The following is a 474952-nucleotide window of genomic DNA, read 5'->3' on the forward strand; positions in this document are numbered from 1 at the left end:
GATATTTCGTCTGTCAAATAGTTAATTTCGCTGTATATTTCACCTCATGTGACCTCGCGGTTATGGTTTTCTGAACGTGGTTACTTGGATCATTTCAAGTACATTAAACATAAATAGCAATCGACGACAAAAATCCTAGCAACGAACAGAAAAAGGGAAGAGTGCAATCTAGTGCGCGCATTTGAGAGAGATGGTAAGAATAATTCTCGTAAAACACGACCATTACATTTCCATCGCCAAAAGTAAGCGACTTCAATAAAAAAATGTGTAAACACGTGTAATAAAAATAATTATAACTAACAGTTTGTCCTTACTTTTTATAGTTTATTTTAACAAAGAAATAAAATGAACAAAAATTGATAAACAAATTTAGACAAATGAAAGCAGCCACAAACGCAACTCGTTAGCCATGCTTTGCGCGACCACTTGCGTAACATCACACGAAGTACTAGGCGTCTCCATATTGCTTCATCGGAGAAAAAAAAACAACAAATGGACATATTTGAACTTAATTATCACTTACGAGTTTGTGCTGGAATCCCTCCTGACTTTATTTTTCAACAACACTGTGGCGTGTGGTCATATAGCGATATCTAGTATCTATCTATTCGGCACATGCTCAAACTACAGCATACGATCAAACGCCACATTGAAATCGGGCATCATCTTCATCGACGCTTATACAACGACGTGTATCCATATATTTGCGAAAGGACAAATTTAATTGCCGTCATGTGTGAAATCCCTTCGGGATGGGATCGCATACCATTGCACTGGGTGTAAACTTTTCTAATCAACACCGCCATTCGCACGACGGAGCGTTTGCTTTCCCCTTTGAGTGGTGTTTTATGTGTATACTCGGAAGATTTGCCTTTGAATCGTTCGTTTGCATCATAGCGTAGTGCAACCGTACAGGGATTGCGTAGTCAATCAACAAGAAACCTTTCTTGCGTGAATGTGGTTGAATTAATTGCTTGCGTACCCGCACATAGTGTAAGAGTTGTAACCCCAAAAGCAACAAATACGGTGCCAGTTCTGTAATTTTAGCTTTTGTAGTACAGCAAAATGATGAAATTGCATTCAAAATTAAGGTAAGCGAACAGACAACTTAGAGTACAAAAAATTCTAGCAGAGCACAGGAAAAGAAACTATTTACAATGACTTTATTGATCCTATCCATCAGTGGCGGTTGGTGCAACTTCAACGCCAAGGTCAGCAAACAACTGAAGAACTGAACTAAGGAGAAAATCCTTTAAACCGACGCTCTACCAAGTCAAGTGCGTTCCTTTCTTGCATATTAAACGTTTCCTAAGAGCCATTCATCCAATGACCAAACTGTGAAGAGTTAGCAAGAATCATAAAAAAAGGATCAGCAGTTCATTGTTTGATAGTGATAGTGATAGGAGACAACATTTAAAATTGTACAGCAGATGAAACAAATGATTGAAATTTTAAAACAAAAGTTAGTTTCAATGGGTATCGCACTACTTTATGATATAATTGTACTGACTGTTGAACGTTAAGGAGCGTTAGGGATCTTGCATACGATAAAAATTAGTACGACATTACTACTTTTGATAGTGACGAATAAAAGATTATAATAAACTAGAACTAATAAAAAAAAATTTTCGACATAAACTTGTTTGACATCCGAAAGTAGTTGAGCAATTTAAATAGTCATCTTTGCAAAACTGTTTTTGAAAATATTTGAATTCTCAATGATTAAAAAATTACCTTTTTTATTCATGAAGGAATCGAATTATCGTTGCGAAATGCCATGATCAGTGTTGTAACGTGGACCTTTTTAGCAAGTATTTATTTGAGTTTTAACCGGGTTTATATCTTTTTCATTTTTACCCGGGTAAATATTGGGTATTTATGTTTGAATGTAATAATTATTGTATTTTTGCCACTTATATTAAAACAATCTTTCTCGAAAGTTTATATAAACAAACTGGCTGCATATACCTACACGCAGTTAAGGCAAATACATGGTGGCTCTACCCAAACATTTAATAAAATTTATTATATTTCTAACAATACTATGATTCAACAACCATGTTTTCTCTTTGACGGAGTCGTACAACCAGTGCTTGGTTTTAAAACTTTTATTTGGCGTTACGTCCTACACGGACATTCCAGCCTATATAGGCTTTCAAGACTTTATGCAATACCACGTAGCCGGACAGTCAGTCCTTACTACGGGGGGACGGTCCATTTCTCACTGAACCATTGATCTAAATTGATCGAACGAGTTTATAAATGATACGGCCGTCAAAAAAGAGAATTAACAACTGTAAAAAGATCTTCAAGAAAGATTGACTGGATGCAAAACAAAACGCGTAACAGAACACTGATTGGGGTCGAAAATTGACGTGTGTGTCGTAAAATTATGATTGAAGCAAAGATGCATATATATTCGAGTATCCAAACTACAACCCATAATGGCTTTGTAAAGGTTAAAATAAATAGTTTATCGTAAAAAAATATTTAAAAAAATCTTTAAAGTTTTACCTTTTACCTAAATTTGTAAAAATGGTATAAATTCAGTTAGTATTTTCTTATAAAAACTTGATCTAACGTTCACACATGAGCTACAGGTAACGAAAAAAATGGCCCGAAACAACGTTAAGATTGGAGACCCCTATTATACAGGGGCGAGATAGATGAAACCAGTAAATGTATTGTATTGTAAATTGTATAAAACAGCAATACGGCCTTTTTGGACCGTTACTCCTGAATAATAAAAAAAAATTGTACAAAACTATACTATTTCACATCTTTTAATATTTTTTGAACATTTTAAAACCATTATTACATGACTTATTACAAACAAAAACGAAATTATAGTCGTACCTTAACTATAAAAACTCTTCGAAAAATAGGTTTTTTGTACTAACTAATGCATTTAAAAATCGTTCAAAAATACAAATAACATGTTTTAGGAAGGTTTCACAGAAATACTCACTGAAATTTAACGACTTTGCAAAAAAGTGTTATTATAATTTTTTTTAAGGTTTTATAAGATTTATAAGGTTCATTATCAAAATATATTTTTTTTATGACGGCAAATACTTTAAAAATAAGTTTTATGCAAGAATGATTGTTTTGAAAATACAAGCTAAAGTAAGTAAAGTAAGCTAAAGTAGGTAAAAAGATTTTCAAAAAATAACTTTTATTTGCCATAAGAGCCTTCTCAATTTATTGAATAACGGTTCAAAACTGATCCGATCAAACAAAAGCGACACAAAAACCTCAACAACGATTTTTTAGCAAAACCCAAATGTTTGCTGTTGTTACACACATAGTTGAGGAATGTAATACTAGCCTGATATTTTTCTCCTCCCACTACCCATTTCACCATCGCTGTTCTCTTAGACCGCTACAAAGTTGCCCGTAGTCGCTTGCTTGTAAAGTTGCTTCTGCTGTAATGTCTGCTTGTACGGCCATACATTTTTTCGTATTAATTCGTGTAAAAATGTTTTTAAAAATTTGAAGAAAAATGTATAAAAAACAGGGAAATATTCTGCACAACTCATACACTCACTGTCACACTCACTCACACTCGATCGCTTACGGATTTCAGTCACTATAGTCACTATGGCCGTATTGCTGCAACCTTTTCGATCTGAGGGCCACAGTTTTAACAAAATCCTCTTGGCACGAACATGTTTCTCGACACGATGTAATGCCTAACGTTCAGCATATGATTTATACAAATATGCTGACGCTATCCACGAATGGGCATACAAGTGCTTACACGCTTGTTCTGTTAGACGCTCTTTAAAAGCACTGATGTTTTGAATGTTCTACATTTCAGAAATGTTTTACTGGGATCACATAAACGTCGTGTATTCGTGCTTGTTTCACGTGTCCACTCTCACTTCAAATATCCTTTGGATACCGTTTCGTCGTAGCCATGTCATATGTATCAATTACATCCAACCGGCAAAATCCGATATTAGACGTTGTGCTATTGGAAAAAAAACCCAATTTACCCATGAAGACCCCGTTTTTACCGAGAGTACATGCCCGTTGGGTTTTTCCTGAATTTGAAAATATCCGATTCAGTACATCCCTCGTCATCCAACACCAAGCTTGAGGACATCTAATAGTCTGCAAATAATAGCAAACTCTTACATTAATGACAACATTCGCATATTTTACCTAAACAAATATCAAATACATGAGTTTTCACTACATTTCTCTAAAACCTTAGGCAAAATTTGCAAAAAAAAAGGTACTTATTTGTGTATAAAAAACCACATTTGGGTCTATTATCCGTGTTATCCAAATATCCAGTCAGTTATATCCTTAAACAAAAAAACATACAGCTAAACTCACATCTTTATTAGGTTAATTTATTATTTATTAGGCCAAAAGGAGGATTAAGAGCAAGCATGCATCAGCTTGCTCTTCCCAAATCTAGACGGGGATTAAATCTACTGATACCAAAATTAAAGCTACCATCATTGATAACAAAAAGATACTTAAAAGAACAACACTGTATGCCCTTCACATCCAGAATTAAACCCAAAATATAAAATTCCCCTGATATACAATTAGTCCCCAAAAACTATCCATGTCTGGAAATCCATCTATATAATGTGCATATCTAACAGAACGCATGATAGAGAACCCTACAGCAAGTGAAATACAAAAAAACAATGATAAACTTTATTCCTCCTCCTTCAATTACACAAAATTCATACCCAGCAATAAAATGAAACAAAATATGGCGAAACATCAATTCAAATAAACTCAGCTCAAAACATAGAACCTTATACTATTTACTAGTTAATGAAAAAAAATAATACCCAGGATCAAAAATTCAAATTACAAATCGGTAATCAGTCCAAATTGCTCTTTTTGCGGAATTAGTGAAACACTAGAACACAAAATTAAAAACTGCAGGGAAATTGGTGATTACTGGAAAATGTTTAAAATATATATATATGTTGAATCGTACCATAGAAAACCTCTTGCATTCAACGAATTATCTAAACCAGAACTAAAAGGCATAAATAAGCAAAAAAAATCTTGACTATTTACATAAATTACATAGAAATGATAGAAAATAATGAAATAAAAAAAACTAATAAAAACATGTTGAAGGTCATGATAAGTAAGGGAATAGTTTTTAAGCAAATATACGGATTTGTATTGTTTTAATAAAAAAAATAATAAAATAGGATTAGCAAGCGAGCTTAAAGATTCAATTAAAAGCTATATAATCCCTTTCAGCAATAAACATAATCAAATACAAATAAATTAAAGAGTAAAAGCATATTAGGCTGTGAGACAGAGTGTGTAAACGTTTCAATAATACAGCGGGTAATGTAAAGTAATACAACTCTCTCAGAGAATGGATTGAAGATGGCTATTAGCCTTTGGTTGCAAGACCATCGATCACCATCGGTTTTCGTTTCGTGTAGATGCGTAAAGACAAATGATTTACCATTTGTCACTGGTTGACCAGAGCAACACATCATAGGTACATCTCAAATGTAAAGAATTATAGCAACCACAGCCCAGTCAACAAAGGTCACGTGATGTATGTATGCGATATCTTGAATGACATCAATAATCATCGAAATCATCATGCCCTCTGCTCTGGTCGGTTAAAGCTCGATTTTGCCCATTTCATTGTAAATGCGTATTAGATAAAGGGGGGCGTTTATGGATGTGTGCTTTTCAACTGGATCATGAAATTAAATACAAATGCTTTTAGAAGGGTGAAGTTTTCAGTTACCCTCCCTTTCCCATTGAATTTTGGAAATGTCTATTCATTTAATAACTATGGTTTGTTCGGGATACAGTGTAATCCAATGCCTATCCCTAACTAAATCCCATCAATTCAGTGTCGAAACCACAAACAACTGGAAACAATGAACACAATAGAAACATCATTGGACATAGACAGCGATAAAATGTTATTTGGCTATTATTTGCATTATCTTGTTAAGGGTAAGTTGTTTTTATGAATATGCGTTGAAAAGGTGTACGTTTTAATTTCAAAGAATATCAATAATCTCCAAAAGCAAAGCTTTGTGTATAGACCTTTTTACCGGCCAATCGACAACAAATCAAACATTGCGTGCCTATGGGCATTGTCGTTCTGTACCGAATGTAATTAAATACTGCCCTTCCAGTATTTTATTACGTCCGTAGTTGTTTCTTTTTCGTTTTTAATTAATGTAGGAAGGAAATGCCATTTCCGTTACCGCACACCTGCCTCACCGGCGTCATGTGGAAGGCCCAATGGATCCCAATGCCCTGAGGACAAGCAGCAAACCAACCTTTTTTTCTTCTTCTTCTTCTTCTTCTTCTTCTTCTTCTTCTTCTTCTAGGAGCTATAGAACTAGTATTGAAATAATCAACCAAGAAAAACTACCAATTTCTGATGGTAGATTCAGTTTTCGATTTGTATTCTATGGTTTAAAAGATAACTGTTTAACTTTAATTTCTGTAATCACATACTCGAGTATGTTTTGCTCATTAATTATAGAGCAACTTTTTTAAAGGATAATTGAGTCAAACCAAAATTTTCAAAATCTCTACAAAAACATGTTTTCAAACAGTGGTTCAAATTTATTGAATGTACTTTTTTAAATATCTATAACTATCTATAAGTAATCTATTGGCGATCTATTAACATCAGTTGAACTTTTTATTGTGTTAATAGTGATTTATTGTATTGTTTATTGTTATTTGTGATTTATTGTATTAAAAAGAAGTATTGTTATTATACAAACGTAGAATGAGTTACAAAAAAGTAAGGGTTTCATCAATAAAAATGCAAATTCCCGTATGAAATGTATGACCTACCCGTGCAGATGGTAATAGAAGTAAAGGTGTAGTTTTGGTTATAGATACGAAAGTTAAAAGTGTACACATTTTACTACGATTCCTCAAGCGTTATAGCGTTGGTAACGAGTTATCATTTGTTTCATTTTTACACGTTTTCTATTGATATATTTATTTACTCAAAATTTGATTGCTGTCCTCTTTTTCTCAAATTTTAAACAAAAATTCTTCTTCTTTTTCTTCTTCTTCTTCTTCTTCTTTTTCTTCTTCTTCTTCTTCTTCTTCTTCTTCTTCTTCTTCTTCTTCTTTTTCTTCTTCTTCTTCTTCTTCTTCTTCTTTTTCTTCTTCTTCTTCTTCTTCTTTTTCTTTTTCACAGCAACCGTTGCCGGTCAAGGCCTGCGCCTGCATCACTAATATGCTTGGCTTTCAGTGCGTTTTATTGATTACCGATTTATTGATTGCTTGATAGTCACAGTCCTAAGTATGGGGACACGGTCCATTCGGAGCTTGAACCCATGGCGGCCTGTTGTTAAGTCGTGCGAGTTAATGACTGTATGGCGAGAACGGCCAAACTGTTATACATACTTGAATGACAGTGTACGGGGTCCCTAAACCGACGGGTCCGCTCACCATTAGAATCGCCAGTGCACGGTCTAATGTCTAAAGTCAACTTATTTTTAAAGTGCATCTGAACACGTGTTTTAATTTTCCTTTTCTATACATTTTTTTCAATTGTAATACACAAAACAATGAGCATGGACAATGTTTAACACGTGTCCCTATTCATCAGTGAAATTGAAAGTTTTCCTCTTAATTCCTCTTGTTCGCTTCTCTCAATTCCTATTACAAAAAAATCTTTGGAGATCATAGTTGATACAAGTTTTATCGTATATGGCATAAAATTAAGCAAAACATACGCTTGACAAATAATCATACAACCCAAACTCGAATTGACGATCGTTTACTAACAGGAACAGTTTATATGGGAATTGGCTTTGTAGTAGCTTAGTAGCTTTATTATATTTTAATGAAGCTCTTATATACACTTACCTACTCAATATTCATAGCTAACACATGTAGCTGTAAAACATAAATCATTATGTTGTTCGACGCACATCAAACGGGACGTACAATGTGGATTATAAATCAGTTCAATTTTTTTGTAAGCATCAAATATAACTATAAGTTTATTGGGATTGGGAAGGAGTATGTATGAAACGATAGAAAATAGGGTAAGTAAAAATATACGCCACTAGCAGGTTTTTCCATCTCGCACCAAACGGTACCACTCGTGACCATTAACAAGATACAAGGAACTAGAAACAGGAAAGTAGAAAGCTAGTAAAAGTAATGGTTCAAGCATGCAGTAAACTAACGCTAAGATTGCACGGATACTCGAGTCGACGGTGTGGAAGGAAAGTTGATTGTGATGAATGACCCATTAAAATATGTTACGCTTGGCTGGAAGAAATTCGCACATTGCTCCAACGGAATCATAGCCACACACACACGCGCGCACGTACTCACACACACACATACACATACATTTAATATGCAGTACAGATCGGGAAGGACATCACAAGTGATTTAAGAGATTTAAGGGTCGACCACACACACACACACACACACACACACACACACACACACACTGGTTGCCAGTGGTGTAGTGTTGCCGCTAGTGATGCACGACGCAGAGCATGCGAGCATGAATTATGTTGTAAACATCAAACATCAATTATGTGCATTACTATGGGGGTGCTCTTCCAGCAAACCAGCGATGATGAAAGTTGAGTAGAGCATCATTTATCTGCTTTTCCGAGCATTCTTTCTACTCTCTTACGTTTTGGATTCCAGTATGCAACGGAAATGCGCGCATGTTTTAATTAATTCTATGATAAATAAATACAGTGGTAAATAGTTTTTAATACAGTAATGCAGGTAAATACAATTTTCTTTTCGAAATGCAGTGTAGTTTATTAAAAAGTACAGTCAGAATTAATTAGTTGAACGCTTTTTAGTTCGCATGCTTTTTAGTTGAACGCTCGAAAGTTGGTTAACAGTTCAATTAAAAAGCATGCGTTTGTATGGAACATCCGGTTTTTGAAAAATTCACAAAAATCTCATGGCATGCCGAGAATTTTTTTGTATGGAGAACGTGCCAACTAGAAAGCACATACAGTGAAATCCAAAGATGCCAGGTTTTTTCGGTGGTTTCATGGAAACTGTATAGCAACAATTTCATTACTTTTCCTCAACATGAATATCTCTCTAACTTGACGGTTTCTTGAAGATTCGGCTCAGAGAGATTTTATTGTATGTAGTTTAAAAATACTACCACCATATCAGTATTCGCTAACTGGGATATTTTTACTTTCCAGTTAAGGAACGATGTTCGTTAACTGAAATGAAAATTATAACCATCAAAGCAAACCAACAAAAACCATTCCCATGGCTTTTCTTTTTCCATTCGCATGGAGGTAGGATGCTGGATGTTGTACGTTTTACGTTAAAGTGAATTTTAACTGGGATCTATCCCTTCTTCTTCTTCTTCTTCTTCTTCTTCTTCTTCTTCTTCTTCTTCTTCTTCTTCTTCTTCTTCTTCTTCTTCTTCTTCTTCTTCTTCTTCTTCTTCTTCTTCTTCTTCTTCTTCTTCTTCTTCTTCTTCTTCTTCTTCTTCTTCTTCTTCTTCTTCTTCTTCTTCTTCTTCTTCTTCTTCTTCTTCTTCTTCTTCTTCTTCTTCTTCTTCTTCTTCTTCTTCTTCTTCTTCTTCTTCTTCTTCTTCTTCTTCTTCTTCTTCTTCTTCTTCTTCTTCTTCTTCTTCTTCTTCTTCTTCTTCTTCTATAGGCACCGTTGTCAGTCATAGGCCTGCCTATACCACTACTTGTGGGCTTGGCTTTCAGTGACTTACAGGGTTTCCCACGATTGGTCAGTTCCCATGATTTTTTGGTGCGTTTCCACGATTTTTTGATCGTATCCCATAGATTTTTGGTTCGTTCCCATAATTTATTGGTATTTTCCGATTGGATATACAATTGGACCAAAAAATTCTGGGAAACGGCCAAAAAATCGTGGGAATGCACCAAAAATTGCTGGGAACCAACCAATAAATCGTGGGAAACCCTGTATTGATTGCCCCCATAGAATGATAGTCAGTCAGTCATACGTAAGACGTAAAACTAAGGTGTAGTGTGAGTGTGAATTTGAAGATTATAGACGAAATTTAGAGGCTGTCCAGAATTTGAATCAAAACGTCCGTAATTTGAAACATGAGCTCGAAACTGCCCGGAATATGATACAAAGTATCGTTGTAATTTTATGATGTTTTGCAATGTTTCTTGTAAAATTATTCAGATTTTTTTCTCCATCTATCTAGATGGTTTGCTTTAGTAAAGGGAGTTATACAGAGGTTCGACCGATTAAAATTGAATTAGTAAGAAAATGTTAAATGCCAAAAATGCCTTAAGTATCCGTAATTCGAAGCAATATATCCAGAATATCAACCACCTTACCATACACAGCGTTTCTCAATAGAAGCATATTTTTATTTTTTATGATATGATGTTAAACTTTAAACAAAACTAGCAGTGCATGACACCAAATTTAGGCAAATGAAACACTAAACAATTCAGGATTTAATCATCAGGCAGCCAGTTAAAAGGCTTTGCTATACATAATAAATTAACACAAAATGGTAACATTTGTAGTGTTGTTTACTGCTATTTTTGTACTCGTTATGATAAGTTATGAAAACATGCAAACGCACACGCATAACGTCCATCAAGCTGAAATGGAAAGCCGTAAAAAGTGTCACACATTACTTATCTTTGGTTAAAATTATGTTGTTACTTCAGTCACATCTTGTAACACTAATCTTCGGACATGTTCTGCAATCCCAAACTTAAAGCCAATTAGTAGGTAACAAGGATTAATTATCCTGTTTGTGTAGCTTGGCATGAGCTTGTTAGTCGTTGTGACATCGTGGGGTGTTGCAGTCGTCACTGTCGTACTGTTGCAGTCGTCAAATCAGTTTAACTTCCAGAACCAGTTTAAGGGACTTTTAGAACAAGCCCTTTAAAATCCACTGTGATGTGGCTTTTTCGTTGCTTTCTTCTCTAACCTTTGGGAAATAACGTTTCCAATTCTTACTACTGGCCGTTTAGTCATTTTATACAAAAAACACCGAATTTTCACCATATAACGCCGTACGAAATGTACCTTCTGTTTTCGCCAAATATTAGAGCAAATGAATCTAAAACAAATTGAACGCCATCATCACCCAATAAAACATGGTCATTTGCACGCACAAACTAAATCTTGAAGCCTTCTACACGGTTTGACGCACACAAATCCACTAATCAAAACTCGTACGACGTAACAATATGCCAACAATATTAAAAACGAGTTTTTTTTTCAATTTTACCCGGAAATCCGGCATATTGGAGCATCATTTCTATTACATGGTTCTAGATGAAATACTAAACAGAGCAAAACTAAAATCCTTTTCTATGTTTTTTTCCCTCCCGATCCGAAGCGACTGCCATGTCCGGTAAAACTAGTCTATGGACACTGTCAAACACTTAATCAACCACAGCTTATTACATTCATTCGCTTGGAACAGGCTTTGCATGGTTGCTGCTAGCAAAAAACAGGCAGCAAATTAGCCTTACCATGGCCCACTCGGATCGCCCTAGCATCGCCACCTCCCTTGAACAGTTCAGGAGGCAAAGTTGTTGGGCAGCGTTTAACCTTGTCCCTGCCATGGAACCATCAATCATGCCTTCGAGGAGCAATGAAGAAGAGGCCCGTTTACTTTACAAACCGGAACACCGGGCCAGCTGCTCGGTCGCTTGGGCAATTTCATTTAGCTCGCAAGCTTCCCGATGCGGCTGTCCGACTGAAGCGATTTCCGGCGAACCGATCCGAACGAACGTATCGTTTTTCTTGTCCCCATCGGAAACGGTTTGTTTGTATTTGTGGCAAACAGATTTCCGAACAGATTCGACGTTTGTGCTGTAAAAAAACGACGCATTGCTACCCTAAAGCATCATTAAAGAACAAACATACAAAAGAAAAACGAGCTAAACACACTCTTTTCGGTAGTTAGCTACGTTTGTTTCCTTGGAAACTGCTTTCGGAGAAAGAAAAAAAAAAACATACAGTGACCGGCATAATAAAGTGCTCAATGCATTCTACATTTGTTCCAATTTTGTTTGACTAAAGAACTTTTTTCGTACTGCTTCTTTAGTAACATCTTTTGTTATATGCTTATGAATGTGCAGTGGTAGTTAAATTATGGCAAAAAAAAAATGTTTGTTTTAAGAAAAATAGATCCTAAATTGAACAAAATCGCTAGGAAAAAAATATGTGCTCAATATTCAAAAGAAAAATAAATACATAAAAATAACACCAACTTAACAATATGTCTATCTTTACACCTTTCTAGACGTGTTGGCGTATTTTTCCCTAATTTGAAATGATTTATCAAGTTATGCATCCAGTTCTTTAAAAGAGTTATCCAAGGACTTCAACATAATTTTAAATGTTTGTTTCTCCAGTTGCTTCCACTCTTGTATTAACAATCAGTCACAATTTCTCGATGGGGCTAAGGTTAAAACATTGAGAAGGCCATTCAAAAGGGTTCCATACAATACGAATGAAAATAAAAAAAACCTTGATTGTGTGTGTATGGACGTTCGCCTGTGTACGGAAAAGAAATGGAACAAATATAAAATTGTATTCAGCGTGCAGTTTATTATGCCGGTCACTGTAATACAATGTTTAAGCTCCAAGCGACACGTGAAGCATTTTTGTAATTTTGTTGTCGAACTTGAGCTTTTTTGTTTGTTGTTGGTTTATTCGCTTCGAGCCTGTACCTAGAGAATGCAGTGTTATTCATTTTTGGAACTGAAAATTCAAACCAAAACTGGTGTCCAACAAAGATGGATGGCGTGTTCGATGTGTATCAGCTGTAAACCAATGGGAAATCAATCCAACTATCAATCTTTCACCATTTTTTATCACCCGCGTATGATTACGCCATCAAACCCATTTTCCAAGTTACTAGTTCTACTACGATACCATTTCAGCGTGAAGATTTGCATTTTATTTTATTGAATTTATACCAATATCAACTATGAAAACATCTTGCATGGTTTAACCGGATATATAAAATGTTCTGCTTGCTTGTTCATCGGAAAACGACCTGCAAATCAAAACAGATCATTATCCCTCGTCAAAGAAGGGAGTCTCCCATGTGAGCACGGAAAAAGGGGTTCTGTTGCGTTGAAAGTGATTCCGGGAAATGTGTCCCTTTCTGGCCCAGCACACTGGCACTACTAGGGGTACCCCTTTTGTTCCTTTTATTCTACGCATTGTGATAAAAAGGTGCATTTACCCAAGGGGTTGAGGTTACAACACACAACACAATCATTTTCAACACCATCAATCAAACCGTTTTGGGGTTTCAATGGCTCGATGACAACTTTCCGCCGACCAGGACAGTCTGTTAACTGTTTCGGGCTTTTTGTGATTATTTCTACACTTTGACACATTTCCTGGACTGGTGTTCAAGGAGAAGAAGAATGGACACGTGTCAATCATCGGACAGATATTGCTTGAATTGGCATGCGAAAAGTTACATAGCGTATTAACTGATAGGACAAACATACGCATATGGTTTATGAAGAATATGTAATGTATATTAAATTGGAGCGTTATATGCAGTGTTTAATAAAACAAAATTACTTTACATTTAACATACAAAAATATTGTTGAATTTCAGTTCCCACAGGATAATGGACCAATATATCATAGCAACTGTTGATACAATTTCCTTGATTGGACTTTCACCACTCACTTCACTCTTAAGTTGACTATCAACAAATGAACATTACTATTAGAACTTACAAAGTGTTGTTATAGTCCAATAGTATCCGGATGTATCACATATCAACGCATATACGTAAAAATATGCGTAAATACAAAGAACTCTCGCCAAATTCAAGTGCATTCTAATTACGAACATTTGACTATTTTTGTGATTTTTTCCATAGCATGCCGAATGAAAATCAGAACATAGAAACCAATAAAAAAAGTCAGCATAAGTGGATTAAATTTTAAAGAGTTTGCTAATCACACAACAACAGTTGCTTTACGCCCTACAAAGCCCTCATGAAATGCAGATGATGCTTAATACCTTGCTGGCAGCTAGCCAACGATCTCCAGACGGTAAAGGTAAGGCCTTCTTTGCAATGTCTGCTTTAGTGTAACAGTTTTGATTTCGGCTAATCCTACTTTTCCGAAAGAGCCTTCTTTGATTGCCACTGATTGAAAAAGGACCTTCTATGAAGGAATTACCCTTACTTGTGTTCAAGTTGCCAGCGAAAGTGTATTCCTTCTCCAAACGTTGCTTTTAGTTAGCTTGTTTTATTGTTAATCTGGTATATAAACATTCTTACGCACAAAGGAGCTTTGCGCTTTAGCAGTTACACCGTGGAAAAATTAAGCATTTGCATAGAAATACGCTTGGCAACGAGAACTCACATTCTTTTTTTGCGCTGTTATTATTATTCTATTGTTTTGATCGGAGTCAACGAGTTTTCTCAAAATTCCTCATAATTTGGTGTGAGAAAAAATACGTTTTCACGAATGAATACTGTTGAGTTTGTATCCTTAAATTAAAACTAATTGAATCTAATAGATATTATTTTCAATTTAACACATTCTTTTCAATTTCACTCAATTTAACAGATTCATTTCGGTCGTTCGGTTGATTTTGGGCTGGTCACGTGGTAAAACTTAACAATATGATGGTCATGGGTTCAAGCCCCCGTATGCATCGGGTGTCTCAAACGTAAGAATAACTATGAGCACACGAATCATAAACAGAGCGCTAAGGCTTTTAACAACTAAGGTAAACTGAAACCAACAACGCTGTTGTGTCAAATGAGAAGAAATCGTGATTTTCGGTCGGAGATCAGGAGAGAGAACTAATCGTCTGATAACGTGGGATAAGGCGGGGGCTATCTATTGAACCAGCATTCTAAAACTTGATTTTATATTACTAAATTTAAACTTGGAGCAAACATTTATCACATTATTCGTGCAAAACTCCAGGTATGATCCACTACGAGCTGCTATCTTTCAAAAAGCTTGCATTAATTATTGAAACTATTTCCCTGTCCTTTAAACATAGCTCAATCTTTGATAGCTTTGTACACGCCTGACAATGAGTAAGTCTCCGAAGATCTGCTGCATTCTATTTCTATTTTAGTATGTCTACTTCTACGTTAAAGGAGAAATTGCATCTACGTCATATTTAATGTTGCTTATAACTATATATGTGCTCATTAACTTAATTATAAGGTTGCCGATAAGACACGATGGTCCGTCGGTTATAAATGATATAAATAAATAAATAAATAAATAAATAAATAGCCCTGTAACCGGGCCAATATAACTAGTCTAATTTAAACGCACAATTTGCATAACAAACATAAATGTTGAATTTTGTCATAGCTTCATTATTTGCAGCTAACTGAGCCTTGGTGGTAACAATTTTGGTAGTAAATATGCGTAAGATAAACCATCGTCCATCGTTCGATTGCAAATTGAATTGACCAATTGATTTTCGTTTGCATTTCTTTTCCCCCATCGGTGTTGCTTACAGTATTTTACAGTGGCTCTTCGTCGCAAAACAAACAAGTTTGGATCAATTCAAACCAGTTATTTTCAAAGTGCAAATCTGAACCACAAAAGTAAAGCGGCGTTTATCAGTCCGTAAATAATAGTTTTGAACCTGAAGTTTTGTCCATCTTCAGTCGGATTCTTCCTAGAATAGTGCAATCGAACGTGATATAGCTTCGATGTTGGATTTAATTCTTCTGGGCTGAAGTCAAATAAAGCTTGATCCACGCCTTAACTGCCAACCATTCTTCTTTAGTGCAATGAAATTTGCAATTTATAAGTAAGCAGTATGATTAAGCAATGCGGTTTGACCGTTCTTTGTGATTAAACACAAGTAAAAATCAATAAACTTCAAAAGTACTAGAATGTCAAATGCTTTAATTGTTGTATAACAAACAGAGTTGAAATGATTTATATGTTACATCTTGTCCACTAGTTGATTTTGTCCTCAAATTGTCCGCACATGGAATGTATATATGAATGGTCGACATTGAACAATTATGGAACTTTTACATGCCCCAGACTTTTATCATTATTCATATACAACCTAAGTAGGCTTTTCAAAACAATATTGCACACCTCAAGTGTGAGAAAGTAGAGGTACCATCGATTGTTTGTTTTGCAATAATATGACATGGTTCGACATTTTGATCACAACATTTGCCAATTTTTGTAATCTATTTGAATAGTCTTCAAGGTGTTACCACTCCCGAATCATTGTGCGAAGTTGGTAGTTAGTTGGTTTGATCACTTGTGGCCTGAAAGGAAACACAATGAGCTTAGTAAACACTGCGTGTCATAATGATAGTCTCACCTAGTTTTTGTCGATTTAAGGCAATCAATAAGTTTTTTAAAGCTGATGATGATTACGATAAATCATCTGGAAATCCGTTTTGGCTTACTTTCCGTAAGTTTTAACAAATACTGAACAGGTAAGGTTCACCATGCATTTCTAATCGCTACTTCCAGACGCTGTACGGTCTCGTACTGTTTCCCATCTTCATATACTTTTCAAAACTAACATGCCCCGAACGTTCGCGATGGGATATAGATCGTTTAGGAGAAACGGCTGGCCAAGTCATAGTATTTAGTTCCCTTATTTATAGGTAATCCTTTGTTTCCTTGCTGGCATGTACGAAAGCGTTTTCTCGTTGGAATATTAGCTATTTGTTGATGTAGCAAATTCTAATATGGTGGTTTGGTTATCCAGTTTAAGACTGGCGACTTTCTTCATTTTTTCTCTTGCAATTTCAGGAAATTGTTCAAGTGTGCACCACACTCCTGTTTTGCTTACATTTATTTCTAATTCGCGTTTGGTTTGAAAACATCATTTTGTTAAATTTGATGTTCCCCTAATTATTCCACGTTTATCTCCATTCTACGACCCATCCTTACTTTACGGTGACTACGCGATCATTTGAGGATCGACAAGGAGCGCCCGTACTGCAGCTAGCGTCCGCTAGAGGTCTCGAACTGGACGAACAGTTAAACGTTCGGATTGAACGAAAGGGATCGACCGAGCGTTAGACGGATAGCCGGTGACCGTATCGACTGTGGAATCAAGCTTACTATTTGATTTGATGGACCTGCGTGGAAGCGGACGAATTTTCTCTTTCGTTTTCATTACTTTGTGTCGCTTTAGACTTAATAAAAGAAACTTTGAATTTAAAAAAGTCGTTTTTAGTTAAATTATTAATTTGCAGACCGGGCGCACCAATATCAGTTGCCATTTTTTTCAATAGAACTTGGCCACGTGGTTCAGAAATGCAATATTTCTACCAGAGATTAATTGGAACAAGTTTTGTAGGATGAGTGGGTCAAAATACGCCCTATTTGAGGCTCAATTGAGTTATGGCGTTGGTCAATAATAGTCATAAATGCAATAAAAAACAAGATCAAGACATTTTTTGTTTCCATAGCCTTTGTTTTTTTTAATGCATATTACGAGAAAGGTCTGATAGACGAATGCTTTTTGCGCGCCAATCAAATGACTTTTTTTAAATTTTTTAAATAATTTAGTTGTTATTGCACTACTTTAAAGCCATTTTTTAGCAATGCGTGTGTATTAATGGTCCCTTTATCAAACCTCATCATGACTTTTACTACCCCATGCCTATTGCGGCCATATTTAGTTTTTTTGTGCAAACTATTCAGCTAGACGAATACTTATTGGACTGACTGTATATGCTATTGGTTTAACGCCAGACAGTTCTATTATAAAAGGTGATGCTATCATTTTGAAAGGCCCCCATTTCCAGTTTTTTCAAAAACGTGTAATTATTTTCAAAATTTTCCAATCATTTTTGACTACCCTAAATCGGCAAAAGCTAGGTAAAACTATTATTGTGAAACGCAGTGTAGTATAACCTCATTGATTGGTTCTGTTTTGTTTTGCTTATCTGCCGACGAACGAGGCATGAAGTAATGGTTGTCATGGAAGCATAAATCATAGCTTTTGTGATTTGTTTGAGCTCTGCTCGCAAATGATTCTTGGAAAATGTTTTCTGCATTATTTTTGTTCATCATAGCTAACATATCTGTGAAGCAACCCAACTATTGAGTGCGAATTAACTACAGTCCGAACTCACTGGTTGAACTTCGATTCCCTGCCAACTGTCAGCCAACTATTGAGCGTTCAACTAAAAAGCGTTCAACTATTGAATTATGACTGTAGCTGGTACGTTTTGATATCCCAAACAGTGAGATCGCTCTGAAGGTATTTTAATTTTAATTGTTATCTTCCCAACAAGTTTCGTACAAGTTCTTCTTCTTTGGCACAACAACCTCTGTCGGTCAAGGCCTGCTTGTACCCACTAGTGAAGTGAGCTTTGGCTTTCAGTAACTTATTGTTACCATAGCAGGATAGTCAGTCCTACGTATGGGGGCACGGTCTATTCGGGGCTTGAACCCATGACGGGCATGTTGTTACGTCGTACGAGTTGACGACTGTACCACCAGACCGGCCCAAAGTACAAGCGATTAAATATTTTTACCACTTACAGAAGATTATTCGCATCTTTAGAAATCATTGCAACTATAATCAGTTCTTTAATTTTTTCACAACATTACATTGCGCTGTGTACAAAATATACATTTTTCCCTTTTAATATGCAGCACCAATACATGGTTAGTTGTTGTCCAACGGTCGATTCCATGCTACTTCACGATTCTGTGACTCTACCACAGTACTTCCCACACTACGTATTAATTAACATGGCGAGGAAGCGGGTGGAGCGGCTTGCGGATCATTTTACCGACAACGTGTTGATTGAGCTTGTTTGGCTGGATGGACACCGTGCATTGTAAGTGGGCAAACGAGCATGAATAATAATTGGAAATTATGTTTATCGGATAGTTACGGGTAACGAAACAACAAGCCGCTATGTACATAGTCGTCGATGTGGGATGAAATTTCGGTTGCGCCCAGGGAAGTGTTAACGGGTGAACATTCACTTGAAGGGTGTGAGTGGCCGGCTTTGTCCCAGTTCTTGAAGGCCAATGTCAAACGTCAATTAAGCTTTGGCGCGAGTACAAAGAGAGACGCCAAATGGGATGTGGTTTACGGGGTAAATTTCCCAGGTAAAAGCCTACAACAACAGGCGGTGTTACTTTTTCGTGCTTAACCACAATAGCCGTAGCTGTATTAACTGTACCATTTACCTTTATTATGACAAATTTACTAATGCTAATTTATGGCTCTCCCCAACAGATCCACTGCAATTCTTATCAAATTAGAAATCAGTAGGTAACTATTCATTATTCTGAAAAACGTATTATTTTGATAGTTTATAAATGGTTCGTTTATGTGAAATGTGTTGGCTCTTTAATTGATTATCCCTTAACTAATCTCATGGCATAAAGCTGTTATCTCATATAATTTTAAAATATATTGTATATTAAGTTTTTTATGGTATATAATTGTAATTTAATAATAAGTTTTTTTTTTATTAGGCCGGTAATGCTGAACTCCGAGTTAATTTTATTCGCAATCGAGCGATCGAGAACAAAAGGATCACAAGTGTTTGCTTAGTAAGGATTTTGTCTGCAGTTAATACAATTTTACCAGCGATTTAAAAGCGGATTTGGAGGCCTATTCATTTATTTTATTTTTTCATATCCAACGCTCACAAGCCATACCCAGTGCAGCCACCAATGTGGTCAGCCGATGCATTATTGTAATCCGTTTAAACATACTTTTACCGTTCCATCCCGCTTCCTATCGTCAGCAATCATCCACTGTTCATTTATCGTTTACGCCTCGCATCGGTTGGATTTCTTTCCATTGTACTATAACGCACCGTTCTATAAATCGGATTTCATGAATAATCCTCACCCACGGCTATTATTGCTCTTTTCAGGTATTTTATTGTTGTTTAATGTGCTGTTCGAAACGCGTCATCATTATTCGTAGCATAAAGTCAAACACACGCACCAGTAGCAATCGGGTTGGCAATGTTGTGCTTAGTGTGTTTATGTTGGTGCACTTTTTATGAAGTTGTTTAAATTATTATAATTATTGTTTTTATTTGGCGGTTGGAACGGCAGGTTGTTTAAATTGATCAATTCCTCTGTTTAATGACACCGCGAAGAGCCGTATCGTGAATGAAGGAGCTGATAATAGAGAGAGATGAACCGTAATTTCGCAATGCAACACACGACTGTTGAATAGCTCTTATTAAATATTGCTTTACAGAAATGGCCATTTACACATTCACTTGTGATAAAGAGCGTGCCCGACAAGAGGTCCAAAAAACTATGAAAGAACACAAATTGTTACCACTACTGAAACAGAACAAATACCGTTTGCTGTCCCAAGCGACTCAAATCTCTATTAATCAGCTTTACTTTACCCCTTTAAAGTGCCAATCAAAGCAGAACAAACAAAATAAAAAAACAGGCAACCTCAAACCAGCTACATACTAGCATTCGTTCATGCTTAGCAACGTAAAACAATGCATAGCAACACGGAACAAATGACGACTTTATCCTTTTATAATCTTTGTATCCTTTTTTATGATATTTTGTAGTGTATTGTGGATGCCGGGGTAATATGCACCACATAAAGAATTTGTTAATTTCAATTGTTAGTTTCATAACTTAATTTTGTTTTTTAAGGTGCATTACAGGGTTTCCCACGATTTATTGGTTGGTTCTCATCAATTTTTCGTTGGTTCCGTTTCCCATTTTTTTTTTATTTTATTTGTATTGATATCCAATTGGACGATATAAATAATTTATAGGCACGAATCAAAATTGGCTTGTGGGATTGGCTTTCAGTGTCTTATTGATTACCCCCCCCCCCCCCCCCCCCCCCATAGCAGGATAGTAAGTCCTACGTATGACGGGATGTGGTTAGTTGAGTCTTTTTTGAGTTGGGTTGTACATTAGTTGTTACTTCAATAGATGGGTTATCATCCAGCCAACGAGGTAGCTTTGCCAGAAATAAACACCAGCATGGTTGTCCTTGGAGCTCGATTCACAAAGGTGTACGAAGAAAACAAAATCTTTCTTATTAAAAAAATCATTTAACGATCGAGTGCACATCCACTAGTTGGCACGCAATTTAAACCACTGCGACCAGTGAGATCATGCTGTATAAAAAAGCTCATTTTAGTTTGTTTTCTAGCTGGTACATTTGGCCCCGATCTAATGAGTTTGCATTTTGCCCAAGTTCAGAAATGTCTCTGAAGTTTGAATTTCTGATAGTATAAAGTATAAAAATAATCAATTTTTGTACTTTTTATTGCTTCACCCAATTTATTTGTAACCAAAATTACATCAGAACGTGTCCGAACCGTTGAGGTTCTTGTTTTGTCAATATTTTGGCTTTATGTGCATATACTGTATAACTCACAGAATGACAGAACGAACTAAACTGTTGACTTTATTTTTTTGCAACCAAAACACGTGTTTCATAGGAAGTGTGGTGCATATTGCCATACATGTCATAGGTGGTGCGTTTTGTCCCAAATGTGAATATTGCACCAGCACCCCTTATGCGCCATAATATCTGCCATTTGCGAGAGAATAAAAAACTTCAAAGTACGAAATCAGAAACATTCTTCAAGTGATATTATTTCTTTGCATTCACAATGATTCTATTTAATTGAAAAAAAAGATATTTAACTCAAATTTCTATATCCATTGTTGTTTTATTCAATTTGAAAACTTTGATTTGCTCATACTTTACCCTCCAAAAATCATATACCACTGAGATAGGTGCAAGCACACCCATCTACCCTGACACACACACACATACACAAACGATGTAACTGGCAGATCACATTAAAGGGCCGTGTCACCTGGGAATATTACGTTTCACTGCGTAGTTCGCCGTACTCCATCAATCCAACGTGAGTTCATGCTTCGTCTTGGAAAATTAACTTCCAGCCTACTGGGAAATGATAAGTTGACGATCACAAAATCACGCACCATGGCGTTAATGTTTCGCTGGTTTGACAACCATGCATCACGCGCCGTATTCTGCCTATTAATCTTTAACTTCTTTTTCACCCAAAAAAAACTTATCAAACATACCCACCGAACCCAAATATGCCTCAAAGTCCAAATCGATACAGTACGACGTAGGGGGAGGGGGTGGGGGGAGGGATAGTAAAGATCGATCATTGCTATCTACTGTCGTTTTGGTTGCATGCGGCAGCGTGTTTTGCACAATCGATCGAACTTTTACTTTGCTCTGCACGAAACGGAGATAAACAAACGAGATAGAGTATTCAACACTTGTTGATGATACACAAGTGAAATCAACCGCAACGACGATGGACAATCACTCGCTGTGTGTCACTCTTCATTTCCCCAAAGAGTTAGCGAAGAATGCTGCGCCTCTGTGCTACCGTGTTCGTTTCGACCAAAATGAATCGATGAATGAATGGGTGCTTTCTCCTACCGTTAGGATACATGAAATGAACCGATGGATGAACCATGAACAGGGAAAGTGTTCAACGTGGTACATTCATCCCCCTTTAAAGCAGCCACCCCTGCGAATGAACATCTTCGAAAATTAGGGGAAAGCACTTGAAAGCGGGGTTTAACAAATATGGGGAAATGTACAAACATGGGGTTGATGAACCATGCTGTGGTGTTCATTCATTATCCTGCCATCGGAATCGCATACAAATGAACCAACCCCCTGAACTGAAGTGAACCCATTTTTCTCCTTACGATAAATGAACAGCCTGGGGAATAGAATCGAAAGGAGAAAACTACACGAACAAACGCTGCAACAGGGATGGTTTACATTGATAACCAGATACGCTACCATCAGTCGCGCCACAGCATCACAGCGGCATTATACAGAGCATTTTCACGATGATTTTCTGTTTGAAAGAAGCAGCACACGCAAGCACAAAGATCAAATGGAAACAGTTCACAATATATTGGTTATGCATGTTTGTGATGAAAACACCCACACGCGCGCGCTGTTATAAAGACAAACATAAAGTAAAGGCGAATATTTATAAAAAAAGTATTCATAAATTAGAAGAAAAAACGGGAAATTAATAAATGTTCCACCTTGTACGCGCACAACAACTGTCAGCTGTTTTACGAGAATTAGACCCAATTAGGAAACAAACACAGTTTTGGCTGATTATTTCGGCATGCACTCGTTGAAAAAGTAAATGTTATTCCCACCGGACAGAGGTAGTATGCAAACACGCTTAGTTTTACGTTTTATTTTCGAATCACTTTGTAAAATGCTACAGTACAATACAACGATTCCTCCTCATTCGAATAGCAGTGGCAACGAAAGCGCGAGCTCGCGCCTAAATTTGTCTCACTCTTTTGTTCTTTTTTTCTAACTGTTTCGCTGATGGGCTTTTGGTTCTGGTTTTATTTAGTGTCCTGTTCATGCTACAATGATTTCATTGATTAGTACTTTATCGTTTGCCTGGCTCGCAAGCTGCGTCACAAGGCATTAGGCCGCCAATTGTCACCATCCATAAATAATACTAAAACACAGACAGCCGCACTCACAGCAATCCTCCCGCTGATGGATGGATGGATGGATGAATGGATAAATTATTAAAATGGAATTCGGAGCGTTCGCCAAGCAGCGGACTTTATGCAAAAAAAAAATGACCACACCGCTTCACTTCAACATTATTATCACACAATACCGTCCCTGCTACGCTGCTTCTCGCAAACGGTTTTTTTTGGTGTTCCGTGTGACACGTTTCCAGTGAAACGGTTCGTTTCGAATACATTTGACTTTTCCAGTTCGGGTTTGATCCTCACTTAAAATCACATTACACGGGCGAATGGATATCGGTGCTGGGGTCTCGCAATTCGCGTTAAATTCGTCGTAAAAATCGCACCAGCAGACAAAGCGGGCTAAATCAATTGGTTTTCTTTGCTGTTGTACCAGTGCCTTGAAAGATGGCTTCAGACAAAAAAAAAACAACGGAAAATGACGGAAAATGACGGAAGATAACGACACAGCAGGACGGAAAGAGGACACGGATTATGGTGGATAATCAAACCGGTTCGGTTCCTGAGTGTCACGCCAAAATGGAATCAAATTTGCATGCAAAAGCCTTCATCGTCGTGTAAGCCCGGCCCCGGTCCGGTGTGTTCCAGGCGGATCGACCCAAACCGAGAGCCGGCATTTCAACAGCAACAAGCGACCATCCACATGCATTGTAATACCAGCTCCCTAGCGTCGTTTGCCCTGTTAGTTTGCCTACAGTGTCGTAATGATGTCAACGGTGTCTTTGAACGGATTGGTCGGTGCCAATACAGGCGGCGGCGGTGGTGGTAGATTGCTGCTGCCCTGTGCAGTGGAACCGGATAACGAGCCCGCTGCGTTGCCCGGTGCTCCTGAATGGCCATTTCCGGTTCCGCCGTTCCCTGGACCGGTGCTGGGGCCCGTACCAATTACTGCTGGAATTGTCGTCATCGTTGTAACGGTCGAGGAGCTGGAACTTGTGTTAGCTTTCATGCTGATTTCCATGTTGGATAGCGCTGACGACACGTGCAGCAGGTTCTCCATGAGAATTTGATAGATTTCACTCAGCTCGAGCTCCGAACGTGAAACAATGAACACATCTATGATAAGGGGAATAGAATAAAAAGCGAATATAAGGCGGATATACCGGTTTGAAGGACCAGATTATAATCAGTGGAGTATTTTTGTTTGTATTACAGGGTTTACCAGTGTATTACCAGTTTACCAATAGACAACTGTCCATTAGTGATGGAACATTTTCAACAACAAAAAACATGAATGGAACGAAATTAAGTGTTTTTCAACCGTTCCGACCCAATCTACGTTTCCAACTTAACCTACCGTTTCGACCGAACCAACCGTTTGAACCTACCATTCTGACTGAATCTACTGTTCCGACCGAACCTACCGTTCTGGCCGAACCTACCGTTCAGACCGAACCTACCGTTCGTATTGCACCTATCGTTCTGACTGAGCCTACCGTTCCAACTGAACCTACCATTCCGACTGAACCTGCCGTTCTGACTGAACCTACTGTTCTGACTGAACCTGCCGTTCCAGCGAACCTACCGTGCCAGCGAACCTACCGTGCCAGCGAACCTACCGTGCCAGCGAACCTACCAGGTTCACAATTTAACTCATGTTCCGATTTAAATAACGAAACGAACCTACGCGTATCACTACTGTCCACATGTTGCCTAGACAACACAGCCCCATGGTGTGCTTAGTAAGCTATGATGGATATTCAAAGATACAATTGTTTTAAACAAGTAGGCAGTTGTTTATTAACCTTACAATCCCTATACTGAGCTTCCCCGCATACTTAGTACAGTCGTCAAGTAGTAGGACTTAACAGCATGTCCGTTAAGGGTTCAAAACTCGTATGGCTCGAGCTCCCCCTAAAGAGGCATTTTCAAGGAAAAATTGCAATATTATTTTTTTCTAAGGGAAAAAATAGCACAACCTCCAGACACTCAGCACTCAGAATATCTTCGACTACATTTATCTTACTCACAACAACATTGCATTCTGCGGCCTGCGACGGTGAAGCGAAAGTAGGACCAGGACCGTCCTCGTTAAATTTGCCATGCTCTGTGCACTGTTTGCAATTGCAACGGACTGACACATGATTGTGCATGATTTAAGGGCCTGTTGATAGGTTGAAGTCTCTAACCAATTGGTTGCTGTGCTGAGTGCTTTATCAGCGCAACCAACCATGTAAATGAAGCAATAAATTACACCATAAAGCTTCGAAGTAATACATTTATGAAGGAAGGCAAACACTTCAATCGGCTCGGTTAATGTTGAAAAATAAATGTTTTGCTGCTGATTTTAAAATAGGTTCAGTTTATGCAAAAAGTAACATTTGCCATCGTGTTTCAACGCTCTATACACAAATGTTTATAAGTTAATCAGCTTTAAAGATACTTAAAGATTTTTTTTTCTAAACATTGTGTAACGCTATCGTACTTCAGCGCAAAAGCAAACTTCTGTAAACGTATCACACACACACACTTTGTCCCAAAAGAACGCTTTTGGCTTTTATGGATGTTTTTGCAACGGTCAGCAACTATAAGGGTAGGTTTTTATTTTATTTTTACTGTGGTCGTAGCCCCGAACACGACACCATCAATAATATCGTTACGGGTTGTCCTACTGCTGGCAATCACAAATCTATTGCTTTACGTTCTTGGTCCAAATCAAACGGGTGCATTTTATTGGATTTCAACTATGTCCAGAAAGGTAATAGTGTTTAATAATGTTTCAAAATGTGTGCGCGATTCAGAAGAGAACAATTTTCACACAGTAAGAGAAAATCGTTTAAAAAATGAGAAAAATAGTTGTCGCTGATACTGCTGCAAAAGCAAACAGTCATTATATGGTTATTGGGGTAACATATTTAATCTTAAAAATCCTCCAAATATTAAAAAAAAAAACAGAAACAAAAACCAACAAAAACAAATAATTTTGATTCCCATGATCATTTGATCCCTTTAATGCTTACCATTTCTATCCTTCGTCAGCCGGTGAGCGTAAACGTTCAATATGATCGATAAATCATCGACGGGTTTAAATTCCGTGCCAAGGTTGGCGAACAGACCATCGCCAACGCCGCCGCCACCAGTAATGCTGCAGTTACCGCCACCCGAGGCGAACATCATGCCACCAACACCACTGCCACCGCCACTACTACCGCTGGCACCCCCAGAAAGGTTGTAATTCGATGCAGAATGATTCGACATTTGTTTGTGCTGTTTTACGTGATTTATCGCCGCTGACCACCTATGCGAATGGGGAAAAGCAACAGAAATCACCCACACGGGGGTGTATGAAAATATCATCAATAAATATTACCATTTTACCATCGTAAGCAACTAATAATATCGAATATCACGCAACACGCCAGTGTGGCACGCGTCCGGTAATATTATTACGATATTCTCTACATACCAAGATAAGACTAGCAAAATCAACCTTAATTACAGCAATTATTACTTACCGCTGATTGTCGATCAGCTCGACCAAAATGTTTTCAAACTCGCTGTTATTCATTGGCAAACCCGGGGAAGGGGTGGGTGTGTTTTCTCCCTCGGTCGAGGTCGATGTATCCAGCGATTCCATCTCAGCGTCGTCTATGCAGCGCAGCAGCGCACCCCGTACGGACAGGTACAGGTTGGACAGATCTTGCATCTGTTCATTTTGTCGCAGATTTTGCACTACACTGATTGCGATCTTATGGTCCGATTCGATCAACAGCAGCAACTGGAACATTAGCTTGTACAGCCCGCGTCCCAGATCGAGCAGCAGCTCCGCCGTGGCCGGGTCGGTAGAGGTGGACAGCGAAACAACTGCGCTGGAGCCTCCGGTTCCTTCATTGGCCGAGTCAATGTCGGACGTGAACAGTGCCAATTTGCAGGACGTTTTCACCTCGTCCAAACTGTCCAGCACTGTCTCTTTGCGGTCGAAGAACGTTTCCAGGTGCTCCTGCACCTCCAGCACACCGTAGCGGAGATTCTCGAACAGGCGGGGCGTGGTCGCCAGGCTCTGATGATACCAGATCTTCGGTGGATCACCGCGTGTGGCCAGCAGGTCCGATAGTACCGAAATGCGATGACCCAGCTGCACGCCGCACCCGGTAAAGTATCGCATACACTCCTTGGAAATTGCAATCGAGCGCACCGTCAGCTCTTTGATTAGGCGGAACATTTGGTTGAGCAGATCGGGCGCATGGGATGAGGGTTGGTTCACGAGCAGCCCCACCAGATTGCGTCGCCACACGTCCACACTTTCATCCCTTATCGGACCAGTGCGGAATGGGTGCATACCCGGCAGGTGAGGTGACGCATTGCACGGCGTAATGTCACCGAGATCGCCAGCGCTCGAACCACTCGTATCGCTGCGCGACACCGAATCCCGCCGATGGCGCCGCTCCCGCAGACTCAGGCTCGTTGGAGGGCCGCTCAGGTAGGCTGCCTTCGTAAAGATTGGGCGCGGCTCTTCGTCCAGCGGCGATTCCGATTCAACCTCCTCGTCCGAAGAATCGTCAGCATTGGGCCGCTTCCTGCGATTGAACACGGGCGTCTTCTCGCTCAGGCTTTCGTCGATATTGGTGTGAGATGCGCGTACACCGGCGGCCGACAGGGAGTGAGGCTCATTTTCACCCTCAGAGAGCGGGCGACGGCGCACGCCCCAGTTGAAGTTGTCCGTCGATTCGCCCTCTATGCTTTCGCTCTCGTACTCGAGGAAGTCAAAGTCCTTGAACACTCCAAAGTCGGGCGCACCGTCGTCGCGTTTCGAACCACCGCTCAGATCCTGCTGAGCACCGGAGGTTTCGTCCGTACTGGAAGCGGCGGACGATTGGCGTTCCAGCAGATCGGATGATTGGCTGAAGATGACCTGTGGAACAAGGCATGGAAACAGTTAATGTACGCAACTAACCGGACCATATTACGCATATAGACACAATTACAGTACAGTGTACAGTCGTGAGTCAGTGGTCAAGTCTAATACATCCATCAAGTGTCTAATAGGTATTACACCAACGATTGGTGTAATGCGCTTGTGCGGATGTGCGGTATAATTACTACAAAAATAGCGTAATAACATGTACTGGCATTTTAACACCTGTAGCAGCTGTTCGTACTACGTGGCATAAGCTGTTTCGTGAGCGCTCTAACAGATTTATGTTCACTTTAATCTCCCATCTTACATCTTGAAACCCTGAAAACTTTTATACCTAAATATCAGCTAGCAGGTGTTGGGTTTTGTGATCTATAAAATCTACTATATTTTATAAAATATTTTAAATTAATTGTTTAGTGCGACAGAATTGTAGCTGAACTGATTATCGATCCAGAACGGAGGAGCACGATTAGAAAACGAGGTTCATCAAATTGATATTGTGGGCGTGATCCGAATTCAATTCAGTGTTTTGTGATTGGAATCTCGGCATCATCTACTCTATATACAACACAGGAGACAGGTTGGACTGCAACAACTACAGAGATACTACGGTGCTGAATACCGCCTTTAAAAATTCTCCCTGATCCGTCTGGATCGTCTTGTCCCTCGCGTTGAAAAAACACTAATGATATTGTTGTGGACAGACCGCTGCCTCATCCTGAGGGCCTACTGTTGACAGCAAGGCTGTCATCCTGTGACGTCCTCAGTGAAGATCGCGGCGCGAGAGAGATCAGTCGTCCTCTACCCGCATTGCGTGCGTTTATTGTATTACACATACCAAAGATTAGTTGTTAAAATACATATTCTGTTTGTGCCGTACACACCGTGTTTACGTTTCATTTGTGCGGACACAACAGTGGCGACGAGGATGGGATCCTCCTCGCGTAGGGGGGGATCCTACAAAGGACCGACGCAGTACGGAGGTCACCATCGCGGTTCCACCATCGCGCAGGATGGGCACGCTTGGGTTTGCGCGAAGCCCCGAAGGGATCCTCACTCCGCTGCAGCACTATACCGGACAAGGCGAGGGGATATTCCGCTTTGTATCGTCGTCACACGGCATCACCGCCGCCCGCTGCAGCGTCATCGGACACACACTGGTGCAGTATTGTCGTGCGCGGCATCACGGCCGCCCTTGCTGCACCAGCATCATCGTCGAGCCCGGTGAGCAGGCACAGTGCTGAGGCATATCGGCTGCCCCCTGTCCATGTTCATCGTCGGCGCTCCAGCTGCACAGGTACATCTCGACGGCGACACCACTGTCGCTCCTGTGCAGCAACGTCGTATGTGTCCCGGGTCACAGTCGTCGTGCGCGGCATCACGGTCGCCCCCTGTGTACCCTCATCATCATCGTCAACGTCATCATCATCCTGCGCGCCCTGCACAGCAGTTCACCGGCAGCGACATCACGGTCGCCCCTGTGCAGTGGTACCGGCTGAGCGGTCCAAGCGCGCGCGGCACCACGGCCGCCCCCTGCTCAGCCGCACATCGACGCCCCAACGGCAGCAGCATCCGGAGAGCTGCCTCAGAAGCATCATCGGCGTCTGGTGCAACGGCCTACAACAACAGCATCATGCTGCAGTTGCACCGACAATAACAACAACAACAATAACACCACAACGGCTGCAACGGAACGAGCGAGCGCAGCACATCGGCTGCCCCCTGTTGCAGCCCGCAACGCTCATCCCGTCGAGCGTTAGACACGGAGGCCGTGCAGTCCAAGGGGTACGAAAGTGACAGCTCTACAGTATAACCGAACATGTCAACGCCTACTTCCGAACAATTCTATATCTCGCTGAAAGAGTCTATTATATGCCTGAACGAATCTACAACTCACTGAAAATGTCTATATAATCCTTGAAAACCCTGTATTTTCGCCAGGATCTGTCACGAAGTTTTTAAGATATTCCTTTGAGAACTTTATATTTGACTAAGGACAGTGACAGGAGCAGTTGATGATTGATATTTTGTGCAATAAGCCACATGCGTAACGCGTTACACAAACGTAACGCAGGGGACTGTTTACCCGCTTATCACACTCTACCGAAGAGTTCGATGCTAGTGGTGGGACATACGATTCATTTCACGACCCAACCTGGAGTCGGGTGCGAGCCAGTCGGAATCGATTCCGACCCGTGGGTGCAGCGGGTGCACTAGGTTGGAGTCGGAATCAAATCCGACTTGCGGATGCAAGAAGTTCGAGTCAACCCGAACGATGAGTAGGTGCGACTCCTACCCGTGTTCGAGGGTATTTAACCTACTTTGACCCGATCCGATTCGAACTCGCATCACCAACGGGTCGAAGTCGCTTATGCTTTCTCGCTACTACTCATCATTTGGGTCGACCTTAACTCCCTGCAACCACGGGTCGGACTTACCCGACCCGACCCGAACTCGTTGCACCAACGGGTCGGAGTCGCTTATGTTTTCTGGCACCTACCGGAGTCGTTCCACGTACTGAAACTACTTGTACCATTCGGGTCGACTCGAACGACTCCGGGTTGCGTACGGATGACTCCAACCCGATAGGTTCGGGTCGACCCGCCCATCACTATTCGATACAGTCCTAAGTAAGCGCGTTCGCGGAAAGTTCAATTTATTCGAAAGCTCTTTGTTTGACCGATTCATCAATATCACCCAACAGCTAAAGCCGTGTTTGCTTGTGCTGCTGGTTTTATTTTCATTTGAAAAATGATTTTTACCGCTAGCTTTTTCCAGCCCTCAGTTACTGAAAGCGTGGCTGTGATGCCATATTCGTCTGAGGAAAAATATTGTCTTATTATCCTCGTTCCGAAACTTTTTCATACGTCATAAAGCAAAAATCCGTTCTGTCCGTTGTAACCGTTGTTGACAGCGTCATAAATTTTGGCGAATCTTAAAAACTTTTCGGATGTGATAATTTTTAGCCATATCTATCTCGTTCCGTTTTCTTTTGCCTTACATAGCCGCAGCCGCGTCAAACAGGCCGTGCCAAAAAAAAAACAAGCTTCCTCCCCAATCAAATCTAAAGGGGCAATAAACAAACAAGCAAAAAAGTAATACCTAATCCTCACTCTTTTCTATTCGCACATTTCCACAACATTAGCGAAAATTTTGCAAGTTGTCAAGTTGTCCTGTAAAGCAAAAAAAAGCACAAAACTTGTCACACTCAAAACCAGACCTCAAAGAGAAAGAGAAAGAGAGAGACAAAGGCATAGGCACATTCAAAAAGCATCAGCCATTTAGACTCATCTTTCGCCGTATACGTACACTCCCATTGTACTTTTGCTGGGGTTCCACACGGTTTTCTTTCAACCCAGTGAACCGTAACTGTGGCAATATCTTTTCCATACCGTCCCAATGACTGTTTGTGGCCTGGTACCGGAGCCCAGCAGGAGGGGTAAAGCAATGGAGAGGACGAATAATTTAAGAACTTTGGCCTGTCAAAGCTTGCAACTTTAGCGACTAAACTGAGGGGAACTTAGGGGAACAATGCAGGAATCTTAAAGACGTAAATGAAATTCTGCCCCAAATATATCTGTCAGCTTTCGCAAGCAAAACTACCGATTTGCTACGTTCAATTTGTCCCGGAAGGAGGATTCAAACTTTCTCTAACCATTTCACACACGATCCAAGGTAGGGTGGTTTTGTGGTACGGAAAGATGTACTTTTTCGACCGTACAACAACCGTATGCGCCGCCCCGTCAACGGGGTGCAGCAGCATGCAGCAGTCCTTGTGTCGATGTGAGAGTTTAGCTCCCATAAATCTCCAGTTATAGGACAGTGTGCCGCCATTCGGTTGAACAGTTCCAATCCGAATGTCGAATCAATCTTTTGCAGCCATCGTAAAAAAAAAAAAAACGAAAGATACATTTTCACCGACCGACCGACCGACTCTTTCCAACTAGCCGCCACTAGTGTGACTTTCGAACTGGGGTAGCAGAAACGCTCTTTCACCCCATCAGCCATTTATTATCCTTGTTTCAATCAGGCCCAAACCGAACAACCGTTCCGTACCTCGGCCACTCAATTAACGTCGAATGAGTGCTTTTTCAAGCAGAAGCGAGTGCTGTAAGCTGTCTAACGTGCCACCAAACCAACCAACCAGCCAGCCAGCCAACGCAAATGATTCACACTTAGCTGGGCAGCTTAGAACTGTGCGCGGATGGCTGCGGTTTGCGGCACATTGCTCATGTTGATGCCCCGACGGACCGATGGCGGTGGTTGCTTTGTTACGCAAAATTTGATTGCTTTCAAATCACACCATTTGTCAAAATGACGTACTCTGCCGCGAGAAAGCGCTTTTGGTGCGTTATTCTTGCGTAAAAATTCATTCAGCAGCAGCTGGCGCAAAGCAGCTTTAGCGAAGAACGTGGCCAGCCGATATTGTTGCCTGTTTACAGTCCAATGAGCGATCGGAGAACCATTTCGCTCATACTTTCTTCTACCACAATTGCTTCAACGGTTGCAATTTATTTCAATTAATCTTTGGAAATTATAAATATATGAACGCCTATACGCTTATGCTACACCTCCTAGCGCGGACATGAAGGTGCTTGACACGTGTGTTGTTCCTTCAAAGGGGATTCTGTGCATCACACTCCCACAACACACATTGTCAAACAATCGATACTGCCGCCACACGAACAAAGGAACTCTTACAATGACTTGAAACCCTTTTGTCACCTTCCCGATCTCAAACAATAGCGGGTCGGAAAGGTATTTGCGAAAATATTTCGCAAACGGGATGCGTTAGCCAAAAGAAGAGCTACCTAAACACCGTTTTGACATATTCATTGCTAAAAAAATCGACAGTTATTTATAGCGAGATCCTATTTCAATCTTTGCACCATAGTAAATGTTCCTTCCTTTTTTGTTTTTCCACTCCATTATGCGCTTTGTTTGAATGTACTTGTACATTTACAATATTTTTATAACAATTTTCAGTTGTATTTTTTGTGCTCGTTTCGAATGCATTCTTGTGTACAAGATAAGAGCTCATGACTTCAGTAACGGGTTTACCGGTAAGGTAGTGATAAGGGGTCACCATATTACAGGATTTTTTAGGGGTTCACATAATTTTACCCCTTGCTTGACTCTTTCTAAAGTGAACTGGACTCTTCGGCACCCTTTTTGGACAGGCTAATTTGAAATCCAATAGAAATTTCCAACGTGTCTTGTCCAACTGGGATGCCGTAGGGTTCCCTTCCCATCACGTAAAGTACACTTTCCATAGGAAAGAATCAAGAAATTTTATATTAAATCTAATTTAAAGAAGAACAATGTGATCCTCAGCTCTTTCTTTATACTCAAATTACACACAATACGTATTATAATTACCATTAATTTCGCTCTGTGATAATTTGTGTGCAAGATGAAATTTGAATATTAACGAGGGGAAAGGCCAAAAATATGCAAAAAAACAGCAAATTTTGTGATAAAAAATTACATTGCAATTAGTTGGGGAATTTAGTATCCTTTCATTTTGTATCTTTTATCATCATCAAATCGTAATCTTTCACTTTCACTCAAATGTTGAAATGAAAATGTTTCAAAGTTATTCGAGCAAAATAGTCTCCAGACTTACTGTATAAATTGTCCAATGCATTTTTCATTAACTATTTTTTCGTATCATTTGCATAAATCATTTGTATTCCTTTAAGCAACTGTGATTATGTGTTTCTTGCTTTCTTTACTTCTTCTTTCTCAAACGCCTGTTAAAACAGCGGACAGCTAGCGGACATTTTAATCACCGTTATACGTACACATTTAAGCTCAAACGCACTCCGGTACCTTTCAATGCTGCTATTTGAAACTCGCGTAGACCCAAATTAGCCATATATATCACAACATTCAGCCCAGTCCGTCAATGCTGCCATACCAAGCTTTTGGTTGATTGCACAAATAAATTTTACACACTGCCACCGTACACGATCCATTATGCATGGCGACTTCATCACTCATCCCACCATAAGTCCCCATTGCTCTTTCAACGCCGTTCTATTCCCAACGTTTCGCGGAACTTTTGCCAAAGATGGTCAATTTTTTGTTTTTTGTTTGTTTGCAGCTTATTCTAATATCTCGATCAAACATTTTTCAACGAATCAACGACAAAATTTGCTTCAAAGCCAGTCGGTTAGGGCCATGGATGGCATGGTTGTCGTTTTGGGCGATGACGTATGACGAGAATGGGATGTTTGGAGTTTGATTGAGTTATATAGATTTTTGGCCAAGTGCTCTGAAAAACATCGTCTACACCAAACAGGCAAAACACCTACACAACGAAAGTTTTTTTTTCTTTTTCTTTTCGCCCCCATATCTTCAATAGGACAGGAACTCATAACACTGGAAAATCCGATTGTGTCAAGCATTCGAGCTCAGTTTTCCAACACACAACTTTTCTCCGAATGGCCGGAACGAAACGAAACTAAGACATTACTAACCTCAAAGGCAGCATTTTTGAGCGGCTCAATGTTACAAAAGAGACAAATGAACACACCAGCAATAATGTTTCATTGTTGCTTGAAGCATCCATTTTTGGCGCACGGTGGATACACACCACTGCTAGTAGTAGTACTCGGAACGAGGCATTACGGCATGGCGTTCGTCATAGTGAAGAGATGGTTTCGCAATGAAATAGGTGAAATCATTTTCACCAACACCCGGCGCCACCGGGTGTGTATGCGAGTGTACACGTGGTGCTCTTTTACAAGCACGGTTTACATATTTCTTCCTTTTTTGTTTGACAAATGTGCCTTTTCATGATGCTCGAGCTCCGTGTATAATACATTTCATTTGAAGCTATTTATCGGCAATCTGGAATCTAGGGGGCGAGGTGTGGTGGTGGTGTTGGAAGAGGCACCAGTTCACAGCAGCACATTTTTCCAGTATTAGTACAGGTATTACAGATCTTTTTGGCGTAACTACCTAAGCACGCGTGTCGCTCAATACAGGTTCTTGCGAGACGTATTAGAATTACGTAGTAGAGATGGGTAAATACCATTTTTTCCGGTCCGACTCCGGTACCCATCGGAGTCGGACTCAAAGTTAATATGGACTATTTTTTTTTTTGGGGGAGGGGAGGGGGAGGTGAGAACTCCGAACTTATCGACTACGATAACGCATCAGTCCGGATAAGTCCAGATTAGTCCAGATCAGTACGGAAGGGTCTGGAATAGGCATGGGACAATTAAGCGAGACCTATGCCGCGCACTCAGTTCACTAAAGTGTGCGGTTGATCGCCGGACGCGAAAAACTGAACGGGTCAGTGTTTAACTTTTGGTTCTGGTCGCTAGTGATTTCCATATTTCATATGGAGTTTGCTGCATTAAATCATTTATCAAAATGGTTTTATGACGTTTTGGTCAGTATTATGAGAAAATCTGTGATTTTCGGTCAGATAAATGAAAAATCGTTAGTTTTAGGGTGATCATCTGTGAATCGGTAGGCATATCAAAAAATCGGTATGAATACAGTTAAATCGGTAATCCTGGTCACTCTGCGCACCGTTCCCTCAAACTATCCATACAAAAAGAAACGGTACGGTACGCTAGCCCAAAACATGTAGAGGCCCAATAAGACTCGTCCATACCCATCCGGACTGATCCGCACTGATCTGAAATCGAATCCGGTTATGATCCGGAGCCGGATTCATGTTTTGCGCACCGGAGTCGGGGAGTTAATCCATGAGACTCTGCTCCGAATTACCCATCACTACTACGCAATCGGACGTCACAGTCAAGTCGTCCTTGCTACGGGAGAATTGTACGGTGGAATTGGGAGTCGATTATGTCCGGCCTTGTAAAAACTGATGCATTCATCAAATATTCCATCGAACCGACCCGCTATTTCAGAGATAGTGCGCTTTTTAAACAACGCAAAGATTCTAAAAATTCGAATCAATTCTCAAAACAACGCGTGTGTGTTTGTTTGTTTGTGTGCTTCCTATAACTCTAATTTTTGTGGTATATACGTGTAAATACGAATGAAATGCTCGTGGTATTCTTGAACGGACAATAATGAAAACATAGATGAAAGTAAGGAAAACTAATAACAAATTATGCAAATCCGCATAACCAATACATTAAACAGTAAGTAAATGTATGCGGCACACAGATATTGTTGTACGACAAAACATAATGATACCACAAAATGAATACAATAGCATGTGTACAATAATATGAGCTTTTCAAATGTAATCGGCTGAAGCGAATTGCACACGCATGAAGCACTTACGTTGGATGATTAAAGGAAATTAAATGTTTCTTTACCTTGGAATACAATGAACTTATGATATCATCCTTTATGATATCATTTTGTTAACAGGGAATTTACAGAATGTTACATAAATAGAAAAGAAAAAATCAAATAAGTTACACTACTCGATGACCACATGACGTATTATTCAATTTAAAAAAAGAGAAAACAAAACCTTCCTCATACTTGCAATGAGTGTAGCACTCATTTTCCCTTGATTTGTAAGATTATAGATAAAATAAATTTTGCAACATATAATCACACTTCCCGAAACTCGGACCAGTTTGGTAAACAAAGTTACTAAACTTGTAAAAAAAACTAACAACACTTACCGATGGACTCTTCGGTAGTCCAACACGCTGTCCGCAGGTTGTTAGAAGATTTACCAAACACTCCCGAACTCGTCCCTACACAAATGAAAACACAAAACGATACTGTTTAGCTGCTTGTAATGAGATTCAGTCTTATCCTATTTTAAGTCGTACGTGAATTATGTCGTGAAACAACAAAACAACAATATACTAAGACACATACATACATGGAGTATAGAACATTACCTGTGACATCCATGGTCGTTTCCATCCACTTAATGGAGCCGTATCGGCAGGCGAAAGACTGGCACTTCGGCGTGGTGAGTTCGGTGTACCAGCATGCCCACCGTAATGTGCTCCTGATCCCGTAACATTACTCGAGCCGTTAAATCCTTTACCACCCATTTGGGTTCCACCACCGACGCCAGACGGTGCGCTTGTATCGTGGTCGGATTTTAGCAGCAATTTTCGCCCTATTAGCGGTGTTTGCGACACGTCGAATGAAAATTCCATCGTCCGTCCTGCCAGCTCCTTCTTGCAGAATACCTCCGAATCGCTGAAGCTTCCGTGCAGGTTAGCGAACGACGAACCGCCACCACCACCACCACCTCCATCGGATGATTGGGGAACTACTTGAAGGCTGGAGCTTCGTGTCACCACAAACTTTAAGATCTTTAGCGCTTCTTTCCAGTTGGGGCTCTGCGTTTGGGGATGGAAGGATGGGGAATATAATACAATCAATCGTTAGTGAGGAGCGGATTTACGCAACATTCAATCAACGTCACGAGCGAACGTTCCGTAACGAACAGTTAGATGGGATCGCTAACAAAGTCGATATTATTATTAAACGTAGCGACCTTTTTGAAAACGTAATGTTCGCATTGCGTTATCAACTTTGGTTGCAATGCACCATCATTCAAGCATACGATATTATTACAAGCAGCAACAGCATATACTCACATCTAAATATTTGGAAATTATCCTCAGCATATCACCAGCGATCGGCTGTATGGCTACGGCGGACAGATCGACGTAATGCAACATGCAGTGTATCACGCTCAGGACCTGCAGCTGCACCTGCACCCAACCCTTCTCAAGCACCTCTGTCAAGAACGCCAACATATGCAGACCCATGTGTGCGTATGTATCGTACAGATACTTGACCACACACTTGGTCCACTGGAATGATTCCTTGCTGAACGTTTTCCTGCTGTAAAGCGTCATGACCGTGCCGAGATTCTCCAGCTTCAGACCCATCTCTGACGCAACTTGCGCGATGTTCTCCGCGCTCCGGATGCAGATCTCATTAGCGTCCTCGTAATGCAATAACATGTAGGGTAGCAGTGCAATGACGTTCATGGGAAAAGCGCAGCTTTGCGTTGGATCACACACTGGCAAGTTAAGCAGGGGTGTTAGCTGCGACAGCAGCGCAATCGATGCCTCGTACGTTCCAGAATGTGTGCAGCCCTTCAGGAGCAGTGCGTGCACCCCCGGGTACGTAGACCACTTGAGCTGCTGCTGCAGCTTCTCCACCTTGTCCCGTGCATCGGGTCGATCAAGCGGTAGTCGATGCAGTACGCGCGTAAGCAATCTTAACGCTAGCAGAAATTCGTGCTCATAATCACTTTCCAGCAGAGAAACTGCCAACCAAAACAGCTGTGCCAGTATTGTCATCTTATCGTCCTGCGTAGCTGTGTCTCCCAGCAACTTCAGGCTCTGTGCACTGCGCGAGCGGGACAGCGACGTCTGACCAGCGCCAAACTTTGCTGCATTGCGCTCAATTTCCAGCGCTGCATTTCGATTGCGCAGCTCGATCTGCTTGTCAATTGGCGAGTTGGCCGCCTTGCGCGAACAGTAGGAAATGGAGTAGCTGGTACTACGCGTATGACCGCCACTCGTGGCATTGTGTAAGCTTTGTCCAGGCGATCCTCCCGTAATACCACCGTCGCCGGAACGCTTGCTGCCGCTGTACATGCTCGACACCACGCCTTCCTTGTTGTTCAGGTTCGGTGTGCTTTTGAAGATGTCCTTCATTACATCCAGTGGTCGGAAATCCGAGTCGAGGCTATCGACAGCAGCCTCCAACGTGAGCAGCAACTCCGTTACGTAGCCCTGCATGTCTTCACCCTGCTCGGCTACGGTTTCAATCAGCCGCGACAGAATATCAGACAGCATGCGCGAATTGATTGGTACATTAAGCGAGCGGAACACTTGCAAACTGCGCCCGGCATAGTGGCGCGACGAGCAGCTAAGCCCCAGCTGCAGTGCAGTCTGAGCCCAACGCTCCGGTATTCGCGCGTGGGGATAGCTGTCCGTGAACGCCTTCACAATATGTCGTAGGAAGCACTGCAACTGATCCGCCGACTTTATGCTCCAAACTTTCGCCGTTATATCCTCATAGTTCCACAGCGGATGCTGTTGGCTGCTCTCATTGGACAGGAATTTTATCAAACTCTTTATGACGTGTGCGGTCGGCATTGTGGGACCGGGCTGGGGCGGTGCGTTTTCCTCCGTCACAATCATCGGGACAGCCGGCGTTTCCTCGTTGGGCTGGTTCGAGGCAGGCGACAGAACCGACTGCTGTGTGGAAGTGCTATTTAACCCAAACAGATAGCTGTCGAACTCCTGGTCGGGCTCGGTAAAATTGTGATCGATTACCGGCAGTGATGGCACAACGATACCCAATCTCAATTTAGATGTGTCACTGTTTAGCAATATTTTTGCTACCGTCAAATGATCGTTATGCTCTGCCAACACAATCTGCACCGCGCATCGAACAAGATAAACGAAGGTAAGTATAGTCCAATAAATTCCAGCCAGCATATTTATATCCATTGTATTGCCTTTCAATAGATTACAATCAAGAAAGACTACTTACCAATAAATTCAGCAACAGTTTCTTACAATGATCACGCACGATCCTGCGAGTGTGGTCCAGTCCGAGGAATAGAATGTGCAGCATCAGCGGAACATGTAGCGTCCAGTCCAACCCAGGAATGCCGTCGACTACGATGTCCGTTAGCAGCATTACAGCTACATTGCATCGGTGAAACCCGCTGATTGGAATGTTCGTGTCCGGCAAAAACTCCGTCAGCGGTGCAAAGTAGCCGCCGTACTCGGGCATCGGCAAAGGATGGGGTGCGGTCGGTTGCTCGGTGCGTATTTGCACAAAATTATCCTCTTGGTTCATTTCCGGTTCGTTCATCATCATCATTACGTCCTCATGCCGGGGCAGAACGCACGGACCGGACGCGGTGCGTATCTTATCGCTACCACGGGGCGGACGGTAGGCATTTGCAAACGTTCGAAGTGCACTGTCCGATTTGCACGTCCTGCAGAGCGTACCATCAAGAGCCCACGCACAGATGGCCATACATAAAAAAGGTACAGGAATAAGTGAACAATACGTAAAGTTAATTGAGATTCCTTTCTACTTTTGCTTCGCTGGCCATCAAACGCAGTAGTTTCATCGATTCAGTAGAATGGTTCAAACTGAATGGATTGTAATTAGCTGGTTTCATTTCATCCCTTCATAGTTATCCTGCATCCAATATCTCGTTACAATCTTTTTTTTATTATTATTATAAACATCAATATTAAATCGTGCAATGCCTACGGCTGTAGAAGGATATGTTCTTTGTTTTAAATTCATTAACCATTCTGAGTACAACCATTTGTGTTGTGCAATTTTTTTGTATAAGTAACATAACCATCCGAAACAGGCATTAACTAATTACAATTTCAATTCATGAATAATTGTGTGGTGTCTATTCACCTATTCAAAGAGAAATATAGGATTTGAGAAAATTCAGAAACGAGTCTCCCGTATGTACGCCATAGCCCAATGAAACAAAAGCTTAACAAGCTATAAACATATTCGTAATCGATCAATTGATTGTACTCATGAGTATTTTTAGTTGGGAGGAAATTCTACATATGCATCATTTCAATTCTATGCACAAACCAAAACTATTTTTGTCTGTGTAATATTTTCATAAAACTTCCTTACAAAATACATTTCACTGAAAAGGCAACCAATAACTTACCCAGACTTTATAGGGTCCTCCCCACTGTGACGCTTCGTGTGAATGGTCCCCTTTTCTACATCTACATCCTGTAACTTCGGATCGTTGTTGCCGGATGCCGGACCTATGGACAATAGGTGGTAATGGAAAAGTCGTTCACCTTTTTGCGTTACAGAATTCATTTATAAAAAAATAAATAAATAAGAAAATCAACGACCATCCTTGAATGGTTCGTAAACGCTCTCGATGGTACGGAACAGGCAAAACGTCGAATGACTAACTGACCGTCAATCACATCGACGGGTACAGCAATGCAGAGAGTTCTTCTAATTAAGCACCGGTTGTACCATGGACTTACCATCGGAGTGGCTGGACGCTTTTCTCATGCTCGTTAAGCGATAAAACGGAGGCGTTTCCGTGCGCTCAATTAAACAGTTCAAAGTTTCCACCGTCTGCAGTTCGCTCATCAGCTCGTCCAGTAATCTGTTGGTGCATGAACGCGCCAAATACAATGCGACCCGTTTTGCCTGAGGAAATATAATGAAGAAAAAAAAATAGCTTAAACAAAATAGCCCAAACAGATGCCTTGATTAATCTTTGCAAACTATCACATTTCCGTATATTGCCAGCATAAATCAAGTGGAATGAAGTATTCAAACCAGCACACGATATACTTACATTGGCTAATAGCTCATTTGGAGCCATCCCAGAAATAATGAGCAAGTAGCGCAAGATAACTTTAAGGTTGTTAGGCCAAAATTGGCATAAAGTGCCCCAAAGTTCCTCAATGTAAGGATGTGAATCTGCAAACTGTAAAAAAAAAACGATAAATAGCACGTCGATTACACAGCAAGCAGAAAAGGTAGCAGCATAAAGTACAGGTGGCGTGAAAAAAAGCCACAGTTCATGTTAAAATAATCACATTAGTTTACCTTTGCAGTGATGTAGAAAAGATTGTTCAGAATCATTTCAGTGGCCTCAGTTGAGCCAGATCCTTCGCGACGTCCTCTTGTACCAGAATCAGGATAATACTGTTAAAAGACAGTTTAGTTTAAAAATAATAATAATAACGGTAGTACAGATCGATCAAAATGTGTCATTTGCAGACAATTCGCTTCATTCAATCCAAACTAATTAAAATTAAATATGTATGTTCTAGTTATGAGAATTTCATTTCAAAAATTACCATTATGTAAGAGAGTGGTGTTGCCGGTGGCACGCTCGAAGCCACAAGTTCAACGTTTTCCAGCCACGGCAACAAGCACTGTAACAATAATGCTCGCGCCTCAGCCCGTGCCGTTTGAAACCGATATGTTATCTCTGAAAAGGATGCACGAAAGCATGAAAACGTATTTAGAAACATTTAATCATAGTCACGGGCCAAAACAAAAGACGCTAATCGCTTTAGCTTTATGAAAAGCATAAGTCACTTACCAGAAAACATTGACATGGTTAGTTCCGGCCTCAGGCGCGCTATCTGGCGGGAAAGATACATTTGGGATCGACAGTACGCGCCACTTAGTACAGCATCTAATGTACCTATTTTATCTGGCTCTGCAATGAGACGAACCAAACAAGAACATATTTTTAAGATAACGTTCACAGTACGTACATCATAGTCAAATACACTGTTCAAATTAACAATAAAGTTGAAAAAGTTGAATAAATAAATAAAGTAAATTATATATTATTCATACGTCCATACGTGTTACCGACATCGACACGTAAAACCTTGGAATCGGTGTACGCAGTTGCGCTTTACATTATTAAAATAATCTGCCGTATTTATGTTCAGTTTCTTTTTAATAGAATGTAACCAACTGAAAATGTTGTAATTCGATGTTTTTCGCGAAATTATTGTTAAAAGCATCTGAGAAAACGGGAAAATGGGAAAGCTATTAGAATAAATTTGCTACTGCGCTGTTGTTTGAAGAGAGTAATTGTGAAGTACAGGTATTCCCCGATATACGCCTTATTCGATATACGCGATTTCTTTATACGCGATATTCATAATTTGACAGTTCTTTGAGCGAATTGTACTGATTTGACACATCAATTGACAAATCCAAAATAAATTCCCTTTTAGTTGAATTTTAAAAACCATTTTAAAAGGTACACAATTGTAATTGTCAGTTGAAATCAGATCAAATGACTTATTTAGTGGCTAGAATAAGCACATCAAGCAAAATTACACGAATATTAGCAATAATTTGACTGAAAATCTCGAAATTCTACACACGCTAATATTCGAGATACGCGATTGCTTCCAGCTCGCATTAATAGCGTATATCGGGGAAAACCTCTACTTTACATTACTTATAATTTCCAAAGTCCAAAATAGTTAAATGAAATAAGTTGCTATAAAATAAATATCTCGGAAAATGTCGTTTGATATTTGCTCCCAATCTTATTAATCCTTTCTTAAATTGCTCCACAAGTGAGTGATCTGCCTCAACGACTCTACCGAATTTCCACATTAAAGGGAACGAATCAGTAGTGCCAAAACAAAGTACTAATAAGCAATACATATTTATGATGCGTACCTAGACAAAACTAGAAGAAAAATAACGTAACTACATTTGGGATTTGAATCTCAAACGATACGAAATAGGATGGTTTCTTCCCATCCTTCTTGCTAATAAACCCTACCGTCTCCGTTCGTGTAGGTCACGCGCAGCAAAAATACGCTCGTAAAAAATACGAGCAACAGATAGGTTTACGATTTCCGAATGGTTTGCCTAGAAACTGTCTCCGAATGGTTTAGCAATGAACATCCCACCCATCCACTACGGGGAAACCGGGCAAAGCAAAAGATGGGACGGTCCTATGTGTGTCTGCGTGTGCAAGCCCTTCCACAGCTCACGAACGGTCCACTTTATGGGGAACTACGGCGTGGGGTTTAAAGAAATTCATTTCCTCTATTTCGCACGAATCGAAAATAAAACCAAACGACTAATACATACGATACGTCGCCCGGTATCTATTCACCCAAACATAAAACCACTGTGAGAAATTTGCACACAGTTGGGGAAACCTACTCAAACGCTTTCGGTGAGTGATGATGGAGCTGGATGGTGCGGTGCGGTAGTGCAGTTCTTTGCAAACTGGCTTTTAACAACTACGATTCGATACACCCAGAAAGACGCATTCGTCTAACGCCCTTCAGATAATATCAACATGCACCCGCGGCGAGTGTTAGTTTGTGTGGCCTTCTTTGCACTACTCGTGCACTACTCGGGAGCGTCAAAACACCATTCGCGTTACGACTACTGTGACAATAACTATTGCCCTCCGAGAAAAGAGAATATTGGTTGTGGATGCAAATTCAACGAGTCATATGGTCCCGCTTGCACCGGCAAAAGCCCTAAGCTGCACAAGTTCACCAAAAAGGATCTGCAGTTCATACTGCATACACACAACCACCTGAGACATCTGTTTGCTTGCGGTTCGATACATCACTATCGCCCGGCAGTCCGGATGGTTCAATTGGTGAGGCATCTTCTCAACCTTCAACGAATTCACAAAGAAAAATGAAAAGCACTCGGTGATATAATGTTCAAGTATTCTCTTTAGGAAATCTGTTTAATGCATCCAAATTTTACTTCCATTTGCTGCACTCTGTGACGACCTGAACACTAGAATAACGAGTATTGCATCAAGTTGAACAAAGCAAAAAGAATGCGGCCTTTGGTACTATTGCATTAGTTTCGCCAATTCGCATATGCCACTATTCAAATTAATTTCAAGCAACATTACAGCTGTTTTGTTAGTTGAGGATGAGCGCATCCTTTTACCATTCATAAGGATTTTCGCATACATTTCGCGCATATTTCATCATTCCCAGCAAATTAATCAGTCAGCTCATTATCATTCCACTTCCGTAGCGTGTGGACGAAGACCTTCAAACGCTGGCTGAATGTAACGTGAAAAGGTGTATTTATGAGCATGATGATTGCCGCAGCACAGAACGATACCGCTACGCTGGACAAAACATCGCCAGACGCACCGTATGCGGACGAACGCTCAAACTAACCGAGATAGTGAACAGTTCGCTTAACGCTTGGTTTGATGAGTACTGGGACACAAGCATCGACATGTTAACCAAATACCCTAACCACCCTGTCAAGTAAGTAAGCCCAACGTATGAGAGGGGGCAAAAAAGATGGTTCCTTCGTGCACCATCGACGATATTACGTTATTTTAACCATGTTGTGGTTCTCACACGCGTAGGAAACCAATCGGCCACTTCACTCTGCTGGTGAATGATAATGTGTACTTTATTGGCTGTGCGCTGATTTCGTATGCCGCCCGTATTGAGGCATATTTTACCGCAACTGGCGAAGATTGTCGAGAGTATTATTTTGTCTGTAATTATTCCTTCATCAATTTGATAAATCGGGCAACGTACACGGTCGGAGACAATCCTGCATCCATGTGCCAGTCGCACCGTAGTAAACAGTACCATTGCTTGTGCAGCGATCGCGAGCCGTACGCAACGGTCTTGGATTGGAGAGATCAGGTAATGTAATTTGTTTTGTTTTGCACCTGTAGCACTATACACAGTTTGTATAACAATAGCAAAGGTTTTTGCACGCTTATTTCAAGGCTGTAAAATAAACTGTTTCAAATATTGCTAAAAAAAACTTCTTGAACTTGAAAGAACACTGTAGGTGATACACAAGGTAATACAGCCATTCCTCCAATTGTTTGAACCAACAATTTGGTGTTGTACAAGGGTGGGTGTTAAGGGTAAGACGTATCATTAACACATTCCAAACACAATGCAATGGAAAGTCATAATAAACGTAGTTAAACGCAACAAAAAAACACAACAAGACATTTTCACAATTCAGCCTTTTTTCACCTTGCGTTTAAACATACTACCAAGTAGTATAGTAATTTTGGCGGTGCAGTGAAACGTGAATCCAAAATCGATTACATGTCATGATATTCGATGAAAAGTCCACACATAAACAATCTATTTCCTCGCGAGTATGTTCACACAATGTGTGGGCGCGTGAAGAATTTGGCATTTCATCGAGTTTCATCATGCCATATAGGATGACATTTCGATAAAAAAAACACATGAAAAAATCTTTATAATTGAAGATCCTGGTAAATAATGTTAAGTTCCTGGTAAACAAAGTATGATCCAATGACCCCAACAAATATATAAATAATACTTCGCTGGGAAATCATTGGCAGGTGAAGGCACAAAACACGCGCTTTCATAACCAATGTAATAATAAACTCAAAACATTTGTAAAATGAATAAAAATGAAAATGAATAAATACAAAATTATAATAATAACTAAATAAATAAATAAATAAATAAAGAGATAAAAAAGATAAATAAATAAATTATTTTCTATATCAATATATAATTTAATAAATGAATCAATTAATTAAGAATTAATTAATAAAATAATTAAATAATTAAATAAATAATAAATAGATAAATAGATAAATAAATAAGTAAATAAAAATAAATAAATATATAAAAAATAAATAAATAAATGAATATATTTAAAAAAAAATCCAACAATCAAGGCTCATAATTGGCTCAGCCGGGAAGAGTTAGAATGGTACAGTTACTACATACAGCACAATAACTGTCCAATGTCCAGCCTAAAGGCAATAATTCAACAAACATTCAAATACTTTCAAGACCTTTACCAGCTGCTTACTGTTAAAGAGTAGATAAGACGATATATAGGTGGTGCAAAATCTCATGAGTTGCATCAAAGAATAATACCGCGGTGACCGCTAACTGAGAGATAAACAAGCTCCAGTTAACGAACAATGTTCACTAACTGGAGTGACGTTTCTATGGATTGATTGTTTTGATCGGTGTTGACTGGAATAAACATACCAAACTTTTTTTTCATTTATATTGATATAAAGTATAGTAATTCGTGTAATAACATAAACTAATAGCAAACGTAGGCAAGAGACCCTAAATTTGTTTGAAAAATGCACATTTGCGACAAATTTCTCTTCATGAGATTCCGGATGTTTCATGTTTTGACGTTTAAGTGTTCGTTAACTGAGAATCACTCCAGTAAGCGGTCACTTACTGTATATAAACGCATTTGTAGGAATTGTGACAGGAACTAACTATAACGGGGAAAATAAATTATTAACTAACTTTATCTGAAAGGAAAGATAAACTTAATCTCTGCAGATACTTTTTGAAGAAAAATATGGTGGTCCTTAAGGGCTCTGTAATATGTGGATTGTTTTATTCAGACATTTATGACAATTCATTATATTTATATTAGTTAGTTAACATCAGCTATAAGAAATTGTTTTTCTAGCGGAAGATTTCAACAAATAATCGCTCCTCGATTAATCAAGCACGCAGACACGCCACCAAATAGCATCACGCCGTGAATCGTGATAAGAAGTCTATGAAAGCATGACAGTTGGGTACATACATTTCGACGTGAAATGTTTCAGCTATGATTTTGGCTACTTTTTCAAGCCTTCACTGCGGTCACCTATTAAAACTTTGGCTAGTCGCGTGATGCTTTCCCGTACGTGATAACACAAATTGATCAATTTATACCAACATTTGCGCTGCAATAATTTGCGTTATTCTTGTCTAATTATCAGACATACTAAACAAAAATGTAGGGCCGGTCTGGTGGTACAGTTGTCAACTCGAACCACTCCAAAAAATGCCCGTCATGGGTGCAAGCCCCGAATGGACGGTGCCCCCATACGTAGGACTGACTATATCCTGCTATGGTGTAATCAATAAGTCACTGAAAGCCAAGCCCAATAGGGCACAGACAAGGCAGGCAGGCCTTAACCGACAACTGTTGTGTTGTACCAAAGAAGAAAAAGAAACTAAAATTTACAAAAATGTATCCAAAGTGAACCAACCAAAAGTTAAAGCTTGCAGAGAAAAAAAAATAGTAATACCTATATATTATTTAATTGTGCTCATAATTTATATCAATCAATTGTTTTACTCACCTCGATCATTTTCTGTCTGCAGCGGTCCAACGTTGCCAAAGAAACGCTTGTCCAATATTTGCAACAACTGCAGAGCTGTCGAATGCACTTCCACACGGGGACAGCCAGTCATCAGTAACGTAACATTGATCACGGATGTATAATGGTCACACGGATATTCTCTGTAATGATTATTTTGGGAAATAAATATAACGAAAAATAAAATTTATTAGTATCGAACAAAATGGACCAACAATGTTTCTTATTACATATAAAACCAAACCAAGGATGTATAAACTAAAGGCGACCATAAACTCAATGTGTTTAGTAACACTGAGCACGATAGTGTAACATAAACAATGAATATATCTACAATTTAACATAAATCGTAAAACAAACATATGAACATACAACTCTTTATAGGAAGGTAAAAATAATAATGTGGCTTACAATAGATCATTAGGTGGTACATGGAAATAGCAGCATTGTCATAAACTTTAGTCACGTTTCAGTTATCACCATCTAGATGTAACGTTTTTCCAATATTCTGATTGCGCGGATGCATTTATGCGGATGCTCAAAACGTGTTATATTACCTTCCATAGGATACCTTTTGGGAAAAATGTGAGCGCTCAAGTTGTCCCTATTGACAAAGAGTTCTGTCGAACCGGGCCGCATACACACCACCAATCTGCCGCTAGATTTCCTGCCCAATTCAATTCTATCCACAGACCTCACTCGTTTCCACCAACCCACCAAGCCGAAGGAAATGCTTGATGGATCGTAAAGCGTTATAGGTTAGCCTACCCATCTGCACGAATTTTGCAAACTCACGACGGTCGTAAAACCGGAAATTGATAAGGAACTTGAGAGCACATAAAATGCTCCGAGGGTCGCGTCGACGCAAGCTGTTATGTAGCAACTTATTCCACACTGCTGTGTTGTTGCTCAATATACTGCCAATATTGTAGACCCTCTCTCGCTCTCTGTTTTGGGGTGGTAGCATTTACAAATGGTGCATCATCCCGACTTTGCTGAAGCTTTCGGAACAAAGCGCTATTTTTTTATTCATAGCCACTCTCCCGTAAACAAGGTAATTTTGTGATGCAATCATTTCAATATGAGACAAATCAAAATCAATTAAAAGACACAATATAAATCCATTTTGGAACATTAATATATTTTCTGCTGTGATTATTTGTGGTTAGTTATATTTGCGTAAGTATAGTAGACGTACAATTACATCTGACTCTTGATACAAAAGTCGAATTGTACGACTCAGCAACACTTCCGTCATGTGTTCAAGCCCCGTACAGATCAAGCCATTCCATGTGCGTATAGGGCTTGACTATTCTAACGAAAAGTTTGAAGGTCCTTAGTCTACAGTGATGCAATAATTAAAGTGCATATTCAAGAATAAAGCACCTAGTATTCTAGTATTACTTGTTGATCCATACACATTTGACAGTAAACCTGACCTAATTGAAATTGAGAATCAAGTGACATCAAGATCAAATGGAGTATCCCACAAAAAACGCTCAACGCGATGTGCCGGACAACAGAGCAACAGCTTTACGACGACAATCGTAAACATTAAAGCGCAGTAACGTTTTATTCCATCCTGTGCTGCCACTGGTAATAAGGCCAATGATAGCGCATTCGCGGTACTAGCACTAAATGAAGGTATGCTGAGACTGCAGAAATAAAGCACTCTATAGCAAACTCATTAGCAAACAATTTCTTCGTGCTAGGGAGCATTTGTGAAAGCTCGTCTGTCTTTGGAGCGTCAATATCGATGGAAATCCGAAGAAAGCTTTTAAAATAATTGAAAAACAAGACATAACTGTGAAAATTATCCTTTGTTAGAAAATTATCTGTTAGCATAAAATCCTGAAAAAAACATGATTCAATTTAAAATTTTGCACATGTACATTGTTCACACACATTTTTAAGATCATAAATGTTGCATTAGTTAAGAAAAAAAAATAATTAAAAATGATAAATGTTTATAACTTGGTAATGTATAATTAAATAGTTTTTACACCCTCCAACACAAAGATAACAATAATAATTTTACCTTGCACTAAATATAACCGCCAATGCCAAGAAGCAAGCATCTGCTTCACGAGGAGAAGCTGTATAGCAACGATCGATGACCCATTCAAGCAGCTGACCTATATCGGGATTGGATTCAAGTAGTAGTACCACCGTTTCCTTGGCTAACTCATAAATCTGGGGAAAATAATATAGTAAGTAAAGGAGATAAAATATATTACTAGGTCATATTTTAAGGAGATAATGTTTCATACGGAGTAATGAATTCGACAATAAACCTCCATAATTTGTCTTGTACATAAAAGTGATGTTCTAAAAATTGCCCGTAATAAAATACACCGCACATCATTGCGTATTAATGGAATGTTGTTATTGGATAATTTAGATAATATTTTTGGCCTGTTTGGTGGTACAGTTATCCCTCGCACAACTTAACAACACACCCATCATGGGTTCGAGCCTCGATTGGACCATGCCCCCATACGTAGGACTGACAATCATACTATGTGTAATTAGTTAGCTACTGAAAGCCAAGCCCACTAGTCAAGCCAAGCCTTGACCGACAACGGTTGTTATGTCAAAAAAGAAGGAGAAAATGCAAAGAATGATTCAGGTGGGATACAAAATCTTATCTTTAATCCTTCCAATACGGTCAACAGTAGATCAAATCTCTTCCTAATGATATCAAAACATTTTACATTGTAGTATAAATGAAATTCTTCGTTTTTTAAATTACAAAAAAACGCTTCCAGACAAAACTGGAAGAAATCAAGGAAAATGATCCATATCCTGAATATTCACTTCAAAGTTCATAATAAACTATCCCTAAACAAGAGCGGTAAGAGTTGGTGAATGACAGTAAGTCGTTTTACCACAAGCCAACCCTACACTATTACCTTTGATTTGCGTACTTACCTTCTCGTCTTTGGAAGTCATTAGCATGTCCAGCCAACTATAAATTGCACCATCTTCCGCCAAATGACCGGGATCAAAACATGGCCCACAGCACAAAACCGCCGACATAGCCTGCAACGGAAAAGGAACGTTCGAGATGAAGATTCAAAACCAAACCAACATATGCTTATACTGAACACGAATCGACGAAATGGTATAAGAGGAATTTAATATGCATGTTTTAAATCTCGGTAGATTGTTTAACTATTTTTTCGTTTCTTCGTTCAATCATTTCCAAAAAAAATTATGTTACATCACAGCAATTTAAGTGCCAGACTATGTTCATGATAATCTATCCATACAATTTAATGCATACATTGAAACATCATCATTGACTGTTTAGTTCGATTCAATTTGGAGCAACATTTACATCCTCTCAATAAAACTCTATTACAATATGATACCAATTATAGGAAAATCACCCAGCATTTCTACCACGTCATACACATACATGGATTCTTCATATTTGATTGATATCGTGATTCTGTGTAAGTTTATCAAGCTTCCTTTTACCTACCTGTAATGCGCTAAATTGTAATTTTTCCTCTTCCGCTGCGATGGTACCAACGGAAGTGTTGGCCCCCGAGCTGATGCCCGCGGTTGTGCTCGAGCTTCCCCATACACTCGCTCCGATGGTTCCACCACCAATGCCGCTAACTCCACTGCCGATTCCACTAATGCTACCACCGCCACTGCCACCAGCACCGACCCCATGATGACTGCCATGATGGGACGATCCGTGGTGGCCGTGTGCAAATGGTAGAGCATATGCTGTACCGCTCCATCCGACGAACAGATTGACCAGGTTCCGTTTCAGCTCACGTGACAATAGCGTGCCGCACGATTCGAGCGAAAAGTTTTTTATCATCTTGCGAATAAAGTCGCAAAAATGCGTCTTCACCTCACGCATACTACTGCTGTCCTTGCCGTCGGTTTCTGTTTCCAGATAGAGGCGTGCACCATCAATGTACTCAACGAAGGTAGGATGCAGCGACATCGTTTCCCGCTCCAGCACGAACTGGCTGATACCGAACGTGCCGTTCTCGGCAATCTTCTCCAGCACACGCACCAGTTGCAACCGCAGTGCATCACGACGCCGGCGGCGTCTCATATTCTCTTGCTTGCGATCAATGGCCTCACGTATATATACTACTAGCTCTTCCATCAGGTCCCTAATGTGGTATAGGATGAAAATAAAATATGAAATAAAAAGTGTCATGAGAATACGAATGAGATGTATAATTAACCTAGCCTAGCCTTCTATATCCGTTACTTTTAAATCGTGTTAAAAATAAGGAGCGTGTTAAAATATAATAGTATGTTTATTATAATATTATTACTAACATTCTCAAATTTAATGTAACATAATCACTTCTGCGTAATAAACTTTGATTGTAACATATTTTATGTGTTATTTAGTGTTACTATGTTATACGTTGTACAATATGTTGAACTAAAATCAATCAACATTAAAAAAATGCCTAATTTTGACTAAAATAATTTAAAATATTATTTAAAAAAAACTAATACAAAATCTCGTTCACTTTTTCACATTTTGTTATTATTCATCTCCACATCACTAAAAAACCCCGAGTTAATCAGAATATATTTTAGTTCTGAAATTGCATATATTTACGATTCGATTGATGCACTACAGATACTATTTCTCGCGAATAGGAATGGAAAAACAAACAAGATCAAAATCTAAGATCAAAGGTAAATGGAACCCTGTTTCGATGAACGAATATAAAACAGATGTACTTTTTAAATTGATGTTTTGATCATACACTTCCTCTTCATGCAAGGTCTGTTCTGGCCACAGAATATGTAACACGTTAGCCAAAATATGTTATTCCAATTTTCTCCTTCTTGGGGCAAATGCACGGTCATTCTGGCATAGCACAAGCTTACTGAATGACTTATTAATACCACGTAATTGGATAGACAGATCTTGCTAGGAGAATCAACTTGAGTTTGGCATTTACTTTTAAATTATTTCAAATAGGGCAAGAATCCTCCCTCTATTGCTATTTATGGTTAATAGGAAAGTAAAGTTGCAAACACTTTTCAAAAAATAAGACCGAAAACGATACCCTTTTTCGTAATAACTGTACTAGCTAGCAATACTTGATACGATACGATTATATTACCAATCGACCATTGATTTTGAAACAAAAAACTTAAATAGATGATTTTATGTAGTTTGCTCAACTAAACATATTGCGTATAATATTTTTTTTTAGAAAAATTCAAATTATTTTCTTTCTCATCTAAAACATAAAAATAGTGCAAATAATCAACTGTAAAAAAAAAGCATGCACAGTATTCCTAGGACTGTTGCTATTTAAAGCAGGGGCCTCCAAACTACGGCACGAAGGGCACGTGCCGCGAAGGTCATTTTAAATACAGTGGTTTCAATCTTTTGCTCTTTGCAAATAACAATGTTATTTGTGAAACAATGCGGCCCGTGAAGTGAATAGTTAGGGAAGGCATAGTTTGGAATAAAAACAAGTTTTAAGTTTAATTTTTAAATAGGATAGGAGTTAGGATAGGAGTTAGGATAGGATAATTCATGGGACTATAATTTAGATTATTTATCTATTTGTTAGTGGATAAGATACGTTTAAGAGAACTTAAAAATAGTTAACGATTATTTGATTTTTTCTAACACTCAAACTGTTTGTGTTTGTTTGTTTTTTTATACCTAAATCACTAAACCTAAACTAGTAGCAATGTAAAAAAAATCAAACGAAAACGAACAACTTTGTACATAAATCCCTACTCACTTTAGCGCGTCATGGTTTATCATTCCCAGTGCATTAACGGCCGCATCTCGTATATCGACGACTTCACAGCGTAGCAACGGTATCACCAGCTTGTAAAGTGCTACCGGCGAAGCGCTCGTCCCACTGGATTTGTCGCTTCGATCCGCTGACAAGGAGTCCGGAGAAGAGCTGCAATGAAACCCAATTTAACGGGATATTTCAAAAGAGAGAGAGAGAAAGAGAAACAGGGAGCGAGAGAACGAGAGAAAGAGAGAGAGAGATAAAGAGAGAGAGAGAAAAAGAAATAAACAATGAAACAACTTTACAACATATATCAGCACCATAAACCATTACCATGCTACAAGCGGCTAAGACAAAAATTGAACAAAGTAAAACGCTATATATAGTAAAAGTAGTAACAATGGTAAAAGTGATGGAATGATGACAAATGAGCTGCAATACTGCATTATAGACTCAGGCCAACCTCGTTTCGATCGACTGAGCAGCATCAATACAGTCTAGAAGTAATATGCAATTGCCTGATTCAATTGACACATAATAATAATAATAATAATGATAATAATCATACTGAGCATAGTATTACTAACAATAGCAAAAATGAGCAAGTAAATGTTCCTCATCATTTTACTACATCCAAATGTGGACAAGAGGAACTATTTTAAAAATTGAGTCGTTTTGTTACCAATCTTTTTTCACAATACGTTCACAATACTTTGATAATACGTATACGCTATGCCGTTGAAGAGTAATTGTGGAGCTAGTATTGTTGTTATATCGTATAACAATATCGCTATATACTATTATATATTGTTATTCATGTATATAAAAATACATTAACTCATAATTGTTGATGATTTTGACTTATTTTTATTTAAAAAAAACAATTCATTGCTTCAAAACACTACATTTTATATTTAAAAAAAATGCAAAAGACCTTATTTGCAAAAATTACTCTGAAGTACGCTTAAAAATGGTTAGAGGTTTTTAAAAATATAACAAAACGTCTGTTGCAGGAAAATAATGCTTAAAAGCATACGAGTACATCTACTGCCAAATATCGTTTTACTTGATTAACTTGTACCTCAAATAGTGTAACAAATATTGTTGATGCTACCAATCAGCTACCATTTTAGGGTTAGTTAAACTGTAATGTGTAATGAATGTCTGTCGGAAAGATCAAGCAACACTAAATTTTCTGACTACTGATCAACGCAAAGTAAATACTAACACCAACAACAGAGAACGAATATTCATGTGTCTCTTAGTTTCAACGTAACTGAAACAAACTTTAAATGAATGAAATCAGAATGAACGTCAAATGAATGTGCCACAATCTGCCACAACAACAAACAAAAAAGAAACAAGAACGGAACAATGGGCACATCCAAAACCAATAATTATGATCGCGAGTGAAACATAAATGATAACGAAGAAGAAATGAATGAACACAAAATAATAAATGAAACAAATAAAAAAACAAACGGAAAGTAATCATTTGTAAAACTATGCCGGAAAAAATTAAAATAAACGTTACCCTTGTCTCTTATGTCTGGCATCTTTGCGACCATAGGATAGAGGTAGGGTGAAGCGTGTCACGATTCCTTCTGGTCCAAACACGGATGACGGTATATTGTCCAACGAGTCAGACAACGAGCGGGAATCCGACTGATCATGCAGACTGATAGTGTCGTGTAGTAATGTGTTTGAATGCGAATGGTGAACATTGTTACCGATTATAAGCACCATTTACGGAGGATGGAGTAGAGGTAGGACGGAATGATCAATCCAATTTGGAATTTACATTTAATCGATCATATATAGCATTTTTACATGTATAATCGTCCACAAATTAACAGTTATGAGATAGGGTACGATACAGCATACGAAACAAATTTATAAAACATATTTCGTTATGTTTCATGTTTGCAATTTTTATAATACGATTATTATGCGATCATTGTGTTGTGTCGCATTAATGTTCATATAAATATACCGATGATAATGGAGTATATTGAAAGTGGCAAATGAATGTGTTTATTTATTTTTGTTATATATTTGTTTTAAGATGAAGTCGGAGCAGTGATTGTAAAGTAGAAGAATGGCGTATAGTTGAGTTGAGTAGAAGTCGATAAACGGTGGAATTTGTTGTTCGATTATCAGGATATGACGCGGTTGGCATAGAGAGAAGAAACATGAAAGAAAAATACATACTTTAAGTGTTACATTCAATCAATGTCACTACTGTTCAAAAGTTTATTGTGCGTGTACACACAACAACAATTCGCGACCTCCTGAAAAGTGGTAAAGAGCAACTGTTTGTTTTCCAAAACCCTTTCCATACTAGTGCAATATTAGCCGGACGCACACGCTATACAAACCATCAAAGCAATTTTAAACTAAAAGTGATTGGTGTAAAAACGAACATATTGTGCCTTTAACAAGAGAAATGTGAGTTAGCTGAGCTTCATGGCTTAGGATCAACACTCTCCCTCGAAAACCCTAACATTATCACACAAACACTACAGTACGCGATGAGCTATGAAACCGAAACCGGTGCTATATTTTCGTATGTTATGACGTTTAAAATGGATTGCTAACTCCCGATCACACTATCCTAACCGTAAAACGTATGAAATGAAGTGACGAGAACACGACGATTTAATTCACAGTTTACAATCACATGGCTTCGTAAGTATGTAAGAATCATATGTCCATCTGCATATGGAAAATTATGTGCACTTGTGTTTAAGTAGTGACAGGATGAGTAACACATCAAAACAGAGGATAAAAAAAAAATACAATATCAGTTAACTCACTTTCAATAACGACAATCGAGTTAGCTGTTTTAAGACAAACCATTCCTAACACAAAACAAAACGGCACGAACATATATCAATGTATTAACTAAATTAATCATGAATACATTCTAAACGAAACTTAACGAATAAACTGTACCCAAATTGTGCTCATCTAAATCGATTATCATCACAAACTTCAGCCCATTCTCTGATTTTGTAACCTGATTGAATTTATATATTAGATGCACTTTTCACACTTCCTTTAATTTTGCAATGATTATGCACATAAATGTAATGCCACCACCACTAAATACGTCGTAATATCTGATTTTACAAAAAAGATACATACATATGTTTAAATTGCAATGATCTAGAATAGTGCTCACTACTGCTGATCATTATTATTAATTAGAAGTATTTCTACACACACACACACACACACAAACACAGACATATATACACATACAGACGCTAAACGATTAAAATAGAGAACGAATATAGTAACCTACCAAGAGGTTTCAACTAACAAAATGACCATGTGAACAACAGTTTATCGTAAATACTGTTGCTAGTGACAGGTATCATATGCGTCAAACTATATTTTACAACACCATTATATTTAACATATAACGGAGAACAGCAAGACACGTATTGCAGAACATATCTTTATGTAGATAAATTTCCATCGACGAACATAAGGCAACAAGTTCCCTATTCCTTGTCCAATTGGTATTTCAGAAATAATATCACTTCTACCATGTACACATAGCCCTTGCCGTACACTTACCTTAAGCTGAGATCAGGCGAAGCACAACGTACAGCAACACTCGGCATTTGTGGGATAAGACGCATAGCAAGGGCCACCTGGTTTTTCCACAGATGTGCCAGTGAGTCACGTTGTGCCTCGGACGGGGGTTTTTTCGTTGGTGCCGAGCTACGAAGCAACGACGCGCGGTTGTCACTTACAGGGCTGCAAATGAGTTGAATACAAAACGGGAAAAACAATCATAAAAATGTCGAAACATGAATAGTATTTTCCATTAAGTTTCGATTTCTCGATTGAGGATGAACGCCTTCTACATACGTTGGGTCTATAACGTTGAACAAACTCGTCACTCGTTGATAGCAAATCGGCCATGCTTGCGCTACGACCGATGGACAGTGCTGTAAAACACGCGTGCGCTCCATGAATCCAAACAGACACACACTCCAGGGATCGTAAGCCTGGCCTAAGGCGGATTGGGACAGACAGAGCGTCAAAGTGGATGCTTTGGTTGATTCCTCGACGTGACCTGTCGTCCATATGCCACTGTTACGGTCCACGATCCATTGAAGGTCGATGATATTTGCATTAAGCATGGCCGTTCGATCCGTTTGAGGTAGCATATGCAAACATTTCTCCAGGACCTGTGGATGGACGGTAACAACATTTGAACAACAATTAAACGCCGCTTTTTCAAAGCGAATAAAAAGCCATCGGTTTTCATTTACCTGTGGGCAGCACTTATCAATGACGTCTATCAAGGCCGGTTCTGTTTCGGGAATGCCCAAAAGTTTTTTCAGTATTTTTACCTGCAAAAATGAGTTTCATTTAGTTGTACCAGATCGTGTATAATATTTCGAGAAAATGTTACGCATTAAATAAAGGAATTTTATTATGTTACCTCTTTCAGTATGCTAACAGCAAATTTGCGCGGTGGTGATCGACAGTTACAGAGCATAACCAGCGCTAAACCCTCCACCATGTGCATGGTCGTCGCTAACGGTAGCTCATGCCCTTTCTTCCCACCGGCGGTAGTGCTGCCAGCCGCTGTCGTGTTGGTAGTACCATCTCCAGTACCCCCAATGCCACTGCTACTGGTCGTACCCGCCCCACCGCCAATGGCTCCCGCCGTAATGGTGGTTGTTTGTGTGATGGAAGATATGCCTGAGCTTCCACTGGAGTTGGAATTTATCGTAGCCGCGTTCAATGACGCGTTTACGTTTGATTGTGTGAGGTTTGGTTTGATCATTCCCAAATCTTGCTGATTTGTTGCACGCCCAATGACAGGCTGACCCGCAGAAGCTAACGGTACACCGCCACCGCCCGTTCCTGCTGGTCCTCCTCCCTTAGTGTTAAGCGTATTGCTATTACTGTTATTGTTACTACCAGCACCGAGCAAATTTCGCCAAACCGTCAGAAATGCATACAGCATGCGTAGCCCATTGTCTAGCAGCTGGGGGAAGGTATCCACTACATCACGAGCCAGGAACTGACTGAACCCTTGAATCACATCCTGACGCCACTCGGGAAAATCGCAAACTAAAGTTTGCAACGATTGGTGCGCCAATCCGCGCAACTCTTCGTCCATGTGTATTGTTAGCCGCGATAACATATCCACCAACTCGTGGCCTGTCATATTGTCCGGTGTGAGGCGTGGCACCGCTGCGATGCACGTGCGGAACAGATCAATGCGCGGCTTACGTTCCCCGGTAAGCATTTCGTCCAATTCTTTGTTTTGATTCTGTATCACCGTCATCATCAACGGTCGGCCACAGTGAATGTCCAGTGCACGTAGGATGTCAACGAACACGCGCCTCACATGTGGAAAATAGTTTGACATTCCGATACTACGCGCCGTATCTTCGGTAAGCATTTTGTTGAGATAGGTCTTTTTCACTCTCAACGTATTGCCGGACGGAAGGACGCCAACTGTTCGAGGCATCGGCGGCTCTCCATCTTTCTGCTGTAAGGAGTCCGCCACCACCATGAATGCGCGTAATCCGATGCTCATGCGCTCCGGCGTCATAATAATCTTGATCGGACGACCTACACACAATAGCTCAAACACGATCTCCCGCATGGCAAAGTCGAGCCGTTCCTGCGCGATGAATTGTATAATTTTTACGAATATGTTCAGCGGGGTGTCGCGTGGTACCACTGCTTTTGAACCGCGCGGAAACAGCGAATTGACGATGCTCTGAAGCCTTGAATGAGTTGCCGAGTTGGATTCACATTTAATGCGTATTATGTAGACCCACAGCAAGCGATACAACGATTCCAACGCAACGCGACTCATTTTGGGATCCTTGTTCTTCAGATTACTAAGGCACATTGCCAAAAAGCAATGCCAGTTGCTGAGAAAGAACGATTTCTGAGAAACACACAACAGACATGTCACCAGTGGAAATAGGGCCAGCTTGTGTTTGGACTTGGTGCACGCATCGAGCGTTTGAGAGTACAGCAAATCGATAAAGTTTTTCACACACGGTACGTTCACTTCATTCTTCACCGTTGCTGCTACCGGTACTAGAATTTCCACAAACAGGCCGGCCATCGCATGCTTTATGTCCTTATCCTTTACCTCCAAAAAGTACTGTGCACATTCATGCATGAACTGAAACGATGCCTCAAACTCTTCGATAGGGGCCATCTTCACGCGGAAGAATTTCATGCCCATCAGAAGGCTGATAATACTGTGCGTCGTGAACGGGCTTGGCTCCTTGCTGCGCAGCTCCTTCAGCTCCGTCATGAACCTTTTGCGCACGGAAGAGAATCGACTCTGGGCAAGTACGCCCACCACTTCGGCGTACAGATCCGCAATGCGATAGTTATCGTTTGCATTCGGTGCCGTCTGTGCACCTTCTTTGTACTTAAACTGGCGAAAGGCAAGATTTTCAATCTGCTTTGTTATATCATCATGTCCTGGATGGAACGGAAACTGGCGCAGTATTTCAATAAGCGCGAGGCAAAAGATAAACTCTACCGCCGCCTCTCGGCGCAACAGTTGATAATCCAGATCCAAGCCCGATTTATTTGCCGGATGGTGTGCGGTGGAGCTAGCACCGGTTTGCAGGTCTCGCTTTATGTTTTTATCGCAGATCTGATGTTTGTGCCAGGCAAGTAGTGCTTTTAGCAAGGACGGCAAGCAATGTTCCGCCACCGAGCCGAGCGCTTGCAGCAGCTGGTCAAACTGATAGTCTTCGCCCCGCTGGAGAAGCTTTGGCAAATTCCTGTCCGAACCATCCAGCATTACACATTCTATTTTTTTCTCCGCCTGCACCGTAAAGTCCGTGAACAGTGTGCGCATTACAATCTCCCCGGGACGAAGTGTTCCGTCCGATGCAGCCATCATGTCGATGGTAGTCACCATACCGCTGCCACTGTTTCCCGAAAGGATCGCTGACCGGTTGTGGCTATTCCACGGCAACAAGCTAAGCCGCACGGAAGTAGTGTTCACGACGCCTAGAGGTGATTTTGATGGTTCCGAAGTTTCAATATGAACCGGACGTTCGATCACGGTAATGGTATCGCCTTCATCTACAACTGTACTGTTTGCTCCAGAAAGACCACAAGCAGACAGGCCACCACTTCCGGAGCCTGGTGCCAATTGAGACAGTTGCATTTGAGATCCATTCTTCGAGGTACGATCGTTGCTAAGTTTCGGCGTGCTGCGTACACTGTCAGACTGACCGGCAACTACTCCGACGCCTGCAGATCCGGTCGTATCATGATGAATGGAGATATTCTGCTGTTGATTTACTGCTACATTTGAGGCCTCACTATTGTGTTGAGATTCTACGAAACAAACGAGGAGAAAGTAACAGGTTAGTAAATACTTCAAAAGGTATTTTTGGTAGTGGTAAACATGTTTTCAATGCCCAACTAACCAGACAAGCACTATATTTAGTATAATATGCCCGAACAAAACATGCAGACGATGGCTGGGGATAAACTGCATTTCATTAAGTAAACGCAAATATTTTTAAGTAATCAAATATCCCATTGTCCCGCTTCGTAGATTCGTGGAAGCATTTAATTTATGCATTCGCTACATTTACATCTTTTCGATTATTACATGAACCACGACAATCAACCCCCGTTTTAATTTCTCCAGCTATTTCCACGAAACCGCACAGGAAAATGAGTATGAAAACCTCGTCACATATATTCGTTCGAACAATATAATGAAACCGTTCAACTACACTTTTTTTACATGAAATGATGTGAAATCCTTCCGAACTTATTGAGCATATCCGATGATATGTCAAGCGGCGCTAGGATAATGATTATCTGCATTTTTTGCGTTACATTTTCATTTACACAATACTACACGTTACTAAACAACTGAAGGTGGTTTTCCCTTTTTGAAAAATTTGACCGATTGTACCAATATTCCGCTTCTGTTATTCTATAGTACACTTTTGTACTTATCTTCGAACAGGAATTTTCCACAACCTTTCTTAACGGAAGTTACGTTACAACTGAAATAGACACTGCCAATCGACTAGAGATCGATAATGGCAAACGAAAGCTTCCCTTTCGACAGCGATGGCAACAAACAAACGGTAAACGGAAGTAACAGAATCGCGCCATTTTGCCACGTGACTCTTGCTAATTCCAAAATCCTCAGAACAGAAGCACATAAAACAGCTGGCGTATATGTACGTAACGCGCGCAGCAGTGTACCGGCGGTGCACAATCAATAAACGACACTATTACAAACTACAGTCTTACCGAGACCAAAGTTTAGATATCAATTACAATGTACTGTTTTACCTACTATGCAACAATTGATATTGATCATCTATAAAAATACGTTACCAAAAATAGTTCGCTCAGTTCCAACAGATACAGCAAATATAAACCATACCATCAGTAAACATTATACACCAAAATTGAAATATCGGGGAAATGAAATAACAACGTCGGGGAAAATGAAGCAACGGTCTTTGATCTTTTTAGCATGGTTAGAACAGCAAAACAGCTGAAAACCCCGAAATGGAACAAAAAAAGAGGTTTTTTTATTCTTTCACACAACACCACACCGGTCACAAATTGCAAAAAATAAACATTCATTACCAAAACATGTACAGCACGTGCGGTATTTCAAAAATAACCATCCATCTCTACAGCGTGCATTTACGTAGGATACGATTTGCGGCCCGTCTAGCTTCAGACGCTAATGGGTTTTCCCTCTCCCTCTCTCTCTCTCTCTCTTTTACGCCATAGTTGTGGTTATTATTTTCCACAGATATCACCAATATAAACGATGTAATAATTGTTTTATCCTGTTAGACTCGTTCGAATATACTCACGTGCAGGGGACAGTAGCGGAAGTGCGTGCCCAAAGCGGGCCACTATTCTAAGCAATTTTCCATGCAAACTGTTGCGTTCGAACATAAACAGGTTGTTTGATTCTCACTTTGATTGACACACTGCTCTAAAAATGATGGCCTGGAAGCGAATCGTTGATTCCGTGCCACCTGCGTTTAATATACGCTCAGTACGCAACAAACACATCTCCCTACAAACCACCACCGCCAGCCACTATTAACAGAACATTGAAAACGAGAAGCCAAAGAAACAGCCACTACACCCTACCCTTTTTTTGTCTTCCTTTTTCTATCAACCCGGCCCGTCAGACCAGCGGACAAGAAGATGGAAGGAAGCACAGTGGCTAGTTATGTCCCGTGTAAGGTGCCATTTTTAGCATCAAACCGCGCAGAACGGTGATCGACTGTGGGATGATTTTTTGCTTTTTTTTTGGTAAAAAAAACACAAACACATAGACGTAACTAGTTCACTTTCGGCAGCAAGAATAATTCATATCCTATCCCGGCGGGATACACTTTCTTCCGTCACTATAGAAACGTCTCGTTTGAATAGCACCGATTACCTATTCACTGATCTTCCTCCAACAAGATCATGCATTTGATCAACGATCACACATGTGTCAACAAACATGTGAGCAGAAAAATCGCACATTATATTCAACAATATCCGTGAATATCGATATAGTATTAGCGGATCGACTCGCTCACACTGTTTGGTGCCAACTTCGTGCAAACGTTTTCTAACCAAATAACCATTACACGTAGAATCACATAACGTTGAATAACGCTTAAAATAATGAATCAGAATCACATAGCGTTGAATAAGCTAAAAGAATAAAACTAAACTTAAACGTATCACAACCGTGATCTTACTTATTGATAACCTAATCTCATACTTGAAGACTTGCTTTTCGCTGCTTCTACTATCTCTGTCCACCTTAAGCTGGCTCGTTAGCAATCGTTAAGTCACACGATTTATCCATTTCGCAGAGCAACGAAGGTCTGTACAGTTCAAATTTGAACTTAGCAACCACTCATTGTAAACGCAATTAGTTGATAACTACACTAGCCCGTTTGTGTTTATGCTTCATTTGTTAGGTAAAGAATTTTGGACGATGAAAAAAACACTAACGAAAGCTCACTGATCTGTATAATATATTCCAATCCACTGTACCACACCCAACCTTAGTTATGATTTAATTTCGTTTTTATATCAAACAACTTCACTGCATTTCGAACCCGAATGCTTCCGAACGGAGTAGTACATTACACACAAATCGCGCTCAATGGTTCAATTATTTTCGTCAATATATCACACGCTTCTGTTAGTGTCAACACACTGACCGGAATAAAAAAATAATCTCATCCCACCATCCCTCCCGCCCGGCGTGCGCATCAAAAACAGACGGACAGACATCGTCGTCTCAGCCACATGACTTTGAATCTCACTGCGTACCAAACAACATTGAAGTGCGCGTCACAGTAACGTGTTGTTATCTATCATTTTTCGACCCAAGCATGAACGAACAGTGTAAAAAAAGCAGTGGCAGCAGCAGTAACAACAGCACAGAGATGGCCACAAACAACACACCGTGCGCACTGGGGCAAATGTTTGCTAATGACAAATGGTAGCTGCTTTGTTTATGTATTTGATACATGCAAGGATTCAAGGAAGCAAAACACAAGGATTAAGATATGAAGGATGCATATTAGACTCTTGCTTAAGAATGGTGACATAAAAATCAAACAAAGCCATTTTATTTGGAGATGCACACTTTTTATTATTTATGTAACATGGTAAAATCCAGAGGGCGGTCCCGTGGTACAGTCGTCAACTCGAAGGACTCAAAATAACATGCCCGTCATGGGTTCAAGCCTAGAATGGACCGTCCCCCGTAGCAAGGATTGAATATCCGGCTGCATGGTAATGAATAAAGTCTCGAAAGCCTGTATGGGCGGGCATGTCCGCGTAGGACGTTACGCGAAATAGAAGAACATGGTAAAATTGACAAAATTGGGAAGATATAAGGAAAAGCGGGGCAAAATGAGCATATGGGGCAAAATGGGCACCTTCTGTTTAAGCATTGTTTGACTACAAAGATACTTTCCAATGCTCAAAATATAATCATTAGAGTGTTCTATGAACACTATGTAAGTTTCATAACCCTTACATAACAAATAACCAAGAAAACTGCAAAATAAGGTTTAGTAGCATATTGATGTAATTTTTCGTCACTTCGAAAATAAGCTTAAACCAGTGTCACAGGGATTAGAGATGGGTTCCGCGGATCGCACCCACGGTTCCGCTCCGGTTCCGGTAAGTATGATACCGATTCCGATTCCAGAGAGAAGGAATCGCTAGTTCCACCGGAATCGTCCGGAATCGTCCGGAATCGTCGGAATCGTCCGGAATCGTCGGAATCGTCGGAATCGTCCGGAATCGTCCGGAATCGTCTGAAATCGTCTGGAATCGTGCGGAATCGTCGTAATCGTCCGGTATCGTCGGAACAGTCGGAATTGACTGGAATTGGCTGGAATCGCCCGGAATCGACCGGAATCGTCCGGAATCGTCCGGACTCCGGAATCGTCGAACAATAGAACGAAAATACATTTCACCAAACGTGCGCAAAAGCATAGACCATTACCTAAGTGCAGTTGTTGTGGCCCATATTGCCCCAGTGTTTTGACGTTTCACAGTTTGTTTACAATGGCCATTTTGCCCCAGGTCTATACCCATTTTACCGCGCGTGTCAAAATTGCTTCTCGTAAAACATAAACTTTTATTTTACACTGTTTTCATGGTTTTAAGTTGTTTTCATTCTATGTGGCAATTTTAATCCATAGATAAAGGGTGGAGGCATACAATAATGAAAGAACAATTGTGTTTTGTGGCACATTCAAAGGAATGTTCAGTAAACTGCTTAACATGCCCATTTTGCCCCGCTTTCCCCTACTATAGAGCCTGGGCGCGATGGGCGGGTCGACCCGAACCTATCGGGTCGGAGCCATCCGTAAGCGTCCCGGAGTCATTCGGATCAACCCGGTACAAGTAGGTTCAGGAGGTGCAACAACTCCGGTAGGTGCAAGAAAGCATAAGCGACGCCGACCCGTTGGTAAAATATCATTTAAATTTAAAAAAAAAACTTTATTTGAAACATATAAGTGCCGATTATCTGATTCAAACGGAAAAATATCGGTTAGCTTGTTAGAGACTTTACTCGAGACATTGCTGCCAAATTTGTCTGTAATCGCTTTGTTTGTCAAAGCAAGTAGAATGTGAAGCGCAGGAAGTATCGGACAATTTTATAATTATTCCCACGTGTGGTGTATTGTTCTTCTTTAAATGTTTTTGGCGATGTTATAAATCTATTTATTGATTTGTGTCTATGAAGAGTATGGTGTTGATATCCATATCTAAGTTGATATGTTGATAACAATATAAGTTGTAAGACATTTAGGCTGTTAGTATTTTTGTTAATATAAAACATTTTTTTATTATATAATATTAGATATAAATATTAAACTATTCTTTGTAGGGATCAACGGGGCAAAATAGGCAGGGGGGGCAAAATGGGCACCATTTATTTAAGCATTATTTCACAGCAAAGATGAATTATAAGGCTCAAAATCTATTTACAGGGTTTTCGAGGATTATATAGACATGTTCAGCGAGTTGTAGATTCGTTCAGGCATATAATAGACTCTTTCAGCGAGATATAGAATTGTTCGGAAGTAGGTATAGACATGTTCGGTTGTACTGTAGAGCTGTCACTTTCGTACCCCTTGGACTGCAAGTTGCATCATTCTCATCAGAAGGTAAACAAACGGTTTTGGAAAAAATATGCTTTTTTTTTAACTAATTTATGTATTAAACAGCTTGGAGAATGATTATTAGCTACTTTTAGGACTTTTAAGAATGAAAAATTGAACCCTGCGGCACAGTGTGTAAACAAAACAAATGACAGCTCTACAGAATCGCTGAACATGTCTACAGCTACATCCGAACAATTCTATATCTCGCTGAAAGAGTCTATTATATGCCTGAACGAATCTACAACTCGCTGAACATGTCTATATAATGCTCGAAAACCCTGTATTTGAGTGTTTTATGAACATCATGTAAGTTGTTGCGGTTCATTTTGCCTTTCGTGTCAAAATAGCATAACGTGAAACATCAACTTTTACTTTACAGTTTTTTCATATGTTTACATTATTTCGAGGCTTTGTGGTAATTTTCATCCATAGATAAATAGTACAGGTATATTTTAATTAAACAATAATGCTAATTTGTGAGTAATTCGAATAAATATTCATTAAACTACTTAACATTTCCATTTTGTCCCGCTTTCCTCTATCGAAACTCACATTTACCTGAGCGATAATCGAAACTCATTAGCGATAAAATACTCATTGTTAACATTTGCGAACTTGCTTACACATAAGCAATATACCCATTATTTGTTTGTTTTAATATTGATCGTTGTGCGAGATTTTACTCGTTAAGCGAGTATTTGTGGAAGATTTAGATTTGCTCGTTATGCGAAAAACTCGCAATAAGGGCTACTCATTATGAGGGGTTTCACTATAGTTTGAAATGTAAAAGGATAACGCAAACGTATACAAGAATATACTGTCTTAAGTCGAGCTGGATTTTGTTTCAAAAAATAGAAAAAAAAGCTGTTGATTTTCAGTTAATAAAATGTGACTAACATTTGTTACATAGAAAATCTAAAAAACTACAAAACAAACAGACAATTGATACTATGATAAATGCCGGTTACGGGTTAAAAAGCTCTTTTTGCGAAGCAACACAACAACAACATAAAATCATAGAATTCAAAAATGATGTATTACTGAGAAATTTTTCTTCATAGTTATGTATTTTTTTAATTTTTATATTCTTTAGAAGTTGCGCTTTGAAAATATTTGCAACTCATACAATATGGAATTCTGGATATCAGACCTTAATTTTTGTTTCGAATACAGTTCACGCTCGATAATTCGCACTAGATAGAGTGCAGATTATCGAATGTCGTTTTAATGTGTTTTTTAAACATCTTACTGTCTCTGCAAAACTCTCTTTTACTGTAAAGCTTATTTTTGTCTCGGTTCATGGGATAATTATTACGTTACGTATATTTTCATGTTTTACAAAGAAAGTTTATTGCGGATTAAAAGGTGCAGATTGGCGACCGTGAACTGTAGTTGTTTATATTAAATGTTAACCTTTTTGCGCAAATGAAACGAACGATTGTACGATTTGTGGTCTCCAACCTGTGTTCCGTAGCGTAAACATGCGTGATACGCGAAAGATTTTTTTTACAAAATAGATATCCTTTATACCACACCGATAAAGATCCTGGAACATATCTGAACCATATCCAATGCCCATCCTGAAACAGATCCCGAACCTATATTTGACATGGTAATGTTTCTGAATCAATAACATAATTATTGTATTGCGTAATTAGTAATTATGCAGAACTCATACCGATCTTGGAGCTGTTCTCCAATCCATACCATTTCTGGAACTGCTCCCTACTACTCCCACCGATACTAGAAGAAGATAGATCTAGTATCCCAGTAATGGAATGAATCGTGACCCTGTACTACTACAGGAACCGATACAGTATCTGTGTCCGCTACTGGAGAAGGAACCATTCCCGGCAGAAGTTATTTGAAACAATCAGCGTAGAAAATTAGCCATTCAACTCAAAATGCAATCCATAAGGGGTATAGTTAGTATACTTACAAGAGAGTTGACTTCACTACTTCACAACACATGCATAAAAACGTTCGTAAAAAGTTTGATAATTGGTACTACTCTTCACATATTGAAGTGAAATTATGAGACGTCAGACAGAAGGGCGCCGCCGCTGTATGCTCAAACAGGCTAATATGAAAGTCGGACCTAGACTGGGCTCGGTGAAGTGTAATAAGTTTAGTAGGCACAAGCAATGCATGGACCCTAACATGTTGCCTTAACATACACCGCATCATAGACACCCAACATATAGAGATGTTTACACGATTAAACCAGTTTTAAACATCAATGGTGTGAGCTTGAATGACATTAATCTTCTGTGCGATAAATTATATTATTTGGAGCACTATTCAAGAATATTCATAGACAAGTCAGCCGATGGAGCTGTACCATCAATTGGGAAGGCCTCCGTATGTGATTAAGTAGTCGTCTCCTCCTATCAAACATAACGCCCATTGATGCGTTGATGTTCAGCTATCTAGAATGTTGTTTCATATAGAATTGAAACAGCTAGGCAGCTTCATGTATCACAAACAATTCCAAACCGTACTGGGAAAGCCTTTGGAACTTCGTATTTAGAACTTCGTAACATTAGCGTACTGTCATCAAACGGAACGCCATACATCAGCAAAACAAAGCGAAGCGTATGTAAACATTGGTGGTATGATGATTTCTGTGCTGCATTTAACGTCATGGAAGTTCTTTGGAGTTTTGCATACATAGTCACATTGGAAGCCATCCAGTATCCCCATGCTTTGTCCAGTTACGTAAATTTCACTTACAGAACATGTTTGTTTTTTTTCATCCTGCTGGATACATCTGATATAAGCTTCATGTTACTGCAATGTCAAGACCTCTAGTAAGCACATCCGCAACGCAGTGGCACACAACATTGATGCTATGCCATCAGAGGGGGTGAAAAGGGGAGGGATTTAATGGGATGAAGGTAATTTAGAGCAGCTTTCGATCAGGAGAACCTTGGACTTTGGGCAATATGTTTGCACTAAATTAATCCACATTATTTGACCATTTACCTGCACTGGTGGATGCTAAGTTTGTGCTGCTTGTGGACGGATTATCTTCGCCATTGTCGACCATCTCGGTCCCATCGTCAGCAACTTCGCGCTGCATTGTGCGAGTGAGTGTGGGCTAAACGACGACCGTCGAACGGGTAGTCGATTTACAGCCCAATCCCAGCCGTTTACTACAAACAAAAACAACTTCTGTAAACACTATTCCACGCTTTTCACTTTTCACTATTGATCGAACAGTTTTGCTATGTTGTGTTAATAATGCAACTTTTCCTCTTTCTGATGCTCTTCTTTTTTGTTGCTTTTATTCAGCTGTCAAACGGTTCACAGTGACGGCAAAAAACACCACTTCTCCGATGACGGATCGAACAGGGCGCACAGCTTGCAACAACATATTCATCAGCTGATTACTGTTTATCGCTCGGGCATCTCTTTAACTATCTAACGTGTTGCGGATTCAATCCAAGTGGTAAGATTATAAATACGTTCATTTAAAGTTGAATCATTCACTACTCGGTTCCTCTTTCTGTCCTCAGTGAAACAGCTCACGGTCGCACCCGGCTTTGTTGTCAATCAGCTGTTTACGTAAACAATGTAAGCTCGCGATACCCGACAAACCAATTTGGGTGCATTTCCTTCAGACAGTAAATTAATCTGTCATCAAATATGGCGTGTTAATTGACGTCCATTAGTGGTTGTTAAGTGGAATATAAACATATTTATACCAACGTTTCTTCCAGAAACTGCAAGCACGGAATGTACTCGGGATAAACTATTTTAATTCACAATCAGTGATATTTTTTATTTGATTTTTCATTTGATTTGTAATCGAAAACTAGCCGAGGTTACAATAAAAATGGTTAGTAGAATATAATTATAAGACACTTTATTATTTATTGTTTAATCTTCAACGGGCCGTATGGCCTTATGAAGATAAGTAACAGTACACACAAAAGTACATAGCAAAAACAAGAATTGTATCGCAATTCACCGCGGAAACGGCAGAAGTCGGAGACGTTCCTTGAAGCACTGAGTTGAGATGTTGAAGTGGAAGCATCCCGAAACAGTGTTGAAAACAGCCAACATGCGGAACATAGAGTCAGACCGACCAGCGCTGGAACGAACTTTGCTATAGCACACCTTTCGTCGCGTAACTACCGTATATAGCCCATTAGTGTATTAAAGTTTTCAATTGTGCGTAGAGCATCGATTGTGTTTGCTTTTTCTTTTTATGTAAGAGAGAGATAGAAAGAGACGTGGATAAAATCAAAAAAAAAACAACGTAGAAAACAGAAGAAAAATAAATTATGAGTGATATCAGTGGAGTTAAATCAATACAGTAGAACGTCGATTATCCGGGGACGGATTAACCGGCGGACGACTTAACCGTGCGCATAAATCTGACAGCTGTTCATACCTACGGTGATAGTTTGCAGCGATAATCAATTGGGTAACCAGTTTCTTGTGCAGCTTGGTAGTGTCTAGGGGTATCTTCGAAATTCATTTTTGTTCATGAACAGTTGTTAAACCTACAGTTATTGATTAAAATAATATCCCAAGCGCCACAGAATAAGCTTAAACGACTGGAAAATTGAATATCCATAGAAAAAAAAATGAAAGCTCCACAGTTTCATTGGTTTGATCAATAGATGGCGTATTACAACTCATCATTATATTGCTATCCTTTTCTTGCAATGTGTTTCGGCAAGTTTCATCTAATCATGACCTATATAGCCTTCTAACTTTCCGAGCAAAAATCTATATGAATGGTCGTGTGGTCAGATACGTGGGTATCAACACCAACGACCATTACTTAAATCTCACTTGCTTCAGTGCTGGTGGTTTCCATTGGAGTTTAGTATTTAAACAATAGCATCGCCGTTCTAGTTCTAGCGATGCATAACTTCAATGCGAAACCATACAACAGTACAGAGGAAATGAGAAAGCTCTCCTCCAAGCGATGAAGCTCAACTGGTTGAGGTATCCCACCAACAGAGAGCGCCACCAGCTTTTTTTGCTATTTTTAGAATGCATGAGTCGTTTGCCGTCTGCTAAACGAAGTCTTTCTATATTCCGTTTAGGTAGAGTGCTTGAGTCGTTTAGAAGCCGTTTAGTGGTCGTTTAGTGGATTTGTGGCACCTGGGATTCTACTAACGATTAATTGATTGATTCTAGGTGAATTAATAATAAAACTAGTGAATTTCATATGTTTTATATGCGTTTGACATTTCTTGGACCATTATCCGTGCAAATCGATTAACCGGCAACCGTCCGGTCCTGAGCTGCCCGGATAATCGACGCTTTACTGTACATCAATTATGTGTTTCTTTTTTCTGAAAACATATGTGGATTAACTAACTTTGAGGTGAAATTTGCATTTCCGCGCTCTATGAAAACAAAATGCAATGGAGCACAATGCTACAACATAAATAAACAAGAAGAGAAAGTAAACGAAGTGTCAAGTATACGTGACGGGACGTTCCCAACTAACAGCTTTCTCGTTTTACCCAATAGACCGGTAACCCTGAGAGAGCGAGAAAGTATGTTCCTTTTGTTGCTTGGGTTGTAGCCTAGCGATCCGGCTCCAACTGTCAATCGTGCAAATCCATCGCAAGTGTCCACCAGCTCTACTGAACAATATCGCCTCGGCTATGAAGATTGATATCCACCCGCTAACGCACGATCCTACATCGGCATGGAAGGAATTATCATAGTCCCAGCGCGTTATAAAAATCAACACAAAACCCCCGGCCGTGGACGTTCCATCGAACAAGGTGCGCGTCGTTTGCATGTCCGATACCCACTCGTTGACGCATCACATCAAATTCGACATTCCGGACGGCGATATCTTTATCCACGCCGGAGACTTTACACGCTGCGGCAAGCTGGATGAGGTGGTCGATTTCAACGAGTGGTTAAGTAAGTTTATTTTACCATCCATTCCCTCCAGCAGACCAAGCCCTCCTACCTAACCTATTTGTTTTTCTCTCTCGCGTCCACAGAAAAACTGCCGCACAAACACAAGCTGGTGATTGCAGGGAACCATGAGCTTAGTTTCGATCACACCTTCACCCATCCGTTTCAAAATGCAAGTGCCTGTTGTAAGAAGACGGGCTCCACACTGTTGGATGAAATACCGACGCTCGGCAACTCGAAGGAAAGCCTCGCGGAGGCCGTGAAAACCGAAAACATTCGACAATATTTGAGCAGCTGTACCTACCTCCAGGATGAATGTGTCGAGCTGTACGGATTAAAGATCTACGGCACACCCTGGCAGCCCGAGTTTTGCAAATGGGCATTTAACGTGAAGCGCGGCCAGGCGTGTCTCGAGAAATGGGAACAAATACCGGAGAACGTGGATATACTCGTGACGCACACGCCGCCCGTTGGGCATGGGGATCTTTGCTGTTCCGGAGTGCGAGCAGGTTGTGTGGAGTTGCTTGCAACGGTGCAGCAGCGAGTTAAGCCAAAGTACCACGTTTTCGGACATGTGCACGAAGGCTACGGAATCACTTCGGATGGTCGAATTATCTTTGTGAATGCATCCACCTGCGACATCAACTACCTGCCCAATAATCAACCGATTGTTTTCGATGTGACACTGCCCAAGGGTCGAACCAAAGACGACTAGGGCTACTACTAGTCACCTCACTTATAAGCTTAGCGGCCTACTGTGCCATACCATGACATGTACTTAGCAACGTAAAGAAACATCAACACACTACTTGTAGCAGTACATGACGCACTGACAAATCGATAAGGCTCATCAGATCCTTCTCCCTCTCGTACAGCACAATGTCTAGAACGAACCGACGTTTAGAACATTTAGGCGAAAACCAAAGGTATATTCAGCGGCAACAAAGTATTAATGTAAATGCTCATGTTTCGTTCCATCACATTTTCCCCCATCGAACGCGCAAACGAAAGTGACGAATGAAATGGCTCATTTCAATTATCAAACCCCCCGATCCTTATCTAAACCAAACACTCCCCCCCCCCCCCTATTGGAGTTATCAATATGCGGCACAAAGCAACAACAAAAAACAACACACATTAGGGCCACGGAATAAGATTAGATGTAAAGCCTGCAGTTAGGGAAAAGGTAGAAAGCAATTGCTCAATAATTTAGACGTTCTTAGGTTCTACTCAAGATGAAACGGCCAGGCCGTGTTGCTTTTTTTGTGTTAGTAGAATGGATATTACATTACTGCTAGTCTTTGTACTAGTTGAAGCTTGGCTTAAAAACACTCTTTCCGTAGCAAAAGAACGATTGTGATGATACAAAGAACCGGATGCAAGATTCGAGAAATTAATTATATTTATTGCTTTTGACCTCCCCTCCACCCACGTGTAGAATGTTGTCAATAAATTTTGCTGTTCTGTTTTAGTGGCACTTGTATTTGCTTTGCTGCGTGACATAGCGTCCAGAGGCATAATTTGGTTTGTGTGCACAGCTGAATATGTGCGTTATACGTTTCTTTCTATTCAAAATAAAGCTGCCTCACAATGGCTGAATGCTCAAATTGTGCTATTTATTACAAAATTACTCTCCAATCAGCATTTCTTTCTGTCGGTTCTGTAACACTCATAACAGGACGACGCTATTTTGGTAGCTAATATCAGCACTAGCTAATGTGGTTTTATATCAAATAATAGTAAACTAAACATAGATTGTACCATAAAATAAAACATATGTCTGTCTGTGTGTTTGTCTGTTACATTCGTATAGAAACACGTCGCAATGGATCTATGGGACCAAAAAGAGGAGGTGAGTCGCCGTCACAACACGGTTTGCGAGGACAAAGCCAAATAACAAAACAAACTATATGTTGTGTGAAATATTGCCAGAAAAGAAGTTTTGTTGCACGGTAGCGCTATTGCATCCAATTACAGGAGTATCCCCCTATCATTCACTGCCCTGACTCTCAATCTTATCTAATGTACAAACGCGCGGTGTATGCCACATGGACCAGATTCTCGATATTTGATACCTTACTATAAAAGGATGTGTTCCGTTTGCCTTCAAATAACACACAATTGTTGTTTACATGGTTACTGCCTAGTCCTTACAGAAATTAGCCAGACTCTAGCACCTAGAATGCACATGTTCTTTTACACCTTTTCGGTTGTTATACAGAAAGAAAAGAAAACAAAAAACAAAACATAACAAACGTTTATGCTCCACTATTTGCAAACCAAACACGAATCATTTGATTCTTTCAGTATTTGTAGTACTCGACCGCAACTCGGATCCAGGGGTACTGCTAACAAATTTACAAAAAAAAAAAAAAAATGCAAATCGAAACTTGTCTTTTTATAGCACTTTCGGACTGCGTCTAAAACAAATCGAACAACTGTTATGTGGAACTGTTTCATTTCACAGAGTGCATATGAAACGTATGAAACACGTAAACGCTCATTTGAAGGAACACATCCAAAACTGACCTTATTTATGCAAGCATAACGACTGTTTTGCCTTGACCCTGTTCTCAGTTCTTACTTCCCAACGTTTTTCTTATGCTGCACAAATAAATGGCTGCTGGCAAATGTATTTTTAACGTTCTTTCCTCACATCCTGATCTACCTTTTGCACGTACTTATTCTCTTTTTTTTTTGTTTATGACTACCCCCTCATGTTGTACACTGGATCATGATGATGAATACATATTTTAGATTTTCTATTTTAGAACGCGTGGGTATGCAAAATTTACGTATAACCGATAAGAAACAATGAAATCTGTTGTTGTTGTTGTGTTTAATTTCCGCTTTCCGACTTCCGGGCCAAGAATTCCAATCGTATTGGAGACAATGACTATGGTGTAAGGTGTAGAGCTATGTGTGTTTGTGTATCTGTGTCATAGCTTAGAAGAGCAGAGGTATACACACTCTGGTATTTAGAAAACGCGGTGTTGGTGTGGTGTTTTAGTAAGGAACGTTAGAAAACAGATACGACACGCTTTCTCCGTTGTGCGTCCGACGGACCGCCTCGGCGAACATCATCGAAACGTCGATGCACTGTAAAAAGGGCGAAAGCACAAGACAATAATTACACATTCATCATACTGACACAAAGCATTCATTTCGATCGTACCTGAATCTTGGGACAATCCTTCATATGGCCATCCTGCGGGATCGTATTTGTCACTACTACTGCCTCAAAGCAAGCATTGTTTATCCTTGAGATGGCCGGCCCGCTGAAGATGCCGTGCGTCAGTATGGCGTAAACTTTCGTTGCACCAGCCTCTACCAGCTTGTCCGCCGCGTGGCAAATGGTGCCACACGTGTCGGCCATATCGTCTACCAGGATCGCCACACGATCCTTCACATCGCCAACCAGCACCATCGAGGCGACCTCGTTTGCCTTCTTACGCTCCTTGTGGATCAAAGCGAACTCCACGTTTAACCGATCCGCGATGGAGGTAACACGTTTCGCACCGCCCGCATCCGGCGACACAATGATGGAGTTCCGCCACTCGGCAATGTTTTCCCTGATCCATTTCAGTACTGCCGGTTCGGCGTACAAATTGTCGACCGGTATATCGAAGAAACCCTGCAATAGAAAATCATTACAATCTGATCTCGGATTGTTCTTCCTTAGCAACACCAGTGCCCACTTGATCGACTAGCTTACCTGAATCTGTGAAGCGTGCAAATCCATTGTAATGATATGATCGGCACCCGCAACGGAAAGCATATTTGCTACCAATTTGGCAGAAATCGGCGCACGGCTCTGTATAGGATGGAAAAAAGCGCAGAAAACAAGCAATTACAGAAAAAGAGGTACAAGTTTGTTACCGTTTCTCGATCAACCATAAACCTAACAACAATCCCAAACCAAAAGAAATTAAGAAAAAAAACACATTTGCAACACATTTAATGATATTGTACTTATTGTTGTTAATTTTTCCCTTAGATTAGTCGAGATCATTGCGCACAAGTGTACCATACAACAACGCACTGCTGTTACGGACATGCATCCCAGTATCGGTGTTAGGATGAGTATAAAAGCGAGTCGGATTAATATTTCGGTTCTGTTTTTTCCACAAATTGCCCAATGTTTTATTGAATGATCGTATCAACTATGCATCTCACATACAAACCACATCAGTGCAAAGGGGATAAAGGGAGCAAGAAAAGGCCATGACCACGAAAATTTGAAATGTACACTGAAACAATGTAACAGTGTTCCACAGGGTAAAACAAACGCATGGAAATGAAGCAATCGAATGATATTTTTGATAAAGAATAGTTTGGTTGAAACATAAATATCTAAATTCGGTGTAAAACAAATTACATTGGATTATTATCCAATGTTCTTTACTTAAAACATTCGGGAGAGCGACGTATTAGAGAAAGAGAGAGAGAGAGCAGGGAATAAAAGTGGTGCTAAGCTGAACAATAATTCGTGTGTAAAAAATTGAAAACACAAACTCTCTGGTCAGGTGCATTTTGCCACAAAACCCGCTATATGTACAAGGCCATTTCTAGACATACTCGAAACACACACATTGGCTTTAGAATGTTTGCAATAACAACAGAGATTCGATCCGCTTTATGCCGTGAATTTTTCTACACAATTTTAATAAAGCATCTGCCTAAAAGGAAGGGACACTCGCATATTCTTTTGCTACCTGAACTTCCATGATTTTTTTTTTCACTACTCACTAGATAGGCCTCTGGTATGTAATCCTAAGATGGGTGAGAAATGGTTAAACACAATGATACAGAACGGAAACATGAGGAAAAAAAGAGAAAGAGAAAACGTAAGATAATGTTTCAGGCATGATTACAGTGAAGCTACCGGTTGTACAGGATATTACATCGAACCATTCGAAACTGCACACATCTTCACGTTGTCTTTTAACAATCATCAGGCTATTTAACGCAAATGAGTAGGAGCTTTTAAAGCCTTTTTTTAGGCAATGCTTCGTATTTATGAAAAAAAGGGAATTAAACGTGAGCAGCATGTTTTGTGCAAAAACAAAAAGACGCATATTGATAGAAAACCACGAAGAGCACCTGTAAACCCGAGAGATGTAAAGAAAAGATGAACAAATCAACAGCTTAGTGTCTCTCCCTTATGGCGCTTCGTAAATTAACTCCACAATACATACAAAACAAACATAAATCAATCATTAACTACTCGCGTCTACCGTATTACATTCCACTGCTTTTGGCGATTGATTGTTTTTACATTTACAAAAAAAAAAAAAAACAAAATACAAAACCCGATTTACAAAACACAAAACACGAAAGACGATGAAAGACATACAATGAATAGTACAGAACAGCAAAAATGTCAATTATTGTTCAAAAAAAAATCGTAAATGATAAACATAAATAAATCTTAAATTATACAAAACGCTTCACTAATGTGTTTTGGTTTGTTTTACGCCAATTTCTTGATTGCCAATGTGGAAATAATTTGTGTTGCATTAACATTCTGATGTGCTTATCATCGCGTCACGATTTGCAATAACAAAACGCAAGAGAAGGAAAATGCAGCGATGAAAATGATTCTTCGTACCAAGTGTGGCAGAGTGTTATTAGTGGACAGAACAATAGTTGAAACGTGGTAACATCCTAGGCTAACGGATTAATATAAATTGCACCCGAGATTTGCACGCAAAGAAAAAAAAAACATATTTGTAAGTAAATAACGCCTCTTTTTCTTTACCATAAAATTAGTCTTATTTTAACGTTTGATTCCAAGTGTAAAACATACACGAATCGAATGATTAAACAGGTTCAACCACAATACTCCACAGACCATAGGCACAAAATAGTTACAGGTTTTTTGCGCATTTCAAAACGATGTCCCTATCTCTGTGTATGGAATGAGATGTACCATCAACACACAATATGCTAGGACTCAAACAAATGACAAAAATACATATTCTTAATACGATGAAGTATAAAAAAAACAGCCAAGAAAAAACCGTTCTTTGGCCCTACCCGGAACTTCCACTCATTGGTTTTCATGAGCTCTGCCAGCTTATCGTCGCCTGTCTGTGTGATGTGATGTGTAGTGGGTAGGTTGAGGACAAGGCCATAACGTGGACCAAACCAATACATCAATTATGTATACATATATGTATCAAAAAAGGAAAGAAAAATATATTAGTTTAAACAGGTTTTTGTTGTTGTTACTCATTGTATAACGCGTACTTTATATTAATACTGGTCAATAATTCCGTCTGCTCCACAGAAAGTATTGTATCGTTGCCATTTACACAAGACCATGTATATATGCATATATATGTATATATGTATACGTATTTGTTATGAAAACAAGTCCCTAGAATAGAGGGCTTGCCCTAGAAAGCACATTCCCCCAGAGCTGGGCTGATCGTCGACGACGAATGATTGACTTTCTGCCGATAAGCGGGTGTTTGTAAACATTCGCCAGACTCGTGCTACCCCTCGCAACATGTACTACATTCTTGACGCATTTATAATAATCACGATGTACTCCATCTTACAGTGCTTTCGTCATCGTTCACAGCATCTGACACAGCAACTCGTTAGAAAGCGAGTTGATTGACGAAATCATTTTAAACCGTTTCGTCTTTTCTGCCACCACCACTGATAACCTTTCGAAAGAAACTGGGAAAACAGATCAGCTGCTCTGGCGATCGATCCCGCAGCCTGCTCTATCCTTCGGCTATTTTGAATAATATTATTCACTATCGCTCATCGAAACGGAAGCGCGTTCCCGCCGCGGTTGCCTCTTTCCCACCACCATCGTAGAAGTGGAACATGATCGATCGGCATCAACATCATCATCAACATCATCATCATCAGTGCTTTCCTTTTACTGTTTGGAAGATTAATGCCTAGAAACAATTTCGTGTGAAAACCAACCCTCCACCAGGACATTGAATCGCAGCATCGTTTGTTATCGCAGCATCGTTTGTGGCCGATGATGTTAACATTACAAGCACTGTCAACTGTTACTAAAAGCAACCGATATTTCCACATTATCATCCGAAACCTAAAGCTTTGGGAGGGGGGGTTGGGGTTTGTACATGTTCTTAGACTAATCTTACATTTTACTGTGTACGATCGTTGGGGCAAGCAACAAAATTCAATTCACATGTGATCATTCGCAAGCTATTGTTTACAAAAATCAAAATCACTTTACACATCCTGCCCATTTAACCGGTTCTCGCATAGAGACTTAAGCACAACTAACCACTCTTTCATTCACCAAGAGCGAGAACATTGTATCGTAACAAAGGTGCAGCGTTGGCTTTGCGCACAGGAACGCAAAGCATTAAAAAAGGATGGGGTGTTCGCGCCGCATTGCCATCACCTCGAGTCTATAACAACGTACCTTATCTTTCTTATCCTGCCGTGCGTAAGGGAAGCATGGTATGACTGCAGTCACACGAGAAGCCGATGCAATCTTGCACGCGTTGATCATAATCAGCAGCTCCATCAAGTTATCATTGATTTCACCGGAACCTGACTGCACGATGTACACATCTTCGCCGCGAACTGATTCACCAATTTCCACACTAAAAAGATTATACAATATTAGTAATTATATTATCAATAACTTATGTTTATCATTACAAAGCATCATACATCTAGCTGCTACTTTACGATGAAGCGTTTCTTATCCAAAAAAATGTCACCTTTTCCACTCCATCTATCCTCCCTCCCACCATCCCTTTTCTCTCTTCATCCGCATACAATCCCAGGCCGTATGTGAAACCATATTTAAACGTATGTCTACCAATCGTGTGTATCATCATTTTAACATTATAATATTATTAACGACCCGTCAAAGTAGATCATTGTGATTACAGGGTAAAAAACGATCCACCTCATACAATGTTGCAGACTCTGTTGCCAACACGTGCTTCCTAATGGACGGCGTATACCACCTCTCCCCTTGCATACGCGTCGGCTCCTATACTATTTCTCTACGCAAAACGCATGGGTTCCTTCTACTACCATCAAAGCAGATTGCAAAGCCTACCTACACTTGCCGGCAAACCAAACAACGTGCTTGCTTACGCTTTGGCAGCGTAGATGTAGTAGTAAGTAAAGACGCGATGCGTTAGAATGACACAAACATTTCTGTTCAATGTGTGCGTGAGCTGGAGATAAGCTTCTGCTGGCCTAATAATGGAGGTGGTTTGGCAGATATCTCGATGATCGGATCATACTCTTTTTTCCCTATTCCCTGAAGGGGAATGCTTGTAATTATCTAAATTAACACAATTAACAAGCGAAAACATAGAATGTCCCGTTTCCACACTGTTTGAGTACGAGCTGTTGCTGCAAAATGCGTTAAATGTATTTCATTCCCAAGTTACGCAAAACAAAAAAACACGCACCAATCAACACTGATAACGATCAGCTGTTTACTGCCACAGAAAAGCTGTGAAACACATTTAACTCAAAATACTGTAAACAGGACAAAGGTCCTTTCAGAGTATACAACGTTTCATTTCTCTCTCTCTCTCCCTCTCTCTCTCTAAACCATGTTCACCCCGTTGCCAAGAAGAAAAAAAGCAAGCTGCTTGATCGATTGCATGACTGCCCGAAAGGGGAATCATGGTAAAGGCATGACAACCATCATCTAGCGAACGAAAGCCGTCGTTCGTTGAGAAGCCGCAAAACAAACGGTGGAGTTCACATAAATTGAGCTCAATCAATCCCCATCATCAAACACCTTGAGGGACGCCTTTTGCATGACCTTGTAGACACGTTAAACATGTCGAAGAAAATGCAAAGCAAAAAGAGCAAAGAAACCAATTCCATCCCTTTTTCGGAACACGCATTTCTCGTTTGTTTATGAAGGTGTGTGAGTGTTGTGTATGCATAGAGCATTAAGCCGGTTCCTCCGTCGCGCTGGTAAAGTGGCTACACGTGGTGGTTCACCTTTCTTTTCTTACGGCGAGCAAATGGAACCCCCCAAAATCAGCAGAAGTAATACATACATCACCGACATTACATCACGGGCACTTGGTACCAGATATGCACAAAACGATGATGCTTTTTTCATTCATAAAAAGAAAGAAAGCAACTGGTAATTGATTAAATTCTATCCGATGTAAAGGTTTGGGAAACCGGTTCCGCAACGAATTTTTCAACACATTCTCACACCAACATTACCAAGCGAAGCTAGAGCAATGATTGTATAATAATAATAATAAAAAAGAAGAAATCCATAACTTTGGCGTAAACCATGCGGGAATTGTTTCAAAGATGTTGTAGTTTAAATAGAAAAATATCCCTCATAGCCTGCTACAACTCACTGTGTACTGGGTGCACTCATTGCTCGTCAAGGTTACAAAAACAGCCTGCCGCCAGTGGGCAGCGGACGCGAATCGGACGGACGGCGGGATAGCATCAATTTATTTTTAACTAATTCCTTTCGATGCCTTGTTTGCCATTAGCCCAATTCTAGCGCTGCACTTCTCTATATACAATATGCGACGGGATGCTGCTATCAGAGATCATGTTAAGAGGGTGCAGAACTTTTATCCTTTGCTGCCATTTTATTGTAACATCTTTCTGCCTTATTTGCGAGATCATCTAATCTCCATGCCATCCACTTCTATCGCCTGTTCAGAAATAAGCTGCTACATATTCCGCTTTTTTCAATTTGCACCTGCACATATACACTCCCGTACTGGGTTAGGGAGTTTCATACACCGTTTCATTCATATACACACACACAGACACACACATACGCGCGCACGTACACTTACCAAGTCTCCAAGTTGCTGAACTTTTTCGTCACCACCTTGCCGAGATCGATACCCAGCCGGTCGACGATGCGGGACGCAAGATCCGGATGGGACGAACCAGAAAACACTTTGATGTTAGGCATCCTCGACTGTAGCAATTGGTGAGGATCGACACTTGGAGTAGAAATGCTGTCGGTCGGATGCTTGCTATCGCTGCCGCTGTCGCTAATGCTACTGCCACCGGTGCTGGGTGTCGCCGATGACAAACTATGCACGAGATTGCTGCCGCAGGCCGGGGTGCCGCCGCTGCTGCTGTTGCTGGTATTGCTGATAACAGATGCCTTCTCCAAGTTGCTGCGGATGAGCGTTCTGGCGCGAATCGGGTGAGATGATCGGACTGGCATCACGTTGTGGAATTAAATACCAATCAAGTGAAAAGAATATCCGTCATTCGAATTCCCAACAAAACCCACAGTGCACGATGGCTATCGATTGAACATCGTCTAATGACACTTGATGCAACAGATTAGTTATTTTTTCAATTCACGAGCATGATACTGGACTAGCAACACTACGAAGGCATATTTTTGTACAATATTTGTTTATCCAAATACATAAATTATGTTAAGCAATGAGAAACGCGTTATACAATTAAAGCAATTTATCGTACTTTTTTGTGCATAATGTAAGAAAATAAGTAAGAAAACTTATTGATGAATTTTCTGTGAGATACACTATTTCCCTTTCTATTTTGTATTTTTTATAACAATAAAGTTTTCCTTAATATAAAGTCCTCCATGCGACTTTCAGCGTGCAGGCATTTCGAAACGTCATGATTCACACCGTTCAAATCCTGTCATTTCTCTTGTCACACACCATACACACACACAAACATTGCCACACGCACACAAGCAAGGGAATAAAGCACCCAAAAAGAAACCAGCAGCCCGCATCCCGGATGATAATGTTGTTGGATCAATTTCACATCTTCTGTTGGTAATACATTGAGACGAAAGTAAACTGCACTATCATCATCAGCAACTACCCAGAGTCATACTTGCCGCCAGGTACGTATAGAAACGATCCTGCCAGTGAAACCGTCACAGAGATAATTATAAATAATGTACCGACTAGTCAACTGACGTCACGATATGGCAAGAATGATATTGCAAACATGTTGGATCCACCATCAGCAGCCACAATTAATGGAGTTGCGGATAACATTATTTACTTTCAATTTGCTTCTATGCCATATGAAATTAGTAGATAACTGAACAACAAATACTTTTTTCTAACAATAAAAACACAAAACGTCTGATGAGTATGATGGTGCTTGGTATATTTATCAGCAATTGTGTTTAGCCTGGCATTGTTTCCTTCGGTTACAAGAGTAACATATTAACAAAAAATAAATTTAAACCTCCGTTTTTCTTCTTTTCTAGCGTTATCATCTACCCTCGCTACTCGCCAGAAAAATACGGCCACACAGCTTCCGAGATTTACTGCATAACCATCATCTAGCAGAGGAACACCGTACTGTGTAACTATGGCGAATATGGCAGTATCCCGCATCAAAAGAGAGTTTAAGGAGGTTCTTAAAAGTGAAGAGGTAATTGCAACAATACACAATTGTTCTTCCAGTGTTAGTGGGTGTGTGATATGAATTCGTCGCGAAAAAAAAAACATCTGTTCGCTGATAATTGCATAACACACTGTGTTGTACGTAAACAAACTACGGATCTGGTGGATTGGATAGCACCAGCAACGAGCGCGGAATCTCTATGCATACAATACACACACTTTTCTGTTGTTTTACCTTCTTGACTGTCCGGAGGCAGTTTTGTCTGTTTGCTGCCCTTTCTGCCCATTGTGCACGGTTTGGTAAAGAATGTTGCGTTTTCACAATCACGCCACTACGATAAAAGTTCACTTTAAACGTTACTTAGTTGGAATATTTACGATAGAACTTGCTGTACGTGATAGAACTTTCAACTGTCGTCGGTGTATAGAATGATTGGTACAATCGCGCAGCAACACCAACACCGGCTTGTCGTTCAATCAGTGCCCATATCTGCTTTACCTTGAACTTAGTGACTTATTTTTGAAATCATATTGAATCACAACCTATTCCTCTGCATCTGATTATTGCTGATACTGAGAGAGCAAACAACAAACGACCGGCGGTACCGATCGTTTTACTATTTGCCATACAAAAATGAGCGTATAATACTTAAAATTTTAAAATGTGTTTTAGTCAAGTTACCGAAACCTCAATTTTATAAAATTACTTATTGCCAACAACACACGTGTATTCGCTATTTTTACGTATGGCTTAAGTATGACGAAAGGGTTACCGTCATCGCTTCTAATGCAAAAGATTTGATATTTTCCCGTTATCTCCCATACCTTCCGTTAACTGATTAAAATTGAAAATTGAATTAATTTGTTTAGTTTGCCCCATACTTACCCATAGTGATTACCCATACTGTCCATGTGTGTTATCATAAACAATACATTCGATAGGGTCCACGGTGCAAGCACGTTTCCTCAAAATAAAAAAAAGCTGCTAATGTCCAAATACCTTCCAATCTTTCTCTGTTTTGTTTCCACAGATCACACAATGCTCTATTAAGTTGGAAATGGTAAATGACAACTTTACGGAACTGAGGGGCGAGATTGCTGGACCACCCGACACGCCATACGAAGGAGGAAAGTTTGTGTTAGAAATAAAGGTCCCAGAAACGTACCCTTTCAATCCTCCCAAGGTAACAAGAACACCGGCATCGGCGATGATAATAAACGCGTAGAGAGTGAGAGAGAGTAGGAGACAAACAGAGAGTAAAAATGTGCTTAATTTTCTAGGTGAAATTTGTGACAAAAATATGGCATCCTAACATCTCGTCTGTGACTGGTGCGATTTGTCTCGACATACTAAAAGACAATTGGGCTGCTGCGATGACCCTGCGGACGGTATTGCTATCATTGCAAGCACTGCTGGCAGCTGCTGAGCCGGACGATCCACAGGATGCGGTCGTTGCTACGCAGTACAAAGACAACCACGAAATGTTCATCCTGACGGCAAAGCATTGGACCAACGTGTATGCAGGTGGTCCGTTTGCAAATGCCGATTTTGATCAGAAGGTTCAACGATTGCGTGATATGGGTATCCCGGCGTACGATGCCCGAGCCGCCCTTTCACGCCACAACTGGCATCTGGAACGTGCGTCTGAACAGCTATTCAGTTAGTCTCTTTGTGGGTAATGTTCGACCGCCTCCCGCCCCCATACTCGATGTTTTTATTTGTGTTTTCCTTTGCAAATGACGTGTTTTTTTTCTCGTAGCCAGGGTATTCCTTTTTAAATACAGAAAAGTGCGTTTTCGTGAAGTTTTAAATTAAACCGTTCTCTTAATGATCCAAAGTACCGTTGGAAACGTTAGCAACTGATACAAATGTTACATGTTTTGTGATATCATCAATCAGTAACCTTCGGTAAGTTTTTGTTTTCTGCTGGAATACACAAATACAGAACCACCGTCATTTCGCAACCGAGGATTGTTTTTTCCATAATGTATGTATACTATACTATCATAAAAGAATGGATCGAAACCAAGCAAATGAGCAATACATGGCTTACAACGTGAAAAGACAGCTTAAATTATATTGCGTTGGTGCAAAGATAACTATTAGTGGTTGTTAGTATGAGGAAACGTATGGAAAGGAGCACAGTAAAGAGAACTGTGAATGAAAATCGATAAAGCTAAAAACACTTTTTCATTGCCGTAATCCTTCCTGGGGTTGTACAGAAACCTAGTGCACACGTTTGGTAGAAAAAGAAATAAACCAATCCAACAACACACAAAGCTCGACTCTTTTGAAAACAAGTTAGCAGCAACTGAGTTATTCGCTCATTCCATTCCGTTCGTAAAGAAAATACTTGGCAAAGAGCAATTATTACGGCTGCAAATAAAGTAAAACAAAAAAGATCGTTTCAAATGTACCTCTTTTCTACCGTGCCAGAGTTAAGTTAGTACGATTTTTCTAAGGATTTATCACGTAAATCTATTAATAGCAATCATTTCGTTCCGTTCGATTTTACCTTAAGACTAGCAAGGTTTTTTTGCTTTATCGACTCTCGCCAATCGGTTTCGAGCTTAATGTACGTTCCACCTTGCTGGTAAGTCTGGTATTGTGAATTTTGCTCACCGCCTGTCCGCTTACCAACCATCGAAATGATCTGTTTCATGGCGCGTTCCTCAAATTCTCGCTGGTTGTCCTGATTGCTGCGCGCGGACATGTCTCCCGCCCAGTGCCTGCCGTACGATAGTTTCAACTTTCGCTTGGCATCCTTTGGCTGCTGTGGGTGTTGGTGTGCTTGCTGTTGCTGCTGCTGCTGATGTTGAAACGATGGAGGACTGCTGTACTCCGATTCCTCACCGTCGGAGCTGCTGCTAGTGCTGCGGCTCTGATTAGTGCCGGATTTGTCGTACTCATCCGAGTCCGATTCACTTTCCGTATCCATTACCGACTGGGACATCTGGCGATTGGAGCGATGGTGGTGATGGTGATTGACCATTGCATCGCCGTCCACGTGGAACGTGGGCAGTAGTCCTTGGCGGGAGCGATGCGGAAGTATGCCAATTCCGCTCCACCAGGGATCGGCGGACGTGTTTGGCGGCTTAAAGGGTGGCTGTTCGTAAAGGCAGCCACCTTCGGAGGCGTGCAGGGCAAGCTGCAAAACTGCGCGATCACGGTCGGTGTCTACCTGTACGGTATGCTCACGAAACTGGCAACCCTAGTTGGTACGTTAAATTGACAGAGGAAGCGTTAAACTCTACTTTTAGAGTATCACATTTATTTGTTTAGTTTATTTTTCACACTCATTTCACTTACCGAAGGTCCTGGCAATGCTTCGTACCGGTAGGCTTGCTTTCCACAACATGGATAACGTCCAGCAGGGCCCGCCACACGGCCCTCTGCCGCTGGGCCAAGGAATTGCGGTTGCTCGGGATGATACTGGCACCACATCATCTGGCTCACCGGGAAGTGGGTGTCACATATCGAGCAGTACAGGAAATGGCAATGTCCCCAGAGACGCCAATAAACCTTCCGCCAGGAGCGCAACTCTTTATGCAAGCTGGACACATAGTTGGTAATGTTCCAAGAGGGATCCTTCACATGTGCACTGATCAGCTGGCCCCAACGATTCAATCGAAAGTTCTGCGGCAGACAGTGAATGTATGTGCTGACCGTTTGCGTAAGAAACTTACCGCACTTTAAACACCGGAACATGCCGACCAGCGTCGCGTAGTGACCACGCAGCGCCTGTGGTTCAATGTCGCACAGACTTTGGATCAGTTTGGTCCAGAGACGCGGTGCAATGCGATCTTTCTTATCCTTTACTACCTCCAACTCGAGATTAGTAAACATGGCCGCTAGCCGCGTGATGATACTGTCGTTCAGGCAGGCCAGATTTGCGGAAGCCTTCACGACTTCGTTAAGTCGAGCGTGACAGAACGAAAGGCAATCGAGCAGCAACGGTTCCATCTGCAGGAAGCTAGCCGATACCAGTATTGGAATTACGTTGGTAGGATCTAAAGCTGGCCATTCATCCGTGGCCATCGATTCTTTTTTAACCCACTTCATGAGCCATTCGAAAATTTGCAGATCGCAATGCACCGAAATGTCCATATCCTCAAGTCGCTGACCGGCAGTCACGTCCGCAAAGTAGCCCATCTTGGTAATGAGCAATTTCTGGGGACAGGAAAAATCCCTGGACGATCCTTTCACCTCGTCACAAACGTGAATAACGACTTCCGGTCTTGAAAGGATAGTTTAAAAGAGTTTTATATGGAATGGCCGTTGAAATACATCACGCATACTTACTCTGCACGGCTGTCTGGAATGGCTATCTGTGCGATCGATGATTTTCTCCGTACGCCTGTTTTGGTGGAGCTGCTAGCGATGAGAAAGTTTTGTGAAACATCTCCCACAGCGGAAAGCGTAGACTTTTTACTGCTACTGCCACTTTGCGTGTCAGGCGAGGAGGCACCACTTGCAGCCGATTTCCCACCACTGGAACAACCAACCCCGATCGAAGCGGACGCATTCATCGATTGCACTCCCAGAGGGTTGTTGCCATTTAATTTCTGTCCTGTCCCATTCTTATGATGATATCCGGATCCATTCGACGGACAAATGAAGGGCAATACCGAATCTAGTATGCCTTCGTTAAGGACTTCGTCTAATTTTTCGTTCAAAATAGCTTCCAGACGATTTTTCGGTACCTCCACCGTTTCGGGCTTACTTTTTTGAGATTTTTGTGAAATGGTGCGTTTTTTAGACGGTAATTTCTTTTCCGCTGGCGATCGTGTGCTCAGCGAGGAGGAGGTATCATCCAGCTTGGTGTCCTTTTTGCCACCTGTCGTTCCAGTGATGGATTTGGCGGGGGAAATTGTTGATGAATGTTCGATCGGTTTTCCTCCGCCGGTCGTACGGGAGTTTTGCTGTATACTGTTGACCAGCTCATTACGTGCCAGTTGGTTGTAGTCGAAGGTGGGAGGATTTTTCTTGCTACTGTTGAACGAGTCGTTCACTTGGCACGTTACATTCAGAAACTCCAGAAAATCATGCATGGAAATTGATTCGGTTGACTCTGGTGCGTTGGATTCCGACATGCTGGCAGGCTTTATCGTACTTTTCCTTTTTTGAAACGTTTTAATCACTTTTTTCAACTTTTCGAATACAAAATTTTGAAGTTACAGAGAGGGTATTTTGGGTTATTACGTCTATTGGTATGAAACAAAACTAACTGCGATCAAAAATCTTTCAACTTTGGAGAATGAAAATTCTATTTATTGTGGGTTGCTATTGACAACGGCGGACCATTCTTCGCCATAGGTGGGGAAATGCTGCTCTGGGAGTGGTAAACATGCGATATATGTTCAATAATAAATAGTAAATAAATATGCGCATGCTTTTAATGAGTAGAAAATGTTAAAATCATCATATTGAATTGTAAATTATTTTTTGCAACAATATCTACTGAATACAAATAATTTTCTTAAACGGCTGTAGGCGGGTGTGTGCAAACCTTGAAACAAAATAGGAAAATAGGAGGACAAAACCCATCGCTCAACGTATGAAGAGGCAGTTACTTAAATTTATTTCATGAGTTTACGACTCCACGATGCGTATAACGAGATAAAATGGTTTTAAAACATCCGAGGAATCCACTCTTCGACCGTTCCCGCTTCGTACGAGTTTGGGAAGGTGGCTGTGTATATTTTGAAGTACATCTCCACGAACGACCAGCTCACTGGGCACCTTAATGGGATTTCATGCTGCAATGTTGGCAACACGAAATTTTGATGGTTGTCAAAGTTAGCATCGGAAGGACGTGACGTCACACGGGCCTTTTCCACACGTTTTCGTAGCGAAAGACAGCCGTGAATCTTAGCACAGAATGGTAAATATGCGAAAATATGTGTAATAAATGCTTCGAGTTTGCTTTTAGTGCGCCGGAAAACAATCACAATCATCGATACTAGTGCAGTGCGAAGTAAAACAATGGATTTAGCGCTAAATATCCGCAAAAGACCAAGATACGATTTCGTCGAACGCGAAGTAACGCTACCCATACCACCGTCACCGATTACCATGTTTGACAGCTGAACCGGAATGGGTGTTCCTTCATAAACCGCACAGCCATGCACGGCCAGAAATAATGTGAAAGGTTATGTTGCCCGGCTTATGTCCCGGTGAACTAGCTTGAATGATTGTGAATGGGTTTCGGCGTAGCAGCTACACTCGACTAATGCACTGCGAGTTCAAAAATCGAAACCTAAATATGTAATGTTTACTGTATTGTGTTGCAGGGTCGTGTACGTACCAAGACGATCAAGAAGGCCTCGAAGGTCATCATCGAGAAGTACTACACTCGATTGACCATGGATTTCGACACTAACAAGCGTATTGTCGAAGAAGTGGCCATCATTCCGACGAAACCACTGCGTAACAAGATCGCTGGGTGAGTAGTGGCAGCGAAGCCGGAGGGGAGGGCAGCTGTTCAGCATGTGCTGGTAGATCCGTGCAAGGATTGTGTTACTGATTGGACCATACCGTTATGCTTTTGTTTCAGTTTTGTAACCCATCTGATGAAGCGCCTGCGTCACTCGCAAGTGCGTGGTATTTCCATCAAGCTCCAGGAAGAAGAGCGTGAGCGTCGCGATAACTATGTGCCGGATGTTTCAGCACTGGAGCAGGATATCATTGAGGTGGATCCAGAGACGAAGGAGATGTTGAAGCATCTTGACTTCAACAACATCGTTGTCCAGTTGACCAACCCGACCGCTCCAGGATACAGCAATCGACGCAACTAAGACCATGCGAATGTGTCTTGGGCTGTATCGTTTAAGATTACTGCACTGGATTGGTCTTCTCCTGTAATACTGTGTGTGTGTGTGTGGGTGCAAACTAACCAGAATATAGGAAAAACCAATGTAAACCACCAAGCAGTGCGTTCGTAAAGGAAATTTTCCTCTGGTGTTCCTGGTTCCTGCTGTGTTTAATGATGACAACTATCGTGAAGTGGTCAGCAGCGATTATGTTTCATCAAAACTGGTGTCGATTGCTTAAGAAATGGGATATTTAATTCGTGCCGTCCAAAGCTCTTACAAAATGTGATCTGCTGTGTATTTTGAATCCGCTGAAAAGCAGCTCATTTTCAAGGTACAGTTTTGTGTCTGGTAAAGTGAATCAAAATCCTATTTTTGAAGGATGTCATTGCAATTCTATTAACCAAACAAAAGTAATTGTTTTTCTTGTAACGCCAGTTTAAATCTGAATTGAAAATTATGAAAAGAAATATTTGTCTGACTTTCGTGAACGGTTGCTACTGTGGAATGTATTTCAATCAATAATGCTCTTATGCTAGCTTCAATTACAATGATGCCGGGCTCAGGCGTTATTACGTTTTCGATGAATTATGAGCTTTCGATTACTTGCGACATTATACCATTTATACATTTATACCACGTATATGAAAGTAGCTCAGTTCACCAAGTCAACCTACTTCTGTTTTGTGTGATAACGTGTAAAATTATATTTTAAAGAGTTCAAATTTATTTTTTTGAATTTGGCAGTAACTTAGCCCGTTCGACTGTTTCAGATGAAGCGGAAACATCGCGCGGGACAAGTAGCTCTGTTTGAAAAAATTGAGCTACTTTTTTGTCGAGCGAGAGCGAAATTTTCCTCTTCTATTTGAACGATAAGTAATTTTAACCTTATTTAGGAGTCGTTGAGAGCATTTATGGCGCTTGAGTTACGAATGCGATTGTCGCTATGGCCGCTGTCGACACACCGAAAATTCACCGGATCGAAGAAAAAAGACAGCTGAAATATAACGCATTGTAATGGTTCTTTTTTCTTTCCACTAAATTGCTGTTAGTTTGATTCTGCACTGCAAACTAACAGTTTAATACAAATATCACCTAAGTTTTCCAATTATTCTCATCAAATTTCAGTGAAACAGAAATCGGTTGATTTTCGTTTACAATAACGAGCGTTATTTCTCGGTTCCCGGCAAACAATGCGAGGGTTGGTGAGGTACCTCTCGCTCTAATTTCTCTAGTCTAGTCTAGTTGCCTCGCTTCCTCCTATAGCGATTCTGTCGAGCTGAGCTTTCACGTCCCTCACCACATCTCTCCTTCCTACCCCTCGCCTAAGATCGTCTGACGTCTTGCCTGACACCTTTCGTTGTGTTGGTGCTCTGCGGCTGCTGTCACTGTAGAAGTCAGGTTGTGTGTGTAAAAAAAAACGTAAACAGTGTTGTTGGCTGATCAATTTTGGTAAGTTTTTTAAATAATTATGTTCTTAATTTTACGTAAGTAAGTGCCATTTTAGCTAAATTAAGTGGTAGAAATCCTGCCCAATGCGTGCTGGCTCCGTCGGAAGCGGTACGTGCATGTACCGGCGTAGGAAAGTGGTGTGATGAACAACACAGCATAAGACAACGGGTAAGTGTTATCCAGCGATTATCATGATAAAGAAACATTATTTTAATAGACTATGGCCTGTTTTAACTTGCAGATATAATGCAGAAACGATATGGGCCTGCGGCAGGTGTTTGCCACTGTACGTTGCATTGTATATGTGATGCGGTATGTTCGGTATGTAAGCGGACCACGAAAGAAGAAGAAGATTGTTTGGCGAAGCTAGGGATTAGGATGCTAATCATGGTGTTTTTTCCTTTTTTTGCAGCCAATTTTCCTCTATCCTGGAACGTGGGCTTACGATGAACCATTAAAGAACATCCTCCGGGAGCTGTACGGCGACGAATCGGGCTCTACCAGCACAACACGCTAGAGACCCAGCTGGCACCGGGTGCCCCGATTGCGCCGTCAGACGGTGTCGAGCGCTCGTTCACAACGTTCGGGGCAGGAATTCAACCCTTCGGAACCTCATTATCCTCTGCCCCACAATAGCTGCAGCAGCAACAGGACCGACCGCACTACTGATTGCGGTCAAATACTGATTGCGGTCCTGACAGGAGAAAAACCCCACGAGTGAGTTCCTTCTAGATGCACTATCGCTACATCTAAATCTGTTGTCTCTAAACCAAATGTTTTATCTTTCCTCAGGTGTATCGAACAGGCTGCTGACGAACCCCGAAAAGGTGACAAACATTCATCCCCAGCGGCCTACGATGTTCTTAATGTTCTGTGGTGTGCGCGACCGTCGAAGTGTTAACATTAAAATTTTGAATTAACAAGATAAGACTATTATGTAGATGTGCGCAAGTGGGTTAAGATTAGACTGAAGTACGCTTTAAGGCATAAATCGATATGCCTAATTTTCTGTTAAGTGTTTTGACAAGCGCGTGTGTGTCAAGGGGCGGAATAAGCGCTAAGCAAATTAAGCGGCCGCGTCGGGCCCCGTGGTCTTGAGGGGCCCCAAAAAAGGAACCCCCCCCCCCCTCCCCCCCTCGCTCGCAAGATAAATTGCTACTCAATCCTTCTCTAATCTAGAACATTTCCCTGCTTAGACGCTTAAACCAAGCCTACATTTGTGTGACTGCTTAGGGCCTCCACTCGTATGTGCGGCTTTTACACTACATTTAAGATAAATAAATCTAGATGATATTCTCATAAATCACTACGCATTTTTAAAGGGGGAATAAACATGATGACATATATTTAGTTTGTTAGAAGGTTCCTATGTACGTTCACTAGTTGATTTTGTCTGGATGTTTGCGGACTGCATTTCGATTGCGCATGTCGCTTTGCCTCGTCTTGTGTTTTACAAACCCCAACAGCAAGGATACGGCTAGTCTATCATTGGATTAACTAGGTGGATCTGGTAGCTTGTAGCGCACCATACTCGCCAGTCCGCGATGGGTAGGCCATGTCATGGTAGTGAACGATCCAGCCCATAGTCGTTCGCAAGGACAGACAAAAGGAAGCTGTTTGGCTTGTCAAAGAATGTGTAACAGATGGTAGAAGATGGGTACCTGCGGATGAGAGATTCCGTTTCTAACGTTTTATTATCAGTTGGTCACACGTTCAAACTGATGTGCACGGATCACGGCCCGATCCTGAGGGCTCACCGTTGAAAGAGGCGCTGTCCGCATGTGATGTCCTCAGAGAGGATCTTGACACGGAACCGAGAGTGGCCGTTCTCTCCCCCTCCCCCCCGCGTTTGTTTTTGTATGTGGCTTTCTTTTTCTTCTTCCTTATGTATGTCGCTTTATAATCATGTTTTAAAAGAAATAAACCAAAGAGCTGTTGAACGACGTTTATGTCTCGTTTTGTCGCACATTTTGTATTACTGTTGTGCGGACACGGAAGGAAAGATATCTGGATCCATTTTAGATTTAAGGGTTGTAAATAAAGGATAAACAAAGGATGATAATATCATGCCCGTCATAGGTTCAAGCCGCATGTAGACCGTCCCCTGGTAGTAAGGACTGGCCAGCCGGGTGCGTAGTACTAAAAAGACGCTAAAGCTTGCATTGGCTGGCATGACCAGGTATACGACAAATAAAAGAAGAAGAAACAGGAAAATGGAAAGCAGCAGTCTGTAGAAGCTTCGGTTGAGACCTTTGCTGTTAAAGAAGAGGGATATGTCGTTGCATGTGGATGGAATGATGAGATTGTGGGTGGTTCGGGTGATGAATGGTTGGGAGCGGAGATGAATGAATTGGCGAAGCCTGTTTACCTCTTTCCATGCGTTGTATGAGGAATCAATGAAAATAGTCAAATCGTATTGAATTATGGGTCAATTTTCGGGAATATCAGGAAAGAAAAAAATCCGACATTTTTTACACATGAGTACATTATCTCATATGGCCGTTAAAACCAGCTTACATCGGGTTGAGATCAACATTGGAGTATCACACTTGATAAAAAATCAAATTTCCGGTACGGAATTATTCCTTCACTTTCGCTCGTTTGAAATTGGCTTCATAACCGTTGATCCTCATGGCGATCAAATGGCCACATCAGAAACGGCACGGAACGGCAACCACCAGCATAGCACAAATATTGCTTCAAAACCAGAATTGATCGGCTCTCGCATCGTCAAGGTCACAGGTAAAACCAAATACACTACATATATATGTACCAATCGCCAATTCAAGATACAACTACAATCCTACCATATACCAGTACCAGCTGATGAGCTATCGCACACAAGCGAGCGGCGCGCGCAAATAAGAGGAAGGGGCGTGAAGGAAGAGAGGACAGGGGAAGGCACCGGGAGAGAGAGTGTGTGTGGTCAAAATTTTTGGCCATTTAAATTTTGTCCACCAACACCGTTGCATTTCGGAGCTTTTTTCTTGCCAGAAAGAGATAGCCATACACTTGACATACAGCTGTCTCGCTCATATGACACTTCCAAGGCTCGCAAGCTCTTTAATGCGAGGGCTCTGGAGCAGTGAACTTGTATGGCGTGCGAGCCCTCGCGCGCCCTCGCAAATCGCTGTCACTTGCACTGCGGGTTGTCAAAATTATCCTTTAAGGTGTTTTCTTCAGCACGCCAAGGTGCCTAGATAGACTACAGATGGGTCCTTAGCTCTGATTATGGTAGCCAAAGTGGGTATAGGGACTAGGTGGGCTTATAGGTTTGGCGGGAAGGCCATATTGGACGAACGAATGACAGGAGGGGATTCGATTGTGATACGTAGTTTTTCACCCACACTACGACACATCATCCAAAATAGCCATTGGAATTCACACGCATACATCAACAAATGATCGAATCCCCTCCTGTCATTTCGTTCTCATTTTTCTACAGTACGGCTCTCAATTTGTTCGGGATAAGCCCACCTGTATAATAAACCCACTTTGATGGTAGCGATGATGGATGGAGATTTCGGCAAAAGGAATCTTAAAACTCAGGCTGGACGCAAGTATTAAAATTGCATGCAAAAGTGCTGAAAATCACGCCCCGATCGGGATATAGAGAACGATAAAATGAAATAGGTTTAAAATTTTAATGATTTTACATTATAAAATATGTTTAACGTAATCCGTGCTCCCATCCTGACGATTTTTTTCCTCATTTTGCCTACAGTTTTAAGACTTGCGTGCAACCTGCCACGGGCCAAGCGTTATTTTCCGGTTGTCAATATTTTTCATAACGGTGCTTTTTTCGGTGCGTCTGGCAGCGGCCTTACTTCGGGCCAAAGTTGATGTTTCGGTTCTGCTAGTGTAAAAGCACCCTCAACAACAGCGAACTGTCAAATGCGCTGCGTGTGACAGAAAGTGACGAAGACGGTTTTCAAAAACCAATTGTTTCTTGTTTCGTACGGGTTACAGTCGCTCAGCAAGCCTTGCCGTGGAATCCGGTCGTTTTTGCACAGTAATCGAGCTAGTTAGCCGAGTGAAGGAGTATTGAACTGCGTTTCAAGTTGCCGGTAGAAAATACTTTGTTGGGTTTGTTTGATTTTTTACTTCTATATTATCCCTTAATACACAGACTGCGGCGGAATGTATAAAATTACTTGTACATTTGGCATGTAGACATGCGGCTCTGCTAAGCTTTAGTTGAATATAGCGCTTTCCTCAACACATTCCGAAGCTTACGCCCGTACATACTTTTGTATTTTTAATATGAAGGAAATATCGCATTTTGCTAATTTGCATAAAAAATCAAATGTTACTAGCTGTAGGTCGCTCCATATCCGCGATATATGGTCGTGAATATGTGTGCGTGTGTGTGTGCGCGTGTGTGTGCGTGTTAGTTGAAGTAAAAGCTGTACGCCGTCCGTTTTTTGTGCATCTTTCCAGCTTCAGTTTTGGCCATTGTCAGGGCGCTCGTAGGTGCGTGTGAGTAAACGCCACGCGTATATGAAAAGAGCGGATCGTGTGTACGTTGTGTGTGTTTGTGAGTAATTGGTGTGAAAAGGGAATCAAAAGAAAGCACGGCAGAGACGAGAACAGCAAAAAGGTACCTTCTGCGCCGGAAAAGAGGAATCTTAAAGTTGAGTTGTGAAAAGTGTGGTATAGACGAGAACGGGTTGCAGTTTTCTACGAACGAACACTATCGTTCCTTGATTCCCTATCGAGCGTTTTTGTACATCCGGCTGCGGGTAGGGTTTGTTCTTTCTTGGTAGTGTTTCGAAGAACATTTCGCCTTGTGTGTTGCGTGTATAGAACAGAATTGACAAAATTTGTCGATTGAAAAAATCAGCGCAAAGAGAAAGAATAACGCACTGCCTGCCTTGCTATAATTGTGGTGACGGAATATTCACTGCTATTTGCGTACGTAAGACATTCTCTGGTTCCGGAACTGCACCTTTTTCCCCGTTGTCCCCGTAAAGACGATAGTGTTAGTAGAGATAGACAAAAAAACACCAGGTGAAAGTTTCAATGCGATATCTACTTTCTATCGATTCAAAGCAGGTTACAATATTTTCTGTGCGTGATGTTTTCAGACAGATTAGCTAAAATTTCAGCAGTGTAGACGGCATTCGAAATTTTTCGTGTAGTGCAAATCGGTAATCGAGAAACATGTGGTTTACATACGTAGACGTGAATATGGAAGCTTCTTCTTGCATTTCTAGATGGTTCGTTTTATCGAAATGACACAGCTAACTCTGTCATCGAAATGGCAAAGGAATAATAATTGTAAAAAGTTTCTACCGAATGCCGAAGAGATTGAGTTTGGTGCGCTTTCCCCGCCCGGGATTGATTGCATGAGCCTTCTGCTACGTATGATTCATCATCGGCATTTTGTCGGGTTTGGGGCGTAAGATGGCAACACACAACCATAGCAAGCGTTGATGCATGTTCCGCATCCATGTGTGGATGTGTTGGTGCTGCTGTAGAAGCATGTTGCGTGCGCTAAGATGTGTTTGTGTAGACCGCAGCCAGTCCTCGTATATTTATGTATTTTTCCTAACCATGTATGCTTCCACGAGACAATCGTATGCTCTGGTGTATAATGTTGGTTTCTGCATATTATTTGAACGTTGGAAGCAACTTGTGCTTTGTTTTAGATTGTTTAAAGCTTAAATTATAAATTGAATCATTTATAATATGCTATATATTTTGTTGTATGCATTGTACATAACATTTTATATTGTTCTATTTTTTGTATTCTTTGTTGTTGTATTTTTTTTTCAAAGTTTTTGTTCTTTGCTCTTAAAGATGCATTAAAAAATATTCTAAATTTTATTTTTTTAAACTAGACTCCGTTCATATATTTATTTATTATTTTTATGATTATGCAGAGCTACGACACTTCAAACATTAAAAAAATAATAATTTATGTACTATTTCAATAGTTTCATATTATGTGTTACCTTCCTCACAGACTAACAATAGCCATTTCGAACTTTTTAAATTACGCCTATTCCAGTAAAATAAAAAACGCAATCAAAAATTTTGATGGACATTCTTGTTTAAAAAAAAAAATGTTCCAAGGTTACGAATCAATTTTAATTGAAAATAAATCAAATTTCGGCACATTTGAATGGTAAAAAAGAGCAGAAGAAATCTACACATGTACATGCTGTTCTATCTGTATTAGAATGGACATGCTGAAATTGAAACTGATGGAGGAATGTTGTAAAAAAGCGTATCGAAAACATTCGCGGTTGGGTTTGCAGACTGAAGGGAAAGAAACGCAATTTGAATTGAAGGATAGGCGGCTGATTTCAGTAGAATGAGAATGTAAGATAGTATAGACTAGTACAGACTGAATCAGAAATCAAATTGTGATCAAATTCAAGCCCATAATTGCTATGGATTGTTTCAACAGATTAAATTGTAGTTGTTCCGTTTTTTTAAACTTACGCCATTATTTTATTTACAGGATCTAAATACTAAATGCATACCTTATTTACCATCACCTTATTTCATAAAATATTTGTTAAATTGTCTACTTGTGTTTCATCATGACGATATGAAACACATCGCAATGCTATTGTTTTGTATTATATTATAATTCGTTCCACTTTTTTTCAATTGTTGATAGCAACTCATTTAAATTCCACTGAAATCGTAACGGAAACATTGACCGGAATTGACACCCATATCAGGGATAGTCGCCGGATACGAAGAGAAAAAGTTTGGGTAGGGCACACTTAGAGCCTTTACCTTTACCATGTTTGCCAATTCCCAGTACAAAATCAATGTGCGCCATATTCCGTCGTAACGTGTACTTTTATGTTGTATTCGTTTATAAATTTACTTTAAAGTATAGCAACTAATTTGCTGTACGTTGAAAAAAAATTCTCTCTCTCTTTCTCTCTCAAACTCACTCACTTGCATCATTATAGTTTCAAGTGCGCTTCAACGCGATTGGTATGGGTACCACCTCACATGTGTTCCTTAATTATCCAAATAGAACGGGATATCTGCTTCTCCAGATCGGGCAATGGGAAAGCATTGGTGAGAGATTTTGTGGTGAGCAGTAATGATTCGGTTTAATTTTAGATCAGAAAAACTAGAAGCCCAAACACTTCGTTACATCCAAATATCTCTCTGGCCGGGTTTTTGTTATCCACCTATCCCCACGTACGGTGGTATACCGGCTCTCATGCTAGTTGCCGCATTTGGTTTCGGTGCGGATGATAGACAATATGGGTATACCTACCCTGCCACCGTTAGGGCAGTGCAGTGTGAGCAAAAGAACGGTATGCGAATGTGCCGCTATTTTGAAAATCGATGTTGGTGGAAGGTTGGGGGGGACGCATTCGCGACCGACCGGCAGTCTTCTTCGCGTAATGTCTTGGGGCTGGTAACCATGCATTCTAGTGGATTTTGCGCTTCTTCAATGTTTTTTTGTTCTCTATCTGGTCATAGGTATTGTGCAGTTCCCTACTACAATCACATTTGTCAGCAAAGGCTGAATAATGGTTGAATCTAATATTTTTTTTAAATTAAACTAAACTTCCCGAACAACACAATTTTATTAGGCTTTATGGTGCTAATGTTCGAGTTACGTTGATGTTGTCGGAATGCATTTGAGGAATTTGCCCTTTATCAGATGAATCATGAAATTTAACGAACAAAATGATAAGGATGTTGATACCGTGTGGTATTGTAAAAGTGTTGCGCAAATGGAAAGTTTAATTTCAAAAAACGAACGCATAAATAAGCCACACGAGTAGAAATCGCATAAAATTTTGCAAGTAAAGCAAAGCACTGCGAAGCAAACAGCACCCGTTGAGTTTTAATTATCTTTGTCAGCGTAAAAGGCATCCTACGTACTGTGTTATAAAAGTGAAATCAATCACTTTCGCGCCAGTCAGAGTATATATATTATTGGAATGAAAGTTTTTGTTTTTAATGAAAGCCTTTTAATTGAAAATTTAATCCAATTTTTTGTATTGGTTAACCGTTAATTTTGATTCCACTTTGTATTTAATCCATTTGTATTAAACTAAATGGAGTAAGTTTTAGCTTATATTCCTGAGTTTTTAATTGCTATATCTATCATATATGCTCTTTTCTGTTGTTCTGTTTCCATAATCTGAGTGAAGCTTAGATTAATGCAAGTATGATTTTTTTGTGATGTGTGCTTAGCAGTTAATTCATGTTAATGTAGAGCGGGTCAAGCAAAACAGTAGAGCAAACCAGTGCAGGTGGTTATGGTGCATCATCAGACAGGCGTTGTAAATTGAAGAGGCGTCAAAGCATTCTTTACTCTGTAAGCGATTGCTTCGTTTGCTCTCACTTGCGATGGAGGCAACCATTTTCAACTGCTCATAATTGCATAATTACACACTATATGGGCTTAATAATTTCATCGTACAATTAACATCTTGCGACTATTTTTTTAAGTGTGCGGTAATGTGCGGTAAAAATATATAATTGATGCATGTTTAACGCTGTCAATTTCTAACAAGAAATGCGTATGTTTTATTGGGAGTTAAAAAGTGACATAGACTACACATATGGCAGCGATTGTGTAGGTAGCGTATTGGGCGGATGCATCAACCATTCAAAATCATATGACTCAATATTGTAGCCGACACAGATTGGTTTCCTGTTGGGCTTGGCTTAATGCACCATCACGCTCCATAGATTCGAGCAAGGGATGAAAGTGGAGGAGGTATACATATGTGTTGCAACGTACAGCCCTGCCTTACCGTTGCATACATTTATATGAAGAATAACAGCTTATTTGTATAGCTTTGTATATAAGTAAAATTTGTTGATTCTATTTAATTGTTTTTAGCAAGGACCGTTTGCAAACACACGTGCTATAAATTTTTAGTCTTTGTACCAAGGCCAACGCGTGTAGTTAACAAACGATTCAAAAGGGGAGCGGTCTACCTACATTCTAAAGCAGACGTAGGAGTGTTTGCCATTTACGTCCTGATATGAGCGCATCTATGTCATGGGACATTTGTTTGATTGCATTTCCCATACCCTGTTCAAATGGATGGTAAATTTAGGTGGAAAATAATTTGCTCTTTTTGGTTCGGTCTATTGTCTGCCTCGCTAATAAAATGTTAATCATCAATTGTGTGCTTAAAATCGTTGTCATATGTACATTACCAAAACATTCAAAGATTCCTCAAAACGTGTGAAAGATTCTGTTCATGAACTCTGATTGTTTGGCCATTTATTTCATGTGTTATGCACGATGTTGATTGTTTCGTTAGGAGATGTGGAGGGGGTTTAAAAATCATGTTTAACTAGCTGACAACGATCTTAGGAATGTAGAAAGTGAACAGCAGCAAAGCAATGGTGAAGTATTTATTCCAATAGGAAGTGTTCGGTACACTCATGAACAAGGTTGTAAACTTGAAAGGATTGACGTAAGGCGAAAGGAGTGTCTACTGTTGGTGGGGATGAAAGTCAATTGAATATGGTTTAATCATCGGAAGCTAAAACCTGTCACATAGAGATATGCAATTGTTGATATGTATTGACTCAGTGTAGAATCGGTTTTAACTGTTTTGTTTTATAGTTAATGCACCTTTTAGAAAAGGACGGCGGTCCCGTGGTGCAGTCGTCAATTTTTACGGCTCAATAACATGCCCTTCCATGAGTTCAAATCTAGAAAGGACCGTTCCTCCGTAGCAAGGATTGACTGACTATTCGGCTGTGTGTGACACTGATTAAGCCTCTAATGATACAGGCCGCCATTTCCGCATTGCACGTTACGCCAAATAGAAGATAAATTTTAGAAATTTGATAGTATAGCAAAAAGCGAAAAAAAACGGCAATAAATTTGCAATGTTCTAACATGTAAGAGAAAGCAAAGTTTTCACGTATCGATGACAATTGACCACATAACAAAAGAAAAATGCTCAAAGAAGAGAGATTTGAAAAGTAAAGTTTGGAACCCAAACGATGCTGTCTTGGTTGGTTGGCTGTATGTGGCGGCAGTCAACCTCCGCAGTCGTCGTGAATATTTATCCCAAATATTTTATTCGGATTCACACTCCACCTGCACTACGCGTCACGCGGACGGGTGTTAAGTATCTTTGTTTTTTTTTCCTTTCTCGAAGACTATCGCTTCTCCAAAGAAAACCGGATTACTGTCTTGTTAAAAAAAACGCCCCATGCTCCTTTAGAGAGAATCGTGAAGGTGGATGTGTTCATTTGAATGAATATTGTTTTTTTGTGACGGCCGATTGATTGAATTTGCGCTTATGGAAGGCCCACATCCGCTTTGACCTGTTGCTGCTCACAACAAAACTATGTTTTATATTAACCAATCTGTTGTATACTAATATTTGCATAATACGTGTAAAATATTTTACCCTTCTCAGTTGGATAAGGCAAACTGAAAATTGTATGCATATTATGATTTTATTTTTTTTAAAGAAAATCATGCTGGTATTATTAAACTATGATTTAAGTACCACTTACATTAATTAAACAGTAAAGTGTTTTGAATGGTTGGTAAAAACGCAATGCTAAATGAAGCTAAATAATTTGGTTGCAACGAGACTTCACGTTGATTGGTGAAATACGTTCTAAATTCGAGATTCGATACGGTTGGATGGACGTCACGAGCATGAGACGCATTCCTTTAGTTTTAGCTTTGCATTGCACTAAAAATGTCAAGAGCAAAAGTAGAATGTTCTATCAAACGTTTTGCGCTGTGCAATTCATGCGAGACATGCAACTGTTTTGGGTTCATTGCTCGCTATAGATGATTACTTTCGTACTACCTTACGGCCCACGTGTAACAGTGCGCGTCTGTGCCATGCCATGTTGCGCACAAAGATATGCGGAACGGTGATCTTATTTAATGGCACAACAACAAAAAACACAAAAACGATACCACTGGTTCGATCAGTATTAGATTTTTCCAATCAAGCAACAATCGAAAGATAGGAAAACTTAATTCCAGACTGTTCATTATTATAAGATTCAAATAGAATAATATTTTAGCGACGTAACTATGTGTTCACACAAAAGAGTGTTTCATATGACCTAATTTATTCCATTTTTTAATTTCAGAATCGTACAACATAGTCGGTGTTAAACATGGCCGTTAACGTTTATTCGACGAACGTGACGACAGACAATCTCTCGAGGCATGATATGCTTTCGTGGGTAAACGATTGTCTGCGATCGCAATTCACCAAGATCGAGGAACTATGCACCGGAGCTGCGTATTGCCAATACATGGACATGCTATTCCCGGGTTCCGTACCAATGAAGCGTGTAAAGTTTCGCACTAACCTCGAGCACGAGTACATCCAGAACTTCAAAATCCTGCAGGCTGCTTTCAAGAAGATGAACGTCGATAAGGTATGATCGGAGGAAGCATTGTGATCCATATATACTTCTAAATTCCGTAATTATGCGGATAAAACTTTGGTTTTATCGGTTTCTAGTTTGTTAGCCGATTGTTTCACAGCTCAGCACATCGTACTGCCAATATTAGGAATGAGTTATAGTTATGAGTATGGGTTTTAGCATACCATGCGCGAGAAGTTCGAATTTCGCCTTGATCGACTTGCCGTCGACTACGTTATACACGCTGATGTGTAATAGCACGTAACAAATGCAGAACAGAACATAGAAATCATTATTAAGTTTTGTGAAAACTTGGGAAACGATTGTTCTGGGGGGGGGCAAATTTTTAAAATCGCGAAGCGAATATCGAAGACAATCGAACAACAATTATGTGACAGAACGAATCTTTAGGCATCTCTATCTTTCTCTCATCTTTTCCATCCTTTCCTCATTTCCCTTCCTTTGTTGCAAACTAGGTCATCCCGGTGGACAAGCTGATCAAGGGTCGTTTTCAGGATAATTTCGAGTTTTTACAGTGGTTTAAAAAATTCTTCGACGCAAACTACGACGGCCGAGAATACGATGCGCTGGAAGCCCGCAGTGGCATTATGCTCGGCCAGGGAGCGATACAGAACGAGTTGGGTGTAGGTGAACTACCGACAACCCGAATTCACAGCCGACCAGCAGCTTCCGCCACCCGCGGGTCGATCGGTACAGTAGATAGAATACGAGCAAAACCATGTTTTTGGTTCATGAAAATCCTCTCAGTGAACAAAAATTGTCCCAAACACAATAGTCTTTTGACTACCAGTTGCTCCTTTCTTGTTCCTTCTTTTCCCATAAATTAAAACTTCTCTGCTCCAAATGTTGTTCATTCGTTTTCGATCATTAGTTCTGGTCGGTTATTTTGTTGTGTTTCTGACTTAGTTGCATTCCTTACTGTCTGTTTGTATCTGTGAAGAAGCAGGACTCAACAGTGCAAACAACTAGTGATTGCACTGCACCTATTTTTTAAATCATGCCTAAAATTGAACGAATATACATTTTTTATAACGACATATACATGTATATACATACAATGTGTGTAAATCCAAAATACTCTAGACAAATTGTATTCGTTTACGTTTCGGAATTGATTCATCGACACACCATAAATGAGAGAGAAAGAGAAAATGAGAATTAGTTGTAAAACGCTTTTACTAAGTGTACATTGCAAACATGTTACAAAGGCAAAGATTTAAATTACATTATTATGAGTGGTTTATAAATCTGTTTACTAAGTACGATTTTTCGAAATGTGTAAGACGTTGGTACATAATCTGACATTTAAAAAAAAATGTCAGTAGTGCTGTGGGCGCCTGTGTCTGTACATGCTAAGCTGGGGATTGTCAACGCAAAGTGTAAAGATGGGATAAAGATTAATGGGTTATGAGTTCCTGTCGAATTTTCGCTTCTGCTTATATTTTCGCTTCAATTTACAACTCGTTTTTGTCATGGTGACAGGTTAATAATTTATGATAATTTCTCACCCTACTTAATTTAATTTCTTTTCTTTCTTCATTTTTAGATAATTCCAATCGATAAACTAATTAAGGGTCGCTTCCAAGATAACTTTGAATTTTTACAATGGTTCAAAAAGTTCTTCGACGCAAACTATGATGGTAGAGAGTATGATGCTTTATTAGCGCGCGATAACCTACCGATGGGAATGGGTTCGGGTGCGGGTGCACCGAAAGGTAACGGTGTATCAGCCGTAGCTCCACCCCGTAAAATGGCAATCGGCACCACCGCACCACGTGATAGAATCAAACCGAGTATGTTGCCTTTCCATTACTTATATCCATTAATGCATATGATTAAAAGAATAATGTCCTAGCATCGCCCTCAATTCCAATAATTTACTCCCATTTTTCTTTTGGACCTTAGGATACAAATACTAATATAAATATCTGTATCTGTTGACGCTAATGCAAACTTCACTCGTCTTTAACAACTTCTTCACTTGAACTCACGTTCTATCACTATTACATTAATCCAAACTACGATGGCTATTCTTGTTGTATGATGAGCATCGTCCTTCAATGTCCTAACATGCCTCGTTGGGCTTATCTGCTTTTTTGCTTTTCAATAATTCAATGCAATCTTAATGGATATTTTTGGTCAATGATGAAGTAGAGTAATGCAACTGAACGAACTACCATTACTGCTATCGCCTTATGTGCAGCAAACTTGACAATATTTTATTTTTATCTAATTCATAATATTCCTGGCATTAAGAAGCACATTAACATATGTTGAAAATTAAACGTATGTAGAAAACTTTACGATAATTGTTACTATTAGACCTATGGTGATATCAGCTGACAATCTGTTACGTCTTTGGCGATACGTGTTCTATATGACCATGGGGTCCTCATTCAGGTGTACTGAATTTGAGCAACGGGAAACGCAATATTATATCACCGGATTGACTGCTGTAGATGTATCATCAGAATGTAGAAAAAAACGGCTTTCTGTTGTTTCATTAATCGTCTCGTTGTTATATTTTTTGTTTAACAGAATCTTCATTTATATATGTGTTTTTGTACAGTAATTAAACTACAGGTAGTCCCCAAGAAACGCATATTTTGAGACACGCGGATTAGAAAATATCACAATTTAGAGCAAATTTCATTGATTGTACTATTGTCTAATTGTCAAATGCAAAGGCACCCGTTATGTTGAATATTTAAAAAATCGTGCATAAAACTAAGTAATGTTGTTAGGTTCATTCAGAATCATATCAAATAATATATCAGTGATTAAAACTACCAACATGAAGCAAACTTACACGAAAATAAGATGCTAACTTAGATTTTTCGCGGTCCGCTTTAATAGCGTCTCTAGGGGATATCCAGTATTCACAATCTTAAATAGAACTTTTGTATATACAATTTTATGACCGTAGTGGATTTTTTTGAACATAACCACGGGTGGGTTTTCCATACATAAGATACATCTATTTAATAGTTAATTGTGTTTTTAGGCATTTCCAATCTTTCGTCGATGATAGTTAACGTAACAAAGGAACACTAACAATTATGAACCAGCATAGTCGCATATATGCAGTCATTTTCTGCAAATTGGCAGTCTTTTTAATTTATCTGATTTCCTGGTTTTCTATTTCAAACTCTATTTTTACTAATGAAAAATGAAAATATGTTTGTTGCTTGTCTTTACTCTGTAGCATACACAATGTAATTATGAATTCATTACATTGCTTTGTACAAACATTGGAGAAGTGGATTCGTATCATAGCATAGTTAGGTGAAAAATAAACTGATTTGGAGTGACATGTATAAAGTGCTAATTGATAACTAATAGCGAAGCAATATGTGTGAATAGCTTTGTATCTTTGGTTAATTCTATGCTATATACCATAACTGTACTACACATTTCAATCCTCTAAGCTCTATTACAATAGTCCTACAAGTAAAATTAATTACCCCTCTCTCTCATGTGGTAACATATTCTCTAGCAGAGCATGTGAAAATGCTAGCTGAAACAACTGAATCAAAAACAGCAATGATCTGGATTTTTCGTTACAATACGAAAACGTTTTAGTTAGTTTGTTGTTTCACATTGCATATTGGAGTAGAGTAGTTTTGTGGGAAATGAAAAAAAAAACCTTTAAACTTTTTTTTTGTATTGTAGCGCAATTATTGACCGTATTTTTTCTTCTCTTTCTATTTTATTTCTGCTTCTTATCTTATATCTTATCATTTTCCTGATCCAATGCACTAACGACGCATTGGCACATGACACGTAACAAACATCCTGTGTTGTCCTTTCTGAACCCAATGCGTAACGTTCCCTTTCCGTGGTTGCGTATGTATCCCTAATAATGTGGTTTCAAATTAACGTTATATCCTGCATGTGTACCAAAAAAACGCACCTTTGACACACCACTATCCTGCAAACGTAAATCTGGCCCACCCACATCATGCTAACCATTATCCCACCTCTGCAAATACACGCAAACATATCTAACGTTATCCAGTGTCCAAAGTTGCACCCACCCGACAGATGGTGCAGAGTCCGCCTAGCCGTATTGGAGGTGGCGTTAACGTAAATACGAGCAAATCGTCCTCCCAGAATAGCGTGACGAATCAGCAGATCGAGGAACTGAACTCACAAATCAGTGATATGCGATTAAACTTCGAAGGACTGGAAAAAGAACGTGATTTCTATTTCAGTAAACTGAGGGATATTGAAATTCTGTAAGTTTCCACTACAGTTGATAATTTAAACATTGTGCTATTTGCCATCATTACCGATTAATTTTCATGTTTTTGTTGTTCTTCTTTTAGCTGCCAAGATGATGAACAAAGCCAGAGTCCTTTCGTTCAAAAGATTCTAGAGATTCTTTATGCCACTGAGGTATGTTTTGAATGAACAGGAACAGTACCATTAGCGGGGAGTGTATTGCAGAGGGTCATGAATTTTGATTTTATTAATTACAGGACGGTTTCGCGCCACCAGATGAAATACCGCCAGAAGAAGAGGAATATTAAGGTGCGTCGTAAAGTGTTGCTGATGCTGATCGAATCGTACTGCTCCTGCTGGGCGAGATAAAGATGATCGATTTGGATGTGTACATCATCTGCTCCAAGTAACCATACTAATGAAACGAAATGTAGAGATGAAATCAGAGCATAAACAAAAATAAGAAGGAAGAAATGAAAGTAACCCAATAGAAGAACAGTGCAGTGTATGCCGTACTGTGCATCCCAAAGGTATTCCAAGGATGGCAAAGAAATACGCTACATAAGTGAGGGTTTGCGTTACAACCACAGGATTTCTACAAGCTTCATGAAGAAAAAAAAAAAGAAAAGAAAAAAGAACGTAATGATGGTAAATTATTAAATCTATCCACTTACCCTGCTTTGCAAATAATGAGTCGGTTGCTGGAGGCAACAAATATTTAAATATCGCGCTAAGAGCGTAAGTATGATTTGAGAGATCGAATAATTAACGGATTGAACTGCGTAAAAAAGTCTATCTGCGTTTCGTACATGATGCTTTTCTCTCGTCAAACTTTGGTTTGGCCGGATTGCGCCGGTTTATGCCTGTATTTTGTACTGTATCTTTAAATCCTTTACACGCGTTGGCACTATTCGAGAAGGTATTTTTTATGTCGCGTTTCTATTTGACTAACTCAATTTGACATGAATGAAGCTCTATGTACAATTAATTTCATGGAAACGTGAAAATATATAACATTTATTTCTTTTCGGAACCATTGGAAAATAACCGTAATTCATTTAATTTGTCCGCACCATGGTGCGGTTTGATCCCGTACTCTTTTCGTATTGTAGCCTGGTAAATTTATACAAAGATATTGCAATTCACTAATACATCAGGAAGTATCCAGGGAAGGTAGTGGTAACAGCATTATGAAGGACGGTGAAAATTGCACCAAAAAGGAAACTGATTCGAATATATTTATGCAAAAGCACAACAGCCTGATGTAGCTTCTTTCTCAGAAGTAATTCAATCAAGTTGTTGGTCGCTTAATTGACTCTGCAAATAATCCTTGCGGTTTTACTATTTACTATAGTGTGGTATAGGTGCTTTTTTCTATGTACGACTTTTCTGTGGCAAAACTTGATTCATGCTGGTGTATTGATGTGAAAAAAAACATGAATCTAAATAATTTTTCCCCATGTATCAACTTTTGCAAACTAATTTGATTGAACAAATCTTAAGAGTATAATGAATGAACGATCCTTACCAGACGCTTGTTTGGAAACCTTGTAAACGGTAAATGAAGAATGGAGTGGGGAATGATAATAGAACATGATTACTATTTGATAGGTATAATAGCTCAAAAGTTCTTGTTACAATTGCTAACAAAGAAACGCAACGAAACGTAAGGCAAAAAAAATCAACCAGCAGGTCAGGTCGCTGGGATGCGCATCTTATAAGCACGGCAAAGTTGTACTACTACTGCATGTTGTACTACATTCGTTTCGTGTAATTGTGCAGTGTCAGGTGTTACGACGGGCGAGCTGCGAAACGCAACATAACGATTATTTTTGTCTAGATCCGAGTGCCGAGTAATATGCGAAAATAATAATTTATTACTTTGTACGCAAAGGTTTAAGGTTCGAATTGCAAGTGTGTTCTCATGTGACATGTTAACATGGACGTGATCAATCATCATGGTCGAAAGCACATAACAGAAGCAGAACGCATTTAAACACCTGTAAAAATGTATTACAATGAACACTTTTATGTAATGTGCGCCGCATTTCACATAATAAGGCCGTTAGAAACGAGTTTGCTTTTTGTTACTCAGTCGTGTAATGTGTTTTCATTCTTTTTTCCTTCCTTTTCCTCTACAACTCTCTAAATCCGTTTGATTTTGAAATATCGCGATACTGTTTGCCTCAAGTAATGTAACATTTGATAATATGCTCTCAAAAGAAAATTGTTTTTTCTCTTTTTTTGTTTTATTTGAAAATAGAAAAATGCTAAACAAACAAGTAAGGATGAAGATGGTGTTTAGTTTGTGTGTTGGTCGGTAAAAAAAATGATGACAAATCAGCACATAATGACGAAAAAAAAAATCGCAGGATGATATCGAGAATATTTTGTTGTATTGTACACAGCTATGTTTTATTCTGTTTGCTAAACTACGATACAGAATGCCAGCAATAATGTAGAGTAACAAGAACTGTTGTTCGTTGGTTCTAGCTTGATATGGTGAAACTATTTTCCAGCGGTTTTCTGAACCTCTTCACATTTGTGTGTTCCATCACAGAATGGTCGATTTTTCGTCTGCTTGCAATTGCACAGCCAATATGTGCCGGATTTTTCCACCTGAAACCGAATGGGGCTGAAATAGTGTAAAGTAGCGATGAGTATTATACGAGCACATGGTGATGATACCATGATCATCATCATCCCGCTGCACAGTGAACAACGTACCGCTGCGTGATTTTATATTGCACTAGCTTATGCGTTCCATCGCATAGCGGTTGACCTTTGGAGCGCCCACATAGGCACCAGGAATAACGCTTTCCTTTTATATGATAAGAAAAAGTAACAAAAAATTAAAAATTTCCCTTGCAACGAGACGAGGTTAGGTAATAGACGTCACTTATGGACCAGTTCCGTTACCCTCTTCCAGCTCCATCCGGAACGGTTTCTTGTCGTATACAACTCCATTCGTTTGCTGCTCTTGGGCTGTGTTCAGATGCTCGATCACATTTTTTGGAATCTTGGGGTCATTGCCGGCAGTGCCGTAGAAACGGCCCACACATAGCTGAGAAGTCCTCTGAAAGGTGAGAGGTGCAAACTTTACCACCAGTGTCCATCGCGTACATCTCGATCGTACTTACCACTGTATAGCAAGGTACTTGGCCAAGGAATACGTTGACGACTTTGTTCATCGCAAACAGTGGTGTGTTTCACAAAAACGCGAGACAGAAATGCGGTAGAAAGTTAACGACGGAGCGTGAGTGTGATATTTGCAAAAATAAGATACCGATCCACTGGCATCAAAACATTGGACCCCCGGTGCGGAAGAAACGCAACTGACAGTCGATGCCGACAGTGGTGTCACCAATACCAATGCAAAACTGCCACACCATCTGTCAACCGTGTGCGGTACAGTAACTGTTGGAGTTGTGTTGGTGTACTGTGTTCGGAGGAGGTAATCACGTAGCGCAAGGTGTAGTTTCGTTTGGCAAAATTTCCATCTTTTCGACAATTGCGTGCCGCCAAGATTGGTCTCGCTTGCAACAATACAATTCTTACTAAACAGATTAAGTGTACAAAGTGAAACAAACCGCGATTGAAAGTAATTGACACGGGAACGCGCCCTTAAAACCCATCCATCCATTGAGTCAGCAGTGTCAGCAGAGCAGAGAAATGGCTGGAACAATTTCGGACATAAAAAAGCTAGACTACGATATTTACAAATACTCGAGCTATTCGTCGTCGTATTTGCCGGAGTAAGTACGGTAGCAGTAATTTAAAGATAGTACAATCGCTCGTGTATGCTTGATCAAGAACGCTACTACCACATGGCAGGGAATGGCGCCGGTAGCTCTCCCTGCTGCAAAAGCAGACGGGGCCTACGCGACAGCATCGCAAGGTGGAAGAAGTAGAAGAAAACAATCATTCTTGGGTTATCGCAAATTTTGGTACTCGTTGGCATGGTGCAGTTCTTTACGCTACGCGCAAAATAATCGCACGCTTGGATTGCCTGTGCTTTCGGGCGATGGCGCATCATTTTTTGATGGCGATTAAGCGCTGGGAGCGCTTGGGTGTATTGGTGAGGGTAGGAGTTTGTTGTGCTTGAAAAGTGTTATGCGCCAGGTGCAGCGGGAGAGGAGGGGCAGCTTGAAGGTGAACCGCAGTGCATTTGCATTGAAACGAACAGGTTCATTGGCGAAGGGTGTAAAAATAGCGCGAATAGAAGCTGTCGTTGCCATCGCCGTTGACCGCCCGTTTGGCCAATTTCGTAATGGTTTGCTCATTGTTATGCATATTTATTTATTTATCAATCGGGGTCCCTCGTGCCGGGCGTCGTACGCTAGCAAAACCTGCGTCATCGCCGGAGTTGAATATTTTGGGTAGTTTGATGATAAACAATTGTTTCACTTTCGGTGATTTGGAGAGGAAGGTGGTATCTAGAACCTCTTCAATACTAGTCCTGAAAGAACTCGTACAACGTCATGTGGGTAGAAGCTGGGCATGGAACAAACAAACGGCTATCGTAAAAGTATGTGTTGTTAAACATTTCTATCCCAAATTTACTATTGTAGAAACATTCGAGAGGACAACCCATCGAACCAAACGTCACGCTGGTCATCGAACACCAACACACCGCCCCAATATTTGGTCTTGAAGCTGGAACGGCCAGCGATCGTGACGAAGATTAAGTTTGGAAAGTACGAGAAAACGCATGTCTGCAATCTGCGCAAATTCAAAATCCTTGGTGGACTGGAAGAGGAGCGAATGGTGTTGCTATTCGAAGGGTAAATCAAAGATCAGCAGTGGGGGAAATGATTTAAGAAATGTACTCATCCCTTTGCAATGTTTGGTCCCCTTTACATTATTCGTCCTATCTCAGCGGTTTAAGAAACGATTCAGTGCCGGAAACGTTCAACTTAAAGCATCGCACAAATTCCGGCGAGCTGTTGCCGATCAAGTTCATTCAGATCGTTCCGCTACTGTCATGGGGTCCAAGCTTCAACTTTTGCATCTGGTACGTCGAGCTGCTGGGCATCGAGGATTCTATGTTCATTTTGTCAAACTTGCGAAAGTACAACATGCTGCGAGAGGTGGAGATCGTTCGACTCTTTTTGAAGCACTGTCGGCAGCAGGGATATGTAAACTCGTTCAGCGCACTGCAAGAGGAGACGGGCGTTAAGCTGGAGGACGAAAAGATGACGGAGCTGCACGAAACGCTTGTAAATAGAGGGGATTTTAAGAAGACTGAAGAGATGCTGGTTGGTTTTATTGAAAGTAAGTCGTTCTGGGTCGAAGTTGTAAGTTGTCCCGGAAGCAATCGCACGCTTATCAGATAATTATCTTTTCTCGTTTTTTCCCTACTTTCCTTTTCCGGCCCTCCACCACCCCAGACGGCCTAATGGATAACTACCTCGAGAGACAGGAGTACAAGCCCCAGTGGAGTTTGCAGCTGACGCCGGAGAACGAACCTCGGCCAGGGCGTCGGGGTGGCCATCAGCTGATCATCGATCCAATGACTAGCACAATATATCTTTACGGTGGATGGGATGGGAACGAGGATCTGAGCGATCTCTGGTCGTACGATGTGAAGACTAACCGGTGGACGCTGATCCACGAGCGCTCCGAGCTATTGGACGGACCGACGCCCCGAGCGTGCCACAAGATGGTGTACGATACACGGAATTCGCAAATTTTCATGCTAGGCCGCTACCTGGACAGTGCATCACGTACGGAAGAGAACATTAACAGCGATTTCTACCTGTACAACACCATCACCAAAACGTGGTTCCTGATCTGTAACGACACCAGCCAGGTCGGCGGCCCGCAGCTTGTGTTCGATCATCAGATGTGCATCGATGTGGACAAGCAGACGATCTACGTATTTGGGGGCCGCATCCTCGAGCCGAAGTATGTTTGTATTGACTGCTCTATTTGATTGCTTTATTTAAATGTAGTTTACATACCATTTGCACGCAACAAACACGCTACTTCTTCATACCGCATGGCGCTATTTGTTATCGCGGAACTTATTGTTTGTATCCATCGTAGTTAAATTGTGTTTTATTTTATTTTCGTTTTTGCTTGCATTATTTCCGTTGCATGTACATTTACGTACAAGTTACAGAGTTTCTTTGTCGTTTAGAAACGAGGAGGAAACGACTGGTCAGTATCGGTATTCGGGGCTGTTTTCTTACCACATTAGTACCAACACCTGGGCGCACATACTCGTCGACTGTGAACACCCGACCGCGTCCAGCCCCTACGTCCAGAGCATTCGGTCTAGAGTAACTCATTCAATGCTGTTCCATCATGTAAGTATAAGAGCAGGTTTTGGGCTTAAACTGGTAAACGTGTCCTAGAGTTGTTGCTTTTCAAAAGAATAAAAAAAACACAGATTTAGCATATTTTAGATCGGAAACAACGGGAAACCTATCCCTGGTTTCTGTGCCAAATAATTCAAGCATATCGGTAGAATATCGCAATGGACCGGTTTCTAAAAATATGTTTGGCCGCTGATCAAAATCTATCGAAAGAGGTAGAGGATAAATAACGATAAACCATATTGAAGTGTTTTGCTTTGCATCTTTTTAATAGAAACATCGTAAGCTGTACATCTTCGGTGGTCAGCGAGGCAAGGACTACATGACGGACTTTCTGATCTACGACGTGAACACGAACGAGCTCTCGAACATGACCCCGGAGAACAATAATACCGACACGAAAAATGTTCCGCAATCGGGATTCACGCAACGAGCAACGATTGATTGTGAAAAGGACGAGATATACGTTTTAACGGTAAATTTAAATGCCATCTAATATTTGTTGGTGAATATGATTAGCTTATCGGAGCGTTTCTTTTGTGTGTATCCTTTCCACTTGTAGAGTCTAAGCAAGGAGAAGGAGCGGCGTGATTTGAACATCAATTCCTTCTGGTTGTTCTCGCTGTCCAAGAAAGAATGGTGCTGCGTGTATAAGAGTGAGCATTCGAATGGGGAAAATTGTTACCAGAAGAGTCAAAACACCTGCCATGAGCCATGCCCGCGGTATGCGCACCAGATCGTGTACGACACCACCAACCAAGTGCATTTCCTGTTCGGTGGCAATCCTGGAACGAACTCGAACGTTCGGTTGGACGATTTTTGGGTGCTGCGGCTCGAGAAACCGAACCGGGGCAACATACTGCGCTACTGTAAATACCTGCTAAGGAAGCAAGAGTACGAAGAGATCACTAAAAACGATCCCCTGTCGGCAATACTGTACCTGCAAACGAAGCTGTACGACATCATCGATCACAGTGATCCCGTTCAGTTGAAAGAATTTCACAAGCTGGCCTCGTTGCTGTTCAAGTCCGATACGGTGGACGGCGAAACCGAACCGACGAGCCTGCTGACCTGTCCGCTCGCTTCAACCGCTTCTGCAAGTGCTCCCGTTGGCGGTAACAAGCATAAACAACAACGGGCCGATGATGACGGTCACAAGGAGGAGGAAAACTTGGCCAAAGTGATGCGCGTTGAATCACCGAAAAGTGTCGAAGAAGCCGACACATCCAGCATTAGCTCGATGAGCAGTAGCGATTGCTCGCAAAATCAACCGCAGCAAGGTGCTGCAGCACAACAGCCGCCCGAGAAGCTAGAGGGAAATAGTTCGGCAGCGAACTCAACCGTTCCCCAAAAGCCGAATGCCGCAAAGGATGGCGACGGTGGGCGGGCTGCGATAGAAGCCAATGCACCCACACCCTCGACATCCCGTTCGAGCGGTGGAATGGCGCGCAATCGAGCTATCGATCAACAGTTCGAGATGAAGATACGCCGATGTTTGTTGTTTAACAAACTGGTTGACCTGATGCCAGAGGCACTGTGCCAGCCGAAGAAAAACATTAGCGATTTTGTGCTACTGTAGTAAAACACCCTGCAGTATTTTAGCATCGGATGGCCGCGCATGTTTTCTATTGAGCAGGATGCGCAGGTAACTTAGTAAGCGATGATGATGGCGGCAGCAGAAAAAAACACACACACACACACAACACGGAGCAGATTTTATGATATTTCGGGAGGACACTGCCAGTATGTCTGCGTGCTCCATTCTTCCCTCTTGAAACGTTCTATTGTCGATCATAATGTGATACAATTGCAGTCCTGCGGGTAAATGGAAAAAAAACAAACACGACGAACAAAAAGCATAGCTTCATGTGTGAGGTGTGAAATTTGACACTCAGTACAGTGCTTTCACGATTTGATTTACATCCTTAGTAATAGAGACCGATCAGCAAATTGAGCGTTTTGACGGAAAAGGATCGTTGTAGAGGTCTTCGAAGCATTCAGCTCTCGCACGCCATTAACTTTATTTGCAACTTTGCGCGCTTACATACTATTTTGGGTTACACTGAACAAGTTTTCCAGCTCTTCGCTCAGTTCTCGAAAGTGAATAGATGTGGTATGTTCGTGTTTTGTGCGGTATTGTTCCATATTTTATTGAGTTTGTCTCGAAATTAAAGTTTAATATTGTGACGCACTTGTGAAATGTTATGTTTCTTTTTGTAAACCATCCAATTTCTGATTTTGTATAATAAAATTGACTCGAAGTACCAAAGAATGTAATTCGTCGTGAATATGTTTCGCTTTGTTCTTATGCTCCGTCCATTATTGCAGCGAACAAGGTAAAAAAAAAGAAGAAATATAACTTATATGTTTACTTACAGCGACCTAGCTCATTTGCTAACAGTTTTGATCCTGAGCAGCAAAATTTAAAGAAACAGGAACATTGTTGAGATGTAGCAACATAAATTTGTGAATAAAAAGATGCACTATTTTAGCAAGAAATAGCAGAAAAAATAGTTTTTTTTTGTATATCGCTCCATATGAATTCCACACACACATGAGCGATCTTTTAACCTTCATTTCTATAACCACCTACCCGGGTTTGCTGTTTTGCTTATTCTTTTTACGATAACTTTTTATTGGATTATTGAATCGATCCAAAAAATAGAATGCCTAGAGAAACATGTTTTAAAAAAGTGGTAAAAAATTCAGATTTTCGAGGAGTTCGGTTTTTCGAGGAGGTGTACGAGGAGAGCAGCCAGCGCCGCGAGCGCTTCGTGGCCAACATAGCCGAGCTGAGGCAGGAGGCGCTGGATTTGCAGCGCCTGCTGGGCGAGCAGCAGCAGGGTTTGCCGGCAGGGATCGAATCCCGCCCGCTGTTCGACCAGCGTTCCGCACTGGACGCGAACCTCGAACAGATGCAGCAAAAGCTAAGCCAGCGGTACGAAATCATTGACGAGTATCTGCTCGAGATGGAAACGCTGTGTGAAGGAAACGTTAGAGGAGGGCCGGTTAGCTTGCAAATGGAATTAAATGGAAATGAAGAATGGTTCCACTTACGGCACAGGACGCCCACTTCCTGGTCGCTGCCGTGGTGCAAAGGTGTACCTTTGGCGTCAGTATTTTCAGCTTGTACTCGGGCGAACCGTACTTGCGCTTGAGGCGCTTCTCGACCGTGCGGCGATGCATCGGCACCGCCCACAGCATGCCATCGCCGAGCAGGTCGCGCAGCGAGAATAGTGCTGCCCGTGGTGCGGCTGGCTGTGGTGAGCCGTCGTGAACGTGCGCTAGTGCTAGGGCGCCTGCAAACGGGAAGAAAACAACCCGGCGGTTGGGGTTAATTAAAGGACGGGCGTGTGAAACGGGGTGATGCGCAACCTGGCGGAAATCCAATGCCACCGTAAAGGTAGCTTTCGAGCGTCCGTAGCGTGTTTGCCAGTTTATTAGCCGAGACATGGTGCCGCCGAACCGGGGAGCCGGGTGGAGTTGTGGCGCGTTCCGAAAGGATTCTGCTTCTAAACCATGCACAACCGTGCCGACCGCACTGTTTAGAATACGAGCCCGATTTGTTTGGCTTTTTTCGTTGTCCCGTTGACAGCTGCACAGTCGCTCAGCCCTTTACGTTACGTTAGCGTTACGAGTAACGCCTGTTTATCTCAACCCAAGCAGCATTTTTGTTGAAGCCTGATTTAATCGTCGTGGATGGGCAAATTGTTCAATCAAGCAAATTGTATACAGGCGTCCCCCGAGTTACGACCCCCTCGAGCTACGACGATTCGCAGATACGACGATTTTGATTTTGACAGTTAAAAGTTGTCATTGACAAGAAATTGATGTTTTTTTTTTTAATTTCTAGGCTAATAACCGTTATACACACATTTCCAAAGATTCCACAACTACAGGCGGTCCCCGAGATACACGGTACCTTTTATACGCGGATTTGGAGATACGCGGTTTTCTAATTTTGACAGTTCTTTGAGCAAATTGTACTGATTTGACACATCAATTTTGAATTGCCAAATAATTTCCGTTTTGATCGAATGTTCAAAACTATTCCAAAAGCTTTGAAACTGTTATAATATGTCAGAATCATATCAAATAATTCATAAAGTAACTAAAACCACCCCCTACTTGCGAAATTACACGAAAATCAGTGATATTTTAGCTGGAAATCACGAGATTCGACTTACGCGGAAATTCGAGATACGCGGTATTTTGCGGCCGTTTTCGGTCCCCATTAACCGTGTATCTCGGGGACCGCCTGTACTCTATCTTGAATATCTATATTGTGTACGTCTTTTAAAATATAATTATTACCTTATCGAACATTATTTTAAATAAAATACACGATATCATAGATTCCAACTCTTCAACTTCGATTATAAACTTTATATTCATAGATATTCGACATACGACTTTTTCGACTTACGCCTTGCTTTGCGACATTTTTTCGGTCCCAAATACAGTCGTATCTCGGGGGACACCTGTACACATATAACTCTTGTGTACAACAGTGTTATGGAAACGCCAAACTATTAATTTAATGTTTTTTTTTATGAAAAAAAATTAAATATGTTGTGGGCAGCCGTGCGTGCCGACCCCTGGACTTGCCGTGGCAGTTGCGCTGCCACCGGTCAACGTCCAGGGGGACAACAGTGTGTACACGCACACTGTCGCACACACTAAGCGTGCAAGGCTTAGTGTGTGCCGAGCGCCTAGGCAGAGTGTGCACGAAGGCCGATCGAGCAGGAGCTCTCGGCAGGGGCGCTCGGTGCGGCTGGTGCGCGGCCCATACAGTATACGTTTAAAGTGTTTGTTCATTATGTATTTTATTTATATCGTATGTTTAATAAGTGTTTAAATAAAGCAAAAGTGTTTAAACATAACAGTGGCGACGAGGATGGGATCCTCCTGCGTAAGGGGGATCCCAGTACGAACCCGCGGACGCCATCGCGATTGTGCATGTCTTTCGCTGCATCATCGCAGCAGCCATCGCGATGGCAAAGGTCCGGGAAGGATTGGGCCGCCGCCCCCGCCAAGACCGAGGCCCCGGATGCCGTCCCATCAAGGGGACAGCATGGGCAGCGCTGCACACTCTCGGCGACGTGTGAAGGTCGCCAGGCTGCAGTCCAAGCAACGCCGGCAGCGTCATCGGCGAGGAAGCTTTCCGCCTTGCTGCTGGGCTATAGGCGAGAGCGTCATCCGCCAGGCTGCAGCCCCAACTTCAGCGGGCGAGGGTCAATGCCGCCCAGCAGTTACAACAGCAGTCGTGCCACTGTGTCCTAAGAGGGCGAGGGATCTATGCCGCCCTGGATGCAGTGTGGAAAAGGGACGAGGACCCATGCCGTCCCGGGTGCTGCCCTGTACTATGGGGGCGAGGGTGTCATGCCGCCCCGGGGGCAGCCACAGTGTCCAAAGAGGGCGAAGGTGTCATGCCGCCCTGGATACAGCACTACGAGCAACAGCAACGCGCAGAGGAAGGGCGAAGGGTCATGCCGCCCTGGCTGCATCGTGACCAAGAGGGCAAGGGTGTCATACCGCCCTGGTACAGCATCATCAGCATCAGCCCCAGCTTCAGCGGGCAGCAGGAACGTGTAAAGGAAGGGCGAGGGTCTATGCCGCCTAGCATCAGCATCAGCAGCAGAGCGCAGCAGCAACAACAGCAGGAACATGTGAAGGAAGGGCGAGGGTCCATGCCGCCCAGCATCAACAACAGCAGCAACAGTGTCCAAAGAGGGCGAGGCCGCCCTGGATGCAACAAAGCATCCGCCGCCGCAGCAGGGTTGTCGTCGTCGGCTCGGCTCAAGCACGACAAAGGGCGATAGCAGGGTGGAAAAAGGCGACGAAGGCGTACGCAGCATCGCCACCGCGGCAAGTGATCGTCACCGTCGTGGAACAAACGCGAGAAAAGGGTGAGAGCGAAGCCGATAAGGGTTTCGGTATCCGTGGTATACCGAAAGCGCTCGCGCCACAGCATCCCCAGTATTCATCAGCATCGGCCGGAGGGTGTCACCACACCGGTATTCCCTCAGTGGAATATTCCGTGTCGGTTCGACCCCTCCGGATAAATAAAGGGGGAGATGTTGTGGGCAGCCGTGCGTGCCGACCCCTGGACTTGCCGTGGCAGTTGCGCTGCCACCGGTCAACGTCCAGGGGGACAACAGTGTGTACACGCACACTGTCGCACACACTAAGCGTGCAAGGCTTAGTGTGTGCCGAGCGCCTAGGCAGAGTGTGCACGAAGGCCGATCGAGCAGGAGCTCTCGGCAGGGGCGCTCGGTGCGGCTGGTGCGCGGCCCATACAGTATACGTTTAAAGTGTTTGTTCATTATGTATTTTATTTATATCGTATGTTTAATAAGTGTTTAAATAAAGCAAAAGTGTTTAAACATAACAAAATAGTTGAAAGGTGTTCGTGCTCCACTGCGCCTTATGCCGAACTAGGGATCGCTGTCGAACTCGATGGCTGGTTCAGGTGAAGAGAGACCTCCAAAGTGAAACAAATCCACTAAACGACCAATAAACGGGCGCTAAACGACTCAAGCTCTCTACCTAAACGGTACAGTCGACTTACACGGTACCACGACGATCTCGGTTCGTCTATTTCCAGCCTTACAAGAAAAGGACAGCAATGTAATGGTGAGTTATAATATGCCATCTATTGAGCAAACCAGTGAAGCTATGGAGCTTTTATTTTTTTCTATGGATATTTGTTTTTTCAGTCGTTTAAGCTTAATCTGTGGCGCTTGGGCTGTCAGAGTTCGGGTGTCTACATGGATGGGAGGCTTAATTTCAAATCGCTGATGCGGGCGTGCATGCGTTTTCTGAAAATAGGAATATGACCTATATGGAATTTGATATCCGCAGCGGGTGACAGTTTGATACCGCATGTGTCAGAATCAAACAATTTTGATTTTTCCGCACGCACGCCCAAACGCCCGCAGTAGCGATAGGTGGTCATAAGGATGAGGGTATATTTTTGGTCATAGAAACGAAGGTTAATTGAGTCTTTTGCATTTCACTAGCTTGTGTGCACGGCGCCATATACTGCATCTTAGCTCTATTTACCTTGGCCGAGAAATAGCTGTCAAAATAAATGGAAATGTCAAATCGGTACGATTCGTCTACGCATCTGCTCGCAAATCGGTTTCTGTGTACGTGTTTTTCGCCCCGATGTTTTGCGACGGGTGCTAGCGAACTTCCGAGGGGTATATTCAGCAAGAAAAGTAAATAATACCATTTTTCACACCCCTGTACGTGTGTCACTTTTTTCGTGAAACGGAAAAAAGTACAGTTAAGGAGCTAGCGGTATTCGTGACTATCAATTAGATTAGTATTGCCGGAATCCAAATCGCTCCCATCGCCGAATCGGACGGATGCGATGTGTCAGTGAGCTGCATTCCCCGTTGCGCTAGGCCTACTGATGCTACCAAAACAAAACTTTCCGTCGTGGATGTTCCGGCACATTCGGCAATAGCTAGCTTATGCGGTAGATCACAATCTGGTCAGATAGTTGGATGTGGTGTGAGCCGTTCGGTAGTAAAATAGATCGCACGAACAGTGCCAAGATGAGGTCGTCCTATTCAACGTTGGGGAGGTGGTGGTGCGTCGTGGCGGTTACCGTCTCGCTGATTGTCACCAATGTCGGAGCAGATGAGCACAATCATATGGTAAGGATGGGACTAATTATCATGATTATGTTCTCCCTTCGATCCGCTTCGCTGTGGTTTTTTTCACGGAAAGCTTATCATTTAACACTGATCGCCTGTGTGCTTTTATTTTAGTATGAAGACCATGAGGAGGTTGTACTATGGATGAACACCGTCGGACCGTACCATAATCGGCAGGAGACGTACGCGTACTTTTCGCTACCATTCTGTGTCGGTGCCAAACAATCGATCAATCATTACCACGAAACTATGAGTGAGGCTCTCCAGGGAGTTGAGTTGGAATTCAGTGGCTATGACATCGATTTCAAAGGTAGGTGCACATTCTCATTGGTCCACATACTTCTCCATCTAATATTCATTCAGCTTAAGGCGTCCCGGTTTTTATCCCATGTAGAATGCCCTCGCAGCTTAAAAACGCGCATTCAATAGGATAGACGAGTAGAATCGCGGTTTGGTTATTTTTGGGGATTTGTTTTTCATCATTTTCTCAATCAATTACCATTTACATTCTGGAATTGTCTTCTACAAAACTATATTTTTTGTAGTATAATTTAGTGTCATGTACTGGACTGTTGCAACAGCTTTTTATAAGCTATCGCTGGCAACACGAAAAATATAAATCAGTATTTCCAGGCGTCCCATACTGTTAGAACCTGTGAGATGTTGTCACTCGGTCATTTAGGTACATCAAAATCGAGTTTATTCAATTATTTTGATGTACTGCCATAGTTTTAGTGGCTCACGTTTCAACCAATTAAACGTTAAACGATTCAAGCATTTGGCAAGTTAAATTAAAAACATAGATACCATTCAATACACAATCTTTCTGGGGCTCGATAAAGCTTTGTAAGTGGAATAATAGCGTAACTTTACCTGACATATTTTTGTAAAAGCTAAAAACAGCACTATGAGATTTTGACTCAAAACACATCGAATGTATGTGACTTTTTGATTCAAGTTGATGGTTTTTGAGCAGAAAATTAAATATTTAATTGCATTCTAACATAAAGTCAACAAGGTATTTCGCGTTTTACAATTTATGTGCTATATCAGTGCCATGTTTCGAAAGATAAAAAAACTGCTTATTAACGAATTCTCGTATAATAGGTACCGTGTTTTATTTCATTTAATTTTGTTATTATTTCATTATTTCATTTAATGCATGTTACGGCTGCTAAACTCTTGGATTGGAATGGATTTTGTTTTTAAATTGCTGTCAAAACACAATTTTCTCAAAAAGAATGGCACGAGTAAATAACAGGACATGATATAAATCATATCACTTCACTACTGAGCCACTGTGTATACAGCAGTGATAGGCAAAACGGCTCCGAAGTCGGAGCCGGCTCCGACCGGCTTCAGACAATTTGGGATAATTTCGTCAACAAGATTTTCAACACGACTCAAGCTGGATTGAGGTTGACAGTTCCTTGTTATGTGTTGAAAATCATGTGTTGAAACCGAAACTTCATTTTGAAGCAAATATACCATTTGAAAGCTGTTACCGAAAAAGTGTGCCGCAGTCTTGTGGTACAAATCCGCTGATCCTGGCAGCGTCAACATTTTCACGTATCTTTCCGCAGTCCTACGATTGACTCCCGCAGATTCATCAAAGTGTCCCGCGGTCTTGAGTTCTATCGGAATCCTGCATCGTCAAATCGGACACTTAACAACATGCCTGTCCTGGATTCAATCCTCGTATGGACCTTCGGCTCAATAAGTCTCGAAAGGCTGTATAGGCTGGCATGACCCATTTCCCCTAAGAGAAGATTATTTGTTGCAATAATGATGATATTGAAATGTTGTCACAACATTTTCATATATTCTGGACTTACAGTGGCGGTCACCTATATTCTGACTTTGAGGCGTTCTGGGCAGATTCTTGGACCACTTTTTAGAAAACTTACCTCAAACGTCGTAGATGACATTCTTTAGCTAGGTTTCCGCTAAATTTTCTCTCTCTCTCTCTCTCTCTCTCTCTCTCTCTCTCTCTTGTTGGCCTGCTCACGATAGAGCATATCGGTGTGACATGGTTCGGTCAACAATAATCAACATATCATATTTTAAGAATAAATTATAATTGCTCACATAATGCAATTTGTGGAACAAATATCACATATGACCAGAATGAGTGTACGATGTTCTACAATTTAATATGGTAGCCTGGTTTATTCTTAAGAGCACTAAGGAACTCTTATCAGCCAATACATACATTATTAATTATATATATGTAGACTGGCTAGGTCAGACCTCATTGATAATGAAAATTGAGTTATTACCTCGGGTGTAGTATATTCAATCCAAACTATACAAAGGAATGCCATTAATTGATTGATCATATTGTCATTACATATTGTCCATAGGTTTCATTCATTCGATCAAAACGATCTGCTAATGTATTTGTAAAGAAGCAGAAATTAATTTGTTTTATCAAATTTATTTATCATTATTTCTTTGTTTTTTTTAAGATTTTTTTTTTGATAAAAATAATGTATAAGGAAATTAATTGATCTGTACAAAATAATAAAACCTTTCAGTTTTGCAATTTATTATAAATTATATTCCATCTTTACATGCTACTATTCGGTGCATTATTATCCGTTATACGGTCGTTAGTATAAAGTACAATGCGTGTAAAACTGACTCTGCGTCTGCGAACGGTGTGGATTGATCGATACTTACCTTTATAAACTGTTATACAGTCATTATCCGATATACACTATCGTACGGTACCGAGCACAATCGCGTATCTCTATCAGTGCTGCAAAATGTCAATGTCATAACAATCTGACTGAAACAAAATCCATGTCAGCGTCACGTACTTAATTGTGATAATCAGAGGTGATACTCAAAGCGATTGGTGTGACCAATGCATGCTTCGTGACAATTTTGCGACCAATGCTTGGTCATTCACAATGTCATGACTTTTTTTACTGTGATCAGTGCTGCAAAAAGTTACTGAAATAGTTATGATAAATTCCGACTGAAACAAAACCATAACACCGTGACGAACTCTACTGTGATGATAAGATGTGAAACTCAAACAGTTGTTGCGACCATCACCAGCTTGGTGACATTGTACGCAACCAACTCTTGGTCAGTCACTTGGTCGCGACATTTTCAATCGGTGATCATCGCGATAGTCATGGGAGATATGCGGTGCGTGCGAGTGGTTCCAAGAAACAAAATGAGTATGGTTTCTTGCACGGTTTGACTTGACAGACCATCAAAGCAGACATAGCGGGAAAGCATGCTCATTTTGTTGATTGGGAACACACGCCATGTATATTCCAAGAAACTAAGGCTGGTATTATTGAATCCGTTCGTAGCGGGAACGTACGACGCTCACATGAAATTCTAGGGATGGCAACGCATTTCTTGAGCCCGCTCCTACAACGCCACGGTGAATAACTGTAGCAACCATCTAGTACGTTAGGAAAATGAGTGTCGGGACGTACGCCGCCGCTACGAACGGATTCAATAATACCAGCCTAAACGAAATGTGCTAAACAAAATGTTACCAAACATGTGATTGATCCACCAACTGTTTGAGGCTGGTATTATTGAATCCGTTCGTAGCAGGAACGTACGGCGCTCACATGAAATTCTAGGGATGGCAACACAGTTCTTGCGCCCGGTCCTACAACGCCGCGGTGAATAACTGTAGCAACGATCTAGTATGTTAGGAAAATGAGTGTTGGGACGTACGCTGCCGCTACGAACGGATTCAATAATACCAGCCTGAGTCTCACATCTGATCATCTCAGTTGTGTACGTGAGCTGATTTGAGCTTCGGTGTCAGTCATGAGTGTTGGTGACTGAAACAGAAAAAATCATGATTATGCTTGCGCCGGCCTTAAGCCCTGCTTATCAGACAGAGTATGGCGTTCGACACAAGCATTCGAATGTCGTGTTCAGCATGTCATGACGCGCGTTCATTGAGTATCAGCAATGAGCATCAAGCAACCTCGGATATGTTCATTGTTTTCGTTGGTGCACATCTCGTGATGCTCAGGACATTTTGCAGCACTGATCTCGAGTTTTCACGTATTCCTTTCGGGGATTCCTATGGAAAAATAGTTTATACTTCTGGTTCAAGGGTCGAACAATATCGAAACAGAGTTTTGAATTACTTACTTACTTATCCGGCGCTACAACCACTTTGCGGTCTTGGCCTGCCTCAGAGTTTTGAATTACATATTTTTATTGTAAAACAGGCATCTTCACAAAGTCGATGCAACACGGGTTTTGAAGATGATTGATATTCAAAAAGAACATACAATATTTCAAATTATTAAAATATTTTCAAAACACACATCGTGCTGTCAAATTTAGAGGAATCGCGTACTGCAAATTCGTGTTTATCGAGTATCGCGTACTGCGGATAATTGCTGTAATGCAATCCCTCTAAGATAGATGATGGTCACTAGTTTACCCTTGTTTGCTATTTATATGTTTATTAAAATTATCGTGCTGCTAGAAGAAGAACCACGGCGCTCAGACAGCCTAAACTGGAGAGGTTTCGCCACGTTAATACATTTGCTCCACTAGAAGATGGTTTTTTCGTAGTAGTTGTTGTTGTGAGCTCGGGTGCTACCGTAGGAAGGTGTTGCTCACAGTTGTCCGACGTGCACGTTGAGCAGCTGGTAAGGTTTAGGGTGCTGGTCCAACCGTTGCAAAAGTTTACGTGCAGAAAAGTACATCCCCGAGCGTATCCGCGCAATCCGCTGTCAGTGTTGTTTTGGTGCAACCGAGCGACTTGCAATTGGTAGCATTTAAATTCAGTCCAATTGCCTTGTGGCAATGTCGGATTATCTGGCAGGAAGGCTTGGTGGTTTTGATTGACAATCGTGGAATTACATACGACTACTTCTCCCATCTTTTCACACTCTGCGAAGCTTTTTGAGCTTAGACAGTTGCGACATTGCAATGCCATGGCTAGGTGTCAAAAAACGTAAACAGTGAAGTAAGTAAAACGCTTTGAAAGAATGAACAATTTTAATTACACGTACCGTCATGCAACACCGATACGAAAATAAACGCAAACACTGCGTACAATGTAGATGATCTTGAGCACAGCATTTTTAATATCTTTGAAAGTAAAAACGTTCCCTACAAATGCTTTTCAATTCAAATATCACTCGCACAAAACGCACTGAACGATGCTACTTTGTAAATGCAACTGCAACCATCGGTCTGCCGCAGTAGCAGTATTTATATCTTTGCCATCTAGGCAAACGTGAACGCTTATCATTCGCGCTTATGCACCACACTTCCCACTACACTGTCCACATGGCACTGTGTTTGAATCTGTTCTTCTTCGCTCTCGGAGACTGTTAGTTAAATTTGCCTCGTGACTCATAAACAGTACCTAGCACACATTTGCTGCAATAGTAGTGTGTGTCGAGAGTGTAGAACCATCCCGCTAAAACTCTGTATATTTCTTTCATGGGTTCATGCACTGATTATATTTGTTTGTTTATTATTCAGAACAAATCGGCCGGGGAGGGAACGTCCGACATACAAATGTAAGCACTTGATCGGTGGTCGGCGTGGTGTTTGGATACTTTGGCAAGTACAGCTGATTGCTGGATTTTGCAGTGTGCTAAAATGTGCTGAAATGAAGCAACGTTTTAAAGATAATCGATGACGAACATGAAAGCGCACCTGTAGAGCCTACATTGTACATACGGAGTTTGTTAGCACACGTGTAGTTTGCAACAATTTCAAGTGCTTGATAAGGTGGAGATACATGTTTCCACCATTGCACATCGGTGTTTTATTCTGCAAGCTAAATGATTGAGGATAAGGTCGTTCTTTCGGTTGTCATTATACACACCCTTAAGTTTAATTATAGTTTTAGCCAATTATTTATCAAAGCTGATGTTTCAAACGCTATTCTCGTTAATTGAAACGCAATATTGCGAAAATTACTATAATTGTTTAGTTAAGTTAGTTTAGTTTTAAACATTTTACGTTCTGCAACCTCTATTAGATGCGATCACTAATTAAAAATGGAACTGTACCGACTGCTGACTATAGCCATGCCAATGATCCAGTAAAAACGACTAATCTCTGCAGCAGTGCTGCTATTTGAAGCTGTGCAATTTTTCTTGCTCGCTTTGATCGCCACGTGACTAATATCTACCGGCATCGGAGCGTTGCAGTTGTTCCCCTTGCAGACTAAACAGGAAGCACTCTTCTCCTTCGCCCAATTGCTGCAGGGATCATTCGCAGCCATTGTGCATCCTTTGGCGTAGAACACTTTCTTTGCTTCACCTTTTCCCGCAGATGCTGACAATGTAAAGCAGCGATACTGCTCCAACTGCAGGCGTTCGTTCGTTGAGCCTTGTTCCGGTGTATGGGGGTGAATTAAACGCAATTTTTTCCCCGTAGCCTCTAGTTGGTGAGGGTTGCAAGGTTCGGATTTGGAACTGTGTTGACATTGGGCTGCACTTTCGAGGCTCCAGCAAACATGGCACTGTATTGTGGTGGTATGATTTCCGGGTGCAGTTGCTGAAGAGATATAATGCGCAAGTGAAGAGTCATTGCTTCACCTAGAGATCATCGGGGATTTTTTGTTTTGTTATCTACCTTCTTGAGCTTTTATCTGTTGCACAAATGCTAGAATAAGATAAACAGTGAAAACTATATTACGATAATAATTCATGTTTTCCTTTTCAAGTTTAACGGAAACGCTACGGGTGTATACCACCAGTGACTGTCTGTATATTTATTACTTTCTTAGTCAACATGTTGCTTTTGTAGACGTTTGACAACCGATAGAGATGAACCCGTTTCGAGTGCTGTCTAATAATTAAACAGCAAGAAAAATGTAATAATTACAGTAAAATGGGAATTTCGTGACGGAAATTGCCTTGCAAATAGGGGCTCTAATTGCGAGGCAAGTAGAATCAGTGGCAGATTTGCATAACATGATGTTGCAAAACATTATACTGTTCTATAAAGTGTTCTATATTCAATTTACACTAACCTAACCGTAAACCCAAAAGCTAGTGTATGTATATATTTCTATAATGTGTTCATCGTTTTGCGAATTTAATGACTATATAAATATAATATTTATGGTATCCTCAATCAAACAAAAGACATTTGAAATATAATAAAACTTCACCCTTTATTTACAGATGACATCAGCCCAACGGAGATTTGTATGGTAGATTTGACGGAGGAAAAGCACAAAGCATTCATATATGCAGTGAAGAATCAGTACTGGTATCAAATGTACATCGACGATCTGCCAATATGGGGAGTGGTCGGCAAGGAGGAGGACAAGAAGTACTACATCTATACCCACAAAAAGTTCGACATCAGCTACAATGGCAAACAGATTGTGGACGTTACGCTTACCCCGGAGCGTAAGGAATTGCTCAGAGTGGGAGCGAAGATTAAGTTTACGTATGAAGTGAACTGGAAACCAAGCTCGGTCAAGTTTGAGGACCGATTCGATAAGTATCTGGACCCGAATTTCTTCCAGCATCGCATCCATTGGTTCAGCATATTCAATAGTTTTATGATGGTAATATTCCTTGTCGGGCTGGTGTCGATGATTTTGATGCGCACGCTGAGGAAAGATTACGCGCGTTACAGCAAGGACGAGGAAGCAGATGATATGGTAGGTGTGAGCAATTTATTTATACATTATTTGTGTGTTAATGGATGGGAATTGCATGATTTTACGAAATAATAAACAACAGGAGCGCGATCTCGGTGACGAGTACGGATGGAAGCAGATACACGGCGACGTATTCCGTCCAGCATCGAACGTGATGCTATTTTCTGCCTTAATTGGTGCTGGCTATCAACTGACATCGGTAGTGTTGTGTGTCATAACGTTTGCAATATTGGGAGAACTTTACACTGAGTAAGTAACAGTCGTCGCGAGCAACTATGAAACAGTTCTATTTACTTGGTTTTATATGAATGCTTTTGGTTTTTGTACGAATAGGCGGGGTTCTATGCTTTCGACGACGATTTTTGTATATGCGGCAACTTCCCCAATCAACGGTTACTTTGGAGGGTCGCTGTACGCCCGAATGGGAGGAAAGCAATGGATAAAACAGATGCTTATGTCCGCATTCATCGTCCCAGCGCTTGTGTGTGGAACTGCTTTCTTTATCAACTTTATCGCAATCTACTATCATGCCTCGCGGGCAATTCCTTTTGGAACAATGGTAACGAAGAAATTTAATTTGCTATTAAATGCAAATTCATTCAACTAAATTTGACTAACGTGATCTTGATTCTAGGTTGCTGTAACATGTATCTGTATATTCGTAATCTTACCATTGACGCTGATTGGAACGATTGTTGGACGCAATTTGGACGGCCAACCAGATTACCCGTGTCGCGTTAATGCTGTTCCGCGGCCTATACCCGAAAAGAAATGGTTTATGGAGCCAGCTGTGATTATTCTGCTCGGAGGAGTGTTACCGTTCGGGTCGATATTTATCGAAATGTAAGTTTGAACTTTGTCCATGTGATAGTATAACTTACAATGCTTTTGTTACCTCTGAACATTTTGACAGCATAAATTATACAATGTATTTAAACTTAAATTTCGTGTTTATAGGTACTTTATCTTCACATCATTTTGGGCGTATAAAATCTATTATGTGTACGGTTTCATGCTTCTGGTGTTTTTGATTCTGATCATTGTCACCGTTTGCGTGACGATCGTCTGCACATACTTCCTATTAAATGCCGAAGACTATCGATGGCAGTGGACCAGCTTCATGTCGGCAGCATCCACGTCAATATATGTGTACATGTATTCTTTCTACTATTTCTTCTTCAAAACGAAGTAAGTTCACCAAACATGTGCATTGGTCTGCAACGAAAAATAATAATAATAATGTTCTTTTGTTTGCAGAATGTATGGACTATTCCAGACAGCGTTCTATTTCGGCTACATGGCATTATTCTCTGGAGCGCTGGGTATTATCTGCGGGACAGTGGGGTACTTCGGTACAAATCTCTTTGTGCGAAAGATATATTCCAATGTAAAGATTGATTAAGCAAATCCATCCCTCTTCACATCCGTGCCCATGGACACACGCACATCGGTCGATCGGTTTTGTCAATCCCGCATTGGCTAAGCAGTGTTGGATTCGTATTGATCAGTAGCAATGGTACTGTTTTGCTGATCACTCTTCTAATTGCTAGAGGTTGGAATAACGCATGCGTTGGATGTTATAAACTAATCCTTTGATAACCTTCAGTAATCCTTGCTTTAGTTTATGGTTCTACCTTTAATATACTAGCTGTCACGTTGTACTATCGAATGCTATTGGAAGAAATATGTGTGCGTGTGTGTGTGTAATATGCAGATCGGGTTTGTAATATGCAGATCGCATGAAAGGAGGTTTAGTTCAAACGAAAATTTTGCAAAGAACGGAGCTTTTATGAGCTGACCTGGTATTAGAACAGAAATTGCCAGGATGCAAGGCAGCATTTGAACAATGAAATAACGGACGCATATGACTTATCGAATCGCAATGGAATGTTTAAGAATGGTATCATCAAATGAGACAGAGGATAAAACAAGTCTATATCCTGTTGAATTCAAAAGCAAGCGATTCGATTTGTGAGAAACACGCGTACTGAATATAAACGAGAAAACAGTGATTTATTCGGACTGTGTACTAAACCTTCAAAACCGTACCATAAGACAAGCAACTTCATAAGTGTTGTTGCAAAACAGGACAAAGCGCACTTCAGTTTTGTAGAAATATTGGAGAAAATGAACGTACATTTGATGAAATATTTGTTCGTAACACAAGTGGCAAAATGCACGAAACTTGCAGGTTAGGTTGATTTATTTTGTGTTTTTTTTTATCCCATTTGTTTGAAACATATGTGTGCTGGAGGGTAAAAGTATGCTATGTTGCCTTACTCAGAATAATCAATCAGCAAACATTCAGCAAACAAGTGACGTGCGTGCGTGGTATTTCAACTACTTATGGTAAATTATTTTTCCACTTAGGTGTGCAAAGGAATCCATAGTGAAGGGTCGTGGCAATGTTGTTAGACAATTCAAGAGAGATCAGAGTTACAACATGCTGATGATATTGAACTAGATAAAAAGAAACAACAAAAACACCATCTCCTACCACCTGCAACAGAGTTCGCTACGTTCCAGTATCGCAGTATATAAACTATTTTTGTTTTTAATTTGAAGGAGGATTGATATAGCTTACTGAAAATAGAACTGAACATGAAATCGATAGAAGGGGAATCCTCCGTAAATCAACTACACGACTCATTTAATGAAGTGTGAAAGAATGAAGATTGTTTCGTTTGAAAACTGTAAGTATAACATTGCAAATGCCCAATTCATATGAGTTATTTATGTGATTTTTTTGTATCTATTATTCGTTTTATATTGTCCAACACCAGTGGTTTCGAATATTTTAAGATTTATAACGACACGCTCGCTAAAACGAAAGCTCGAGCCATAAAACGGGATAGGAATCGATTCCCATCTGGATCGTTCTTCTTTACGTAAGACTGCTGAACAAAAACATATTTTACAGATATTCAATATACTAAACGGGTTGACATGTCAAACCCGTTTTCGGTTCGTATAGCATCTTTATTTATTCATATGGCCAGTGCTGCAAAATGTCCTGAGCATCACGAGATGTGCACCAACGAAAACAATGAACATATCCGAGGTTGCTTGATGCTCATTGCTGATACTCAATGAACGTGCGTCATGACATGCCGAACACGACATGGGAATGCTTGTGTCCAACGCCATACTCTGACTGATAAGTAGAGCTTAATGCCGGTGCAAGCATAATCATGATTTTTCTGGCTGTGGCAGTGCTTGCCTGTGACTGTTTCGGTCACCAACACTCATGACTGAAACCGAAGCTCAAATCAGCACACGTACACAACTGAGATGATCAGAGGTAAGACTCAAACAGTTGATGGATCAATCACATGCTTGGTTACATTTTGTTTAGCACCCAACTCTTGATCACTCAGTTAGTCACGACATTTTCTGTCTGTCATTTTCTGTCGACCAAGCAGGTGATGGTCGCAACAACTGTTTGAGTTTCACGTCTGATCATCACAGTAGAGTTCGTAACGCGGACAATATTTTTATTTTTGTTTTGACAATATTTTGTTTCAACGAACTGTGAACTGATCACAGTAAAAAAAAGTCATGACATTGTGAATGACCAAGCGTTGTTCGCAAAAATGTCACGAAGCATGCATTGATCACACTCTATACCACCTCTGATTATCACAATTTAGTAAGTGGCGCTGACATGGATTTTGTTTCTGTCAGATTTTTTTATGACATTGACAGTGACATTTTGCAGCACTGGTCACACCAATCTTTTTGAATATCACCTCTGATTATCAATATTGAGTACGTAACGCTAACATAGATTTTGTTTCGGTCAGAATTTTTTATGACATTGACAGTGACATTTGCAGCACTGCATATTGCACGAAACTCGGATGGCTGTTACTTGGCTCTTTAGAAATGCCTCCAAATTCAGACACCTCAATAATGTCTGTTCTGGAAATTCCGGATATTTACTGTAAAGTAAATGGTCTGCTAAAGTAAAGGACACCTATTAAAATATCATGATCACGTTTATTTAAAAATTGTTTATACCTAGATGCTAGATTGCCATTTACGGTTCTCAGTTGGTACAAAACTCGTTTTTAAAATGCTAAACACTACCTTTTTTATATAACTTTCCTATGATGCACAATGGGAGGAAAGTTTCGATAGGGCTGGTAAAATATGGCCATTATCAACCAGATTCAATCCGATCCGAATATAAAACAAGTTTGCTCGGTCTACCTTCTTTATCGTGGTAACACGTATATCAATTAGTTAAAATACATTTCAAATGCATATATCGCAAGGCAAACGATGGACGGAATTGTATTAAGACAATTGACGAACAATCGTGCATCTTAATTTCTGGCGAGCTTAGTTTACACGCGTCTTTGAATGATGATCCAAGAAAGAACAAAACTAGCTGCTGATTGTTGTCTTTGCTGCTGTAAAAATATACACTTATTTTACTTTTACGTGTATGTAAACTTACTTTCTTATAAAACAAACAATACTTTGTATCAGCGATTTCTAGAACAAATACACAGCGCTCAGTGGCTTTGTAAGTCGCCTTCCAGCACGGATTCACGGGTCGAATGTGGTAATAGTGATAAAGAAATAGGAAAATTTGTAATTGGCACATCTCTTCACGTTTTGCTTCTTTGCTGAACTTTCATTCTGTGTTAAATTTTGCTACGTTTGTCTATAGTACAATTAATCCAGTGTGTGTTTGCTAGTCTTCTAAACGTAAACCTCGCCATGCTTTGGCTTCCGTTTGCTTAGTGTCGATGCGGCTGAGGAAGAACTGTCCGCAGTGCTGGAAGGTGGTTGGCGGTTTTTTTCGTTACTCATCGTGACGCTCGTACTGATCTCACCGTTGTCACACGGTAGCTCGGTAATGATCGTGCCGCCAGTGGTGGTGGTAGTGCTGGTGGTGCTATTACTGCTGGTGTTTGTAACGGGCGTCACCGTAAACGAGAGCGGAATGGAGGTAAGCGAAATGGGCAACAGGGCGTCCGTTTTCGGCACTAGCACACCCGATGCTAGCGAAGTGCTTCTGATGCCAGTACTAGCGTCAGTTGTGTCGTGCGACCTTCCCGGTCCGGCCGTGATCGGAATAGTACCGGTCACTGTAGTACCGTTGGCGGAAACAGCCACTGCAGTAGTTGTTGCCGGAAGGACAATGACGGTGTTGCCTCCGAGTGGATTGGGTGACCCACCCAACGAGGATGAGTTGGTGAGTGTGAGCTCAAGGTTGGTGCCATCCTTCCCAAACGGGGACACTGCAAAGTAGGGACGAGAACGTGAAAACGTTTGCTCTAGAGTAAGGGTTGGTAGGCTATTAGTGATATTTCAAACGAAGGAAAAGAGTTGCGGCCAACAAATGCCGAATGATACCTACCGGAACTCTTGAGTGTTGATGGAAGGATTGATTTGGCCAGGGAAGCCGTTGCGGATTGGCCTGAGTGTAAAGTGTTGGTCGTCGAGCTGGAATCTAGCTCTTTGATCGGTGCTAATAAAAGCGTCCCGACCACTGGAACTTCGTTGTTGTTGAGCGTGGCCGTGGATGCCGGATAGATAGAGGGATTGTTTGCAAGCTTAAAGGAAAGTTAGCAGTCAATCATGTGTGTATTAGGATCGGGTTAAGCGGGTTTTTGTCATTTGCATCATTTACCTGAGTCGCCATTAGTGCAACACCGGATGCAATGTTGGCGGTACTTGTCGTTACTGTACCGAGTGGTGCGACACGGCTTTCCTTCGTCACGTCTGGTGTCGGTATTCGTGGGCGCGCTTTTTGCGGTACGTTCGATATGACTGATCCGTTGAGACTAAGCTTCGAATCTGGTAATGGAAATAGCCATAATGTTAACGTGCTCCAATAGATAAGGTACCAAAAAGAGAGGAATTTTGAAAGCTTACTTTGCTTAATAATTTGTCTCGCGTGTCGACCAGACTTCCGGTTCACGAACCGATCATACAAGCTGACCTTAGGGGCAGGAGCCCCTGTGACAATGGGTTGACCGAGGCCTGCTTCTGGGCTGGAGTAGACAGAATTGTGTCGATTGCGCGCAAAAAGACCACCGGACGAGTAAGCAGTTGACGAACTTCGTCCCGATCCCATGCGACTGACCTTTCCAAGCCATCCCTTTCGTCGTTCTGCCATCGGAGTGTCTACGCTTTCCTGCAGCATGAAAACAAATCAAGATAATTATGTTAAAAATTGCACCAGACGTGAGCGGTACGCATTTTTACTTACATAGTCAGCGTACATCTCGTCGTTCATCATGCGCTTCCCACCGACGGCACCGATGTTTGCGTAGACCGCATCCGCCTCCTTCACCTTGTAGTGTTCAGCCGATCCTTTCGGCTCCTCGCGCCGATAATGCTCAGATGCAACAGTGTACGGTAGGTCTTTCGGTACGACCTCCTCCCAGTACTGATCCTTCAGCAACTCCGGATGTTCGTCGTGCATCTCGTCTACAATCATGTACGATGCCTTAATGTGTCGATCGATGAGCCAATTCAATTCGATGTCATCGTCATCCTCGCCGAATGGATTGATCAGCACCTCGGCCACCTTCAACCATCCCACGTAGAACACAAACTGTAGCACCGTGAAGAGTGGAAAGAACACATCCAGCTCTTGGTACGTGCCGCTCGCCGCATCGTAGGTTGGGATCATCTGGCTACCCATGATGGCAGCGGTAAAGTACGAGTACAGCACAAGTGTCACAACCTGGGTGTAAACCAGCGGTACGCACACCGTGTCGTAACCGATCAAACCACCCAACCTACGCCGAATGTCGGAGAGCTCCATCAAGAGCGTCTGCACGATATGATCGGACGGGATCAGCTGATCCTTGCGCGCACGATTGATGATGTTTGTAGCCCATACCAGCGGCATCCAGTACTTCGACATGGGGCTTTTGGAGTCCATAATCTCGAAAATTTTGCGCTCACTTTCGAGCATCAAACCAGCATCGACCAGATGCTGCCAGCCGGGGAACCGACGCTTAACGCGGAGCGAAATCTTCTGCAGCGTTATCACATACGACAGGACCATGTAGCGCATAATGTTTCGTCGCATCAGCCGTCCCGTTTCATCCTGCAGGAGAAAGGAGCGGGTTAGTGAAACTTCTTTGAAATTGGGCCAGTTAATGCGATTTACTTACATTTCCTTGGATGGCGGCACTCACGAACAGAGCGAGTGTGTCCGGCCATGGCAGCATCCGATACTGTTCCCACCAACGCTTCACAACCAAGCTGACGTAGAATCCGAGCACGAACGAAAGTGGCACCGTTTCCCGCTGTTGGCCAAAGTAGGTTCGGATTCTTTCGAACACCCTGTAGCAGCAATCAAGAAGAAAGTGTTTGAAGAATTCGAACAACAACACAAACAAACGCAACGCATGCAAATCGATCATCTTACCTTTTACCATCTTCGCTGAGACCGTAACGATATGTGAAATTAAGTGTGTAATAGACTAGCAGATATGCTAACAGTTCCCGCCAAACGGCTTTATAAACACTGCCACGCCATCTGAAAATTGATGAAAAAAGGGTGTTTTAATAAATTCGATTTTAACGAATTCTTTCTAGATTTGAAACTATTACTGAACAAACCCAAACCCTAATACAACCTAAACAACTAAACTAAGCGCTAAGCTCGATTCACGGCTTGGAATATCCCAAAAAAGATTTACCCAGAAGATACACTTCACTGCCGGCCATTCTATTCCTACTTAAGATACGCGGCACACTATTAGCTACGAATAGTGGGGCGCATTGTTTAGTGATGACGTTCACCTGAACCAATGAATGTAGAACTCGCCGCTTGAAATTACCTTAGAACGTTTGCCCGACTAAAATAACAGTTGCTACGTGCACGGCAATAGAAGTGGATCAGTCCCAATGGCAAAGAAAACCTCACACAAACACACACACATTCGTCCACAGAAAAAAAACCCCAATGGACGATGGAATGTGCATACAGCTGAATTAGCACGAATCAGCAATTAAAAATAATCAACACCGTGTTACTGCTTCCTTTGGTACGAGGAAATAGTCAGCCAGAAGTGTTTGTGGAAGGATTATAAACCCCAAATCTTATACTGTTGCTGTTATACACCGCAAGTAATTTATACAACGTTAAAATTATATCCAACATTGCTTTTACCTTGTATATGGTAACAATATGGCATGAAAAAATAAAACACAGCAATAAGCAGTAAGAAGGTGCTAGTCAACTGAACCGTTTACCATTTACTGGTATAATATTATTTGACTTACAAAACTATGAAATGAGTGTACCTATATCCTGTTATTAATCAGCCAAGAAACTAATCTATCGATACGTCGATTTTGTAAACAGCTGGGGGTTAGCTTTCCTCTTTTCCAATAAACTTGAATGAAGCGCTCTTGGCGGTTGCCCCAGTAACGACACAGCAACATCGGGGTTACTATTGGGGACGCGTGTTTTTTGTTGTGCTTTTGTGCGGAAGTTTTGTGTGCGATCAAAGAGCAATGCACACCGCAAAGCTTCGAGGACGTTTGAAGGAGACAATTAATTGCCTGCATATAAAGCATTTTCCGACCCGAGCCTTTTCAAGACAATTTAAGTCAGTGTAATTCGAAAACCAGCCGGTTCGGCTCCTAGGTAGATTGTTTAGGGTTTTTTTTTCTCTCAGGGTTATAGGTAGAAGCTTATGTCCCTTTACCTGTTGGCTTCAAGAGAAAAGATCTAATCAGGAATGGCGACGTGCTATCGCTGCACGAAGTGATATTTACTTTTTACAACCATTTTTGATGAAATGTTTGTTAATTGCATATTTTGGGTTTATTTATTTCTTATCTTTCACCGTACAACCGTAGTCGTTCTTAGGTTATTAGCCTAACATGAGAGGTTTGGGATATTTGTGACTGATGGTGTACCTATATAAGCAAGATGGTTACAGCCAGCCTGTATGGAAGGGTTCTCTGTCCATATTATTATTAGCTCGTCCACTTGACGACTTGGCATGACGACTGTGCCATGAGAACGACTCGATTGGATGCTTAATCCCTTTGGATGGCATTGTTGAATGTGTGCAATGAGTGTCAGTATTTAATAAAAAAAATCAACAAACAATCTTGTATAAACTAGAATTCATTTTTATCGTTTTTTTACGAACACAAAGGAAACGTAAAAAGTCAATTTAAATATTGTAAACAACAATTGTCGTGCATACTTGAACCAACCCCATCTGCAAGATTCCCCGATTGGCTCTAGTGAAGACTACACTGAAGCGGTCGTTCAGTCGTTCAGTGCACAACCGGTTGTTGATACCGTCGACGACACCGCATGTGAACGTACGTAATTATCACCTGATCTTTCATGGGCGACAAAAGCTGCCAAGGAAGATCGTGTGTGTGTGTTACCGGCGGGTAGCTAGTTGCAGCGCGGGTTCGTCGCTTGCTGTGCACATCACATATGTGCATTTATGTTTGAACGCTCTTGGGTATGACCTTGAAGACTGGCTACCGGTGATGGGCAGGTTGGTTAGCCTGTCAGTCAAGCGCCAAAAGCTTTGGAGAGTTCGTCAATAGCCGTCAAGGATAGCGATGGTAGAGTTAAAGGAAACAGGTCCCGTCTTAACTGGTTCGAGCGCTCGAGAACCGGGTCGGCTGTTCCGGAATACTTCCGGCAAACCATGAACGATGGTCAACACATTGTTGAACCAAGTAGCAGCACTGAATAGCATTCTCCATCAGCAACGAAACATTAGGGCATTGGGGCATGATCAGCTAATCGATCCATTAATCGATTTCGAACCACATAAACACCCCACCCGAGCAATAAATCATGTGTTGCACTTTGATTATTCCGCCCCTCTAACCTTGACAGGGGCTGTACATTATCAAAACGAAGTGTGATACAAGGGGAAGTTTGCATTAAAAAAAATTAAATTAATAAAACGTGAGCGTGCTAGAGGCGTTAATATCGGATAAAGTACCATTGCGCCAATAAGGTTGTGATCTTTGCCTGTACAGTGGGATGATTTGCATGACTCAAAACCGTTTACCGGTGCAATTGTGTTTGACATTTGGTTGAAGATGCATGTGGCAAGATGTAAATGCATAAATAAAACTTGTATGAGAAACGATCGAATTGAATAAATATACATAGAGAGAATACGTAGGACCGTTGTGTGAAGAAGATTACAAAGATTTTTTTTGGAACAATGAGTTTAATTCGAATCTTTTCTAATTTTGAATTCATTTTATAATACTGCAGAAGCAAACAAAGGCCAATGAAAACTCACTAAATAACCTTGTTATTTATTATATTATTGAGCACACAGCCATCCGTGTCGATCTTAGCCAACCTTTTGACTTCGATTGTACCGCGAATGTCAGGGACATACATTGTGAGAGATTGTAGATTTGAACACATTTGTTGAAAAACGTAAGAGTGAGAGTATGGGCTGACTGTTCAGCAATGCAACAAATGAAAGCATTGAAATTGTTGCTTTTCAAGTTTAAGCATACCAACATTATCATACATCATAAAATATACATAAATATTCCTTGTTCAAGCACAGTTTGTATACGGCGATCATGGTCAAAACTATTGCTCCCCCGATCGTGCAACAATGGATATTCAGGATGGCTTTTACGAACACTCACTTAGGCACGTACCATGCGCTAAGATTTTCGTTATTTGCCAGATGTTAATCCGTGCATGCCAGTCCGTATTTCTGTGCGTAACCGTTTAATTAATATTTAAATATCGTCCTGTTATTTACTGCTGACTGTCATGGAATCTTTACCCTAATACGTGAGTAGCCGGACCGAACGGGTGCGGGAGAGGGGAACTCATCACCAATCAGCATGTTACATCTAACTACTGCAATACTTACTTCCATAGAATTCGCCAAAATACGCCAAAGTTGCTACCGTTCGGTACCTCCGCTGAATACGAAACAGTCATGTTTGCTTACGGCACGCGTCCACTGTACTCGGGCAGGAGCAGCTTAGAGTTTAGTTATTATTTCATTCGGAAGGACTCGTGACTGTGGGGCCTCCGTGTATGACTAGCGACGATAATGCGACACGATCACGATCAGCTTCGATGGCACATTCACAAACACACTGCGCAGGGGTATGTAATATCGTGTGTATTTTACACTGTTCACGCACCTTTCGAATTTTGAGCTTAAGAAGAAGATGGTGGGCACATGTTACTTGTCACATGCACGTCACGATCGAAGGATTACGCACCGGTGTGTTGCGATGCGATCATGCTTAAAACGGCACGCGTTGCGAAGCGCATGTCGTCTCGGCGACAAAACAATCGGAATAGATTTTACTGAACACTTGCACCAAATGATCACTGCGCCAACACCGAATATTTGCCTCTAAACGGTACCAGCCAATCTGAATCTGTGGCTGGAGAGGGAAGAAATAAACTTTCGTTTTTTTTACTCTTTTCTCGCACGGCCGACGGTTGGGTAGAGCGTAATTTGGGACTTTGTTTCACTTTCTGCGATCGTTTTCCTTGTGCACTGTACACTTTGGCACTTTGAGCAATGAGTTGATTTTGCTGTGTACACTTATTTCTCTCCCTCATCCGGCTGGATGTTGTATAATTTTTGCATTGGAGGTTTCGGTTTTTGTGTACGCAACGCAACGTATGGGTGTTAAGAAAGGTTAACTACACGAAGCCGTACACCGTACATGGGCATAGGGGGAGAAAAGAGAAATACACAAAAAGGCATTTAATAAGATTGTGAGATTTTTGCGTCCATTACCCCCCATCCTCCCATTTTTTTTAATATGCCGACAAGTATGAAGCTGCAGTATGACACAGCGATGTGACGGAACAAGCAAACCCCAAAGTATCACTAGACAGAGGAAGGAACGTCATCGAGATCAGCCACTTCCTTAATCGGTAAGCACCACCGGCGCTTCGTGTAGAGTTAATAAGTGTGGGAAGCTGTTGGAGTAGATTTGCTGACCGTTGGACTTTTGTATATCCTGTTAGGGGTGTGGTTAACGGACAGGGCGACAGATTGTCTGAGGGGTTCTATTGATTTGTCTACGTGGCGTGGGCAGTAGCGGTGAGTGGTGATACATGAGCGTAGTCAGCAGCAGGCTTGGTAATAAAAAGAGTAACACTTGAAGAATTTTGTAACTCGTATAAGAAAAGGTGTTATATACGGAAAGCTTTTCTCGAGTGTAGTGGAATTGGAGCGGTCGTTGCTTGAATGAGCTAGACAAGGCAATACTACAGATCAGTGTTGTACCACGATATCACACTTTAAATCGTTCGTGATAATCAAACCTCAAATTATGTTTATGTGCGTTTGCAATTAAGAAATGGAAAAATCTCTTGGTAAGATCTACTTAGGTGAGTTAATGAAATGAGAAGAGAGTAGAGACCGTGTGGTAAAAATACTTGTAATTAATTATCAATCTTCACATTTCATTTCAGCAAGAAGCCCTGTCATTTAGAGGATTGCTGGTTGCTACAAAGACGGTCGAAGATCAAAAACATAATTGTGTGACATTTTATTCATTCTTTTACAGTGTCCCCTTCAATCCAGACATCGAATTTCAAGTTAAGAACGTAAGAAGGTGTATCATATGGGGGTATGTATCAAATCCTTACTCTCATTGAAATTGTTTTACGTTGTTCTTCACATTCACAATGTGCGTTAATCCATCCACGATTTAATACAATCCATTCGAATGCCACTAATTGAATGCGCAGAATGCATTACAGCACTTCCTTTGGGTGCTGCTGTTTGCACACTTTTCCAACATTATTTTCCAGTGTCCCCTTCAATCCAGACATCGAATTTCAAGTTAAGCACGTAAGAAGGTGTATCATATGGGGGTATGTATCAAATCCTTACTTTCATTGAAATTGTTTTACGTTGTTCTTCACATTCACAATGTGCGTTAATCCATCCACGATTTAATACAATCCATTCGAATGCCACTAATTGAATGCGCGGAATGCATTACAGCACTTCCTTTGGGTGCTGCTGTTTGCACACTTTTAGTCACCGGTCATTTCACGACTGGTGTATTGTAGGTGATTTGTCGAGATTAGGCGAGAAACAAAGCACTATTGCAATATCACTTAACAAGCTTTATAGCTATAGCTTCATAGCATTGGGTCATTAATAACCCGTGTCGCAATTATACAACCCCCTCCCCCGTTTCCTTTCCCTCGTTTACGTCTTAACGCCAGCAGCAGCACCGACAGTGTGTGATGGTGGTTACACGATCGGACGCCTCTCAGACAGACGCTGTCTGAGTAATTAGCTGTGATAAAAATCTTACCAAATATTCCAAACCGTCCCGGTACGTTCTAGCAACTGTGTCGAATAGATGGTTCGGGATGCTCGGACAAAGTTTCTCTAAGCTTCCCGAAAACGAATCGTGTGCCACGTTCCAACCACACCAGAACAGGTTCTCGGCGTCACAGAATCGATTGAGTCTTGGGTTTGGTTGATTTGGTGTCTAGGGGGTGCAGAATTTCACACACCACCAGCACCACCACCTGTGTAAAAACCCCTTTCCGAACGATATCAGTCGAATGGAAATGGCCGACCAATAACCGGTTAATTAACAAACAAATAATCCCATTCGTCCGTCTGTTGGGTTTGCGTAGTCGCGAGTGTGTGTGTGCTGTGTTACGTTCCCTGCTGATGTTGATGCCCAGAACCACCTGTCCTACTGAGGTACGGGTGAATGTCAAATCATTTCGAAAGGGAAGCAAAACAACAGACTCGATCGTTACGAAGTTTCGATCGTCATTGATTGTTGGGAAAGAAGTAAAAAAAATCTAATCTCACGTTTAGCAGTTGAGGAGTGAAGCAGGGAATGGGGGGAAAGGCCCTACCAATGTATGGGTGCAATCAATCATACAATGCATTGGTATTGGGCTGGTACTGAATGGTGGAACGAGAATTAAAATGGGCCATTGTATCGCCGCTAGTTGGGTACGTTTTCAAACGTCAAACGAGCTCATCGCTGACACGAGGATAGGATCTAGGCAGAGCACGATCAATGATGGAATTAATCAGCAGGTAGATCCATTCCGTTCGGTTGGCCAGCAGCGGTATTGGTAGATGCAAACAACGGCCGCTGGTTGGTGTGTTGCGTGCAAACAATTGGTATGTGTGGTCTTGGTTTAAAAGTTGGCACGCGAAAAAACAAAACCCCACATCCGGGGGCTGGTTGTTTTTTTTGTTCCCCCATTTTGCTGATGCTGATGAATTGAAAGCGTTCTTGGGAGGGGAGTTTGGGTCAGGTCTGTGTGTGAATGAGGTCTCGGTCTCAGAACATCTGGGCACAATGTAACCGGCCGCTTCTCGTCTTCACCCTGACCAGATGTAGAACAATCGCAACGGAGTTAGTGTTGATAATGATAGTTCATTCGTTAGCATTTTTAACCTATGAGTTTGAACAAAATGAGCTTTGAATTACCTTACATGTAACATTAGAAGATAATTTTCACATTATTTCACTCTATTTTCAATAAAAAAATAACTTATATAGTTCAATAGTGCAATGCAACTGATGGCCTCACCAACAAATCGCATTGCCTGTGAAGATCAGCATACGTACTCTGTAACAAGTTCTTGCAAGAGACATTCTGTAGTAATAAGCGTATACAGTAGGTGACCGCTAACTCGATGTGTTTTACTGGAGTGTTTTTTGATTGGAAGTTCGCTAACTGGAGTGATTCTCAGTTAAAAGCCACATAAATGTTAAAACATGAAATATCCGGATTCTTACGAAAAGAAATTTATCCTCTCAGCTAGCGGTTACTGTATAAGAAATCATTAATCTCCCTATATAAGATTATCAGTAGTATCTCTCGAACGAACAGTTTCATAACTGGAAGGAGCGTATCACAGGAAGTTATAATGCAAGATGGCAGATAATGTTGCGTTTCAGGTTATTATATAAATAAGGATAAGATTCCATGCTCCAAGAAATTGCTTTATTGCTTTAAGCATTAAGTTAAGCAAAAACGATGTTTGTGCTTATGTTTTGCGAAACATTTTCCACGCATTAAATCATGACGTTATTTTCCATGAAATAAAGTTAAATTGTATTCCACACAAATACTTTCTATTCCATTGCAAACAATTTTAAATGCGTACAGATATATCCGTTTTAAAAATGTTTACAGTGTTTACCAATCACATAAATATATTGATCCATGTTCAGACAGTGAAGGGAGATTCGTTCTCAGGTTTGTCGATTGACAAAGTTCGATACACCATCGAATGTTCCATTCAGCGTCATTGGAGCAAGACATTGAAGCTACCAGCTAACAGCACACATCAGTCAGCGAACGTCATCGCATATGCGTTGAACGATCGCACCGAAACCGGAAGAGCCCACATTACTGCGTAACGCTTTAACAACAAAAAAACATTTGCGCAATAAAACAAACTACAGGCGGTCCCCGAGATACACGGTTAATGGGGACCGAAAACGGCCGCAAAATACCGCGTATCTCGAATTTCCGCGTAAGTCGAATCTCGTGATTTCCAGCTAAAATATCACTGATTTTCGTGTAATTTCGCAAGTAGGGGGTGGTTTTAGTTACTTTATGAATTATTTGATATGATTCTGACAGATTATAACAGTTTCAAAGCTTTTGGAATAGTTTTTAACATTCGAACGAAACCGAAATTATTTGGCAATTTACAATTGATGTGTCAAATCAGTACAATTTGCTCAAAGAACTGTCAAATTTAGAAAACCGCGTATCTCCGAATCCGCGTATAAGAGGTACCGTGTATCTCGGGGACCGCCTGTATTTGTATATCGCGTACATTCATCCAAGCGTTGCAGACCTGCAGACAGAGTACGTTGGATGCTGGTAGTGCATCGTGTATGTCACTGAACCTATGACGCTTAATTTCCATTATTTCTCTGTACCGCACAGAGCAGAGCCGGTTATGCCGGTTAGTTTTATGGCATCGAAAACTTTCTCGAAAATACACTCGGATAATCGGTGACAAGAAGCATTGTGATGGTACATGATGGTAGAACATGAGTTGCGGGAGTGTGTGTTCACCGATAAGAAAGATCATTCTAGACGGTTCGATGAGAATTGGTAGATAGTTTGAAATGGTTTTTCTTTAAGACACACAATTAAACCACGTTTCAAAGTTTTTCAGCATTATTTGGGGAGAATTGGGAATCGTTGGATGAATCATAACCATTCACCTTGGAAGATCACCAAATGAAGCGCGTCACTTAACACCTTACACCGTGTCGTCGGTGTTGGTAACAGCATTTTGCAATGGAAGATATTTTCGAACTCAATCGTACACGATCGTGACCTGCATTTGGTGTTATTTTCGTTTCACTCGTAGTTCGGTTAGTGGTGCAAAACCATCTTGCGTATGAATAATGGAACTACTATTTGACGTTACTATTGATATAACCCAAACGGCAAGCTGTTCAGACAGTCTGCGACCATGGAGTTGTTTGCGGTTTCGTACCACTGCTCTGCAATGGCACTAACCACTCCTCGTGCGCGCTGAGTAAAGGCGCCGTAGGTAATCTAAATCATCATGATGGATGGGTTCAAGTGATATAAGAAAGAATCACATTGTTTGGCTTCGCACATTGGTGTGTACCTTTACCTACTTTCAACTGGTGCTCATGCGCTCTTATATGACATGTTCCTGTATGTCTAAGAAGTGGGAGGCTTGTGTTGCCTGAAACATTTGCATGTTGTTTATTTAAACAAAGCATCTTTTGGAGTGTAAAATTAAAATGTTAAATAAGATGCCGACATTAAGCATATATTTTCATATATTTTGCTACTATACGCGTAGTGCTTGTTTCGGTCGTATGGTTTTGTGTTCCCTGACCCTTCCACTAACTGGTGCTAAGTGGGGATATTATGCGAGCTGATTAAGGATCAAGTTCAAGCCAACGTGTTGTGAACGCTGCCTGTTGCCAGACTCGTGTCAACAACAGCAACATACAACCAATGCTAGCAACAACGACCAAATGAAGCGCCTAGTCAGGTGTATATTTGGTTTCGAAAATTACCCCTTCCCGAACCGGTTGGCAACCTTCCGAATGTGGCAACCAATTTAGAGTGGAGCGCATTCCACGGCGCTGCGCACCGCCACCTTGAAACAGTTCACTAACATCGCATGCACGGCAGCATCATCTCGACGCACGAGGTCACGCTGTGCCGAGAATGGCCTTCCGAGGTCGCAGATGGGAAAGAAAAAAGCCCTCCCCAGAGGTTCGCTCATTCTACTTCGGACCGGGTTTCCAACACGCACAATGCGCCGAACAGCGTGGCAGGTCGTATGCGCATTTGTGTCTTCTACGCGAGATTTCAAGCGGCTGCGTTAGAGTGTGTGTTAGAGCAAAAGTTGGGAGGAGTAATAGCAACAAATCGCCCGAAGGAATATGTGAAGTGATTTGAAAATTCCAACCTCACGGAACGTAACACACGGCCAGTCAATCCATTCGTTCTTCATTAGGCAACGCTTGATTGAGCGCTGTTGTGTGGCTCAGCCGTAGTGATTTTTATTACATACATACACTTCTGGGTAACTTTTGTCGGGAAACGGGGCTTCACATGACGGATCGCAACGGTGTTGACCTTTGTTGGAAGTATCAAAAGTTGTTTTTTTTTCCCTCATGCTAATGTAAAGATTTATAGGCAATCCATTACGTCAATACGCAAACAAGCTGAATTTTGCCCCTAAAAGTGGAAGCGAAAAAACAAACCATGAACGTTCCAGACGCACGTTCTTTAGGGTGAACGGCCACCAATCAATCCTGTTTGCCTCTACGCCTTTTAATAGAACGCATATGGCAGGCGTCAAAATATTACCATAATATTTGCATAGGACGATTGTAATACAGCATCATAACGGCTAGGAATAAATTAGGGATCAATGTTAAAAGGATCATAACCGTGGGTCGTCTAGATCAGTATTCGCCTAAAGATCGGCTGTATAACACACGTTTTGCGTAAAGATGCCGAAAAAAGTTTATTTACATGCTTGTCTGTTGTGGTTTTTTTTTGTCAAAACACTTTCCAAACTGTGGTGTCTACGAGCCAACAGAAATCATGGATCAGGTGAAAGGAGTTCCGGTTCCAGTAGCTTCCTTCTTGATCGAACGATCGCTAATTTTGGGCTAGCCGGTTTGCTAGCACGCTACTTTGCTGAACGAATCTCCTTTAGACATCACATCAACCGCGCAGACCCGTTATTAGACATACGTCCAAAAACACTGACCACCTAATTTCATGACTGCCAAGGTGGTACACCGGATCAGTCGTGTTACGATTTTCAATAAACAAACGCCTGGTTCTTCATTACTAAAAGCCTGGGGAGGTGTTGTAGTTGCGGTGAGTCGAACGGAAAAAGTCGCACTTCTTATGTAAGTACGATGGACAGGGGTGTGGGAAGAGGAGATTAGTAGGCTGTGCTCGTGGTAAAAATGAACGATTCGCCAACATCACCATTGCCAGATGGATGATGATGGTGATGATGATGTTGGGCTTCCCCCCAAGTGGAGGGCTTCCCGCTTGAGGTAGCATTGCGCTCTTTCATCGTTGCGAGCGCTTCTTGCAGCGTTGATTTGCTTTCGATTTCGTGCTCACGCGGCCGCCACCGCCGTCTTGATTACACCAAAATTGCAATGTTCGCGGGGTGCAGATTGCGTATGTGGTTGTGTGTGTGTGTCTGAAAGTGTATCGTAGTATGCGTTCTCCAGGGTCGTTTGTTTGTTTGTTTGTTTGTTTTAATGATGACGACGAACCAACCAAGTCGGAACCACAAAAAGGGGAGCATGGCGGAGACCTTAGCAAAATCCTCGTGCGTCTGCCCGTTGGGTTTCACTTTTTTGTGATAGTAACTTAAAGCTGGCATGAGGCTTGGCCTTCTGTTGTCGGAATTGAATGTAATTTGACAACGGATCTCCGATCATCGAGGAAGCAAGCGTGCTGTGTCCTAATACCCATCCTAACGAGTCTTTGGAATTTCGCAACCGATTGTTGTTGTTGTTTTTTTTTTTCATTTTTTGATGAAACTTGTTTGCCGTTCGGATGGATTTGGTTTTCGCAAAAACAGGTTATGCGTTTTTTGCGACTAATTTATGAATCGCATACTGATAATACCCAAGATGGTGAATTCATTAAGTTGTATGCAAATTCAAACATCCGTAACATCTTCGCCAAAGTAGGAGGTGAAAAATGTGGTCCAGCGGTCGGGGGTCAAGCGTTACGATCAGCAGTGGCAACTGAAAGTTTATGGCATTTTTGTTCAGGCCACGGGCATGGAATGACAATTGCAAGTTGCTCGTATGCATCGCATAAACATTGCATGCGAAGCAAACTCGCACCCACACATGCAAAGGGGTGGAAACCGACCGGCAGAGAAGGGGGGTTGGAGGGGGGGGGGGAGGGGGAAGTGGCATGCACGTGCCCATTTGCAAATCCGATCCGATTGTGAAAACATTGTCCGCGTTGCATTTGGTGTACGGTGTGTGCCCATTAGTACGGCGGTGTGGCTGAATCGAATTTTCGGGTTGATCGTACTTGGTGAAAGTGCTAAAGAAAGTTAATGGCAAGCTAATCAATGGGCCCACACAAATATTGTGACGGAAGGATAAGCGAATTTCAAATCGAACAAAGGTCGATCGATCTTTTGTTTATTATTAGTTGTAAAAAGGTATGAACGGAACATATTTGGGTACACATACTTTTGTACACTCGAACAATATGGTTATAAAACGTGTTACTTTGTTGTTTCATTGGCTACACTGAGGCGATTGGGACGGATCGTGTCCTACATTGTGGTCGACCGGTGCGCGGTTGTTCAATTGTGAAACAATCCTACTGTTATTATGCCATTGGCTAGTTTTCATTGCACAATCCACTGCTACGAGGTCAAATGATGGGCTACATCACTTCATGAGGCAGTATACGAGGTACATATGCTAGCCGTGTCACTGCTTTAAAATTGATTCCAAATTAGCACTGTCTCCTGCGGCGATCGTGTACCGACATTTCGCGAAGTTGTGCCCAATCTCTTGAATGATCTCACTTGAATCTTTCGATCGCATTGCTCGATAGACTACTTATCACGAACCAGAACACTCTACATAGATGGAACGTTAACACACATACACACAAATACTAACGTACAAATGCACACGCAAACTGAGACACAGCACACTGTATACAGATTCACGCGTAAAGGGACAGTTTAAATGACCGGAATACCGTCACGCGCTCAACCTGCTCGTGTTGTTTTTCTTTTAACATCGCAGTCACTGCAGCGGACCCGGAGCCAGCCGGAAATGGCACTGGTCATAGAACCAAAGAGGTGGCGATTAAACTGCACCACTACCACCGTTTGGGGCTGTGCCCTACAGCGATTGGAAATTGTACCCGGTCGCGAAAGATTTCACTGAAACGAAGCACGACAGCGAGATTGCACACGTCTACAACGATATTTGGGGCGGTGGAGAACTTTGGATAAAACTGTCACCCGCTGAACGTACGCGGTTCTGGTGCGTGCGAGGTGTTGGAGGGGAAAAGAGGTACAATATCGACACAGTAAACTCGACCGAGCAGGAAAAGCTTGAACTAGTTTAACAGGATAATTTCACAACACAAACACGCACACATTTTGGGCACACGCGCAAGGCGTTCGATGCGTTGAATATCATCGATTACACAGATCAGGCATGGCACAAACACGATCGGTGCGATCGGTTTATTGTAATTAATAAACGTTTAACCAACCTATCACAGTGCTGACAATGGCAGCAGGCGGTGACGCCGTCGCGTAATGTGTCTGGTGAGCAAGCAACCGCATAGACTTGAACGCACGAACAGCTTGTACGCAGGTGTTGCAGCCTTCGCTCGCGCAACTAATTTTCGACTGGCACGGTCGGCGTTCATCTCTTTGTGTGCTAGCTGGCCGATCGCGGGCATGTTTGCTTGTGTTGGTGATTTTTCCACGCACTATGGGCAAACGATCATCGATTGTCAAAGTTTTAAATAAAAATAATGATTTCGTTATATTGGTGAACGTGAAGCAAATCTGTGCATTGTGAAATTGGAAATCTAGTGTTATCTCTTTGTTTCTGATTTAATTTTAAATGGAGACTTTAAGCCCACTGGCTTCATTCGTCTCTGCACAGGGGAAACTGATATCGTAGGTAAAACTAAATGAAATTAGTTCTGTTGCAATCTTAAGACAAATTTAAAAGCGAAGAAAATCTACAGTAAACTTGCTTGAGTTAATTTTTTTTACTAAAATAAAACTCAAAACTTACTAAAGTTTGTGCTGAGGGTTAAGGAGAAAAATGCACTGTTTCAATTACTCCAAACAATTAAAACAATGAAATATTTAGTTGAGACATAATCATACAATAATTTATTTGATCAAATATATCTATCTATATAATCTGGTCCCGAGTTAAGCGATACAGGAGTTATGCAAATTTTAAACGTACATATGTTCAATGCAAAATGAATTCCTGGCTTGGTCTAAATGGCTTCTTTTAAATTTTGAGATCGTTAAAAAATAGAATTAACAGATTTTTCTACCCGTATTGTATTGAATAAGTAATTAAGTACTAAGTTTAATAAAACATTTCTATTTATCTACTATATTTTGGCTGAAAAACGGGATATTTAACTTATCGTGCGCTCAAACAAACCGAGTCAATGTCACGCCGTGAAGCGTAAAGTAGCCACAATCAACATGATTAAATATTTTCACGCTTAAATGCATGTACCCAACTGTCATCCTGTATGATCATTGGCTTCTCCATTGTCCTTCCACACATACGGGGCCAAGTATCCTTCTGAGCATCTTCCTCTCGAACGCGGCTAAGAGGGTTTCGTTAGATTTAGACAGTGTCCATGTCTCAGAGGCGTACGTGAGTACCGGTACTATATAGGTACTATATAGTCCCAGCTTCGTCCGTCGCGACAGGTTCTTTGAGGTGAACTGATTTTTCAGGCTGTGGAATGACCGATTGGCAGCCAGCATCCTTGCGCGCAACTCAGCTTCCATGCTATTGTCGTTGCTGACCTTTGACCCAAGATAGGTGAATTCTGGGACGACTTCAAAAGTGCGTTCACTATCTGCACGTCACGCCTACGTATATTCTGATTATTTATTGGTAGGTCCGCTGATGTTGCCACCATCAGTTTGGTCTTTGCCACGTTTATCTGCAATCCGAGGTTCTCTGCCGCCTGTTCGATCCCTTGGTAGGCTTCTGCTACATAGGAGAGCCGCAGACCAATGATGTCTATATCATCAGCGTATGCCAGGATCTGGGTTGACTTATAGAAGATGGTTCCCGTGTCTCCACCCTCGAGTCGCGGATGGCCCTCTCTAGCGCCAGGTTGAATAGGAGACAGGCAAGCCCGTCCCCCTGGCGCAGACCCTTGGTGGTAGCAAAAGGTCCTGAGAGTTTTCCATCCACCCTCACCTGGCAAGTGACGTTGGTCATAGTCATTCTAACTAGCTTTATCAGTTTGGCTGGGATTCCAAAAGAGCTCATATCGTCATACAGTTTTGTTTAATTGAACTCGCTCTTGAACTGTTGCCGCTCGCTGATATCAACACGCCAACACGGGTTCTTCCCTCGCCGCAGTGTGACCACCAATTTGGTGGAGTTTGTATCTCACTGCCATGCTGCATTCGCTTCGGGAGCCCAGATGGATGTCATCTATACCGACCTTAAGGCTGCCTTTGATCGGGTGAATCATCGCTTGCTGTTGGCGAAGCTTGCTCGTCTTGGATTCTCTACCCCTTTAGTGGAGTGGTTCGAATCTTACCTCACCAATCGTCGATATCGCGTGAAAGTTGAATGTATGACATCTAGGGAATTCGTGAGTTGTTCAGGCGTGCCACAGGGTAGTAACCTTGGACCTTTGCTGTTTTCTCTATTTTTCAATGACGTTACTACTGTAGTAAGGGAATCTGAATGTTTATTGTATGCGGACGATCTTAGACTTTTTTTTCCTGTGAGGTGTTTTGGTGATTGTCTTGTCCTGCAAGCATCGATCGACTCTTTTTCCGACTGGTGTCTGAACAACGACCTACAAATTTCTGTTGATGAATGTTTGTCCATGTCGTTTCACCGTTCTAATTGTCCAATAGTGTTTAACTACTGTATCTCCGGTACACAATTACAACGACACAGTGCAGTAAAAGACTTAGGAGTTACCCTTGACCGTAAACTTGACTTTCATGTGCACCATAACGAAATTATTGATAGAGCGAACAGAATGCTAGGATTTATACGCAGGCAGTCGAGAGAATTCTCCGACCCACATTGTCTTGTCGCACTCTACAAATCACTAGTCAGATCCATCTTAGAATACTCCTCAGTAGTTTGGTGCCCATCGTCGTCGTTATGGTCGAATAAGATTGAGTCAGTGCAGAAAAAATTCACCTGTTTGGTTTTACGGTACACACCCTGGCGTAACGTAGCAGCGAGACCTAGTTATCATGCCCGGTGTTTAATTTTTGGACTCGAGTCTCTCGCTACTCGTCGCAAAACGGCGCAAATCTTGTTTATGAAAAAAATCATCCTAGGAGAGATAGATTCACCGGACCTTTTAGCTAGAGTTAATTTCCACGTACCTGCTCGTATTTTAAGAAACTTAAGGCTACTAGGAGTTGACCAAACTAGACGTGCATATAGCGATAATGAACCTTTGACTGCGATGGCTATTAGATTTAATGCACATTATGACTCTTTTGACTGGAATTCCCTAAGTTAACCTGTTTTTCTTGCTGTGATACTCTGTGTTATTTATTTTGTGCTGATGTTACATTGTACCGTGATGCTTTATGTTATTATAAGTTTAGTTTATAAGATCAGTGATAAGGCCAATGATGGCCAATCACTTAACATTTACAAATAAACAAATAAACAAATAATTGTTTAATTGTTTATTTCTCGTTCAATGGATAACAATGGATCCGTGTGAATGTTCTTAAGTCTAATATTAGTTAGAAATAAGTAGAAAGATCAACTTAATAATTCGTTTCTAAGGCAGTTTTTAAACGATTGCACTGAGGTTCCAAAATCAAACAAATGACGAACTTCGTTAAACACCTTAATCATGGAGTTGATGGGGTCTCTAGATCCATATCCAGTTCGACTACGGTTCAGGGCAAGGAACGGACGAAAACGAAGCTGACCAGCAGGCCCGTAAAAGTTTAACTGTAGGAGCAGGGATGGACAGTCGATGTTACTTTGCAGTAAACCAGCCACAAACAATTGTTGCGCGGTATGGCGTCTGATGTGGAGCGGTTGCAGTCCGAGAAGCTGAAGTCGCGTTTCATAAGGTGGCAACTGACTGCCAGGTGGCCAAGGTAACAAGCGTGTTGCGTATCGGGATAAGCCACGCTGTATCGATTCCATTCTCTCCGAAAGTCTTTGGGTTGAGGGCTTCCAGACAACACAGGCGTATTCGAGTACCGGGCGAACCCCGGCTATGCTATCATATGTGGTTATGAAATCAATGAAGAGATGGTATGTGTCGTGTCTCTATTCAGCCATCTTCTCTAAGATCTGCCGCATGGTGAAGATCTGATCAGTGGTTGATTTTCCGTTTCGGAATCTTCTTTGATAGTTTCCGATTATCTCTTCGACGTGCGGGACAAGACGATCCTGAAAGATCAGGGAGAATATTTTATAGGCGGTATTCAACACCGTAATACCCCTGTAGTTGTTGCAGCCCAACCTGGCTCCCTTCTTGTATATGGGGTAGATGATGCCGCGATTCCAATAACAAAGACATTGATTCGCTATCCCACACCTCAGTAACAATTTGATGAATCTCGTTTTCTAGTCGTCCATTCTTGACCAGTTCAGCTGCAATTCCGTCGGTTCCGGGTGCCTTGTTATTTTTCAGCCGACGGATAGCCTTTCGTGTTTCTTCTATGATAGGTGGCAGTAGCATGACACTATCTGCTAGTGGCGCTTCTAGCTGTCCGCTGAACTGGTCGTTGAGTAATTCATCAAAGTACTGAGCCCACCGCGAGAGGACCTCTGGCTGGTTACTAACCAGATCTCCATCCTTGTTCTTACAATTACGTACCACAATTACAATGACGCTAAACGTTCAGTCGCGACACACGAAGAACATTAATATGGGACAACACTTGAGCACCCGTCATGTCCAGCTCGTACGCATTAGATACCGCGTTTACAGCATGATATATGCGTAATGGCCAGCATGACATATGTTTGTCTCTGGAATGGCCAGCAGCGCACGAGGACGAAGGGTTCTAGCAGAGTAACGTACAGATGAACTGAAGAGAGCAACTATTGAGAAGGCCAACGAGCCCAGCCCGCCTAGCTTGTTCTATCCGGTCGTGGAGTTGCGGCAAGCCGAGCATCAAAAATGTTTATGTATTTTTAATTGAATATCAACGAATGTCATCGATTTTGTTTACACACTTCACAGCGTGACGTTATTGGGCGGTATGTCTGGATACAAAGCTATACGCGAAAATTCGAGCTACGCGAATGTCTCGAGGAAAGACAGTAAATGTAATATAACATAAAAAAGTAAATATGCCATATTAGACACGGATCCTCTACAAAGAATGGGTGTGTCGATTTGATGGAAAAAGGCTTATTCTTAACAATATTTTTAATCTTTTCGTTGCGCTCTCAACTTGATCTTTTAATTGTTGAGAGAAATTTCTATTTAATTGCATGCATATTTATGCCTTCAAAAGGCCTATTATTTTATTCTCATAACAAATACTGTAACACGAACCGGTATTTTTCGGGTACGTAATTTGATGATAAGTCCCACCTCTTACCCCAACACAGGTTTGAGAAGGACGAAAGTATCTATAAGATAATTCTACTCTAATAGTTGTTATGAAATAAAAAACGAGCAAGTGGTGGCTTCGGAAAACTCTCAGAGGAACCGTCCGAGTCATACACACACCCAAGATGACCAACATAGTTTCATCAAGAAAAAATGGGTCATACTCCATCGAATACAATAGTATTCCCTAGCAGCCTTTACGTAGTCCGCCAAGAACCAATACATGGATCCGGCACACCACTTATCAGGACACAACTGCGACATGCATATGGCCAGTTCCACTAGTGCCTACCGCTGACTCCAGGGTTTCTGGCACCAACGACTGGCTCCAGGGCACTACCTAACTGCATTGGTAGGAGATCATCCATCTCTGGATGAGATTGACAGCGACATCAAGCAGCTTAAGAGCAATAAGTCTGCTGGCATCGATGGACTGGCGGCCGAGCTCTTCAAGATGGTGCCGGAGAGGCTTACCGTCGAAATACATCGGTTGATCATGAAAGTCTGGGAGCAAGAGGAATTATCGGAGGAGTGGAAGCTGATTTTTATTCACACAGTCTACAAAAAGGACACCAGGCTAGACTGCTCGAACTCTCTAGCCATCACAGTCCTTAATGCCGCTTACAAGATCCTGTCCCAGATCCTGTTTTGCATACTTGCGCCCCTTGCTACAAAATCTACATCGCTCTGGAAGGTGTCATTCGAAGCGCGGGGCTAGACAACGACATCCGTGGCACGATCCTCTACCGATCTCTCCAATTTATTGGCTTCGCGGATGACATCGACATAATCGGCAGGACAACAGCGAAGGTGTGTGAGGCATACACCCGACTCAATCGCGAAGCAGCAAGAAATCATTGAGAATGCTATCTCGGGACGGTCGTTACTTCGGACAACGGAGGCGCATTGTGCAGAGGAATCGGGCATACTATGGGCTTCACAGACTGCTGAGATCGAGAAGACTTCAAGCCCGCACGAAATGTGAGATACATCGCACATTGATTCGCCCGATGGGCCTCTACGGACACGAGTCCTTAACCATCCGAGTGGAGGATGCAAACGCTCTGGGCGTGTTTGAGCGACGCATCCTCCGGGCCATCTTTGGCGATATGTTCATGGAGCATGGAGCGTGGAGGAGAAGGATGAACCACGAGCTTGCTTACTTGATGACAGCGATCCCCAGTCCAGCATAAGGCGAAAGGGAGCACAGCGGATTTGATGGCTGTATCAGGTGAAGAGAGAGAGAGAGAGCGAGAGAGAGAGAGAGAGAGAGCGAAAGAGAGAGAGAGAGAGAGAAAGAGAGCAAGAGAGAGAGAGAGAGCAAGAGAGAGAGAGAGAGAGAGAGAGAGAGAGAGAGAGAGAGAGAGAGAGAGAATCAAACCCATGTACAAACTGTCAACGGCAACTTTTCCGGACTGCCATATCCATAGATTTTTCAGCAGGCGGAATTACACGGCTCCGAAATTCCGGTCCATGTATTTTCGGCCTTAACGTTTTCGCATTAATTGCTTCTATTTATCAATAGAAGTGGCTATTGATAGATAAGGTTGACGAGTATAACAGAAATTGATCGTATGAAAGTGAGGTTTAAGCCGAGTCTACACGTTGTTGAAAAAAGCAACCGTTCGGTAAGAATGTGTATTGTCGGCATAGACTTACATTGATGATTTGTGTTCGATAATACAAATAATGTTTTTTCATAAAGTATGAAATAAAAAAAATCTTTCAGCATTATTTGGGATCTGGACAACAAATAAAAGTAATATTCAGCAATTAGAAATATTGTATACTCTATTTATACGCCAGCGTCTATGATTTTTTTTTATTCTCTTTTTTAGTCAAGTTATAGTATTGTTCAAGAACGGCATAATATTTCACAATGTCACGATCATCATTATAAATAAACAATAAAAAATCATTTAAGAAATGCTAAGACTTATAAAAAATAATCGAATTTATGAAAGACACATTTTGTTTCACTTATTGAAGAGAGGGGCAATTTATTGAATGGTTATTTTATTCATATCTAAAAATTTGCATTCTCTTTTCAATATCAGGGTTCTTGAATTTTGATGCTGGGTTTTCTTCACAATAATTTATTTTGCAGAATTTCTCATCGTACGTTGTATCTGAAAATTTGATGCTAGTAGTAGATTATAATTTCTAGTTTAAATGGGTCTGATTTTCAAATTTTTTGCGTATGAGCTCAACAATTTCGTAATCTCGGGTTGCATCAAAGTGCAGAGTAGAGTGAGAAGGGTTCGAATGACGGCCAATTCGCTCGCTTCCAATCAATGTGTATAACCGAATTACCATATTGTTGTGAGACTCCTAAACACTAGTCGAGGTAGGGTGGTGTGTTTTTTGCTGGTTTTTGTTTTCAAATGCAGTTTGTTTGCATTGTTAGTTTACACAATTTTCTAATGGTTGTCTAAATTTATTCTACACATTTAGGTTCAAATCGATCCCATTTACGGTCACTTTTTGCATTCTAGATTAGTTGTTTGTAATACCTACAAGAACAGTGCAATACCCGGTCAGTTAATTCCTGGAGGATGTGCTGTTTTTCTGAGTGAAATGAAATGCACTCTGCAATATTTCTATCATTTTATTTGTTGTATATCATTTGTTCTTGGGAGGCAAAGGGACATTTATGGATCGTGCAATTGAATTATTTCCTAACGCGTGGTGCGGGGGCTTAAAGATCTGGCACCGGACAGAGAAGGGATCAGATGCTTCAGTGCTTGTTTGTAGCTAGCTTAACGTACGTTTTGGTTTTGACAATAAATAACATTTTTAGCCTTAGCTATGGCAATCGAAGTGCTTAGAATTTGATTCCAGACTGAACTTGCGCCATCAGAGTGGCGGATGCCTGCAGCTTCTTCGTTTCTTCTGGCGTAAGAATTTGCTTCACCACGTGGCTAACGCCGTTACGGCCCAGCACGCATGGCAGCGATAGATAGACTTCGTCATCAATTCCGTGCTCACCCTGTGTGTATACAAAAAAAAGGAACATTAACAACGTTTCGTGATGCACAAACACAAAGTACTTGCTGCGAGACCTACCTTAACCAGCGTCGAAACGGCATGGACGTTGTAAGTGTTCCGCAAAATAGCAGACGCTAGGGAAGCTACGCTAAGCCCAATAGCCCAGGATGTATAGCCCTTCAGACGAATGACTTCGTACGCGCTGTTAACAACTTGATGATGCAGATCACCCCACTTTTCTGTATCGGCATCGGTACCGATGCTTGGGTTAATTTCGGCCAAACGAACACCGGCCACGTTCACACCGGACCACACTGGCACGCTGCTGTCACCGTGCTCGCCGATGATCCAACCGTGGCACGAGGTGGGAGCGACGCCCAGCTTTTGCGACATCAGGAAGCGGAAGCGGGACGAGTCAAGGTTGGTGCCGGAACCAATGACACGGTTCTTGGGCAGTCCACTCAATTTCCATGCAACGTAGGTAAGGATATCGACCGGGTTGGAGACGACCAGCAGAATGCAGTCCGGGCTTTGGGCGACCAGCTTGGGGATAATACCCTTCAGGATGTCGGTATTACGCTGGACGAGGTCTAGTCGGCTTTCGCCCTCCTTCTGACGCACGCCAGCCGTAATGACGATCAAACGAGAGCCAGCAGAGACAGAAAAATCTGCAACGAGATAACGAGAAACAGTGTACAATAAGTAAAATGTTTGATATGGTTGACTTTTGTGCTGAATTTAACGATAGCTAGAATTCAAATCGGCTTTACAGCGCCATCTAGGTGTGGGAGTTGAAAGCATGCCATAGTGAGCAGATGTTCATAGCGTGAGCATAATTCTTAGCTCACTTCACCTTTATCTCACCGTGAACTTTTGGCGCGTTAGAAAACCCTTTTGTTTTGAATAAAAACTCGGATAGGACCAAAATGTTGATGTTTAGCATCAATTTAACTCCGCACAATGTTTAACAATACAGTTGTTGTCCGGCCCAGCACATATTACTCTGTGTTACTTTAATGCGTGAGTGTGATAATGCAAAAGCTGTTTAACAAGTTAAACAGTTGATGAAAAGGGTGTTTGCAAAGTGTTTTGTTTTTACCCCGATAGACACAATCGATCGGAATATAAAGCCGACGGCGAAGAGATGCAATTTCTGGTAATGAGGCAATAATGAAGCAAATGACACACAGATAAGCACACTTTAACTGTGAAGGCAGGTCACTGAAACTTGATAACAAGTAAAGGGCTGAGGGGTTGGTAATCTTTTTTTTTGTTGGTGCAATTTTGTTCTAATCGCATAGCGAGGCTGACTTTGAGTTTTGAGTAAGCGTTATCTGGAAACATTGAATTTACGAGTGATGAACCTATAGTACACACATGGAAGAAGTTTATCAATGAAGTACGGATGTACAAACCGCGTAAAGCTTGGCAAAGTGATTGTGATGAATTTTAGCGATTTGGATTGATTTGCAAATAAGCCGACATTACTGAAACAGTTTAAAAGTGTAATGAACAAAACTTAATCAGAAAAGTGCACCATTTGTTACATTGGGTTATGAAAAGTGATAGATTCTTGATTAAATTACAACCCCACCGTTCTGGTCGGTCTACACGCAAAGGTGTAGTAAAGAAAGCACAGTAGTGATAGCGTCTGGAGGCCAATGCACCTAGTGTCTTCACTTGGATAGCAAAACTGTAATAAGTGCACCCCTTCCCTTCCCGTGCTGTCTCACTTTGGTGTCAGAGAACGTGTTCTTTGACATACCCTACATATCGCAGAATAATAAAGCGAAGAAATGATACCGTCGGTGGTTGTGCGAAGTTCATTGGGAGGTCAAGCTGAAGTCAGTGTAGTTTTGTATCGAACCACAGGGCATGCGCTGTGGTGTGTTTCGCTCAAACGGCAAAGACGTTGTTGAGCAAGCATCTTTTATTTTTGGATGTTTTATTCCAACCTTCTATTCCTTTGAATTGATACAGAACGAGTTTGAAATAAAACTGTTTATTGTACGTAACAGATCTCGTGATTTATCCGGAACTGTTACCAGCACTGTACTGCTCCCAAAACTCTCGCTTTCATTTAACGTCTATGCCCTTGTGTTTATTGTGACGGAAGAGCGATGAAAAACGCGAGTACAAAAAAATAGGCCAGCAAGGGTTTTGTCCAATTCTCTCTCGCTCAATTTATCTAATGCTGGTTGTGTCTGTGTGTTTGTTTTTTTTTTGTTTTCAAGTGGTCACGATGTGAATACCCGAATGATAGTAAAAGTGTTCTTGAAACGTTATTCAGCTGGACAGCACGGCGCGGACAGCAGTCTGGAATGATCGGTCCCATCGCAACGTGTCCCATCCCAGCTCGGACCGTACAGGACGGGGAAAGAGGAGCAATGTTTAGCAAAAAAACTTACCGGTGCCTGCACTGACGTGAGCGTTCTTCATGAAGGCAGAGCCATGCTGCAGATCCATCATTTCACCCTGCAGTTTGTCTGCGTTGACATCAATGAGAGCAACCTCACTGGACACATTCTGGCGTGGGCGAAGTATTGTAAAACGGATTCATTTTAGTAAATACTTTCACTGCGATCTTACAAGCTTGCAAATACCTGGGTTAGAATACTGAATGCACAGGCCATGCCGACTTGGCCAATACCGACAACGGTGACCTTGTTGCCAGACGAGGTCATCGGTTCGGCAATCTGGGTAAGCAGCTTAGCTTTCACTTCAGACATTTTGACGAACTGTAGAACTGTGTTGTAGAAAGGGGAACTAATGATGGACACAATTAACACATTAACGGAACAAACGGCACAAATGATAAATATTGCACTGGTCAAATCAACTCACTTTAAACGTAGGTGTAATTCACCGTAGGAGCTTTAATTGCTAACTGATGGAAACTACCGGAATGTAGCACCGATGACGGAGTCACTATTCGTGTGTGCACCCTGACGCGGCCGACGGTGGAATATTTGTACTGACCTCGACGCGTTCCGTCGATATCCGAAACCGAGAGTGCGTCGGCTCAGGGCGCGCTTTTGAAGGTGACCTTTGGTATCGGTGGGATTCTCTGTTCCCCTCCCAACCAGTCTCATCGCTCAAAGAAAGGTACGGCATGTGCAGAAATGAGCGCAGAGCGCGGACAAGCGTACGATGGATGGAACGGTATGCTTCCTTTTCACGCACACCGCACATACGCGCCGCACCCGGCGCGAGCGCATGAATTGTGAGTATATGTGTTTATTAGACGACGATGGGCCAGGCTGATGCAAGCGGTGCGTAATGGTACGCGTCAGCTGTTTGGAGTACGTGTGGCGGGATGGTTGTGGCCGGGTGTTTGAAGAGTTTGTTTTTGATGTGCTTTTTGTGGTGACTGCCACGTGTTTTGTTTTAGAAAATTAGAAATAAGATAGAACCATAGTTTAGGTCCCCTCGCTCCCTTCCTTTTTGTATATGTATCTATTATTAAATAAATTTAGTAGTTTTACATATTGATATTGAATTGAGGTTGATTTGATTCCAATTTGTATTAAAAAAATGCGCGTAGAGTAGTAATCTAATTTAATGCTCCTCGACAATGTTTGTATTTAATATAATTTATGATACATATTATTAATTAATTTATATGTTTTTTCAATGACATATTTTTTAACTAGTGACTTTATTTCAATAAATGTAAATCTTATACTTCAACACTTATAATGCGCAGGAATTGCGCTCCTAGTTTTATGACTCATAGCAAATGATCATATCATAAACTTCTTTCTTTGCACAATGCCGAAAGTGAGCGCCCATAACAGAGTGAATGAATGATGCAACGAGTTCCTGGAACGATGCAACACTCGTGCAAAGTTCTACAACGCTTGTGAAATTTACGCACCAGAACAAGAGATGGAGAGAGAGTGAGAGAGAGTGCTTAAAGGTAGCAGTTGTGAATGAATACATTCTCAGCTACTTTTGAACATCTGCCAAAGATCACCAACGGAACGTGGTGGGTACCAAGGGTAGCGTTGTTGGTTGCACTTTTTTTTTGCATGTGACTGCATTTGCTGCATCCTACCTGTTGCTTTCAATGCCATTGCTACGCAAGAGCTTGGAGCACGAGACGTTTTGCACGTACTATTTTGCACGAGTGTTTGTATTACAATGCTACGTAAGACGATTAATATTACTTTAGAATAAATAAAGAACATATAGAATATGTGTAACAGAGATATATAATAATTTAAAAAAAGTAAAAATAAGTCTTCAAACTTATGCGCCTCTCGAGAGCCTATAACGAGGCCCGTAACGTATAAATGTAAATTCTGTCCTAAACAAAGTTTAATACTTTTTCTTTTTTGCGACAAAATCTAAGCTTCTTAATTAGATAGCTGCAGTAATTTAATGTATTGAGTAAGTATTTTATTATAAAAACGAAAGGAAAATGTTCACCAAAATCAAAATGTTAAAATATTAAAAATAACTCAGCATGACTCAGAAAAACGACGTTAAATTCCTCGGACTGGAGTGCTTGGAAACCCTGTGCAATATAACATAAGAGATGAATGTAGTTATGGGATTCAATTTTATTCAATTTTATAACCTAAACTAAGCCCTACTGCCAATAGAACATTATGAGAAGTCCATTAAAAATGAATATAACATATTCAAAAGCCACCAATTATGTTGGTATAAACATAAACAGAAAAAATGATTTTGCATATTTGAACTCTTCAACTTGTTTAATCTATGATGCATGATGTAGCTGGAAACTACTCCCAGTATAGTCTGTTCCTCTCGTTGTCTCGACTAACGCGGTTTCGGAGATACGCGGTTTTCTAAATTGTACAGATCAAATGTCAATTCAGTACAATTTGCTTCAAGAATTGTCCAATGCAGTATAAATTGCAGTTTTGCTAATAAATTTAATTCACTTACAAGCGAAACATATCAGACTATTCTGCACGAATTGCATTAAATAAAACGATTAACCTTCGTTTCTATGACCAAAAATACACCCTCATCTTTATGACCACCTACCCGGGTAGGTAATACATTTTATAAGGGAATTTGTATTTTTATTGGTAAAAAAATGTCTTATTTAACTTATTCTATGCAGCTATAATAACAACAATTCTTTTTATTTTATAAATTTATGAAGTATGGCTTTTAGTTACATAAATTGAATGCATAGCAATTAGTTCAACTGACACTTATACACCGCCATGTCTTCCCGACTGTCGGGGCAATCATTTCAATCTATGTGACTTTAGAAGAATATTAGGAGCTAGAAAACTTTTGGAATAGATTCTATAAATATAACTACATGCATTGCTATACATATCATAACAAAATTAGTGACTAATCGAAACCAAAATCCTTTATTGTATGTATTACCTACCCGGGTAGGTGGTTATGGAAGTAAGGGGTAAAAGTTGATTTTATTTTTTAAAGCACATTTAAAAACACTGAAAAATTCTGAATTTTTAACCATTTTTGCAAAACACGCTTCTCTAGGAATTTTATGTTTTTTGGTTCGATTCGATAATCCAATAAAAAGCTATCATAAAAAGAATAAGCAAAACATACCCGGGTAGGTGGTTATAGAAATGAAGGTTAAATGAAGTGTATAAAAGTACTAAATTGAATACAAATTCCAATTGTATTTTGGTAACCAATTGTATTTTGGTCGAAAACTGCAAAATTCGACATACGCGGATATTCGAGTTACGCGGATTCCTCGGGAACGCACAAACAGCGTAACTCGGGAACAGACTATACATGAGTGATTGTACGTTTTTAAAATTGTTCAATTACATACATCTGAACGGCTGTATGAAGTTGGTGTACTATTGCACTTTTTTTAAATAAAAAATGTAAAACAAATTTTTGATACAAACAAAAAATGACCAAATAATGTTTTATCCGATTTTCTTTGTAAATGCACCTACTGTGCCACTCACGAATTTAAACGGAAATAGCTTGGAACTTGAGATGTCCAATTGACGTACCATTGTGATTGCGCATGCCTTTCGAGCATCCACTGCTGAACAACGTTGTTATAACATGATTATGGACATAAAACCAATATTGCATGAGATATAGTGCATTTTGATTTTTATCATTCAATTAAATAGTAAGGCAAGAAATGAAATAAGCTGCCACTTTATGTCAAAATCTTTTGATATTAACAGTGTGATTCAAGCGAACAGCTTTTGGCGAATAAATTATGTGAATAAATAACTCAATCGAAAAGTGTATGATTGAATATTTTCAAGCTAAAACAAATCGTATTAATTTGAAAAACTATAACTGAGTTTCTATCAAGCTCAACAACGAAAGGGTAATATGCAATCCCTAAAATCCTATTTTAACATTATTAATTGCTTCTTTAATTTAGGTCCTAGAACAGATTGCTTTAATTGCTATTTACTTGAACTATTGCGATTCTGAGCAGTGTGCGAGGTTGTTGTAGTTGAATTCGCCCGTAGGTGCAGTGGATGCATTAGGTCGAAATTTGAATAATGTCCGAAGCGCAGGTGCAGCTAGTTCGAATCTACCCGTATGACCCGTTCGAATCTACCGGTAGGTCCAAGAAGACAAAAGTGACTCCGACTCTTGTTAAAAATTAAGGTAAAGAAAGGAATTTTCAATGAAAAATTTGTCATTTCACACATATTTAATTTAGACGTATAATAATTACGTATCAATTATATTAAAATTGTGATATTAACGCTTTTCACGAATGGTAATAATTTTTCCAGCTGTAAGTAAGACTGTTTTTAACTTATTCAGTATTCACTAACTCACTTAATCACTTCAGTATTTCACTTACTTAGCCTTATTCGGTAAATGTATACAATATGTGTAAGACAATTCCGGAGGTCAGAAATTTGAAAATTCACGCTATTGGCATAATTTCACATAATTTGTTACATGTTGTCCGGTCTTATTTCGCCATATCGCCATATCAGCATTTTACCCTACGTTCTCTTTGTTAAAAAAGATAAGATTAGATAAGATAAGATAAATTTCGGTAAGATAAGATAAGATAGTTTTCGTTAAAAAAGGATGTATTTTAAACAGCCATTCAGTTGTCGACACTTAACAAACGGCTATTGAAATTATTTAAAAAAAAAAAAATTAATGATGGACATTTATTCAATTAAATTTGAAGCTTTTTCCATTGAATTTGTTCGAAAAAAAATAGTTCGTTGATAAATGTTATGAAGAAACATTAACACAATTTTCAATTGTACACAATTGACTGACACATACTGTAGTCTCAAATCGTTGCTGTGACCTCTTTCAAATGATTCAGATTGTATGGATATTTTATCACATTGACCTTTTTTGTTACATGATTTCACATTCGCCTCTGTAACTCTGAGTGACTATTTGAGATGTGAATATTTAATTATTCTGTCTTTTACTGCTAAAATATCATCTGACTGTGGTATTTGGCCAGTAGGTGGTAGCAAACAGCAGCCGACTGGTTTTAAGGTTTCTCTTTCGTATTGATAGCATATGGACAGCGATATATCTTATAGTAAAGGTATAGTATAGTCAAACGAAAATCACACAATTTAAATATTACAGAAAAATCCACATTACTGATCCCAGCGTTTCGAAAAGAGAATGGATGAAAGATAAAATCTACAATTTATAACAAAGCCAGCATGATAAAAGAAAGAATCCAAAAAAGAGGAATGTTACAGTTTAAATGTGAAATAGTTATACAGTGGAGCGCCGTTTATCCGGGCTCATCGGGACTCCACTTTGCCCTGATATGTGAATAACACGGATAATGAGTCAAAGGATATATTTAATTACGAATTCTTGATTTTTTTTAAAATTTATCTTAATTTATAAAAATTACCCATTTTTTGTTAGCTTCATGATTTCCAATGAGAATATTTGAAATTTGTCGTGAATTATTATGTTTTTTGTTATGACTATTTATTCTGATACTAAATTTTTCAAATATCCTCTTTAGAACGCAATATCACTTTTGTATCGCTCTGTCATTTCTCAACAGCACGAACAAACGGACAGCCGGATATAAGGTACTCGGATAAACGGTGCTCCACTTAAACAACATGAATCACACTATTAAACAACATTATAGTAAAATGAAATCTGACGTGTATGAAAGGAGATTTTTTTATAAACTTTAAAAACTGCGAAGAATGCAACGTCGCCTATACGGGTGATTAAAATCACATAAACTGAAGAATGGATAAAATAACGCGTTTGGAGTTGATTATCTCGAAGGTGAATCGAAAGCTCAAAGCAACTGAAAATAAAGGATAAAATCATACCCTAACGGGTAGTGTAAACATTCTCATCCGAAAAGTGACGAAACGAGTGAACAACTGTTAAGTTTCGTTTGTAAGCTGCATTTCACAAGCAGTTCCATGCGATGATTAGATAATGTTGCTTCGTGGGATGGTCTGTTTTTATTGACGTGCTGTTTTGTTCGCCGGACGTTCATTTCCTTTGCTCGGGATTTCATTTCAGCACTGAAAAATATGCGCTCGTTCTGTTGATTGTCTGCTTCTTTGGATAATTTTACAAAAAGGCTGCACACATTTCACTTCGTTTACAATGGCAATCCTGGATGGTTTTAAGGCTTGCGCTGAACTGACGAATCCAGTTTAAATATCTTAATTTATACGAATCAAGGGAAGCTTGACGAAGCGTGGTTAAATGGAGGCAAGATCTCAGCGCAACTGGTTGCATGAGAGCATACGAGAAAAGAGAATGAATAAAAATGCAGGGTAAAGGAGATTCGGCGAATCAAACACAGTGTGGAAATAGTCTGGAAATAAGAATGGTTACAAATACTCAGGTACGAATCGATTGAAGACAATATCTTAAAACATTATAAAGAGATACGATATAAAACAAAAACAATAGTCTGGGATAGTAATTTCGTAGGTAGTATTTTATTTATAAATGTCGTTGTCAATGTAATTGATTTTAAAAGAATGGACAATAACAAAAATATATCGTAAAGCGAATTACTAAAATAAAACAGAAAAGGAATCAACCTGTTTCGAATTGTAATAAAAAATTAAAAATAAAAATAATAAATATAATAAATAAAATACTACTAATAAATTAGTAATATTTTTTGTTTATTACAAAAATAAGAATAATAATAATATTAAAATAATAATAATAATAATAATAATAAAAACTGTTGATAATAATTAATATGTGTAACGAAATTACTTCAGTTTAACATTTGATGGATCATATATGCTGTTGTTAGCTGTTAATTGTTGTTTATTACATTTATGCGTGTGTTAACTACACACACGGTTAATTCCATGCTATTGTGCCTGTTAATCTTCTTGAATTGGGCAAGTATCTAGAACACATTTTCATCTCGAATTTTTATGAAATATCTTTAATATCTTCAAGAAAATAGAGTTATTATCAGGGAATCTTTATTTTCTAAAAAACTCTTTTGAAATAAAATCTTCAAATACAAAAAGATATCTTCATGTAGGTCCTAAACTCAACTCACTTTTTTGTTGTTATAAAGTAGTAAAATAATATTGTTCAGCTGTGATTGGTTGAAAAATAAATTTACAACTAATGAAGGACGAGTTGAATGCAAATGGAGACTTGCAATGTTACTCTTTATTTCTCACAAATAGTTGGTCCCATCTCAAAGCAATTTTTATAAATTACCGTTAGTAGAATTACAGGTGGAATTACAGAAGTTCATATACGGCTAAATCATCTCAATCGCTCAATAATAATTGACAGTCCAATTGACTACATTGTGTTCTGATTCGCCAAATTTAAAATTAAACAAAAAAATAACACGCATTGTCTTCGAATTATACCAAATGTACTGAAACGGATACGTAAAATCGCGAAATGAACTTAAACGGATACATAAAATCAAGTTTAACAAGAAATCTCGATAGGAAGTCATAATGGTGAACTGTGCATAGATCAAGCTGATTGTTCCGACAAGTTCATTCCGCTTCCTTCAAGTTGTAACTGGGAACGATTAAGATGCGTCTCATTTTTCGAAAAAATATTTCAAGGATCTCACTCATGGAACGCGATGGAAGTGCTATCTTATCGAAACTTTTTAAAAGTCACACGGTATCCCGTAACCTACGGTGAAATTTCAATGATAATTTGCTGTGTTTTCTCTTACGGAAAAATAGTCTTGATCGACATCACATTGGCTGTGAAGTAAAAAGTTTGATAAAGTTCTTATAATGTTTTTTTTTTACTTTCTTGTTATGTTATGTTTGAATGTTTGCAGCATAATTGTTAAAGAGCATAATTTGTTAGGCCTATAAATATAGGCCGTTTAAAATCTAACAGTAGCTATACAAATGGTACAGGCAGGCCTTGATCGACAACGGTTGTTGAGTCAAAGAAGAAGAAGAAGAAGAAGAAGACTTCTTAGGTTGGTATGCTCAATCGGATGCGATTTTTATCGTACGATGCGTATCGTTTATGTGCTGTCAAATTCTATTATGTTGTTTTGTAGTTTGATACTAATAAACAATACATTTTAGGGTTGTTCCAAAAAAAACTTACATTGACGGATCGGATATAAACGGATTGACAGACAAAATCGTGTGTGACAATCTGAAATAAACAAAATATATGATTCTGTCAGCTAAATCGATCTGAAATAGTACATCTGATGGTGTTTAGTTGAATCTTGAAAATTTAGCTAAAAAAGTTAATTAATTAAACATACTGTAGCAGTAAAATGGTTTGGTTTATAAAGTTGTGTACATCACTCCATACAAGACATAATTTCAGAAAAAGATTTTATTACAAAAACAAAAGAGTCCTATCGTACTCAAAAGAGATAGTATGCTGTAGCATCTAGGACTGTCGGTGCAAGTGTATTTCACATTTCCTTGCAACGGCTGCGAAGCGTGCTGGTTGAATTTTTCTATTAATTAGCTGTATGCTGTTCGCTTTCATTATGCTAAAAATGCGAAAAATCCTCTCGTCACGCGATGGCATCGTTGGCATCATCTCGGCATGGTCTGCTCATTTTAATGTTTCTTCAGAAAATGAGTTTCATTCTAGTGCTCTGGTTCTGTCCATTAACGAGCGTTTTCTTAGGTTTTATGTTATCGAATGATATCAGGTAGAATATTGTTATAAGTGAATGAGTTTTTTTATTTTTATTAAATGAGAAAACTTAAACATTTTTGTTTTAACCGCATTTTTTTAATAACATTTTTGACTGTTTGGCAAATTTTTATGTGGCAATGAATGCGTGTGGACTAAGCACAGTAATTTACAGTAAATCTGTAATAAGTAATTTAAAAAAAAACAATATTACTACAGTTGATAGATTTAATTGGCACTATGTTCTCGTCGATTCACTATTATGCAAACAACAAACGATCCGATTATAATGAAAAGCGGTTGTAAGCGAGATGATATGGTAAAATCGTATATTTTTTCAATGCTTATTGTGCAATTTGTACGCATTATCGAGGTCTGGTTGAAATCCTCGATTGTCAAACGAGGTGCTACGAGGAATGGGTTCTTGTTTTATATTATGTGCATATTCACTTTTTTTTACTATAATCTATCAATCGCTCGCTAAAACAAATGCATCTGACCTCAATAATGCCTTGCACGGAAGGGAAAGCATTCGGGAGGAAAACAGTGCGCCGCTAGGGTACAGGATGTATGTTTGTGTGGTTTTGCACAGTTGAGCTATTATTAACTGCAAACGACATCGAAGGGCACCAGTGTGGGTTATCGCTGTGCGTCCTTTGCATCGATGCATTTGTAAGACAAAAGGGAAAGGATTTGTGAAAAAAAACACATACTCAGCCTCTAAGCACAATTGCATTCCCTGCACAGACGGATGTGTGCTAGCGAAACAGGTTGTGCAAAACAGTTTTTGCTCTTCAAAATCCCGCCAGTTTTACCTCGTTTTCGTTTGTGGTGTTTATATGCTTTTGGCGAATGGTTGGCAAAAACAGGAGAAAACATACTGGCGACATGTTTTCACTCCTCTACGGTAATTTTGCAGCTCGGCGTATTGTTTGGGGGATTTCTTTTTTTTGCAAGTACTTTTCTCACAACACTTTGACACGTACAAGTGTCTTGAGTACATATGGCCAAGGTTTCGCCGTCTGCATCAGGGGTCGAATATCAACCAAACCACACGAAAAACTACAGTGCATCAGCATAACAACTTACCATCATCCGCCATTACTGTGAGAATGGAATAGAGAAACTTGATTATAAGAGTAATATATTGTTAAATATACAGCAAGAAAGTGATTTATAGCAGTTTAGCTTCATTTTGTGCGTGACGTTTTTTTTTTTACTTTGAGACAAATTGCTTACAATCAACACATTTTCCACAAAACTGTAGTAAGACCTTTGTGATTCTATAAGCCTTTTCTTATTCGCACGGTTGATTATTGAGTGAACTAGGGTTGCTGCTTCGCCATGCTTTGGTTGCTAAGAAATATGCTCCAACATCCCCGATGGGCCAATAGGCATGTTGTTCGAGTTCGATTTCACTCCACAGCAACCCCTGTCTGTCATCCGTACACCAAGCCGTTGTGCTCCACTTTTTTGTGTGACCGAGAAGGATCGTGGTGACGCGTCCGTAGACAAATAAGCTTGCCACTTCGTATAAGTGCAATGAAATCCACACCACGCCAGTTGCTGAAAGGGTTCCATGCATGCAAAACTCCCATGCAGTTTTTTTTTGTTGTTTTGCACATTAACATTAACCGTAGGGGCGCAGGGGACTAACACTCATACACTCAGTGATGAGGCGTGACAATAGCTGCTTGAAGCGGGGTTTTGATGTCTGGAATAAAATTCGGGACGAGCGTGAAACCGGCCCGGGCAAGGATGTCGGATGTCAGGATGCATCGAAGAAGCACTTGGGCACGTTTTCCGGTGTCGTTTTGTTTTTGCTAACAGGGCTGGATCCTACCCCACGTCGAATAAAGGAAGAAGAAGAAGAGGCAGATGGATGCAATTGGGCTGGCTGGGAATTTAAGGTAGTCAGATGGAAAATGTAGTCATCAAACTCAACGTGAGTAGGCACAGTGGGGGTTCCCTAGCTCATGGGATGATTAATATTGGAGTATCGAAGGAGTGAGAAGCGCGCGAGCTCATGTGGATTCTAATTGACGATATTATTTGCTTATCGTATGGAGCACATTAGTATGATCATTAGTGCGGTTTGGTAGACGTAAGCAATGCAAAGAATATTTTTAGAAAATAAAATTCAAGGAGAATTTCAAACTACCATTTAAAAAAATGGATCATTTGAACAACAATCATTATAGATACAATCGTTTCTGATTAATTTATTTACTATCTGATTGATGCAATCGTTCATCGTTTGCTTCAAGCTAAACCTAGAAAGCTAAGTTATAAAATGCTTTGATCGCATGCTGAAAAGTAGGAATAACCAGAAACAAGAATGTGAATCGATGGGACATTGTGTGCGTTTGTGTGCGTGAAACTAGAATCAGAAAAAATGCGCCTCCGGTAAAACCGGTACAATTTGAAGCCGTACGCGTTCCGATTGAAAGTTTTCAAATTCTCGTGAGTTGTTGTATGATAGTGCTTTGGCGGCCCAAAGCCTCCGGCTATCGAGCAACGGCGAATTGAACGGCAATGTTTACGGTGTGGCGGTTGTTTGTAACCGCTCTCATGTTTCTAAAGCGACAGGTTCCAAACTTGGCACTTATACCGAAACTTGGTATTTATATTTCGGCGGATACATTCAGTTTGGCACACACCTTTTTTGTATTTTGTTTGACGCGGAAAGGTTTCTTTTGCATCATGAATCCATTTCCCTTCGAGCACATGCTGCTTATTTTTTGCCCACCTTCCTTCTCCTTTCCACAGCAGTGCGGAAAGTGTGGTAGAACGTATGAAAGATAGAGATACAAACAATAAGAGGTTCATTCTAATGAGTGAGGGTTTTTTGTAAAGGGTTGAGCAGAAGAAAAAAAAACAGTATGCGAATGTAAAGCAGAGAGAACGATGGTTGGGCAAAAATGGAGGTGAATAACGAAGGTGCTCAACCGCCGGCGAAACAACGCGCACGTTGGAGGATGATGGGGGAGGAAGCTGGTTGAGAACAATCCGGTCTTGGGTCGGTCGTGTAACGCGTACAGTAGGATCGGCAGCTATAGATGGCCAAATAGAAGCTTTCGAATATCCAAGAAGGCTATTATTTTATCAAACGGTTGCACCAACCTAAACAACAACTGGTGTGTGAATGAGGATCGAATGATACTTACATCCGGTAAATTGGACCGTTATTTACATTCGTAAAATTTGATTTAACCACTCAGCCCATAGTGCAAGGTAGGCTTCGGGACATTATTTTTTTTGCGAATAAACACGCATGAGTGTACAAAAGAGAGGGCAAGCGCGAGCGGGACCAAGCATTCAATCAACCTGGTGGGTCATGATGGTGGTGAGCATACTGCCGGCGGTGTTGATGATGACGCGAGCGTGGCGGCAAAGGTAGACGTGGTAGTAGTAGTAAAACAAATGCCCCTCCAACCCCCTGTCCAAGCGCAGAGAGCTGCGCGAGGCTCGCCCGGTTCGCAAAAGACCGGATCGGCGAACGCGTCGAGTGCGTCGGAAAGCGGCCGTTTGGACCCGGTTTTCGGCATCAGAAGGGCTTCGGCAGCCGCAGGTCGAACAGTGCAGTTGTGCCCGGTGCAGCGTCAGTTAATATGTGCAATCGGATGTGCGCGTACGTGCAACGGTTGGCACTGCTCGGGTTCTGCATCGTGGCTTTCAGCGTGTTCTGGTGGTGCTTCTTCTGCAGCATCTACGTCGTGATGTTTGGCGATGCGTTAGCGACCACTGGATCGGCAGCCGATCGCGCTAACGCTCAACACACTGCCCGGGTAGGCATGATGGCCAGCTCCGACGATGGTCACTTTAGTTCGTCGTGGGCTTAAGTGTGTCCCCAAAGAGGAAGCTAGTCTAGCTCTCGATAGCGCATCGTGATTAAGTGCAACGGTCGTTCGTTGGTGTTACTGTGTACACAAAAAGCAACTGAAGAACAAAAAAAAACGGGAAGCAACAAACGGAACGAGATAAGCATCAAACGGCGGACGCGACAAGTGCCAAAAAGTGTGGAGTAAGTGTGTGGTTAAAAGCGACCAAAACGACTGATGCCGCGATACGTTAGTTGATCCTCGGCCGTTTTTTTGTTGCTGAAATTTCAGCCCAAAACGAATGATCAAACGAACGCACGGAACAGCAAAGGAGGAATAGCAAGCAAATGAAGTTATTAGGAGGAAAATAATAATCACCGTCGTGCTACCCGGCGCCAGCGCGAGAGGAATGATTGGTTGCGGCCAAATCAAGGGAGAGTTGGAGTGAGTGGTCTTTTGATGTGTGTGTGTGTGTGTGTGTGTGTTTTATGTTATCAACGAAATGGAGAATTCGGTGCATTAAGCTGTATGTTAAAGTGTTGCTCACAGGTATAAATGTTTACAACAAAGGTTGGAATGGTTTGAGGGCAAAGCTGTTTAAAGTGTTATTGAATGAATATTGTATCGCTTTGGTACTTTGTAACAGAAACATCTAAAGTGGTTAGACGTTTCTAACGGACAGAGGCCGGTTAAGAGGAGATTGGAGCATTTCCGGTGCATCACGGAGTCAGTTGCTCTTCACGAAAGCTCTTCGTTGTGATTGATTTGTTGTAAAGGTAAGCATATAAAAAACTTGTTTGAAATAAAAGTAAGCTTAAGTGATTTTAAGTAAACATACTATAAATTTTAGCAAAACACTGAACAACTTAATTTTCCAAAGCACTGCTCATGATTTTATAACCCTACCCAATTGCCGCATTGTTAAAAGAACCATAAACCTACCTTTAATTGCGTCATGTGTTGTGTGTTTTACGTCCGCTGATTGCAAGGAGGGTTCTCCGTGTGCGTGGTGTGTGTGTGTGTGTGTGTATGTTCAACCATGCAGACGGATGTTAAATTTATAAAGTTGCATTTCCAACTAACTGAAGCCCCGGAAAGAAGCCAAAAAAAGAGCGGCAGAACGGTGCAAAAAATTCAATCATTAGTTCGATCATTTCGGTTCCGGCTGGTAAATAATAAAAATGCAATGTTGTTTCGGTTCCATTTTGGGCAAAGTGTAGCCATGGCAAAACATGCAAAACTTTGCACCAGCGACGAACCAGCCTCAGCCTGGTGCGCATGAAGCCAATTGCAAACGATAACCCATGCCCACGGCAGACACCATCGAGCGAGAAGTATCGAATTGCAGCCGAAGCAACCAGAAGTATATGCAATTTTAATATACTCGTACTGTCTCGTTATGGACTTTTTACATGTTTTGTTCGCAGCTTTATACGGCCAATGCAATGAGCCTGTGGTGGGAAAGTAAGAAAATTAACAAGTAAGATACAACTTTCAGGGCAGACGTCAGGAGGTATAATATACATACACCAACAGGAGACACTAAAAGCGTGCCTGGCGGGCGAAAAACGGTTTTACAGCAGCATGTTTGAGAACCATAAAAAGTGCGAACGCCCATCAGACCGGAGAGGTTGGAAACGTGGCAAACAACAACAACAACCAAATAAACAGCCGTTAAAGTTTGACAGTTGAAGATATTCTCGTTCGCAGGTGAGGCTGTAAATGTCAGGAAGACATAAAAATATAGGTGTTTAAATTATACAACAATGTTAATTGAAATGGTTTGGTCCATTGCAATCTGTTGATGTCGAACAAGGGATTTGTTTACATAGTCCGAAAGATATGGGACTTACTGCAATGCCAAACTGATGATAGTGAATGAAAAGATATATTACGTGGTTCCGCAAATATTTGAAGAAAGTTTGTCTGTAACGAAGCACATTACAGATGAGAGCATCTATTTGAAATATGTTAAAGATGGCAAAGGAATGCAAAGGCAATAAGCACCGAATCGTTAAACGACTGCATCCAATTAGTCGATCCGAAAGCGATCTTGAGAGGAAATATTTTATTTCTCCCAAACGCGGTTGGTTCGCGTTCCGTCTATAAAACGATCGTTAATCGTCGTTTTCTCGGGCGACCGGTTGATGGGACGGGTAGGCGAGCGTGATCACATCGAGCTGAACCCAAAACGCGTACGAGCATGCTGCTCGAAAACTGCAGGATATGGTGCTCAGCCAGTTACTGATGGTGGGTTCGTCGCCGTCGTCGTCGTCGCCGTCGTCGTCGTTGTCGATTATCTGCAAATTGGCTCGAGAAAACAACAGCTATCGGCTGATGGCAGATCGCCCAATTAAAGACTTTTGATGGTCGGGTGGCGCAAAATGCGTAGGAGTTTGTGGAGAAGTTCTACGCGTACGTTTATGGTACCGGGAGTTGTGGAGATGAGTGCATTTCCCATGGCAAGAGGTAAATGAGCCGATATGTTTGCAGCAGATTTCCAATTATGTACGTACGCGGTTGGTTTTAATGAACTTTACACACCCCTATCCGGCTTACGGTATGAGCGTTTAGCGATTCGTGTGGCAGAATGATCAAAACCATTATCTTGTGTGTGAAACCTTGTGCGTTAGTTAGTTTATAACACGATAACGAGAGTCTACAGCAGTGAGTTATTGATGTTGTATATGCTAGTTTAAATAAATCCGTAGGAAACATAAATTAAACCAAAATTTTTATGTTTCAAATCTGAATCATGTCAAATTCTTCATTAACTCTACTGTGCATACGTAGCGTTTTTCCATGGACTGTTGTAAATGTGATCGAGTTTTGTTCTTATTTTTTACCGTTGAAAGACTATGCTTTTTAGCCTGCCATACGATGTGCTGTCACATTAGATGAGCTGCAAGGGGGAGGGAAAAAACATGCTCTGTTCGTGCAATTTTATGCCCCTGGCAGTCGGTAAAAGCCACTTTTGAAAAGGACTCTACTCACGGACGAATGGTAACATACGGCCGTGTGTATCCTTTCATTGGTAAGATTGTGTTTTGGAATATTGCTGTTAGTGGAAAAGAAAAACGACTTCGCTATTATCTGCGTTTCGTCACAGTCCAAAGATGGCGTCCTGGAGTATGCTAGGGCTCTTTTATGCGAGCAGGAAGAGGAAGAAAGTAATTAAAATTTATGTGTTTCAGCAACGTTGCTGCAACACATTTACCGGCTTTTTGATGCGGCGGAGAACCAATGCGGTTTCAGGTGGGATGAGATTTTCCAAGTTTGCTTTTCACTTTCGATGTGTTAAGGTGTGGCGGGGTGTTAGGAAGGGTTTGGTACAGATACATACATACAGAAGAAAAATCCATTCATGCATCTTGTTGGAAATAAGGGGAGCAAATTGCAAAACGCAGGAAAAAATATTTACAAGTATCCGTCGTGATGCATTGTGAGCACCTTGTTGCAACATGTCTCTGCATGCAGAAATATTCTTTTATCATTGTTTGAAAGCTACTAGAATGTGCGAGTAGGCTGTTAGTTTCCGTAAACGGTCCACTCGAGGTGGCTCTTGATTTTTAAAAACCTCGAGCCATATACTGTAACAACTGTTACAAGTTTAGTGGGTAAAGCTTAAAATTGCACTCAATAGAGTGCATTCCTTTTAATGCATTACTGAATGATTGTACGTACAAATTCCATCAACTAAAGAGAATAGAAGTGAAATGAAATGAATGAAGAAATAAGAATTTGGAAACATGATGAAGAGAGGAAGAACTGGCATTTTCTTTTCATTTTGCTTTAAAGTACGACTACATGCTTAATGCTATTTTTATCATTTTAAAACGATTTTTTCATTATGGGTACGTATCTAAAACTGCGGGTTAGTTTTTAGTTATTCGATCTATTTAATTGAAGGTGCTATTTTAGGAAAGTATTTTTTAACGGAGTGATTGACACTCACAAGCCTTCAAAAAACATTTTGGCGAACGATCGCTTAAATGCAAGAAGAGCAAAATGTGGGATATGAGGACGAAATGAAGCGAGAGTGAGATAACATTAATAGTTCTCCCATCGTCGATCGAATCACCCAATACTCCTTGCTCAAGCTTCCTTTGAAAGTGGTCAACCTGCTTTCGAGCAGCCGTACGCTGGACTACGCAAGCTGCCCAAGACTTGCCGTTCTTCTCTGCGTCCTTTTATGGGAACCATGATCGTTGGGGCAGTAGGGGTCGAGACCACCCTGACTGAATAATTTTCCTCTTCCCGTACATCGTTCTGCCATCTTCTGCCGCATTGCATTGCTCGAACCGTTTCTCCGATCGGCGGGCACAGACAGTTGCTCGAGGTGTAATTTGTGGTGAGGTGGTACAACAGCAAAAACATAACTACTGAACGGACACTGGGAAGGTAAATGAAGTTGGTAATTTCTGTTCTGTCGTGGGCTGTCCTGTTTGTGTTTTTTTTTCTTTCTTTGCATTCCGATGCATACGAGCTTTGGTCGACGTAAACGAAGCACTATGGCACACTACTGTAGTTTATAAAAACTCAATGTTTTGTATCGTTTTGAAGCAGTTTTGTAAAATAAATCTTGCACTAAATCTTTAGGTTCTTTATTTTTACTATTATACGACCATTTCCTCAAAAAATACACATCACCGTTCCCTAAAGCATAAGTATCGAATATTTTCAGGAACACTGACCACTGGTAAGACCATATAATTAGTGGACTTTGTGTAAAGCCTCTTGATCGAATATGTTTAATTCTTCGAGATTAAACATGTCTGTTAAAAGTTTATTTTTGACTGTGGGAACTATTTGTTCAAAATGTTACAATACAAAAGCATTTCTTTTGAAAAAAATCAAGTATTTCGAGGAACACGCTTGTTTACGCCATGTGTCACAGGTTGGAAACAACTGTCTTGAAAATTTGTTTTTTTTTTCTGGTAAGAAATACTAGAGCCATGCAATTCGAATCGCTAGAACCACATAATTGTAACAGTGAAACACCAATGCTTGAATCTTTGAATCAAACCTATACCATTTTATTACCCTTTTTATTTCTTATCTAACACGTGTTGTCAAATGAACAGTAGCTGGAGAATTGAACAAGTGTCTCTTAACGTACATCACACTGAAGATAGCACCGTTTGTTAGTAGTGGAATTTATGTTAAGGTAATAAAAAAATCACTTGCACAGATTACCCAAACGGCATCCTGCAGAGCCCTACACTATCAATGTTAATCCACTTGACCTGTTATCTGTTTCGGGTGGGCTGTTCGTGTGAAGGAATTTTATCACCGCCGTAGTTTTTTGCAGGTTGGGCGTGAATTGTTGGCAGCTTTGCACTGTGCATTGCAGGCTGATTATTTGTATCAAAATGGTACATAGGGTAGCGAGGTGAAAAGGGCACGGTTCCTAACGATGGTGACTCGTCATCGTCTTGAATGTTTACCTCGCTACGACCTGCTGACTTTTCGAATGTGTGTGGAACTGTGCAAAACATTGTACAATGAAGAATAATCGATTAGGGGGAGAAACATGCATCGAACACCAAATGAATTGCCAACCAACTTACTTATTAGCGACGGCACACTGCTGTGAAAGATCTTTTGCGTTAAGGAAGAGGCAGTCGTCATATGTGCCTCAACGATGGATGCTCTGTGCTGTGTTTGGTTAAGGTTGACGAGCGGCACCGTTCCGATTGTAATTGGTATCTGTACTTCGGGACTGTAGGCCATTCCTGGAACCTTTGCGGTCACTTCAACAAAGTACTCGAGACGAATGATTGTATCGCTACGAGTCGGAGGCTCTGGTGGCACTAGAAATCGTCTTTCGTATCCTGCTGATCCTTTCGCATCGACACCACTGCACTGAAACTTGGCCAAGGTATTGTAAACAGTGCGCACCTGCTTGTACGGCGTTTGACTGCTGTATCGTACTTGTCGGCGAAGTTTGAGCTTCACCTCTGCAATGCATTTATTGCTTCGATTGGATATGTCGACCGTAACGAGAATGAACTGTCCGGGTACGTATCCCGTCATTGGAAGCATCACGTTGATGCTTAGTGGTTCTGAGCGACAAGGTCCGCAGTAGAAGTGTTTTATGTGTTCTTGAACTACGGCCACATTTAACGGTGGCGTGACGGTGTTGAGGTTGAGCTGATTTACCACGGTAAACGCGATTTTGTAAGTAAGATCGAATTTCCACGGACGCTCAAAGACAACCCGAGCTGTGTAACGTATGTAACCGTAATCGCCTTCGAAAGACGTTGGCAGTGTGGTTGGCAGTTGGAAAGTAAATTTATAAATCTGACGTCCTGGTGCCATTTCAATGGGATCATCTATACATGTGGAGTGGATATTAATCGTACTGGATAGTAATCGTTAAACTTGCATTATTAAGAAAATAAAAAAGGAATTTACCATACCTGTTTCAGAGCGTACAAAATCTATCGTATGCTTAAGGAAATCTTCTCTTCCCTGGAATGCAACAGTTATACCCGTCCCATAGGTTTCCGTCCACAGGACACATGCCAGACCGGTAACTCTAAGTAAAACTCCTGGTGGATCGATTAAGTAAAAAAAATTGTTTTAGTTACACACCTTATCACACATCACATAATATCGTCTTTCCATCGGCAGTTAAAAATGTACCTTTCACTTTCTTTGTCTTGGGTAGATCAATGTCAACTGTACCAGTGATTGTCTGTCCGGCAAAAAACACGCCATGGTAATTGTCATCGAACGAAATCGTACACTGAGGACAAGATGCCATTAAAAAAAAGGCTCGAGCACACGGGTAATGTTACTAAAATCACAGCGATTGAGAGAACTCGTGTGTGCGGGTTGTGCAACAAACTTTCGCACAGGTCTTTACTGTTACGGTTGAGCAACTAGTGTGAGCCGTTTCTACACAAGACTGGCAAGAATGGCTGTTTTGTTGTAAACACATACAGCTTATGTTTTAGACGCGATAAGATAAGATTGAGTTTGAGGAGGAATTGCGATTTGCAAAGGGGTTAGTTTCTGACACCCAATGGATTGTTTGATTTGCCTAAATACTAATCGAAATTAGCTTTTTTTACTGTTTAAGGCTTATTTGTTTCTTTGTTTCTTATTCGTAAGTTTTTGGAGACGAGTAATTGGAACAAAAAAAATAATTCTACGTAAATGTAGTAGGGATAAGCGTTCTTATTGTGGGATAAGCGTTCGCATAACTTATTGTACTTTGCACATATTTTTGGTAAGGTGTAATAAATATTAGCAAGTTTTGTACACATTTACCATTAATTCTGCATGTTTGTATGTTGTAATTCTTTGCTTGATTGAGTGAATAATTGCTTTGCTCATAGCAATATAATGCGTTGAGCGTTTGATGCCTTTTGTTACATAGTGTTACACCGGTAAAATGTACAATTTGTAAATTAATGTCTTGTTGGTTTGAAACAATTACAATAAATATACGTTATTTAGAATGCTATTACTTGCAGGTTAGTTATAAACAATACGTCAAGGTACTTTGTTTTTCGTTTGTGTCACATTTAACACATAATAGTTTTTATGTTAAAGTAATCGCGTTGTTTTCATCATGTCCATTTGCATTCAGATTAAAATGCTACATTCGGAGGGAAAATGTACGTTGTCCGAGGACGACAAGAAACCACTTCACAGCAAAACATTATACTATCATGCGAAAGAGTCTTTACTGACCCTATTTCAAGAGTACAATGCGTTTCTCGTTACGTATTTCATGTAAAATTCCTGTGACCCCAAATATGGCACACCAATCGATTGCTATTGGTAACCGTACCAAAGCGACCGAACATGGCAAAGCTCTTAACGGGCCGGGTAGACTCCAGTCGGCTGCGGGGAGCGTTCTGGACGCAAAGAAATAGCATACTCCGGCCATGGACAATATCAGACTGGTTGCGTTTGTTCCAAGAAACCGAGAAGATGTGCTCGCACACACACACACACACACACAACACACACAAATGCCGTATAACGGGCGTACCCGTATGTGCAAAATCGGCCACAACACGGACTGCAATCCAACTGCGAGTCCACCACGCAGCATGAACATTCAATTCATCAGAAATGTACATATTTTGTGCATTTCCAGAACAGCATTTCTATGCAGGCGTCTCTGTTTGCTGCGCAGATCCTGAACTGTCGTCTTGTGTCTCCATGAGAAAAGGCACGGGCCCAAAAATCGACAGACGAATAAAAAAGAACTGTTCATTGGTGGACTGGTTGAGAGTGAACATAATTTGGTGTGGCATGTGTTAAACTGAAGTTGTAGGTAGGAGCACTGATTCTAATTAAAATAAATTAAGCAACCTTTCATGGCGGTACAAAGCCCATGTACTAGATGTTTGTAAGCCGAGTGTCCGAGATTGTACCGTAGCGATAGTCTGAATGATCGATCAAACGATCAAAAAGTTAGACATGGTGCATGTCCAAAAGTTGTGACATTGCATGAATACAAGGATTAACAGCCGTTACATGGAACTTAAATCGGTAACGGTTATTGATTTATTCATGTCACTGTATCACAAAAGCTTTTCCAACATGGAATTGAAATGCATGATTCGGAGACAGATGTTCTCAGCCGTTACCTTCTGCTTCTTGTCGTTAACCTACTTTCGTACGTAGAAGTAAATGGCGCTGGAATGTTTTTATTTTAATACGTACTGACGACGAACGATAGCTGATCTAATTTCAGCGACAATTTAGTCATTATCGCAGCAAAATTTAACGCTTCCTTAACGTCCCCATTAGCACATAAATAAACTATCAACGCATTTAAAGCTGTTGCGTGATCTTACATTCCAAGCACACCAACTGTAATGTGTGATCTTTCTCGGCGATCTGGAAACTGGTCGACTGCCACTTAGTTATCGATTCAGCTGCACCTGCAACTGTGTCTGCGCTTAATGAACTGTATGTATGCTGGGGTGCATTTGTAGTCTGAAAATGCAACCGCTGCCTGAATCGTGACGCTATTACCGGCCGTCAACATTCTTTTCCGCTTCCCATTCTGTCGTAGTGTAGCGTTTTATTTTTTTATTTCTCAAGTATCATTCGCGTTGGAAGTTGATCTTTCTTCGCTGTTGCTATTACGCTTTTCGTTTGAAAGAGCGATAAATTTGGCAACCTAACGGCGGGACTTAATGTTTTGCGCATTCAATGGTAGAGGCAGTCTGAAGATATTGAATTGAGCACATTACATTACATTGGGCATTCAAAAAAACAAGGAAGAAAAGAAAACGAACTGAATAAGTATAAATTAATCTCTAAACCTCAATTAGCCTGATTCGAGTTGAACTTCATTTGTCACAGCTGACTTAGGGAGTTATGTTCACACTATTAAAACAGTGGTATGGACTGGTACCAGCTGGACAGGATTACTGGGCTGAAAGGGTTGACTCCCACACATGCAGCTGGGATTGTTGCTACAACTGCTGTGCATGAGGAGCGAGTCAAAAAGGTGTACAATGCAATAAGCGGCAGTGTGCAATTGGCATTTCCAATGACCTACCCCGTATCGAAAGACGTTTCATATGCAAAACGGTAAGGTTGTGTAAGTAAAATTTGAGCTGAGAAAAAAGTGCATTTGAACATTTATTTTTTCTATTAATTGACGTACACATGTAGTTGCATTAAAACTGCTTCCGTTCTCGTGCTAAGATTTAAAAAGATTGGAGCGAAGTTTTGTGTTGAGTGGAACCTAAGAGCTTATTCATTCATTTCATTTATCCACACTTGAAATCGTGTCGGTCTTGGCAGTTGCTGCTTCGATAACTGCAGTCAGTTCGAGTGTGTGACTGAAGTGAGAGTACCGGATCGAGTATGATCATAAACCGACCACTTGAACACACCACCGCACACACTTCCGAGACTAACGTGCGTACGCTTGCGGAGCCTTTTTGTGTGTAGCGTGTGCCTAACACGATAGCTCTTGTTAAAAAAACGGTTGAAAGCTATGTAGATTTATTGTGTGAATGTTAAAATTGTGACTGTGCTTCACAGACCATAAATAATCATGCTTATGCACCAGATGTTCAACGAAACATTCCTAGTGAAATGGTACAAACTAGCAAACGTGTGGATGAATTGCAGTTGGCTGAAGAGACCAATTTTTACTTCTTTCATACAGCAGTACTGCAAGTTAGTAATACTGCATGAGGTATTTTCTCATCAAATTAAACTATATTGCAGCAATTAACTTCACAACATGTATTTACACCAAGTAATAAGAGAATCCGTAAAGAAATGATGCTAAAATGTTAGGATAAAATATCATTCCAACATATTCCAACAAATCATTAATATCATATTCTGCGTATAGAAACACCTTCCCATATGGTATAAGCAACATTTATTTTGTCTATCATGAAAAAGTTAAATAAACATACATAATGCACGTTTGTGTACTTAAAATAATTAAATAAATAGTTGAAATATTATTTTATCATCAGAGCAATTTGTATTGATTCCATAAATCATAGTTTTCAAAGTTTGATTACAAGTTGAATTAAAACTCGTACTGCTAGCTGAACTGCATTGAGCACTGGTTGTTTCGTTGTATAAAAATCGTCATGAATCCATTCAAAAAATGGAATTACCTTTACTACGTAGTAACAACAACTCTAGTAGAGCACTAGCCGTCTGGATCAGCTCGAGAGCGCTACATCAAAGGCAAGTTGAATTTTTAATTACGATGCTTTAGCCATTGCTTCCTGTTGGAATTGCTTCTTTTTGGAACGGTTCTCCTAGTGACGCATATTCTGTGTCTTCTGAGGATGTTTAAGGTTCGAAAGAAGGCCTATCATCCAGCTTCATAAGCTGCTACACGATTAGAATGGCGCTTTATTTATGCCCGATGCACATAAATGGTTTGCAAGTCTGGCGCGCCTCTTGAGAAAGTGAAGTTGTCGGGGAATATGATGCTACAGAGGGATCACTCATTACAGTTTTTTGAATAAAGATGTGCACAAGATATGGCGCTCTAAGTAAAAGTCCTTGAAGCAATGATACTGTCTGGCGGGGAAATTATCGAGACAGTATCTCTAAGGCATGGTAAAGAATGCAACAAAAAGATGCTTTTTTGAAAAGATGCAACCAACGGTGTTTCTATTTTAGTGGGCTTGCCTTGAGAGCTATTTGTTTTTTTTTTTTTTTTTTTTTTAGCAGCAACCTCTTGAAAAAGTAAATCAATTTATTTTGTCTTTTTTAAGGTCTGCAATACATTTTGAACTTCAATTTGTACTCTAAAAATCTAAAAAATAATATGTGAATGACGCTTTGGATGAATGGAGAGTGCTAGAGAGATTGATGAAAATGATCCAAACACAAATATGAACGGGTCAAACATCGTTGTAGTCGTTGTCGATAAAGCACGGATGCTAAACGGTCATTGTCAGAAGCCTGTTCGTGGCTCTGATGGGTGCCGTTTATGGGTGCCAGAGTCGTATAATGTTTGCACAAATATGTTCACTGAGACGCACATGCCTCTTGTTCCGGGAAATACAATTTTATCGGATGATGAACGCGACAACGACGACAGACGATGTGACGTACTTCACTCAAAGGACCAGGATGGGACTGATGCAACGACATATCACTGTTTGACCATGCAAATGAAGTCATTTGTAAAGTGTTTGAGCATTTTTTTCTCTCACCCTCTGCTGTGTTTATCCTGCCTGCAGTAGTAAAAAGCGACGACGGCAACATTCGAGGATGATGGTGTTGAAAGCCTTGTTCCCAATATGGGAAAGGACGATGAACTTGTTGCAAGCGTTGATTGAAAGTGCTGAGTCTAGCTAAAAGCGGCACGAGATGAAGTGGTACGAATTGCTGTTGTGCTAAACGAAGAACACTTTGAATGTGTAGTCTACGCAAATATAGTTGAAAGTGGATCTTGAGATTGATTTGAATCTAGGCGGTTAAGCTATGGTAATTGTGTGGTGGTTGGATGGAAATGTCAGCTTTTACTGATGACGTGAGTGTCGTTTCATATGCAAGTTGGCGAATAATTGGAAAGCTTCACCAAAGAGTTCATTTGAAGAAGAAACATTACACGTATTCAATGCGCTATTACAAGGGGCATTTTAATTGGATGGTTTTGGCAGTTTCGTTTGTTATAAAAAAAACTTAAATGATCTTTCGGGGAGGGAAAACAATGTACCTGCAACTACATGAAAAGTGCGTTTTTCTTCACGATAAAAGAACAAAAGTGTAAAATTCAAACGGAAGCACTATAAGCCCGACACCTAACAGTAAGGGTGAAACGAAGGCTGCCCGACAATATGTAAATAGAATTAGTTAATACTGGCTTTGTAAGTCTTCTTCTATCTGTTAATATTGAAGTGAACTGAATGTTGGTTTCAAAATACGGAAACAGCAGAACTATATGGCACTCGACCAGTGCCCTAATCGATTTTTAAATGTGTCTGACCTGTTAGTAGACAATGTCATGAACATAGTCGTGCTCGTCTACAATTTCTTAATTCTTTAGCTTGTACACTAGGGTTTAAATTTCATTAAATGATGGAAGACTCTGTCGTACTCTTTACTCTGTTACAATTTTGTACGCGGATTCAGAAGATGTATAGTCAAAGTCTTAAAAACTAATAACAGAATATTGTTAGTTTCACTGACAGGATTAGGTATGCTGGGTTGTTTTTTTTTTTAAATTTGGTTCATTCGTACAACACCTAGTATTAGTTTAGGAGCATCTGTTCAGGGTTAGTGCGCGTCTTATTGCCAGCTTCTCTTCTTCTTCTTTGGCCTAACAACCGTTGTCAGTCAAGGCTTGCCTTCTATCACTAGTGGGCTTGGTTTTCAGTGACTTATTGATTACCCATTACCCATTACAGGATAGTCTGTCCTACGATCACAATCCATTTGGGGCTTGAACCCATGACAGAGTATGTAGAGTATGTAACCCATGTAGTACAGTGGTGCGAGTTGATGACTGTGCCACCAGACCGGCAGCTTATTAACAGTTTTGATTTATTATTGAGAACAATTGGAAATTCGTTCTAAATATGAGACTGTCGGGAATTAAAAACCGTCTAAGACTATAGAAAACGCTTCGTCCACCAATAGTGCATCGTAAACTGATAAGGATTTTAGAGACTTTATATACAACAGTAATTAATAAACAATGTCAAGCATCTAAGCTATTCTTTAAGCTAAATTATGTGAAGATCTAACTATTCAAAACTAGTCCATAATCTCTTGAACAGATCATATCATATTTTTACGATATCAACTAGAATGAATAAATTATAATAGATTACAGTTATATAGATGAAAGCGTGATAAAAAATAACATATAATGTGAAATAAAATAAAGCAGTTTGTATCATTTAATGAATTTTAATTTTCATTTAATATTTTTTATATTTTCAGATTGCTAGAAATGAATAATGTTCACCAAATACAGCACTAACGATAAGGATGACGATTTCAAGCTTACAAATAGCAGCAACAATTCAAACACAGTCTATAGTACTCACCAAAACATTACCGCTCCGATTGATATCGAAACCAACCCTGGTTTTGAGCAACTTACTGGTGCCAGGAAGACAGTACTACATGTGAGTTCTCTAAGCGCCTGGAGCTTAGAAACAGAAAGTCTCTCCATGATCGACGACGAAATGCAAGTGATCGACACGATCGATCAAAGCTACTGGAATGGAAAGTTTGTCCCACCACCGCCGAGGCCTCCGTTTCTGGAGGAATCGATTGCTCCAGACGGTTTAACCACGTGCGATCTTTGCTCGTGGGCCTGGCAAGATAAGGGGTCACTGTCACTTGATGGCGCAATAAGTACGTAATATGGAGGGAGTAAAGGCTTAAAGGCAATGGACATAATTTGCATATTCGTTTTTTTATTTTTCAGAGGAAATCTTCACTTCATCGGACACGAAGGAATTTAATTGGACATTTGCGTTGATAGTGGTTTCGCTGACGTCGGCTTTTCTCGGTGCCATAATAATGATAGTATTTCTTAGATGTAAACGGTACGTGCACGGTCGTGCCGGAAAGCAGTATTATTATTGAAGGATAGACTAACAATATGTGACAAATCATTCCCTTACAGGATTCGTACCAATCCGCACGGACTCCGTACATTGTGTTTCGATTCTAGCAGTACAAAGGATACCAGTGGGTTAAATTTTGATAATCAAACATCGAAAAACTCAACCAATGGGTCATGTAGCCCTCGTAGTACAAATTCCGGATTGTGGACGTGGTTTAGCAGTCGCAAGAATCTGTCAACGCCGGATCAGCTGGTAAACTCGCATACGCTACCGGTGGAGAACCACTACACGCACATGGATGACAATAACTACAATCCCGTGCAGATCGACGAAGCATCGTATGCTGAAGTGGGAAACGAAATTGGTCCCTCAGAAACTACCTCCTACAAATCAGGCTCCGTACAACATGTGAGTAAGTTTATTTGTGTGTCTGCTGTTGTTGTTGTTGCTGTTGTGTTGGAAGATGCAATACAATTAATATTAATAATCGTGATTAGATCAGTGTTCAAACAGAAAAACAGATGAAAGACATATACTTTTTTCAGGGTACAGACAACGACATTCTAATCATGAACTGCCCACTGCCAGCAATACCGACCGGATCGCACAGTGCTAGCGGAGGGGCTAGCGGGTCCGGCAGTGCGTACTACTCTGGGCTGCTGAATAATGCCAATATGACCAGAGCGGAGGATGAAGACGAGCGTCCATACGAAATAGTTGATCTGAAGGAGATGTCATCACCTCACAAAAACCACAATGTCCAAAGCCATTTTTTGAACGAAACGAACAACCTACTAACGATTGAGAAACACTCAGAAACGCTACCAGAAGGGACTATCAGCGCTTCTGATTACGTTTGATAGTGCAAGTGAATGTCAACTTGGAAAGAGATTATTACACACCATTCATTTAGGATGATTATTTATGCTTAGTTGCTGTGCACATCAAAAGTGTGTGTGTGTGAATGGAAATGTATTTATTTGACTGATTTTGACTATTCAACGAATGGATAATGTAGACAATGATACTGCGTAGGTTTTCCAACCAACTTTTGGATCTTTTTAGGTATTTTTTATGCTATCATATGAAGAGGTAGTAAAGTAAAGAACCATTGACTGCGCAAGAACCATTCCGCCGATTAGAGTCATTAGCAAGTCATTAAGTGTAGAACATGTAGTGCAAAAAGAAACAAATTACAGGACCATACTTACTTACTGATATGGCATTTATGTGATGTCGTTAGATTTTAACATTAAACAGACTGTCCACGTTTTATGTGTGCCCGTGTGCCTATTTGTAAGTGTGTGTGTGTGTTTTTGATCCCGAACCGTAGTAGCCTTGGTGATATTAACTAGAGATTAAACATTCGTATTAGGTCAACCCGTAATATTAAAGACAAAATAAAACAAACTGGAAATTTTGGAACAAAAGCCTCCCCTCCCATCCTGCAAGTACCTTTAGCTGTTAAATGGTTTTCTTGTAAAACAACTAGTCGTAAGTGTTAGTGCAGTGCAGTTATCATTCAAAGTCCAAGCTCTCATACGACACACATAATCATCATTATCATGTGAACAATAAACATTTCATAAAGATAACTTGGTAGAGACAATATTCTTGATTAGCATTGTAGGAGTAAACTATGTGAATGGTTTATCCGTCATTTTAGTCGGGGTTTTGTAAACATTTTTAACACCATCGCATGCTTCGAAGCAAATTTACAAAGAAAATAAAAGCTCAAGAAAATTTCCATCCGATTTGCGTATTTTTGTCTAAGGTGTGTTTATGAAGTTCGAATGTCCGTATGTAACAATGAATATGATTTTAATCTTTTTGTAATTCAATGGTTTATTACCTTTGGGCCACTTTTTTACAGCTACAGTGTGTAATTTTCTGTTGAAAAAATGCGTATCATTGTGGCACTGAAATGTTCAAAGTACACATTCAAGTTTTTAAGTGATACACCTTTTGGGGAACAGAATTCGAGCATGTTCCTTGGAACCTTGAATGTTCGGTCCTACTTTATACAATTTACTAAAGCGATGTTTGTTGGATCTTATTACGCCTGGCTCATGGCCAATGTCAGTGCCAAAAATTGTGTCACTAAATATGTCACCCCATTTAGTGACACAATGTTAGGCACTGACATTAACTATCTGACCTCAGCGATACTAGCCTCGGCTCAACACGGACTCTCTAAAGGACATTACTGTCCAACAGGAATTCAAAGCCGCTGTAGACGAGTATCTACTACCAGAAAACAGATATGAAACTACGAGCGAGAGGTGGAAAGCTCTAAAAACAAAAATAATAAACTGTGCAAGAAATACACTCCCACAACGTCGTGGCAACATCAAATTTGGTTGGTTCGACGATGAATGCAGATAAGTGACCGAACGTAAGAATACTGCATACCGAGCAATGTCATAGGCATAGAGCGCGGGCATGCGTAGAGGAATATTCACGACTCAGACGCGAAGAGAAACGAGTTCACCGCTCCAAGAAGCATGCTTTGGAAGATCAAAACATGCGGGAACTCGAGCAAACCAGAGAGGCGTACCGACCGAAAGTTTTACCAAGCGATAGCAGGTCACCGAAACAACGTTGTACCTAAGGTAACCTGGTGTCGCAACAAGGATGGAGATATGATTGGTAACCAGCCAGAGGTCCTCTCGCGGTGGGCTCAGTACTTTGATGAATTACTCAACGACCAGTTCAACGGACAGCTAGAAGCGCCACTAGCAGATAGTGTCATGCTACTGCCACATAGCATAGAAGAAACACGAAAGGCTATCCGTCGGCTGAAAAATAACAAGGCACCCGGAACCGACGGAATTGCAGCTGAACTGGTCAAGAATGGACGACTAGAAAACGAGATTCATCAAATTGTTACTGAGGTGTGGGATAGCGAATCAATGTCTTTGTTATTGGAATCGTGGCATCATCTACCCCATATACTAGAAGGGAGACAGGTTGGGCTGCAACAACTACAGGGGTATTACCTCCTCTGAGTTGAGAGATCCGCTATGCCTGAAGGCGCTTTACTGTTGCTGGGTTCGATCTATTCTGGATTACGCTAGTGTTGTGTGGACCCCGGCTGGAGGTGTCGCTATGCAGAGACTAGAGAGAGTGCAGAGGAAGTTTACGCGTATCGCTATTCGTAAATTTCTGCACGGACATAATGCACCTGTGCCCTCTTATTCTCTCCGCTGTCGTATGTTGGGCTTGATGGAAATCAAATCCCGGCATTCACACGCGCAGTCTTACTTCATTGCCAGCCTTCTGACTTCCAATATCGATGCTCCTTCGCTCCTCAGCTCCATTCCTATTTACGTCCCTTCTCGTCGTCTCCGCGACAGACCTCCCATTTTTATCCCCTCCCGCCGTTCTGTTTTTGGTCAGAGAGATCCATTTTTGAGAGCTTGCGCAGCATTTAATGAAGCTCATGATCTGTTCGACTACCACGTCCCCTTGTCCAGTTTTCGCTCTCGTCTTTCTGAGTCCTTGTCTCTATCATCAACCTCCCATCCTTAACACTTCCTTCTTCCTTAGTTTGTAAGACATATTATTGTGAAACCCTAGGCGGCTGACAATATGAAATAAATAATAATAATAATAATAATAATAATAATTACGGTGTTGAATACCGCCTATAAAATATTCTCCCTGATCCTTCAGGATCGTCTTGTCCCGCACGTCGAAGAGATAGTCGGAAACTATCAAAGAGGATTCCGAAACAGAAAATCAACCACTGATCAGATCTTCACCATGCGGCAGGTCTTGGAGAAAATGGCTGAATACAGACACGACACATACCATCTCTTCATTGACTTCAAAGCCGCATATGAAAGCATAGCCATAGCATAGCATAGCAAACTGTATGACGATATGAGCTCTTTGAGTGTTTGGAATCCCAGCCAAACTGATAAGCCTAATAAGAATGACTATGACCAACGTCACTTGCCAGGTGAGGGTGGATGCAAAACTCTCAGGACCTTTTGCTATTACTTAAGGTCTGCGGCAGGGGGACGGGCTTGCCTGTCTCCTATTCAACCTGGCGCTAGAAAGGGCCATTCGCGACTCAAGGGTGGAGACTGCGGAAACTATCTTCTATAAGTCAACCCAGATCCTGGCATACGCTGATGATATAGACATCATTGGTCTGCGGCTCCTCTATGTAGAAGAAGCCTACCAAGGATCCGAGCAGGCGGTAGAGAACCTCGGATTGCAGATAAACGAGGCAAAGACCAAACTGATGGTGGCAACATCAGCGGGCCTACCAATAAATAATCAGAATCTTCGTAGGCGTGACGTACAGATAGGTGAACGCACTTTTGAAGTCGTCCCAGAATTCACCTATCTTGGGTCAAAGGTCAGCAACGACAATAGCATGGAAGCTGAGTTGCGCCCAAGGATGCTGGCTGCCAACTGGTCTTACTGGTCTACAGCCTGAAAAATCAGTACACCTCAAATAACCTGACGTGACGGACAAAGGTGGAACTATATAGTACCTATATAGTACCAGTACTCACATACGCCTCTGAGACATGGACACTGTCCAAATCTAACGAAATTTAGTTGCGTTCGAGAGGAAGTTGCTCCGAAGGATACTTGGCCCCGTATGTGTGGAAGGACAATGGAGGAACCGCTATAATGACGAGCTATATGAGATGTACGGCGACAAATTTACAATTTTACAATTTATCATACTATCGTGAGATGTAATTTATGTTTCTTGAAATCACCTACAAAAGCAGAGTTGTAATTAATTTCACACTTTGAGTCGATTCCAATAATATATTTCATATGATTTATGGTTGATGTTTGAAATTTATTTAATAAGCTAAAACTACCTAAGCATTAACATAAGGTAGTTTTGTAATAGATTCCATTGAAAAAGGCTTTAATAGAACTAAAGATAGCTTACCTTATCAAAGAGATAATTGTTCATTCTCAAAACATAATGCATGCAAGCAAGCTGTAGAAAGCGCTACATAACCAACATAAATGACAATTAAGTAATATATGACAATTTTAACATAAAACATATAGGATCGAGAAAATCAATTTGAATAATTTCTATCATTACAAAATTACAAATTATGTAATATATGACAATTTTAACATAAAACATATAGGATCGAGAAAATCAATTTGAATAATTTCTATCATTACTTTTTAATTTGTATTTGTAAAATCATTGCTCATCATTGAATCATTGAAGCATTCACCACAATGGAAAGTGGAACTGCATCGTTTTTTGGTAAGATGGCAATATGCGATATGCTGTTCAATTGATAAATATTAATTTAGATGATTTGTTTTATTAATAATAAATCTTTATCATACAGTACATGCGTAAAAAAATCATAGATCCACTCGTTCACAACATTGCATGCGTTATGCCTTTTGAATACCGTTTTTTTAAATCGTCTCCTAGCAATAACACTCCATAGTAGCATTGTTATTTTGGTAAAATAATCTTTATCAATAAACTTTATTTTTTCCTTTACAAGCGACTTGTGTGCTGTTCTGGTTTGGCTTTTCAGTTGTTTTTACAGCCTCATCATAGTTGATCTTTTTAAAGTTGGCTCAGGTCGGTAGATCGCGTTGACCCATGATCGAGAGGGTAGAGTATCCACATTTCTTCAGAGCAGCAACGACGAACAGCACATAGTAAACGAGTTCATATGACACAAACAAACACAATTTCGTTAAGATTTAAAGTATCTAATGTAAAGAGCTTTTGTTGATATACAGCTTCTCAGATGTTATCTGTGTACGCAGTGAACGCTCTTGTCTGGTTTGTCGATTTGTGTATGTTCGAATAACTTTCCAGCTGATGCTGTGTTTTATCCTTCTAACGTTGTTTCGTAATAAAATAAAAATAGGAAGACGCTAATGTTAAACATAACTATACACAACAAAAAGGGATATATAAAACAGTGAACGTAAGGAAGGGCAAGAAAAAATAGGAGAAGAGCTAAGGACCAAGGAAGGGCATAGAATTTCTTCAAAACACAACACGTACACATGACCGTATTTGAACGAAACTGGATAAAATAATGAAAAGAACCAATTGGCTGCGTGCGGTGTCCAGAGTGGTAACCCACATGATCGGCCCGGCTGGAGGTTGCTAGATCGCTTGTTCCGATTTTCAGTCGTCGCATATTCTTCCAGGATTAACGACGCTTCGGCCAACTGTAAGGGCACTCTGGCGGCAAGGGACATTGCTAAATTTAAGATGAAGTTTCGTTGATGGTTCGGGTAGTTTCCTGAACCAGGTAGACCTGCGATCCGGGCACGGTCGAGGTGGTGACGAACGTGCGGTGCTTGGCACGGACCAGACTCAGATTGCTCTCAGCCACATCGGCACGGTCTTCGGCAGCTTCGAGCTCTCGCTGGAAACGGCGAACCTTGGTGACACACTGCTGTGAGGATTGTTCCTGTAGAATGAGGCAGATTGAATTAGTTTACCGTATGAATGAGTGCCTAGGAAGTAAAGGGCGCATAGTAACGGTCGTCATACCTGTTCGGTTAGCTGACGCTTGTAGGCAGCGATCTTCTGGTTGGCCTTCTCCAGGGCGTCCTGCAGAATCTGAATGTTCTTCTGATCCTCCTCGATCTGAATGTACACTTCCTTGACAGAGCGTTCCTTTTTGCGGAGAATCTTGATCGTTTCGGCGTGCTTTCGTCTTTCCTCGTCCAGTTCAACTTCGATGTCGCGCAGGCGAGCCTCAAGCTTGTTGATGATGCGTCTGCTACCAGCCACGGCATTGACCTCGACTTCCTCCAGACGGACGGACAGTTGCTGTGAACATATGGATATGTTATTGTACGCTGCCATTTCGCTGCTGCTTCTGCACCTATTAGCGTTATTCTTACCTTAACCTCAACTTCCAGCGACTTCTTGATGGCTTCAATCTTGACGATTCTTTCCTGTTCCTCGTGCAGCAGCTCGACGGTGTGCTTAAGCTCAACCTTTAAAACGGTAATGAGTTTGTCAGGATGTTAGGTTGATTGAGGTAAGAGGTTAAAGCGGTAACATACCTGAATCTTCTGGTAGCGCTCATCGCTGACACGCAGCTCACGGGTGACTTCCTCGTAGTCAACGGCCAAGGTTTGCAGTTCGGTCTCAAGCTTAGCCTTGAGCGAAGCGTAGTTGGCGTTGACAACGCTCAGCTCGTTAATACGAGTGGTGGCCTCCTCGAGAGACACCTCCACCTGACGCTTAGCACGCAGCGAAGAATCGTAGTTGATGCGGATCTCCTCCAGCTCGCCGGAGAGCGATTGGATGCGACGCTGAGCAATGCCGTACTGGTCGACAGTGGACTGCAGCTGGCGCTGGATCTCCTCGTAGTGAGCCTGCATCTCGGTCAACTGCAGCGACTGCTTCTTGATAGTCTTCTGCAGCTCGATGTTGGTGTGGTTGGCCACATCCAGCGACATCTCCAGCTCGGTGATCTGGATCTGCAGCTTCTTCTTGATGCGCTGGACCTCGCTCTTAAGCTTGGTCTCAGCCTCGACAACGCGGGCATTCAGCTGCTCGATTTCGATGCTCGTCTGCTTGCTGCGGATAAAAGCAAAAGAGAGACCAAACGTGTATTGTAGAAAGTGTGAAAAGTGTAGTACTATCGCAACGATGATTCATTCCGTTCGGATGTGGCTTACAATTGTCCTCTGTCCTGATACCATGTACCACTTGCTTTTAGCATAGGAGATAGTTAAAAATAAAATAATACGACAACAAATGCCGTTTCTGCCGGCTCGCACTCTTTTGCTTCATCGCATAAGATGATGCTACGCAATCAACGGATTTCCCGTTGATTGAAGGTGCAGTGAATCATACATATGGTCGAGACAGAGGATGTTAGACAATACCTGTAGCCGTGTTTTAATTACATGTGAAGCAGATTACTAGAAACATTACTATTTGAGTTCAGTGAACAATGAACTTTCAAACACTATGACCAGGCTTGAAGTAGTCCTATATGAATTATTGATGATGTTTAAATTAACAATATTTTCTTGAAGTTCATATCGGATTTATCTATGCTTAAATATAAAGCATTATGCTAAATTTTACAAAGTTTTTAGGTAGTCACTCTTTGCTATAAGGAGACAGTCCGGATAAAAACGTAATTTACACCCAGCTTCCTAAAGTCGGTTGTGTTTATCATTAGACTGCAAATTACCCGATTTGTCACAATAAAATATTTGACACATTTTCCGATAGACACAGACAGTGCTTACGTTATGAATTAAGGAATGAAGCAAAAAAAAAGTAAAGACATATGCACCATGACGGCTTTGGTGTCTTGCCAAACTCTCCAAATGCTCTCGTTGCGATTATTATTAGATCCCGCAGATGGACTCGAATGTAAAATAACGATGATACTCGTTGCCCCTTGATGATGTGTTGGTAAGTAGATGGAGTAAAGTGATGTAAAATATATGTGTGATTTTAAATATAGAGTTTTTTTACTATCTGCGGCAAAGGAAGAGATTGATCCACAGTTTAAAATGTGTTGTAAAAGTATGTGGAATGTATAAAAGAATATAATAAGTACATTTAAGCTACCAAGCTCTAAATCAAGGAAGTACAAAAAAAGCCTCAAAACTATTGCACAATATCTCTTCACAACAAATATTAATAATAAACGACTTTACATCGAACAGGCTGTGGTCTGATCTTTGCGGCTTTGAAGGTTTTGAAGCTGCGAACGATGTTGACGGGAGAAAAGTAAGTGTATATTTATGTAATAAATTAAGTCTTCGGTTGACACGGTGAGCGTAAGCGGTAACGTTACATAGTAGACATTCGTAATACAAATAAATAAACCCGAAGTCGCCTTGTGTTTCAATCCGCACGAAAAATCGGGAATGCCTAGACGAAAGCAGTTCAAGGTAAAGTATAAACAGGCCCGGGTGTCAGGGGTAGCAGCAAATCCCACAAATAACATTTTTCGTACACTCGGAACGAAGGAATGCAAAACCAGTACAAAAAAAAATACCCCCGGTATCTATAGAACGCAAAAAAAAAATGGACGATCTTGTGTGGACGTTCGTTTGTTCGTTCGTCAGACTTCTGACATCTGCGAGTCTAATACTGCACGAGCACTTTGCCTTTAGACCTCATGAACAAAGCGACAAGTGTTAGTGTATATATATATATATAACCTCGAAATCATTAAACTGGCCGTTCTGCATGATATTTATAAGCAGTTTTGTTTCATTGTGGATGTGACTTTTTTTTTTAATATCTCTCTTAACGGCGTGTGTGAACTTGATGAATGGTGAAGCTTTGTAGAGTCAATATGGTATGGGTAACAATGTAAAAGAGGAAAGTCAATTCGTAAGATATATAAATTTGCACAGGAAACGGTCAGCCATAGACGCACGCGCGTGGTACAGTAGAGTGATGGTACGAAATATTTGCATAACTGTAAGTATGTCACACGAGAAAACACTCACATTCGAGGTCATTGCAAATCAGACCAAGTCTTTTGATGGATGCATTTTAGCAGTGAGACCGATTTAAGGCGGACGTTAAAAAAGATATATATGACAATGAAAGATATAGAAAGATGCAGACACATCATGAACTTGGACATTGGTAAGATTGCAGAAACTCGTTACGTTACCTTGGTTGGCAGGGAGATAGATTTTCTGGAGCTCGACACCAAACAACACAGTAAAAGAAATCGCAATGCAATTAAAAGAACTAGAGATAGAGCACGGATGTGTGTGTGTGTTTTGGTATTGAAGGGCAATAGTAGGGCAAAACAAGACCACAATAATAATCAATCATATGTTATTTGGCTGAACTCAGCCTTGAACTAGATGTGTCAAAATAGGCAAGCTGTCGCCAATATTGATAAGAACCGTTTTAGGTAGTGAGTAATAGTAGCACAGAACAGCAGATCAACTTTTTGGGAAGGTGTCTATGACCTATACAGGATGTTCGGGGAAAGGCATGGCTATTGGATGGATGGTGAATGTCACGGTTGTAGTAATTCACCTGGTGTCGTGCAGGAATTCCTGAGTCTTGACGGCAAAGTTCTTAATCTCCCGGCGCACATTATCGACGGAGGTGTGGACAGCCTTGTACTGAGTGGAGGCTTCCTCGGCAGCCTGGCTAACGTCGACGGTGCTAGTCGATCGCTTGACAATGTAGCGTACCTCGCTGTTGGCACGGCTACCCACCGCCTGGCGTGACACAGACGAGCTGAACCGGCTGCTGATTTGGTTCAGGGAACGTTCCTCCGACTCGCGAGTCCGGCGCGACTCGTTCAGCAAGATGTTCTTGATCTGATCGGCCGATTTTCCCTTGATCGCTTTCTTTAGCTCCGGCGAGAGATCCGAGTCCGAGTCCTTAAGGTTACCGTAAAAATGAGTGCGCTTAGTCAGTGCCATCCTGTCACGTTTGTCGTCGGCTGCGTGCTGTGCGTTCCGTACGGCTACTTTCCGATTGTAACGATCGATCACACTGTCCGCGGGTACGTGCTTCTTGAGCCTAGCTGCGTCGGCAGTCGCGGTCACACTGAGTACTGAGCGCTTTATATCGAATCGGTAATCGGGTAGGTAGCGTTCCGCCGTGTCAACTGCTGCCTCCGACAGTCGGACAACCTCCCGGTCGGAGTACGGTCGGAAGTGGAAGTACCCTGTGTGATAGCGGTTTAGACCGCGCTCCTCGGTGTAGGGCAGGTACGGGCAGCGCGGATCGGGTAGAGGGGACTGCTCGGCACTCGCACTCTTCGTATCGAGATAGTCGATCATGGGTTGGTAGTAGTGCATCGCATGTCCGTAGTTGTTTTGGTAGATCTGAGTGGGGATGAGCCTCTCGCGTCTTTCGCACCGGTTGTCCAACGCAAACAGTGGTGCCATCTAGATCGCGCCTGTATCACTCAATGCCGTAAAGAAAGTGTGAGCGAGAACGAAGAAGGAAGCGCACACAACCACAAAATGTGAGAGAACTGCGAATACCTCAACTGGTGTGCACGGCAACCAATAGAACTCCCAGTATTGCGATGGCTTTAAAGCTGGCACAAATACACACGTCCCGTTGTTGCTGTTAGAAAGAGTTGCTACTTATTTTCTTACTTCTTTTGCCTAATTTGTGGTATCTATTCCCTCCCCATCTATGCCCAAGTCAAAGCAACACACACACACAAACACTCGTTGCTTTTCTCTATTCCCTGTTTGCTAGTGTCTTGCTAAGAGGCTGCTTACGACAAACTGCGAACGAACAGATTCGATGCTACATCACGGGAAAGAAGAAATGCCATAAGAAAACACCAGTGATGTGACGAAAGCACCAAAAACAACATTGAGACCTTTTCGAAATAGAACAAATGATCTGATGTATTTTTAGATCATGATAAAGGACAATGAAATGCACTGATGGCAATGATTAGACGGGCGTGCGAATTACGCACTAAGGATCGTGCCTTATGGGGGAGGGGGCACTGTTTTGCTGGCTCTCAGATGTGAAAGCTATAAAAACCCACACACACACACACACACACACATTGTACACCATGTTTGCACAAGTAACTTAATTGAGCAATTACGGCGTGTGTAATATTTTATGGTGCACACGTTCTGATACCTTAACTGTCGAAAATATTAGAACGTGACTACATGCTTGTTTGTGGTACAATGAGCAAGAATGAGCAAACATATAATTGTTATTTTTCATTTCGATAAAATTTTGAAATACCCAAAGAAATGTAATATGAAGTGTTGAGGGAGTTTTTTTCATTTTGTAATATTTTTTTAGAATTAGTTTAATCTTATTGTCATTGTAAAATATGACCAGATTACCCGTTTTTCCGTCTGATCCCGAGATACGCGGTTATGGATATCAACATGAGTAAAATTTCATGATTTTGAGCCAAAATAAACGGGTATTTTTGAATAAAATTATTACTTTTATATTGGACAACTCATTTAGCAAATTGTACCGGTTTGGGACATAAACTGTTAAATTTAGAAAACCGCGTATCTCCGAATGGACGTATACTACGTGTTACGTTTGTAATTTAGATTCACGTTATCACGGCTTCGGTCGTATTTTCTTACGTAGCTAGTAGTAGTTTTTTTCTGAAAAATTCGGTGCACAGCACATCTCAAACAACCATTTAACATTTTCTCCACTCAAACTAAAATTTCGTGTGTCATAAGTATGCGCCACAAGACATATACCAGACGTTTCACATGATGATTTCATGATAATATGTGTCATGCTTCACGTTTTTTTTGTTTGTTTTTGCAGAAAGTAAAACATTACAAATCTGACACCGTTTCTGGACCACCTCGTGGTGTCAATTACGGTGCGATTTCGTTTGCCAAAAACTGTTACTATAAAATCACATTTTATTGGTTCACTATATTTTTGGTGACACTTCACCACTTCACAAGTGGAAATTGCTCTCATCAAAACAGGAAGGGTATGAGTTGATTATGATGTTTACCAAAAATACGAATTGCTTTAACAATCAAATGAAGTCTGATAATAGGTTAAAACGTACTAATTGAGATTTTTTAAATGAAAGTTTTTGAAACCAACAATAGCACAAATGGCGAAATGAATATTTCAAATAAAACAGAACAATTGTGTATTGATCACTGAACTGGTCTTCACCTTGGCTATTTGGCGACTGAAAGTAAGGTCAGTGGCAGCAGCTTAGAATGAGAAAACCGTCGTGATAGCGAAATCAATCGAATGAACACGAGCGAAAGTGCTCGGTCAATGATGAGGTAACGAAACAAGCATCATTAGAATGATCAGCTTACTCGATACAGCGTTTGTGGCAATCACTACTAGGCGCTAAACCGTTCACCACACCCGTCAAGTTTATTTCACTTTCAGGAGCACTGTCAAGAGCCGTGTGGTACCGCCATCCAAGAACAAGCTGATTATCGAATGCAGGAAGCAAAGAAAACGTGCACGGGTATGAGATATTTTCGTATACAACTCGTGCTAGCCGTGCTCAGTGGTGGATCGATTGACTTTCATTGGTTGCGGTCAACAAACTGCAGTTAATGCGTTCTAGGAAGAGGTGACGACGATTGTTTGATTTGAAAGAACGGTTATTTAAAGGTCGTTGCAGTAAGTGGCACAAAATAATGGATTGCAGAAAGTGGCACACACGCTTAGCGAAAATGGATGCTGAGCTTGCGCTATCTGATGTAAAGTTTATAACTAGCAAAATCAGTTGCATGTTTGATGAATGTTGTTCGAGCACATGAGTTAGCGTACACACTTTTTGTTGGCTTAAAAATAATTTTAACAAAATTAATAGTTGCACTGGAACGCAGATGGAGGCGCCTGGTAGTTCAAAGTACAAAGAGGCGTAAAAACCAGCGATCTTGTTGTACGTCTTGTATCTAATGCTCGTAACAAAGCCAAGTAATGGTTATGTTTTTGTGATCAGCTATAAGCATATATGCTTGACCTCAAAACCTTTTACAGGCGATGAAACCATACGGTTCCTGATTGTTTAGAACAACTGTTTAATTCGTTTATATACCAAAGCACGCGAGACTCCGGTAGGTCGAAGTATAGTGGCCGCTATGGTGAGATCGAGTTGGCACTTGTTGGCACATTTAGAGACTAACGTCATCGAATGCAATGTGACATTTGATATTGCTAGCGTAACATTAAACACCGCCCGTACTTACCGAATGACTTCAATCTCTTCGTCCTTCTCCAATAGGCGACGCTCAGTGTCATGACGGAACTGGCCATACTCAGCCGAAAGGGCCTGAGCACGTTTCTCCTCTGCTTTGCGTCCCTGTAAATACGAAAAGATGTAAGATAATTTAAAAATAATTTTATTTTCCAATCGAAATAGTTATTTAGCACACTTACCGCTTCGGCTTCCTTGTAGGCGGCCGTGAGCTCCTCACGCTCATTCTCCAGACGACGCAGCTCGACTTCATACTCGTGAAGACGGCGCGTCAATTCGGTGACGGTGCTGCGTGACTCGTGCAGCTCGTTCTGCAGCTTGTTGTTATCGCGTCCCAGCTGATCCTTCTGTTCGCGAGTCTTGTCCAGCTCGTGAGACAGGCGCTGGAAATCGGCAGTTCTCTGGCGCAGATCGCGCTGCGACGCATCGTACAGAGCGATCGTTTCCTCCAGGCGGGTCTTGATTTCGATGTTGGTCTTCTCGAGGATCTCGATGCGCTTCGTGTACTCGCGGATACCGTTGTTGGCCTTTTCCAGGTCAATGATCAGCACCTCGATCTCGCTGGTCAATCGGCTCTTTTCCTTCTCCAGCTTGCTCAGACGAGCCTGCAGCGACTCGATGTGCTCCTCCGACTCAGTGATGCGCACCGTGTACTTGCGGCGGATCTCTTCCACCTCCTCAGCACGGGCCATGCATTCGGCCTCGTACTTGGACTTGAAGGTACCGGCCTCACCATTTGCCTTGACGAGCTGGCGCTCCAGGTCCAGGCGAGCTTCCGACTCTTCCTCGAGCTGCAGACGAATGGACTCCAGCTCAGTCTCGACCTGGTGCAGGCTGGACTCGAGCATCGAGCGGCGGCGATCATCTTCCTCCAGGCGGCGTCTAGCTTCCTCGAGCTGCGAGTTCAGCTGGGTCTTGGAGAACGAGATGCTCTCAACGCTCAGCTTAAGGTCCTGAACCGACTTGACCAAATCAATGTTCTCCTGCGACAGACGCGTCTTGTGCGAGCTGATGTCGACGATCGTGCGGTTCAGCTCCTCGATACGGATGTTGAGCTCAGTGACCTGGACCTCGAGTTTCTCGATCGTCTTGATGCTGACCTGTTTGTCCTTAGAAATGCTTTCGACTTGCGACAGCAGCTCGTAGATCTCAGCCTGCAGCTTCGATTTTTCTTTCTCGACTCTAGAAAAGCGAACGGTAGAAGGGATCAGCCATTAAATTAGTCCATCCAGCGTGTTACAGTGTAAAGATAGAGAGGTTATGTATAACTACGCAAGGTGCGAAAAAACAACAGGTGATCCAAATTAGTGTGGGAGATGAATTTTCAAGCTACACTTCGGTCCCGCCATAAAGTGTGGAACGATCAACGCAAAGACCGTGCGCTAGCCGACATATTTGGCCCGCAGAAATGAGCAGCACATCCCGGTCTTAAAATAGATCGCCAGCCTCGAAACCTGTCATGTCATCTGCCCAGGTTTTACGTCGCTCGCTGTGTCTCGCGAAGCGCTCGTTGCCGGACTTGGGACGCATCGGTCTGTTTACATACCGCTGGGGAATGATGATTGCACCGAATCACCACCGTCTACGTCCTGGGCAGTCGGCGGTATGAAATTCATTTCTCTACACGCGCACCATCGGAGTATCGCAACCGTAAAAGTGAGTGAGAAAACCCATATGGAACATGGGCGGTCGCGCATTAGCGGTAGGCAGTTATGTGATCGCGCTTCGAAAATACCGGCAGCAGCCGCAGAAGCGCATTGAAACGTGTGGTGTGACGTGCGCAAAGAGTTACGAAAAAAGGTCGGTCCGAGAACGGCCCGGAATGCGTGGTGAGGGTTGGCGAATGAGATGACGAATCGTAACTTAATCATCACCCGCACAGTGGCCACTCGGAGGAGGAATGAGTGGGTGTTATTTGAAAAGGAGTGCGATAGAGATGGACACAACGATTATCGATTGTATGGTGTTTATGTTAGTGTTACAGCGAGGGAAATAAAATGAAAAGGATAGTTTACCGCTGCTTCGACTTGGTCAGAGCCTCAAGCTGTTCGTTGAAATCGCTGACGATTTCCTGGTGCTTGCGCTTCAGGATGTGAGCAGTCTCCTCAGATTCTAGGTGCACATCCTCCAGCAGCTTACGCAGCTTAGTCAGCTCGACGTCACGCTTACGATTGATCTCCAGCTTTAATAAAAATCGACGCCAAAAGAGAACGAAAATGTTTTCAATGCGACTGCTCATTATGTTAGTATTGTGGTTTGTTGTTACCTGTCCCTCAGCACCACCCTCAGCTTCTTCGAGACGCTCAGACAACTGAATCACCTGTACGCTGAGATCGGCTTTCTCACGTTCGATCTAGTTTGAAGAAAGAAATAATCGAATGAACTTTGTTGATTAGGATTGTATTTCCTAAAGCAAACAAGAACAATAATAAGATATATTGAAAGAGTCGAATTTTTATAACTTACACTAATAAGGTTTAACTGAGTTTTCAAACATTATTCTTATTGAGTGTATTTGAAAAGACATACTAAAAAATACAAAGGAAGGTAAGGTGTCAAAAAGGCTGACACATCGTGATATCGTGCAATTTCTGTTTTTAAGAAAATAGTTTCCACAATATTTTGTTCCAACAAGATACAAGAGTTTTCCTTTTCCATTGCTCAAAAAAATAATGCAATACCGATGCAATACGATGTCATAACACTAGTTAAAAAGTTCGTATGCATCCTATCCGGAGATGGTCGGCAAAATTCACTTTTAGAAAGAAAGAAAGGAAAAAAATCCGGTAATATTTTGCAACCCGACGCTCGGCGCAGGAACCAAAAGCAGGTAAGCTGCGCCAAACGTTGGAAGACGGTTTATTTTTAGCAGCCCGCACATAGGTGTTCAGCACTGTGTGCATTTCGGAAAGCAAGGAGGCCACATCCTACGCAATGAGACACGCATATGTAGTGCAGATTGGCAATGATATGAGGAAGAAGTTGAATGTGTGTGAGTGTTAAAATTATTGTCTTGGAAAATCATTGGAATTGGCATCATATTTCATACTTAATTGCATGAGTGTTCTTTGCATTGAGGAGAAAAAATATTCCCAAACAACAGATCATAAGTTGGTCTACAAAAACGAAGCAACATCGTAAACGATAAAAAAACCGTGATTCTTGATTTTTTTTAGCGGCACACGTCTCGGTAGAAAGAAGATTTTTATTGTCGGCGATTTTTTTAATTGCCAAAAAAACACGATGAGCCTGATTCATGTACTCTATTCATCGCCTATCTCTTGGGGGGAGATCTACAATTATGTGCAGCATGGCACACGCGCGGCTCGCGGTCTCTAACGCGTTGCCCTCTGTGGAATGCGCCGACGGAGACATTGCGAGAGAAGCTACCAAAAGCATTGCAGTAGAGTTTAGCAGATGGCTTACAGAGAAGTGTTACTTCAAGATCTTGGCAGTAAGTAACAGCACTACGGTAACGCACTTTGCCTTATCAAAGAGGCTGTGTAAGGGCAAATGATCAAAGATTACGATTACGGCTAAGTAGTACAGTAGTAGTAGAGCTGTAATCCAAGTTCAGCAATGCAATGAAACGAACGGCTCTGGGTGCTGGGAAAACTATTTTCGAAAGGCCAATATTCTCTTTTGCCGTTTTCGGTCGATAAACGTACACCACTCGCAGCGCAGAGGAGACACAAACACACGCATGTGTGCACGTTCTAGCGATCTAAAACCACCTTCTCCGTACGATCGCAGGAGCGGGGGCTATTTTTAGTGCTCGAGGGAAAACCATCTCGCATTGGACGGCGATAGTAGGTTGTTCGGTGTTCGCAAACAGTTGGTCGACCTGAGCGGTGGAGGAAACTAGCAACAAGAACCAGCACGAAACCTTGTCCCGGTCTAAGGAACGAGGAACAATCTTCACTTCGAAGGTGTGATGCTTCAGCGCTGTGGGATGATGTAATTGCTTCGCCACTTGAAGACGCTTACAGGCCCATGCCAATCAACGGGTCAGGCCAAATCGACAAGACACCAAGGTTAGCGGTATTGTGTAGGAGTACAGAAAGGAATACGCATCACGACACTTCAAATGAGATGTATTCAAGTGACAGGTCGTATTTGCAAAAAAAAACGGATGGACATGAGACTCCTACGCTACGAGGTGTAAAGCATAATATTTGTGAGCTGCCACTGGCCACTGATGGTCACTCCCGGAAGTGCGATTGACGTGTGAAAAGAGAGTAGGTCGCTTTAAATGGGTGTAGTAGATCGCTATAAATGGATTGATCGTTAGCTATTGTTTTTAAAATCAAGGCATTGTCTTTCGAAAAAAATGTCTGAGGTAATACTAATAAAAGCAAGATAGGAATTTAGAATGATGAATACTTCAAACTACTACCCGCATTGTAACAAAATTAATCACTATTCTCGAAAAAACGCACGTGTAAACGATACCAACTCATTTATACGATTTAACCTATGAATAACGATGAATCAGCATAGCTTCGCGGGTGGATCGGATACAAAAAATCGTCTCACAATGTTTTGCGCGATATTTTTAGAACAGATCGTTAAAGTTTTTTTTTTCTTTAATATGAAAACATAACTTACCCTCTGGCGAAGGCCACGCTCCGACTCCAAGTCTTCCTGCAGGAGACGGATCTTGTCCTGAAATCAGTAGAAAATCGTTGAATGTTTGAGCGTGGCTTATTAGCGCATTGTTGCCAATCGGTAATGCACGCAAGTAAGAAGAGGAATTCAGCAGGAACCTATCCACCATTGGACACTCCACACATACACATACACACACACGCACATATACATTCCTTTGTCCGGAGGGATGAAAACGTGTCTAAAACTATCTCGCACTACACATGTACACCACTAAGCTGAGATATCCTTTTTTTAAGGAAGGTTATTATAACGCCTTTACAACAATCTTCTGTTCTCAACATGCACTTCAGCTGTGTGTTCAGGAGCACTTGAATAACGTCAACTAACATTCACCAATAGGCACTTTCGTGGCACGGTCTAGCAATGGCAGCATTTTGGTTAAGGACTTTTTAATGGGTGCTGGAATTGCGCTTTGCTGTATTTTTTTCTTTTAAATTTCGTAACACTAGGCACTTTACCGATCATGTTAGCAGTACTAGCAGTGGTAGCAGGCAATCAAGAGCGCTAGCAGTAGAGGCTTCGGCATTTTTCATTTTCACATATATCACCATGACGCGAGAATGTTCTTGAACATACTTCCGGCTCTCCGAAAAGCATTCACTATTACCAATGAAAGTACTTAGTCGAGGATGTGTTAAGTAGATTATGGAATGCATATGGAATGTGGTAGTGTGGTAGTAGTTTTTGGTAATGAGAAGCAAACTGTGAATGCATTGTGAATGTGTTTAGTTTGAATTGCGACCTAATGCAAAACTCTCTGTGTGAATGTTCTGTGAAAAAACACTAATGTAATGTATTGCTAAATAGATAAAATCACTGGTCTTAGCTTAAGATTTGTTCTTCAAGGTGTACGTATCGCTGAACACGAGTATGAGTGTGTGCTTGTGTAGATTTGTCCAGTGTATCAGGTGAAGTTCCAGCCGTAGTTCCTTTCGTTCCTTGCGCACCACACTGCTCGTTCGGGCATGTTGTGACCCGAAAAACTCACCTCCAGTCGGGACAGAGCGCTCAGGTCAGCACTGTACTCGATGCTGACATCGGCGGTACCACCTCCGGTCGAACGGTAGGTGTACTTGGACGTTTTAGTGGTAACGGCGGACGAAGACATATTGCTCGTCTTTTGTGCGTGAACACGGATTTACACTAGCCTGCGGGCGTTGGGAAATATGCGCCTGGAACACACGAATGTAACCGACGCTACGGCGCACGGAAGGTTTACACTCGTTCGATCGTTTTCGAGAGAGACAGAGAAGGGAAAAACACACACGAGAACAGGTCCCCCACCAGGCAGAGTCAAACCAGGATCAATCCACCCTGAACACCGATTGAACCGACTGTCAGAAGCACACTAGGTGCCGTGGTTTTCATAAATGCCGGAGCAAGTTTGGTGATCTACTAACCGGCCACCGGGTTTCCCGAGCAGTGTTCGGCTTACGCATCCGTGCAAGCGCGCCTGTGTGCGTGAGCGGGCCCGTCTTCATTTTTCTGAAAGCGGATTCAACCCATTTCGCATTTCCATCCGATCCGGCATGCCGATGCAGCAGGGCGTTTGCGCAGATTGGCGCTCCTGCTGTGTGATAGATGATCGTGTATGTGTTGATGTGCCTGGTTGCGGCTGGCTTGTTGCTCGATGTGTTTGTAGTGGTACTGGCCACGCTAACTCACACGGCTGCACCACAACCACCGGCTGAGGGACCCAAGTTGGAGGGAAACTATTCAATGCAATGGTAGCGCCGTGGCAAGAGTCGAGCGAGCGAGTCTCCATACGAATTGGTTGGATCTTGATCGTACTCCCGGCGCACACCATGATCCGTATTGCGCACGCATCAAACCGTGCCGTTCGCGTTAGTCAGGTGTGTTAAAATTAGCACGGGCACGGATTGTTTTATTGTTTTATAAATACTCACGGTTTACTCATATTTTGTCCCTCCCGGCAGTCACTCCCGATCGCGCTGTTCGGTGCCAGAAGCTGAGATTATTCGAGCCGTTCACATTCATGCTCGGCACAGGTCCGATGGCGTCATTCGTCGGGAGGAATGTTCATCCTCGTTTCTACCGCTGCGTTGCCATCCTCCGGCTTCGGCTCCGGCTCATGTCGCGGATGTTGTTTTTTTCCCGACCATTCGCTCCCAGTGCACGGTTACTAGTTTCCCAACACATCTAAGCCGAGCCGAAGGTGTGTTGGTATCGCAAAATTGTGTGTTGGAAAACGGCTGTGCGTGTTGCAAATGGCGGAAGAATGAATTTCGTGTCCGCTAGCCGTATCGACGAGTCGAGAAAAAGTTACAAATTTCCACCACCAGTCTACCGTGATGACCATGCGTTGGGTACGATAATTATCTCACTTTTCTGCCCCATCAATGCAGTTCAAGACTCAAGGAGATAGAGAAACGCGAGCTGGTTCGTCGGAATGACTGCCGCCTCTCCGTATAACCGCTTGTATGTGTTTACGTGTATGCAAATGACAGTGCTAGAGGGCCACCGTAAGTGGGACAACAATAATATTTGAACCATTGATGAATTGAATCATGGGGATGCTTTCCTGTTGATGTTTTCCCGAGTGTCTTGAGTGTGCTGCACGCTCACACTTGTTTATTGCCCGACCTGTTGGACCTGTACACGGTTGAGTTGTATGACTAATGAGGGAGTTTATTAAATTCACCCAGCAGCAGTATTGAGGAGGGACACGCGCTCTGTGGAATGGGGACGATGATGTTCCACATTATAGGGATATTGAAATATATTATTACTAGCTTTTCATTTATTATATGTGACAAATGTAAATTTGGAGTCTTGTTCGTACAAATCAAAATGTTCAATGATCGTACACCGTTATTATATCAAGAGAACGCAATGCACAAATTTAAGAAGATGGACAGAATCATGTGTGTGCATATCCAAACACAACACCATATAGCACGAAATTTATGATGTGAAAATCGTACAAATACTCCAAAGAATATGCCTTTACATTGGTCTATTTTTGGCGCCCAGTAGCCATATCTATGCTCACCAAAACAAACAAAGTCAACGGAATGTTGGTTGGGGTTTGTAAATTGACGGAACCTGGCGAATGTTGGCCAGAATACCGCTGGGATTGTGTTAAGCTTGGAGATCATTTTGTTTCGCCAAATTTCCCACAATACAGAATAGTGTTGCATGTATCGGAGGCTAGGGAAAAGGTGTAGCTTTGCATGATAGTGTCTAGTAAAGGATGAAAACATTGTTGCAGCTTGTTTTGGGAGTATTTTGATTAATATTGCTTTGGTTGGTTTGTCAGGTGGTATGGCTCCGCGTAAGCTTACGCGGTTTTATTTAATGTTCTTTTTTTTTTTAAATTCATATTCATACTAATACAAATATGCATGTGGTATGCATTTAAAATTGTAAATGGTATACATGTTTTATATTCGATGTTTACAACATAATATACACCTTTCACGTTTAATACATGCATATCAAACGGCAGCAAAAGCGCCAAATATCATCATAATCATCATCAGAAGCCGACTAATCATAAACCTGCGGTTAAAATGTGTCGCATAGGTAGGGTATGGTGGTTCGGTTTTGTATTTTTAGCTATTTTTCACTTTGCATTGCAGACTCGAATGAACTGTGCGCTTAAGGCCCCAAGCATTTGCACCCTGTCGAATAGGTAGAATCCTAGGTTGTCACCGTATTTCTTGGCGTGGGGGAGGAATTGCCTGTGTGAGAGACTGAAGAATTCCAGCCTACTCAAATCTTGCCATTGGTGTTCCTAGGAAACTGTCATAGATCTTGCATCAGTTAGAGGAGGGTCGTGAGGATAGAGTGTCGAGGAATAGAGGAAAGCGACAGTGTTCTGTATTGGTGAACGTTGTGAGGGCGCGAGCAAGAACGATCGTTACCAATGCTAGGTATTTCTCCGTTGACCAACCAACACTAACTGATTTGGCAGTGTGAAACGAACTGAAGCCGACTCTTTCTGTCCTGTTTGTGTGGTTGCTTCAGATTCTAAATATATTCTATAATTTTCCATACCAACGAGCTTGTCAGTGGTATGTGTGTGCAATAGTGTGTTTTCAGTATATAGGTGTGTGTGGTTAGTAAGGATTATATTTGTATCTAACTAACAACCTACGTGCCGTTGCGAAATTGGATGATATTTACAAACGCACACCTTTTGATATGCTTTACGCTCTATCTTAAAAAAATAACTGTGTTCTCTTTTTCGTCACATAGTTTGTGTATGCTGCTCTCTGCTCAGAAAGGATTCATTGAGTTTTTAACTATTTGTTAGAAATATTTTCATACTGTGGATGAAATGTTAACGACAAACTAAACGACATTTTTAACTATTGGTCCAACGAACTCTGCATAACAATACAAAGCAATAAAAAAGGATATAAAAAGTAAAATAAATTTTGGAATACAATATACGATCAATATCCCAAAAGACTTTAACACAGGCTAAAAATTGGTGAATATGTACCACAAAGATAAAACAAAGAAAGATTAGGAAGAAAAAACAAAATAACCTTTAATAACAACGAATGTCTACTGAAGGATCAAGCAAGTGATCGTCACTGGTTTACATAATGATAAATGATGAACGTAAATAAATTAAGACATTTGTCCATTCCATGACTCACCGGAGCCGAATGCAAGGTGTGGACGAAATAAGAAAATCGTTCATTGGAGGTAAATAAAGAGGGGAGAACCAATTCGGGCTGACTGTCTAAAAATTTTGAAGTTTGTTTCACTCGATGCTGCTCCATGTCTGGGCAGTAGTAAGCGATCGCGACTATGCGCAAAATGCCAGCGCTAATTTTAGGCCATGTGTGTGGGATGTTTCAAAGATGCTTGTCTTAGATGGTGGTTTGCGGCTCATGGGATGCATCTCAGACAGTTAAAACTCTATGCAGTGGTAAATACGCTGTTGAGGAAATTTAAAAAATGAAAAAAATTAAAGAAAAATGTTGATATGTTGTTTATAATGCTTTGTGTCAATTTTGCCATAATCTGTATTGAAGAGTATGCTTCAAATCAAATTATTGGTTATCTAATTAAATAAATCAAATTATTGATAATAAATTTGAAACTTTTTATCTTACATGCTTAATTTAAATTCTTACAAAAAAGGACCAAACCATCGCATTCTGGTAACGTATGCTGTGTTGGCGATGCGGCTGAAGCGATCGGAAGGGAAACAAGTACGGACACTCACGGCGTGATGCGACTCGTTCGTTCGACAAAATAAACGAAGTTCGTTCGTCGAATACCTTCACGAAAGGAGCTAAAAATAGGTCAACCACTTATGAAAACAAATACTGAACATGGAGCGATGGTTTTAGTGTTTTTTGAGCTCATGGGTCACTTTTGTTTGTTGTTTTGTGACGCGATGTTTATTTGGACTGTTTACATGTTTTGTTTTTATGCTTATCACGGTTGTTGAATTTTTGTTAGCTGTTGCAAACTATTGCAACAGCACTCTTTCTTTCGCCCGTAGTAGTATTAAGTATTAAATAACAAGCGTTTTCTTAAGCAGTCTTATATTTTTTTATTATTGCGACGCTAAAAATCAATCGCTTGACTCGGGCTACCGCGAAAGAGTGGCCTTAGGTCATTGCCTTAGCCACGCTGTTCGGGAGCCTTTGAGCGATCGGGAATATTCGGCTCGATCGGTATTGGATGCTTCCCACACTACGCGTTTGTACCGCGCTCTGTCGGGAATCACGGTAGATAACACCGACAGATCGAATCTAACGTTAATAATTATTAACATTAGCAGTAAAGAAAAGTAGCACATTACAAAAAGCATACCTAGTGATTGAATTGAATCACAAAACTCATGTCAGCTGTGTTTATCTTTTACAAGTAAGCTGTCGTAAGTACATTAAACTAACGGTTTCTATAACGCTGCTAACCATTCATGAACTTTTTTCTCTCTTAGCACAACAACCGTTGGCGGCCAAGGCCTCTCTGTATCACTAATGGACTTGGCTTTCAGTGACTTATTGATTACACATAGCAAGATAGTTAGTCCTACGTATGGGGGCATGGTTCATTCGGAGCTTGAACCCAAGACGGGTATGTTGTTAAGTTGAACGACTTGACCACTGTACCACGATACCGGTCCAACCTTTATGTACTGGATTTTAGAAAATTGATCTAGATTGTCCTTTATTTGTATACATTACACCTACAGGAAAAAGAAAAGTAAAATAAAGTACAGTACAATTCTAAAAGATCAACGAACGTGTATTTGACTGTTTTAGCAAATATAGAAATACTAAGTAAACGATTAAGTATTACTTACAATTCCACATGAAATGAAGGAATACCATATTATAATCAGTATTAAAGCAATTATTTTCACTTGAATTAAACAAATATTCACTATGAATAGATTTTTTAAGCGATAAGTTTTCACAACATGCTAACATTACACTAGGCATTCATTGACAGTTTTGAGCAGAGTAAAACTGGTTCCACAGTTTCCACGAAAATCATCCATATCAATCGACCACATCATCATACCAGCAAGTTGTTGACTGTTAGCGTAGTTACACTTTTCCCATATACTTTGCCTATCGTCATATCCTATCCATTGGTTATTGGAAAAGGTGTAAGGAATTTTTTGAATTGGTTCCCATACACGATACCAACCAGTTGTAGATGACAAGTGGCCACAAACCTCGTGGTATGCAATGTATCCGTATTGGCCTGTGTACGGTCCGGGTAGTCCGGGACCTTCGGCTGGTGCTCGTAATCCATTAACAGCAGAGTTGGCTAATGTGAAGGTACGCCCATAAGCCGGAACACCGAGAACCAGTTTTGACGCGGGAGCTCCCTGGCTTAGCCAATAGTTGATGCTGTGTTGGACGTTAAGTGTTCGTTGAAAGTCATTCTGATCGGACGGCCCGGCAAAGAGCGGTGCATTGTGGCCCGTGAAATTGCTCCACGCTCCGTTGTAGTCGTACGCCATCAGATTAATGAAATCCAAGTGTGGCACTATACCGGCAATGTCGTACGAAATGGAAGCAATTGTTTCGCTGGCGGCAAGTGCCGCTGTTAGTAACAAACCGTGAGAGCGCAGCGCAAGAGCCAGCTCTGATAGCATCAACACAAAATTCCGCTTATCATACGGTGCGGTATCACCGTCGTGCATGGCTGGGAACTCCCATCCAAGATCCACTCCATCAAATCCATGGGCGAGACAAAAGTCTCGTGCGTTTCGTGCAAAGGTACTACGCAAGGACGCACTGGCAGCAATTTGAGAAAATATGACTCGATCAACAGTTGCACCACCGATAGCGGCCAGCGTTTTGAGATTAGGATTCTGGTTTCGTAGTTGATTAAAGAGTCGAACATTTCCTCGGCCACTATCCAGATCTAACCAGGGATCTAGTATCGTCACTGCTCCAGAGTCGTTCACTCCAAAGAATGCGTAAATGAGATGGGTACACAGGAAGGGATCGATGTTTTCCACGTTGAATTGTCCTCTTCCTGGACGGTACGTTGACCATGATGCGTAGTAGCAAACCACTGGTTCTGTGGATATTAGGTCGATTATCAATCAGTTTATGCATTGCATAGATTAGGTAGAATAAAACACTCCATGTTAAACGTTTACTTACTTCTTGATTCCACGTTGTAAAACGCCACGAGTAGGGCAAAACAAAAAAGAAATGCGCGTACCATGCTCTTTACACAAACGACGAATTATTAGGACTGCCAGACGCTATAGGTGAGGCAGGTTATATATTACAGACCCCAGACGATTGGCGATAAGCGTCTGTGAGACATTGGGTTATGATAAAAATTCAGGTTCGTAATCTGTTTATTGCAGTTGGCTCTTATCTTTAGATTCCATTTTTAGTATTTTGAGCATACGCCACGAGCAGCTTCGATATTGAGAAAGGTAAGATTCTCTCATTGTATTAGCTTTAAAAACTCATGTATTATCAAATCCACGTATGTTTGGCGGCCCCTGAGAGTCCTGTATGCGGCCTGCCACCATTAATATCGATGTTGAAGGTAGATAGTGCGGCCCGTGAAAGGCTGTTTTTATTAACAAGTGTCCCGCCGAACAAAAGAGCATAACACAGCTGATTTAATAGATTATTTTTCTGGTTTGCACTACGGAACTGGAAAGTAAATTATAATGATACCAGCAATGCAGGAGAGGAGCGATAAAGAGGACAAGGTGCTTTAGAATTAAAGAATCAATCTAGTGTACTAACTTGGAACCTACGCTGGCCAGGGTTGGTTTCGAATACCAAAATCATTGTTTGGTGACATAGGCTGAACTGAAGAGGACATTTTTCGAAGCGCATTCTATACGATCATAGAAACCCTGAAAGGGGTTCACTCAGTAGATATGTTGGGGTAAGGAGGCCTTACTTTGGGTAGGAGGATATTTCCAAACTCTTGAAACGTGAGATCGATTGATTATCAGGAAGGAATAGTCCTATCATTAGTCTGAACGAATCTGTGAGCCAAGATCATTAATTGTTTTATTTATACTCATCGACAAGGGCGGATTAAGCAGTATACAAACTAAGCGGCCACGTGGGGGCTTAAAAAGGAATCCACACCCCCCTCCCCTTCCCGATGATAAGTAAATTTGCTTTTCAAACATTCTCTGGTTAAGTATTGCTCATACAATCTCTCACTGGACACTTTAGAAAGGCCTACATTCTGCGTTAATCCGCCACTGCTCTTCGAAGCTTTTGGGTTTTGTGCATTTGATTTGGTTTTGTACATTTGATTGCGAGTTGTGTTTTTGTTGTGATTGAAAGTTATTGTTTTCATCTTACTAGTTGCGTTTATCTTTTGTAACGATGATTTTCAGCACTGTGTTCTTGTTATGGGTTATAGTGTAGATACTGTTCCTGCTGTGGTTTGTAATATATAAATTGTTCCTACTTTTGGTAACGATGTTAAACTATTCCAAGTGTTTTTATATCTCTGCGCTTTTGGTTGCTATCCGTTTTCGGTTCATCTACTTTTCTTTAAATCTAGGATACCTTTTATTATGAAAATAAGCTCAGATAGTTCGTAATTATTATACTTTATATTGTGTGATATAGTTAATGTTCATCCACATTTTGTTGATTATGTATAATATAATCGAAACTAATATTATAAGAATTTTATGTTAGTGTCAATAATTACCAGAATAAATATTTGGCGAAACCATACCAGTGTTCTGTATTATTTCTAGATAAAATGCTCAAAATAAAAAAATAAGCCATGAATTCAAATATATCTGTTCAACAAGCAATAAGCAGCAAAATAGCATAAACATTTTGAGTTCGAGAAGGTTACGAAATAAATAATCGGCTGGGTCGCAAAGGTGAGTTTTTCCAGTAAAGTAGAAAGCGTATGAGAAGGAGAGATATATTTTCAGCTGCTATAGCACCATTAGCTGACGGGAGCATACACACACGTAGAAAAAGTGTGTCGTTGGCATAGGTGAGATACGTAAATGGATACGATCAAGATGTTAAGTTTTCGCAATACTGCTACACTCCGCTACTGCTACAAAACGATTCAGCTCGACCACCTGGTGTAATGGCGATGCGTAGTAGCTGTACGCATGTTTGTTTGATTCATGCATGCCGTGTGAGCATTCGCTGGATATTTTAGTACAAAATTAAAATAAAGGGATCAATGTTTCTTTTAGCCTCTGTTTACTATCTAAAACGAAATACTCAAAAAAACCTAATTGCACAGTCTTAAATTTGTACATTGTTATGTAACAATTTTTTTTATAATAAAAAGATGGACAATCCCGATGTACAGTCATCAACTTGTACGATTCAATAACATACCCGGCATTGGTTCAAGCCTAGTATTGACCGTGTCCCCGTAACAAACATTGACTATCCGTATGAACGGGAACATTGAAGAAATATGAGTAAATGTCGTCTACACAAGCATAAATTATCTCTACACAATTTCTGTCTTGAATATTATAGAAAATAATGTTAAAAAAATAACATTAGTTATAAAATTTAAAATCAAATTTACATTTCGGAATTGATGACATTGTCCTACTGTGCAACATTCAGATGGTACCACAGTATATGTAGTGTGGGCATGAAATATTTCACTATCGTCCATGAAATATTTAGCGTTCAAATTTATGATTCATTTCATTTTGACCGTTATCGTATAGACGTTTTGTAAATTGAATGCAGTCTCTTCTTAAAACCAACGATACACAATTAACGCGGAATAGGAGACACGAGAAGTGCATGGAAATTTGATAAATATTGTAGTGAATTGCTTTATTTTCACACATGTTCTCATGAAATGTAAAAAAAATCTTGAAGGAAGAAAATCAAATAAAACTAAAAAAGGTGATTCCTATAAAATTTTATATTTGATACCTCCAATTCGTCGATTAAAAGAAGCAGTTGCAATCAAACCACTCATAGCTAGGAGATATGATCAATTCATGTGTTGTTTGCTTAACGCTTATGGCCCTTGCGTTGTATTAAGCAATTATTAAAGAACGCATTTTTAGAATATTTAATACTGTCAACATTTTGTAAATTAGTAGTGTATGGTATGCTTATTTGCATACAATATAAAAACTGTATTGTAAATGATTATTGTGAATCATATAGACCATTCTGAGCAGACCAAAACGAAGCAGTTAACGATCTGATACGACCACTTGGTGTACGTGCGTTTTGAGAGAGGATCTGTCTCAGTAGCAACGCGATCGCCGCGTGAGGCACACGCACTCTCGATAGTTGTCACAATTGCCGCGACTATCATACAGTAATTAAGTGGTTCTAAAGTGCATGTATCCTTGTCAGTTCAGATTCAATCAATCGGCTAATACCGATTCGAACGATAGTGTGAATACGATAGTGTATGGTGATTTGTTAGTGGTTTGTGTTGTATGTGAGAATAACAATTAAAACAATAGCTATGTTGAGCCTTTCGGATCTTTGCATGTCCCAATAGTAAAACATTGGTAGTGAACTTGTGTGGAAAAGCTGCTTGAATGCTGTTAAGCTGTTTTATGCTATATCAATGTTTTATGCGTAAAATTCGTTTATTGTGTGATTCGGCGGGGTACGAGTGATAAAAATAAATCTCCTGGCTCAAGTTGTAGCGCTCTAGCATAGCCTACGGAGATATCCGATTTTCAAAGATTTTTTTTTTAAACAGTGAAACACACAATGTGAGAACAGAATCCGGCAAAAGATGCACGTAAAGGAGTATTAGCACAGTAAAGGAAGATAAAAACAACAAAAAGAAATGAAAACTACGCAGAATGTAGTTCTTTCGTGAACTGCAAGGAACCAAAATTAGATCTTTACTTTGTGCGGTTTAAGTGTGTGTGTGTGTGTTTGAGATGATCCATTAAGTTGGCAGTGTCTTTTGAAACACGCACAATCGATCTCACAGGTGGGACCAACACGGTTGACTGGTAATTGGTCTAACCAGTACTAGAGCGTCCACTACCACCTAATTACACAGATCAAATATCTGTATAAAATGGTTTGAATAATAGTGCAAATCAGTGAACCATTCGGGGTTCATGAAATTACGAATGGCATCCTCACCCGCTTGATCGGTTGCTGTTGCTTAGGTTTTGAGGTTAACTATTGTTTGTGGAGTGATGTCGAATCAGGAAAGGCCGGCAAGCTTGTGTTTCTATTTTGAGCTTCATTTCAACACAACTAGTCGAACGAATGTTGTAAATGATGCGAACATTTCGACTGCAAATATAAACAAAGGTAGAGTTTTGCCATAGTCGTTTTGCCGGCACCAATAATCGTGTAAAAATGTAAATTTGTTCATCGTTGAATGGTTAAATAAGTTGAAATAAATTCTACACATTACAGTGTGTAATAAAGTAATTTTCTACAGGATGGCTTAGCAAGTTAAAATGAAAAAGTAATGTTTACTTTAATAGTCTAAAAGCAAAATAAAAGTTTATTACTTTTCTTCATTTATGGTAATTATCTTTAGCTCTTCATTGAATGATTAATTGGCGAATGACCAAGTAACGGGTCAGTCGTGTGAAAGTCGCCGTATCATGGGCTATAAAACATGTCCGTTATTTGCATACAACGATAAATAACAAATTTAGTTTTAGTAGTCTGGTATAGTATGGTTAGTTATAGATTGAGTAATTGTTAATTCGCATCACTCTATAGGAAGAAATGGCGATAAATGAAACGCTACTAGTATTTAAAACTACAAAGTGTTTAATTCGGTTTGGTCGCATAGGTTGTGGCAACGGAAAAGTGCAAAAAAAAAACCAAAAGAACAAAAAGAAGTAAATTCATTACATTTTATGAAGTAATTGTATTGGAAATGTTTGTTTATCAAATCATTGTAATCAATTACGTTCAATTATCATAAAATCATGGTGATTTATGATTCTGGCTTGTATCCACAATAATCTTTTGATTGTCAAATTATGAAAGAATTTGTAAATTCTGAAGATTGGCTATAGTTGGCCCAGTATACAATGGAACTTAGCATACCGAGTTCAATCCGTTCCAGCTACGCACTCGTTATGCGAAAAACGCGTTATGTGAGAGACTCCTTTTCATATAATTTGTATAGAAAGTGAAATAATAGGTTCCAGAATCCGCAGATGTGCTGGTACAAATGCATATATACATTAGAAAAACTAAAAATGCCCTCATAATACTAATATTTGGAAAGATATTAATAGTTTGCTATATGTTTGTCACGATGGTTGATTACTTTTTCTTGGTGTAGTCGATTGTGCTAGTATTTTCGTTATTTTTTTCAGAAATTGACAAAATCTATTGTTTCGTACACGTGATTTACGTATATAGGCACAGCTTCGCCCGGATGATGCTAGCTGACACAATTAAGTTTCTATTTAAGAAACAATTTTAAGCCTCCACTTGCAATGGGCCAAAATAACTATGATGAACGATTTTTTATCGGTTGGAAGCTTCAGTTGGAAGAGCTTCTTTTGCAGCTGTTTGACATTTATTGATAGACTTTTTCCGATATGATCCAGTTTCATCACAGTTTAAAATTTGCTTGTGGTAAATATTTTCCAGCACGAAATAAGATTTCGTTAAATGTCATTGACATCAAATCTACAACACAAACACCCTCATAAGAAACTACTTGAAATGGCTGCAATTTGTAGATAAGGCGTCAATCAAATCTTAGTATCAAAATGCAAGAAACACTTGTGCACAATTACATGGCACTTCTTCGTCTCGAAATAGTGCTATATTAAACGATACTTAGTAGTTCTTTGAAACTCTCATTTTTCTTCTTCTTTGGCACAAAAACCGTTGTCGGTCAAGGCCTGCATGTACCACCAGTAGGCTTGGCTTTCAATGACTTAATTATTACCATAGCAGGATAGTCACAGTCCTACGTATGGGGTCACGTTCCATTCGGGGCTTGAACCCATGACGGGCATGAACCAAGGGCGGCCTTGAAGCATGGCAGTTCGGCAGCAAAAAATATACCACAAACGCAAATACAGGGGTTCTCAAGCCAACTCAACATCGTAACACTATTTTTCGAACACATTAAACGATTGTCAACATCGTACAAACAATTCGAATCCGTAAACTCTTTTCGATTTGGTAACACTAGGTGTTGAACGCGTAAAATCAAAACTCGAATCTGGAAAATGAATAATAGATGACAAGACAGACATGTTCCAGATTCGAGTTGGGATTTTACAGGTCCAAAATCTAGTGTTTTCAAATCGAAAAGAGTTTACGGATTCGAATTGTATGTACGATGTTGACAATCGTTTAACGTGTTCGAAAAATAGTGTTACGATGTTGAGCTGGCTTGAAAACCCCTGTAATATTGCTCATTATGCGAGACATTACTCGTTTAGAGAGGTATTTGTTTAGCATTTATATTTGCTCGTTATGCGAAAAACTCGTAATAAGGGAGGACTCGTTATGAGGGCGCTCGTTTCACTTTATAATTCAGTGTGGATGGGAATTGAGTCCGTTCGGCCTTGTAGGAGTTTGTGCGTTTATACAACTAAGCATCGATCGGCCCCTGTCCAGTAACGTGAATATGTTAAAAAGTCTGTTAAAACCTCAATAAGTTTGTCACGCATGAAAAAGTCTTTATATCAAGAATAAATTATGTATGAAAATAATATAAATTGTAGTTCTCACTAGTAGAAACAAAATAGAAGTAATAATAAAATAATCGAATTAATAAACTGCACAAAGGCAGTGTGTGATGAAAAAATACCTAAATCTAATCAAATGAAAGCATATCTTAGCAGCAGCAAAGAATAAATTAAAATACATTTCACTTTCTTCTGCAAGCACTCTGATGAAAAGTTCCCTTTTTCAAGCGGGTAGAAGTTCTGGGCATAAATTTATCCCTGTCGACACAAGGATTAAGAAGCAAGTTTTGCTAGAGTTCTGACATGTGGGATTTTCGTGACACATGAACGGATTAGACGTCGGGGGTAGGCGGCTCTTTCACCATGCAGGAATGGAGAGCATCTGCAGCACAGATTCCATCTGTGTGGTGTCGTACCGAGCAAGCGATAAGCTTTGCAGCTCGGATGCATGCACGTGCAAATGAGGGTGGGATCTGGTAACAAACTAAATATTGAATGATGGAGTTTACGCTTTTCGACTTTATTTCAAAAAAGTCAAAATGTAGGAAGGCAAAAACTTCAAATGATTTGTACAGTGGCTGTGTGAAACGAGACACAGCTTGTGGAAGAAATGGTTGCAAACGTCTGCAATGTACGTTGCTACGATGCTGTCTGTTGTTCGGATTTGAATGACTGTGAAGTTGAGCGACTACAAGAATAGTATATCCCACACAGGCACGCATACCAATGTACAACATTATACTTTTCGTTTATCCTCAGGAAATAAACAGCAGTGGGCAAATGTCACCAAGAAACGGGCACACTCAAAACATGCAACGATGCACTCGAATCGTGGGGAAACGTTCGTCTACGTAGTTTCTCGTGAAGGAAAACGATTGTCCTACGGAGTGACTAAAATATTGTAGAATGTAGGTCAAACTGCTGCTCTCTGCTACTTGTGCCAGCGCCTGGTGGACACCGTTAATGCGTCACCCCAGAAACTCTGCGTTGGATGTTCGTCAGTCACAGTAAACCTACCCGTTGCGGCGTGTAAAGAGGTGTCGTGAACACACTCTGGTTAGGACACGTGACGGGTTACCATCGGTTTTAGTCAGCGGTTTTTGGCATGCGGGTGTTCCTTGCGTACGACGATTGCGGAAGAATTATGACCCAAATCTGGCGTGTGAGAGCAGGCTTGATTCGAATGGAAAGCCGTTGCATCATCAGCTAAAGTGTTGGTGTATTTTTCTGTCAACAGAACCATGTTGCTCCATCAGTACAGTGAACACACGGTGTGACAATTAATGGCTGCTTTTGATGTCTGATATATACAAACCCCGCATCAATGGAACGGATACAATAAGGTATTGGAAAATTGCAAACCCAACACCCACCAATGATAGAGTGCATTGTTTGTGTTTGCTTTTCTAAAGATTCGTGCTCGACTCTTCCAGTTTCTAGTCATTTTTTGGTGTTCCAATTTGCCAACCATGCCAGTTAGGGGCTTTGGAGTGAAAACGGTAGTTGTTAGTGTCACGGTGGTTTATTTATTTGTTTACATTTGGCAAAAATAGAACCACAAAGCCAAAACTATCAATAAAGAGCCGGGAAATGTTTTTGGGTAAACAAGCCGATGAATGCCAGTGTCGGTGGAGAGCAAAATCCCACTGAAAGAAACCACTACGCGTCCAACGAATCAAGAATGGAGTGGATTATGTGTTTTTGGCCAGATAATAGTTGCAGTTGGAAAAGCCGATTGAGAGGAATTGCCCAAAACACACACAAACGCACATACTATTCCAGCGACATGGCTGCAACCGGTGCACTAATACCGGAAACAGGCGTAACGATGTTTACGGTTCGCTTTTACGTGAAGAATGCAGTGGAATATGACAAGAGGACGATGAGTGATTTATGAGAATCAGTAACGATTTGCCACGCTGTGAAAATGAGGACCATCCGCCATGCTGGGAAATCAGTTGGCATCTCCCAACTGGTATGATTTATTCACACTGCGGCACTTGTGCCCTCTGGCCCTGTAGAATCGTTTGCCGAAGGGCCTGTGCCCGATGTGGAATGGTCGTTGGAGCACGAATGGAAGCCATTGGTAGGGGATTTTCGTTGCAATCACTCGTTCAATGCCGCGAGGGCTCAAATGGAGTGCATTGATGTTTGCCAGATTTACCAAACGAATCAATCTGCCACTTTGAATGGCCACGAACGTACACACAAGCACACTGATTTTCGGGAGCTTCCGAGTGTTGAATGGACAGGGAAAATAAACCACGAACTGGCGTGGTGGAGTTGCAGGTAAAATGGTGGAACGGATATTTGTAGTAATACTGGTTTGGTAAGATTGGGATTTGGAAATTGAGGCAGGGAAGCGTATGAAGTGTAATATTTAACAAGTGTTTTTTTTTTTTATCAATACAATGATGCATTGGTCAATAGATTACCGAAGCTATTAGCACTGGAAGCATTTTAATTGTTCAATTAATAAAATTATGAATAGTCAGAGGAGCGTTGAAGTATCCGAAGGGACAGAGTAAATTTAATTGGTTCGCTATCTCACGTTTTAGACTATTCTATGTATTAACTGCTCGACGCCCCGCATACTAAAAGCATTTCACTAATACATGGAACTAAACATGGAACAATTCGATAGGTAAATTAACAAGTCGATGGCACACACGTGATGTCGGAAATAGTTTTTCCGTCTGTCCTTGAAATATTCCTCACGCGCATTGCCCGCGGGTTTTTGATGGAGTTTCTAGCGGAAAGGACGCAAGAAGGCAAAGAGCAAGGCAGTTTGATACGAAGCGACTTAACAAGCCAGTACAGAGACATGGCTCGACTATCTCGTCCTGGCTTGCATTCCTCGGTAAGCGCATCTCGGTAGCGGGATTTTCTTCCACCCCGATGGCGTTGTCGTCGGCTAATCTGACACTTTAATTGTTATTTATTTAACTGCTCCCGTGATCGTTCCCTTTCGTTCGGCCGGATCGTTCACATCGAGCCGGGTGGCTGGCGCGTACCAACTGATGTCGCACGAGCCGAAGCGATGCGGCTTTGCATTAGACGCGCTAAATATAAGTCGCCAAAGATACGGTTGGTGTCTTCCGGTTGTCTGACGAGAGCAGTTGATGGTGTTGAGGAATGTCTGAAGCGTTGCTGGTTGGAGTCTGAAATGGAAATAGGGCTACATGGTCGTGTCCAATAAAATGGAATGTTTGCTCTGCTCGATGGTGGCTATTGTTTTATTTTTATCGATTTTCTATTCCAAAATCGCGTGAAAAGATACAATTCCAAACGAGCCGTTCGTTTCAAGTCGTTATAGATCAGATGTGGTACGCTGATAAAAATTTCATTCATCTTCAACATCTCTCACCAGTCCAAGCGAAACTGTGTGGTTTAGTGTTCTCTCGATAAGAAACGATACCTGTTTGAATATGTGTGCAATGGTTATGTTTGTGGTTTTGGTGTGGACGTGTGGATGTTTGAAACTGACCTGCTGACATGCGCGTTACGCACGTGGTTTGTGGGTATTTGTCATTTTCATGTTTGCTAGACCGATCTCGCGATTGAGTGATTTAAGTTTGTTTCTCGGTATGACCATTGAGCTGGTCTACGATTTGCCGGTACCATTAGTATCAACGAACCGCTTCACGTGAAGCAACCTTTTCTCGAAAGCGAGCCAGCACTTCTTCCCCACTGCCATTGTTTCCGAGCCGGTCGCACTTTACATCGATGGGGAGCCCTTTAACCTAACGGTTGAGCTAACGCGAACGTACATTAGCGAAAAAAGAAGCGCAAAAGGTCGCGAATTTCACGATCGGCGGGCGTGGATGCACAAACGCAGCGAGTGTGTTGTCGAAAAATCGAATGTGTGTACGCTATCTGTCAACGAACCTGTGTCTAATGAGATCTTGCACTAGAAAAGCACAAGCTACTTGCGGATTGCTTGTGGTGCCGTGTTCGAAGCGAAAGGAGCACTAGGCGTGAGCTGAAAAAAGGTTTTATTTATCTGGTGGCGACTGCAGGGCGGTGATGGCAATACTCTTGATACACTTGCGCCGCATTCTGCTTCTGGTCACGGTCGTCTATCTCGTGGGGGCATTGGTACGGAAGCTGCTGTACGGTAAAACAGCCGCCATACTGCGCTCTTCACGCTCCGTCGGTGGTTTCCTGTTTGCGAAGCGGCTCCACCTGCAGCCCTGGTTCTACATCTACACTTTTTATCTGTATGTGCTGTTACAGAACGGAGCCGGCTGGAATCAGCTGAATTTGTTCGATAACTTCTTCCGATAAGCGATGCGCGTAGCTTATCCAGTTCGCCAACAGCTTGCTATGTAACTTGCGCGCACGTTTCGCATGCGAAGAGTCTGTCTGGCGTGTTGGTGTCCCCGTTGGCCAACCCCGGAGCTGTTAGCCGTAAGGTGTGCTGTGTGTTTCGCATTCGTTGTTTGAATGTGATGTTTACTTAGAAGCGACAGGGAGCAGAGAACAGGCAGTATCTAAAAATAAGACTGCGCCATCGAAATAGTCCACTCGACGCAACCGGCGGTCAGAGTATTTGCATGTGTGTGTGTGGTTGTCTGAGTAGATGTTTGCGATCGTGTGCGTAATGTGGTTCTATGCGCTGCGTGATGTGACTTTTGCACCAATACGCTTTGCCTGTGCGTGCTGAAGGGAAAATCGGACCAGTTTTTCTCTCTCGCGAGGAAACACCCAGTGCGCGTGTGTTCGCCGTTGGCTGGAAGTGTGTGTCTTGTGCATCTGTTCGGGAATCGTTGCATTCCCAGTTGGTCATGTGAATCCGGCGAGATCTAGACGAACGTTGCGCAGTGATCGTGATCGTGTATGAGTGAACGTTTGTGCGCGAAAACATTCCCGGGCAGCACATGGTACACCGCAACGAGCGAGTGTGTTGTATGCGAATGTGTTTCGTGATCTCGGTTTGAAGTGTGCTCTTAGCACAGCGCTCCCGTTAGATAAGGGCCAGAGCCGGTGAGGATATGTTATGTTCTGTGTGATCTAGGGCTGCATGCAGCTCATTTCACGGTGCAGCAAAATCGCTCCGATCGGATTGGATCGGGAGGAGTAAGAGTGACGCAACAAGTGGGCGAGCTAGATTTTCAGTGAAAAGTGACGATTTTGCAACGGACTCAATTTTACTCTAATGCCACTTTCCTCGGACTTTTCCAGTCCAATATTGCGCAGCCAGCCGATTGGTGCTTGGAGTTGTAGAATATCAAGACCAAGAATATAAGTGATCATGCAAGTGTTTGTGAAATAGTGAAGAAGTTTCAATAGGTCAGCCCGAGTTTAGCACCCATAAGCCAAGTTTAGTATCGTGATCGGGAAAGTGAATTTAAAAAAAAATACACATTTTCTAGTGTTTAACATGAAATCATACCATTGAATCGGTACAAGTGTTAAATTAATTTTGGTGCAGAAAAAGTATGCCAGTGCTTCAGTTAAGGAATATCACCACAGCTAACCAAACTATTGACGCACAGAAAATATATTCAACAGCATTGGATTCACCCATCGTTGGAACGATTCATTTAGCAAAACGAAAGTTTAAACGAAAACCATCAACATGTCTTATCGAAGTTACAATGTAAGTATAAAAAAGGCTTGTAAAGAAGGCAAGTAATGTAGAATTTGAAAATAGGTTTTTGTTCTAGATTATGTTACACATTCACAATTACACATTCGTGTTCTGCAAGAGTTTCATATTTTAGTTAATATGAACACAAATCCACAATATACCATTATGTAAATTTAAACCAAAACATGATTTTACCAACGGTCGATGACCGATATTTAAAATAAAAGTCTATAGTGTTGTTCCATATTAGTCAAACACTACAAATAGAGGAGGATCTCTCAATCCTTCTATTCAATTTATGAGTAACAAATTAGGAATCAGTAAGCTATCGCGTTCTTGGAGATCGTTGTCATCCATCTCAGCTGAGTCAGTCGATCGTTCTATTTTAGAACATTTTCTTTTTTAAGCTAGATGCAACACTTTCCATTCTATTGCAGATCCCGTCTGTTACAGAGATCCACGCGCCGTCGCTTGTCGTTAGTGTACCGTAACCTATGAATCATCGGGGAGTGCCTACATCTCACGAAGGCAGAGCAATTTATGACACTCTTTTCGATGCTTCGTTTCGTGGGACCAAAGTCCACACGTTGTTAAAGATTTTCACTCGGTGCAATGTGGAAATCTACGCTAAGAATCACAGGCGATGGTTTTGTTTAGCATTTTTAAACATGAATTTTCAATGCCGATGCTCGTAAAACGTGCGGTTGGGTGTGCTGATGGATGCAAGACATTTTGCTGTGTGCATTGTTTACATGTGTGAGTGTATGTTGTTTTTTTTAGTTACACATCCTAGTGGGTGTAAAGCTGCGCGAGAGTACATCAAACACGAAGTTCTTGATGGTGCTTGAAGCAGTAATGCATCTGCTTACGATGTGGGAAAAGTGGTCTTTTCAACGCCCTCTCACAGGGCTGGATGGAGTTTACCCGTCGGAGTGTGTAGTTTTAGCGGTAGATGGCAAAGTTCTTAATTGGATTTGCGAACAGGGAAAACAGGTCATAGCATGAGGACTAAATATAGCTTGTAGTCATTAGAAGATGATATTTCGGTTTTTTTAATTCGTCATTTGCTTGGACAAATCCAGTCTATGTAGAGAAATTACGATTGGCTTATGGTGACATATTTAGTATGTATTGCTATTTAAAAATTCGGAAAATAATACAAAATGCACGAAAGAAGCATTTTGTTTGAATTTGATCACAGTTGACCCATGTGATTGAGAAGAGTATTAGGATTTATTTATGAGTTCTTGAGCCTGTGGAAATTTTGTAAATATTTTGTTCCTCGTAGCTGTTATGTTCCGTTATGTATCGCTTCCATCTGTCTCTTTTAAGACACTCGAGCACCGATGCAAAGTGAATGCATTTTCGAAACTATTAAAATACCAGTTTGATGCACTTTATCTATTCAAAAAAATTATATGCACGCACTGTCCAGGCCACTTGGTTTATGAAATTAGATCTGAGACGAGATGAGACGCTGCTTGCAATGACACGGCAATTTAATCCATCGTTGATTTTCTCATCATATGTAATACAGTTCCAGTTTCAGGAATCGAAACACTTTTTCGAATTCTTTGTTTTTCAAACTAGATTTACTTTTAAAAGCTAGAACAAAGGTTAGAGTTGCTTAGAATTGGATTAAACAGAAAAAAAAATGGAAATACGTATGGAAGATAAGGCTTGTAAATCAAAGATTTTTATTGTTGTGTTGGATAGTTCTTGATCAGACAGAGATCAGCAGAGTACATGCCAATTTGGCCAAAAATACCACTACAAATGCCGCTATTACACTATCACTTAAGAAAACACATATTACAATACTAGATAACTGGTGAGAATCATCAGGTTATATCTCTTGTTGGAGCAATATTCCCTTGTCTTCTAGACACGGAACCTCAATCCTGTTCTTAAATTGATACTGATACACGTTTGTTCCGGCTTATTACAGTATCCTTGGTCTACGTCCAGTTACAATTCAAGCTCTTCGTCGTATTCCGCATCATCTAGTCTGCCAAGCTCCTATCGGAGCTCAAGAGTATGTATTGCTGTTGTTCGTCCCTCCCCTTCCTGCCCTCTTGTGTTGAATGTTTAATTAAGCTTCCGAATGTGTTTCCTCCATAGTTCTCTTGTTAGTACAAATGTCCGGTTGTTTTGTGTTTGATTTAAATTGATGCGAAAAAAATCAATGTTTCACCCATTATCAATTCCCCTGTTCTTCCTTGTAATGTGTCTGCTGTTGTTTGACTACCCCTGTTTCTGACGTTTGACTACCCCTGTTACAGGCACAACCTACTGATGTGTCTGATAATGTGTGTGTGTGATTTTGTAAGGAAATAGTTGTTTAAGGAAGTTTCCATGCAATTGATTCGTTATGTTCTCATATCATTGTTTCGTTGTGTTTGTAGTGACCATGTTTTACGTACAAGTGTGGATAAAATGGCGTTCAGCTGTCGTCACCGATAGTGCCGACGTATGGCTTTGCAACGCACGCAAGTACGCGATTTGTTGCGAACTGATTGACAGGTTGGCTTGCTTGGGATATTTACGTCGCTGCGTTTCCGTGCTATTTCTGTAGAATCACGAGTCCCTTGTTACAAATAGAAGCAAGTTGCCAGAGCATCACGGGAAATTCAGTACGTAGTAATGTGAAATTGATGCCAACTGTTGGTAGACTAGGTGACGATTGGTTAACACGTTCAAACGCTTCATTCGTTTGAAATTCTAGAAGAGTGCATCGTATACAAATCCATTTCGTCTGAGTTAAATGGAAAATGGTGACAAAAAAAACAAAACAAAAATGAACGGATAGAAGCATACGGTTGGCGCCAGGAATCAACATTTTCTTGTTGGCATTGCAATTGCAGTTCTGAATTTAGCTCATGCAAAGGCACTTGCAGCAAGACTCATGTTTAGGATTGATCGATGGTTTTTCTTTTAATCTAGTGAAACGTGTATGTTTTAGGATCCGTTGTGTAGGCATTTAAACACCTATTTATCTGACGCTTGCCGGAATTCCCATTAATTAATGTGTTTTTGTTTTTTTTCTAACATACGTACAGTGATGGGTGTTCGAAACTTGGGAAAAAGTAAATAAAACTAGCCTGCAATCCATCAGTGCAGTTCATTTATTATTGTTTGGAATTGTTTCATCCTGATCCAAACCGTGACAGTAGAACTGATATGTATTTTTTTTAATTTCTTTCTTCAGTTCTCGACCGAACCTTCAACGACGTCCCGGTTCAGTTCGTTGAGTTCCACGAGCAGCTATCGTCCATCATTATCTTCCGGGAGCTATCGTTCTCCGCGATCTACGACCACAGCTCCAAGCTCGACCGTTTCCTCCTTTATCAGCCGATACTCGAGCCTAGCAGCCGACAAGGACAAGGAAAGGGAAAGAGACAAAGCGAAGGAAGAAGAACGACGAAAGGAGCGCGAATTGAGGGAGAGGGAACGCGAAAAAGAACGTGATCGTGAAAAGGAGCGTTTAATCGAAACATCTAAGAAGCTTGAAGCAGAAATAAAGGAAAGCAAACCCGCACCGTTGAAGAAGTCTTCTCTGATAGCGGCAAAGTACGGTTCAACCAAGGATGTAACAGCGACCGACGATTCATCCACGAAGAGCGGTACAACAAATAAAACCCAATCCTCCAAAGAGGTTGGCACAAAGCCAAAGAAAGAAAATGCACCTCCCGTAACGTTCAATACAAGGTATGGGCGCACCGGAGTCGCTCGGGAGCAGTCTCGTGAACCTAGTCCGGCAACGAGAACGAGCTCTTCAACTTCAATCACTGCACGCACTAGGCATCGCGATCCAAGTCCCGTGGCAACAACTGTCACGGAGAAGGCACGATCCCGAGATCCAAGTCCTGTCGTCGAGCCCAAACGTACTGGAGGATATGCATTAGCTATAGCCAGCAAACTGTCCGGCTCGAAACTTCCGCAGCAGAGTGCTCCCAATGAATATCGAAGGCAATCGAGTGGCACCGCTTTCGGGCAGAATAGAGCACGCTCTCGTGATCCGAGCCCAACGGTACGAACGAGAACCTCGCGTGAACCGAGTCCCATGGAGCAACGGCGGCTACAGCTAGCTAATAAAATGATCGCCACAGCTGCACGCTCTCGTGATCCAAGTCCTGCGCCAGTGCAGCAAATTAAACAATCGCTAGGTGGCAACAAACAGAGCAATACCGTTGATCAAAAACAGCGATTTACGAGCTCAATCACTATCAAAACTGGGACAGGTGTGCGATCGCGTGATCCTAGCCCGGCTGAAGCGAGAAAAATTCCAACGCTCAATAATAATGCAAGCAAAGTGCGCTCCCGAGACCCTAGTCCCGCTGACCCGAAACGAACCACAGCGTCTTTGAGTGGACGAACATCCCGTAAAAACAATGAAACAGGTATAACAAAGCCCTCGACATTTGGCACTGGACGAAAAACGCGCGATCCCAGCCCAGGAATTGCCAATAAGGTCCGTAGTCGAGATCCCAGTCCGGCAACGGTTCCACGCCGGACTTCACGAGAACCAAGTCCAGCGGAGTCTGTGCGCGAAAAGTATGGACTGGGAGGTTCGGGAGCGTACCGTCCATATGGACGATCGAACAGTGCACTCGGAGTAGGTAATCGATTTGGAGCCAGTGCTAGTCCCGTTCCTAAAAGTCCAATCGCAGACCTTGCATTATCGTACATGACATCTAGTGAGGCAATAGCATCTCGAACAAGTCGTCCTTCATCTAGGTTGCGATTAAGCTCGCAATCTCGAGAACCTTCCCAATGCTCGTCACCGTTGACCGCAAGTCAGATCTTTTCACCGGAACCACGCACAGCATCAAACGAAGAGCAGAAACGGGAAGGATCAAGTTCGTCGGAAACTACCACCACAAGCTCGTCGTCTGAAGAATCATCAGAGGAAACGGAAAGCAGCACTGAGCCAGAACCGAAGATATTCATTGAAATAACGCTGGTAACGCGCGGTACATCTCCAACACCACCAGGTACAACTCCGTTCATAAGAGCCCGCAGGGCAGAAATGTGTAAAACGATTGAAAAAACTATACAGAAGCAGCTTCTCCCAGTCGAAACGGCTGACAAGCAGATTCAGTCGGATCGAATGGACGATCCAACGAAATATTTGCGCTATGGCCAACCTTCCACACGTAGCTGGTCACCGTTTATAGAGCCAAAGTATGGCTCATCCTCCCCGACACTTGGGTATACGCGTTATTCGAGTGCATCGTCCCGGTATAGCCGTGATAGTCCCAGTTTTAGCCGCGAAACAAGTGTAAGCTCATCGAAGAGTGACGTACCTGAGAAACGCGAGCTATCCACGCTAGCTGCTAGAGTGAAGGAGTTGAGTTTATCGAAATCCAATAGCTCTAAATCCACGGGCAGTCGATCGTCTACTGGAAGCGGCCCAACTGGGAAGCAGAAAACGCCTCCGAAACAGAAATCACCCGAAAAGCCTCCTCCTGCACCGGCCAAGGACAGTCCATCTCCGGTTAGATCGGTGGCTAACAAGGACTTCCGCAAATCAGCACTTAACATGGGTCCAGCACCTGAACGACCCCGCAAATCGTCCACATCGTCAAGCAAATCGTCCAGCTCATCGGCATCCACGGCAACACCAGTTGCTGAAACGAATGGTTCAACCAGTCGCATTCCTCACGTAAGGCAGCAAAATGGATCGAAGCTTGTTAAACGATCCGATCGATCCTCATCCACCAGTTCGGAGGAGACGAGTAGTGGCAGTGGCTCCTCCGGCACAGATACCGATCGTGAACAGTCGATCACCCGAACAGCCCCGAACGAACAGGAAGATCTTAGTGCCGCAACGGACGCATCGAACGCGAATAATGAGCTGCTATTGCGTGCCATTCAATTGGCCACGAATTTTGTAAACAATCAAAATCGCAGCGCGACTAGCTGGTATGATAATGCCAGCACAACGAGCATGTCTGAAAGTTTGGCCGCGGATCCGAATGGAAAATCAGGTTGGGAGGCAGGAACACATTACATGGAAAGTATAAAGGATGATTCCAGCAATGAGGAGGACGATGGCGATGAAGCTGACGAGAAACAGCAAAACAACGAAGGCTGTGAAGAAGATCAAAAGTCAAACTCAGGCTACCAACAAGCGATGTGGTGGAGGCGTTCGGGTAACTTTGAGCAAACGGCAACCGTACAGGATACGGTTCCGAGTGCTCGTAGCTTTACGTACCGGATCAGGCGCGTTGAGTCCGGTGAAAAGCCATGGTGGTTATCAGAGGATGACAACAAACCGGTACCTGAACTGGAACCGGGTACTGGGCAGGATATGGCTGCTGGTACGGAGATGACGACCGATGACGGGCGTACTACTGCAACGAGCATATTCGAGAGTCAAGCGTTGAGTCCCTTCCGACCGATCAGAGTAACGCGGGTGGAGTCCGGCGAACGGGCATGGTGGATGAAGAGCACCGAGAACGTAGCGGCCAAATCATCCGGTGAGCGAAGCAAGCAGCCCAGCAAAGAACAAACTCCAGAATCAGTCGGTGGGGGTAAAAAGAGTCCTGGTTATACGGTGTTTAAGCTCGAAGCAGAAGATGAAGCGTGGTGGGAACAGGCTATGGCTGATGTGTCGCGCAAGCAGACCTCTGGTAGCAGTCAAAGCAGCACATCTGCAAGTGAAGAACCATCGAAGGAGCCTACCCCGGAACCGCGAAGCCAAGGTATCACGCTTACTCGAGTCGTTTCGGGAGAGAAGGCTTGGTGGTTGTATAGCTCAGATAAGGTGAACGAGCAGGTGAACGAGCAGGCGAACGAGGCTGTGACAGCAGACGCTGGTGAGAACGGTGTCGATAGCAATGAGTCGATTCGTGAGTGCAGTCCGGTGAAGGCGAAGCCATTCAAAATAACGCGTATCGAGTCCGGTGAGCAGCCCTGGTGGATGTTGGAAACCTCAGATGCACCCGTATCACGATCGGGATCAAAATCGAACGTAGTAAGCCGTTCCAATAGTTTCAATTCCAAAGCGAGTGGGAAGCAAACCAGTCCTACCAAGTACCGTATAACTCGCATCGAATCGGGAGAAAGGGCATGGTGGATGAGCAGCGAAAGCCCGGACGAGGGTGCCGGAAGTCCACGCAAGCTATCATCCTTCGTGGAGCAACACGGCGAAGAGGAAGCCGATCTTCAAAACGAAGACATTGAGGCGCAGGTGGAGCAAGAGCTGCAAAGCATTACCAGTTTTGTGGCCGGCTTGCCCAAATTCCCTACGGGCGATTACACAATCGAGCCGATGACTAGCGAAACGCCACCACTAGGCGATCGTGCCAGTCCGGAAGGAGAGGCTGGCGGTCGAGCTTCCCCGTACGATAACATTCCCTCGACGATGATCCCTCCAGTGCAAACGAGCGTCCAGACGCTTCCGATCGTATCGATGGACAGCGGCACGACTGTTCCGGCAGACGGTGGTAGTTTTAGCACACGGAAGGACACCCAGTCACCCGTGTTTATTTCGCGTCATACCAACATTGACGATCTGCTGGGTGGCTCTTGCCATCCACTCAGCCCTATGATGGACAGGATGTTTATTATGGATGACCTGCAAGAGATCACTCCAAAAGACGTTCGAGTACACGACAGTACACCGCAGTTCATCGATTACGCCGGACAGAAAAGGTAAGGGATACCACGTTGGTCATTTCTAATTCGAGACGCGTATGAACCGCATCAGTTGCGTTTTTCAGTAGCACACTGTACTACTGGTTTTAGTACAAAGACAGACGATCAAAGAAATATATTCCCCACGCGATCGGGGTTTGTGTCTCGGCTAGATCGCAACTCACCACAATTTCTCGTTTCTTCTTTCTTTTCTTGCAGGGAGCAAACGACGGGCGCGGTAAGTCGGAATAAATTATTATCGTTTGTTGACATAATGAGGCAAATATTTCTTGAAAGCATAAGATAACCAAGCTGGTTAGATTTTCTAAAAAATTATAAAATTATACAGAAAATACGGCCTCATGCGAAGAGCAACATTCAAATTTTGTGGCGAGACATTTTCGAGCACGAATAACCGGAAATTCGAGCAAAGTCCCTAAAACTTTCCTTAAACTGGTGCAGTTTAAGCGAAATTAGAAAAAAGTTATTTAAAATCAACTGTGATGCGGCTTTTTCGTTGCTTTCTTCTAGATTCGCGCAGAAATGATGTTTCCTATTGGTCATGTAGCCATTTAATACTTCAATAATACCTAAATATTGTCACAAAAAATTAGCTTTTGTTATTCATCAAAAACCAAGGCTATGAAAGCAAACTGAGTTCGTCGGCATCGTCCATCGATAGAAGAAAGTCTAATTTACGAACACACCAAATCTTAGTGCTTTCAACACACTTGATCACAAACAAATCCACAATTTCAGGCGTAATCGAGCAGCTATGGAAAAAAGCAATTTCGAGAAAATGTCACTTGGGTTTTGACAATTGTTGTTTTTGGTGTTGCATTTTCGACCGTTAGAGCCGTTGCGGTACAACTGTTGTTAGCTAAGCAAATTTATCTATTTTACATTAGTTTACAATGGCATTTTGTAAAGATAAATTGAAAAATGGAGTTTATTTTATGGAAAAGAATAAATTCATTTCACACCGTACATTTTTAATATGAAACCGCCACAACTACCCCAGCTCGATTTATTTTCGTTTTACCTGAATATCCGACTAGTTTTATAAGCGAATCTTTAACTAATACTAATAGCTATAACTATTTAGAACGTTACGAGTTTCAGCATATTTATACCCTGGCGACGGTTTAAATTAGAAAAAATACTTGTACAGATTTAAGAGAAACATGAGACAGGCTCCCATACACTCGAACATATGACGGAGCACAGCTCTGAATTTTCAAGCGCACATAACACATTTTCTTGTGCTGTGATTTTCTCAGTACTTGATTACCGTGGGTGTGTTTGCATTTGACACGATGATTCAGATGCGCCGACGCAAAGACAGTCAGCCGCATCACCACCTGTGAAATTTTCACGTGTGTCGTGGGCGATATCAAACTCATGCTAGTAAGAAATCTAACATTTTCATTCGTCTGTACTATTTGGCACCAGTTTAAATAGGTAACCAGTTCTGAAGGCAATGGATTTAGGTGAAATACCGTGAATCATTTGAGCTGCTGGTAATTTTTGGCTCGTTCTGTACTCTATCATGTACTATTTTAGGATACATGCATATTATGTCAGCTTTAATTATTTCCGCACACTAGTAATATGCATGATGTTTCAATTTTTTATCTGAAAATACACACATACATATCAAAGGGTCTTGATGATTATAATGTTAGTATAGCGCTGTGGAAATCCCTCCCTATGTCTTGATTCTCTTACATGCAAGCGTTATGATAATGCTCTAAATTATAGTAGATAACCTGAAGTGTTTAATGGTGAATGAACAATAAATCTTAAAATATCATTTAAGATAAGCAATTGGCTGGGTCGTTGTCCGAACGACTGCTTGATCTACATATATCCGCACGCTATGACCGCTCAAAATTCGCTCTGAGGGAAAACAGAGTCATGATTTAATCAACTTCTTGTTTTGAGGTGAGAATTTTAGAACCGCTCTTAGATGCGTAGCCAATCTGCGTATGTGATATCTTAAATAGGCACATATGTGTTGCTAAAGAAAAAAGTTTTATACTTTCTTGCAATATACCCCTGGATGCACAATGCTCGAGTTTTATACTTTCTTGCAATATACCCCTGGATGCACAATGCTCGATGTACTTGTATTTATTGGTGAAATTACGAATGACTTGATGGAGTTGATGGTTTTTGCATAGCATGATGTAATTTTATGACATGTATGCACTCTTCAATATTAATTAAAACAAGATTAATTGCTGGCTAAATAATGATAAACGTTAATCCAAGTTTATTGTTATTCGTCCAATATACGTACAGAGCTGATATCAATTACCTAAAGAACCATAAGAATTTGCTGCACGACTTATCAAATTGTCAGTATGCTCCCACGTTGCGCAAAAACCTTTTTGGGTACTAACCATTAAATTTGCTCTGTTTAAAAATAGTCATTATTTCATCAGCAATGAGTAGATGCTTTCATCTGTCTGTAATGATAGCATCGGCTGACCAAACATATGGAAAAGACAGCGCATCTTGGTGTGCTTGCGTTCGTCCGCAAACATCAACAGTGCGTATGGTGCGTCAGACCGATATGACGCGTCCAGGAGAGTAAAACAAACCGCGAACTAACGAGAAACGGTCAATATTTGATCGCGCCTCCCCCAACCGTGCGCATCATACCAGTCACTAGCCCTGAGGGTGGGGGGCGAGACAGGAAACCGCACGCCTGGCGAATGATCATTTTCTTTGTTGGCCTTCGAAAGGCAACAATGTTTGCGGCCGGTAGCTGGTACCAGTTGGAAATCGGCAGGAAAGGCACAACTACACTGCTTGCTAAGCGAACGCATACTACTTGCTTTCAGTGCCAGCTGGATTTAGGTTGGATGGAACTGACACATTACGTCGGGGGAGAATGTTTTTGAACTCACCTTCCATCTCTAATTAGGTAAATAATGTATACAGTCTACGGTGAATATAAAAAAATTGAGTGTAAATTTACCTTTGAATGGACACATAGTGCATTTTTGAGAAATAGGCAAATCTAGTGTTTTATTCAAATAAAATCAAAATGTGCATACTTGCAACATAAAAAAAAAAACACAAAACCCTTGAAAGTAGAAGCAAAAACATTGTGTAAGAAAAATACATATTCACAGAATAGGGCACCGAAAGTGGACGGACAAAAAACTGCATCCATCCACCCGACGCTGCTGCCCTTGGTAATGCAATCCCGTGTGGAACCGTAGAAGCCATCGTGGCGAACGAACCCACCCGGCGCACTTTATGATAGTGTGCGTGCTTGCCGTGCAAAACGGTGACACACACGACGCTCGCTTCTTGCTGAACCTACCGTCGAAAAAGAGCACTCCCGGTGGTAAGAAGCATGTGTGTTAGAATCATTGCTCCGTCCCTTGAGGTGAAAAGAAATGGTGCACGCAACATACTGAAATCGGACAACTACACCGAAACGGGATGACCTACACAGGTGTGCGGTGTGGACTGCCGTACGGAACAAGAAGCCGGTGACCGGCCGTTGCTACTCGGTCGGTGGGGTGGAGTGGAGGGAGAGCGGTGAGGGGTTCGGCGTGTAGCAAAACCCGTTTCAAGGCAAGCGGTCGTGCGCTTAGGTTGGTCGGCGTGCAAGAGAGCGAACATGGAATAATGGCCAGGCAGCCGAGCGAGAGAAGAGAACGCCGACCGTCTTGAATGCGTGGAGAGCGAACCGTACGAGCTTTTTGGCCTTTCAACCGAACCGCTAAGTCAGTCGCTGAAAGATCGTTGCCGCGGAAGCTTTGAGCCGATCGCAAGCCGGGGAACAACGTACGTTCGCGCGTGCGAGCCTAGATATTTCGGCTGTTTCGAGATCGACACTCGAGATTGAATCGACGTTATCACGCGTGACAGTGAAGGGAGAAGGGAGTAGTAGTAGTAGTAGTAGTGCAACCACCAGTTGCCTACGCAGCGCAGAAGGGCAGCGTTTTTGGAAGGTACATTGACAGCTTGCATTGCACTGCAGTGACAGGCGTTATTGACTCCCTCCAATTTAGACCGATTGGAGCTCGCTTGGATTGAGCGAATCGCCAGCCGCGAGAAGAGATGCTGTGCTGGAGCTTGGTGCAGAAAATAGTCCAACGCTGCGGTTGCGCCCAGACCAAAAGTGTTAAGTGAGCACGAAAATAGAACCATATTTCACGGCGTACACCCACAGCAAAACGAGACCCTGCCTCTTTTGTGCGGCGGATGGAAGCGAAATAAGTGGTGCAATTTGGATGGTAGAATTTATGGCCATAGTGTAAAAGATCAATTGTGTTTCGTTGGCCACCAGAGCGGCCACTAGAGTGGTTGCTCTAATTTCACAGTGCACAAGTGATCGAGTGTGAAAATTGTACCGTGAAATATTCCACCGTTTCAAACCACTGGATCTCGTTAACAGTTGTGTTCCTGTTGTAAGAAGCTTCTTACAAGCATATCCAAAGTGTGTATTCCTTCTGAACGAGCGTTTGAAAAAGTGCTTTTTGCTCAGTGTTGCAAGGGCCACAAGCTGTAGCACTTTTCATATCACTTTCAGCGCCGAAACCCGAAGCCACGACGTAAGTCAAAAGCGTGTTCAATGCTCCAAACAATCCTCCAAAGCAGATGAGATGAAATGGTCAACGAAATTATTTATGTGCCGGTCTCCGTTCTCACCTCAGTCGCTTGAAGCGTAAGCGTTTGGCAACCGGAAAAGTAAAAGTAAAAATCAACCACGATGAAATGGAACGAGAAATACAGACGGAATGGACAGACGTGTTTTGGACCTTAGAGCAAAGGCGCTATGTTTGAGCAGGGTGTATTTTGGGCTTAGTTAGAATGAGGGGGGAATGGGTGGAGGGGAGAATAAGGAATTCAATTTGAGATCCGTGACGGGTGTGATTGAAACTACGGCAAAGGTCACCTTGAATGGTATTTTTTCTCACTTAAACCCCTGGCACTGGAATGTGCAAAAGTAAACGCATTCGTTTTAATAATTGTGATAGATCGCTGGGGAGAATGCTTTGAAGTTTACAATATTCTACATGTTTCTAATTAGTAAAATGAAACGTGTAAGCAAAATTGCATGTAACTGAGTAGTACCGGATCGTTGCATAACAAAAAAGGCGTACCAAACCCATAGGCACCACCTCTAATCGAATGCAAGCGGGCGGAGTATTTAAGAATTCATGCCCACGAAGGACGGGGCACACCACAGGCAAGCGTTAGCCGTATCGATTGGCTAGCGTAGGGAACGCGTACAGAAAATTAAATTATATGCATAGGTACCAGCGAGGGAAATTGAGCCGAGGACTACCGCTACAGATTGGTAGTAACAAAACAAAATAGAAAGCTATCGAGCATTCTAGGCACATTGTCGGACCAAGAACACATGAAAACGTGTACAGTGAGCGATAAACCGCGCACTCGTGCACCTCAGCTGAACAACTCAGCTGAGTAGCAGTGGGAAGGGACCGTTTGCTCCGGAACCGGTGTCATGACCGATACAACGGTTTGAACCACCAGACTTGTCGCCCAGCAAGCAAGTTCATTAAATTGCGGTGCGAGGTGCAGTTAGTCGCAAATTATTTTCCTATCTCTCTCGAGCACGAACACGTCGAGCCGTCCAGTTACGCGGTCATGTGTGTCATTGTTAGCTGCCATCGTGGTGGTACGTCGATGACAGTGCGATCCACGAAAGAAACTAACAACAGTAAACAAACTAACTTTGTTTGACATTAATGTGTGTAGCATATTGGCAGTTTATTGTGATGATCATATTGATAAGAGGGGCATGATCGTATTGATAAGAGTTTTTTCCACGAAGAGATAAGATATACATTGCTTCCGATATTCTGACTGCGGTCATGCAAACAATTATAGGTTTTTGAAAAACCATTACAATAATACCCAGATGTGTGTGCTAAAACTATCAGAAACGCACAAAAACTGTGTAATGTTAGGCTACTGATTTGATTTGATATTATTTTTGGGTAATTTAATTTATAATTTCAGTTTCTTTAAAATTCCAATGTTGCTTAATAGACTTATAATTCTAAAAAATCTAATAATGCGCATCGTTCGATTAAAAATAAGATATTGATTTTTTATATGCTCGCTCATGAATAGTTAAAGCTAGTTTTTGCACCAACCCGATAGACAAGAGCGATAGAAACAGCAAACAATAAAATCTAACAGTAAAGCTCACAAAGCCAGTAGTGCTCAGTGGTCGTGCAAACAGTTCGAATCCACCATCGTAAACGAACGGTACTGTGCAAGAAATCTGGCTTGCGAAATGGTTGGTAAAATGGTTTGCAGTTCCCCTTGCTGCCTTGGTTCTGGTGCAGATGCGATCGTTAGCTAGAAGTTCATTTGTGCTACGGCAGAGTGTGCTTTTCCTCTTGCAATGTTACCACCACAAATCCACCAGCAAACAGTCGTGCTTTTTGTATTTTCTTGCAATTGCTCGTTACGGATCAGGATCGATGAAAAATGGTGCCTTTGACCTCGGCAGGGAGAAGAAAAAGCTCGTACTCCGTGTCCGTGTTTACTCGCACTCGCCTAGATCATAGGCGTTTCGTTCCTTCCAACCGTCTGTATTGCCTGCACGACCCGGCTAATCCGTTAACGATCGCGACGAAGCAAAACCAAAACAAAGACTAAAACCCATCCAAATCAGATCATAATTTCCCGCCACTGCCTCCGTTCTTACTCTGCGTTCACTTCGCGCAAACTCGGGCGGTTATGCTAACGGGCTGGAAACCTCAAACTATCAGCCGGAAACGATGGCTTATTTATCGATCGATGCTGTTTGCCGCACATTCGCGCAGTCGTACAACGGGTTCAGAGCTCCAGAGACACGGGGATTTGTTACGCTTCCAGTGACAGAAACGAACCCGATTGCGGACTGGTTTCAGCTCTGCGTTGTTGTCTGCGATCTTGAACTTGAGTTGGATTGTTTATGGCGTTTGTTAGATGGCAGTGCTTAATCACACTGGGAGGATGGTTTGAAAGTGCCACCACTAATGCTGTTGAAACTCAAGTCGTCCACATTTGCTACAGCTTCATTGTGATGAAGTCAAAACTCATTTCTATAGCGTACAGGCACGATACCATAACCGGTCCCTTAGTTCATTGATAAGAATTTTTAACTGCTCAATTTATTTACTGATTGTCAGAATGGTTCGGTAGTGATGCGTCTGTTACAGTAATGGAACCAAAAACAGGTTTGGACAAACGCAGAAACGACGTTCAGTAAATGAACACCCAAATAAAACATTACCTGTCCAGGGAGACGCTGCAGCCCCAAATGTGGCTAGCGCGAACATATAAAACTTGCAGTTCAGTCCTCAACGCTTGATTCTCGTCTGGCGACGGTTTGCCGTTGGGTCGTTTTTGCGGCTGTTTTTGTCTTTAGCCAAGCAGGAGTAGCAGGGGGCGCGAGAGCACGAACGCTTCGAGTGAAGAATAAAATAAACGACGAACAGGTTTAGGATTGCCGGTGCCCAGAAGCATGCACAGGAATAAGGACCACTGCGCCGGGGAAAGTGGGCGAGCTAAAGGGGACAAAGACTACAGCAAGATTGGCAACATAAACCTGTTCTGGATTTAGGATAAGTTTTTTCCCTCTGCTTATGCTTTGTGCAAACAATGTGTAACAGTTGGGAATCGATTCTTGAGGTGGAAAACAAACGGATGCAGCCGGAACACGACACAAAAGCACTAGCGTGATTCGTAATGGGAACCTTTTGGGCAATCGAGTGGAAGAATTCGAATGATGTGTTGGATGAACTTTTTCGCTAACGTACCGAGACAGTTCCCACTGTCCAGCTGACTACGCGAGGCAGTGTCTTGAATGGGTGGGCACATAAGCTTGGCAAACATAAGACAGATAAGCCAGGTCCATGTTTTTGATAGACGATTGGCTTTGGCCACCAAAGCCGCGGTGCTCGAGCTGCATACCTGGTGTTGTGTCTTAAAAGACCCTAAAAATGGATTCTTATGTCCTTTTATACATCGGTGAAGCTTGCAACCGCGCCAGTTTGTTGGCAGCGAAATGAACACGGAACGATGAAATATTCATAAGCGAATACATCGAGCAACAAATATCGCAATAGCGGGAATGATATATAGGCGATCGGGTGTTGAGGTGTGCCCGGACCGATGTTGGAAAATAATTTCGCTTGGTCCGAAAATTGAGCGATTCGTGTCGCAAATGGTAAAGAAGAGGTGAACGAGCAGACGAAGTAAACCGCCGACCGGCCCAATAATGAATGATCAGGTGTTGGAATGGAAACATCGAACGGTCGGATTGTCGATGCAATCGAGCAGAAAAGTGAACAATGAGCGCGACTGGCTGGCCGGTTGGCGGAGCATGTCTTTTTGCCCTGTAACACGTTATTCATACCTTCATCGACAAAAGCTGATATCAGAAAGAAAAACTAGAGAACACTGACTGACAGCCTGAAATGTGGTGCGAAAAGTACATCAGTGCAGAAAAGAAGCAATCAAGTTCGTCTTCTCCTGTTTTTCTCTCTCGTAGGATCTGTAACACGCGAAAATGCAGCGTTGTATTTTTGCGCGTATGTCATTAGCACGAAAACACAACAAAATTTCGGAGGCCCAATCGGGCAAGTGGATAAAAATGACCAGACGAGTGGAGCGATGTACAATTTACCATTTTTGGCTCCCCCCATCTTGCAGCCAAACGTAATTGCTACAAAATTAAAACCGAACTTTATTATGTTTCGCCAATCACAACAGGAAACGTGGCTTGCAATGAGGGCTTTTAAAAGAGAGCCATCATTTGGCTGTTGTTGAAATAATATCCATAATCATGAGCAGAATGCTGGGTAAGGTGCAACATCATTTGCTCAACATGCAATGAAAAAAAAAAACACATTGTAAAGCTACCTCGCCTTGTGGTTGGATATGCTTTATGAAATGTTTTGCCAAATTTCTCAAAGAGATTGACTATGAAACTGATTTCTCTTCAAAAGTGAACAGTTCTCAATTGTAGGCTGCCTTTGTCGAGCATTGTGTATTATACTCGTAGCTTTTGTCCGATTCACATTAAAATTATCGATACGTGCTGGCTGTAACGCACACTCCAGCAAACGATCCAGAACAAGTGAGTGAGGATGTGAAGTATATGCGGCCGCTTAATTATAAAGCTCAACCGGAAGAAATTGAACTGTAATACAAACAACATTTTCCACCCGAATCGACGGGAAACGAAAGAAGAAAGGATGCTCTCCCGGAAGAATAATTAAACTTGATTAGAACATTAAAATCGGCTCTGGCCCAGTCTCTGGCAAGTGGCAATACCTGCCTGACTCGGCGTTAAGCGCACGAAAGGAAAAACATTAAATTACTCGTCAAAATTATCCTCACCCCGGCTGGACGGTAATGGGCACGTTCAGCTAATGCCGTATTAAAGCAATCAAACAGCACAGCTCCGCACAGAAGTCGATCGTTGTCCAGAGAATCCTCCTATCGCTCGATCACTGAAATCACTTGACCTTCGACGGCAACTTGGCCGCATTTGAACCTTGGATGGATGCATTAGATCGAAAGTGGCTTCCGTTCACAGGGCATTGCTTTTACGCCACAGAACAAGACAAGTCGCACACAGTACGTTGTGGCTATTGGTGTTGTGCTTTCCTTTCGCTCTTACCTGTTCTATCTTGAGCGGAAGTCAGTTATTGCAAATTTCTGGACTACATCCTGGGTGAAGATAATTTTCGGAGCACCGTGAGAGAGAAAGAGTTATCAAGCAGAAAGGGAGGGGAAACAGACCAAACTAAGAATTTATATACATCGATGAAAAAGTGTTGAATTGTTCCCACCACTTTGCTACAATGAATCCTTGAAGGAAGATATCGCAGGTTTAATGATTTATTCTTTTCGAAATTCCTTTCGGTGGAGAAGTTGTATTCGGTCCTATGTTGACAATAGTCTTTTCCCATCTCGTTTTATTGTCTAATTCAGTAAACTAACGTTAATTTCGAACAAAAAATGTAAAACAATTCCTTGGTCGGTTCTCGCACATCACTGTTCGGTTGGCAGTCAGCAAGATCACTAGTCGAATCAGTTTTTCGTCCGTGTCCGAGCTACTGGATTCACGGGAATTCGTTTGCATAATTTAATGGCTCTACGCTTCCAAATCTTCGCGTATGACATATACCTCTCAGGCGTCGTTCTGGCTTGGTGAGCCAGTTGGGCTAGTACGGCCGGCGTATAGAAGAGAAGGAATGCAATGTCCAGGCGTAGGGCAAAAGCCACCATGCATAAGCTGACTGATGGCATCAAATTGTTAACGAAAAGTGGAACTGATAGAGTTGCTTAAAATTAAAGTAACGCTACATCACTCTTATCTTTTCCATCTGGACCCCGAAGAGGTCAACACTGCCCGTCGGTTTAACGGCGGGGAAGACTTCACGTCGAAAGGGATGTCACAGGCGAATGCACATGGCATGCAGTGCCGGAGATTGCATACAGTAAAATATTATTATGTTTCCGAGAAGGTTGCTGGCATGGTAGAGGCCCGTTTGAAAGCATTATGTCCGTGTGTAGGTTTGTGTGAGCCCTTCATTTAAGAACTGTGTTTGTTCTGGTGCTTAAAGGTAGGCCTGAAGTTTCTGTAAAATTCAATATATAAGAATAGGTCATAAATAAACAGCATTAATCATTGCTGTAAAAACAAAAATGCTCAATTTCAATGTAATAAACTACATTAATGTTAAAGCAATACGCAGTTCCACGTGATGTTTCACAGCTCACAACACTTTCCAAGATAATGATACTTTTCACATTTTTTATTGCTCATTTTGGTATGTGCTAGGTTCCAAAATGCTTCTATCAACGAGCTACTATGACTAGGTCGTTGATTATAGAACACAATTTAATGGGTTGGACAAGCAATTCCCCGACACTTTTTCCACTCCCGACCGGAACAACGATTTAAATTCAATTACATGTTGTAAATTCCAGTCCATCACTTGTTGTTGTCGTTCTTGATTGCACCACTACCTGCTGCTCTCTTTCTCAGTCAGCAAAGACCTACAATCCGCGCAATCTACCCAAACTAAGGGAAGCGTGAAGGGCAGTCGGGAGTTTTTGTAGCCGCTTCATCGTCACCGTCGTTTTTAGAGCCCTCGGGAACCTTGGGAAACATTCGCGGCTCGTTCCGGTTCACGACTGTAGGGTTCAACTTCACGTGTAAGAACGCATGTTCTTGGTCATAGGCTCTGTTTCCAAGCGAGAGCACAATGATGTGAAATTTAGAACTTTTGTTTAAATTACTTAAACGTATAGAGGCCACAACCCCTGGACCAATGTCCATAGAAAGTACTGGTGGCTTCAATACCCAGCCTTCAGCCAGTTAAACCGCAAGCCACTGTTCGATCATTTTCATTCTTATTGGTGAATGGAATTCTTCTCGATCAACTTTTCACCAATAAAGTTCGCACACTTATCGTCATATGAGTGATAGTTTATATCTAAACATCCTTTCACTATATTTCATGATGATGTAAAGACAAAGTCATTGCAAAGATGACAGTGGGAGGCTTGGTTCAAAGCTGTATTTTTGTACGGGCTAGTACATAATTGTTATTACAAGTAAGCAATTAACGGTCGCGACTGACGGGACGCGGAAGAAGTTGGAAACTTTCTCCACGCACGCTCCGCATCATTCCGATGTCCCGAGGTCCACAATTTCGTGCAAATAACGAATAAGCACCCGGTTTTGCTCCTCCCAGCTTTGTGTTTTTGAGAGTGTTTTCGGTGGTTTGTTATTCTCTCTATTTGCACTCGGTTTCATTAATGGCTATTGAAAGATCGTATCACAACGAATTGTTGCTCCGGACGTCCCAGTGTGTTTGGCGACGTCAAGCACGCTATTGTTTTGTGCCATTTTTTGCTATGTTGCATGAATGCTTAACGCATCATCAGCAGACGGAATGAAGTAAGCTGAACGACAGTCGTACCTTAATTGATTTTTAAACATTATTACCTCAGATGATGGTGGTGTACTGTTTATTAAGCAATTGAAAGGGTAAAAATTAGAAATGTTTGCTTTTATTTAGTCAGTTAGTTTTGTTTGTTGCACATGATCATCAACATCAAATATTGAACAGAATATGTTTAAACATTATTTTCTAATTATGTATTGAATGCTGGAATTTGTTATAATAAAACGTCAGATTTCAATCGTATTTTGTTCTTTGCTTAGTCTGCAATACCTATGTTGAAGAATGTTGACGAATAATTTCCTTTGAGGTAGAAGAATTCCATAATACAGCAACCGTGGAAATAATGATGAAATTTAATTTGAACTCGTCTCACCCCGTATCGTTCTATGACCCTATGATCGGAAAACGAAGCATGAGTGCTTTTTTCCCACCATGGATCATATACACAACTGTCAGAGGTAAAGCTTTATTTGCTTTGGGGATTGAGCCTCGAGGCACTTCCTTCCTTCCTTCTTTTTTGTTGCATCCGACAATGGTGCTACAGTTGCGCCAGTTGTCGTAAAGGAATTCTTTCCATTTCCCATAGCGCCAAGACGACCATAACGGATACGGGCAAAAGAGTGATCGCGAGACGAAACGGAACGAAAGATGGAACCAACCCAGGGAAAGGTGCATAGAAAGGTTGGAATCCTACCGATGCTGGGCTCATAGTTTGCTCCTTTGCTTGCCTCCTTGTTCTATCGCCTTTTATGCTTCGAGCCGTTGTTCCAAAGTCAGCGACATGATGCGCATTGCTCTGATCTAGCGTCAAGAGCGTGTCTGTTGGTGCTGCGGTCGTTCGCCATGCGAGGGAAGGTGTAGGAGAAGAGCCCGATTCTTACCTCGTCACGGCAGGTGGAAAGTGAAGAACAATCTAGGGATGGCTAATGAGTGATTCAGTCACCGCGATACGTATGCGTCACTCGTTGACGGCGATGGGAAAAAAGACGCCAGCCTAGGAATTGGATGCCCTTCGCCCAAGAATCTCGCCTCGGCTATAAGGTGTTAAGAGGTTACGAAAGAGAATCTCAAGAATGTTGAACCGACTAAACTGTCTCGGGGAACTGTGGATGGTCGATGCTGATGCCTTCACTGTTGTTGCACTCCTGCCACACTCCTACAGTTGAGGAATGAGCCGAGCAAAAGGATAGTCTTGTGATTCCATTTGGGTTTTTGTTTCTGTTTCATTTCTACTTGCGTTTCTCTCGATCGCATTGATCCACGGTGAATTGAGATTTTTAGCTCAGCTTTGAAGGCCGCCGAAGCTATTTGTTTCGAGCGTCGGTGGTGAATCATTTTCGATTTCACCGCGGAAAATTGAGCCTAGTAGGTTGGGAAGCCCACGAGCCTACGAGCTATGTGCTCAAAGACCACCCACTTTTGATCAACATGTATAATAATATTTTTCATGAAACTATTTATCGGTTGAAATTATATGACTTATAATAAAATGATTATGTTATTAATGTTTCTGAAACATTTTATGTAAATAATTATTTATTACTTGTTGTTATTTATTACAAGTCGAGCTATTAATATTCATTCATATGAAATAAAGCAGATAACATTATCAGTTGGTTCTTTTCGCGAGTGAAACTTATCTTAAAAGACAACGCTATGTACCATGCGTTTGAACTCATTATTCAAAAGGTCTTCATTGTCAAACTCATTGATGTAGCTACATATATGAGAGACAGAGAGAGAGAGAGAGAGGTGATCGATGGTAACAGATAAACGTGATAAAACTTGATGTTTGATGGTACGACGGATTGGTTCAAAGCATTTTTCCCAGTTGATAGCAAATACCAGCATGTAACCCATGTTCTGTAAAACTGGCCCAGCCCATGTAACCCATGTTCTGTAAAACTGACATAGCCGGTAACAGAGATTGGCTGTTATGAGCACTGAATTTGGTGTTTATTTTCTCATAGACAGTAGTCACTTTATGAAATTAGTAGCCGTGTTTTTGCAACAGTTCCTGTATGCAGCAGAGAGCTTCAAAATTTATGTTTATGCAAAATGGTGTGACCGCCGAGCATTAACATTGGCGGTAACACTGGCTCGGGGAAAATCATTATGTCTCAATACCGTCCCATACCAAGTGGAGCACACTACCGAGTGAAGAGAGGAAGTACAAAAGGTAAACCACCATCCCGCTCATACAAACACCGACATATCTATAGATAGGTGCATCGGTTGTAGATGGCAACCATGTATTGCGTCAAAATGTTGCGGCGTCTGGCTTCATTCCAAAACGTGACCAGAAAGCGATAATTGATCGGTAAACAGGGGCAAAGGGGGAGAAATGAAGAGCCGCCACGTTTGGGTAGTTGGAGTTGGAGAAAAAGAGCAAGTGTTGAAATTGAACTGAAAATCCTCCCTCCGCATGCTCCCGCCATCGGTGTATGATGATGAGATGCAAACACCACGCAGGTTGCTGCTGGTACTTTTGTATACTGCTGGGAAATCGAGAGCCGAATGATGGAAAAGTTTTCAGCCCAGATTATGCATATTTTTAGCCACACACAACACATCAGGCATGGACGGTCAGGAGGAGTGCAGACTTTGATAAATCTGAAGTTTTGTTTTGATGTATGGGGTTATGTATTGCTTCGCGCTCACATTTTGTTAATTGACTGGTAGTCTCAGATAGGTGATTTTCCTCATTTTAATATAAATCATAATTACCAGAAAGGAATTGTTTAAGATGTCAATACCTTCTTTTAAGGTAATTAATAACACCAAAAATGTGCTGCGTTTGTATTCATAACAGTATGACATACATATGTTTAAAATGCTTATTGATTAAGAAAAAGTATGCTTGTATGCTAATTGTTATTGGATCGAGTTGCGTTTAGATATTGACCTCCATTAAATAAGTACAATCTTACTGATTACTTGATGGATTGATTCAAACTTGTAATGCAAATCGTGCGTTTCATGACCTTGGCTAGCGCCATATCGTTGATCAACGGTTACTTTCCACGATATTACCACCAGTACAGCACAAAGACTATGTGGTTTTGCGTATAGAATTTTGTCGATGGAATGCAGATACAGTGCGAGACATTTTCCAATCACTGTCACAGATTAATACGCAGAGGAGCACGAAGAAGTATTAATTTACTCCCTTGGTACGATTCTGTAACGCAACGTTTGTAGAAGGTTCAATTACACTTCTTGTGGGGTTTGCAACTGATTCCATAATATGTACTCTTTTAACGAGGTATCTTAAACCTACGATACGATTTGCTGAAGGAATAGATAATTCACCTTTAATATCTCAAAAATCACATGTTCTAAACAGATCGATGTCGCGCATAGTATTTAAACGTGTGACACCCATGCTCTGCACAATTGTTTGCAAATTACGCTCAGCTGACGTGGGACGCAGTACGTTTTGTGTTGTTCTATGCCACCCAAACGAACGAAGGTCATTTGCATAGTAATTGGGTATTATTGCATTACCACTAGTTCTCGTGCTCGACAATACTTCCGCATTGGTGCAGTCGTGGTGAGTTGGCCGAGTTTTAAACCAAAATGTATTTTAATTCCACAACGATGTCCCACCACTCATATGGCACGTCTCGTGCAGCCTTGAAATAGAATCAGTTGCTGTAGATGCACCTTACTGAAAGAATTACCTTTCGGTATGTTATGTTCAATTCATATTCGTTACATTCGCACATACGTCATTCCACGTTACTGCAAAGCAACCGGTCAATCCCGGGATCCAGCTGAAGCTGTTACAAACGGTGTCTGGTAAACAAGTTTATGATCATTTCTCGGAGTCTCGGAACAATAAACGATCCATAACCACTGAATGATGACCACTACAACCGTTGGTGTGCGGGGAAAACTTGCCCTTCAAAGGCATCTTTCCAGTAAACAAACAATCTATGAGCAACAGAAGATGTTGTTGTTGGTGTTGTTTAATTAGAGAGTGTACCTTCTTTTTTGCCGTACAAGAGATATGGAAACTTACAGTTTTTACTCACACTGCCCTCCAACACTATACTTGTGCCACATTTTCAGCGTTGTCCATGAGGAACTATGTGCTGAGGACGACTCGCGTGTCGTTGAATTTTGCCACGCCATTGACGACACACGCATATCATGTTGCACACGTGTATGGGTGCTTTTCCGCACTGGGATATTATCGATATTATTTGCTGACGTTTATAGGATGTAATCGATGCCGTTTCCCGTCGTTGGTGTTCTATAAACATGGTAATGAAACAAGAGAAATCTTTCAGAATGGCATGGAGCATGACTATTTATGTGTGAAGAGTTTTGGTGATTGAGATTCAGCCTTACACAACTAAAGATAAGATGACATTGAGTTTTTTATAATAAAAATCTGTTCGTTTAAACTGCTGGTAAATCAAGCAATACACAATAAGCTTGTCAGTACAAGCAGGACAGACTCTGTTATAAAAGAAGAATTCCCATGTTTGTGTAGGACAATGCTCTATTCTGACTATCAAGCTTCTTAGTGCAAAGAAGCAGTTGTGCAAGAGCCTGTTCCTAATCCCTCGTTAATTCCAAAGGATGAAACCTCTTTACGAGATTATTTCGGTCATTTGTGGGGCGTAAATCGACTTAGCTGTAGCTATCTGCAACCAACCGCGATGGCATGTGTTGTTATGTGCGAAGGCAAAAACAAACGCAAAACGAGTCACTTGGGTGCTTATACAATAGCCGAACGCTTTTCATTCAAATGAAGCGTTAATGACAAAAATAGTTTCATTGCGGTTGTCGATTATTATCAACGTCAACGTTTGATGTGCTCCAGATATACCGCAAATGTGGAAAACAATCGCAAGACGCAACACACTCATAAGAGGTTCCAAATTGGGCCGCGCGATTATTCCACTGCTGATAATCTATCTTCGTCGTGATTGTTTATAATGTATGAAAATTGTTGCAAATTGATATAAAAATTATGCAAGAAGTTGTTACACATTAAACGCAAACATGTGTTGCAATCAAATGACGCACTTTCAAATGGTTTGTTGATTTGGGAAAGGAGATACCTTCCAACGGTTAAATTATCGCTTGTACATAGGGAGAGATGTCGAAGGCATTTAGCTGTGAGAAATATTGGGTAAATTCACTGGAAGTTAAGCTTTCAATACGTTCTTCGTCTTTTCTTTTGAAGTTGTTAGTACTCTAACCCCGGTAACTTCTCATGATATCGTTGAACTTTAGCAGACAGGGGGCAAGCGGTTTCCAGACTTCATAACCGGTAGCAATTGCATATTTTCCCACAGACAATGGTGCGATAGTGTACCAATGTGAGACACATACACATGTGAGTGTGTGTGAGAGCAAGTGGTAAGCATGCAACCTAGGGGGTAAGCAGGGCAAATATTTGCTCAGGAAATATAGCTCCAGTCGCGTCGTGTCTGCAAAGGTCCGGAACCGGATAAAAGCAATAGCCGTTCCTCGAAACCCGTGCGAGTTTCAAAGCACATCTTCGTCGTGATGGCATTGCACTGGGTGCATTTCCGCAGCCAGGGTTTGTTTGAAAGTGAGAAGATATTTAGACATAGGGGAGCATTTTTTCAGAGCTGCTTGCTTGAAAGTGAAAGCTTCCAAACGAGATTCTTCCAAAAGTTGATGATCAAATAAACTGGATCGATTTAGCTTTTCACCTGGTGTTCATCGCATGTCGTTGGAAGGACTTATTGAGAGGGTCTCGTAAAACAAACCGTAGGGTATTTGTTGGTCAATGATAGAATTAAGTTGTTATTTTGTGCACTATCTGGATGATGCAATACATTAAAGTGACTCAAAAAACTGTAAAAATGTAGTCAAACCCACGTGGAACAAACGAATGAATAAATACACAACATAGCTTTCGCTACAGATTGTAGACATGAGTTGATTTTGAAGAGTGTTCGACAATCAAAGCAGAGGATTTGTCACTGATCCTTTCTATACTTTGGATAGTAGAGTTTTGATATGACGCATTTTGGTAATGATCATACACCGACGACTATACCATCTCTTGAACGCAGTCGAAGGGGAAATGTACGTTCAAAGGCTTACGCAGCCCTGTCTCTCGGGCGTATATAAACGTTGAAAGGCTTATGGCAGTGATTGCTCTCCCCCGTTTTCCCGCCCCGTTAGCCTGGCATCCGTGCAGCGCACATACCGAAACCGGATGGCTCGAATTGAGATTACTTCCTTCTATCGCAGCATTTCTATCGATGCTTCACGTGCGTTGGTGTGTGCTCAATTGTGCTTCTCCTTTTGAGCCATCATTCGATTTGAGACGTTTTCCTCTAGTGCTGGGTGGATCATGCAGCGAGTGCAAAGATAAAAAAAAACACACACACACACACACACACACACACACACACACACACACACAAATGCACACACTTGTTCGTCTATTGCAGGCTCAACATCTTTCAAATGTAAGGAAATTAGCAATCATTATAACTCAATATTTGAATAGATGAATGGTGTTGGATTTGTTACATTTTCAACAGCACCGGTGCGCCGAGCAGCGCGTGGTGCGAAATTTGCTTTTGCTCACAGCACACATACACACGTTCGGAGAGTTGCACAAATGTTTGTTCAAATTTTGATATACATGTGCATACGAAACGCTGAGAAAGAAAAATTGGAATTGAATGATGAAATTGTACACAAAATTGCTTCATCAATGGTTAAATTATAGAGCTAGCTGGGTGAGTGTGTGAGATATGAAATCGGGGTAGAAATGGGAAGAACAATAAATAAAGAAGGTTTCATACAATCGAAACGTTGATATGTTGTGTTACAACACTAAACATCATCTGCATTCCGTACAGCTCTATTGATTGATAGTTTAACATCAAAATCCTTCATTTAAGACATTGCTTTCATTGCTCTTCATTTAAGCATCAAACAAAAACAGTGCTGCTTGTTTAAAAAATGTTTGATTGTTTTGTTTTGTTGTTGAAAGAAAATACAAAAGTATTGAATGAAATGCATTGGAATAATTTAGTTTTCTTAACACTACTGGAGAAGGCTTCATCATCATACAAGACAAGCATTGACTGGCTTAGTTCTAACTCAGGCATGACAAGAGCAAGCTTGAATTGAGCAAGGAAAAGTTAGGTGCCCTAGGATAAAAGACACTAATACTAGCATCCTGCAATTAATCTGTTGAATATTATTGCTACTGTGCATGCTGTGCTGATTGTGAGATGAATTTAGCCATTCACGTATCGGCGCTTGCTTGTACATAATGCACTCAAATGCATTTTGTAAAAACATACGAACGGAGAATGAGGAAGAGAAAGGTGAGAAGGAAGAAAAGAGAAGACTGACAAAACGTGAATAGAAAATAGCAACAGCGTATGAAACATATTCGCCAGAGCAGGACAGTACGCACAGCGTTCGCCGGGTGAAAACGCCATTTACATGGCTTTCCTTGCGTTTGTTTGCAATGGAAATAATTTATTACTACGTGCTTGATATCACAACAGGAAGGAGCAGCTACCCAGCGACAACGTGCTAGGTAAAGGCAGTGCCGAGCAGTAGACTACAGCGGAAGCGGCGGGGAGCTTCATTTCTAAAACTTGAAACCTGATCAATTATCGCCTCCGGCTGTTGGAGCAGCAAACGCTGGATGCACCGCGGCATGCGGCATGTGAAAATGCGGAGCAAACGCATCGCTGGATGATGCATTTTGAGTTGCTTGCATTTTCCATCCCACAGCGGCTGGGGTTGTTTGTGGAAAGAATTCGCTTCCGCAACCGGAAGTGAAGGGAAATGCGCGTCAATTCTTTCGATCCAGAGTTTTGAGAGCTGATTTATTTTTTGTGCTCATACATCTACATCATACCCGTCTACCCCGTGCGCCGTGCTCTACTCGTGATGTGCGCATCAGCTCGGCTTCCCGCTTGATTTCGCGCATTTTGTCAAACGAGGCATTCCTCGGCTGCTGCATGACGACTGCATTGGTGTCGGGATTTTTAAAAAAAACCCGTGGTTAGAAAACGCTTCACCATTCCGTGGTTGGTATAGTTGATTTTTACTTTCTTTTTCAATTTCCACACACTGAACTACGAACGACCTCAAATGAATGGGTGCAAAAAAGTGTTCGGAGACCCACACTACGTCACACTGGATGGCACAAGTGACAGCTCATTCTGGGGAGCATAGGACCATTTCATAGAATGCATCTCGCTTTGGAGCTTTTGTTAGATTGATTTTTCGTCATTTTTCCTACAACATCGAAATGTCTATTCTTGCAGATTGGAGCACCGTACCGTATCGGGTTTTGCAAATCACTTCCTGTGGTGGTTTTTGTTGTGGCTGCTGTCGAAAAAAAAGAGATGCACCAAATATCTGCACTGCACATTCGCGTATCGTGGTCCGTGTATCTGTATGCTGTTGCATTGCAAGCTCCAGAAATGGTACAGCTGCAGCACCACTGTTAACGTTTGCTATTTTCATCTAAGTGTGTGTGTCTGTGTGTGTGTGTGGGTGTGTTGGTGTGATACTCCGTTCACGGCTGTTGCGTTCACAGTCAACGCAGCGTGACCGCGACAACCGTCAAACTACTGATGTCCTTTTTTGCTAACCGTGATGAGCACAGAGAACGTGAAAATTGCAGAAATCTATTCGCTGTTTGTGTGAGTCGTTGCCCAAACGAATTGCGGAACAGGGCAGTTGTGTGTGCAAATTGTGACCACAGAAAGCGGTAGCACAATAAAAAAAAGTGGAGCTGAAAAGTTAGGACACAGTGAAATCAGCCAAATCATCGACAGAATGGAGCCGGACGAACTAATCACGATTCGGGTCCAATACCTCGTGGACAGTGACCCGTTCAACAGTCTGTCCATGTATCCGATTCCGTCCCGGGCTCCAGTGTTCTCGTTCGCCAGTGCCGTACCATTGGCAACGCAGCTCGGAGCGCTGCTGCGCCATCTCGGTGCTCCACAAAGGGTAAGCAATGTTAAAACCGTAATGCGGTAGTCTATTAGCAATGGTGGTGGATTGTTTGTAGCTACAAGCAATGTAGATAGTGTACTAATAAGCAGTGCTGCATTAAGCGTTACAATCGAAGTATTTAAAGATCGTCACGTTACAAACTCAAAGTACAACTAGCAACAACATATACGAATTGAGTCTTCAAATATTGTTCGCTATTTAGCTACAAAAAATATTGCTCTAAAATAGTAGATTTGGGAACAAAAAATCGATACCAAATTGGCGCCATTATCCTATATTCCATTACTTGACCATCGGCTCTTCCGCAAATTGAATCCATACGGTTAGATAACATCAAACACACACACACACACATCTGCCGATCAACCATTCATAACGTTGGATGGTTTGTGGCAAAGCGGTACGACCCATTTCCCGCACGTCGACCATAAAATTCAATGATCGGTACGCATAGCCGAGGTGTATGCCGTGGAGTTGGCCTTAGTGTACAGCAAGATTCGCGCAAGAAACATTGAAAGACAATTCGATTGTCGAGCTCGAGCATCAGTTTCAGTTGTCCGTTCACGTACAAAGCTTCTTGTTGCTGCTTCTTTCGAAACGTTTGTTCGTATTGGGTCACGTTTCTTGGTCGGTTGAAAGCGGCAGAGAAGCTGCAGCGGTAGCGGCAACTCTGCATGCAGCCCCTGTGCACGGAAAAGGGGGAAAAGCACGTTGCGTTTCGACTTCCGGCTCCGGGGCTGTTGGACAATTTTTTGCCGCCTTGCACGTGGGGATCGGCTGGCGTGGATTCGCACACACAAACTCGGAGAAGAAAATTACGAAGTTTCCATCCGTTTTCGGTAGCGTGTCGGGCGTTAATTTGCGAAAACAATAACAATAAATTGCACGGACGGTTGGCGTTCGTTTGTGCGGTTTCTTCTCCTTTTTGTTGTCCGGATTCGCTAACACCTCCCCCCGTTAGGGCTGAGGTGCACGGGGACTACAAACTAAAAGGTGACAGAAATGCCACGGTGCCTATTGGTAGCAGTGGCTAATGCTGGGAGATTGGTGAATTTGTCGCGAATATTGTCACTAATGGATTGTGTTTACTTTTTATGGAACGAGCGTTTACAAGAGCCGTACAACGGGAAGGAAAAGAGAAGAGCGTGGCGATGTGAGGTCTACGATGCTGCGATTGGTAAAAGTGGTGCAAGTTCCTGTACGACAAGCTGTTGCTGAAGAAATGATTTTATTGCATGCAAAACATGCGATGGTACCAGGGTGTTAATGGGTTACCTGAACGTTTGATATGCAATCGTGAATTTAGACGAATGTTTAGCTAGACAGGATGTGCGTTTGCCTAAGGAAAGCCTAAGGAAGTTTAATAAAAATGAAGTAATGTGCAATTTTATGACGGCGTTACACATTTTTAAACCAAAACAAAAACACATACCAGTAGATTATTTCAAAGTTATTTTTTCATTCACCTCAAGATATGGCAGTAAAAAGTAAAAGTTTTGCTATAAAATGGTTAACTTGCTACTTAAGTTTTGAACATAATGAAGATGGTTGCGATCCAAAGCAGCTAAATCGTTGCTTATTTCTATCGCACCGTAAACACATCTTTATCTACAATCGTCAGCTTTTGTACAGCATAAAATAAGATTGCAAAGACATGATAGTTATTGTTTAACGCAGCGCGAGTTCTCACTTTTGTCAATATAACCGCAAGGGCGCTTGCATCTAGATGTTTTGGTTTTAGTTCCTATTGAAATTCAAATAACACACACACACACACACACACACACACACACACACACACACACACACACACACACACACACACACAATTATACTTTACAGCATCATCTTGAGACGATCGTTCATTCTGGCGCCTACTTAGTTACCTCATCATTGGTAACGAACTACTATCGGTGGAAAATCTATATAGCAGCGTTGGCCTACATTTACTGCACACGATCCCATCGAGCACCGTGCAGTGCGAGTGAAAATCGTTGTTTTCGCGCTGACCCCAGCGTCGACCAGGCGTAGCGAATCCATCCGCCCGCATCAGATTGATGTATTCGATCCGTTCGTTAGCGCGCCGGATCCAATGGCGAATGGCAGCGTTTCGGAGGCGCACACTCTATATCCGATGCCAAACGCCGATTGCCAAAGTTGCATTGCGCTGCGGTGAACGTTGTGAGGTGATCACGCTTCACGCGTAAGATTTATTTTCGGCCTTCCGGATGGGTGGGTGACCGTTTGCTTGAGGACAGGGAAGCACCACCACCAGGGGAAGGGACAGGGGCCGTCGTCGAAAGGCATAAACCGGCTCGTGCAAACGGAAATGCGGTACCCGGTCTTCAGCACTGGAACTGCTTTCGTCACGCGTACGTAGCATTTAGTGTATGCAAATGACGGTCACCGGGTGGATATCGCCGGTTACATAAAAGAAGAAAACGGCGCAATCCATCAGCAAACCGCGTACCGTGTATTGAGGTGATCGATTGAAAGTGAGTACGAATTCAATTAAGCTGTTTGGCTAGCTAGCAAAGACATGCCGGCCGTCTGGAGGCAACAACGGTACACACTTGATGTACGTTTTTACGTCTTCATGGTTGACGGTTTCTTTTTCGTCAACAAAAGCGAAACTTTGCACTATCTCTTTCAAACCGGATGTTGTTTGTTACACGTTCCAAACGACACACTAACTTGTGGCAACGTGCAACACTGTCCTCTATGCGCAGGAAGATGAAGTAGCTATTTGAACAATAATTGATATATTGTAATTGAAATATATTTATATTAAGTTCATTTTTTTATTTGTTAAAATACATAAATTACTTGAAAATTATTTTACAATATTGGTAAAATTTCAATACATAAAGTACAGCACAAAAACAATCACTTTGCATACCCCTAATTTCCACAAGCCCTTAGGCTTTGAATCTAACTTTTCCCAACTTTGCCACCACTCCGATCGATTGCATCGTTTCTCCGGCGGTTTGAAACTATCGCTTACCATTCTTCCGGAGACTAGCTTAAAGAAATGAATGTCGGAAGGTGAATCACGACATGCGCGTCCTCTCCCCCGAATAGTGCCCTCCTTTCGCTAGGCAGATATCGCGTTGCATCGCGGGCTCGAACGCTCCTCAGAAGATGTTCAGTTTTCGCGAAGCCAACCGAACAAACGATCGCTCATTCGCTTCATCTATTACAGCATCGCATCATTACGCGCATCGAAACCACAACAAGGGGTTGCCTCGGGTGTGAGAGAGAATGGGCATGAAATAGGTCTTCCTCCTCCCCGGTGGCGCTTCTAGCGAGGAATCGCTTTGCACGCCATATGGGTGGGCTTTGCAGTGAACTGGTGGCTTCTGGTGTCGGAGGTCTGCTGCAAATCATAATAATGACTCAGTTATGTGGCGAGTGCACACACGAACATACATACAAACACACGAAAGTTGGGAAGTTGGAAGCTTAAAAGAGCCTCCCAATCCATGCTCGATGTAGAATGCGTAGATGCACGGCAGTACTGCCCCGCGTCGGTAGGCAGGGGAGGTGACGGTTACATATAATTAATGGCACCTTAGCTGAAATCGAAAGCTAGACATCACTCTGGTACAAATAGCTATCGTCTAGTTTCGATTTCAATGGGCTCCATCGGTGATCATTAGAACGGGCGGCGTATGAAAAAGCAAATCATACACGGCCCAGCGTATGAGAGTATGCTGTCGAAGATACGTAACAAATTCACATACGGTACGGTTTTGTAGGGCCATCATCGAAAAGTAAAGTTGTGGTGTGAATAATATAATTTCTTTCTTTTTTTGCCTCGGAATAAATTGTGTAATACTGAGCATTTCCGTGGAAATTAGAACTAATTTCTATCGTATTTGATTTATTTCTAAGTCAATCGTATTTTACAAAGACTTTTGGTAAAAGATTGTTATTCAAATTCATCACTTTCGTTGTGTCTATTATTGTAATACAAGAGTGCGTACATGCTCGCTAAGAAATGATAAATATTGGGCTTTTTGCTTTTGTTTGTTCGGTTACCGTAAATAACACATATTTAATCGCAGTATTTTTCATAGTTCATTAGCTGCAAAAGTGCCGGGATCGTAACGAACAATGCCAATGGAGGAAAACACAACAACAAAACACTCCTCGTGGGAATGATTGTTCCCTTTTTTGCTGTACAAACTGCTAAAATTTCGGCCGGATTATGCATGACATTAATTATAAAGGGCTAAAGAAGTGTGTTTTCCGTGCTGTCAGAATGTGATAAATTGTTTTATCACTTGCATCCTGCGCATAAACCATGCTTGGCCATATCCGTCTTGTATTGCATTTCACCGCTGCGGTCAGCGGGCATGAAGCAAACACTGTGGCTTCAAAGACAATAATAAAAAAAACACACACACACCACACAAACGCACCGAACCGTTGCGAGCGCATCGCTTTTCCCATATCGCCGGTGACCGGTGCACTCATTGTACCATTCGGAAATGATCCAGTTGCAGTGGAACGATTTATGACCTTCACCGGTTTACGGGCAGATCGTCCGAGCAGCCATCCGAAAGGTCTCGCTGGCAAAGGGGAATGCGTACAAAAATGGCGTACAGTGACGCGTTGGTTGGGCTGTTTTTTTTTTTTTGTGTGCATGTACCTTCGTTATTGTTGTGCTGTCTCGGAAGCTCCGGTTATTACAGTTTCCAATTTTGGGATGCACTTTGTTGTTTTCTCTCGTTCGTGCGAATGTTTACAGACACTACCGGGAGCGGCGCGGCAGATAGAGCTAATATTCATTTTTCAAACCGTGATGAGCAAAAAAGAGGCTACCTCGTCAAGGTGCTCCGAAATATGAGCCTACGTACCATAAAATTAAATAATAAATTTTCATTTTCATTCACCTTGGGAAGGTTTCGCTATGGTCAGACTGCTGGGGATTATTACGAGCAATGCTGTATTCACCGAGAGCGTGAATCCACCCGTGCGACTAAATGCATCAAAATAAATGTAAAATAGGAAAGCTCTCGAATTCATATATGTACATATCTCTTGTGCTTGGGATCAATAAAGCGATTATTACATACGGCAAAGACGCGCAACGTTGAAATAACTTTAACAATTGCACATATTTGTAAACGTGTTGAAACTGTATAAAATGGACTGCAGTCCGAATAATACATGGTTTTCGAGGATTATATAGACATGTTCAGCGAGTTGTAGATTCGTTCAGGCATATAATAGACTCTTTCAGCGAGATATAGAATTGTTCGGAAGTAGGTGTAGACATGTTCGGTTATACTGTAGAGCTGTCACTTTCGTACCCCTTGGACCGCAACTTGCATCATCCTCATCAGAAGGTAAACAAACGGTTTTCGAAAAAATATGCTTTTTTCAAATAATTTATGTCTTCAACAGCTTGGAGAATGATTATTAGCTACTTTTAGGACTTTTAAGAATGTAAAATTGAACCCTGCGGCACAGTGTGTAAACAAAACAAATGACAGCTCTACAGAATCGCTGAACATGTCTACGCCTACTTCCGAACAATTCTATATCTCGCTGAAAGAGTCTATTATATGCCTGAACGAATCTACAACTCGCTGAACATGTCTATATAATCCTCGAAAACCCTGTAAGTGTAGGTCGAAATACTTCGTCGGCAAAATTTGTATTTCAAATATATGTTGAAATTTTTATATTGATTATCTTACGTGTTGCTTCATGCATATTTTAAATTAATTTATATAATACTTTTCAATTTACCCTTTACTCGACAGCTTGATGATGCGGCGCTACAAGTATACAAAGACGGAGACTATGGAGCATACCTCGATCTGGAATCGTCGCTGGCCGAACAATCCGAAGATATTGAAGGGCTCAACGCAAAGTAAGTTAGACAAACGCGTAGTTTTCCCATTTTTACCCCTACCTCAACCTGTTATCATAACCATGCCACCAGTTAAGGATGAATTTAAATTGCTCTCGCTGGCATCCTTGCCGGATCACTTCCGGCGAACGGGATTGTTGAGCTAATTGCAACGCATTAATTTCCCGCAAAAGAATGGCGCGAAAATTGTGTGCTTTCTTCATGCGAATCTCCAGCTTTCCTGCTGCTGCTGCCTAACTAACACTGTATGCTGCTACGGTAGCATCCTACTTGAGTCCACTTTCTCACTGTTCAAGTTTTCTTTCAAATAGTTGAAAAGTTTAGCCGGTAGTGCAAGCTCTTGGGCGATAGTTTGCAACGACTTCGTTTTGTGTTGTCACCAAAGTTGGATCTGTTGGAGGATGCTTTTTCAAAAAAAAATATCACATTTTCTTTTGACACTTTGTACCACCTTACGGATCAGTTTATGCAGAGCAGTTTTGGTAGAGTGTGCTAATGACGCAAGTGGCAATAAAAAGACACTCCTTTTTTCTGGATATTGCTAGAGTTTGTGTAAGAAATTGCACGATCATTTGGCGAAGAGTTGAGAATGTTCTTGAAGTTTTTGAGTTTTCAAATCGGATTGAAACTTATTTTACCATTCTTTTAAGGCAGTCAGGATTTAAAAAAAAACCAGGGTTGAAACACTAATTGGATAATAGTTTTCTGGGCACAGTAAGCACAGTACACATTAATTGCTGTTACATTGTTCACGAACGTGCCCGATGTAACAGAATTTGCTGAAGTTAATAAAAGAAGAATCTTACTGCATGGTTTTAATTAAACTTTGAGTAAACAATTCAGAAACCCCTGACAGGCTGACTGACTTTTCCCGCCCGAAACGAACCCGTCCCTTACTGACTGCTCCTCCAGCTCCTACAGCTAATAAACTGTAGTATTTATGAGTTTCTTTTATCTGATTTTATTTTCATTTACGTACACTCACAGCCGCAAAAACTCACTGGTCGTCCGTACGCAGCTCAGCGTCCGAGTTCACTCCATTATCGGTAAGTCTGCAAGAATTATTACACACCGGGGCACGTTCTTTTCATGTGCACCACAGGGTGAAAGCCATTCGGGTCTTCCGGTGACCGGGAATGACAAAACACGTTGCCCTCCTAAAAACGGTCATAGGTCCATCCGTGAGAGCGTGCAAGGCACTTTAAACGAACAAGAATCATATTCCTTTCGGCCGGCCGGTACATCTTTGTCGTCTTGGACATATCGTGACGATGGATACGATGGGAAAATGGGATCTCGGGAAATCGTGCTCCGTGCTTGAGGTCATAAATGTTTATGGTATATTGGGATGTTTAGATGTTTACGGCACGGCCAAACAAGTTAATTTTACCTCTCAACGCCGCAATGTAAAAACGTTGCAGTTCAAAATGTACTACAAGCTCATATCGATCGATTATTAGAAGTAGACAAAGTGTACTTCTTTTGTTATAACATATCGAGAACAACAATAACAGCAACATACTTTTAATTTCACAATCCGAGAAATTTAACCAATACATTCTGCATGCAGGAGGAAGTAGTCTTCAATCCGGTTAGTAGGGTTTCCGTTAGACACAAAGGATGGTTGTTTTACGATATGTCCTTAAAAAAATTAAAGAACCACTGTCCTTGCCTCAACAAGACGCTCAACATTTCCTTGAAGACAAAGAGCATTCCACAGTCAAATTCCGCACGGATTAGTTGTTCAGAAGTTACCTACCTTTTGCTACCAGCACACCAGGAAAGAAAAAGGACAAAGAAATCGGCACACACTGGCTGTGACGCCAGGCGTAGCCATGTCAATCGTCTGCATAACTTAGTTGTTCCTTCTTTGATGTTTCACTCAATTAACTCCGGACGTTACGTTCGAGTTTTTGGATTCGCTACGCCACACCTGGGTGTCCCGGATGAATTCCTGCAGCTAACTCGATCGAACCCTACCGAATAATGGCTTTCTTTTCATCGCAACATAATGCTGCAGAAATGCTTCCTTTTCTGTTGCTTTTTGTTTGTGTTGGTGTTATAGTAGTTTGTGAGCAGCACCGAAGACTCTCGGGCGGTTGGCGGAAAATCGAAGTGATGTATCGAAGCCATTGGTATTGGAACGTCACCGGCCCGGGGCATAAGACCCCCGAAACGACAGACGTTGGCCAGGGTTTTTGTGTTTATCCTTATTTCGTTATCCTTTCTTCCACATATATGGGCTCGAACCACAGTCATGGTTTTGCATCCTTCCCCAAGGGACAATGAAATGTAAATAAAATTTAAATTCGTTACTTCAATCGTTGGGATGGCCGAGTGATGAAATGGAACGGACGGTCCGTCACAACCCGGCAAGCACGTTGGTTGATAATGTAATAAAAGCATCCTAGCCGTACGGCATGTCGCTTCAAAAGCCTTTATTCTCTGCACCATTAAAAAGGATCATAAAATATGATTATTTGTTCTTTGATTTGAATAAACATTTCAAACTCATACGTTTTGATGGACAGTTTGATGAAAGGAAACAGTGGGCAAATGCCAGTTTTGCGCATTGAAGATGAGAATATTTGACCGAAAGTTGGAGTAAAATACAGACGTTCATTACACCATCGGGTACGCAACAGGTTTATCCATCGACAATTTACGAAAAACGTTTTTGCCACTCGACACACAGACGAGCTACCATACCCATAGCTACCTAACGTTCTGGCCATGTTCGGTTTCGATGCTTCCAGTAGCACAGTTCCCTCCGGGGTTAGAAATAAAATTTATTCCATTCCATTACTCCAAACGCTTCGCACATTCTGCTGCATGCGAATGCAAATGCATCAACAACAACAACAACTGCCAAAAAGGCCATCCCATGCAGGCGCTGATCGTTCCCAGGATGGTTTGAAACCGCTTGCCATAGCATCCTGCACCATGGAACTACCCCAGCAAATGTAGTCCTATCAAAATCGGCGTATGGGCGTAAGCGGGCTTTGCAAAGCACTGTAATGGTTCTATCAAGCATCCCATTCTGTCCTGGGAAGGATATGAACGCAGGTCTGCTTTTTGTGCCACCACAATTTGTCCCAGTACGCTTTTCGCTCGATGGGGGCAATGAAGTGGTTTGGCGCAGAATGTAGAAGCTGATAAATTTCCAATTTCACTTTGGCGGTTTTGCAGGCGCACGCTTTGGCTGTACCTACTGACCTCTAAATCACTATTAGCGCCAGTGGTGCTTAGTGTGTGGTTTCCAAAATTGATTATCTACCCATTTGTGCTACACGTTCGACTTAATTTGTACGCCACAGTCTTGTTAAAAGTGGACAGCTTTGCCTACAGGGCGTCGACAGCATTGAACCAAGAAGTATAGTACCGATTGGCCTCCCCCAAACTAAAGCAACCATTTTGTTTCTTTGAACTGGTCTTTTCATGAACGCTCAGGAATACTTCTTTATCTTGTTTATTTGCGAAAATCCAAATTTGCTGGTTAACCAGAACATTGTTAGGGACACGTTTACTGCTGAAATTGACCAGTAAAATAACAGTTAAGACTAATCGTGCCCTATCATTAATTACCGTTTGATGAGGTTGTGTACACACCAATACCGAAAAGTCATGCGTAGAGAAGAAAGTATGGAACGAATCTTACGAACGAATGGATAGTTGGGAGGGTAGAGAGTGAGAGAGGGAGTTAAAGAGAGAAAGATACAGAGAGAAAAAAAAACATAACACAACACAGTACAACAGCATCGGCCGCTTATTCTATGCCCACACCGCCCACAACGCAATCAATGATCAACAAGCATCAGCAGTTTTGATAGCTCATAACCATTTGCTTCCCGATAGGCCCGATGGAATCGCGGAAAAGGAACAACCGAGGAAGCGAAAGAGGTCGTGATGCTGCAGACTATGGTGTGTCATGGGCCGTGATCGTCTCGTCGTTCGCGTGTCTCCTCGCCGCTGAATCGATGTTTTGTTATGCTAATTAGGCAATTATCGCTATCGAAAGAAAACATAACCATCGATCGGTTGGCATTCGGTCATAAATTCATACGAATTCAACGAACCGAACACGGCAGGACTTATCCAGGCCTACCCTCGTGCGTTTGCAGCTGATTCTGGCTTGACCTGTCTTTCAACCATTATTATGCTGATGATGCTCCTGCTGCCACCCCTTTGCTACCACTTACGCCGCTGGTGCGAGTGATGCCCCGTCGGAAGATGAGGTTGTTGTATGGAGTGATCATTATGAAAATGGTAATACGCATGAAGTGTTACGCCGGGCTGACACTGTGCTTCATTCACTGCCTTATTGACTCATTGCTTCTGTGGTGTCTAAAAGCGCATCATGTTGAACTTCGGTTCTATTGCAACTGCTGTAAGAGTGTTTGCATAAAATTGTTTCGCAACACAGCACAATCGTAGTCACATGGGTGGTCGTGGGTATAAGTGTTGATGGATTCTAGAAGTGGCCATATCCTTCTTAAACCAATCGCTACAACATTTGCTGTCGAGGAATGTTCGGTACTCATGCCATTCACTAGGATAGCAAAGGTTTCTCAGCAAACTAGACTTCAAATCTCTTTGTCAAGTGTGAATTTGCATACAACGCTTGTGCAACATTTTAACAACAACAAAAACACTGCAACACTTCTCTACTACATGCGGTGTATTATTTTACATTATATAGTTATCTATATTTTCTCTATTCATGTCTAATCCTGCAAATAAATAAAATCGCTTGAATGTTATACAAACATGAAAATCATGCAACAAATGTTACTTTCATGTGACTATAAAATACATTATTGTCATAGTCACACCAAATAAAACCACATAATTTAATTTCGTTTGGAGAATATATGCTGGCCACATCGTAGGGGTCACATGTGTGCGGTAACCTCTAAGATATTTGAGCAAACACACGATGCCGTGTACAAAGCGACAGCTAATGATGATGTCAGTGAGCAGCAGCTTCGTTTATCTACGCATACAACTCTCGAATGTATGTGTGATAGCCTTCCCAAAGTTCCATTGTACCTCTGTACGGCTTTGTCTTAAACAAACACGACCCCAAATATTCACCACGTCATCCTATCTTCGGCCTCCCTCTCGGAGCTAGTGCATCCAACGGCAACGGTAGCATGGTTTGCCCGCATGTTTGCTTTTGGCTCCACTCCCAGCTGAAGCTGCCGAATTTTGCAGCTCCAGTACCCACAGGGCAAAAGGAAATTGCAAAGTCCAGCGTCACCGATTAGCTTCATTCGGTATTCTGGCGTCGAAATCGATAATAATGCCTCTTGAATACGTTGATCGACTTGCGGGTGAAGATTGCGGATGAGAAATAAAGCAACCGGAGGAGGGGGCCCGATGGACGATAATTTGAGAATTTCCAACGCAATATCTGTGCCTCCTTCCGTGGATGGCACGGGTGGGTAAGAATATTCTAGTTGTAGCCATCGGGTCGATAGTACTAAACGGTACTTTATTAGCAACGAACAGTGATGATAGTTTGGTGGGATTTGCCCTTTCAAGGCGAGTAATGATCGGGTAGAATTCACAAACGTAACAGGGCAGCTGTGTAGTGGCCAGTACGTGATGGAACGTGGCGCCACAATGTGTGAGGTACGAAAGAAGATATCAATCGAAAAAAGTGCTCCAGTGGGAATAACGGAAGTGCCGTGGCTTTCGGAAGATTCTTGCACGAGCCTGTGAATTTCGCTATTCCCATAGCTTAAAAGACGTTAAATCCTGGCCGTTAGCAGTCCTGGGTGTTACTATCAATAGTGACTGTGTCAAATTCGACCGTATACGTGGGTCACAATAAACACGGACATAAAACTTACCCAATGGCTGTACAGATTCGGATGAAGAGAATGAGATTTGAGCTTTTGGGATGAATCAACAAAACTGCAACTCATTCAATCAGTGCCCGTAACAAGACATAGTTTTTACGAGTACATTCTTGTGGGAGCTTAGTGAAGCTTAATGTTTTTTGTCGCTCATGTTTACCACCATGATTCTCTTAATTCTGGTCAATAATCTCATCGTTCGATTTTTGATCCTGATATACCTGTACCAAAATCAGCGCGAAAGGAACTTTTGAGACGCGGATTATCTTTGCAAATAAAAAGCTTCGTTCCCCACGAAAGCGAATATCAGCGAGCAGAAACGTGCCAAGGGAAAGAATTAACACCCCTTCAACAGCCCTTACCCGGAGCATGTGTTTTTATAATAAAGTGAGGTTACGTGCTTTCACTAATCGATGGCAAAAACTCCGGCTATCGTTCTGTTCGCTTTTGCCGTGCAGCTTGTACGGTAGCTGGCTAGCGTAGGGAAAATTCCTGGCCAGTTTTTTTTCGTCTTTTTTTTGTCTGTTAGCTTATGGAGCCGTGGAAGAGACTAGATACGATATGCCGGACACGGTTCAATCGTAACAGATGGATGGCTTCATTTGGGAAGTGGCTTCAGTGCCGCGTTGAACGGAATTATGAAGGTCCAGCCATACACTATGATTATTTATTAGCAAACCAGGGTGGCAATTATGTCGTCCGTTGCCGTGTGTTTGTTTGCCAAAGTTTTAACATACAAGTAAAAGTCATGTTTGGGTTGATGGCAGATGAAACTTTGGGACACAGCTAATTGGTTCATTTTTGAGAGTGAGAAAAATTGATAAATTTTCATTATATTGCGCTACAATCGTTTCATACATTCACTCACTTCACAGTGTAGTAAATTTGGTTTTACATATGTCAAAATTAATCACACAGTGAAGCATTGTTAAACACCGCGCACAACATATAATTGAGCAGTACTATTGTCTTTGAATGACTCATTCGAGATGATTGGCTCATCGTCTCGTCTCCGCTTGTGTGTACACACGGTACTGAAACGCAAAGCACTGAAACGACCCAAATATTTACCCGCCGAAGTTTGTTGTCGGATGCAAAACACTGTACAGAGTGCTCGATGAACCATTCCATTTGAAACCGTTTTCAAATGCGCTGTTGAGAAAGGGCTTGAGCAAGGTCAGTGATGGTAAACAGTTTTAAACCGTTGCACTCCTGAAGGGGTAGCAATTTGTGTTTATGATCATTTTACTCTGGTAATGTCGCAAGTACTAACACACTCGCCGTGCGCTGACCCAGTCAAGGTGAATGTAGCTCATTTGCTTTTGTCATGCACAGATCAATCTTCAACATTTTGTTGTTTAAAACAATCCATTACTCTTAATTTAACGGGAAAACATTCCTCTTTAACCATTCTATCTAAAAACGTTGGAAAGCTCCGAGCATAACTTTACTTCCTACAGCTTCAAGCGTTTGTTAAGTGTGTCGATATACCGAAAGGGTGCTTCGTGCACAGTCAATCACGTCGCGTTTTGCTGCTTGATTTTTATTTTTATGTTCGTTCATGTTTTCTCCAGATCGTGGTCTCCAATTGAACGGCAGTCCGTTTGTGTTGTGTGCACGTGTTTTTGAGCAAGGGTTTTCCTTTTTCTTGTCTTGCTTGATGCTCGGTTGGAGTTAAGATTTTTTCTCTCTACAACCATTTAGTGTCGGTACACTTTTAAAGTTTGTTACACAAACACTTTTAAAGTTTGTTACATACGTTCTTAAATTTTTTACAAGCATTTGTTAGGCTTATAAGATTTTACAAAACTTGTATGAAAACTTATCGTAACATGTGTTTTAAGTTAGTAAAAGAGCCAACTTTTTCAACTTCATAAACTTGTACTGTATCGTCACTGTAATTCAAAGAGCCGCTGCCGTAAAGCTTCACCGGAAACATTCTCCAATGAATTGCATGAGAGAAGGAAAAAAGCTTCAGGAAAGTGCCTGCTTTCCTTCGCTAGTCCTCACGAGCAAATGACATTTTTTCATCGCACTATTGCAAGCTCCGGCAAGCCCCGAGCTCAACCGTCTATTGCATTGCCATTCCGTTGCTATGGTAGCTGCATCTTTCGAAAGCGCTAGACGAGAGAGGCCAGGCTGCTGAGGACGGTGCTGATGAGCTCGTTGACCATTTTGGTTGACAGCTCGTGTGCTGTGGGAGAAAAAAGAAAGAGACGAAGAAAAAGCAAGACTACCTGCATTTACTGCAACGATCGGCAAGACTGGGGTTGTGCAAAGCTGACGGAGGAAGATGTTTGTCTGGTAGTTGCAATCGAGGAAGCTGTGAAAGGCTTTGGGTGGCTTCGATTTCGCTTTACACAAACCGACAAACATAACTGCGCCAAATGCCTTTAAATGAATGAACTTGAACTTCTTCGCCCGGTTTCGTTTCGACCGGCAGACTAGAAATCTTGTGCCACACTTCTTTCGCCTATTCATGCTATAGTTTTGTCTCCACGGGTTTGCTTTATCTATCTCACGCGGTTTTTTTTCTTTACGGATAACAAGACAGACGCTGTTCCCGTTGATTAGCTGAGTGGCAGTATCGTTCAGAGGATTGGAATTTCAGGTCTCGCGTCATGCGACAGTTAGCGGCATTCATGTGACTACCTTATGGTCTATGGTACAAGCAATCCATCTATGTGCATACCTAGGATTAGTCTGCTTTAGGCTTAGTTTCCGTCATAGACTGACCATGTTGCTAGAAGTTTTTATTAATCGCTACATTTTTGCTTCTTTTTCCTGCTATGTCACACACAAACCAAGGTCGACATGTTCAACAAGCGACAAATATTAATATAATAATATAACTTTTGTTAAAAAGGAACAAACTTCATGGGTATTTTTACATAATGAAAATTATATACAAACCGGAAAGTAAAACAACGAATTAGCGTTTAGATTAAAGTTATCTTTGCACAGTTTTTGGCGCCCTGAATCTATATACCACAATCAATGACGACCATCGCAGCAGTAATGCATCGTAAACAATGCGGTGCTCAGCAAAATATTATGGCCTTTTTTATTACCACGGTTTGATACCATCCCATTCTTATCCAATATCCATCGATGAATCCATTATTAAGAAGATAACAATCCGGAACATCGCGTTCCGGCTACTTCGAGGCAAATATGAAACTACCAAACGTTGAACAGTCGGTATTGGGGTATGTGTGTCGATTGTGCTTGTGAGTTCAAGCCAGCATCAAGATGCAATAAAATCACATAAATTTCACATTCAACCCCGAACGACATGTAAAGAAGCAAAGAAAAAGCACAATCCGCACTGGTATTGTATTCGAATCATGCCCAATGCTCTCCTCCGTATGCTGTTCCACATCTTTCACATCATATTTGAAACAAAAAAGCAGCCTTTTGCTTTTTCTTTCGTGATTGATTTTTATCGATGTGAAGCATGCCGCTGAGACGCATTTCTACGTCGGAATTAAGATTGTTGAATGTGAAAGAAAAGCGCGCAAAGTGTACTACCAGTAATTACATTGCAATGACCAGCAGCCCGAAATCCAAAGGAACCCCGCTTATCGATAATAATTCGTAAAATTAACACCCAACTTTGTGCACACACAAAAAAAACCCGGTCCACCAAACGTTACATCCGTACTTCATCACCCTTTTACCGCTCTGGTAGCAGCATTATGATTATGGTGATAAATTGCATCCTGGGCAAAGGCGACCATTTCCGAATTAATGGTCACTTTTTACGACGGTTACAAAGCAGCACATTACTCGCCAACCGTCGTCGTTTGTCGCTCATTGTGCTCGGTAAATTAGGGGATAACATGGACAATCCTAAGGTTCTTTTTTTTGTTTTGTGCTTTCCGACTTAAACCCAGATGATTTATTTCGTCGTCAAAACTTGCCTTTTCATGGTATCTATTTAACAGATGATAAGCTATAATAAACAACAAACATTTTTACATTACAGAGGATTGATAAGTTATAAACTTACATTACATACTGGTACACACGGGTTCGACTGGTTATAAAGTTTTAATTTCACTACCAACACCGAACTTGACCTAATTTGTCCATCGCATTCGAAGCAACGTGTAAATTGAAAGTATTTCACTATAGCCAACCTTAAAATTGATCAATGCGAAACATGAACAAAGAAAAGGTGCACCATAACCGCTGGCTTCTCGCATGGGCAGTAGAAAGGAGCGCTGTGTGCAAGAGAAAATTGCTCGAATCGGTGAGCGATGGCCTACAAAATATGGTTCATTTTTGCAAACTCACTCAACTTAAAAATCACCGTTCGTTCTAAATTAAACATAGTACAGAGTGAGACCACTGCAGAGGCCAAACTAACCAGTCTGGGTGAAAAGTTTGATGTCAAACTTGATGTCTATCTGGCGGCACCCAAATGCACCCACCCTGAAACCGTTCGAGACGCTTTCATTGATCATCGCGTGGACGATTTTCGCTTTCGGCTTGCGCGGATACTAAGACCTGTTTTCAATCAAACTTTCGTTGTGTTTCAATTACAATTTGATTATTCTTAAAATTAAACTACATTCAATGTTGTAAAATGAAGTACAATAGTAGTGTATTTAAGTTCTAAAATCACCACGTACAAAGTGCCATAACTTTCACTTAAAGTTTGGCATTTTATTCCATTCTATCGCGCTAAAACACTGAAAGTGAGTTTCAGTGTGTATGTATGCAACGATCCTGAGCAGCTGTAGGATCGTTTGAATGTTTTATGATCCGTTTTAAATCCGTACGTTCACCTCGTTTTAACACGATAGTACCGTAACGAAAGGTCAGCACTGAACTTGGACATTTTCAAATCGATTTACCTTTACGACGATCCGGACACCGGAGTACCGAGCCGAGCTCTCTGGTAGGCGTGAAAGTTTTGCCCTTCATTTTGGCCGTTGTCAATAATGATTCGCTTCTAAGGAAGTGGTCCGCGGTCGGCCACTGAGTCGCGGCCGCCGTTGGTCGCGTTTGGGTGAGAGATTGCCGCCCATTTTGCCCGCGACCGTCTTCCGTGTGATTGAGGCGCCTTTTTTTTTTGGTCGACCCAAACCCTCTGCTGTGCAGTCTAGAAAGGTGAAATTTTATCACTTAAATTAGGAGGGATTACCTAAAATGATTCTCACTCATATAGTTTTTTATGTCTGTGTGTGTGTGCTCATTTTAACATTCACGCCACATCGGCATTGTACGCCCCACAACTGCAGACTGCAAACGAGAGTGTCTCGGGACGTCCGTAACCTCTGGGCGGGCGGATGAAAACAACGAAATTACCGCTCCGCTAAACCGCTTTATTGTACGCCTAGACCTAGAGACAGCCTGACGCGAATTTCGAAAGGCTTTTAGTCTGCTCAGACACTGCCCATTGAAGCTCAATTTATTTTATCGCCTCCGTTTGTGAGGGCGATTGATTGAATTTTACGTGACGATCATGACGGTTAGCGATAGGTGGTACTTTGCAGGGCGAATTTCCAATGAAACTCTGGATTACCTATTAGCTTCATAAGCTGGATGAATAATAATCCTGAAATTATGATGAAAATGCTCCAGTTTGTGCGACTCTTTAGCTGAAAGATTCTTAAAGATTTTGGGTTGAAGGCATTACATTTGTTAGTACACTTTGGGGAAGTGCCTCAACTCTGCTTAGCTAATACTCGTTTGGATGTGTAACGTATAGATCATAAAGTATGAGTTAAGAAATTTCAATAACCATACATTGTGTGCTAGCCACAAAAAAGGACTACAAAGAGCCAGAATCTCCATCGCAACCTACACCAACCCACATAAGGAAAGTGTATTTATGGTGCAGCAATCCCAATGCTGTCCCTATACGCCGGGCGAATTCGTTTGCGATTCTTATGATTTACATAATACGCTTATACGCAGCCCAAGGGCTGGCAAAAGAGAGGGTCAATGTACGAAGGAAGGAGCGAAATCTTCCCAATTTCCTTCAAGCAGTGGTCCGCTTCCGTCTCCAGACCCTCGACACGTCGCTGTGAATAGTTTCGTCGGTGCCGAAAAATTTCGAATTGGTGACACAACACCAGCTATCGGAAAATACGACATTGCTTGGTGCACGCCACCCAGATATGATCATGTTTGCGAGTGCGTGTGTGTGTGTGTTTGTGTGCAAAATTACAAATGCGAAACGAAATGTTCAATATTCTGAGCTCGTTTATGCTTTGGCTCTTGTTTATGGTATGACCCCTGAGACAACGATGTGGGCTGCCACATCGGGCCCTTCGCTTGCGCTTCGGACTCACATGTGCGAGCTGTTTGCGAACATTGTGAACAAATTCGGGCGTAATTGACGGTTCAGCGCCACGACGTTCAAGATTCTATGCACAAGATGGAGGCACAACTCGCATAAGTCATTCGGTGATGCCACTTGCTCTGCACCACCTTCACCCTCATGGGAGCTGGTGTTGTTGAAGCGCCTCTGGCGAGGTCTTTCTTGACGTGTAGGAATTTCTGTGCGTGAGTGTATGGAATGGAATTTCGGTCGATTATTTAACAACCAGGGGTAACACACGGGGATGGACCATCCTAACCAACAAAACGGCACAGAACCGCAGAAATCTGAGCAGGATATTAGATACACACTCGTTCAAGATTAATATCGATTCGTTGACTGCTGCTGCTGCTGCTGCTGCCGTACTCTGGGGTCTGCTCTCCTTCCTGATGATCCTTGTGTAGCACCAAACTAATCAAAAACGCCGGAGGTGGATCATTTGAGTCGAGGCATAAAAATCGATTATCACACTAGGAACAGTATCCGTACTGAATGGGATATTGGTGAAGTAGACAGGAATGCGCTCAGCAGACGTTTGGCGTAAAATGTAAACAACTATCCCTAAGACTTGCTAATACGGATTGTTAAGTTAACGATGAGAAAAAAACTAAACCAAAACTATAACTAGTTAACAATTTACACGAAGTGAATACAATATTTGTCGATTGTTATGCTCCATTCACAATTTTTCACAAATTTAATTTGTGTTATATTATACTTTTAAAAGCTTTCAGACATTTTAAGACAATGATGTATTTTTTTTTAACCTCAACAACGCAAATACCTATACTGCATTTAAAATCTCATAAAGAAACGCCCAAGAAACGTGAACTGACAGAAACATACAGAATAACGGTCAAGGTTGTAATTTCTCTAGATAATTCATTCATACCCTTTCGAGCGTTGTCACGATTTCTTCGTCCAATCTGGCTGAACGAAAGAGCCAACTAAAAAAAAGACGCTGTAATCGTGTATTTGCGTCACACACACATACAAACACACATACATACAGCAACACGGATTCACAGGTCCCAGGCACGGTGCAGCGATTTCACAACCTTCGGGAATGGCAAAAAGGCCGGCAAATAATGGCAGATTCTAAGACGGTAAAAGATGAAATGTGTGTCAACGGCTGTGTGATTCCGTTGTTTATTTATGAGTGTCCCCACACACACACACACACACACACATGCACGCGAGGTGTGTAATGCTAAAGTTTATGCTCGAACTTCAATGGAGGGGTAGAGAAAAAATATCCTCAGCAACGGGATGGGAACGTTGTACCAAGTGTGCAGTGAGTCTGTTGTTCTCTGTGCCGACCCGAAGCATGCCTTGAAAAGTAACTGGAATATAATCCTGTAAATATATCATTTGTGAGTCCTCTGTGCTTAAACATGGAGGCGCACTTAAGTTATCTTTTATTAATATTTGTGGTTTTTTGTAATATTCTGTACAATAAAAAACCCAACGATTCATAATATTATTCAAACTTACCTTGTGCAGCTAATTTGCTAAAAGCAGCTGACGGTGCTTTTCTGCCACCAACACCTTGAATCCTCAGTACAGACTACCCTACCTTTTTCGATTATTCTTCATTTATGAGCCCATCGCACCGATGGTCGCCAAAATCAACATCAACCAGTATGTACCGGATGCTCCTTTGTTCCGTATGGTGTGGTGGAAGCGCACCACATGCTAACACATGACGACAGAGGTTAGACTTTGTAAGACTTGTCGTCGTCATTTTGCTGGTGGTTTTATGTGCGAATCGGTTACCATGGCATTGCTAAGGTTACGGTCACTCTCGGCAGAAAGATGCAAAATGCTCGTCTGGCCGGAAACTCTCTCGAAAGCCGAAGGAAATGGAAAGCGAAAACGGAAAGACCTGAACATCGCCCAAAAGCTCAATAAATGATATTGAAACCACAGATCACCACACAAACCATAAACACACACACACACACACACACACACCAGCGAGGGAACGGGTGAACGAACCCGGTCCTGTAATGTTTTGAAAAGAAGCCACAGTGCACAACAGTGCACAAGCAGCCGGAAGAGCCCCAAAAACCCATCTTACAAAACTTCTGAAGAAGATGCCATAAAAGTTTATAGCTTTTAGCAACATCGCCACACCACACACCATCACACCCGCCGTGTACCGTGTTCATAAAACAAATATCAAAAACATACCAAGAGAGGGGTTTGCTTGTCACACTTGGTGTAGGGGTTAAATTCCCTTTTTCTGATCTAATCTGCATCAGGGGCGTGAGTGTTGTTCGCCCCCCGATTTACCTTGTCCGCATCTTCGAAACACTTTTCGGAGCGCTACGGCTAGTGGCATCACCGTCGGGCACTACACGCGCACCATCAGCCGTGATTGGTGATACATGGTTTTCCGCTTTCTTCCATGAGGTCATTGTCGATTAGTACCACTGGGTCGGTGTTTGAGGGTGTGGGTATGTGTGTGTTGTGATTTACTGTGCCAACTCTGCCGTCCACTGGGGCAAGCATCCAAATCGAATCTGACATTCGGTGGTTTATTTTCGCTCCATGCATAGCTTTAGATAGGCTTTACAGTTTACAGTCCGATTGATGCCGACGATGAATTTGATGTACGGTTGTTAAGTTCACGATCAAGGTCTAACGAACCAGGTTCGACCCTTTTTTGCCCTTGTTTTATCACAGTGGTGGGAGATGGAAAAAGTTTGTAGCTTTCGGTTTCGGTTGTTTTACGAAAACTAGCCACAACTAACTAACTAGCTAGCTTGCTCGAGCCAAGCAAGTTCTTTGAAGAGAGCTTATTGTTCGTAATGCAATACTTGGTAGTGTGGGAAACGGAACCTCGGCTCGCTGCAATAGTAAACGGTCAAACATAGTCCAGACGATTCGGTAATTAAAAGAACATCATAACACGAATGCTGCCATAAACGGAGTCCAATTTAGAACGACTCGTTTAAAGTTTATGTTTGTTTTATTAACTAAAGAAGATCGATGAAACTGCGAACGTTACAACTTGATGGCAAGCCGACTTTAACGATGCTAATGAGCTTATTAACTTGGCTTTGACGAAAATTACTGCGACCCCGGCGGACTGTGAAATGCTTCCTATTTTTTATGGACTGCCCTGCTTCTATGGAACTCTGTCTGGAACTCGCTGGGCAGTGCGTTTCGCATTGTCCCAGGGTTTCTATCGGGAAATAAATCGCTTCTGCATGATGCTTCTTGCTTCGCATGGCAAATTCACATATCGCATAACAGCATTATGCCGTGACGGTGTTGAAACTACGGCGGTTCTGGTGCGAGTGTGGCTCGATAACGACGACTGTCCAATTTTCTCTTATCTAATAACGTGTATAATTTAATAATGAATCAAAATGGATTGATGCGTACGCAAAGCTTCACTTTGCGTTGGCATGATGGTGTGTTGCATAAAATAAAACTACCGCGATCTCGCTGCTATTCATGACGCACACGCCGCGACAGGCACACAATAGCCGAAGACATTGTGCGTCTACGTACACCGTGCTGTGCCCTGCCCACCCCCCTTTTGTGCACATCGTAAATGCCCTTTCAATCAAGAGCATAAATGTGTTTATGCTTTCTTCAACAACGAACCGCCCGCGGGCATAGCACATCGCTCCCTGGTTGGTAGTTCCTTTTGCTGGATGCATGTGGCTGTGGTAGTGGCAGTGATAGCACCGTCCCATGTCGTCTTTTTAGCGTTTTGTCTGTACAAGAGTCAATTTGACTTTCCTGCTACGGGAGATGCCTAGCGCCAATGCGAATGCTTTCGGTATGAAAACAAGATGCCACCTTTATCGGTCTTTGGCGTACATCCTTCTCTTCACGTTGGTCGCTTTAGCACTTTTCCGGATTTCGCTTTAGCACAACAGAGCCGTGGTGTGCAAGCACTTTTCCGTCAGCAAACAAAATAGTGAGCGCTTAGCAAATTTTGCCACTGCCCAAAGCAATCCTTTCTCTTCCTAACCACGTGCCTGGCGCCATCCGCATTTAGCTTTCCGGGCGTCACTGGCCGGTTTTCGGACCAACCAGTTCTGCATGGAACGGCGGCTGTCGCCAACGACACCGGTGCGGATGATTGATATCTTCACTTGGCCTATGCGCAAAGCGGTCTCGATCGGTCACGTTTGATACTGTTTTGCTTGCGTTCATGGACAGTATGCCACGATATAAGATCTATTGATTTCCGTTTTCTACACCGGCCTGCCAAGTATATGATTTATAGTTTGATTATGCTACAATGAATGCTGTACAGAGCTTATGTACAGATTTTAAGCATAAAAAATATAAGTAAACATAATGCAAACTGTAAAAGCATGACCATCTGATTATATGCTTCCTTTCTATGCTCTCAATTTCAGAAAAACTTCTTTCCTCCGAAGGCCGCGAACTGCGACGGGTGCTATTTTCGTTGAAGCAAATCTTCCAAGAGGACAAAGACCTGGTGCACGGATTTGTTGCCCACGGGGGTCTCAACTGTCTGGTGCAGATAGGCAGCGAAGCGGATCAGAACTATCAGAACTACATTCTGCGAGCACTCGGACAGGTGATGCTCTACGTGGACGGTATGAACGGTGTGATGAAACATTCGCCGACCATCCAGTGGCTGTACTCGCTGATCGCGTCACGCTATCGGTTGGTGGTGAAGACAGCGCTCAAGCTGTTGCTAGTCTTTGTCGAGTACTGTGAGGGCAACTGCTACCTGCTCGTAAGCGCCATCCGATTCATGGATACGGCCCGCGGCGTTGTTCCGTGGAACAACATCATGCGGTAAGGCTATTCACTCAGCCAGAATACATAGGATATCGCTAACATCGGCGAACTTCCTTTTCTCTGTGGCTTAGGAGATTTTCGACCATTAATAATTGCTTCTTTTCACCCTCAATTTGCAGGCTTCTTAAAGACTACGAAAACGCTGATACCGAACTGTTGATCTACGCTACATCACTGATCAACAAAACTCTGTCGGGCTTGAGCGATCAGGACAGTTTCTACGACGAGAGTGACTTCCTGGAGCAGCAGGGCATGGAGGGCATCATCCAGCGATACATGTCCCGCCCAGGCACTGATCTCGATTTGCTCGATCAGCTGCAGCTGTACGAGAGCGTTCTGAGATTCGAGGACGGTGAGTGCGACGGTATACGCATACCAGACAACACTGTGCGCAAAACGCTTCGATACCGTTCCACTGGCAACGATACGACCGATCGACGGAAATCGCGTCGACATAGCACGGGAACGGCTCCACCCCAACCGCCTTCAGTTGCTCCACCACCTCCTCCACCACCTCCACCGATGCCAGCGTACACCATGTACTCGGCACCGCCCAGTGGACCTCCACCACCACCGCCGCCCCCATTGCCTCCACCAGTGGTACCGGTACAGCTGTACGGAGGACTCCAGCTGCCCGGACAACGTCAACAGGATGAGGACAGTTCTAGCTCGGCTCACAGTGGTGATCACCTGCCCGGCAGTGGATATCACGATCCGTCCCGTGACACTACCGGAGTAACGCCCGGACTGCGGCGACGTCGCGAACGAGCCGAGCGGCAAATGAACTTAATGCGCGAACAGCAAGAACTCGGCCAATTCCCGAACGGCATTGTGCCAACCGGGGAAGATGGAAATAATGCAACCAATGGTAAGTTTACTTTGTCAACAAGTTAATTTCATTGGAGTTACGCTTCTAATATTCTTTATTGTGTGACAACTGTTCATTGCTCATTTGTTACTAACACACGTTTATTTGATGTATTTCTTGGCGCATGCGCTTGTTTGCTTTTACGTCTGTATGCGTGTGTTTATGCGTTATTGTGTGCAACGCTACTGGTCGTGTTCGATCGAGTAGGATATCACGCGGGCCATCGAAATGGTGCAAGCAACTATCGCAGACAGTCTGGCGGTACCGGACCACTCACGAGCTCGTCGCTGCTAGCACCGCCAACCATCCACGAAGAGGACAAACTTCAGTTACGTCTCAACGGCGGTCTAACCTCGTCTGTGATTTTGCATAAGCAACAACCCTCTAATCATATAGAACACACGAACGGCACCGGGCATGCTAATGGGCACGGTGCAGCCAACGCTACATCCCAACTGGACAGTGTTGAGTATCGCAATAGTCGCAATCTATTGCTCAAGAAGCATGGCACTAGCGGTGGCGTTAGTATGGTGCCTGTATCAATCTCCAACGGCACCGCCCCTGATCGTTATAAGGCAGATCTCAATGGAAATAGTGTTAGAAGTACACGCACCTGCACCGGCGTGTTGTCGGAACAGGACGACGAAAACAAAAGTCCCAACATTAAGACACAGATGATGGGGTTATCGGTTGCGTACGGGAAGCAGCTAGCAAACGGTAAGGATTCCTCCGACACGAGCTACCATCGACGTTCTGCCACGAGCACGGCCTATGAACGGTCGAATGGTTCGTTGAATGGAGGCCACGTTGAGCCCAAGGGGCAAGATCTCCCACCGGTTCCAGGTAAGCCATTGTCATTAGCGCTAGTTCTCAATGGAATGCTGCTAATAAGACTGTGCAGCATTAGAATTGCGTTGCGTTGTGTGTAGACGATACTAATAGTTTCACTCCAAGCTAAAAGTATGCCAAATATTTCAAATTCGTTCCTCTCTTTATCTCTCCCGCTTTCTTCCTTTTTTAGCAGAATCGGATAACGAAGATAAGAAGCTAATTCTACAGCTAAAGAAGGACCATACAGTGAAAGATTTGACCCAGAAGCTAAGCTGCCTACCGCTAAGCCCGCAAGAGGAGAAGCCCCAAAATCGAATCGGTGACATGTCCGGCCTGATTTCCAAAGCTAAGGAAGGGCTGGCTAAGAGCAAAAGCAACAAGGACATCTCTCGATCGCCCAGCGTCGACAATGACATCAAAAAGCTTGCCAACGGAGAACCGAAAAAGTCCGAAAACGAGCTCCACTGGGAAGAGATTGTGAAGAACATGACGCGCAAGCTGAGCCTGTGTGATCTGGACTTTACCGATCTCACCTCGGATGACGATAAGGATTTGCTGGCTCCGCGGGGCTTCGGTGGAGCTGTACCACCGCCGCCACCTCCCAGCGGTATGCTGATGAACGGTATGCCCCCTCCACCGAGTATGATGCGTCCGCCACCGACCAACCTGGTACCGCTATCAGGCAGCATGATGAATGGAAACGGGCTGCCTCAACCGAACAGCTTGGACGGGTCGGCGGCCATTAAGAAAAACAAAAAGACTGTACGTTAAAAGGAGTGCGTTAGAGGATGGACAGCTATTAAGAAAACTTCCGTTCTCTTGCTTTGCTCGCGTTTAGGTGAAACTGTTCTGGAAGGAGGTGCGTGACGATATGATTCCTGCCGTTATTCAGCGCACCATCTGGGATGAGTTGCCCGAAGCGATTGTAGACACGCAAAAGCTGGAGCATCTGTTCGAATCAAGAGCCAAAGATTTGATGACAAAGGTAAGCAGCTGGTGTGGCACAGGCATACACAGTCGGAGCGTGGCTCTCGTGTCGTCATCCCGTGTGGCCGAAGAAGAGAGCCTCACAGCTACTACTCACAGTACTACTAATGTACTACCAGTGTTTCATAACTCATCCGTTTCTGATTCTCTTTACCTTTCTCTTCTATCTCTCCATTCGCCGTTTCATGGTTCAAAATTTGTCACTACATCACTACATATCCACCATTTGTGCTACGCGCCAAATTCATTCGATTTCTCATGCCCTCCTCCGTGGATGAAATTGCTATGCGGCCGTTCTTACTTTCATTTGCACCCTTCATTTTGAGGGGTTTATCAACGGAACTACCACTGTATCCATCATATCCGTTCGTCGCTCGCGGTCATATACTCACCTTTGTCTTGTTTGCTGTATCTGAACTATTTTCCATCAAAACAAACCCACACACGATCAAAATATCCATCCTCGCCATTCACGTTTGTCTCTGTTTTGTCACCACACCATCATGACTAAATCTGTACGACCTAACCAGGAGGTGAGTGGTTCTGTAGTTTTTCCTACTCCATTGTTTCGGTGTCATGTGTGCGAAAGCTTTGTGCTGCATTTGCCTACATTTGCTTTTTGATGCGTTAGCGATAGACTTTTTAGTTTGCGTTTTCTCTGCTATGCTTAAAGCTTTACAGAAGTACATTATTCCTACAACAAAATACGATATGGCTTTCCGAGGCTGTGCTTTAACATTGAACCGTTTAGACGTGCAACTTCCATCTCCCGAACGAAAAAAAACGAACATTTCAATCCTGTATTAATCCCATCTTATTTAACTTCACGACGGTAGACATCAATTCGACTAAATCCCATCTTAACGCCACATTTAATTTTTGACCATTTGAGATCCTCTTGCCGCTTGACGAAGGCAAGCGCATACGCCAAGCACGATGAATAGATAATATGCATGTGTGTGTGTATTCTTTCTTTTTGCATGAAACTCCCTCCCTTCTCATCCCAATTTGCTAACCCGCATGGGAAGGTTCTCGGATCCTTTTACCCCCTGTTATCCTTGTTTACTTTAAGCGCGTTGTTTTGTTCCAGGTTTTGCTAGTGGTGAGCTGCACACAGCTTTCCATCCGTTCGTTCGTTATCGTAATCCTCTTTGCTGCGTGTTTTTGTCCTTTTGCAATGATTCTCTATTTGATTTCCTCGTCTCAATTTTTGCTCACAGTGGCATTACTTTGGCAGCACAACACACTTTGCTTGCAGACGAATCTAAACGAAATCGATCTGTTTAATGTAGCAGAGCTCGGTTCGTCTTGCGTAGCTTCATTTCCAAGAAACGTTCGTTCGATAGTGCCCCCGTTCCTTCCTTCCCTTTGTCGTACTTCATTTCCTGCAGCATGATTTTCCACTTCCATAATGTCTATCTCACAATTCACCTTCATTGTAGCAGTACCGGGAACAAAATCCCATCCGGGACCCTCGCCCCCTTTAGCACACACACACCCTTCCAAAACCCTTAACAGGTAAAAGTTGCGTAAAATTTGGCTTCCCTTTTTCTGCCATTTTCTCATATGCACACTGATATGGGGCAGGATCTGGCATTTGTTAAAAATAGATGAAAGTAAGCAGATGGGATGATAAAAGCTTTTTCAAGATGCAAGGTTGGTGAAAGGCATCATTTGTTAAGCGAGTGGGATCTACCTCAGCAAATTTGGAGCCGATTTGAGCTGATTTATCGCACCAGAAATCATCGACTGATTGGATAACCGATATACTTAATCTCTGGAGTGCACTAGACACAGTTAATAGTAGCAAAAAAATGAAAAGATGAATGTGAGACAGTTATTCAATCAATTTTTCCCCTCATTTATCTTTTTATTTTTCCGCCACAACGGAGGAATAAGTTACTAACGATTCCTGTACGGAAGTTGTGCCTGCCTTAACCCATGTTCCAGCATTCGATTGAGATTTAATGTTCAGCTTTTCCTACGTAAGAAACGTTTCCGGGATCATTTCTCGGCACACAAGTTTGGCGCAACTTTTGTTCAACTTCATTTTTCTTGCACATTATGGAAGGATTCCTTGAGGGATTTCTTCAAGCAATGAGCTTTCTTTCGATGCCATGTCTAGACGGATAAAGTCTTACTACATCTTTACCTTACCTTTGCTGCTTTCATCATTGTCTCCAACGACTCAATGGGATGGAGTTTTCTAAAAGTTTCTGCTATACCTTTCCCCACACTCATGCAGTTGATAGTGGTGCAGGAAGCTCTTACTCGAGTAGAACCCATTAGGTATTTCCTTTTACTGCTATTTTGAAGAGCAACCATACGGTGTATGGAGAGTAAGATTACATTTCGTCCAAGGCAGTAGGTTATAGTGGATGAAGGTTGTAAATTGCATTCGCGTTATAAATAGTGTTTGCATCAATGTTTCTCTCGACGAACCTCAACCTCAAATAAATGAATCGCTTCTGCCACACGTAAAGGTAGTTTCGTACACGTTTGATATAACATAGATAAATAAACAAGCGATGTGAGTAGATAATTACAAAAAAAAGTCATAAACCCCTTTAAAATTTCAACTATTTAAGCTTAATTTCACCATCCATCCAGTTCGCTTTATCACGTGCACTCGTCTCGTCACTATCTTCAGCCTACCCTAGCATGCCTTTTTATAGTTTAGTTTCCGGTACCGTGCCGCTTGTTTGCACTCATAAATATGCATGAACCTATTTTACATCTTATTTAGTTTCGCTAACTTGTCCTTCCATTCGTATTCCATCTTGTGTGTGTGTGTGTGTGTGAGTGTGCACGTGTTCGGAGACAGACAGCCACCGGTTGGCGTTCGCCAGTGTCGTGGCGCTCCGTCCTTCCGCACGACGGATAGGATAAAAAATTTAATAAAAACGTACCGTCCTTGCACTCCAACGTCGGGACGACCATTTAGTAAACCGTTGTTATCTGGTTCTACTTTTTTCTCTTTCTCTCTTTCTCTTTTTCTCTTTCTTGCTTCTTGCTACCCTCTGTTTTCGGTGTCTTTTTTTGGTTACCTCGTCTACGCTCTCCCACCGCTGAACAACGTGATTATCAAATTGTCCATCCGTGCAGAAGCAACAGGAGCTAAACAAGAACAAGGAAATCATCGTCCTGGACCATAAGCGCTCGAACGCGATCAACATCGCCATGACGAAGCTGCCTCCCCCGAGAGCGATTAAGGCGGCCATTCTAAAGATGGACTCGACCGTCGTAACACGCGAAGGCATCGACAAGCTGCTGAACATGCTGCCCACCGACGAGGAGCGGTGCAAAATCCAGGAGGCACAGATGCTCAACCCAGAGCTGCCGCTCGGCACGGCCGAACAGTTTCTGCTGACCCTTTCCTCCATCTCCGAGCTGGGGGCTCGGTTAAAGCTGTGGGCGTTCAAACTGGACTTTGAAAACATCGAGAAGGAAATTGCCGAACCGCTGAACGATCTGAAGCAGGGCATCGAGCTGCTGAAATCGAACCTCACCTTCAAATGCATCCTGTCGACGCTGTTGAATATTGGCATCTTCCTGAACGGTGCACCGGTGAAGGGTTTCCAGATCGACTATCTGGCGAAGGTGCCCGAGGTGAAGGACACCGTGCACAAGCACTCGCTGCTTCACCATCTCTGCCACATGGTGATGGAATCGCAGGCCAACACCACCGACCTGTACTCGGAGATAGGGCCGATCACGCGCGCCTCCAAGGCGGACTTTAACGAGCTGGCTCACAACATCGTCTATCTGGAGACGGAGTGTAAGGCGTCCTGGGACCGGTTGAAGCTGATCGGCAAACACGATACCGCACCGCATCTCAAGCAGAAGCTGATTGATTTTCTGGCCGACTGTGCCGAACGGATTATCATCCTGGACATAGTACATCGGCGGGTATTGAACAGGTAGGCCGAACAGGGGTGAAAGGGCTTTCCATTGCTGAAAGAATATTTGCTAATCGTTCTGTTGTTTTTTCGTTTCCGTTTGGCACCTGTAAAGGTATCGAAAGTTCCTGCTATGGCTCGGTGTACCCCAGCTACGAATCGCCGAATCACGGCCGAACGAATTCTGCCGGATTGTGTCCGAGTTTGCGCTCGAGTATCGAACAACGCGCGAACGGGTTCAGCAGCAGATCGAGAAGAAGGCCAACCATCGAGAGAGAAACAAGACTAGAGGCAAGCTGATTGTGGATGTTGCCAAGCTCAAAACGCAAGAGGACCGGGCGGATGACGAGCTGCGGTAAGCTTTCTTGCGCCACTGACGAAAGTAAAATCTCTTATTAAGTTGTCCTTTCTTTCCGTTAGCACGCTGCTTGGCACACCGACCAAGGGCCCCGGTGGAGATGAGGTGGAGATGAGCGGTACATTAACCTGGCGCCGGCGTCGCGGTGACGCGACAGCATCCCCCGTCACACTCATGAACTCGCACCCTACCGTACCCAGTCCGGGACATAACTCCGTCTCGGTGATGGGCGGACGGGACGAAAGCTTCACCGATGGCGACGATGAGATACTGGAGTCGCTAGTGAAAACGGCCACCAAAACGGCCACCCCGCGGCCAATGCAAAGGGAGCGAAAACGTACGCGCCAGGCAGATCGGAAATCATGTAAGTTGCCGTTGGTCGCCACCGATTGGATGCGACCCATCCCTTCCCGAATCAAATATGTTTTATCATTTTTACAAGTCGTTTTTAATCTCACCACCGTGAGGTAGCCATTTCGGTGGAGCTCACACATGTACACATGAAACAACCCCACAACAACAAAAAAAAAAAACAGTAAAACAGCTAAAGCTAGAATACAATAACAAACTACACCATCCACTGCTTTCACCTTGTTGTAATATAATTCCCCTCTCGGTGAACAACAACATTGTGCCATTGTCTGCTCACAAACACCACCATCACCACCACCCGTTCGAGGACGAGTCTACCAGGTTTGACGGAATATTCTTCCATTTTTCCCCCCATTCTTCCCCGACTCTGCAGTCAAACGATCTAGAACGCGCGAAGGATTCACAATGGAACGCACCGGAAGCTCACCTCCCCTTTAACCGAGTGCAACTGGCAGCGTCTCCCCTCCTTTCTCGCTAGGGTTCCCGTACTATCCTTCCATCTCGAGCAGTAGATCGGCTTTGTGCTTATCTGTTAAGTGCCTCCACTACCGACTACCTACTGGAGAGACCTTTCCGCACACACACTTTCCATTCAGTATCGGTTCGCAATTATACATACCGGTGAATATTGCCTTAATGTGTTTTGTTCATGGTTTTGTTTTCTTCCGTTTGCTTCCGTTCGTGTTGCTCGTTTTGAGTTCGTTTTCAGTAACTCCTTGCTCCTGTTTGTATTTTGTTTTTCCTTTTAAATTCATTCTTTTTTGGTTTATTTTTTACTAATTTTGTGCTTCTTAATTAATTACCCTTGAGATCTTGGCATGATGATAAAGTGTTTAAAGCGTACCATGGGTACTACTAGAGTCGCATTGTCTCACCTAAACTGGTTTTACTGAGACTAACTTGACAAGCGAAAGGCATGTGTGAATGCATGATTCGATGCACCGATCAGCATAAAAGTGCAAATCCATCCATTCCGTCTCCCTTCCCTTAAAACCATGGCAGGCATGCATCAACGACTGACAGTGCCATCGTTTTAGGGCCATCCTTGTCCCCCCTTCCCAATCGTATTTTGCATGGCAATTGTTCAAAGTGCCACAGTTTCGCATTCAACTCCCATTTTGCTTGAGCATGGCTGAAATTTTATCAAGCATTTAACATGTTTCACTTTTTTGATTTCATCTTTTTTTTGCCACCCGTTTGTCTTCTGTCAACACTCTACCAAATGTCCGGGCCTGCCAATCATCATCATCATCATCATTATCGTCAACGTCACGGAATGCAACAACAACAACGACCAAAATCATATCAAACGCCACGCTGCGTAGTACGCCGCACGCTGAAGAACGGATTATCGGAGGAGGAAAAGCAACATGTAGCCTCGTTAATAAAAGGATATTGAATTCGGGCCGCATCATCACCCGCACCCAGCTGGAAACGGGCAGGCGAGGAACCGCGGGCGGATCGAAGGACATTTGCGCTGCGGGCTGAATCTATGTGATGGGTGTGCGTGTGCCTATGTTTGTGTGACTGAACGGCTGCTATGCCGCTGTACCGTGGACAAAGCGCTGCCTCGTGAGATGTTCCAAGATCGATACGCCTCTCCAGCACCAGCACTTTGTTCCGCTTGAAGTAATTCCAATGGGTGGGATCAATTCGAGAAGCTCACTGTTTCGCGAGCGTGAAACAGATCATTTTATATCACTATAACCAAAATGGAACCGAAACAAACTTAGCTAGGCCAAATAAGCAGATAGGCGGAACCGATTGGGATGCTTTTGAGATGCGCAAAAGAGAGTGAGAGAGAGAGAGAGAGAGAGAGAGAGAGAGAGAGTAGAATAGAATTTGGTTGGCTATTCGGTCGGCCCAGCATTACACCAGTGGAGCTGCTTATAATTTGGGAGGGGAAAGGAGTGATCGTATTAAATAAAAGAAGGAATCTTACACCGACCATGTGATACGAAAAAGGGAAAAAGGGGATACTTTTAACCAACAGAAGACTCAATCCTTATGAAAATCAAAGATTAATGAAATGAGACGTTCGTGCAGCAGACCAACTATGCTAATAGCATTGGGTGTATAGAGAGAGAGAGAGAGAGAGAGAGAGAGAGAGAGAGAGAGAGAGAGAGAGAGAGAGGGGGGGAGAGGTGCAAAGAGAGAGGGAGAGTTTTAACTTACCTAGTAACTGATACAATAACTATTCAATGTAAACGACGGGCACGAGATAGGTAGAGCAAATGTACCGAACCGATGTGTATGCATTGACAAACAGCCGTTTTTAGTATTGCGAAATTCATATTGTGCATGCTAAGCGACATGTATAACAAGTATCTTCGGCCTGCCAACTATATCAATAAAATATCAACAATTTCAAAACATGTGTTAATCGATTGTGATCTTTTCAAAATATTTCACTTGGTAGAAATGTTGAGAAACACTGAAACGACTGGTAAGATGTAGTTCTGAAATCTATAGGTATTTAACAATTAATGTAATAAAGATAATTATAGAACATGCAGATGTTGATCTACAAATAGATACTAAAACATTTAATGATGATTCTTGAAAAATAATAAATGAAATTAATATGATTGTAACAGCAATTTCAGGTTCAGAAGTTAGCTATTTCAATATTCCTTCTTAATTAATATACGTTTGTGTTTCCATGTATTATATATTCGTACGATTTATACATGCTTTTGTTAAGCGCCTTCTTTCTTAAGTATTACTAAGCATTACTATAAGCAATGCGGCAAAGCAGTCCCTCCTGAATAAATAAAATAACTAAGCATTACTACAGTAGTATGGTTATATGATGCATGATATTGCCAAAAAATAACTGATTGTATACTATGAGCAACCATTTTATAGGCTTAGAATCTATAATCTCGACGAGGTATTGATAAGTTTTACTAGCTGTGTTACTTGTTATCACCCGAAAAACGCCATTCAGTTACTAAAAAAACGGGTAACATGACGTGTTAAACACGTTAAATGTATAATATATATCTTACGCCACCAGCAAGTAGATCGCGTTAAGTAAGTGACGCGTTATCTTCCCACCTCTCATGTGTAACGATATGAACGATGCAACCCAACAAACAACAAGTCAAAGGGTGTGACATGTAAAATTATATCACAGACAAATCAACGAAATGTAAACGTTGGCACACTTCCTGCTCGAGTGATCTCGCAATTGTTTACACAGTTTTACACGCAAATGTGCGCCGAACGAGGTTAATAAGAGTATGATGAAATGGTTATTCGTATAAATGGCACGACTGACGAAAGATGGTAGGTTGATAAACAGTATACTTTAAAAAAAAAAACAAAAATGTTATCTGTGGTCAATACATAACTAAGTAAATCGTTACACAAAAACAAATGAATTTAGTTTTTTAAAATATATAATGAAATATATAAAGAAGCTAAATAAAACAGTAAATCAATGAATAAATCAAAATAAGTTAAAGTAAGAAACCACATAAATAAAGCAATTTAGCATAATAAAATAAAAAATAAGAATTCTTTAATATTAGACTTAATCTTAGAACTAAGATTAAACATAAAACAGAGAAAAAACATATTCATAGAAGTAATTCAACTTAAAGTGACATAGAAAAAGAGGAAATATGAGATAATATTCTAATGAGAAAAATCCTCTTTCTCTCTGCCTCGTTATGCTTCTCTCTAAAGAGTACGTCCTCGCGACAATAAGAAAAATCCGTGAGAGTATGAAGAAACATGAGTGGAAAAAAGAAGAGTGCGAATGTATAGAATATACACAAAATAATGCACAACTTTTGAAGAAAAAATATAAATTTGCTTCTTGTTTACCGACGCGAAGCAACATGTTAACAACAACATAAAACTATATTCAAAATGATATGAAAGTATCCTACCACCACGCTAGTCACATCTAGAATGATCCATAAAGTGATGGTGAAAGCGAAATGAGTGTTCCATAAAACTAGAGAGCGGAAGTGTTGGCACTATCTACGCCGTCTTCTGCCGACATCATCTACTGACAACTAGCCACTATAACTGTCGCCCATAAGCTCCCGAAATGCTTCCCCTGCAGCTATGGGCCACAAATTATTTACGCTTCAACACAACTTACTTCCGGTTCGGGAGCTTCGACGGGGTAGACAATATTCTTGATTGCTGTAGTTCCCGTTCACAGCCTACACCAGCCTTTCTCGATGGCTTTGGCTACGGCTCATTGACCAAGACGCAAGCGAGCACCCTGAACTGTCCCACGTTGTCCCGGATGTTAAGAACGACACGCTCATCCTCCAATCATACCGAAGAAGACGACAGAAGCTTGAAGAAGCTTCGATTGTTCAGTGCAAAACCACCTAACACGTCGCTGAAGCATCTTGGCAGAAGCAACTCCAGTCCTGCGACAAGCCGACTGAAACATTATGCAATAAATCCTCCATCAACTGTAACCTCTGCTCCAAAGCCATCAGGGTGGAGCGTGTGCCCCCGAATGACGGTTAGACGCCACCCAACCAACAAGGGCAGGTGACTTTGGGTGACATTTTCGCACTTTCGCCTAACACCTACATTTCAGTTCAACCGAGGACCGAGATACTCATCACAGTGTGCTGTGCAAGTCGCTACGATACCGGTGCTTCCTGCTGTTGGCACCGATACGAATGCTCGTGCATGGTCAGTCAGATATCATCGTCACATAATGCACGAGCATTGGAATGTGGAAGGAAATTAAACGTCAGCACAGGTGTACAGCTTCCCGGTTGAAGCCATTGGGCCAGGGACAAGGAAGCACGGGTAAAGGGTCTTTTGTTTTTTAACCCACCGGGGCGCGTTGCCCTTTTTACTCCGGTCCGTTGGCATAATTGTGTCATTGTTGTTGGAAAGTGCAATTTTCTTCTTTATCAAATGAACGCATCGCCACAATGGCCACAATCGTGCCTTCCGTGTATGTGTATGGTTGGAGCATGCGGTTGCTATGCTTGCTTTTCCCTGATTCGTTGTGCAACAGAGCTGTGTGCGTGTTTGTTTTTCACTATCTATCGATCATGGACGGCAACACGTAGCCATACAGAATCAGTGTGTGTGTGTTTTGTACTGATTTGCATTCGCATAGAAAGCAACGTTTGGTGGTTTATTAATCAACATAAATTATGTGGCTCAATTTTTGGCCACAAATATTTATGATTGTTTATCGAATTTTTACACAATTGCTACGATTTTTTTTTCTTCAAAATGAGAAATCTTTCTTGGTAATGAAACAGTTTGCATGATAAAGGTTAATAAAAAATGACAATTATCTAATTAGGTTCTTATGCAGCAAACCTAACCATACTCTTCCCTTGGGTAAATAATCAATAAAAAAAAGAAAGCAAAAAAGCAACTTACACCAGAATAATTGTACCCCAACACTATACCATACCGTTTGGAGAGAGGAACAACATACAAATCAAATGACAATGCTCAGTTACATCTGCGCTTAGACGGTGACGGGTGACGATAGTTTAACAACCGTAGCAGCGCGCGAATCCAAACGGAACGGCAACGAAGCGGCAGGTAACGGCGACACTGCAACAAAGTGATAAATAAAGCAGCACATCCCCGGACGCATCGCAGTCATTTCCGATTGTTTGGCTCGGCAGGGAACGTCTGTTGTCTGTAAAAGATGACTTGTTAAAGCTATTTTCTGCAACAACATTACATCAACACAGCAAACTCTCGTCGCTTCACTAGTGGTTCATTTTTAAAGTTAAAAAAAGTACAATATACTAATCATCACCATGCCATCATCCGTGTGGCGGTATTTGGTGGATGGTTTTCATGAGAAACTTGTGCTTGTGGCTTTAGTGCAGACTTTGGTGACTCATCTATTCGTGCATCCAGCAGCAGCGAACGTGCTACAGGAAGAGTTTCGTGCACAACGATCGCTTGCCAGCAGACAGATCTCAAGCCGCCGAGACACACGCTGTAAGAATAAACCCATTCGCGGTCAACACAATCGGTTCGGTTGTTAGCTTTAAGAATATTCGTACAATCCAATTCTGGCTACTAATGTTCGAATGTAAGATGTGTGTGTGTGTGTTCTGTGCCACTCTGTGCGCAAAAAGGATTAATGTAAAAAATATGTGTGCGTAAAGTGTCCCTTTTGCGCTGGAATATGCTTCCCCGCGCGTCCGCATCACACTCAAACGCGCGCAAACAGTGATGGGTGGTAAACGAAGCATCTGGGATGATTAATACGGACATTATCCTTGTGTTGGACTAGTGCGTTCCGGCAAACAATCGGCCAACCATAGCCTAGCGCGCCATGTTTCAAAGGCAATGCGCCACTTGACATCCCATCCCGGACACAGTGGCGCGCTTTCTTGCGTGTCGGGGTGGATCGACGAGTGGACGTAGTGGGGCAGTGCAAAGCCATCCCCGGAATATTCGATGAATGACTTTATCTACTCTCATATCCGGTCAATGTAATCAAGACTAAAACAGTCTCCCATACCACGGAGAGACGGGACAGCGGTGGCAAGTGTCCCTAGCAATGTGTGAGTGCTTTCTAACCGAACCTTTAAACGATTCGGTTACGTATTGCAAACACGTTCACACGGCTTTAGTTTGCCAAACATCATCCATCGAGTGAATCGGATGGACAGAGGAAGCTGAAAAGAAAGCGAAACGATGAAAGGACATCCCCGCTGCTCCGTGCGGTTTTTGTTTGTAGAAGCTATTTTCGTAGCAATGCCTCCGCTCCGTCGCACCGTGCAGTAGATCGAACGGATCGTATCCTGCATCCTGCAAGCTCTCCAAGTGCGTGGAAGTATTTCTTCTTCAATATTCATAGCCTGCCCTCGTTCGTCCTCTTTTTGTTGGGCGTTGTTCCTTACGCTTTGTTCGTTCATTAAACCGCAAAGGAAGGAGCCATGTAGCAACATATTTTCGGCTCCCCTTTTGTGCATGCTACTCGTTTGTTTCGTCCCTGTATCGTGCCCCCATGACTTGTGAGCGCAAGTGATTTTGGTAGGTAAAAAATAAAGTTGCCATTTACTGCTACCAAGGCCGCGCGTACTGTAACGTGCCCAGTCAGTGCCTCGCCAGTTGTCTGGCAGATTGGTTCAAATTTAATTAACTAAACATCACTGGCCCGCACAAAACATGATTGGACGGGGGGTTCCCTTGGGGGAAGGAAGGACACATACACACACACACACACAGTACGCGGTACGTGGTGGAGAGTATCGTTCACTTCACTTAACGCAACGACTATGCCAACGAGCGGGATCAGTGAGACGTGAGCTTTTAAAGCAGAGAAGAATCCCCATGTATTTTTAACAAACCGTTGGCACCGGTGGCGCTAGGCGAATGGCACAAGTACAGGGAACAAAGAATCGCTCACAACGAAGAAGAAAGCCACAGCAAATCCCATCACTTTCAGCGCCAGCGACAGTGCTGGCTTTGGTTTTGAATATTAAAAAGTTCATTTGATGCTTCCATCGCATCACTGGACCGTCTCGTTCTGTGGCAGACTTAAGGTTTCACTGAAAGCACTGCACTGGTAGGATCATTGATAAACGAGATGGGATACGAACAGGTTCAGTATTTTATTTCACCGTCAGCAAAAAAGTAAAGCCTCACAATACGTATGATACACACAATATAGAGCGGGTTTTGTGCGTAATTGAATCGCTGCTTCGTTCCTTCTTGAGACGAATCAAATGGTACGGATTGTACAGATGAAAAGCCTGGATCATATTTCAATCCAATAGATTAGGTTCTATTTGTTTTATTAGCATAGCTCAACAGTACTTCCAAAGGTTATAATTACTTTTTATAGAGACGTCATTTACTTAAATACAACACTTACGCTTCTTTGAAATCTGCAGAAAGCATCACAGTTTTACGAAAATCATGATTAATCCGTAATACAGTAAATACATAATAATTTTTTAACGTGATTGAAATGAAACAATGGCTAGTAATGAAATAATGAAGTAATCAAGGAGTAAATTGTATAAACTAAATGAAAAAATGTATTAAATATATAAATATAATCTTTGCAGTAGATAAACATTGCTAGTGACTAAATCAATCTTTTGTGTAATAAATCTTTCTATCAGTTCTAGAGTACTTTCTTTTTGATATTATTATACAAATTAATGCTATTTTGCTAATTGCAATCTGTAATTTTATACCAAACTATTATTTAATAGCCGCACTACCCCAGTCACCCTTTCTGCAATGATAATTGCGTGCCTAATCATACCTGAGCCACGGCTAGAAAATAGCTATCGAAGCTTTCAACCGTTTCCAAAATCAAACAAACAAAAAATGCAATTAAAACATGGAATTCGGGTCAATGCATTCATTATAGTGCGTTTCTTCCGCTTCGCTAGCCTTTGCCGCCATTAGTCAAACCTTTGCTTCCGACAGGCCACCGCGAGCCGATTTTATCACTGCCCCGTCGATTACACTGCTGCTGGAAGCTTTTCTCAAGCTTTCCATACCCCCGCTCACATGCCTTACAGTTCGCACGAATGACGTCAAACGGCAGTGGTTACTAAGCACTTTAACCATCTCTCTCTCTCTCCGTCTGTCTCCCATTGCTACCAGTTTTGCCAATATTTACCGTGTATCAGTGGGGTCAAGGGCTGTGTTCGGCCGCTTCCGGTGAGTATGGATCCTGCCAGCCCAACAACGAGTGCGTACTGCGCGGCGGCATACCGGCGGGACCGTGTGCCGGTGGGTACGGGACGTGCTGTATCTGTAAGTTGAACGAATAGAGTGAATCTGCAAGCAGGTACAGTGACATTCGGTTTTCCAATTGGGGTACAGTTATGGCATCGTGTGGCGGAGTGGTGCGTGAAAATGGAACTTACTTCGTCAACCCGAACCACCCGGACAGTACGGACGGGACGGGCAGCTGTCAGCTCACTATTTTGAAGATGCATCCGGACATTTGCCAAGTTCGACTCGACTTTGACCATTTCTCGCTGAACGGGCCCGAAATCGTGAACCACATCTGCAACACGGACCAATTCCTCGTGTCGGGCGGCAGTCCTGCCCCAACGATCTGTGGCAGCGCAACGGGTGAGCACAGTAAGTATCAAGGGCGCGCACATGCACCGAACATCGCTCTGCTCTTCCATTTCTAGCAACCTTCCTTTCTCCCATTTGTTCGTATCGCTTGCACAGTGTATATAGATGCAGGAATGGGCCAAAGCAATCCCATCATACTGACCGTCATTACGAGTGGACCAAGCTTCCCGCGATCCTGGCGCGTTCGCATCTCGCAGATTCCTTGCGGTGCCATCGCGAAGGCGGACCAGGGCTGTCTGCAGTACCACACGGGCGTGAGCGGTCGGGTGAAGAGTTTCAACTTTGACCCGCTCAGTGGACGTCAGCTATCGAACCAGGACTACAGCATATGCATCCGAACGGAGCGCAACTTTTGCAGCATCCAGTACACGGCATGTCCGGGTGCGGTGCCTGGCAATCGGTCGCGCACCTTCACGCTGTCCGGCAACAGTAACAGCGTCGTGCAGGCGATGGTTGGCGGCGGTACGCAAGGTTCACCCAACTCCTGCACCAACGACTGGTTGATGGTGCCGTGTGCCAAGATTGCGGACCGATTGCCGATGGCTAGCACGTGCGAGGACAAGATTTGCGGCGGCACCTTCAATGCGGAGGTTAGCTCTGTCGAGCGGACCGTCGTGTCGACGATACGCCCGTTCCGGCTAGCCTTCCACACCGACTCCGTCGAAGCACCGACCGATGTGGACAATCGTGGCTTTTGTCTCGACTACGTGCAGCAACCCTGCACCAGCAATAAGTAATGGTGTGCTTCATTAAACCGCCCTGTGGGCGATGTACCGTTGTTCCGTTGTCCCGCTGTTCGGATGTACTACGTGCAATAAATGTACTGTACCAGCTGAAGATCGTTCAGTTTTGTACCATTTTTTCTGTAAAACGAAATGTTTCATACGAATTTGTTTATTTGAATCGTTTTGATCTTTTGTCACAATCAGTAGGTTTGTATGTATTGTTTTTGATGATTGGGTGTTTGTGTTCGCCCTTGTGCGGCCGGTTTTTAGCTCTGTGTATGATGAATTCGTACAAGTTTACGCTTGGTGTAGAACACACATTTCAGTTGTTTCAGTAATTGGTTTTGGTACGGCTCAGCCATTCAGTGTTTGAAAACTCAGCCCTCTTTCCCTCTGTCATTCCTTCCATTCATTCATTTTGGCCTCCACAAACTAACACTGCACTTCCTTTCTATTGTGCGCTTTCTTCTCTATTATAACAATGACACTTGCTTGCTAGACTCTGCCTTTCGCTCAACGTCGTTAATATATATCTATATACTTTTCTGTTTTCTGTATGTGTAATCCTCTGTGTAATATCTTTGCACCTTTTTGCATAATATACTTTGATTTTATCTGTTGTCCATCAACCATTAAACATTCCGAGTGGATCATGAAAATGTAAGTAACGTGAGAAAAATAGACAATCGTCGTAATGGTCACGATGATGATGAAGATCTTGATCGCATATATTCGTGATGCGCGGGACAACTAAACCGTCCTTGACAAGAGTTTGTGTAATGGTGTGTGATGGTGTATGTGTGTGTGTTCGTGTGAGTGAGTCTCTTAACTAGATACGCTTCTACATCCGCCCTGCCCAACCGTTCCGGTCCCTGCCCCAGGACACAAAGTCTAGAGTAAATTCCGTTTTTGATTTTTACGTTTCCCCGTCTAATACACTTTTTTCCCCGTGTAAGATTCGCTCGTTCGTGGCAGCGGGAGCAGCTTTTGGACAGAGTTTTCTTGAAGCTGTATTGAACACAGCAATAGTGAAATATTTAGAACATCGAGTTGAAAGTGATCCGTTAAGTCAAAACATTCTCTTATAAACTCTATCGCTCTAGGTCTACTGTTTCGATTGGTTGGTTGGTTGTTTTGGTTGTTACTGTTGTACTCCCTCTTGCTCGTGTTTATGTGTGGTTGTGTAGTTGTGTGCTGGTGTGGCACTTGTTAACATTAATATAATCAAATAACTAACGTGGTAAAGTGGCTCGTTATACTATCATTGTAAGTAGTACTCTCTTTTACACTCGAATTAAACGTCTTAGTATGTCAAATAGAATTTGTGTCTTTGGTTCGTTGAATACGGCAATACATGACAACACTGATAGATAAAAATTTGCACATTCGCTTCGCACACTTGCCGTTCGTTTTATTGTAACACACACGCACACACTGCTAGAGCGGAAAAAAAATTACCAAACGTCGTGGATGGTTCACACGTTTGCTGTTGTGATGCAATGAGTAACGAAATTGATGTGCATTTATTGTATCGTGTATCGGGTTGTGCTTTGTATCTCACCAAATAAATTCAATTTCAACGAACGAATCTGTATACCTTCTGCTTTTAGCAGAGATCTGTTGATTGGTAGTTTGGTGTAACCTTCTTTTTTTTCTTTTCTTTTTGTTAATCTCTGTTTCCGGATGCGTCCTTACGTGCAGTACACTCTTTATTGATTCATTATTAACAATGATTGCATTATCTAAGCTGGTTTGTTCATTGCTTCCGTTCAAGTACAACTTCCTCTTAAAGCTTATATCACTTTCAACGAGTTTTGTTTCTTTTTGATTTATTGGTCATTATTTGCATTATACAGTTTGACACCGTGTTGTTGTTTGTTTGTTTGTTTCGATGCAGCCACCGCTTCTGTCGATCGACTGCTCGAACGATCGTGCTGCTGTGTGATTGAAGTAGCGAACTAAACATTTCTCTTTTGACGTGCCATTGGCATCGGGAAAGCTTGTTAAACAGCGACCGAAGTGAATTACCTTCTATCTATCTAAACCGTATGGTTTGAGATCCACCGAAAGCTGCACCGAATGCTACGACCGTACGAGAGAGGCGTGACCAAGGCCAAATCATTGAGGCGGCATTTAAAAACAAACCCAACCGATCACGCGTTTTCCTGTGCAAGGGTGTACTTCAATCGATGCACATTAAAAGACAACAACTTGTTCGTGCAATTCAAATGTGCTGCTATGTAAATATTGTTACATGACGTGTGACACACTGGCTGCTAAGTTAGTGTTTGCCGCAACAAAAGTCAACAATCATTGGCAATTGCATTCACGAATACTTAATATTAGATGATCAGGTGCGTCTGGTTGAATGATATGATATCTACTTTGTTAGAATATTGTGTATGTGTGTCTATATGTGTGTGTGTGTATGTGTGTTTGGGCTATGCTGTTTCTCACTTTTGTGAACTCATTGACTCATTTGCAGAGTCCAAAGGAAATGTTTGCAGATTGTTTGTGCATAAACACACTTATTTATGCTGAAGTTCTAACAAAAACAAACTCAAACTCTGCACAAGCATGTCCAGTGCTCTTAAGTGCACCGCTATTTTGTTTAGCTCTCTCTTTTCTCTCTCTCTAATCAAACTCATCCCGAAGCCTTTTCAACCGTGCAAGACCGTATCTGTCCTACTGACCCCGAACAAAAAAAAAGCAAAAACATAAACCAATGACTAAATCCTTTACCTTTTTGGTGCTTTTTATGTCTTTCTTCATAAACATCCCCTTCATAGCGGATGGGTCGCCGCATGATAGATGAAAAAGTTATACAGAACCGACTGTCCGGGGCGCTGTTCCACGTGGCGCTTTCCCCACCGGAAATGGATGCTTAAAAATTCATCCATTTTACCAACAACTTAACTTGCACCCATTCCTCGTTAAACGATTGAACCTTTTTTCCATGCTCGACGGAAAAAAAGGTTAAAACAAAACAGCAGACCCTTGCCTAAGCTTAGCCTTCCCGAAGGGTTCCGCCCCGGCCGTGCGGCCAGAATGGTTCGCAGTGAAGGGACGATAGCATCGGAATATTCCACCACCGGGAGGATGAGCACACACACACAGCTACACTCACACATCCACACTGTCCTCTGTGACGACTGATGGTGGAGCCTTATCGATGCCCGTACAACGCCACTGGAACATACCGAATCCGGCAGGGAAACCGAGTTCGATTCGTCGAAGGATCGTAGGAAAAGGCAAACACACTCAAACGCCAGTACAGCGTGCGGAAAACGGAAATGGAAACAATTTGCAAAAGTTATATTAAAAACTTTAACAAGACTCCAAGGACGCACGGTATGCGAGTGCCGGTGGACAATTTCAAACAACCCGCTTCCCCCGTTACCCCAAAAGTTGGAGGGAAATTGAGTTAAGGGTCAGAGCGTGGCGAAAACGGCCGACAGGAAACAAAGAAACACAAGGAACGACCAAAAAAAGAACCATCATTGTTCCATTTCGATCGCTCCCTTCCATTCGCAGTCTGCTTTCGTTTGACTTTTGTTTCCCAATCATTACGATTGCTGCTTTCCACAGTTATTTCATCCAGCTTTGCGATTTGGTTATGGTTTTGGGGCTTTGTTTTTCATCGTCCTGCCAAAACCGTTCGCCATGTTCGCCCGAAATCTGCAAAGCTATTGCTGCTCTTTATATTCACATACCGTTTGATGGCTACTCATTCGTCTCGCTGCAGTAGAAAGCAAGGGCAAGGCTGGCCCGATGCTTGAATCTGCATTTATTTATCATTGCCATTGATAGATTTCCTACTATTTTGGGCGTAAGTCATGTACGGTTGATTGAAAAGGAGAGAACGATATTTTTGTTAATTCTGGGAGATTGTATTAGAAGCGTTGAAGGCAGCAGCGTCCTTTTGTGAAAAAAATAAGGCTATTTGTTACATTGTTTGCTGCAGCTGTGATTGATTCAATGAATGAGACTCAAAACAAAAGCCAAGCGCGTCAATACTATATAATGCTGCCGACTGTAGTGGCTGTGTGTGACAGAATACTCAAAGGCAAGAAGGGATGGAACCGGGCACCGGTTTACGCGTTCGGCACAAACGCTTCCTTGGACTTCATGAAGTACGTCAGTATATCGATCGGTAGCGGGAACACGATGGTTGAGTTCTTCTCCGCCGAGATGGTGTTCAGTGTCTGGAGGTAGCGTAGCTGCAGGGCGGCCGGTGAGTCTCCGATCACCTCCGACGCTTCCCGCAGTGCTCGTGAAGCCTTCTGCTCACCCTCGGCTGCAATCACCTTGGCACGGGCCTCTCGGGCAGCCTCGGCTTCAGCAGCCATCGCACGTTGCAGCTGAACCGGTAGGCGTACATCCTTACTATAGTGGGGAGTTGGGTAGTTGAGTTGAAGGGCAAGGAGAACATCATTGTTATCGATATCGGCGAACAAATATTGAAGCGAGCCTCATCACAACGTTCCAGCTGGACGAAATTTCTTAAGATTTTGTACTTACATCTCAACGCGCTCCACCTTGATGCCCCAGGCTTCGGTCGCTTCGTCCAGCGAGAGCTGCATACTGCCAGAGATTGTCATTCGTTCGCTGAGGATTTCGTGCAGATGCCGTGTGCCCATCGTGTTGCGAAGCGTGGTTTGTGCCAGCAGCCGGGTCGAGTGATGCGCGTTCTCGACATTCGCAATCGAAACAGTGGCATTTGATACACGATAGTACACCACAGCATCCACCGACACGGTGACGCTGTCCTTCGTCAAAACCTGACCGTGACGCGGTTTAAAGAGATAGTACATGAATGCGCGCATGTGGTGCGTATGAACCAGCGCCAAGCATGAAAAAGAGAACAAAAAAGCAGAAATAAGAATAAATTAACAAGGTGCTTACTGATCAGGATAACCAATCTTTCACTTTATCTGTTGCGTTTATGTAAACTCAACCCAGTGAGGGTAAAACAAGTTACCTACCTCCTGCGGTGGTACGTCGTACGTTCGCGTTCGCAGATCTACACGTGCGTAGGCATCGATGCATGGCAGTATGAAGAAGATACCTAGGATTCCACACAGCAACATCCAAACACACGAACAAGTAGGCAGAATACAATCAAAGAAAGAGAGAAACACAAAGAGAAAAGTGAAAGAGACAGAGATTCAATTAATATGCAAAAAACTTCCGTGGGAAACACTTTCCCATTCGGCTAACTCTACAGCCAGTCGTGAGCGGAATGGTAGAGCAGCGAAAGTGGGAAAGTGGAAATTAAGGTGGAAAATTGTTCCGGCTAATTTACCTGGTCCTTTGGCGCCACCTTGCATCAGACGACCTAATCGGAATATTACGGCACGCTCGTATTCCTGCACGACCTGTCCAAGTAAACGAAGACGATTTCAGAAGATAGCAGATGCAATTACAAAGGTCTGTTTTCTTTCCAAACTGCTCAGGGTGTGGATATGTGGAAGTACGTTGTATGTCGTTGCTTAATGGTGTGAATTAATGTTGTTTGGTAAACGGCTTTGTTATGTTCGTTATTATTGTATGCTGATTTACGGAATGATACATTTAAGCAAATGAATACACATTTCAAAATCTACCACAGTTTTAAAGCATGTTTTCTTATTAAATTTCTTCGTGATTTTTTATCTTTAAATTAGGTCCTTAAATTAGGTTTTGCTTCATTCCATCACAGCCGCAAAAGTACACGAGTTCAGGAACTGCGTTGTTCGTGCATCAGTTAAGATAAGGAATCTGAGTCGAGATCTGTTTAGTTACAAGATCAATCTCAATCTAAACAGTTTTGATAGGCTTAACGAAGATAGATCTAAACAATGCCGAGAAAAACAGCTGGCTTACCAGCAACATTTTAAACCATGTTGCAGGACTGATATAGGGATGAATTCAATTCCAGAATATATTCACTACTAATTCCTAGGCGGCGAGAGATATGGTGTAGGCTCCACAATCGGGATAAATTTGGTACCAAATATGGTAACACTAGATCACGTCACTTCGCACGACTTAACAACATGCTCGTCGTGGGTGCAAGCCTCAAAAGGACCTAATCAAATCTACAACAACTGATCACGAAACAAGTAGTTGTTACTGTTTGATTCTCATTTCTTTTAAATAGTTTGTATCCCCATAGGAGCACAAATACACTACTTTACTCACAGATTTTAAGGTAAATCAAGAATAACCACGACATTAACCGTTGTTAGGCTATTTCATTGTACCTAATCAATGTGTATATCACCGGTGGCAGACAATAAAGAAGAAAGACATAACATATCATCTTATTAATTGACTAAATTGTTTGGTTGAACTCAAACTATGGAGTGAAAGCGTAACTGCGTCCATAACAGAGTTTTATTGAATGGTTTTTACAGTTTTTACAGCGCGAAAACTCGAACTCGAATCGAAAGTACAACTATGGCTGATGCCTATTTGAACATCCTTCATCAATACATTGGGATATTTCTTTTGAAAAAATGGGGTTTGAAAACTAAAAACATGTTCCTACAAGCTAACATTTCAACACAAACAATCAATACAACAACATTCCTCAACTCGTTTCGTATAAAACACCTTGTAAGTCCTGCATAAAGTATAAATCTTGGTGCCATCGAACATTTGTGGCAGATTCTAGGTGCGAAGGTGGATACAACAGGTGTAACCAAACAAATAAACTTAAATTTAAAGCTCTGGATAACGCTTGTGAAGAACCAGAAGAACCAAAAACTAGATGCAGAACTGGATATAAAAAAATATAAACACGCTTGGAACACGTTAAGAAAGCCAGAGGATTGCATATAAATTAAAAGATTGATGTTATATTTTTTCAGAACAATATTTTTTATAGAATGAATAAAGTGGGCACTTTATTTTGGCACAGTGATTTTGATCAATTTAGGAAAAAAAAATTTTCTTCAAGAAAACTTCTCATTTTTGTCATGCTATGGTACTACACATTCTTAAGCATATCACGAACAGTGTTTAAAAAAATAAAGCAGTACAATAACTTCATTTTTCATGGAAAAAATGTAAAAAATGAAAATTGTAAGTAGTGGGCACTTTATTTTGCCGGTCACTGTATATGTCCTACAATCAATTATACTTTTCAAATGGATCAAAACGCTTACTTGTGGATAATATTGAATTTGTACATCTATGTACACAATTGGCAGCTTATTTACTTTCCTATTTCTTCCATAATTTCGCCGCATCATAATACGCCAGCTACTAAGGTTTACCCTTTTCCACCAGGCAAATCATTCATCTTAAGTCAATAAATCTGTTGCACAATCAGCTTGCACTTCTACCCACCATACCCTTTCACTTCCCTCCAACGAAGAAAATGATTCCGTTTCCGCTTGAGCGGCCCCAAACACCCAACTGTGGACCGTTTTATTCGCGTGCATTACTCGCGCCCATAAAGCATTCGTTGTTTTCTTTTCTTTCCTTCCGGCTTCGCAAGCTGCCACACACTTTGTGACCGGCGGAGTGGTTTGGCAAGAACGAAATTGTTTGCCGGTTCGGGACGGTATTTTCATATTCACATCGTCCGTCACTTTATTTAAGTTCACACTTCATTTAGCCAGTCCGCAGTTGCTACCCCGTTCGTTCGTTCGTTCGTTCGTACCAGCGGGCTTGTTGGTTATAAAAGGAAGCTTTTTGGGGAGCTGGGAAGAAAAGGAAAAATAGCTGTGCGCTCTCAAATGAGAGCAATTTCCCGCTAGTTTTCCACCGCCAGGGCGGGTTTTGCGGTTTACACGGCTTCGCAGATAGCACGCATATGTGTATGCGTGGTGGGAACTATGTGCTAGTGTGTAGTATGCTCGTGTGTAACGATATGCAAACAGCGTGAAAGTCTGAATAGGGACCAAATTTAAATTTGATTCCCTTTCACCGTGCCCTGGTTCTCCGTGCACCTCCTCGAAGAAGATGGAATGATAGTGGAAAATTTGGACGAAATTTGTTGAAGCATTCCTCTTACCTTGAAGCAGACGAGCAGGCTGAACGGCATCGTAAGGACGACGAGCACCCAGGACAGAAATATCAGGATACGGCCACAGGTCGATGCTTCGCCGTTCGTCTCATCCTCGGCTGGAATATGCAAGAACAGTGTGAGTCAACTGGAAAGGGCGTACAAGAACGAGTATAACGTCGATACAAAGAAATAAGCTAAGAAGTGGTACACCATAAGAAAATCGTAGTTTGGTAGGTGTGGTGCCGTGGTGCGGCTTTGCCACCTAGCGCAAAGTGAAAAACTTTTATTAGATTTTCCGCCAAGCATTGCTGCTGCTGATGCTGCGGCTGTTCTTTCGAAAAACTTCTACCACGTCTGCTTTTTACAATGTCACCTAGGTTTTTGTGCCACCCAGCCTCATTTCGAGCGGGTAATTGCTACAAGGAGATGGCTCACACACCGACCCGAACGTTGCTCGTACGTACATGGTCGCATGTGTGACAAGTGTCGTACATTAGATTAAGAGCAAAAGGTGTAACGTGTTGCGCTGAAATTACAATCGGTCACTGCTGTTGGATTGGATCGACGGCGCTGGTAAATTGGATAGTTTGTGTGCAAGCAATGCTTTGGAAATTTTTACTACAATTGCAACAGCTTAGAGACTATCCTTGAATACGGGTTCAGAAACTAGGTTAAACAACAAACTTATAAAACTACGTACTGAGTTGGACTAATTTTTGTTTGAATTAATAACTGTACATAAATATCCTTTATCAAGAGCTACAGCATAATATATGTAACAGTATAAAAAGATAAAGGTTATCCATTTGAATAGAGTGACTATAACAATCTCTCAGCTATTCCCACGCTACTTTTTATAGTAATGATTTCTACCACGTCAAACGTTTATTTTTGTGACTAGAAGCTACGGGATGTGTGCTCTAACGCATTTTAGGAATCTACTCAACACAATATGTTATCGCTTCACGTATACTTTTCTTCCGTGATTACTTCTATTCCTAGATCCCACCGACACACCCATAACTCATTGCCAAACAAACCCGAAAGCAAACATCAAGCCGGAATTGAAACTTTTTACGCTTTCCTTACTGTACAACAGTAAATCACTCCTGAAAGCAGTGCATTGCACGCTCACGGCGGGTTGTCCCCGGTTTTTATCTTCCTCGCTTTTATTTGACTGTGTGGCTATCAAAAGTTAAGCCCAGTTGCTGTTGCTGGAAAGTGGATTTATGTTAAGGGCAGCACCTTCCTCGCACCTTCACCTCACTGTCATTCCCCCAAACATGTAGCCAAACCACCGAAAAACGGTTTGTTTGCATAGACACCGTTGCATCATCATCATCATCATCCCGTTGTCGAATCATATCGTTCCATTTGGTGCGAGAGCCAAACTTTAACATGGACGGCTTTGCTGGTGTTTTGTGTGACTTAACGACGACGACGATGAAAAACGGCCAGCTTAAATGTCCATGGTGGTAGAAAGTTGCCAGAAAGATAAACAGAATTTAATTTCCAAAGTAAACGAAAGCTGTCGCGCTTACCGTGAGTTATACCGTGGCTCATCGATGGTCGAGATGGTGGAGAGCCCACTATATATATATATATTTATATGGGTAGCACAATTGCGATATTGTCCGCTTTGCTAATGAATTTTCCACATTGATGGAGAAAACCACAAAGCTTCGTTGTCATTCGAATGACGAACGCACACACACACACAATTAAAATCCTTCCTCAATGCTTTCGACCTTCCTCAAACGATCCTTGACCTGAAGGACGTTTCTCAGAACAATCCAAAAGACGTTTGGATCACATGAGCTAGAAAGAAGCTAAACAACGCCTCACAATCTTTCAATGCCAGCCGCAAACCACTCTATGCAGGCTTAGCTTTCAAAAATCGAAACAAAAAAAAATGCAGAATGAAAAAATGTTTCAAAATGAATTAAATGAAATACTTTATCCATCTTTCTTATCTTCTGCCACCTTTTCGTCGTTGCGCTCACAGAGGCGTTCCTTTAACGACTATTCACGACCAGGGATGCTGGCAGGATGAAACCAGAAAAGCGCTACCCTTAGTATATTTCGTCATTGCTTTATGAAAGCGGTATGATACGGATCATACCGTAAATTTTCATAAAATTCACATAATTGAGCCCGAAAGCAAGTAAAGTCCTACGGATGATGGTCACAGCAAACGGGGCAAATACGTTGAAGTAATAACTAGGAGTTTATTTGGCAACGCTGCCGGTAAAGGTCGTTGTTGAAAGCTGCAATTAACTTGCGCCGCGAGTTTTACAACCTGCTCAGGCAAACGGCTATCAAATGGCGTAATTTACTGTCAATTACATGACAGCAAAGGTGTGCTTTAGACATACAATTGATATTTGCGAAGCAATCGCGCGATTCAGCGGAAGAACGTATCGTTTTGTTACTTAGAGAAAGGATGTTACACAATGCAATATTGGGATTGTGTAAGGAATGCTAATTGCTTTCATTATAATTTGATTTATTTGCTTATATGTAGGATTCATCTAAAAATAATATTTATATGAAAACGAGTTTAAAAAATTGTTGCAGTTTTGATTGCCTTTAAGCACATTATATATTACCTTTATAATCATTTACGAAAATTCGAGCAGTTTCATTGATATGATTTAATCCAATAAAATATTGCAGTATTTTTTTTTTAATAATCACTTAATGTGGTGATCATTTTGTGACAATAAGGTTGAATTTATTTGGAAACACATCAAGAAATTATCCTTCAACGCATGAACACTACAAACTACCATGCACAAATTAAGTGATAAATTTTGAAAACAAAAATGTAGATAATCAAACATTTCACGTAACTGAAACCTTCACGAATTGACACTGGGAGTTTAAATGTGATGTGAAATATAACCGAACGGGTGAACACATGTACGGGGAAGATATTACTGTCATCATGCAAGAAATGCTCACTGCTTTACTCACTGGTGCTATAAACTACTATGGTGCGGAAAATTCTTCTCAATTACAACCGTTCGGACGGCAAAGAGCAAGTACTTTTGTAAGACAAAATTAGGACACAACATACGAACGGGATACGGGTAAATAATGTATGCGGGGATTCGAAGAAGAAGAAGAACAAGAAGAGGAATAAGAAGAGCGGCATCAACCAAGTACTATTGCAAAAGTGTCTACTTGAACTTTGGTATAAAAAGTCTTTTACGTACTTCCTGTGTGGGTCGTTATGCGAGAACAATACGAGTGTGGCCAATGTCGGGAGAAACGGTTTCGTCGAGATACCCCGGGGCAGATTGGATGATGGGAAGATAAACGTGTTAGCCGTTCACGTGATGGTCGTAAGATGAGTTTTTGTTGTTGAATTTGGTAAAAGGTGATTGAGTTTTTTTAATACGATCCATGCCCGCACACACATACACATACAGATAAAGACACCGGAGCAACGGAATGAGACGAGATGAGAGAGTCCCGATACCCCAAATGGATTATGAAGAGTAACAGGGAGAAAAGAGAAAATATGAAAAATATTTGGAAATTTTGAAATTTGGTACCAAAGAGAATGAAAGAGAGAGAGAGTGAGAGAGAGAAAGACACAGCGAGACGGTTACTTTATTTTAACGACCAAGTATCCGCAATCCATTATATTAGTCCACCGTCGGCTGTCACCACTTACCGTAGAGCAACAGTGAGTTTTTCATTTTAACATCTATAAAAATAAAATGGTATGCAAAATGTGAAAAGATGAATTAGTTTTGGAATGAATTACAATTTAGCTTGTTCAATAATTTGGTGTTTCGATGGGGGGGGGTCAATTTAGTTTGGCTGGATTTATACGGTGTGATTGGAAACATTATGGATTTAGATGCATCGAATCGAGGTATCATATCGAGGCTTTGGTCAATGCTGTAAAGTGTGATTGTTGATGTATTGATGTGTGTACATGGGAGGGCACACAGAAAAAAAAACAACCAAAATACAAATAATAACAAAATTTTGTTATGTCCGAATACCACTCCCAATGTGAAACATGAAACACAAATTCAATAGCACATGAGTCACAACAAAAGCTGTGAAATGCAAATGAAATTTAAATGTATTTTAAAATTAGAAGAGAAAAAACCTCCTTCTCGATGTTCTTCCTCACAACAAACATTAATTATACGCTCAATTAGATGTCGTGTGGTCTAAAAGAGTTTATAAAATATCATTAAAAGCCATTGCATTCTATATTAAATGACATATCGCTAAATTTAATTATATTTCGCTGTTATTCTCAACAGAAACATGTCTCGCATCATCGAAACACCTTTATATGGTTGAAAGCAACATCAATGAACATGAAACAGCTTTATGAAATGACCCCTAAAAACCAGAAGAAGAAAAAGCAAATACGACTAACACACTAAGCTAATGCGCTCATTGTTGGCTGCATCTCGCGATTCTCGGGCATTTGCATGTGACTGGGAGGGAATTTTCTTCTTTCTTTTTTCTACAGACATAGGCATTCTCTTATGCCAGTGTTCTTAATCTTGTGCTTCTTAAATCGTAGGAAAATATTGCATCGTGCTCTAGAGACTCAGCACTACGTGCATTATGTACCACAAGACATCCTAGGGCATAAGTTGTTCACAAAACGGGTGGTTGAAGAAGTATGAAACACTTTTCTTCTTTCACTTATCGGCTGGGAATGACTCCTACAAGCCCAGCTTTGTTCACAGTTCTGTTTATTTGGGTTATTTATGAGCCTCGTTCCTGGAACAACAGTACGAGAAAGATTTGGCGGAATGCAAACTATCGCATTTCGGGTAAGATTTGTTCGTTGTGCAAATACATTTTCATCTTGCTAGTGCTAGAGTTTTCAGATTTTGGTGAATGAGTGTAGCAATCTCAAATTGTATAAATTTAATTCGTTTTGCTTTCTATAAACTGAACGTTACTGAAATACTGGTTTATCTTCTAAACCTAGTCATCATTTAAACCATTTAAACCAGTTAGAGTTGTACAACTATGATATCATATAAAACCTAATCATGATCGACCAAGTTTTTTAATTTTAATTTATAAATCCTTAAAAGTTTACCATTTTAGGAATATTAAATCCATTTAAAAACGATACTTTTGTCGCCTTGCCTATACCATTTGGATAACTGTAATCGATCTTTTTTGGAAACATACTCCGACATTCGTATGTTGCGTTCCATAGAAAAGCTAAGCGCAAGACACAACTCTACGCAGTTTCATTGAAAAGGTAAATAAATTGCATTGCATGGTAACAAAAGGATTTCTTTTCCCATAACCATCCCTTGCCATCGCTCCACTTGCCACATGATATAAGAAGCACATTTAAGAATGTGTTCCTTGGCCGGTCGAACCATGCGACAGGATACGACAGTTCTCTTGAAAAGCATAAAAAAGCTCAAGGCTTTCAGTGCTTCATTGTAAGCGATCGGCACGGTTCAGCGCATGAAAAAGGAATCGTCGTATGTTTCGTCGTTTCCACTGAATAAAAGCGATTTCTTTTGTTGCTGAAACAGTTTCGCATGATCTAAGAGTGGTTGGTGCTTCACAAAATTGGAGCAAACACGGGTCACCAAGTACTGTGCTGGAACATGCTAAACCCCCAAACCGCACTCAAACATTCATACAGATACGAGGTACACTGGTACGTTCTCTCAATCTCGCATATAGTATGTCCAAATAAATGGTAAAGTATATGGCATACGGAGATGGAACAGACCACCATTTTTCTATCTTTCCAAATCCAAAGATCCTTTCGGTGTGAGCTGACGAGTACAATCGTAAATACATATCTCGTTTGAGGAAGAATTTGATTCCCATGCTAGAAATACCATCCCGCGGTTCACATCATTTCAGTTCGTTTAACAAACGTCTATTCATGCTTACAGTGACCAAGTGTATCAAGAAGTGTATCTTGATGAAGCTGTGCGTGGTAAGGATTGAAGCAATTTGACACGATGTTGTTTTTCATTGTCAAATGTAAATATTTGAATTGAATTTGTACCACACAACAATACCTAACGCAATCTTCGGCACTTTAAAGCTTGTGCCAAACTGATTTGGAAGTGTGACATAAACAAATACAAAGAAACACCTTAATGCTAAACAAGCCGAGCAAAGTTACGGAACATTTGTCTTGTCTAAGAGAGAAAACAAATGAAAGATTGGAACAGTTTCTTACACTTTATTGTCTGTATGATTACAGCAAACAAAGAAACTGTTACATTTCCTATAAAATACTCGGTGTACAGTAAATAATTGAACATAACAAAACACATAGAGGACCTTCGAGCAAAAACTGTCTGAACCAATTCTGAAACGGTTCAATGGACAACATTTGTTGTTTTTCACACCACATCACACCACCTTGAAATAAAAACCAAAATCAAGGTTCTTATGATATTCCTAATGATGGTTGTGGTTAAACGGTCGGGAGAGTTGCTACCAACATAGATTACGTAAATGAAGACGCAATTAAAATGATATTACCCATGGAAATGGTCGTCACACCGTTTGCGTCCGTTTGAACCAGCGTGCCAGCTATAAAGCCTTCCTCTGTCGGTACCATCGTTGACAACATTCGGTAGTGCTCTCAAGCTGAGGCTCTCAGGTCCATCCATCGATCGACTTTGGGACATTTGTTTCCCCCACGTCCTGGTACGGGCACACAATCGCAACGGACCGAACGTAACGGCGATGAGGGAAATTAATAGGATTCTCAAAATCACCGCCCAACAACGCTCTTGTGGGATTCCTTCCTAGCTAGCAAAGGTTTCGCCAAATTCCGTCTGCGCTAGAGATTGTCTTTGGGTTCGCACTAGAAGGGCACTAGAAGCCTAATTAGACGGATCGAGCAGAAGCAGGGCTACGGAAATCTGAATAACGAGAGACACTTTTGGCCATCGTTAGAAAGGATGGCGGTGTTAGATCGACACGACGCGATAATGAGACACATTAGGTTTGTATGTCAGTGTGTTTGGTCTCTACTGCCATGGCTGAGGGTAGCGAATGATGAATGGTATGTACTTTTGGCTAAGCATTTCCCATTTCGCTGAAACATCCTGCATATATTCTTGGGCGATGGGAGGCAAAATTTTAAGTTACAAATGTGTCTGTAAGACAACGCCAATTAGAGATAAGAAAGCATGCAGGCTCAGAACGTCAAGCGTGTAAATTGTTTAGGGAATTTTGAAACCTTTTCTTTGAAACATAATTACATTGAAAAGATCTCTCGCTCTCTCGGCAAAATATCCTTTAACAAAATATTATTAAAATATATGATATATATTTCCCGTTGTTCAACATTTACTGTTGAAGCATTTATCGACCTATTTTGAAATTGACCTAATAATAGATCGTCCTTGTTCCAGTAGTTCCGTTTTTATTCCACAATTACAATAGACTCGACGTGCGTGACATACTCATTTAGCAGGTTTGAAAGCTCATGTAGTCACAGGATAACACACCGAACGAAGCCGAACTAATGGCTAACCATTATTTATATCCCTTCACTAGCGTAAAAATGACTTTCACACGATAAGAGCATGTCAGAAGTTGTATTGCCACATCGCTCTGCACCGTACAGAAAGTGCACAGCGTTGACCACGTGCCGGTAATTATACGTTATGTGCCAGTATTCCACAGATACATACTACCAGTAGTGATGGAGTGATTGAGATCGAAAGACATCAATTAATTTACTGTCGCCAGTAAGTCTCGCGTCGTGTCCTTCGAACTACAACATGCCACCAACTGGATCGTTTCATTTTCTCGTTTCAGGCCCGCAGCCTATGGCACCCGATGGCACATTTTCAAAATCAAAGCAAATGGTCTAGCAGTGCCCGAACCACAGTACAGTATACAGTTCCAGTGACGCTCAATAACGATGTATAACGAGCGCTGATGCTTATCGCGATCATTCATAATCATTGGCACAGCATGGTTGCTTCTGGCTGCTTGCGGTTGCTTTCATAACACTTCATGTACGGCTGGGTGTGGCTGTGTATGGCGAGTGTTGCGGTATGTTGGGCTTGCACCGCAACCGTAATCGCACCGGAATAACCTTCACAAAGGACCGGAATCTACCGGAAAATGCCTCCCAGCTAGGGATATCTCAATGTCCTAAAGCGGAACCATTACTACCACATGCCACGATGTGATCCATCAAATTGGACTACTTTCTTAATACAAGCCCGACTAACAACCCCTTTTGCGATGGCTCTGTGTGCACCAAACGAAGCGAGCGAAGCGTAGATTTCCATTCATCATCAACAGAGCACTGCCGGAACTGCTTCTCCTTCTTCTCCTTGTGCTGTGAAATTTTGTGAGAAGAAACGGAAAGCTCATTTTTCTTCGCCCATTTCCCGCCCGTTTACGAGTGAAAGTACGCTTTTCATACGCAGCAGCAAGAACACTCTCCCATCTCGATTTGTTCCATCTCGTTATCCCAGGGCTCCCACCATGCCATGGGCAGCGATAAATCTCTTGGCTGCTGATGAGGAAAATTTAAAATTTTGACATTGTAATTGGTGAAACTTTCATGATTTATGTGCGATGTGTGCACAAGAAGTATTGCTCAGCCACTCGGCAGCCTTTATTTAGAATCGTTTGCCTCGCCGGTTTACTGTTTAGGTTTATGTGCACCCATTAATCAGGTTGCTTTAACGCGGCTCAGGAGTTGTTGCTTTTTTTGCTGAGTAGTACAATTCCTTACCACAGACACACGGCTCCTGGACGGTTACAGAGGGGTAGTTTGCACCGGACCGGTTTTACGACGATCGGTTAATATGCGCCCAACTTTTGAGCAACTGCTTTTTGGTCTGTATGACGCGTACATGCACGCGGCCGAAGTTGCCAAATTGGGGTAATTAAGGAGATTTGAATTAATTACTGGCTAGCAGTGGAAAAACCATGCCCACATACAAATGGGCGTCGCAACATTGGACCAGCAAAGGCTGGCCTGTCCGTTGCCTGAACCGCCTTCATCGTCATCATCATCAGAAGAAAGCGCTTGATGAAGACAAAACGGTACGGTATCGCTCTGCATTTCGTCGGTCCCACTTTTCGACTCGTTCACTTAGTCAGGACTCATGGTGATGGGGATAATTTAATTAAAGTATGCCTCTCTACCCTGGTAAAGTGTAGCATTGCGGCACCAACGGCTGGGCTTGCGATGCACCAACCGTTTCCAGGACGCTTTATTTCGGTACAGGCGGACTGACAAAGCCCGGCGTTTTCGTAGGGTTCTATATGACGAAATTTGTCGGACTTTGTCGCGGGTCTAAGACGAAGTGGGACAATATTAATGATATAGTACTACATTTAAGCCTGAAAATGTCAATCATCAATGGAGGATATACAATTAGTAGCATCAAGGGAAGATATACAATTAGTAGCATCATGGAGTATTGGGAAAACATTTCATTAGCTATAACAGTGCAATACATCTTTTAAGAATTTTAGAGTGTCGTTCAAAAAACAAAGCATTAACTTGGGCACACTTGGAGTAAAACCACATATAAACATTGAAAGTAAAATCAGTTTCCTACTAACAGCAAATACAATTTGAGCTGTGGTTTGGCTGGGCTTGCAAAGAAATATCTCTTCTTTGTGCAAATCTCTCTAAATCCGGAAATACATCCTCACTCGTGCAGAAACAGATAGAGCGAAAAAATGTCACGTTTTCTATTACATTGGTATGTGACTCACAATATGCTCCCTACACGTGTTACTGCAATACAAGGCACACGTAACACAAAATATGCTTCCTACTCTACTCGTGTGTTCTTGTAAAGAGGATTTGCTCGTCAAGCATGATCAGTCGTAAGCCTATTTTGGCGTTTATATAATATGGCAAGGGATTTGTGTCAGGTGATCATATGAATATTGAAAGCGCACAAGCAACGGCGGAATATAACAAGCCATTCGTATGGATCCAAAAAAGGAACATTTATCGGAATACTACCGCGCCACCGCTACCTGTATTGTACAGTGACAACCACATGCGTGTCTGTATCCTGCAATTACGATCACCTTGACTACTGTGACGCCAAAACACAGAACGCTGACATCACATCAATAATTGTCCTGGTCCAATCAGGACGGCCGCCATTTCATCAAGCATTCAAATGGCTTTCAAATATGACTCATCATACCCCTATTGCCCCCGGGGCAATGCCCGTGCTACGTTCTCGTCAGTGACAGTCAGTACGGTGTTCGCGTTGGTTATCGGCACACATTTCGGAACCAAAACCCACACACACCAACGAGCAGTCATTACGCCAGCATGGATCGAGCGATTTTCTTCGACCGCAAATGATTGGATTTTACGGTACCGCTGGTAATAAATTGCCTTCATTCGTTTGGCTTGCCCACTTTTAATTGAATTGAACGATCCAACGCCAATGCGCTGAAAATTGAGCATTTTATCGTAATTTTTTTTTCTACAGTCCATCTACCGCGCTGCGCCCATTTCACCCACCACAATGGGCTGCTTCATCTCGATTCAATTCGATTGTGAAAATGCTGGTCCACCAATGCTGGTATTTAGATTTGCCGCCTAGATTCATCAATCGGGCTACATTCGGGAATTGAGAACGATTTATTTGCAAAATTTTATTTCTTTCCAATCCCGGACTCCGAGTGGGCCATAAATATTCCCGTCCCTTTGAACGCTAACTTTCTGTGCCCTCGTAAATGATGTGGTAAGTAAACAAACGACCTTATTTGCCAAACCACTTTACCAATTGCTCTTTGCTTCAAATTATCGCAATGACCAAAAGCGTATTTGAGGTTTAAAGGGAGTGAAATAATCCAATTCCCAATAGCAGTGTAAAATATTTCATCAAACGTAGTCTTTTCCGATATGAAGCTTTTTCCGCATAATTGGCAGGACTGTGGTGATACATTAAATCAGTACATAAGAACACTCGTTTGTAGAAAAAGGTTATCTGCGTTTAGTCGATTAAAACTTCTAATATATGACTATTTGCATTCTTTTATGCAACAATGGAAGTTTTACAATGGCACAATATGTAAGTAATTTTTCAACATTGTCCGTTCGGCCTTTTTAATCCTTCCGCAAGCTCTCAATCGACGGTTCCCTTGTCAGTCATGGAACAATTAGCATTTATTAAGTGGTTTGCTTTCTTGTGACCTCTTACCGAAACATCGAACATGGTTTCATCACATCGAAAACGTGCTGTCTTTATCGTGACGATGTATCCATAGGAAGCTCCGAAGTGTATAGCGTTTAAAGTTTCTTTTCCTGAATGCTTATCGCATCGCATATCGCACATTTGCTCGGTCAGTTACGTTGAGTGTTGGTGCTAGATACTCCACACCATATTGCAACCTGCCAAATCAACGTCCACGATAGCTTGAGCGACGGGAGCACCGTTGTGGATGGGTACAACACTTGTAAAACCATCACCCACATCTACCGACCCTATTCCAAACCACTTGCATCGACACATAAGTGGCAGGTGTCGAGAACTTTTCGAACATTATTGGAACTACCTTTTCGCGATGCGACTACCTTTCACTTGATCGGTCGATCAGCCACTAGGACACGAAGCTCTTCTGGTGAAATGTTCAGAACATATTTCAACGTGTACTCCCAAACACTTTGCATCGCATTTTGGAGAATACTCTGTGTGAATTGCTAGCCACAGTTAGCTATCCGGACAAGGGGAAAACCAATATTGTAGACAGCACCATTAAAACGGACTGACAAATGTACGATGTATAAAAATTTTCCTTTCGATCTATATCACTGGCAAAACCGACCTTGAGGTTGTGGCTACGACCACATACAATGTTTCACTTCCAAATTCATTTGATTATCTTATTCTTCTTTTCTTTTACGTGATCAAGCTTCTGTAATAGTTTAATACCTCGCATCCGAATAGTATGTTCTGTCAGTTGATGAGCGGAAACCGTCCGTTTGGGCATCGATTCTATCTGCCTTGCATTCATCGAATAGGCCCTCCGTAGGACAGTCTAATTTTTGTTGTATGCTGTGGATCAACTAAAAAACTTTTTAGTTTTTATTTTATCAGCACATAATCCAACTGAACGATTATTAAATAGATTACACTAATTCATCGGTGGTTTTTCTTATGTAATTCTCTTGACTTTTTCTTCATGCTTACATGAGAAACAGAGAGACAAGAGCTGCTATTAAACGGAACAAATTGGGCTCCAGAGGTTGCCATGTCATTACAGCTTGTGGCCTTTTTAGGGCTTTGTCTTTCCAGGGTCACTAATCATGCAGTCGAAAGTTTTCCTTTTTAACCAACTCAACAAAAACAGGAAATCTTCGTACCTTGTCAACGATTCAGCAAAAAATGAATTAACTGTCCTTTGCTGACTCTGCACAATTTATCAAAGCGTGACAATAATGCGTCGTGGCTTAACAAAAATCATTAACATGTACAAAGTGACGGTGTGGCAACCCATGTGTCATAGTTTAGAATTTTGCAACCAAGCTATCGTGATGATAAAATGCAATACAATAACTACTTAGCGATAAATCACTATCGAGTGTTCGCTCTGACTGACCTTCTTATAACAGCAACGTTGGAATCCAGCCAAGGCCGAAGACCGAAGCTGGCGAAGGTACAGGGAATTTATTACTCGGCCTATGGCATTGCCATGCGACAGGAGCAAACGGTTCGGTGGCCAAGCCAAGCATCCCGAGTAGCACCAATGCGAAAGGTCAGGACGAATTTCTGCACGATGACGCCACTGCAATAGGGGTCGCATCGCAGGCAACGTCACCAAACGACCAGTCCACAGCCAGCCACCAGGCAAACGCACCGACGACTGGTGTTGAAGTAGGTCAGTTTAGCTGTGACCATTTAGCAATGCCAATGACGGCATGATTGAGCAAACTTTAAAGGATAATTTATTTTATAAAACGTGCCGTCCGCATACAATCGCAAACCAGCAGAAGGTCTTGACGCCCGCTTGAAGGTCCTTCTTTGACTAACAAACTGGCACATCTTTCCTTGGCAGAATATTTAAAAGAAAATAAAACCCGAAAACTGCAGGCAATAAATGCATCCAAGCGTGTTCAAAAAGTAATCGAGCTGTGGGATGCTGGAATGCATCAACGCTACACAAAAGAGAGACTCTGTTTCGGAGTTCGGTCGGTAAAGCGAACCATTTCCATAGAACATGAGCTGAGGGTTTGATTGAAATTTTTCCTCTCATCTCACCACCGCTCTCATCACCTGATACGATGGCAAGCCTTTGTTCTAGCGATGTAAGCTCGACCACACTGTATCAGGCATCGCTTAAGCTTCACCTTTCACCAAACTGTCGATGTTGAGCTTGCACATCAACTAGAGACGGGCGGGATCGATCTATTTTCTTATCGCAGAGTTTCCACTGGATTATAAACTGTACTTTCATCAAATGCTCATCAATCACTTCTGAACCCCTTTCAGCACCGACCGACACCGTGTCACACAGAGGTGACATTCGTTTTTATATAAATAGGTACCCCTTTTTCACATTTTCCTCCTGCACCCTCCGTCACCCCGTTGCCGAGATGCTCGTCACTCGTCCTCCAAAACGTGTCATTTTTGATCGAGTGTCCACTCTTGTTACAGGAAGCCTTCACTCACGCTCACTAGAAACAGTATCCAGTGCCCTATCGACTGCTAGTAGGCGAAGTCTCTTGTTTCCTGTTGCACTCGTTGCGCCTACTTGTGTGCTTGCCGCTCTGTGCAGTCATTCTAGTGCTTTACGTTGCTGGGCACATGTGACGTGGCCTAGAAACGGGAATGAAGCTGCTGAAAACCGACAACAGGCTGGGAAGACTTCACTTCCGTCTGACCTGCTGCAGTCTATCATCACTCTCTGATGAAAGCCGGTAGAAATTGTGCAGTGTATTTGTCTTGTAAGTGTATATCAGTAGGTGTAAGAGAGACAAGTGTGCATGGAGGTGATGGATAATGGATGCGACCGTGTCTCGGACAGCGGGAATGTCACTAGCAGGTTAGATTAATATTTGCAAACAAAAATCAAAACTTTTTTTGTTGGTCGTTGTCTTGCCAGTAGGATGTGTAGAGAACATCTGGGCACCATCACATTCAATCGATTGTCAACGCAGTGCAAGTAGTGCGACGTGACTGTACTACACAAAAATGAAACTCCACCATCTGTTTCCTCCACTGATGGTGCATCGAACATCGTACTTTAATGAAATCGTGCAAGCGATCGGTGCAAACGTTCAATAGTGTACTGGTTTGCGAACTTTTTTTTCGGGAATTGGGTTTTTCTGCAACTATTGACCATTTTGCACCGCGATGCTGGTGGGAACTAGGACACAGGACACGGTGTAAATGGGATGTGCACACAGGACATACACATGTGGCTGTTCGATTCCAAACGCTCAAACCACCCGTTCGTCCCTACCTTCCACTATGACAGCACTGTCTTCAGGCATATTTCCGTTTATCAGTGTGATGTGGCCAAGCTTTCCTCCCCCGTTGGTAGTCGTCGTGATGGCGGATTTTGTTCTACGTCTTCCGTAGAAACCTGGGCAAACACTTTACAAGAGAACCCCTCGACTCGGTCGGCTGCTTTGAATTTGCAAGCAATTATCCCGGCAGGGATCAAACACTGCAGTGCCGTATTTTGCTTCCCTTTCGAACCTTCACCGTGGCTCGACGCTTTCGACCGTCACTGTCGAAAGGATACTTTATTTAACGATATTACTACGCTGTGCTCAAAAGTTCGCAGGTTGCGTCGTGTGGTTTGGCGTGGAGGTCAGTACTTGGAAACAATTTGCCGCGAAATCAATATTCTATAAACATGCATCATTTCGCAGGCACACAGGCTTTTCACTGGGCATGATTACACGCGTCAGCATACAAAGAGCTCACATATATACAGAGGTACGTACATACACACACACACACACACGCACACACACTCTTCAGAACGCACACATACACGAAAAAAAGGTTGAGAAAGAACGCTTCTAGCGTGTGCCTTTCTACCTTTGCAATTTCTCTGCAGACTTAATCCCACAGCTACCGTTATTGATCACGATTCATTCGAACGGGGACCGAAGTTTGCGAGATTGGAAAACCACAAGTACACTGGTGGACATAAAAATAGGAACTTTTTTCTGTGACCGAAAAACATAGTTCTTGTCGGAAATATTTGGTAGCCCTGAAAAGGACTGTTTAAGTGGTTGTTGGGAGGTGGTGTTGCGGTGTTCCACAGAGCGGAAACATATTCTAACGGTCAATGTGTTGACCGTTATTCGCTATCACTTCCTTAAAAAAACACACAACAAATTTTTTTCCTATCTTTTTGTCCACCAGTGTACCTGCTGGCACAGTATTTCTGGCCTAAGTGTACAAAGTCACCTAGGGCGAAACACGTAATTTGCTGGATAGAGGATTTGCAAATAACACCTGCATAACACCACTGCTTACATACGGGATTGTTTAGCGACAATGGTAGGATATGATTCACAATGCTTCTCTTATCGATTCTTACGATAAAAAGACGGTTATACTACCAACATATTGATTTCTTCTGGAGACGCAATGGACGGCACAAATGACACAGTTAATTTAAACACTGACTAAATAACAAACACACAACATTCCGACACACATGTTACTGGGAACTAATGATAGCCTCCTCAGTTACTGGCACTTATTACGCAAATGCTTCTTCAAATCTCAACCCTCGGGGACTACAACACATCATTTCCCTGTGGACCAACGGTGCGCTACTACACGCTGCAGATGAAAAGTTTTGAAAAGTTTAATAACTCCCTCGAATACAGCTCGCTACGGGTAAGCTCATTGCAGCGAAGGGAAGTTCATCATGAACCTTTTCCGGGGCCCACCGAGCTGATTTTTGCTTTCACAAGGTATCTTACTGTAACAAGGCGAGAAAATAATACTGCCACATACAAACAAGCTCTGGCAACACACAAAGAGCACAAAGAACACCAAAGCGCGAGGATAACGAATTTGAACGGAAATGAAACCTGGCCCGGATGTGAGCTGATGCTGCAGCCAGGATACACGCAATAGTATGCTTTATGTGAGAGGGGCAACAAACACAAGACAAACAAGCGAACCGACACTAGGACTGGAACCGCATCACTTTATGTTTATATTATTAGGCTTTTTTATTTTTTATATTTGTTTAAGCTTATAAATTGAATTTCCCGTGTAACTAGGTACCGTATTTCATGCGTCACAATGCGGATCGAACACGCTCGTTATCAACTCGTGGATGCTTAACGTACAGCTTCCAGCCAGCACAGGCTCGACCAACGAAAATTTCGACCACTCGCTAGCAGACGCACAACCAAACTAAACTTCCAGCAAATGTGAGGGAAAGCTTGTGGACCGAACGGCATGGTTCGAATTTCAATTGTTACCATTCGCCCCAAGTAAACTCCTGCTCCCTAGCCGAAATACGAAACGGGAGAAAACCTTGCAAGAGATTGGTGAGAGCGTTTGAGAGCATGGAAAAAGCTTCCTGCTTCTCCTGGGAAAAGCTCTCCACTGCCACATAACCTGCCTAATTGAGAGAGAACGGTAAAACAAGCTGGGAAGCTTTTAGGTGGCTCAACAGTGTTTTTCACGCGAGCTCAGTTACCGGGATCGAAAGCTCTGAATCAAACTGAACAAAGGATTTCTATTCTGCAGAGCTTTTCGAAACATCTTTACGAAGCTCTCTCATCTCCAAATCTAGGGGAAGTGGCACGAAGAGAATGAATCAGTATCAGTAGACTCTCGTACCTTGCGAAACTGTATCTCTCTGCCCGTACTCTGTGGTTCAAATTATCACTAGTTGTTTAGTAAATGTGAACCGTCCTGTTTCTGCATGCAGCCTTTACTATTAAAAGCAGCTGCTATCTTTCCCTCTCTAAAAGGACTCTGTTGCGTTTGCCTTCAATAACAAAAGCTTTTGGTGTTTTGTTTTGTGCGAAGCGAAAGCATGCCTTGGATTATGAACCAATAGTCTCTTAAGTAAAGGAAATAAAGTAAGTAAAGGTGTTTGGTATAATTGTATGCAAACTCTTATATGGTATTTTTTCAAAAGGAATATGTACATACTATGCGCAGCACAAATGTGCTTATTTAGTATAAATGGTAAAGTGAATTAAACTATAGATACTGAATAATAAGTAAGTCATTGCTATTGGAACACGAGCTAAGCGTTACTTCCTGACTATTATTAAAATAAAAATAATCACATCAATGTCGCACATGCCTATCTTTTTATTAGTAGATCAATTTGTTGACATCAATTGTTTCTCAATTCAAATTGGTTACCACGTACAAAAGAATGTGTTGTGTGAATCATTATTTCATAATTTTACATTTCTAACCGTACGTTCTGATTGGTTGCTAATGGCCTACCAAAGGTCATTTCAACAAAGTGACCACATGCTATTATCATGCAATAGACCACCAATTTGGAATATTCAAAGGACAACGACCTGCTTGACAGTTTGTACGGTAGGCAGTTTGGTAACGCCCGTCGAGGTCAAATTGTTTCATGACTATACTATAATACCACATGACAAAGTTTCGAGGGAAAACACAAAGGTGCATCGTCAAAATTTCATCACATCACAGCAACAAAATTCATACAAAATACCTGGGAGCTAAAGCCACCTGGTTGTTATGTTTTGAATTGTTATTAAACTCAAGGTCTCAAGGCCCTTTGGTGACTCAAGGCCAATTGATTAAGTATCCTCTATAACAGTGGTCTCCAAACTACGGCCCGCGGGCCGCATGCGGCCCTCAAGAGCTTATAATGTGGCCCACGATGACTTTGCCAGAGTTAATATAAATATTACGTTATTATGACTTCAAATTTCAAAATTTGACAAACTTCAAAATTCAAATAAAAATGTATTTTTTACTTTTCTTAGACAAAAATCAAGCTAAGTAATACGAAACTGTATTAGTATCGTTAGTATTTTGTTGTAAAAACGAGATTTAAACGTTCACTCATCATTTAAAGGTAGCGTCAAATGGTCCTCAATATAGTTATTTTTGAAGCAATGCGGCCCGCGAGCTGAAAAGTTTGGAGGCCCCTGCTCTATAACATTAAAAAATGTCATTTTTTATATTGTTACTTACTTTCCTTACTTACTTACTTACTCACGTACTTACTTAATTTTCTAAATTATTCTTATATATCTTCTTAATAATTTCTTCCTTGATGACTTTCTCACTTTCTTACTGTATTGTTTCTTAATTTCTTGTTTTTTGCGTTCCTACTATTGTTATTTATTACTTTCTTTGTTTCACTTTCTTTCCTACTTTCTTACTGATGTACTTTCTCACTTGATTATTTTCTGAAATTAAGATCTGAAACAATTGATTGGTAATAGGATCTCCATTTCAGAACGCTGATGACTTCTAATATATTATTGTATTTTTATAGAAGAATGTATCATTTTTATCATAGTACGCTACAAATCCATATAGTATGCTTCTATATTATATTATGCTATAATTAAATAAAAGCGTTTTACAATAAACTCCTATCTCGACAAGAATTCATCTGACATCTAAAAATAACACACACACAATACAAACAATAATTTGACACAAATACTTACCCATTACCCATTACCCATAAAAATTGTTCCATAAACTATACTTATGTAAAGACCTCACGGCATGATGTCTTATGAGGTAAGTGGTCATGTATGATGAAAATATATTTGTTTGTCGTTGATTAAAATTTACAATTGCATTTTGAACACAAATGATTGAAACTACACTCAGAACGTCATGAATATATTTCTTCTCATTGCCTTCCGCATATTAATTTACGTTTTAAATAGAATGTCATAATTGCCATCTTAAACAAGTATAATGCCGTATATTTGCACTTTTTATAAGATACGATGATGCTCATCCTCATACGATACGAGATAAGGTACGAATTATAAAATTATTATTTTCATTCTAATCTTATTACACAGATCTCTTTAGTTTTCTAATAAAACTTTTAATTTCAAACAATATTGTGGATAGACGTGTGTTTCACTGTATTTTATGGAAATAATTACACGCCTAACAACACATGAACTAATATCCTTCCTCAAGATGAAGGATTGTAACATACATTAATCATACTAGCTTACACAAATGTTGGAGCATGTCGATTTAACAAAGAAAATGTTTACCAGTCTGCACTACGGAGAAGAAGGGAGGTGAATTTATTTAACGTAGCGTTCTTTTTATTTGCTGCCCTTGATTCCCACCTAGTGCCATGTTAGGAGCAACAAAGAAAGATTTTCTATGGAAATCAAGTACCCCGCACACTGCTACGCTTGCAAAGAGCGAGACTCGTGCGTAACGCTTCAAAGCTTTTGTGAAGGGTGAAAAGAATTAGCACGCAAACCAACAATAAATTCAGCGTGTAAGTGTAAGTCACGAAATCACGCCCCACGTGTCATGGTTTACGCTGGTTTAGTACCACCAGCGCTATTTTGGGAGGCCAAAGAACAACAAGTTTCAGCAGACATCAACAGGTTTAACGTTGTTGCGTTGCTTACCTGTTTGTTGAATGAAATAAAAAAATCGATGAAGCTAACTGAATTTTACTTTCAATGGTTGACATGGGCGTATAACACCCTTTTTACCATTGATTTGTTGATGTTGGGTACAGGATTGATGTAAACGTAAGAATCCCACAAATTTTGCTACGATTGCTCGTAGAACAACGCAATAAAACAGCCAACAATGTTTACAAAGGCGTAAGAACATCACATCCATTCATTTGTTTCGCATTTTTCATGAATAGTGCAAAAAGAGACCCTTATTTGTCTTTGAGTATTTAAAACTGGACTAAATCGCACTTTTTTGTAACTTCAACTTAACTTCAATCACAAACATCATTTTAACCTGTTAAATCTTGTTGAAATATTCCTGAAATGTAGGATGTTTTCATTTCAGCGTTATTTGTTGTACAGTCTCGTACGAAAACGTCCTGGTCCTGTCCCGAGACACTTACACACGTTCCTGCCAATTCGGAAGTTCAAATTGCGATGAAACATGCAAACTACATGTTGCTATGCTTGCTAGCTTATCCATGTGCACGGTATCTGATTATATTCCACACAAACCAATGCAACCGAGCTCGACTGCAACCAAGTGCACGTAGTGCACAGTACTGCAATAGTCACCAGCTAACATTCAACAACTGCTCCCTTTGGGCTTATATGTCGTCGCAAGCTTTCTTATGCTCGGTTCACCAATACTCGCAAAGCCAAACCGTGTATCCTTTGCATCCGGTCCGGTTTACATTCGTTCGGGTTTTGATTTTCTATACCGAAGAAAGGTTGCCTGACGCTAAGGGTACTCTGGCTAACCATTACACTGGACTTCTTGCACTTCAGCAGATGAACTTTAGTGCTTTTCCCCTAGGCAAGAGCTCTCCAAATGCTCATCAATGGAATGCTACGTGGTCGGTGAAAGAAGTGGTAAACGTACATACTTTAGCACGTTCGTTCCATCACGGTTGTGCCAACACTTGCCAACAGACATTGCGTCTGGCTAGCACACATAAGTATGTTTGTGTATAATTTGTTCATAAATGTTGATTCTAATTAACTTTTATCTTGTTGAAAACCAAGTGAACGTATCTTTACATTGAGAATGACTGAATTTTCATTGAAAGTAAGGTATTAAAATCAAATATTTGCATGATGATTTTTTAAATGAAACGAAGACATTAAGACTCTTTTGTAAAATTTATGATACAATGCTGTTTTTTCACTTTTCCAAAACAATTTTAATCGTACAATGAAAACTTCAACCTATACGATAATAAGTGCTAATGTTGATTTCCTACTTTCTATAATAAATTGATTTGTAACAATTGTTTAGCTCATCTTTATAAATCCATTTCTGATCCGCATTAGCATCACATCACGCTATAATTAATTAGTTCAGCCATCGTTCCAAGTGGTCTTTTCGCTTTTAAGTACACGGTCCTACGAAGAACTACGTGACTTCCAGTAGCCGGTACAGAGAGAAAAGCATGTGTTTTCTCCCGTACTGCAAACAAGCTGAAAGGATAATCCCAGCTTCGCCAAGTTTTAACATCATCCGTAATGCCATAAGAGACCAGGAATGCCACTTACTCATGCCACCTTAATCGGTGTTGCAAAAGATGCAATATTATCTAAGATAAATGCCAGCATTCCAAACATTCTAACATTATTCATAGTAAGGAGCCAAGCTGTACCATAGCGTTGCTGTTGGGAAGCTAAATAACTATTATTTATAATGTTTTTGTAGAATTTGCTTCTCGAAAACTTGCAAAATAAATGACAAAGATAGCGTAATTCGAACAAAACTACATATAATCAATTATTACATTTATATTCATTCTTTTAATTCTATAAAACTCTACGAACAAATCGTGTCTATACTTATGTCGTAAACAGTCATGAGAAAAAAACATATTTTCAGCTCTTCTAAACGATTACTCGCAAAAGCGACCAGATAAAATGTCGTTCTTACTCTTGAAATCCATATGTTACACCTGTCACCGACAGCCAAACATATTATCTTTCTTATTATACCTATACTTTATAACCCATTTCTCTTTTAAAAAAACAAGCTCCTTGCAGCACAAAAAAAAGTTTGACGTTTATCGATAGCTCCTTACTGAGAAAATGCGAACAAAACAGAAAGCAGAAGAAATACTAACACAACCGTAATTTCAGTTCAGTACCCGAACGAAGTGAAATGGAAGTAAAATTCATCATCTGCTGTCATAATTGCGTTCCGATGCCAGACTGTTCTGCCAGTCCGACCGACGGAATTGAGCATCCGTTCTTTGTGAAGGTGCTAAGTGTAGGAAACTGTGCCGGAAACGCATACTCTGGCGGTGACTCGCCGTATAAAACGAAACGGAAGAAGAAGCGTGGTAAATGTTTCCTTCGGTAGCCTTCGTCGTTCAGTGTGAGATTTTTCATTCAATTTTGTTTTGTTTTCATAGAATCTTTACAGAGAGCAGGCTGCTAAAGGTTCTTCAAAGAATGGTGATTGGAAAAATATGAACCATCAGATAAAACAACAAGGGCAAATTTATAACCGATCCTTTAAATAATCTGATTGCTATCAGACCAAGCAGGTGGCTTTACGGAGGTATATAATATTTGAAAAAAAAAAATTTAATGTAGTGGATACATCATTTATCTATGCATCATCTACTAAAGCAAACACTTTTAAATTTACTTAGAATGAGTATAATAGACACTACAATAGATTATATAGACATTTAACGATTAAACTATAAGATCCACGCAGATGGATTAATTTCGAGCTCGGCTCAATCATAAATCACGTAAAGGTCATTGACTTCATAACGTTACTAGTGAATTAATGTCAATCATTATCGAGTGATGAAACTTACACTTTTAGTATTACTTTCGATTACAGCTCGATTATTACTTCACAACTCATGTTAATTGAATGTCTTTAAAAGGTCAAATTTTGTTTGCACAGCTCCATTAACGTGATCTATAATCTATTGCATTTACATGAGCTGGTGTTGTGTAAGATGTGCTAGTGGTATACATTATATATGAGAAGCTTCACACGGATTAGAGTTCATTCTAAGCCATAAAACATGAAACATTATAAAATTAAAAGTAAAAATATAACACGAACAAATAAATATAATTTTGCTTATTTTTTAGTACTCTAATCCTTCCTGAATCATCTACCACGTACGCGTCAAACTTTGTATACGTCGCAATGAGTGTCTGGCTAATGTGCCAAGAAATAAATCGTCTAGCTAACCTGACTGCGCTAAAGAACAGCAAACAACGCAACGAATGGCGGTGCAGTAACAAAAAAAAACAGGGAAACTATCGATTTTCTCATCACAACTGCTACGGGTAATCATTTATCAGCATCGTTCGACCTGCTCGTTTAGCCACTTGAAGAAAACGTGTAACACGTTATGCCGCTATGAGGTGATGCAAGGAATGCGTTGACAAAAGTAAGCTTAAGCAAAAGAAAATGAGGCTGCAGGAAAATGCCCATCTCATTCAACGTGATTCGTCAATCATTTTTGGACAGTAAAAGAAAAAAAACATCCATCTAGCCTTCACGAAGGAGGCACGCTTCAGATGATAAGGCTGGTGGTACGCTTATCAAAGAGCCGTGCCAAAACGAACAAATGATGTATTGATGCATGGGAAAAAATTAAGTAATTGATGACAAAATTTATGATTAATTAGGCGAAAAATGAGCTCTGCTTAGAAAAAGCATGGCACGCACCGAATAGAACAACAAAATATGCCATTACTAACAATACATACAAGTAAATAGTACCAGAAGGATATATTTGTCAATATGTTTGTCCTTTTTACATAAATAGATGTTTTTTTATACTTGGGTATTGCATACACATTTAAGTTATTTATGAACTTTTAACACTTTTTTTAGTTCTTTATTAACTTCATTTCCATTTCAAATACATTGCTTTTATAACATTATTACTCTTCCAGGACCTTAACATGAAATCACATACTACTGTAATCTATATTGAAAGTTTGCCCAAAGTTTTGCTATTTTGGTTTGCAAAGAAATCTTAAAGGTCTATAGAGTGCAAGGGAATAAAACTACCACAACAGAATTAAATATTTACAGACAATGAAATGCGTAACAAACTGGGGAAAATGGTAGGATGGAATGAGTGCTGTACGCCAGAGTTTGGTCTTCTCCATTTAAGCTGCCAGATATCAAGATCTGGAATCTCGAGAGAACACACACTCTTGGCAGAGCAGTGAAAGAGATAAGATATTGTTACTGTGGTACATTCATTCTCAATTCAAAACAACACAATGCAAGCGGAAACACTCCCTGCCTCTAGATGACCTTGGGGACATGTTGAAATGAGATTGTAGGGCTTAAGATAAAATGGAAGAATAATCATCCGCCAAATTTGGCAAGCATCTGTGACCATGCTCCCAGAGGACTTGAATGAATGGTGGCTGGGAATCCGTTTCTTTTGTGAAACACAATTAACGAACTGAAGTAAACGACTACTTAGAACGCCATTAGCCCGCGCTTGGATCAAGCAAGTATTTCAAGCAAAGGTTTCGTGGTACGTTTACTACAAAGACTTTAGAACACGAGAAAGAAAAAAAGAGCGTGACATATAGTATTTCCTCAATGATATGTCCCGTAAGAAAGATGGCTAGACTATCGTATATTTCGGTCGTTCGAATTTAGTCTCGCATCCATAAATCAATGGCACATGCACATTGTTCCATGGATACAACGCTGAAGACATCATAGAGTAGGTGTGTGCGGAACTCCATTCAGAGCCGCTGCTAGTTGTCGGTATAATAAAACACCACCATTGACGTACATATTGACAAATTGAATACACCAGAGTAGATAGATTTATTCGTTTTGCTCTGTCAACGTTGTGCTGTGATCAAAATAACAATGTTTTGCAAAATTCAGTCACCAATGCATTTTTTTTTCTATTCGAAATGAGAATATTACTGCAGACTTTTTTACGTCAAATATTATGCAGTATTTTGAGGCTGAATTGATTGAAATCTCAGCCTAGTGTTGACGTGATTTCAATATAGAACTCTCAAACTGTAAGCAACAGATCAACATAGTTAGGAATCACATTAACTGAAAATATAAGCATAATTTTGCGCAGTTAACTTATGATTGTAACTGTAAATAGAACTGTAAATAAGAAGTGACAGTTCAGTTTTGTTTGATTATAAGTTATCAAAAAGAAAAATTCTTTTTTGATAACTGGATCCATTACACAAACTCTCTGTATAAAATGTCCATCTCTTAATCTAAGGTCACCATTTTACTATGCTAGCAACTTTACACAATTCTCATATTCAACATTAAGTAACCACTTTGCTGTACGGAATGGATTTGTGATAAAGGTCTGTCTGTTTCAGATTTGAATACCAGCAGCCACCAATGCAAAATGCAATGCTACACATGAATCTCGTATTCTAAACGAATTGGCCAATCTGTTCCATTCTGTATTCGTTCCTAGCTCCCCATACCAGTAGGTGGCAGCAACAACTACAAAAAGCAGCGCAAGCATGAGGCAGTCAGTATTCAAATAGATAGCAAGTACCATCGAAACGACATAGCAGATTCGAGAACCATTATTCGACATGAGACACCGTAGAGAATGCAGTCCGTTGGCTTCTCCGCAGATTTAAACGCAATGTCCAAAAGCCGGGCATATAGAACAAGCTTCAAAGCTTCGGGCATGGTGCTCAAGTTGGCTAATAAAAAGGATAAACTGTGTTGCGGGGATAGTACCTTTCTGTTGAATAATGCATTCGTAATGTGATAATGAATTTTAATTATGAACCAAGATTGCTTCATTATAATCAGGATGCTCGCAGACGAATCACTCATCTACATACACATGATCGTAAGTGGACGGCGGCAGAAATTCATTTACTACACCAAATGTTACGCAGGACGATGGTTGTTTAATTCACGCTGTTGAATCTGCGAAACTGCAGTAACCTTTTATTTTATGGTAACACTGTTTTGCATCCCACTATAAGGAACGATTAAAGATGTATCATGAACAACGATAAATATTTAAAAAAACATTTTTTTTTATAGCAATAAAAATTGCTGCAGGAACTTGTTACAACTATGACTAACAAACAAAATTATCGGTACATTATAATCACTACACGTTAAGTACTGTGAATTTTAAACGTTATAAAATTTTATGTTTTTTTTATATGTTTAAATTATGAGCCTTTTTATATTAAACTCACTCAATCACAAAGTATCAAAAGCAGTGCGAAGCTTTGCATTCACCTCGTCACTTCAAATCCAGAGCTTATCTAAGCAATTTGAGACAAGTTCCTCTGCTTCAACTATTCTATAACTATCTAACTAATTTGATTGATAAAACAGAGGATCAATTGTTCTCTGAAACCATAAAAGGTAACGAAGACATGTGTTACTTTTTGATTGGTGGGGCCTTTCATGATACACCAGCTTTTCTATATGGAGTTTGACAGTTGGCGGCTGAAATCATGTCAACATTCCATACAAAATCACGTACAAAACTAGCCTGCAATTTTTAGCCTAGTTTAATTTAACCTCAAAGTTAGAATTAGATTCGAGTACGTACTCGAAAAAATGTCAAAACAAGGTCTAGTTTTCATTTCAGAGATCAGGTGGTGGAATCTAGAATCAAAGTGTATGTAGTCCAGGTGGTCTCATAGCCTGTTTGATCGTCACTTTTTGACAGTACGGGTGAAAACTTTAGCTCAAACATGCTTTCTTGATAAATACACAAAACACTCTTAAAATCTTCATTCAGAAGCAGAAGCGATAAAAATCAACCTTCTAAATACAAACACCTCGGAATAATCCCACCTGTATATTCACCCACTTTGATAGCTGCTCGAAAAATGCTATATAATGCAAACAGCTGACAGGCTGAAATCTCAGCCTACGATCTTAAAAAGGAAAGGGGCCCATTATTTATTATGATTTTTTTTGAATAATGTTTCGATTTCAATTGAATTTAGATAAAAGTATGTTAGTAACTTTACAGAAATTTAGTATCATATGCAATTTCCATATTATTATTTGCATTTCCATATGTAGTATCTGGAAAATATAGGATTCCCAGCAACAAGGATGCATGAAGGATGACTCTTTGGATGGTGTTTTATATAATTTGTCCATCTCAATGATGTGAAATGGTTTAAGATGCGGCATCTAACAATACTTCTAACAGGACATTGAATCATTTTCAGTTCAGATTGTTAAACTTTCAGTTTTTTATTAATTTAATTTTCTTTGCCAACAAAATTCTTTTCTTGCCAGGTTGAATTTTGTTGAGCAACACACATATTTTTCGTTAAACATTATCTATATTATTTTAGATCTATTACACCTATTAGTATTTAGTTTATTCTTCATACTGTTGACAACTTTTATGATCTGCAAGTACAACAAGTATTTCAAGAGCTTTAATTTGTACAAAGAGTTGACAAAACCTTTCCATCAGTGTTTGATATCATTTACGGATGCATGTTTCAACTGTGCCATGCTGTGTTCGGTACTGTTTGCTTATCGCATACAGTACCATTACGAACTGTTTGGTAGATGAAGTGAGAGAACAAAGATCAACATTCAACTGCCGGAAATATAGGTCAGCAATCACTTTTGTTTGGTCCCCAATGATATGCTTTTATCAAGGTCGATTGTTTTAGATCGTTTTATTGAAAGCATTGAAAACGTTGCATATTAATGAATTCATATTAACATTCTAAACGAACATACAGTGGTTTCCAAGTCACTTTCGAATGTGCACATAATTATTCCCCACCTCCAAGATATTTTTCAACAGCTATCAAATTGTAAATTTGCTTCATAATGAAATTTCAGTTTTTACACATAATTTTCAACACATCATAAAGAAATGTCAAACTCAATCTAGCTTGAGACGTGTTGAAAATCATACTCAAAGTCCATATAATACAGAGGTCGATGCATAGCTCGATTTTGGTCCACCATTTTGAAAGCTTATTTTTGACAGTTAGATGAAAAAGCGTTCACAAACGATTCCAAACAACCATACACTTTTTAGGGCTAATTGTGCATTTTGTGCTCAAAACTTAGTTTAACTATACATTTCTTTCTCATGAACGTGGCATGGAGTAGTTTTTTCAGTAATTCATCACTTAATAATGTCCACAATCAGAAATCTGGCTTCTTAGCTTTGACCCTCTTGAGCTGCACAAGATTTCGTCGTAATTTTGGGCACTGATCTTGTTGTAATTGATAATTTCACTATAATTCTATCTTTTCTTGATATTCGTCTACTTTTTTAAGTATAATATTACAAACAAACGATGTAAAAATGACCGAAAATGCATTCAGACCACTGCATGCACAACAACTAAAACCTCAATGTATGCTACGATGAAACTATTGAAGCTTTTTCATCCAGCTGTCAAAACTTTCCCACGCTTTTTGATCAAATGTTCTGGATGACTCGACCTCTGTATTATATAGACTTTGATCATACTGAAGAAATAAAAAAATATTAAGATGAAAATTAAATGTCAGATTGGTGTGGAATAACATTTTGCACGCGGTGAAAAACAATGTTTACATTCTAACTGTCTTGAAAAACCCAGGAAGTGTTGAAAATCATGCTGAAGAAATTAAAAATTATTTTGAAGAAAATGAAATATCAGAGTGATGTGGAATAACATTTTGCTCGTGACGAAAAACAATGTTTACACTTGAAATTGACTTACAAAACCCTGTATAATTTATCCATTTTCATGACACATAGTGCCTCTTAAATTAACGTAACAATTGATAACCTTTATCATGCATCCACAGATGCCTGAAAACTTGAAAACTTAAAAAAAATCGAAGCTTTTCAACAATGCCCTTAGAAAGAGCAGAAAACAAGAAAAACCAACTCCTACTGCTCAATAGGCAATCTCGAGTGAGTTGCAAGAACCTAGCTGTACTGCAAACGCAATCAGCTTCTATATGAGTCACTTTTTTACAACCAAGCACTTTAGCAAAATGGGCTTCCACCCAGCGAACCGTATCGCCCTTTACAGGTCAATACACTTTCGTACGCTTCATAATGCACGGGATAATTGACGTTAGTGAACGATTGAATGCTATTATGTAGTTAAGCCTCGATGGTTCGAATGTAATCTGCGATGTTTACGCTAGAATTGGTATTTGAGATGATTCAATCTTGTTTGGGACGCTATTTACCTCGAAGGCAAATCTTGACTGGTAAGTTCACCTGCAAGCAGAACAATTAATGAATTTAAAAGTTCATGCATGGTATATAGCTATGTAGTTGTGTGGATTAGATTTAAGTTAGGCAGCTAAAAATATGTTTATATTACATTTTACATAATTCACTTTTCAATCATTTTAAAAGCTCCAATTTTTAATAGTTCTAATTTCCTCTTGTTATATTATTCTTAAAAGTGTCACGTATTACCTTTCAAAACTAAATGGAACAGGATGTTGTTTACCAACTTCCCTGTATTGGTACCATTAAAGCCACCACAAAACCACTGTAACCATAAACCGATTTCCGACCTCCACTTCAGGTTGATTGTTCCCGGCGGAATGTGTAACTTTCGCTAAGCTAGTTTCTCTTTCATTTTTATTTTCTATCAATTCCTTCATTCTCTTCCTTTCCTTTTCATCTAATTTCGAGCGAAGCTTATTTTCTTTACCAAACAACTTTGTTTCAACCACCTCGCTGCTGAAAGATTTCGTTTCCAGATAGAAGCAACACCAACATCAGTGTACCGGAAGCGATGCCCCCAGAACTGTTCCGGTCGCGTCTCGTAACGTAAAACATTCTGCAAAGGATAGCTTTTCTTTCAACCAATCGGAGACACAAGCTTTCCAGTCCGGGAATGTGTTTTCCTTGATGGGGAAAAACTTTTTTCCTACCCTCCCTTTCGAATCTCTCTGTGGATGTTCGTATTGTCATAGCTAACCCTCGTACGTACGGCGTCGTAGAAATCGTAAGTCGAAACCACTAATCCAACGACCCACCGAGCACCTTTTGCCCGGACCCGGAAGCACGGAATGTAAAAACCAACGGAAAAGATTTCAAAACTTATTTACAGTAAATTGCAACTTGTCGGAAGCGCCGTGACACTCTGATTAAAAGTAAATTGTACTCTTTGTTTTAGGGCACTATCCATAACCTCCGGCATTTTTGTTTTCCTTTTTCCACAAAAGACTGCTTTTTTGCCTTGTCTGAAGGTACGCGGAATGGATAATGGTGCCTCGGATCGCGTTATCGACAACGGAGTAAAACTTGCCGGAGGCAACTTTTTCGTTCCATCAAGATAAATGATTCGGACTGATACGAGCGCCCAATGGCACCCGATATTTAACGACAAACAACAAGTAGACAATAATAGCTGCCGGTGCTGGGGTATTAATCAGCGAGACTTTAGCAATGACTTTATTCTCGCTTTCTCGAGGAAAGTTTTTCGATTCCCATTTTCCACTTTCAACGAGCAGTTGTGTTATGGAGCAGACAGTAGACAGAGTTTGTAACTCGTTGTAAGCGTAAGCTACCATTCGTTTGAGTTCATTTGTTTTGTCTGCTTAGCATTTATAATTTTAATCAATCATTACATTCCATTGAACTATTCCATTTTACCTACAAAGTCACGGGAAACGACAAGGAATTATGTAGCGTATAATCGAAACTTAGTATTATGATACGATATTTGTAAGCAGGATTGCTAAGAAGTTGAAAAGTTACCATTAAATTACAGTTTATGTGTGGGTTGGTTTTCGTTATATTTGTATCCCGAACGTATACAGGAATATTAAAGTGTGGCAGCTTTAATCCCATTTCACTTGAACAGTCACTCAAGACTGCTACAACAAGGCGTTTTTTTATATTCGAGCACTAGGGAGGCAGAAAATATTCTTTGGCTCTCTATATTTGTAAAGAAACCCAAAAATCAATCCCAACCTTTCCCAGCCGCAAGGATCATGAAGCTATGATAGTAAAAATAAACTTTTTTGCTGCCAATGTAAATGCTTCATACAAGAAACTTTTACACTACACCGAAAGGGACTAACGCCTCCTTTAACTTTTACTTTCAGCCATAGCTTCTTATTGAGCCACAAATCAAAGGGTAGATGCAAATTAGAACATCTCTAAATTGCACAGCTCCACGGTCTCGCAGGCCACACGAAAAGGTCGGGAGCCCCCCATTTATGCGATGTACACTAAACTGCCCGTTTGTTAAATGGTTTGCTCCGGTCGTCATTATTTTTTCCTTGCTCTGTTCCATAAGATGATGCGCTGGATGCCTGCCGTAGAACTACATTACCAGTTCAGCAAAGCGTAACGAATGCCATCATCCCAAGATGGTTGACTAGTACAAACTTCATACATATTGTTACCGTATACTGTTGCTGTACATGTACGCTAAGTAAACATAGTTCAAGATTTCATACAAGCTATATAATTGCATATAATCCATAAACTGTTTCTTCTTGTTTCAAATAATAAGTTTTTAAAACTGTAAGGATGATATTCGATGATTGAAAACCATTGAGCTCGGAAAGTATAGTATGTATAGCAAAAACAAACAATCAACAAATTTCCCTTTCTTTTACAATCAGTACTGTACAGTAATGTGCAGTTTTAATGTATCATATGAATAATCGAAATACAAAACAATGGTCATTATCTCACCAGACAGCAATCAAGCGTTACAGGCGTTTCAAGCGACAGACAACTGCCTCATCCCGATCGCTACGCGAAACTTCATCAACCGTCCAGAATGGCCCGTTTTATGGGCGCTAATGTTTACAGCGCACAATTTGCACCGGTCGGGAAATTCAATTTGAGCCCCGCTTTTTAATATGTTGTTGTGTGGCAAGCTCAAACAATAGCATCATCTCATAGTATATCATCAAAACAAAATGAGGAAAAAACCGAGAATGAACGTATAGACAAACAGTGAAAGTGATGAAGATAATAGAGTAAATAAAGCCGAGGGAAGTAAATGGTTTTGCTTTGGTACGATTTCTCATTTTGGGCTTTAGAATGAAGGGCCAACTTATGAATTAAATTACGAAACTGAACTTGTGTGAGTCTTTATTTATTCAGCAAACACTTTGACAAAGCCATTTATACGCAGTTCAGAAGTTGGTGTTTCAATTGTGTTCTTGTAGGAAGCATTATATTACACAGACGGTCGCTACAAAAGAACACTAAATTCAAATTCGTTATTATGTCCAGTCCAACATGCACTGCACGTCCACACAATTGGATTATTTGTTCATCTACCTTCCACCGTACATCGGAGAGCTCTTGTTCGAGTGTATTTCGAACCGAGAGTCATTAATCAATGTTGTGCGAAAACGTGTGTATCCTAGACCACGTAAACCTCTTATCACTTCTCCCCCCCCAATTTGGAAGCGCTGATATATCCGTGCACGTAAAACGGTCGCTCGTGCGTGATGGTATTAGAGACATCGTCCAAATTCTTTCGCTTTCCCCATACAAATGAAACACCATGCGCCTCCATTAGACACGAATTACCAGGCTTCTCCATCATGGGTTGATTTGATTATACACCAAGTAGGAAACTTTCTCCACGAAAATAAAGCGTATCCCGCAAAGATAGCACGGGATACGGTTTCACTTAGCTGTCTCACTTTCTGTCTCACCTTCACTGGTTCCAATTAATGTTCCCAGGATTACGAAAATTAGTTTATCTGGAAAATCATAAAAACAACAATAATTTGCTGGTCTTGGAGGAGTGCACCGCCACCTTTCATAATGGTGTTTTTGTGTAGCTACAGCTATACATTCTATCATCTAAAAGCACCTCTAAATGTTGGTATGCTTTAGGGGTTTCCCGAGAGTTTTGCCCGAGCCTAATGCTGCCGCGGTATTTCTATAAATTTTCCACATTTTTGCTACCTTTTCCAATCGCGCCAACACACCAACGGGCTCGTTTTCATAATTAAAAGCCCCTTCCACGGTCAAATTACTACCCGCACTACCCTTGATAGCAGATGGTATTTTACCCAGGTCAACTGGGTTTGCGACACACAGAACGCCAAAGTACGGGAAAAGCCAAAAACCTGCGGTATACTCGGTTCCTGTGAGATAATTAATCAACTTTAGTAGTAATTACGTAAATCCTTCTGGGCAAGGCCTGTGTACGTTCTCAAACCCTTCACGGATGAAGCTTAAAAGCCCATCGAGATCGGTTTCTTACGCAGGCGGAGGATATGTATGATGGCAAATAAATTTTGAATTATGAGTTTGACCTTAAACCGGGGTTAGTGTTTACGATTTTATTTCGCTAAAATTGTTATGTTAATCTAGACCAAAGGTTTCACTCCACCTACAATGCCTATATTAGACATTGTATACATTGTACTATTAATAGCAATATTCTTGAGTAAATGTTTCAGTCGTATTTTTTTCTTGATTCAGACTCATTTCACGTACTACAGAACATTATATTTACTGTTTATTGCTTTTTGTTGCTTTATTTTACTTAGTCTAAAACTACCTTAGATATGTAGAGTGTAGAGTCCATCATGCCGGTTATATTTATTTTACTACCTGAAAAGCATTGGTCAAATTCTAGTACTCCCAGACGCGCATCAACCGTTACGCAAAATAAGTGGCCGCTTAGGGCTCTATACTCACAAGCGGGTCCGAAAAACTGGCCCCTCCTCCTGTCCAGACAAAAGCAAATTTTCATCTCGATACCTCTCCGGTAGAGAATCCTTCAATCAACCTTTCTGCTGGACACTTCAGCAGGGTCTACATTAGTCTGGCCGCTAAGGAGCTCTACTCACGTTCTTCTGCCATTACTCGCCATTGAAAATAAAAATAAATACTTTATGTCCTACGTCATTATTACAGACGAACGATATCAAGATATGATAAATGATATAAAAAACAGGTATCCAACTCGATCTGGAATCGGCTTGCAACCTGTGAAATGTAGGATTTATTTATGATTTCTTTTATTCCTCATTGCTTGCATATATGTGCCGCTAGGCAAACAAAAGCATGATCAACTTTTTGTTCTATTTATCAATGGGGATTACATTCTTTTCACAATATATCTTCCGACCACGGGGTAGCCAGTAGAATCATAGGAAACCCCAAACGTCGAGAGATCCAGCTGTCGCAGTGCACCGAGTTCGAAGCCAACGCTGCCAGTGCAAGGCTCGTTCGCAAACTGGTGTTACAATTTTGTTTACGACGCTTACGTCCAGGGCATGTGGGACTGTGCACTATCTCAAAAGGATACTGTATACATACTGCCATGCTGAATGTGGGTGGGTGCAAATTTTACTGACCATACCATACTCGGTAAACAGGGTTAGTGGTGCAAAATCGCTGCCTAGTGGTTTGGGTGAAAAATTTGCGCTATTTTTCACACATGTTTTGCATGTGCATCAACGGCCCCAGCCATTGTCGGGAAAGGATGGAATTTTAAACAGTTGATTTATTATAGTTGAAATATCTGCCATGCACAGAAAACTAAAAGTACACTAACCAATATTTTATAGCTAAAATTATAACATTTGGTAGCTTACGATTAAGGTTGATGAAATTGTTTTTTATATATTTGAAATATCTTTGGTAAGTAAATTATAGGAAAAACGATGTAGTTTGCTGTATAGTACGATCAATAAGAAACATCTTTCTTACTCATCTCATCCATTCCTGAACATATCATCATGTTCTATGTAAATACTTCCCACAGCAGATGTTACAGACGAGTATATGTCTATGGAGTTGCAGAAATCGCTATCATCAGCATATTATTCCACTCAATGAATACCTTATTGGAAAACGCACGACACCGACAGCAGGTTGGCTGAGTGCGTCTCAACCACAACCACATCCAACCAACTCTAAAACACTGTCAGCATTTTGTAATACTAAATCCCATCGACTTCGACATCGAAATCTCTGCAGAGAACGCTGTGAGCACGTGCGTCTAGGACGCGTCGTAAAGGATTTCACAAATTACCGAACGACTACGTATGCTGCAGCAATTACCAAAGAAGAGGAAGTTTCTCCGAGCGTGGAAAAAAGTGAAACAACAAGACCATTCATTTTCTTTTTCCGCCAAAGAGATAGTTCACGTTTGACGCATAGCTGATGGATCCTGTCTTACCAAGAATTGGTGAGCAGTCCTAAAAACCCGCAAACACTAACACAACAACATCTCCTACCTCCCTCCATCATACTGACCTGATGTGTACATGGACGAACCAGACGCGGTAGTATCCGGACGTCGCATTGAACTGGCACGGGAGTTGTTGTTATTGCCAAAGTGCAACATTTTGATGGGATGCGTCGCTGGATTAATAGTCGGTGCCATTCAGTAGATCGCTTTTGCACGCGGCTCCAAACCAGCATGCACCACTAACCACGAGTCAGTCACACGGTTGCACACACTTCTACTGCACTAATGAACGCACCGATGTCTACAGCCACCACCACCGGTGCAACCCTATGGCTTCACACCTTAGAACAACCGCAAAACTGTCAACGCACCTTGCGGATTTATCAGCACAGGTCGCAAGCAACGAGCAACTCCCATGTGACAAATTATACCCGAGCAATCGGTTACACTATCACGCTCTACCTGATAATAACCAGAACGAGTGGGGCACTCCGCTAATTCCGTGAAATTTCCCCCTTTTTACGTGGCTAATGAACTGGAAACTGATAAACACACGTACACGCCCAACACGCTTCACATGTAGTACGGTTAGAGTTGGCGCAACGAAAGGCGCATCAATTCACTGCGGAGGCGTGTGGCTTTTATTTTGCTCGATTGAACTATTCTTTGCTCCTTGACAATGGATACTCCCCCACGGTTTCACTGTGTCGTACTAAAGCCCAACAATAAATTCACACGATTGCACTAAACACTTCATCACTGGGTGGAAAGTACCAAGACGAATGCTATCAAGCGCGTACTTCTGACGCTCCCATGGGATTCCCGCGGTTCTGGTGAAGCTTCCAGATTTCCCAATTTTACACACTCTTGCATTCACACTGGCACAAGTTGTCACAAATTACTCCACAGTGGTAGTACTGCGATTAAAAGCACTCGAAAGTACCACAGAACGTAGCACAGAATCGAAATATGTCGTACATTTAATATTCATGTGCGGAAAAGTCCACCTGACTACACGCAAAAACGACGTACCAACGTCGACTAACGCCAGTCACCCACGGACGCTCTCCTTGAAGGTGGTTCGAGCTAGGCCAGGTTTCCACCAGCGCCGCCCATTACAAGCACTGTCAGAAGGACCATCGTATTTTGCTCCTATTATGCGTGTGTGTGTGTGTGTCTGTGTGTTCCACCGAGCTTACTACAGGTCTTCGTCGGTTCACATCAACCGGTTGCTATGGTGAGTTTTCTACGTTCATTCGGGTCGCTCAGTCGCTCGTTCATCCACCACCTTACAGGGCAACAGCTCCTGTTCACCGTGGTACTCAATCCTTATTTCAAAGCACCAGAATCCTTAATACGCTGAGCGCCAAGGCAAAATGATACGAAGTGGTACTCACCAACCACACCGTGTTATCGCGTGTAGGTATCGCGTAGGTATCTTTCTCCACCATCACCATCGCTCACCGAGGAGCGAACGTCGATTCACCGAACGTTTGAGTGAACGAGGCGAGTGATTTTATGTGTACACTTTTCTTATTTGTTTTTAACACGACGAGCCACGCCACTGCCCTGACGCTCCGGCAGCCCAGGGAGCAGGGTGAAAAGCGAAACGAGTCGGAGGGAAATTCCATTCCACACGCGAACGATTTCTTTATCGCAATTTTCCGACAAACACCCGTACAATGTCGCCTGCCAGCAGGAATAGCGGAAGGACACGCTACAAGTGTGCACACTAGGACTCTCGGAAGCACACAACAGAGCGTACCGAGCGTTTTGCGTGCGATGGCCAAAATCTTACCGTACAACAGTATATCATGCATAAAAAGCTTTTCGCTTCAAAGCGGTACTAACGAACGTGTTTTCCAACGTTTATTTAAGCTAATTTAAGTAAAATTTTGATACATAAAAAGCTCATGTTTGATACATAAATGATGAGTTACTAGGAAATAAAGTTTTTCATAAATGATTATCGAAACAAAATTTATGTAGCACGAATATATTGTAATTAGCCAAAAAAGCACTGAAAAAATAAACAAAATTTAACGAAATCACAAAATACATCAATACAATCACAAAAAAAAAAAACTATAGTTTACCACATCATATAAGATTAAAGCAACTGCTATACCAACAGCAATTAGTAAGTAGCCTAACTATTGATTTAGAAATCAATTTTTGGAAATAAAAATGAATATTACTAGTGAAGTGCGAGCAAACCAGAGCTTCAACATTGGACACGCATGCGTTCGTTATACGAATCCCAAGATCGGTGGTGGTGATTATTCACGCTCCGCAGTAGACTCTTAAACGCCCGAGATCCGAACACGAATCTTCAACCAAGAACTCCGTAGGTGGTATTTGGAATCAACATACACACATGTGATTTTTTTTTTCACAGCATTTCTCCACTAACACTTTAGCTACACTGAATGTGTGCATAGTGTGCAGTATGACTTACATGCTTAAGACCAAAGCAACCTGTAACTGGTACAAGCAGCTTAGCTCAAAAAGGGACTGGCCATCCTACCATCAAACACATCTCCCGTAAAAGGCTTTCCCAGCGCTGCGTCTAGGTTTTGTGGTAACGAACATGACACAAGCACACTAAGCTTTGCCATTCAAAGCTAATAGCTTGTTGACTAGTAGTATTCACCAACAAACCGGCGAATTCTAGTAAAAAGAGGATGAAGAGAAGGATAAAAAAGCGGCAAAGATAAATATGTACACTTTTTCCTCGTTTCCCATTTTCTAGCTTCTTTTATTCCAGCGGCTTTCGTGAAAGGGCCGCCCGGTGCACGGTGCACGGTGTTTGCCGTATCGCTTACGCTATTCTGGCACCATTTGACTACGATCTCATCAGCCCTGTGGCTATCATTTACACCAAACGAATTGCTCGTGCCCCCGAGGGTGGATTCTGATTTGAATTGAGCAACTATAATACACTTCCACCGTAAACTCGGATGTAGGATCTGCTGTGGCTTGCTTTATTACATGCCACCCTTCTGGTGTTTCTTCATCTTTGTATTACCCATCCCAGCGTTGCGCCATGTGCCAAACCCACTAATCATCCGCATGATTTCTGATGTCCGCTGAGTCGCTAACAAAAACCCCACTCTCGGCAGCAACAGTGGTCTGTGGTCGGTTCCACCGCCCACCACAGGCGTCACGTTCTCAGCTTTTTTCACAACTTTTATTTCATTCGCTAACTCTCGGCTCGTCTCTCTCTCTCTCTCTCTCTCTCTCTCTCTCCGTGAAGCTGTGAAGGAACGGACTGTCACACACTGTCGCATTTTCTCTGTCACACACGCACACAGTCTCACTTAACGGCTACACGTACAAAATGGACTGTATAAGTTGGTGTCATAAAACAGTTTTCCCGTTTCATTTCTCATTTCAGAAATTGCGGAATCTGACCGTTTGCGAAGGGCGGTGTAAGAAAATAACGGCAGAGTTTACTTAAAGTCTGCCTCACCGTCACGCTTCGCACCCGACGCAATCACTGTTTCCCACCGTGGACCGTTGTATGGTAAAATCCTTTACGTGTTCTCCTGCGGGACCACTGATCCTATTAAACTTGTGATGATATCTGCGTGGCAGTTTGTGTGTGTGTGTGTTTTGGGGTAAATATTACATGCTTGGTATGTATGCTTAAAATTGTCACTACATTTTTTATATGAAAAACAACAACAAAACTTTGAACGATTCAAAATATTTCATCTAGGTATGGCGCATCCGCGTGGTATGGTCGACATTGCTGGTTGGACATTTTTGTACCGCGTTGTACATTTTTGTTATCTCTCAGAGCGCATGCAAGCGAAGCGTACATGCGTAACAAACATAACAGTTTACAGACGACGAGCATCGAATTTTGACCAGTATACGTACACGTACGTCTTTGGCCCAATCTGATTGATTTGACTGGAGGCAACGAAACATGTTTGCTGACCTATTTTTGCAGGGGTCATCATGTTGATCGGAGGTTGGTAAATTCGTTAACAATACATTTTTTTTTTGTTAAACAATATGAGTTATTTTAATAAAGTAAAGCATGGAATGAGCCGGTCTCGTAGTACAGTCGTCAACTCGTACGACTTAACAACATGCCCGCCATGGGTTCAATCCCCAAATAAACCGCGCCGCCATACGTAGGACTGACTATCCTGCTATGGGGGGAATCAATTAGTCACTGGAAGCCAAGCCCACAAGTGGGTACAGGCAGGCCTTGACCGACATCGGTTGTTGAGCCAAAGAAAAAAAAAAAAAAAGCATGGAATCGTGATTTTGAGTTTTATATTAATCGTTATATAGAATAATTAACTGAAAATCCATTCATTGCGCATTACTCAACAAATCTGTATATCTATACAGATTTTAAAGCAAAAACCTTAGAATTGGAGCTTTACAGTGTGTTTTTAAACATACGTAAGTTAAAAAAGGATATAACTTGATAAGTGATGAGGTTTATCTATTTTTCATAAAATGTCCAAATTACTTTCCCAGTCAAAGATTAATGAGCACAAAAACAAAAACCATTAGTCAATCTGTTCTAATCCATTCAGATAAAGTTGGCACGATTGTATTTAAATCCGTTCCGTATGTAGTTCTACACTTGTTTCTCATTTTCTGCACTCTATGATTTGTTAGTTTGATGCCAATCACATTGTTGTACAAACGATTGACGTTAATTATGAATTATATCGTGCGAAAACGCCAACCACATGCGTCCTCATAATTAGCATCGCGTTATCCACAAGCAGGAAGATTGAAGCATGACCGGATGATAAAGAGCGCTACATTTTCCTGGAGCAAGAGCAAGCAAAACCAAACACATCTACCCCTGCGCACATTTCGAACGAACACGTTTTTTGCCACCAAATTCCCTGCTGAGGGAAAAGTTTGATACAGGACCGGGTGATGTGATCCTGCCGTTGTGTGTCCCATCGTAAAGCGGTTTGACATCGACACCGACACATTTCTATTCAGCGGCCGTTAGTGGCTGTTCAGCTAATGTTGGTGTTCAGCAAAGCTCTGCCTGGTGTATGCGTCACACGTGCTCGACAGCTTGGAAAAATTAATTTTTAAACCAATCACTCTTTGCCGACAGCAGACACCGTGCAGCGAATGATGGTTTGGATGAGACAAGCAATTTGTAAAGTGTGATCCTGTAGCACTTCATACGAACATGGCTCGTTCCATCCATAGTGTAAAATATTTCATCACTTTTCATCGGCGTAAAATTGTTTAAAAAATTACAGCCATCATCAACAACGACCATTTATTTTGTAAAAACTTTCACTCCGTAAGAATAACTCTTCTAATAGCTAGTAAAGCTTGTGTAGTCTTTAAACATTACTACATTAATTTTTATTCATTCAAACAATGAGTAATTCGTGTTATAGTTGCCGATTGATACTACAGATAACATTATGAAATTATGTAAAAATAAATAGTACTACTGTAATATTAATCAGTTTTTGTGTACTGTCTTCATAAAAAAAACATTAATAATCGCCTTCATTTGCGAACTATTCGAATTTGCCGGTCGGTCCCCCATATGAGGCTTGAACCACCAACGGGCATGTTGTTAAATCGTGCAGGATGACGACTGTACTACGGAACCGCGCAATTCCGTACCTACAGAACGTTTTATATGATGATTCAAACTTTATTAAACAACATGAATGTTTAGCGAAGTGATATCTTCAAAAGTTGTTTCACCCCTTCATGTCAAAACTAAGTTTCTACATTTTTCATTTCATAAGGCCATCTTTCCCAATCTGACAGCGGTGAATGCGATAGCCTCGAAATGAATTTCCGAATCCGAATAACCCGCACAGGTTTCAACAACAACTCTTCATAATTGTATGTCTCGCAACACAGTTGAAACTTCCCTACCATCACTTCCCTCTCTTGCGGTGCTTATTTGCAATGAAATCGTACAAACACTTTTCTTTTCTTCTCAAGGTAAGGTCTATAAGAACCTACAATATTCTACCGTGTCCCTAGTGAACGATAAAAGTTTGCAACGTGATGCCGCGCTCGCATGACTCCGAGAATGTGAAGAAATCTGGAGCTTGTTGCAGCAAAAGCCGCACGTAGCATACTTGTGTTGAATGTTGAAACTCGACTTGAAACTGTTTTCCCTAAATGCTAGCCACCATAGAACGCGGACGAGGTCAGCCTGGCCAAAGGATATAAAAAGCTAAACCTTTTGACGTATTTCATCACATTTTCCTTCTTTTTTTTAAAGTATGTTTTTTAAACATGCTTTTCGTCATTAATCGTGCTTCATTCATCGTAGTTTGTATTAGTAGAGCCACATCAAAAACCTACCCACGGTCCAGTATACACGAGCAGCTTAGTTTATTGGAGGAAAAGGCTGCACATAAAGGTTGAGTGTTCAATTAAAACCATGACCTTCTTTAGTGTAGTGTGCCGGATGGGTTGCAGTTTTGGATGAAAGTGATAGGTCAACTCTGTGCAGTGCATATAAGCTACACTTGATCCAGATACTGAAGTTTTTATTGATTTTCCCGACTATCGTTCATAAGTCCGTTCCGTCCCGTTCGCAGCTTGGATGCTGTCTTTGGACGTAGCCCTCAACGATGACAAATTGCGATAAGACGATAATGAATTCTGCCGCAAGGCTCGAATAAGCATCCTACAACTCCAACCGATTTTTACGCCAGTCAATCCTCAGCAATGCTTTTTGATTACCCTGCAACCCTTCAGAGAACTTCAGAGTCACAAGATCAAACCAACGGACTGAAGAGTGTCCTCAGCACTGCCTCAAGCACATTGGGCTGAAGTTAATTTCCTTTTCCTTACAGCTTGTTGGTGCTGTGCAAGAAAGTGTTATTGCATTTACTCTAGTTTACGAATTTAAAAATGAGATTGGAAAGTTCTTTAGAAAGTGGCTCTTCTACTTCTTGCTTTACCAAAAATTTCAATTAATAAACTGGTTTATCAGTTATTGTCTTTGAATAGCCAATGTGTTTTAAAAAAGGGTATGGAGCTGATGATTTTGGAGACATTCACAGCTCAGATTTCCCAAAATAATTTCCTCAACAATCATTTATAAAGACAGATCTGTAATAAGTATAATGATGCTTTGTGCTTGTATTGTGGCCGAGTTACCATGTGTTTTTTATGTGTTCCCTATTGGTAACGGTTGAACTCCCAGACCACTTTCACTAATGTACATAACCATGCAAAGTGAGTATGCAAATGTAGCGATACGCCATTAACAAAAAGCTCTCGCTTCTGCCCGAATTGATTTCCCTTATTGAATGTGAAGAAAAAATATTTGACGCATATCATTGAATTAATCGTAACATTCCCCTAAAAGAAACCGAAGTTCACGCAGGAATACGAAACCCAATGGACATGGTTGGCAAAAGCGAAACCACCGACCAATCCCAACAAAGGCACAATGGCTGATGGAGTTTCCTTAAAAACTCTCCCGTTTTGTGCCATACCAATGGCAAACCCGACTGGTAAGCACATAACAAGGACTTTTTTTTTCTATTGCTAATGGTTTCTTGTTGCTACAACGACTTAAGGTACCCACAATCCTTAGAAAACATTTCCGTCAGCGTGCGACCGTTGTAACCTGAACCTCATTACTTCCCCAACACCACTCTTACTACAGAGAGAGGATTGCCCCCACCGTGACCAATCATCATATTATGGAGCAAGGCACGGTGACCGCATCTTGAAGGTGTTGAGTGCAGAGTGAGTCGTGGAAAGTTGCGTGCTTTCTTCGCTTTGCGATTGTGACTTTTTTCCAATTGAATGCCAGTAAGTATTGTCGTCCCGCACCGTTCGCATCTGGATTGAGTGAAAGTGGTTCGGAAATCCTGCCATTTGACCAGTTTGTAATGCGGAGCGGAAACGCTTTCTGTTATCTGCCAGGGTAAACCGTCGTATGACCACTAGCTACGAGTGCTTTTAGAGATTTGCACGGTAGTGTGAAAGAAAGGCATCTGTAATCTACGCTTAAATTCTACGCAGTTCTCGCTTAAAATCAACGAACTCAATGCGGGGGATCGATTACACAAAATTCAGGCTTAGTCATAGTTTACGCTCTAAGCTATACGAAACGAATGTGTCCACGAAAGACCAACTTTATTTCAAATAAAGTGACAAATATTTAATATACTTATTTAAACACTTATTGTCTAGTATTATCTTGTATGCATCATGTAAAATAACTGATATTGAAGTGGACTCAAACTCAAATATGACATTTAAAGTATAGCTCATAACCATAGATTGTAGTTTTTAATCGAAAATGGAATTATATGGATTTATCAGATAGAAAACTGTGATGTGTTACTATTTTATATTATTACGGCAGACAGAAGATATATGAAGCAAGAATAGATTTAAAACGTATTCTACTTATGCTACGCAATATGCAATTGCGAATATTCATAATATGATCTTTGATAAAGGGACAATAATATGAAAATGTTTTTTTTTTAATTAATTGAATTTTTTACGTATCGACGTAGCAGGACAACCAAGCAACATGCACATCATGGGTTCAAGTCCCGTATATACTGAGCCTCTGAAACGCAGAACGGATCATCGGTAAACCAAACAAATACATGTTGATCAAAACCCATAACGCCTCTGAAGATAGTCTATAACCACTACAGTTATTGTTGCAAATAAACCGGCAAGTACTGCTTGTGTTTCAATACTTTACAATTTATACATGTACTATGTATCAAACACTCACTATGTGTATAGCAATCTCTTAGCAGAGTGTTTTGTAATGTTTATTCATTTCAAAATAAACACTACGCCACAATGCATACATCTCAATATCTAAACGGAAATAACACACTTACCATAGTTCCGCACCTGGGCTTTAATATTGAACAAGCAACAAAAGAGAATGGAGGAAAAAAAACTAGATTAATTTCAATCGGATGGACTGCGGGCTGATGTTCAGTTCTGTTGCAAAATGCTGAAACGATTTCAAACCATCGATCTTTTTTTTGGCCACTCAGCAGAAGGACACTTACTTCCCATTATTTTGTTCCGATATTCGTCATCGCGCCTCCGAAACGACGCGTTCGTACTGATGGTTGCAATGCCATAACTATTTGCTATTCCCGATGCATCTGCGCCACCGTTGGTGCCACTGCCATTACCACCGTTGACTACAGGTGGTCCCATAGGATCGCGTGGAACCATCATTTATGTAAATATCACGTTCAGTTCACTTGTGCTGCACTTTCGATACTGACCAAGATTGCTGCTGCTGTAAATTGCACTTTAAATGTATCAAACAGGCACACATAGCAACACAAACATACACGCACACTTACAAATAGCTAATGCACGGCTACATAGTAGACTCAAATTAAAATTAAATTCATCTGTAATTCTCTTATCCTCTAGGAAAAATTGTAGCAATAATTAGCACTGCACTGGCCCTATAAATACAGTTAATTGTAGCATTAAACAGTGTTAATAAAATCGATACAAACGTTCCGTTGTAAAGTTAGATAAAAACCCTGACATCACTCGAGGACTGACTCTTTGCTGTTCTCTATTTTTCATCGATGATCGTATCAGCCCGATATCGATATTAATTCACATATATCATTCTCCAATGACGCAGTTATTAGGATGAATTATTCACCCATTCAACACAAATGCAGTTCCTTCTTTTCACAAATGCATATTGACACTGCATGGTACAAGAAAGTTGTTTCAATCGATAATCGTAACTGAACAGAAGTCAAATCGACTCCGCTATTTTGAGCCCTTCCTCGATGTGCATTTTAAATTAAACGTAACAGTATAAACGTAACAGTTCATATAAATTGTAGTTGAGGAGAGGCACATTGAGATATGTACAAAAATTATTTTATAACATTTTCGTTTTGTTCAAAATATCGTACAAAAAGAGTATAAAAAACAATGAAGGTAAATTGCGGTTCTTTGATACACTATTGTTGCTGAACTGCATGACGATGTTGCACCACGGTACAGTCGGGAAAGTAATTCTACTAATGATAGTCCTGCTATTCAAACAACACAACGAACTCATTTGCCACCCACCGCGCACTTCCCGGAAATGCCTTAATACGTATCAACATTCCATTCCTTAAAACCGACGAAGCAACACATCATTTCGCTGAAAGCTTTTCCCACCACCTTGGCAATGCAACCAACTGACCACTGAAAAATGCAACAGGTATTCCTCTACAGCTTCCACAAATTGAGAGGCAGATGGCTGTATAATCAGCTGACCGTTGCTTTGGTAACTGAAGTTCTAAGCCGCCCACAAAAAAAAAGAAAGAAAGAAAGCCTGTAAAGTAATATCACTAAAATGACAAACAAATAAATTTATACGAACAAAAACAGCACGGATAGATAAGCGAACAGAAGTATATTCTTCTGCTAACCGAAAAACAACACTGACCCGACACTGCGGAATGTTCAGTTGACGATGGTTTCCCGACGCTTTCCTAGCTGCGAACACAAGCAATACGTGTTGTGCACTGAGTGAAACTTTTCATTTTCGACTGTGTCTCACTCTATGCCTGTTCCCCCTTTGGAATGATCTGGCGATGCAGTTGACAAAGTACGGGCAGGGCATTCGCAGGCGATAGCCTGCAACAACTGTGCGCAAAGAAATAAGCCGCCCTACTTCCACCCCCTCCCACTTCCTCATTACAAGTGAACTCCGGGTGAATGTGGCCACCGAACCCACCCCAAACCACCATCCCGGGAATGGATGTGTAAAAAAGTATACAAATAAGCAAAAGCAAGACGATCATTAAAACCATACCGCGCCACATGACAAACCGCACGGACTGTCACTGAAAGGAAAGCGGAAAGCAACCCTCAACGGAGCCTCTTTAGCTGGCTACGTGAAGTGGACGTTGGTAGGACCGGGCCACTGTTACCGCAGCTGCACCGACTCTCATGCCTCTTGAGCTGCTATTACCGACTGCAATACTTTGCCACTATTTTGTACGTCCCCTTTTGCTACTGCTTTTGTGTTCTAGTATCCGGGGCGTTGCATACGTTTCATGCAAATGCCCATTACGCAAAGCAAATGGTGCGAGTTCTTCTTGCCCCCCCCCCCCCCCTTCCCAGGGCCATCGTTTTGAAGGCCGATGCTATCCGTGTCACTGTTAACGGCTGATGGAACAAATCGAACGTCACATAGTAATAATTCATAAACCAATAGTCCTGTTTCCTTCGCTACTCGGTATTCGTTATGAGTGCTTGAATTAATGAAACAGTTATGTTACTTTTCACTCAACATTTAAGGAACTTCTTTGTTTGTAAATTACTCGTATCATTCGTCATCTGGGGTGTATTATCGAAATTCATGGCATTTGTACATACATTTTCATTTAAAAAAAACTTTAAATCTGCATTTGTGTACTAGTTCGATGATTTAAAGTGCTTATTTTCTATAAAAGGTGATTTTAGATCTGATGATTTCCAAACATCCTTACATTGTCTTACACTGTTTTTTTAACAATCAAACTGTCACAAATAATAACTTACTTACTTACTTATCCGGCGCTACAACCGCTTTGCGGTCTTGGCCTGCCTCAGGAGTGTCCAAAACCGCACACTGTTTCGCGCATTCGTCTGCCAGTCCGTTATCCCGGCCTTAATGGCGGACGCCTCCACGCCATCTTGCCACCTCAATTTGGGCCTACCACGTCTCCTCTGTCCTTGCGGACGCGGCCTAAACAGACTTTACGGGCTGGGTCGTCCGTTTCCATGCGTACAACATGACCAGCCCACCGAAGCCTGGCTAGCTTGATACGTTGTACGACAGTGAGGTCGCCGTACATCTCGTATAGCTCGTCATTATAGCGGCTCCTCCATTTTCCTTCCACACATATCGGGGCAAGTATCCTTCTGAGCATCTTCCTCTCGAACGCGGCTAAGAGAGTTTCGTCAGATTTGGACAGTGTCCATGTCTCAGAGGCGTATGTGAGTACCTATATTCTTCTTCTTCTTCTTTGGCTCAACAACCGTTGTCGGTCAAGGCCTGCCTGTACCCACTTGTGGGCTTGGCTTTCAGTGACTAATTGGTTCCCCCCCATAGCAGGATAGTCAGTCCTACGTATGGCAGCACGGTCCATTTGGAGGTTGAACCCATGACGGGCATGTTGTTAAGTCGTACGAGTTGACGACTGTACTATATAGACCGGCTAGAGTACCTATATACCGGTGAGTATATAGGTGATATATAGTTCCAGCTTCGTCCGTCGCGACAGGTTCTTTGAGGTGAACTGATTTATCAGGCTGTAGAATGACCGGTTGGCAGCCAGCATCCTTGCGCGCAACTCAGCTTCCATGCTATTGTCGCTGCTGACCTTTGACCCAAGATAGGTAAATTCTGTGACGACTTGCGTGCGTTAACCTATCTGTAACAGGTAATCAAGTAATAATAGTTGTCGAAAACATCTTGCATGTTTTGAATAATGCTGTTCACATTGAAAATTGAGGAGGAAAACAGTGTAAAGTAGCGTACAAAATCCAAAGGAGGGAATCGGGCCAAACAGGTTCTCAAAGACTCTCCAAAAAATAAAGCAAAAGAAAGAACAAATCACAAATATTTCACTATCATTCACAATTAGATGATAACAAATAATAGAAAATGATAAACAGTAGTAGTAGTGCTTATTAGTTTTCAAATGATTGAATATCTTCAAATACAATGGAACCCCTCACAACGAGTTTAATCCGTTCTAGTGACTCACTCGTTATACGAAAAGCTTATTATGCGGGAAGCTCTTTTCCTCAAGCATAATAAGATGAAAAAATAATAATGTGCTTATAATACAAACAAATTAGAAGATATTTGTAGTTTACTATTTGTTTGTCATTGTTTTAGTTTTTTTATTTAAAAAACACAATTTAGATCCATTTGTGTCGGTGTGAGGTGTTCCACTGTACATAAGAAAGAGTGCGATATTTGACTGGCATCAAATAACCGAATCCGTTAAATTGTATCTTTAATGAATGTGGCATTATCATTTACTTACCCACACTCGGCCTTCACAGGCTGCAGAAGAGTCCGTAATCGCCAAAGGTTTCAACTCAGATCGACGTCGTTGCTATCTTTTATGTCGATCTTAATGGAGAAATGGATCTTGCCACATTGACGCAGACCTATCCCGCTTCATTTATCTTAGAGCAGCCAGAAAGGTGTACACGTACTGGACCACACCACCAAAGTCTGGTAATCTTATCTCGCAGCCGGGTAGTGAGATCGTTCGGTAACTCCTTGTGTAACGGATCCTAATTTGTTTTATATTAAATTCCATATTAAATTTTAATAACCCACATTTGAGTGTGTTACGTTTATAACATTTCAAGATTTTCTTTCATATTGCTTTCATGTTCTTCCGTTGTATTCGTTCATCAATATTATATTCAGAATCTTTTAATTAATACGGTTTATTTATCTCTATTTCATTTATTCCTTTTCTAGGGCAGTCAATTTTTGAAACTGTAGTATTTTCTATCAAAGTTAATCGTTTCTAATGTGGAGTTATCTCGATGAAAAATAATATAGAAAAACGGGACAAATGCAGAAAGCTATAGTGGCGTACAGTATTTATTTAGATCTTTAGTCATTATTCGTTCTATGTTTCGCGTAAAACATACTGTTCTTTACATGAAGATGAACATAAAAAATTATTCTTTAGATGTCTCATCTTCAGTGTTCATTGCGAAAGAAACACTAAATGTACCTTTGTTTGTGGTAAACAGAAACAAAATTGAATGCAATTTCAGCATCATTTTCTATGTATTTTTTTTTTGTTTTTTTACGTATTGAACGAGTTGTTAATGTTGCGCAATCAAAAATTCTTACCATACAATATTCTAGACTTCCGCTTCATTGAACATCAATCATCAGCCATTGTTTGCGAATTAATACACTTCGATCGCGAGACTGACTGCTAAGGGCAGTACCATTTTTTTATTTGTGTGCGACTACGCAAATTACGTTCTTTGCACACTTTCGGGACAAGGTATGTAAGTTTAGAAAACTAGGTTACGTTTTCGTCGATTTTCTCAGATTTTCAGACTCCTTGTTCAGATAACACACAAGTGTTTTGATAGTAAATGTTTTGTTGTGAAATTTAAATGCGAATTCTAAAACCTTAGGATTTAAAAGTGCCAGCAGACCTCAATTTGGGATGATGCCACAAAAATTGACAATCCATCCTGTTTCCTTCATAGAAAATGAACAAACGGCGTTTTTGTCGAGTATATAGCAATACAATGCAGTAGAAATTAAAAATAATGTTATATAGTCACAAAAGTGCAGGCAAGCGACACTTTACTTGCGATTTACTATGTATTCATGTCGTAAGACAATGCGTTAACTTTTGGAAAGAATTTCATTACCTGGCGGCTCTTCAGCAAATGGAAGGATATTCAGCAAAATTTAGATCGCACCTATTTGCTAAAATTTAATTCCGCATGTTCCGTAATGTAACAAATCAAAACCGCTTTCACCAAACACGACGAAGCAGCGAATTAAACATAAAGTGCATAAGAAAATGATGAATCAATTATCGCTGTATAAAACAGGCATCAGTTTTAGAACGGTGTGCCATTTTAGAATGGTCGATAGCCCTGAGGATTTGATGATACAATAATTTTTGAAAACTGCTTACGTACGTGTGACCACTTTTTCTCATCAACAACGGTAAGTATTTCCTCCAGTATATCGCGGCTAAGCTTTTCTTCGTACAGTTTGTTTAAATACTTTAGCATACGGCCGTGCTGCTTCAGAGAAAACGCATGCCAAATGGTAAGCAGCAATACCTGTCAATGGGAAATAGATCAATTAGAAAGAGTTCCACAGGGATAACAATGCTACGTACCTTCGAATCGGTGTATTCGATAAACTTGCCCACATCACCGTACAGTTGTTCCAGCTCCTCGGTATAGTCCGGTTGACTCGCGTCTTGAGCATCGAATACATTCTGCAATACCTTCAGTTTGCACAATGCTACAAACTTTCGCTGACAAGCGTCCAGTAGAAGTTGCTTTTGTTTGTCCATTTGACTGGAGAGAGAAAAATAGACACAACAGATATAAAAATAGAGCCTACGTAGGCAACGATCGATCGAAAAGGACTACATACATCTTAATCTTGGCGGCATTTGGTCGATTATCGACCTTCATTCCATAGTATGCGAGTAATGCACTTTGATCAATATCCTTCACAACTAAGCTCGCCAGTTCGATGATGCGTAGCAACTTCACCTTCAACAGAGTCGCTGCTGATGAGTCTGCACCATCAAATGATGCAGTAAATGTGTAGGGCAGATTTTGCTTCAAATCTGTACTGTCAAAGTGATCGGCCATGGCTAAGTGAGCTGCCAAGTGGTTCGGGTTATCTTTTAGCAACGCTTGATACACATTTTCAGCATTTTCCGCATCCAGTTTGGAGATCTGTGCGGTCTGATAGTCGCGCAATCCTTCGCAATATTCATCCCACTTGCTTCGGTTCTCCTTCACAGCCGTTCCATTCGGCAAGCTACCGTTGGCAGCTCCGTTAGTAGCGGTGATTACGTTGTTACCGGTACCGTTTGAACCTGCATTGGCCACACTGTTGCCATTGGTTGCGTTATTTGTGATGGCATTTGCGGCTCCAGTGGTTGCATTAGCAGTGCTAGAAGTTTTCTTTGCCGGAGGACCTTCCGTTAGTATGTACTGGAAGCAGTGCGAAACACACTTTTTAATGATGTCCTCCTTCGCATACGTAATGCTGCCCTCCAGCCAAGAGCACTGCGGTGGCATGGCAGCTTTCTGCAGCTTCTCACTAGGGATTGGTGCCAGGTAGATCGGGCGACACGAACCAGCCGCCATGGAGCAGCTCGTCATCTTTTTAGCACCCGACAGCACGTGGTTGTATGATTTGTACACATCAACGGAAAGACTATTGCTAGGTAGCTTGAAGTTAACGACCATGTTCGCTTCCGTTAGCTTCTCGAGCAGCTCCTTTTTCTCGTGACGCACCTGCAAACGGATGGTGTAGTCTCCCTTTTCCAATTTTTCGTACTTATCATAGGAATAGGCGTCTCCACAGCGAACCATCATTTTGTTTGTATCGTACACCATCCAGAATTGGGATTCAAACTCGCTCTCGTACAGAATGTTGCTAAACAGTGGCGTGTAGAACGCTACCTCATAGCCCTTCGTCAAATGCAGATGGTACGTGACCTGCATCTGGTAGATCTGCCTTGCTGGATGGATGACATCGCGCGTCGTTAGTGGAGTAACTTTTGTTTCAGATGGCTTCAAGACCATAGCTGCTGTTTTTAACGAAACTACGGGATGGACTTCTTCGCAAGTGAGCGCGGTTAAATCGATTCGATGAATTCCACTGGCACTATGCATTACCGCTGTAACGATAAATTGAAATTATTATTTGCTCACCCACACCGTGTATTTAGATATTTACATCCATTCAAAGGGCTTATTCCATGGAATTTTATCGAGTAGCGTAATGGCAGCGTTCCGAAGTTAGACCAAAACTTGGCAATACAAATCTCAATTATATGATCACCCTGCAATACGCATCAAATATGGAGTTAGAGAAATTATACGATACAGCTATGTAATATTCTCCTGTACGTACCTCTACTCGAACGGGTTGCACCGTGGGGGCCGTACCGTTGACCGGCAATATTTTTTGCATCTCCATCGCCTTGCAGAACTTCATCGGCAGAATCTGCTGGGTATGCAGGAAAAATTTGCCACCCACAGCATCGTTCGTATCGGCCGAGCGCATCTCAATGACAGCCCAGGTCGCATACTTTGGTACCAGGATAAAGTCCCGAATGATGGTATGCGGTTTGCAGTCAACTGGTAAATCGCTGCGCATAAATTCATTCGTTTTAGCATCAACCACGTGCGGCTGCACTACGGTGACCGGAATTTCAAACAAAACTCCCTTTTCCGGACATGCGGAATCGTACGCTTTCACGCTCGCTCTATACACACCCGGAGCTAATCCGGACGGGTCTACCTTGACGGAAATCTTTCTCGCTGAATAGCACAGATCCAGATAGTTGCCGCACTGAATCCACGATTCCGTTGGTATGAGCGTTAATCGTACGTTGAAGTTGATCTTGTCTGCAGCATCTGCAATTGAAATTTTACTAAATTTAGTAGCTTCACGACATTCGCGGTCATGCGCTTCTAACTTACCAGCGTATTTTTCATTAAATATTACCGGCTCTATGTTAACGGAAAAATCTTCAACCTTAGTAAGTACGCCGTGGCGCATATGAATACCCTTCGCATTGTTATTGCCGACCGTGACGGCGAAACGTAGCTTATTCTCGATAAGTCCACAGTAGGTGGTCAGATGATCGAAAGCTTTACCGACATTCAACAATCCGTTGCCTTGCGCGAACTTGTCAACGTAATCAATCTTGGTGGCGGTGTTCCATAGAGCACGCTTAATACCGAATGCAGTGTATGGGATGGATTTTTGTTTCAATCCCGAAATCAGCAACCCTACCGACCCGGCTACATGCGGCGCCGACATGCTGGTACCATTCATCAGCTGTGCCTTGGACATTGTAAACTGTGGAACAGAAGCGATTGCTGCGCCGGGAGCACAAACCGTCACTCCGAATCCTCCATCGATACACGGATCGCGAGAAGACCACGTATACACATTGCCAGGAAGCTTCTGGTGCAGGGCGTATTCGGCTTCCATCATTTCGGGCGACACATACGCTCCGACGCCAACGCAACTCGGCTGGCTAATGTCTGGTGGGGTACCGATTGTGCAGAGCGCTGGACCATGGTTACCGGCCGAAGCTACCCAAACCACGCCGTATCTGTTCACCAGCTCACTCATCAGCTCGCCCACACGTCCCGAGTTTGACCAATGCCCGTGCTCTCCATAGCTCATGTTGATGACGTCGATTTTGCGGCCTGCTTCACACAACTCCATCACCTTGATAATGGCACGAACCAGCGCGGTTCCTGTTTCCATCGACTCCAACCGCCCATCTCCAATGGTCAGAGACACGATCTTTGCAGCCGGAGCGACACCGTTAAGCTCGGGATCATCCGGATGATAGCCACTAGCGATAGAAGCCACATGCGTGCCATGGCTTGCTGCAAAACAACAATAAAAAGGAACAAACACAATTCATAACTCCACCGGTTCTTTTGTATCTCTTCTCCTCTCATACTCACAGCATACTCCGACAACCTCCAAGACGTTTCCCTCGTCGTGCACATTGATAGAAACCGACAGGAAATCATCCAAATTCACGACCTGATGCGAACGGGTGTACTCCAGCACGTGAACAGCGTCTTCGAGATCTCCCTTTTCGGTTGTATCGATGACGGCCATCCAGCCCTCCTTCGTAGGGAACAGCACGCAATCGTACGACGTTTTCAGATCGGTGAACTTTTTATCGCACGTGTTCAAGAACTCCAGCGTGCTTTCCAGATTTTCCTTGGCCAGCTTGTCCTTTCCAGTGAGACCGGTGGATGGATTCTTCGCCTCGAAATCACTCAACTCTCGGGCCGCCTCACTCACTGCCACCTTATGCCGATCGTCCCAGGTTTTCACCTTCAGATCGGTTAAAATACGTTCGCGAATGCGCGACGGCGACAGATCGTGCACACTCTTCAGTCCAACGCGATATTCGCTCCCGGCAACATTTTTTGACTTCATCGTGGAAGACAGGTGCAGCTTGCGACCAGAAAGACCCACAATGGTACCATCTGGACTGGCCGTAACCGTTTTGCTGGTATCCACATCGCCACAACCGGAACAGTCAAAACGTTCGATTACCTTAACGTCTCCGCCGGGGATTTGCTAAACCATTTCAATTGTCGTTTTTCGGTAAGCATCGCATGACACCAAACAAAGATGAAAGAAAGATAGACAAAGAAACATTTAGCTTAATGTATGAAAATGGAAAGGCCCATTTGGAAGGTGCAACAAAGCCGTTCAGTTAGATAACGGCAGAGCTTGCAACAAATGTCGAATAATCGAAAATTGATACTCCTGGTCCGCGCTCCTCTCACCCATGATCGTCACAGCTCTCTCTCTCTCTGTCTCTACCTACCTCTAATCCTTTGGCCCGGGGATCTACGCCAGAGTCGAGGATTGCAATCGTGACGTCTCGGCCATCGTACTCCGGATACATCCGGATAAAACTAAGCGCCCCGGTTTCATTTTTCGGCACTAGCGATGTCACAGGAAACTTTACATCAACAATACTTTCCATTTCCTTTCGCACAACACTATTCACTTTCAGTACGCTGGTGCCCAGAGTCGTCTTCACCTTTTTCCTGCCGAGTCTGTTGGCTGTTTGCCTTCTGCTAGTGCCAATTTGACAACTAGCCGCATTTGCCGATTCATGCCCCCCGGATCTGTTTTGCTTGTACAGCTCGTCTAACCACCGCTTAATCGCGTGCGGGTAGCTGATGGCTCGATCGGCATAGGGAAATGTGACTCGATCAACTGTTCTACGAAAGCAAATCTTTTCCAGCGCGGATAAGATCATTTATAACACTCTCAAATATAACAATACAAAATTTAATTGAACCTTTTCACTCACAATACTTCTCACACGCCCCGATTTCTCTCGTATTTTCGATGATTATGATGCGATACGTCTGCACGCAATCGATGCTCAGTTGTAGACATTGTTGACATATTTTTCTCTCCTTTATGTAATCAAATTACTTTGGAGAGTTGTGCATGATTTCGGCACATAAAATGTAAGCAAATTTATTTCATTCATTGTACATTTGCATGAATTGCGCGACGATTCGTTCTAGCCAGTAGCTGCGCCAAGTTTGGCCGGCCAGCAAATGTCAAACTGCAATCTTTTGGTCAACCTGGCCCATTTCGACATTTAAAATGTCGTCTACGTCATATGTCAAACATTTGCATCCTTCGGGAACGAGAACGAGAAAAAAATAGCCTAGCGGTATTCACAAATAGCCAAAGGTTTTCCCCTATTTTCTGTGCGATTATTTTGTAGTTCCTGCGTGTATTATCAGTTGACTTCGTCCACAACTAGCTAATTCTCGACCTCACAATGGAAGACTCATCATGTAAGTAAAATGGAAAGACTTTTGGTGCACGTATGAATTTACAGCCGGTTGTCGCTCAGTACTGTAATGTAAAAAGAAAACCTGCCAATACTACCCACACGGGGTAGACATTTTCAACAATTTTGGTGTACGTGTATCTTTACACATAATTCCAGCAATTAATGGACTGCAGCGGGTGTAATAAAGTAGCCACTCGTGATGCCATATTTTCCATTCGTTCCACTGTTGTTCCGCCCTACTGAATGGGGTTTCTTTGTTTTCCTCTGCTCGTGTGCATTGCGTGTGTCAGAGGGAGCAGAACGATGCAAATGCAGCCATCAATTAGTAATCAAATTAAATTGAACTACTACATGTAGTACAACTGCACTTTCTATTGCCTTCTCCTGCACTTGCCGTAGCGGTCAGCAGCTGCATGTGACGACAGAAAATGGTCTAAACTTGTAGCTACATCTGACCATAAGCCAATCCACGTTATCGTAACACTGATGACTAATCATCGTTGCAAACAATGTTATCACAATTAACCGTCTATAGCTGGTCTGGCAGGGAACCGGAATTGCCATACTCTACCCAGAAGCTGCTCGTATTCGAACGAGTAACGATTTGGAATGAAAAAAAGTGTGTCACTTTTACAATCGTTTAGCAGAATGTATGTGGAAAACATTTAGCACCTGAGCCCCGGGCTCTTTACACCTCGTTAAATTACATGTTGTATACCCAATACCCAACACATAATCACTCAGGTTGCTGATCTTTGAACATAGCCTACTCGTTTCCTCCAACATGTGTGCAATATTTATCAATACCGAATCTATAATTGAAGCACTGTTCGTAATTTTCGAACAAGTTCCAGAAACACCAGTCCTTTAGATAACTTAGATGGTTGCATTAGTACACACACTTTCGCTTTTATTAGACATTAAGCCGATGAGTTATGAAATTGTGTATAACATCTGACAAGGGGAAAATCATAACACATTGCAAAGGCGACAGTTCTAAGGTTCGCTAGAACAAAGTCACACAAACTAAAACGTGATGCATTCCGGTGCAAGTTACCCGTATGTGCAATCTGGCAAAATGGTAACTTAACTGCATCTCGACCTTACCGCTTTGGGTAACTTGAGACGGGTAACAAACCGCATCCAGCGAGTGTAAAAGTAGCCCCGCAATCCTGCCCTTCCCGATCGTGACATTTCAACGAATCACTACGGATTTTAGAGTTGTAGGCTTTCCTTTACTCAGAGAACGTGAAATACATCGTGTAAGTGTTCGGTTGGGATCGCTGCTTTAGGAGAGCAGCGAGGCAAACCCTTTCTCAGTTTCTTACATGTTACCATTTCTTCTCTCGCAAGATCCACTCCATCGTTCTCCTCCAGCGAACGATCGTGATGAACGATCGACGGTTTTGCTTTGCGGTGTTGGCCGTATTTGTTCTCTCTGGAGGTACTCTGGTGCGAACTGAGAGCTTTTTACGCGTATGCCTTTTACGCGGTACGCCGTGATGGAACCGCAGCACAAAGGCAAAAAGCTGTACCATTTCCTCATGCTCGTTCGCTTTGCCACGCTGTTCGATTCGCGGCGCGTTGCTTTTAGTTCACAGGCGCTCGTCGAAGCTAGCGGACGAGCGCAACATAAGCAGCTTCTCGCCCACGGATCAGTGTCCGGATACACTTTCCGCGGTCCGCGGTTAAGGGAAAAGCTTCGTGCGCGTGGTGTTTCAAACCGTTCGAAACTGGTTTCATTATCTGCTGCCGTTGCGTTTTTTTGCTCGCTTTACGCCACCGTTCGGAAGAAACCGACCCAAAAAGTGTGCCAAATCGGCGTTCGCTGAGGAAAATTTACGGTAGCGTTGTTTGCAGTGAATGGCGCAATGCCACACAGTGGGTGCGTTTTTTAACCTTTCCATTTATTTCATCCGTCTCGAAGTTTGGTCAATAAACGACCAATGACTCGCTGAGGGAGAAGTAACGGAAATAGATAAATGGTTGGAAAAGAACGCCGTGAATGAACAAAAGGTAGATCGATCGACCGGGTAGCAGGGCTAGAGAAGGCTACGTGCATAATCGGTTCGAAATACAATTATGAATATAGCGATTATGAAGCTTTACGTGACAGGTTGCTGCTATCCAGTTGTGCGTGAAACAATCGCGTTGGAGTGATTTTATTTTTATAACCTCCCCTGAGGGGTCAGCCAAGCATGAATGCCGAAGGTTCGTGATGAGTGAGCCACCACCGATTGTAGAAGTCGCTGAAGAAGTTAAAAAATGGACATCTGTTTAACCTGGTGAAATGGGATCAGGTACCTACGTTCAGTTTCATTTCACTTCAGTTAAATGACACTTTCTACACACATTCATCCCATGCTGTGTTGCAGTTGACCTAGTGAAACCGTTTGCCATTTGTACTGTAAAGAAAGCACGTTTTAACGACCGCCAGCCGAAGCTCGTTCGTTGTTTGGTTTCAGCAGGAAGTAGAAGCTTCTCACCACTGCAATTTTACGTGAAAAAGCATACTTACAACAACCCGTTACACGAAAGTACAGTGGCACAAGAAGTACCGAAGAGATCTCAAAGAAAAAGAGACACAGCCAAATCATCCAAGCACGCTGTGGTAGCGATGGAACTGAGCGGTTAGAAAAGCAATAGTAACGCGTTGTGTGCATGTGGTGTGAATGCTATTGGTCATAACGGCGGCACCTGTTGGTAAACGTAATGTTCGTATGTGTATGTGCGATCCCAGCAAAGTTCATTAAACATTTTTCACTAGATTTCCGATCAGTAACAGCAGGGATTGTAAGTTGAAGGGATTACGGCGCTTGTTGTTTATGAAGTGACTGTCTTCAAGCTTCGTCAGAGTCGCTTGTACTACGTGAGTGTCAGCGGTGAGGAAAACAATTCAAGCGATTTTGCACACACACACTCACACACCTAGCAGTGTATGTATAACGGACGGCTCGTTTGTTAGAAAAGAGGGTCTTTGAAGGCCCCAATTGCGTACCCATCGACACAGTAACGGTGCAGATTGTCCGGAGAGCGAAACACGAAAGAATTGCTGTTGGACATGATGTTGGCGATGTTATTACGAGCCCCCGAAGGCAATTATATCATCTTACTTCACTGTTGTTACAGTAGTTGCCGCTCTCCCTTTCATTAGGTGTAATAGCCATACATAGTTCGTTCGATGAATTTAGTGGCGTCGATAGTGAAGTGTTGTGAAGAGAATGGTCAGTAGTTGTGCAGAGTGCTGACGTACTAACGCGATAATATAGCGCACGCTGGCAGATATACTGATCAGGATTACTGATCAGGTAAAACTAAACGTTGAATGGGTGAATCCAGTGATAAAACACACCCATCGTCCACCAGCAAGCTAACGTCGCAGAAAGAATTCGCCAGCAAGATGCGTGTCGGCGAGGATGATCTGCCAAGTCTCGAGTACATCGAGGATCCGTACATACCGAAGCTCGATCCGAACTGTTTTACCCCCTCGCTGGACGAAGTGTACGACATTGACGAGGACGATGGGCTTATCGGTCATGAGGAGCAACATTGGTCCGATGAAACGGAACTTTACCTGCGCTCACTCACGCTCGATCAAATACTAGGCGTACCGTCCGACGATGAAGACATCGATCCCACTTCGGAAGTGGAGCTGCAAACCGTCGAAACGGAATTTAATCCACCTTTGTCGTCGGACGAAGGCGATACAACCGAACATCCGTCCAGTCGCGTCGCTCGATCGCCCGGCAAAGATCCTGCCGATGAACGGTTAGGGGTGGGCATATGTTTTGAACCGGTCGGCAAAAATCAAACATCCAGCCAGTCGAGTAGTGGAGGAGGCGTGGTGCGAAATATAATAGCCAGCAAACTGCTGCTCGGTAGTGCAACCAACAGGCGCATTCGGGCACTGTTCAATCGGCGCAAAATTCGGGACGTGCGGGTCACGTTCATCGATTTCTCGAAGCCATATCTAGCGCGTATCTCGAGTGGTGATAACTACAAAAGTTTCCTCAACATTGGGAGTGCTCCAGGTAAGCGGGTGGTAGGAGCGTAAAGGGAAACTACTGATTGCATAAAATGTATGCCCAAGAACCGTCCGCGTTACAAAATGTGTCCGTTAGAATAGCGAACTTTGCTGGCAAGGCCCTGTTGAAACCCCTGAAGTGTGGTAACTTTTGTCTGACGTCAGGGAGAACACTGTGCAGCGACGATACGTGTGTCGAGCGAACAGCAAAGGAATAATCTATACTGTCACTAGTTTGGATGATTGTAAATATTCTTATTTGCTGCATCATCTGCACACGAAACATGATATGAAGTATAATTAAGCATACTTTCATAACTACAAACCATCCCAAGGTCGTTATTTTTATTGGCCTATGTTCCATTAATTTTGGGCCAAAAGCCCCTTTTGGGCCGTTTTACTAGACCAATTGTTAAAATTACAACTACACTCGTCACAATGCGCTGTGCGCCTAACAGCCACGCATAAGTCAAAGAATTCCTTATCAAACGAGAATTTAAAAAAAAAAACTTTAGAATGTTTACTATTCACTATATAGCAGTGACAAAAAATGAGTATTTTGGCGCAAATGTATGAATAATAAGCGTCACTACAGACAACCATTTCATAAACGTATCATTAGCTCCACACACATACAGAGTTCCGTGCATGATCCATGACCGCAATACAGAGTAATTTTTAAAACTGTTAACAATATTGAAGGGGATCAGCTTGAAAAGGGAACAGCTAATCGGTTTTACTGTGCTGTTTTGAACAACCAATGCGGATGATATAGCCGTACGAACCACGGCACAATGCGAAAAAAAGAAGAAGCTGACATTCCATGATTACATTTAGCCCGTTAATTGGGCCAATGTAACAGAAATGAACCTGTGTGTGGTGGTGGTGGTGGTGGTACCACAATGAAATTTGGTTGTTACTCGATCAAGAGTTCTTTCACTCTTTCAAGGCCATTGATTTGTTACGCTGTTGCGTGTTGTGTGGTGCGATTGCACACTAAATTAAATTTTAAATACGATTATTTTCAAACTACTGCAATTCCTTGTTTGGGAAGCTTTAAAACAGTGATTTAAAATAAACTGAACATTTAGCAAACTCATCATACAATACAATCCAATTCATTTTTGTGATAATCCAAAAGTGTTAAAAAGTAATGTAAGATATATTACAACTATAGGTTTTTGCAAGCAGCATCTATAAACCAGACCTTTTCGTTATGTATTATCAATTTTCTTTGTTTAACTTATAGCGGCATTTTTTTGTTTAATTTAAGCAAAACTCCAGTTGGGCCGATGCACTGGGTTGGCTTTTGCAACTGTGTGACAAAAAGCTCATTCACATTTTTTTCAAGTGGAATCTAGGTAATTTGTATACGTTTTTAACCCTGCAAAGATGCACGGCTGAACTGGCGAAGCTTTGAATAAAGAAACCCAACTTTTGAAAAGGCCCCAAGTGACTGGTGAAACCTATTACAAACAAAACGATGAAAAAAGAATCCAAGCATTTATATAATGGCGGGGGTATTGTATATTTTTTGCGATAAAAAATGAGTTTCAAAATTTCCTCTAATGGTTTATGCGATGTTTTTATGTTGACGGGACAGTCACGTTATTATGTAATAAGTATGGATTTAGAATTTAAGAATAAGAATCTTAAATCTAATAATTTAAGAAGAATAAGAATCTTAATTTAAAGAATCTTAAAGAATAAGAATCTTAATCTCTTAAGAATAAATTACTTACAACTTTTGTTATGTTTGATTACAGACAATTCTGGTAAATTGTCCGATGCATCTCCAGTTGGATCCATCAGTTCGGCTGAAATCGCGAACGAATTTTCCGGACTATCAGCCGAAGAGCAAACCGCACAGCGTGAGGAATGGAGCCAGGTATGTCTTTAGATTTCTTAAGCATGTTACATATTAATCAATTATACACGTACCTCTGTTTTTCTATATCAACAGGAACTGGCACGAGTTGAAGAAGAGATCACAACACTGCGGACGGTGCTTCAATCCAAAATGCGCCATGCCAGCGAGCTGAAGCGGAAGCTAGGAATCACCGTGTGGAAGGAAATCACGGACGATGTCAGCCAAGGAATTAAAAACGTCAAGGAAAGCAACGTGTAAGTACAATCATTTAGCTACTACACACATAATAAGGAGTCAAAGAACAAACTGCTGTCGATGCATTTTCAAATCTCTGTTCTCTCTGATTTTTGGCTGTTCTACCATTTTATACACTGCATATTTGGTAACTGTTTAAATTTATAAAAAATACGTCCAGAAACAAACGACCATATTCTTTATGTCTGTCAAAACTAATTATTTACGTTTTACACTTTGTTGACCGAATATTATTTTACCCAATTTATTTGATTTGTTGTTTTATTTCAATATGTTTCTCGGTTTGCTTTTAAGTTATCAAAGCGTTGAAACGAAGGTGGGAGAAATCACGACCGTGGTTACAAGTGCGCCGATGTAAGTAAAACTGAAGTATTATTTCAAACTGTATCTAACTGTATCTTTCTGCACGTATCATTTATGTGACTAAGCTGTAAAACATATCCAAAGTGTGTGTATTTTCCTAACAAACATGGTTCCATTAGCATTAGCATTGATGTTCTTATCAAAAGCCATCCTTACACACCATAGAAAGGTTGCAAGGATCGCAAACTGAGCAAATAACTTAAATTAACTATTAATGGCTACAGATTAGTTGATTGTATGATCGGTGCACCTATTCCTGTTTTACTAACACTTGTGACCTCGGCATTGACTTAATATGGTGTGGCAAATGTCTTTATACGTTTGTAGCATAAATGTGTGATCTATATAAGCTTCCCTTTTTTTCCTTCCGCTTGCATGTAACAATAGGATATCGAGAGGGTAAGTCGCCTGTTTCCTTTTTAGAAATAAAAAAAGCTATCACTACTTTTTCCTTTAAAATTATAAAAACTAAGCACCTCCTATGTGTTTGTTCAATATGTGCACTTACTAAGTAAGCTTGATATAATCAAAATTGGCAACGTATGATTAGAAACAACAACTAACAAAGTTTATACATGCAATTAAACATATTAATAAGTAATATTTCTGTTTTTTTATTTTTTTTCTATTGATTCAGCTATCAAAAAACTGAAAGTGCGATCAAAACGACTGCTGGCAAGACGACATCTGTGATCGGTGGCATTGCGGGAAAAATGACCCAAAAGTTAACGGAAATGAAGCAGTCTGATTCTTTCCGGTCGTTCGAGGAACGAGTTGGATCGGCGTACGAAAATGTTAGGGTTAGTAGTAGTAGTAGTAGTCCACAAACCATTGGACAAGAATGGGAGCAGGAGAGAACTTCAATACGCTAATGTATTTAATTACTTACTTGCAGTCGAAGGTTTCATCACGCTCCAGTTCGGTGCAAAGCTTGTCTGATATTCAGAACGATGAACGTCGCAGTTCCGTGACTACGCCAACCGCCATCCCAGAGGAGAAGCCTATCCCCTAAGCATATTGCGGCTTAAAACGGGATGAGCTATGCATTCGCTTTTTGTGAAAATGATCAATGGCAGGAGGATCGCGACATCGTAGTGGCCCGTTTAAAGCACTCTATCGCAGGCTTACAAGAGTCGTAGAATATGTAACCCCGGAAACGGATTATTCTTTCCTCTTTCGTACAGCTTCATAGCGGTTCCATCTATCATGTGTGCTATTTTCTATAATTAATGTTGCTCGTCATGATAATCAGCCTTACAACTAAACTACAGTCAGAAGCAAGCAGATTGGTACAAAAGTGGATACAGGAGGGAATATCCAATGTCTCGTTTTCCTTACAGAATCTTATTCGTTTCCCAAGATAATAACGCTACTTGAGCAGCAAATGAATGTGCGCCTTTGCTCTTACAGTCACAGTCACGTGGTATCGTATTAGGATGATAATCGGCGCGGCGGCGCCTCTTGAAGCAGCATGCGCCTCGTTAACATGTAACTAATAATAAATAACAAAAACCACACTCTCCTCAAACCCAGCACGACGAATCCAGCAAATATGTTGTACGGCTTCCCAGCTCACCTCAATGTTTTGCGGTTTTACGTTTCAAAATCTGTTGGGAAGCGAAAAAAAATCATTACCGGCGTCAGAAGACAAAAACAATCGCGTTCGATTTCCCTTATGTGTCTCGCAGCCGTAGCAAGGTGCTATATTCGATCAGAAATAATGAGTATTGTTACGCAGCAAGTAAATGCCGCTTTGAAGAGTCTTTGCTTTCGTTTCGGAAGATGCTATCGATGTTATTCTGTGTGTAATATCTACATATATGGTAAGAAATGATATTCCTCTAGTGCTGAGATGATAGCTAGGAAATTTATAACATTTTCACACGAAACTACAGGAATCATCAAATCAAGGTAGTGTGTAATAATAAAGAAGAGCCCTTTTTGTACCATGAAACATACACTTAACTGGTGCCTAAATTTATACTTTTCCCAAGCGCAAGTTAAGTTTTTGCAGTAGCAAATTTTATTTGTACCCAATTATGCTGGAAGACTCTGTTCCAACTTTTCCCCGCGTAGTGTATCCCTCAGTATGAAGTCGCAGACTAGTGTTGTGAACGGATAGAATAATATGTCTTCAACGAATGTTCTGTTCTTTAGCCACATGTTTTTTTTAACGACACAAGCTCGCTTACGGTTTTGTGAACCCTCAAACTGACCAGATAATGAGTTAGGAACATATTTGGCACGCATCCTTGCCAGAAAAGCACATTTGACCATGAAGGTGGACGGTGTTTAGTCCCTTGTTTGTACTGAACGAACATAAAAACATCTATAACTATACATACAAGCCTAAATAAAGACATGGAGGAGTAAATCTATTTAATCTTTTGTACATCTTTTTACTGGAATGTGCTGTTTCCAGCGACGAACCGCGTCTGGCACGCTAGCGAAGGGTTTGTTTATGATGTTACTAAAGACGAATTTTAAAACAATAAAGCTGGTTGTACCTTCCTAGACAATGCGTGTAATTTATCGCTCGGTATGGCAAAATAGATACGGCCGATTATCATGCACTACTCATGTGTCGTCTTGTCGTTCGGGTGTACATTCGGATGAGGTGACGAAAAATAAAACGAAACTTGTTCAACCGCATTCATCATAACTATATTCCATGTAGAGCTATCGGTTTCTTTACATTTTCGATTTATGAGATAACTTTTCCTGTGGAGATACACTGTAAAGATAGATATAGCTTTTGCAGTTAAGGAATAGGGAATATATATAGTTTTTCATGACCACACACGCGCCCTTCACTTTATAGATAGATATAACAGTATTGCGTATCCGAAATATCATCGGTAAACAGTTACAAACGAACGAAATAATAATAATTAGAAAAAAAAAAACAATTAAGCCAACAACAATAGCAAAGAACGGAACGGATTACGGATACAAAAAAAGTTGAATATCTTGAGCGCCTCATAGTGTTTGTGCGGCCACATATTTTTATAGATCATAGAGTGAGACTGTTTTTTTTTTTTTAAATCAAACCCCAGTTCATAATACCAAACAAAACACTCTTGGCTGTAACGAAACTAATAAGGCGGCGGGTCGCGACGGCCTCCTGCCTCGCTACAAGCGATCGAGTGGTTCGATAATATTGTCATGATTTTTGTTAGTAATTCATCTAATGTATAGCAAGTATCGACAATGGCTTGGGGAACAACAAGATACTACACCGATTGAAAGATTTGGAATGAGAGATACCGGATCCTTGTGTAATATGATCAATATTCGACGATTACCTGCGCTGACTCAAACGTTTCGCCTTGTACGACGAACGTATGCGCACCCGGGATCACCAGCCAGCCTGGGCCGAGTTTTTACCGAATTAAAACCTCCCTTCTACAGTGGTGCAGAAGAGATAAAACAAAATCGTTGGGGGAAGGGGGAAATTCTCCAACTGTTACACACTACAAACAGGATACGCGAGAGAAGATAGCAATACGTGTAATGGCGCGGGAACAAACAAAGTAAGCATTTCTTCACTTGCGGCAACGCTCCTCGCGCAAAGAAGAACAGCGTGAAACAAGTATTTACAGCTCCACTAATTTCCACCCAGACGAACATCGATAGAATCTAATGGCGTTTGTTTTGTCGTTTGTCGCTGTCTTGCCACACAATCTCGCTTGTGTTCAACATTGTGGGGCGGGGGGGTACTACTACTACTACTGTTCCGTGTGTATTCCGTTCCTATTTGCAGTATGCAATTCACTTGGAGAACCGTTAGTTCGGCTGCTGTTTGGGACGCCTCTTACTTGGTGTACTGGAAGTTTTTGTGGACCGTCGGTTTAATGTCGTACACGAGTGTAAGGATTTCACTCAGCAGTGCTGCCTTATTGACCGAAATGGAGCGGTTCATCTCGACGATCTTGTTGGCAGTATCGGCATCGATCTTAGCCGCCACACCTTCGCGACTTCCCATGTGCTGAAAAGCGAGGAAAAACATATTTTAGCAACATAATACAACAACAACAATACCCAACGGCACTTCTGTGCATACCTTTGCCTCGAACTCCTTGAACTGTCGCTCCCGTTCCTGACGGTATCGTTCAATTTCCTCCTGTGCCTCTTCCTTTGCCTGCTTCAGACGACGCTGCTTTCCTGCAATTAAGATTCGTTCCCTCTGGTTAATTATTCACAATCGATGAATGTACAACCTCCAGCTGACAACCCCCGCAGCAGTCCCCGTTGCTCCTGGATGATGGGCAAGGCCACCAAGTGGGTAGCGCGGCGCCTCTTGTGATCGTAATGTAATGTGTGTACTATCGATTTTTCTTGACGACTGTGCGCTGGGAGAAGACGAGATGGTAACAAAAAAAAAATCTCCCTAGATACACTTACGTTTCCGTGCTTCGCCCACTTTTTCCGCGGCGCGCTTTTCAGCGGCCAACAGTTGCTGAATTCCTTGCGTTTGGCTTGCCATGGTATTCGCTTACTATTTCGTTCGTGTTTTGTGCTTTCAAACGCGAAGGGTAGATATTTAATTCGCACAAATGTTCCACGCAATGGAGCAGAGAGCTATTTTTTCTGCAGACAAAAGTGACTTTTGTACAAATGGTGGCAGCGAATAGCAGAAGGTTAGCTCACGTGTCACCAGCTGTCATTCTAAGGTCGATGGTAATGTCAGATCTCGTAAAGCCTCTACTGCATGGTAGAAATAATTGTGGAATTGATTTTGTTTGGACGGCACAAAACAATCGCTCCGCAAATTTTAAGGATATGGCAGGAATAATGGAATGGAATTTTGTGTTAAACATCTTACAGGAAAACCACAAACTTCTTGCTACATTCCTATCTGCACGCTTGGCAAAAATGTTGAGAACTATACTGTCAACCTACAATTCAACATGGCGCTCATGTCATACCTATGGTCTTGCCGCCTCTTCACACTCACTGAACGAAAAGATTGGCTCTGAAATAACTGCGAAAGCACGCCACTAACTCTTTGATACCTTTTTATTTATGCTTTCCTCCATGTTGCACACTGCATTGAGCATTGTTCATATATTCCAATAACCGAATTCCTTATCTAAACATCGGAGACAGAATTGGTGGGCGCGTTTTTGCCAGTTTCTTGGATTAGAGTGTGTGAGCGAGAAAAAAACATGGCGTCGGCTGGCTAGGCGCATTCTGGTGTTGTTTGTGCTCGTGGTTTTATTGGCGTTTTTGGTGGCTGGTGTTGCTAGAATGAAGCGGATTGTTTGCAATTGAAGTGAAATGTATCAATGTAAAGCGAATTAAATTGGCTTCATCGTTTAACCATATCACACGCGCTTTTGGTATTGTATGTGAGCATCGGTCAATCACTTTTGGGCGGGCATTTTTTATCAATAACAACATCACTACTTGAGCGGATGTTGTACTTGTTGTGTGTGGGTGTCAGCTTTAGTGCACGCAGCACGTTCTTCCGGACTTCGATTGTGCTTTTTTCTTGTGTGAAGAAGACCTCCACCGGGAGAGTAGAATGCCCACGCTAGAAGCGCAAGGAATAAAGCAATGTCAAGCTCAGTGTTCAAAGTGTACGCCTCTTCCAGCCGCGATGGGTTCGAGAGTGATGCCGGTTCCAGCGGCGGTATTGGCGCGAAGGAACGTGATGTAAGCGATTCCTGTGCTGTTCACGAAGATCTGAAAATCGATTCAAATTTGGTCATTTTGGTCAACAAGGATGGATCCGTATCGGTGGATCAAAGCACTCTCCAGAGCCTGCTAGGTAATTGTTTACGTTTTAGTTCCGCGTCTGCATTCGGGTTGAGTCTCATTAAAAAGACTCAAGATTATTGCCTACGTTTTATATTGTTCTTGCTTTTTCATTTTTTTTTGTAGCCAATGAAACGAATGATACATCGGTGAGCGTGGTGCGTATATCCTCCCCAACGCCAAGCATTGAGGAGGAAATCGAAGAAGAACAGCGGCTGCGTAAGGAAGAGAAACAACAAATGGATGCTGATGCTGGCAGCTCTAATGAAGATTCGAACGAGGACAGTAATTCTGTCGCTGGTACCAGCTCCGCTACGTCCAGCGTCGCCGGAGTTGCACCCCGGCGAGGGCGATCTACAGCTAAAAAAAGCTTGAGCACGATGCTGCTGGGGGACGACGATGATCCAAAGCACGTTAGTTTGACGGTGGAAGCTTACTACCCTCCGAAGGAAGCGTCAAATTTTGCCGCCCAAGTGCTCAGCTTAACTGGCTACGAGCATCCTCTACGCAAGGAGGCAGTTGACATCGAATACTTGAAGCTACTCGTTTCAAACGATCATTGCTATACGCCACTTTCTTCGCCGACACAAAAATTGCCCCCAAGAACGTTGCTGGATGATGCCGATTCGTCCGAAGAATGCACTGTCACTACGGCCAGCAAACCTAAGATCGATGGCAGTTTTGTGAGTCAGTCAGTCAGTGGAAAGGGTGTCGATGTGCGTAAACCATCCAGCGTGAAGGTAATCAAAGTTGGCCCTGTGGCGGTATCAGCAGCCGGCTCGACACCTCAGAACAAATTGAAAAAATCAACGTCAGCTGTAGGAGTTACGCCGCCGGAGCAGAAAAAGGTAACCAAGCCCACTAAACCTGTTGGAAAGCCAGCACATGATGTTGATGACGAAGAAGAGGAGGATGACGACTTCGATTCGGAGTATTCCGACGAAGAGTCTTCATTCTCGGAAGAAGATGATGAGATGGATGCAGACTTTAGTGTCAGTGGACGTTCGACGAGCAAGAAACGAAAGCAAACAGCAAAGAGTAAGGTTTCGCCGAAAACGATGCCACGAGCGCAGTATAAAAAATCTGACTTAAAAGAGCTAAATGAGTCCATGACCAAGGAAGGCGATAAGCATAAACAGGGAAAGGTAATCATAAAATCAGCAACGCCAGTAGTTGTGAAAACACCTTCACAAAAATCTACCATCGTTAAAGTGGAGCCTAGTGTTAAGGGATTGCCTGTGAAGAAAGATGCCGTAAGAATTCACTCTAGTTCCTCGTCCTCGTCTGGATCAACGACACCGACACTGGTTAGCAGCAACAAACAACTGCCGCATGGAGCTGTCTCTGGAAAAGTGCAAACTAAACTGGATTCTAGCATGCCCAAACAGCCGGCAGCTTCTGTCGCAGCAGCAGTCGCGTCGCCAGCCGCAGCTAGTGTACCGGTTGCCAAGAAAGAAAAGAAACCTAAAACCAATCCACACGATGCCGCATTATTTAGCGATATGTCTGCACTATTTTCTACACCAGATATAATCAAAAAAGTTAATGCTAACAAACCGTCAACCCCCAGTAGCATTTCCTCAGCAAATACTAGTACCAGTAACGTTTTGCCCGTTACCACCACCACCACTAGTTTAACAACAGTAAAAGGACCCGCTCATTCAACGATGAAAACTACCGAACAGAAACAACCAGTAATGCAGATACAAGCGCCAGCGTCGGCTACCCTTACGCATCCTAGCACAGAGCAAAGATTGGATCTGATTGATGCAATCGTACAAGAAGATTTACGACAACCAATAACTGTTACACCCGTCACTGAATCTTTAGGCTCCGCACAGACGACGAATGCACAACCAGCCGAAATTCCAAACATTGTAAAAATGTTAGAAACACCGTCCAATACAGTGGACACAGTGGGTGCGGGAGCCATGACGGCTATGCTTCCCGAGGTGAAAGCTATTCAGCCAGTGGCACCGGCCGTGGACATCTTACCCGATACCAGCATCCTGGAGGCGCTGACCAGTAACGATGATGCCTTGCCGGAAGAATTGCTCGAACATGTGGCGGAGTTGGCGAAAAACAAGGAACTGCAGGAAATACTCGATAAGCAGGTGTTAGGAGTGATAAGTCCGGATGGACTTTTAGCTCCACCGGTTCTACCTATGGGCGGTGGTATCACAAACTTGATGCCGGAGCAACCGATTGTACAGCCTACTTCAAATAGCGTACCCTTTGGACCTGCAACTGCAGTACCGGAGCAACACAATGTTAATCCAGTTTCCATGGCACCATTGACCCCCAATGATGCCGCTCAGGAGCAATCCACCATCCAAGATCAGCCAGCGGTTCAACGGAAAGATGCGATTCTAATTCGTCGTAGTGACGGGCGCGTAATAACGCTGCCTCCAATAGAAGCACCCACAACACGCGCGTCTAAACGACGATCACAAATTGGTGGATCGAATACACCGACAACGTCTCGCAAGCCTACCGAACAGCCACCGGCTACTGTGGCTGATAGTTCTGAAACAGTCGCTGCATCTGACACGCCCAAGCTTTCAAGACGTCAGTCCGTTGCAAAGGGTGTAATGACTCCATCCTCCTCTCGACCCGCTACACCTACAGCCGCCATGGTTGAAGCTGGTAGCTTAGTGGAGGGTAAAGGCGAACAAAAAACGACTGACGACGCAACGGCAAACAAACGAAACAGTAAAGTGCGCCAATCGGTGGATAGTACTCGCGTGAAACGAGTTAGCTCGTCCAATGTGGCAATCGCCATAGAAGCTGCGCAGGACGATGATTACGAATCAGATGAGAGTTGGAACTCGGAAGACGATCCAGATCGGTAAGGCCTGCAGCAGATAACAACGGCAGTAGTACATAATTAATATTTATGAGCATATTTTCTCCTGCAGGCTTTGGTGTATTTGCAGACAACCTCACAACAATCGCTTTATGATATGTTGCGACTCGTGTGAGGACTGGTTCCACGGTAAATGCGTCAACATTACTAAAGCGATGGGCCAACAAATGGAGCAAGACGGCATCGAATGGACTTGCCCTAACTGTCTTAAAAAGAAACAAGATCGACAGGTAGGCAGAATGGTTGGCTGTTAATACCATAGAATCGTCCTTAATGAGGCTTCTATCTATTATCATTCTAGCAACCGAAGTTGATGGCATTTTGGCAAAAAAGCAGTGACACCGGAACCACGGAAGCAAATGCTGCTGCGATTCCTAAGATCACACATCCGGCAGCACCCACACCGTCAACGGCTAGCGATGTGACGAATTGTGTAGTTTGTACTAAACGTGCTAAACCTAGCTCGATTTACTGTAGCGATGAATGCATACGTAAACACGCTTCTAGTACCATTGTGAACGCGCAGTCATCTAAGGTGGACAAATCCAAGGACCGTCCTCCTGTCGCTTCTTCCCCTGCCACGGCATCGGTTGGCAATACAGATTCAACGAATGAAAGTCACATTGTAAGAATATTTATCCTGCTCTGTTCCCTTCATATTGATATTAACATTACGTTTCGCCTTTATTGTAGGTAATAGTAATGGAGCGAAAAACTGGTCGTTGTTTAACAGGAAGAAATGCACCTTCATTAGATAAACTCAAAAGCTGGCTTCAAACGCATCCAACATTCGAGCTTGTGCCACCCGGTTCGGCTCAAGCGTCGATTATTCTTGCCAAGCAGGCTGAAGTTCGGAAGCAGCAACTCGCTAAAGAAGCGGCGGAAAAGAAATCTTCCTCTTCCATTAATGCTACAATTACATCTTCTAGCGGTGTTGGTGGATCGTCTCCCAAGGTTCAAACTCAGCTGAAATTTAACGAACAGAAAAAGATGGTTCTATCCACATCTGCCTCGGGCTCGCCGCAACCGGGTGTAAAGTCGCAAAATTCTCCGAAAATTCTCCCGACAACAAGCAGCAAGCAAATTCAGCAAAAATCTAGCTCGTCTACTCCTAGCGCCTCTACTCCCGTTGTGCCAGTGAAGGGAACTGCAACGCCTGTGGCCAAAACTGCATCGAATGTTGCAAATCCACCGAAATCGAATACAAACAGCAGCGTCCCGATCTCACCGAGCAGTACACCGATCAGCAAAAAACAACAAAAACCAATTCATACACCTTCGCCTTCATCGGCCACCGCATCAGATCAAACAAAACAGTTCAAAGGATCAAAATCATCTACTACTCCTGCTGGTGAAAACATTCGTGTGACTGTCAAGAAAACATTGAAGGTACGTGTATTTTGTTCACTATTTCGATACTACTTCTCCACCGCGAATGGTTAAACACATTAACCGTGGTCCATACATATGCTTTTAATTTGTTAACAAAGTGGTCCAGCAAGTGGTAATCGAATCTTTTGGTAGCCACTATTTAAATGTATAAAAAATAGCTCTATTACAATTTGTTAAGAATTATTGTTCAAAAGGATAACATAAATATTATTGCATCGATTGTAGGAACACCTTATGCAACGTACCGCTGAACTGCTAGAAGATAGTACGATTATGCGACTCACGGAAGAAGAAATTGATCGCTTCGTAGACGACACCGAACGGGAAATGTTTATCCTGTTCAACAAGGACACTGGAATGAAGTATCGAGCCAAGTACCGATCATTGGTGTTTAACATAAAAGATCGCAAGAACTTATCACTGTTCCAAAAAATATCCGAGAAATTAATTGAACCAAAGCAATTGGTATGTATAAATGCACGAGCTGTTGAATATGGTTAATGCTGTGTATATTATTTAATTTTACGGCATATACGGTGTATATTATTCAATTTAACTCTTTGTTTCTTCTAGGTTCGTATGACCGCCGACGAATTGGCCAGTCAAGAACTGGCACAATGGCGCGAGAAAGAAGCTAAACATCAGTTAGAAATGATAAAGAAATCGGAATTAGATTTGCTTGCCTGTGCGAAGAATTACGTTCTGAAGACGCATAAGGGCGAAGAAGTGATCGAAGGAAAAACGGATGATCGTGTTCAGTTGGACCCTTCGGCGCCTGTTGAGGATGTAGTTCTTCTGCTAAACAATTCGGCTGTTAGCAGTACGAGTGAGATGGATGATTCATCTACTGGTTTGCTGGAAGGCTCGCATCGGTCGAAAGAGTACGAATATGGCGGCGTGTATGGTAAGACGTACTCTGGTCTATACGGCATGGGATCAATATCCAGCAGCAGTGGTGTAACAACACTCAGCAGCGGAAAGCTTGATAGTCACGGTTCCGGTGGTGCAGGTTCATCATCATCTTCGTTACGCAAAAAAGAATCTCGCCGAAGTAGTCGCAGTCGCAGTCGCAGCCGTGGAAGAAAACACGAACGCGATCGCTCGCGGGATCGCAGCCGCTCCAAGCACAAACGAAAACGCAGCCGTGAACGTAGCCATGAAAGGCATTCCAGTCGAGACAGGGACCGCGAGAAAGAACGCGATCGTGACAAAGAACGGGATCGTGATCGTGATCGGGAACGCGATCGAGACCGCGAACGGGATCGTGATCGTGATCGTCATCATAAAGGACGCGAACGTAGCAAAGATCGCCCTAAACATGAAAGGAAGAGCTCACGCGAGAAGGAAGCATCATTGAAAAGTTCTTCGGAGAAACGAAGAACGTCAACTGCTAGTCGTGGTGCCGAAACTTCATCTGATCCGAACACAACAACAGATGGTAAAACTATTGAAGCGCAAAGCAAAACTACTACAGGGTCGACGAAAAAACGAACAGAAGAACTAACGAAAGACACAACTAAACAACCATCCGCGATAGAAACGCTTAGTGACAAGGGAGTTGAGAAAACGGAAACAAACAAGACAGACACAGATGATTTGGGTGAGGTCGTTGTGTCGGATAAACATCAATCGACTGTGGAAAAAAATGCCGAGGCTTCTAACAGTTCAGGCGTAGCAGTAGAGAGCACGGTTAAAGACTCGAAGTCCGAGCAGGACCAAGAACCGACAAGTACAGTTACAATTCCAACACCCCCGCACTATCCATATGAAGGAGAATCCCTGGAGGAACCGGAAAGCAGTGACCCCGTTGATCAACAAAAACTAGAAGCAGAAAAGAACTACTGGACGGGTAGCGTACACATGATCGATGTTGCGAGCATCGAAATGTCAATACGCGCTGTTAGCGGAGAAATACACGATGTAGTGAAAGACTTCACAGTGGATCTGAATATTTGCGGAACTATTAAACCAGAGATTGTTTGGGAATACATTGGGCAGATAAAGAAGAGTCCCAATAAAGAGGTCTGCTTGGTGCGTTTCCATTCGCCGGAAGCAAGCGCATATTACACACTGTACAAACATCTTCACTCTCGCAAACGGTACAGTGTAGTGAAGTCACCGTCGGCTTCTATTAAGGACTTTTACATTTTTCCATTGCCGGCGGATCAAATGATACCGATGATTTTAAAACCTCTTAGGGGTATTGGTATCATTGAAGGTGATAATAAACCAAACCTTTTGCTAGGTATACTGGTAAAGATCAAGGGAGGCAAACGACCAGCATCTTCGAATTCTTCCGTTACGTCAGCTCCATCAAAGGTAAATAATTTGAGAGTGGGATGTATGCTCTCTGTAACATAATTGTTAATAAATATATAATTTATATTTTTATTTGCTACAGGTCGTACGGCACCAGCCGAAAAGTTCGATCAGTAGTGCAAGTGGAAAGTCAAGCACAAGCTCATCGACGTCCAGTAAATCTTCTTTGATGCAGCAAGTTATTACAAAGTACACTTCCAAGGAACCAGCCAATGAAGCGCCAGCAAAACCGGACGTGGACTTGAAGCATGACACAGCGACAGTGCGATCTGAATCGGCTACTAGCTTAGAATCGAATAAATTGAGCACCCCTGATACTCCGGCCAATGATCCGATGGATATGGAAGTCGATATGAATATCATAAAAGCACCGATCGCAGGCAAAGGTAAGAGTATGCTTTCTGATTATTTGTTAAGTCATGCTTATTATTATCATTATCATCATCTTTAACATTCTTTGATCGCGGTTTTAGTCATGTCCGTGGAAGGAAACAGCAACAGTAGCACTATTGGATCGAGCCGTGCACCGGAATCTAGCGCCATGCTGATAGATGACGACGACGATGAACCGTACTCTCCTGGAGGTGGGAGCGATGATAGTAATTTCGCCGATGTGACCGCTATCGTCGATACGTCAAAGGTGGCACGTACTGCAACCTCCGAACACGGGGTTGATATAGAAGAAGAGCGAATACGCATCGCCATGGATGAACTGAACAGGAAAATTGCAGAACAAAAGAACGAAATCGTTGGTCTGATCAGCATGGCCGAACTTAAGGAGGACGAAATTAATTCCGCCTTACCGCCGTCACTGATCAACGAAATACCCATACCTCCCAACCTATCACAAATTCTGGCCAGTATTAAGGGAGGCAGTAATACAGCAGCAGGTGTTGCAAGTGTGCCGTCCGTAGAAAACGTCGGCGAAGTTTCTTCCGGGCCATCTTCCGGCTCACTAGCGGCAGAACCCGTAACGGCTGCCACGAACCGAACTTCCGAAGCGAATGCAGACGAGGAGGAGGAGGAATACAACCCGACGACACCTTCCCTGTACTGTGGATACAAAGCTGCACCATCTATTCCTTACTCTGCCATACCAGTTGCCAACAGTCAAGGTGATATAGATGAACGCATTCTCCCTGCAACGCTGCTGCCAGCGACGGTGGCGGTACCAAATGCTGCGTCGTTTGATCCTGTCACTTCCCTTACTGCTGCTGGAGCAGTGCTGGCTAACCTAGCCGGCAGCTTGCCTTCGGTTAGTAACGTTTGTCAGCCTGCGAGCGGTTCTGAAGGCGAAAGCCGGTTGGCGAAATTGTCAGAAGCGGAGTTACTAAGCATGGTACCGGACGATGCGGTATTGCCAGATTCTTCGTCGAAGGATTCCTAAACAAGAGTTTGTATCTACTTTCATGTAAGTACGAAAGTAATGTTTAAACAGCGTTCTATGCGTAAACCATTAAGGTTTGTATGCATAGATGTTTTTGTGATACGTTGTTTAGAAAGTAAAAAAAAAATCTAAAGTAGTAGTGATGATGATACGTGAAATTATCAGCTCTACACAAGTGACATATAAGATAATGCTTTAAGATCAATACACAACATTGTAAGCCGTTCCGAACGCAAATGTCTTTGAAACAGATCCAAACTTTTACGCAGTGAAACCTATTTTCTGCATTCCTGCATTGAGCACTCTTCGATATTGATTATAATAACAGTACATATTTGATAGTGTTTCAACTGTGGGCACAAAGGCAATATAAATGGAAAACTAGTAACTGCAATTGTGTTTCAGTCTTTCGATACTTCTTGTCGAATCAATTTTCATAACACAAATTAGCATCAAATTGGAAAATCGAATGGGTAGCTCCTTTGACTGTAGTATTACATTTTGGATGATGTGTTCTATCGTAACAAAGCTATTGTGTATAATTGCAATACATAAATGAATGTAAAAAACTGTTTGCAAATACTGCTTGAATTTTAAGTACATTAGCTTTCGACACCTGAATTTTAATTTTCAAGTTTTGTAATATATAAGCCTAGTACTATAGAGTAGTAATTTCCGAAACACGAACAACCACCATTTTGGAAATGTGATGAAGCTGGGAAAAAATATGCATTTATCTGTTCGTGTATTATTTTAAGGCGAAGTTACAGCAGCAGCATAACCTAACACTATGCAAGTAAAATATTCTTCTTGATGGACCCCTGCATAATTCAAACGGATAGTGACTATTCATTGCATGACGATAGAAGTGAAATATTTTAGCTCCTGGAGGCTTCCGTGTTTCTTTTATAATAGTCCTTACAATTGATGAAATAAACATGATTAAGAATACGTACATTGTTTAATGCATCCTGCATTGTTTAACAGGATAAATACCTGCAATCGATTACATCCGAAGGCTAGGCAAAAAAGGAGTGTTATTTGTGTTTTCCTCTCGTAGTTGGTCATTTAAACCGTTCACTTGCTTATTTTTAGATAGTTCTTTGAAATATTATATACAGTTGATCCTATCAGAACGAGTAAATGCAAATGCTCCACAAATACCCCTTATAACGAGCAAAAGCTCATTGAATATTCCTATAGCGTATCCAAGAAGGGTGCCGTACAGTCCACTTTAGTGATGGGAAAAATGAAGTTTTTGTCGGAATCGATTCCGGCTAGCTACGCAGTTTTCTGGAATTGATTCCGGATAGTAGGTCTAGGATCTGCTTCCCGAATCGATTCCGGAATCTGCTCCGGAATCGTAATTGACTCCGGAATTGGTTCCGGAATCGGCTCCATAATTGATTCCGGAATTGGCTCCGGAATCGGAATCGGTTTTGGAATCGACTCCGAAATCGGAATCGGCTCTCGAATCGGAATTGGCTCCTAAATTATAATAGGCTGCCAAACGGAGACAGTTTTGGCATCGCCATAAAAGTAGACGTTTGGGTCCAATCATACTACGTATTGATAATCGCAAAAAATAAAAAATAAACTTGTAAAAGATCCATTCTCATGGAGATTCCCGGACTGATTTCGCTTCTAAATCTTCTTTTTCCAATTCAAGAACTAACTAACATTCCGGAGCTAATTATAATTCTGGAGTCAATTATGATTCCGTTATCGGGGCAAATTGCGATTCCCAGGTCAATCCCGATTCCGGAGCCGATTCTGATTGCGGAATCGATTCTGGAGCCAACTCGGGAATCGGCTCCGGAGTCAACTCCGGAATCGGCTCCGGAGTCAACTCTGGGATCGGCTCTGGAGTCAACTTCGGAATCGGTTCCGGAATTGGCTCCAGAATCGGCTCCAGAATCGGCTCCGGAATCGATTCCGCAGTCGGAATCTCCGCTTGCTGTCCGCTTCTTGCGTTGATCTAGAGATTTTCTCAACTCCATGATTCGAGCCTTTAACGTAGTATATGAACCTTTTAATTTCGGAGTCTTCTAACAATCCTTTAAGAATCAGCCTTCGGGTCGGTACACTTTACTGAAAAATGCATCCTAACTTAAACAACCGTCCCGAGGTAGCAGAACTCCTTTACTACCTCTAGACGTCGCCGTCAACTAATACACTGCTTTCCAGATGGTCTGATTCTCCAGCGAACAGGTACTTCGTCATTGTCGCATTGATTCTCAATCCAGTGCATGCTGCTTCGCGTTTGTGTCGGCGGTACGCCTCACACACCTTCGCTGTCGTCTTGCCGATGATGTCGATGTCATCCGCAAAGCCAAAACAAATGGAGAGACCGGTAGAGGATCGTGCCACGGATGTCGTTGTCTAGCCCTTCCGGGGCGATGTTGAAGAACACACAGGAGAGTCCGTCACCTAGCCTCAGAGCCCTGTGAGATTCGAACGATTCCAACGTCAAGTTCCACACTCTCACCTTGCATTGCACCCTGTTCATAGTGGTCTCTAACAGCTGGATCAACTTCCCAGAGAAGTGGTACCGCTGCATGATGCTCCATAGCTCTTTCCGGTCTATGGTGTCTTAGGCCGCCTTGAAGTCGATGAACAGGTGGTGCGTAGGGAGCTGGCGCTCTCGGTACTTCTGGAGGATCTGCCGTAGGATGAACATTTGGTCAGTGGGGGATTTGCCTCCAACAAACCCAGCTTGGTAGCTGCCGAAGAAATTTGTAGCTATGGGCGCAAGTCTGCAGAACAGGATCTAGGACAGGATCTTGTAGGCAGCATTAAAGACTTTGATGGCTCGAAAATTCTAGCAATCCAGCCTGTCGCTCTTTTTGTAGACTGGGTGGATGACACACAGCTTCCACTCCTCCGGTAGTTCCTCCTGTTCCCAGATTTTCGCGATCAACTGATTCGAATCGAAGTTTGCGCCTCTATACATTTTGACGTCGATCATATGCGAGAAGTTCCTTCCGTCAATCAGAACGTGGTCGATTTGGGACTTTGAATCACCCTTAGGGTGTCTGCAGGTGTAACTATGGCGGTGTGCATGCTGGAAGCAGGGGTTGCGGATGCTTATGTGCTTGAAGGAGGAGGCACATTTATAATGGTCGGGTTGAAGAACCTGCCATGAATCCTCATCCTGCACATCCGATCGTTGATCGGCCACCACATGTATCATTTTAATGTGTTTATTGTTTGTGTCAATTATAGTGTCGATTATCTGACTCAAACGGAAAAGTATCAAACAAAACCGCGCTACACGAACTGAAACAAAATCGGTATTATAAAAGTGGTTAGAGAATTCTATCGCTGACTCGAGATATTGCTGCCAAATTGATCTGAAATGGCTTTATTTGTTAAAACAAACTGCAACGCGAAACGCAGGAAGTATCGTATCAATTTATAATTACATATACGCGTGGCGCGTCCATTTTGTTATTCCCACCCTTTTTAAGTAAATAATTACAAAAAATCCCTTCTGAATATAATTACATAATTACAATACGTGTGGTTTAAAAATATTTATTTAGTAGTTAAACAAATTTAGTAGTTAAACAGGTAATGCAAATGACCTTCGTTCAGATAGATACATCAAACCAGATACAAATCGAGTTCTCTAACACGGATCATAATAGAATCGTGAAGTAAGTGGTTCAAGAAGTGTTGGTAGATGTTGAGAAAGCAACATGTGTGCAATGAACATATCATAGTAGTTTTTAGAGAATGTTTAATATCGTCAGTCTAGTTTAAAATACATTACATACAAGTTCATTGTTTAGTTTCTGCTGCTCCTTTTATTCCACTGTGTTATAACTCCGCTCAACGGGTTATGGGCCCAGAAGTACTGTCGAACAAGTGTTAAGTTTGTGTTATATTGAAGTAATACTGAAAACTTATCGAAAATTTTAATCTTGAAGAAACACTGAAAACTTAAATCTAGAAACATGTCTGAATCACACGTCACCATTGAAAAATTAAACGATCAAAATTACGCAATATGGAAATTCAAGATGGAACTTTTGTTAGCAAGGGAAAAGGTGCTGACTGTCGTGAAAGATTCGAAACCAGCAAGTCCCGACGCTGCATGGATTGCGAATGATGAACGTGCTAGGGCACTGATCGGTCTGTCGTTGGACGACAGCCAACTTATCCATGCCATGCAAACGAGTTCATCGAAAGATATGTGGGATGCCCTAAAAGGCTATCATGAGCGTTCATCTTTGTCCAGCAAAATACACGTTATGCGAAAAATGTTTGCCACAAAAATGACTGAAGGTGGAGACATTTCTAACCATCTCAAAGAACTATGTTCTCTGCGACTTCGTTTAATTGCGCTGGGAGAAGAAATGAAGGATCCATCCTTTGTCGCGTTAATGTTGTCCAGTTTGCCAAAATCCTTTGATGGTTTGATCGTGGCTTTGGAAAGTAAGCCTGGTGAAGATCTTACGGTGGATTACGTAAAAGGCAAATTGTTGGATGAAGGAAGACGTCGAGCAGATGGTGCAGATGAAGATAAAGCGTTACTATCTGGAGGAAAGAACAACACGAAATTTTGGAAGGACAGGAAACTAACAACCAACAAGGAAAAACAGTGCCATTATTGCAAGAAGAATGGGCACATAAGAAAAGACTGTAGAAAATGGGCTGCAGACAAAAGAAGTAAACTAGATGGTGAAAGCGTCAACGTTGCTAATGAAGACAATCGAGAGGAAGTATGTTTGTTCATTGGAGAAGGAAACGAAATTGGACCATGGTGTTTCGATTCTGGTGCAACTTCTCATATGACGAACGATACGTCTATTTTGAAATTAATAGATAAATCGAAGCAATCCTCGATTTCATTAGCGAACGGAGATTCCATCAAGTCAGCTGGTGTCGAAAGCTGCAAATTGTTTTCCATGGATGGAAACGGAAAACGCAAGAAAGTTTCCTTGGACAAGGTGTGTCATGTACCATCTTTGATCTGTAAGTAAAATTACCGATAATGGATTCGAAGTGTTTTTCGATAGGTTTGGATGTCGTGTCCTGAAAGAAAAACAAGTATTGCTGATTGGTGAACGTAAAGGTGGTCTGTATTATCTACAACAGACTGAACAAGCCATGTTGGTAGATAAAAACCATGAAGCTTCCTGTATACACCTCGTCGATTTGGCCATCGTGACATAGAAGCCATAATGAAGATTGCGCGGAACAATTTGGGAAGCGGCTTGAACATCAACCGATGTCATGTGAAATCCATTTGTGGATCATGCTGTGAAGGGAAGATGAGCCGTGATCCTTTCCCAAATTCTTCATCTTCACGGACATCTGGTGTTGGCGAACTGATACATACGGACTTGGGAAGACCGTTTGAAGTATCAACAGCCCGAGGAAGCCGATATTTTATGACTATGGTTGATGATTTTAATCGGTATACAATTATCTACCTGTTGCAAAACAAGTGTGAGACAGAAAACCGGATCAGAGAATATTGCGCCATGATGAAAACACAGTTTGGATACTATCCGAAAGTCATCAGATCGGATGGTGGTGGTGAATACAGGAGCAATTCTTAAAAGGAATTTGTTGTAGATCACGGCATCGTGCATCAACAAACTGCCCCATATTCTCCACAACAAAACGGCGTGGCTGAACGTAAGAACCGGTGCCTCGTTGAAATGATGAGATGCATGTTGGCAGAATCGAACATGGACAAGGTGTTCTGGGGTGAAGCGATCACTACTGCCAATTATTTACAAAATCGCTTGCCATCCTCCTTACTGGAATCGACACCTTACGAAATGTGGCACGGAAAGAATCCTTCGTATGAACATCTTCGAGTATTTGGTTCAGAAGCTTTCGTACACATTCTTAAAGAAAAACGGCGTAAGTTGGATAAAAAGGCTGAAAAGTTGGTGTTCGTCGGATACGCGGACAATCAGACGGCCTATCGATTCGTAAACCTGGAGACGAAAACAATTACCATTAGTCGTGACGCAAAATTTTTAGAACAATGCGAGGTTGAGAAAATTGGAACAAAACCGAAACCAACGACATCAGGAGGAGTAGTGGTACTGCCACTTGGATCAACTCCTTCATTATGTCGCGCAGAAGAAACTACCATGAGAGAAAACATCATTCAAATGGAGGCTTCTGCTGAATCCTCCTGCATTAGGGAATCGAACATGCACGATACCGTGGATGATCTTGATGTTACACCATACAACAGTGCATCTGATGGCGAACTATCAGATGAACCAGGGGCTATTGAAATGCATCAAAGTGTACGTAGGTCCATGCGAACAACAAAAGGCGTCGCACCTGTTCGATTCAGGGAGGAAAGTTACATGGTGGGATCTTCTGAACAAAAGGAAGAAGTATCTAGGAATTCTGGTTTCGGACATTCTAACGAAGCCACTAGGAGCAACAAAACAAAGAAAATTTACGGAGATGTTAGAGGTTCATGACACACGTTGAGGACACGTTGAGAAAGCAACATGTGTGCAATGAACACATCATAGTAGTCTTTAGAAAATGTTTAATATCTTCAGTCTAGTTTAAAATACATTACATACAAGTGCATTGTTTAGTTTCTGCTCCTCCTTTTATTCCACTGTGTTATAACTCCGCTCAACAGTAGAAAGGGTATATATGCATCATCATATGCATTGCAAAATAAAAGCGTTCTACATAGCTTAACTAATAGTTATAAACTAACCACAGCAGAAACGTTGACGAAGGCGATCTTTTTACACTGACGTAGAAATATTAACTCAATGAGTGCTCTTTGTCCATCAATAGTCCTAGACAAAAATAAAAATTCGTCTTAAACTACCCTAGATAATGTAAAAAAATCAAGCCAGCAAGGAGCGCTGGGAAGCGATTTCACCTTGTAGCAGCCGAAAAGCCGACTCCAAACTAAGCAATGGGCACCGTCGATAGTAAGCAGGTTGTTTGGAGGTTAGACGAAGGAAGGAGTCGTAAAGCGAACCTCGTAAACTTGCGCTGAATACTTTCCAGGCAATTGATTGAGCGGGCTGCTAAGGGACACCAGACTACACCACAATATTCCAGGATGGACCGAACGATAGCTCAATATACGGTTTTCAGGAATATAGGATCGTGGACTCTTTACACATTTTCATCATAAGTTACATCATAAGTTAGTTATAAGTAATAAGTAAGTAGTATAAGTGGTTACTTACTTACTTATCCGGCGCTACAACCGCTTTGCGGTCTTGGCCTGCCTCAGGAGGGTCCGACACCGCTCGCGGTCTCACGCCTTCGTCTGCCAGTCCATTATCCCGGCCTTAATGGCGGACGCCTCCAGCCCATCTCCAGGCCATCCGAAGTGTGTTACAATGTGTCTATAGCTGATAGTGTGTATTATAATAAGTTCTGTTTAGCAGCTATGCTACACCATCTCAGTTTGGGACTACCACGCCTCCTCTGTCCTTGTGGACGGCCTAAAAAGACTTTACGGACTGGTTCGTCCGTTTCCATGCGTACAACATGGCCAGCCCACCGGAGCCTGGCGAGCTTGATACGCTGTACGACAGTGAGGTCGCCGTACATTTCTTATAGCTCGTCATTATAGCGGCTCCTCCATTGTCCTTACACACATACGGGGCCATGTATCCTTCTGAGCATCTTCCACTCGAACGCGGCTAAGAGGGTATGTGACTACCAGCTTCATCCGTCACGACAGGTTCTTTGAGGTGAACTGATTTTTCAGGCTGTAGAATGACCGGTACGCAGCCAGCATCCTTGCGCGCAACTCAGCTTCCATGCTATTGTCGTTGGTGACCTTTGACCCAAGATAGGTAAATTGTGGGACGCCTTCAAAAATGCGTTCACCTATCTGTACGTCACGCCTACGTAGATTCTGATTATTAATGGGTAGGCCCGCTGATGTTGCCACCATCAGTTTGGTCTTTGCCTCGTTTATCTGCAATCCGAGGTTCTCTGCCGCCTTCTCGATCCCTTGGTAGGCTTCTGCTACATAGGAGAGCCGCAGACCAATGATGTCTATATCATCAGCGTATGCCAGGATCTGGATTGACATATAGAAGATGGTTCCCGTAGTCTTCACCCTCGAGTCGCGGATGGCCCTCTCTAGCGCCAGGTTGAATAGGAGACAAGCAAGCCCGTCCCCCTGGCGCAGACCCTTGGTGGTAGCAAAAGGTCCTGAGAGTTTTCCTTCCACCCTCACCTGGCAAGTGACGTTGGTCATAGTCATTCTAACTAGCCTTATCAGTTTGGCCGGGTGTGGTGATGGGAAAAATTGTTGTTGGTTCGGTACGGGTTCGCGTCATAGGCCTGGTGGCAGTGCTGAGTTAGCACTTTGCGATTGGCGCGGTAAACTAATCGAACTTGGCCTTGCGTAACAATTGATATCAATGTGATGCGTCAACTTTCGACGTGGGAACTTTCGACGTTATGCCACCTAGCATTCGTTAACCTTTCGGATTGGAGTTTTGCTGACCGGCCAGCTAATACACGGTGCGTTTGTTGGAGACAGTAAAGCCTAACCTTGTGTAGGGGGACAATACTGCTCATAAATGAGTTGAAGCGACAAGATGTACGATCCTGTGTCCGATCAGAACTGATCTTCTGTCCGATCTGGTAACTTTATTTATACTCCCATCTTAAGAAAGTTAGCGCACATTCGTCCACCAGATGTTTACGCTCGTAACTTTCCCTTTCGCAACTTGATGCGCTTTCACGAACGAATGTTTGTCAAGACGGTCGCCTTCCTGGTGGGCTTTTACAATTTACAATGTTTTGCTTAAGGTCTAATGCGTTTCTTATGCTAATTGTTCTTCCTTATTTATGACCTACTTTGGAGGTCTTCCTTGTTTATTTTCAACTTGGGTGGTGCGACCACAATGGTAAAACACGGAATCGCGTGTGCAGTAAAGCACGGGTGCATGTGCAGTATTCATGCGTTAAGCGGGTATGCGATAGCATGGATGCTACACGGGATTCCAAAAGAGCTCATAGCGTCATACAGTTTTACCCTGGCTATACTATCATATGCGGCTTTGAACTATCATATGCGGCATCTTGCAAGATGTGCATGAAACGTGAGTTTACAATCTAGCAGGACACCAAGATTTCGTATGCAGGATGGAGCTCGATATGATCCCACGGGCAGAATGCTTGACAGGTCATTGATGTAAATCAGGAATAGCAGAGGTCTAAGGATGCTACACTGCGGAACCCCAGACGTGCTAGCAAACGGGTATGAGCGTTGTGATTGTATTCCCACTTGGTAACTACGGTCCGAGAGATAGTACTTTACCCAGGATGAGAGCATGTAAGGGACACTCTTTTTATTTTATTTTTTCGAGTAGTATTTCGTGGGAGATACAGCCAAAGGCAGCCTGACAAAAAGCCTGAATAACAAGCGATAGAGGGTCGTCCAATCTACCAGACAATCTAAGTGAAAACTCGTTAAAAAAAAACAGTTTTGCAATGATACTGATAAAATTCTCGTTCATCCTCAATGTTCGGAATTTGATATTACCGAAATCGAGGTATCAAAAATATTGAGTATAACCCGCGCAATGAATAAAGCTGTGCACGATGGGCGTTTTTTTAAGGCCTCATAATGCAGTTTCGTTTACCCAATCCTTGAATATCGTTTAGTCTCCCATTAGTTAGGTGTAGGTTGCTAGTGTCGTGAGAATATGTAGAGAGTAGCTGTGTAAAGGTTGCTGGTTGGAACAAGACTATATTTTTAAGAACCTTACATTAATAATCATAGCTTACTATTTTACTCAAGGCTTGCTTTTCAACAGAATATAGTTCTACTTTAGCTAGATTGCCATTATGTAAGAGTGTTACAGTGTACAGTGAACCCTCTCTTATTTGACACCTCTCCAATTTGAAAAACCTCTCTTATTTGAACATTTTGCACAGTCCCTTGATTTCCAGTACATTTTTGTTCCTCTAATTTGGAAAACCTCTGAAATCTGTGTCCCTCTTATTTGTGTATGGTGTTGCCATGGTTATTGAATGATGTATGCTCAAATTGGCAATCCTGTTCGCAGTTTCCTATAGCAACAGTTAAGGCTGCATACTAAATGTTCTGTCTCTTTCTTGTTTGGATGGACCTTTCATTCACTTTCCACCTCTGTACTTTGAAAACCCCTCTTATTCGACAGTCCCATCGCCTCTCAAATAAGAGAGGGTTCACTGTACTTGAACAATTAACATTAAGAATTATGTATGAAGAATTGATCCCATTTCCTACTTATAGTTTACCAGGGCAAATTTTATAGAGCATATAAGTTATGTCTGCGCATTGGCAATACAATACACCACAAGTAATAAACATCCAGTGGCCCACATAAAGCATACAATTTTATGCAGCTTATTTTCCTACACGGACCTGCCTGTACAGGTATTCGAGACTAATTCAGTACCACGTAGCCGAATAAGTCAAATCCTTGCTACATGGAGACGATTCTAGACTTGAACTCACGACGAGCATATTGTTTAGCGATAACATAACAAAAATAATTAGCTTACTCAAAAATGCAGTACAATCGACAACAATCGAAAAATGTAATAAATGGATCTACAATCTATGAGTAATAAATGGATGTAATATTTCTGTCGATGCCTCAATAGGATCAAAATTTTCTATTTTTATTATGTATTTTTTCGTAGAGGTAATGATTTAATGTTTGTAGTTTTTGAAATATTTACAATTTTTTTTTTTACAAAATGTTTAATATTTCATGGTTTGTATATATTTTTGCGGCTATTGATTATCTAGCAAATAAACATATTGTAGTATATTTTAGTTAGATTATATCTTTAATCTCATTGCATAGGTCTTGCTAGTTCAGATAATTTTCTCTCCTTTTACTCATTCCCCCCTCCCCCCCATCACGTCGTAACTAGCAGCTAATTTTAACGCAATAACGCCGCATCGATTTCACATGTCCCTCGAGAACGTTTAAATGCCTCGCCATATCGTCACTGTTTACAGTGCACCAATGTTAATGCCACAGCTCAATCCTATGTACGCTTAAAGTGTACGCGGACCCTTGTGCCGGGGATGTAATGTTATGAGTTGAAATTTACTGCGTAAACGCAGTACAATTTTGTAAAAAAAAAACTCCCTCCGATATGTATCATTTCGGTAAGAGTCGCGAAAGTGACGAGATGACAAACCGTTCACAGTGCATTAATTTTTCACAAGTAAAAGCGAAACTCATCATACCGCCTCCACAGCAAAAGGCCCGATACCCGTTAATGTTATCTCAGCAGTGCTGTTAAGTTAGTGTTAGATGCCATGCACAGTTGCGCTGTAGTTAAAATAAGACGAAATAAAAGTTTGGAACATCTTTCCATTAGGCTTCGAAGTTTGGCTATCAATTAGCAAAGGACAGTTGGACAGACGGATACACACCGACTTCCGGTAGCGCACAATTCATTCATTCCACCTCGACTCGATGTCGAGCGAATTTCGAACGATCCGCAACATTACCAACACGCATGTTCCACGATGTTCATCGCTTCTCACCACATAAAACTCACTTAAACGCTAGTTAGCTCACTGCTAGTTCACGGTGCGAGCGAGTGTATATAAAAATGAACGCACCGGCGGTACCATGGTTCAGTGTCCCGAACCGGAAGCAACAGGTCGCATCCGGTCGCATTGTGGAGCACAGTTCGTTAAGGAGATCCTTTAAAAGGACAACAAGGTGTGATCGTTGGTTGTTTGTGTGCAATAGATAAGCTTCTTGGTGTGATTATGTTTCCATAAAAGTTCCAAGCAAAGTGTAGTGGACATCATTTGTCTGTGTCTGTGTGGTTGTATGTGGCAGGCTCCTCTATCCTTTTAACCCTGAGCCACAAAGTGTGTTTGCACGAGGGCGTGCAGAAAGTGAAACATTTATTGCAGAGGTGTTTGGCGAAAGCGCATTAGTGATCGTTACAATGTGGCACCTGTGGATTGTTTTATTAGTATTTACTACGGGTAATTATCACATAAAGTTTTACTGTCATGCTTTTGGATGGAGCGTTCCAACTAGTAATTGTACTCTTACAAGACAAGACATTTTGTTTTGGCAACGGTTTACTATTTATGTGATTTTTATTTCATCGTTTACCTACAGATATTCGGTTGGTTGGGTTGTTTTATTTGACACCTCCAATTATAACTATAATTTTATTTTGTGCCGTAGTATATAACACAATAATTACAGCAACAAGTACAAACATTGCTGAATTCAGTCATTTTATGTTATTTAAATGCAGGGACGGTCTCGTAGTAGTATTCAACTCGCATTAATGCCTGTCATGGGTTCAAGACTCATATGAACCGTCCTTCCGTAGTATTAGTGCTGTGTGGTACTAATAAATCCCGAAAGCCAAATAGAAGCTGTACTTTAAATATAGCACTACTGATAACAATTTATTTTGGTTCATTCAAAGACCAGTTCGAGCACCAAAATGGTGCAGTGTTCAAAATTTCATAATTTTTCAGTAGTATCATATCAAGCACGAAATTAAAATGCAACGTAAAAAACTGCTAACTGTGCAACGTATTATTTGCATTTATGCTGTGTATTGTGTTTTATGTGTAAAATATGTTCATATTCCATTAACATCAATTGGGGTTTCTTTTTAAATTCGGCTTTAAAATTTAAGAGCTTCAATTATAATTCATTATCTAGTGATACAACAACCAATTGGAAGTCAATGACCGTAAAACGGCATAAGAACCTAACTCACACGGTACACACAATTTAAGAAGTGATAATAAGTTGTAATGCAAAGCACGTACTTTTGAGCCAGAGGTGAAAGAAGACGGTTATGGCGGGTGGGTGTAGTATTATTAGCAGACCATTGGTAACATTCACTCCAGCACTGGGACAAATAAAATTGTGCTAGCTGAAGATAAAGAATGACAAATTACTTTTTTGGCAATTATTTTCCTGCAAAACGATTTCGACACACAGCCGAAAAAACGGACCAATACTTCTTCGGGGATCGAATATAATGTCTGTAATGTCTGTAAGGGATTTTAGCATTCGGGTGTTGTTTGTACTGCTTTATCTGTTTCATATAAACATGTTCAAAAAATGTGTAATACTCCCATCAAACTGATCTTTTTATGCGTTAATTTATGTAAATTACACCGTTATCCTATAACTAATATGTGCTGATCTGTTTTTTAACTTATATTCTTGAAAATAATTCACATAAATTCATGCTTCGATGCTACAAAAAATGGTGAAATTATAACGGACGCATTTGATCGATCGAAAGATCATTGTATAACTTATATAAAATGTTACTAATTAACTATCTTAATTAGATTGTTCATTTTCAGACTGTACAGTGTATGGCAACGTAAACGAAAGCCCCGACGACACAGGCCATGCGTCAGCGTCAAGATCCTTACCGACCCAGCCAATGGATTTCGTAGACACCGGTACCGCAGGATTGGGCCGAGAGCGTATCAGTGATGCGGGACGCAAAGACCTCGATCTGTTCAGTCAGCTGAAACATATGCAACCAATTCCCCGCAGTGGGGGCCACCGATCAGTACCAGTGACCGCTTCCGAGTCCGAAATGGCTGGCGTAAGAAGATCACTAGCAACGGTCCTTCAACTGTTGCTTCCGTACGGTAGGCTGCAACATCGACCACATCTGTCAGCGGATGATGCGATCGGTTCCTACGAAGAGGAAGCATTGTTCGGTGAACCTTTGGTTCCCGATGGGCCAGACACGGCGAACTATATGCTTCACGGCAAACTGGTTGAGATAGGCCCAAGACAGCGCACTGCTTTTGGTAGTTCTACCGACGGGGAGAGTCGTAATGCCGGAACGGTAGATGAATCCTTCGGAACCGTAGGTCAAAAGCGGGCCGCTGCTCTTCGTTCTACCATGGCACGTCGTTCCCATATTATGCCCACTGGCACGCAGGGTGGAGGGGGCGGTACGGCGGCGGAGGAGGGCAGCTTTATGCCTTCCATCAGTGTTGGTGAGTTTTACGGTACGGTAACAATGAAAGGATTTTTTCCCATCTCAATACCCTATTTGGTACGGCACAGATGGCTGCAAATGGCAATGGCACGCTTACGAATGCTCAACTTTATATTCTGCAGTGCTTTCGGAGCTTTATTGTATTTAACTAAACAAAAATCATGCAAATTGTGCTTCATAATTAGTGATTAGATACTTTAAGTATAATAATTGTGATTATATGTTATGCTAAGATGACTTAACATTTTTGTTAGTAGTTTTTTTCAAATCACTTGTTATTATTCTTCTTAGTTGTTCACTGTTCAAAGAACATACAATATTGGTTTCGACTTACATAATTCAATTATTGTCTTTTTTTCATTACTTACAATCAGTCAGTAAGCTACTGTTCACTATATTAGTCTTTTTGGTACATTATAAGTAATATAGTTTGTTCACCTGGGTGGTTCTTACTTACCATAAGTAATGAGGAAAAATGCAACATTTTGATTATTTTCTATTATTGTAGCAATAGACTACGAAAAGCTAGTGGCTAAAAGCAACCCATTTTTATCAATAGTTTTTGCATGTCCTTCACATTTTGTTTTAATTTTTGGGCTTTCAGTGTTACCAAGTACACCAATTATTGCTTATCTTACACTTAATTATGTTTATGTACATTTATTACACATTTCAGCATGTATTGCACAATTCTCATGTAATTATACTTAATATTTCCTCATGCATTTATTTACATATAAATCCAACAAATCAATACTATTCAGCGCCCTTCTGATTCGTCCGTTGCCCACAGCTCCACAGTACTAATGAAATTTCACATGATCAAGCTCACCGATCAACTAGTTGCCAAAATTAATCAGTGCATCTTGCACCCCAACAGGGCAACAATAAAAAACAGTCTGCATTTGTTTTAAACTATTTTAATTGGCCACGTAGAGATGGTAGCAGTCTTCGGTTATACCTCTCGTGCGTAGTCATCCTGCGCTAGCATCACCTGCTTTCCACGCTCACCTCATTTGCATTTGTTTACCGTGCTTACATCACGCCAATTGATTAGTAGCAAAAATTGATTGATTGATCACCATGCCTGCCGGGAGGGAGGGATTGATAGTGAACGGGCTTGATTATTGGAACCATTATTCATTGACCGTGGCGACCGTGGTGTGCGTTTAGCGCCCGTGGATAGCAGAACCGGCCGGTGCATGTATCATACAACCATAAATAGTCATTTTAATTGCCATATCCCTGCGTCCTTTGGCGGGTAGTACTCTAACCGCTAGGCCGTTTTGTGAGACGACATAAAATTTATCATCGTCATCGGGCTTGGTCTAATAATGGTGGGTGGTGGTTTGCGCCGAGGATGCTCCACCGTCAGTGCGAAGTGTGTAGATATTCGTACACACAGGAGCATACCTGTTCCCATGGGCTACCGGTGTGACTGATAGTTAATTCGTTTACTTGCGCCAGTGGTGATTTAATTCATCTGCTCGATGTTTCACACTCACATCTACTGTGGTTGAACGCGACTCCTTTCGTTCCCATCACTGTCAGTCGTCAGGTGATGAATTATGCTCCATGGAACATCCTTCCTGCCCTCTCTCTCTCTCTCTCTCTCTCTCTCTCTCTTCCAACAGCTGTGTTACTATTCACGTGTGCTCTAATCTGGCTAGCGATCGGTTGCATGATGTTACTGTTTCGCGGTGTACTGTACTGTACTGTGTGGGATGTTTAGATGTGTCGTGTGATCTAATATCGTTAATTGGCTTGTGCGCAAAACGCGTTTCGCCGGGAAGATGTAATTTTCCTTACCCCCCACATCCCCCATTCATTTCCAGGCGCGCTGACAAACCTGGGCGATTTCTTCCAGAACCTTAAGCACAATCTGGAATCGCTCGAGTCGAAGAACTTGAACAACGATCAGGTGAAGCTGCTGGAGGGTCAAAACATGATCAGCAATCTACGCAAAGGTACAACCAACCGCCCGCGGGGTTGAAAGCTCCAATGACTCCAAGTTTTCTGAAGGGTTCTTCTATTCCAGAGTTTGTCGAGGACTATCCCAAGCCGGCGGGCAGTGCCGCTTTCCTGCACGCCATCCGGAACTATCGGCCCTCGCACCGGATTCGAGCGCTGGTTTCCACCGTGCCGGAGCTGTACCGTGGGACCAACTTTCACGATCCCGTGTACATGCTTGCCGGACTCGGAAAATGAGCTACCCGCCAACCATCCGACCGCCCCACTCGGTCCTGCTGGCGTCTTGCTAGGTAAATCGGAGGCAACAGCGCCTAAACGCTCGCCGCACCATCCTGGATTGATGGACGCTTGTTTGTCGCCTCCCGCCTTCCCTGGACCGGCACGGATACGGCGGTGGTGTGCTGGACATTCGAAACATCAACATAAAGGCCATTCTTCTTCCCCATTGTGCACGCTACCCTCGTATGGATCACAATCTCGGTTCCATTTGTTGCCCTGCTCGTGTACTGATTGTAAATAAGCGCCAATTTGTTGCTAGCTGTAGAAACTATTTCCACCGTAACCACTTCCTCTAACAGCAAAAAAAAAAAATAAAATAAACGGGAGATCTAATACACCCTGAAATACTATAAACAGTACTACAGGCAAACATATTAAACTATGAATGCAAATACCAACCATACTTATTATAATAAACATAAGAACAGTGTACCGATCATTGGGCATAGATCGAACAACAAAGCACCAAAATTGCTTGGTACAAAATTAAGAAAACCATTTTACGATTGTCAACGTAGTTGGCATAAAAAAAAAGAAACGAAAGAAATTGAAAAATGCGAAAAACTCCCCCGGCAGCCATTCGGTGGGAGGCAAACCTGAAACTATGAAACGTAGCTCGATCAAAATATAAGAAGAACAAACAACACAACACAAAAACATAACGTATGTTACGCACTGAAAATGAGTTTTCATTATTACATGTCAATAAATTCTACCAACCGTTGTTTCGCTTTTGATGTGTGGAATAAATTAATGATCTGTCACCTTTCTGTTCTGTTTTGGCGTGTTTTTTGTTTGTTTTCTTCTCCGTATGCCGTCCTTCAATTTAAACTGTCGCGCCGGGTTGGATTGATTCTACGTTTAAATGTTTTTGCTCTTGTGAGATTGTTGTTGGTGTTGGTGGTTCACTCACAAAATATCACATTACACTATAACAAATGAAAACACATTAGTACGATTTTTGGAAAGAAAAATGTAAGCTTTATTATGAATACATTCCGTTATTTTTACAGAAAGTTTACATAACGTTGTATTATTAAAGCGGACGGTTCAACAGCTAGACCCATGTTTGCATCAAACCGTAGAGTAAATGGATCGCCTCTAGGCATATCATGCAAAACACGAATCAATTCGAATAAGTACCATTAACCAGATAATTACCAGATAGAAATAATGTTAAAGTCCGTAAAAACAATATAAAGAAAAGTGTTTAAATATTTTAATCATTTTAATTATAAACTTAATTCTAAATTATATAAATGGTTCATGTAAACAATTGTCAATAGATTATTTAACTATTTAAATTCGCGGGTCTCGTACAGTCGTCAACTTGTACGACTTAACAACATACCCGTCATGGGTACAAGCCCCCGATGGACCGTGCTCCCATACGAAGGACTGACTATCCTGCTATGGGGTAATTCTTAAATCAATGAATGCTTAGCCCACTAGTGGCACAGGCATGCCTTGACCGACAACGATTGTTGTGCCAAAAGAAGAAAAAGATAATGACAAATAGATTCAATACAGTTAAACGTGGATACGTGAAAAGCTCTATTGGAAAATAACAAATAAAATACGCTTACATTATTCGCTCATTGGGGGTTGGGCTCTTTTTTTGTTTTTGTTTTAAACTACAAATAAATGTAGTGACTTCAAAATTAAATAGTTATATTTAATTTTTATACGTAGTATAATGCAACAACAACAAAAACAGAGAGAATAGAAGTTTCTGTGTTTATTTCCCCCGCGTTATCGTGTGTTGACATTATGAATATATCCATCATTTCAAAGGATTAAAATAATTATCTCCCTATGATTCAACAGTTTGAAATTAAATGTGTAATTAAATATATTAAATGAAGAATTGTATTTGTTGTTAACAACAACAATAAAAGCGAATTACTGACTTATCTAAACTAGGGGATGGCAATGTATGGCAATCCGCTGTTATATTTTTGAGTAAAAGGATAAAAGCCATTCCCTACACAAAAAAAAAAATCTATTTAAGGGGAAACACGTATTAACTTTTGTTACTTACTGACGAATTCTTCTTATTTAGCTTGATAGTAGTTGTTTGCTCTTTCCTACCTAGACGGCGACTCTTTTGGCGGCTCTTCACTAAAATTTTTAAAGGTTTGCATCTAAATGTGCCAAACACTAGTTTAGCCGGTCTCGTAGTACAGTCGTCAACTCGTACGACTTAACAACATGCCCGTCATGGGTTCAATCCCCAAATAGACCGCGCCGCCATACGTAGGACTGACTATCCTGCTATGGGGGGAATCAATTAGTCACTGAAAGCTAAACCCACAAGTGGGTACAAGCAGGCCTTGACCGACATCGGTTGTTGAGCCAAAGAAGAAGAGAAGTCTAAGCCTACCTTAGCCACTTAGCCTTAGCGTGTACCTATGGTAGGATAGTCACTTCGTATAGGAGGCTCGGTCCACACGTGGCTTGAATTCATGACGGACATATTGTTAGTCTTGTCAGTTGATGACTGTATCATGGGGCTGGCTCATCATGGTTAAATGGATAACTTTATTTCTACGTTGAAGTTTTCAAAAAACTGTTGCCAGAAATGGTTCGGAATGGATCACAGAGTGAAACATGAATTACATGAGAGAAACAGATCCACAATTTGTTGCTAGCTGTAGAAACTATTTCCACCGTAACCACTTCCTCTAACAGCAAAAAAAAAAACGGTTGATGAATTACAACAGAGAAACAGATCCTGAAAACATGAATTAAATGAGAGAAACAGATCCTGGTTCCTTCTCGGAATAATATCTTGGAATCTTGAAATAATTTTAATGAAAGGAACGATATTAGATGGGGTTTCAAGATCTGTATGGGGGATCGGTATGGTTTCAGTATCATTTCAAAGGTCAATATGGTTTCGAGGATTAGTATGAAGTGGAACTAGTGTGATTTTGGTTCCAAATCCGGTTTTGAGAACAGTTCCATGAACGATATGTGTTGTTAATACAGTGAACCCTCTCTTATTTGAGAGGCGATGGGACTGTCGAATAAGAGGGGTTTTCAAATTACAGAGGTGGAAAGTGAATGAAAGGTCCATCCAAACAAAAAAAGAGACCTAACATTTAGTATGCAGCCTTAACTGTTGCTATAGGAAACTGCGAACAGGATTGCCAATTTGAGCATACATCATTCAATAACCATGGCAACACCATACACAAATAAGACGGACACAGATTTCAGAGGTTTTCCAAATTAGAGGAAAAAAATGTACTGGAAATCAAGGGACTGTGCAAAATGTTCAAATAAGAGAGGTTTTTCAAATTGGAGAGGTGTCAAATAAGAGAGGGTTCACTGTAATTTTCTCTTGACGTGCCCCAGGGATTTGAGAGGCAGTTGAGAGTTGCGTTGTCTTAAGCAACCCTTTGCTTAAGTTATTATACAACCTATTAATTATGTTACAATATGTAACACATGAACTACTTATTTACTTATTTAGGCGCTGTAACTGCTTTTTATGGTTATGTTCATTCATTCGTTTATCAAAACATTTACTCGGCGTTATCGGCGATCTACCATAACAGACCGTAACGGATTCTAGGACATTACCTCAATTTGAGGTGTCTCAGAGGTGGATTGGAAGTATACAATGTACGATGTAGGTTATTTGAGGTGGCAAAAAGCATTTTGTACAAAATTCTATAATAATTTTTTTTTGCAAGTTTTATTAAGAAAAAAAAGGAAATGAACTTATGCCCACCGGCAATACATTAGTACGTATCCTTAGACCAAACGTTAGGCATTTGCAAGATTGCTCTTAGTCCTCATATGCACATGGCATATCAATTTGGCTCCTTCAGTGGATCACTGCTAACATTTTTATGTAATTTGGCTCTTTTTGTCGAAAAGTTTGCCGACCCCTGGAGGTTTATAACGATATAAATAATGTGTATAATCCAGCAATTTGATTTTAATTTATAGCTCGTGATTTAGATAATAACTGAAAGCATAGTTTTGTAATATTTGTTTATTTTTTTCTTTTTTCTTTGTAAATTAGCTCTATTTATTAGTCGAGCTAAACACCATTCAGTACAAGCAGTGTATCTTGCCATATTTTGCTCATTTTTAATATGACAGCATGCTTACGAAGTCGATGATATTTAATGGTTTAAACTACTTCACATGTTTTAAAACAAGTTGCAATAAATATTTATGCATACAGGAAGTCCCCGAGATACGCGGTAACTGTTAGAGCGTTTCTACATACACCGAGACTGAAGGTGTGAGATGGCTGTGACAGAATTGATAACTGGTTTCTCACGCCGGTGTGTGTAGAAGCTCCGAAAGACACCGAGATGAGACCTTTGGAACGATGTTTCAAAAAAGATTCTTCTGCATTTTATCAATATTTATGTGCTTATTTGACTGCAAAAAGACTAACTATAACTGATCGTCCACCTTAAACTGCAAATTTCTCACGTTCTTTGCATGCCAAGGAGATTTCTCTCACCGAAAATGCTGTCAGTCGCTGTCAATACATGCTGTCAGTTACTGTCTCAGCTGTTTTCTCGGTGCATTTGACAGTTCTTTGAGCAGTTCGTACTGTTACACATCAATTTTCAAATGAAAAATAAATTTCCTGCTGGACGAGTTTAAAAAATCATTTAAAAATACACAAAAATGTTCTCTTCAGTTTGAGCTATATCAAATAATTTAATTAATGACTACAACTTGAAGCAAAATCTTAACAAAATTAGCTGCCAGAAACTGCCAAATTTGACCAACGCGGAAACTCGATATACGTAGTTTCTACTCGGTCCGCACTAATATCTTGTATACAACTTGTACAATGGAGCACCTTTGCGAAGATACTCATGCTGGACCCAGAGTGATCAGATTGTTTTTTATGTTATCGGTAGGTAGAAGAGAGAGAAAAAGATAGATGGAGAGATAGAGAATGAGATAGATGGAGAAAGAGAAAGAAATTGAGAGAGAGAGAGAGAGAGAGAGAGAAAGGGAAAGAGAGCGCGAGATGAAGAAAGAAATAGAAAGAGATAGAGAGGTATAAAGCGATATAAAAAATATCAAGTTTGGAAATCCTTGGAATGGCTGTATAATATAAACTTTTTCCACGTATCGTATTAAATCAGTAATTGGGTGTATAAAGTTTCTCCATTTATTTAAAAATACCTGTTTAAAACAATATTTTGACAGAAAAATGTGATATTTGATTGAGTTATGCGGAACGCATTCACAGCGGAACCCGGGACAATTTGTACTCTTAACCGTAGAGTTGGCAACCAGATTTACACACGTAAGTTGGCAACCGGCATACCCGGGTATTCCACACGTTTTGATGCAAAAAATTAACGATTTTCATAGGTAAACAATGCTTTCTATATTTTAATGCTGTAGTGCAAGTAGTGCCGACCATATACTCTCTTCTATTTCATTTATTCATTAAGTTTTTTCATTTTATTATAAAAATAACGGTCAAATTGAAATTTGGAACCGCTTGAATTTGACTCGAAAATAGGCACAATACGAAAAGAAGAAGAAGAGAAACGTCATTCTCCATACAAAATGTATGGAATACCCAGGTATGCTGGTTGCCAACTTACGTGGTAAAGTTAAAAAAAATTCAAAATAAAATACTTACAGGCTGTTTAAAATTACAACTTATGCACCAAAAAATCATAAATTAAAAGTTGATGGGCTACAGAAAATTTCAGGCCAATAAAATCAGTGAATCAAAAGTTATTGCAGTTTAAAGTTGAAAAAAATACCCGGATATCCGGTTGCCAACTTAAAGGTTAATCTTCTCATTTGTTTAAACCAAAAGAGTGGCTAGATACGTAATTTTACATAGACATTTTTGCCTTTTTTTTTTCTTTTTTTTATAGAGACTTTGAGCCGATTGGCCTCATTCACCTCTTTATTTTTGCCTTTAATATTTCCGTCTGCATCATAGGTCAAAGGTTCTGTAACAAAAAAAATCGCCTAACTGAATCTAGAACAGTCGGTACACGCCAAGTTGCAAAGATGTTGATTACGTTTCTTAACAACATGTATGACTAGTTTGTGTTGTGTGTAACCCGTGCTTACTTGCGACAGTTTCCGCAGCAACGTTCGGAACTTGTTATTTGTTGACTAACGTGCTCGGAGAGCTCTCTTCGTGCATAACACGATTTTCCCGCGAGAGTAAAGGAAAACTCAACCTACAGCTTGCAGTTTGGCAAAACAAGAGAGTACCAAGCCCTTAACATAGGTAAAACCTGCAGCAACGTGCCAGTGCGAGAACGTTATCCGTGCTTTGTGGTCTTATCGCGATATCCTTTACGTCCGGCCTATTCGTGTCATGGGTATGTGTAGTACCGTTTGAGGTCGTGCGCATCCCTTCCAGAAAACCCACCCCTAGCTAAAGCCACCCTGTCGGGGCCTAACCGCAGTTATGCACCATCATACATCATCGGCAGTGCGATAGCGACGATATATCCCGTCGATAGTGGCTACTCACTTTCCAAATGTGGCAGTCTCCCGCGTTGAGAATGGATTGCAATTGTACACGAGTGCAAATTTTCGTACAGTGATAACGTAGGGAAAACGATGACATCAGTCCGAAAGTTGTAGGAACGGTTAGATAGGAATATATTTCCCTGGTTTCCTCCCGACATCCTGCCAGCCCTTCCAGACTTTCCAGAACCATCCAAAACTCTGCAACCCAATAGGCAACAAAAACGCATCTTCTCGGCCGAAAGCAGCAAATCTTCATTTCGAAATAACCTCCTACTTACTGTTCAGCAACATCCGTATCTGCGTATCGTGCGTTTGTTTCGAGATCAGAGCGACCCTTTGTTTGAAGCTCTCATACACTTGCGTACACGCACATCTCTGCTGTAGATTCCGCAGCCTCCTTTTTGCGTCCGAGGCATCGATTATACGCTGTGGCGAATATTTGCAAGTGAATTATTACGACAGTTAGCAGCTTCTCTTAAAGGCTAGTAAATTTATCAGACTGATTTATGTGTGTGTGTGTGTGGTACGTGCTGTCTTCGAGCTAGATAAGTGTTTGCGTGTTTGAGGAAGCAGGGTCTATTCTAATCGTTAAAATATCGAACGTGCTAGTTAAATTGAAAATATACACCCCCAGAGCAATATCAATAAAAGTCAAACAACAGTAATCCATCAAAGTACCCTCACGCCTAGCGTGAGCACGGTAAGGCAGACGGTGAAAAAGTGAATATTTTTCAAATATTTGCCAAACGCACCGAGCAAGCAATCGTTCCAGTGTGAAGTAGAGTGTAGCGTTGCTTGTCTGGTAGATGTCCTGCGAGAGAATCCGACTCCGGCTGTGAGATCGTACGAGTGAGTGAGCAAGTGTGGTCTGCGGGTGTGTTCTGTGCCGTTTGCCGTTGGGTGATCGAGCTGGTGTGAAAGAAGGAAACTGAGTGCTAGGGCGTTGGTACGGTGGTCGAAGCGAGAAAAACGCTCCAGAGTGTGGAGGCAACTGAAGCGCGAACAGCAAATATAATTCCAGCAGCAACAACTGCTTCTGTAGCAGCACGAGGAAAAGTGTTCAGCAATAATAACAACGTTTGCTGCTCTCCGTATCCCGGCAATTTGGCTCGTGTTGCGAGAGGAAAATCTGCAACATCTGCTATTTCTCTCCCTTGGACGCCCGCTCCATTGAAGTGTTGTGGTGTCACGAGGAAAAATCTGCGAAGAGCGGTGGCAAAAGCACACACACACACACACACACACACACACACACACACACACACACTCAGAAGTAGGCCGAGAGCGTGGAAAACAGGAGCTAAAGAGTAGTAGACGTGTGGAGCGGCGAAAATGTCGACAAACGATGCTAACTTTATGCTGTTTTCAAACATAAACGACTGCTCGTACGTTTCTTGCTACTGGTAAGTAAACTGAATTAGTTTTTTTAAAATAATGTATCCATAATTCTTGAAATAACTAGATCGGTATTAAACAGCTAGTAAATTGCTACCACAATAAATGGCGCATAGTTAAAGAGAGAATGAGAGCGAGAGATGATGAAGCTTTACGTTAGCGTGACACAACATTCACCCAATTCTGTTGTTTCTAGTACCTACACACCTGCTATTGCTTCAAAGTCCCGGGCACTCAATCAATCTTTTTAACATCAATTTATGTTTTCCTTTCGCCCCGTTGAGCGTGGATAAACATACACACGCACTCACTGCCACCAACTGGGGAAGGTCTTCAGTATTTCACGGTCTACGCACCTTTGTGCGGTATACAACATTTTCGACCAGCTTCATTTGACAAAGAATGCTTCTGTTTATCTTGCCGTTTACGAAGCGAATGTGGGTATCAGCATGAGCGCAGAACGGAGAGGAAAAGAGAAAGGAAACAATTGATAAGAAGAAGAACAGAAGGAGCAAGCGCCTGAAATGTGTACGCGAACGGAGCCGCCTGGTGTTTGGTGGAGGATCATATTTTTTAAGTTTTTGGAATTCGGTTAGAAAAGAGCATAATTGGCTAACGAAAAGAGCAACTTCCTTTAGACGGAGGATGCGAACGGCGGAAATGATACTGAAATAAACGAAGGTTGAGGTTAAATGCTATCCCGGCCTGTATGTTCGCAGACCGCTATGCTTGGTCCCACATTTCACACATGATCTGAAAAATGCTTTCCGAAAAAATGCGTGGAATTTGACTGCACGCATCCTGTGTAGAATCTGAAAAGTTCTACTTTCTCCGTGTTAATCTTGGCGATGCTTCCCATTCATTGTTGTTTAAAAATGAAAAGTTGTTTAAATAAATCGTCTATATTACGCCATTATGGAAAACTGTATGTTTAATTTGTTGCTGTGATAGTTAAAAATATAATCATTATCGAATTCTTTATACTGTTCGTTTTCTTCTATTATTGATGTTCTTTTTTATTGTGATCAACTCATAGTGTAATTGGCTTTTGATGAAACACTTGGTAAACCGTGGCATATATCGTAAGTTTACATTTATTGGTCGTCTGTTATTACACTTTTAACGTTATTTATGCTCGTATAAAACATATAAACTACACATGTTGTAAACGTAACAACAGAAATTTTTCTTTCTCTCAAATTTACTGACAAATAACACTTTTGCAAGTCTTGCAAGTAAGTAGTCTGTTTTACGCACCGTTTTCGTGCCAAAATAAACAATTTAAGTTGGTTTTGAACATTGTTCAACTAAAAGTAAACATTTGACATCCAACTGAAATACTGACGCCTATCTGAACTTCGTTCAATCGTAACTAAACAATTGAAACCCCTAAGTTGATCCGTTTGCTTCATGGACTTGAGTCTTTTGTTTGTGTCTTCATTTACTAAAGTAGCTACAATTTACTAACCAATAATTTGTCTCGATATATTTAAAATTAATCACTGACTATTTGATAAATAAAGGTGTCGTCGAAAATTTATTTAACTGTGGTGGAACGAAACACACCCAGGCATTTTGAAGCAACATCTTTAGGCTTTCTTTTGCTCTACTAAAAATTTCGCTACGGTGGTTGTAACATTCTAATTGTAAGCATGGTAACATTTGTAACAAAAAGTGTAACAAAAAATGGGAAACTCTCCTTCACTATTGAAAATATGGAGAGAAAAAAACAGAAGGTTTGGTGACACACATTATGCATATTCTTCTTCTATTTGGCGTAATGTCCTACACAGACATGCCAACCTATACAGGAGACCCATTTAAGTGGAACCTTACATACGAAGGTACGCATACGGATAATCGCTGTATTTTGCGGAATTCCGGTTTAAACCAAGGACAAACGTGCATTGTAGCAGCATTTCGTATTGTCCTGAACACTGTTAGATTGAAAATACCCATTTCAGGTATTTTCCAGCTTGCCAAAATTTTGATATAAAATGTGCAATAATAGAATTTTGAGTGTGTAAAATTTAGATTTTTGAACAGAGATATTCAACAGAGAATAATGTACCCAGATGATGTGAAGATATTCATACCTGTCAAAACCCATGACGATTGTCTCTTGCTTCAAGATTTTATTAACTCCTTCAGTACCTGGTGCCTTTCTAACGACATGGAACTTGCCATTGAGGAGTGTTTTATTGTATCGTCCCATATACTTAAGAATCCTGTTATTTATAAATATTTAATGAACGGTTGTTTACTATCCCGTCGTCAAGAAGCTTCCGACTTAGGAGTTACCTTAGACGAGGGTTTGAATTTTTACGTAAAAATTGACAACACGTTGATTAAGGCGCCTAAACTATTAGGTTTTATTATCAGACAAACCCGTGGATGTAATGACCCCTTATGTCTGAAATCGTTGTTTACGGGTACGATCATGCGTGGAGTGCTGCTCCGTGGTTTGGTTCCAGCATTGTGTCTCAGCGATCAACAGAATTGAACGTATTCAACGGAAATTTACCAGGCTTGCTATAAAAGGCCTGGTCTATCATGTAGTGTCCTTCGAGGGATTCAACAATATGCATAGTTATCGTTCTTGACGCCTTCTATTGGGGTTACAAACACTTTAACACCGCTTCAGAGTGAGCCAAAGTGTTTTTGTGGTAAAACTTTAAAAGAATGAATTTGATGCACCTCCTTTACTAGAAAATAACAATATTTACGCACCTTTGAAGCCACTCCGTTCCAGAAAATTATTGCAAAACGAGACTAGACGGACACTACATGGAGCTAATGAACCGATCCTTGCCATGGCTCGGCAATTTAATATATGGTCTGAGCATTTCGACTTTAACATAACTACTGATACTTTCAAATGAAACTTGCTTTTAATTTTTAACTTTGGTGACGGCACAACCCGATAGCGATAGGGTAGAATTAATATTATAATTAAGTAGTCTCATCGAAATCGAGCAAGACAAATCTGGATACAAATAGATAAATTAATTAATTAATAAAAATCTGTATTTCCTGCCATTATTCATCGTGTTTCTACCTAAAAAATGTACAAAATATTTTTTTTAAACAATAATGATGTATACTAAAACCACATAGCATGAATACTGTGGTTTATCCATCTCAAACATATAAAACACGTTGGCTATTCCCTCAAGTGTGCAAAAATTGGCAAATTACTCTACAAATTTTTATTATTTGAAGACATCCGTCATTTTTCGCGGGTATTGACGAAAGAGTGACCTTTTAGCGTTCGCTTAGCCTCGATTTATCGTCGGTATAGGGCCGGTTCTGTGGTATAGTCGTCATCTCGCACGATTTAACAACATGCGATAAATCCCGGAAGCATATTGATTCTGCAATTAATCCGAAACTTATTTCAGTTATCGAACTAATTCTGAATCTTTATCAGTCTAGGTACTGATTTCTAATCCATACCATTGCAGGAATTGTTTCAAATTCAATACCCATCCTGAAACAAGTCCTAAACCTATATTAATTCTGGAATTGATATTGAACCTGTACCTGTACTGGAAATTATTCAGTAACCATACCGGTTCTAGGACTTATCAATAACCTATACCGTTCGTGGAACTGATACCATACTCAAACCATTCCTGAAACCGATCTTGAAATCGAATCATTGTCGACCTTGAAACTATTTTTTAATTCTGGTTCAAAAACTGAACTTGGACAGATTGCAGTTATTGAACGGATAACAATCTTATTATCCTGTCAATGGCACATTCCCAGCAGAAGTTGATTGAAAAAAGATCGTAGAAACAAAAATAATACCCGTTATCCCATTATTAGAATATGGTTATAAATATTCTCTTTCGCTTAATATGCTTGGCTTTATAATATAAGATTCGAATATATTTAATATCCACTATAGGCACAAATGCAATTTACAACTTACGCAAAAGTCCGACACACTTTGTTTACTTGCGGTCCTTATTGATAATGTTTCTCGGGTATGAAATGTAATTATTAATAAATTTAAATTAATGACTTATGAATTGGGATTGTAACTCGTAACAGGAAGTTAAATCATAACTAAAATACGACACAGGATAGGGATAATCTAAAAAACCATTCCCTTTGAAATACTTGAAGACTAATAAAAATAATAAAATTGGACTGAAAAAAAAACAAAGCAAAATAAACTGTTTGCTGGCACATGTTTCACGTGAAATACGAGGCGTCCTTTATGCTGGATCATTCAGTTGAAAAGTATAAGATTTTTAATCATATAATTTTTGTGCAACGTAACGGAATAATTTGAAATGGATGGATTGTGCGGTCCGGTGCACATCATACCTATTAACTTCATTTCCATTACAGCCACGTAATTTCATCAGGGCGAAAGCGGACGTATCATTGATGATAGGGATGGCAGGAACATTCCTGGGTGGTTGAATTAAGAGTGCGCCATAAGAATGTTTATACAATTTTTATTCATTCTGTCCAATCGTCATCAAACTGGCCAACAATTTTGCTCCAGTAAGAATGAAATTGCTGCTGCGTCCCTTGAATGCTGCTTTTTCTCGTCCATCGCGATTTTCCCGTTTTCCTTTGTATGGTATGGATGATTCCTCTTTTCCTTGTTCTCAACGGTGTTTCTGTGCCTGAGTTTTATGCTTCTATTCATAGTTGACTTTTTATCGTCATCCAAGGCAAAAAAGTACCGCCTATGATGGCAAGTACGCAACGTGCTTCAACATTCTCAAAATGGTTCGTTCGGCAGAAGTAAGGTCAAGCATATTTCAACATAAGGTACCGAAGGGAGTGCCAAAAGCATGACATTTTGGGAAAACGTTTCACGCTCGTTTCGACCTGCGGTGAATAACATCTTAGGTCTTGTCTGTCCCGACCCACCGTTATTATCTGAGTAGAAAGCAAAGGCATCTTGGCGCCAAACATTATCAGTAGGTTCACTGTATATAGTCAGTGGTACGAAAAATGAAAACATTGGGAATGGGAATGTCCATCGGTCCATTTGCACTGTGGCCTTTGAATAATGTTGTGATGTTCTCCGTCTAGCTTTATCCTTGCTCCAAGGCCTACAATGGATTAATGTGTAATCGTGCGTGTGTGCATTACATGTCATAGTGCCTCGGTGCAATTTACTATGCTAACGGTCCCATGTTGATTATTCTAACACGTTCTACTCATTGCGCAAATACAGAGTATGGTTGTACAGTAATCGCAATTTCGTTGTAGTTCAATGTTCTAGCAAAGTAGCAATAATGATAAATTTTACGTATAATTGAGATAGTACATAAAATTACAGCATTGTAATTTTTTTTTGTGGCATTATACGAATATATCACTATTCGCCTTCTTGAGCCACGCATGTCCAAACACGTTTTAGATTTTCACGTGGGAGATCATTTTAAATTATCACACATATATGCGTTCAAACAAAGTATCTGCTCCCTTTACGTATGTTTTACCGTGCTTATTATTATTTCCATGTACTTTACGAATTCCCACAAAGGTTGTACTGCTAGTAAATATGAATTTATCTGACAATCTTTATCGTGAATAAAATTGAATTGTTTGATGATTGTACATAAATACTGAATAACTGATTTGATTTTCTAAAAAATCCTGGAATAATCCTGAAATGAATTTTGAATAACAAGGTCTTTTACATTTTGTATGTATTTTTATCTTTAACATGAGTAAGGGATATTATAATATATTAAATCAAATTTGTAAAAGAAAAAAGTTGTATAATTGTCTGTATTTTCTAATATATTTTTATGAAGGCTTTAATAAATTTGTACTATTAATTTGAATGAGTCAGTAACAAAACGTATCACACAAAAGCAAACATATTTACGTCTGTTTTGAAAAGCTTTCGTAATAGTTTTCGTCATTTACGTGACCCAATATCCTTTTAGATATGTATAAGATCAATCTGACTATAGTACAGTGAAATATTTGCCATGACCATAGCTACTAAAAGTCAAACATTTCATTAAACTAACTTCATGCAGTTATCAAAATATGATCTGAAAGTTTATTTTCAAAGTTTTAGTATGTTATTCAAATTTTTAAATTTAGTAAGATAAGTTATATTGTTTTATTCATCATGAAAGAGTTTAACGTAATCGTAAGATCACCGTTTGCGTTACTTTTCTCTCTGAAATAAGCTGCATCACTGACACGTTACAATCTGACGAATGAGACCTCTAAAGCTGGTCCTGAATGTGTTTTGTGTTGTGTTGCTAAACGAGTTACTTTCGAGAGGAAAGAAGTGTAATAAGAACAAAATTTAAGCAAGCGCACATCAAGGGAAATCTATCTCAAGGGATTTTACATATTTGCCAGGAGTAGTGAAACGAATGAGATGTCAGCGAAGGAAATACTGGGGGATGGATTTTTATGCGCATCGCATGCTAACCCATAATAATGACCACTTCACAGCCTTTTTGCGAGCTTACAAGCACCAACCTTCCAGCTTACAGGCACCAACCTTCCAGCATGTTGCCCTCAACTTCGCGCCGCCTTCGTCTATCAGGCGACTAACGGACACAGGTTGATGCACGCACGATTTTTAATGTTGAGCTTAGCACGCTAGTAGTATAATCCAGAGGCCGTATGTTTGCTTGCCATTGCAAGCGCGTTTGATGCCGTTGCCGAGGCCAGCATTGTTTCACCAGTACGGTGCCAATTTGATGGCGTCCGGCGACTGGTGACCCGCTGATATACATCGGATCAACTTTGTATGCTTCCCGTTCCGTCGCAACGTTACTAGTCACATACCCATAATTTAGTTCCTTTTGAGTGGTTTCCTCACCAGGATGGTAATTTGAAAAATGGAAAACCATGGCAATGTGTAGAAGAACATATATTGTAAGGTCTGAGTAGATTGAAATGGAAAAAAGCGAGATTTCCTTTTGACTGCCTGCCGTCGTACAGTCCGCTGTTCTACCTTCATACAATGGAAATGGTAACCACCTCTACGGCTAGTTCCTGGAAAATTATGGAAATCATGTGCAAACTCTACTGTAAGAACATTCCTCGTGCGCTTTCCTTTAAAGAGTTTCACTAGACTGTTTGAATGTCAACTTGATGCAGCCTTCATGCGTTAAACAAATTGATTTAACTTATTTGTTTGCTTTATGATTTTTTTTAAATTTCAAATAAATAATGTCAAGACGTAAGCATGTGGTAACTGCATAATCGATCAAATATAAAAATGGGGGGACGGTCCAGATGAGAATAAAACAGCCATTGTTTTTTAAACATTTAATTATTTATCTATTTATTTATTTGTTTTTATCGGTTCTCCACCTCTAACTTCTTTTTTAAAAAATGATTCCAATTTTGTTTAATATTATTCATGCCAAGATTTTAATACATTTTGTAGAATTTTGTAATACGTCGATTAGATCATGTTAAGATGCAGTTTCTTAACCTGATGTTGGAAATAACTACATAAATTCTGGAAATACTATTAAATATAAGTAAATTTCTTAACATAAAGTTGCCGGTCTCGTGGTACAGTCGTCAACTTGTACGACTTAAAAACATGACCGTCATGGGTTCAAGCCCCAAATAGAGCGTGTCCCCATACGTAGGATTGACTATCCTGCTATGGTAACAATAAGTCACTGAATATGAAAGCCAAGCTCACTTTCACTAGCGGGTAAAGGCAGGCCTTGACCGACAACGGTTGTTGTGCCAAAGAAGAAGAAGAATGTTAAAAATTCCTTTCGTTTGAAAATCGTTGAAATGTCAAACACAACTATACAATTCTAGTATTACAACACTACTCACTAAAGCGTCTTTTCGGAATGATTGCCATATTGCTTTAAGAGTATTAATTTGGAAAAAGAAGCCATTCTACATTAAATTGTTATCACATAAACACAAAAAGGCTTTTTTATTTCTCCAAAGTTCGAGCCTATCTTATTGGTTTGTTTCCAAGAGTCATTGAAGTGGTGATTCCTCTTTAGCTTACTTTTATAGATGTGTGTATCATACGGTTAATACTAATGGAGCTTTCCAATGTAACTAGACTGAAAACATTATAGAAGGTGCCTTTCGCTGCTATATTCATTCCAAGTGACCTTCGCTACCCTTCCCTGTACATCGCTAATAATGCGACAAGTTAAGCCGCTACTGGGCCAGCACCGCCATTTAGGATAGGATTTGCTGAAAAGCTTTCGATCTGACCTGTTTATCTTGCCGTCATCCACCTCAAGATGCCAGACGATCAAAGGCGCGATGCTTTCTACTATTTTCCTCACTTGGCCCTGCTGTACTTGTTTACAAGTCTTGGCAGATACGAAGGTTTATCACCAGCACAACCAGGCGGCCCCATCACTGTTTGAATTTTGCCTGTGGTTTTGGTTGTTTTGTACTGCCTGTGGAAAAGGTTAATCTACATTTAGAGCACCATTGCATCAGCACAAAAAGGAGCTTAATGTTTCATGCCTGTTTCTTTGGCTTCCAGATGTTTATGAAACTTTATCGACTATAAGTTTGTTATTGTTTACAAATTTTATCAGTGAGTGAGCAGAAACACAACATTCATTTAAAGGATTGCCGAATAAATTGGTTTTAATACACTATTTAGCGAGATTATAAATACTACAACGGTAGTAATTTAACGGAAATTTATCCGATGTAAAGAAGCGATAATGCTTTTGATGTTGAAGTGATGGCAATAAAGCAGAAAGGAATGTTGTAGAAAAAATGTTTCTCACGAAGAAGGCGAGTCACAACTACATATTTATCCTAGTTACGCGCGTAAAATAGCACTCAAACGATTAATCAATTTTATCAGTAAAGTTTCTGTGCGATACTCAAAATGCGTATGAAATTTATTTGAATATATCCTTAAATTCTAAAAAAAGAGGAAAATACGATATGCTTGTCTAACCCGCGAAACCCAGCTGCATTGTGAATTGGAAACGAGTGAAAGAAACGAGGCCTAATGAAATGTTTTGCTCTTTTGTGGATACCGAAAAGCCATCTTCATCTTTACACTGGTATATCAAGCTGTTGTTTCACTTGTTTCAGGGTTTCACTTGTTAAATAAGTCGTCGTTCGTTACACGTATGAAATTAAGCAATCGTTCGTTAAGCATCTTCTTCTTCTTCTTCTTCTTCTATATGGCGTAACGTCGTACGAGTTGACGACTGTTCCACGGAACCGCGTTAACCATATATTATTAAATTTAGTCTACCTAGGAACCCTTGCTCTATAAATTTTAGTGAGTAAAAATTTAAAATGTTCATTATTTATGAATTAGTAATATTAAAATTATACATACATTTATAAAGGAGAATAGTTTTGCTAATCAACGTAAGCTTGCTAAACCGTTCCTTCTCAATAAGAAAAATGTAAATGGTTTTACAAGTCACTTTTAAATGTGCATATAATTATTCACCCCATCGAATATATTTTTCAAGAGCAATCAAATGGTGATCGGACGAGAACTGGTGTTTTCAACATGGTATGGTCGTTGACAATTTCAAATGGTGTATTTGCTTCAACATGAAATTTAAATTTCAACACATTATTTTCAAACATAATAAAGAACTGTCAAACTCAATCCAGTGTGAGTCGTGTTGAAAATCATGCTGACGAAATTAAATATTATTATGATGGAAATGTCAGATCGATGTGGTTCAACATTTTGCATGCGGTGAATAACAACGTTTACATTCCCAACTGAAAACCCTGTAAAGTAAATGTCAAAATTACAATTCTAATATAACATGTAGTTATAATAGAACAAAATATTAATATCAAGTTATAGGATAAAGTAGTGTGATTGACTGCTATATTCAAATCGAATTTGAGTGTGATTTTACGTAGAATAGGACCAACTAAACTTTTCCCTCCATTTCTATGACCTTGTACCCTTATCAAACCTTATGTTGAAAACTGGGTTTATTTCTTTTTCTTTTTCATATTTTTCTTATACTTTTTTAATACCTGCGTTTCGTGTAAGCAATCATCATCTAGCCGAAATGTGCGTGCCATTAGGCAATATAGTATGTGTAGGTAACCAGCGGCGTCAAGATGAAAAACTGTCACAAATTTTTGCACCTTCATTTTCTATGATATAAATATAAAAAATGATTTTAAATGTATTGTATTGTGTACCTGTGATCACAATGCACACTGGAAACAGACTGGGATGAAAAGGATTTGTTTAAGGTTTCGAGTTCAATGCCCAGAGTATTTTAGCTTTTAAGTAAATACTATCACATTAAGAAAGGTAAACAATTAGACTTCTACACCACGTGAATCATTAGGAATAAATTTTCAAATATGAAAAATGTTTCAAATTATTCACATTTAGGTAAAGGCATCTTTCAACGACAATATTTAAATAAAGTAATACTTTGATTGTCAGAATTAACAGTGTTTTAGAAAGGTTATCTAATCACATTTAAATGAATGCCTTATTTAGAAAATTACTTAATTTCCAAGAAAGTTATGGCAATAACTATAACAAGAAAATTAAAAGTAAATAAAACATGTTAAATGTCATGTCTTTAACATGTTAAAAATCTGAGAGTTATGTATATTAAAGTTTTTCCTAGTAAACTAACTTATTATACAGCTTCAGCAAAAATCAGGACGCCCTTTGGGCAACTTTAGAAGTTACGTCATATTTTATCAACATCAGTTTGTAAGAAGTATACTGGGTCGGACTGGTGGTACAGTCGTCAACTCGAACGACTTAACAACATGCCCGTCATGGGTTCAAGCCACGAATAGACCGTGCCCCCATACGTAGGATTGACTATCCTGCTATGGTAACAATAAGTCACTGAAAGACAAATCCACTTTAGTAGTGGATACAGGCAGGCGTCAACGGTTGTTGTGCCAGCAAACGTTTGTTGTGCCAGCAAACGTTTGTTGTGCCAAAGAAAAAAAATAAAATATAATATAATAAAGAAAAAGAAGAAGTATAAGCCATATTGTTTCTTCTAATAATACTATTTCCGAAGGGATCGTTTGAAGCTTTTGCATAGATACATTAAATATTGGAAATATCTACATATTAGATAAATAAGATAATACGTAGGTTAAATTAAATACTAAGCTCAAACGTAATTGAAGCCCTTTATACCGCGAAATATCAACGTTGATACTTTAATATTAATAATTTTAATTCTATTTTACAGTAATACGACCTCAGTCTTTTTTTCTGTTATAATGTTATTGCTTATGATTTGGTTTGAAACTAATTTTAGCGAAATATTAGTCTTTGAAATGATTTTCAACATCTAAAGCACGAAATAATTTCACTCTTTCATAATTTTTCCAATTGTGTGGAGAAGGGGAGTGTTGAACATGACTTTTGTTTATCCTGTTTCACATTTTCGTTTCAATTAGAAACTACAAAGCCGTCCCTCCTGAAAACAAGAAATAAAACACATTTTTAAATATACGCGCTCAGTATTTTTGTCAAACTTTTCTTAAGTCTTTGCTGCCTGCCTAATTACGGCCCTTCATTTTTAACCTAATAATTCATAGCCTGGTCTAATCTCTGCAAACTGAGTAAATTTCTGTTTCTGTTGCTCATAAATAATGAGTAAATCATTATTTTCTGTTGCTACCAATCTAAAAACTTCGGTTCACTTCCAACCTTAATTGTGTACTTCTATGTGTCAAACGCGACAGCGGCTCGAATTTTAAAATTTGGAAGGGACGTTTTCTACAATTGTTTAACGCGAAACCATAAATTTGGGCCACACAGTATTAATATGAGTATTTTGATTCTAATTAACACCGTAAGCACCGCATGTCATTTTGGATGCCGCATCTATTGTCTTAAGTGGTGTACCAAGTTGGCAAAGCCAACTATCATTTTGAATTTATAAGGAAGTTTTTTTCTGCAATTTTTAGTTTCAATGACTTTCTACAATATTCAACTTCAGTTGAATATTAAATGAGTTATCATTTTAAGGATCTTACTTTTTAAACAACCCACTTAAATCTTACTTTTTAAGTCTTGACCCATTGCATTTTGAGAAAGTTTAATGAAAAATTGCCTCGCGATTGGAAACCGGTGGTCTACACAAAGAAAATCATATTTCTTTTTATTATCATTAGTTTTTTCGTCATCGCACTGCTTATGGAGACGGTTTAACAGTGCAACGCGAAAGTATAATTTTTGTGGGGTTTATTGGGATTGTATTCTGCCGTGGTAATAAATGGTTTACTGAAAATCGATTATATTTATCGTAACGGAATCACAGCAAAACACAGGTATATATTTTAAATCAACGAGTAGATCGAAATGATTGCTCTTACCCGGGTCATGGAGGTTCGCAACATGAAAAATGAGATGATTTCAAATGCCGAACGAAGGAAGTGGGATCCCCCAAAAATATAACTAATTATTTTTCCGTTAGCGGAAAAATTCCAATCATCCTTTTAGTGGGACGAGCGTTTCTGGTATTGAATTGCCAAAGCATCCTGTTGATGTTGCTGTCCTTTTGCATATTAAAATATCCTCTAAATCTAAAAGACATATGGAAGAATTACTGTTTAGTGTTTAGTGTGTATTAATCACTAGACTATAAAGCCCTCTCGAGTCAAATTGTGTTTTCAATGTACATGAATAACGAACAGAACAGAAATTAAATAAACTCTTCAACAGTTTTCAGCCTTTTTGATACACTTTTTTACATAGTAGTTTGGACTTTTGGTATGTTACAATACCTCCAAAATGATGTTATAATGTTTCTCTCACGTTACACTAGATGATTATTCTGTGGTTGTAGATTCTTCGATAAATCAAACATGACATCTAATTTGCATTGAAAATGGTGTAAGGCACGGTTCTCAAATTGAACGTCATGAAGTGGTATTGCATGAAAGCGGCATAAGATAGCATTGGGTTTCAAGATTAAATTATTTGGTAAGTTATTACTTCCACCTTTCTCATCATTCACTATTATTTAGAACTACACAACGATGCTATTTGAAAAATTTTCTGCAAAAACTACTATTGCTGTGTTGGAATAACATTTTTCCTCCCTACTCTTCACGCCTCATGTGGACCGATCTCCTGTAGAAAAGACTGACTATTCGGCTGCGTGGTACTGATAAGTTTCGATAGTCTGTAAAGGCCGCCATGACCGCGGATATCGTTACGCCAAACATAAAAAAGTTATGTATGATGATTGAAAATTAAATTTGTATTATATCGAGGAGATTCCCGAGATATTTGTCTATTCAAGACTATTATATTTTTTTTAGTTACATCAACATATGTTTTTCAATTATTTGAACATTTGTTATGTTCTGTTCCCAGCAATCAACAATTCTAATTGAACATATTTGCTGGAGCTTAAATACAAATCGTATTGCTATAAAATAGCTATAAAATATTAGCAGCTAGTAGCAGCGCCTCAGAAGTAAGTTTCATAGTCATAACAGGACTGGAACGTGTGAACGGTTATTTTTACATTCGATGGTTTGCTTTGCTGGGCATGAACGTCGAGTACGACGCATGCAACATAACTAAAATGACATAAGTAAATAACAGGCAACCAAAAGTTAATCAGTGAGCAATCTTATTTTCTCCTCTAATGGAAACGATAAACAGACCAGTCAGCGGCAGAGCTTACTCTTAACCCGGTTATGAAGCGTTACTTGGCATACAAAAACAACTTACGGCTGGTAGCGACTTTCCGCTAAATAGTCTTGCTCTTGAACCACTTTCCTTAGAAAACGTAAAAATAAGGCGTACAAGGACAAGCTAGTGATGTAAAAATTTAAGACACATCCCCCAATTCAATTCACCGCGTACGGTGGTGGCTTCTTTATAATTAGATGCTGAATGTTCATACAATATGAAGTAAATTTTGAACAGTTATACCATGTTATTGCACTGATTGCTCAAAAAGTATGTCGTATGATGCTTTTGGAGATAGCAACACTCGAATGAGTACATTGCACAGAGCTATAATTTTGTATTGGTTGAAGTTAATTTTAGTACATTGTGAGATTATTATTGTAAAATGATGTATAAACAAGAAAGTATGAAACACAATTACGTGTTTGTTGACTGACATATCGTTACGACCTTGTTACAAGCTCTTTGATGACAGTATTCATAAGTGTTTTATCTCTTCTTGTTATAGCTGAATGATGCCTTAATAGCCGTACAGCCTCATGGTAAATTGTGTGGGCAACAGTCTCCTGTGTATATCCAAAACATCGCCACCTTATACGTACATTATCTCAGTGGGACAATCATTTTGCTTTGTAACAGTGAATCGAGCTACAAGCTATAGCCATTAACATGCTATGTAATACAGCATATTATTAAGTGTTTTGAAGTGTAAATTAAAAGCACAACAAGTGTCGTCGTTTCTGTTTATGCTGCACTTAGTTTTATTTATTTATATTATCACATACGACAGTACATTGGTTCTATTCATTCTGTTGATTTACATAAAGACATGTAAAACCTCGGTCATAGTTTTTAAATGAATGGATTTATTCATTTTCTTACATCATTGCCAGACAAATTCATTATGAAACGTTTGATTTACTACCGGATTCATCCGATCAGATCGGCAGTATCGGAATGTTCACAGATGTATTTAAATGTTAAAATTTGATTTTGAATCAACATACAAAAGGAAACAAAAAGGATTTTGGTAAAGAATATGATTTGACATAATTTACCTTCGCAGAAGGTTGTGTTTTGTCCAAATGGTTTGAATCCATCCGAATACATTGGGGACGTGAAAAAGCTCTGGATGGATGTACATACGAACTCCCTGCTGGCAGTTTAAAACTCTCTCTTTTTTTTACTATGGTTTTCGCGGAAGATTGATCACCTTATCAATAAAAGTTCAAGTGGTATAACAAATAAGCATAATAAGATAATAAGTGGTATTTACTGATTTAGATTGTCATTGTTACGGCATCGGCTATATCATGTATCAACAGACATTTGCTTCACAGGATATTTGCTTCCTGTATATTTTGCCTTATTCCGGACATACTCGATTGAAAATGTGGTATCCATTGTTGAATGATTTTACCGGTATATCATGTGACATTTTGTTATAATCAATTTAAACAAACAACCTCATGACATGCTTTTTCTGGGGTCACTAATCAAATACATGCTGAATAGACTATCTCATGCAGAACTTTCTACACTTCTACACTTTCTACACACAGCCTTTGAATGCTCACAACATCTCATAGATTTTCTGAATTTATTTCTCTCATGCACATGCTGATTTCATTTTATCTCATTTTATATCTCATTTTATTTATTCTTAATTCTTTAAATTATCACTCATATCAAATATATTCCAGATTAATGTATTATACTCTCTTACTATCGCGATATTTAGCATTTTTTCACAGCAAGATTGATTGCAATTACTAATAGAATGTTTGTTTGTTTTTTTTTAATTCCGAAATTGAAGAATGAAAATCCTAAATGAGATGTAATCGAACCCTCACCGGTCGGGAATTAAGTATAAATATGACCATAAAATTTCATTTTTCACCCATAGAAAATATTCAAAAAGTAATGTTAACAGAAAGCGGATATAGTTTGGCAACTGTTAGATGTGTTTTGCGATTATGATGGTGCATGTTCTTAGTGACTTGTTCTCAGCTAAATGCATACTTTTTAAAGATAAGTTACACAAATTCACACAATAAATCTTGCATTCTAAGTTAGGTGAAGGTTGTATGATTTGCCCTATTCAAATCCCATTGCAATCGGAGCATCTACGTAAAGCGATTTAATAAGAATGGTTTTACGAGTGTACGGATGCACTCATGGGATCTCATATGCCTTTCCAATACTGGATGCAGGATCAGTTTCATGGTTTACGATGCAAGCGTAGTGGCAATAATGCTACTGAGAGCAGATGGAGTGTTTTATGCAGATCCTGATGATGCTTACCATGACCCGTTACAAGCAAATATTTTCCACAGCCTATATTTTTTGTGTTTAATACAACAACAGTATGCAATTTAAATAAATTACTAAAATATATAGAATTCAAAGATCCAAAAGCTGACATTTCCAAACGAAACTAAGAATAGTAAACAAAATTTATTATCAATCCCTTTTTGCAAAGATAGCTAAAACAAATCTAGTTACAAATGAAACATTTAGCAAATTTCAGCAAATAGACCGGAATGTTCGCAGAGGACGTTACACCAAATAGAATAAGATTCAGCAAATTTACAAAGCTAAAAAAATTTGCCCAATTGTATAAATTTCATTTTCAAATCACTAGTTTGTTTTTTTGTTTATCGAATAAAATTAGTTAGTTTAATCTTATTGGACGAACTTTTCAATTTGTTTAAAGCGATCCTTTCAATTAACTGCAAACAATAATATTACGAAACATTTATGTTAATATATAAAAAGAAAAACATCAGAGCTTTTTGCTCAAACCGTTTCGAAAGCAACAGTTAGGTAGTTTTATTACAGGTATTCTCCGAAATACGACCCCCTCGAGTTACGACGATTCGCAGATACGACGATTTTGATTTTGACAGTTGTCATTGAGAAGAAATTGATGTATTGTTTTTGAATTTCCCTTAGATAATCGTTAGATAGAAATTAACAAAGATTCACCAACTACCTGATCTTGAATAAATATATATATACTAGTTAATTTGGCCCGGTTGCAGGGTTATGCAAGATAATTTCTGGGGTATATAATAAGGTTATGGGGTATAGTAAGAATGCGTGCAACAGATTTTTTAAAAGGCAACGCAAATTCCATTTTGTTTTTTAAAGATAAAATTATTTATATTTCATATGGGACTAATCCCGAACCCATTAAAATTTTATAGAACTTATTCTGGTGCTGGAAGTGATTCCATTCCCGTATAGGTGTTAGAATTAATCGTGAACCTGATCCTGGAACTGATCATAACCCCTTGCTGGTTCCCTAACAGATCCTGATACCATACCGGTTGTGAAGTTGATGCCATTCCCATATCGGATCTGAAATATATCTTGACCCTATAGGGTAATCGTACCTGTAGTGGTGGTAGTACCAATAGTGGTGGTATGGCTCAAAAATGTGCTCCATACGATAATTCAAGAGTAATTAAGTTCATTAATTCATAATTTATGTCATTATGAAATCTGGTCTTTTAAATATGGTGGTGAAATCCCTTTTAAAAAGGCTAAAAAATTTAAGTGCCATCATAGTACCATTATAGGGACACGTAATAGGCATGTTCCAAATTGGTCATAGTTTTGAAAAGAATAAAAACAGGACACTGTAGATTTTTTCCGGGATATTGTTAACATTTCGTATTGTTTTCAGAAAAATAAGCAACAGAAATGAGTTTCCTTTAAGTAATCTACCAAAAAGGCCAAAATTCGCATATCCAACTGAGTCTACCATCGCTATACAGTCAATATTTTCATCACTCAAATTTATATATTTTTTACGGTCAAATTATGTAAAAAATCAATATTATGAATGTGATTCTTGCTATTTATATGAAAACAACTTCAAAACTAAGTTCTATATATATTATACAGAGTTTTTGAGATATTTTTGTTTACCAACACTATAGTAACACAATACTACGACTTTAGGAAGCATACCACCATTTATAATTGTACCACGAAGTCGTCACAAAAAAATGTTTTTTTTTTGTTTAATTTGATGGTAAATTTTTCACTTCCTGACACTTTAAATCTATTAAAGCACTTCTGTACCCCAACACAATGCTCTACTATCGATACATTTACCTAACCGGTACTGAAATTGTATATATACCGGTATAATGGCTCTAAAAACCGTACTGGCCTTGGATTTGATCGCGAACCCACACCAGAACTTACACTGAACCCATAACGGTCCTGAAATTGATCCTGACCCCAAGCAGATCCTGCAACATATACCTTCCGGTTCTGGAAGTGAACTACATACTGATCCTTTAATTGATTAAGATTCCATATCAGTCATGGAACAGATCCTGATTCCGGGCCCTGATGCTGCTTCCTTTTATATTTCGAGACCTGAATAGTACCTGAATCTGACTCACTAATGGAACCATCCAGTCCAGTTTTCCTATTTTTATTTCTTGTTGGATTGAAGGGTTCCGCGGTACTATCGTCAACTTGGTCGTCTTAACAACATGCTCATCCATGGGACCCATCCATGGAACATGGACCATCGCCCTAAGCAAGGATTGACTATCCGGCTAAATGGTAATAAGTATCAAAAGCCTGTATAGGCCGGCATGACCCGTTACTCCTTAAAGAAGGTTATTTGTTTCAGTTACTTTTTTGTGTGAATGTTCTCGCTACGTTTTCATGCATCCGGATTTACAGTGGCGGCCACCTAAAGTATGCCACCTATATTTTGACGTTGAGGCTTGCGGGACAGTTCTTTGGACCACTTTTTGAAAAACTTAACTTACACGTCGTTGAAGACATTCTTTATGCTTAGACCAAAAATTAAGCCCATATATAGCAAAATCTCGAAAGACCACGGAAAAATGTTCAATTATTAAATACTGCCTGTAACATGTATCATTCTTCTCCATACCGTTCAAAACACTAAAAACTAAGTCGGCGTTGCCGTTTCTATAGTCGATGTGGTATCCATTGTATGGATGTAAAGTAAGCAAAAAAACATCCAAGCTACCGCTGGAAAGTAACGCTGATCAGCCTTTACTAGAATTTTATAATAGAGATATATATTGTAAACTTCTTTTGTAGTCAAATTGAAAATTATCGAACATTGTTTTTAATAAAAGTTTATCGATATCATAGATTTCGACTCTTCAGCTTCGTTTATTAACTTTATACTGACACATATTCGACATACGTCTTTTTCGACTTACTCCTTGCCTTGGGGCATTTTTTCGGTCCCAAATACAGTCGTATCACGGGGGTCACCTGTACTCATGACAAGAAAGAAAAACATGGATTATAACTGAACGATCGCAGAATAGATGGCTAAAGTATTAGTATGGTAAAATAATTAATAGCGCTCTAACCATATACAGTACATGTCAGTCAATTCTGAGCATCCTAAAATTGATTTTCAATTTCACGGACTTTTTTACAAATTGTCAGACCGGACGTCAGATGGCGTCGGTATCGGTGTAAATAAAAGATAAAAATTCCAAAAAAGTGTCGGGTTTACAAGAAAACCCAAAACAATGTATATAAAAACACGGACCGGACACCTTATTTACGTTAAGTAAAATGAGTACAAAATGAAAGAACTTGAATGAATAATGTTAAATGGATTCGAGTCATGGGTTTGAAGAATAAAAAATTTGCTATGTTTGCTCATCAATCGTACATACAATCACATACTAAGTACAGTGAAACGAAGATGTAAAAAGTGTTCCTGTTTCTCTCACTCTTCAAGGTAGGGTAGGGTTAAGAATCAAGTATCTAGAGCAGGAGTCTCCAAACATTTCAGTTTGCTTCGCAAGTAATGCCATAAAGCAAATGGTTTTAGCAGCAGATCTTGGTTTAATATGAAAAAAAAAAACAAACTGAACGTTATCAGGTCTTATCAACGTTATCAGATTACATGAGAACCCTTGTAAGCAAGTAAATAAATAATCAAATACATACGCATCTATTAATGCCTTCCTTTTTTTACATTTCAATTCTAGCGAGGAGAATGTCTGGAAGCTGTGTGAACAAGTGAAGAAAACGTATCCCTCGGAACTTCCGAAATGTTATGCTGTTTTTGTGTCCAACGAACGGCGCACTGTACCCTTATGGAGACAGAAAGCAGGTCGAGGCGATGAAAAGCTGGTGATATGGGACTACCATGTGTTTTTCATGCACAATCCGTCACCGAACCGGTGTCTGGTGTTTGATCTAGACACAACGTTACCGTTCCCGACCTACTTTCACAAATATGTTACTGAAACGTTCCGATCGGATTATGCCTTAACGCCAGAGCATCACCGGTAAGCATTTACTCACCATTATTTAGCGAATGATGTCATTATCGGCCCTTCATCACAGCGTCACAAAGAAGGGTTTTATCGCTCTCACACTAACTACGAACTGTTATTGGTTCGTTAATCAATTTTAGCGAGTCTCAGACGTAATTCGTGTTGATGTTATCAACTACGTTTAGGTTTGGACCAGTTTTGTAACTAATCTAACTTGCATATTCTGTGTGTTTGGGAAATAGTTTTTTCAGAGTGATTCCGGCAGAAAAATACTTGGCTGAGTTTTCCTCGGATCGACGGCATATGCGTAGACCAGATGGATCCTGGATTAAACCACCGCCGTCCTACCCGCCAATACAGACAAGCGGTGAGTACATTTGTATTAGTGCGATCTGGAAAGGGTTTTTTTGGTTGAATTGTTTGCAAGGAATTGAAACATTATATCCTGCAATGTGAATTGTATTATAGTTTCATAATTCTGCTTATGACGAATGCAAATATCGTATGCAATTAGTTTTCTTCGGCTAGATATTTTTTTACTATTACATTCATATCATTAATCATTTATTGCACAACTGAAATGTTTGTAACATTTTGCTCTGAATTTTAATGTTTAATTTTGTCTCCTTTTAGCGAGCACCCACAGCTTAGACGATTTCATCTGCATGAAGCCTGGAAAGGGGCCGGGTGCGGTTTACGATTTGTTACATTTTGTACAACAATTCTATAAACCGCCAGATCGGAACATTGGTACCAAAACGCAAAATTAAAATCACATTACGGCAAGCACAACGGGTCGCAGCGAAAGAATGTTCAGCAATGCCGGTGGCAATAGCTAGCAAGAACTAATTAGCAACTGTAAGCGGTAATCACAGGATTCTACGTTTCGACCGGGTATTGTGTGGTGCAGGGGCGAGCAGATACGGTACCTTATCAAAACGCAACACCAGAATACGCACCGTGCCATTGAAGAAACAGCATGAAGAAGTATGTACGTTTGGTGGAGAATTAGTGAGTTTGGCATGTTTTTTTATGCTGAAATCAAATTGTTGTGGCCAGTAATTGCAAGCTGGAACAGATCAAACAAAAACTACCCTTACAAAGCAGTGCAACCAATAGCTATTAAGAACAACATGTCAGTATGTGGATGCTGAGTAATAATGAGAAGGTGTCTCAAAAGCCAAGTATTCACTTCTCGCTTTTAATAATGCAATAGAAAGGGGCAATCTTGGTGATGAGTGTTCAATTCAAATCAAAGCATAAGCGGCATGATAAAAACGCCTACAACTAAATACACTAGTAATAATTGCTTAAAAAACTAGAAAAAAGAGGGTTTTACCAGTTATGTTTTCATTTTGACTAGAGTTTGTTTGTGTGACTGCTTTTATGTAACAATTGTTTACTAATATGTCGAAATGTACTAAGAGACCTAAGAATTAACCACACATATGTTAGTATTATATTGGAAACAAAATTATTACCAAACATAAATCAACCTACTGAGCACTAAACCATGAGTTACAGTTTGTAAAATTCATTGTTATCTAACGCACATAAAATAAGCATTCAAACATGGATCTACAGATTCCTAAAACTCTTAAAAAATCAAAACATTCTTCTCATAAAAGTAACATCCATGCCACATAATTTAGAAATATTAAATAATATCGACAGCATAACATAACACACATTTTAAAAGTACAGAAGAAAAAAAAACTACAAATTTCCAATCATTTTACATCTATTCAGGCAATAATGCAGCATCATGCGCTCATGAATATATTTTCAAAATGAATCAAAAGGAGCGTGGTTGCGCTACCTAATGAACGAAACAGTGTAATGAATTCAAACTAGTTGGGAAGTTGAAAAGAGCAACTGATAGTTATCTGTGGAAATATATCTTCTACTCTACAATGTGATATTAGTTAATTAATAACAAGCATTATAACAACCACGCAAAAGCCACAACCAATGTATCCGAATGCAGTTTAACGAATCGAAGAGTAGATGAAGGAAATTCAGTAATGATATCATGCAACAAAGTGAAATGAAAATCAGCATACGAATAGCATATTTTGTTAATCTTTTTAACAACAGTTTGGCTTATTGCCGATTTATCTTTTATTGATGCACATTAACTGTTCCCCCTTTTAACTGTTCCCAGTATATGAGACCTATGTTAACTATCGTTACCACCCTTCATATTTCATATTTTTTGTTTCTTTTATACAGATCGTAGTTGATATATAATTAATCAGCAAACGACAATCTATGTATGTGTTACTATTGAGTACGGACAGGTTTAAAATGTTGAAGTGTCACACACAACAAATAGGTTTTTTATGTTAGTATTCGTGTCATAGTAGTAGCTTGTTCAAAAGAATCAATGTTTAAATAGACTGTAATACGTTAAACGTCAACAGACATACATATAGGAACACAATGTGTAGTTCAATAGTAAATTTCCATCAATATAGATCGGTTTCAATTCATTTTATTTACGTTCTACGATATTAGATTTTGTATTTTGCCTACTTATAACGTTGGTTATCGAAATATGCGTTAGTACGAAAAGCTCTTACAGGGAAAATAGTTAAAATAACAAATGTTTTGAATTTGAACTAGTGCAAATTCAATGAATTAGAAGAATTGTAATCGGATGCGATTAGATTGAGTTGTTTATTCATTGTACTATCTAAGATTAGTTAAACATGATATTCAAATATTAAATAGTGTTTTCACTCCTTATGTACTGAAACAAGTAAGCTTTTAAAAGGGGTGTATTGTTGCCGCCATAACAAAAAACCACCCACACACACATGTTTTGAAACTGTTTTACGAATGTTGTTAAACTGCACGTAGCTTATACAGAAAAAATTACACTATAAACATCATATGAAGGGACACATCATATTTTCTGATCGTCTTCTTTTCATACTAAATAGAGTAAAATAAAAAAGTTTCGTTACTACCGCCACGAGTACGATAGCATGCTACAACTTTTAACGCAGACGCCAAATTACTTACATGAACTAATCTTTTGATAGTCTTTTGCAATTTTATAATCGCGTCAACAGTTGAACTGAAAGGTGATGTTTCTGTACCTTAAATTAATTGATGAATGAAACACTATCGATGGAACTTTCCTCGTAATCAACTTCGATTAATCGTTTAGATCGTACAGCAATTTTCTGTATTTATCTATAATGTAATAAATCACTAAACCAACTTCTATCTCAAAGGCACCCGTATTTGAATCTAAAAATAAAAAAAAAGCATTCATATTAAACTACTCTGGAGGTGGTGGGAAAAAGCGCATAAACGAGTAATGACTAATAGCTGCCACTGGAGGTGCGATGCTTGTACGTGGCTGCAATATGCTTAACTATATAAATGGAATTAATTAATACCGGCACTTATCAAACCAATCCAAAAGTCCACTAAAATTAAGATAATTGTTACCTTTTCCCCTTTTCCTCACTGTTTGTAGTTAGCGACATGAATAATTATGGACATATTTTATGCTACGGATATACAACTGAAATGTGAAATCCATTACGTTTACTAGTAGAACAATATATTCACTCACTGTAAGCAGTTTAATGAGTCTACTTCGTATGAGCTGCAATTATTAATACAAGAGAGTAAAAAATTTAAGCAACAAACCTTAAAAAATCTGTATCTAAACTATAAAATTTTGGCCATATATTATATTTGAAAGATAATCATCACTCGTTTTGACTTTTTACATCAATTGCAACAACTACAATAGGTCGTGTATAAACGTGATCATTATTTGTGAAAAACAATGATCGTTTGGTTTGTGCTATACTTATCCCTATAAAATGTATTATTTAGTTCGTAAAACTGTTATTGTGTCTCCTACAAGTACCATGATTGAGAATATAGGTGAAATTTTAACTCATTTATGCAATTACGATACTTTATTTTACTAATTTAGTCTGTCCGTTTCACTAACGCATCATAAAACTTTACATGCATTTCTGCATCGGTCAGGGATGTGGTAAAATATTGAGACTATCTTTTAAAATGTAAAATGTTGAGACGAATAAAACGAACGTTAACATTGTAGCAAACGGAGCTGTGCGCTGTTTGCACGGCGAAAAACTTTAAAATATTGATTGCCTAATTTTAAGAAATGTAGCACTAGTGGACAATTTTCCTTTGTAACCCTTACAAACACACGTGTGATAAGCATCGTCTATGGTGTGGCTACGTTTGGATATCGCATACTGACCACTGTATTGACTATTTTATTTTCAAACGAATGTCATTGTTGCATGTTTTCCTTTATATAATGAATTTATTTTCCTGTAGTACACTGTTACATGAAAGGTTATTTAGCAATCAACTGTGAAAAATGGGATTCGTTTAAAACGGGTCGCTGAATAATTGTTACCATTGTATCAGCTCTTAGACCTTTACTAAAAACCATTCATTTGATAGACTAGTGTATCTCAGGCTTTTAACTTTGTTCATATATACACGTGCGTACATGCGTACTCAGTAAAGTGCATATATATATATATATATATATATATATATATATATATATATATATATATATATATATATATATATATATATATATATATATATATATATATATATATATATATATATATATATATATATATATATATACATATATTATGCTTGAACTAATTGAAAAGAAATCTTTACAAATCTGCTTCTCTTTCGCCGATTTATGCAATTATCCTACCGCTTGAATCCAATGTACAACCCTATGTAATGTCCTGTTTGCACGCAATGGACCAATCCAATACTACTGAAAAGAAGAACATGTTAAGCGCATAGATGATGAAACTCACAATTTATCAACAACAATTTTTATGACAAAAAAAATCGTAACTGTAAACATCACACTGGTTGCTCGTACATAATGCAACCACTTTCCCCTTTCCACGCATTTTAGTTCGGTTTTGATGTGCGTGATGAGCGTTTGAGATAAATTTAAATATGGTATATAGTAATAATAATTATAGTATGATGTGCGTAAACAACATTTAGAAGGTGATCGTGGCATATTAATAATAATTGCATTTCATAGCTACAAAATAACTCTATTTTGCAATATATATACTAAATCAATGCATAATATCCCTACTAATGATCATCACTGACGCATGCTAAACTAACATATTGAACTCGATCAATTTTGATGTGCACTGTATCCCAGTAAGAATATAAACACCCCAGTACACAGGCAACTAAGCAAATCTTGTATCATTTATTATATACTTATTGAAAATATGCGGAAATGCAGAAAAGGTACGGAAACTAATCGCTAGCATGGATGAAGACTGTGTATTTTTGTACGATTATGCTTGTAGCTTTTTTGAAGTCACAAATGTAATACATCGCGCCCGCGCAGACGCAAATGGAGTTGAAGAGATTGTGGTAAATTTCCACTTTTTTCGTTGTCCATGGTGCGAGATCAAATCTTAAAAGACACAATACAAAGCAGAGCACATACCATACCATACCATCAATGCGTACAGATCGTTGTGCAACATTGAAGCGATTGTGTATTCGAAATTTGAAACAAATAATAATGATTTATTTAATATGAATTGTTATGGAAAGCATTGATTATTACTTGTCCAATGTTGTTATGCCTGAACACTTGCCGAAAGAAAGTGGAGTGGAAGCTATTATAAATCTTCTCGATAGTGCAAAAGAATGCATTGTTAGTGAAATGAAAAATGAGAGTACTTACGATGGATTCCCTCACAAGAGACAGAGAAAGAGAGAGAGAGAGAGAGAGAGAGAGAGAGAGAGAGAGAGAGAGAGCGGAAAGAAGGTGTGCTAGAACGTTAAGAAACGTGTTAGAAAACGTTAAGAAAGTGGAACATTACGAACCGAAAGTACTACAGAATGCAAATCATGTAACAGAAATGAATGATGCTTCAATAAAACAATGAATCACGCAATCATTTGGAGCGGAAACAATGAGAAGTCTACATTAAAATTGTAGGAGTGTTGGTTTTGTATCAATCTCGAAATATGGCTGTTTAGCAGCGTTAGTCGATCCGAAAATTGTTTCATTACAATTCATCTGGACAGCTTTTATTGTTCGTACTATCGTAATTAACACAATTTTAAGACAAGACTTCGTTCATTTTAATATTTCTCCGCATCTGTGAATCGACACCTTGGCAAAACTAACCAAAAAGATTACGGTTAGCGAATGCTAGGTTTGCTTGTTGAACAGAACTTGAATACCATCGTTAATTTTTTTATTTGTTAATTATTCATTTAATACAATTTCAACATTGAAAACGAAAACTAGATTTTTTCTAAATTTCGGCACGAATTGTATTGAATAAATAGTTACGTGTATATTAATACTAAAATACCCATACACACCCACCCAAATACATATACCCATAAAATTAATTAAAAAATACCCATTTTTGAACTGTATTTCAGTTCATAAACGTAATATTCGACTTACGCGATGCCTTAGGCGGATGCCTTGGGAACTCATAAGCCGCGTATCTCGGGAACAGACTGTACCTATCATTTTAATTGTTTTTAAAAAGATAATCAGTTTTTTTTTTCAAACTATTTTTATTAGCCAACCAATGCTACTAGTAGTACCAAATATGTTTTCAGCCAAGTGTATGAAAAGCTTCTGCTCTTTAAATTGTTTGTAATGTTATGAAAATAACAGTATTCTCTGCAAATGCATTGTTTAAGTAGGATTTACGTAAGATGACAAGCAATAATTCTCTCTTGAATAAATGTCTGTGAACTTCATCAAACTTTGAGTATTTATTATTTATTTTATTTATTATTTCGACACATCTTATTAGTTTTAAACATCACACATACATACATCGTCACATACAATTCCTACTTGAAAGCGTCACAACAATATTTCCTCTTTTCTTTTCTTATAAAGAGAAAAATACTTGTAATGGGCAAATATTTTTCTTATCGAAGTACAGCAATGTATTTGTGAATAATTTTCTTTTTTACCATTTGGGACAAGTTTTCAAGGCCCAAAAATAATTATTTGGATTTTTATTTGGATAATAGGAATTGGAATTTAATAACCGTTAGAAGACTTGCCTATATGCATATACGCAGCAAAGCTTTGCAGCCAGTGTTTTGTTAATGCTGTTTGTGCTCATCATGTTCACACTAAAAAAATGACGATTCATAGTTTAAAAACAAATTAAATTTAAAGTTTAAAGTTTAAAGTAATTCAGTAAAGATAGCATAATATTGAACAAACCAAAAAGAACAAAATATAATTTCCACGAAACATTCAAATGCCTCCTTCATTTTGAGTCAGACGTTAGACGTTTGAACGAAACGAGACAAAAAATGTTGCTAGAAAGAGATAAACGGGTCTATCGGTGTGTCTAACGTTTGACGAAACGTTTTGTGAAAATAAAAACTCTGTCTGTCAAACTTTTTCATCGCTTTCAGAAAATTTCATAGGTGTATCTCAAAGTGTACAATTTTTCTTCTATATATCAAGTAAGTAATTGCTTAAGCACAGTAAGTTGTTCATGTTATAATTCAACCACCGGTGTGCAAATCGTAACACGACTATAAAATCTACTTGCTGCGGAGAAATGGAATCGAAATGTGCCGCCTATGTGCTGTCGTGTATAAATTAATTAGAAAAAAAACACGTCTATTATCGGCCTCGCTAGTGATAGTTACCGGCATTTATATTTTAGTAATGTTAAGCGTAAATGCTTCACCAATACACCGGTTATATTATGCGAAAAAACGGTAACCGTGTAGCAATGGCGTGCAAAATTGGGGATGATGTTAGGTGATGGAAAATTATCGATTTTTCTCAGCGCTTTTCTCACGCTGATACTGTCTCGGTTACCCACTTGCGTTGCCATACGGTATGAGTGAAATAGACATTTTCCAGCTCTTCCGAATCATGCCGTCATCAAATGTAATGAAAGCCGGTATCGTGTAAAAAACCCGTGTGATTATCATTATTGCAGATAGTGGTTGGAGCATCAATCGATTGAGTTATTATTATTTTGTGAATACAGATATTGAGAGAGCGTTGGCGAATATTGGCTAAAAAATCAATTGTTAAATACTATACTGCTGGCAATGAAAATTCATAAGAAAAAAAAGTAGCAAAAATCCGCATTATATGGGGGTTGATTTTTATGCTTGCCGAACAGCTGTTTCGATCGATTTTTGACAGACTGGAAGGGTGGAAGACGTCTTGACGTTAGCTTTATTAACCGTTGTGATCGTATCAATTTTTGTTTCTTCGTGTTTATCGTTTGTTTGCACTCAAGTTAAAAAATCCAAAATCTATGCTGTTTGCGTTAAATGTTAAATTATCTACGACGGGGAAAATAATGTAGTTATAATGTTTAATACTTTACAATAATGCAAATTTGTTTTTTAAAGTAGCTCTAATAGTTATACATATTTGACGAATGGGTTTAATTCATCATTAAAATATTTTATTCTTAAATTAAAGTGAGACCAAATTGTTGACGTTTAGTTTAAGCATTTTTAATGCTTGTTCGTGCAAAATGAAGCACATTTCGTTGATATACTGCGCATGTCCCACAGCCGTAGTTCGTACTCCAGGGCACACCGTATGCCGGCCGTATTTTAAATCATCATTCGACCGGGAACGCCGCCAAACGTGTTAGTGTTCTTGCATTACATCAATACTTTCTGATTGATGGCCGTTTGCGTAAGAACTGGGAATGTTTTGCGATGTCGCATTACAGCTCAAAATCGTTTGTTTATTCTTTTTTTTCAGATATTCCTTAAGCCGAAGAAATAAATTGTCGTACTGAAAGCATGGCTTATCGGAACAACAACAACCGTCGTGGCGGAGGTGGTGGAAGCGGCGGCGGTGGCGGTGGAAGTGGTGGCGGAGGTGGCGGCGGTGGCGGAGGTAGCAGTAGTAACTTCGGAAACAACTATGGCAACCGTATCAATCCTTGGGATGCGGGTGTGGGCGGGGTCCGCGTGAACAATGATGCGCTCTCGTTTGCCAACAGTTTAATTAACAACCTGCTCGGCAATCAAAACGCGAACCACCAAGTGCCGTCGCTTCTGGACGGTGTGCAATCTTCGCGATTTGACGATATGAATGGATACAATTTTATTAGGGTAAGTATTACATCACGCATCTTTTCTGTTCTGTTCTGTACCGATATACAATTTTTTTTTCGTCGAGCTAGATAGCTTTTTGTTCAGCAGGGAATTTACATTTTATTAGTTACCGCTTATTATATGTCTCCTATCTTTTGAAAATTTGCTCGTGCGGCACACGTGGAATCTCATTCCAATTGAATATTGTTCTCTTTTGAAAACATATTCCTTAACAAAGAGCAGTAAATGAATGTTTTTCTACATTACGATCATAATAATCATAAGTGAAACAAATTGTATAATATTTGAACTTTTTATTTGTCCTTATTTCATTATTCCGCTTTTCATATTAATTTGAATTACTAGTTTCTATTTTCTTAGAATCGTTTATGGTTTTTTAAACATTCGAACAGTCCAAAAAATGCAAATGATTTTCATTGAAATTCAAATAAATGTAACTAGTATTTTAAAGTTAATGATATTGATTTCGATTGTAGATGTATTATTATGTCTCTTTGGGTTTTTATTACATCAACCTTTCATACATTTGATTTTTGCTTCTTAATTTATATAGCTTAACAAAATCCATGAACATTAGAAGACTATTATTAAAGCATCTCCAATTCTAAAGGCTAAAAACTCACACCAAAAACGGCTAGCGGGTTTGCGTAAACCTATTAAGTCGCTTTTACCAATATACCAATATAATGGTGCTTCGACTTGGCCGATTATCGATACAAACACTTTTTTTCACTTCCCCTTTTTTCTCTTTTACTCTATATTTTGTATGTGAAAAAAAATCTTCAGAACCGATACACCAAAAATCGTAACATAAATGGACGTGGCATTCGCAAACCGGATGCAGTTGTTCGTTCCAAGAACGTACTATCGAAAAATTATAATAAACCTTTAGGTAAAGATGCTCTCGGCAATGCTGGTACAAGCAGCCGAAACGATCATAGGTAAGGAAATGAACAGGAGCTTTTTCGTGGAGTTTCGTTCTTCTCGCACACACTCCAGCTATATATCAACCCGTGTATGAGCGCATTATTGCATTGACAAGCCGAGTGTAACATTCACTTAAAAATTCGTTTCTGTTATGTTACCATCCATACCATGACGAAGATTACATTAGAAGTCAGTTTGATTTTTAAAAATAATTAATAATAAATTTTGCTAAGAAAATAAGTATACCTAATCAGCAATAACTTTATACACAACCTAATGTTTGCATTGCACGGAATTTTCAAACGTAATTTTTTACGAAAATTCTGAGATTATTCTTTCATAATAAACGTTTACAGTTGTTGGTGCTTCTGTTTAGTATCAAGCATTAATTTATATAATGCAAACTTTATCCGCAAAATATGCAACTGATACTGCCATTAGTATGATCTACAATATCTCTTTCTTCACGTTATCTATTTATCTTTCATTTCTTTACGTTGCACGGTTCGGTTTCAATGATAACCTATAGTTTGAATGGTTGTTTTAAGCCTCGCTGGTACATCTTTTGTATTAATTCGTCGTTTCATGCTCTCTTCATTATTCTCTCTCGTTCTTAAACTTGAACTTGAACAAGTACAAATGTTTGTATTTTACTGTCGCTCACCTCGTACAGCAATCATATTTCACCCTTATATATATATGCAATGAAACGCCTTTAAATAAGACCTGTTCCTTACTATTCTTACTATTTCAGTATGTAGAAAAGAGCCGAATAACAAAGACTCTTCGATACTAGACTTGTAATTGGATTCTACTATCGATAAGCAAAGACCAAAAAGCCGCCCCCAGTATCTTAAATATATGTGTGTGTGTGCGTGTGTATGTGAGTGGGTGTTTTAAGTTAGAACTATAAACAGATTTTTGTTGCAAATTTGATTTGATCTCACAGGACTTTCGATGTTCTTGGATGTTCTCTTTGTATATTGAATATGATTTTATCACCAATGTATGAGTCTGTTTTGCTGTATTATGATTGTGTTTCTTTTATTTAATCTGAAATAAATACTGAAAGACTGTCTGTTTTCGTTTTTCGCCTAGCATTATAATTTCTACTGTGATCAATCTTGTACTCCATTTATTGTTCTCTATTCTATCGGTTTATTCCGTTTCAGAACGACTATATTTCGCGGTTAAATCTTGGGTATCAAAGACGAAATCCAATTCAGTCTAGTAATAATAGTAAAAATAAGAACAGGTAATATTACAATAAACCTGCACACTGGCTTTTTGCATTGTTTATCCCACTACATTATTCCGCTTATGCTACTTATATGTTGTTATTCTATGCCCCACGCCTGGTGGTTATGTTATGTTGCATGATTGCATGGTTGATTATACATGAATATATGCACCACTTCAAATTAATACTTTACAGGTGATTAAAAAAATCTTCATAGGCAACTATAAGAAAAATCATTGCGTAGAATGCACTTACTGCCGATTGGGCTCCAACTTCATGTTTAAATATTATATACGCATTATATGTCATTTAATTTTAAGAATTATCTCATCTCTATGCTAGTAAGAAACATATTTATGTTATTAAATGTTGGTAGTGCACGTAATGCATGAACTTTTCTTTAATTTCCCTACGTCAATACAATACACAGAAAATGAGATTATACTAAACTGGAAGCACCGGCTTGATTAAATTCATAATTGTAAAAAAGACATTTTTACCAAACTGCTAACTGTAATTAGGCAACATGCGAATGATCTACATTGCGGGTTGAGTTCAAGTAGTCCTCGGTGTGTGCGTATAAGTGTGTGTGAGTGTTTGTTTTTGTATTGTGTTGGAATAATTATAAAATAAGTAGATCTGATCCTTAGTTATTGACTTACACATATTTTCATTCTTTTCCCATGTCGCAACAACGTCTGTAATCAATTCGATGCGCATACAGTGGTAATAAAGGAGTCAAAAAGGGCAATCCAGCTGGTGGCCCTGTGGGTGGGTCGAAGGAAAAATCCTCCACTTCAAAGGTATCACCGTACATGGATGTGTCGAACGACTTTCTCTACTGTCATATGTGCGATAAGCATATGTACGACGCCACATCGTTTGAGAACCACATTACCGGTCGAACGCATCGGGTAATGAAGGAAAGCATTGAAGAGAGCTATCGAATGCGTGCTACACTGTTGCGGCAGGAGGCCCGCATCGCCGAGCAGCTTAAAACGATCGAGATCGATCGTCTGAAGCGTATGGGGAAGGCGAAAAACTACTACAAGGTGCGCGAGTACTGTCCCATGTGTGAACTGTTCTTCTACGGGCACATCATTGCCCATCGGCGCTCCGAGAAGCATTTGGATTTGAAGAAGTTCCTTCACCCCAAGTGCGACGACTGTGAGCTCGAGTTTCACAATCGCACGGAATATGATGATCATCTACTTTCGATTGTACACATGAAAAACTGCAAATCAAAACCGAGTCGACTTGAGATCGAACGAAAGGCAAAACGTAAGTTCTCCAGCTAATCTTCTTCCGCTCTAGCCGCTAGTTGGGTCGATTGTAATAATTCGTATCACGTTTGCTTTCCTTTCTCCCATTCCAAATGCCAGAGTTGACCATCTCTACAATGAACGATGAATTGCTGGATATTCGTGAAGAGATAGCACCCAAAAAGAGAAAGGAAAAGGATACCTCAGGGACGAGCACAAAGAAATCGGATATAGAAGGCAAGTCTGCGACCAAGACTCAGCTAGCCGAACAGTCCGCATCAGGTGGTACCGAGGAGAACGGCGAGTCGAGTAAAGTGGGCGAAGAAGGGACCGCCATGGCTGAAGCCACAGCTGATGATGCCGGCGACTGCAGCAAACCATCAGTGGAAGATGGTGTCGGTGCGACACTGGACGACCCGAAGCTGGACGAAGAATGCCCTGAGGATGAGATGGTAAAGGAGGAAGAAAGTGAAGACTGTATACTAGATTACAAACCGGGCGACGAGATCGCGCCGGAAATTGACAACAAGTTGCCTCGCTACAAAAAGAACCGCGCCCTCGGGTTGAGCTTAATTGGGAAGCTGGAATGTGTGGAGTGTCGTATCTGCCACAAGTATTTCGATAGTGAGGCAACCGGCGAGGTGCATGCTCGAACACATTCGCACTACCGTGCTTTTATTCGCTTTCTCAATGAGAAGGCAATGGAGGTACGCATCGCTCAGAAGCGTGCCGCCGTTGCGTTGGAGGAAGCGGAGGCGGCCAAGAAGAAACAAAAGCTGGTCGATGAGAAAAAGTGCACTGGAGAGCAGAACGGTGAACAGGCAAACAACGGTGAAGGCGAAAAGAAGGACTCGGACCTGTACGATCCCTCGGAAGCCACAGGTGATGATTATGAAGATACTGGTAGCAGTGCTACTCGTTACAATCTAAACACTAGTGATATGGCTTCCGTTAAACAGGCAGATGTGGTGTAACTGAAGGCTTTTTGAGTTGGTTGTAGAAAATAATTCGCACGAAAGTCCAGTTTATTTTACCCTTTTTGTGATAATTTATTTTCTTCTGTTGCTTGCCGTCTTAGATTTGTGTTGCACATCACCCTACTATATTTACTAATCCAGATAGGAATGTTCCTGTTCCGATTATGTTTACGCAAGTGTTTAAAACTTATTGATCTTTGTACTGTGAATATATGCACATGGTGCACGTGATAATTTGACTTGAAACAAATGCCTTTTTTTTCTTTCGTAAACATTAAGTTATTTTATTCACCTTATTTACACGATTCCCAGCATGATATCACGTTTATGTTCAGTTAATCGGTTTATCGTGGAGTGAGTTTGCCTCAGCTGTACACCTTCTCTAAAACGCTTGATTAAATATGATATTTACTTTCATGTCTCAAGAATCTGGCGACGCCAGCATGGCTGAGGATGGTAAAAGCGACGACGGTCATAACGGATCGGAACAGGTCGAGCCAATGGAAACGGAAGCAGCATCGGACTTGGTGGGCAAGGACGGTGCGAGAACGTCTACTACCCCTGCAAACGAAGATGACGAATCGGGTGCACAGACCGAAGCAGACTCCAGCAAAGAGGACGACAGTAAAGAATCTAAGGATGACAAACCCAACCCCAAGGGCGGTAATCGACGTGGACGAAACACACGTTCTGGACGTTTCGCTGGACGCTATTAGTATGCACGCGCAAAGTCTTGCAAACGTGTAGAGCGATCTAGGAAAGAGTACTTCTTACCAAAGAACAGTTTCTAAATTTCTATGCTATTCAAACGTGCAAACGTGATTGGTCTCTGAAAGAGGCACATTTTTCTTTAATTCCGGTTTTATCTGCACCTGCCGCACAATTTCTAACCGCGATACAATGTTCGTGCTGGAAATGGAACAAAAATAAAGCACACAACATACTATAAAAGAATCCAATTCAAAATGGGCCGGTGAACTAATCGCGAGCAAGATTCGCACGCCGTTCAATGTATCATTCGCTTACACATAGTACCGACGCTATCGATAATCGAATGTTTTGTGTAGCGCAGTTTAAGTCATACTAGCTTGCTGTGGTAGCATTATTCTCCCTCGCATACACACCACGTGCTACAATCTGTTGCACATCTAACGCAAACCAGTGGCATAGGACAACAACGTATGTGCTCGAGATGTGAACAGTGGATGTATATGAACGTATTTGTATGTGTGTATGTGTGATTGTACAATAGTTACGCGAAAGGATCAAGAATCGTTACCGTACCAACGTATTCGCCATAAACAGCGGCCATGAATCTCCTGAGATTATTTGTAATGGGTATGTCGCACAAACGTGGTATGGATTGGATGTGGTGAAACCCGTCTGACGAGAACGGCTATGTACCGCAACTGCAGAAGCATAAACACAGTACAGTATTCAATCTCTGCGTGACCCTCTCATCTGTACTTTGTGTGTTAATTATCTGTTCAGCCCAATAGTTCAGTGAATGTTTTAACTGAAACATAATCTGGAGAACATACGAGTGGATAGGTGAACATGCAATATGCGGCAAAAAAGGAGTGAAAATGTTTTAAAAGCTATAATTAGTGCAATGTCTGTGCTTGCACAGAAGCGAGCAACTGCTTTTTAAGACTAGTAGCCAGATGTATACTCAAAATCTACCAAATGCCACCATGAACAATTTTGCAGCTGCAAACATCATTCAAATTGTTAATTGTCATCGTTTCTCTTCTTACTCTACTCTAGCACCAAGCTGTTCATAACCAATGTACCGATATGTATGCATGCAATTTGATCCTCGTAAGCGCAATAAGTCTGCGCCATAAGCTAACACAAACAAATAGTATGATAAAAAATGAGCCCCAAATATTTAGAATTGTTTCGAAAACGATCGACAAGCGGCCGATAACGAGCTCCTGCATCAAAGCTAGCGTGTTGAAAGCAACCGCATTAACACTTTTGTCCGATCTTCGATCTATTGTCAGTAATGCGCTACAGTCACTAGGACACTAGGATGGCATATGGAAATGTCAGCATCAAAATCAAACATTTTTCTATATATTAAAAAAGCATATGGTGGTACACAATTTTCAACACATGCATGCAACAGCAATTAATTACCAATCGCTTCTAATTGTGTAGTGCAGCGGGTTAGCGCAAGGTATGCGCAAAATGCAATATTCCGCAATCGGGTTTGAAACCGCTTACCCAGCTTTATCCAGTTTGTCCGATTCGTTTCTACTGAAGCTGGCTAGTCATCCTAAACTACTGTGTTTAGCTTTGTAATGATATAAGTTTTCTTTCTCACTGTAATGCACCGAATCGGTACAAAATCAGTCTAAGAAATGAAAGTCCATACTCAAAAATTACACTGAAATGAATTTGCACACTGCAGCTGCAGCGCACACAATATCTGTATGTCACGCAAATGAGCAATAATAAAAAGAAACAAAATTAAAATAAGCAACAGCAAATAACACAAAAAAAAACAAACAAACAAACAAACAAATTAATCACATAACGCCGCCCGAAGCTCAGCAATAGCATCAACACATGGAAGCAAAACAAAAACAAAAAAAAACAAAACAGTATATGTTAGCTATCGTCTATCCGGTTCTGGTGCCAGGTGTGTAGTGATTGTTTCGTAGTCAAATGTAAACGTTCAGAATAACACTCTTATAACAATGCAGGGCAAAGGGATAAAAGGAAATCACATCTATATCGAGGTGAAACTAAATGCCACGCTGCACTCGATCACCACCACCGTATGCGGCCGTTTGGTGCGTCACTTAATTGGTTCATAGGCAGCGTACTACTGAATGTATTGGCAACCTACAAAGAATTAAATTAATTCTTTGCCTATTATAACACCTACTGACAGCCACTGCAACCCATGCTTAGCGTTATGATATTGACCTCATCATGAAATTGTAAGTCGAAACGCCCCTTTCGATCGATCGATTTTGATAGCTCCCAAAGCTGAGACAAGGTCGAGGCGGCTTGCTTTCGGTTCGAGATTACCCTTTGCATGATGTGTTAATTTCGTCGTGTCGGGGGTGTGCAGCATTGAAATGAATAGAATTATTCTGAAATTCAGAACAACTTAAAACCAGCGTGGTGATGATAGCCGTAAACGTACGGGGTACAGCTGTAGCCGTCTCGTAAAGGATCAGAAAATCGAACCTGAAGCAGAGTAAGGCAGAAGCACCCATGATGAAATCAAAGAAGAGTGAGATTTGAGAAAAATAATTGTAATAAAAATTCAATCGTAATAACATACTTTAGGAAGAAGGGTAGTATCACCGGTTCATGTGACTATAGTGCAGATGGTTGCGGGTTTCATTCAATCGCAGAGAGATTAAATTCATACCATCTTTTATCTGGAGCCTGTATTCGAAGTATGAAGCAATCTTAGATTGGAGAGAGCAAACGAAAGCGTGTGAATCGTGTGTGGCTAGTGTTTTGTAACATCTGGTGGAACGTGTTTGCCTACGAAATGGAATGCTTTCGACGAAGGCGATGAATAAGCTAGAATAAATGCGTAGAACGACAAAGAGAGAGAGAGAGAGAGAGAGAGAGAGAGAGAGAGAGAGAGAGAGAAAAAAAAGCAAATAAAATCAAGAGCCCTTGTTTGTAGGGAAATTGTAATGCATGTTGCACGCGCGAAGATATGCGATTCATTATGCGAAAAATAAAATTGAACGTTGTGGGAGTACACGGAAAACCAAACAACTATTCGTTCATTGGCTACCGCCGTTATTCATGATGTTGTGTATCACAATGTTGTACCTTATTTTTGTTTTTAGTCTGTTGTAATTGTACAAATTCACTATTCCTAATCTATGACATATATTCGTTATCTATGAGACCGGATTGGCCAGGTGTCGTGGTGCAGTCGTCTACTTGCACGACTTAACGACAAGCTCGTCATGGGCTCAAGTCCCGAATGGACCGTGTCCCGGTACGTAGAACTGATTATCCTGCTATGGTTAAGAAATATAGCTATGGTTAAGAAATAAGTCACTGAAAGTCAAACCCACACTAGTATGGTGTACAGGCATGCCTTCACCGACATTGGTTGTTGTACCGACATGTGAAGAAGAAGAAGAAGAAGAAGAATCTGCAAACCCGATCGCTTTATGGCGGACATTATAACGCATTCTAATCCTTTTAGCTTGGGGTTATCGCGCCTTCTTTCAACGAAAGGTACCATGCTTTTCGATGTGTTTCGTATCAATTCCGTTGATACCGTTCAATACGAACGAGAAAGTTGAACATCCGAAACCTGACTCACCGAAGATCATGATCATGCACATTACCTGTGAATTAAATATTACGGTTGTTGCGACATTTTCATTTTTACAAACCAAGACAACCTCCAAACAATTACTAATAAATATCTTAAAATGGCCTCTATAACATTAAATCAATGTGACAGTCCACTTCAGATAAAGCTGCGTTAAATCAACGAGCTTCTTCCTTGTACTGGAACCTTCTGAGATAGGTAGAGGGTAGACTACTGACTTTCTAATCACACTAATTGCTTTATTATTTGGAAATGCTAGAGAAGTGCCCGCTACTGCCTACGGTCTAACGCCGTTGGCTTCCGGTGATCGTTAATCTCCTTTAGATTTCTCTGACCATTGATGCGACATTTTTTAAACACATTTGAGTTCACACTTTTCTAAACCTCGCAACCCGAACTACTTTTGCACAGCTAAAGGTGTAGCTGCACCTTGTCCATGTTTGTGCCATATTTTGTGTAGGGAGATTTTCATAGCTCAGTTCAATTTATTTTGTATGCAATTTTTAACCCTAAACAACAGCATTGTTTGAAAATCGAACTTATGTTTGCATAAAAAATGGACTTCTACTCGGACTAAACTAATAAAACTAAGACAGATAATTGCTGTTCATAAACTTTCCGTCAAAGGTAATTATTAAAGCTGTTGTGTACACAAACAGTTCAGTATAACCGCGACTCGATGCTGTCGTGCAACTGACAGCATCCGACGTCTGAATGGCTGTTAAGGGTTTCGGGAGCGATCGGGCTACCGAGCGTAGGGCACTCGATCATAGGCTACGACCCGACACACACAACAGTCCTTTTAGCGCACATATTTTTTTATTTTAGAATATAAGTTGTTTATACTAAAGAGCCGCGTGTGTCCTTAATCCCTCAATTGTGCACCTAGTCTGAAACACAAAAAAGCTTCCTTGCACAAATTAATCAAATTAAAAAGTCCTTGCGAGCTGGTTTCTATCAGTTACCCGGAATTTTCGCTACAGCGGAGCAGGTTGTTAAGTTTTATCTTCAGTTTTAATCAATTTTTCTTCAGTCTTCGCGACAAAAATGTTGGAGTATAGCTTTTTCATCAGGTTGGTCTAGGAATTCCCGATGGGACATTGCAGGGGGATGTTGAACCTGTTCACTGACTGGGGTGTCACATCGATATTCAGCCGCTCTATCTCTTAACACTTTAACAGCCGCACGATTCGCTTTCGTGAAAATAATGAAATACTATAATGAAATAATGAAAATAAATATTGAAACACTCATAATACAATAATCTGAGTGAAGTGAAAAGCTGCATCACACCACGGGGGTGTGCGCGGCCGTTAAAGTGTTCAATTGAACGCTTTGAGTTGCGGCGTCATTGTCTGCTGCTGTGAAACCAGTGGATGCGATTTCCGCTTCCTGACATATGTATGTTCATGTTTCACAGGAAGTTTTGCAATGTTTGGCCGGTTGCATCGACCTCCTGACCAAACAAACGCAGTGATGTAGCCTTCTTGTCGCTCAGAGTCGTCAGACATTCCTTTCAATGATCTGATTGTTGTCTAATAGTGCCAAGATGTTTTAGATACCGGAAATTCCACAAACTGCCGCACAATGTTCGATTTCGTTGTGGCGTGGTGGGCAGTTTTCGTGATGGGAATTTAACGCTCCTTCTACTAGAATGACGTCTACATACACGTCAGTTCATTTCCCGATTCCAAATTCATATTTTTGTTATACAATATTTTTGTTACTTGTGGATTAGATTTCCTCTTACCAATTATGCATCTTATATAGTCTATGGTAGCCTTATTTAAGTAAATACATGTAGGATCATCAAGATCCCGATGGATTAATCAATATACTAATTATCTAATTGAGCAAACTAATTTATGAGTTGTGCAACCAAGGTATGGCGAAATCAGTTCGGAATCAAATCATTTGCCCACCAATGCCTAAAGAATGATTAATAAGGAGGTTCATAGAAGAAAGTGCCTATTTCACTCGTTTTAGACGGAATTCATTTCTACTAGGAGCGGAATTCATCCCTTCTCCTCGAACTCAATATGTGAGCAAAGCAAATATGACGTAATTGAAAGTTGTGTCCATTGTTAAAAAATCTCTTCTACTAAATGAAATGTGCTGTACATTGAAACATGTAAACCCTTTCCTTTCTATCCTCCATACCTCTCTAGGCCCCCTTTATCCTTTAAGTGCAACTGGACATGTGCAACTGGATCTAAACCAGTTAAAACTCTCTTATGCCTCAAGGAATACTGGTCCAAAACACGCTGTCACTGATGAAACGTTCGGTTATTATGGCGTCCCCCAAATAGACTCGAACTTATCACCTGTATGCGCGTGTGGTGCGTGGTTCCGAACTCTTGTCATTGCGCCATGCAGCTGCCAACTAGTGTTGGGCATTGTGCGCGAGTGCGCACTGTGCGCACAGCACACCTCATTGTGCGCACTGCACAGCACACTTTGTACTGTGCGAGCACACTTCGCACAGTGCGCGCATTTCGCACTTTTCGCACAGTGCGCGCACTTCGCACTTTTCGCACAGTGTGCGCACTTCGCACTTTTCGCACACTTCGCACAGTGCGGGCACTTTTCGCACACTCCGCACAGTGCGCGCACTTTTCGCACAGAGTGAGCACACTTCATACTGTGCGAGCACACTCCGCACAGTGCGCGCAAGCCTGCGATGCGAATAACAGTTTTCGCGTGAAACCAGCTGTCTGTTTTATTGCACAATCGCAAAGCGGTGGCTCCGAGTACAAGCACAGACACGTCTCATCTCAGCCAAATTCATGAGAAACCTCAACCCACTGGAGCGTCGTTTACCTACGACATTCACAGTTCATAGTTGTTTTAAAGAGACGCGTGCTTGGTGTCAGCCGATTTTTCCTGATAATTTCTCCGGCTACGGACCGCTGTGTTGATATTGTGTTTCGGGGCCTTTAAATTTTTGTCTGGGTGTGTTGTATCCTTGTGTTTGTGTAACGGGTTTTCAATGGTGGTCAAGCGCAGCATTCTGTGCATTCGATTCTCGCAGCAAATGTCTCCGCGCGGTTTCGGTGTGCTCGTGCACCGGCCATCCACACTTGCAAAGAAATATGTTGTTTCTCGCTCTACCCAATGCCTTGGGCCAACGATGATTAAATTGTATCGATTTCAGCAGTGCGCGCGTGTTTCAGCGTTCTGCGCTTTTGCCATGCGTAAAAGGGTGGAAAAGAAGAGCGTGGAATGAAGTGCAGCTCGTGGAATGAAATGGCCCTCAACATAGTTATTTTTGAAGCAATGCGGCCAGCGAGCTGAAAAGTTTGGAGGCCCCTGCTTTAAAGAATTGTATGTCACATGTATGTAGGTGTATGTGAAATCGATGGGGTTTCCAATATTTGCATGGATCTACACATGCTTTCTGTTGGGACCAATAATAGCCATCGTGGGGGGGGGGGCTTGAAGAGGTCAGGTGTCCGCCAAGTTCATCCACTGTTAGACGAACCCGATTGCTGAGTAAATGAACTCTAAGAGAAAAAGCTGACACTGGTCGTGTTTTCGTGGTCTTTGTGTACCTACCACCATGGTACGAAGTGTGCTCGCACAGTGCAAAGTGAAGCAAGTGAAGCTTGCACTGTGCGAAGTGTGCGAAAAGTGCGGAGTGTGCTCGCAATGTGCGAAGTGTGCGAAAAGTCCGGACTGTGCTCGCACTGTGCGGAGTGTGCGAAAAGTGCGCGCACCGTGCGAAAAGTGCGGAGTGCGCGCACAGTGCGTAGAGCGCGCACAGTGCGTAGAGCGCGCACAGTGCGAAATGTGCACCGCACACTGAGATGTGCGTGCTTGTGCGCACAGCACACCCAATTGTGCTCTTTTTCCCAACACTACTGCCAACCTATCTATCGTCGTCTTTGTGATAGACCCTCTCCCCTATCCCTATCAATCTCATTCCGCCAGACCCGCTACCGTTCGAACGATCGTTTTCTCCGATCTCTATCGATTTTCAACAACTCCTACAACTTGTTTGACTTCAATGTCCGAGTGTTACTTAGACTTAGACAGACCATTATTTTTTTAGAATAGCTGTTTGAGTCAATGCACTTTTGAAGTCGTCTCATAATTCGCCTATCTCGGGTCAAAGGTCAGCAACAACAATGACATGGTAGCTGAGTTCCACGCAAGTCGCTATAATGACGAGCTATACGAGATGTACGGCGATCTCACTGTCTTGCAGCGTATCAAGCTCGCCAGGCTCCGGTGGGCTGGCCATGTTGTACGTATGGAAACGGACGACCCAGCTCGTAAAGTCTTTTTAGGCCGTCCACAACGACAAAGAAGGCGTGGTAGGCCCAAATTGAGGTGACAGGATGGCGTGGAGGCGTCCGCTATTAAGGCCGGGATAACGGACTGAAGACGATGGCGCGAGACCGTGAGCGGTTACGAACACTGATGCAGGTCAAGAGCACAAAGCGGTTGTAAAGCCGGATAAGTAAGTAAGTAAGTATTTGAGTCTAACGTAGTCAACAGGAGTTGGAGTCAGAAATTAAATGCCTGACCACAATAACATTGCAGCGGGCATGTCCGGCCGACTCCGACTCCGAACGACTCCGACTCCGAACGACTCCGACTCCGAACAACTCCTACTTCGGACAACTCCGAACGACTCCGGACGACTCCTGATGACTCCGGACTACTCCGGGTGACTTCAGTCGATTCCAGACGATTCCAAACGGCTCCGGATAATGCTGTGCGGACCTACCTTCCGGAATCACATAAAAATAAATGAACAACTATTCATTATTTGTAGCGCTAACTCATGTTTTTATTTATTTTCATCACATTTATAATATAGTAGCTCTACTAACAACATCAATGTGCCGCGTGCAAACGTTACTGTAGTAAAAGGGGTAAAAATAGTATCTTCAATAAAAATACATCATTTTGTGGTCTATGCATACAATTCGTTTCTGCCAGTTTCATTACACATAAACATGGATGCTGAAATGATAATGTTACATATCTACATACGCACACACGCGTACACATACACACAAACACGCGCGTACAAGCTCTGTGTATTCTTTTTATGATTAGTTTGAAATGAAACGGTTATGAAAACCGCCCAGTTAGGTTCATATTCATTTCGGCTCTCAAGATGCATCAGCAGTTGAGCGAACAATTGACTATGAACTTCACTGTAGATGCGTTCACTTGCCAATAGATTTGTTGAAGCTGAGGGTGGCACCTAGTTTCTTGCGTATTCTCGGCGATGACCAGCGCGATGATCGAGTCCCGGTCAACAGCCCGCTGGACGCCTTCAGATCGCTTGTCGAGACACCTTCATCGACGTCATCTGCTTCGGTTTTTATCTCCATTTTCTGAGTAGTGAGTCAATACAATCGATAGAGAGAGAGAGAGAGAGGGAGAGTGAGAGAGAAAGAGAGAGAGAGAAAGAGAGAGAGAGAGACAGAGAGAGAAAGGGTGTTTGTGTTGGTGTTATGCTCTACTACACATACACCAACGTTAATTGCATTACGTACCTGTACGATCAACCGAAGCAATTGATGTTGTGCATCCAGGGCTGTACCAATGTCACGCAGTTTTCGTTTCTGCTTCTCCAACTCAACCGCTACGTAGTCTTCCGTGTTTTCCAGTACATAATCGATACCACCTATATGAATGGCGATATATCATTGCCGGCTACCAGTACAGCGTGATGTCGCGCTGGTAAAGCTAATACGGTACCTTTGTAATCATCCGTGAAAGGATTGCAGAACCACTTACGCAGGACGGAATCGAGGAAGCCAAGTTTACACTTTTTCTCATTCGGATACTCGATCAGCTCCATCTTGTCAACCATCTCGAGCCACATCTGGGGCAGTTTGCGTTCCAGCTCCGTGTGCAGCACCACCTGCATGGCAAGCCGCTTGAGTTGGGCATTGCGGCGAACCGATTCGATGTCACCGACCGCCAAACCGATCAACAGATTCATCAACAGAATCGGCATAAGGATCATGAACAAACCTGCGCGACAAAAATTGCTTTAGCCCGTGTACGTCTGCACACTTGCCTGCGTCGTACACATCACTTACAGAGTATAACAAACGAAGGGAAAGGAAAGGGTAGATCTCCCACGTGGTACGGTTGCACGTACGTGCCGACGAAATCCATCTCACCCAGCATCATCGAAAAGGTCCGCACCAGTGACATAGGAATCGATGAGAAGGACAGATGATTCACTTGAGGCTCAGACACCTGAACGGTTTAAAGGGACGCTTTAATTACAATCGCACGTACCGAATAGCTGCCAACAGTACGTACCTTCGACAGCAGAATGTAAAACGCCAACCCAAATGCGATGATCAAAATACTGAACACAATCAGGACCTTGATAAGCGTTTGAAGGATTTCCAGAAACATGACCACGTATATACCAATCTAAAAACAAACAAACATACAAAACCGGGACAAAGAAGAAGAAAAAAATTAATAACCGTTCCGTTGCTGCTGTCGTGGCGTGTAGAATGGTGAAGGAATGTTTGAAGCTATCGTTTCCTTCGACAAATACCGTCCGAAAGCCATTTGCCTTTATTACATTTTACTTTCACAAACACTTCCTTCGCATGGCTGTGAGCAATACACATACCACTGATTGGTGAGAATGTAGCGAAACACGTCGCAGAAAAACACGCACTTTTGGCAAAACAAGTCTATGAACTGTGTAGGAAAAGTCATACCAGATAGTAGTCTGAATTGATGGCCCATTAGTTTATACATGGTTTTAATAAAACAGATAATTTAATTTTTTTTTTTTCGTTACAAACAGTAGAAACATATAAAACATCTGATCATATCTAGATATTTTGTAGTTGATAACTATAAAAAATATTCATATTCTACAATGGTAATACAGAAAAAACACTGCAAAGCAAATAAATAAATAACTGTCCAATGCATTGATTCAACTGTTGTTCAAAGATCGTTGTTTGGTATAAAATTGGTATAAAGAACGGCCAAAGCTAGCATCAGCTTCTGCACGATACCGTAAATTGGGTGCACCAGGATAATCTATAATAGAGAAAAATGTAAAGAATTTCCCAGACGTATCCTTTTCAGTATCGCTCTTGCTATATAACGATGCTTGACGTCAATGTTTCCAAATCGGTTGCCACGAACGGAACGCTCCTAGCGTACACGTGTTTATGTCATGCTCATTGGTTCTATGTTGCTTTATAGTGATTTCAGTGTAGGTTTGATGTTGGAGCAACTTTAACTGTACGGATTGATTGAAAACATTCCTTTGATGGCACACACTGCTAGTAAGCAGTGGAGCAAATGCACCAAACCTCAAATGTGAAATTGTTGTCAACGATTAAGGAATGAAATTAAGAACCATACATTGAACATGTTTACAGATGGACACCAAACGAAGTGATCTCAAAGTGATTGACGAATAAACGTTTAAAGATACCCCAAAATGGCTTACCTGGTCAAATCGTTGGAGAAACAACAGCAAATTAAACCATGACAGAAAGACAGTTATCGAAGCCGCCGAATAGTTGATACTGAAGCACATCCCACTAGAAAACATGGGCCAAATCATAATCAGTGCCGACGTATACAGTATCCACGAGATGAAGTTGTTCGGCTCGAGTAAGTAGTGCCACTTTTGTTGGTAAACTTGCACCAGCTCACGCAAAGCATTGACGACAATATAGATAATTATACCGATCCCGGAGACAAGCGTCGTGGTTGTGACTTCCATCTGTTCTTCAATCGTAGGTGGTGCTACGGAGGAGCTCACATTAGCCACGGTACCCAAATTGTATCCCTTCGAACGGGCTATTGTTGAGCGGAGTGCCAGTATATGTTGCCCACTGTCCACCGGTGTACCTGCTGCTTGTGTGTGCTGCAAAGCATGTGAGATGAATTTTTAATAAGTCTTAAAACGCAGCCTTCCTCGAAACTGGCTCAGTTTCTCAGTTTCCGTTTCCCGGTTTCTTACATTTCCATCCGTATGTCCGATAGGAGTAGCGTTGCGCATCAGCTGGGACGTGAACAGTGTCACGAAAAACAAAAACACACTGTAGAACAGCAAGTTGGCTAGGTGAAAGTATTTGCCGTAGGAGTTCCACTTCATTTGCAAGTACTTTTGACTGAGGGGATGGGCCAGCAGCTCCACACGACCGTGTGCCACCATGGCCTGGCGAGCGGTGGCGTGAAAATTGCGGCAGACGCAAGAAGATCGTCATGCGGCAAGGTAATATCAACAGGAAGTGCCGTGAATAAAAGATTAATTAAATTACTTCAAGCACGAACTGAGGAGGTTTTGAAAGCCACCAATATTACGGAGACACTGACTGTGCAAACAGCAAACACGAACAATGCACTACAAATAAGGGCACGTAAGCTGTAAGAAGCTGGACGGAACGTTCAAGGTGGATAAACTAGAACGGTAGTTCGTTGCAGACAAAACCCTGTGCAAAGGTTAATGCCGGTGTCATCGTATCTCAAAAGTTTGATACACTTCGGTTTTACTATGATCGCGTTTCCCTTACCTTAAATAGATCGGATGATCTGGAATTTAGGTCGATGAGTAGGAACGTGTCTTTATCTTGAAACAATGTTCTTTTCCTTGCAAATATTTGCTCTAAATTAATGATTTGTTATTTTATACATGATAATTGAATGGTGTATTTGTAAAAATTTCATGTATTTTTTACGTTATTATGTTTTATGTTTTGGAATGTTCCTACTTATCGTCAAATTTGAACTTTTACGAGTGACATTTTGAATAAATTCATAGCACACATAAAAACATCTAAACAAAACATGTTGCCATTTGTTAACACTTTAAGCGCCGTGTCATATAAATTCGCATGACGGTTTGGCTCACCGTTCAGCTTGGCATCTGACGCTCAGTGATTCTCTTAAGAACGAATGAAGTAGGAAAGAGAGAACGAGAACGACAAGTACTACGCCGCTTATCGCAATGAAACAAAAGAGTGATAACAATGGCACAAGAAACTGTCGCTCTCATCGCTCTCTTGCCATGCGCTACGTGCTCACTCAAAAACTGTGACGTCAGGCCGGCGGTCAAAGTGTTAATAGCATGAGCTATCCGTTGTTGCAGAAATTTAAAATAAAACATATAAAGCATTTCATGGAACCTTAAAGCACACTAAAAAAATAGCAAAAATCCCTTACCGAAGATTTTAGATTAGTTTTGCCACAAAACTAAAACCCTCTTTAATACTGGCCTTGATACACATACAGGTACGACATACATTCATTACCTTTAAGCGAAAAATAACTCACATTAACAACATGCAAAGGTTGTGGGCGCCATTTGGGATCGTTCAAAGTTTTCCGCATTTCGGCAATGCCCTCTTGCGACTTTTGGTACGCGTGAAATGAATATTTGATCTAAAGTAAATTAAATAAAAATGAACAAATCATATACTCTCAATTTACCGAGCGACAAATAACACACTCCTGCTTATTCCGAACAACATAACGATTTGTAGTTTAGGCTAAAGAAGTAAAGAACTGTTAATCATTCCAAGCTTCGTACACATTTTCAACGCATAATGCTTCTTTTTTTCTTCACACATTAGTGTCATTCAAAGCGATCATGACGTTACAACGATAAACGCATGCAAAATGCATACAGTCAGCAAGGCAGACGAAACAGCCGAGGATGATTGAGCGGGACCGGCTGACAAATGGTGCGTAATTGCTACCTTCGCTGTGCCATGCAACACAAAGCGTTCGCTGTGCTGCCGATTCCGAAGTTGATGCCATGTGACAAGCTAGCCATGCCAATGAGGGCAAGCATAATGGTATAATGACTGAAATTTTGCAAAATATCATGCAGATCCTGATCCAGGCAAACCATGCAAAAGCACAGCGTGCCAAGGTTAGTAGCCGCTTACATTCAACGCGGGAAGCGGAATCGGTTTCGATATCTGGACGGCTTCTCCGGTGCGAGCGTCCATTTGCGCGTACAGTGCTGGACACTGCAGACAGCTAAACGAGTATCGAATCTGTTTGTGGGAAGGGTTTTATTAGAACGCTTGCAACACAGCTGGTAGCACTTTATTTAGACCATTTCCCGTGTGCCCGTGCCCGTGAGCCACGTGCGGAAGAGTGTTTGCTGAAAAGAAATTAATTAACCGACTGGAGTTGGTCGTATCGTACTTACGTAGAAGCTTTTCGAGTCCTTCTTGCAGTTAGCCTTGGTGATGCAATTGTCCTGTACGGCTTCAAAAACACGCGGCATCGAAGCGATCAGTGCGAGCGTTACGCACGGATGTTTGTCCGATTTGAGTGCCATCACCTCGCTGGAGCGCTCCTCGTGAGTTGCCATAGCCAGGGCCGCTTCGGGATACTTGTAATAAATCGCATAATCGATAGCGCTCATGTCCATGTAATTGTGTAGCAGTTTACAGCCAAGACTTAGCAGTAGTATCACCGCATTTGGTTTATTCTCCATCGTCGCCAAATGCAGCGCTGTATTCTAAGTAGAATAGTGAGAATCGAGATCAACTTTCATCTTGGGTAGGCGTGAACGCCTTGCATATATCAAATTTTGAATCTCGTGAATTGCATATATCGATTGCGTTTAACCACACCAAACATTAAGCTAACATGTAAGGGTATGCCTAAACCCGTCATCTTCGCATACCCATCCTACTTACCCCATCTTTGTCGACCTGATCCAACAGGTGCGAATGGACGGAATGCAGCAGCTCGATCGTCTGCCTGTAACCAGACATTGCAGCCAGATGAAGTGGATTGCGTCCATTGTGGTCTCGGTGTAGCAGTGCTCCTCGATTCAGCAAAAGCTGAACGACCCTTGTGTGACCCTGCTGCGACGCAATATGCAACGGGGTGAGTCCTTCGCCATCGCTTTCGTTGATGATAAACGTCCCCTTTTCGGAGTCGAGCAGCTGGCGTACGGTGTTGTATCGTCCGTAGCGCGCTGCAAAGTGCAGTGGGCTCTCGTTGTTATTGTTCTTAAGATTAATGCACGCTCCTAGCCGGATCAGGTTCTCCAGCGATCGTATGTGGCCTTCGCGGCTAGCGTAGTGCAGCGGCGAACAACCGGCGTCGTCCTTCTCGTTCAGCAGCTGCAACAGATAAATCTCGGACTGTGTGCGACAAACCTCTTTCGCAAACTCGTCCAAACACCCACCGTTCATAATGACCAAATGTAGAACGTTCCGGGAGTTGGCGTCCTTTAGGCTAATGTTTGCGCCCAGCCTAATCAAGGCCATCACGGTGCGCCAGCCACCGCGTGACGAGGACAGCAGCAAGGGTGAGCGCTTCTCCTTATCCATCGCATTGATATCGGCACCCTCCTTCACCAGATACTCGACAATTTCCGGATGGTCAAACATGGCGGCACAGTGTAACGGAGTCATCTTCTGGATGTCGGTGCAGTTCAAACTGATACGCTTCTCGAGTGGTTGCATACGAAACATGAGCTTCACTATCTCGATCGCCCCTTGGGCAGCCGCCAGATGAACCGGCGTTGAGAGGTCGTGCTGTTGCGTCGAAATTTTTGCACCAGATTTAAGACACAGCTCCACCGCCTTAATGTCGCCCCCGTGCACGGCCGAATGTAGCGGCACGTTGCCTTCCGAGTCGTAGAAGGAAATCATCTCCTCCCTGGTACAACCCTTCGATTCACCCCACTGGAAGAAGACCTCCATCGTTTTGGAGCTGGCGTTTTTAGCGGCCTCGTGTATTGGGTAGTATCCGTTGTTGCAGGGTTTCCTTGGACACGCTCCAAACTCGGATATCTACATGCGTAAATGTCATCAAGCAGAAAGGCAATACGTTTAAGGTGCAATAATTACAACCTTTGCAACAAGAACACGAGAGCTCTTACCAATATTCTAGCACACTCTTCGTTGTCGTAAATGGCCGCCAAATGCAAGGCCGTTCTGCCGTGTTCGCCGCCCTGCTGTATGTCGATTACTTCTCGATATTTACCCATCACCTGCAGAGCGTGCACTTTGTTCTGCTCAGTAGCAAGATGCACTGGAGCGAGCTTCTTTTCGTTCAGCACATTCGTTGCCACCGGACTGTCGAGTATTAGGCAATGGGATAGTGGATCACGATTTAGATGTAATTGTTTTAATCATAATTAAGTTGGCCTGATTGAACTTGATGAAGCTTAAACTTGTTGTATGGCAAAACTTGCCTTAATAATTAAATTGGTACTTTACTATTTCTTGGTACTTTACTAAGGGATTTGACTTGAAGAAACTATAAAATTACGACCATTAATGAAAATTAATCCAGGCTCCGGTGGGCTGGCCATGTTGTACGCATGGAAACGGACGACCCAGCCCGTAAAGTCTTTTTAGGCCGTCCACAAGGACAGAGGAGGCGTGGTAGGCCCAAATTGAGGTGGCAAGATGGCGTGGAGGCGTCCGCCATTAAGGCCGGGATAACGGACTGGCAGACGAAGGCGCGAGACCGTGAGCGGTTTCGGACACTCCTGAGGCAGGCCAAGACCGCAAAGCGGTTGTAGCGCCGGATAAGTAAGTAAGTAATGAAAATTAAGACATTTTCTTTGTCGTAATTCTCGGAAAAGGGGATGACTTCAAGATGTTTTTTTAAGTCTTATACCATTAAATCAAAACGAATACAAAATATATAAACTTACAAAGCATAGGATCATAAATATACTAGAAAAACTATAGTAATTATGAATGATATTCAAAAATTGCAAAGCATCGATATGATTTCCTACATATTCATATTTAAGGTAATGAAGTTTTAGCCTTCCCACGCATTCAGTGTCGAAATATGGCTTAGGTTGAGGAGCGTTGGCTTTGGCTAGCATAATAACATAGTTGCAAATTGCATAGCTCAATTGCAAAGATTTCACTCCTATGATTAATACTTCAATAAATAATAAGTTAATATAATAAGGTAGTCGACGCCATCGTTTACATCTAATTTAGTGCAACAACCATTTTCGGACATAAAGGTAAATATACCAATATTAAATATATGTTTAAATTATTGTCATAAATCAAACGAAAATAAGCAGACAAATTGAATAATCAACAAATTCCCGAATCCTAACAAATGCCTAAGTGAATAGATGGATTAAGTTCACTTAGGGTAAACGTACCTATAGTGGTGCTAGTACCAATAGTAGTGCTATTGCACTAAAATGCGTCTCATACGAAAAATTAACAGTAATTAAGATATTTATGATAGTGTGACATGTTCTCTGTCCTTTTACAAAGGGTTTAAAAGTTAAATGGGCCATTCCATAACATAGTGACCGAAAAATCCATTATTTTGTAAATTGTGTCAACATTTTTCCAAAATCCTTAGGATTTCATAACGAAACTCATATCATTGTTAACGTTCTGCATGACCACAAAACAACGCAATTATTAATTTTTCAACATAATTGTTAACAAATGATATTGTTTATTATAATTTATTGCCTTTTGACCAAATTTACGTGATTTTAAGTGTTTTTTACGATAGTGCCATTATAGGTACGCAAAATAGGCATGTTCCTATAGTGGTCTTAGTTATAAAATCAATAAAAACTGGAAATTTTAGATTTAGATTTTAGATGTGGGTTGACGACAGGTACTGTATGACGTACTTAAGTCAATATTTTAATTAACCAAATTCATACATTTTTCACGATCAAATTATTTAAGAAATAGAAATAATGACAGTGATCCTTGCTATTCATACGAAAACAGCTTCAAAATTAAGCTCCATTGATAGTATACACTGTTTTGAAGCATATTTGTTTACCACCACTATAGGAACACAATACGACGACTATAGGAACCATACCACCATTATAGATACAACGAAGCAGTCACAAAAATATGTTTTTTTTCGAAAATTTGATGTGTTTCATGGTAAAAATGGTTGTGATTGCAAAGATAAACATATTCCAATTGCTATTTGTTAAAATATTCATGAATTTACCTTCACGACACTTTAAATCCATTAAAACACATCGGTACCACTACAAATTGCACCACTATTGGTACATTTACCATATAGAAAAAGTAATTTTAATTTTTATCAAATTTTCTGTAAGAGCAATATGTTCGAATAAACAAAAGGACTGAACGAATCTGATAAAATATCCATTAAGAAGATTTAGATAATTTAATTATTGTTTTTAAATCATAAGTAAATAATAGTTCCATAGTTATTGTACATTAATGTTTGAATGAGCTGTGCAATTTCCATGCACTTTTAAATACAATTTAGAAATGTAATGCTGGTATACGAAAACAAACCAACCGACGGGTTTAAGAGATGCGTCCTAAACGACAAACTTTCAACCGAAACTTTTAATTTCATAACAAAACAATGCACCGCTCATTTCAAAAGCCAGAACGCGCTCTTATCGCTCCAAACGTGTGCAAGCAGCTGAAAGATTAAGCATAGCTTTATTATATACTTACATTTTCAACAGAAATTCCAGCGCATCCAACGAATCGTTTTCGACTGCCGTATGAAGCGGTGTGTTTCCAACCATGTCCTGTGCATTCAAGTTTCCGCCTTGGCCGTGTATGAAGGTAAGGATGTTAACTCGATTCCGTGCAGCCGCCTGATGGGCAGCCGTGCGTCCCTTGCTATCCTTCACCGAAAGTCGGTTATTGTCCCCTTCATACAGGCGTATGAATTCCTCTAGATTACCGGCTTCTGCCGCCTGTTCAAAGTTTCGTAGAAATATTATTTAGAAAGCATTCCACTCTCTGGTATCAACTCCACTCTCCACTCTCTTGTGTGGTACCCAATTTGATTTAATATTACACAATTACGAGATTTATGCACAATATTTAACAATTATTGTTTTGTGTGTTGATACAATGAAGCTGCATCTTAAATACTAATGGAACTTAGTTGACAGTAATCAACTTGTATTGTTTCAAAGAAACAACTGCATCCAGCAATCAAATTTTAATTGAATAAACAGAGCTAAATCTGTTGAATTTGCCACAAAACTTTCTTTAACTTCACCAACGTTACCATACATCTAACCCACAGCATACTACCCTTTCAACACATAAAATATAAATAAGTCTTATCGCTTCAATGGACTGACCCTCAGAAAGGAAAACGAACTGCGCAAGGTGTTTTTCATTGTATCAATCCAGCAAAGTTTCACCCTCGGTGTTTCGGTGTACGGTGCAGTTTTGTGCTTCTTTTCGTATTTTTCACCCATGCTTCACTTGTTCGATCACATCGACTAAACAACCAAAATGGTTCAACCGACGTTCATCAACTGAGCTATTCAATAGTTGCGTTCTATGTATCACTCGAACGAATAAACTAACATTATATGGATGACATCTTTCATGTGTTAATGATAAAAGTAGATGTCACTTCGCGTTTGCTGTGTTGCGATAAAGCTACCTTCCACCCAATGCCTTTTCGGGAGAAAGTATAACCCTTTCCAGAATACATTTTATTGAATGTTTACTTTGTCCAAGGAATGCCCACCATTGGTAACAAAGCAACGCATTATCTAACTGTTCGTGTGTCCGTAGATATGCCAAACCTATCGCTATGTTGTACGCTGCTGTCATCGGTGGAAATGCTCGGCGATTTAATTCCCAAATCGAACCAGGCGTGAAGTGATGCGTGCCTATCGGTAGGATCGCCAATGCAAACACGACAGTCAGATGGTCGGATGAGTCGCGTATTGATTGTATGATAATTGAACTGTATTGAGTGATAAGCACGGAAAGTCAATCGATTTCACCATGAAGCATTGAAAGCAAAACAACCGTTATGAAACGAATCAACCTGGTGCGGAACATTTCTACCAGTAATTTCAACCAAATCTTCAAATCAAAGACGTTGTTTACGTTCCGCTTGACGAGCATAAGAAATTACGTCGTACCAGGCGTCTCCATTGCAACCACGGTATACACTCACATGGTACGATGAGTTAGTTAACTTTTCATTCGTATGATTTTACAAATAAAAGTGCATGTGTAGTCAAAAGCTGCATTTAATTTATATCTGCTTTGCTAAACTACACAAACAACCAATACCATTCGATAGTAACCTGCAATACTTCCTCCGCATTAATGCGTGCGCTTCCTTGAAGGCGCAGTACTCGGCTCCAGTTGACGGGTATTTTCAGTGGTGTTGCGATCGTGAACCCGTTCCGTTGTGCACAGTTGCGCCACATATGTCGTAGAGATTTGCGTGTATACATAGCAACAGATAACATCAGATTAGCTGCACTTGAAGTGTAGTATAGGATGATGGGTTCAATTACTCGCTGAAACCTACAGTGATTCCGGTGAGCACTTGAACAAGGATACACTGAAGCACTAGAGCTCTAAGTAAGCTGTGTTGATCGATGAAGGATTTTTTAGATCACAGCTCCACAAACAGACGACATTAATATTCGTAAATCTGGAATAAATTGGCACTGGGTATAATGGTACTGTTGAGATCGAGCTCCACGCGTGTTCAAACAAAACTCTGTTTAATGTTTTAAGTAACTTTTCGTTGTACTGCGTTACTGTTGTACTTCGTTGATTTGTGAAACATCTTATGTTACTTATGTAAGCTTAAAGTATGTTTTGTTTTAAAGTATTATGTTTATCTAAGTTTTGACACTGAGTAACTATTCTTAAAAGTACTACGAAGATTAGAGTCACAAAAGGCTAACACAATTTCACCGAATTAAGTTAGTCGTAGGTAAGAGATAAGGCCGTGTAAATACGGTTTGTTTGCCGGATAGACTATCGCACCGCCTCTAGTTAAGTACTTATTACCGCTGCTATTTTAACTTTACGCCAATTATTGAGGTTTTGTATTCTCTTGAAAGCCGTAATCAACTTACTGCTATTGCTATAAATCGTAAGCGACCACTATGTTACATGTTTGGTAATTGATCTATCATCTATTTGGTATACCTACGAACAAAGTTGTAACTTAACATCGCCAAATTTCCTGTATCCGTCAATCTAATTCATCAAGCTCAATTAACGAATTGTCATTTACTATACGAAGCTGCGCTCGAACTTTCCGGATAGTGACAATTAATTAAATCAATTTAAAAAGTCAGAATTAAAAGTTAGGTTCACATTATCAAAGTTTCAATAATAGTTGATAAAAAAAAACTGATAAGACTAGCAAAGATTTTTTTAGGAAAATGTTTTAAATGAAAAGACTAGCAAATATTTTTTAAGGAAAATGTTTTAAACACTTTGAAACTATTTATTATGTTTAGAAGTAAATTGTACAGTTCCTTTATTTACACTCAACTATATAAAATAAAAAAAATAAATTATGTTGAAATAGTCATGAAATTCCAAAGGATATGAAATATAAAACATTAAAAAGTATAAAAATTTAAAAATGAAAATAAAATGATAAATTGTAAAAAAGGACTATACATTATTACATTTCATGAAATTCATTTTACTTCGAAATTTTCTAAAACACATAACTTCCTGAATTGTACTTCCTGCATTCAAAATTATTGATTCGTAGTATTATTCGTAGCATTAACGCAAAGATAAACGCACTTTTTATTTATTCCGTATATCAGCTTGTAGGGATTATGGATGGGAGTCGTAAAAGCTGATCGCATGTGAAAAACTGCTAATCTTTATTGCCCCATTTCGGTTGATTTTAGCTGGTTCATTTCAGTACAAAGCACGAAGTTTATTACTTTCATTTCAAACACAGGACATATATCACAACATAACACTTCCATTGAAAATGTTGATATTTGCCACTACTGCCACACTGAATAAGATGTGCGATGGTTTGATCCTTTAAGTAATAAACCGTTACACACGAATGGTTCCGAATTTTCACTTCCTTATCAAACACATCGGCTAAGATCGCGGACAACACTAGACTGAGGCCACACCACCCAGCGAATAGGTGTTTTATAGGACCGGACGTCTTTCCATAAGGATTACCAAGGATGCTGAGAGAGCCAAGTAAACAGAGAGCGAGCAATAAGGGCTACCTCCGTACATCCATTCAAAAAAAAGTAACAGCTTTGTAAAAGCACGAGAAACGAATGAAGCTCGAGAGTAAAACCCTCTTTGCTATCAATCAAAGAGTGTCCTTTGCCATTGCTTGTGGTTAAAATCGGAGAGCTCTGATGATGCACCTGAAACGTTCGTACCAACGAACGCTGCACGAAGTATCGTAGGTAGATCGTACGAAATGATTCCTAGGTATAGAATCAACCATTCGGAAACATTGGAATGGCATTGAATCGTTTCACTGCGGGAAAGCCATCAGAACAGATATGGTATAAAATTAAATTTCGAAAGGGGAAAAGTAAAAAGTACTCCACTTTAGTCCCGGAGGAAGTGGACTGTCTAGCACGCGTGATACATTTTTTAAATTTACTTCTGGGAATATACTGACCCTACTCAACGGTAAGGACCTTATGTAAAGCATTTTAAGCAATCAGTTATATGACATGCATCCATTAGCTTCACGCGATCGGTTGAAGTTTGAACAAGTTTGGGGAACACAGGGGAACACGATTAAAAATGAAACATGTTCAATTTGACCTTTACATAAAACTGAGGCAAATGGATTACTATAATTTAAATGTGCGCCGGTTACAGTGTACCGTGATTCATTTATGCAGACAAAATATGTAACGATACGCAACCATTGGAAATGGGAGTTGTTGCTTGAGTACATTTAGCAAAGCGTTTTAACATCTTACTCACCCTTAGAATCCGGTATGGACTATCGCTAAGTAAGCATACTTCGGCCTCCGCCGGCTGTGTTAGGATGGCTTGCAGTTCGTTATTATCGTGTGCATTGATTTGATTCACCTTTGTGTTTTGAATACCATGGCCAGTTGGAAGCTTCAGCCGGGATAGAAGCCAATTCTGGAAGATGTTTTGATGCGTTATAAAATTTCGCTGTTCATTGGCAATGTTTCCGCTTGCTAATGCTTCACCTTGAAGGCTTGAGTTTGTTGAAGATCTTCTTCTTCGTGGTTGACTTCGCATGTTGGATGATTGTGATCCGTATCCGATCGAACTGATCTAGGACTATGAATTAAGTACAGCGGAGTAGGCATCGTTTATTGAAGTGAGCAATGCTCTTACGCATCATACAAAACTTTTAACATTTGACAATTAGCTGTGGTAGGTAAAATGTTTACAAAAATAGCAGTTATTCCATTGATTAAATATGTCCGAATATTCGCAGACATGAGATGTACTGTTTTATTGTTTCAATAATGATAGCGAAATAGTATTGTTAGAGGGTGTACAGTCAGCATGTTGTTAGTATCTACATTTTTGTTTAACTTTTCGGAACGAGGCAAAAACATCTCTATAAAAAATCGAGTTTCTCCTGAATTCAAAGATTCTCCGACTGATACTTCAAAATATTACAATTTCCTTAACGCCTTTTCGTCCCCTCAACACTATACATCTGTATGAAAGCAATTAAAGATGTCCTTTATTTCGTAGAAAAAATTGATTCGTTAAAAGGACATTACACTACAGATGGATGGATAAGTATTTGTCCATTTGTATAATTTGCAGCATAAAAATTCATTTAAAATGATTGCCAATTTGGTTCAATCTTGGAAATATATGTGCATGAGTTTGATAGCTGTTAGTTTATTAGATTACAAAATATATATACGATTTTAAGTGAGGCTACTGCTGTAGCAAAACATTAGTACAAACTTTTTCGTGTGCTGATAAATCACTCAATTTTGATGGGAACAATACTGTTCAAACCAAACAGCGGTTGAATTGATAAGCACCGTAGGGACACTATCACTTTCAAACAATAAGTATTAGTTTTGTTAGTTTAAACGTTGCCGTAGCGGCACAATCGAAGCACAAAACTGTGGACACCTGAAAGAGGTGTTTACTACTTTTCTGGAAACCCCAGAAAAGTAAGAATTATCGGTTTGATATCCATAAAATTGGATGGATCGAGATTACAGAAGCAGATGCGATATCTAAGAAACATGTGTGCCGTATGATTTACATAAAAATGGATATGAGAAAGCTTTGCGCATAGTGGCTGCCACGTGAGATCACAATTCATCAAAAAACCGTGTCACAAGTTATTGAATATGATTGTTGCCCCATCCACCGTGCGCTTCAGATCTTGCCTTAGGGACTATTCTCTATTTGTAGACCTAGAATTTTTTTTGCTGAAAAGAAATTTAGGACCAATGATGAGGACATTGCTGAAAAAAGGCCTATTTCGAGCCGAAAAGACTTTTTTTTTAAATGGTATCAAAGTTATAAAAAATCACTATAAACGCTGAAATGCCTTCGAAGCCAATTTATCCAACCTCCAAGTAATTCAAATAGAAAAAGAGTGATAAAGTAAAGTTAACAATTGTTTGTACCAGAAATCTTCATACGCTTTTATGACACATAATTTTACAATCAGATAACCTAAATTTAACTGATATCATATCAGATGCATGCATGGTTTGATTTTTTTACTAGTCCCTGATGAGACCAGCAATTAAGCTATTTACTTTACAGGTCCACCTTTTTGTAGCGATACATCGATATTTTATAACTGTGGCTCATCTCGAACTTAATAATTGTATCTCAAATAACTATTTTTCATTACTTTATTCATGAAAATTTTCACTCAAATATTTCAACATTACTTTAAAGCAATTCGCAATTTCATGGTCAAGTTGAACACGAATGTACATATTCACCATGGCATTACTGGACGCAATTATGTGAATTTTTTTTGTGATTCAAATTAATTGGTGTTTTATTGCGGTTAGTAATTAATACCACACACGTCACGCTAACTACATATGTCAATCCTTCGTAAGGAATTGCTGAAACGTACTGCTCAATTAGTATGATTCTGTTTTGCGTTTAAGTTGAATCCTTTGTGTAGAGAGGCTTTCATTGCAATATTAAAAGTACACAATTTGTTCCATGAAACCGTAATATTTTGTAAATCAATTTTAACACACTTTTTCAACCTTATTTCAACTACATATTATCACCAAACGCATTAATACAGGATCTTTTTTATACGAAGTAACGGCCACGGGCGTAATTGGTTAAGAAAATTGAATTTCAAACAGGAATGTAACTCATTTATAACGACACAACACTTTAATAACGATTGGATTTAACGATCACCAGTGTAGGAACACTGTAACACCAAACAGCAATTAAACTCGACATCTTTTCACATAATCCTTGTGTTCTGATCCATCGATGTCCATCGTACTAATCACAATCACATGTAACTTGACAACACTTTACAACACAAAGCTGCAGTATATTTACAGCAAAGTATTATACTCTGGTTGCTCCAAGTTGATACGATATCATCCATGCACTCCTCTCACACGTTCGGCTTGTCCAACGGCTGACGGAATACTGTTGCAACAGCACCGGAACGAGTTAAATTAAGCAAATGATTAGAGCAAGGCGAGAAAGTGCCAGTCTTCTGCAATAATCCACACAGGGGACAGGAAACAGTTGGCTCGGTATGTGTGCGTAGCAATGTGGGGAAAACAAAACTAGTGGAAACCCCTCCTCTTTCGAGGGTGGGTCGAATGGTGGCCATTCTTTGGAGGGCAAACATACAGCGATGAAAATGTGGTACAGCGTGGTTAAAGCTCCATACTGACGTACCCTCCCATTCGCACGTTGTACTCTGTGCTGACGTGTTTAGGTTAACATTTCACAGCCCAGATACTGTTGATTCCTCCGTGGCTGGGGAGAGTCACGCGGAGGAATAGTCATGGAAGATAAACCATACGCGTCGCAAAGAAAACATCATTTAGCGCCTGCTGCTACAAAATCGTTTTGCTGTCTATATTCCTCGCCAAGTTGGATGACTGGGTTAGATGAAGTACATAGATTAATGATTGCGATAAGAGTGCGATCTTTGGAATCCCAACGAACGCCTTGAATTCACCATCGAAACCATCGTATCGTATGATTAGTGATTTTGCTGAAGTAAGGTTTCCTTCTAACGAGCTACATGAAAACAGCTGTTGACGTTATCACTTGCAGGACATTCAAGAGAATGAGTTGAATTTCAACACAAACCATGAAGCTGTCGTTAATTTTGTTTATTGAGACGGAAAGGGTGAAATTATTTATAACACTCAATAAATGACCCATCCTTCTATGATAAAACCTGAAGCTTTTTTGTATTTTAATTGCTTTGAAATAAAAGGAAAAAATGAAACGTCATCAACCATTTTAGCATCATGCAATCGACCGAAATCAGCCTGATTCACGAACGGTCCACTTGCGCATCGATACCGCACGAAGAGTTTCGCGCCAATTGTATCCATTTATCAAAGTAACATTTCACTGTCTATTCCCAAACGAACGTTCTCTGCTGTGTTGTTGGATCTTATCGGTCATTATTTTAATGGGTCCCGGGATAGTTCAGTTTACCGCCAGTGCACGTTACGCCGTTTTTGGTTTCATTCGAATCATCCTGCAATGGGTGTAACTTGTTGCATGTGGCTTCACCCATATTACAGCGTAGAAGTTGTTCAATCTGTCGTCGGTTCCATGTCAAACAAACGGCGAGCTTACACACTAACATTTACTACGAAACACAGCGTATAAGGGTGTCTACAATCCTGATTTACCGTGCCTATTTTCCTACTACACAAAAATCGATTTTTTGTTCAAAGAGCTAAACAATTTCATGAGTGTAGTCAGTTATTTTTGCCATGTAATATGAAACTTTTGGGCGTGTGAAAAACGCCGTTAGCCGAAAAAGCAAGGTAAATCAATTATGAACTGACTCGGTGAATGAAAATACAAACATAATGAATATGTATCATACATAAAGTTGGTATGAATGTGTATCATACATATGTATCATCAGGGTTATAAGGTTGGATCATTTTCATTTACTAAAGACACAATGGACAATATATAAGTAATATTGTGTGCAACAATTTAAATAATTTATATTTTAATTTATTGAAGAAAATGAATCAATTATATTACATCATTTGAACTCAAGTTAAGATTCTCCGGAAAATGAACTTGCAGTGGATTGTCGCTGTTCTAACGATCGCACCATAAAGACTGTAGGCATATTTATCACCAACCCATAAACAACCAAACACAGTAACAGTGTGATTCCTATCCAAATGAAGGATTTTCGTACACGCGGCCACAACAGCTTGTTGAATGTTTTTGCTGGTTGCTGTAACCAGTTAAAAGATACTTCCGGACGCCTGGAAAAAGAAGGAATAAATAATAAAAAATGAGCATTAGCCTAGGTAGAAAGTGATAAAAAGATTCAACATCTACTGCGTAAAGTGACGGAAATATAGCACCAGTTGTTGTTTGTCAAACAATAATGCTGATGCGTTGCGGATGGAAACAGTAACAAAGCATCGAACACATCGAAACGCATAACTAATTACAACCATGTGTTGAAACGCGAGAAATACAATGTTTACATTGATTAATGAAGATCCAAAATAATTTCTTGTTTGTTGTGCAAATATTCCGAAGACAGTGCGAAGAAGAAGTTACAGTTAACTTGTTTATCAGTCTACACCTAAACCAAGCGCTCTCTCTCTCTCTTTTTCTCTCTCTCTCTCTCTATCTCTCTCTCTCTCTCTTCCATATCTACAAAAAGTAAAGAAGTGTATGGTCAGCAACTTGCTTTGCTATTAATTGAGACAAATAGAATCCCATCGAAACCATAAAAATCTCAATGATTGTCTGAAGATACTCTGAATGGCTCGATGGCTGAGTAATCGAAGGAGGACATTATTGTAGACTACCAGTGTCGTCAGTGTATTAAATGCGGCAGTTTGTTTTGTACGGTTTCACGTTGTTTCTAACCGTGGGCAAGACGGTGTACGGAAGGAATTTTATGCTCTTCGATGTTGGCGCTCCCGGTCTAACTACCGATTCTGCAACTATACTTACAGCGGCTCGGGAAGATGCTGCGGTGGCTTACGACCCACTCCAACTGGATTCTGGGTAGCATCTTCTTGACTAAGAATTTCCAGCTCCAGCTCAATTTTACCCTGATTTTGGCATGAACGGTTCCATAGAAGTATGGAAAGAATGGTAGATAATTAAATTAAAAAGTTCATACCCTCGACGCGATTGATGATACACCTTCGTGGGAAAGACTCACCGTCAACGATATACCGTCATACTGACGTTGTTGATCACTGGTATCGATGTTGGAGGCTATGTTGCCATGCACCGGGTACCATCCTCTGACACGGCGACGTACAAACAGGTTCAAAGAACCATTGCCACCTGTACCGCTTCCGGATCCTGTTAATGATAGGCTTTGAGTCAGCGTGCAAGCATCAGCCGTGCTGGCTGGGACAGGCAGTTGGGTGAGGTTAAGATCCACCGTTCCGAGAAAATCGTCCGCCGAAAACGAGTCATTATCCCAAATCTGCACGGTCAATACTGGGGGATACTTGAGCTCGGTATCGTATTGCTCATAGAAAGCCTTTCTGCGACGGAGCACTAACTGAGAGCGTAATAAAATCTTAATTATCAAAGTTACCTAAACATTTCCAATGTTGCTGGTGGCAACCTTCCCCACCTACCCACCGCCAGTGATCGGGCAATGGAGGTCAACACCCGAAGCATGAAATCTACCTACCATCCCATCGGCGGGCGAGTAGCGGAAAGGAAACACCATGCGCCAGTTAAAGTTTCCTTCCCCGGTTAGTGAACGATAATGAACGTCCGTGTACTGAGCTTCCGTGAACTCCTGTAGCCAACTGCAACGACACGAAGCGGAGGGAAAGAAAAGGTAACTTGTCTGTCATTGACCCCGTCCCTTAGGCGGACATGACCTTGATGAATTAGTACGTACCATTTTACGTAGATGTCACTCATCTCCGTGCCGAAAATGTTGCGCTCATTTAGCATCACGTCGGCCGTGTTCCAAACGATCAGCCGCAGCTCGTAAGGTTTCGGGAGTTGTGGTGTAATGTCAATCGGTAACGGATGTGGACGGCTTGGTTCGTACAACTCGATCCATAGTTGAACCTTGCCCTGCTCAATGCCACCCCGCTTGGGATGATACAACGAACGTGTTTCCACGTGTTCTGGCGTTAGGGAAAACCCATTGACAACGTGCTTGAAATTATTAAGCGCCAGCAGGCAAAGCTGTTCCGTTAGGCACTCATTTGCCGTCAGAACTTCGGCTTTGAATTCTGCCTTCCCAATGATGATCTTGTGTCCCTCAATTCGTGGCTTCTCCACTCGATGCCTTTCACACAAATCAAGCAGCATTTCGGATGGTTTCATTTGGTGGCGCCACTTGTTGCAGCCTTTCGTTGTAAAATAGTTTGGCAATCCAAAACAGGGTAAATGTTTGCTGCGGAAACGATCCTCGATATCTATGCTGGTGCTGCCGATTAGGTCATCCTTGGAGGCAAAGTCTCTGTCATACACTGATAGATGCAATATTTGATCCCTGTGGTGCAAATAAATATATGTTAATATATGCTTATAAACTTATACTTAATATATGCTTATAAACAACGTTCAAATCATAATTTTGTTATCATTTTTCATGCTTACCTTGGCAATTTGCCGCGTAGTTCGAACCGCCTCCCAAACACGGGGGATGCTTGATTTGGAATGTAATATGCACGATCGCGTACACATTGGTGGCCGTAGGATATTTTTATGTAGGCATCTGATTCTGACATAATATCACGCGAAGTAAGATTTAAAGCCTGTACAACGTACACCACAACTACTAATTCCACGGTGGTCGGTATTATTCGTTTGTCCACGCTGAAATAGTGGAAAAACTTGATAATGAATGTAAGCAGATATAATACACGACTGCCGCGCCTTACGCTTCGTTTTGCTTGTTAAGATTCATTGTTTTAATGTCAGAATGAATTTGAATCAGACTTTTAACAACGCCATATTCTTGCTTAAGGATGTCACCTTTCTTTTCGTCTTTTACTTTATGCAATGTGTAACTACCACTCCAATCTTTGAATCCGTGAAATTCTGAAACATTCTCCAGTTCTGTAGGAAATATCTGTGAAATATTATGAAGAAATGTTACTTTTAAAATGTACTAATATTAATTTACACATTTCACCTTCAGTATAGCTCTTTGGTAGTTTTTTGCAAGCTGGTTATCATAAAATTTTGTCCACCATGTGTGATTCATAGTATCAGCATTCAGCTCTATCGTCGATGTTTTAGGTTCAACAAAATCTTTAACCTGTTGATCGATCATATCACGAACGTTTGACCATAAATATAACGTATTCAATTCATAACGTTTTGGAATACTCGTTATATTATCTTCCTGATCTATTTCGATTATAGTTGTGTTTTCAGCAGGAGATCTTTTGGCAATTGAATTATTTAGCAATCCAGATGCATTTATTATGGATTTGCCGATTAATTTCATCTGTTTTTCTTTTGTTAAACAAAAATGCTTGATGGTCATCAAAGGCCAATAATTTGGATTCGCTGGAAGCCGCTGTAATAATTGTCGAAAAGTTATTACATTTTTCTTGTATTTTTTTTTTGTTGTTGTTCTACTCACTACAGAACATGTTTCGTATCCTTCCGGAAAGTTAACACTGTTTTCATAAGTAGCTTTAGAAACTCCACTCATAATGTTACCATCTCCAATTGTTATCAAAATTCTAGCTTTTTTCAACTTTTCATATGAACGCTTATGCATTTGTCGTAGACCAATAAAGCGTACTCGAATTATAAAAGGAACCAACGTTGGAACTATCTCTGGTGGCAAACTATGTACTAGCAACAGTTCACAGCTTTTCTGTCCTGAGTTAGGAATCTAAAATATTAATACAGTTAGTGTTAACTGATTTGTTAAAATTAATATAAAAAAAATTGTAAACTGTTGGACAAAAACCTCCTCTATTTCGCTTGATACAAGGATTTCTGCCACCTTTATTCCTCGTTGAAAAAGTGGAATCCATTGCATGGTCATATTCAAAATTCGAAGTTCTGTAGTCCTGAGGGTTTCGTGCGGCTGATCTTTGCTTCTTTCCGTTAGTTCTTCTGCTCGTAACGGCTGAATTGATGTTTCCAACCAGCCAATTGCTATTTTTGACTAGAATGAAATTTAAATTATTTGGTTTTACATTTTTTTGGATATCAACGCGACGTGATCATATCAAACAATTCAAACAAACATTCACATAGTAAACACCCAAATGCCCACAGAAAACTCAACACAATTACCGTTAGCTTTTGATCGTCCTGTAAAATAAATATAACAGTACATTGCTGATTATTGCTGTACGCCACAGTAGACCTGACAAAAGGCACATTCTGAAAATCGATCGTTTCATTCCAGAATGATGAAAGCGGGCATGGTAGTGTCTGCAACGAAAGTACTCATTCAGTAAATCCAGTAATAGTTTACACAAACTATATAAAACCTACCGTAAGAGCCATTTCGTAATCTTCAAAAAGAATACTTAATTTTACATTACACTGTTCAGATTCATCTACTCCCGCAAAAATCCGTCCTTGATACACGTGTATTTTGCAGCGAACAAATGTGGTTGTCATATGATTGTTCAGTAGTTGCTGTCGAACATCAGTAATACCCCATGAGGGATCTTCCACTACCATCAAGCCGCTCGGAGGTTCCTGTTCCCTTCGTTCACTTCCTATTTGCAACTGATAGTCCAGCTTGGCATAAATACAACCGCAATGATCAGGACACGAATGGTTGCAGTGTATTGATCTCAGGAGTATTGAGCATCGTTTTCCACATCGTATTCCAGGCACGCCTGAAGCGTTTGACTGAAGGTAATGAACCATGTGGAACCGTGCAATTGCAATCACTGATGAATGACCTGACGCATACACATGTAGCAAGACGTCAGGGTACTGGTTTTGATCCTTTCAGAATAAATAAATAACTGGAAAAGTGTCACATTTACTTGAAAGCTATTTAGTAGTACTTACATCATTTGATAACTCCAATAAACAGCTTAAAATAGCGTCTACGTCCGTAATGAGCAATGAAACTTCTTGAAAGGTGGTAGAAGAACTCAAACGGGATCTAATAGCAGTAATCTCTAATTTCTTCAACATCTGGCGAAAACACGAGTATTAGTTGTCAGGTATATCACTTTAAACTCGTTTAGTGTATATAGCATGATATACACTATATAGCATGATCATACTCACCAATTGTTGCAAGATGTGGCTTTTACGCAGTTGATCCAATTTTGTATGTTGCTTGAAATTGTCTTGTGCTATTGTTTCATAGGCATGTATAAAATCCAATTCCAACTGTGCCAGCAAATGGTTAAAAATATTGCGATTTTTCAAATCAAAATTGTTTTCACCTTGCCCGATTATTGCTCTTTTGAACAGATTCGAGAATTCCTTTATGTCACCACATAAATTACTGATGGTCGCTTGTACAAAATATTTATGCCTATAGTCGGGCGCTTGTGTCTTCAGTGTTATAATAACCTCACCACAATGCACAGATCGATGACATTGTGTTAGTTTTTGTTTGTCTATGGTAAGAACTATGGCTTTGGATCGAATATCAGCACAGCTAAGATATACCAATAGTTGACGCGTGGACAGCTCGGCGAAGAGCTGCATCTGTATCATGCAGAGTTTAATTACAAAAACTTGCTCTTCCCAGTAGTTGGACGTGACAAGTGGCTCATAGATTCGATTGGTTTGTGTTTTGTGTGCCGGTACCGATTGAAATGACAAAACCTCCGTATTGAAAGATACTAAAAGTTTGCCAACATAGTGTGATTCCTGAGTACCGCTGTACAAATACATCCAAGCTGGTCCAAACGTGGGCAAATTATCTACAAACAATAATCGCAAATCAAATAATTTGCTTATCTACGTAATACATGTAACTTACATGTGTCGTTGGTACGTTTCGATAAAGAAGAGAAATGAATATCTTTTGCTGATTTTACAATACTAGTACAGCAATTAGTTGTGAGTAGATCAATTCCAATTATTTGATTGGTCGTAGGATACGTACCAACAAAGGATAACTTTTCATTCCAACGACAGTTTCTTCCAAAAGAACTGGTTCTTGTTCGTACCTGGTGTATTAATATCATGTTTTATGACCACGTGAAAAGGGCTATTAGTGATACTTACCTTCAACCCTGCGTACGAAATACGGACAGCATATTCTGCGCTATTAACAAACTCCCCTTCAAAAACACTGAAGCAAAATCGTACTTTTTGAACTTCGTCGTTTGCATCGTACGTAGGAAGTAGCTTATTTCTGTGTAAGAGCTTAATAAATTACCACAAATTTAATTCAAACTCCTTTCTAAAACACTTCATACCTCTCAATAATGTCGTAGTCTAACGCATTATCCAATGAAATGGGAAATGACATCTCTTTCGAAGAAGTTATCATTAAATCTATCAGAAGATAACCACAGTGCAGTTCGTTCGACGAGGCTCTACCAATCGGTTCGAACATTGCCCATTTCTTTAAAAATGCATGATCTGTAACAAGTATTTACGAATAAATCGTCTAAATTGTACTGCCTAGTACTTACTCTCTTGTTCCCACACGGTGTTAAGATCTACATGGAATTCCCCGATGCATGAATGCATGGTCGTGCAAATCGAAGGCCGATACAATGAAAACACGATTCCTTTCCTACGAAGTTTTCGTTCAGAGCAGTGCAATGAAAAACTGAAATACTTCATAGCGAATTAAGTATTCATTATTTTCTCTGCTACTTCTTCTTATCCGAACGACTAGTTCAGTAAATAAAAGGCAAGGAGCAGTAATTACCTCATTGAAATAAGGATTATCCGTACGATATGCAATCCTTGTTCGTTTATATTTTCCATTACAGGATACCATAACGAATGTATCACAATTGAGTTTTCGCAAATGACGTGCTTTATAAACAGTGGCAGACACTACAAAATCCTGTTTATCATTTTGCACACACAAAACATTTTCTTGTAGTACGTTCTCCATCTTGAAACATATCTTTGGCAAATGGGATTTTGTAAGCTAAGCTTCTTGATTTTATTTTTATTTGTGGTTTGTAAGCAAATTTCACATGGAATGTTTGCTGCGATTGATGGATATTTTGTGTTGTCATAGACACAATGCAACCATGCTCACTTATCTTGTCTTGCTATACTGGCTTGTTCTGCCAACAGATCGAAATTGCAGACTCAGGCGGTGACACAAAAGTTCACATACTGTATCGTGCAGTGTTGCACATGACTGATGTATTTTATACAATTTGTTATTGTTTTTTCCGCTCATTTATATTCCCTTCTTCCTAAATCAATTATAGAATAATGCTTTCATTATGCAGTTGAATAATCAATTTTATAATCTAAACTTCCTCTTTCTTAACTCGATGTGGTGTCCGGAATTGAAAACTCGTCGTAAAGTTTTGACTTTTTGTTATAATTTCTTCAATAACATGCAAAGTATTCCTAATTCTTGCTCATCTTTTGCGTGCTTGCATGCAGTGTAGCATATCTGACCAATATATTATTCTACGATCCAGTGCATTGGTTACCAAAGTACTCCCTTCCGCCCTCCAGTAGGAGCTGGACAATTTTAGGTTTGCGATAATACTGAAATAGTGCACAGACGGGTGCTGGGTCTGTGGCTGAATCGACATTGGCAAATATGATTTTTTTAGTTTTTCAAAGTGTGAAACGGCTTGAACCCATGACGGTGTATTATTGAGTCGAGGGAGTTGATAACTTGATAGAATTACTTGCATTCAGAATACAAACAATTGATGTCTTTCTGTCTTAGCCGGTCTCATTGTACAGTCGTCAATTCGCACGACTTTACAACATGCCCTTCATGGGTTCAAGCCCCAAATAGACCGTGCCGCCATACGTAGGACTGATTATCCTGCTATGGGGGGTAATAAAAAAAGACACTGAAAGCCAACCCCACCAGTGGGTACAGGCAGGCCTTGAACGACAACGGTTGTTGAGCCAAAAAGAAGAAAGAGAAGATGTCTTTCTCCACATCAGGCTAAAAAAATGTGTATTTCATAAATTCACATGAAATTTGAATTATTCTTCTTTTTTTCGTATGCCTATGCATATGGTCAAGTGCAATCACGCTTTCATCCAATAAAAATGCTGAAATCATCAACTTTAACCTCGTAAGGCAATTCGATTACAGTATGGCCTAGGTGGGAAACGATTACCAATTAAAAAAAAGTGAAAAAATATCCTGATTCTTGAAAGATTGTTATTATCATTGTACAGTTCATGCTCGGTAATCCGTGTAGTAAATTCTGAGATTGCTAGGGTCGCCATGTAATGTGATGATCGTACATAAGGTACATCGATCAACGTCGCGGTAGGTCAGTGTTTCGCTGACATGTATCGAGGAAGAATAATACTTTGTTCGAAGCGGACTTTTCAACTCTTGATCGTCCAGGCGATCATAGAAACCCGGAAGGGATTTCCCTTACTGGAAACGTTGGAGTTTAGAAGCCTTGTCTTGGGAAGGGGGACACAACTAAACTCTTGAAAAAAGTTGGAAGGCGAAATTTTTGGGCAGCGTAACGTCCTGTCTTGACAGTCCGAACGAATCTGACTTCCACGTTCGGAATTGGTTTTATTTATACTCAATAGGTTTCGTACATTTGGTTTAGGAATGTGTTTTTGTGCCAATTAAAGGTTATTATTATTATTATTTATTCAATCTTCAACGGGCCGTATGGCCTAATTAGGATGTAACAGTTCAATAAAAAAAAAACATAGCAAAAACAAGATTTGCATCGCAATTCACTGCGGCCACGGCAAAAGCCGGAGACGTTCCTTGAAGCACTGAGTTGAGATGTCGAAGTCGAAGCAATCCGAGACAGTGTTGAAGACAGCCGACATGCGGAACATAAGGTCTGACCGACCAGCACTGGAACGGGGTTGAGCGAGCCGTAGAGTTTCTCTAGACCTAAGTGTTCGGGATGGTGCATAGATATCGACTCGATGCAACAAAGGCGATGAGTCGATAGAGCCATTTAGCAATCCAGCGATGAAAGAGCACTGTGCATTGCGTCTTCTAACCGAAAGAGGTTCAAGGCCTAGAAGACGGCACCGCGCAGCATACGGAGGAAGATTATTGCGATCCTCTCCTACTGGCGTAATAACCGTAGGTAGTTAAGATCTGACATATCAATCATTCGTTTGGACACCAGTGAGTTGATTGGTTTACCCATATACCAGGGTAAACCGCCTTAAGTATCAGGGACTCGATCCATGCAAGAGTTGGGCACATGACAGGCATTCTTTTGATGATATAATCCAATTAATTATTAGATACATCAATTCAATAATGTTTTCTTTTAAAATTATGTACGCTGAAGGCAAAATGAATTTAGATTATTTTACTTACTCATTTTTGGGCTTTCTTCTTGTTTTGTTCAGGTGACAGTAAACGCTCTGAAGTTATTGTTTATATCAAATTTACACAGTACATCATTCCTTATTCTTCTTCTTCTTCTTTGGCAGAACAACCGGTATTGAGCTATCAGCGACTTATTGAATACCCGTAGCAGGATAATCAGTGCTCCTTATAGAGGTACTATATGTTGACGACATTACCATGCGACCGGCCATTCCTCGCTCGATTCCTCGATTCCCATGCAATTCATGGTGTACAAACTTTTGCAGTACGTCAGTACTTTTAATTAGACTGCTCCATGAACTTTTTGTGATCAAAATATTCGTTTAAACATGGTACTCGGTACATGTTTACCCCTTGTAAGGACACTTTAGCATTTTTCGAAATGAATTCGCCTTACGCAATAGTTTTCGCAATAGTAATACGTTACGCTCCATACAAAAACGCAAATTCGATAATTGTATCTTAATTTTTTTTTAAAACCTTGGTTGCGCAACAATTATTCGATGGCAACATTTCTGGATTTTCATATTGATTTCAAATGCTGTACAAAAATTTGCTCACCATAATGTTTTTAAATTAGGTTGAAATTGTTTTATACCCGCCGGGGTATGCAAACGGATTCGAAAATGTTCCTGCAACAAATAAATCGATTTTTTTTTGCAACAAAATGTTTCAACAACTTCAGTCTGACAGTTCGTTCAAACGATTTGGCAGCAAATGTTCACACAACATTTTCATTGACCTTGACCTAATTATAAATTCCAGTTTGGTGGGCATTTCGAAGCGTACCAACGGCTCCGCACTGACGGTTCAATGGATACGGTATTACGTTAGCCTAAAAGAAACGAATGTATCTTCTCGCGAGTGTGGAAGCAAACACTCGATGTGATTGTTTTATTGACGTGCATGTCTTGCATCCTGTAGAGTTAATTTCCACGGCTATTTAGACGCCCGACTCCTCAAAGGAATGGATGTGCGGCTGCCTACAGTATATTTTGGTACTGTCGATCGTTACGAATTACAATAGTTATTCAATCGACTTTCACTTCTTTTAATATTTCACTAAAACTTCAGTCTTTTTCTTCTTATTATTATTATTGACGTAAACGTCATACGTGGACATGCAGGCCTATACAGGCTTTCCGGATTTTCCAACTCATTTTCCCGTTTGATACTTCATTCGCAAATTTCCTGTAGACCAGTGATGTCAAACTCGTTTTGGGTCGCGGGCTACATTACGGTTCAAAATATTCTCGCGGGCCGCAGTTGGATGGCGGTGGGATGGTAGGACTTTCAATCGACAAAAATCATTAAGGACTTATTCTTGGACCTAGAATCGTATTTACATTTTTTTATAAGCCATGAAAACAGTTCATGAAATTCATGAACTTATTCATGCTTTACTTCAGTGGTGGTCGTGCCTATTCGGAAATTTAATAATTCATATTCAATTGCTTCGGATATCTGCTAACTTTCAGGCTACCTGAACAGTTATGTATACCTCTGAAATACCTTTGAAATACAGTTATGTATACCTTTGAGAATAGAAAGTATTTAGCTCCTCTTTACCAGGATTGCTTTTCGTCGTTTGTTTGGTGCTGCCTCACTATCTCCCTATGAAACGCGATTGCAGTTATTCGGTCTTCACTCTTTAACCTTGTTAATCCACATCAATCTGATATTTCATTTCCATCATAATAATTTTTAATTTCTACTGCATGATTTTCAACACGTTTTAAGCTGGATTGAGTTTGACAGTTCTTTATGATGTGTTGAAAATCATGAGTTGAAACTGAAATTTCTTTTTGAAACAATTAAACCAATTGGCAGCTGTTGAAAAACATCTTAGATGCAGTTAATAACAATATTTACATTCCAAACTGACTTGGAAAACCTTGTATTGAAGTTCATAAATAGCAATAAGTTCGGCTTGTTCATAAATAGGTTCTTCAATGGATTTTTTTCCGCCAAATCAAAATTCAACTGTATGATCTTTGCAATCACATATTGTCTGTTATCTATTACTGAATGAACGCTGGGCTGCTATTTTGACTGGTGTTTCGTTTCTTGCAAATTTCAATGCTTTCTTTAGTTGCTGCAAGGATTGTATCTTCTGAATACCCTTATTTATGGTATTTGATGAGATCTGTTCATCACCAATTACTTAAAAAAGTAAAACAAAACTTAATACATGTCTTTCTTTTACACTTTGGTGTCTGGATTTTTAACCACCATGTTGGCACGATATTGACCACATGCGTTCTAGACGAGCACCGTATTATTTGTAAACATTTAGCTGTCATGACAGCTAGGAGAAATTCTTAACTAACCCAGCAGGTGGCGCCACATGCCATACAAAAAGAGATAAGCCGATTGGTTTGGCGACTGCTAGATTCCCAAAATTAGGGCCAATTAGAAATAAGTTCAGAAACGGTCACTAAAGGGTCAAATAGGGTCAAGTTGTACAGCTGATCGGGAACAGGGCGCCATCACAAACCACACAGAAAGACGACCCTCATTTTAAAACTGCTCGGCAAAATACTTAAGGCTGGAAATAGACGAATCGAGATCGTCGCGGTATCGCGAAATTCGCGCCTTGTTTATAACAGTTGTAAAACAGTTGGGCTGTCAAATCTTCCGCGCCTCCGATCGCGCCTGCTGTTTCGCAGAGATACCCAACTTCGGTATTGCTGAGATTTTCGTGGTAGCGCGATCCGATTGTTTTTACTTTTTCTGGTGAATTTGTTTGAAAACCGAGTAGAGAAACGAGTTTTGTATTTTATTTTACTTAAACAATATGAAATAAATAATTTAATTCGCAAATTGATAAATCAATATTTCTTCTTGGCACATTCAATCGTCACCAGACCTCGGATGAGTCCATACACGAACCGCGATTATCTCGCCTATCTGTCAGACTTTATAACAGAATTGACAGCTCAAGTCACGCGCGATTTTCACGGTACCGCGACGATCTCGGATCGTCTATTTCGGAGCCTAACGCGAATGACAGTTTGTAAAATATCTTTACCGTTGTGAATGAAATAAACGGATTGCTACACGCGTAGCAACACACCACAAAACTGTTTTTTTTTTTTGCTTTTATTGCCGTTCTTTCACCAGGTTTTAGCTATACATTCACAACAACTTATTCATTTAATGAAACTGCCGAAAATATTAGCAATGCACGTTTTACAGTTCGATATTCATAGGAATCAAAATAGATTTACAAGGAACCGCACGATTGAAAATATGTTTTGTTCATGAGTTTCTTGCCTAAAATGTTCTGAAATGTATCGTCATACTTTCAGTTTGGATGCTGATCACTGTATCACGAGACGGGCCAACCCACAATACCAGTTTGGGTCAATAAAAATTGCTATTTTATTGAAAATGTGAAAGAAAAATAACATTCACAACTTTGCCTTATGTTATATTTATTTATTTGTTATTCATTCATTTATTTTGCATGATTTGAGTTTTCAAATAAACAGGATAATTTTTACATACACAACATGCCAAAATATGGGTATTCCAGTCATACGAAAGATAATGTAAGTTTGGTGATGGACACGACGGTTAATTTTTATTGTTCGAATAAAGATTTCCCTACGTCCATAGTGATTCCCTATTGCAACCGTTTTCATTTTGTTCCCTCGCTTTCCTGATGCGTGAGCGTTTCATGTGGCCTTAGCTTAAGAATTTATTGGTCGTATACACACTACGAATGAAC

General features: G+C 40.9%; 30 protein-coding genes and 1 long non-coding RNA gene across 92 annotated transcripts; 15 read left to right on the plus strand and 16 right to left on the minus strand.

Annotated features, from left to right (window-relative positions):
- Positions 1-23155: 23155 nt before the first annotated feature.
- On the minus strand, positions 23156-69689 carry LOC120953404 (protein furry). Of its 5 annotated transcripts, none has more exons than XM_040373287.2 (25): positions 69439-69689; positions 58209-61102; positions 58036-58116; positions 57629-57951; positions 57332-57514; positions 55281-55424; positions 53747-53914; positions 51478-52132; positions 50922-51032; positions 50029-50183; positions 47973-48133; positions 42426-42545; positions 42178-42311; positions 41924-42022; positions 41670-41801; positions 41350-41518; positions 41013-41115; positions 39845-40298; positions 37927-39726; positions 37213-37665; positions 36988-37062; positions 36670-36699; positions 26958-28354; positions 26463-26740; positions 23156-24558 (listed from the first exon to the last, which is right to left on the minus strand). In XM_040373287.2, the coding sequence occupies exons 1-25, from the start codon at positions 69533-69535 to the stop codon at positions 24194-24196; spliced, it is 10581 nt and encodes a 3526-aa protein (XP_040229221.2). In that variant the 5' UTR covers positions 69536-69689; the 3' UTR covers positions 23156-24193. The 5 variants fall into 5 exon arrangements, with proteins under 5 accessions (XP_040229221.2, XP_040229222.2, XP_040229225.2 ...); XM_040373288.2 differs by lacking the exon at positions 69439-69689 and adding an exon at positions 62623-63037; XM_040373291.2 differs by lacking the exon at positions 55281-55424.
- Positions 69690-71917: 2228 nt separating this feature from the next.
- LOC120961152 (metallophosphoesterase domain-containing protein 1) lies at positions 71918-73822 on the plus strand. The gene is made up of 2 exons (XM_040384834.2): positions 71918-72354; positions 72438-73822. Exons 1-2 carry the CDS (start codon positions 72225-72227, stop codon positions 73064-73066), a joined length of 759 nt encoding a protein of 252 aa, XP_040240768.2. The 5' UTR covers positions 71918-72224; the 3' UTR covers positions 73067-73822.
- A 124-nt stretch (positions 73823-73946) lies between these two features.
- LOC120961151 (ribose-phosphate pyrophosphokinase 1) lies at positions 73947-84158 on the minus strand. Of its 3 annotated transcripts, XM_040384830.2 has the most exons (7): positions 83959-84158; positions 82164-82539; positions 79772-79955; positions 78391-78444; positions 76067-76165; positions 75527-75985; positions 73947-75450 (listed from the first exon to the last, which is right to left on the minus strand). In XM_040384830.2, exons 1-7 carry the CDS (start codon positions 84008-84010, stop codon positions 75358-75360), a joined length of 1317 nt encoding a protein of 438 aa, XP_040240764.1. In that variant the 5' UTR covers positions 84011-84158; the 3' UTR covers positions 73947-75357. The 3 variants fall into 3 exon arrangements, with proteins under 3 accessions (XP_040240764.1, XP_040240765.1, XP_040240766.1); XM_040384831.2 differs by lacking the exon at positions 78391-78444 and having other exon boundaries at positions 83959-84149; XM_040384832.2 differs by lacking the exons at positions 78391-78444; positions 83959-84158 and having other exon boundaries at positions 82164-82588.
- Positions 83025-85693, plus strand: LOC120961153 (ubiquitin-conjugating enzyme E2-22 kDa). Its single transcript, XM_040384835.2, has 4 exons — positions 83025-83209; positions 83585-83751; positions 84755-84907; positions 85005-85693. Exons 2-4 carry the CDS (start codon positions 83689-83691, stop codon positions 85386-85388), a joined length of 600 nt encoding a protein of 199 aa, XP_040240769.1. The 5' UTR covers positions 83025-83209; positions 83585-83688; the 3' UTR covers positions 85389-85693.
- On the minus strand, positions 85312-89261 carry LOC120961150 (SANT and BTB domain regulator of class switch recombination). The gene is made up of 3 exons (XM_040384829.2): positions 88027-89261; positions 87034-87961; positions 85312-86935 (listed from the first exon to the last, which is right to left on the minus strand). The coding sequence occupies exons 1-3, from the start codon at positions 88815-88817 to the stop codon at positions 86216-86218; spliced, it is 2439 nt and encodes an 812-aa protein (XP_040240763.1). The 5' UTR covers positions 88818-89261; the 3' UTR covers positions 85312-86215.
- Positions 89262-89475: 214 nt separating this feature from the next.
- LOC120961154 (40S ribosomal protein S17) lies at positions 89476-90674 on the plus strand. The gene is made up of 3 exons (XM_040384836.2): positions 89476-89608; positions 90018-90169; positions 90281-90674. Exons 1-3 carry the CDS (start codon positions 89606-89608, stop codon positions 90519-90521), a joined length of 396 nt encoding a protein of 131 aa, XP_040240770.1. The 5' UTR covers positions 89476-89605; the 3' UTR covers positions 90522-90674.
- A 1044-nt stretch (positions 90675-91718) lies between these two features.
- On the plus strand, positions 91719-93291 carry LOC125906876 (uncharacterized). The gene is made up of 4 exons (XR_007452190.1): positions 91719-92156; positions 92230-92309; positions 92401-92705; positions 92781-93291. It is a non-coding gene; the product is annotated as an uncharacterized LOC125906876 (long non-coding RNA).
- A 2616-nt stretch (positions 93292-95907) lies between these two features.
- Positions 95908-109890, plus strand: LOC120953348 (microtubule-associated protein RP/EB family member 1). Of its 8 annotated transcripts, none has more exons than XM_040373190.2 (6): positions 95908-96074; positions 103071-103364; positions 103829-104063; positions 107401-107611; positions 107702-107771; positions 107855-109890. In XM_040373190.2, exons 2-6 carry the CDS (start codon positions 103098-103100, stop codon positions 107903-107905), a joined length of 834 nt encoding a protein of 277 aa, XP_040229124.1. In that variant the 5' UTR covers positions 95908-96074; positions 103071-103097; the 3' UTR covers positions 107906-109890. The 8 variants fall into 8 exon arrangements, with proteins under 8 accessions (XP_040229124.1, XP_040229123.1, XP_040229117.1 ...); XM_040373189.2 differs by having other exon boundaries at positions 95909-96074; positions 107392-107611; XM_040373183.2 differs by lacking the exon at positions 103829-104063 and adding an exon at positions 104920-105166 and having other exon boundaries at positions 95911-96074; positions 107392-107611.
- LOC120950176 (FH1/FH2 domain-containing protein 3) lies at positions 104747-286275 on the plus strand. Of its 16 annotated transcripts, none has more exons than XM_049605480.1 (16): positions 216103-216167; positions 224686-225103; positions 227043-227129; positions 228303-232753; positions 232955-232973; positions 259476-259585; positions 260573-260631; positions 276166-276574; positions 276697-277445; positions 277653-278288; positions 278467-279038; positions 279115-279261; positions 282369-283183; positions 283278-283517; positions 283583-283884; positions 285218-286275. In XM_049605480.1, the coding sequence occupies exons 2-16, from the start codon at positions 225083-225085 to the stop codon at positions 285289-285291; spliced, it is 8691 nt and encodes a 2896-aa protein (XP_049461437.1). In that variant the 5' UTR covers positions 216103-216167; positions 224686-225082; the 3' UTR covers positions 285292-286275. The 16 variants fall into 16 exon arrangements, 13 of the variants coding, with proteins under 13 accessions (XP_049461446.1, XP_049461437.1, XP_049461434.1 ...); XM_049605477.1 differs by having other exon boundaries at positions 216152-216261; XM_049605479.1 differs by lacking the exon at positions 216103-216167 and adding an exon at positions 216191-216289.
- LOC120953349 (CDGSH iron-sulfur domain-containing protein 3, mitochondrial) lies at positions 109972-110918 on the minus strand. The gene is made up of 4 exons (XM_040373192.2): positions 110738-110918; positions 110517-110673; positions 110325-110418; positions 109972-110232 (listed from the first exon to the last, which is right to left on the minus strand). Exons 1-4 carry the CDS (start codon positions 110786-110788, stop codon positions 110106-110108), a joined length of 429 nt encoding a protein of 142 aa, XP_040229126.1. The 5' UTR covers positions 110789-110918; the 3' UTR covers positions 109972-110105.
- Positions 111032-116194, plus strand: LOC120953347 (muskelin). 3 transcript variants are annotated; one of them, XM_040373182.2, is made up of 7 exons: positions 111032-111352; positions 112169-112381; positions 112477-112871; positions 112988-113504; positions 113716-113908; positions 114192-114392; positions 114480-116194. In XM_040373182.2, exons 1-7 carry the CDS (start codon positions 111270-111272, stop codon positions 115494-115496), a joined length of 2619 nt encoding a protein of 872 aa, XP_040229116.2. In that variant the 5' UTR covers positions 111032-111269; the 3' UTR covers positions 115497-116194. The 3 variants fall into 3 exon arrangements, with proteins under 3 accessions (XP_040229116.2, XP_049461447.1, XP_049461448.1); XM_049605490.1 differs by having other exon boundaries at positions 111033-111352; positions 113722-113908; XM_049605491.1 differs by having other exon boundaries at positions 111033-111352; positions 113740-113908.
- Positions 115675-118865, minus strand: LOC120961229 (uncharacterized). Its single transcript, XM_049611058.1, has 4 exons — positions 118853-118865; positions 117293-117523; positions 116975-117216; positions 115675-116895 (listed from the first exon to the last, which is right to left on the minus strand). Exons 1-4 carry the CDS (start codon positions 118863-118865, stop codon positions 116845-116847), a joined length of 537 nt encoding a protein of 178 aa, XP_049467015.1. The 3' UTR covers positions 115675-116844.
- Positions 121018-131857, plus strand: LOC120948422 (transmembrane 9 superfamily member 3). The gene is made up of 8 exons (XM_040364714.2): positions 121018-121584; positions 121699-121894; positions 128733-129220; positions 129303-129469; positions 129554-129779; positions 129855-130063; positions 130178-130408; positions 130478-131857. The coding sequence occupies exons 1-8, from the start codon at positions 121432-121434 to the stop codon at positions 130620-130622; spliced, it is 1815 nt and encodes a 604-aa protein (XP_040220648.1). The 5' UTR covers positions 121018-121431; the 3' UTR covers positions 130623-131857.
- On the minus strand, positions 124091-128193 carry LOC120948423 (uncharacterized). 4 transcript variants are annotated; one of them, XR_007451875.1, is made up of 3 exons: positions 126597-127021; positions 125722-126522; positions 124091-125650 (listed from the first exon to the last, which is right to left on the minus strand). XR_007451875.1 is itself a non-coding variant. In XM_040364715.2 (2 exons), the coding sequence occupies exons 1-2, from the start codon at positions 126664-126666 to the stop codon at positions 126050-126052; spliced, it is 543 nt and encodes a 180-aa protein (XP_040220649.2). In that variant the 5' UTR covers positions 126667-126883; the 3' UTR covers positions 125765-126049. The 4 variants fall into 4 exon arrangements, 1 of the variants encoding a protein (XP_040220649.2); XR_007451874.1 differs by lacking the exon at positions 124091-125650 and adding an exon at positions 128179-128193 and having other exon boundaries at positions 125765-126522; positions 126597-128100; XR_007451873.1 differs by lacking the exon at positions 124091-125650 and adding an exon at positions 127276-127290 and having other exon boundaries at positions 125765-126522; positions 126597-127199.
- Positions 133200-150145, minus strand: LOC120949957 (bestrophin-2). Of its 5 annotated transcripts, none has more exons than XM_040367623.2 (9): positions 149994-150145; positions 140089-140383; positions 136620-136730; positions 136363-136534; positions 135447-136295; positions 135110-135371; positions 134865-135031; positions 134592-134787; positions 133200-134508 (listed from the first exon to the last, which is right to left on the minus strand). In XM_040367623.2, exons 2-9 carry the CDS (start codon positions 140157-140159, stop codon positions 133931-133933), a joined length of 2406 nt encoding a protein of 801 aa, XP_040223557.2. In that variant the 5' UTR covers positions 140160-140383; positions 149994-150145; the 3' UTR covers positions 133200-133930. The 5 variants fall into 5 exon arrangements, with proteins under 5 accessions (XP_040223557.2, XP_040223553.2, XP_040223554.2 ...); XM_040367619.2 differs by having other exon boundaries at positions 140089-140617; XM_040367620.2 differs by having other exon boundaries at positions 140089-140882.
- On the minus strand, positions 157657-161194 carry LOC120950559 (L-lactate dehydrogenase). Of its 2 annotated transcripts, none has more exons than XM_040368688.2 (5): positions 160899-161194; positions 160658-160800; positions 160463-160580; positions 158133-158722; positions 157657-158055 (listed from the first exon to the last, which is right to left on the minus strand). In XM_040368688.2, the coding sequence occupies exons 2-5, from the start codon at positions 160781-160783 to the stop codon at positions 157891-157893; spliced, it is 999 nt and encodes a 332-aa protein (XP_040224622.1). In that variant the 5' UTR covers positions 160784-160800; positions 160899-161194; the 3' UTR covers positions 157657-157890. The 2 variants fall into 2 exon arrangements, with proteins under 2 accessions (XP_040224622.1, XP_040224621.1); XM_040368687.2 differs by having other exon boundaries at positions 160658-160820; positions 160899-161191.
- LOC120950832 (uncharacterized) lies at positions 172088-188624 on the plus strand. The gene is made up of 5 exons (XM_040369180.2): positions 172088-173757; positions 186395-186814; positions 186888-187008; positions 187089-187437; positions 187575-188624. Exons 2-5 carry the CDS (start codon positions 186412-186414, stop codon positions 187887-187889), a joined length of 1188 nt encoding a protein of 395 aa, XP_040225114.1. The 5' UTR covers positions 172088-173757; positions 186395-186411; the 3' UTR covers positions 187890-188624.
- LOC120950830 (arrestin domain-containing protein 3-like) lies at positions 177989-179890 on the minus strand. Its single transcript, XM_040369179.2, has 4 exons — positions 179630-179890; positions 179404-179535; positions 178552-179316; positions 177989-178466 (listed from the first exon to the last, which is right to left on the minus strand). Exons 1-4 carry the CDS (start codon positions 179748-179750, stop codon positions 178231-178233), a joined length of 1254 nt encoding a protein of 417 aa, XP_040225113.2. The 5' UTR covers positions 179751-179890; the 3' UTR covers positions 177989-178230.
- Positions 192331-206799, minus strand: LOC120950173 (paramyosin, long form). Its single transcript, XM_040367988.2, has 10 exons — positions 206380-206799; positions 205329-205385; positions 202987-203073; positions 202736-202902; positions 200903-201902; positions 200713-200825; positions 194077-194596; positions 193912-194007; positions 193556-193837; positions 192331-193472 (listed from the first exon to the last, which is right to left on the minus strand). The coding sequence occupies exons 1-10, from the start codon at positions 206497-206499 to the stop codon at positions 193266-193268; spliced, it is 2649 nt and encodes an 882-aa protein (XP_040223922.1). The 5' UTR covers positions 206500-206799; the 3' UTR covers positions 192331-193265.
- Positions 211161-213122, minus strand: LOC120950174 (chitinase-3-like protein 1). Its single transcript, XM_040367989.2, has 2 exons — positions 213011-213122; positions 211161-212924 (listed from the first exon to the last, which is right to left on the minus strand). Exons 1-2 carry the CDS (start codon positions 213072-213074, stop codon positions 211816-211818), a joined length of 1173 nt encoding a protein of 390 aa, XP_040223923.2. The 5' UTR covers positions 213075-213122; the 3' UTR covers positions 211161-211815.
- LOC120948467 (band 7 protein AGAP004871) lies at positions 277156-347059 on the minus strand. Of its 13 annotated transcripts, XR_007451872.1 has the most exons (10): positions 346934-347059; positions 345831-345938; positions 345525-345763; positions 345348-345365; positions 301704-301813; positions 299004-299076; positions 298684-298766; positions 298220-298479; positions 297099-298084; positions 277156-277166 (listed from the first exon to the last, which is right to left on the minus strand). XR_007451872.1 is itself a non-coding variant. In XM_040364817.2 (9 exons), exons 3-9 carry the CDS (start codon positions 345697-345699, stop codon positions 297793-297795), a joined length of 1011 nt encoding a protein of 336 aa, XP_040220751.2. In that variant the 5' UTR covers positions 345700-345763; positions 345831-345847; positions 346934-347059; the 3' UTR covers positions 293816-297792. The 13 variants fall into 13 exon arrangements, 12 of the variants coding, with proteins under 12 accessions (XP_040220751.2, XP_040220750.2, XP_040220752.2 ...); XM_040364817.2 differs by lacking the exon at positions 277156-277166 and having other exon boundaries at positions 293816-298084; positions 345831-345847; XM_040364816.2 differs by lacking the exon at positions 277156-277166 and having other exon boundaries at positions 293816-298084.
- LOC120948466 (uncharacterized) lies at positions 289390-294359 on the plus strand. Its single transcript, XM_040364814.2, has 4 exons — positions 289390-289853; positions 292488-292640; positions 292710-292973; positions 293070-294359. Exons 1-4 carry the CDS (start codon positions 289667-289669, stop codon positions 293708-293710), a joined length of 1245 nt encoding a protein of 414 aa, XP_040220748.2. The 5' UTR covers positions 289390-289666; the 3' UTR covers positions 293711-294359.
- Positions 347060-349912: 2853 nt separating the features above from the next.
- LOC120949518 (tripeptidyl-peptidase 2) lies at positions 349913-356226 on the minus strand. Its single transcript, XM_040366868.2, has 8 exons — positions 355608-356226; positions 354724-355354; positions 353719-354642; positions 353147-353652; positions 352970-353075; positions 351647-352910; positions 351384-351567; positions 349913-351324 (listed from the first exon to the last, which is right to left on the minus strand). Exons 1-8 carry the CDS (start codon positions 356046-356048, stop codon positions 351115-351117), a joined length of 4266 nt encoding a protein of 1421 aa, XP_040222802.2. The 5' UTR covers positions 356049-356226; the 3' UTR covers positions 349913-351114.
- A 186-nt stretch (positions 356227-356412) lies between these two features.
- On the plus strand, positions 356413-365493 carry LOC120949519 (tumor protein D52). Of its 4 annotated transcripts, XM_049606781.1 has the most exons (7): positions 358196-358447; positions 359733-360634; positions 362394-362515; positions 362591-362751; positions 363047-363106; positions 363753-363915; positions 364011-365493. In XM_049606781.1, the coding sequence occupies exons 2-7, from the start codon at positions 359929-359931 to the stop codon at positions 364125-364127; spliced, it is 1329 nt and encodes a 442-aa protein (XP_049462738.1). In that variant the 5' UTR covers positions 358196-358447; positions 359733-359928; the 3' UTR covers positions 364128-365493. The 4 variants fall into 4 exon arrangements, with proteins under 4 accessions (XP_049462740.1, XP_040222807.2, XP_049462738.1 ...); XM_049606783.1 differs by lacking the exons at positions 358196-358447; positions 359733-360634 and adding an exon at positions 356413-356604; XM_040366871.2 differs by having other exon boundaries at positions 358196-360634.
- Positions 365494-365754: 261 nt separating this feature from the next.
- Positions 365755-367744, minus strand: LOC120949520 (V-type proton ATPase subunit G-like). The gene is made up of 3 exons (XM_040366875.2): positions 367520-367744; positions 367179-367279; positions 365755-367103 (listed from the first exon to the last, which is right to left on the minus strand). The coding sequence occupies exons 1-3, from the start codon at positions 367599-367601 to the stop codon at positions 366930-366932; spliced, it is 357 nt and encodes a 118-aa protein (XP_040222809.1). The 5' UTR covers positions 367602-367744; the 3' UTR covers positions 365755-366929.
- A 311-nt stretch (positions 367745-368055) lies between these two features.
- LOC120949521 (uncharacterized) lies at positions 368056-377790 on the plus strand. The gene is made up of 9 exons (XM_040366876.2): positions 368056-368888; positions 369002-371723; positions 371794-371971; positions 372043-372366; positions 372435-373130; positions 373359-373598; positions 373707-375452; positions 375535-375838; positions 375926-377790. The coding sequence occupies exons 1-9, from the start codon at positions 368675-368677 to the stop codon at positions 376837-376839; spliced, it is 7338 nt and encodes a 2445-aa protein (XP_040222810.2). The 5' UTR covers positions 368056-368674; the 3' UTR covers positions 376840-377790.
- A 10649-nt stretch (positions 377791-388439) lies between these two features.
- Positions 388440-393846, plus strand: LOC120952818 (uncharacterized). 3 transcript variants are annotated; one of them, XM_040372337.2, is made up of 4 exons: positions 388440-388828; positions 390173-390853; positions 392679-392810; positions 392866-393846. In XM_040372337.2, the coding sequence occupies exons 1-4, from the start codon at positions 388789-388791 to the stop codon at positions 393102-393104; spliced, it is 1092 nt and encodes a 363-aa protein (XP_040228271.2). In that variant the 5' UTR covers positions 388440-388788; the 3' UTR covers positions 393105-393846. The 3 variants fall into 3 exon arrangements, with proteins under 3 accessions (XP_040228271.2, XP_040228272.2, XP_040228273.2); XM_040372338.2 differs by having other exon boundaries at positions 390173-390841; XM_040372339.2 differs by having other exon boundaries at positions 388446-388828; positions 392882-393846.
- A 5355-nt stretch (positions 393847-399201) lies between these two features.
- LOC120949687 (protein N-terminal glutamine amidohydrolase) lies at positions 399202-424222 on the plus strand. Its single transcript, XM_040367123.2, has 4 exons — positions 399202-400991; positions 420640-420942; positions 421173-421297; positions 421564-424222. Exons 1-4 carry the CDS (start codon positions 400921-400923, stop codon positions 421698-421700), a joined length of 636 nt encoding a protein of 211 aa, XP_040223057.1. The 5' UTR covers positions 399202-400920; the 3' UTR covers positions 421701-424222.
- A 4134-nt stretch (positions 424223-428356) lies between these two features.
- Positions 428357-438091, plus strand: LOC120949453 (zinc finger protein on ecdysone puffs). 5 transcript variants are annotated; one of them, XM_049605336.1, is made up of 6 exons: positions 428357-428463; positions 429740-430095; positions 430885-431039; positions 432990-433546; positions 433648-434409; positions 434931-438091. In XM_049605336.1, the coding sequence occupies exons 2-6, from the start codon at positions 429781-429783 to the stop codon at positions 435218-435220; spliced, it is 2079 nt and encodes a 692-aa protein (XP_049461293.1). In that variant the 5' UTR covers positions 428357-428463; positions 429740-429780; the 3' UTR covers positions 435221-438091. The 5 variants fall into 5 exon arrangements, with proteins under 5 accessions (XP_049461293.1, XP_049461296.1, XP_049461294.1 ...); XM_049605339.1 differs by lacking the exon at positions 430885-431039 and adding an exon at positions 432198-432280; XM_049605337.1 differs by lacking the exon at positions 428357-428463 and adding an exon at positions 429452-429670.
- Positions 438092-443590: 5499 nt separating this feature from the next.
- Positions 443591-460269, minus strand: LOC120950847 (transient receptor potential cation channel subfamily A member 1). Of its 3 annotated transcripts, none has more exons than XM_040369204.2 (15): positions 460119-460269; positions 457778-457962; positions 457542-457706; positions 453276-453523; positions 450701-450896; positions 449505-450611; positions 449009-449323; positions 448740-448850; positions 446810-447007; positions 446291-446713; positions 445126-445242; positions 444897-445059; positions 444550-444828; positions 444345-444475; positions 443591-444182 (listed from the first exon to the last, which is right to left on the minus strand). In XM_040369204.2, the coding sequence occupies exons 2-15, from the start codon at positions 457898-457900 to the stop codon at positions 444012-444014; spliced, it is 3747 nt and encodes a 1248-aa protein (XP_040225138.2). In that variant the 5' UTR covers positions 457901-457962; positions 460119-460269; the 3' UTR covers positions 443591-444011. The 3 variants fall into 3 exon arrangements, with proteins under 3 accessions (XP_040225138.2, XP_049461730.1, XP_049461729.1); XM_049605772.1 differs by lacking the exon at positions 448740-448850 and adding an exon at positions 448123-448230 and having other exon boundaries at positions 443592-444182; positions 460119-460268; XM_049605773.1 differs by lacking the exons at positions 457542-457706; positions 457778-457962; positions 460119-460269 and adding exons at positions 454889-455244; positions 456512-456691.
- A 1560-nt stretch (positions 460270-461829) lies between these two features.
- LOC120952883 (myoferlin) lies at positions 461830-469059 on the minus strand. The gene is made up of 19 exons (XM_040372438.2): positions 468613-469059; positions 468371-468518; positions 468152-468317; positions 467958-468087; positions 467710-467899; positions 467004-467650; positions 466779-466907; positions 466248-466712; positions 466044-466184; positions 465712-465912; positions 465376-465633; positions 464920-465309; positions 464666-464856; positions 464382-464600; positions 463669-464274; positions 463453-463573; positions 462967-463317; positions 462753-462853; positions 461830-462046 (listed from the first exon to the last, which is right to left on the minus strand). The coding sequence occupies exons 1-19, from the start codon at positions 468802-468804 to the stop codon at positions 461830-461832; spliced, it is 4863 nt and encodes a 1620-aa protein (XP_040228372.2). The 5' UTR covers positions 468805-469059.
- Between the last annotated feature and the right edge of the window lie 5893 nt (positions 469060-474952).

The sequence above is a fragment of the Anopheles coluzzii genome, chromosome 2, assembly GCF_943734685.1.
Source record: "Anopheles coluzzii chromosome 2, AcolN3, whole genome shotgun sequence".
Classification (NCBI taxonomy): Eukaryota; Metazoa; Arthropoda; class Insecta; order Diptera; family Culicidae; genus Anopheles; species Anopheles coluzzii.

Bases quoted from the DNA above. Each gene is read 5' to 3' on its own strand.
- LOC120953404 (XM_040373287.2), bottom strand. From the start codon at position 69,535: ATGCAGCGCGAAGTTGCTGACGATGGGACCGAGATGGTCGACAATGGC. The intron at 42,546-47,972 runs GTGAGTAAAACA...GTCTCATTGCAG, and splicing joins GCAGACAGAAAATGATCGAG to AGCCAGATAAAATAGGTACA. The intron at 42,312-42,425 runs GTAAGTGACTTA...CATCCTTTTCAG, and splicing joins AACCATGTCAATGTTTTCTG to AGATAACATATCGGTTTCAA.
- LOC120961152 (XM_040384834.2), top strand. From the start codon at position 72,225: ATGTCCGATACCCACTCGTTGACGCATCACATCAAATTCGACATTCCG. The intron at 72,355-72,437 runs GTAAGTTTATTT...TCGCGTCCACAG, and splicing joins CGATTTCAACGAGTGGTTAA to AAAAACTGCCGCACAAACAC.
- LOC120961153 (XM_040384835.2), top strand. From the start codon at position 83,689: ATGGCGAATATGGCAGTATCCCGCATCAAAAGAGAGTTTAAGGAGGTT. The intron at 83,752-84,754 runs GTAATTGCAACA...TTGTTTCCACAG, and splicing joins AGGTTCTTAAAAGTGAAGAG to ATCACACAATGCTCTATTAA. The intron at 84,908-85,004 runs GTAACAAGAACA...TTAATTTTCTAG, and splicing joins ACCCTTTCAATCCTCCCAAG to GTGAAATTTGTGACAAAAAT.
- LOC120961151 (XM_040384830.2), bottom strand. From the start codon at position 84,010: ATGGGCAGAAAGGGCAGCAAACAGACAAAACTGCCTCCGGACAGTCAA. The intron at 79,956-82,163 runs GTAAGTGTACGT...TAATCTTTTTAG, and splicing joins TTCAGCAACTTGGAGACTTG to TGTGGAAATTGGTGAATCAG. The intron at 75,451-75,526 runs GTACGATCGAAA...CCCTTTTTACAG, and splicing joins AGGATTGTCCCAAGATTCAG to TGCATCGACGTTTCGATGAT.
- LOC120961150 (XM_040384829.2), bottom strand. From the start codon at position 88,817: ATGTCGGAATCCAACGCACCAGAGTCAACCGAATCAATTTCCATGCAT. The intron at 87,962-88,026 runs GTAAGTATGCGT...TATCCTTTCAAG, and splicing joins ATTCCAGACAGCCGTGCAGA to ACCGGAAGTCGTTATTCACG. The intron at 86,936-87,033 runs GTAAGTGAAATG...CGTACCAACTAG, and splicing joins AAGCATTGCCAGGACCTTCG to GGTTGCCAGTTTCGTGAGCA.
- LOC120961154 (XM_040384836.2), top strand. The intron at 90,170-90,280 runs GTGAGTAGTGGC...CTTTTGTTTCAG, and splicing joins CTGCGTAACAAGATCGCTGG to TTTTGTAACCCATCTGATGA.
- LOC120953348 (XM_040373183.2), top strand. From the start codon at position 103,098: ATGGCCGTTAACGTTTATTCGACGAACGTGACGACAGACAATCTCTCG. The intron at 103,365-104,919 runs GTATGATCGGAG...CTTCATTTTTAG, and splicing joins AGAAGATGAACGTCGATAAG to ATAATTCCAATCGATAAACT. The intron at 107,612-107,701 runs GTAAGTTTCCAC...TTCTTCTTTTAG, and splicing joins CTGAGGGATATTGAAATTCT to CTGCCAAGATGATGAACAAA.
- LOC120953349 (XM_040373192.2), bottom strand. From the start codon at position 110,788: ATGAACAAAGTCGTCAACGTATTCCTTGGCCAAGTACCTTGCTATACA. The intron at 110,674-110,737 runs GTAAGTACGATC...CTCACCTTTCAG, and splicing joins AAGTACCTTGCTATACAGTG to AGGACTTCTCAGCTATGTGT. The intron at 110,419-110,516 runs GTAACGGAACTG...ATCATATAAAAG, and splicing joins CCGGATGGAGCTGGAAGAGG to GAAAGCGTTATTCCTGGTGC.
- LOC120953347 (XM_040373182.2), top strand. From the start codon at position 111,270: ATGGCTGGAACAATTTCGGACATAAAAAAGCTAGACTACGATATTTAC. The intron at 111,353-112,168 runs GTAAGTACGGTA...TTACTATTGTAG, and splicing joins TCGTCGTCGTATTTGCCGGA to AAACATTCGAGAGGACAACC. The intron at 113,505-113,715 runs GTATGTTTGTAT...TTTACGTACAAG, and splicing joins GGCCGCATCCTCGAGCCGAA to TTACAGAGTTTCTTTGTCGT.
- LOC120961229 (XM_049611058.1), bottom strand. The intron at 117,217-117,292 runs GTTGCGCATCAC...TCCCGTTTGCAG, and splicing joins TGGCATTGGATTTCCGCCAG to GCGCCCTAGCACTAGCGCAC. The intron at 116,896-116,974 runs GTAAGTGGAACC...TCCTTCACACAG, and splicing joins GGAAGTGGGCGTCCTGTGCC to CGTTTCCATCTCGAGCAGAT.
- LOC120948422 (XM_040364714.2), top strand. From the start codon at position 121,432: ATGTGGTGTGAGCCGTTCGGTAGTAAAATAGATCGCACGAACAGTGCC. The intron at 121,585-121,698 runs GTAAGGATGGGA...CTTTTATTTTAG, and splicing joins CAGATGAGCACAATCATATG to TATGAAGACCATGAGGAGGT. The intron at 121,895-128,732 runs GTAGGTGCACAT...CTTTATTTACAG, and splicing joins CTATGACATCGATTTCAAAG to ATGACATCAGCCCAACGGAG.
- LOC120948423 (XM_040364715.2), bottom strand. From the start codon at position 126,666: ATGCTGTGCTCAAGATCATCTACATTGTACGCAGTGTTTGCGTTTATT. The intron at 126,523-126,596 runs GTACGTGTAATT...TTTGACACCTAG, and splicing joins CGTATCGGTGTTGCATGACG to CCATGGCATTGCAATGTCGC.
- LOC120949957 (XM_040367623.2), bottom strand. From the start codon at position 140,159: ATGACTGTTTCGTATTCAGCGGAGGTACCGAACGGTAGCAACTTTGGC. The intron at 136,296-136,362 runs GTAAGTAAATCG...TTTCTCCTGCAG, and splicing joins GTGCCGCCATCCAAGGAAAT to GATGAAACGGGACGGCTGAT. The intron at 135,372-135,446 runs GTAAGTAAAAAT...TTCATGCTGCAG, and splicing joins ACGAGATGTACGCTGACTAT to GAAAGCGTAGACACTCCGAT.
- LOC120950559 (XM_040368688.2), bottom strand. From the start codon at position 160,783: ATGTCTGAAGTGAAAGCTAAGCTGCTTACCCAGATTGCCGAACCGATG. The intron at 160,581-160,657 runs GTATTTGCAAGC...CGCCCACGCCAG, and splicing joins CATTCAGTATTCTAACCCAG to AATGTGTCCAGTGAGGTTGC. The intron at 158,723-160,462 runs GTAAGTTTTTTT...ATCTCGTTGCAG, and splicing joins TCACGTCAGTGCAGGCACCG to ATTTTTCTGTCTCTGCTGGC.
- LOC120950830 (XM_040369179.2), bottom strand. From the start codon at position 179,750: ATGGCATCTTGTCCTCAGTGTACGATTTCGTTCGATGACAATTACCAT. The intron at 179,536-179,629 runs GTACATTTTTAA...TCGATCCACCAG, and splicing joins CAAGACAAAGAAAGTGAAAG to GAGTTTTACTTAGAGTTACC. The intron at 179,317-179,403 runs GTATGGTAAATT...CCACATGTATAG, and splicing joins TTTTGTACGCTCTGAAACAG to ATGATCCCATTGAAATGGCA.
- LOC120950832 (XM_040369180.2), top strand. From the start codon at position 186,412: ATGTTCACCAAATACAGCACTAACGATAAGGATGACGATTTCAAGCTT. The intron at 186,815-186,887 runs GTACGTAATATG...TTTATTTTTCAG, and splicing joins GTCACTTGATGGCGCAATAA to AGGAAATCTTCACTTCATCG. The intron at 187,438-187,574 runs GTGAGTAAGTTT...TACTTTTTTCAG, and splicing joins AATCAGGCTCCGTACAACAT to GGTACAGACAACGACATTCT.
- LOC120950173 (XM_040367988.2), bottom strand. From the start codon at position 206,499: ATGTCTTCGTCCGCCGTTACCACTAAAACGTCCAAGTACACCTACCGT. The intron at 193,838-193,911 runs GTAAGAATAACG...ATATGTTCACAG, and splicing joins CGCTGGAAGTTGAGGTTAAG to CAACTGTCCGTCCGTCTGGA. The intron at 193,473-193,555 runs GTATGACGACCG...CTCATTCTACAG, and splicing joins AGCGTCAGCTAACCGAACAG to GAACAATCCTCACAGCAGTG.
- LOC120950174 (XM_040367989.2), bottom strand. From the start codon at position 213,074: ATGGTACGCGCATTTCTTTTTTGTTTTGCCCTACTCGTGGCGTTTTAC. The intron at 212,925-213,010 runs GTAAGTAAACGT...TAATATCCACAG, and splicing joins TTACAACGTGGAATCAAGAA to AACCAGTGGTTTGCTACTAC.
- LOC120950176 (XM_049605480.1), top strand. From the start codon at position 225,083: ATGTCTTATCGAAGTTACAAT. The intron at 227,130-228,302 runs GTATGTATTGCT...TTCTTTCTTCAG, and splicing joins GCTCCTATCGGAGCTCAAGA to TTCTCGACCGAACCTTCAAC. The intron at 283,885-285,217 runs GTAAGTTGCCGT...CACGCTGCGTAG, and splicing joins CCAGGCAGATCGGAAATCAT to TACGCCGCACGCTGAAGAAC.
- LOC120948466 (XM_040364814.2), top strand. From the start codon at position 289,667: ATGCCATCATCCGTGTGGCGGTATTTGGTGGATGGTTTTCATGAGAAA. The intron at 289,854-292,487 runs GTAAGAATAAAC...CATTGCTACCAG, and splicing joins AAGCCGCCGAGACACACGCT to TTTTGCCAATATTTACCGTG. The intron at 292,974-293,069 runs GTAAGTATCAAG...TCGCTTGCACAG, and splicing joins CAGCGCAACGGGTGAGCACA to TGTATATAGATGCAGGAATG.
- LOC120948467 (XM_040364818.2), bottom strand. From the start codon at position 345,699: ATGATGGTTCCACGCGATCCTATGGGACCACCTGTAGTCAACGGTGGT. The intron at 298,480-298,683 runs GTAGGTAACTTG...CGTCACGGTCAG, and splicing joins ACGACGTACCACCGCAGGAG to GTTTTGACGAAGGACAGCGT. The intron at 298,085-298,219 runs GTAAGTACAAAA...TCCCCACTATAG, and splicing joins AAGGTGGAGCGCGTTGAGAT to TAAGGATGTACGCCTACCGG.
- LOC120949518 (XM_040366868.2), bottom strand. From the start codon at position 356,048: ATGATCTTATCCGCGCTGGAAAAGATTTGCTTTCGTAGAACAGTTGAT. The intron at 353,653-353,718 runs GTAAGTTAGAAG...TTTCAATTGCAG, and splicing joins ATTTAATGAAAAATACGCTG to ATGCTGCAGACAAGATCAAC. The intron at 351,568-351,646 runs GTATGTAGTCCT...TTCTCTCTCCAG, and splicing joins AATGCCGCCAAGATTAAGAT to TCAAATGGACAAACAAAAGC.
- LOC120949519 (XM_040366871.2), top strand. From the start codon at position 359,929: ATGGGTGAATCCAGTGATAAAACACACCCATCGTCCACCAGCAAGCTA. The intron at 360,635-362,393 runs GTAAGCGGGTGG...GTTTGATTACAG, and splicing joins CAACATTGGGAGTGCTCCAG to ACAATTCTGGTAAATTGTCC. The intron at 363,107-363,752 runs GTAAGTAAAACT...CTATTGATTCAG, and splicing joins GTGGTTACAAGTGCGCCGAT to CTATCAAAAAACTGAAAGTG.
- LOC120949520 (XM_040366875.2), bottom strand. From the start codon at position 367,601: ATGGCAAGCCAAACGCAAGGAATTCAGCAACTGTTGGCCGCTGAAAAG. The intron at 367,280-367,519 runs GTAAGTGTATCT...TCTTAATTGCAG, and splicing joins AGTGGGCGAAGCACGGAAAC to GAAAGCAGCGTCGTCTGAAG. The intron at 367,104-367,178 runs GTATGCACAGAA...CTCGCTTTTCAG, and splicing joins TCAAGGAGTTCGAGGCAAAG to CACATGGGAAGTCGCGAAGG.
- LOC120949521 (XM_040366876.2), top strand. From the start codon at position 368,675: ATGTCAAGCTCAGTGTTCAAAGTGTACGCCTCTTCCAGCCGCGATGGG. The intron at 368,889-369,001 runs GTAATTGTTTAC...TTTTTTTTGTAG, and splicing joins CACTCTCCAGAGCCTGCTAG to CCAATGAAACGAATGATACA. The intron at 372,367-372,434 runs GTAAGAATATTT...CCTTTATTGTAG, and splicing joins CAACGAATGAAAGTCACATT to GTAATAGTAATGGAGCGAAA.
- LOC120952818 (XM_040372337.2), top strand. From the start codon at position 388,789: ATGTGGCACCTGTGGATTGTTTTATTAGTATTTACTACGG. The intron at 388,829-390,172 runs GTAATTATCACA...TATCTTAATTAG, and splicing joins TTTATTAGTATTTACTACGG to ATTGTTCATTTTCAGACTGT. The intron at 392,811-392,865 runs GTACAACCAACC...AGTTTTCTGAAG, and splicing joins GATCAGCAATCTACGCAAAG to GGTTCTTCTATTCCAGAGTT.
- LOC120949687 (XM_040367123.2), top strand. From the start codon at position 400,921: ATGTCGACAAACGATGCTAACTTTATGCTGTTTTCAAACATAAACGAC. The intron at 400,992-420,639 runs GTAAGTAAACTG...TTTCAATTCTAG, and splicing joins TCGTACGTTTCTTGCTACTG to CGAGGAGAATGTCTGGAAGC. The intron at 421,298-421,563 runs GTGAGTACATTT...GTCTCCTTTTAG, and splicing joins CCCGCCAATACAGACAAGCG to CGAGCACCCACAGCTTAGAC.
- LOC120949453 (XM_049605336.1), top strand. From the start codon at position 429,781: ATGGCTTATCGGAACAACAACAACCGTCGTGGCGGAGGTGGTGGAAGC. The intron at 431,040-432,989 runs GTAAGGAAATGA...ATGCGCATACAG, and splicing joins AGCAGCCGAAACGATCATAG to TGGTAATAAAGGAGTCAAAA. The intron at 433,547-433,647 runs GTAAGTTCTCCA...TCCAAATGCCAG, and splicing joins GATCGAACGAAAGGCAAAAC to AGTTGACCATCTCTACAATG.
- LOC120950847 (XM_040369204.2), bottom strand. From the start codon at position 457,900: ATGCCTACTCCGCTGTACTTAATTCATAGTCCTAGATCAGTTCGATCG. The intron at 445,243-446,290 runs GTAAGCCATTTT...GTTTGTTTTTAG, and splicing joins TTCTCCAACGATTTGACCAG to ATTGGTATATACGTGGTCAT. The intron at 444,183-444,344 runs GTACGTAATGCA...CTCACTACTCAG, and splicing joins TGCTTCGGTTGATCGTACAG to AAAATGGAGATAAAAACCGA.
- LOC120952883 (XM_040372438.2), bottom strand. From the start codon at position 468,804: ATGGAGAACGTACTACAAGAAAATGTTTTGTGTGTGCAAAATGATAAA. The intron at 464,601-464,665 runs GTAAGGCGCGGC...CCACTATTTCAG, and splicing joins CTTAACAAGCAAAACGAAGC to CGTGGACAAACGAATAATAC. The intron at 462,047-462,752 runs GTAAGTATAGTT...TTCTTTTTCCAG, and splicing joins CAGCATCTTCCCGAGCCGCT to GCGTCCGGAAGTATCTTTTA.